This window comes from Balaenoptera borealis (genome assembly GCF_965194805.1).
Source record: "Balaenoptera borealis genome assembly, chromosome: 16".
Classification (NCBI taxonomy): domain Eukaryota; kingdom Metazoa; phylum Chordata; class Mammalia; order Artiodactyla; family Balaenopteridae; genus Balaenoptera; species Balaenoptera borealis.
This window is the reverse complement of record NC_138872.1, coordinates 47,722,958-48,299,673: the sequence shown is the minus strand read 5'-3', so window position 1 is coordinate 48,299,673 and position 576,716 is coordinate 47,722,958. Positions and strand designations below refer to the sequence as shown.

General features: G+C 46.4%; 1 protein-coding gene and 1 long non-coding RNA gene across 6 annotated transcripts; one reads left to right on the top strand and one right to left on the bottom strand.

The window, feature by feature from the left end:
• The first annotated feature begins 99,673 nt into the window (after positions 1-99,673).
• On the top strand, positions 99,674-570,147 carry SLC24A3 (solute carrier family 24 member 3). Of its 4 annotated transcripts, XM_082359542.1 has the most exons (17): positions 99,686-100,316; positions 167,768-167,896; positions 372,791-372,867; positions 440,475-440,549; positions 443,563-443,647; positions 443,993-444,096; positions 509,954-510,028; positions 520,071-520,096; positions 526,636-526,689; positions 531,024-531,157; positions 533,494-533,654; positions 534,420-534,684; positions 542,231-542,397; positions 545,230-545,344; positions 546,517-546,629; positions 566,640-566,705; positions 568,277-570,147. In XM_082359542.1, the coding sequence occupies exons 1-17, from the start codon at positions 99,869-99,871 to the stop codon at positions 568,424-568,426; spliced, it is 2,244 nt and encodes a 747-aa protein (XP_082215668.1). In that variant the 5' UTR covers positions 99,686-99,868; the 3' UTR covers positions 568,427-570,147. The 4 variants fall into 4 exon arrangements, with proteins under 4 accessions (XP_082215669.1, XP_082215670.1, XP_082215671.1 ...); XM_082359543.1 differs by lacking the exons at positions 566,640-566,705; positions 568,277-570,147 and adding an exon at positions 552,306-552,954 and having other exon boundaries at positions 99,674-100,316; XM_082359544.1 differs by lacking the exons at positions 566,640-566,705; positions 568,277-570,147 and adding an exon at positions 552,137-552,288 and having other exon boundaries at positions 99,674-100,316.
• LOC309613092 lies at positions 471,092-498,261 on the bottom strand. 2 transcript variants are annotated; one of them, XR_014235524.1, is made up of 4 exons: positions 490,569-498,261; positions 490,377-490,461; positions 488,617-488,675; positions 471,092-477,003 (listed from the first exon to the last, which is right to left on the bottom strand). It is a non-coding gene; the product is annotated as an uncharacterized lncRNA (long non-coding RNA). The 2 variants fall into 2 exon arrangements; XR_014235523.1 differs by having other exon boundaries at positions 488,617-490,461.
• Positions 570,148-576,716: the final 6,569 nt, after the last annotated feature.

Here is a 576,716-nt window from a genome sequence, read left to right as displayed (position 1 = left end):
GAACTTGTGTTTCCAGGTGTAACACGGAAGAGCCAACTTTGACTCCATGTTGGATCTGTTTCTTTGACTTTAGCCTTTGCTTTTCGTTGCTTTTGTTATTATAATCATACATCATGGCCTGCCCCAGGGAACGCTACCCACCTGTGAATGGCTGCAAGAAAGAAGAAATTAACACATCCCCTCCTGGAGGCTGGCCATTCCAGGAGATGTTTTGCAAGACTGATGACCCTTTTTACTTTACTTCCTCCCTGCCTCCCCCTCTCTAGTCTGCCTTTTTACTATACTTCCCTCTCTGATTCTATAAAAGAAACTGGCATCCAGACCCCGATAAGACGGTTACTTCGAGACACTAGTCTGCCACCTTCTCCGTCTGCCGGCTTTCCGAACAAAGTCGTATTCTTTGCCTCAACACCTCATCTCCGATTTATTGGCCTGTCGTGTGGCAAGCAGAGCAAGCTTGGACTCAGTAACACAGGAAGCCCCTTAAAAAATCAGGAAATGTCCCAGAAATTACTTGCAAAATCCTTGCGCTGGAGCACATGTGCTTTGGCTGTGGAGCTCACAGAACATCCACCTGAGTTTTCCAACCTGACCAGGGGTACCTCAAGGAAGATATTTAGAGAGGACAAAAGTGAGTTCCCTGAAAATCCATGGTCCGTAACACCGCATTCATTTTTATAGCTGTAATCCACAAGAAAGCTTGTCCTATTTGCTTTCCTTACTTGAAAAATATAATTTCAGAGACTGATGAAAAATGCTTTCAGCACTAGAATCAGTACTTCTGATTACGGCCGCCTTTGTGCTCGTCTCTCCCCAGTGGAAACATTGCCAGGAAAGATGGGAAGATCTATGGAAGCCCCACAGCCCTGATTTTTTATCTCCCCAAAAGCTGTCTGCTCTAATCAAACGCTGCATTTATTGTGAAGAATTTGAAGGCCGGGGTAAGGCTAACAGAAGAGACATGATAACTTTGAAGCATTCGCTATAAAGCTGTGGTACCTGAACAAATACGGACCCACCCACCCGTCTCTGCTTCAGAATCACATTTCTTTTCCTTCAGATTCCAAGCCAAAGGCATCTTGTAAAAGCTCTTCGTGAAGTTGGGAGATGCCCTATTGTCCTCTTAATCTCTGCTCCCAAGGAATTCTTGTTCAAGATGGAAGAGGGAACACTTCCATTGGGAGAAGGGGCCTGTACCTCCCCCAAGGGCTGAAGTCCACGGAAGTGTTGCAATCTCAAGCACACCTCCGGTGAGCAAGAAGTGTGATCTCCTCTAACTTCTCTTTTTTTAAAAATAATTAATTAATTAATTTTATTTTTGGCTGTGTTGGGTCTTCGTTGCTGCGCACGGGCTTTCTCTAGTTGCGGTGAGTGGGGACTACTCTTCGCTGCGGTGCGCGGGCTTCTCATTGCAGTGGCTTCCCTTGTTGTGGAGCATGGGCTCTAGGCACGTGGGCTTCAGTAGTTGTGGCGCACAGGCCCAGTAGTTGTGGCTCGTGGGCTCTAGAGCGCAGGCTCAGTAGTTGTGGCACACGGGCTTAGTTGCTCCATGGCATGTGGGATCTTCCCTGACCAGGGCTCGAACCCGTGTCCCCCGCATCAGCAGGTGGATTCTTAACCCCTGTGCCACCAGGGAAATCCCTTACCTGTTTTTAACTGAATTAATTTCTCTTTTGCATTTGGCTGGGCGGTGGGAACTTGTGCTTGGTTGTTTCAGGGTTTCTCCTTTTACTTCAGGATTGCGTCTCAGTTCTGGGAAGCTGCAGAGGTCCAAAGTGTCCGGAGGTTAGGTGTAAAGGGAGGCTGTGATCTTGTGATTTGTAATTATAAATATACATATATCAGTCTCGGGACCTGGTTCCTGACACAGTGCTCCTAAAACCCTTATTCATTCCTAAGGGACAAGAACACTTGGAGTATCTCTTGTTCCAGTGTTTGGTCTTTGACCCTGGTTCCTGACACAGGGCTCCTGAAACCCTTGCAATTTCCTGAATCATAGGAGTGTCTTTTGTTTTAATGAGGTGACTGGGTGGCTTCTGGATGGGGGCTGGTCACTGGGAAGAACAAGCCACAATTAGAAGCTTGGAATTTTCAGCCCACCCTCCATTCTCTGGAGAAGGGAGAAGGGCTGAAAATGGAGTTAGTGACCCATCACAGCTACATGGTGAAACCTCCATAAAATCCCCAGAGTATGGGGTTTGGAGAGCTTCCGGGTTGGTGAACAATCCACATGGTGGGGGGTGATACACCTCAACTCCATGGGGACAGAAGCTCCTGTGCTCAGGACCCTCCCAGACCTCACCCCATGTTTCTCTTCCCCTGGCTCTTCATCTGTATCTTTTATCATATCCTTTAACAAACTGGTAAACGTCAGGGTTTCCCTGAGTTCTGTGAGCTGCTCTAGCAAATTAATCGCACCTGCGGACGAGGTCATTGGACCCTCTGATTTGTCACCAAATTGGATGGAAGTTGTGGGTCACCTGGGGACCTACTGCCTGTGATTGGTCTCTGAGGTGGGCTGGGAGCAGTCTCGTGGGGCTGAGCCTTTAACCTGTGGGATCTGACGCTATCTCCAGGCAGATAGTGTTAGAATTGAGTAAAATTGTAGGACACCCAGCTGATGTCACAGAGAATTGCTCGGGGTGGGGAAAAGCCTCAGCACATCTAGTGATGAGAAGTGAAGTGCTTTGTGTATAAAATAGACCCACAGGAAAGAAAGACATTATAAGGCAGAACTGGGATTTGCCCTCCACAGGTGGAAAGTTGGGTTTTCCTTTTTAGAGACATATTCCATTCTCTGTTCTTATTCCCTCACCATGTACTTCATCCCACGTGGCCCTTAGTCATTGACTCATGCAGGTCATTGCCTCCCAGACCTCCAGCTCCATCACTGTGTCCTCCTTCAACCCAGCTGCTGGATGGATCTCTCTCTTCCTATCACTGTGTACGGGGTTTCTGAGGTTATCTTGACCCACTAGTTAGATGCTCAAGAGCTATCGTGTCTCTTCCTCTTCTTATGAGAGCACTAATCCTATCATAGGGCCCCACTCACACGACCTCATCTAAACCTAATAACCTCCCGAAGGCCCCACCTCCAAACACCATCACAGCCTCTTCTCTGTCTTAGGTCCTGGAGGCATTTAGCAAGTCCTGCAGTTCCCGGGTCCATCAGCAAGTGAGGCACAAGGTCCCTGGCTCTTCGGAGTCCCAGTTATGGTCCCCAACTCCTAACTTACCTGAGTGGAGATGGATGGGTGATGGGGTCCAAGTCCCTGTCTCAGGGCAGCCACAGGACTCTGGGCCACTAGATGCCACACAAATATATATATGAAATTGCCAATTTTATTGGTCCAAACTGGTTTAATAGTAGCAATTTCACACTGAGTTTAATTAAATAGACTAAATGCAGTGTGGGCCAAACCTACCAAATCACAACACACAACTTTCGGTCTGTCCACCAACTTTGCAAAGACTTTTGTTGAAATGTTTCTAGCAAATTGGATTCCTCCTTGATGACATTTAGTTTTTCTTGCAAACTCTTCAGAAGGTGTTGTGCTTGTCTATTTTGAACAAATTGTTTCTAAGCCAGTGACAGTCTTTGTTTGGCAGATTGTTGAAAAGGTTATAAAATGCTGTTCCAAGTTTTTAGAGTGTGGAAGGTGTAGAGTATTTACACGTAACACACGTGATGAAAGAAAAGTCACATAATGTTGGGAATATATCCCAACACCTTTGATAAAAATGCTGTCTTCATAGCACACCTCTCTTTAAAAAAGCAGTTTCTTTTCACTCTTTGTTTAAATATCATCTTTACCTTGACTGGACATGTGTGGAACTCCTTTTAAATAGAAATATTTGTCAGATAGCAGAATAGCAACAGCCACTTGTCATCTCAGGAAAGGTCAGCAAATCTGAAACACTTGTCTTTTTGTAAAAGTAAAGTATATAACTCATCTTTAAGTCTGTCACATCTTTTAAATACTTTGCTGTGAGATAACATACAAGAAGCTGCATATGACACAAACAAGTTTCAAAGTGGGTGCCTTAGTCTGCTCAGGCTGCTGTAACAAAATACCACAGACGGGGTGGCTTAAGCAACAGAAATTTTTTCTTACTGTGCTGGTGGTTGGGAAGTCCAAGATCAAGTTACGGGCAGACTCAGTGTCTGTTTAAAGCCTGCTTGCTGGTTTTCAGAAGGCCACCACCTGGCTGTGTGCTTCTGCACTTTCTGTGGTGGGTGCTCATGGGGACCACGAGCTCTCACATCTCTTGCTCTATTTATAAGGGCACGAATCCCATCAAGGGAGCTTCACCTTCATGACCTCATCTAAACCTAATCACCTCCCAAGTCCTACCTTCAAATATCATCCCACTGGGGGTTAGCACTTCAACATACGAATTTTGGGGGACCAGAAACTTTCAGTTCATTATAGTCTCCTTCTATTATGAAGTATGGTAAACATTCTACTTCATCTTAAAGGTCTTAATCTTATAAGTCTGCCCATATTACTGACATCCTATAGCTCTGGCACACTTCTGGCTGCAACAAACTTGTAGGAGTTTGCCTATGAATGAGGCAGCGAATGAGTATGTCTTACATGTAACATTATCTTGGCAGCCTTACCCCAGAATTCTTTTTTAACTTCATAAGACCTTGTATTTAATAAAAAACTCAGTTGTCAAGAGTATATCTTGCCTTGCACATCTTTACTGTAGTTACTCTCCAAAAGTACCTCTTGTAGATTTCATTACTGAAACCAATCTGTCAAACCCCAGACGCTAAAGCCTGTTAGAAACATCTGTGTTTGATCTGTTTACAACCTCCCGCACTGCCACGCTTGTTCCAATGCTTGTTTCTTCAGCGGTGTGTTCTCTGAGTGTCTGCTGACAAAGTTATGAATTTTAGTTTGTGACCATATTGTCCTCTGTGCATTATTTTAGTCATTTTTTATTATTGTGGGAGGACAAGTATTATTCCAAAGTTAAGTGACTTTTTGTCCATCACTAACGAATAAAAAGATTCTTGAAATTTTGTAAAGTCTCTGGACAGAGGCTTTAAATATCAATGAAAAAATCAATATTTGTCTTCTTATTTCTGATGCTTTAAAAAATGTCTTTCTAAACAGGGTGGCTTCATTCAGCCATTCTCAATTTAAGTAAGCCCCACAGATAACGATTTGAGTTATTTTTCTGAGTTTCTCCAAGGAAGATGCAGCACTAGCTAGTAGTTGATGTTTTAGGGCATTAGGACTTAATTTTCTGCAACTCCAGATGAGAAAGACTGAAAAAAGTCTTCAGACAAAATATAATTTAGGGTTACATCTATTATTAGTAATAGGTATAAATGTTTATTTTATTTTATTTATTTTTTTAACAGCTAGTTTTTTTATTTATTTTTATTTTATTTATTTATTTATTTATGGCTGTGTTGGGTCTTCGTTTCTGTGCGAGGGCCTTCTCTAGCTGCGGCAAGCGGGGGCCACTCTTCATCGTGGTGCGCGGGCCTCTCACTATCGCGGCCTCTCTTGTTGCGGAGCACAGGCTCCAGACGCGCAGGCTCAGTAATTGTGGCTCACGGGCCTAGTTGCTCCACGGCATGTGGGATCTTCCCAGACCGGGACTCGAACCCGTGTCCCCTGCATTGACAGGCAGATTCTCAACCACTGAGCCACCAGGGAAGCCCCTAAATGTTTATTTTAAATAGGCTCATTTGAGATAAGTAAAAATGACCACTAATCCCTTTGCATTATAAAATTCCCATCCTTCCTTCAGAATCTCCGGGGACATGCCTGGCGTATGGATCAGGTGAAGAACCTATGTCATTCCATGGAGTAACCATTAGAAGGCTGAAATCTTTTCTATGTCTTTGAAAAAAATATATAAATATAGGTTTAAGTACTAAATTAGTTAAATATTTTCTTTCTATACCCCAGAGAAGTGTCTGCCCTATTTTCTGGGGTGTGGGTACCTCATCTTGGAAATTACTGGTTCTTTGCCTTTTTTGAGTCACCATGCAAGTTTTCATTGAGAATTGAGAAATTGTGGAGGGGGGATGATTATGAAGTGTTGATTTATATAATAGCAAAAAGCCAGGTGGACATGGATTCCCAGGAAAGTGTGGGAGACGGCTCTCTTTGTTATGCAGGCTCATTGCAACAGCAACTGACTCATGCAGAAGACGATGCCCCTGTAAAGGAGCTGCCTTGATCCTGGTTTACAGAACGAAAGTCAAGCGGCGGAACCAAACCCAACCTGCAACCTGGAACTAAGCCCTGTTGAACCCAGCAGAGCCACAGCTGCCCTGCAGGTCCGTAAGGAGTATCACAGCAAAATGACGGCAGATAAACTTCTGAACACGAGGTCTGGGCGCGCTCAGCATTGATATCAGCCTCGAGGACCCCTGTGTTCTTCTACCCTAAGTTCTGCAAAGATTTGTCAACACAGAAGCACCTGGATGCATGCCACCATTCTCCAAGCACTTCTGCTCAGGATTACTTGGCCGTGACTTGGTTCCAAAGTGTTTTGGTTTTGTATCACTGTAACTCATACATGTGGCTGTTGAATACTTGAAATGTGGCTGGTGATGTGTTGCTAGTAAAAGATATGAACTAGATTTAGAAGACCTAGTGCCAAAAAATGTAAAATAGCTCATTAATAATCTTTACATTTACTACATGTCAAAATTATAATCTGTTAGAGATATAGGATTAAATAAAATACATTATTAAAATTTTTAAAATGTATTGGTGTTTGGCAACTATGTCAGACTTTGAGCCACTCCCCAGATACACCTGATTATTTCTCATCATTCATGCCTTTGGGATGCAAAATGCATCAGTCTGGGTTTCGTCAGGGAAACAGACTCACTAGCTATGTTATAAGGAAAAGGGATTGGGGTTTACACAAATGCAGGGGCAGCTGAAGGAGTGACGGTCTGAAGGCTGCAGCGGAAGGTTGGGGGAAACTGTCAATTATAACTCAGAGCTAGAAAGACTGGATTCTCAGATGTCTGAGAAGGGCCGCATGGAGCTGCCAGAGCGTAAGCTTGAGATGAGGTCTGCTACACAGCCGTGCTCCGCAAACCTGCTGAGTTTGACAAGGTGACTTCCCAAGATCCATGGCCTCTGCTTTACTCTGCCTTCTTCCTATGCAAGTTCTTCTCAGTGGTCATGAGTCTTTATCATTCAAACCCGGACCCTCTCAGGGAAGATGGTGTGGCCCCCAGTCTTAGGTGGGACTTCTGGTGGTGCCAGCTGACAACAGACGATTTGGCCAGAGGACTGACATTTGTTGTGTGTTTACTTTGTCAGCTTCCAACCCAGGGCTTTGGGTACCTGACTCTACTTCTTCTAATAACACGGAGGAGTAGGAGTCCCCCACATCCTCAGATGCTTAGAGACCAAGCCAGGGTGGGCATTGGGACTTCCCTGGTGGTCCAGCAGTTAAGACTCCAGGCTTCCAGGGTTCGATCCCTGGTTGGGGAATTAAGATCCTGCATGCCTCTCAGCACGGCCAAAATAAAAAAAAAAAGATAGGAAGACAGGATGGGTGCTCCGAAGCCCACGCTCTTGCCATCACATCTCACAACCGCCCATGTAGATCTCTCCTTACTACCTGGTGTTGTCAGGGGTCATACGCCTGTCTCTTCTACTGGACTCCAGTTTTCTTGGAGAGGGGCATCTCTCTTATTCACCTACGATTCTTCCATTAATTGGAAACTTTGTATACTTTAGTATAGCATCTGTATATAGAAGGAATTTAATAAGTATTTTTTAAAAATTCAATTGTTTAGATCTATAAACAAGAAGCCAAAAATGTAGATGAGAAGGTGGATAATCAAACTCACCAATAAATACCATTCTTCTTTCCTGTCATTTAGGGTCTGTGTATTTTGAAACAGGAATTCTTGCCATACTCACCAAAGCCATTCTCTTGACACCAGACTGGACTCTGCTCCAACCAGATGGAAGACCAACTTTTATTTAATTAATTGATTTATTTTAAGATTCTCACTGTCTCTCCTGAATTTGCCCAGGAATACAAAGAAAAGGAATGGACGGGACCAAACATTCTGTTGCAGTCCACCCTCCAACAGCACATAACTTCCCGGTGATTTGATGGACTACTTGCATTTAAGAAAAGCATCTGTTCACTTGGTCTCTGGAATTTGCTTTCATTCTCAACCCCACCCAGTCTGTCTCTCCCAGCTTCTAAAAATACAATCTTATTTTTGCTCTCCTTTCAACTTGAAACAGACATCAGATATACACATCTCATACCATTTACACCCAGAAGGCTGTCAGCAGAGGCGCTTGAGGAGAGAGCGTGTTTAATCTTGAGAAGGAAATAGAATGTGTACACAACCAGCAAACTGAAAGGTTTCACCTTGGCTCTGGCGTCCACAGCCCCCATGCGTGGTAGCAGCTACCGAGGCTTAGCTGTGAATCTCCATCATTGTCAGAGTCTTGTCAACGAGAAGAATTGCTAAGGCTTTCCTGCTCCGTAGACTCTGAGCCCAGCCAAGCCACCAAGCCATCACTTGCCGGGGTTGCTGGTTCAATCCAGTTGGCTGACTACACTGGGGTAACCCTAAACCACACATCAGAAGGAGTCATCGGTACCCTGAGGGCAGAAGTGCCTGGACCCAGGGGTGGTGTCACTTGGTGGAGTCGAATGTCCCTGGGAGGGTCAGACAATTCAATAATTATCAGATAATTCAATATTTACCCCCCCCATCACCATCCCAGAAGCCGGCTCCTGTAGCAAGAAGCTGTGCTTTTTCCTCACAGCTTTTGAGAAAGGGCAAAGCTTGTGTTATATTCCCTGACATACTTAAGTGATCCGAAGAGGGAAGACAGGCCACTTTTACATTTTTTACAGGGTCACTGCGGCTAGTTCCTCTTCCTCCTCCCCCTCCCCCTCCTTCCCTTCCCCTCCTCTCCCCCCTCCTCCCCCTCCGTCTCCTCTTCTCTTTCTCTTCCTTCTACTTCAATGATTTTGGAGTTACGAACTAAAATGACCATAGACTCAGGCACCGCTGGTGAAAGTTACATCTTTATTAGATGTAGTTTTTATATATATAGTGCGACCCAGCAATTCCACTCCTAGGAACAAACCCACCAGGAATGCATACATTTGCGCATCAGAAGACTTGTACTAGAACATTCCCAGCAGTGTTTTTCATACAAGCCCCAAACTGGAAATAACACACGTGTTCATCAACAGTAGAATTAGGGACCAATTTGTGCCGTATGTAGCCAGTGCAGTCCCACAGCAATGAGAATGAACACAATGAAACCAGATGTCACAACATGAATGGATCTACAAACACAATGTTGAGCTGAAGAAGGCAGGCATGAAAGAATGCATAGTCCTGGGCCCGACTCCAAGTACATAAAGTCTGAAACCAAGAAACGCTCACTGATGGTGTTAGAAGGCAGGATGGGCCATGGTCTGAGACTGGAAGGGGCCTAAGGAGGCTTCGGGGCAGGGTGGTTGCTGGGATGTTCCAGTTCTTGATCTGATTACACTTGCGTGTTCACTTTGTATAAGTGCTTTGAGCAATACAACAGTCATTTGTGTGCTTTCCTGTCTATCTACATATCTTACTGCAATAATATGAAAAAATATGAAAAATAAAAACACGAAGACCATGAAGACAGAGCTTACTTACATGGGATTTTTTTTCCCACAAATTGGCCATCCGCAGAGACAGGAGTTGCTGATGAGCCCCCCACTGCCCACGTACTTCGCAGGGTCCTCTAGCCTTCGGTCCCGCCTCTTCTCCCAGCCCTCAAGCCCAGACTCACCTTCCCCCTTCCCTCTAATCTCACACTACAGGCCCACAGCTACCTCTCTTTCACTTTCCCACCTGCTGGGGTCCCTAACACTTGGGCTCCGCTGCTGTAACTGCGGACCTGCAGTCCGGGCCTTGACAGGGCTGGCCTTGTGCATTGGTAGCGCCTGGTACATGTTGAGGGCCTCGAAGCAAAACCTCAGCTCTTTAGGTTTCTACATATCCCTGTGGTGTCTGAAATCCCCACGTTACCCAGCTCTTTCAGACGGTGGCATTGTACGCTCCTACTCAAGTGTTAAAGTGGACGAGGTGCACTAACGCAATTTTGTAATCCATCTATCAGTCAGGCTCTCCGTAAGGCTCCTGTGAGCCAGGGAACCTTCAGCCAATGCTTCTTCTGGAGTGGTCATCAGACAGTTGACCTTGAAGCTTTGGAGAATGGGCTGGACATTTGGGTGTCCTTTTGTGTTTAATAATTGTATTCCGTCTTTCTTGACATAAATTGTGGGTACCAGAGATCTATCTAGTGCAGTGGTTTTTCCAACTTCTTTTTTTTACCTGCCAGCTTCCTTCTTCAAATGCCGGGTAAATTAGAAGCACAAACACTTGAGACAGATGCGGGCAGAGTTGTTGGGCGGCGGGAACAGGGTCTCCCAGAGCCCTCCCAGCTCTTCCCTGTGGCCCCCAGGGCCAGTGTTCAGGTCCGTTTGGGGGCTCTGGGGAGCTGAGATCAGAACACCAAGGATCTTGTCCAAGCTTTTCATTTACGGTCTTGGAGAGTGAAATGACCAGCTCAAGGTCACTCTGGCCAAAATGGTAGAGCCACGTCGAGAACCTCCCTTGCCAAACAGGGATCTTACCTCTGTCACAGGAGGAAGGTTGGTTTTCCATCTTGCCTCGACATTTGCAAGTCATTTCTCCTTCTCTGTGTGCACTTTGAGTTCTTGAAGTCCAGCTTCTCCCCAGACACTTGTAATCCCTCTTTTAGGCGTGGAGGTTTGCACTAGAACAAGGTGCTGGAAAATTAGTCCACGTGCTTGAGATTAGTCCAGGAACTTGAGTCTTGGCGTCAAAGTTCAGGGAGCCTGGAGAAAAGGCTTCTGCACAGATAAAAGACAGAAGGACCAGCTGGGAGAATAATTCAGGCCTAGACACAGACCTTAAACCTTTCTTAAAAATTAACTCAAAATGGATCATAGACCTACATGTAGAATGCAAAACTATAAAAATTCTCTAAGAAAATGTAAGAGAAAATCTAAGTGACATTGGGTTTGGTGTTGAGTTTTCTGATAAAACATCAAAAGCATGATCCATGAAAAAAAACCAAAATAAGTTAGACTTTATTGAAATCAAAAGCTTCTGCTCTGCAAAAGATATTGTTAAAAACATGAAAAGACAAGTCACAGACTGGAAGAAAATATTTGCACAACAAATATCTGATAATTCGTATCCAAAATATAAAAAGAACTCTTAAAACTCAACAATAAGAAAATAAACAATCTGGTTTTAAAATGAGCAAAAAAAAATCTGAACAGACACCTCACCAAAGAAGATATATAGATGGTAAGTAAGTATATGAAAAGATGTTTCACCTCATACATAATTAGAGAATTGCAAATTAAAACAGCAAAGGTATCCCATTATACACCTATTAGAAGGGCTAAAATTCAAAAAACTGGCAACACAAACTGCTGGTGAAGATGTGCCGCAGCAGGAACCCCCATTCGTTGCTTGTAGGAACGCGAAATGGTACAGCCTCCTTGGAAGAGGGTTTAGCAGTTTGTTACAAAGCTAAACCTAGTCTTAACATATGATCTGACAATTGTGCTGCTAGGTATTTACCCAATGGAGTTGAAAACTGTCCACACACACATATACACTACCAAATGTAAAATAGATAGCTAGTGGAAGCAGCCGCATAGCACAGGGAGATCAGCTCAGTGCTTTGTGACCACCTAGAGGGGTGGGATAGGGAGGGTGGGAGGGAGACGCAAGAGGGAGGAGATATGGGGATATATGTATATGTATAGCTGATTCACTTTGTTATAGAGCAGAAACTAACACACCATTGTAAAGCAATTATACTCCAATAAAGATGTTAAAAAAAGAAAAAAACTGTCCACACAAAAACCTGCACACGAAGTTGTATAGCAGTTTTATTCACAATTGCCAAAAATTGGAAGCAACACAGATGTCCTTCAATAGGTGTATTGATAAACTGTGGTACATTCATACAGTGGGTTGTTATTCAAGACACAAAAAGACATGGAGGGAACTGAAATGCAAATTGTTAAGTGAGAGAAGCCAGTCTGAAAAGGCCACATACTGTATGATTCCAATTATATGATATTCTAAAAAAGGCAAAACTATGGGGACAGTTAAAATATCGGTGGTGGCCAGGGCCTCAGGGAGAGGCAGCACTGCGTATTGGGGGCTGGTTTAAAGCATATCGTACAGAACAGCACCCCAATCTCATACACCGTTGTCTCCTAGCTGTGCTGCACCTGAGCCCTCAGCACAGCTTTTCCAGTGCCTGTCACGCCAGCTGCTTCTGGGTGATGGGCACATGGAAAGACAAGTGAATTCCATGTGGGTGTGAGCCATTTGCCACAATTCCTCTGTAGTAAATCATGTCTTCTGAGCAGAAGCAGTGTTGTCTGTGAAACCATGGCAATGGGTCAGGCGTTTCCAAAGTTCAAGCACAGTGGGTCTGGCAGAAGTGCTGTTGGCAGGATGGCAGCCCTCCTGTGAGGACAAAGCACCGCTCCCACCAGGATGGGAAAGCCCAGTGTAGTCAACTTTCCACCAGCTGGCTGACTGCTGCAGTGTTTAGCATTGGCTGAAGCCACACGGAAGCCAGTGGGTTCTAGGGAGGCCATCCGTGCTGTCCACAGCCGCCACCTTTGGGGGAGATCCTGTTGGAGAAAGAGAGTCACACGCTGGACCATGGAATCCCCAAATCAAGGTCTCCTGCTCCGAGACTTTCTCACTGGTCTCTGATGTTTTCACTCTTCCAGGCTCTTGCGGCCGCCTCCCCTCCCGCTGTCACGTGGAGCCCTCCTCATGATCTTCTCCATCGTCGGGGCCAAGCGAGGTACCCTGTGCCCTTTCCAGCAGCGTTCGCAGTGTTCGCATTTTAACATCACTGTTTAAAGCGCTACTGAATGGAGGTGGCCCATTCCTCCGTGACCACAAAGCGGGGACCCTGGGAGCAGTTATTTGATTTGACTTCTTGGCTCTTGAGAATCACACCTGGGCAGCTGGCTTGCTGGCCAGGTGGACGTGGAAACCCCCGGGGGGATTCACAGAGAAATTTGGGGAAAGCTTGATTTGCAGCAGTTCTTGGCAAATTTTGTAGAATGAGCCAAAGAGCAACATGGCTCTGGAGTCAGAAAATCCTGGGTTCGAAGGCAGAATCTGGCAAGTCCTGGAGGGTATGACTTTGGGCAAGTTACAAACCCTCAGGGAGATTCAACTTCCTCTTCTGAAAATTAGGAAAAAGAGTGACCCCCCACTCCCCCGGGGGGTGTTGTTAGGAAGTTGGATATGATAGTGCAGGTCAATCACAGTGAGGGTCCAATGAATGTCACCTGTGCTCCTTTGTCCCTGCACTGCCCAGGGGCACGTCGGACCCCGCCAGTCAACTGTGCGTCATCCCTGCACCTTGCCAAACTGCAGAATCGACAGTTATGGTTTTGTTAAGGGGTCTCAGCACAGTGGGGGTGAGGCTGGGGGCTGCAGGATGAGTGGTGGGAGAGGGGAAATAGCTCTTGTCCCCAGAGGCTGGGCTCAGCCATCTTTGCCGTAGAAGGGGAAAAGTGGGTTAGTTTCAGTGATTTGCTGGTGAAGGCTCTGCCTATCGCCCAGGTTCTCAGCCCTGGAAAGACCGCCAGACTGGCATGGTTTGGGAAAATTGTGGACGTCCTGTGTTTGTCCTCATGTCTCCAGCTAGTTTGTAAGTGCCTCGAAGGCAGGAACTGTTAGTTACATTTCTCTGATTACCCTGTATGGGGCATCATATGCATGATCGTTTAATTTAATTCAGCAAATATTTGTTGAGCCCATACTCTGCCCCAGGCACGGTGCCAGGCACTGGGGATTCAGCAATGAACATTTGCTGCAAGGAGGCTTGAGTGAGTCCCTGCAAACTAAGGGAAACCCCTGGGGGTACACCCAGTGGGGCGTAGGCGCTGATGTCTCTCAGCCACTAGGGGGCGGGAGAAGAGGCCCTTTTGCAAAGCCTGTACTACCCCCGAGGCATTGCCTGGAGTCTCAGAGACCAGGCTCAGCAAACCACCTAAGACCCAAGAAGGCGGCAGGGGTGGGAACAGCACTCCTTGCGATTGTTTCTGAGCAATGAGCTTGGGGGTGGGTTTTGTTTTTTCCTTCTTCCCAAGGCATTCTGCAAATTGGAAAGCCACTCAGTCATGCTAATTGTGACAGTGTGAGACCTCCGTCAAATTACTGCAGAGCCTGTGCTCTGGGGAACACTGCTTTTTAAACTGAAAAAACGTCTTCTTATACAATAATGAACATCTTTTACCAGCATAAACATGCACCAGAGGGCTCCCAAGAAAATGGCTTTTTCCCGTGGGTAGTTTTCTTCTTCTCCCCCATTCCCACCGCCCCCCCCCCCACTTTGGTCTAGAATAATTATGATACAACTGGATTATCCCTAGCTGATGGAGGTGGTGGGGAAATCTGCTCAGTGTATGAGCCTGAGTTTCAGACTGTACCAGTTTCTCAGTCCTTGGGTAATTGTGCTGGAAGAGTTCATCACTCTCTGGGTTTTGAGAAATAGTCACATTCCTTTATTTCATTCTCAATTTTCTCAACTTTTTACGTTTATTAACTTCTAGGCATGGTTGCGTAATGAATAGGAAACTCTTGAATCTCTGTTTTCCCTCTTTTGTTGCTTTAAGTTATTCTCATCAGTGGTGGACTGAACCCACGTCTGCCACTGGGGACCAGCTGGCAGGATACAGGGGACTAACTAGTGTTTGGGATGGGGAAGTAGAGCTCTGAGGCCTGTCTGTACGAGCTCCAGAGAGAAAGAGTTAATCCAGTAGCTTTTATTCATGGCAGGCCACACAGTTAGTGTGACTGTTTGAACTTTCGCTGGAATTGTCTGCTCTGAGTGACCTGCTGCATTATTTTGGAATTATATCCTCCATGTTTGAGGGAAATAGCAAAGGGAATACATTTAATTGAAAACCAGCAATCATGAACTGTTCGGTCAACAAGACTTTATTGAGCATTTCCTAAAGTGCCGGTCAATGTCTGGATCCTGGGAAAATGCAGCCTGGCTAAGAGGATGTGGCCATGCGGTTGGGCCACATGGCTGTGAATCTTTGTTGTACTTCTTTCAGCTGGTGACCTTAGGGAGTTTGTGTCATCTCCTCGCCCCTCCCCTCCTCCTCGGTGACCACTGAGACTTAAGCTTTGTTTGTTATCACTGCAGAACCGTAGCTGAAACTAACACGTGGTGACCATCTCCTGTCCCCTGCCCTCCGCCTGTCTGCTGAGCCCTCCTCCTCCAGGTCTCCCTGCTGCCCGGACCCCTGCCCCCCTAGTACCTCCAGGCCACCTCTGAGCGCAGGAGGGACCCTTGATCCCCCCTGGCCTCCATCCTCACCTCTGTGCCTAGCCCGGGTCTCTCGCTGACCACAGGAGTCCCCGCAACCCCGGCAGAGACACCCGGATCACAGATGTCAAACTCAGAGGACAGAGGTCAGAGTTAGGTGATGTCACGGAGAACACAGATGGACACACCCACTTTATACCTCACAGCCTCTGAACTGGAAACCAGGCTGTCCCAGAAAAGACAGCCTTTCACTCTGTCCTATCATGTCAGGAAGCATGATGACCGCCCACGGCAGAGCAAGCCCAAGGTGAGGGGCATTCGTTTTACAGCAACTGTCTCTCCGGACATTTTCAGACAGAAGAGGTCGCCTCAGGGTGTGTTCTGATAGACCGCTGGTCCCCAAGGTGCTCTGTGAAGGATGCTCTGTGGGCCGGGTTAGCTGGGACCACACCGCGCAAGGCGTTCCCGTCGTGAGATTCGGCGTGAACATCAATGCATCCAGGCTTTGAGATGTCCTGCCATAAAACAGCCCTCTAACTTGGTTTAACCAGACTTATTCAACCCTCGGCACATCTTCTTTTGTTCACTAACACCAGTAGGAACGAATTTAGGGAAATGACCAAATAGAGCGTTTATCCTTATTCGCACAGTCTCTGACTTTCATAGCATCAATTGGAGCTAGACTGTAACAGGAGGTCTACATTGGTTGTTGGGAACAGTAGAGAAAGTATAATTCTTTAAGGTGGGCACCTTAAGTGATTTTCGTAGTTTCACACTGTTGTCTTCTAATGATGATTAATAGGAAATAATGTAGCTAAATTTAGTAAATACTAATAAAGTGAAACTATTTTCCTTTTAATATAAGAGTATCAAGGACTTTTCACTGGATGGCACAGGATGATTTTGACATTGCACATAGTTATACCCCAATTTTCGCAAAACTGTGTTCTGAAAAAATGTATAAATCAACCTATTGAAAATAACATCTCGTTTTCTCATTGGCTTACATTATCAGTAATGCTTTCATCTCAGTTGATACCAGTCTGGTATTTATTTTTTCCATCTTTTATCCTCCTAATGTTTCACTCAGTTAGCTAATAATCAATAAGCTCCTAAATGCACAAAGAAACCTAGCAGTGAATCTTTAAATAAGTGTTCACTCTCTATAGATACCTTTTGTAGATTTGAATACAGAGCCTTCTACATTGTAAACATTTCCTGAATATTTTCTGAGTATGTAAATTTTTTCTTTGGATTTTCTTAGTGCAGCGTACACCCAAACATGGGGACTATTTGAGCAAAACCTAAGTTTGTGTCGGCTGTCGGAAATGTATTTATTGGTTGCAAGTCATTTCCTAATTTTAGAAGAAGTGGGAACACCTGTGGACAGTGTGGATCTAAAGGTTTACTAGGATTCTTCTAAAGAAGTTCTCCTGGAAAGCAGGTTCCAGTAGAAAGTGGTGTTACGTGGTCAGGTTGGGGCAAGAAAATGAAACATACCAAGATCCTGAAGAGAGCAAAACAGGAAAGAAGAGTGTGTTTCCCTCAAGAGACAGGCCGTGCGGTGATGTCCGCTTTGATTGTTCTGTCCTTTGCACTAGCTCTGCGTAACAATGCACCTCGTGTCCCCTTTTGCGCTCGCCCAGTTCAGAAGCATCTGGGTGGGTCCCGCTGTCCATCAGCAGCTCTGCCTTCAGTGTCACATGGCCCCTTGTAGACCTGCCCGCCCCTGAGGTGGCCTTCCTGTCAGCTGTGGAGAAACCCGCCCCTTCGTTTGGGCAGTGCTCGTCTTCACAGGCTGTGGGGACAGAAGCGATGTCACCACTGCCTGGCCACGGCCACTGGCCTGGGCAGTGCAGAGGCCATCTCCTGCCCTGCTCTGCCCCCCTCTCCCAGCCGGGCCGCCTCCTCCATCCTCCATCGCCTGAGGGAAAAGGAAGGCCTGGCTGACTCTGGGCAGTGGGACCCCCTCCTGCTCAGCTGTCCTCCTTAGCCCAGCATCCTTCTGGGAGATTGGAAAGAGGTCCAGGCCAGCCAGGTGCCATGTTCCATGGCAGTGGCTCATGTGGGGCACAATATCCAGATCCAGGAGAGGCACCAGAAACGTCAGCTGTTTACCTGGCTCAGGTATTTCTCCTTGGTGATGCCTGGCAGGATTCTTTTATTTTATTCTTTACATTTTCCATTGGGATATAACATACCTAATGTGCCTAAAGTGCATTTAGGAGCGTATCAGTCTGTAAAACTCTGCATGTGGTATTCTGTGCTAGTCAGCTCAGGCTGCCATAGCAAAATACCGGAGACTGAGTGGCTTAAACAACACACATACTTTCTGACAGTTCTGGGGACTGGAGGTCCAAGATCATGATGCCAGCAAGGTCCATGGCTGGTGAGAGCTCCCTCCTTGGGTTCAGACAGCCACCTTCTTGCTGTGTCCCCACACGGCAGAGACAAAGAATGAGCCTTAGGGGTCTCTTCTTACAGGAGTACTAATCCTATTATGTCAGAGCCCCACTCTTCTGACTTCACATAACCTTAATTGCCTCTATAAAGACCCCCTCTCCCATCCAGTCACGTGGGGGTCAGGGCTTCGGCGTGTGAATTTCGGGGGGTGCAATTCACTCCATAGCGCGTGGTGTACACACCTGCATAACCAGAACCCAGAACAAGATTCACGGCCCTCCTGGATCCCTAGTATCCCTGGTTCCCCCTCCCAGTCAATCATCCCCACAGGTAAACATTCTGACCTCCATCTCCATCAATTAGTTTTTCCCGTTTTGAATGTCCTGTAAATGGAGTCACACCACACATATACTTTTGTGTCTGGCATCTTTTCCTCAACACTATGTCTGTGAGATTCGTCCATGTGGCTGTGTGTATTCATAGTGGGTCCGTTTTTATTGCTGTGTAGCATTTCATTATATGAAGATGCCCCAGTGTATCCATTCTCCTATTGATAAAGCTGCTGTGGATACCCTTGTATATGTCTTTGGTTGGGTACATACTAACAGTGGAATCACTGGGCCATATATATATATTTTTTGATTGGCACAGTAAGTGATTTACTATTCACAATAGCCCCATGAAGTTGGCATGGTTACCCCCATTTTACAGACAAGGAAACTGGGGTTGAGTGAGACAGAGCCAAAGTCTTAATCCAGAACGGTTTGATTTCAGAGCCCAGACTCTCAGCTCTTACTATCCTCTTAGAGGATTTCCTCCAATATGGTGTTTCAGTGCTGTGCCGTAACATAGTGCTATAGACAGGCTGGCGTAAACAACAGAAATTTATTTTCTCACACTTCTGGAGGTTGGATGGCCAAGAGCAAGGTGTGGGTAGGTTTGGTTTCTCCTGAGGCCTCTCTCCTGGCTGGCAGATGGCAGCCTTTTAGCTGTGTCCTCACATGGCTTTTTCTCTGAGGACACGCATCCCTGGGGACTCTACTGTGTTCTAATCTCCTCTTCTTATAAGGACACAGTCAGGCTGGATGAGGGCCCACTCTAAGGGTCTCATTTTAACTTAATCACCTCTTTAAAGGCCTTATCTCAAATACAGTCACAGTCTTAGGTTAGAGCTTCAGTATATGAATTCTGGGGGGGACAAAATTCAGTCCATAGCAGGTGGCTTCTCTTTTCTTTTTTTTTCTTTATAAATTCATTTATTTACGTTTTTGGCTGCATTGGGTCTTCGTTGCTGCACGCGGGTTTTTTCTAGTTGCAGCGAGTGGGGGCTACTCTTCGTTGCAGCGGGCAGGCTTCTCATTGCAGTGGTCTCTCTCGTTACAGCATGGGCTCTAGGCGCACAGGCTCAGTATTTGTGGCTCGCGGGCTCTAGAGCACAGGCTCAGTAGTTGTGGCACACGGGCTTAGTTGCTCCGCAGCATGTGGGATCTTCCAGGACCAGGGCTCAAACCCATGTCCCCTGCATTGGCAGGCGGATTCTTAACCACTGCGCCACCAAGGAAGTCCCCTTGTTCTCTCTTTTTTAAATATAGTTGATTTACAATATTACATTAGTTTCAGGTGTACAACAGTGATTCAATATTTTTACAGATTATACTCCATTTAAAGTTATTATAAAATATTGGCTATATTCCCTGTGCTGTACAATATATCCTTGTAGCTTATTTATTTTATACATAGTAGTTTGTACCTCTTAATCCCTTACCCCTATTTTGCCCCTCCCCACTTCCCTCTCCCCGCTGGTAACCACTAGTTTGTTATCTATATCTGTGAGTCTGTTTCTGTTTTACTATATACATTCATTTGTTTTATTTTTTAGATTCCCCATATTAGTGACAACATACAGTATTTGTCTTTTTCTGCCTGACTTATTTCACTAAGCATAATACCCTCCAGATCCATCCATGTTGCTGCAAATGGCAAAGTTTCACTCTTTTTATGGCTGAGTAATATTGTCCATTTTGTGTATAACCATATCTTTTTTATCCATTCATGTGTTGATGGACACAGGTTGCTATTGTAAACAATGCTTCTATGAACATTGGGGTGCATGTATCTTTTTGAATTAGTGTTTTCGTTTTCTTCAGGTATATACCCAGGAGTGGAATTGCTGGGTCATATGGTAGTTCTAATTTTAGTTTTTTGAGGAACTTCCATACTGTTTTCCACAGTGGCTGCAACAAATTACTTTCTCATCAACAGTGTAGTAGGGTTCCCTTTTCTCCACACCCTCACCAACATTTGTTATTTGTGTCTTTTTGATGATAAACATTCTGACGGGTGTGAGGTGATATCTCATTGTGGTTCTGATTTGCATTTCCCTGATGATTAGTGATGTTGAGCATCTTTTCATGTGCCTGTTTGCCATCTGTATTTCTTCTCTGGAAAAATGTCTATTCAGGTCTTCTGCCCATTTTTTAATTAGGTTATTTTATTGAGTTGTGTGAGCTGTTTATGTATTTTGGATATTAACCTCTTATCAGTCATATTTCCAAATTATTTTCTCCCATTCAGTAGGTTGTCTTTTCATTTTAGCAATGGCTTCCTTTGCTGTGCAAAAGCCTTTAAGTTTAATTAGGGCACATTTGTTTATTTTTGCTTTTGTTTCCTTTGCCTGAGGTGACAGATCTGAAAAAATATTACTTAACTTATGTCAAAGAGTGTTCTGCCTATGTTTTCTTCTAGGAGTTTGATGGTTTCCAGTCTTACACTTAGGTCATTAATCCATTTTAAGTTTACTTTTGTATATAGTATGAGAAAATATTCTAATTTAATTCTTTTACATGTAGCTGTCCAGTTTTCCCAACACTACTTATTGAAGAGATTATCTTTTCTCCATTGTATATTCCTTTCTCCTTTGCTGTAGATTAATTGATCATAAGTGTGTGAGTTTATTTCTGGGCTCTCTTTTCTGTTCCATTGATCTATGTGTCTGTTTTTGTGCCAGTACCACGCTTTTTTTTTCGTTTCCTATTGAAGTATAGTTGATGTAAAATATATAAGTACCATGCTGTTTTGATTACTGTAGCTTTGTAGTATCGTCTGAAGTCAGGAAGTGTGATACCTCCAGCTTTGTTCTTTTTTCTCAAGATTTCTTTGGCTATTCAGGGTCTTTTGTTGTTCCATGTAAATTGTAGGATTATTTGTTCTCATTCTGTGAAAATTATCATGGGTATTTTGATAGGGATTGCATTAAATCTATAGATTGCTTTGAGTAGTATAGACATTTTAATGATATTAATTCTTCCAATCCATGAACACAGGATATCTTTCCATTTCTTTGTATCATCTTCAATTTCCTTCATCAGTGTTTTATAGTTTTCAGAATATAGTTTTTCACCTCCTTGCTAATTTATTCCTAGGCATTTTATTCTTTTTGATATGATTTTAAACAGGATTGTTTTCTTGTTTTCTCTTTCTGATAGTTCATTGTTAGTGTATAGAAAAGCAACAGATTTCTGTATATTAGTATCCTACAACTTTAGTGACTATATTTATTAGTTCTAATAGTTTTTTTATGTAAACTTGTGCCATAGATTTAAGAATTTATTTTCATTCAGTTAACTTAAGCATGTGTGAGTTGGCACAACAAGTAAGTTTTAGCTGTAAATAAAACCTGAATGTCCCAGGTTTCAATAAATTGCAGGTACAAATGAAAGTTTATTAACATCAAGTCTGATCACTATAGACTACCTGGTTTGAACCTATGCTCTGCCACTGAAGTAGGGGTACTTGAGCCCTCGGTGCCTCAGTTTCCTCCTCTGTAATATGTTGATACTGATCATCATAGCTACTTCCCAGCAGTGGTGTGCTATTTGACATCCAGAGAAGATTGTTTCAACACCCTCTCTTCTATATGACAAAATAATTTTTAGTATTAACCATGTAGTAATCATAATAACAATTTATTCCTTAATTTGTTCTTTAGTTTTTAAAACAATTAACATTAAAAAAGAAGGATTAAAATTCAACTGTAAAGATATTCAAATTTGATGAAATATTTCACATCTGAACTAAAATTGTCATTTATCAAACAAAACTTTGCACTCAGTTTCCCTGTTTTAAATTTTAGTCACAAATAAAAGCTCCATGTGGTGACATAGAATTGAAGTGACTTAAGTTCTGTGTCTTGGTTTTCACAATCGCTGTGCTTTTCTCATTTCTCTGGAAGCTTTGCGCCACACACAGGCATATGCAGGACCACAGGCATTGGAGACACAAAGAGAAGACCAAGCCCCAAGCGAGAAGGGTTCCCAGTGGTTGTGAACTTACGCTTGAAGTGAACGTATGTTACTGAGTCTGTGTGTCAGAGGCCAAATCTAATATTGGGAATTCTCCTCTTTACCCTCCATGTGGAATACAATGTTTATTAAAGGGAAGTAATGAAAATGCGGTCATTGAAGCTTGCACCCTATTATTAAAACTTAGTGGTAACTACAGCAATTATTTCTAACCTAGACCAGCGTTTGGGGAGGAATATTTTATCACTAAAGCTGTTCAGAATGACTGGCTCAGGGAAATAAGAAAAAAAAGAGATGGACTCTGGTTGGTATTATTTCTGCCCTGACTTTCTCTCCCGACAATGCATCTGCTTATTTTCTGCACCCGGGACAGAGCCCTCCCCATGCCCTGCTCCTGGGACTCTGCTTCCTCCTGGGAGTCCTTTCTGCTTCCACTTTCTTCATCCAAATAGTATGTACTGAGCACAGCGACATGTGAATCACCCACCCCTGACACTGAGGCCGGAGAAGGAACAAATCAGGGCCCTGGGCCCTGTCTTGGGGAGGGAGCAAGGATAGATAATAAAAAGGAAACAAAGACTTATATCCTATGTCAGGAGTGAGAAATGCTGTGAACACTAATAACACAATTTAAGGAGGACAGAGAGATGGGGGATCCAATAGTTGATGGATGATCAGAAAGGCCTCTCTGAAGAAGGGACACGTGAGCCACACGTACGTCCAGGTAAACAGAGGCCCAGGCCGGGGCCCAGGCAGTACGAAGCCACTGGGAGGACGGGGGGGAGGGGAGCATCTCAAGACACATCTCAATCACTTCTCAAGACCTCTGCTTACCGACGGGTCTGAACTACCTTTATGTCTCACCTGGAATCTTCAGTGGCTTCATGACCCATCTCCCAGCTTCCACCCCTGCCCCTCCCCCTCCCTGCCCACTGTCTAGTCTCACCCAGCAGCCAAAGCGGTCTGTTTTAAATATGGCTGATCACATCCACTCCCTGCTCAGAACCCTCGGACTGCTCCCATCTCACCCAGAGAACACCTAGAGTCCTCGCCACAGCCTCAAGGCCCTGCACCATCTGGCTCCTTTACTCCCCACCTCCGTCTTCTACTCCCCTCCCCTCACCAGCTCCACCCTGGCAGCCCTGGCCTCCCGTTTGTTCCGGGAGCATGGCAGGCACAGCGGGCCACAGGACCTTTGCTCCTGCTGTTCCTCCTTTCTGGAGCCGTCGTCCCCAGTATTCACATGGCTCACACCCTCTTGCAATGCCGCCTTCTCAGTAGGGACTTTCCTCACTACCCAGTGTCAAATTACTACCCGTATACATTCCTCCCACCTCCTCAGCTTTATTTTTCTCTATCACATACTCACCTGACAAACCCCAGCACAGAGCAAAAGGCTTAACAGCATGGACCCCAGAGACAGACCAGGGGGTCGCACGGCTTGATTTCATCATGTGGTAGCTCAGCGACCTTGGGAAAATTGCTTAACCTTCTGTGCCCCGATTTCCTCATCTGTAAAATGAAGATACTAGTACTGCCCCCCTGATAGTGAGTTATTATTATTATTATTAATTTGTATTGTCTATCTCTACTCATTAAATGTAAAATACCATGAGGGTGGGGGATTTTGTCTATTTTGTTCACAGCTGTATTCTTAGTGCCTAAAATAATGCCTGGCACATAGTAGGTGCCTAGTTAATATGTGTGGAATAAATGAATGAATGATGAAAATATAAAGGAAGCAGTTCATTATCTGTTACTTTGCAAAGAAAAGCCTATTTTTATGATTTTTTTATATTTTAAAAAACTCCAAGTAATAGAGAAGTTTTTTTCAATGGAAATTCAAAACAATTCAGACGAATACACAATAAAAATAGTGAAAATTCTTTTCACATCCTCCTCCTCCTTCCTCCAGAGGTACACTCAGTTAAGTTTGCTTAGTATCCTTTTCAAGACTTTTTATTTAGTTACATATATGCGTCTCAAATAAATATATAGTTTTGCTTTATTTTAGATTTCAATAAATAGCAAAAGGCAGGAATTTGTAGTCTTTATGTAGTCAAATATATCAATCATTTTCTTCATGGCATTAGAGATTGTGTCTGGCATAAGATCTTTATGACCCTTATATTCTTGTTTTTTAATAGCTATTTTTGCCTTGGGGGCTTTTAGAATTTTCCTCTTCATCCTTATAGGCCAGAAATTTACCAGTATAGGTCTAGATGTGATTTTAAAGTTATCATGCTTATAAAGTTACCATGCTTAGCATTTTTTTCAGTCTCAAGATGCATGCTTTTTTTCAGTGCAGATAAATACTCTATTAACGTTTCTTTGATTATTTATTCCTTTCCATCTTCTCTGATCCTTCCTTCTGGAATTCCTATCAGAATTCCTCTTACATTTTTCCTACAGGTCTCTCGATCCAAGTTCTTATATTTTCAATCTCTTTGTCATTCACCCATCTGTTTTGGCTACAGAGAATTTGATAAAGAGGAAAGATAGTAAATAAAAACACTTACTGGTCTGCTGCACGGCTTATCTGCTCACATAGAATATCTTTTGCAGGGTGCATGTTATTCAAGAGAGCAGTCATCTCTTTATCTGATAAAGACTTCGTGTCAGCTGGGGCCTCCTGGACCTTGAAACGTTTAAAATTGCCTTGGACCTCAAAGCCATGGTTCGTTGATGTCCCAAGACCACCCCAAGATGCCTGTGGGTTCCCTGTATGCTCAAATTCTGGTGGCCTCATTGGACTGGGGTCACCGCTTTGTTGCATCAAGTATTTTCCTCCATGTGCTTGTCCAGGGGAGAAACTCAATCCCTGCTTCAGTTTAAAAGTTACCTTCACACACAGCACTGGAGGATGTTATGAAAGAGCCGGGAAGATGTTGCCTAATGGGTCACACCACAAACAATCTAATCGTGTCTTCATTCCTTTTCTTCAAAGTCCTTCCCAAACTCTCAGCTGCCTGGGGCTCCTCCGTGACTTGCCCGTCCTACAGCTTCACTGGATCCTCTCCCCATCCTCCCTTCTCTCCACAGTCTTCCCCCCTGTTAAGCAGGTCACTCAGCTGCCTGCAGCTTCTGCTCCTACAAGAGCATCACAAAGCATTTCTACATCCAGGGCAGACAAAGAGCTTCGCCTGACAGCATCCATTCTCTTTAAAAGGCAGTTTGGGTCATAAGTAACAATATTTTGTTTTGTTTTCCATGGCTAGAGATGCTGCCTGGTGATTTTAATTGAATGATTTTAGCATTTCAAAGATGGAAAGGACCTTAACATTTTCTAGCAACACTAATGTAACAAATTACCCTTCTACGACTTGAGTCTGTTGTTTTAGAACCTCCCACTAAGTCCGTGTTTGATCTATCATAGAGCACCACCATGCAAAGCTGACACACCTGGACAGTTTCATTGTTTGTATTCCACCTAAAATCTGGTTTCTTGTGGCTTCTAGTTTTTTCCCCAGAGAGGTAAAGTCAACAGTGATGAGGAGTAACTCTGGGAAGTGATGAAGAAACTCTGAGGTTCTCTAGTTGACTAGGAAGAGGGTGTATCTCTTACGAACTACATTTGGCTGCAAGTAATAGTGACTTTAAAAAGTAGAGGCCTATTTGTCTCATGTGAGAGGAAGCCTAGAGGTTGGGCAGCCCAGATAAGTTCAGCATATTGAGACATCATCTGTGACCCAGGGCCCTTCTTCTTTTATGCTTTTCCTTCCTTAGTGTATGGTGCTGGTCCTTATAATGACAAGATGGCTGCCGCAGCTCCGGCCACCACTTGCTTATATCTTATTAGCCAGTAGTGTTTGCATGACCACACGAAGCAGTGAGAGTTGCTAGGAGATTAAGTTTTTAGCTTTCTCAGATTCTAATGTAGAGGCAAGCAAAGGAGAGGGGGATAAATGGAATCCAGGTGAGCTAAGGCACAGGGTCTCCCACACATGGTAATGGCTTCCAGGAACAAGGGGACACAGGAGAAAGCACATGCTTTGGCAGGGAAGGCAGATTTGTTTGGGGGCAGATTGAATTTGAACTGCTGGTAGGGTTATCCCAAAAGACTGGTGGTTAGGTCTGCTCCAGCCTGGCCCATTTTACTGTTCCTTAACATAAAAGTGGCATAGCTAGAAACTCTTGGGTCAGGCCTACCTATTTGTAGAAGGTACACAGGACACGGCCAGGAAGTCAAGAAAGAAATGAAGGCACAGGTCTTGCCAGCCAGAATTTTCATCTCCTTGACCTTCATGATTGTCAAACAATACACACTTGACACATGACTGAAAATGGACCAACACGACTCATTTCTAGAGGTTTGGGGGACTACTGGCAAAAGGAAATGCATTTTTCACTTGGATTGTTGATATTTGGGATATAAGTGGAGCTACTGGTGGCCACTTGGCTACTATATGGCAAGATGGTGTTAGGAGGATGGCCCTGCATCTACCTCGTGGCCAATGGACCCGACAAATGGCATGTGGGGTGAGAAGGCAGATTCTTCTGGGCGCAGGTGGTGGCTGTGAGACTGGGTTGCCCATCCATGGACTAGGACACTTGGTTTTCCTGAAGCAGCAGGTGCCAAAACAACAAGAACCAATAAGGTTTCATTAGAAATTTTGTAATTTCTTACAGCTGTTTCACCATTTTTACAGAAGGCAGATTCCATGCAAGATCTGAGGGGAAAAAAAAAAGCATGTAACAATAGATATTGCAGCATTGTTTTTAATAGCAAAACCCAGCAAAATGTAAATAGCCAACAACAGTGAAACAGACAGATGAATTATGGCATGTCCATGCATGAGCATGTTATGTAGCCTTTAAAAATTATGTGTTGGGCTTGCCTGATGGCGCAGTGGTTAAGAATCCGCCTGCCAATGCAGGGGACATGGGTTTGAGCCCTGGTCCAGGAAGATCCCACATGCTGCGGAGCAGCTAAGCCTGTGCACCACAACTACTGAGCCTGCGCTCTAGAGCCCGCGAGCCACAACTACTGAAGCCTGCATGCCTAGTGCCCGTGCTCCGCAACAAGAGAAGCCACCGCAATGAGAAGCCCGTGCACCGCAACTAAGAGTAGCCCCTGCCCGCCGCAACTAGAGAAAGCCTGCGCACAGCAACGAAGACCCAATGCACCCAAAAATAAATAAAATTTAAAAAATAAAAATTATGTGTCAATTTTTAGTGACAATGGAAAGTGCTCATGATATAATGTTGATACAAAATTACATAAACAGTATAATTCTATTGCTATTTTTTTCTAAAAAGACAATTTGTAGATGTGAGAGATTAGCATGAAATACATGAACGTATAATGTTTTGCTCTGGATGGTGAGATTATGAATAATTTTAATTTTCTTCTTTATCCTCCCTATATTTTCCAGTGAGTTCCTACTATCATGATTATGGGAAAAAAACATTATTATTTGTTTAAAAATAGGGAAAAAGAAGCACCATCTCTGGTCATCATTTCAAATCCATCCTTACCATTAAACTGTCTTTCCCTTTTCCCAGCACAGGGGGAGTTCCACTGTGAATTCGATTTGAGCCTATATCCAAGTTCATCTTCATTGCTGGACCATAGACTCCTTGAAGGTGGGGCCCCTGCCTTGGTCTTTTCTGACCCTGTGCTGTCCTGTCTTGTACACCCTTAAAATCTGACACATATTTGTTGAGGTGAATTGCTGTGTGGAGCCCAGGCTGATATAATTAAGTGCCGTAGCAGGAAGAAAAATAAAGAGACAGAAAGATCCAAGAAGTCATCCTAGAGAAGGTTAACCCCGGCAGGACAGGAGGGTGTTCTGCTTTACCTCTGCACCTCGCTTTGTTCATCTGTGAAATGGGCATAATGGTGGCACCCTCTTCATGGCGTGGACGTGAAGATTTCACGAGTTAGCAGAGGTAAGGTCCTCGTGGAGGTGCTGGGCACACAGGAAGTGTGCAGAGCATTTGTTCTTACTGTCAGAAGTGCTTGGTCAGCGGCTGCCCGTCAGCCCTGCGTGGGGACTGCCTCTCCTGTTCCGTGATGGTGAACCTGAGGCTGTGTTCGGGCGCCGTCCCCCTCCCCATGTTCTGCCTTTCACTGGCTCACTCACAAACTACTTTACCCTCCGGGATCATAAACCCCCTGAAATCGGAGATTTATTAAACTTTATATTCCCTTTGATACGTTGCACCTGGCAGGTACTAAATAAAGCCTATTTAATTAACTTTAAAATAATGTATTTACTTCTCCTCCCAGGTGCCTTAATTTTTCTTTTTCAATCACAGCATCCCTTAAACCTTAGTGTAAACATTCTCTGCTCCCTGCAAGCCAGTGCCTAGAGAAAGGCACACTCGGCTTCATGGCGAAGGGCAGGACTTGGGCAACTGAACGGGAGGTCATTTGTCCAGGCACACAGCTGGGCAACAGGAAAGACACACTTGAACCCAGGTCCCCAGCTGGGATCCCCTCACTGCTTCCTGCCAGGAGCTAACCTTCAATGTAGAGAGGAAGGGACACACTTCTTGTTTCCTGTTTTCAGCCACCTGTGCGTGCACAGATCCCGGACACCCCATACATGCTCTCTCGAGTGAATATTTATTTATCATAAAATCCATTCATGGCCCCGGGCTGCTCAGTCACCCTTGCCCTAGTTCTCTGGCAGGTTTGCAGGGAATGGAAGCCCATTTCTGAATTATTCACAGTTCTGGGTTCTGTTAGAGGTGACCTTCAGAGCATCAGTTGGGGAGAAGCCCTCGCTGCCTTCCAGAGCCAGAACCAGGAGCTTTTTTGGTACCCAAACTCCACCCTACTTAATATAGATCTCAGTACACATCACCACCACAAGGTATTCATGAAGTACAGGGTCAGCCCCGAACTGGAATTCTGTCTGTCCCACTCGGTGGCCTTTTTACATGAGGCAACCTCATTCATTTGCTCCGTTGGAATGTTTTCCTCCAGCGGGTGGCGGGGCGGGGGGTGGGGGTGGGCGGGGAGAAGTCAGCCTGCTGTGACTTGCTTTCTCCCCTCCAGGAGCAAGGTGAGAATTCACATGTAGATGATCCCTAGCATTTTTCGAGCATAAAGGTGAATGGGCAATAACCATTGGCTCTGTTGATTTAGAAGCCTCTGGAGAATGCTTCCTGTTTAATCTGCTAATAAAAGTTCCACGTTTGATTGTTCGATTGTGGGTTGCTCGTCATTTCATGACGGTATTGGAGCATATGCCTTGCTGGGGCATGACTAACAGGCTGAATTGCCTGCCACTGGATGTCACAAATAACGCTGCTATTCAGAAGACGGGCTCAGAAGTGATTTTTTTAAAATTAAAAACCTTATTTATGTTTCCTCCAGAATATTACAAACCCCTCCAGGAGGAGATACAATGCTCTCTGTTTAGCTGGTGAGGCGGAGGAAACAAAAACCACATTATGTGTAACATCCCTGGAGCCAAATTACAATATTTACCCCCGCATCGTAACTTGACGTGCGTAATTATCTGTGCTTAGAAAAGAAAATGGAAGAAAAGGTTCAATGAACACCCACCTGGCTGTGGTGAATAATGCTCCAACAGAAGCAAAAGTTGAGGAGGAGGATTTAGGGGGCAGGAAGGAAGCGTGGTCTTGAACACCCTCAGGCGAGGAATGAGGAGAGTTGCGTGGAGCTGAAGAATCTCTCTTTCCGTCCCACCAGGGATGGGACATCCTCGAGCAGTCGCGTCATTGTTTCGCCCCTGTGAACCACCATCAGTATCCTGAGTGTTGCTCTACCAAAGATCGGGATGTGACAGCTCCAAGGCAGCAACACAAGCTCTGGGAGCACCTAGAGTCCCCCAGCAAAGGAAGAAGGAAGACCCCATTGTGGCCTTTATGAGCGGCTCCAGTTCAGTGGGACCCACCGCACACATGACGTGGTGGTCTGCTCACATCCCTTGGCATCCGGCCCCGATGCCTCTCTCGTGGTAGACCGACTGCCCTACCCTCACGTCAAGGGCACACAGAGACCCAGAAGTCGTTGACCAATGACTGATGGGTGTGGAAGTCTAGACACGCTAGCTCTCCTGTCTTGCCCTCTCCGCCTCCACCCCCATGATTCGGGCAACTCTGAAGCCTCCCCTGAACCCCCCCCCCCATGGGGTGAGTCAGAGCCCTTTCATGGGACTCGGCTGATGCTGCACACGGGTCCCACCTTTCCATTTCCCTACTGGGTTTTCCCGGAACGTTTCCTAGGAAACGGTTCACGTGAACCCCTGGGCCACGGATGATGGGCTTGGGGAGCATTCCCATGCGCCTCCGAACAGGAGCCTCGGCTGATTGGAGCAGGGGTGAGGGTCTGACCCAGAGCAGCCTGTCAGTAGAATGGCTGACCCAGGGAGCCTGCCTAACAGGGCTGGTCCTGGATGCCAGCTGGTCGCCCCCCGCGTTGTTACCTGCGCTTGCTCAGTTCACACTGGAGACAACACAACTGGCTGTTAACCCCAGGAAGAGCGGAAGCGGCAACGGAGAGAAGTTGTCTCACCAAAATGGTGAAACCTTAGACTAGGGTCTACGGGTCAGTGGGGCCACGGGACCACCTCCCAGCGTTTGAGCTCATTTTACCCTGAATGGCCTCGTTCCTGCATGTCCTCCAGTCTGTAGAGGCCTGGCTGTAGGGAGTCGGAAATTACTGTGTGCTTTTTTTCTTCCTTGTATGTAATCCTCCTCTCCAGCCCCTCCCGCTGACTAACACGACCATGTCCCTTGCAAACTGAAAAAGCTTAACAAGTACAAAGAAGAATAGGGAAAAATAACCCCACTCATTCTAGGAATCAGAAATAGTACTACAGTCCCTATTAGACTTTTTTAAAACTTATATACCTAAGTGTATATAGTTTACAAAGTTAGGGTTGTATATTACATATCATGAGCATTTTCTCATGACCTAAAATAGTCTTTATGTACATCCCTGACATACTACATAATATTTCATCACAGGGTGAACCATAATTTATTAAACCAATCCTCTGATGGACACTTACGTAGCTTCCAAATGTTTACTAATATAAGTATTGCGGTGATGTCCATCCTTATACATAAATCTTAATGTCCAACTCTGAATGGTAAAATTACCTGCTCAGGAGGCACGCACGTCCTGCAAGACTCCATATGGCTGAGTCCATGGTTCCCACATTGGGCTGCTTGCTGGGGTCCCCTGGGGACCTTCGGAAAGTGCCAAGACCGGTCCTCCTTCAGAGATGGTGATTTGAGTGGTCTGGGGGGTGGTCAGGGCTTGGCATTTTATGATTTTTAAGGAGATTCTCAGCTGGTACTATTATAGGTGGGACTCACTGTGCTGCATAGTTTTGAAGGCTGTTTAGCTTTGGTGAGGAGAGACTTTGCTCATAGGAGACCTGCCGTGTCGGGGGAAGGAGGCACCAAGTCTTGGAGCATCTCCTTTGTTTCAGACCCAGCGCTCTTGCCCGAGGCTCGTGGCTGACTCTTTGGCACCAGAGGCCAGGGGGCATCAGATGTTGCCTTCCTCTGCCCCTCACAGCATCCCCTTGCCTGATCTCATCCCTCTGTTATGCCAGCCTCCCTGCAAGTCAGGGGCTACCAGTGGTCCTGCCGTGCCAATGGCCGTGCCGCAGAAGTTGACCTTGCCTCACAGAGACTGTATGAGAGACAGCAAGAGGCTGCTTGAGCGCTTGCCTCTTGGCACTGGCTGTGGCCCCCTTGGCTGATACCCAGTCCCCCCAGCTGCCCAGGAGGAAAGAGAATGACATTATGGCCCAGATGTTCTGTTACACTCTCCCCATGTCCCAAGCTTTCCCTTGTGTCCGACTCTGATGCTGAGGTAGCTAAGGGGGAGTTTCTGAACACCTGCAGTCAATCTGCCTCTTCACTCTCAGGTCTGGTGCCTCAGGTGGATGCCTGGAGCAGTTGGGGACAGGCTGGCCATCTGTCTCTGTCTCTCTCTCTCTCTCCACAGCTAGCTTGGGCTTCCTCACAGCATGGTGGTCTCAGGGTACTTAGAATTTACCATCTTGGCTGGCTTCCCCCCAGAGCATGTGTTCTAAGAAACCTGGGTAGCAGCTGTGAGGCTTTTTATGACCAAGCTGTGGAATTCACAGAGTCTCACTCCCACCACATTCTATTGGTCAGAAAGTGAGTCGCAAGGCCATCCCAGATTTAAGGGTGGGGATACACAAGCGTATGAATGCCACAGAATGGGGGTCACTGGGGAGACATCTTTGGAGAGGGCTCACCACAGCAACTCCGTGGGGTTGGGTGGGGCTGTTAGAGGTGTCAGGAGAAGTGATAGCATTCATGTCTTTCTCGTTTCTTCTCTCTTTTCCTACTCATCTAGCCTTCATTTCTCCAGCAAATTCTATCACATACACATTCACTCAGAGAGTGGTTGTAGGAAAGCAGAAAGCAAGAGTGACCTTACCCAAAAATCAAGTGAGGGACCTCCTCTGGGCTGAAATCCAGTGCTTTTCTGTACCGTTTTCCCCCAAACTTGATCCACTAGCTCCCTGATGTCTTATGTCAGGAGTTAAGGCTGAAGTTTCTGAGACCTGACATAACTAAGAGCACAGAATTACTGCACCTTCTACCAGGCTCCTCTATGAGCCCACAAGGCTACTGAGAAAAACTACAGCTGTCCCTTGGGACCCAAGGGAGATTGTCTCTAGGACCGTTGTGGACACCAAAATCCACAGGTGCTCAAGTCCCTTATATAAAATGGCATGGTATTTGCATATAACCAATGCACACCCTCCTGTACACTTTAAATCATCTCTAGATTACTTGTAATACCTAATACAGTGGAAATACTATGTAAATAGTTGCTGGAATCTGACAAATTCAAGTTTTGCTTTTTGGAAATTTCTGTATTTTTTTTTCCAAATATTTTTCATCTGCAGTATGTTGAATCACAGATGCAGAGCCCATGGATAGGGAGGGTGGACTGTATATCCAAGGGAAGTAGACATGGTGGAATCCAGTGACCACTTTATTAATGATAGTTTGAGGCAAAACTACGATTTCTGAATTACCCCAGTGGGCAGATGGAAGGTGCATTGTTCACTAGGAGCACATTTTTTTCAGGAGCACAGAAATCACTTAGAGCTCCACCACCCCTCCCAACTCTATCCATTCCCAATAAGAGGCACTTCAGTCTCTTCAATGAAACCAGAAGAAAGACCTGGATATATTTCAAACCTCTATGAGTAAAATTCTGTGTGTGATGTTTCCTGTCGCAGAGGTCACTGTTGACCTTGGGTGTGGGGACTGGTCGGGACCACGCCACTGTACAGCTCTAGGGGACACCTTGGATCTTGAGGAGCTCAAACCTCAGGTCACCATCTGCAAACTTGGCCTCTAAATCTGAGGCTTGGTGAACTTGCCAGGCAACTCTAATTCAAATTTGAATCACAAATCCAGGTTTTAAAAATCACAGTGCCGGGACCTCCCTGGTGGTCCAGTGGTAAAGAATCCGCCTTATAGTGCAGGGGACACAGTTTGATCCCTGGTCAGGGAACTAAGATCTCACATGCCGTGGGGCAGCTAAGCCCGCATGCCATAACTACTGAGCATGCGCGCCTCAACTAGAGAGCCTGAGTGCCGCAAGCTACAGAGCCCACGCACCCTGGAACCCGCAGGCCACAACTAGAGAGAAGACTGTGCACCACAACAAAAGATCTGGCATGCCGCAACTAAGACCCAACGCAGCCAAAAATAAATAAGTAAAATAAATAAATAAATAAATAATAAAAGAAATCTTTAAAACAAATATCACAGTGCTAAGCACATAGCATGGGTGACAGACAGCAGGCGCTCAAGAAATACTTGTTGAATGAACGAATGATCAAAGAGATACAAAGCAATTTGCCCAGGGTCACACAGTGAATTAGCCAAGCCGTCCCCTTCCTCCTCTCTCTGTCCCCTGGAGGTATTTATTTTGAGGATATCATTCTCGTGGTACTGACCTCTCTCTTCCCTGCATAGTAAGTGTCTGTGCAGGCGCCTTGTCTTTCTGGTTGGACAAAAGCTCCTCCAGGGCAGGCATTTGCCGTATCCCCCTCTGCCCCACTTGGGGAGCCCAACTGAGGGACCTGCACATGGTAAGAAATCCACAGTGTGTGTTCCCTCCCACGCTGTAGGCTCTGGGTCCTTGAGTTGGTGTATAGGGCTTTGGGTGGCTTCCCCTATTGTGTGGCTGTAAGTTTTTGGGTCACTTTTTGCTCTTGGTGTTTTCTAATTTGTGGCTTCAAAATTGCCAAAGGCAAGAAATCAAACACCAAAACTGAGTGAGTGCGCACTCAGACGCACACACACACACAGAGTCAATTCTTGTTATCTGTTGTTGTGTTCTACAAAGTTGCCGTGAACACTGAAGTAGTCAATGCTAAGCCATTGCCCCTGGAGGTAGTATAGGGCTGGGTTCCCACAGAACAATCCAGAACCCGGGGCAGGCAGTCTGGGTCCTGACAAGGTGGTCCAAACTTGGTCTATCACTAAAACTTTGTGAGCCAGCTGATAAGTTGGTTTGACTCAATGTTTAGTCGCTTCCATGTGAACAAGTCCTGATTAATTTATCCTCTTAATAAAAAGTGCTTCTTACTGTACTCTAAAAATGAAATACAAGCAATATTGCTTTTCTGTAATGACAGGAAACGCTCTGCCTGATGAGGCATCTTACAAAGATCGCTTTTATGCAAACAGGCGTACAGAAACACATACTGAGCTCCAGCTGTGTATCAGGCAGAGGAGTAGGCTTTGGAGATGACAAAATGAATACGTCAGCTTCAACCTTCAAAGATTTCATGATTTCAACTTCTTTCAACTTCTAAGACATTGTTTCTGATAATTTACAAGGGAAAAATAATTTTCTTCTCGCTGCTTGTTTTACTTAGGTATTATTATAATAGCTCTAAATATCTCCCTTATTTGTTCCATTGTTTTATACTCAGAGCAACTGCTTTGGTTCAGGCTTCTTAAACTCTTCTGTCAGACCACAAATTCTTAACCTTTAATCTCAGTTTTTTCTAATCCACTGTTCACATGGGATTTGGAATTTATTTTATGGGAAATGAAGAAATATAAGTCAAATATTTTGTTTTATTTTTGCCTTCTTTTAGAAAGTCTTATGTTAGTTTTTCATTCTGTTATATAATGAATGCCATTAAGAAGTTTACTGAAAATGAAAGTATGAAAGTATGAATGAAATATCTTTAGTATATATTTACCTGTATTTCATGTTGAAAACAACTATAGAGAGGTTACCAAAGGGGAAAGAGGGGGATAAATTAGGAGTTTGGGATTAACATATATACACTACTATATATAAAATAGATAACCAACAAGGACCTACTGTATAGCACAGGAAACTATACTCAATATTTTGTGATAACCTAGAAGGGAAAAGAATCTGAAAAAAATAGATACATATGTATGTATAACTGAATCACTTTGCTGTACACCTGAAACTAACCCAACCTTGAAGACCAACTATACCTCAATAAAAAAATAAAACAAACAAAGAAACAACCACAGAGTCTTGGAGACATATAACAGCGATGTGCACATGAGCTGGGGTGGCTCTGGGGATCCCAGCTGGGCTCACTTTCAAGTCTGGTGTTGACTGGGGTTTGGCTGATCTAGACTGGACTTGGCTGGGCAGCTCTGCTTCTTACCAGTGGGCTGGGATGGCTCAGCATCAAGCTACAATGGCTGGGGTCTCTGTTCTACATCTTTTTCACACTCCTTAGACCAGTGGGCTAGCCAGGCATGTTCTTCTCATGGTGATAGCTGAAGCCTCCTAAGGCACAGGCTCACTTCTGCCTTGTTCTGGTGGTCATAGCAAGTCACACGGACAAGCCCAAAGTCAAGGTGGCAGGGAAATAATCTTCCTCTTTAGTGGGAGAGATTGCCAAGGCATACAGCAAAGGACATGAACAGAGGGGGGTAGAATTGGAGCCAATAATGCAATCTGCTACACCCATTCACTGGTCTTAGATCTGCCTTCTAGAAATCCACTGGAACTTATGAGAGAGAATTGTTTAAAGGTGGCTTCTTCTTCTGCTTTGGGGTTGTTCCTCAGATGAACTTGGAGATCTTGTATGGCCCTCTCCTTTCTGGGTCTCACTTTCTTCAAATGGGGAGCCTGGCAGGAGCTATCTGGGTGTGAAAGGGCCGAGAAAACTGTCACTGGTACCTTCATGATGTGCTCTCATCATGACCTCTCTTGAGGCAGTGCTCTCCAAGTTGCACTCTGCAAATCACTAATTCCAGAGAAGCCAACATTAATGGCAATGCGTTAGGTAGGAGGTTATCTTGAATTTGTGTACTTGCTTCCAAAACCACCCTGAGAAATGTTTGCATCAGGCTAATTTTGCCCATTCCTTTGGTAGGACTGTGTTCTGGTAATAGGATTGGACAGGCTACATTATTTCCTTTTCTGCTTTGCTAGACAGAGATTGATTTTCTCAAAGTGAAGTATGAGGCAGCCCTTCCATTAAACAAATGAAACTGCTTAGGTTAGGTAGGCTACAAGAAGGAGCAGTGGTGTGTCGATCAACGTTTAACAGCCGGCTCTCTGGAAGAAAATGCCCCGACTTGTAGTGTTTGCAATTTCCGGGGTATAAACATTTCCACCATGACTGATTTCAAGCTGCCAACGTGGTGATGTCTTTGAACACAGCCTTGGGAGGAGCTACGCCTGAATGGGTCTGCTCTGCCACCCGCTGTGCTGTTGAGGTGGAAAAATGGGTTCATTTCCTGGGTGTTCTTAGGGAAAGAGGAGGTGACTTTGTGTTCCCTCTAGATGGTCTTCGAAGTGAAAGTCAGGACTAAATGGATCAGGGTGAATCTAGAATGCTGACAAAAAGGGCTTTCTCTGGGATGGGGCTGTATAAAAGTGATAATAACATTGGCTACTTCTTTCCTGGTGCCTACATGTCGGGCACTTGTTTCAAGACTTAACGTGCATTGACACAATAACTCCTAACCACAACTCTGTGAGACAGGTTCTACTGGAGAATCTGAGACATGAAGAGTGAAATGGTGTGCCTCAGGCCACACTCATTAAGTTGAGACTGAGATTAGAGCCCAAAGTGCCTGTCTGAGTCATGAAGTTTTCTCGGAAGCTGGGGAGGTGAGCGCTGGGACCAATAACTCTGCTTGCATGGCTCTCCCCAGCCAGCTGCCCTGGTCCACCTTCTTCATTAGGCAAATGAACACTTCCCCTGCAAGATACAGGAATAAGAACTGCCTTCTCCAAGGATGCCTGTGTGCCTGCCTGCCTGGACTATGACTCATGTCTGTGACCCAATCATAGGCTACATCCAGTGATGGGCAAACAGCTCACATGGGCTCACATGGGCCGTTTGGTGGCTCTTCAGGAATTTTGCAAGCCACTATTAAAAATTAAATTGTGTGAACTTACAATTAAATATACTATGTTTCTACTCATTACTTCCCAATTATTTTGCTATTATCAATACTCTTGGGGTTATTTACATCTGTTGACCCATACGGTGGAAATACCCATTTCGTGTGGCTACTGTCACCTTTTCTCAACACCACATTCGGTGACGTGACACTGGTATCTTGAAGTCATTCATGGTGGGAATATTTACACCATGGAAATAAGCAAAACAGGGTTTGCTGTTTTGTTGATTGGCTAGACTTAAGAAAGTGATGGAGAAAATATTAATAAGGCTGATTGCACTTAAAAGTGTGCCATGTCTGTAATTGCTACACTGTGAATAACACAAAACTTCAAAAGCCATTTTTTCCAATATTTGAAAACTATTATTCATTCCAGCAAAGAAGTTGCTCACATCACTGATGAGCAAGTGGCATTCCAACATGTAGTTCTGTCTTATTATTAATGTGAACAAAAATATCCACCAGCATTCGTAATAGAACCATACTCACTTGTCAATTGCAACCACAAGTTGGCCACAGGTACGAGAATTAGACAAAAATCAATGAAAGAAACTTTCATTTTTTGCCAAGATGGAGGAACAGGGAGCACATTTACCCTTCCGCCTGAAACATTTTTTTAAAATGGCCAGAATATATGAAAAGTGGTGTCAAGACATCGGTCACCAAGAAATGAAGGATAGTGAGAGATAGGAAACCAGGTGAGATCCATGGTTACCCCAGCTTACAGTCTGGAGAGAATATCACAGCAGCTAAACAGAGGAGGGGTCCATTGGAGGGGTAGGGGGCAGACAGAACCTGGTGGGCTCCCTGAGTTGGGGAGATGGAGCCGGAAGTCTGGAGATGCCATGATGGCCAAGAGAAGAGACAGCGGCTCAGCGGGAACACTTCAGGGATCTTCAGAGCGTGTCCTTCCAGCATTCAGAGGACTAGTGATCAGCACGATAGCTGTGCATTACCTGGTTTTACCTGGCTCAGGTTAAAGCCTGCAGGGTTATGCATAAATAATTGTTCCAGACTCTCTCTACAATGGAATAATGGGCAAAAATAGACACGTATAGTTTGAGATTGGATGCCTTCTTACACACTGCAAAAAAAATGGTGGATTAGATTTGTGTATCAGTAGACATCCTTTAGAGTAATTCAGCTGGACAGTGAAAAAGCCAGACTTGATTTATTTACAGCACACCTGGGATGCAGCATCATTAAAGGAGAGAGGTAGAAGGGCATGCAGTACTTCACAATGTGTCATCAGCTAACAGAAATCTTTCACCTAAACATGCAAGATGCAGATGTGGGTGTCACAAACAGACGTGGATGTCAGCCTGGGTCAGGGAGCTGGAGCCGAGGTTGTTATGCCTCTGGATTCAGAGTCGTGGACAAGCTGTCAGCATCATTATGTCTCCATGGTACTTACTTAAAAGCATTTGTTGAGACTTTCAGTGTTGAAGTTAGTGCTCTAACCATCATGCTAGACGGCAGGGTGGTATGACAGGTGCGGACATGTCCACTCAGGTTGGGAGCTCAGAGCCCCAGTCCTGAAGCCTCTGAGCGTGGGAGAGGGAAAGCTGGCTTTTGTTGTTTCCCTGGAGTGTCACCCTGAGTTCCTGGCTGCTAGAAATTATGGTTATATCATGCCTTTAAATTCCAGTCATCAAGTTTGTGTGTAAAGCCACAGAGACACACAGAGACTGTAAATCCTACTGCTACTGAAACCATCTTTTTTCTGGGCTGTTGGTCAACCTGCCTTTCCAGACATATCTCCCTTAATAGGGGCTGGGGGCTACTTCAGATGAAAATGCAGGCTCAGAGGTAAAGGTATTTCCCAAGATCTCCCCAAATCTCTCAGTGATGCCTTACTCCAAAACTTGCATTTTAAACTTTCATGTTACATGACGGTTCTTAAGGAACAATAGTATAAACCATTATTATTTGTATAGTGTTTTACTGTTTTAACATTTACATCATTTGATCTAATCATGTGCACACTCAAAACCATCCCGTCGCATGGGTATTTTTAACCGGATTGTAGAGGTGAGGAAGCTGAGCTTCAGGCAGTTTGAGTGTTTTGTCCATTTGGGGGCTTGCAGGATGTGGCAGAGCGGGAATCAAAACTCTGGTGTTTCTGCACCAAATCCTAGTCTCTTCCCACTCTGCCACAAGAAGACGAGAGTGTTCTTATATGAAAGAGCAGACTGAGTTTGGTGTGGTTTATTCAGAATATTAGAATACAAAGTTGTTCTTGGAAGCAAATGGGAAGAGGTTATTTCAAACTTTTTGCAACATGTGCAGTGCTGTTGCCACGTCAATGAGTCATTTAAAAAGGACCCTGATCTTACACCTTACACAAAAATCAACTCAAAATGGATTTAAAGACTTACGTGTAAGACCTAAAACTGTAATACTCCTAGAAGAAACCATAGGGGAAAAACTTCATGACACTGGTCTTGGCAATGATTTCATGAATACGACACCAAAAGTACTGACAACAAAAACAAAAATAAACAAGTGGGACTACGTCAAACTAAAAAGCTTCTGTACAGCAAAGGAAATAATCAAGGGTGAAAAGGCAGCCTACAAAATGGGAGAAAATATTTGCAAACTCTATATCTCATAATGGGTTATATCCAAAATATATTTAAAAACTTATACAACTCAATAACAAAAAAACCTAATAACCTGATTAAAATCTGGGTGAGGACTTTAATAGACGTTTCTCCGAAGAGGACATACAAATGGCCAATAAGTATAGGCAAAGATGCTCAACACCACAAATCCTCAGAGAAATGAAAATGAAAACCACCAATGAGAGATCATCTCACACCTGTCAGGATGGCTACTATCAAAAAACCAGAAGACAACAAATGCTGGTGAAGACGTGGAGAAACTGTAACTCTTGAACACCATTGGTAAGGGTGCAAAATGGTGCAAGTACTATGGAAACAGTACGGATGTTCCTCAGACAATCAAAAATAGAACTCCGTATGATTCAGTAATCGCAGTTCAGAGTACTTACCCATAAGAATTGAAATGAGGATCTTAAAGAGATTCAGGCATTCCTTATTTTATTGAGCTTTGGAGATACTGCACTTTTTTACAAATTGATGGTTTGTGGCAACCTTGCTTCAAGCAAGTCTATCTGCATAATTTTCCCAATAGCATTATTTTTTAATTAAGGTATGTACATTGTGTCTTTGCACATAATGCTATTGCACTTGATAGACTACAGTGTAGTGTAAGCATAATTTTTATATGCACTATGAAACCAAAAAATTCATGTGACTGCCTGTATTGTGATATCCCCTTTACTGTGATATCCCCTGTACTGTGATATCGCTTTACTGTGATATCTCCTTTATTGCGGTGGTCTGAAACTGAACCTGCAGTATCTCTGAGGTCTGCCCATACTAGCACTGTCATGTTCATTGCAGCACTTTTCACAGTAGGAGAGATGTGGAAACAACCTAAATGTCCGTAGAAAGATAAATGGATAAAGAAAATGTGTCCTATAAATACAATGGAATATTATTCAACCTTAAAAAAGAAGGAAATCCTTCCATATGCAACAGGTCATTGTACTCAGTGAAAAAAGCCAGTCACAGAAGGACAAATATATGATTCTATGTATATGAGATAGAGAAAATAGTAAAATTCATAAAACTGAAGACAGGAGTGGTGGTTCGCAGGAGCTGGGGGAGGGGGAAGTGGAGAGTTATTGATATTAATCAGCAGGTCTGAAGTTTCAGGTAAGGAAGATGAATAAACTCTAGAGACCTGCTCTACAACCTTGTACTACAGTCAACAATAATGTACTGTGCACAAAACATAAGAGGACAGATCTCATGCTAAGTGTTCTTACTACAATAAAATTTTTTAATTAAAAAAGAAACATAAATTAGGAGTTTGGCATTAAAATATACACACTGCAATATATGAAATAGATAACTATCAATACCAAGGACCTACTGTATAACACAGAGAACTATACTCAATATCTTATAATAACCTATAATGGAAGATAATGTAAAAAAAGAATATCTATATTTATATATATGTATATAACTGAATCACTTTGCTGTACACCTGCAACTAACACAACATTGTAAATCAACTACATTTCAACAAAAAATTTTTAAAAATCATGTAAGTGGAAAAAAAAAAGAAACACAAAACCACTTGACTTTTTAGAACAATATCAGAATGAAAAAAACAAACCAAACAAAAACAAAAAGAGAGGGAAAAAAAAGGACACACATACTCAGGTCTGGAAGGTTTTCTTTGGCCTCCTGGGTTACATTTCCGGCACACCCCTATGGGCTGGCTGACTTGAAGCAATTTACTTAACCTCTCTGAGCCTCAGTTTTCCCATCTGCAAATTGGGAATAACCTTGCCTCCCGGGGTTATTGTGAGGTTTAAGTGAGCTGATCCCTGAGATAAAGCATTCAGGCTGAGCAGGCTCAGGGGGCCAGGGAGCACCTGCAGGCAGAGTCACCTGCTGTCTGGTGCATGGCAGAGGCAGAGGGGTGTGGCCGGGCATCAGCAGTGAGCAGTATCCTCTACAGCCTCATGTACCCCTCCTGGCTGATGTGGATGGTGGGGACCTGTGCTCAGGGGTGTGGAGTCCTGGGAAAAGACTAGACTTCTGCAAAGCTGGCAGGTGTGGGCGTGGGGGCATCCGGGGGGGTGGTGGTCAGCGTCAACGTGTTCCTCCTGGAGGGCTGAGCCTGCAGGACCACACCCCAGTGGCGTTGTTATGCTGTGGTTGGAACTCGCTCCTTTCTCAGTCAATGTAATGCGACGAACTTTCCCACAAAACACCGTTAAACATCTAGACTCCATTTTACCCTCTGCTTTCTCAATGTCACACAAGGCCCTTCATTATTTTAAGGAGTGAAATAACTCAGTTAAAATGTATTTGGAGAATTTTGCACCTCTGAGATGTTGAAAAATCTGAATAGGGAATCCCAACTATTTTGACTCAAAAGTAATAAAGCTTTAGGTTTAAAGAATACAGTTGAAACACTTCCCACTTTAATTGGTCCATGCCCCTATGCGAACACATCACAGACACTTAGGACCTGTCAGGGAGGCTGAGGCGTCACCACGTCATTAGGGTACCTGGGAATTAGGGTACCTGGGAATTAGGGTACCTGGGTTCTGGTTGCAGTGATGATTCACACACTGGTGTCCTTGGGAAAGAGAAGTTAACCCTCTGAATTTAGTTAAAAGTGGGTTTAGGATCATCTGTTCAATCTCCATTTCTTTCTTCACTTTTAAATTTTAAAATTAAGTACATGCAAAATAAGTTTTGTAATAAGAAGAGTCACAAATGTGTGGATCCTATACTCACCACCCAGCTTAAGTGTTGAAATATTAACAATTTCTTTGAAGCTCTTATACGGCCCTCCCATACCCTCCCGGCCTCCGGCCCCTCCTAGGGGTCATCACCATCTTGGATTTTCTGTTTATCCCAACCTTGCTTTTATTTATAGTTTTATTACACATGTGAGTATCCGTAATCAACATGTTTAATCCTGCATGCTTTTTCACTTTAAAATTTGATGCGTACCTACCTATTCTTCTGGGACTTGCTTTTTCCCTTAACATTATGTTTTTGAGATTCTTGCATTTTGTTTATGAGTTCATTCGTTTGCATTATTCTGTGGTTGTCTATTAAAAGACTAGACCGTATACCATCTAATTTCATGGTTTCTATTTGTCCAGTTTTTCTTTTTTCTCTATGCCTCCATTTTTCTGGATTGTTGTCTTTTCCTTTTTTTTTTTTTTATTTTAAGCTCCTTCAATTGGTTTGGAAGTTTTGCACTCCATGTTTAATCTCGCTGACTTCCTCTTTTTCCATCAGCCAAAGCAGTCTCTGCTTTTAAGGGCCCCTGTGATTGGATTGGGCCCATCTGCATGATTCCCTATCTCAAGGTCACCTGTTCTGTCTAATATGACCTAACCATGGGAGTGATACCTGTCATCCTCATAGGTTCCATGGATCAGGGCCGAACATCTTTGTGGCATCACGTTAGAAATTGTTCCACAGCTGTGACTGTGTCTGACTAACAGGGTTGGCAGAAATGCCTCGACGTGACTCGTGGAGCTGGGTCGTGAGAGGTGACCCAGGCTTCCTCTTTGTGCACTGGCACACCAGGAAGTCAACTTCCCAGAGGCCACCATGCTGTGAGGAAGCCACACCACACACAGGGGTCACAGGGGGCCCTCCAGCAGGCAGCCCCCAGTCCTGAGGCATCCCAGGTGCGGCCCCAGAACCGTGAGGGGCCACCCCAGCTGTGGAGTCCCTCCCAGTCTTCAAGTCCCCCCAGGCGAGGTCCAGATGTAGCAGAGCAGAAACGAGCCAGCCCCCTGGGCTCTGTTCAAATTCCTGACTCGCGAATTCAAGAGCCTAACGAAATGATTGTCTTAGTCTCTCCTTTGGGTGTAATCTCTTATGCAGCGATGGTAACTGGGACAAATCTGAAGGTAGAAAAAAAAATCAGATTTTCTCACTGACTTTTATTGAAGGGCTGGGGTGGGAGGGGGGTGGCACTGCTGAGCATATACCCCTTCCCCGAGGGCTTCTCATATGTGATGAAAAACACAAATTTAAGTATTATTTAAATATTTGTTGAGAATCCCCTGGTGGTCCAGTGGTTACGACTCTGCACTTCCACTGCAGGGGGGCATGGGTTCGATCCCTGGCTGGGGAACTAAGATCCTGCAAGCCGAGAGGTGTGGCCAAATAAATAAATAATAAATAAGTAAATATTTGTTATTTACATTTACCCTGTGCAGGGACACAGGGGCTGGATGGGGTTGGGGGAACATCCCTCCTCCCGTGGAGCTTAAGAGGCTAGTGAGGAAGAACCAAAAACGAAAATCCAAGCAGGTAAATATTCAAGATGCTTTCAGAATGTGACTGCGTCCAGTGGGATTGCTATATTAGGAAACACGTTTTGCATTTGCTGATGTGTGATTTCCTTTGCAAAAACACTGGGGAAACACAGAAAACGGCACCCAGCTGAACTGAGCTGCGAAGGGATACAGGCAAGGCACACGCGTGGGCCTCCAACACAGGCTGGCTCCCTGGGCTCAGGGCGTTGGTGACCAGCCATGCCCGTGCATGGCTCCTGATCAGCTTCTGTCCGATTCCAGAAAACCTCCCTCCACCCCATTCACAGTAATCACAAACTACCACCCTGCCGACGTCCACTTTCACAAGCAAACTTCAGGCCTTTTTCTGGGTTAAGGGACACAGTTATGGTCATATTTATGTATTTCTCAACCACTCACATGTGTAAACCTGGGCCACCATTCGTATTAGGTTCCAATCTTTTTTAATGCGTCACTGACATTTTTGAATGCTGTGCCCCAGGCCCATGGCCCTGTAAACCCTGTGGTTTGGATGGCATGATTCTGCACAGCTCGGCGATTTTCAGGAAGACGTAGGCCATGTTGTAGGAAGACTGGCTGTACAAGAAGGATGCTGGAGATCCTGGGAGTCTTGGAGCGACAAGGTCACTGTCCCAGAGGCAGGAGTGGGCTTCGTGTGCCTGAGGAGCAGGGTGACTGCCTGACAGGGCAGAGGGCGACAAGAAAAGATAAGGAGGGGACAACCGGCGTGGGGGGGTGCTGGGTCATTTGGGGCCTTCTAGCCCATAGTGAGGAGTTTGTATGGGGCACAGTGGAGGGATCAAATATACCATCAGCCTCATCACTGGTGGAGCTGGACCAAGGGGCACAGGGGAGGGGGAGGGGAGGAGAGGGGTCAGCTGTGTGCTGCCCCCTGTGGGCAGCTGAGTGCAAGATCTCTCAAGGGAGCACCAGTGGGGGGGGGGGGGAATGGGTTTCCCCCAACAACTTCAATTCACTTTTTTTTTTGCTTTGCACCAGCACACAGCCCAGTGCTCAGGGGTGACCAGGAGAAGTGGGGCATTCGCCCTGGGTGGCATCGTCACCATTGTCTGGTCCCACCTCCACTCCAAGAGGGGAATGATTTACTTACGTTCATGATGGCAAACCTGGGGCTGGAAACCAAGCCTAAGTCTTGCCTGAGTCACTGATGACTGATTGATTGATTGGCAGTGGATGAAGGCACATATTTTCACTTTCCCGGGGGAGCAGTGCCTTACATTCCTAAGTTGTTAATAATACCCACATTGAAGGGATTTGAAGAAATTGTGTTTCTTGCCACCAATAACTGCCCATAAGCGTTATGAAAGTCCTTGGCTACCTTAGAAATTTTCCATTATGACATTATTCCCATTCAGAAATGTTGGCGTCCTTGACTTTCTAATGTTCTCAAGGACAAAGCTGTGCTACTCTCTTTGATCTCCCTGTGATTGGGGTGCCTTAATTCTGGGAAGTCTTTTTCCGACACCAGGATGGGATTTTAGCAGGGTTGATATGTAATTAGTGGAGGAATTCCAGGTGAGCTGTGAGTGGCAGAAGAGAAGTACAGTGGCTCTATCCTATGGGTGGGGAAACGGAGGCAGTGGGGGAGGGTAACCTACAGCACAGTAGGTCTCAGGTGTCCAGGATGCATGACTCTACTCCTCTCTCCCACCACCTCACTTCCTAAGCTACTCCTCACCCAGACAGAGGGACCAGCGCCCTCCAGGTTTTAGCCATCAGGTGATGCTGGTGGGCTCTTCCCTGGGCATTTAGTTTCTTCACACTGTTTAGGGATTCTGCCGTGAACCGGAGGTCTCTCTTGGTCTTCACTGAAGCTCTTCCTCCCCAACTGCCCATACCCCTCCTTCTTCCAAAAGAACCTGGTGTGGGAACTCGCAAGGACCTTCCCTCAGACCTGCCGAGCTTGTCCCATCATCCCTGCCCGTCTTCTGGCTCATTGCCACCATCCAAACCCCTCACCTTTCCTAAGGCGTGGGTACATCTTGCTTCCGCCATTAATATCCCCGGTGATTCCAACACTTGCTGACTCCCCCATCTACATAGGTCTGTAGTCTTTACATCCAAGTCAGAAATCTTTCATTGATGAAGAATAGATTCACACTCAGATGAGCTCAAGTTAAGAAATAACAAAATAAAGGTAGTCTATGGGAAATTTATTCAAGAACACAGCAAGGAATAGGCATGGCTGAATGATTAGGCTTCAGGATGGGTGTGAATGGGTCAATTCCGAGAAGGGAGCTGGTCTTTCCTGCATCTCCAGCTCCACCCCACTGCTCCCTCCTTATTTGTTTCTCTTGTTATTTTTACCCAATCTTTACTTCCCCATGGTTCCCCTGTCCTCAACTCGTGTTGCTCACTGGCACACACAACTGACCAGAAACCTTCCTCTCAATCTCTTGGTTCCAATTCTTGGGACAAGAGGACTTTGTTTGACCCAGTTTACCCTTTTGAACCAGGGCACACAAGCCGTAAGTCTGGCCAGCCAATGGATCACCCCACTTTGGGTCAGGTGTCCATCCTCACTCAATCAATGGTGACCCAAAAGATTAGGGTGACATGGCATGACGCCCATTGATCTGGGGGTGCATGAATGGAGGCCTCATTAAAGGGGTGTGTGCAGGGTAAGGGGTAAATTGGCATCTTCAGTTCCACAGAGTTTAGTACTTAATGGTCCTTGTAATGCTTCATATGTCTTACTCTTGCCTCCTTTATGAGATGGGCCCCAGCTGGCTCATCTGTCAAACAGTCCCTGTTCTGCTTGACCCGAATTTTCCACAGTGTTGTGGAGAGGATCAACAGAACTGATGTCTGTTTTAAACATGAAATGTCAGACTGAGTGTCCAATGAAGGGCAATTGATTAAATGAATTAAGGCAGTCCTGTACAATGGAAAACTATTCTACTATTAAAATGAAGTAGCTGCAGAATATTTATGTGAAAGATGCTTAAGACATTGTTAAATGGAAGAAAATGAATTCTAAACAGTGTAAACATGATGATTTTGTTTGTGAGCATGTGTATACACACACACACACACACACACACACACACACACATTCATCCTTGTATGTAGAAAGATGCTCACCAAAATATCAACAGTGATCCAACCTGGGTGATAAGATTATTGATGACCTAAATTTTATCCTATTTGCTTAGCTATATTTTAATTTTTTCTGCGATAAGCATTTATCACTTTTGTAATAAGAAAAAGAAATGAAAGGAACTACAGTGTAATGCAAGGATGTAATTTCCTTAAGGATAAGCTATTTTTTTTTTTTTTTTTTAGATCTCACTGCAATCAATAATTTGGGGCTCCCTTAAATCTTATCTGGAAAAGTTATATATATATACATGTCTATGCCTGAATGTGTATGCATGTAAGAATGTGATTACCTTTCAAACTACACTGAATGGCTTTCTTAGGTTGAGCTTCCAAGGAGTCAGTAGTTTACTTGAGAGGTGATCCCGGGAAGTACTGATAGGAGAGCAGGGAAGTGAGACAGAGAATGGAAAAAAACCACAGCCTGTGTGTTATTGAGCACCTGGGGGGCCATCCCACTGGAGAACTCCGAGACGGTGAGAAACTTGCCTCAGAGTTGACTTCCCCAAGGCGCGGGGGAGCTGGGGCATTTGTCCACTACTCCTATCTGCTAATGGTTTAAGACTGCTTCCAGAGAGTGTTTCCTCTGGCATTTCCAGCCTCCAGTGCCCAGGCAGACAGGGCTCCAGGGACCAGAAAAGGCTCTTGGTCTGGCAAAGCCTCTTACAGTTGTAAGGTGTTGAGTTGACATACACGAGAATGGTAAGTCTCGAGGGAATGTGAGCTGGGTACTAACAGCATCCTCTGTAATGGTGTTCTGCTTTTCTTACCAGCACTACCCCGCCAGGTTTTTCTTGAATTTCTGGCCTGGTGGGCCTGGCACTGTGGCAGGAGGAAGCAAGAAGGTCGAGATGTAGAAGGCCTACAAGGCAAATGCTATGACTGTGCTTGTTGCTACCTTGTCACCCACCAAACGCCTGAGTGTTCATTTTGAAAGCCAACCCTCCCTGGTGATGCCGGGAGTATTTGAAACAAAAGTTGTGAAATCCAGGTTTCAACACGAACCCACTTTGGCCAGTGAAATTGAAGAATGCACCAGGAAAACAAGATGCACTTAGAGATGTTTATTTATGAGTTTGGCAGGGTCTTTTTTATTTTTTATGATGTGTTTGGACTCTTCTGCATATAAGGCAGATTCCATCAACCCGAGTCTATAAAATCCCTCGCCATTCATTTTATGATGTGTTTGAAATACCGAAGGCTGAATTATTAGTTGATGATTTGTCCTTTTTTTTTGACACCCCAGCTGGGGATTATCCTTCCAAAAATAGGGTTGCTAACTTCTTGGAGACCCGTGACCATGTTTGCTGGCTACATCTGTGCACCAGAACAAATAAATATTTATTTATTGGGCCAAGTGGGTAGCAACAGAGTTCTGGAACTTAGAAGCTCTAGGAAGAACATAGACTTGTAGAACTAGGCTAGAATCACACATTTTTCATTTTATGGTCAAGGAAACTGAGGCCCAAAGTAACCCCAGCAGGTGTGAGGGGGCATTGGAGTGAAACTCCACTGTCTCTTCCTGGGAAGTAGCCCATGCATGAGGGTTTGATTGGTTGGCTGGTAAACGATGCTGATTCTGTAATTCCGTGATTCATGTAAATTGTCCATCAGGCCCCGGTGTGGACTTTGATGGAGTCTCCCTCTCCTTGGCCACTGAGTGCCCTGGCAGTGATGTCACCCTCTGCAGCTTTCCTGAGTCTTTTCCTTTCTTAGATTCTCCTTCTTTCTCTCCTTCAGGAAAAACAGGCTGATTACTTAAGGGCATTGCTAATCACCTAGAACAAGTCATCCTGTGTTCCTTCTATAATATTTTGGAGTGTTAGGGATGATTTAAAGAGAAGAGATGGCTGGGAGCCTGTACACTTGCATTCAGACTGGTCTACTTCCCATCCCTGTAGAGGCAATTTTGAGGATAAATTAATTAATGTGTGCAAGGAAACCACTCTATTGTGAGGTTGAGTTCATCAGAGGTTAAATGTTCAGAGGGAGAAAAGGAAGTGGGCCTCCTCCAGGATTCAAGCAGAACATCAGCTAAGGTCGAGGTACCATGTGTCAGAGCTACATGCCCACTGGTGTAGGAAGGCAGGGGCTTAGCACCAGGCAAGGATAAGGTGGGCGGATTCTGGAGCCCAAGCTTTGGCAGTGCATGTACAAATGGGGCTGAGAACTTTAGGTTACTAAGCTAAGAAAATAACCTTTTCAGCCTCCAGGCATTCATGGGTAAAACTGGGATAATTTTCTTTTATTTCTTGGATAGATTAATTAGGATAAAATAGACTAAGCACATAGAACAGTGCAAAGAATGTAGTAGCATTCAATAGATGTTATCTATTATCTATCTATCTATCTATCTATCTATCTATCTATCTATCTATCATCAGCATCATTAACACCATCAACAATAATGACAAAGTCATGACCAACAGACACATCTTCCTCTTTCATCTCCTCCCAGAGGCTTTGTGTTTTCATGCTCATGCCTAGCTCTGTGCTCTTGCTTCCAAGGGAATTTTGAGCGGAGCTGTAGCTCACTTCCCTTGGCTGCTCCCTTCACCTGCTCTGCACCTGTACAGACAAGGGGCTCAATCCCTCTGTCCTCACCACCCAACCACCCATGCAAGGTCTCTGCAGGCACTTACCGCAGGCCCTCGGGGGCTTAGGGGGCCCATGGGGCAGCAGCACTGTGGCAGACCTGCTTTGTTCCTAACTAATAGCCATTACTCCTTCTTTGTTAATTACAGAACCCCAGTTTTGTTTGTGGTGGTGACATGCTCAACTGAAAATAGTCACTTCCTCAGACTCCCTTGTAGCTAGGAGTGTAACACACTCTGTCTAACAGGGTGAGCCTTTGCTTTCCTAATAAAGACACCATATCCTGATTCCTTTGTTCTTTTATCTTCTTTCTGCCTGGGAGGTGATTGGGATGGCTGGAGGTACAGCAGCCTCTTTGTGACCAAAATGGGGAAAAAAGCACATGCTAAGGAAGACAGAAAGAATTTTTGCTCTTGAGGACATTACAGAGCAGCTAGACCATCCCTGAATGTCAAATTTGGACTTACTGTCATGTAAAAAAAAAAAAACCCAAAAAAACTTCCATTTGTTTAGACCCGAGTCAAACGCTACCTTAACATGAAGACAAACGCCAGCTTAAATTGAAGACTGCATTTCCTGTTTTATTACACAGGTCTCCAGCTTTTTCTCCCAGTGTTGGGGTCCAGCTTCCAGCTATGGTCCCACCTTCTATTCCCAGCCCCATCCTGATCAGCAACTCCAAAATTTCCTCACACTTTGTTATCCAGAGAAATCAGTGCTTTTTACATCTTTATTTCCCAGTTCCTTCACTTCCTTAAAGATTCATAAGACTTTCAAGGAAAGGAGCCCTATTGACATGAATTAGGATGCCTATTTACCTTGGGAGAGAGAATTGATTAAAGCTAGTATTATTCTATATTATATACATTTATAAGCATTTTGTAGAGTAAGATCATTCACTGCATGCTCATTTTAAATTTTTAAATAAACTTGCTTCATGATTGGATAGTCAGTGTGCATAGCGGGAAAGAGGATTCAGATTCAGAGAAAAGGACTAAGGAAGCTTTTTAATTCTGGCTCTGATAAACAGCCCAGGGAATTAAAGGGGTTTTCTTAAAAGGAAAAGAAAAGCCACTCTTTCCTTCAACAGAGCCGGACAATAGCTGTGTTGGAAAACAGAGACACATATTAAGGGTCTGGCCTTCTCTAGATAGTGCTGGGCTTGGCTTCACTTTGCATATAGTTAGGGAGTATAGTTATTCATATATGGAATTCTTTTAGAGCAAAGATTTGCAGTTTCCCAAACTCATGGTAGATTATATGTCTGCTTCTCTTGGTTTCACACATCACACACACACACAAAATCATCTGATTTCTGGGCACAGGTGCGGATCCTAGAGGCCTCACCCCCCGACCCCCATTAGAGGGGTTCACGGGTGGGGTCCCAGCTCTCTCCAAGGGACCGGCTTCAGCCACATCTTCGGATGAGTCCTCATCATGGGGCTGGCAGAGCAGGCTCTGTGCAACCCCCAAGCCGGCGGCCTCATAGCGCCTGTTCATTACTATTTGGAAAGGTAACAGCGGGCTTTTCTTGAGCATCTCCTCTGGGCCAGGCACTGCCATCTCAGTAACTCTGCCCTAAGCCCCCTGCAGAGAGCACTGCTAGCTCTGGGCGGACTGGATCCCAGAGGGGCCAGCTGACCTGTCCAGGTCACGCACCAAGAGACCCAAACCCGCCTGTACCAGACTCCAGAGCCTCTTAATCGCCATGGTGTGATGATCTGTTTCTCCTGTAGTTTATTTTTGGGCAACCTTCTCACTTGAGAATAATTTTATTTTTTAATATTTAAATTAATTAATTAATTTATTTATTTAAAAATTTTATTGGAGTATAGTTGATTTACAATGTTGTGTTAGCCTAGCTTCATTCTAAAAAAAAAGGTTTCACCATTAAGGAAAAACTGGGTTTTTTTTTGTCAGTACCACGTGGCTTGTGGGATCTTAGTTCCCTGACCAGGGATCGAACCCAGGCCCTCGGCAGTGAAAGCGCAGAGTCTTATCCACTGGACCACCAGGGAAGTCCCTGAGAATTATTTGAAACGTGCAGGAAAGTGTGGGAGACAAGTTCCCATGTACCTCTCCGTTGTGAGCAACTGACATTGTCTTTGTTTCTGTTTTATTTTCTTTCTTTCCCTCTTGAATTCTAAGATTCACCTTTGGACTATGAAAAATTGTTTCTTTCCCTGCTTTTTTTTTTCTTTTTCTTTAACCTTGGCCTGCCTGATGCCTTCTTTTGAAGGGGAAGCTGACCTAGAACTGTGGAGAACTGACCTCTCAGAGAGGTGAACGCTCCAGCCTGGGAGAGAGAAGGGCAATGAGATGCCCAGGAAACCAGACAACCAACCTCCCTTGGGCTGTGCTAGCAGCAGCCGAGCCCACGGAGGCCTGGCCATTGGGAGGACCCGTGGGGAGTTTTCCAGTGAGAAAGCCAACAAGAGCTGCTTTTCTTGAACAATCCTGTTTGCTTTAGACTATTTGTACCAGCTTTTCAGCAGAAGACAAAGACGTGTTCATGAGAGCTCCAGCACACCCCTCTGTTCTTGTATTGCTTATTTAAGATAGCAAAGCTCCTTAAGGGCAGGGGGACCCCTGGTCTCCTGCATGTTGACAGCCCGGCAGGCAGCCCAACGCTTTGTTCAACGAACCCAGGAAGAAGGTAGAAAACCAGACTTGCGACATCATCCCGGGAGCAGCTGGAGTGAGAGAGGCCAGTGCCTTATTGCATTGTGTATGTCATTTTCTCCACCCCCAACCCGGTGCCTCGTGTCAGTTAGTCCCCAGTGAGAGCCCTGCTGTTTCCCAGGCTGTGATCTCACGCACTCACAGATGGGATGGTGGGCCCCAGCAGGAGGAGTGGGTCGGGGCCAGGTGCACATTGAATGCATCCCATTGCCAGACATGCAATCTGTATCCTCACGCCTTAGCCTGGTACCCAGGCTTTTCCCATCACATGGACCGTGCCCACACCCTTGTGTGTGTGTCCCAACTCAGTTGGGGTGGGGACAGGGGTCTGCTGCCCTATACCAGGGGCTGGAAGCAGAGATCCCCATGGAAGCGGGTGAGGGTAGGGCATGCAAAATAGGAGATTCTTTAAAATGTGTGAATTTAAGGCATGAAAACACCTTCACACACACACACACACACACACAAAACCTAGGCTTATCTGTAAGGCTTTATGGGACTGGACCTACTTAGGGTTTTCATTTAGGAACAGTAAGAAGACTCGAGAGATTGTCCAACACATTCTCCTGTCCCTGATCACGTTGAAACTCTTTCATCTCTGCCAGAGGCAGTAAGAAGGCTTATTTTCTTAAAGTTCAGCCAACAAGGGAATTCTCCCCTCCCACCCGACTTGGCGGTCGTTAGTAGTAGTTCACTAACAGTCGGCCAGAGCAAGAATGACTAAAAGCTTACATCGGGCGAACGCCAGAGCTCAGCCCCCGTGGGTGCACAGGGAAACCCTCGTGATTTGCAATATGTAAAAGCCTTCAACTGGCTCCTTCCGCCTCCTTCCGAAAATAGAACTTGTCCACTTAAAATGTGATGCTACCCACCCCAGGGGGTCCTCCTTCCGCCTGATCCCACTGTGCTGTGTGTGCACAAAGAGCCAGCCAGGTGTCACCTGGAGATGAGCTTACGAGACGGTCACCGGGGAAGACTCAACCAGGCTGCTGGATGAATGAGAGAGTGTGCGTGTGTGCATGCACACATGTGCACATGCATGTGGCGCTTGTCTCCAAAGGGTGTTTGTGTTTCAGTGGAGGCTTGTGCAGAGGCAACGAGAATCCCAGCCCGGGACTGTCTACACTCGGCATTGGTGTCTGGTTGTTGTTGCTTTGTCTTTCAGGTTTGGGGACCTCTTGTTTGGTTTCTGTCCCCCTTTCCCCTCCTCTCTCCACCTTCTCCCTCTCTGTTACTCCCTAAAGGTTTCAGGCGGGCTTCTGACAACCTGACTCTGAAAAGCAACTGCGCTCATAGGGAGTGTTCTAATTTCATTCTTTTACATGTAGCTGTCCAGTTTTCCCAGCACCACTTATTGAAGAGACTGTCTTTTCTCCATTGTATATCCTTGCCTCCTTTGTCATAGATTAGTTGACCATAGGTGCGTGGATTTATCTCTGGGCTTTCTATCCTGTTCCATTGATCTATATTTCTGTTTTTGTGCCAGTACCATATTGTCTTGATTACTGTAGCTTTGTAGTATAGTCTGAAGTCAGGGCGTCTGATTCCCCCAGCTCCGTTTTTCTTTCTCAAGATTGCTTTTGCTATTCGGGGTCTTTTGTGTTTCCATACAAATTTTAAGATTTTTTGTTCTAGTTCTGTAAAAAATGCCATTGGTAATTTGATAGGGATTGCATTGAATTTGTAGATTGCTTTGGGTAGTATAGTCATTTTCACAATATTGTGAATCCAAGAATATGGTATATGTCTCCATCTGTTTGTGTCATCTTTGATTTCTTTCATCAGTGTCTTAAAGTTTTCTGAGTACAGGTCTTTTACCTCCTTAGGTAGATTTATTCCTAGGCATTTAATTCTTTTTGTTGCAATGGTGAATGGGATTGTTTCCTTAATTTCTCTTTCTGATTTTTCATCATTAGTGTATAGGAATGCAAGAGATTTCTGTGCATTAATTTTGTATCCTGAAGCTTTATCAAATTCATTGATTATCTCTAGTAGTTTTCTGGTGGCATCTTTAGGATTCTCTATGTATAGTATCATGTCATCTGCAAACAGTGACAATTTTACTTCTTCTTTTCCAATTTGTATTCCTTTTATTTCTTTTTCTTCTCTGATTGCCATGGCTGGGACTTCCAAAACTATGTTGAATAATAATGGTGAGAGTGGACATACTTATCTTGTTCCAGATCTTAGAGGAAATGCTTTCAGTTTTCACCGTTGAGAGTGATGTTTGCTGTAGGTTTGTCATATATGGCCTTTATTATGTTGAGGTAGGTTCCCTCTGTGTGCACTTTCTGGAGAGTTATTATCATAAATGGGTGTTGAATTTTGTCACAAGCTTTTTCTGCATCTATTGAGATGATCATATGGTTTTTATTCTTCTATTTGTTAATATGGTGTATCACATTGATTGATATGCGTATACTGAAGAATCCTTGCATCCCCGGGATAAATCCCACTTGATCATGGTGTATGATCCTTTTAATGTGCTGTTGGATTCTGTTTGCTAGTATTTTGTTGAGGAGTTTTGCAGCTATGTTCATCAGTGACATTGGTCTGTAATTTTCTTTTTTTGTAGTATCTTTGTCTGGTTTTGGTATCAGGGTGATGGTGGCCTCATAGAATGAGTTTGGGAGTGTTCCTTCCTTTGCAATTTTTGGGAAGAGTTTGAGAAGGATGGGTGTTAGCTCTTCTCTAAATGTTTGATAAAATTCACCTGTGAAGCCATCTGGTCCTGGACTTTTGTTTGTTGGAAGATTTTTAATCACAGTTTCAATTTCATTACTTGTGATTGGTCTGTTCATATTTTCTATTTCTTCCTGGTTCAGTCTTGGAAGGTTATACCTTTCTAAGAATTTGTCCATTTCTTCCAGGTTGTCCATTTTATTGGCATACAGTTGCTTGTAGTAATCTCTTAGGATGCTTTGTATTTCTGTGGTGTCTGTTGTAACTTCTCCTTTTTCATTTCTAATTTTATTGATTTGAGCCCTCTCCCTCTTTTTCTTGATGAGTCTGGCTCGTGGTTTATCAATTTTGTTTATCTTCTCAAAGAACCAGCTTTAGGTCTATTGATCTTTACTACTGTTTTCTTTGTTTCTATTTCATTTATTTCTGCTCTGATCTTTATGATTTCTTTCCTTCTGCTAACTTTGGGTTTTGTTTGTTCTTCTTTCTCTAGTTCCTTTAGGTGTAAGGTTAGATTGTTTATTTGAGATTTTTCTTGTTTCTTGAGGTAGGCTTGTATTGCTATAAACTTCCCTCTTAGAACTGCTTTTGCTGAATCCCATAGGTTTTGGTTCGTCGTGTTTTTGTTATCATTTGTCTCTAAGTATTTTTTGATTTCCTCTTTGATATTTTCAGTGATCTCTTGGTTATTTAGTAACATATCGTTTAGCCTCCATGTGTTTGTGTTTTTTACATTGTTTTCCCTGTAATCAATTTGTAATCTCATAGCGTTGTGGTCAGAAAAGATGCTTGATATGATTTCAATTTTCTTAAATTTACCAAGGCTTGATTTGTGACCCAAGATGTGATCTATCCTGGAGAATGTTCTATGTTCACTTGGGAAGAAAGTGTAATCTGCTGTTTTGGGATGGAATGTCTTATAAATATCAATTAAATCTACCTGGTCTATTGTGTCATTTAAAGCTTGTGTTTCCTTATTAATTTTCTGTCTGGATGATCTGTCCATTGGTGTAAGTGAGGTGTTAAAATCCCTCACTATTACTGTGTTACTGTCGATTTCCTTTTTTATAGCTGTTAGCAGTTGCCTTATGTATTGAGATGCTCCTATGTTGGGTGCATATATATTTATGATTGTTATATCTTCTTCTTGGATTGATCCCTTGATTATTATGTAGTGTCCTTCTTTGTCTCTTGTTGTCTTTATTTTAAAGTCTATTTTATCTGACATGAGTATTGCTACTCCTGCTTTCTTTTGATTTCCATTTGCATGGAATATCTTTTTCCACCCCCTCACTTTCAGTCTGTATGTGTCTCTAGGTCAGAAGTGGGTCTCTTGTAGACAGCATATATATGGGTCTTGTTTTTGTATCCATTCAGTGAGCCTGTGTCTTTTGGTTGGAGCATTTAATCCATTCACCTTTAAGGTAATTATCGATATGTATGTTCCTATTACCATTTTCTTAATTGTTATGAGTTTGTTTTTGTAGGTCCTTTTCTTCTCTTGTGTTTCCCACTTAGAGAAGTTCCTTTAGCATTTGTTGTAGAGCTGGTTTGGTGGTGCTGAATTCTCTTAGCTTTCGCTTGTCTGTAAAGCTTTTGATTTCTCTGTCGAATCTGAATGAGATCCTTGCCAGGTAGAGTAATCTTGGTTGTAGGTTCTTCCCTTTCATCATTTTAAGTATATTGTGCCACTCCCTTCCGGATTGTAGAGTTTCTGCTGAGAAATCAGCTGTTAACCTTATGGGAGTTCCCTTGTATGTTGTCATTTTTCCCTTGTTGCTTTAAAAAAAATTTTCTTTGCCTTTAATTTTTGTTAATTTGATTACTATGTATCTCGGCCTGTTTCTTCTTGGGTTTATCCTTTCTGAGACTCCCTGTACTTCCTCGTCTTGGGTGGCTATTTCCTTTCCCATGTTAGGGAAGTTTTCAACTATAATCTCTTCAAATATTTTCTTTCTCTCTCTCTCTTCTCCTTCTGGGACCCCTATAATGCGAATGTTGGTGTGTTTAATGTTGTTCCAGAGGTCACTTAGGCTGTCTTCATTTCTTTTCCTTCTTTTTTCTTTCTTCTGTTCCACAGCAGTGAATTCCACCATTCTGTCTTCCAGGTCACTTATCCATTTTTCTGCCACAGTTATTCTGCTGTTAATTCCTTCTAGTGTATTTTTCATTTCAGTTATTGTATTGTTCACCTCTATTTGTTTGTTCTTTAATTCTTCTAGGTGTTTGTTCTTTAATTCTTCTAGGTCTTTTTAAAACATTTCTTGCATCTTCTTGATCTTTGCCTCCATTCTTTTTCCAAGGTCCTGGATCATCTTCACTATCATTATTCTGAATTCTTTTTCGGAAGGTTGCCTATTTCCACTTCATTTAGCTGTTTTTCTGGGGTTTTGTCTTTTTCCTTCATCTGGTACATTGTCCTCTGCCTTTTCATTTTGTATATCTTTCTGTGAATGTGGTTTTCCTTCCACAGGCTGCAGAATTGTAGTTCTTCTTGCTTCTGCTGCCTGCCCTCATGTGGATGAGGCTATCTAAGAGGCTTGTGCAAGCTTCCTGATGGGAGGGACTGGTGGTGGGTAGAGCTGGCTGTTGCTCTGGTGGGCAGGGCTCTGTAAAACTTTAATCTGCTTGTCTGCTGATGTGTGGGGCTGGGTTCCCTCCCTGTTGGCTGTTTGGCCTGAGGCGACCCAGTACTGGAGCCTACCCAGCTCTTTGGTGGGGCTAATGGCAGACTCTGGGAGGGTTCACGCCAAGGAGTACTTCCCAGAACTTCTGCTGCCAGTGTCCTTGTCCCCATGGTGAGCCACAGCCACCCCCTGCCTCTACAGGAGACCCTCCAACACTAGCAGGTAGGTCTGGTTCTGTCTCCTATGGGGGTCACTGCTCCTTCCCCTGGATCCCGATGCACACACTACTTTGTATGTGCCCTCCAAGAGTGGAGTCTCTGTTTCCCCCAGTCCTGTTGAAGTTCTGCAATCAAATCCTGCTAGCCTTCAAACTCTGATTCTCTAGGAATTCCTCCTCCCGTTGCCGGACCTCCAGGTTGGGAAGCCTGACATGGGGCTCAGAACCTTCACTCCTGTGGGTGGACTTCTGTGGTATAAGTGTTCTCCAGTTTGTGAGTCACCCACCCAGCAGTTATGGGATTTGATTTTATTGTGATTGCGCCCCTCCTACCATCTAATTTCGGCTTCTCCTGGGTGTCTTTTTTGGTGAGTTCCAGTGTCTTCCTGTTGATGATTGTTCAGCAGTTAGTTGTCATTATGTACTCTTTTGTCTGTCTTCTTTCCTTCAACATTATGTTTATAAGATCCATCCATCTCATTGTGTGTAGCAATAATTCTATCATTCTAGTTGCTGTGTGGTATTCCATAGTATGAATAGACTACAGTTTGTTTATCTATTCTTCTGTTAATGGAAATTTGAGTTGTTTCCAGTATTGGGCTATTGGGCTAAAGCTACTATGAACATTCACACACAGGTCTTTCTATAGACCAATTATTTTCTTCCAGGTAGTTTTTCCTCTGCCCTGCTTCCCCTCATTGAAGCGTCTACTCCATTATGTGCTTGGGGGTGTATTTCAATAATTCTAAAGCAGAGAAAGGGAGTTTTCTTGCCTTAATTTTAAAAGTGTGTGCCCTTACAAAGTAGCATGGTGAAACATCTGAGGTCTGGAGGAGACAGGACTTCGTCTGCACAGACCCTGGAAGATTTGCTTGGATAGGAGTGGTCAGGAGAGATGCAGGGAGAAGGAGACACGCAGGGGTCAGTGGACCCCAGAGGAGGCAGACAGGATTCGATGGTGCCATGGGGCCAGAAATGAGAAAAATGTGAGCAAAGGGCTATGGAACTGGTCCAGAGTCTTGGTTACAAACAGAAAGTTCAGTTAAATTAAGGAGTAGAGGAATTTATTGACTGATCAAATCAAGAGAAAAGCATGGAACCATGATCAGAAAATGGGAAGAAGCTAAAGGAATTTAGGAGGCTGGACTGTTAGCCAAGGTCATGTCAAAGGAGTGGCCTGGTTGGGATGAGATGTGGATCCCGAATGCATGAGCTGACACGCTAGAGCTTGAGTGCATGTGCTGACTCCATCACTGCTGCCACCCTGGAGACTGGAAGGCACAAGCTGACGCCTTTGTCATCTGTGTGGCCCCTGGATGCAGATGCTGAGGCCACGGCCATCTCCAGGCCCGAATACTGAGGCTGGACCACCACTGCCAGGTTGCGTCTTACAGCCACCCAGGGACCTGGGTGCTGGGCCTGGCCCCCACCACTGCCATCCTGGAGGCTAGAGCTTTCTCATCTGGAATTGCCACTGGCACTGCAATAACACTGAACACCCCCACCCTGGCTGCCGGAATGGCATCTAAATAATTCCTGCCTCCTTGAGTCACTGGCTCCAGACTCAAGGACTGGTTTTTCTGAGGTCATGCCCACACACCCCTCACTGGGGAGGGGGAGAGTATCTGGTCTTTTATCATCTCTCTAGTGGGAGACAAGTGCTGTCACAATGGGGATTTCCAGACAGAACAAGGGGCGCAGATACTGGTCAGAGCAAAGCACCCCAACATTCAGCACAGTCTCCCCAAGGGCCTCCTTCAAGCACCGGGAGCCACTTGTTGTGACCACACACAACCTACTCCATCCAACAGGCACCGTCTGTGACCTGCAGCAGGGCTTTTGTCAGCTGTCCTTGGACGTCCAGTGAGGACTTTTCCTCAACAGCAGCCAGCTGGTCACCGAGTCCTGGCTAATTGGGACCAATGGCTGCTTGTGCTGGAGCCTTAGCTTGGTGCCCACCCACTGAGGCCACCCCCATGGACCCCTTTCCACCTGGGAATCAAGAGAAGGCAGTGGGGCCTGGAGTGCTAATGGGGCGCTGGTTATGGGAGGAAAGAGCCCTATCACATGAACTGCGGAGGTTTCCCCGAACAGACCAGCTAACTGTTTATTGTAGGAACTACAGAACATACAGTGGCCCGCAGTCCATGGGTAGTTCTGCTCCTTCTGCACTCTGCTCCGTATACCTCAGCCGTCATGTTATTACTCTTCACTTCAAGATAGTGCAGTCTGTATCTGCATCACTTGAGGGCAGGCAATATACACGGGACCACTCTGACCTCCCCTGCAAAACTAGAGAGGGATGTTCCCCAAATGATCCTCGGGTGTGATCATTCACTAGAAGGACTCACAGAACTCACAGAAAGCTGTTATACTCATGCTTATGGTCTATTTCAGGCAAAGGGTTAAATCCAGCCAAGGGAAGAAGAAGGTCCAGGGTCCAGGAAAGTTCTGAACATGGAGCTGCCGGTTGCCCCCTCCCTGTGGAGTCATGGACAGCCTCCCTTTCCTGGTACTGACACGGGACAGCGTGCACGGAGTGCTACCACCCTGGGAAGCTTGCCTGGGCCTTGGAGTCCAGGGTCTTTACTGGGATCCACTGTCTGCTGCCCACGTGGCTGAGCTCACTCTCAGGCCCCTCGCCTCAGGAGGCTGAATTGCTACCACATGACCCAAAGTCCCTCACAATCACATTATTAGACTTTCTGGTGTGGCCAGTCCCACCCTAAATGAAGACCCTCCTTTCAGGCATGACATTCCAAGTGTTGAGAGGTTACCTCCTAGAAGCAGAGGACAAAAGCCAGATCTCTCTTAGGACAGGGTTAAATTCTTTACTACACAGTATCTCTAAATAAATGCAACTTAAAAAAAATAACCACTATACGATCATCACACCTCAAAAATGTACAATAATTTCTTAATGTCATCCCGTAGCTAGTCATTGATCAAATTTCCACTTATTTTACGTATCATAATTTTTTAACAGTTTTTTGTTTGTTTGTTTGAATTAGGATCCAAGTAAGAGCTACATGCTGGTTGACAAGTGTTTAAAGTCTCTTATTTTATAGGTACCCCCTCCATACTTTTTCCTAGCAATTTATTTGTTGAAGAAACTGATCGTTTATTCTGTAGAACCAACCACAGTCTGGATTTCACTAACTGTCTCCCTGTGGTGTGTGTTAACATGTTCCTCTGTCCCCTGTATTTCTTGTAAATTGGCTTCTGGGTCCAGAGGCTCAACAGATTCCTGTACTTCATACATGGTGGTGTGCTCTCCCTTGGGGGCCCCTGTTATCTGGCACCTCTGTTTTTGTGATGCTGGTAGCCATCCATGGTCATTGCTTACATCCAAGCAAGCACACTCACCAAGATGGGCACTCTTTCACACCCAGAGAAAACAAGATCTAGTCTCATACAAAGAAAGGACCACCTCCCTCCTTACCAATATCCCCAGAGTCACTGGGCTAAGGATCGTTTGGGCCCCTGGCTTACATTGTACACAAGTCCGATGGACAGCCACAGTGGTCCTCTCTTATCCACGTGGGATCTGCAGTCCCAGCCTCGGTGAGCTTCTTTCCACCTAGCAGAAAGAGAAGCGTTCTGCCTATAGCATCATACTGCTGTTTTACACCTGCAAGATCTAAGACCGAGAGAGGTTTAATGACATGTCCAAGGTCACACAGCTGATAAATAGCAAAGCCAGAATTTAAACTCAGGTCCGTCTCTTCCCAAAGTCCACACTCTTCCCCTGTCCCCTTGCATCTTAGGTAATAAGCTATGGGCACCTGTAATTAAGAAGGAAAAAGGGATGCAAGTCCAGTCTTTGACTTAGTTGTTTTTTTTTTTATTATAATTAAAATAAAAGGTAGGCTCAACGCACAAGTGGCCTTTGTGAAATAAAATACAGACGAATGAACCTGGAGCTGCAGGGAGATGCTTCTCAAGGTGAATGAGCAACGTGAGGGCACCCATGCAGAGCAGTGACTCATGAATGCCTACAGGCACAGGAAGTGGTTAGGAGAAAAAGGCAGGGAAATTATTCAGCTCTACTCTTGTGAAAAATATCTTCCTAAAATGTGTAGCCTGGGAAAATGGAACATGGATCAAACAGAGAAAGCTGGAAGTTCAGAATCACTGCGGGGTGGCAATCCTTTTCTGTGCCACCAAGTACAAAACAGAACAAAACAAAAAGGTGCAGGTGATCATCGACTGATTTAATTGCATTCACAGAATGCTAATTTTTCAAAACTTTGGAAGCTCTGGGCTTTAGAAACACCTGGAAATTGTACTTAAACTTTGAAATATACTTTTCTGCAGGCTCTTGGTTACTGGTCCCCCAATGTGGGGATTAGCCATCATGCTGGGAACACTGACTCCCTGCCTACCACCAGACTTTGTGCCAATGTGCTGAGGGTGGGCAAAACAGGAGGTCCCTGAGGAGGTGTGAGCAGGTGAAGACAGCCCAGCAGGTGGATGACAGACCACCTGGATCAGCTGCACACTCACAGCTCCCTGCACGGGTGAGGGGTCGCTGAATATGTTGGAGGTAAGTGTGAGTTTGTGGGGCATGCTAAGAAATGTTATATTTATCAGAACAGAAACATTGAGGGAAATAAGTCATTCTTTCCATAGTAAAATAATCAGGATCTTTGGTTCAAGCTTCAGTGTCATTGATACGCTTGTGGGAGAGTAATGTTCTGAAAGTAAGAAAAACCAGTAAGATTTTTATTTCTATTCCTTGTATATTACACTGCAACAATTTTGCAAAAATAGCCAAGTGAGGGGGAGGTGGAGACCCCCCTTGGGAAGGAGGCTTTGACATCCCAGCTGATGGGAAGTAGAAATGAGAGCCCCCAGGGAACTGTGGGAAGGAGAAGGGATGGTGATGGGGAAGATGGTGAGATGCATGTCCTGACTCCTCCCCCTTTAGATTGGGGGAGACTTAGAAGCAGAGAACATTGGCCATGTTTCCCACGTGGAGTGAGAGCTCCTCTGATCAGTCCAAGAGGGAGAAGAGAATTCGAGTTAGCGCTTCCCTGAGCCCTTGATACCCCGGCACCACGTAAGGATCCAGGTAGACCCCTGGGCTCCAAGGGTGGGGAATAGTGGTAAAGCCTTGGGAAACTGACAGAGGGGTTGCTGTGTTGGGGCAAAGTGACTCGTAGCCAAGAGCTGCAGGGAAAGTCACCCAGGCTGGGGACTGAATGTGAGTCCCAAACAGATTTTAGCACCAGAGAGGGCTGGGTTGGGACGCTAAGTCAAGAGGGGAGATCCCAGGCTCTGACGGGGCCCAGAGCTGGACCACGCACCCACCAGCCACAATTCCAGCCTCCACTGCAAACAGTGGACGAGGGGCCTCTCCAAGGAGGCAGAGGACCTGGACCTGTGCATGTGGACCTGAGCTCCCTCCCCCCGTCAGCAAGAAGCCCCCTCCTCAAACACCACATAACACCTGAGAAGGAACAGAGATTTAGAAGGCTAGCCATTAATTCAAAACATGCCGAGTTAAGGGGATTCTTCAGTATTTTGGTTCAAGTTAGAATTGACCAGCTTAGACCTGGTAGGATGAGTGTTGGGATCCTGTGGACGAGCTGCCTTCTTTGAATGTGAATTTGTAGTCTTGTTACATGGGAAAGCAGGGGTGAGATACAAATGTCCTGACCTCGGCTCTCTAGGTTGAATTCTTGGATAGGTTGAGGGCAAAACTGAAAGCTGAGGGCATTTGACTCATGTGCCTTTAGAAACATGGAAGGAGGCTGCTTCACAGGGCCCTCTGGACCCACACAGCGAAAATTCAGAGGCTTTGATTAGACAGCGAGCTTGAGTTTAGCCTCCAGGCTCTCCTTGTCTTCCCTGCAGCAAGGAAGTGATGCGTTAAGTTCTACACTGCATGGAGGGATGTGGAAAGGAGTCGATGGTGCTGCAGCCAGCTTACCATGGGGGACATGGTGACTGGAGTGAAATAACTGATTGGCCCCCTTAGCTGAGGACCAGTCTCACGAGGGGCATCTGTCACTCCATCCACATCCCATTGGCCAGAACTAGTCATATGACCAGACCCAGATGCAAGGGAGGCTGGGACATGCAGTCTTCTGTGTGCCCTGGAGGTAAAAGAAATGTTTAGTGAACACAGCACTGTTTTGGCTGCAGGACAGACCACAGGTGCACACGCCGTGCCAGCAAGAGCTGAGACGGCCAAGGTTAGGTATGGAAGCTTGCTGAACCCTGACAGATTCACAACTGGAGACCTCAGAAGGGATACTACCAGGGACACTGTCACCCCCCACCCCAGCATGGGGACTCCATGAACAACTGCACAAGGACTCCCCCCACCGCAGTGTTCCCAAGAGAAGATACGCACTTCCTTATTCCCAGGTGCCATCTCAGGGAATAGAAGGAGGAGAGGCAGAATTTGAAAGACCCGAGCATTTACCTGAAAGAGACTATTATAAACTGAAGGAGACGGCTAAAGGCCAAAGAGAGAATTATTGTTCATTGTCAAGGTTGGTTCCCGGTTACCCTGAGGGGTGCGGGCAGGGAGGCTCCCTAGGGAGATTCATTCTCTTATTGTTAATAAGGAAGCCACACTTTCTTTCCCCACCTGAGTATGGAGCGTGTTCATGTGTGGCCTTGCACAATGTTTTATTTAGCTGAGCTCAAAATCCACACCAAGAAATGAGTTTCGCGTGTCCTCTTTTTTTTTTTTTTAAGATTTTTTTGATGTGGACCATTTTTAAAGTCTTTATTGAATTTGTTACAATATTGCTTCTGTTTTATGTTTTGGCTCTTTGGCCGCGAGGCATGGGGGATCTTAGCTCCGCGACCAGGGATCGAACCCGCACCGCCCTCATTGAAAGGCGAAGTCCCAACCACTGGACCGCCAGGGAAGTCCCCTTGCCTGTCCTCTTGACTGGCCTAAGGTATGTGCCCACTGGGTTGCTCTCCTTTAAGACTCTTCCTGGAACTCTGATGTGGGACTTCTGGGGACAGGATCCCTCTTGACCTGAGCTTTACCAAGAATCACAGCTTGAGGTCTGTCTGGAAGCAGGAGGGTGGGCAAGATGTCTTCTAGTTTAATCAGTCTATGGTGGGTAGCACAGGGTGCCTTTTAAAAAAATGTGACCGTCAATATTAGTTTAGCTACTGCAAGCTGAAAAGTCAGCTTGCCAGTAACAAAGAGGTAGTGAGTGTTTATGGCCAGAGTGAGGCATTAGGGACTTGTGGTGACTGTGGCAAAAAGACCCCATGTCCTGTCCAACAATATTCAGATTCATTAAAAAAAAAAGCGCAAACCACTAAGGGGTAACTAATGGATGTTCCCCCCGCCTTACTCTCATCAGCTGCCAGCCCTAAGGGGCCCGTTCACCTTCCCCTGATGGGGACGCCCTCTCACCTGCTCAGCACATGGGCACCAGCAACCACATGGCCCAGAGGGGGATGACGTTTGTCTTCTCATCCCAGCATAAGTCCTGTCTTCCCAGGTGATGTGCTCCATCCAGTATAGACCTCTTTCCAGTGGTTTAGAGTGTGAACAACCTGCAGAGAAACACTTGCAGGAGTGTGAGTTTGCTGCGTGCCTCTCATGACATCATTGTTACAGAACACGGCAGGCCAGCATCCAGACACACTGTTATCCAGGCTTTGGGATACCAGGGGATGGATGGACCCCCCGAAACATGTTGGGTTCTCCTAGCCCAGTTCAGTTAGTCGTCAGTGTTCATCTAGTATGAAGTAAAAACAGTTTTCCCTGCTCACATTAATTCCTCCTGGCCTGTTCATAGAAAACAACACCTACCTTCAGAAGCACAGCAATGATATGGGCAGTTGACATCCGTACTGGGAACATGTTCGTTTCTCCCAATTAAGTAACAAATCCTACAGGCACAGCTCTGCTAGAACACAACAACTTCACGTTCCCCCAAAGAATACTTAACCTCTCACTCCCAACATCAGCATTAGGTTAACAGTGAACCCCCCCCCACCCCCCAGAACACTGCGTGGGCACTTGATTTATTCAAGCCCAAGTTAAAGGGCCACAGTGTTGAGTTCCTCCTGAGAGTTCCTCCTGAGTATCACATTCTAATACTTCTAGGTCAGAGAGTGATAGAGACTTGTAAATCAGTTTTTTTTAGGATTATGGGGAGAATAAAAGTGTTTTTTTCAAGGCTGGCTACAGTTTGAGCCACTTAGCTTAGGATAAAGGCAGAATTTCTTGTAAGGGAGAGTCATTCTGTAATTTAGTTAAATAATTATAATGGGTGTATATATGAGGTTAAATAGGGCCCCCCCAATTCATGTCTACCTGGAACCTCAGAATGTGACCTTAATTGGAAATAGGGTTTTGCAGATGTAACTAGCTAAGATGAGGTCCTACTGGATTAGGGTGCATCCTAATCCAATGACTGGAGTCTTTATAAGAAAAGAAAACAGAGATACACAGGGAAAATGCCATGTGACAATGGGGCAGGGATGTGTCTACAAACTAAAGAATGCCAAGAATTGCTGGCAACCCAGAAGCTGGAACGGGCAAGGAGGGGTCCTCCCCTAGAGCTGGGAGGGAGTATAGCCCTGTCCACACCTGAGTTCAGACTTCTACCCTCCAGAGCTGTGAGAGAACATATTTTTGTTGTTTTAAGCCATCCAGTCCATGATAATTATTTTCAGCAACCCTAGGAAACTAATACTGTGTATTTGATTTTGAAAGGTGATGTCCCTTTGAGAATAGTTGAAAGTTTAAAAGAAGTTTGAAAGGTTTTTTTTTTTTAAGTTTAAAGTTAAAAAATAATTAGAGCTCTGTATAATAAAGAATAGAAATTTTGAAGCTTTCGTTGGCAGGTGCTTCGAGGAGGAAGGTGGGACAGAATTCAGGCATAGAATGTGGCAGGAAAGGTGATCACAGGAAGATCAATACCAGGAGAAAATCTTAGGGTTCACTTTGTCCTGGAACACCCCACGACATTAGGACACTGTTACAAGAGTTTTGAAAATTATGGTATCTTTTACCAATGATCAGAAACAAGTATACTCTATATAAAGACACCAGCAAACCGGAGCTGGTAACTCTCAGTATTTGGGGAACATGCACTATAATCATGTCTGTGGGGAAAACGTCTGGCCAGACCACTTCCTGTTTGGCTGAGTATGTTCTCTGTGGGAGAGAAGCAGCTATACAGGTGCCCTGGAAATACAAGGCATGACTTTCTCATCTCTTTTTCCGTGCACTTCTCAGATATTCTTCCAGAATCTGTGCCCCAACTCCAAACAAACCCCCTTGGACCCTGTGGTAGGCAGAGCAATGGCTCCCCAAAGACATCCTAGTGCCTGGAAACTGTGGATATTGCCTTCAAAGGCAGAAGGAATTTTGTAGATGTGATTAGGGTTGAGGACCTTGACATGGGGGGGTAGTTTCCTGGATCACCCAGGTGGGTCCTATCTAGTCACATGAGCCCTTCAAAGCAGGGCACCTTTCCAGCTGTGGTCAGAGAGACCACATTGCCGGCTTTGAGGCTGGGGGAGAGGAGCCATGAGCCAGGGAATGGAAGCGCCTCCAGAATCCAGAAAAAGAAAAAAAAAGCATTCTCCTTATATTAGTCTGCTCAGGCTGCCCTAACAAAATAGCTTAGTGGCTTAAACAACAGAAATTTATTTCTCACAGTTGTGGAAGCTGGAAGTCAAGACCAAGTCCTCTTCCCTGCTTGTAGGGGGTGCCTTTTTTTGGTACGTGCACACAGTGTGAGAGATCTCTCTCTCTTCCTCTTCTTATAAGGCCACTAATCCTATTGGATTAGGACCCCACCCGTATGACCTCATTTAACCTTAATTACCTCCTAGAAGCTCTAGCTCCAAGTATAGTCACATCGGAGGTTAGGGCTTCAACATATAAATTTGAGGTGAACATAATTCAGCTCTCCCCTTACCCTCCCCTTAGAGTCTCCAGAAAGGAATGCAGTGCTACTGATGCCTAGATTTTAGTCCAGTGAGATCCATGCTAGGTTTCTGACCCACAGAACTGTAAGATAGTAAAACTGTGTTGTTTAGCCACTAAGTTTGTGGTCATTTGTTATAGCAACAGAAAACCAGTACAGACCCCCTATCCCTCTCTTTGGCATCCTTCATGGACTAGGTTTGTGATGCAGACTAAATGGTTATGTGCCCAGCAGTATGCTACACACAGCATCTCTTGTCCTTCAGCACCTATGGGGCCCTATGAGTGTACCTACAGACAAGTACTGTTGGCCCCTAGAGGGTAGGGATTGTGTTGGTCATGCCTCTGCTGGCCTAGTCCAGTGCCTAAAACATAGTAGATGTTCAACAGGGATTTGTCAAATTAAGAAAAAAAAAAAATAAGGAAGGACATTGATGTTTAGAAAGGTTACATAACTTTCTCAGGATCGTGGGATCTGATCTGTCCATCCAAATGAAAGTCATACATTTCCCATCACAAGGTGTAAACCCCCAAATTATAGTCCTTGAATACAAAAGCCAGAGAACATATATTTATTCAATTCTCTCTGTCACAGGTTCTTTTTATGAATTTTTTTCATTTGGGTCTTAGGAGGCAGACATTAATTGTATTCATTGGATGGGTGAGAAAATCAAAACTCAGAGAGGTTAAGAAACGTTCTCCAAGTTTTAAGAGTCGTAGTTGTGGCAGAAACGATTTCAAAACCCATCTGTTAGGTTTTTGCCAAGTCAGTGTTTTTCCCACTGCCTTGCACTGTGCATGTAGTATTTATTTTCATTTGCACATGTTCGTGAGTTGCCCTATGAAAGCAGAATCTTTGAATGTTCTCTTTGAGTGTTCTAACTGTTCACTGTGACCGTGATCTTTCGAAAGCAGGAAGCATGTCTACTCCTTTCCTTTTATTCCGAGTGGCAGCTCATTTCAAGTGGCACATCACATACACACCCGGCAGCAGACTTCCTGAGTTTAACACAGATCTCAGAGGTATGCTTATACTAATTAGAGCTGCTTCAAAACTTTAGAACAGCTGGAAGTATTTTGTTCTAAAGAGCCACTCAGTCAAGACATTTTTTGGATGCTTGTCGTACAAGACACACCATATGGAGGATAGAACCAAATCCACCTGGAGGCAGTACGCCCTGGTTGTTGATGCCTGGGTTCTAAAGTCGGACACGTCTGGCTTTGGATCCCTGGACCACATCACTCGCTAGTTGTGGGACTTTGGCAAGTTATCCCACCCCTCTGAACCTCGGTTCCCCATCTCTAACACTAGTTCTTATTTCCCAGGTTTTGTTTGGTTTCACTTTATTTTGATTTGTTTTTGTTTTTTGGGGGGGGGTAAGGATTAAGAGAAATAAATGAGATGCTATTAGCATGGATCCTGGGACATAGAAAACACATTAAATGTTAGCTATTAGTAGTAGTAGTACAAAATGTAATATATGTAAAGTACTTATTAATATGATGTCTGGCATATACTGAGCACTGAAAACTATTATATGGTATTATTAATAAGATGTGGTCACTGCCATTATGAAACATCAATCCAGATAAGATACAAGACTGACACGCAGAGATTTTAAAAGCCTCAGAGTGAGACTTCCATTTTCTGGTCTAGCATGTAAGGAGCTTGGCAGTCATCACTCCTGTCTTCACAGCAAGGAAAGAGCTGAACTAGCTGAAAATCAACAACTCTTCTTAGATCCAGGTCACAGGGCAAACCACTCTCCCCAAACTGAAGGGACTGCCAGACACAGAGAATCACAACTTACTGGGCAGAATCCCAGGAGCAGAAAACTCCACAGGAACCAGTACTGAAGTAGGAAAACTGGAACTGTAATTGACAAATTTCTGTGGGGCTCAGTGTGGGCAGGTCTGAGAGTTAAAAACTCTGGGTCTTTGGCAGGGGTCCTCAGACTTGAGTGAGTTTTGCTTCCAGGAGCCCTACCAGATTCTCACTATGAAGATCAGAGAAAAATACCCTCATGCTTTTGGTGTGGGCGAAGAACAAAATACACATTCTTCTCAAGCTCACATGGAACATTCACCAAAGTAGACCACATTCTGGGACATAAACACACCTCAACAAATCTAAAAGAATAAAAATCATACAAAGTATGCTTTCAGACCATAATGAAATTAAACTGGAATTCAGTAACAGACATAGCTGGAACAGAATACTTGGAAAACCCAAAGAACTTGGAGGTTAAACACCATACTTCTAAATAACTCATTAGTCAAAGAAGAAATCTCAAGAGAAATTTTAAAATATTTTGAAATAAATGAAAAAGAGATTGTAACTTATCAAAACTTATGGGGTGTAGTGAAAGCAGTGCTTACAGGGAAATTTAAAGCATTGAATGCTTGTATTAGAAAAGAAGAATCCAAAATCTCTAATTTAATCTTTTACCTTAGGAAACTAGAAAAGAAGACCAAATTAAATCCAAAATAAACAAAAGAAAAGAAATAATAAAAATTAGAAGAGAAATCAATGAAGTTGAAAATAGGAATTCAACAGAGGAAGTCAACAAAACCCAACATTGGTTCTTTGCAAAGATCTATGAAATTGATAAACCTTTAGCTGGGTTTACTAAGAAAAAAAAAATTAAAATTACTAATATCAGAAATGAAAGAGGAGCTATCACTAACCCTATGGAAATTAAAAAGATAATAAAGGAATATTATGAATAACTCTATACTGGCACATTTGATAACCTAGATGAAATAGACCAATTTCTTGAGTTTATTTCATGAGTCTAAAAATAAATCAACCACATCTATCATATCTACCAATCTACCACAACTCACACAAAGAACAAGAGATAATCTGAAAAGGCCTGCTAAAGAAATTGAATCAATGGTTAATAATATTCCAAAACAGAAAATACCAGGCCCATACGGCTTTGCTGGTGAAATCTACCAAATAATTAAGGAAAAAATTGCACCAATTTCCTACAGTTTCTTAAAGTAAATAGAAGCAGAGTGCATACTTTCTAACTGACTCTATGAGGCTAGCATTACCCTAATACCAAAATCACACAGGACGTTACAAGAATGAAAAACTGTAGACCAATATCTCTTGTGAACATAGATGCAAAAATCCTCAATAAAATATTAGCAAATTGAATCCAATACATAAAAAAGAATTGTACACCATGACCAGTGAGATTTATTCCAAATATGCAAGGCTGGTTCAGCATCTGAAAACTGATTAAATTAATTCACCACATTGACAAGCTAAAGAAAAAAATCTGATCGTATTAAATGTAGAAAAAGCATTTGACATGGGTATATCCAGTACCCATGATAAAAATGCCTAGATAACTAGGAATAGAGGAAAATTTCCTCAATTTGAAAAAGAATATCTATTTAAAAAAACAGCTAGGGAATTTCCTGGTGGTCCAGTGGTTAGGACTCCAAGCTTTCACTACTGAGCGCCCAGGTTCTATCCGTGGTTGGGGAACTAAGATCCCACAAGCCCCACAGTGTGCCCCCCACCAAAAAAAAACAAAAAACAAAAACCAACCAACCAATCAACCAACAAACAAAAACAGCTAAAATCATACTTAATAGTGAAAAACTGGATATTTTCCTGCTAAGATCAGGAGCAAGTCAAGAATATCTACTCTTACCACTCCTATTCAAGATTGGACTGGAATCCAATTCAAGAAGACTAGAAAAGAAAATAAAAGTTATACAGATTGGGAAAGAAGAAATAAAACCATCTTTTTTTGCAGACAACAAGATTGTCTATGTAGAAAATTCCAATAATTCACTCCTGGACCTATAAGTAATTACAGCAAGGTAGGAGGATACAAGGTTAATATACAAAATTTAATTGCCTTTCTATATACCAGCAATAAACAATAGGAATTTGAAATTAAAAGCACAGTACCACTTATATTAGCACCAAAAGAGGAAATATATAGTTGTAAATCTAACAAAATATGCATAAGATCTATGTGAGGAAACTCTGATGAAAGAAATTAAAGAACTAAAAAAAATGGAGATATATTCCATGACAGATAAACATATGAAAAGATGTGTAACATCACCTATCACCAGGGAATTGCAAATTAAAACAACAGTGAGATAGCACTGCACACCTATTAGAACAGCTAATTCATTCTGGTTCCTCCTGATCATTATTTTACTACATATCCTTTTGATTTGATGCTACAAATCTATATTGGTGTTAATTATAAGAAATAGAGTCTACATGGTTAATAAGTACCTTGCATATTTTTATAGGATCAATCGTAACCCCCCCACCCCAATTCATATGTTGAAGTCCTAAGTCTCAGTACCTTAGGATGTGACCTTATTTGGAAGTAAGGTAGTTGCAGATGTAATTAGTTAAAGTAATATGAGGTCATTAGGTGTGCCCTAATCCAATATGACTAGTGTCCTTATAAGAAAGGGAAATCTGGACACAGAGACACACACAGAATGCCACTTAAAGATGGAGGCTGAGATTGGGGTTATCCATCCACAAGGCCAGGAACACCAAAGATTGCCAGCAAACTACCAGAAGCCAGGCAAGAGGCACAGGACAGAGTCTTCCTCACAGTCATAAGAAGGAAGCAACCCTGCCAATACCTCGATTTCGAACTTCTAGCCTCCAGAACTGTGACACAATGCATCTCCGTTGTTTAAGCCACCCAGCATGTGGTGCTTAGGTACTGCAGCCCCAGCAAACTAATCCTGTGAGTCCATCAACACTGGCTCTTCCACAGGGATGGCTAATGACGGTCCCCAGGATAGACTAGCACATGAATGCAGCTGGCCCTCAGTAGCCGCAGATGTGGAACCTGCAGAAACAGAGCGCTGACAGTACGATGTCATTTTATGGAAGGGACTTGAGCATCTGTGGATTTTGGTATCCATGGGGCTGGGTGGGTCCTTTGGGTTACTTTTCAGGGAGTGGGCCTTTATGCAATATGACTGGAGTCCTTTTAAGAAGAGGAAATTAGGACAAGGACATGCACAGAGGGAAGACCACATAAAGACACAGGAAGGAGAAGATGGCCATCTGTAGGCCAAGGTAAAAAGATTAACTTCTGTTGTTTAAGTCACCCAGTCTGCGGTACTTTGTTCCGGTAGCCCTAGCAAACAAATGCAGTGCAAATCAATCAGCAGCTCCGAGGCCTGGGTTTTGACTGGTCCTTGTCACTCGAGGCATTGGAATTCCTGTGAAAACAGTGGCTGGTTTACTTGTGAGAGCAATAGATTGAGTATTTAACCTTAATCTTCACCTATATTTACACCCTCATCATGGCTTCATCCTGAGCAGTGTGTGCTTTCCTGCCCCTTGATTTTGGCCTTGGCCATGGGACTTGCTTTGACCGGCAGCATGTGGGCAGAATGGACACGGTGCCAGTTTCACACATAGACCATAAGAAGCTTTCTATGTTTCCATTTCTCCTCTTGCACCCCTGCCATTTCTATGACAATAACATGACTCAGCCTCAGGGCCTACGAGAGTGAGGGAGGTGGAGCAGAGCCTTCCTGGCTTAAAGGAGAGCCATCTGGTCAACCCAGCCTACATCAGCACACCCCCACCAACCTGCAGACGCAGGAGTGAGCCCAGATGACATTAGCAGATCTTCTTTCAGACAACTGCCAGCCACGTGAGTAACACTCGTTGTTAAATGGCACCAAGACGGTGTGGTTATTACACAGCATTTCATGGCAATAGCTAACGTATACAATGAACACGTGACCTGGGATTGTTCAATCAAGATAGAAACCGAAGATATTTTTTTCAGCATTGGGAAGAGTTGTTCTTTCTCAGAGGGAGCACATAGCGTGGAAATTTTTGACAGCCACCTCGTACCCAGCTTGCAGATGATACTGAGGAGCTAGAACAGAAAAATGAAAGGAATCTGTGTTCTTATCAGTGTTGTTGAGCCACGAGATCAAATCAAACATAGGTCTTGAACTACCTCTAAAATACCCAGTTACACGAGCAAAGAAATTCCCTTGTTGTTTAAGCTCAGGTGGTTTAGATTTTCCATTACTTCAAAAATATAGACTCAGAACTTCTGGTTTCAGCTCCAACATGTAAAGAGCTTGGAAGTGATCACTCCTGTTCTTACAACAGAAACATTCTGAGTAAACTGGAAATAAACAGATTTTCTCAGACCCATCTAGGATTTGAAATCAGAGGGTAAACTACCGCCCCCAAATTTGGAGAGATGGTGAGTGAACACAGAGACTCTGCTTACCTGGAGCAGAAGGTGCTGGAGACATAAATGGGTAGAAACACTTACAGGATGGTTTTGATGAATTGCTGGAGGTGAGCATGGACTAGCTTGAGAGTGAGAAACTTCTGGAGTCTGAAGTCTTGGTGGGGGGCCCATGCTTTTGAGGACCTACTTTCAGAAACCCTACCAGGTTCTTATCATGAAGCCAAGAAAGATCCCCTCATGGCTATGACAGGAGGAAGGGAAAGCATTTTGAAATATGCCCAGAGAGTTCTCCAAAGCAAATGCTTACTCTTGAGGGGGAAAGATTTTACCAGAACCTAAGGGAAGGGGAAAAAATGCTAAGGAACCCTTGTGAAGGTCACAGCCCAGGGACATAGGCCTCTGAAAAGACTGAGATTTAATCAAATGATTACAGAATGCTTCCTCTCCCCAGCACCTTAGCACCACATCAGTAGGGCTCCAGTATAGCATTGGATTACAGCTGAAAGAGCTGCAAGGCACAGACTCTATTCAAGGAGCCCAAAGGCAACAGGAGAGATAAAAACCAAGATGCCAGACAAATTTGAAGCCTCTGACATCTACAGTTACAGCAAACATTAAACACAGCCCAACTCTTAGACAGATTAACACAGAACCTTACACTAAAGGCTTTTACCTCAGTTCTTATTACCCAATACATCATGTTCAACATTTAATAAAATATTACAAGGTATGCTAAAAGGCAAGAAAAAACACAGCCTGTAGAGAAAAAGGAAGCATTAGAACCAGATGCTTTTTAATTCCCTGGAATTAAAAATAACTATGATTAATATGTTACAGGCTGTAATGGAAAAACTAGACAACACTCAAGAACAGATGGATAATGTAAGCAGAGAGATGGAAACTATAACAAATAATCAAAAGGAAATCCTACAAATCAAAAGCACTGTAATAGAAATGAAGAAAGCATTTAATGGGCTCATCGGTATACTCAACACAGCCAAGGAAAGAATCAGAGAGGTTAAAAATGTGCCAGTAGAAAGTTCCCAAACTAAAATGAGAAAGAAGAACAATAACAACAACAAAAAAAAGGCAGAATAAAATATTCCAGAACTGTGGGGAAGTTCCAAAAGTTATAACATATGCACACTTGGAGTACCAAAAGGAGAAGAAAGACAAAGAATAAGATGAAGATGAAATATTTGAAGTAATAATGACAGACAATTTTCCAAAATTAATGAGAGACACAAAACCACAGACCTAGGAAGCTCAGAGAACACCAAGATAAATACCAAAAAAATCTACACTTAGATACACCATATTTTTTTTTTTTTTTTTTTAGATAGACCATATTTAAATTACAGAAAACCACTGATAAAGTCTTGAAAGAAGACAGGGTAGGGGTGGAGGGGTCTTATCTATAGAGAAACAAGGATAGGAATTACAGAGGACTTCTCATCAGAAACCATGCAAGCAAGCAGACAGTGGCGTGAAATATTTAAAGTGTTGAAAGAAAAAAAAAATAGAATTCTATATCAAGCAAAATTATCCTTCAAAAGTGAAGGAGAAATAAAGATTTTCTCAGTAAAGCAAAAACTGAGGGAATTCATTGCCAGTGAACCTGTCCAGACAGAAATGTTTAGAAAGTTCTTCATGAAGAAGAAAATTATATAAGTCAGAAACTTGGATCTACATTAAAAAAGGAAAAGCATCCGAGAAGGAATTTTTAAGAAGGTAAAGTAAAAACTTTCATTTTTCTTCCTCTTTTTTTCCACCTTCATCCATCCTGCAGACCCCCAACCCCCAGCCTCTGGCGATCACCAACCTGTTTTCTGTGTCTGTAAGTTGGATTTGTTTTAGAGTCCACATATAAGTGAAATAAAACAGTATTTGTCTTTCTTTATCTGACTTATTTCACTTCACATAATGTCCTCAAGGCCCATCTATGTTTTCTCAAATGGCATGCTTTCTTTCTCTTTTTATGGCTGCCTTTTCCTTCTTTTTTATCCACTCGTCACTTAGTTTATTTCCATGTCTTGACTATTGTAAATAATACTGCATGAACATGGGAGTCCAAATATCTTTTCAAGAGACTGATTTTGTTTCCTTCAGATAAATACCCAGGAGTGCCAATACTAGATTATATGGTAGTTCTATTTTTATTTTTTTGAGGAACAGTCAGACTGTTTTCCATAGTGGCTGCATCAATTTACATTCACACCAACAGTGCACAAGGGTACCCTTTCCTCCACACCCTTGCCAACACTTGTTGTTTCTTGTGGTTCCCCACCCCTCCACCTGCAACCCGTGGCTTGTAGGATCTTAGTTCCCGGACCAGGGATTGAACCTGGGCCCCAGCAGTGGAAGTTCCAAGTCCTAACCACTGGACCGCCAGGGAATTCCCACGTTTCTTGTGTTTTTGATGATAGCCATTCCATTGTGATTTTGATTTGCATTTCCCTGATGATTAGCAATGTTGAGCACCTTTTCAAATACTTGTTGGCCTTTTGTATGACTTCTTTGGGAAAATGTTTATTCAGTTCCTCAGCCCATTTTTAAATCAGATTATTAGGAGTTTTTTTCCTATTGAGTTGTATGAGTTCTTTATATATTTTGGATATTAATGCCTTATCAGATATATGATTTGCAAACATTTTCTCCCACTCTGTAAGTTGCTTTTTCATTTGGTTGATGTTTCTTTTGCCATGCAGAGGCTTTTTAGTTTTATGTAGTACCTATTTGTCTTATTCTTAATTGATCTTAAAGTATAACTGTTTAAATAATAGTAACAATGTATTGGGTGATTATAGTATATGGATACATGAAATGAAGGACAGCAATGTTATAAGGATGAGAGGGAGGAATTGGGAATATTCTGTTATAAAGTAGCAGCACGACATGTGAAGTGATGGTAGTATTATATGAAAGTGAACTTAGATTAATTGCAAATGTTTATTGCAAACTCTAGGGCAACCACTAAAATTTATCAAATAACATAATCTGTATGCTAAGAGAGGAGAGAAAATGGAATAGTATAAAATGCTTAATTAAAACCAGAGAAGGCAGGAAAGAGGGGAAGAAAGAAAAGAAACAAAAACAAATGTGATGAATAGAAAACAGTTATAAGCATGGTAGATATTAATCTAACTATATCAGTAATCAGTAAATGTGAATGTTCTAAATACCAAACTAAAAGACAAAGATTGTCAGAGTGGATGAATAAACAAGATTCAAATATACCTTGTCCACCAGAAATTCTCTCTAAATACAGAGGCTTATAAAAGTCGAAAATAAAGGGATAGAGAAAGATATATCACGTTAACATGAATCAAAAGAAAACTGGAGTTAACTACATTAATTTCAGATAAAACTGACTTCAGTTCAAGAAAAAAATGTCAGCTATAAATAAGGGCATTACAAAACAATAAAGGGGTAAATTTCCCAAGAAAGCATAACAATCCTGAGTGTGTATGCATCTAACATCAAAATATGTGAGGCAAAAATTAATAGAATTTCAAGGAGAAATAGAAAAATCCACTATTACAGTTGGTGACTTCAACACCGCTCTTTCTGTAATTGATAGACAAAGCAAGTAGAAAATCAGTAAGGATGTAGTTGATCTGAACACCACCATCAGTCACCTTGACATTTATAGAATACTCTTTCCAATAACAGCAGAATACACAACCTTCTCAAGCCCACGTGACCCTTACACTAAGATTGACCATGTCCTATGTCATAAATCACACCTTAACACGTTTAAAAGAATATAAATCATACAAAGTATGTTCAGACCACAATGGTATTAAACTGGAAGTCAATAACAGAAAGAGAGCCCCCAAATCCTCTAACAGTTGGAAATTTAAAAAAAAAAAACAGCACTTCTGAATAACACACAGATCAAAGAAGAAATCTCAAGAGAAATTTACAACTATTTTGAACTAAATGAAAAAGAAAATACAACTTGTCAAAAATACACATTCCTCACTGTCACAGCCATCATGCTAGACTCCCAGAGAGTAGCCTGTGCTCTTCCAAGAATAAGGGTACTTCTTCACTAAAGCTGTCATCTAACCCCCATATAAGGATCTGACTCAGTCACAGAAATGATACGTTCCCTTCTGAGGTGGCTAGGGCACACAGACGGTCTTTGGTAGATCTGAGGGTCAGGCACATGTGGTTGAAAACTTCAGAGAATAAGCTTTTGGAGAGCTTGTTCCATACAGAATGTTCAAATGCTGTCCTTTTTTTTTTTTTTTTTTTTTAATAGACACCCTAACAAAGCTATAAAACTTTTCAGATCGTAAATTTAAAATATTCTAAAAGTGACTTTGCATCCCCCAAAGATCTGAGCCTCTAGTCTGCTAATGCTTACTTAGGCATTTTGAGTTCATTTGGGTTTCCCAGGAAATGCGGGCACAAAGTGTAAGGATGCATCAACGTAAGCTTTGACCTCAATACTAGGCTCTGATTTGCTTTTTGGCTTTTCCAGGTCTTAATCTTTGGAAGTCTAAATAGCCTAATTCATCTCTTTCACCACTCTGTTTTGTAACCCTATCTTGTGTTTGATTGATGATCATGTGATTGTATTGAGACCACATATCTAATCAGAAATGACGCCACTTTTCCAATGCTGATTGGAATAAGACACGTCTTTTAGATTTATCTTTCATATTTGAATATTTATTTCCAGATATAGACAAGCATTTCAGATGTAGCTGTAGCTTAGAGCGAAAAGTCTCCAAATTTTGAAATTCTGTTGAAGTATAAATACTTTACTTATAAGAAGGAATAAATAAGAGAAATAAAATACTGCCTGCCTTATCAGTAAACTAAAGATGTCATCATTAGCCATTGCAGTCACCCTCCCACCACACCCCAGGGTGAGCCCTGAAGGAACTCAGGAAGGAAACAAAGACTACCTGCCATCTAGCAGCCATCAGACTGCAGCCACTCTCCAAGGGTGCAGCTTGAGGAAACTCAGGATGTAAAAACATAGATAGCTGAGATGCATATTAAAGGAAAGATTTCGGTGAACCCAGACTCTTGCATCTTCCCATATACAGAAAAGCGCTAAATTCCTTAACTTGAGATGTCTTGTTTTCTTTAATTAACAATCATCTTTTGATGTTCAGACTACCTGCCCTTTGTTGCAAATTTTTTTAGTCCACAAATGTATATTTATTGTTATAAGAGTAAAGTGTTGTCGTGATTAATGATCACTGAGAGTCATTAAACTTATGTATAAAAGTAATTAGTATTTTCAGACATTTTAACAAGAAAAGAGATTGGTAATTATTTGAATTTTTAAAAGAGAGGGTTTTAGCTAAATAACTGTAATATGGCCAACCTTTTTATCCTGTCTGAGCAAATGTTTATAAAAATTTGAATAATAATTGTATTAGTATGTTTGAGCTGCCATAACAGGATACTAAAGACTGGGTGACTTAAACAACAGGAATTTATTTTCTCATAGTTCTGGAGGCTGAAAGTCCAAGATCAAGGCGCCAGAGGGTTGGTTTCTGGTGAAAGCTCTCTTCCTGGCTTGTAGGTGGCCGCTTCCTTGCTGTGTCCTCACATGGCCTTTCCTCTATACATGTGCTCCTGGTGTCTCTTCCTCTTTTTTTTTTTTTTTTTTTGGCTGCACCATGTGGCATGTGGGATCTTAGTTCCCCGACCCCGTGCCCCCTGCAGTGGAAACTCAGAGTTTTAACCACTGGACCACCAGGAAAGTACCTCTTCCTCTTCTTATAAGGACCCTATTGGATTAGGGTCCCACTCTTATGACCTCATTTAACCTCAATTATTCCTTACAGATCCTATCTCCATATACAGCCATATTGGGGTTTAGAGCTTCAACATGTGTATTTGGAGGGACACAGTTCAGCCAATAATAATAATATAATGTAAGGGAAATAATAATAATAAAATGTTTGTCGTACCAGCATCCATAACATTAAATGAAATTAACTTTATGAACTGTATTCATTTTAAATTACTTAATGCCATACAAGCTACAAGAAAAAGTCTTATATGGGACTTCTTTATTTCTTATGATGACAGATTAAAAGCAGAACTTCAACTTTGCCACCTCAAGAGTCACAGGGAAGAAAAAGATTCAAAAACTGTGATAAAACATCTTCAATCCAAATGTAATAAAAAAGAAAAGAAGAAATACTTTGAAGATCGTGAGACACATTGTTGTTACTTATAAAAATTTAAATCAACAGAATTCCAAGTGCCTTAAGAAGAAAATTCTTTAAATTTTTGAGTTAATAGGAACTTAAGTTGTAAACAAAATATGTTAAGATAATTGTTTTAGATTGCAATCATTCTCAGTAGCTGTAGATGAAGCCACGGATCCTATGTGCAAAGTTCCTTCAAGAATATTATAGAAACGTTTTACTGAATTAAAAAATGCTATACTCAAAAAGATCAATAATTATTTAATGTGCCACTTCTATATCTTGCATCAGGCATTTGAAGTTGGGTGGGATCAGTCCTCTGAGTTTGTTCTTCTCTTTTAATATTGTATTGGTTATTCTGGGTCTTTTGCTTCTCCATATAAATTTTTTTTTTTTTTAAGAGATTGGAGTTTATTTTATTTATTTATTTATTTTTGGCTGTGTTGGGTCTTCGTTTCTGTGCAAGGGCTTTCTCTGGTTGCAGCAAGTGGGGGCCACTCTTCATCGTGGTGCGCGGGCCTCTCACTATCACAGCCTCTCTTGTTGCAGAGCACAGGTTCCAGACACGCAGGCTCAGTAGTTGTGGCCCACGGGCCCAGTTGCTCCGCAGCATGTGGGATCCTCCCAGACCAGGGCTCGAACCCATGTCCCCTGCATTGGCAGGCAGATTCTCAACCACTGCGCCACCAGGGAAGCCCCTCTCCATATAAATTTTGAAATCAGTTTTTCAATATCCAAAAAATAACATGCTGAGATTTTTGATTGGAATTGTATTGAATCTATAGATGAAGTTGGGAAGAACTGACATTTTGACAATATTGAGCTTCCTATCCAAGAATATTGGAATATCTCTTTATTTATTTAGTTCTTTGTTTTCACCAGAGTTGTGTGGTTTTCTCACATAGTTCTTACACATTTCTGTTAGATTCATGCGTAAGTATTTAATTTTTTGAGTGCAATAAATGCCATTGTATTTTGAATTTCATATTCCACTTGTTCATTGCCGGTATATAGGAAAGTGATTGACTTTTGTATATTAACCTTGTATCCTGAAACCTTACTATAATCATTTTTTCCAGGAGATTTTTGTTGTCTATCCCTTCAGATTTTCTACAGAGACCATCATAACATCCGCCGAAAAGGACAGTTTTATTTCTTCTTTCCCAATATGTTTACCTTTTATTTCCTTTTCTCTTTTTTATTGCATCTGCTAGGATTTCTACTATGCTGAAAAGTGGTGAGAGTGGTGAAATTGGACATCCTTGCCCTTTTCGTGATCATTGTGGGAAAGCTTATAGTTTCTCACCATGAAGTATGATGTCAGCTTCGGGGTTTTTTGTAGATATTCTTTATCAAGTTGAGGAAGTTCCATCTATTACTAGATGGCTGATTTTTTTTATCATGATTCGGTGTTAGATTTTGTTCAGTGTTTTTCTGCACCTATTGATATGATCATGTGATTTTTCTTCTTTAGCTTGTTGATGTGAAAGATTATATTTATTTATTTTTGAATGTTGAACCAGCCTTGGATACCTGGAATAAATCCCACTTGGTGATGGTGTATAATTCTTTTCATACATTCTTGGATTTGATTTGCTAATATTTTTTGAGGAGTTTTGTATCTGTTTTCATGAGCTATATCAGCTTGTAGTTTTCCTTTCTTGTAAAGTTGTTGTCTGGTTTTGGTATCATGGTAATGCTGGCCTTGTGGAATGAGTTAGAAAGTCGTCCCTCTGTTTCTATCTTCTAGAAGAGATTGTAGAGAATTGGTATAATTTCTTCCTTAAATGTTTTATAGAATTCACCAGTGAATCCATCCAGGTCTGGTATTTTCTGTTTTGGAAGGTTATTATTATTATTTAAACATTTAAAAAATAAATTTGTTTTATTTATTTATTTTATTTTTGGCTGTGTTGGGTCTTCGTTGCTGCGTGCAGGCCTTCTCTAGTTGCGGCAAGTGGGGGCTACTCTTCATTGCACTGCGCGGGCTTCTCACTGCGGTGGCTTCTCTTGTTGTGGAGCACGGGCTCTAGGCATGCAGGCTCAGTAGCTGCAGCACGCAGGCTCAGTAGTTGTGGCTTGTGGGCTCTAGAGCGCAGGCTCGGTAGTTGTGGCTCATGGGCTTAGTTGCTCCACGGCATGTGGGATCTTCCTGGACCAGGGATCAAACCCATATCCCCTTCATTGGCAGGCGGATTCTTGACAACTGCGCCACCAGGGAAATCCCAGGTTATTAATTATTGATTCAATTTCTTTAATAGATATAATCATATTCAGATGGTCTATTTCTTCTTGTGTGAACTTTGGCACATTTCAAGGAATTGGTCCATTTCATCTAGGTTACCAGATTTGTGGGAATAGAGCTGTTCATGATGTTCCTTTATTATCCTTTAATATCCTGGGATCAGTAGTGATGACCCCTCTTTCATTTCTGATATTAATCATTTTTCTTCTTCCATTTTTTCCTAATCAACCTGGCTAGAGGCTTATTGATTTTATTGATCTTTTTGAAGAACTCATTAGATTTTGTTGATTTTCTCTATTGATTTCATGCTTTCTATTTCATTGATTTCTGCTGTCATTTTTTTTTCTTTCTTTCCTTCTGCTTACTTTGGATTAAGTTCATTTTCTTTTCCTAATTTCCTAACGTGGAAGGCTTTTAGATTATTGATTTTAGATTTTTCTTATTTTTAAAATATAAGCATTCAATGCTATAAATTTCCCTGTAAACACTGCTTTCACTATATCCCACAGATTTTAATAAGTTGCATTTTAATATTCATTTTGTTCAAAGCATTAAAAAAATTTTTTTTCTTGAGATTTCTTCCTGACTCATGTATTATTTGGAAATGTGTTGTTTAATCTCCAGATATTTGGGGTCTTTCCAGCTATCTTTCTGTTACTGATTTCTATTTTAATCCATCTGTGGTCTGAGAGCTTACTTTGTGTGATTTCTGTTCTTTTAAATTCATTAAGGTGTTTTTTATGGCCCACAATGTGATCTATCTTGGTGAACGTCCATGTGAGCTTGAGAAGAATGTGTATTCTGCTCTTGTTGGATGAAGTAATCAATAGATGTCAATTATACCCAGTTGACTGATGGTGCTGTTGAGCTCAACTACCTCCTTACTGATTTTCTGTCTGCTGATCTGTCCATTTCTGCGAGAAGGGTGTTGATGTCTACAACCATCATAATGGATTCATCTCTTTCTTCTTACAACTCCAACAGTTTTTGACTTGTCTATTTTGACACTCTGTTGTCAGGCAAAAACACATTAAGGCTTGTTATATGTTCTTGGAGAACTGACCCCTTAATCATTATGTAATATCCCTCCTTATCCCTGATAACTTTCCTTGATCTGAAGTGTGACCTGTCTGAAATTAATACAGCTACTCCGCTTTCTCCTTATTAGTGTAATCGTGGTATATCTTTCTCCATCTCTTTATTGTTAATCTATGCGTATCTTCATATTTTAAGTGTGTTTCTTAGAGACAACATATAGTTGAGTCTTGTTCTTTGATCCACACTGACAACCTCTTTTATTTGTTATGTTTAAACCATTGGCTTTTAAAGTGATTATTGATACAGTTGGGTTAAGATCTACCATATTCGTTATAGTTTTCTATTCGTTGCTCTGTTTTTTGTTCCTATTTTTGTTCTCCTCTCTGTTTCTGATTGTGGGTTTTAGTTAGCATTTTATATGACAATTTTTTTTCCTTTCTTGGCATATCAGTTATACTTCTTTTGGTGGTTGCTCTAGAGTTTGTAATATACATGTACAACTAATCCAAATTCACTTTCAAATAATGCTACCCTCCTTCACAGTTAGTGAAAATATCTTATGGTAACAAGATAGTCCTAATCTTCCTGTTCATCCCTGTATCATTGCTCATTACGACAGTAATTCACATATATATTAATATATCTCACAATCAAGTACATTGTCGCTGTTATTATTTTAATGAACTGTTGTCTGTTAGCTCAATGAAGAATAAGAAAAATAAAAGTTTTTATTTTACCTTCACTTATCCCTTCTCTGGTGCTCTTCCTTTCTTTACGTAAACCCAAGTTTCTGAACTATATCATTTTCCTTCTCCCTGAATAACTTCTTTTAACATTTCTTGCAGGGCTCATCTACTGGGAACAAATCCCCTCAATTTCTATTTGTCTGAAAAAGTCTTTCTCCTACACTGCTGAAGGATAATTCTCTAGTGTTCAAAATGCCAGGTTGGAGTATTTCTCTTTCAACAATTTAAATATATCACACTACTCTTGTCTTGCTTGCATGGTTTCTGAAAAGAAATCAAATGTAATTCTTATCTGTGCTCTTCTATAGGTAAGGTGTCTTTTTGTCTGACTTCTTTCAAATTTTTTCTTTCTTTTGATTTTCTAACGTTTAAATATGATATGTCCTAGATGGTTTTTTGGCATTTATCCTGCATGGTATTCTCTGAGCCTCCTGGATCTGTGATTTGGTGTCCAACATTAATTTGGAGGAAATTATCAGTCACCATTGTTTCAAATATTTCTTTTCCTTTCTCTCTCTCTTCTCTTTCTGGTATTCCCATTATGTGTATGTTACACCTTTTGTAGTAATCCCACAATTCTTGGATATTTGGTTCTGTGACTTTTTCCAGTCTTTTTTCTATTTGCTTTTCCATTTTGGAAGCTTCTACTGACACATCCTCAAATTCAGAGATTCTTTCCTCAGCTGTGTCCGGTGTACTAGTGAGCTCATCAAAAGCATTCTTCATTTCTTTTATCATGTTTTCAATCCCTTGCATTTCTTTTAGATCCTTCCTTAGAATTTCCATCTCTCTGCTCCATTGCCCATCGGTTCTTACATGGTTTCTACTTTATACATTAGAGCTCTTTCTGTATTAATCATGATTATTTTATCTTGGTCTGAAAATTCCAACATCTCTTGTCATACCTCAGTTTGATTTTGATGCTCATTCTGTCTCTTCAAACTGCATTTTTTGTGTTTTATTATGTCTTGTAATTTTTTCTTGATAGGCAAGATATCCTGGGTAAATAGAACTGCCATAAATAGGTCTTTAGTAAAGTGGTGGTGAGGTGTAAGGGGAGGGGAAGCATTCTACAGTCCTGTGATTAGGCTTTGGCCTTTCAGTATCCTGTGTCTCTGACCTGTGACCTTTGTAAGTGCGCCTCAGTTCCCTCCCCCCACTCTCTTAGGTGGGACAGATGGCTAGAGTGGGGTGGAGTTGGGTATTCCCTGAGTTGTCTAGGCTCTGATAAATCCCCAATAGTTTAGGCTCTGATAAAATCGTTTCTCTTGAGGACAAGCCTGATTAAGAACAGAATGTTCTGTCATATTTCAAAGTGTTCCTTTTCCCCTCCCCATGCTAGAAGCATGAGGAGATTTTCCTTCAATATCACTGTGAAGATCTGGTCAAGCCTCAGGAGGTAAAAATCACAAAAGTGTAAGATCCCTGCTGTGACTACCCCACCCCCTGGACTTTTTAACTCTCAGACTTGTCCACCCTGAGCCTCCAGTGGTTCATCAATTACAGTTTGTATTTTCTACCTTGGTACTGGGTCCCTTCGAGGTTTGTGCTCAGGGGTTTCTGCTCTGGTAAGTTGTGATTTTCTGTATTTGCCTGTCTGTTTCTTTAATTTTGAGGGCAACAGTTTGCCCTGTGACCTCACTTCTCTTAATGGTTCTTAAAAGAGTTGTTGATTTTCCAGTTACGTTATGTTAAAAGACATAAGTCAAATTGTTAGGAAAGAGTGACACCTTCCAATCTTCTTATATGCTGAACTGGAAACTGGAAACCCATATCCATGTAGATTTCAGGATCAACTTGTTTTTTCTTTTTTTTTTAAAATAGATTTATTATTTTTTTTCCATCTTTGTCCGTGTTGGGTCTTCGTTGCTGCACGTGGGCTTTCTCTACTTACGGCGAGAGGGGGCTACTCTTCATTGCAGTGTGCGGCCTTCTCATTATGGTGGGTGGCTTCTCATTGTGGTGGCTCCTCTTGTTGCGGAGCACGGGCTCTAGGTGCGCGAGCTTCAGTAGTTGTGGCTCGCGGGCTCTAGAGCACAGGCTCAGTAGTTGTGGTGCATGGGCTTAGTTGCTCCACGGCATGTGGGATCTTCCCAGACCAGGGATTGAACACGTGTCCCCTGCATTGGCAGGTGGATTCTTAACCACTGCACCACCAGGGAAGTCCAGAATCAACTTAATTTCTGCAAAATGGCAGCTGAAATTTTAACAAGTATGGCATTAAATCTGTAGATCAATTTAAAGAATACTGCTATTTTAACAATACTAAGTTTTCCAATCCATGAACACAGGCTGTCTTTCCATTTCTTTAGGTCTCTCTAGTTTCTTTCAGTGATGATTTGTGGGTTTCCAAGGACTTGTTTTGCTAAATTTATTCCTAGTGTTTTATTCTTTTTGCAACTATTAGAAATGGAATTGTTTTAAAATTTTATTCTCAAATTGTTTATTATGATGATGGAAATTCAACTGATTTTTGTATGTTGATTTTGTATCCTGCATCCTTGCTAAACCCATTCATTAGCTTTAATACATTTTGTGCAGATTCCTGCCAATAGAAATACTTTGCCCTTTTCAATCTGGTGCCTTTCATTACTTTTTCTTGCCTGAATGCCCTGGCTAGGACCTCCAGTACCATGCTGAATAGAAGTTTTGAGAGCAGACATCCTTTTCTTTTCTCCCAGTCTTAAAGGGAAAGCTTCTATATTTTACTATTATGATGTTTCATAGGGTTCTTCATAGATGCCCTTTGTTGTTTTGAGGAAGTTCTATTTGTAGTCTGTTGAGTATTTTTATCATGAAGGGATGTTGGATTTTGTCAAATGGATTTTTGAATGTCAAACCAATCTTGTATTCCTGGGATAATTTACACTTGCTCATGGTGTATAATCCTTTTTGTATGTCAATAGATTCAGGTAGTTAGTATTTTGTTGAGGATTTTTTCATCTATATTCATAGGTTTTTTTTTTTTCCCTGTGATGTCATTGTCTGGTTTTGGTATCAGAAAAATACTGGTCTCACAGAATGAGTTGTAAAATTTTCCCTCCTCTTCTATTTCTGTAAGAGTTTGTAAAGCATTCATTAAAATTCTTCCTTAAACATTGGTAAAACTCATCTGTGAAGCCATCTGGTCTGAGATTTTCTTTGTGAGAGTTTCTTGATTACTAATTTTATCTCTTGTTATAGGTCTATTCAGATATTTTATTGATTCTTGAGTCAGTTTTGGTAGTCTGTGCCTTTCTAAGAATTTGTGTATTTCATATGGATTATCTGATTTCTTGGTATACAATTATTCACAGTATTTCCTTATGATTTGTATTTCTGTGGTGCTTGTAGCAGTATCACCTCTTTCGCTCTTTATATTAGTAATTTGAGTCCTCCCTTTTTGTGTTTTCTGGTCAGTTTAGCTAAAGGTTCGTCAATTTTGTTGATCTTCTCAAAGAACCATCTTCTAGTTTTATTGATTTTTCTCTATTTTCATAAATTTACTTATTCCCACTCCGATCTTTATTATTTCCTTCCTTCTTCTGGCTTTGAGTTTAGTTTGCTCTTCTTGTTTTTTGTAGTTTCTTAAGGTAAGATATTAGATTATTTATCTGATTTATTTGTTTTTTAAAACTATAGGCATTTACAGCTGTAAATTTCCTTCTAAGACTGCTTTAGTAGCATCTCATAAGTTTAGGTATGCTTTTGTGTGTGTGTGTGTGTGTGTGTTTTCTATTTTGTGTGTGTGTGTGTGTGTGTGTGTGATTTCTTCTTTAACCAGTTGGTTATTTAGCAGTGCCTTGTTTACTTTTCATCTATTTGTGAATTGCCCAATTTTCTTTCTGTTATTGATTTCTAATTTCATTCTATTCTGGTTAGAGAACATACTTCTCATGATTTTAATTCTTTTTAATTTGTTTAAACTTGGTTTTTATCCTAACATATGGTCTATTCTGGAGACTGTTCCACGCATAATTGTGAAAAATATATTTCCTGCTGTTGTTGGGTGGAGTGTTCTATAGATGTCTGTTAGGTGTAGTTAGCTTATAGTGTTGTTCAAATCTTTTATTTCCTTGTTTATCTCCACTATAGTTCTATCCATTATTGAAAGTGGGCTACAAAAGTCTTCAACTATTATTTTTGATTTGTCTATTTCTCTATTCTCTTATGCCATATTTTGCTTCACGTATTTTGGGTACTGTTGTTAAGTGTGTATACATTTACAATCATTATATCTTCTTGAAGGATTGACACTTTTTATTATTATAATATGTCCTTTGTCTCTAGTAATAATTTTTTTGCCTTAAAGTCTATTTTATTTGATATTAATACAGCCACTGAGCTCTCTTTTTGTTACTTTTGCATGGTAATCTTTTTCCCACCCTTTCAGTCTCAACCTATTTGTGCCTCTGAATCTAAGGTGTGTCCTTTATAGAGAACATATAATTGAAGGATACTTTTTATTTCATCCATTCTGCCCATTTCTGCCTTTGAACTGGAGAGTTTAATCCATTTCCATTTAAGGTAATTAGGCAGGATTTATATCTGCCATTTTGCAATTTTTTCTCCCATTTTTTATACTTTTTGTTTTCTCTATGTCTGATGTTTTTGTTTCTCTATTTTTCCATTATTGGCGCATTTTGTGTTAAATAGATATTTTCTAGGGTATTATTTTCATTTTCTTGTCATTTATTCTTTTAGAAAAAGTTATTTTCTCAGTGATTGTTTTGGGGACTATAATTAACATCTTAACAATATCTCAGATTCATACCATCTTAAGTTCAGTTGTATATAAAAATTTTGCTCTTATATAACTCTATTCCTTCCCCCAGTGCTGTTATTGTCATCCAAATTACATCTTTATACATTGTGTTACCTTCAACACAGATAATTATAGCTTTATACAGCTGTCTCTTAAAACATTTAGTATAAAAAGGTTACAAACATACACTTATAGTGTCTTATATATATACCTATGTAGTTATCTTTATCATGCTTGTTATTTTTTCACGTGGATTTGAGTTACTCTCTTGTGTCCTTTTATTTTAGCCTAAAGGAATCCCATCAGTATTTCCTGTAGAGCAATTCTGCTAATGAAGAGTTTCCTGTTTTGTAAAAATCTGGCAATGCCTTAATTTCTTCTTTATATTTGAAGGATAGTTTTGCTGGATATAGAATTCTTGGTGGACAATGCTTTTCTTTTAGCACTTTGAGTTTGTCATCCCACTGCCTGCTGACTTCCATGATTTATGATGAGAAATCAGTTGTTAATCTTATTGAGCTGCCCTTGCATGTAATGAGTCACTGCTCTCTTACTGCTTTCAGTATTCTCTTTGTCTTTCAACACTAGGAAGTTTACAGCTCTGACTTATCCTTCTCTTCCTACTTGCTCAGAGCCTCAAGTCAGCCAGAAGTGAGAACTCAGGGCCTTCTTGGGTCATTCCACAGCATGGGTACAGCCCTGGGCATGCACACTGTCCTACACATGTGTGTGGCTTTCCATAGTCCCAGGAATACTGGGAGTTTTCAAAGCCCTCTATGAACATCTCATTCTGTATTTTTTGTTTCTAAGCTTTTGGTTAACCTAATGTTTGTCCCTTCTGTTATTCACTGCCATAGGCAGCTATGATGTTAAACAATTGTCACTGATTGTTTTCAACAAATTTCCACAGGTAGGACGCTGTTTGTCTTTAATGAACTCTAAGTAAGGTCAAATAAAGAGAGGTCTTCTAGAGAACCACCAGGCAAACAATGTTGTCAAATAATGACAACTGCCCCTTCCACTGGCTGCTAGGCTGCTTGTTCTCACTGTGACTGTGGGCTATTTGTTTTAAGGCTACAGTGGAGCTGAGACATGGGGGTGGGAACAGGGCAAGTTAGAATGCTATGAAACTTGCTCTTCTTATTTAGCTTCAGTCATTTTTTTCTCGACTAAATGCCCTTCCCCCAAGATTGCTGGTTAATTTACAGAGCCCTTAAAAAGTTGATTTTAATTACTTTCCCAGTGTTGGCATTGCTGTTATGGAGGGAAAGATTTTTGGACATATTCCCTTTACAATTCTTCTGCTCATGGAACTTTAAAGAGCCAGTGAAACACTGCCCAGGTGAGATTTTGCAGCACAGTAGAACATCTCAGTAATCGTATTACATGTGATGATTACTATAATGAGGAACTCACAAAGATCAAAAGCCTTTATGCTTGTGACCACCATGGGAGGGGTTAGCAGTTCCTCCTACCAGAAAGTTGAATTTCCTGATAACTGTATACCACTATGAGTGATGATATAATAGCTCTCTATCTTAGAGAGAAGAAAGAAACTGAAATTTTTATGATTGAGAAATAACGCACCTGCGGTTTTGACATTCTACTAATCCTACATATCATTGGAAAACCCAGAAATATCTCCTGGTTCCTTTCAGCCCTGTTTCTGGCAAAATATTCACTCATAGTTTTGGAACCAGAGATTGTTGCTTAGGAAGGAATAAGCGCGATTGACATGTGGAGCAAGGAGCCCTTGTTGTAACTTCAGTGCCTCTGAGGTTTCTCTTAAATACAAAGAGAGAAGAATGCATGTTTTAAGAACAAAACCAAACACCTTTGAAGCATGAGGTTTTTAAATTGGTCACCAATAGCATAATACCCAGTAAGTCTGACCAAAGACTTCTCCAGGAAAACTATTTCAAGTGATCAAAGAAAAAAAGGTGTCTATCAAAAGAATTTGTTAATACTAAACAAAAATGGATGACTTAAAAATAAAAAATGCCATCTATTTCATTGTAAATAATTACCTCAGCTTGACTTATACACTTAACTAACACTGGGTTTGGGATCATGTAGGCAGTTAGTTATTAGATTTTCCAACTCTGAACAGCATTCTTGTCCTTTAAAGGCACAATTCTAAGTCTTATAATCCTTGATTCCTTAACTGGTAGATTCATATCTATGGAGAGGTTGTGAAATCTTATCTAGGAGATCTTGAAGTTGAGTGTTGCACTTGCAGCTCCCTGGGATTCCAAGATAGGATAGAACTACAACATGTAGAGGGGCCCTTTAGTTTTTCTGTCCCTGCCCCTCATTTATTATTTGAACATAGCTCCCCTCCCTTCTCAAATTCCCAGCCTGCTCACACACACTTAAGTCTCCTCCAGTATTTATTATGTACCTCAGGGAAATGGTAAGTAACTTTTTATAAAATGGTTGAATACCACAATAATCATTGTTGGGGACAAGATCCACCAATGGATGCTAAAATTAATGCGTGAAATTTTGAGGAGAAACAAGTTCACATAGTTTCAAAGTCTTACCTCGCTTGATATGATGCAGTGAGAATTCAGCATCATTTCATTGCCAAAAACGTTCGACCTCATGCAAATCATGAGAAGACATTAGACAAACCTAAATTGGGGAACATTCTACAAAATAAACCATCAGTACTCCTCAAAAGTGTCAAGATCATGAAAGATAAGGAAAAACTGAAGAACTGTCAGAGATTGGAGGAGACTAAGGAGAAAAAAAATAACTGAATGCAATTTGGGAGACTGGATAGTTCTATCTGGAACAGAAAAAGGATATTAGAAGAAAAAGTGATAACCTTTGAATAAGGTCTGTATTTTAGTTAGTAGTGTTGTACCTGTGTTAATTTTATAGATTTGATTATCGTACTATAGATACCCAATGTAATAACCTTAGGGGAAGTTCAGAGGGGTCTACAAAAACACCGTACTATTTTTGCAACTTTCTGTAAGTTTAAAATTTGTTCAAAATAAAAAGTTTAAAAAAAATTGCACACAATTTTTAGCATGTCAAAGGACTATTTTTTTCATTCCTTTGATCATTTTTTGTCATTCTACTCAAAAACTTGATATTTTTGGATATAATATTCTAATGAGAATATAGCTAATGCAGACTATAGGTGGAAACATTTTGAAAGAAAATAAAAAGTATTATACCAACATAAAGTTGTATTCTCAAATTCTCATGCTGCTTTTTCAAAGTTTAATTTACACCCTGTTTTGTGTTTAAAATGCATTGTACACTGGTGGTGTTGTGAACTCACACAGTTTACGACAGGTGTGGGATTTAACTTAGAAATTCTTCTTTTGAATACTTTCCAGATTGGAGGGACTCGCTATTCACAGCTGAACGTTTAATGGTGTAGCTGGAATTTTTATTCCTTAGGGACTTCAGAATCTATTGCTTGTAGACTAATCTAAATGCTCAAACATTAGGAATTTGGTTTTGTTGGTTTTCTATATTTAAGAAGTGTTTAAAAGCAAATGAGACACGGAAAGTTGAACAAAATAAAATGGTACATGCAATCTTGAGAGTTATAATTTGTAGTTAGCCATAACTAGGGGAAGTTATGAAGTCCCAGTCAACTCATCTAAGAGGAAGTACCAACCGAGTCCATGCTTCTCCATCTTAACACGTACAGAAATCTTTTGTGGATTTTGTTAAAATGCAGATTCTGACGCAGCAGGCGCGCGGTGGGCTCTGGGATTCTGCATTTCCAACCAATTCCCAGGAGATGATCCTGGTCCATGGACGACATTGTGAGTGGCAAGAACCTAAATGGCTGGAAAGGACACGCTATGTATGAGTCCTGTCTACTGCAGGTGTAGATTTTCAAAGTGGATTTAGTTTTAAACAAGAGAAATGTTTAAGTACCTTCAGGCAGTGCAACCGATAGCAAAATTTTGAGGAACTCTCTCCAATGAAACAAAGTCTGGAGGAAGGGAGTGCTGCGTGTGACGCCCCAGTCACCCCAATGTCAGGCGTTGCCTGAGCAGAAACTCGGAAGGAAAGAGACTGGATTCAGTCTGAGATGAAGCTGAACCAGCCCACGCCCTCCCTGCCCGTAGGGTGGAAGCAAACACATCCCCAGGAGCATGTCTACCACCGCCACCAGGGGGCGCGCCGCCACAGCTTTTCCAGGCCGGCGGTGTGGACCGTCAACCTCACCTTGGGCGGCGCGGGAATGAACCGAGATAAGGAAACGGATACAGCACCTGACGGTGGTGGTGGGGCCATCCCACTGTTTCAGAACCTGACTCCGGATTTCTCCGGTGACAGGGACTTGGTGATGGGTGATGTGTAAACAACTCTTTGGATGTTACACTGGCGTTTGAGCTGGGCATGAATTGAATCCAATTCCAATCTGCGGTTAGATTCCAGGTGTAGGGGAGGCGGGGTTTGCGGTGGGGACCCTCACGCGGATAACACAGGGCTGTTAAAGTGAGAAGAGCGACTGACTTCGGCATCTCTTTCTTTTGAACGTTGTGTGTCTTCAGAAGGCCTCCTGGCTGCAAACATCCTGCCGAGGAAGGGCTGCCATCATCTTTCTAGTTATCAACGAGGGAAGAAACGGCCTGCACATAGATCTGTGGCCCAATTCGATGCACAAGTCCGGCTTCCTGCAAAGGCCGACCCTCCAGGGTGGGCTGCCCTCCTCGGCCATCTTCCGGCCCCTCAGAAACCAGCAGGGGCTTAAGGCAGCCAGAGAAGTGCTGGGTGCATGGCTCACGCAGGCAGGCGGGGCCAGCATCAGACCGTGTCAGTTCCCTTAATTTAAGTCAACTTGTCTTAACTACTTACACATGAACAGATTCTTTTAATTGTTCCTTATTTTTTAAATTAGAAAAATAGGACCTGCTGATGCCAGAAAAATAATTCTAAAAATAAAAAACAGTATAAAAGTGAAAGTCCCTCCTCATTCACTAACCTCCACCCCAAATCCTGAAAGCCCACCTCCAGAAGTAACCATTGCTGACCACATGTATATATAAATATATTTATATGAAAGTATATATACATAGAGACATACACTCAAGTGATTTTGCTTAACTTTGTAAAAATGACATTATACAATTCATAATGCAGCTTGCTTTTGCCACGTAAGATGCATATTGTAGTCTATCAGGATGAGTTTTGAAACTTAAAAATGGTCAAACATTTTACAGATCTGTCTTCTTGATTGAAAACAGGATTCCTAAGCCTAATATTTATATGTTAACAAAAATACGCCCCCAGGGCGCTTCTTAGCTCCCCCTGCCACACTCAGCATCCTGTCTGCCCTAGTCTACAGTGACAAAATAAAATGAGTGGGGTTTACATGTTTTCTTTCCGAATGATTCTGATAGAATGAGCAAATTGCTCAAATTGTGAATGCTTAATTTTTGTCCTCTGAGGATTTAAAATTTTAACCTCTTTATTATTTTCCCTGGCTCTGGATTATTTTTTTTTTATAGGACTTTTTTTTTTTTAATAGCACTTGTGTGAAACAGGAGACAGATGTAGCCATTGCTATAGGATATACTTGTGTACTCTCTATTTCTTCCAAATAACCAAAATAAGTCAATTAAAAATATTGACAAAAAGGGGGTAGGTAATATATTTTTCCTTTTTAGATTTTCTCTCCAGGATCCACCAAAAAAAGATGCCAAGCTGTCCCTTTCTTTAGAACAACAGAGCTCAAACTTTAACACAGAAGAATCCCTGGAAGCTTCTGAATGATGGAGATTTCCAGGCCTCCTGAATCCCATTTCCTCAGGATGGGCTGGGAATGGATGTTATTAACAAGATCCCTTGTACTTTTTATGTCCACCGACATTGGACTGAAAGGATCCTCCATTGCTCTGCCCCAGCTGGGGGGGGTGGGGGAAGGAATCTTTCCTGACAGTACCTTAACTCTACTTTCCTCTCATTTAGAAGAAACAGGGGATGGAAAGAATGTACATGAACTGGGTTGTGCTTTTTCCATTAAAAGCTGCCTCCAAATTTTATGCTCATCTTAGGAATTCTTCTAGGCTTGTCTTGAAAATCCTAACCCCCTAAGTGTGCCAGGTGACCGGCTGTCCTGCTGTTACCCCTGGGTGGTGTAACCGGTTTGAGAAGCAGCCCATGACTGTTTCAGTTTCAGCTGAGGTTCCTTCTAAAACGAGCCAATCTGGGAGGTCACTTGTCTCTGATCCAGAGGCAATGGTTTGGTTATTCTTGGCTTACACTAAACTTGGAAAGGAGCTGAAGCATCAGGTAAAAAACAACCTACACCTACGCAGCACGAGAAAGAAACAATCACAGCTCTACACACCCGTGTGGAAAGATCCCACAGAAACAAGTTTGAGCAAAAGCAGCCTCCGTTCACCTGAAGTTCAAGGACAGGCACCCATGACCCAGGGTGAGAGAGAGGTGGGAAGAGGGGTTACCTTCAGAGGGTTATCGCCTAGTGGGGGGTTGGCACGAGGGGGACTTTAGGGGGGCAGAGAACGTTCTAAGTCATGATCTGGAATCTAAGTACATTGTCCATGCATAGATAAAGTCATTGAGCTAAATGTTAAAGCTGTGTGCAGGTTATTATACATAAATATACTTCAATAAATTAAAAAAAAGATGATGGGCAGCTCTATGACAGTGGTCCACTAGCAAAAAATATCTACAGTCACATCCATGTAGTGAGTCAAAATCACTGAACAAATGCCAACCATTGGGCAAAAAGAAAATAAAAATTGGAAACAATTATAAAGTAACTGAATCACTTTACACCTGAAACTAACACAACATTGTAAATCAACTATACTCCAATAAAAATTGAAAAAAATAAAAAAATAAAACAAGCAGTTTCTTTTAAGTCCATGTCTAACTGAACTATTAAAATCCCGTGAGCCCCACCCTGCTGAGAGGGTGCTCTCACACGCCTCCTGACCTGGAGTGTGGACACGTGCACCCACATCTAGGAGTGAACGTTTTGTGCTCTTTGAAATGCCGACAGCTCAGGAAGCATCTAAAGGACCAGTTTTACCAGCTTTTTGATGAGGGCATCAAACAAGGATGGGGAAGGGATAAGTGGTCAGGCGCCCCTCGGTGAAGCTGGGGTTTTGTCGGCATCTGAGTGACTGATGTGCAGGTGACACGTCTGGAGGTGAAGAGCAGCCAGACGGTTCTGCCAGGGCCGCAGCAGTTGACCAGACCTGGCCTGAGATGGGAGGCCTGGGAGTTTGTGTCTAGGCAGACGTGAAGGGGGTGCCACATCCAAGGGCTGTCCCAGGGTCACCCATGCAAGAGTCTCTCCCTCTTCTCCCATCCACCGACACTCGGCCTTATTGTGTTTGGAGGTGTTCTATGAACATTTAGCGTTTGTCCTTTCTTTGCTTGGGTTTTGTCTCCCTGTGTGAGAGGTGGCCACAGCCAGGAGGCTGACTTGTCGCCTCACCAAGCAAGTGGCTCCCCTGATTTTCTCCTCTCCTCCGTCCCTTCCTCCCTCTCCATTGGTGGCTTGTCTAACAACTGGCATTGTCTGGCGTTATAGAGGCACAACCCTGCCTTGTTGTGGAAACTGCTCTGTCAGGTCTGGGCGCTTTTGGCTGGGAATGAGGCTGGAGGGCACAGAAGACCCTGGTGGTCTTGGCCTCACTCACTGGGCTGACATCAGCACGTGCATGTGGTCCTTGGTGATGGAGGCAGAGCGATGAGAAAGACGAACCACTTCTGTGCCCTCATAACCAGTCCAAAGTCTCTGCATGGAACTAAAATTGGAATGATTTTAGGAGGTAAAAACAGGGGTCATGGATGGTGACCCCAGCATCCAGCCCAGGGTGCCAGGCTGAGGAGGTGCCGTGTCTGGCTCTTGGAAGGGTGCAGGCCCTGGCACATCTTGGGGTGTTGCTTCTCTTTCCAAGCAAGCGAATTCTCAGACTAATGTATCAGGGCCTGGAATTTTCTCCCCGAGGCTCTTTGCACAAAATGTGAGATCAAATGCAAACAGATTAAGAAATAAAAGGCAAAAGCTGCCTCGGGATTGATGAGGCTCCTGATGGTGAAAGATAAATAGCACATGAGTTATTTCAGCTCCCGCTCCTTCCAAAATTCAGTTTCCTGGGGGAGCTTCCAGAGACTGGGAGAGGGCAGGTAGGACAAAAATAACTGTTTTCCTGGGAAGAGGAGCTCACGGGGGGGGGCTCTGTCTCCCTCCTCCAGTGCTGCCAGAGGACTTGAGAGCCTGCTCCCCCCAACCCTACCCCGCCCCCCAAGCGTGCCTGCTGGAGGGAGGGGGCGCCTCCCTCCTGCGGGGGGAGCCATCCCTGTGCCGGGTGAGGGACCCACCGGCCGAAGGTGCTGTCAGGCTGGGGACCGGAAGTACCTATTTTTCTTCTCTGGGTGGTTGGCTTCTCAGGGGTCTTTGTCTCTGCTACACCCCACTTTGCTCTGAAACCTGTCAAAATGAATATGAACTAAAAATCATTTCTAGGCACCCCGGGAGTGATCTCTCATCTCTCTGTCTCCCTCCCATCCCCCAACCTTCCTCCCTTTCTTCCCGTAGGTGCAGGTGCCGAGAGCTTTTCCAGGGAATTGCCAACTCCTGGTTTCTCCCCTCCTCCCTCCTGCTCCCTCCCCCGACACCTCTCCCACCCCCAGATTACACAATTCCTTGTGCCTGTGGCTCATTCCCTAACCCAATTAGTTCCAGATTCCCTCTCTCACTTTTAGTTTTCCTATTTACACGAGAAAAAGCGATTTGGGTGTCTTTCCCGGTTAGTTGAATAAAGGACAGTATTCCAAGCTCCTAAACTTTCCTGTCTATGTCTCTGAATGTTGATGAAGAACCACCCTCCCCCGCCTTCAGCCTGGACAAACTTCCACGGTTTAAATCCTCCTCGGTACCTGGCAACCAACCGGAGTGGGAGTGAAGGGTCAACCACAAGGGCATCGTAGGAGAGGTGCATCCCGGAAGACACCAGGCTGAGAAAGGAGTAAAGGAATGATACGCTCAGGAAGCAAGATCTTCCAGGCTTGTTGGGTGAAATGACCCCTCTGTGGTAAGGAAGCCACCCAGGAAGGACTGTTTTGTCCTTTGCCATCACCTGCTGTCCCCAGATGCTGTTGGGTGTCATCTGGGAGGCGTGGGCTAGGAGGTCACCCACAGGTGGGAACACACTTGGACTCTGTGGGTCCTCCCAGACCTAGGAGTGGAGAAACCTCTACAGACCTTCCCTCCTTCCTCCTCACCTCCCTGGCCATCTGCAGCTAGATTCCCTGATACGACCGGACTCCACGGAGAAAGTCACCTGGATTTCAGTGATCCTCTTTTGAACAAGCCCTTCTGTTTTCAGCCCTACCTCCTCCTTGGGGCTAGATCCACCATCCCGGCCAGCAGCCCAAGCCAGGTACCAGGGAGGAAGCGGGAAACCCCAGGAGGGAGGGTGGGTGTGCCTGAGACCACTAGGTGTCCTCTCTGCACGGGCACCTTCTGCAGGGCTGCAGGTGAGGGCTGGAGCAGAACTGGGGGCAGAGGAGTAGGGGGATTAGGGCTCTGACCTCAGGGGTGGGGGCAGGCAGGGGCCTCCTCCCGAGGTTGGCTGGGGACCCTCGGGACGCCTTGACCCGGGACAGGGCCAGCTGCCCCCCTTCCCTCAGCCACAGCCCTGGGCTTGGTCCAAGACGATCGCGAGTGAAGTGTGAGCCCGGGCCAGAGGGGGGAGCCAGGACATCCTCAGTGAGCCAAGAGCCTCCGGGGAGTCCTGTTCCAGATCCCGAGCCGGGCGCGCAGGGGGATCCCCGCAAGGGGGCGGAGGGAAATCCAGGAGGCCCGCGGGAGGAAGCGAGCCTGGCGGCCGGGCGCGCGCACCCAAGCGCACTCGCGGCGCCCCTCTCCGAGCACAGGGTGGGGAGGGGGCGGGAGAGACCCTCGGCTCCTCCGAAAGTTTCGGGCGAACCCTTTTTCCCAGAGAGCTGCCTCTCGGCTGCGCGTGTGTCCCGAGAGGGGGCCTCCCGCGCCGGCACGAGCGCAGGACCGCGCGCGGGGCTCCCTCCCCGGCTCAGTCTCCTCCCCACGCGCCCCCTCTTCGCCGGGCTGGCCAGCGCCGCCGCGTCCCCGCCGCTGCCCCCCGCCCGCGCCCGCGCCCGAGCCCGAGCCGCCGCGTCGCCGCAGGCTGCCGCCTTGCCCCGAGCTCCCGGCGCGCTCGGCCCCGCTCGGCCCCGGCCCCGCGCGCGGACCATGGAGTAGGCGGACGGCCCCGCGACGCGCTCCCGCAGCCCGCGAGGCCGGAGCAGCCCCGGTGGCCTCGCCCGCCGGCCGCGTTGGCCCGCGGCGGGTCCTCCTCCCGGCGGTCCTCCCCGCTCCTCCTCCTCGGCTGCCGCCGCCCCCGCCTCTCGGCCGCCCCCGCCGCCCCCGCCGCGCCGCCGCCCGAGGCCGAGCGCGGACGCCGAGCGTGGGAGCCATGGAGCGCGAGGAGGACGGGGACCCCGAGCGCCGGGAGGCTGCGGCGCGGGCCGGCGGCGACGAGGAGGAGGAGGAGGAAGAGGAGGGACTGAGCGACAGCGACGACGAGGACGAAGACCGGGAGACCCGCGGCGGCTGTGAGGAGGAAGAAGAGGAGGCGGCGGCCGCCGGGCGGGAGCGCAGCGAGGACGCGCCGCCGCCGCCGAGCGCGGAGCTGCCTCCAGCCGCCGTGCCCGCCGCGGCCGCCCGCGACCGGAGCGGCCGCCGCCCGCCGGGGCCCCAGCCGGGGCCGCTGCCCTGCCGCCCGAAGAGGATGCCGTCGCCCGACGAGGAGGAGCGCGAGCGTCGCCGGAGCCGCCGGAGGGACCTTCTGCTGAGCCAGATAGGCTTCCTGGCCCTGGTGGCGCTGCTGCTCTGGTCGCTGTCGAGCATGCAGGACCACGACGGTGAGTGCTCGCCGCCCGCCCCGAGTGGGCGCTGCGGCTCCGGCGGTGCCGGGCTCCCCGGCCGGGCCGGCGGGCGGGGGTGCCGGGCCGAGGACGCCCCCTGCCCCTCGGAGGGGGCCCCGGAGACGAGGACCACGCGGTGAGGCCGCGGCAGGCACTCTGGGCGCGTGGCTGCCCTGGGAACCCTCACCTGTGCCTCTCGGCTCTGCCCTTCCTGCCACGAGCTGGAGGGACTGGTGGCGGCGGCGGGGACGGTTCGCCTAAACGAGTGCCCCGTGGCCAGTAATAAAGTTGTCCTGGTGAGCTTCGGGCTCCTGTGCGCGTGACCACCTGTGCACTCCTTGGCTTGTGGAGGGAGGGCTGGTTGACTGGTGAGCATACAGTTCTCGAAAACCTCTCAGGCGGGATGGACTGGGTAGGAAGCTCCATCCCCGCCTTTCCGGAACAGGTGCCGGGAACTCCTGACAGGAAAAAAGTGCTGGCCCCCGGCTAGGGTTTGGGACTGGTTCTCTTCCATTGACCACTCGCTGGGAAGACGGATCCCTTTTGTGGACTTGCAGCTGGGGAAGAAGCCATTAGGCTGGACTGTCCTTCATTCTGTTCACTACTCTCAGGGTGCCCTGCGGTGGGAGCCCCCTTTACCCACAACTTTTGTCTTATTTTTGTCCTTGGCCTTTCTTGAGCTGAAATAGACCTGGTGGAGGAATGTGCTCAGAACAGTTGTCCACGGTAAAGAGTTTGGACCCTGGGTGTGCAGCTGTCAAAGAAACGGAGGAAAGTCTTGGAAGAATAACTGTTGTAAAACGGTTTTATGTCCCGGCCATTCAAGTGGCACGGTTCCTGGGAAAACAGCCATGGAAATGGTCGTGAGGAAAAGCAGTTCCAGATACAGGCTTTGGTGTTAAGATAGTCGGAGCTCCAATACAAGGTGTTATGAAGTGCAGAATGAAGGCATTTGGATAGTGATGGTCAAATATTTTTAAGGGTGCTATCAATTAAAAAAGGGACCTCCCCCAATTGACTGTCTCGTGCCTGGCGGGGAAAGCAGATGGTAGGTCTTGGTCCAGGTCGTAGCAGACTTCAGCATATATGGTAAAAGGAGAGAGCCCGTCCTGGTCTTCAGTGGAGCCCTTGAGACTCCCGGGTTCTCTCCACTTCTCCTGGATCCCAGATTCTCTGGCCATGAGGACTGACATCAGGAAGGGGACCGTGCCGGGTGAGGGAGGCTCGACCTCTCCAAGGGCAGAGTCTGACCTGCCAAAAGCAGTTCCTGGCCGAGTCTCACAAAGAGGGTTTTCATTAACCCCCTTTTCATCTTCTCAGTTTTGATGAGTGCAAAGCCAGTCCGTACTTCATGCCACCTTTGGAAAGGGGAGTTCCAAGTCACTTACATGCCGGCCATTTTCCGGCAGGTTGGGGTTCTCCGAGCCATCGAGTTCCACCACTTTCAAGGCTACAAAAGATGTTTTTCTGGATAGAGGATGTGACCCAGATGGTTAAGTCCGTCAGTGGCAGGGGGCTGCCTGGGCCCTGGGAAAGCTGAGATGTTCGGAGGGAGGGGGTGTCAGACACTCTGCAAGCTTGAAACTTGGTGACTAGATGTCATTTGGAGATGGACAGAAATGTTCCTGTGAGGGACTCATGCACAGCCCTTTCCTCCATACCTTGCCTTGATCTATCTTCTCCTTCCTTCCATCCACATTCTTCTTTTTTTTTTTTTTTAATTTAATTTAATTTTTTTTGGCTGCACCATGTGCTCAGCATGCGGGATCTTAATTCCCCGACCAGGGATTGAACCCGTGCCCCCTGCAGTAGAAGCACGGAGTCCTAACCACTGGACTGCCAGGAAGTCCCCATCCACATTCTCCTTCTGCCTCTCCACCCCTCTCCACCCCCTCCCATAAATGTGGCGCTTGAGAAGACCCCCAGCCCAGTAACTGAAGATAACAGTGAACGTCAGTGGGGGGAGCGTGTGCCATCGAGCCGGCGGATGGCATGCTAGTTGTAATTCTGTCTCAGATCACCTTTTCCTCCACTAGGTATTGATAATTTCATTACACGATGCACAGCAAGATTTCGCAAGGCCCAGGTTTTTCGAGATAATTTTTTAAGATACTAATTAATGTGTGTGAATCTGCAAGTGGTTATTTTGCTTGAGGGGTTGCCATTCAGCATACTTAACCATCTGAATAATGACTTTTACCCCGGAAACTTGGGGATGCTGTACTTGAGGGTCCTTCAGTATGGTTAAAATATTTGGAATTTAGCCTTGTTTTAAAGACACCGTGACTTGGAGAGGCCAAGTGATTCGCTTAAGGTCACACAGCAGTTGGGGAGCAGAGGAAGAAACCAACCCGAGGTGACCTGGCTCTTTGATCCCACCTGTGTCCCCTGGTATTCATGCCACCATCTGGGTGCAGCTTTGTAATATTTATATAACCACATGGGGGGTACCTTCATAATGATCAAAGGTGATATTTTTATGTATTCACCTTGAAAACCATGAATGATTAAGTGTAACTTCTCAGAAGCCTCTTTGCTAACACATATTGATTTTTCTTTTTTTTTAAATAAAAAGGACAGTTCTTCTACCAAACCAGAATAGAGATGTGTGGAAGTTATGTTATATAATCTTGTATAACATTTCTAATTGTATGGAATCGGAGATCCCTTTCAGGACATCTAACCAAACTCAGTATAGATTCTTTCCTGCTCAGATGGGACAGGAGCATTGTTAAGCTTAAGTCAGAAAGAATTAGCGCTGGAATCAAGAAAATGTTAATTATCATAACAACAAAAGCAATAATGATATTAACCGGAATTTGGCAGGCTCTTAAGTGCCAGGCCCTGGGCTAAGTCCCCTTTCTATGCGTTGCCTCCTTGAAACTGCAGACACTTGAGCCTCCAGTGGTGGAGAAGGAAAGAAGAGCCCTTGGTGCCCTATTTAGTTGTTGTTGATGAAGATCTTGGTTTTGATCTGTTTTCAGAGCCAGTTGAAATAAGGTGTCAGATTTGCTAACGCGATTTTCTTTTATATTTTTGCAGTGTGAATGGATCACTTTGTATGTTTTGAGTGGTTTAAAAGTGTTTAATTTTTCTTTGCAGTAAGAAACCTGGTCCTCTTTTTCCATAAGTGGTGAGGACAAAGCCCAGAGGTCCTAACTTGGGAGTAATAAGAGACATCCCCTCCCAAAGGTCCCTAGGGTGGTGAATAGTGAAGAAGGACAGTCATACACAGGTATATACGTATAAACTTTGAGATACTCTTTGGCCCAGTTGCTGTTGCTACATAACAGATCACCCCCAAATAGTGGTGTAAAACGACTCTTTCATGTTTTTACTCAAGGATACTTTGTGTCAGGGACTTGGTCAGGGTCTAGTGGGCATGCCTCTGTTCCGTGATGTCTGGGGCCTCAGCTGGAGACACTGAAGGCCTGGGGGACTTGACAGCTGGGTCTGCAGTCGTTTGGAGGCAACATCACTCCCGTGTCTGGGGTTGATGAGGGTTGTTGGCTGAACCCTCAGCTGGGCTGTCAACCAGAACACCTACGCGTGGCCTCTCCATATGGCCTCTCCACGTGCCTTGGTTTGAACTTCCCCAGAGCGTGGCAGCTGGGGTCCAGGAGAACAAGGTGGACGTGCCTGGCATTTTTATGTGTCAGCCTAAGGTGTTGCGTAGTACCACTGCCACTATTTTCTGTTGGTTAGGGCAGTGACAGATGTCAACCTGAGTTCAAGGAGAGGGGGGCATTGATGCCACCACTTACTCCATGGAGGATTGTCAGGTGACATGGTAAGGTGAGCACATGTGATGGGAGATACTGTTGTGGCCATCTTTGGAAAACCAGGATCTAAAGGGAGGATAACTTAGGAGTGATTGTAGACATTCCCCAAGATGGTAAGAGGCAAATAATACATACATATGTACACACACACATATATACGTGTGTGTATGTATATGTGTGTATGTGGTGTGCATGTATGTGTATGTATATGTGTACGTATGCTTATATGTGCCTATGTATATGCACGTGTGTATGTATATGCACGTGTATATGTATATATGTGTATTTATGCGTGTGTATGTATATGTGTGTATGCATATATGCATGTATGTATATATGTGTGTATGTACACGTGTGTATGTATGTGTGTGTATGTATATATGTGTATGTATATGTGTGTGTGTGTATGTATATGTGTGTATACAATTTCTATTGAAATACCGTCCAATCATGCTGCTCGCCTTACCTGGTTGGGTCCAGAGATGATATTTGAAGAGCGGCTGCAGTGGGGATTTGAACTGCACATTTCAGTTGCAGAGCTGAGGGCTCACGTTTAGCTTTGTGGCTTCCCGCCCCTCAGAGCACCCTGACCATGACCTTTCGGTCCCTCCTGTGGCTTCCTGGGAGGCCTGGCTGGACTCTCCAGCTGTTTCTTCCCTCCCTGCCCTCCCCTGTCCGTGCATCACCACTCAGGCCTTTCTTCTGCTCCTCAGAAAGGGGACACTTCTGGCCCTAGACCTCTAGCGCCTGCTGGTCCCTCTGTTACCACCCTAGCTAGTTCAGCCTGCATCCTTCACTTCCAGGCCCAAGAGCTTCCTGACTAGACCAGGTCCCCCACTGGTCTGTTTGCTCTCTGAACACACTCTGTTTTACCTTTATAGCATTTTGTTGGCAATTATGTGTTTCTTTGGTTATGATTTGAGTACCATCTCCTCTTCACCAGAGTCTAAGCTCCAGGAGGTCAGAGATCCTGTGACCTTTCCTCACCTTTGTCACCCCATCACCCCACCCAGAGTTGATGCTCAAAAGGCATTTGTTAAGTACGGAAGCTGTTTTGATGTCTGAGCGACAGTGCCTGTGATAAAACCTAGCGACTGTGTGTCAGAAGCCCACTTACAGGCACACTGTATTTTCATGATTTCTAATTCTGCCTCCAATCCAGCAAATTCAGTGTTGTTACCCATTTTTCATGGACTGACCCTGAGCTGAGAAAGGTGAGAACCTCCATCAGAGACACTTCATTAAGAGGCAGGGTTTGAATTCAAGCCTGCCTGCATCAGAGCTGCGTGCCTCTGCATCCCTAGCCCCAGCCTAGGAGGACTCGAATAGAAAATGGGAATCACACTGCCTTTTTCAGTCGACTCGGGAGTAAAGGAGTAACAGAAGGTTGCTTTCATAGAAGCAGTATTTTAGAAAAACATTCCTTTTCAACCTTTTCTATTTTCTGCCTAAACATATATAGATGTGTCTCCTTCCTCCTGGCTTTTCTTAGCTGCTCATCAACCCAGATTTTTCTCAAAGATTTCCTCCCCTTGTGAGTCTTAAATCCTTGTGGGAAGATTTTTTTTTACCCTGGAGGGTTGGCAAAGCCAAAAGAATTGCAAAACCAGCCATTTGCTAAGGATTCCAAGGCCTGGTGGAAGTTGGCTGATAGGATAGGATTTTGGCAACGCTCTTTTTCCTTAAGGAGATTTCTCTTCCTTGAGCAAAATAATTTCAGAGGGAGAAATAACAGTATGCAGACTTTTATAATGAGGGCACTAAGGTCCGGGGAGTTCAGAACATGTCCCTGAAGTCGCAGAGCAAATGAGTAGTCCTGCCAAGAAGGGAATTCGAGTTTTTCTCGCCTTTTCCTGCCTTCAGTTTCTGTAGAGCTTATTTGGCAGTGGTTTTTGTTTCTCGTTTGCAGTGGTCTCAAACATGGTGTCATCGCGTGGGATTTGAGAATTTCAAGTATTGAGGATTCAGTGGAAGAAGGTTTTCTATGGGTGAAGCGGTGATGGGTACCTTTGGGCAGTTTAAATCATGGAGTCATGATTTCCCAGACTTGGATGCCATCTTCCAGACTTCTTCCTCCTGTTGGGTCTCAGTCTACCTGCTGTTCTCTCTTCATCCTCATCCCTGGGCTGGTGACGCTCTTCATTGTTGTGAGTCCTGGGGGCTTCACCCTCCCTCACTGGTCTTCCCAACCCTGCCCCCACCTTTGTAAACGGTCCCTTATGAAACTCCCTTAACAGCAGCAGTTTCTTCCCAGACCCGACCGGTGTAAGATACAGGGACCTTCTCTCCTTCATTCAGTAAACATGCGGCTGGGGTGACAGCTGTGTCTGAGACGGTTACCCAGAGTATCCTCGTGATGCTCAGACTTTAGTGGGAAGAGAGGCATTGAACAACTAATTTTCAAGAATTATGAGAAATACAAATGAGAAATACGACATGGCATGGAGGAGATGTTGGTGATCAGGAGAAGCTGGAACCTGGAAAATAAAGGAATTAGGTTGGTGAAGAATGGAAGACAAAAACAAACTTATAGAAAAATAGGTAAAAGAAATGGGAAGGGAATTCGCAAAACCAACCAACCAAACAAATTGCAAATGTCCAATAGACACAAGTAAAAATCCTCAGCCTTGATAGAAACCAGGGATATCTAAATTTTAAAATTATGGGTTATCCTTTTTCAATATCGGACCTGCAAAAGTGAAAATGAAGTGTTGGCAAAGGTGCAACGGAGACCACTTCTCTCATTTACTGCCGGTGAAGATGTAAATACATTGGTACCCAGCGTGGTGGGAGGCTGCAGCAGGTTGATCAGGAATGTTAGGCACAGACACTCCATGAAGCCTCAGCCTTTTAACGAGATCCATGTGTAGAAAGGGGAGAGGTGGGATGAGAATGCCAGTGCAGGGGTATTTGGCACTTGGATAGAAAGGCAGCTTGCCTGGACCCGTCTGTGACCGTGGAGCAGGTTGGTCCTGACCCTGTGAATCTAGAGCGTAGAGATTAGCTGAGTGTTCCAGGGAATAGGGGAAGGGCCCTTGTCATTTCTGGAGCTGTCCAGACCCGTTCAAGTTCCTTATTCAAATGGTGAGATCCAGCCATTATTCTTGCTTGTCAGTCACTCTTCACTGTTGGGAGAGGGGGAACAAATAAAGTCAGCTCATCAGTGACCTAGTTCAGGGGAATTTCACATTGCAACTTTGTATTTTTCTTTTCATTTTTCTCTTTGTGCTTTCTGCATTGTTTGGCCTGAGCAGAAGTCATTTTCACTTTGGTGACCTGAAACTGAACTTGTGAAGGACAGGAAGTAACCAACGGGTTTCTTGAGCAGAATTTTGACCTAAGAACAAAGGGCGTGGGCGACCAGGAGAAAGAGGGTGTCACAGTGGACATCAAGAAGTCACAGCGCCATTTTTTTATATATTCTTTTTCAGATTCTTTTCCATTATAGTTTATTCCAAGATATTGAATATAGTTCCATGTGCATTACAGTAGGACCTTGTTGTTTATTTTATAAATAGTAGTCTGTATTTGTTAATCCCATACTCCTAATTTATCCCTCCCCCAGCCCGTTGCCCCTTTGATAACCATAAGTTTGTTTTCTGTGTTTGTGAGCCTGTTTCTGTTTTGTAAATAAGTTCATTTGTATCATTTTTTTAGATTCCACACATAAGTGATATTAAATGATATTTGTCTTTCTCTGTTTGGCTTACTTCACTTAGTATGATAATCTCTAGGTCCATCCATGGTGCTGCAAATGGCATTATTTCATTCTTTCTTATGGCTGAGTAATATTCCACAGTAGATATATACCACCTTCTTTATTCATCTGTTGACGGACATCTAGGTTGCTTCCATGTCTTGGCTATTGTGAGTAGTGGTGCAGTGAACATTGGGGTGCATGTATCTTTTCGAATTAGTGTTTTCTCCAGATATATGCCCAGGAGTGGGATTGCTGGATCATAGGGTTACTCTGTTTTTAGTTTTTTTTATTAGTGCCATTTTTAAGAAAGAACATGAAATACGCATTTTTGGACATTTTGACTTCGATTACTGGTAGGACATCTAGGTGGAATATAGCTGATGATTGAAAGTCAAGATTATAAGTAGTTGCTACAGATAAAGGTCTGTGAGGTTATGCATGAGGGTGAAAATTGTACCTTTGGTTAGTTCTGTGGGTCTCAATCTTCTGTGCCTGTTGTAATCACCGGGGAACTGTAAACCTCACGCCTGGGTCCTACCCCACCCCCCACCCCCCAGGGATTGTGATGTTATGCTCCAGGGTGTAGCCTGGGCATTGGCATTTTCCTGGAACTCACATATGTGTCTTTCTTGGTTTATTCCTTCATTTTTGGTATGCAGTTTTGGGATCACACACTCATGGTGCCTCCTAAGACAGGGGGTGTGGAAATAACAAAACAAAGGTTTGAGACATTGTGGGCTTGAAAATATATTAATTCTACCCCCACACTTAGAAGATCTTTAGGCTGCATCAAGGGTTTGGGTTGGAGCACATTTTCTTTAGAATTTTGAAGGCATGGCTCTTCCAGCCTCTGGTGTTGCTTCTGAGAAGTCTGACGCTGTCCCAGTTTTTAATTGTTTTGTATGAAACCTGTTTTTTCCTCTCTAAAAGCATGTGTGCTCTTTGCTTTGTTCCTGATGTTCAGTCATATCACAATTAGATGACTGTTGAGGTTCTGTTTTCATGCATTTTCCTGGGTACACTTGCCTGGTTCTTTTAATCTGGAAACTTATGTCCTGCAGGTCTGGGAACTTGTATTTTGTTATTTCCTCCATCCTAAATTCTCTCTTTACTCTTTCTGGATTACTTATTATTTGGGTGTTTGACTTCCTGCATTGATCTTCTGATTTTCTTATCTCTTCTCTCCTGTTTTTTTCTCATCCTTTTACTCAAATTTCTTTAGGCTTTCTTAGCCATATCTTCTAATTCTTATGCTGAGCTTTTGATTTCTGCTGTCATATTTTTAACTTCCAAGAGCTCCTTTTTCCTCTGAAAATTATTTTTAATACCATCCTGTTCTGCCTCATCAATACAGTATAATTTCTTATATCCCAAAGTATATTAATAGTAGTCTTCGAGGTTTTCTTTTCTTTGTATGGACTCTCTTTCTCCAAGTTGCTGTTGTCTGTTTGTTGTTATTTTTCATATTATGTGCTTTCTTCTTATGTCAAGGGATCTTTAGCCTCTACTCATATTTAAGTGAGGCCATTAACAAGAGGATTGGGAACTATGCAAATAGGAGGGTCTGCTGATGGTGCCTCTGTAAGGTGATCTGACCGGGCCATGTCACTGGGCAATGCTCCTTTCTCTAGTTTTAGATCTTTATCATGGGGTGGTGAGATTTCCCAGAGGAGGGTCACCCAGTGCCCTGTCCTGTGGGCAAAGACCTGGTTACTTCCGGGAATCCAGTGGAGATGAAGTGGGGGTTGTGTGTATGTAGGGGGCTGTTCAGCAGAAACACTCTTATACTCAAGGGCAATTGTATGAAAGAGCTGACAATTTATTTTGATACATTGCAGGACCATCCCAAGCTGCTTGAAGTCTCCCTCCCTCCCTCCCCTTCCTCCCTTCCTGCCCTCCTCCTTTTCTTTCTTTTAACTCCTATGCACATGAAACTGGTAAGAATTGTTGCCTCCTGGCATGGCTAATGGTCAGGGTAGGGGGAAGGCATAGTTTTTTACCATATCCTTTTTTATTAATTGAATTTTTTGTATTGGGATAATTGTAGACTCACTGCAGTTGTAAGAGAGAATACAGAGAGACCCCTTGTATGTTTCCTCCGATGGTAACATTCTTGCAAAACTTGAGTATAATGTCATAACCAGAGTAGCAACAGTGATGCAACCCACGAACCTTATTCAGATTTCCCGTTTCTTTTTCCAGCGCATGTGTGCGTGCACGCGCGCACGTGTGTGTGTGTGTGTGTGTATTACATTCTATCCAGTTTTATCACCTGTGTAGGTTCCTGTAACCAACCCAGTCAAAATATTGGACTGATTCAACATCACAAGGATAACTTGTGTTGCCCTTTTATAACCACACACACTCCATGTACCTTTTTGTACAAAAGGAACAGTCATGTTAAGTAACTCCTATCACCTACTCCAAAAATAAAGCTAATTAGAAAATTATAACTTTAAGTATTAAGGGAGAGCTTGAAGATGGCAGAGGAGTAAGATGTGAAGATCACCTTTCTCCCCACAAATACATCAGAAATACATCTACATGTGGAATAGTTCCTACAGAACACCTACTGAACGCTGGCAGAAGACCTCAGACTTCCCCAAAGGCAAGAAACTCCCCACGTACCTGGCCGTGTGGCTGACAGAGTCTTGGAGCTCCAGCCTGGTGTCAGGCCTGAGCCGCTGAGGTGGGAGAGCCGAATTCAGGACATTGGTTCACCAGAGACCTCCTGGCCCCACGTAATATCAAAGGCTGAAAGCTCTCTCAGAGATCTCCATCTCAACACTAAGACCCAGCTCCACTCAACGACCAGCAAGCTACAGTGCTGGACATCCTATGCCAAACAACTAGCAAGACAGGAACACAACCCCACCCATTAGCAGAGAGGCTGCCTAAAATAATAATAAGTTCACAGACACCCCAAAACACACCACTGGACGTGGTCCTGCCCACCAGAAAGACAAGATCCAGCCTCATCCACCAGAACACAGGCACCAGTCTCCTCCACCAGGAAGCCTACACAACCCACTGAACCAACCTCACCCACTGGGGTCAGACACCAAAAACAACGGGAACTATGAACCTGCAGCCTGCAGAAAGGAAACCCCAAACACAGTAAGTTAAGCAAAATGAGAAGCCAGAAAAATACACAGCAAAATAAAGGAGCAAGGTAAAAACCCACCAGACCAAACAAATGAAGAGGAAATAGGCAGTCTACCTGAAAAAGAATTCAGAGTAATGATAGTAAAGATGATCCAAAATCTTGGAAATAGAATGGAGAAAATACAAGAAAAGTTTAACAAGGACCTAGAAGAACTAAAGAGCAAACAATGATGAACAACACAATAAATGAAATTTAAAATTCTCTAGAAGGAATCAATAGCAGAATAACTGAGGCAGAAGAACGGATAAGTGACCTGGAAGATAAAATAGCGGAAATAACTACCGCAGAGCAGAATAAAGAAAATAGAATGAAAAGAATTGAGGACAGTCTCAGAGACCTCTGGGACAACATTAAATGCACCAACATTCGAATTCTAGGGGTCCCAGAAGAAGAAGAGAAAAAGAAAGGGACTGAGAAAATATTTGAAGAGATTATAGTTGAAAACTTCCCTAATATGGGAAAGGAAACAGTCAATCAAGTCCAGGAGGCACAGAGTCCCATACAGGATAAATATAAGGAGAAACACACCAAGACACGTATTAATCAAACTATCAAAAATTAAATACAAAGAAAAAATATTAAAAGCAGCAAGGGAAAAGCAACAAATAACATACAAGGGAATCCCCATAAGGTTAACAGCTGACCTTTCAGCAGAAACTCTGCCAGCCAGAAGGGTGTGGCAGGACATATTTAAAGTGATGAAAGGGAAAAACCTACAACCAAGATTACTCTACCCAGCAAGGATCTCACTCAGATTCGACGGAGGAATTAAAACCTTTATAGACAAGCAAAAGCTAAGAGAATTCAGCACCACCAAACCAGCTTTACAACAAATGCTAAAGGAACTACTCTAGGCAGGAAACACAAGACAAGGAAGAGACCTACAATAATAAACCCAAAACAATAAAGAAAATGGTAATAGGAACATACATATCGATAATTACCTTAAATGTAAATGGATTAAATGCTCCAACCAAAAGACATAGACTGGCTGAATGGATACAAAAACAAGACCCATATATATGCTGTCTACAAGAGACCCACTTCAGACCTAGGGACACATACAGACTGAAAGTGAGGGGAAGGAAAAACATATTCCATGCAAATAGAAATCAAAAGAAAGCTGGAGTAGTAATTCTCATATCAGACAAATTAGACTTTAAAATAAAGACTATAACAAGAGACAAAGAAGGACACTACATAATGATCAAGGGATCAATCCAAGAAGAAGATATAACAATTGTAAATATTTATGCACCCAACATAGGAGCACCTCAATACATAAGGCAAATGCTAAGAGCCATAAAGGGGGAAATCGACAGTAACACAATCATAGTAGGGGACTTTAGCACCCCACTTTCACCAATGGACAGATCATCCAAAATGAAAATAAATAAGGAAACAGAAGCTTTAAATCATACATTAAACAAGATGGACTTAATTGATATTTATAGGACATTCCATCCGGAAACAGCAGATTACACTTTCTTCTCAAGTGCACATAGAACATTATCCAGGATAGGTCACATCTTGGGTCACAAATCAAGCCTTGGTAAATTTAAGAAAATTGAAATCGTATCAAGTATCTTTTCCGACCACAATGCTATGAGACTGGATATCAATTACAGGAAAAAATCTGTAAAAAATACAAACACATGGAGGCTAAATAATACACTACTAAATAACCAAGAGATCACTGAAGAAATCAAAGAGGAAATCAGAAAATACCTAGAAACAAATTACAATGAAAACACGACAACCCAAAATCTATGGGTTGCAGCAAAAGCAGTTCTAAGAGGGAAGTTTATAGCAATACAATCCTACCTCAAGAAACAAGAAACATCTCAAATAAACAACCTAACTTACACCTAAAGCAATTAGAGAAAGAAGAACAAAAAACCACCAAAGTTAGCAGAAGGAAAGAAATCATAAATATCAGATCAGAAATAAATGAAAAAGAAATGACAGAAACAATAGCTAAGATCAATAAAACTAAAAGCTGGTTCTTTGTGAAGATAAACAAAATTGATAAACCATTAGCCAGACTCATCAAGAAAAAAAGGGAGAAAAATCAATAGAATTAGAAATGAAAAAGTAACAACTGACAGTGCAGAAATACAAAGGATCAGAGAGATTACTACAATCAACTCTATGCCAATGAAATGGACAACCTGGAAGAAATGGACAAATTCTTAGAAAAGCACAAACTCCTGAGGCTCAACCAGGAAGAAATAGAAAATATAAACAGACCAATCACAAGCACTGAAATTGAAACTGGGATTAAAAATCTTCCAACAAACAAAAGTCCAGGACCAGATGGATTCACAGGCGAATTCTGTCAAACATTTAGAGAAGAGCTAACACCTATCCTTCTCAAACTCTTCCAAAATATAGCAGAGGGGGGAACACTCCCAAACTCATTCTACGAGGCCACCATCACCCTGAGACCAAAACCAGACAAAGATGTCACAAAAAAAGAAAAATACAGACCAATATCACTGATGAACACAGATGCAAAAATCCTCAACAAAATACTAGCAGACAGAATCCAACAGCACATTAAAAGGATCATACACCATGATCATGTGGGCTTTATCCCAGGAATGCAAGGATTCTTCAATATATGCAAATCAATCAATGTGATAAACCATCTTAACAAAATGAAGGATAAAAACTATATGATCATCTCAGTAGATGCAGAAAAAGCTTTTGGCAAAATTCAACACCCATTTATGATAAAAACTCTCCAGAAAGTAGGTATAGAGGGAACTTACCTCAACATAATAAAGGCCATATATGACAAACCCACAGCCAACATCGTTCTCAGTGGTGAAAAACTGAAACCATTTCCACTAATATCAGGAAGAAGACAAGGTTGCCCACTCTCACCACTATTATTCAACATAGTTTTGGAAGTTTTAGCCACAGCAATCAGAGAAGAAAAAGCAATAAAAGGAATTCAAATCGGAAAAGAAGAAGTAAAACTGTCACTGTTTGCAGATGACATGATCCTATACATAGAGAATCCCAAATATGCTACCAGAAAACTACTAGAGCAAATCAATGAATTTGGTAAAGTAGCAAGATATAAAATTAATGTACAGAAATCTCTTGCATTCCTATACACTAATGATGAAAATTCTGAAAGAGAAATTAAGGAAACACTCCCATTTATCATTGCAACAAAAAGAATAAAATACCTAGGAATAAACCTACCTATGGAGACAAAAGACCTGTATGCAGAAAACTGTAAGACACTGATGAAATAAAATAAAGATGATACAAACAGACGGAGAGATATACTATGTTCTTGGATTGGAAGAATGAACATTGTGGAAATGACTATACTACTCAAAGCAATCTACAGATTCAATGCAATCCCTATGAAACCACTAATGGCATTTTTCACAGAACTAGAACAAAAAATTTCCCAGTTTGTATGGAAACACAAAAGACCCCGAATAGCCAAAGCAATCTTGAGAAAGAAAAACGGAGCTGGAGGAATCAGACTCCCTGACTTCAGACTATACTACAAAGCTACAGTAATCAAGACAATATGGTACTGGCACAAAAACAGAAATATCGATCAATGGAACAGGATAGAAAGCCCAGAGATAAACCCACACGCATATGGTCACCTTATGTTTGATAGTGGAGGCAAGAATATACAATGGAGAAAAGAAAGCCTCTTCAATAAGTGGTGCTGGGATAACTGGACAGCTACATGTAAAAGAATGAAATTAGAACACTCCCTAACACCATATACAAAAATAAGCTCAAAATGGATTAAAGACCTAAATGTAAGGCCAGACACTATAAAACTCTTAGAGGAAAACATAGGCAGAACAGTCTATGGCATACATCACAGCAAGATCCTTTTTGACCCACCTCCTAGAGAAATGGAAATAAAAACAAAAATAAAAAATGGGGCCTAATGAAACTTAAAAGCTTTTGCACAGCAAAGGAAACCATAAACATGCCAAAAAGACAGCCCTCAGAATGGGAGAAAATATTTGCAAATGAAGCAACTGACAAAGGATTAATCTCCAAAATATACAGGCAGCTCATACAGCTCAATATCAAAAAACCAAACAACCGAATCCAAAACTGGGCAGAAGATCTAAATAGACATTTCTCCAAAGAAGATATACAGATTGCCAACAAACACATGAAAGGATGCTCAACATCACTAATCATTAGAGAAATGCAAATCAAAACTACAGTGAGGTATCATCTCACACCAGTCAGAATGGCCATCATTAAAAAATTTACAAACAAGAAGTGCTGGAGAGGGTGTGGAGAAAAGGGAACCCTCTTGCACTGTTGGTGGGAATGTAAATTGATACAGCCACTATGGAGAACAGTATGGAGGTTCCTTAAAAAACTAAAAATAGAACTACCATACGACCCAGCAATCCCACTACTGGGCATATACCCTTGAGAAAACCATAATTCAAAAAGAGTCGTGTACCACGATGTTCACTGCATCTCTATTTACAATAGCCAGGACGTGGAAGCAACCTAAGTGTCCATCAACAGATGAATGGGTTAAGAAGATGTGGCACATATATGCAATGGAATATTACTCAGCCATAAAAAGAAATGAAATTGAGTTATTTGTAGTGAGTTGGATGGACCTAGAGTCTGTCATACAGAGTGAAGTAAGTCAGAAAGAGAAAAACAAATACCGTATGCTAACACATGTATATGGAATCTAAAAAAAAAAATGGTTCTGAAGAACCTAGGGGCAGGACAGGAATAAAGACGCAGACGTAGAGAATGGGCTTGAGGACACAGGAAGGGGGAGGGGTAAGCTGGGACGAAGTGAGAGAGTGTCATGGACATATATACACTACCAAATGTAAAAATAGGTAGCTAGTGGGAAGCAGCCGCACAGCACAGGGAGATCAGCTCTGTGTTTTGTGACCACCTAGAGGGGTGGCATAGGGAGGGTGGGAGGGAGATGCAAGAGGGAGGAGATATGGGGCTATATATTTATGTATAGCTGATTCACTTTGTTATATAGCAGAACCTAACACACCATTGTAAAGCAATTATACTCCAATAAAGATGTTAAAAAAAGAAAGAATTAAGGGAAATTCCACTACCAGTAATGTTATTCTACTCCAAAGACTGCTTGTAAGTTTTGGGAGGGGAGACAAGTGTAAGGAAGGTCAGTTTGCATTAGTGAAGTTAGGACGGACGTTGGGGGGTGGTTCTCAGTCCCTGCAGTTGGAGGCTAGCTAACAGTTTCATTGATGAATAATTTTTTTCTGTCATTTGCACAACATTTCCGAATGAATGCTCTGTGAAAATAGTTCACTCAAGTACTTTGTTCCTCCAAGTAGTTTAGATGCTCTTTGAAACACTGCTTTCACCATTATTTGTTGGCTGTTATAGAATATTGGAGATGGAGATCTTGGGGACCTTGTATTTTAACATCTGATTTTATGTTTGAGGAAACTCATGTGAAAGAGAATTTAAATTGGTGCCAGAACCCTGGTTTTCTGACTCGTTGCTTAGTAAATACTTAAGAAAAAAATAGCAGAAAGGTCAGCTCAGAAGTATATTTAATGCAGATAGCCTGGGTGAAATTATTTCAAATTCAGAAATGTTTTTGAAGTGCTGGCATTTTGCTAGGAATTATGTGGCATGCAGTGTGGTCACTAAATGGGGAAAATTAGGGAATTTTTGAGTGAGCTACTTCCTGTAGCAAATAAGAGACTTGTTTATTCAGAAATATTGGTTCTCGGGACACTCTTAGCTTGCTTTAGGAGGAAGTTAACATTTTGGCTTACCTTCTACCTGGGTAGTCACCTCATATAGCCGTGAGAATGATTGGTCGTTTTGGAAATTAGTGTCCATTGATTTTTCTTGTTAGGGGGTCTTTGAGTTTACAAGATTTCAACTATTTTCATCCCTGATGTTATAATTCTAGTCTGTGATCTGAACATGAGTTCCAAAGAAAACAAAGTTTCCTAGGACCTTAACAACCCTGGCTTTGAAAATCTGATAGTAATGACCTGCTGTGTGGGATTTTATGGTTTGGTCATTTGAAATCACAAATGTTTGTTGGGGTATGTGCAGAAAGAAAACTCATTGAACCTACTTTTGATAAATCTGGGCATGAGGACAGGTCAGTTTCAGTGTTTTCCAACATTGTGGTATACTTCCTCCCTTACATATTTTAAAATTGATGTAATACTGTATATAGTGTCTTGAATCCTGCTTTTAAAATTAAAAGCAACTAACATATAGTGGAACTGACTGACAGTCAGGATGCAGAACAGAAATATCACCCCTCAAAACTCCCTCAAACTATCCCTTTGTAATCACACCCTCCCCCATCCCTAAACCCCTAGTTTTCTGTTCACTATAGTTTTTAGAATGTCATACAAATGGAATTCTACAGTATGTAATGTTTTGACACTGGAGTCCTAGTTTGTTGAGAATTTTTATCAGAGGTGGATATCGAAGTTCATCACATGCTTTTTCTGCATTAAATGGTTGGATCCATGGTTTTTCTTCTTTAGACAGTTAATATGGTGATAAGGGTGTGTTTTTCATGGTATATCTTCCTGGATTTGAATTGATCATATTTTCTTGAGGACTTTTGCATCTATGATCACCCAGGATATTAGTCCTAGTTTTCTTTTCTTGTACTATCTTTATCTGGTTTTGCTGGGCCCATACAATGGAATAGGAGGTATTTCCTTCTCTTTTATTTTCTGGAAGAGGTTGTGTAGTGTTGATGGAGTTTGCGTTTTAACTTATCATAAACATTTGTCTATGGCATCAAACTTTAAACTTAATTTTTAATGTCTGCATAATATTATTAAAAATCACAATATTTCTTAGTATTATGTGACATTTATTATACATTATATATTTATTACATATAAATATATGTATGTATATATAATACTTATTACATATTAAGTGACATTTATTGAACACTGTTCAATGTTTGGGGCACTGTTCTAAGTGCTTTACCTGTACCAGTGGAGTAGGTACAATTATTATCTCCATTTTACATGCAAAGAAAAGTAAGGCACAAAGAGTTTAAGTCAGTTGCTCAAGCTCACAAAGTTTCTATGTGGCCAAGTAGGATTTGAACTCAGGCTGTTTGATTCCCCATCTCATGGTTTTAACTATGACATTGTACCCTCTGATTATATCAGAATTTGTTTTTTAGGCCTCGCTTTGAGATATTTAAGTATTTTCCATGTCCTCACTGTGATGCATATTCTTATCCTGAAGTCTTTGATCATCTCTGACGGATTCTTTAGGTGGGATTCCTAGAAGTGCTGTTTCAGTGTCAAAGTGCGTGCCCGTTGTAAAGGCTAACACACACCGCTGTATAACTTTCCAGGAATTTGAACGAATTAGAAATTCCAGCAGCACTATTTGAGAGTGCTCAATTTAGTGTTCTCTGCCAGAATTATTATGGTTATTTTATGTATTTTAAATTCAGTTTGATTGCAGAGAGACAGTATCTCATTGCTTTAGTTTGCCTTCCTTCTTTACTAGTAAAACTGAATATTTTTAAAGATCATTATTGGTCATTTATATGTTTTTCCTTGTGAGAAAAATTTGTTCCTGTCAGTTCTCCATTTTTTTTCCTAGTGGGATAACTGTGTTTTTCTTAGTGATTTGTTTGAGTTCTTTATATATTCTGTATATAAATCTTTTATCCTATCTCATAAGTTTTGCCTGGATTTTTGGTATACAGAAGAAATTATTTTTATCTAGTCAAAATACTCTCTCTTTTCCCTTGTGTTTTTTTCATTGTTTTGTTCTCAGATCCAGGATCTCAATTATATATATATGTATTTTAAAAATAAATTTATTTATTTAATTTATTTTTATTTTTGGCTGTGTTGGGTCTTCGTTGCTGTGCGCGGGCTTTCTCTAGTTGCAGCGAGAGGGGGCTACTCTTCGTTGTGGTGCGTGGGCTTCTCACTGCGATGGCTTCTCTTGTTGCGGAGCATGGGCTCTAGGCATGCAGGCTTCAGTAGTTGTGGCACGTGGGCTTCAGTAGTTGTGGCACGCGGGCTCAGTAGTTGTGGCTCACAGGTTGTAGAGCGCAGGCTCAGTAGTTGTGGTGCATGGGCTTAGTTGCTCCGTGACATGTGGGATCTTCCTGGACCAGGGCTCGAACCCGTGTCCCCTGCATTGGCAGGCGGATTCTTAACCACTGCACCACCAGGGAATTCCCTCAATTATATATTTATATCACATAATCCTTTATGTCTTCCCCCCTATTTTTATGGTTTAATTAAAAAAAAAATTAACCCTTTATTTGAAATTTATCTTAGCAGGAGATGGAGATTTAAACATATTAACAGGTTTAACAGTCAAATTGTTTATTGAATAATACTTCCTTTACCCACACATCTGTGGTGCCCCCTTTATTCCATGCTTATTCTCTTATGTACCAGAAGCAGTTTTTGTGATGTCTGTTTGGTTCTATTTTCCCATTAATTGTTGTAGTTTATTCACATGTTAATTATCTGATAGGGCAAGACTCCTTGCCTCTTGTTTGGGGGAAAAAAATCATTTGCCATTATCACTCGTTTATCCTTCTGGGTGAACTTTAGACTGTCCGTTAAATTTTGTCCAAATTTCTCTAAGTTTTGACAAATGTATAAAAAAAATTGTGGAAATATGGCATTTTATGGCATTGATTCATCTCATTCATAGTGTGCTTCTTTATTCAATCAAGGCTTTAAAAAAAAACCTGTCAAGATTCATGATTATTTCCCTGTCTCTTTCTTACATTTATTTCTGAAAGTTATTCTGGTATTAATTACTTATCGTTGCTATTGTTTTATTTTTATATGTTTTTTGGCAATATTTTTTCTTTATAATTTCTTCTTAATTTTATTCTTTATATTTTATTCTTAAATGTTAAGCTATGTAAGTAATAATAAAAATAATTATTTGCTATTATAGGGAATTTTTAAGATTCATGCTGTAGTTGAATAGTTTTTTAGTGTTGGCTGTTGGTTAATCTAGTTATTTTTCATTATGCTATGGAAGTTTCCTTTTATTTCTAGTTTTCTAAGGATTTTCAATAAAAAATCAGCCATGAATGTTGCAGGTAGTCAAATGCCTTGTTAACATTTATTGAAGTGTTTAACGTACCATGATGTAAGTAAATATCCATATTAAGCTGCTCCTGAAATAAATCCTAGATAGCCATAATATATTTTTTCTTTTAAAATGATGTTAGATTTGATTTGTTCATATTTTCTATAGAATTTTTGCTCTTATATTCATGACATAGTGACATATAGCTTCTTTGTCAGGATTTGGTGTTACCATTACACTTGCTTTACAGAACAAATTGATGATTTCCATGTTTTTCTACATTCTAGAATATTTTATGAAGCAGGGAATGATCTGTAACTTTAAAATTTGAAAGAACACTTTGTGGTACCGCCTGGCCTTTAGTTTCTTGAAGATAATTTTGGACAAACTTTTCAGTTTCTTCCATTGCTACTTTTCTGTGTAGGTAATTTGTTTTCCCAGAGAAATGTCAGTTTCATAAAGATTTTTTAAATGAACAGAATTATGCATTGCATTTAAAATTTTAACTTGCTCTGTTGGTGATTATGTAACATTTTCTCATTGCTAACTTATATGTTTCTCTTTCTTTTTTCCTTGATCAAATCTGACTGTACTTGGTTTATATTATTTTTGGAAGATCCATCTCTTGTGTATCTTTATGAGTGTTGCTTTTCTCCTATTTTATGAGTCATCAATTACAGCTTTAATAGTTCTTTAAAATCTTCTGTTCATTCCTTTGGTTTGTTTTCTTATATCTCGACTTGTTTTATTTATATGTTTTTATTTTTTGCTGCTAATGATGTATTTGCCTCTGAGAGCAGCTTTAGACTCACCTTAAAAGTTTTAAAATGTTATGCAGTCATTCCTGTACTTTTCAAATAGCCTTGTAATTTTATTTTTTCCATAATTAATTATTTAGGGGAGTGCTTTTTAATTTCTAAGTTGTCAGGGTGCTTTTATGTATCTATTTTTATTTATTTATTTTAAAAATTATTTATTTATTTATTTACTTATGGCTGTGTTGGGTCTTCGTTTCTGTGTGAGGGCTTTCTCTAGTTGTGGCAAGCAGGGGCCACTCTTCATCGTGGTGCGCAGGCCTCTCACTATCGCAGCCTCTCTTGTCGCGGAGCACAGGCTCCAGACACGCAGGCTCAGTAGTTGTGGCTCACGGGCCCAGTTGCTCCGCGGCATGTGGGATCTTCCCAGACCAGGGCCCGAACCCACTTCCCCTGCATTAGCAGGCAGACTCTCAACCACTGTGCCACCAGGGAAGCCCGCTAGATGGATCTTTATTTCATATAATTTTGATCGGTTGATAGTTCTTCCCAGGGGCAGTAAAACCTACAACCCCAGTTTGTATCCTTCCCATGATTCTTCCTGTCTCTCTTCTTTTCTCTTGTTCTCCAGGAGGCAGTATACCCTCATCCCTCCCCTCTTCCCTGGTTGAGTTGCATTTCCAGGAATTGGGGGTCTGTGAGTAGATATAGAAACATGTATTCTTGGGGTGGGGGTGCCCTTGAAAGCAGTTTCTTTCAGCAGCTTGTTTCTGAGAGATAGACTCACACCTGGCGGTCCCTGTGTGCTTTTCCAGGTCCACCTGTCACGTCCCATTCTTGTGTTTCAGGGGCTCATCCACACTCAGCGTGTTTTATGTATCACTGTATTTTTTTCCAGTGGGAACTCAGGAAAGGGTGAATCACATGACATTGACTAATTACCATAATATCCCAGAATGCCTTTCAGATTTTAGCTTAAAATTTCTAGTTTAATAACAAAGAAGAAGTTTAATTCATGGATAGAGGGATGCAGCAACAGGTAGGCTGATATATTAACCAACTGGTCATTGTGTTTTCCAGGTTCACAGCTCTTTCACATATTTTACCTCACTTAGTTATTTCCACAGAACCCTGGATTAGGTACTAGTACCCTCGTTTGAGTCAAAGTAACACACCCAAAGTCTAACACATAGGCAGAGGTAGTTTCCACTGTGCTAAACATCTCTGAAGAAAGAGGTTATTGAAGATTTCCTGTTGGGGAGTTCAACCAGAAGCTGTCCCAGTGTGGTGGTCAGAATAATTCCCCCTCCCTCTCAGAGATGTCCATGACCCAATCCCCAGAGCCTGTGAATGTGTTCTGTCCTGTGGCAAGGGGGAATTAAGGTTGCAGGTGGGGTTAGGGTTGCTAATCAGCTGACTTTGAGCTGGGAGATGATCCTGGGTTATCCAGGTGGGCCCACTGTCATCACAGGGGTCCTAATCCATGAAAAGAGGAGGCAGGAGGAGTCAGGGAACATGCTAGGGTGGTGATACCATTACCGACTTGGAGGTGGAAGGGTGCCTGGAGCCAAGGAATATGGGCAGCCTAGGATCTGGAAAAGGCAAGGAAAGGGCTTCTCCCCTGGAGCCTCCAGAAGGAGCACGGCTCTGCCGACACTTTGAATTTAGCCCAGTGAGACTCCTGTTGGACTTCTTACCTCCAGAAATGCAAGATTTGGGTCTGTTTCAAGCCACTAAGTTTGTGGGAATTTATTACTGCAGCGACAGGAAACTAATATACTCAGCATATCAAGTAATGGCCATGATCTGACTTTCTGAAAAGCGAACAGGAAGTCCCAGAGTGGTCGACTCTGTATGCACCTCACATAGGCATTTACCTGAGCAGGTGCTGTGTCCTCATTTGCTGTTCCGTGTAGGTGTTTTCTCATTATGTTGCTGCCACCTCTCCCCCTACAATGGGAACATCAGCTTTCTGGGAGCAGGAAGAGCCTGGTATGGAGGAGAAGCTCAATAAATATTTGTTGGATTATTTCTTTTTGCCCAAATGATATTGTACCAACTAAATGAGACCTGATTTGCATCCCGGATGGAATATGGCCAACTATATAAGTAACAAATAAGAAGAAAAAAATTGAGTTAAAATTATCCAGGATCAAATATTAATTTCCAGTGCTCTTTCTAGTATTCAGTCATATGCATAAATATTTTTATATATTCCTCACACTCTGAATGATCCTGCCATAAAATAAGATAGGTGGTCATCATAAAATAAATACAATGCTGTACTTTACATTTTTGACTTATAAATATGATGTTTCATGTTGCATTTTTGGGACTTAACATACTTTAAATAAAGAGAACTGTCAATTTTTTGTAATTACCGTTTCACAGACTGGTTGACATTCCATTGAGTGTGTAGGATAGTCCACTGAATATATTGAGTATATACATATATAATTAATTTATTGTTGGTTATTGAAAATATTATAGTTTATTGAAAATATTTGATAACTATTAATTAAACACCGTTGTGCATGAGTCTGCGTCACGTCACTGTGACTCTCTAGTTATTACTGTGGTTGTAGTCATCCGGTAGGCCTGGGCTAACTGGTAGACCTGCGGACAATGCCTGTGGAGTTACAGGCCTTCCACATGTTTCTGTATAGAGCTCTGTCCACAAGGGTCCCTGTCTTAGGATGCTTTGAATGGCTCTTAAATTTTTGTTTAATTTATTCATAAGGCATTCTCTGCCTGGCATCAAGCATCCCCACCTGTCTCAACCTCAGATTGACCTTCTACCGAAAATTTTTCCTCATCAGAAATCCCCAGAACCTCTACAGGAACTGGAGGCAAAAGCAGAGTGTTAATGGGACAGTGATGACAAAGAAGAAATACCCACTTGGAAAGCACATCGAGAGGGTTATGAGTATCAGACGAAGGCATCGCCTTAAAATATGTCACATGATGACCTTCACTTTTTTAAACAGACGTTTTGTTTTCCTTATCTTCTCTTCTTGACAGTTGCTTCGGTTTTCCTACATGCTGACTGCTCCTCTGATAGCAAAATAAGAAGGAAAAACAAAATTTTAACTGTTGACTCAATTTCGCAAGAGCAGTGACCAGTCCGGGAGTGGGGGAGGGGATCTCCCCAGGCTCCCTCTGGTTGTACAAGCCAGCAGTGTGCACTGAATTACAAACAACAGCTCTAAGCCTGTGAGGAGAAGGATGTCCCCTCCGAGGCAGATCTGGACAGTTGTTTCGCCTAAGATGGCAAGAACATCATTTTTCAATCTTGAGCCAAGAAAGCCGTAAATGGACACATCTTGTCCTGCCTGGGAAGGGATGCTCCTAAAGGCTTCTGGGGTCCCACAGTGTCTCTTGATGGCTCTTTCACTTTGGTGTTTGGTTTATAAATGTTTTTGAGTCCATCGGGAGGTAAGGTGGGAAGGAAAGGAGGAAAGGGAGGTGAGAGGTGTGCTTGCCTGGGAGCACTCTTCTGATGAACCTTCTGAGTGTCAGCACAGAATGAAGGTTTATTTTAGGAGACAGCAGGAATGAAATCTTTTATGTTAATATTGTGCAGGACTGATCCATCCTGTTCCAGCGTGAAAGACAGTAAAAGTTCACGATCCTCCTGCATCTTTATAGTTTCTTCTGTGAAAACATCCATGGATAGGAAACTTGGCTCTTACTATTCATAACAGGAGTGCTGGACAGCGAGTCTGGAGACACGGGTTCTGGTCCCACTCCTGTAACTAACCAGCAGGTTCACCTTTGTTCTCAGTTTCCTCATCTGTAAAATGTGAGCATTTATGCTGAGTTGTGAATTTGTCCATGTAAATTGTCTTTACATTGGTAACACTAAAACTCTAAAATTCTATCGTTAATTTTAAATCACTAGCCTCCTGGAAAATGTTGGAAATATGCTTCCTTTGAAGGCTAATTTACAGCTGGACCTACCTAGTTTTGCTGCTGAGCTGGCCCTGAATCATTATTCTTTTTTATTTCATGAGAATTACTCTTACAAATGTTGGTTTCACAGAGCCATTGAGATTGCATGGCTCTATGGATTTCTTCTGCATGTCATAAATTTTTGCTCCTAGAAGCCGGTAAGGTTCAGAGTCAGATCCTTGGATCAGTAACATCAGTATTGCCTGCACCCCCTGTGAGCTTGCTGGACGTGCAGAATCAGGGGCTCAATGCCAACCTGCTGAATCGGAATCTTTGGGGACGGGAGCCAGGACACTGGGTTCTAACAAAGTCTCCTACTGCATGTGACGGAAGTTTGAGAAGCGCTGCTACAAGTCACGGAGCAGACAGGCGCTGGGATCTTCCCTCCGCACGTGAACAGACCCCAAGCGTACGGTTTGCTCCTTAGTGACTGTGCTTCAAACAGGCCTTGAGATGCCAGGATAGAGACCTTTCTCATTCTTGAAGCTCCTGCTGCTCCACTGAGGGCCTGAATGTGTTGAGAGGGAAATGCAGACCTCCTTGGGGTGGAAGGGAAGATGGGCTTCCTTTCCTTATGGGATGGCCTCCAGTCCATCCTTGCCACACCAGGGAAACATTTATTTTCACTAAGATGCCTACCTTCATCTTCAAGTGTGAATGTTACTAAAAGAAAACTCATGGACTTACCTCCTAAACCAGGGTCCCTTCACATTTGGGTACCCAGGTGTGATACCTGAGCATCCTGGGTTCCTGTGTTTTCACTACACCAGTATCCGGGAGGCTGGAGTTCTACATCTTCTTCCTTCAGTTTCTCCCTCATCTTTAAGCTTGTCTCCCCTCAGGTCCAGGTTCTTGTCATCTCGTACCTGCACCTTCTGACCCCTTGTCTCTCTGGCCTTCAGCCCTCAGTCCCCTCGCTGCTGACCCTTCCAGCACGGGGTACTGAACTGAGCTTCCAGAAGTGGCACTGGGATGGTGGCAGGTGCATCCCCACTGAACACCTGTTCATATTTCCTGATTCTTCACTCCTTCTGGAGTGTCTTAGCTTGGGCTGCTACAACACAAATGCTCTAGATGGGTGGCTAAAACAACAGACATTTATTTCTCATGGTTCTGGAGGCTGGTAAGTCCAAGATCAAGGTGGTGGCAGATTCCCTGTCTGGTGTGGGCCCTGTTCCTGGTACATGGACAGCTGTCTTCTTGCTGTGTCCCCATATGGTGGAAGGGGTGAGGGAGTTCTGTGAGGTCCCTTTTATAAGGGCACTAATCCCACTCATGAGGGCTCAACCCTCATGCCCTAATCACTTGCCAAAGGCCCACCTCCTATTACTGTCACGTTGGGGATTAGGATTTCAACATGTGAATTTGGGGAGGGGGACACAAATATCCAGTCCATAACATAAAGTAAGGTGGATCCCTGAAGTCTGCAGTTGAAGCTTCCGGAATGTGACTTCAGCTTCCCTTGGAGATGGAGCGCCAATTCCATAGCCTGTAGGGTCGAGGCGGCCTATGGCTTGTGAGTGAATTTGACAGGATGGAACCCTGGGTGACAAACCAAAGGAAGCGACAGCTTTGCTCCTCCTTCCCGCATGGGTTGAGTGCTTATACTATGGCAGACTCTCCAGTATTTTATCCGATCCCGCTTTCAAGTTCTAACTCAACTCCTGTGTCCTCGATGCTTTATCTAATGATGAACTTTTCTTTTTTTGAACTTGTTCATAATTAATTTGATGTAATTAAACCAACTTTTATTGGGGCACTACTCTCTGTTGGTACCATAGGGAGCTAAGTAAGACACATCCCCCCCAGTCCATTAGGGAAGTAGGATGTGTAAACAACAGATCCTAATGCCACATGTGAAGTGCCCTTAAGGAGAGTCATAGGAGTTTCAGGAAGGGGCACCAGCTCTGGCTGGCAGTATTGGGATGCAACACAGACTAGAGGTGGCTTATGCATTCACCTTTTTAAATGAATTGTTATTACCGAAGAAATTCATGGGTTACTTCCTGCTTGTGAAAATTTAAGACATCACGAGTAATGCTGGTGTTGTCTTGAGCCCCCTGGGTCTGTCCCCAATATCTGCAGCCGTGTCCAGAAGCCACACCGTAATTGGTTGGGCATGTCTCCATTTCTGTACCTTTTTCTTTCTCTGTAGTAAATGGGTGGTATTTCGTTGTAGTTCAGTGGTCTCAGTCTGTGTATTTCATTCTGTGTCTGGCTTATTCTCATTCAACAATGTTAGAGATTGGTCTGCCTCCTTTTCCATGTCAGAATAGCATGGCAGGGTATCCTGTGCAAGCTGGGACGCCTTCCTCACCCCTCCCTGCTCTGCTCTCATCTCAGGGAGCTGCACTCCCTAGCTCCCTGGCCCTCTGACTTCCAGGCAGGTTCGGCAGGGGAAAGTGCAGGAGCGGGCGAAAAAAAAGAGCATCTCCTTCCCCTCCCCCGCTCAGGCAGCCTCCCTGGCTGTGACTTTCTTCCTGCTGGAAGCTCCTCCCTTCCTGGCTTGGCTCCTGAGCTCTGATAACACCTGCTTCTCCCTCTGCCCCTCCCACCCTAGGGATGCTATCAGCTCCCTGCTGTTGCTAATCTCTGGGTGCCCCACCAGCCCCTTCAGCCTCTAAGCTACTCTGTCACCTGTACAGCCAGTTCTCTGTATTAAATTCCCTCCCCTTGAAATATCTGGTGTGGCTTGTTTTCCTGTCTGTTCTGACTCTTCATCCGTATATCGCGGAGATGATTTTGCTTTTTAGCTCTTCCCGTCATGTTGGACATTTGAGTTGTTTTCATTGTTTTTTCCCCATCACAGTGCTGGAGGTGAACTAGGTGACACCAAGCAGTGGGGTCGCCAGCTCAGTTATTCACCTTTTCACAGGGAAATCTATTCAGGTGGGTCCTGGATCTCAAATGCCTCCACGTCCCTGCAGTACATAGTGAGTTACTCTGCAGAGAGAAGCGTTGATGAAGTAGCTGTTGAACGAATGAACGAATGAATGAATTTCCATTTGCAGATGGAACAAGCATTGCCTAATTGACCTCAGGTGAAACACCCCCAGGCCTTTGGCTCTGTTCCATGGCCTGGTCACCTTGAACGGAGTCCAAGGGCCCCTTGCCCTAGAGAAGCTGATCCAGGAACCAGGGTCTTTTGCTTTGTTCAGGATCCAACACTGTCTAGGGGCAATGGTGTGGCTGGTGTGAAAGGAGAGCTACAGAGAAAACGCCTCCATTTCTCTACGACAGGGCTTAGGAAACCAGGTGTCTGCCGTGATTTGGGAGAATGTTGTGACTTTGAGGGTGGGTGTAGTGAGCGATGTGGGTTAAGACCAAAAAATAACTCAGGGGGGCGGCAAGCAGCTCATGCCGCTAGAAGCTTTGGGTCTCCATCCCTCCCTAGAGAGGCAGTAGGCTGGCCCATATTTCATGGTAAGCTTCTCTACTCCACCCCCATGATATTTTTATTGATAGATGAGAAACAAACTTACAATGAGCGTCTAGGGCATATTGAAAGGCCGACCGATGTAACAGAAGACCCATCTCCAGGAAAGCAGGTGAGGAGAAGGAGGGAGGGAGAGTCCCTTGGGGATGGTAGATGTTGTAGCTCAGTGTCTGCAGGTTAGTAAATCTTACTTTTTAAACATAGTTGAGCCGGTGGAGTTTCCCCTGTTCGTCCTTAGGCTGTTATTCCCCAGGGAGCTGCCCAGACAGTTCCAAATCCTGCGATTAACTTTAAAAAGAAACACTATGTGATACTTGGCCTGAAACGATGATAGTAAGAAATTAGGGCAACACAACAAACACTGGATGAGCTCAGCCCTCATACCCACCCAGGGTAGTGATCACACGGGGTCCCCTTTTGGGGAGGGTTCTTTAAACTTTGAGTTTAGAGCCCTCCAGGTTTCCAGAGCTGCAGACATTCATCCCTTTTTCTTGTAAAGCAAAGTTCTTTCTGTGGTGGAAGGGGAGGGTGTGGGGTTAGGAATCGTGGTGCCCAGTGTTGCCGGCCAGGCAGCGGTGAGTTCTGGCTTGGTGGCGGATGGGGTATCGGTTTGGTCAGCCAGTGGTACCGTCTGCTCCTCTCCCAGCTCGGCCACTTGCCTTCGCCCGCCTGGCCATCTGTAAGTCATCCTGCAAAGGGATTTCATGAGAATTACCTTAGGACGAGGCCTGGCGTGGGAGCCTGTGTTCTCCGGGTCCAGCATCTGCTCAGGTCACAGTCACAGTCTGCTCAGCTTTTCCAGTCTCTCTGAGGCATCCGGAAATTGGCGGGGCCAGGCTGGAATTTGGGGTGCACCTTTGACCCCTCACACATTCTCCTCGTGTGGTACCTCCACCTCTGGTTCTGTGTCATCTCAATACACACGCAGGGTAATTTGCATGAGAAATTGATAGCGGAGCCTCAGTGAGTGGCCGAACTCGGTTGGGTTGAGGTCTGTCCCCATGAGAGGAAGACTGGGCAGGGTGGAGGGATGTGAGTCACCCAGTTCTCACGTGGGGCTCTGATTTCGACTCCTTCTCACCAGTTTCCCACCCCCACCCCTGCTTTCCCTCCCAGCCTCACTGTGCCTGAATTAAGCCCAGACCTGAGTCTTGCTTTCCTTGATTTCACTTCCAGGGTCTAAGCCCCTTCCACATTTTCTTCGCTGCCTTCTATGTTCAACAAGGCATGGTTTCAGTGCAGAGAGAGTGTGATTCATTTTGTTACTATTAAAAACTTTAAAAAGTATATATATATTAAACTTCAAAATACATACACACAGAGAAAAGTGTATCTACGTAAGTGTATAGCTTGATGAATTTTCACAAACTAAACAGCAGCTGGCAGATAAACAGAGCAGGACCTGCACCCCTGAGGCCCTCCTTGTGGACCTTTCTGGTTACCCCAAGAGTCACGGCTGAGCCAACTTCTAACAGCATAGTTTTGCATGTTTCTGTGTTATTTCACTGTAGCCTGTGTATATATTCTTTTGCTGAACATTATGCTTGTGAGATCCATCTACATCACTGTGACTGGTTGTAGATTATCCATTATCATGGCCACTTAGTATTCGATGGTGAGAATTGATGGGCATTTGAGTCATTTCCAGCGTTTGTCTCTTGTAAGTCGTGCCGTTCAGAACATTCTCATACGTGCCTTTCTGTGGTCACCGTGTGCGTTTCGCTGAGGTCTGTGCCCCCCCAGCATGGAATCATGGGGTCTTGGGACGTGCCTGTGTTTGGCTTTTGTAGATCCTAATAAGCAGTTTTCCACAGTGGATGTGCCTTTGTCACGTGTACCTTGGATTTTAAAGCGAAGTGGACAATTGAGCTTGAACTCTGTGGTCCTGTCTGTTGGATTGAAAGGCTTTGTGGGCAAAGCAGAGCCAGGAGGGGTTGGAACTTTGGGATGGAGGAGTCGCTGGCACCATGGTGTCCCCACTGTAGTTTGGTGTGGAGGCAGGGGGTGGCCTTCTCTAGGCTGAAACAATAACCGCGCAGTTATTATTACTGTTACCCATCCTTCTCTGCTTCTCCCTCCCTCCTCCTCCTCCTTCCTCTCCCTCCTCCTCCTCTTCTCCATAGACTTTGCTTTCTCTCTTCTCAGAACTTCTCCAGAAAGGAGTTGTGTTCCTGTCCCTCACACACACACACACACACACACACACACACACACACACACACACACACACACACACACACACAAGCACTCCACACACACTTGTGTGGGAGGACAGCCCCTGAGGTCGGGATGCAGCCTGGCAGTCGCAGTGGGGAGCAGTGTTAATTACGCGGGAGCCGGTGTGATTGAAATCACTGGAGCTCTTCAGGGAAAAGCTTATTTAAGGAGAGAAATGGTAGAGTCCTCCCAAGGTCATGGCGTCTGGGACGGGAACTGCCTGGGCACCCTCAGGGGAGTTGACGGGGGCGCCTCCTCCCCTGTCCCCTCCACCCCATGTCCCTGCTCAGGGTCCCAGGGTGCCCCCCCAGGACACCTGTTTGGGGGCGTTTCTCTGGAACTGGAGGCTGCGCCTCAGGCGGGTGACTGTCCCCACGCATGGGCTGCTTCCCCGGGGACGTCTGCAGAGGCCAGCTCAGACCCTAGGGGTCTCGGTCACGGTGCCGTGTGTCCTGGGGGCCCGCAGGCCACGTGGCCCTGGCCCAGGGCTGGACACGGGGCTGTTTTGGGGGGTGGCCCGGCTGGGTAAGCAGGCCCGCAGCCCTCTGCCCTTGACCTCTGCAGAACCCAGGACTGGGAGCTGCCCCTTGGACGCTGAGAGGCACCTCGGTCCCTGGGGTGGGGGGTCCTCGTCCACCTCCTCCGTCTCCTTTCTGCCCCTCCCAAGACCTGAGAGACAGTTTAATGAGGCGTGAAGATGGTGGTTTTAAGTGCCCGTTTTATGTTCTTCCACCCATCCGATGTCTGAGAAGATTCTGTTGACTCATAAGTCCATGCTAATAAAGCATGAATCTGTTCATTTTCCCTGGAAAATAGTCAAAGACCCACACGGCTGCTTTTCGGGGCTTTGGGTCGCCCTATGATGACTGGTGCTGCCACTTGAGTTTTTTTTTTTTTTTTAAAGGAATTCCTTTATTTTTATTTTATTTATTTATTTATTTATTTATTTATTTATTTATTTATTTATTTATTTATTTATTTTTGGCTGTGTTGGGCCTTCGTTTCTGTGTTAGGGCTTTCTCTAGTTGCGGCGAGCAGGGGCCACTCCTCATCGCGGTGCGCGGGCCTCTCACTATCGTGGCCTCTCTTGTTGCGGAGCACAGGCTCCAGACGCGCAGGCTCAGTAGTTGTGGCTCACGGGCCTAGTTGCTCCGCGGCATGTGGGATCTTCCCAGACCAGGGCTCGAACCCGTGTCCCCTGCATTGGCAGGCAGATTCTCAACCACTGCGCCACCAGGGAAGCCCCACTTGAGTTTTATATAACTGCAGCTGAACGCAGAGGCTGGTGGCATTTCCATCGGTCACTGCGGCCCTAACTGGAGTGGATCTGAGGTTTCTGAAACTTGGAAGCAGTGTGCAGATCCTCAGTACTGTGTCGACCAACCCCTCGGTGAGCAGACGTTTCCAGGGCTCTCCTGGTTCTTGGATGCTGGGAGCTCCAGGGACGAAGGTGGCCTGAACACATGTGTGAAGACCTGCATCCAGGCTCCAGGAGACCAGGGAAGCCTGCCCGGGTGCCGCCTGCAGTAACTCATCGTCCTCGGCAAGAAGTGGAGGAGTTACAGGGTGTCCGCCCGCTCTGGTCGGCAGGGCCTGATTCCCGGGCAAATGAGTTATGAGGGAGGGAAGCAGGTAAAGTGGAGTGAGGGGGGAGGCAGGCTGAGCTGGGGTCAGCTGATCCCACAGGGAGCTCCAGAGCAGCTACATCCAGAGTCGATCCTGTCTGGGGGCACAGGGGCTGCCTTTACCCCCCCCCATCAGCCACTCACTGGCCCCTGGTGGCCCCTGGCATGGGGCGCGGGCTTACCTGCCAGGTGAGGCGGCTGCTCTGGAGAAGGGGCAGGTGAGAGCCATTCACAGCCAATGCTCACCGCAGCTGGGGTGGTGTCCTCGAGGTGCAGAGGGGCTGGGCAGGTAACAGCAGTGAGCCTGCACCCCCCCATGACCTGGCCGGCGATGGGCCACCACCTCTCCCAGCCCCGTCCCTGGGAACCGGGCCTTCTGGACCCGCCAGCTTGGGTCATGCCACTTGAACATGTCTCTGTGAGCCTGCTAGGACCTCGCAGTAGGTTTCCAGAAAGCAAACCACGTGGATCCAAGAAGCCCATGCACGGGGGCAAAGCTGGGCTTCAGACATAGGGTTGTGAGGAGCGGACAAGGTACGCGGGCCTGTCACAGCTGACAGCCCTGCATTCTGCTTAGTCCGTGGGCTCTGAGGGACCGGGATCTGTGCAGACACCCAGCGGGCCTTGGAGACTCCATCAGGTACCACCAGGACCACAGCTCTGCTGCCGGCCCCCACCGCCCCTGTGTCGCCCCCTCTCAGGCTGGGGACCCTCTCTCAGGAGCGCTTGGCTCCCCTTCAGGCCGTTCCTCCGTTGTTGCGATCTTGAGGGTGGGGCTGGTGGTGAGGAAAATCTCTCCCAGGTCTCACTCAGGTCCGGGCAGGTCCGAATTCCGAAAGCTGAGAAAGTGTTCGCAGGTGGGTTTGCTGAGCCTGCCTGGGGTTCCCAGGGCCGCACTGATGAGCGGGTAACAGCTGCATCCCTTCTCGGTGAAGATGCTCCTTCCAGACTCACCTGGTGGCTCTGAATTCAGGGCTTTGGCGCACTTAGCGCTCATTGAGCGCCATCGGGATGAATAGTGAATCAGCATCCTGGACAGGGGGGGTCATCTTACTGCAGAATGGCTGCCCTTTGTCTCTCTGGCAAAAGGGTGCTGAGAAATGAATGTTAAGGGCTGTAGAAATGCTGAATAATAAGTGAACTTGATCCCCCCAGGCAGCAAGGTCTGAAAGGCTCCCTTGGATTGACCCAGTTATACCGTCAAGGTCCCGAGACTGGTGCTTTGGGAAAAGTGATTGGCTCCAGCGCCTCCCTGTGTGCCGTGATGCTATCAGATCTCCACTGCAGACTTTCATCTCACCTGGGAGTTTTAGGTTTTGAGAATTAAAACTCAAAGGATTTCCTGGAAAAGGAGGAGGAAGGGAGGTGACCTGTGGGATTGGGAGTGGGTGTCCTGGAGTCCCAGATCTGAGAGGAAGGTTAGTTTACATCTCAGAGGGAGGGGGGATAGCTTAGTCTAGGAGCAAGTCTGCATGGGCCCTGATGGAGTAAATAAAAACCCCAGTTTTTATAGGTGTTCAGCTTCATTCATCCATGTACTTACCTGTTGAGTCAACAGACAGGTGTGGGATGAGGTCAGTTTTGCTAGCGTTGTGTTCAGGGTGTCCCAGTAGATGGGGGTTTGGACAACAGAGGCCTGGGCTGTGGGGAGGAGCCATTCTTTCCCCAGACTTTGTTGCCAGCTGCTGGGATTGCAGCTGACGTTTTCTGCACAGTCCAGTGTTCAGAAAGGACGGGTCGGTTTTTAATTTTCTTTCTAAACTCATGGGGTAAGTTCCATCACTCCTTGTTAAATAATAATTTTCAGAGATGGTGGACCTCTCATACAGGTATGAAATGAACACATGTTAAAGATTTTATTCCACTCCTTACGGATGAGGAATCTGGTAAGATGTTACAGACATTTCAAAGGAGAGAATCCACAAAGCAGACGCAGGGATAGATCAGGAAGATTGGAATGAATGTGCATAACTGGACTCTTCCTCAGTCGGGGAGAGAAGTCAGGTGAACCTACTGAACAAATTTGCATGTGTAGACAGTAATTATTTCGCATCAATTTACAGAGCTGTAAAATAGCTCAAGGGCAAAGAAAAGGTAGGATCAAACATCCAGGAAAGGTGTGTACGAGACAATGCTTAGTTTTCTGTTGAAGTGCAAATTTCCCCCATATTCTTCTTAGTAAAGTCCAATTTTTAAGCATTAAACTTATTCAAAAAGTGCCTTTATTGTTCCTTTTTAATGAATAAGTAGCAATAATAAAAATTTTTTGTGTTTCATTTGGGGATGCTTAATGTCTGTTTTTATGATACCAAAGCAAGGTTATTACTCTCCAAATAACTTGAAGAGCTATTTTGGAAGAGAATTACTGAACTTACCCTGTGGTTTCCTAGGACCTAAATTAATGAGTAGAAAGTATGATTTATAATTTTACATATATGATCTATAAGGTATTGGGTATATTAATAGCATTGGAATGGTGAATCTGTGAACCAGAAATGAATTGGCTCAAATAACATAGAAGGTTCCGAATCATAGCTGTTGGGGGGGGTCGGAGGTGGGAAGTGGGAAACATCTATATCATTCCAGAACACAGTTCTCCCCAAAGTAATTGCGAATTTCTTCATCCATTCATTTTTAGTCTCTGAAAACTGTAAACGTAATTTAATTGAAGCCAACATTTTTCACAGTTCAAAAGGACCCGGGATCCTACATGCTTCTATCTTGTCTGCCTTTTTGGAGTTTATCCTGAAAAGCTGTGTATTGTTACGAAAAATGGGAGTACTGGGGCATTTCAGGCAGGATTTAGCTTGCACGGCCTCTTTTGGCTTATTGTGAAAGCATTTCTTCTTGACCCTCTACTGCAGCCCTTGACATCGCTGATCCTGCTCTCCTGTCAGAAACCCAGCCCTTCTTTTCTTGACCCTTCATGGTCCCTGTTTTTCATCTTGGGGGCTATTCTCTGTGTCTTTCATTGGCCCCCCTTCCACCCTCTTTCCATTTGCTCCTAGGATGCCACCCCAGGTGCTGTGCTCATCTCTCCCAGCCACCTCCCCCTGACGCTGCATCCTCCTCCAGAGAACACCTCCCCACCCCAGTTCACATGATCACAGTCTTCAATCTGCTCAGGAACCCCACGCCAACATTTCCAGCTGCCGCTGGACATTTGCACCTGAATATCCTTACACTTCATACTCAGTACGTCTAAAATGCAGATAATCCAATTGGTTCTAATGAAATGTTGCTCTTCTTTGAAAGTATTCTTCCACCCACTTACCAAACACTGTCAATTCTTTCTTCCCAGTGTCTCTCCTACCTGACTTTTCCTTTCATTGCATTGTTGAGCCATAATCCAGGCCCTCCCTTCCCCAGTGAGTCATTGCCATGACTTCTGCATTGATCGTCATTCAGTCAGTCTTCCTTTTAGTGCCGTGAGTGGACACCATGAGCCAGACCCTGACCCAGCTGTGAGGGCTCCAGTGCTCAGGGTCCACTGAGGAGACAGACACCAGAGAGATACACTGTTAAGTGTGTCATCATAAGCCGAGATAAGAGCTAGGAGGTGTCGACGAAAAATGAATCCGTCTATCTAAGAAAGAAATGGAAAAATTGTTTTGAGCCAAATTTGAGGATTATAGCCTGGGAACAGCATCTTAGAAAGCTCTGAGAACTGTTCTGCCTGTTAGAAGTCAAGGCACAGTTATGTAAGTTTTTTTGAGACAGAGGGCTGTACATCAATGACGTATTATTGACAGGTTACATAATCCAGGTCTAAGCATCATCGTGGTGGGTCATGTGACCCTGTACAAGATCAAGGAGGAACGTAATCTTTTAAGGAGGGAGCTGTCTTGTGCATGCTGGGAGAATGTTGCTGTTTGTGGCTGAGCAGGTATGTCTGCTGATTGTGGAAGTCCAGTCGATGCATAAGGCAGATCCACAATGCACAGTGGGGGAGAGAAGAGGCCAAAGGGCAGAGAAGAATTTTTTATGTTTAGGTTTTTCTTGTCTTACCATAAAATATGAACTTTATTTCACAAAGGAAATTGCTGCAAGAGCATGTAGTGGGAAACACTGCATTAGCCTGGAGGGCCAGATAAGGCTTCTCTGAGGAAGTGATCACCGAGAGCATCTAAGAAACGAGTTGGCACTGAGTTCATGAAGGCAAGGAGCCCAGTGTTTCCCACGTCCTTGAGGTGGTTGGAGACTGAGCATGAAAGACCCACGTGCTGTGGTGAAGCGAGTGGGGCAGAGCGATGTGGGGGAGGGCAGGGCGGGCTGGTGCTACGATGCAGTAAGAATTCAGGTGTCTACAGGGATGGACCTTGAGGGCATTATGCTAAGTGAAATGAGACAGAGAAAGACGAATACTCTATGATCTCACTTACATGTGGAATCTATAAAAGCCAAACTCATAGAAATAGAGAATAGAATGGTGGTCACCAGGGGCCAGGGGGAGGAGGATATGGGGGGATGTTGATCAGAGGGTACAAACTTCCAGTTGTACGATGGATAAGTTCCAGAGATCTAATGTACAGCATGGTGACTATAGTTAACAATACCATATTACGTGCTTGAAAGTTGCTGTGAGAGTTCTCACCATACACATACCATACACACACACCTATGTTAGGTAATGAAGGTGTTAACTAGCCTTATTGTGATAATCATTTTGCAGCATATATGTGTATCAAACCATCCTCTTGTGCACCTTAAATGTACAGTGTTATATGTCGATTACATCTCAGTAGAGCCGGAAAACAAAAAACGAATTCAGGTGTCTCTTGTCAGAGCAAAAGGGAGTCTTTGAAGGGTTTAAAGCAGGAGGGAAATGACATGCCCAGAGAAGCCCTTCATTGTGACTGCTGTGTGGTGTCCAGAAGACACAATAACCTGAAAATCCTCCTGATCCAAAACAATAGGAAATGCTGGATAATATTATAGCCGAGCTGAACTTACTAGGAAGTAAGAGATGTCATTGGAACTGTCCATAGAGAGACGGCGGAATACTCAGGGAGCATCCTGGCCCTGACAGCTTCATCTTCTCTGCTGGCATTGACCTATCTCAGTAAACAAGGGAGAAGGCAAGGCTGGGGGTGTAAGTGGATTGGGGAAGTTTTCTGAGACCCTGACATGAAAGAGGAACCCTGTGATCAGTACAAGGGGGACCATGATATGTCTCCCCATGAAAGAAAATGCTAGGAAGTTTGTCTCTTCTGACCTGGGCTTTGGATGGGGCTGGGACAAGTCTTCTCCAAGAACATCTTACCACGGAAATGCCCCAAACTGGTTTGGGACTCTTTACATGACCTGGAACCCCATGCCAAGAAATTAGCAAAATAATGAGTCTCACACTGGTAATCACCCTGGGATTTCTAGAAGAAGCATCACAGTTTTCTCTGAAATTCGAAGTAGAATTAAACCCTAAAGAATGTCATATGACAGAATGTGTGTGTGTGTGTGTGTGTGTGTGTGTGTGTGTGTGTGTGTGTGTAAAGAATTTGAAAATGTTTTAGATTGTATAAAGCAATATTGACCCTGTAAGTAGATCAATTTGGGCAGGTAATCAGAAAAACATTTTAAGTCTTTGTACTTTTGCCAGAAAGAGTGACTATATTGATTGGTTACAATGTTATTAGTTTTTTAAGTTAAATGTGCATGTTAAAAGTTATGGGGATTACTAAAATGATAAGAGTAGGATATATAATTTCCAAACCAATAGATGTAGGCACACACTACCCAAAAGACACCATTGGGTTGGATAAGATTGGGTATTATTATTCATTAAAATAGATTTTAAGGCAAAAATTATTCTTTGGGATAAAGAGTCAGTGTTTAGTGGTGATATGGTTAACTGAGAAGATGTAATAATTCTAAACTTCTAAGCACTTAATAATAGTCTCAAAGTAACAAAGCAAAAACTGATGGTTTTCAAGAAGAAACTGAAGAATCTGATGAATTTAGAATCACATTGAGAGATATTAATACAATTTTCTAAGTACAGTAAGTCCCCTGCATACAAACGAGTTCCATTCCGAGAGCGCGTTCTTAAGTCGTTTGTTCCTAAGTCCAGCAAAGTTAGCCTAGATACCCAACTAACACGATGGGCTATATAGTACTGTACTGTGATATGTTTATAATACTTTTCACACAAATAATACATTAAAAAACCACAGAAAATAAAACATTTTTAATCTTACAGTACAGTACCTTGAAAAGTACAAGAGTATGGAGCTTCTTAGCAGGACCAACTACATCACCACTGCTTTTACGCTTGCGTCTGGACATCCTGGGCTTGAAATAAAGATACTGTACTACTGTACTCGCTACAGTACTGCACAGTAAAGTACACAAAAGCACAACCACTTGTAGAGGATGCATGCGTGTGACAGTGTACGCCAGACACGTGAACTAACTTATGTGATGGGACATGTGAACGCACGTTCGCATCTTTGAAAGTTCGCGACTTGAAGGTTCGTATGTAGGGGACTTAATGTGACTCACTGATCAAATAATAAAAAAGTCATTAAGGATAGGGAGAATTTGAACAAAGATTTTATCTGATGGACATACATAGAGCACTATTCTCAAAATATATAATACACATTATTTTCAACATATATAAAATAGAACATATATAAGAATTTACCTTGTATCAGGCCATAATAAAGGTCTCAAAAAGTGTCACAGAATTGACATCATGTAGATTAAATTCTTTGATCAGAGAGACATGTATAACCATGTTACATATAGTATGTTACACTATATTGTATTACATTGTATTTTATTATATCAGAAAAAAAGGAGAGTAAAAATAAATGAGTTAATTTTCATTTTAGGAGGTTAGAGGAAAGAACAATAAATAAACCCAAAGCAATTAGAAGGAAGGAAATAATAAAAATAAGAGTAGAATTAATGAAATAGAAAACCGAGCTATAATCAATAGAATTACCAAAGCCAAAATTTGGTTCTTCATAAAGAACAATAAAATACACAGACTTATTGACAAGCCTGGCCAGCACAAATTAATAATATTAAGCATGAAAAGGGGTGCATAGATACAGCTATAGCAGAGATTAAAAAGGGTGACTCTAAAGATATTAGGAAACTCAGATGAAATTAGTATTTTTCAAGAAAGATGTAGCTTAACAACTTGACTGAAGAAGAAACTGAAAACCTCAAGAGCTGTGTAATATTAAAAATGTAATCAGTAGTTTAAAATATATTTATTCATCTGTTTAAATGCATTAATGTGATTTTCCTCACGAACAGATAAAAGAAGCGAAACGCGATCATCTCCACAGATGCAGGAAAATATTAAAAACTTCAAACCTATTACCTCTTTCTATCTTGATTTCTGTTTCTAGCTCTGCACACCAGGATTAACAGGCAGGTAAAGAGTATCAAAACCTTAAAATAAGTATGTAATCATTAAGAAACATTAAAAGCTCTTCCTTTAAAATTAGGAATAAGCAAGAGTTTTCTTTATCTCTTGTGATCAACTTTTTATCTGAGGTTATAGCCAATGTGATAAGTCAGGAAAACAGTCAAAGGTGAAGGCATTCCAACGCAACAAATAAACTTAGTTACAAAACTTATGGTTACCAAAGGGGAAAGGGTTGGGGAGGTTGGGGAGATAAATTGGGAATTTGGTATTAACAGATACACACTAGTATATATAAAATAGAAAACCAACAAGGAACTACTATATAGCACAGGGAACTATATTCAATATCTTGTAATAACCTATAAGGGAAAAGAATCTGAAAAAGACTATATATGTGTATGTGTTTATATACACACACATACATATATATATATGTATCTATGTACGTATAACTGAATCACTATGCTGTACACCTGAAACATTGTAAATCAACTCAACTTCAATAAAAAAAGAAGATTGAGATCAACTTGGAAATCACTTCAAAAAAAGAAAGAAACTTAGTTACAAATATTGTGATTTTCTAATTTAAAAAATACAGATTATTAGAATTAATGAGAAAGTTTCTTCCAGATTGTTGGATAGAAGCTCAATATACAAAAATCAGTTTCATGTCTATTCATCATCCACATATAAATAGAGCAACATGTACCACTTAGAAAGCAAAGCCAATGCCCACACTCAGGTACTGTCTGCCTCTGTGAGGTTTCCCTGACCAGGCCACCTTCCTGCTTAGGTGCAGAAACTGTTCCTTGTACATCTCGATGCCCATCCTCACCAGAGTTCCTTCCTCAGTTACTTGGCTTCATAGTTTTCTGACTAAAAGAAAATTAAAAAGAAAAAAATTTAAATCCGATTTCTGCAATGTCTTCAGCTCTTTCTAGAGATCTGTGACTTTCCCAGTATACTCTTTAGGAGGCAAGGGTATAATTGCCAAGGCAGTAATTTTGTGGATGAAAATATGAGGCCCATAGCCACAGAAATGTTCGTTCCTGGAGACAGAAGATGATTCTCTGTCCTGTCCAGCACGGTAGCCAAGGGCCACAGGCAGCCAGTGAAGCACTTGAATGTGGATTGAGGGATCTGTAAGTGGAAAATGGCCACCAGATTTTTAAGACTTGGTTCAAAAGAATGAGAATATCTCCTTAATAATTTTGTATTGATTAATGTGTTGTAATGATAATACTTTTGATATACTGGGTTAGTTAAAATGAATTAGTAAAACTCCGTTTTCTTTTTTACTTTCGTAATGTGAATACTAGAAAATTTGTTACATGTGTGGCTTGCATTTGTTTTTTGTTGTTGTTGTTCTAGGTTTCTGATTCCTGCTTGTGTGGTTTGGGGTTAGTGCTTCATTTTCTCTCAGGCATTTTTTCTCTTTTATAAATAGGGGTGATGAGTGTCTCATGTACCATAGATAGTTGAGAATATTCAGTGGGAGAAACCCATTCCCCAAATGAGTACTTGATAAATGGTAGAGGTTTATACCTGCACCAAATGGTTTTGTTTCTTGTTTGTTCGTTTTTGTTCCACAGCACAGCATAGTCCCAGAATGAGGGGGCAAAAAAGGTCCTGGAGAAAATTGACCACATTGCTGGCATCTTGCTTATTTATCAGAGGCAGAGATCAGGACCAACCTCTAGGCAAAGTTTTGCTATTTGTCTTCTTTATGAGCTACTTTTAGAGATAATTCTGTGTGCCTGACATCCTTTTAATCCTGCCAGGGTTGTACAGAATGGTAAAAATGACCATGCAAGCTGGAACTATCCAAAGCAATCTTAAAACTCAGTGAGAAAAATGATGGCGGTTTTGTGAACTTGGAAGTTTTTGTCCCATCATGAAAAACTGTCTCACTGTTGGTTATAGATGTATAGTGAAATGAATAGTAAAACTAGTATTTAGTACACTGAACTAAAAATATTAGAAATATCAAGAATTAAAGTGTTTCATTTCTTTGTAAAGAAACTTAGAAGAGTAGTTGAAATAGCGCTGACAGTATGGGCTGAGCATCTTTTCTATGACTTGGTGAGCTCTTCCACCACTTTTCTGAGTTTGGATCGGCCCCCAGTATTTTATCTTCTGCCTGTTCTGTGTCATGAAGCATCTCCAAGAGTTCCTTTAACGTGAAGCTCTTCACTGGCCTCACTGCCTCCAGGACACCTTCATCCTTTTTGTCCCAGCCACTCTCTTCATTTGTGCTGCTGAGTTTGTCTTCCCTACGTTCCTCTGGCTGCACCTCTCAAGTTTCTCCAGCCTCATGAATGTCAGCATCCCCTCGCTCAGCGTGTCTCCTTGGGGTCCTTCTTTTGATTACGCATCTTGTAAAACATCACATGGGTTTATCACTGTGAGACAGGGGGCAACACCACCGCACAATTTGCGGTCTGTTGGTGGCCCGAGTCACTGATGCAGTGACTGATCGTGGTGGGCTCTGAAAACAGTGATGTGCTGGCCGCTAATCATGGCATGCCTGTCATTTACATACTGACTGTGGACCCAAGAGCTAGCAGTGAGTTTGCGCTTTTAGCAGTTCCTCATGGCTAATACATCGTGGTAACGGAAACTTGAACTGTGTCGTTGGGTCACAGGTGTTATTCAGCTAAACTGTGGCGCCTGAAATTAGTGCCTCTGAGAACCATGCAGAATGAGGACTACCTGTTCCTGGAATGCTCAGAAGGTTATTCCTGGGGGGAGAGACACACCGTGCCCTTGATCTTTGCCTCTTGTCTCGTCTCATCTGGAAGGCCATCTTTCCTACTTATAGTTCTCAGACCTTCTCTTGTGGACATGCCATGTGTGCCAGGGGGATGTGTAGGGGTTGGTGATCATTAAGTCTTTTGACAACTGTGTGCTCCGTGTCCGTCTGTGCTGGGTGCTGTTAGGTGCTGGCGTGTTTTCTGGCAACTGAAAGTACCTTAAATTGTTCTCATTTTTGGTTTTTGGCAACTATCCAGCATATTTTCCAAACCACCACTTACACCATTTGCACTAGGTTTTAAAGTGACTTCTCACTGGCACAGGTTCCCACCGTCTTGATGCCGGGATGCACACGCTGTGGGAGCATCGCGTTCCTGAGATGGGGGTATGGTCTCGGCATGCCAGATGGGACGGTCCCCTTTCTAAATCCAACAGTCAACTACTGGACACAGTCTCAACTTGCATAGTTGATGGTTAATTATTCAAAGTATGTGTCATCCAAGCCAATCACATTTCTCAGCATCTTCTTTCTTGTGTTTTTAATTGAGCTGGGAATTATGGCTACCACACTCTAAAGGGTGTGTTATGGTTTATTCAGAATCAAATGTCTTTGTCTGGAGGGTTAAATTCCATGGAAAAACTACTTCAGCCAGAGGAAAGGTGTGGCCAGAGGGAGAGGTTTATGATCTTAGAGCTTTAAAAAAAATGTTTTAATCCTTTTGAGAGTCTTTGCCATTAAATACATTAAGTAGTTTTGACAAATAATGTATTTGCTTAAGAAATCGAAAACACGTTTTATTAAACATAAAATAATTTGGTTCCCTGCACCACTGGCTCCCAGTGGTGCAGGGAACGAAATGCTTATTGAGTTAGAAGTGTGCCAGGAGCTTTTATGTATCATCACGTGCAATCCCCGTAAGAGTTTTGTAAAATAGGAACCACAATCTGCATTTATACAGTTGGAGAATCTGAGACCTAGACAGGTGGATTAAGATGCCCAAGATCTTCAGTGTTAGAGCTGAATTTTCAGTTTTGAGTTTGTCTGATTCCAGACAAAAGTATTTATACTTTTCCGTATAGAAAGGATTGTAAATGCCTAGCATACTGGCCACCATTCTCTCATCCTGGTCACATTACAGACATCACTAATTGAGAACCGATTTATTTTCCCTGCCTTATGCCATGCTGCTGCCCATGAAGATGCTGAATGGTTCTTAGAATGGAAAATCCATTTCAGCCCCTAACTGAAGGGTCATGTGAGCAGAGAGATTTTAGGGATGTCCAGACTAGGGAGGCACTAGCATAGCTGCTGGTGGGCAGCTTTCAGGCCAATTTGGTCTCTCACTACTGTTGAGACAAAGGTGTCCCTCCCTCCTTCTAGTATTTTCCCTTTGCCCACTATTTCTATATTTGGGAAGCTAAGGGAGAGCTAAAGTGCTCCCGGTGGAATAAGCCACAGACAGGAAGAAAAATAATTATGAATTTAAATCCTGTCTGTTGAGCCTGTGTCTTGGTTTGGGTTTGCCTAAAAGCAGACCCTCAGACAAGGACTTGGGCACAGGAGGCGAGCCAGGACTTCCTCCAAGAGAGGGAAAGAGGAAAGTGAGACAGAGTGGGAGGACACACTGGTAAGAGGTGCTGTCTTAAGCAGAATGCTGCCGTGGACAACTGGTCAACCCTGGACTTCTGGTAGGCTGTGTGAAATATGCCTCAGGGGCAGGAATCAGGGGTGTTTAGCCACCATATCCAGTCTCCTACTGGGGGAGGGTTGCTCACATTCCTCCCCTCCCCCAGAATTAAATCTTCTAACACTTGTCCCTCAGCATCTGTGTGGGAGTCATTCCAGGACACCCCTGATACCAAAATCCACGGACGCTCAAGTTCCTTATATAAAACGGTGGAGCACAGTCAGCCCTCTGTATCCACGGATGCAGAACCCGCAGATTCAGCCAACTTTGGAATCCACAGTTGGTGAATCCGCGGATGTGGGGAGCTGTGGGTAGGGAGGGCTGACTGTACTTCTCAGCTGCTTCTGTGTTGATTAACCTCCCCTGGTGCTGGAGAGGGCCCTCAGGCAGAGAAGCGGCAGCTGCAGGCAGTGGGTGGGGAAGCCAGGGGCCACTGCATCAGGGATACTCACCCGGGGGCCTGGAGGGGTGGGCTTTCCCAGTCTGCCCTAGCTGGCTTCTGTTGGATGATTTTCCCAGAGAGTGGGCAGAAAGTTAAGCTGATCCCATTTCCCTCACTTTAGAAAGTCACCCAGATTCTTTATATTTTGAACCCCTAATGCCACGGGATGTACAGACCCCAAATGGTCTTTCTGTGTGGCCAGGCGATATTCTTAATGGTTGCAGCCCAGCAGAGTGGATTTGAAATTTATGGTGGTGGTTGATTCCATCAAAGACAACACAGAGCGCTCCTAATAAATTCCGTGTTATCTTTTACAACCATCTCGGGCAAGCATTGTTCCTCTCAACACCATGTCAGCCAGAGTGAATGTTACCCCAGACAACCATGAATTGAAGGCTAAAGAATTTTGGGGCCAACATAACTAGCTTTGAAATGGAGCCAAAGGGTCTTTCACCAGTGGAAGGGGCAGATCTGAGGCAGGGTGAACTCAGATGACCTTTGCCTTGAAGAGACCCTTAGCTTCGGGAAGTCCCTGAAATTGTGGGTAACACAATCTTTGCCACCAAAGCTTGGAGGAAGAAGAAAAAGCAGTGGTGGTGACAGGGTAACGATGTATTTGTGGTAATAGGCGCTAATTAACCCAGATGGCTGATTTTAATCATTGCTGTCATCTGTTGAAATCAGCTAGCTGACAGAGTGGTACAGATTGATCTTTTCCAACAGGCAGGTACTCAAAAACTCTGTTTTTCCTTTCTACCTCTCCTCTTAGCTTAAAAAAAGCCTAAAATTAGAATAGGGACACATTTTTTCCCAGAATCCCCTTAGTTTCCCTTGAGTTGTCTTGGTACATTCTTCTGTATGTGGCTTTGCTCACTGCATTGGGTGAACTAGACAGAGAGCAAGTCCAAATTTCTTAGTCGACAGTTTTTTTCATGGCTGCCATGATAAGCTTCTCCGGATCTTCTAGTAGAGCTTCAAGTATGGGGGCAGGGTCAACATACACTCAGCATTGCTGTGTTGATAGCTCTGTGTTACATGCTAAAGAGATGCATGAAGAGGTGGTACTTGATTTCACAACCTCATGGGAGCTGTGTGTGCATTTAGATTTATAGAATTATACAATGGGTCCTTTGCCTCTCGGAGTGAAGCAAGGTCATGTGGAAACATCTGGGGCAATGCCTGGATGCTTGGTCTCCCCACGGGATTAGGCAATGGTGCTGGTCCAATAGGCACCCCGGAAGTGGACAGAATGGTATCATTTATGGACGGCATCCCAGCATTTGCCCCTGCGGTCCACGGGCTCATCCGCCCTTTCCTATAGGAGTGGGTGGAGGAGGGGGACAGACCTGAAGCTTCCCCTCCCCTGGGTGTCCATCCAGGTGTCCCAGGGTCCAGGTCATGTCCTGGGAAGTTCAATCGACGACCCCACATGTTGAGCGTAAGTGATCTGCCTCCGTTGGTTTGAGGAGTTGGTCGTTTTTAAGGCATTCTCACTGCAGGAGAGGCATGAAATTGTTTCAGACTTCAGGGTCTGATGAAGGCGTGCACGGCACGTACTGGCGAATCCCGTGTCAAGCGTCTGCCTGGCACAGCCCCAGCGCTACCCCCGGGGCCTGAGCTCTCTGAGCAGCGGGGTCGGAATCCTCTGCACTTCTCAGACCCTTGAGCCGCACCACCTGGCATTCACTTCCTCCACTGTCTCATGGTTGTTAATTTTGAGTCATCGGCATCTTTGCTGATAGGAACCGTGTCTGTTCATGCTCCGTGGCCTTCCAAGGCCTTGGTAGAGGTTCCACCAGCAAGAAGCTGCGTGACGTGCTGCGTCTCTGCCCCGGTCCTCCTCAGATTGCCCATCAGACTCTTCTCCTCGTGCACATCACCTTGTCAAGTGCGTACCGTGGGCCCAACCCAGTTTGGCGGGAAAAGGAGCCGAGAGAAGTGTATGAAATGTTCTTTTCCTCAGAGAGCTTCTGGAATGGATGGAGAAATGAGGTATTCACATGTGAGAGAAACACAAGCTCTGACTTTCCAGAATTAAATAGGAGCAAGAGCAGCCCGGAAGTGGGAGGGCCAAGAAGGAAAGGCCTCGAGTGCAGAGAGGGCAGGTGTCATCACAAAGCAGGAGGGATGCAGGCTGCCCCCCGGCTCCAGGTGTGCTGTGGGCTTGGCTTAAGGGGAAAGATAAGCCGGGGCTGCTGGTAAGCCGAGCTTCGCCGTCATCCTCCTGGCAGGTCCAGTGCACGTGTTCTGCGTCTGTGCCCAAGGGCCTGGTGAGGGACAGTATGGAGCGGTAGGGACTGGGGTGAGGGCAAGAGGGCTTTCCTCTTCCAGAGGGGCGGAGGTGCCCCACTAAGTGCCTATGTGGCAGGGACTCAGGCCTGCCTTGCCAGGTCTTCTGGTTTTTCCAAAGAAGCTGGAAATCTGGCTTTTTTTTTTTTTTTTTTAATTATTTATTAATTAATTTATTTATTTTTGGCTGTGTTGGGTCTTCGTTTCTGTGCGAGGGCTTTCTCTAGTTGCGGCAAGCGGGGGCCACTCTTCATTGCGGTGCGCGGGCCTCTCACTGTCGCGGCCTCTTTTGTTGCGGAGCACAGGCTCCAGACGCGCAGGCTCAGTAGCTGTGGCTCACGGGCCTAGTTGCTCCGCGGCATGTGGGATCTTCCCAGACCAGGGCTCGAAACCGTGTCCCCTGCACCGGCAGGCAGACTCCCAACCACTGCGCCACGAGGGAAGCCCCAATCTGGCTTTTTGTATGAAATCGGGGAACTCTTGCAACGCTGTATGAACCAAACTAAACATATCAGCTAATCTTCAGCAGGATTGTGACCTTTGGCCTTTGCCATCCCAGTGTGTCCTCCTACAGGGTGACATCCCCGGGGCAGCCTGATATCCATCTCTTTTTTTAACATCTTTATTGGAGTATAATTGCTTTACAATGGTGTGTTAGTTTCTGCTGTACAACAAAGTGAATCAGCTATATGCATACATATATCCCCATATCCCCTTCCTCTTGCGTCTCCCTCCCACCCTCCCTATCCCACCCCTCTAGGAGGTCACAAAGCACCGAGCTGATCTCCCTGTGCTATGCAGCTGCTTCTCCCTAGCTATCGATTTTACATTTGGTAGTGTATATATGTCCATGCCACTCTCTCACTTCGTCCCGGCTTACCCTTCCCTCTCCCCGTGTCCTCAAGCCCATTCTCTACGTCTGCGTCTTTAACTGGACACCAACCAGCCTGACTGCCTTTGTATGGTCACCCCAGATGCCCCGGGGGTTCCCAGAGGGAGGTTAGGTCATGGGGACCCCACTCCATCCTCAGTGAGTAAAGGCTGGGGAGAGATGGTTCACCTGTGGGGAAACTGCCTTTCCCGCCCACACTGGGCTGCTTGCTGTCTTGGGCTAGGATTTCAGGCAGTTGGGTGGGGGGTGGGGAGCATGGTTTTGGGGACAAAAGCAGTGAATCCAAGGGTTGTGGAGTCTGTCATTCCTCAGCAACAAACTCAGCAGCTCTCCTTCCAATTTAATAAATCCAGACCCTTGTGGCTCATACAACAAGCATGATGACAAGTAATAATAACTCATAAGGAACATTTTTTTTTTGTCTTCCTGACTCATGCCTTTAGTATGGGAAATCTAGGCAGGAGTGGTCACAAGCAAATGTTCCCTGGAGCTGGAAGGCGTGATTCCAGAGACCGTGCTGCGTGGGCGGGGAGGTCCTCAGGGGTCCAACAAAGAGGAGGAGAAGTTGTGGGGAGAGACCTGGGCTCCCTGGATGTGCCAGGTTTCTCCAAGGAAGTGTGGTGTCAGGAGGCTGGATTCTGGAGCCCACTACCTGCGTTCAGATGCCTGCCATGCTGCTTACTAGCTCTGTGACCTTGAGCAACTTACTTAACCTCTCTGTGCCATACTCTTTTCATCTGCAAATGCAGATAATAATAATTAAAAAAATCTCTCTCTTTTCTTTTTTTAAGTTTTTTGAGGAACCTCCATATTGTTTTCCATAGTGTCTGCATCAATTTACATTACCACCAACAGTGTACGATGGTTCCCTGTTCTCCACACCCTCACCAACAATTTTTATTTGTGGTCTTTTTGATGATGGCCATCCTGACAGGTGTGAGGTGATATCTCATTGTGGTTTTGATTCGCATTTCTCTGATTATTAGCGATGTTACGCATCTTTTCATGTGCCTGTTGGCCATCTGTGTGTCTTCTGTGGAAACAAATTATTCAGGTCTTCTGCCCATTTTTAAAATCAGATTTTTTTTTGATACTGAGTTATATGGGCTGTTTATATATTTTGGATATTAACCCTTTATCAGTCATATCATTTGCAAATATTTTCTCTCATTCAGTAGGTTGTCTTTTTGATTTGTGGGTGGTTTCCTTTGCTGTGCAAAAGCTTTAAAGTTTAATTAGGTCCCATTTGTTTATTTTTGCTTTTGTTCCTTTTGCCTTAGAAGACAGATTCAAAAAATATTGCTACAGTTTATGTCAAAGAGTGTTCTGCCTATGTTTTCTTTTAGGAGTTTTATAGTTTCTGGTCTTACATTTAGGTCTTTAATCCATTTTGAGTTTGTTTTTGTGTATGGTGTTAGAGAATGTTCTAATTTCATTCTTTTACATGTAGCTGTCCAGTTTTCCCAGCACCACTGAATGAAGAGACTATCTTTTCTCCATTGTATATTCTTGCTTCCTTTACTGTAGCTTAATTGACCATAGGTGCATGGGTTTATTTCTGGGTTCTCTGTTCTGTTCCATTGATCTATGTGTCTCTTTTTGTGCCAGGACCATATTGTTTTGATGACTGTAGCTTTGTGGTATAGTCTGAAGTCAAGGAGTGTGATACCAACAATTCCACTCCTGGGTATTTATCCAAAGAAAATGAAAACACTAATTCAAAAAGATACACACACCCCAATGTTCATAGCAGCACTATTTACAGTAGCCAGAATATGGAAACGACCTAAGTGTCCATCAACAGATGAATGGACAAAATGATGTGGTGTATATATACAATGGAATATTATTCAGCCATAGAAAAGAATGAAATTCTGCCATTTGTAGCAACGTGGATGGACTTGGAGGGTATTATGCTCAGTGAAATGAGTCATACAGAGAAAGACAAATACTATATGTTATCACTTATATGTGGAATCTAAAAAATAACACAAATGCATGACTATAACAAAACAGAAATAGATTCACAGATATAGAGAACAAACTAGTGGTTACCAGTGAGGAGAGGGAAGTGGGGAGGGGCAATATAGGGGTAGGGGATTAAGAGGTACAGGCTACTGTGTCTAAAATAAATAAGCTACAAGGTTATATTGTACAGCACAGGGAACACAGCCAATATCTTGTAGTAACTTTAAATGGAGTATAATCTATAAAAATATTGAATCACTGTGTTGTACACCTGACACTAATGTAATATTGTAAATCAACTATACTTAAAAAAAAAATTACCTCCCACAAAGAGTTGTGAGAATGAAAGCTGCTGTATATAAAGTGCTTAGAAGACTATCTCATGCATAATAACTGCCATAGAAGTATTTGCTATTAATTATTATTACTGTGCATCTACAGAAGAAAGAATGCATCTGCTCTTTCCCATCAGTAGTGAATGCCTTTGATTCACTGGGTGGGGATCCACGGGCAACATTATTTCTCAGGGGTGGAAGTTCACCCACTCTCCTTAACCCAACAGACTCTCCTCCTGGTGTGTATGTACCTCCTCTCATGAGCACCCCATAAAGTAGGGGATGTATGTATCATCCCTTTGTCATAGGGTCTCAGGGAAGGTGAGTGGTTTATTCATGGTGACCCATCACTTTAACCTTTGTTGCCTTTCAGCAGCTACTTCTGCTGGGAGTCAGCTGGTCCAGATGGTGGAGAGGTGCTTTCTTTAGGGTGACTGTGGGTGGTACCCCCACCCTTGCCCCACTGGGCCTGGGCCCTGGTTGAAACAGAATGATGGCCAACCAGGTTGGGAGTGTTGTTGAGGAGGGAGAGTGGACCTCCGTGGATGTCTGTCTAGCCTGTTCCTTTTCATCTTTACCCTCTCTACGTGGCCCAGTGCGTAGGTGAGGAGAAAAAGCATGGTGCCGTCGGATGGGCCCAGCACTGGGGTTCGCACTGAGGTGTAGCCACTGACCAGCATGTGGCCTTGGACAAGTAATTGTCCTTCCAGGGTTTTATTTAATTTTCTAAAGAAAGATGACAGGATCTGCAATAATATTGGAGCCGTGAGCCACATGTGGCCACTGAGCAGTTCAGCTGTGTGCCACGTGTACAAGACACAATGGCTTTTGAAGGTTTGGTACAAAAAGAGAGTGTAAAACGATTCATTGATAATTTTTATCCACACAATGGGACGTTATTCAGGCATTAAAAGGAATGAAGCACTGATACTGCTTCAACATGGATGAACCTTGAAAACATTAAATCAAAAAAGCCAGTCCCTGGACTTCCCTGGTGGCGCACTGGTTAGGAATCTGCCTGCCAATGCAGGGGTCACGGGTTCGAGCCCTGGTCTGCGAGGATCCCACATGCCACTGAGCAACTAAGCCTGTGCGCCTCAACTACTGAGGCTGCACTCTAGAGCCCGTGAGCCACAGCTACCGAGCCCACGTGCCTAGAGCCCGTGCTCCACAACAAGAGAAGCTACTGCAACGAGAAGCCCGCGCACTGCAACGAAGAGTAGCCTCCACTCGCCGCAGCTAGAGAAAGCCCACGCGCAGCAGCGAAGACCAACGCAGCCAAAGATAAATTAAAAAAAAAAAAAAGCCAGTCCCCAAAGACCGCATAGTGTGTTATCCCAATGATATGAAATGTCCAGAAGAGGCAAATCCATAGAGACAGAATGTAGATTAGTGGTTGCCTAGTGGGCAAGGGGGCAATGGAGAGTGACTGCTAATGTGTGTTTTTGGGGTGATGAAAATACTCAAAAATTAGATTATGTTGATGGTTGCACAACTCTGTAAACATATGGAAAACCATTTCACTGTACACTTTAAGTGGGTGAATTTTATGGTATGTAAGTTATATCTCAATAAAGGTGATGAAATAGTTTTTATACTTATTGCATGGCGAAATGATAATATTTTGGATATATCAAGTTAAGTGAAACATATCAAAATTAATTTCACCTGTTGCGCTTTACTTTTTTAATGTGTCCGTGAGAAAATGTTAAATTGCATACGTGGCCTGCAGTGTATTTCTGTTGGAGTGCACTGCACTCACATTCTCAAAGGACCTTCCTGGTTCCAAAATTATATTCTTCCACGAAACCCTCCCAGGTTTGGACTTCTGATGACTCATCTAGTACCATGGCTAAAACCCAACTTGAAAAAAAAGTTCATTTGGGTCTTTTTTTTAAAACCATTTGCAAAAATAGGTTTTCAGAGAGAAATCCTGGAAGGAGACGCAGAGTCACATAAGGTGAGCCAGAGAGCCGGGCTGTCACTTTCTCCTGCCCCCATCAGCTTTCCAGAGCCATCTGTGACTGTGGACAGGGCTGTTTAAAAAAATTTACAGTCTGAGCCTCAACAATGGTTTCCTCAATCGATCCTCCTCTTGGAAAATTGACTCTGGGACCGCCACTGCCCAGAGGAACAGGCAGTAAATCTCGGGTTGGCGAAAGGGCTTAACAGTTGCCTGGCTGAGCCCGTGTGCCTGGCTTCCTCACGTCCTTGTGGCCCAGCCGGAGACCACTAGAGTGTTCTCTATCCCCTAAAAGGCTCATTGTCAAAGCCCGAAACTTGACCTCCAATCTCACCTCCAAGGAGGGCTGAAGATGATCTTGGGAAGTGTCTTTTTCCTCTAGGAATGATTTACTGAAGGCCCATTCTCCCTCCTGCCTTTTGCTGGGTGCTGGGAATTTCAGAAGTCAGAGTTACAGTGCTTCGTGGAAAGACCTGGCTCCTGCGAGAACTGGGAAGTATCAGTGCAAAAAAAGCCCCTGTACCCGGCCTGTATTTCCCCTGTGAGCTGGGCCTTGCCCCTTTGCTCATTCAATGACCTCTTTAAGACTGGAAGGGTCTCTGAGCCCTGCGGCCACAGGCCCTGTCAGCTCTGCATTCTGCAGCCTCTGCACCAGGGTAGGTCCCTGTTGGGAGTGCTGAAACTCCTTTACCTCTTTTTGTACCTGTTTTCGTTTAAACAAGGGATGCCAGTGTTCACAGTTTTGAGCTCCTGGAGACTGGCACCCCTGTGCCACCTGCTCCCACCAGCCGTCACCCCGTGTCCTTTGATGGGCTGCTTCCTGCACCGTGATCTCTTCTCGCTCCTTTCAAAGTTTGGGCAGGGGCGTGGGGAAGTGAAGTCCTTCTGTAAAAACCACTCTCAACATTTCTTTAGGGAACAAGGCAAGACGAAACTTCTTTAGTTCCTGGGCTTCTTTTGAATTAATTGAATTCACAGAGAAAGAGTAATTGAAACAGTCATGATGAGGAAGATAGGAGGGTGAACGGTTTCCTGTAGCTTTTCCACTAGGTCTCAGCTTTCCAGAGACCTCCAGAAAAGAATAAGCAGGCCTGGAGCTTGCACAGGGGGATAAAGCACAGGAGCAGAAAATTCTGCAAAGGCTAGGGTGGTCTGTGGGATGCTGAGTGACTAACGTTGAGGTCCTATCTCATCCTGGCAGTAATTCACCAAAGGAACATGCCGTTCCTCTAGATTTCCATTTTAACATCCGCACAGGGATAGGGCCTGTTTCACAATTGAATTAGAGTCAGGTACGTTCTCCTGCCAGGGTGATATCCAGAGGAGGGCTTGGAAATAGAGCTGTTCAAAGACAGTTGGCCTCTGAGCCGAGTCATTTCATGGCTCACCCAAGAGAGGACACTTTGCTGCTACAGCTTTGCTACTGAGGGGAAGCCCTCCAGACCCCTCTGATGAGAAGATAAGTCCGGCTGAGGTTCTGGAAGAGGAAGTGAAACAAGTGTGGGGCTTGGGAGATGACGAGGAGCTGGGATGTCTTGCCTCATGTGGCAGGGGCGGAGGCTCTGGCATCCACGTGTGCTGGTTCCGGAAGGGACGCTGCCTTGAGACTCTCTTCTCAACGATGGGTGTTTGTGATGCACTCGGCCACGGTGTGGGTACCACGCCACCCGGGGCCTTTTAGGCGTAGTGGATACGGTCTTGGAAGCAGAGCATGGCTGAGCCGCAGGACCCCAGCCAAGGTGTTGGACCACACAGTGGCCCCCGGCCGGCCCCCTCTGGAGGGGTTCCCTGTACACATGGATCTTGGCCACGTTGCAATAATCTTTCTTTTTATCACTCTCAGATACTATATAGGGGATGCCATGAATATTCACGTACCTCTGGGACCTTCTGCAACATTACTTTCCCCTCAGCGTTTTATATGAAAATATCCATCCATACAGAAACATGGAAGGAACTGTGCAGTGAACACTCGCATACCCACCACCTAGATTTCCCCATTAACGTTCTGCTATACAGTGTTTGCTACTTTTTTTTTGCCACAGTAGAATCATGATTCTCCTATCATATTTTACTTTTATAAAACCAGCCCTGTCCCTCCCATGTCTCAGATGGAAACATCAAGGGGAAGATTATACAAAACAGCATCTTAGTGAAGCTGAGGCAGGAATCCAGGCATCCTGAGCTTAGGGAGGTAAAGGGAAAGGTAGGATTCCCAGCGTGGGAGCTACCAGGCGAGGTGCCAGGCCAGGCTTTGCTGCTAAAAAACCAGAGGGCATCTAAGATCTGTGTCCTGCCTGGAATGTCCCCAGGCCGACCTTGGACTGGGTGCTGCCTGCGATCTACTTCAGGACTGGGACCTTGGGCAAGTCGCTGGCCTAGGGTCCAAGAGATTGGTTTCTCACAGGGGAAGTGGGAATAAGAACACCCACCTCCCAAGACTGTTGTAAGATGAGTGAGGCATTGAGAAGCAAGACAAGGGCCCCAGTGGCACCTGGCAGGAGGTGGGCCCACGCAGGAAGTCAGACATCCTGAGTCCGGGTTCATGCGCACCTCTGTATGGCACCCCGCGTGCCTTGCTCATGGGGGGTCCATTCGTTATGCTGCGGAAATTACAGCTGTGTTGTGTTTAGAGATGGTGATAGTAGCAAGAGCAGTAGTGATTGTAAGGTTAAGGAAACCTGAAGCAAAGACAAAAACAACCAGAGATTTTAAATGTCCCAGTTTACAGCTCGGGCATTCTCTGTAGACATTTGTGGAAAAAGCTGTTACATCTGACTCCGCAGAAGAGAATTTTCTGGTTTATTGCTTCCCATAAAAGATGGAAGCGTGGAAGCTACGAGAGCGCTGCCCTCTGCAGCCCTTTGGAGACTCTGTGGGCCCCAAGGCCCCGGGCTTCCTGACTGTGGAGGCCACGGGGCCAGGAGCTCTGCCCTCCTGAGTTAGGTGACCTCCCCGGCCCGGACCGACACCTCTTACTCAGTGACTTCCTGCTGAGCATCTGGCAGTGGTGACAGCTCACGCCTGTCATCAGAAAGGATCAGATGAACTCAAGTCACAGATGCAGTGTTTCTAATTGAAAACCCCAGCAGGGTGGCCCTGCAAGAATCGGCTTCCCAAGCACCTGGGAGGCTCCATCCCCTCCCGGGGCTCATCTCAGGCTTCAGGCTCCTTGTAAATCAAGTGACACCGTTCAAGGTGCCTTTTGTGGCTTCGCGGAACTCTTCTGAGGAGGAGAATCCTCTCGGAGAGATGGGGATTTATTTTGGGATCCTCATCCTTTTCCATCCTTCTCTATTGCAGTTTTGAGCTGAGGGCTACTCGGGCGGGCTGTCAGCCTGCCGTGACGGTGGGTGGGGGGGGACAAGGGGATGTGTGAGAACATGCCAGGTGCTGTCACTCACGCCGCAGGGTGATGCTGATGTGACCTGACGAGTAGTGGATCCCTGAAGGGGGGGACAGTGAAGAACTTTCACTGCCTTTATTATTTTTAAAAATGTTGGTTTTTTACGATTATTAAAGGTTACTCTCCATTTATGGTTATTATAAAATATTGGCTCTCTTCCCCATGTTGTACAATACATCATTGAGCCTGTCTTATACCCAGTGGTTTGTACTTTTGGAGGTACAAACTATTGGGTGTAAGATAGGCTCACCACCTTTACTAAAAAGCTTTGGTCCAGGTAGGCTGGTATTTGGGACAGGTCACATGTGTGTAAGGCCAGCTTCTAGGAAGAGCTTCATGCAGTATAAGTTTAGAAAGCTGCAGAGCCAGAATTTGAACCGAAGTCTGATGTTTCTCAGGACAATACTTAGATCTTAACACAAGGTTTCATCTGATACATCAGTCATGACACTTCTTGCTGTCAAAAGCAGAAGACAATTCAAAATGCCTAAGGCATTGGGGGATTTATTAGAGGCTGTTTCTGCAGATAGGTTGGTGTCATCAGTGGACCAGCGATGTCACCAGGGGTCCAGTTTCCTTCCCTCCCCTTTCTCCCTTCGTGTGAGTACACGATTCTGGAAGAGATGGATATGGCCCTTGGTTCCCAGAATCCCTTGTTGCATCACCCCTTCTCAGCCGGTGTGTGTGTGTGTGTGTGTGTGTGTGTGTGTGTGTGTGTGTGTCTTTTTATTGACCGCCTCTCCCTTGTTCCCTGCTTCCTTCACTTTTAGAAACAATGGAAGAGGCCTTTCACTTTCCCGTTTTCTCTGTGGCTCCCGGACAGAGGACTTACTGGCCTTGGCTGGTGGTGGCTGAGATGGATGGGATCTCTCAGGCTTTGGGAGAGAGCGTGGGCCGGAGGGGGAGACAGGCGTGCGCAGTGCAAACCGCACAGAGTGGGATGAGGAGCCCTCGGTTGGAGGCACGTAGCGGGTGGGCCCCAAATACTGAATTTTGATGATCATTTTCTGCCCTTCCTAGGGCTCTAGAAAATAAACAAAGCCTGATTCCTTAGGCAAATCCTGAATCAATAGAAATTCACTGGGAGGGATTCACGGGATGAGAGCAGGGGAGGTGCTGCCTTCGGGCTGAAATGACAGAAGCAAACCTGCCCTTGCTTAGGTGGCAGGTGGTGGCCTGGAAGGTGGTCTGCGTCAGCCCATCCCCGTCTGGCCATTCGTGGGATCGTTCCCCGTCTTCCCCTTCCTGTTGGTGGATCTCTGACTCGTGATGGAAACCCGGGGCAGGGGGGCGCGGATGCTCCTTTCTCTCTGCTCAGCCTTGTTGCTCTCCTGTGGTGGGCGTCAGTTTCCAACTTGGAAAGCTGCAAGCAGCGTGCTGAAGAGTAGGAAAATGTGAGAACCAAGTGACTCTCCACCTAAAAAAGAAACCCACACTGCCCGTCCCCTCTTTAGTCCTGTGCTCTCACTGGGAAGCGTCCAGAGGATATTTTAGTTCTGGCGTCAAGTTCCGTGGTGAGAGAAGAGGGAGAAAAGGAAAACATCATTAGAAAATTTACGCGTGGCCCCGGACCAACCACATCTTCCCACTTGCTTCAAGAGAGACTGTTTCCAAGATGAGGCCAAGGTTACCTTCGGTAGCTGGCATCACTGGGTGTCCCTCGAGACACCCCTTCCACCCTCCTTCGGGTTCAAGCCGCAGCTGCAGCAGGCAGGGCAGTGTGGGTTCAGACTCTGCTGCAGTGACGGTGCCACCTCAAGCATGGGCCACGTCCATGGTCTCTCTGGCTCGGGGTGTTCCCGGTAGGTGGGAGCTGACGTGGCCCACCCAAAAGTGCAGCCTGGAATTTGGGGGAGTTCATGCTCCTGGGGCTACCCTCAGTCAGGGGGTGATGAGAGCCACAGCCCTTATCCTGCTGGAGGACAATTTTGGGAGGAATCTTGGGTGCATCTCCGAGCTTCCAGTGGGATGGTGTCCTAGTTGCCATGGCAGCAGCCATCATATACATCCTCCATTTATAACTTCCCTTATAGCTCCTGTTTCCCTTTCCCCATCTTGCTTTCCACGTGCCCTCACTCCTTCATCCTGGGATCCCCTTCAGAATAAACTACTTGCGCTCAAGTCTTTGTTTTGGACTTGGCTTTCAGGAAACGCAAACCAGGACGCCTCCCAACGTGGCAAATGCTGCATTGCAATCTAAATCATTACTACAATTTCACAGTGACATTTGAGGGTTTCCCTTGTTTGCCTGGGCCGGCCTCTGGGTATTTGGGGGGGGGGGGGTTGCACAGACTCTGTATCTCCACCATCAGGGGCCAGCCTTCACTCCTGGCAGCCTGTACTTGAACCCCTTGCAGAGAAAAGAAAGCTCTGGGTTTGGCTCTGTTCACCTTTGCGTGCTGGCTGCATTCCTGGACTCCCAGCATCCATGCCCTCCTTCCAGTTTCAAGCTCACTGGGAGAGAGTGGGCTAGGCTCTCTCCTGGGAGCTCTGCCTTGATTGGCTTGTCTCAGTTACAGGCACACCTGGGAACCAATCATCATGACCTGCAGGATGTGGGGCTTTGATTGGCCTGGCCCTTAGTGAATGAGTGAGTGATGTGCCACTCAGACCAGGTAGACAGGGTATGGGGGAGGGGTCGTTCCCCAAGGAAATTCCAAGGTTGATTCAAATTAGGGGAGAATGGGTGTCGGCAGGGAGGGGTGCAGGCACCACACTCCAGTTTAGTTAAAAAAATTAATTTCCTGATGGAGATTTATTGAATCCCTCCTCTATGCAAGTACTGGGGGCCAATAAGAAAAAATTCGTGTCATCAGGCAGCTTACAGTCTAATGGAAGAAATAAGAAACGTATACAGGTGTTGGAAGAGCATGTGTCATCTGAAGCTGCTATCTCCAAACTATTGGAGAATGGATATTTATTTAGAAATTGTGCGTAATTAATGTTGTAATATATATTATGTATACACATATTTAAGCCTTGTATCTAACTTTGTATTTGTAAATTTTTCTGTTTAAAAGGGGGAATTCCCTGGTGGTCCAGTGGTTAGGGCTCCGTGCTCTCACTGCCGAGGGCCCAGGTTCAATTCCTGGTCGGGGAACTAAGATCCCACAAGGTGTGTGGCCAGACAAAAAATTTAAAAAAAATTAAAAAAATAATAAAAGAAAAGAGGAACCTCAACATTACATAAGCTTCAGGCCCTACAAAACTTGGATCCACCCCTGACTTTTATATATCAAGAAACATAAAGTTAAGAGGAAGAAAATAAAGATTTTATTAATAGAGCAAAACATTTCAATTTTACTAGAGTATTATAATTATTAATACTGTTATGGTCTGTGAGTACTGTTTTATTGAGGACAACATGATTGAATATATTTAAATCATTTTTGAAAATATTAGTTCCATACTTTGAGGAACAGCCAGTTGGAAGTCTGTTTATTTTCATTTAAGGTTCAGTTTAATATTGACATTTAATGGCTGTCCTAACTGAAATAGATAATTCACCAAGATACACAGATCCAAATGGAAGAAAAGCATCATAGACCATACCTACTAAATCAAGACATTAATTTTTCAATTTCACCCACCAGTTATGCAAAAACTTTTGTTCACATCTTCCCATTTTTCCTGGTTTCAGTCAATTAATCATGCTACTTTTCGGAAGGTGTTGAATTTACGTATTTTTAACAAATGGATTCAAAACTCATTGAAACTCTTTGTGTGTGGAATGTTTTTAATCAGGTGACATAATTCTGCTTCCACGTTTTAAGGTGGAAAATATGATTGTTTTAGGTGCTGATTTCTGTCAATTTTGGAGGGTAACACAATTTCTTGATATTTGTTTTCAAAATGTTCTCTCCATAAAACAAATTTCTTTAGGAAAGTAGGTGCCTTTTCACCTGGTTGTTAAAATGTCACCTTGAAGGGTGTGTGTGTGTGTTCTGAAAATACCTGCTAGGTGCATCCTTAGCTGGTGGCCACAATGACTTCTCAGAAAAGGTGGGCATATTTGTAGCAGTTGTCTTTTTGTAAGAGAGAAATGTGTAATTCATCTTTAAGTTCAACAGTTTAAAAGAATTCTTTGCCAAAAGATAGTCGGTGAACATCCGTATGGTAGAAGATGGCATGATCATGCCCCCATCTCATTTCAAAATAGTGTTGTAAAGATTTTACTGTCTCAAATAATATCTGCAAATCTGCTCCACTGAGTACACGTAAAGGGCCCTATGCCGGACACTCTGAGAGCAAGTGAGCCCGGAGGGCCCCACATCCACCCTGCGCTCTGCCTTCAGGCCCCTCGCCTACCTTGGGTGACAGTGCCCTTCTATTACATTAATTATGGGGCATGCTGGCAGGTGGGCTCAGTGGTGGTGCTACTGTCAGCCTGCATTATAAATATTAAATATGTAATAAGATTGGCACGTGATACAGACGTGGGGGTTCTCATATTTTCTTCCCACTCTTCAGTAGGTCATATAGCCCAGCCTCCTGGGGTATACAACTCTACCCGAGATTTTTTTAAAAATCCAAGCTCAAGGACTTTAGTAGTCAGATTATTCAGGCCTTTCAGTTTTCAGATGCAGCAACTGAGTTAAAGTGATTCAACTTCCCAGCAGCCCACAGCTAGGGACGGATCTGGCCCTAGAATCCCAAGTCACCAGATGCCCAAGATGGCGAAGTCCTGAGACCAGAAGCCCAGTCCCCAGGGTCCTTGGAACACACCCGTTTGCTTTCGTTAGTAGGGCAGTGAAGAAAGATGGAGCTGTTTGGAAGAGAGGAAGCTCTGAAACCTGGCTGCTGGGACCTGGTCTTCTCAAGCCTTTCGAGGCAGATGCAGGAGGAAGCGTCTCAGGGCGGCCAGCCAGCTCCGTGGATGCCGGAGCACGCCTCCTGCAGGGGCTTGTGCTCAGCAAGGGGCCTTCCCCTTCCCTGCGGACGGGACCCAGAGGTGGAGAGATCAAGCAGAGCGCTGTCCTGGGAACTTGAAGGTGCTCAGCGACCGACGTCTGTGAACAAATGGGAAAAGAAACACCCAGCCCAGCGCTGGGCTGCGGAGCTGCCCGGACCCTACTGTGCACACAAGTCATCTGTTTAAATGCAGAGTCTCACGCGGGGGGTCTGATGCCACATTTCTAACAAGCTCCCAGGGGAGGCTGATGTGGCTGGTCCAGGGACCACACTTTGAGTAGCAAGACTATATAACGCAAACAGTTTTGGCCGGGAACCCCGAGCACTTGGATTCTGTTTTAGGTTTGCCACTAAAATTCCCAGGCCTGTCATTTAAACTTAGCCTTAAATCAAGGGGCATGACCCCTGAGGGAAGATGTAGGGGTCTTTCCTGGGAATTGGGCAGTGACTCCCCAGCCCCACCTTGAGGCAAGCGCTGTGACATTGTGGCTGTTGGACACCCACCGGGTTTCAGGCAGGGGTGGGGGGGGGGAGGGGCGCAGGGAGGAGAAAAGCCCAGACAGCCTGGGTCTCCTGGAGCCTGGGACAGGTGGGGGTCGCAGGGCGGGGGGAGCAGCGGAGACAGTCAGTGATGAGTCCGTCTGTGATGCGAGCTCTGAAGGAGAAGTAGCTCCGGGGCCTTGTGCTGAGGGGACGTCCTGGAAGGTCAGGAAGGCTGAGTGGAGGAAGGGGTTCTCCCTGGGAGCGGCCGGGGTCTCTCTGGGCTCTCCCACCTTGGCCTCCAAGTCTCACAACCAGACCTGCCTTGTTTTGCCCGACAGCCATGGCAGAACCTGCATCTGGGGCCAGTTCGGACTCTCGCCTTTGGGCTGGATGCTTTGGGCTGCCCTTGTTCCCAAGGCTACTTTGTCATGGGCTCTGCCGGCCTCTGTGTCCTGGGGAGGGTGTGTGGCCTGGGCTGTGAGGGTTGGTGTCAGGAGGGAAGGGGAGACACAGCAGCAGTCAGGACTTCTTGGGCTGCCCATTCCCTCCTGTGGGAGGGTTTGCACGGGGACAGGTCATGGGACCGGCCTCCTCGGATGCAGGACACGACTGGACAGCACTTGGTCCACAGCATGACCCAGAGCCCCGGCAGCCTGCTCCCGTTCTCCATCGGGACCCCAGCAGTGCTGGGCAGGGACCCTCTGCCCACGCCCTGCAGCCTCTCTCTGCCTCTTGTGCTTAGAAACATCGTCTTTTGGCAAATAACACTTGAAGCTGTTTTCTGGGGCCTGGGAGCAGCAGCTCAGACTCCACTGTGCTCCGTGCAGAGCCCTGCTCCGCGGCTGGGCGCTGCATTTCTCTCCAGCCCCCGGGAGATGCTCTTGCTGCGGCTGACCTTGCGCTCTGTGCAGGAGCCCTGCAGAGGGCGGGCATCGGCGGAAGGGCCCATATCTGTGTGCAGGTGGCCAGGGGTTACTGTTCCCTCTTCCCATTAGAGGGACCGAGAAACCTCAACCTTCCGTAGGGTTTTCCTCTCGAGTGGAGGTACGGCGCCTCGATACTGGGATGCGGTTTAAGTGCAGCCTGAGAGCTGCGTCTTGTGATCGCCATGGCGCAGCCGGAGGGCAGGAGATGGGGGACCCGCTGGGCAGGGCACGTAGATGCAGAGAGAGGAGAGGTTTACATGGAGTCTGTGGCCTCCCCGCAGCTCTGAGTTCTCTGGATCTGCCCTTCTCTGTCTTTCTGGAGCTTTGAGGCCGTGGAGGGACCCAGTGCCCAGGCCGTTCAGCCTCCGGCTTCTTCCTCTCCTGGCGGGTTTGGAGAGCTCGCAGCCTCTCCACAGTCTGTGCTCCTTTCCAAGGACCCAGAACCACTCAGAGCCACACTTTTCCTCCAGCTGGAGAATCCGTGTGAAGATCCACAAGCAAGGGCCAGCCCTGCCCTCCTCCCCCGTTCACCCACAGAGGGTGAGAACCTCGGCGGGTGGGGGGGTCAGGATGGTGGCCGTAGGGAGAGGGCGCTGGAGGGGCAGCTGCGCCCCACTCGTTTGCTGGAGAGTCCGCAGAAGGCGGTCTCAGGGCTGCAGGCTGATGCAAGCCCGCCCTCTGACCCCGGGGTGAAGACCCGGGGCGCCCAGAGTGGGGACAGCTGTGTAAACTGCAGGGTGGGGTATTTATAGCCCTGCTGAGCGCTCCGAGCCTGAACCGGCCTGAGGGCCGCAGCCAGTCCTGCCGCCATGGGCTCTGTCACTTGTTCTGTTCACTGAGTTTTCTGGACCTTCTGTCCTCAGGGTTGCATTAGGCTCTGCAAGACTCAGTCTCCTCACCTGCTGCCCTGATCCTCTGGGTGGTTCTCTCCATCCCAGTTTTCAAGAAGAAATGCTGTGTTCCAGATCTGGGGGAGGGGAGAGTTAACACGACCCTTCAAGGGGGCCTGCTGACCCCGGGAGGCCACTTCCCCTGGACTCCTGAGCTCTGGGACGAGGTGGGACACCCACAGCTGGGCTTTGGAGTCAGATCTGGGCTTGAGTCCCAGCTCGCTGCTTTACCCCATCAGTGAAATGGGCGAAACTCCGGGGGTAGCGCGGCGTGAGAAGGTGCAGGACGGCTGCGGGCACGTGGGCAGGGGCACAGTTCTGGTGCTGCTGCAGCAAACCTGCCTGTCTGCAGACCCTCATCTGAAGGGGGTCCTCCCCTCCTCAGAGGGCGGCAGCTCCACCTCTCCGCTGGGCCTGGGACCCCATGTGGGATGAGGGTGCACATGGGAGAAAGCGTGTTAGTCTTAGGGTGAAGCTGGAACGTGGGGCACCGAAGGAAATCCATTCTTGGGGTCAGAAAGCCTTGGGCTTTCCAAGCCCTGGTCATGGGGAGGCGGAGGGGGACAGGGAGACAGAGAGAGAGAGAGAGAGAGAGAGAGAGAGAGAGGGAGGGAGAGAGCGTGCACTAGCAAGCAGGACAGGACGAGGGCACAGCTCTGTAATGGAAACTTGGCTCCCAGCCTCACAGTCTCTCCTTCCTTAGTGTGTGTGCTTGAGTCTCAAGTTGAGGACCTCTTCCCCTCTAGCAGGCACCCCGCGCTATCTCCACGGCCCACCCCTGCCGCCCTGCTCGGAGCTGGTGACATGTGACATGTGAGCCCGCTGCCTCCCTCTTCACCGCCCCCACCCACTCCCTGACTAATTAGGCCAGCTCGCCACTCCCAGGGCCTGGCAGGCAGAGCCAGGCACGCGGTGGATGGGGGCCAAGGGCTTTTGTTGACGTTGCTCAAGTGTAGCTTCGAGGAGCAGCCCCTGCCGAGCCAAGAAGTCCAGGGAAGCGGGGGGTGGGGGGGGGTTGGTGGTGATGAGCGGAGAGCAGCGGGCGCCTCCCCCAATCCCCTCTGCCTTCCCCACTGCCCACCCACTCCTCCTCCCTAAATCCAAGACTGTAACCCTCCATGTTGTGACCAAGGGGCCAGCTGAGTCCCTGAGAAATCCACGCTCAGCCGAGCGGCCTGCATCCAGTGGGGTTTCAGGACCGTTTTCTTTTGTGTGTGTGACGCTGTCACGGGGTGATGCTCCTGACTTGCCACTGTTCCTAATAGTTTCTGGGGGAAGTAGGTCCAGTGAGACTGTCTCCTCCCCTCACCTATTGTAAGGTGCAGGCTGCATTGTGGATCTGTCTTGCTATAGCTGAGAAATATGGCCAGATGGATTTCACCCTCTGCAGGGATCTACCAAGAATGTGGCTTTTGGGGTCACCAGACCTGGGTTCAGGTCCCCATTCTGCTCCTCTTTGCTTGCTGTGTGACCTTGGGCAAGTCTTTTAACCTCTTTGCGCTTCGGTTTCCTTATTTGCAAGTGGAGTTAATAGTTCAAAATAAGATGTTAAGATGAAACATGGCGAAGAGTGGCAAGTTCTTTGCACATAATAGACACTCAATAAATGGCTGTCATGTTGATTATTAACTGGCAGTGGATGTGGCCACGGGTGGGTTCTGAGTTTAGGCAGATCACTTCTATTCTGACTTATTTACTCCAAAGGTAAGTTGACCCGAGAACCAACTGCCCTTTCCTACCTTACCAGCAGTTTTGGGGTTTTTTTTGACTTTTTTTTTTTGGCTGCGTTGGGTCTTCATTGCTTTGCGCAGGCTTTCTCTAGTTGCGGCGAGCGGGGGCTACTCTTCGTTGCAGTGCTCGGGCTTCTCATTGCGGTGGCTTCTGTTGTGGAGCACCGGCTTTAGGCGCATGGGCCTCAGTAGTTGTGGCATGCAGGCTCAGTAGTTGTGGCTCATGGTCTTTAGAGCACAGGCTCAGTAGTTGTGGCGCACGGGCTTAGTTGCTCCGCAGCATGTGGGATCTTCCTGGACCAGGGCTCGAACCTGTGTCCCCTGCATTGGCAGGTGGATTCTTAACCACTGCGCCACCAGGGAAGTCCCTCACCAGCAGTTTTGTGAGGACAAAGAGAATGGGGTGTAATATCGTCACACGTGGTCCTCAGTGAGAAATGAGTAAACGCAATGCTTTGCTTTCATCATTCTCATTTTCTCAGACTCTGGTCTCCACATCTGTATATCAGTGGTCAGTGGTCATGTATGTTTTTTGGAGATAAAAGTTTGTAGGTTTTGGAATCCAGAGGCGCTGCCTTAATGGTCTCTAATTCCTGGAGCTATTGAATCATCATGTAAAAAAGTCCTCTAATTTTCTGCTACAATAGCTGGCTTTATTTTTATATCTCTTAATTGGTATCAGCTTTTCTCTCAGAATTACAGAACCATGGAAATTTGGCCTAAGCAGGAACTTTGCAAGTCACTGGAAGGGATGCTTTTGCTTCTTTGCAGATTTTTAGAATCTTCCTGGAAGGCAGCTGTGCTCACCACTATACAAACAACGCACATTGGGATCTTCCTGAATGTTAGGATTGCAGCACCACAGAGCACTTTTCTTTAACCCAGATTACAAGAAGAGCAGAACGGCCAATCTGTTGGTCTCGTGTAGGCTGGAAGATGCCATCGGCATCCTGCCCGCATCACTTTGTCCTCATGTCTTCAGTGCACATGGGCACTGTCCAACTTTCAGCACCTGCGTCTCATTATCTAAGGCCTTTTACTGGGTCCCAGAGCCCACTTTGGTTGGAAGTGCCAGGGAATTAATGTCCCCTGGGAACAGCCTACATTCAACCCATGGCAGACCAAGAACAGGTAGATAAATACCCCAGCTCCCTCACCCCTTAGGTGTCTGAGTTGCATGTCTACACTGGCCCCCAGAGATTTCCAGAGGGGTCAAGTGCTAGTTCACCCATTTTAGCAATGGACTTGAAACACACCTCCAATGGCTGGCTCCCCGGCCCTGTCCCACCACGGCTGCTTCCTGAGATCACCCCCCATGTAAACCACCTGTGCTCAAATCCTTGTCCTCAGGGGCTGCTTCTGCGGAATCCCAACCTGAGACAAACGGGGTGTCCTTCTCCACACTCTTAGATCCTTTATGATAATATGGTGTAATATTCACATTTTAGGTCTGCCTGTTGATTTTAAGGCAACTGACCTTATTCCTTCTTTATGAGTTTTTTGCAGTTTTTTTTCTCTGCTTGTCACTGTTCTTAATCCTAAGAATTAACCATTCAGGTGAACAAGACTACACAAATGCCTTGCTTTGACCTTGAAATATCTTTGGGATTGTCCTCACAATTATGGCTATATATATATCTGGCCATCATGTAGGTTTCTGTATTTCAGAGTCTTAAGTTATTGTTTATTCTAGTTGGGCCCCATGTTCTACATTTTTTGGAGAATAAACCTAGGGGCTGTCCTAGCTAATGTGTAAAAGTTGTAATTAGCTACTTGATAATTTTACATGTGGAGCAGGTTCCATTTGACTGAGGAAGACCTCAGTTTGTGAGCTGCGGATGTTACTGTGTGTCCTGTTGGCTTTAGGTGAGACGCCTACAAGCACTGTGATTTCCAGAAACTTCCATGAGTTTTACTTTACCCATCCACAAAGTGGGAATGGTTAACTCTGACACACACTTACTGAGTACCTACTCTGAGCCAGCTGTGATTAGGTGTCAGACAGACAGCAGTGGACAAAGAGACGGTGCCCAGGCTCCCTCTTTCTTTCCTGAGCATTGTCATTGAGGTTCCAATTATATAATGAAAGTGACATCATTTAGGAAACTCTTCACTGACCATTTCAGAACACTGTGCTGGTGTGGCTCGGTGGGTCGCACCCTCTGGCCTTTTGTGAAGGCCGCTGGGCCCATGAATTAGAACCTTGTCTCGTTCTTAGATCCATTTTCTGACCACAGCAACTCTGGACACTCGAGAGGTAGCCAAAGCCTCATGTCACATCTTTCTTGAGTTCCAAGCCACTAGAAAGAGCCATCTGTGCTTGCTGTTTCCACATCCCAGTGACCCTCTGAGGTCCCGCTGTGTTGTGTCATTGCATTTGTCTTACATGATTTGTCCATGGCGGTCAAGGCCATCGGCCACGCTTTCCTTTTTGAAATTCTCTTTCTGCTTACCTTCTGTGACACCACTTCCCTTGCTCTTTTCCTTCCTTTCATGATCTTTTGCTGAATGCTTTGACTCTACCTGCTCTCTGAAGGAATGTTGAGTTTCCCATGGTTTCTTCTTCCATTCCCTTCTCTTGAGGAAACTGCATCCATACACATGCCATACTCTTCCCTATTTGCTTATGATTCTCCTGATGTTCTGCGTAGCTTAGCTGTCTGCCCTGTGGTGTCTGCACCCCCATTACCCAGGCAGCACACTGCCCTGTGGATGGTCCACAGACACTTCAGATCCAACATGTCCTAAGCAGAAGCCACCATATTCTCCCCCAACGGGCCCTTCCGTCTCTGTTCTTTCTCCTGGCACTTCCATCCCCATGGTCATCTCAGCCGGAGACCTCAGCCCTAGTCACGCATTCAGTGATCGACTTTCGCCTTGTTCATGCTCTCATCTTGTGTTTACTGAAATCTTGTTATTTGGGATTCACTGGCCCAGGCTCTGGGCGTGTTGTTGTGGTGTCTTAGCCTGGATGACCCCGAGAAGCAGATCCTGAGCAGGTGTTCAGTGGCAGGTGGTGTATTTGGGAGGCTGTTCAGGGAAGTAGTGGTCACAGTAAAGGAGTAGATGCTGGTGGGTAGGTGCCAGTCACCCTGACTTAGTGCACCCAGCCGTGCCCTTTTTTCCCAAGTCCACGTTCAGTGAGGTCACGTTGGTAGCTCGAAATTGGACATGATGGGAATATTTACACCATGGAAATTGTCCAGTGGATACAAAACAAGGACTTTTTCACCTGGAGAGTTGGTTGTTCAACATTTCTCAGCATGTTATTGGGTGCAGGGAATTAAGACAGGGAAGGACAGCGGCCAATAAAGTGTGTTTTATCAGGAAAGTCACCTTTTAGACACCTGGACAGTCATCCCAGTGGAGAAAACTGGATTCCAGTGTAGAACACATATTTCAGAGTCATCCCACTGGAGCGTGAGGTGTTTATACACCACCCCCTCCCAGCCGTTGGCTGAGGGCTGCCGCTGTGGGACCCAGTAGGATCCAGGAGCCGAGAAAGCCCTTGGGAGCTAGGGGCAGGATGGTGAGCGACGGGGGTGAGAGGTCTAAGGAGTGTCTGCGGGACTGAGTGCTGGTGGCTGAAGGCGCTGGGCACCCAGCCTGGGGAAAGGTGACACCCAGCTGTTAGTGATGTGTGACTATGATCTCTTTCTCCCCAGACCTTGACTTCATGGACCTCATCGGGCAAGACAGACAGTGGACTGTTGGGAGGAAGTTAATGCAGGTGAATGACTCACTGACTTCAGAAGATGCAGGGCCGCGGAGCAGCAAGAACTGCACTGAACCAGGTAAGACGGCGGCTGCACTGGGGGCTTTGCGCTGTGGGCTGGGCTGCCGTTCTCTCTGGTGGAAGCCCAGGAAGGGCCGGATGCTGTGTTTTTCCTTTGAGTTCTAATCCAGAGAGACTCTGAGGATATTTAGGGGCAGGTGTCTAAGAAACTCAAAGGCAAGATCCCAGGGGACAATTCAAGTGTGTTTCTGCCTCTGTTTTCTTTCCCTCGGACAGTGGGGGAGAAGGTGAGTCAAAATACCGTTGTCAAATGTGGATGCTGGTGCTACCCAGAGAGACACTGAGTCAGGAGCAGGATGGCTGAGGACGTGCTGTGGCGTCTTCGCTTTGATGCCTGGAATCCTCTCTGGCTGGTTGTTAATCGGGAGCCTTGTTTCTGTCACAGTTAAAGGCACAGGTGTTGCACCAGATGCTCGCCTGTGATGTTGAGCTCCTTGGAAGAAGTGAATGTTTGTTTATCAGCTATTATGTTTGATAGCTATTGTGCCTTTCCTCAGAACATTTTATGTCTGATGTTTCTGAACTTTAAGGGAAAATTAACATCGGGGGATGAAGAGGACTTGGAATGATAAGGACTCAGCTCAGCTACATCTCAGGAAATGGCAGGTACCCTCTGGATGGCTGAGGTCCTGCTCCTTTAGACCAGGGGTCAGCAACCTTGTCCCGGGAAGGGCCAGACAGCAGTATTTTAGGCTTTGTAGACTCGTTACTGTGTCTATTGTATATTTTAAAAGATTTTTATAATCCTTTAAAAATTTAAAAAACCATTCTTAGCTCGCGAGCTGTGGGATGTACCAGGCCTGTGGCCACTTTGTCAACCCTGACATGGAGTTCTCAGATCTTGGGGGGGGTCTTCCTTCCCTACCTGGCCGGGTCTTGGGTCTCAAGTGTGTGGTGAGCTCGACCACACAGTGATCCCACATGCAAAGGCCGGCCTCGTTTTGAGTGTCACCTTAGAAGGACATACACCATCTTCATTGCAGCCCAAAGAACCTTAGTCCTCGGAGTACAGAAGGTGAAATTGTGTGTCTGTGCTTTTTTGGGAAGGTAGATAGAGGTTCCCTTTCCCACAGCTGGAAGAACTAAAAATAGATTACCCCCTCCCGGCCAAAAAACAACCTACAACCCTACATGATCTGTATCCCTTAAGCTAGAGACTTTAAGGGTTCCTGTGGCTGTTATTAATGCTTGGAAGGAATACTCTTGGAAGTGAGTGAAGCATGTGGCAGCTGCGTGAGCTAGAAATGAAAACTGGGGATGGAGGTTTCAAGTGCCCCACTGTGCAGACAGAGAGAGCCACGTGTCTTCTGAGAGCTGGGCATGCAGGGGCCTGGCCTGAAGGGCAGGTCATTGCTGTGCCGGGAACCCTGTTTGCTGATCTGGTCTTACAGCCGAAGATTTGTCAACATCTCTGCAACTAGTAGGCAGGCGGTGACTGGGATGTCAGAGACAGGAGATTCAGTACTAGGGGGCCCAGCCGTTGCCTTGAGTGTACCTTCGTATGGGAAAGAATGGAGTCAGACAGATACAGTGCCCCGCTCTCGGGATTGGGGTCCAGCACTGCTCAGGGCCAGTGGTGATGGAGGGCTTCTGTTTCCTGTAGTTGGGATTGTGTGTTGGGGAGGTGGAGCTGTCTCTCTGTGAGTGGTGCTGCTTACTGTTTCAAGACATGCCGTTCTCAGAGTGACAGGTGTAAAAGAATAAAGCACGTGAAAGCCATCGCAAGAGAGGAGTGACTCAGCTCACAAGTAGAACAGAAGATGTCCAGGTTTCTAAAGAGAGCTCGAGCCCAGCACCTGCTGGTGTTGGCAGGGAGGGCACAGGGCAGGGAGGAGAGGAGAGCCTCCAGGAGGACAATGGCGGGGGGCGAATGAGAGCTCGTCGTGCTGCCGCGTGAGGCAGGTCCAAGAAGAACAAGGACACAGGAGGAACATCCTTGCTTTCCTCACCTGTGGACCACTACCACGGGCACTGGGCTTGATTTCTGGGGTCCTTGACTCCAAACCAGATTCTACAGGGAAGATGATCATGCCTGAAACAAGGGCCCTGTTCAAATCCTAGCACATCAGGGGCCTGCCTGGAGCCTCTGTCCTGCGTGAAGCCTGCTATGACCGTTCTGTTTTCTGAATGTTTTTGGTATAAAATATCTCTAACGACGCTGTCCGATATGGACATTCAGTGGCCCCTTAAGTTCAAATTAATTTAAATGAAATACAATTAAAAATTCAGATTCTCCGTTGCCCTAGCCACACATCAAATAGCCAGTGGCTGTGTGTGGTTCCTGGACAGCACAGAACATAGAACATTTCCGCCATCGCAGAAAGGTCCATTGGACAGGCTGGTCTTCAATGTCCATTTGTCTTTGGACGTATCTCCTGTCTTTCCAGCTCAGTTGCAAACATCTTGAGGACAGAGAGTGGATATGTAAATCCGAGAGCCCGTCTCCTACCTGGATCTTGGGGTCACACTCACCTGGGTTTGAATCTTGGCTGAGAAGCTGAGGGCAAGATAGTCAGACTCTCTGAGCCTCTGTGTGCTTCTCTGTGAGATGGAGGTGATCATTCCGACCTTCCGCGGCTGCTGTGAGGGTTGGGAGTGACGTCATCAGGCGTGTGTACCCAGCTTGGTGCCGCAGATGGAGGGTCCACAGTGGGACCTCACTCCCGAATTTCCCACTGTCTGCTGGGGGCACCCGTCCCTCCATCACACGAGCATCAAGGAACTAAATACATCCTCCAGCCCCTCGTCTCGGGGATGGGCAGATGTGGCCTGTCTGGGTCAGTCCTCAGGCGGCCCAGGCCCGAGCAGTGGCCTGCTGGGTGGAGAGGCTCAAGCACCATCTTGTGACAGAAGATCTCCCCGTGTTGTTGAGCTCAGTGCCTCTGAGGAGCCCTCTGTTTCTATAAGAACGTCATCAGGTCATCGGGACTTCCCCGGTGGTCCAGTGGTTAAGACTCCGCCTTCCGGTGCAGGGGGTGCGGGTTCGATCCCTGGTGGGGGAGCTAAGATCCCACATGCCGCGCGATGAGGCCAAAAAAAAAGAAAAAAAAAAAAAAGAGCGTCATCAAAACATTGTCACCCAGTTGCCTCGGTGCTCTTTCCAGAAAGCTGTCGGAAGTCTGCTTCTTACCCTTGGCTGAACAGATCTTTTATGAAGAAAGTTGAGAGCACTCAGAAGATCCTGATTTTGAGTTGAAACGCAACGGTATTCATCTTCTCTACCCCCAACCCGCTGGAGGATGAGGGGACCAAGCTGGCGTGAGCCAAGGCCCGGCCACAAGACGTTGCCCCGCTGCCCTGAAGGGTCCGGAGCGCCCTGTCCGTGGTGGGTGTCACCTGTACTGGGACGGCGTGGGGTTCTGCTCCCAGAGTCTCCTGTGTGGGGCCGGGAGGCGAACCATCTGGACCAGCCTCCTTCCTGTTTGTGACGGTGTCGCCGAGCGGGGCGCGCCCACAGGGGTGGTGTCAGGGCTCTGTCTGTGCCGAGGGCTGGGCGTTTACACGGGGGACCTGAGCATTTGGGGGCCAGGCTGGCCGTGGGAGCAACCGTGTCAGGGTCACAGATGGGAGTTAATTTGGCTCTTGTTGTAAAGTGTGCCTAGTGCTGCTCTGACGTCACAGGGCTTCTTGGGCTGTGTTCTCGGAACCCCTGGCTGGAGATGCCGTGGGTGTGAGTGAGGTTGATTCGGAGGCTGGTGATGGGGTGACCTGTGTTCTGGTCCTGAGAACGGTTGGCGGATGGGGCTGGCTTGCTTCGCAGACGTTCATTTCCTCACCTGGGAAACAGACCTGGGACTACTTTATCCCATTTGTCCCTTCCGTTGCACAACTGCAGTCGTTTCAAGCGATTTCAAGAATAGGAATTCACAAAATCTTCCACCCCCAAGACGCCCAGCTCCACTTCCCTTAGTAAATTACTTCTTTGCGTTCCCAGAATCCCATGTCCTACTGTCACCCTCCTTTTATCCTTCTCCCCCATCCATTTTCCTCTCCCTCCCCCTCCCCCTTCCCCTCCATCTCCTTCTCCCTACTCTTCTCCCTCTCCCTCCCCATCTCCATCTCCATCTCCATCTCCATCTCCATCTCTATCTCCCTCTCCCTCTCTCTGATAACCAGGAGCCCTGTGGGGCAGGGGCATTATTCAGTGGCAGTTCTGTCTTTGGTGGGTGTGGCAACCTTGAGATGGCTCACTCTTCATATGACAGCTGCCACTTTAATGACATGTTGGCTGAGAAATATTCCATGGTATATATGTGCCACATCTTCTTTATCCATTCATCTGTCGATGGACACTTAGGTTGCTTCCATGTCCTGGCTACTGTAAATAGAGCTGCAGTGAACATTGTGGTACATGACTCTTTTTGAATTATGGTTTTCTCAGGGTATATGCCCAGTAGTGGGATTGCTGGGTCATAGGGTAGTTCTATTTTTAGTTTTTGAAGGAACCTCCACACTGTTCTCCATAGTGGCTGTATCAGTTTACATTCCCTCCAACAGTGCAAGAGGGTTCCATTACTCAGCCATAAAAAGAAACGAAACTGAATTACTTGTAGTGAGGTGGATGGACCTAGAGTCTGTCATACAGAGTGAAGTAAGTCAGAAAGAGAAAAACAAATACCGTATGCTAACACATATATATGGAATCTAAAAAAATAAATAAATGGTTCTGAAGAACCTAGGGGCAGTACAGGAATAAAGACACAGACGTAGAGGATGGACTTGAGGATATGGGGAGGGGGAAGGGTAAGCTGGGACAAAGTGAGAGAGTGTCATGGACATATATACACTACCAAATGTAAAATAGATAGCTAGTGGGAAGCAGCCGCATAGCACAGGGAGATCAGCTCAGTGCTTTGTGACCACCTAGAGGGGTGGCATAGGGACGGTGGGAGGGAAATGCAAGAGGGAAGGAGATATGGGGACATATGTATATGTATAACTGATTCACTTTCTTTATAAAGCAGAAGCTAACACACCATTGTAAAGCAATTATACTCCAATAAAGATGTTTTAAAAAAAAAAAAAAAGACATGTTGTGTTTTTTTGGATTTTTTTTTTTTTTTAATGGCATTCTTCCCTTGCTCCTCCAAGACATGGTTTTGGTGAAAATTTGTAAGTTTTTCCTCTAGATCCGTATGAAAGAGACTGAGTTCCAGGCTCTAATTTTTCTGCCATCGTTCCAGCCCTCTGTGAATTTTTAAGGTTGTTTTCTTAGCCTGACACTGCGATTTCATCTCAAGCCTGGAAACATTGTCTTTTGGCAAATAACACTTGAAACTGTTTACTCAGATGACCTATTATGAGAAATTCAACTTTGAATAAATTCGATCCATGGAAAATTAAGTTAGCTAAATGTAATATTGAGGGTGGTACACAACTGTAGCAGAGATGGATTCTTGGGAATATTTATTGGTACACTTTGCAGAATTTTCTTTCTACGCTTTGCAGTCTGTTTCCAGAGAAAAAATCTATCATCTTTTGGTTTTTAGTTCTTTGATATTTTAAGGAAATGAGCTTTTCCTCAGAGTGCCTTTTTCAAAGAAACTTGGGAAGAAGGAAGCTATTTAAAATGATAGCCTTTGGCGTGGGCTTCGCTCTGAGATCACTGTATTTTCTTTCTTTCTTTTTAAAAAAATTTTATTGGAGTATAGTTGATTTACAACATTGTGTTAGTTTCAGGTGTACAGCAAAGTGATTCACTTATACATATACATATATTCATTCTTTTTCAGATTCTTTTCTCATATAGGTTATCACAGAATATTGAGTATAGTTCCCTGTGCTATAGAGTAGATCCTTTTTGGTTATCTATTTTATATTTAGTAGTGTGTGTATGTTAACCCCAAACTCCTGATTTATCCCTCCCCCCATGTTTCCCCTTCGGTAACCATAAGTTTGTTTTCGAGATCTGTAAGTCTGTTTCTGTTTTCATTTTCTTCTGATAAAGTGCTCGGCTCCCTCCCTCTGCCTGGCTTGTAGGGTTTGAGGTCTCTGGGGATGGGGAAGCCACCCTGAGCCTTTGCTGCAGGACAGAGAGGCTGGTGGGCACTCGCCCCACGGGGCTGTGCAGGAATGTTTACTGGCAGGTGGTTGTTTACTGGAGTGGCCAGAAACCACACAATCTAAGAGTCACATGTGAGCTGTCCTAGAGGAGGAAAGTCAGAGGTGGGGATGAGAGAAGCAACACGGGGTGAGTCCAAGGGTGGGTGTGGGCCATGAACAGAACCTGGAGGCCAGGCTCGGAGTGGCAAGCACGTGCAGGCTGGTCCAGGTACAGGCTGTGACCAAAGGGAGGGTTGGGATCCTGCTGTTCTTGAGTTTAAACCATAATATCAGGGTCAGCTGGTTTAATACCACGGGGCTCGGCATGACCAATCTACAGAGCACTAAAGGTCCAAACCTCTCCCCTTTTGCATGAAAAAAATGAGACCCAGAGGGCATAAATGACCCCCATCTGTCCCCCATGGATAATCAATGCATGTCAAAATAATTATCTAGAATATCTGACCTTTGCATGATCTAGAGGAACACGGTCCTATAGAAATATAATGCAAGCTACAGATGTAATTTTAAAATTCCTAGTAGCTACATTAAATACTTGAAAAGAAACAGGTGAAGTTAATTTTAATACTATATTTGATTTAACCAGATACTTCCAGAATATTAGGAATGACAATTTTCAGTCACCTCCGTGTTTTATCCCTGGGTTCGAATCCAGGAGACAACTAAGATTTTTTTTTTTTTAAGTTTTAAAATGTTTACTTTATTGTACTAGCTCACATAACTTTCACTAACTTCTCTCTGCAGTTGTAAGTTTCATAATGATTCAAATAATTGCTGTTGACATTCTTAAGTGGAACACCTTAGAAACTCATGGAGATCTGCTTTTTAATGTGTCAGATTCTTTACTGGATTAGGGTTATTGTAGCTGCTGTAACAAATAAGTCCTTTAGACCTTGGGGTAGTATAAAAGAAGTTTCTTTCTTTCTCATGTGAAGTTCTGGTCTGTGGGTGGCCCTGTTGCTAGAGGTGGTCCATGGACTCTGGAACCTTCCGTTTTGAGGCTCCCTGTCCTCATACTTGGTTTCCAAGATCACTGTGCTTCTCTGCTTTAAGGGGAAAGAACCAGGAGGGCTGTGCATAGCTGAGTTTTATGGACCAGACCCTCCCTCCCGCTCACATTCCATTGGTCAGGACTCAGTCCATGACCACTTCTAACTGTAAGGGAGCCTGGGACATGGATTTTAGCCCAGTGCCCTGGAAGAAGAGAAAGCAGTTTTTCCCCCCAGACTTGTTTCTTATTGAAAAAACAAACGTCTCAGTTTTCCTTTATGCCTATCTTATTTCAAAAGCAGTATACCCCCTGTATAGAGAAATCGTAACCCAAACTTACATCTTCTGAGGCTGGCCTAGCTCTTGGTTTAAGCTTCATGATTCTCACCTGGTCAGGTGACGCAATTCGATTCTCTTTTCACCTTGAGAGGATCACAAGTCAGGTAGAAATTGTACCAGTTGTGTCTGTTTGCAAACTGCATCTTTTCTTTGTAAATGCAAGGAGCCTAGGAAAAGCAGTGAGTGTTTGAGAATGTGTGAAGTCATTGGCGGTAATGTGGAAGGAGCTTGGGTTCCAGAGTAAATCCTAAATATCAGTTTTGTCACTCTCGACCTATGTGATGCCAGGTGAGTTTCCTAAATTCTTTGAACCTCATTTCCGCCATCTGTAAAATGCAGATTAAGATGCCCGCGCATGATGTGACGTAAGCTTCGTAAAACAGCAAAACCTCAATCATAGTAGGTGCTTAATAAATCGTGGCTACGTTATCTTTGTTACCAGAAGGATCCTTGGGGGTCTTGTTTAAGAGAAGAATAAATGTTCATCCTCTAAAAATGCTTGAAAACCCCTGGTCTGGACTAACCGCTTGTTCCAGAGTGTCTGGGTGTCCAGACCACCTGTCCAGTCTTCCTTGCACCTTGGAATTGCTTCCCTTTGGGTCAGAGGGTGACGCATTCATGCGGGGTCGGCCGCAGGTGAGCGCGTGGTGACAGCACACCTGTGTGTGGAGGCCACAGGCAATGGAATGGGGGGGGCTGGGGACACCCACCATGGGGTCAGCTCAAGCATCAGCCAGCTCCTGGCCCCACTGCTCTCCTTGGCTGCACCCTTGTGGTCTGTGACAGCAATGGCCACTTCTTCCTTGTGGCCAAGGAGCAAATGCGGCCCTGGGTGCGTCTCCAGCCCTCTGGGGTTCATTCTTGCCTGGTCCCCACTCCTGAACTGCTTCTGCAGCAGCACCATGCCTGGGGTGACTGGGGGCTCTTTCCTTGAATTATGCATTTGGAACTTATCTTGTTCCACAGGTAATCTCGTTTCACTGATGATGCCAGGACCGAGGTCTAGAGGCGTGAAGGGGCGTCTCTAGGGTCCCCCCTCTGGCTGGCAGCAGAGCGCGGACCAGCACTTGCATTTCCTGCCTTTTCTGGCCTCTGGCCCCAAGGCTGGGCTGTGTCCCCTCACCTTTTTGTGAGCGGAGTCAGCCTGAAGTCACATCTGCGTATGGGGTTCCCCAGGAGGTCACCACTCTGTCCTCATCCGAGTGCTCTCAACTGCCTGAGGGCAGCGGTTCTCAAAGTGGGGCAGACCAGTGCCAGCAGCAGCCCTGGGAGCTTGTCAGAAATGCCCCTTCCTGGGCGCCACCTGAGCCCTGCAGGTCAGAACCTCTGGGGAGGGGGCCCAGCCATCTGGGTTTCCTAGGCTCCTGTGGCGTGGCGTGTGCACTGCGTTGTGAGGCGCCCCGGGGAGACTTCGAGTCCAGGCCCCACGCCAGGCCAAGGAAACCCGAGTCTCTGGGACTGGGAGCCAGGCACCAGTGGTTGGAAAGCTGCCAGTGATGCCAGGGTGCAGCCGAGGCCGAGAGCACGGCCTGAGACCCCCTGCACGCCCTGAACAGCTCTGGTCAGCCGGCCCTGGGAGTCTGGCCGAGGGGAGGGTAGCTGGGCCTCATCTCCTCCTGCCCCTCAACAAACAAACTAACAAACAAACAAACAGAGGGAGGGCGTCTGCCACATTTAAGGCACCCGGCCTGTCTTGCTGGGGGCTCCTCATCCATTCAGCATTTCTCGTGAGTCACATGGATAGTCACTCATTTGGAGACTCCATCTCAGGGGTCCCTGGGTTTTCTAAGATTTCTTCCCCTGAGAAACACCAGGGTGGAGTTTTACTTGGCAGTGTTTTAAAATGTGTGTTCTAAGAGGGAAGTTTGTAGCAATACAATCCTACCTCAAGAAACAAGAAAAATCTCAAATAAACAATCTAACCTTAACACCTAAAGGAACTTGAGAAAGAAGAACACACACAACCCAAAGTTAGTAGAAGGAAAGTAATCATAAAGATCAGAGCAGAAATAAATGAAATAGAAACAAAGAAAACAATAGCAAAGATCAATAAAACAAAAAGCTGGTTCTTTGAGAAGAAAAACAAAATTGATAAACCTTTAGCCAGGCTCATCAAGAAAAAGAGGGAGAGGACTCAAATCAATAAAATTAGAAATGAAAAAGGAGAAGTTACAACGGACACTGCAGAAATACAAAGCATCCTAAGAGACCACTACAAGCAACTCTATGCCAATAAAATGGACAACCTGGAAGAAATGGACAAATTCTTGGAAAGATATAACCTTCCAAGACTGAACCAGGAAGAAACAGAAAATATGAACAGACCAATCACAAGTAATGAAATTGAAACTGTGATTAAAAATCTTCCAACAAACAGAAGTCCAGGACCAGATGGCTTCACAGGTGAATTCTATCAAACATATAGAGAAGAGCTAACACCCATCCTTCTCAAACTCTTCCAAAAAATTGCAGAGGAAGGAACACTCCCAAACTCATTCCACGAGGCCACCATCACCCTGATACCAAAACCAGACAAAGATACTACAAAAAAAGAAAATTACAGACCTATATCACTGATGAATATAGATGCAAAAATCCTCAACAAAATACTAGCAAACAGAATCCAACAACACATTAAAAGGATCATACATCCAGGGATGCAAGGATTCTTCAGTATGCGCAAATTAATCAGTGTGATACACCATATTAACAAATTGAAGAATAAAAACCATATGATCATTTCAATAGATGCAGAAAAAGCTTTTGACAAAATTCAACACCCATTTATGATAAAAACTCTCCAGAAAGTGCACACAGAGGGAACCTACCTCAACATAATAAAGGCCATATACGACAAACCCACAGCAAACATCATTCTCAACGGTGAAAACTGAAAGCATTTCCTCTAAGATCCGGAGCAAGACAAGGATGTCCACTCTCACCATTATTATTCAACATAATTTTGGAAGTCCCAGCCACGGCAATCAGAGAAGAAAAAGAAATAAAAGGAATACAAATTGGAAAAGAAGAAGTAAAACTGTCACTGTTTGCAGATGACATGATACTATACATAGAGAATCCTAAAGATGCCACCAGAAAACTACTAGAGCTAATCAGTGAATTTGGTAAAGTTGCAGGATACAAAATTAATGCACAGAAATCTCTTGCATTCCTATACACTAATGATGAAAGATCAGAAACAGAAATTAAGGAAACAATCCCACTCACCATTGCAATAAAAAGAATAAAATACCTAGGAATAAACCTACCTAAGGAGGTAAAAGATCTGTACCCAGAAAACTTTAAGACACTGTTGAAAGAAATCAAAGATGATACAAACAGATGGAGAGATATACCATGTTCTTGGATTGGAAGAATCAATATTGTGAAAATGACTATACTACCCAAAGCAATCTACAGATTCAATGCAATCCCTTTCAAATTACCAATGACATTTTTTACAGAACTAGAAGAAAAAATCTTAAAATTTGTATGGAGACACAAAAGAATAGCCAAAGCAATCTTGAGGGAAAAAAATGGAGCTGGAGGAATCACACCCTGACTTCAGACTGTACTATAAAGCTACAGTAATCAAGATGATGTGGTACTGGCACAAAAACAGAAATATAGATCAATGGAACAAGATAGAAAGCCCAGAGATAAACCCACGCACCTATGGTCAACTAATCTATGACAAAGGAGGCAAGGATATACAATGGAGAAAAGACAGTCTCTTCAATAAGTGGTGCTGGGAAAACTGAACAGCTACATGTAAAAGAATGAAATTAGAGAACTCCCTAACACCACACATAAAGATAAACTCCAAATGGATTAAAGACCTCAATGTAAGACCAGACACTATAAAACTCTTAGAGGAAAACACAGGAAGAACGCTCTTTGACATAAATCACTCTTTGACCCACCTCCTAGAGTAATGGAAATAAAAACAAAAATAAATAAATGGGACCTAATGAAACTTAAAAGCGTTGGAAAGCAAAGGAACTATAAACAAGATGAAAGACAACCCTCAGAATGGGAGAAAATATTTGCAAATGAATCAACGGACAAAGGATTTATCTCCAAAATATAAACAGCTCATGCAGCTCAATATTAAAAAAGCAAACAACCCAATCCAAAAATGGGCAGAAGACCTAAATAAGCATTTCTCCAAAGAAGACATACAGATGGCCAAGAGGCACACGAGAAGTTGCTCAACATCACTAACTACTAGAGAAATGCAAATCAAAACTACAACGAGGTATCACCTCACACCAGTTAGAATGGGCATCATCAGAAAATCTACAAACAACAAATGCTGGAGAGAGTGTGGAGAAAAGGGAACCCTCTTGCCCTGTTGGTGGGAATGTAAATTGATACAACCACTATGGAAAACGGTATGGAGGTTCCTTAAAAAACTAAAAATAGAACTACCATACGACCCAGCAATCCCACCACTGGGCATATACCCAGAGAAAACCATAATTCAAAAAGACACATGCACCCCAGTGTTTATTGCAGCACTATTTACTATAGCCATGTCATGGAAGCAACCTAAATGCCCATCAACAGACGAATGGATAAAGAAGATGTGGTACATATATACAATGAAATATTACTCTGCCATAAAAAGGAATGAAATTGGGTCCTTTGTAGAGATGTGGATGGACCTAGAGACTGTCATACAGAGTGAAGTAAGTCAGAAAGAGAAAAACAAATATCGTATATTAACGCATATATGTGGAATCTAGAAAAATGGTACAGATGAACCGGTTTGCAAGGCAGAAATAGAGACACAGATGTAGAGAACAAATGTATGGACACCAAGGCGGGAAAGTGGGGGGGCGGTGGTGGTGGGATGAATTGGGAGATTGGGACTGACATATATACACTAATACGTATAAAATAGATAACTAATAAGAACCTGCTGTATAAAAAAAATAAATAAAATAAAATACCAAAGAAATAAAATAAAATGTGTGTCTATGAGGGTCAGGAGGGAATGTCTCTGCCTGGACCTTAAGTGGCTCTGACCTTGCCTTCCTCACCTGGAGCCTCCCCATCTCCCTCCCTCCTTAGTGGGGGCTGACCCAGGGGTAGGGCTGACCCACAGGCAACCATGGGCCTGAGGGCAGGGCCTCCGGGCACAGACTGCCTCTCCCTGCGGCCCTCCCATCCTGATCTGGACACCCTCAGGCCTGGGATGGCCTCTGGGAGCTTTGGGGTAGGAGGTCGCCCGGGGAGGGCCCAGCCTCTCTCCCCAGAGGCTCCCAGCAGCCTCCCAGGCCTCAGACTTTTTAAACAGGCTCCCAGGAACAAACGGCAGTGTGGCCAATGGATGGGGGAGGGTGTGTCTGGTTTAACCCTCTGAGTGTGGTTCCCACTGACCGCACACTTGGGCATCAGGCAGTAGCCTGTTTCTTCCTCCACCTGGGGGCCACCCACCAGTTTGCATCCCCCGGGACTGGCCTGGGATGACAAGGTTCCCTTCCCACCTTGGAGAGGAAGGTTAAATGAGTCCACGTCTGGGTTATCATACTGGCGCTTCTGAGGTTCCTGATATAGTGTGAAACCATTAGTGTGGCTGAAATTTCTATCATAGAACAATAAAATCCCTGAATTAAAGATTAGCAGCCTTTTTTAGAAGCTTACTCAGAACGAAGTGGATGTGAGCCCAGCCCAGGGGCTTATCCATCCCGGCCAAGACCTTGCACCCCAGTCCTGAGCCTGCAGCGGGATCTCAGGGCTCATGCCACTGGGGTCGGGGACGCTGGGCTGAGGAAGGGAGAAGAACAGGCTGCAGACCAGCGGGTCAGGCCACGCTGGCAGGAGCATGGGAAGGGGGTCTAAAGTCACTAAATAGGCACTCAGAGTACCCACCCTGCCTCAGCATCACTGCGAGAACCAGAAGATAAGGGATATCCACGTTCTGTAATCATAAAGTACCTCTGGGTGGAGCTAGGGATGTGGTCCAGGGACCTACAGACCCGGAGAGGAGTCCTGCTTTGACATCCATGGGCTGTGGGGCCCTGGACCAGTCACTTAACTTCTCCAAACCTGGGTTTCCTCCCCTGCGAAGTGGGGATAATTCATGGCACAAACAGAAAGGGCTGCCATGGAGAGTCAATGGAATAAAGTGTGTGAAGAACTTAGCACAAAGCAAATACCCAGCTGTGAACGGATGCCCATTTCTGGAGCACCCGCCATGTGCTCAGGGGTCCCACACACACAGACTCAGTTAGTCATGCATAAGAGGATGTGGTTATTACTCAAGCTCTGATTAGGGCTTGGAGACTTCTCCTCTAGGAGGAGAGTAAAGTCAATCTGGCCTGTCCTAATATTGTAATACCTAGGTGGAAAGTAAAAATATTCTTAATTTTTAAAGCATACATGTTGGGCACATGAACAGCCTGTTAGCATCAGCCTCTGCCTCCTAGGGGACCTTTCTTGGGGAATGGGAATTCCACTTATGCTGTAATCTTGTTGACTGCCCTGGGAAAATCCATAGAAAAGTCACCAATGATGGGAATTTGGGTCTTAAGACTGAGTATGCAAGGTTGGGTGGGCAGAGTGGGTATCAGCGGATGGAGGAAGAAGAAGTAAAGGGTGGTGAGAAGGTGGGGAAGCAGCTGGGCTTGTTCTGTGCTCAGTTCTCTCCCCTTTCACCATGGTGGGTTTGCCCTTTGAAGGACAAGCCTTAAGTCAACTCATCCAAAACAAGGTGATCTGTGTCCCATGGGCAACTGTCCTTCCATAGTCCAGAAACATAAAGTTTCCCTACTGCCTGCACCATTTAACCACAAATACTAGACCAGTTCATTAAGTTAAATTATAATTTAATACTGAATTTAAAGGAAGGAAAGATGTAACACAGCTGTACCCATCCTTCTGCCAGGTGTTTTTTATCATTGACACTAGTTTCACGCAGAACCTTGGCCTCTTTGCAGGAATCATTGTGTGTTTGTGGCTCACAGAAGGATGTTTCCTTTTATGGGGACCAGGACAAATAATGTGGTGCCTGGTGGATCTGCTTAGCGGTTCCCAGGTGTACACAGTCTCTCAGTAGTAGCTGTTATGAATCTAGAATTATTGTCTTTTCAACGCCACAATGTCATCTGTTGTTAAAATTTTGCATCCTGTCTCTCCCCCCATCCAGTCTCAAGAATCTTGCCTTTAGGTAGTTTTCTCCCTCACTCCAGCATTTTATTATGAAAATTTGCAAACATACAGAGAAATTGAAAGAATTGTACAGCGAACACCCACAGACTCAGCACCTAAGTTCTATAATTTGCATTTCACTCTACTGGCTTTATCATGTTTATTCATCTCTCCACCCCTGTATCCATCCATGAAGCCATCCTATTTTCTTTTAGTGAATTTCGAAGTAATTTGCAGAAATAGATACACGCCGTCTCACATAGGTTTAGCATGTGTGTCATTAACTAGAGTTTATGATTTATTTACCCCTCTTTTTGGGTAACATTTATACACAGTGAAGTTTACAAGTCTTAAGTGTACCACCAATGAGTGATGACATATGCAAACTCCCGTGCCCAGCTTCCACCAAGATATAAGATATACCATCATTCCAGGAAGTTTCCTCATGTCCCTTTTCAGGAAATCCCCAGCCCAGCCCACCCCAACACAACCACTCTTCTGATTTCTATTACCATAGATTAGTTTGTGCCTGTTCTACAACTTCCTATACACGAATCATACACTATGTGCTCTTTGATGTAAGCCTTCTTAAGCAGCACGCTGTTTTTGAGATTCATCCGTGTTTCTGTGTATAGCCACGTCCTTGACTATACACGCACACACACGTACACACCATGCAGATAGACATGTATGCGTATAGATTACACATACACATGTGACACACTTTCCACACAAATGTTAATATGTTGGGTACATTTCTCTCCAGGAAGTGCCTTGTAGGATTTTGGTCACTTTTCTTAGCTACTTATTTTAGGTCCACTTTCAAAGAGACTTTTGTGATGTCTGGCAAATTAGTAAGGGCTTCAGTTGGCCAGGGGAGGTTAGTTATCGACAGGGCCAGTTGTCCCTAATGTCCCCTCTCACTTCCCTCTGGAGCAGAACCATGAACTGGATTCTGCAACCTTGTGGTTGTAAGAAGGGAAGTGGAGGCGGGGGAGGGGAGGGGCCATCTCCCTCATCCTTAAGGCCTTATAACCTCTCCACATGCAACACTGCACATTCAGTTATTCAGTGATAACAGGAGGTGGGCGAAGAAGGGCCGTGAAGGTCCACAAAACGGTCTGATTCATTGAGTCAACAGCCATGCGTGTTCTGCTGTGGAAGCTGCTTCCCCGGGGGCCGGCGTGGCATCCTTCCCCGCTGGAGCTGGGCGTGCTCCTCATCACAAACAGCATCAGAGAGAGAAAGGGTTCCCTCTCTTAAGCGCCTGCACAGGGAACTAGATGCCTGGTTAGGGAAGAGGACCAGCCCCGCACTCAAGTGGGAACTGTGTGGGTGTTAGGGTCTTTGGAAAGGCCGAGAGCCTTGTTTTCCCAGACAAGCTCTGTCCCAGCAGAACCCTTTGTTGGCCCAGATCTTCATTTATCTCTTGGTGTTCCTTGTTTACTTGTCATTTCCTGACACACAAGTTGACTTGGAGTAGGTCCTCTGAGATGCACACATGACTATTCAGTGATGGCATACTCTGGGCAATCATTCATTTCTTGCTGTAACCATCAAGTACCTTGACTCAGTTCTGGTTCTCTTAGAAGCAGATGCTGAGGCAAGGGTTTTGGGTGCATGTAGTTTATTTGGGAGACGAGCCCAGGAAACACCTGGGAGCAGGGAGTGGGGAAGTGAGACAGGGGAGGGAGGGCAGGGTGGCCAGTGCCTGGCATGTCATCAGCCAGTTACCACTGTGGCCAACGGGGTTAATGACCTGGGATAGAGTGTAGAAGACACCTCGATGTTCTCCCTCCCAGGGGTGAGGGAGCTGGGGTATTGATACACCGGCTCCTTTCAGTCACTGGTTGAGGGCTGTTCCCAGGTGCAGTGATGCCCTGGTACACCCAACCTGCCCCTTGCACAGGTGGAGCAGCGCCCAGGAGCAGAGACAGCCCCAGGGGAAGGAGGGCAGGTGCTGGCAGTTAGAAGTTGGGCCAGTGAGCACCCAAGAGCTAAGGAGATGGAAGGTGAGCAGGGCAGCAACAGCGATTGCTAAACACCTACTTCCCTGTTTCCAAGGGCATGGTTTCATGTTGTTGAACAGGTTGGAAAGCTCGTCCTAACCCAGCAAGGGCAAGTAGCGGCACTTTGCACTTCCTCTGTGTGTGCATGGGTTTGTCTTGCTAGGAGAAGCCCTTGGATTCATCCCATTCATTTTTACTGTATCATAATGTGTACAAGTGCTGACTGCTTGCCAGGCCCTACTGCCACAAGCAGCAGCTTAGGTGGACCCAACAGGGAGCCTTTCAGGCCCGGCCGAGAGCAGAGGGCTTTCGAGAAAACCAGGAGACATCCTTCCCTTCATCATTCATCTGACTGCCTCCGTGCCTGCGCGGGCCTTCGGGGGACCTCAGGGAAGCTCAGGACATGTCAAAATTGAGAAAAGGGGAAACCAAGAAATCCTACTTAAGCTCCTTCTGCAAGAAAACAGAGCCTTTGCCCACCAGGCAGATCTTTTCCTTTTGCAATCAACTAAAATAAAAGAATTCTTTCTAGAAATGTTGCTGGGGCCTGAGTGCTGGAACTTATGTAAACTTAGGGTCAAGACTGAATGTGAACCCTGAATGGAAATTGGGAAATGTGGTGTCACTGTGCACATGTGGCCCGTCCTTCGATCTCTGGCATATGTGTTATTTTAGGGGCATTCACTGGCTTTTCTGGCTTCAGAGTCAGAAGCCAATGTATCCATATCCCCAGGTAACCGTTTAATCCCTCACTGGGCTCTACCTTGTGTGAAATGGAATGCATACTTTGCACAAAATCATCTTTCAACGTGACTTGATATGTTTAAAGTGGGGAACCCTGTAGCCCTGGTATTTGGGTCCTACGTGCTTTCATATTCCTAGAGCCCCCCAAAGGTGGGACTTCCAAAGGCTTCCCAAAAAATATATCCAACTGAGTGATGTTCTTCAGCCCAAAGCCTGGCACAATGAGAGGTAATTCCCACCTGGAATTTGAGGTGTCTAGGTTCCTTGAAGGCTGAGAAATGTTGCTTGTAGCCCCCGAGGAGGACACCCCCGTATGGTGTTTCGAAACGTGCCCACAGGTGCTCTGATGTGTCTTTTGACATGAAATGGGCCTTGTTCTCCTCCTCTTGAATACGACTGGCCTCTGTGATTCACTTCTAACAGATGGACTGTGGCAGAAGCTCTGTGATCTCCAAAGCTGGGTCATCAAAGGCAATAGAGTTTCCACCCAGCTCTTTGTCTTGGGATGGTGGCTCTTGGAACCTGGCCGCCATGCTGGGAGGAGCGCAGGCATCACCGAGGCCACGGGCAGGTGCTCCAGATGACGGCCCCGTCGAGGGCCTTGCCGATATTGGACAGCCAGCATCGACACCAGGACGTGAATGGAGACACCCTCTAGATGACCCCAGCCTCCATCAGATGCAGACACACGAGACCCCCCCGAGGGAGAACTTCCTAACTGAGCCCAGTCACCCCAGAACCAGGAAACATAATAATAAATGGTTGTTGCTATTTTGAACTGCCAATTTGGGCTGGTTTATTATGTAGTCATAGTGACTGGTACCCATGTCACTCTTGGTCATTATGCTAAAGAACTCCTGCTAAAGAACTTCTCCGCTGTTGATCACCTACTTCTTTTGTCTGGGGCAGTGACTCACTTCTTGCTCCCCAGGATCGTGTCTTGGTGTCTGGGGGGAAAGAGACAAGGACGGGCGTGTTTCTCGGATTCCCTGAGTCACCAGCTGGCCACCAGCTTGGCGACCTCGAGGCGGCATGAGGTTTCCAGCTGTTCCGACCTCAGCAGGTTGGGGGTCAAGGGCCTGGTTTGAGTCTGGCTGCGGTGGGGCGCAGCAGCTGCTGTCTCTGTCCATCACTCGAGATCACAGCAGCGGCGGCTGCCTTGGGGAAGCACCCTTCCGTGTCGTCCCGGAGCTCTGGGCTCCTGGGCTGGCTCTGCACACCTAACTGGCTTTTGTGTGCTGACCTCCATGATCTGGCCTCTGCCTGCTGGAGGGTGTGTGCAGCAGTGTGGCTCCACGGCCCCATCCAGTGCTTCAGGCCCGTGGAGCGCGGGTCCCCATGCACCCAGCCAGGGGGCTTCTCTCTCATGGCCCCCCCCGTGCATCTCTCCTGGTTCAGCCCAGGAATGGCTCCCCCATTTCTTCACTGTCTTGGGGAGAAATGTGAAAATGCATGGGAGAGAACGTTGACAGTCTTGCAAAGGTGTTGCCACAATTGCCACAAACAGAAGGTACTACTGAGGGATTCATAAGCAGATCCTGGGTCGGGCAGGAGCGGCACACCTACGCGGCTGCTTTATCTGCTCTGAAAACCGTAAGTTAGAGTCACAAACTCTCAACGCTCAGAGACTCTGAAAAACCATGTGGCCCAGCAGCCCATATAAGGCCTGAGTTCCCTTTGCAGCATCACTGGAAAGTGGTCCTCTGTCGTATCCTCGGATGTCCCCAGTGACGGGGAGCTCACTCCCCTCCTCCTGTGAGACGCCTTTTATTCCCTGGGCAACGGTGATTATTACAGTTGTCTTCCTTGTGCTGAACCAGAGCCATCTTCCTTTTAGTCATTCTGAGTTCTAAAAAATAAATCGTATTCCTGTTCCACATGGCATACCTGTAAGGTCAGCTTCAGGTCTTCCTTGTTTGGGTTTCCCTCCCTTCAGTTTTTCAGCTGCCCCCATCCTGCCCCCAGCCCCTGTGTGACAGGAGACCGCCCCCCCCTTCACTATCCTGGTTACCTTCCGGGCCAAACATTAATCTTCTCTTCAACTCTTAAAAGTTATGTTTGAACAACACGTGAAGAAGTTGAACCTGATTCAGTCACACTCAGGTGTTGGATATAATTATTTCAGATGCAAACCCAGCATTCCTGAGCTAGGGTTTAAAGCCATAGGTTCTTTCCAGGGACAAGGGAAAGGGACCGGGCATTTGTCAGGCGCCTCCTTGGAGTCAGGGCTGGGCTAAGTGTTCTACCTGCAGTGTCTCTGTAATGTTCCTACCATGCCCGTGAGTCAGGTATCCCTTGGGCAGCAGGGGGAGGGTGGCAGAGCTGGAGTGAAACCCACCACGCCCAGGTGCCCCTTCCAAGCACCTCGGTTCTTCCCTGTGCTGAACTCCAGGTGGGAATGTCGTGTTGATACATCATTTCCGCACGTGCTGGTCCTCGTCTGAGAGAGGTAAACACTGTGTGGGCAGCCAGCCGGGCTGTCTTGTTCACTGTTATATCCGCAGCGTCTAGAGTATTCCCTGAATGTTAATTCTTAGTTGAACAAATGATTGAATGAATGAACGGATCCTTGGAACTTCTTCTTCTTTTTTTTTTTTTAAATTCACGTTCTTTTATTTATTTATTTATGACTGTGTTGAGTCTTCGTTTCTGTGTGAGGGCTTTCTCTAGTTGCGGCAAGTGGGGACCACTCTTCATCGCGGTGCACGGGCCTCTCACCATCGCGGCCTCTCTTGTTGCGGAGCACAGGCTCCAAACGCGCAGGCTCAGTAATTGTGGCTCACGGGCCCAGTTGCTCCGTGGCATGTGGGATCCTCCCAGACCAGGGCTCGAACCCGTGTCCCCTGCATTGGCAGGCAGATTCTCAACCACTGCGCCACCAGGGAAGCCCCTTGGAACTTCTTTGTGATGGTTGTTGTTGTTTTTTTTTTTTTTTACATTTTATTTTAAAAGAACAAAAAATTTAAAACTATAAGGGAAAATATAACAAATTCCAACGTATCTGCTCTGGGAATGAATAAATGTTAACATTATTTGCTTTTAGTCTTTTTCCATTTATAAGAAATACAACATTGCAGACCAGGTGGACATTCTCTTTATTCACTTCCTCCAGACTTCCACCTTCAGAAACAACCATCAACCTTCTTTTGGTTGACCCATGTTTAATTTTTTGCCTCATGTATTAGTACATATGAGCAATAAATAATATTGTTTGGTGTGCTTTCAAATTTACATAAATGTTATTTTACTAGACTAATAGTCTGCAATGTTTTTTCCATAAATATTTTTTTGGGACCTATGTGTACGCACTAGTTCATTCATTTGAACTGCTGTCTTGTTTTCCATCATATGACTCTGTTGCCATTTATTTGTCCATTCCCTGGTATTACAGATGTGCGTTGTTTTCAGGTCCCTGCTGGCGGTAATTCATATTCTCCTCACCCTTAGTTTCAGAAAAGGGACCTTAGAGCCAGCAGTTAAGTGACCCGTCTAAGGCGTCACGGTTTTAACAGGCACTAGAGGCAGAGAATGAACGAGACCTGTCTTCCTTCTCAGGCAGTGGTCTCTCTCACGGTTCCACAGCTGTGTCCCTTCAGGAAAGGAGATGATAAAGTTGAAGGAAGTGAAAGAAAAGCTCCAGAGAGGAAATGACCATTTTTAGAGAATAGTGTAAATGTTTGATGCCAAATGAGGTCGCCCCACGTATTACAAGGCAGAGAACTGACCTTTGTGTGGTAGGAGGGTTGCCCCGGACTCGGGATCTTGTCTGTACCCTCCAGGGTGGCTTCCTGGGCAAACAAGACAGGATGAGTGTTACCACCACCTTGAAGCCGGCCCGCATTTCACAAAAACAGCAAGAGGCCCCGGTGACTTTTAATCTCCCAGCTCAGAGGGTTCCTGAGGGACCCCTTCTGTCTTGGGGGGCCCCATCCTTTTTTCCATTTCAACTGACTATAGTGTCACCATAGAGCAGGTTTTGAAACCAGTTAACTTAAAAAGAGACTACTCATGTCTCTCTTCATTGCCCGTTAAAAATGAGGGCTTTGAAAACACTCCTCAAGCTTTACAGATTTACCAAAAGACGGTCACGTTTCTGAGACAGTAATGACCTTCTTTTCCCTCCTCGAGGTTGGCATCACGGCCTTGAAGCCACCTGGCTCGGTTACTGGCTTTGGAGAGGTCCCGGGGCCATTTTCGTAACTTCCTGGAATTTCAGTCTCCTTGTCTTTCAGCGCAGATGCTGTTGATAACCACCTCCCTGCCAGACCAAATGGACCAGGAATGTGAGCCTCAGGGTTCCTCACTCGCTGGGTCCCTGCCAAGATCTTCTATCTTAATTTTTATTCATGATTTGATACGCTTTTTTATAAAGAGGGTCCCCCAAATTGTGTAAGCTTCGGCCTCAGAAGCCCTGGACCCGCCTCCTTGCATACAGGTTGCTGTCAAGACGCCTGTTGCATAATTAGTGCACAGTAATTGTGAGCCGTTGTTGGGATAATTATTTAATGAATAGTGTGGGCCGTTGAGTGTAACCCCATTCCTGGAACTGGGTCGGGGCTCAGTGAGTGGCAGCTTTGGTTCGTCTGTTCTCAAGTTTTGCAGAGTTCAGCTTTCCTAGGGTCTGCATCTTTGAGGACTCTGTGAGAAGGACCAGAGTTACTTTCTCAGGACTCTGCCACAGATTCTCTGCGATAGAATAGATGAAAATCCTTTCATTCCTCAAGAGTTTCCCGCCTGTTTTCTCTCTTCTTTTCTCCATCCTCTGACTCACCTGCGGGGTCCAGTTGACCCCGCGCCCCACGGGGAGGCAAGCAGACAGCTAGGCAGGAACACCAAGAGGCTGAGTGTCATCTTCTTCTGTGCTTTTTTCTCTTCTTAAAAGAACATGAGTATGGCAATGCCTCATCTAAAAGCTAATGGCAAAACATTTTACAGGAAACAAAAAATTTATGAGAGAATGCCAATTACCCAACAGAAGAGTGTTTTTGGAGAGGATGGGATTGTCAAGGAGGGTGCAGTAGTGATGAAAAGTTTATTCTTGGGCATCCTCGGCGCCTTGGCTTCTTAACTAATCTACACCCTGCAAACTTGGACCAGGATCTCTGGGCCCCGACTGAATTTTTTTTTTTTTTTTTTTTAAGGAAAGAAAGGGAAGTCTTTTTTTAAAAAAAAATTAATTAATTAATTTATTTTATGGCTGTGTTAGGTCTTCGTTTCTGTGCGAGGGCTTTCTCTAGTTGTGGCAAGCGGGGGCCACTCTTCATCGCGGTGCACGGGCTTCTCACTATCGCGGCCTCTCTTGTTGCGGAGCACAGCCTCCAGACGCGTAGGCTCAGTAGTTGTGGCTCACGGGCTTAGTTGCTACGCGGCATGTGGGATCTTCCCGGACCAGGGCTCGAACCCGTGTCCCCTGCATTGGCAGGCAGATTCTCAACCACTGCGCCACCAGGGAAGCCCCCGACTGAATTTGAAGACCTGATGAGTTATTTTTCTCTTTCCTTCTTGAATGCAATGTGACAGTTGTGTTTCTAAATTTAACTCTTCCTGTTTTGGTTGCTTGCAATATTTGTTCACGGAAGACCTGTGTGGGATGAGAGCAGCTCTCCATGCAGGATCAACGCCGCCAGCGGCTGTCACATCCCTGGGGAAGGAAGCCTGGGGAGGGATAATCCCAAGGGCCTGGGGATTAGTACCTCTTGGATGTCACCTTTCTTTCTTTACAATGATATATATATTCTCCCCCGCCCGGGGTTAGTTCCTCAGGCTCCCCAGTGCACCCCTTTTTCTTAGGGTGTCCTGGACACTGCCTCTTTCATGAGGAAATGTGAAGGATGGTTGTTCTTTCTGTGTAATTCGGCAATGATGAGAAAAGATAGAACCTCAGTGAACAAGGTGTCTTGTTTGCAGAGGAATATTCACCCCAGGAAACCTCCTGAGGGCAGGTCTTGGTCTGACAATTCCTGCTCTTTTCCCAGAGCCCGCACCAGGCCTTGGACAGAGTGGGCTCGTCTTGGATGTGTGGGAGATGAATAAATGGACAGCATGCCTGTCTTTGGAGGCCATGAGAGCCCAGCGTCAGCTGTGGTCCCCAGATGGGATGGGTCAGAGGAGAGGGCAGCTCCGTGGATGAGGAATTGGCTTCAGCTGTCCGTCTTCCTGCTCGAAGACTCATAGAGCTAATTTAAATAAAACAAATAGTAACACTTGCCTGAGAAGTAGGTGCAGCCTGGTACATACTGAAAACGTGTTCCATTTTCCAGCAATCTGGCCTGACTTGGAAAACAAACCTAGGGGGAGGGGCTTCCACGAGCCGCCAGGCTGAGGAAATGGGCCGCCTGTTCTCGGAGACTTTCATGTCGAAGCTTCTGAGAACTTCAGGAAGAAACCTGTCTGAGTTGAAGCCCACATTTTCCAAAACAATTGGGTAACAGAACCCCTTTCTGGTAATTCTTGTTAGCTTCCTTGGAGTCCAGGATTCCATAAAAAACACTCGGGGAAATACCCATCCAGGTGAATGTGAATTATGTTGCCAACTGTGCTTTTCTATCCAAGACATACAGTTCCAACTGTTTTCAAAATCAGGTTGTGTTCCTCTGGGATGTCTCATTCTGGGCAACTGATTAAAATTGTAGAGGTGCATGTCTTTGGTGCCCGGGAACCCTCTGAACTAATCATATATCTGTGGTGACCAAGCAGATGCTGGTTTACTTACCCTAACTCAGCACAGGAATATTTGCATTTTTCTTGTGCCTGATTTTAATGGAAACCAAGAAATTTTGACAGTGAAATGTCGTCATCTTTGTTTGTCATTATAGCTGTGTGACACAGAGTTCCCTCCAGAGGGGTATGAAGAGGGACCTTGGGAAGCGGACGGGGGTTTCCCAGGTGGATGAGGGCCTGGTTAGTTCTCTTCCCTTCAGACGGGCGGGCCATGGTTTAAATTGCGGATGGATCGTGTTAAGCAGATTTTACTTCCACGCTATGAGGTTTTCTGATGGACGAATAAACACTCTGAAAGGGGAAGGTCTTTTCGAGGCGTGTTGGCCAACCCGATGTTACCAACTCCTTGACTTTTTGTTTCTTCAGCTCCACGGCTGTAAGTATTGCCACAATCGCCCTTGCAAAAAGAAAGCTCCTATTTAGACCGGGCATGGTTTCATTTTGAAATTGCAGAAGACTAAAGACACTTTTATTTCCATATGCATTTTGAGAGTCCAGAAATCAAACTTGGAGTTCAGCTTTGCATTCTCCAGACCACTAGCTGGGAGGGGTGGCGTCTGGTTTCTTCCAAAAGCAGATGTTGGAGCCCCCATTGGCTGAGGGCTTGTTGGGATAGATTTTTTTACTTGATGCACCCTGCAGACCTTTGTTGAGCTCTTTTTTCATTAAAATGTCTGAAATCAGCTGTGTCATTTGGAACGTGGGGTGGAAAAATATGAAACTGGGCTGCAGTAGGGGCTTGATTTCATTGTCAAAGAGCCTGTATCATGACCTAACTACCTCGTTTATCTGGTATCATCAAGACATCTTTTCGAGCCTTGCACATCTAGAACTCAGCAGGTGTTTGTCGAATACGGTTGAATGAACTAAATGAAACATCCCATCAAATGTCAGACCATTTAAAAACATGATAAGCATTTGATTGGTCTCTTTCTAAAGTAGATTCCATACATTCTTGCCTTCTGAGACCCAAGGCACTGAATGTAGATTGGACTTTCTCGTGATAAACTGGGGCCCTCATTTTGTTGAGAAAAGAACATAAGCATTGGTGACTAGACTTGAAATCCAGACACCCCAATTTTCTAGCTGCAAAACTCAATCAGATTTCCTAATCTCAATGACTGTTGACTTCTTCATCTGTCAGGGGAGTGTCGGTGCCTGACCCCATGGTGTTGCTAGTAGATTAAATTAACTAATGTAAATGACGGGCCTCACCAGGTGGCTGGCACACTTTCTAGTCTTTTGCTTCTCAGAGTGAAGCCCAGGGACCAATGCAACAGCTTCGTCTTTTGGGAGCTGGTTAGAAATGTGGAATCTCACACCCACCCAGACCCGCTGACTCAGGGTCCGATATTAACATTTCCCCAGGTGATTCTGTGCACATCAAAGTTGGAGAAGCACAGGCCTAGAGCTGCCCTTTCCTCTCCTATTTGGGAGAGAAATCACTGAGCCAGCTTCAGGGAGTCAAGGGGCTTTCTGGAAGGGGGCAGGGTCCTGAGCCTCCTGAGAAGTGGCCTACGAAAGGAGAGTGGAAACTGGGTTCTGGATTCTTCTCCGTGTAGGTGGGCTAATTTGAGATGGCCCCTTCTTGTTCATTTCTCAGCTGTCCACAAGCAGATGTAGGGTCATCGTTTGGGGGGTGTAGGGACAGGGACGCCCCTCCCCCCAGGAGAGCTGGGCTTCTCGCCTGTGCCCCGCGCACCCTGTGCTCCGGGAAGATCCCGGGTCATCCGCCAGGTCAGGGGGGTGGGGCAGAGCATCACCCTCTCTCCGCTACAGCATCCGACCTGCCCAAGTCCTGACCCTGCACGGCGGGAGAGCCCGGCAGGTCCTGAGGGCCTGAAGCAGAGCCAGGTTCAATGCCAGAGGCAGCCCCGGGGGATGGGTCTGGCCTGCTTGGTCCTGGGGGAGCTGGTTCCACCTCCCGGCCACCTTACCCAGGAGCCTTGGCATCTAATCGCCGATTTTCTGTTTCCTGAGCAGATGGGCCCTCGCTTTCACGCTGCCCCTTCTAACATCGTTCTACCTTGTTCTAAACTCACGCTACTCAGTGTGGTCTGAGGAGGGAGGCGTCGGCATGGTTGGGGGCTTGTTGGCCACCAGAAGCTCAGGTCCACCTGGACCCACTGAATCTGAACGTGAATCTCACTCGTTCCTGACGATTCACGTGCACAGGAGAGTTTAAGCACCGGGCTAGTGTGTGCTCAGCAGTTATTCATTCTCTCTCCCTTTGTTAAACATTGTGTTTCAACAGGAATAAAGACGCAGACGTAGAGAATGGACTTGAGGACACGGGGAGGGGGAAGGGTAAGCTGGGACGAAGTGAGAGAGTGGCATGGACATATATACACTACCAAATGTAAAATAGATAGCTAGTGGGAAGCAGCCGCATAGCACAGGGAGATCAGCTCGGTGCTTTGTGACCACCTAGAGGGGTGGGATAGGGAGGGTGGGAGGGAGACGCAAGAGGGAGGAGATACGGGGATATATGTATATGTATAGCTGATTCATTTTGTTATAAAGCAGAAACTAACACACCACTGTAAAGCAATTATGCTCCAATAAAGATGTTAAAAATATATATATTAAAAAACAAGTAACCCAAAACATTGTGTTTCAAATAAAAATGAACGAGGAGGCTCTGCTTAAGAGCTTGAGGAACGAAGTGCAAGATTTCGGGGGAGGGATTTCGTGGGTGCCGTCTCCTCTGTGTCTGGTCCAGGCCAGGCTGCTCCAGGACCGACCCGTGGTTACCTGGGAAGGAACCATGCTGCTCTGGCCACTTGTTCCTCATGCATGGCTGCCGCCCTCGGAACCCTGGCTGGAGACAGCCATCGCCTGTGTCACAATCTTGGGGCCGCAGGAGTGTAAACAGAGCGTGATGCCGCCGTCCGCTCTTACACAACCGCCCTGCAGTCCTGCTCTCCAGATGTTGTAGATGGACCCACTCTCTGCCACTTACACTTACCTATTTCTTTAGCCGTGTTCAGCTTCTCTGGGGAGAGGTCAAAGGCAAGCTCCAAGGACAGCCGGGGGCTTTAAATCTTCTGGGAAAATGCCTTTTTTGAGTTCATTCTAAGCTGTGTTTATTTGCTTTCCTGGAGTCTCTCTGAATTTTTTTTTTTTCTCTCTCTGTAATCTTTCTTCCCTTCCTCCCTCCCTCCCTGCCTTCCTTCCTCAAGACCACAGTTTGGGGCCATTGGAGCCTCGGTTTTGGTTGCTCACATGCTCCTGTGAACTTGAGTTCAGATCTCAGAGGACTTTGGACGTGAACCTGACCCATGTTCGAGGGCTCAGGGCCGGAGGAGAACCGGCTTCACAGTGGGCAGCTTTGGACTACCGGGTCCACCAGTGGTTTCTCCCCATGCAAGGAATCACTCCAGGGCCACACACAGGTAGTCAGGACGAGGTGCTGACTTACAGACAGACCCACCCCCTCCTGACTTTGGGGCTGGCGGGCCATCTCCTGAGGGTGGGGGGCTTGGTCTGAAGGATGGGGCACATCTGGCTGCTTCCCTGCAGGGTGACGATCACTCTGCTGAAGGTGTGTGTGTGCACCTAGCAGGCCCAGAAGAGGGTGAGCACGATGGCAGGGGCAGGGGAAGAAAGGCTTCCAGGAGGAGGCGTCTTTGAGTTGACAGGCATCTCCAGAGGAGAACAACGGTTACATTCTGTCACCCCTGGGAAGACGATGGCGCGTGCAAGGAAGTGGGCGGTGGGATGAGCGCAGCCTGTTTCACATTAGCCACAGCACGCAGTTCCCTTCTCGCTGCCCTGGTCAGCACAGAGCTCATTCTGCAGCATCGGCTTTCAAACGGATGACGCCGAAGAAAGGCAGTTATAGTCGCCTGGGGTAACCTTGGCCCATCTGAGAACGTGGCTGCCCGGGCTCCGTTTGTGGCATGAGGACTTTTTTCTCTGATTCTCTCTCTTTCCTCTGTCTTGAGTAATGAGTAATTTTGCACCCATTTCCTGCTCGTGTTCTAATTCACATTCCAAACACTGGAATAGCAAATGGACGTGAGCCTATAATCTAAGAACAGTAAATTCAAGGTAGCCTACTGTCAGGATGGAAAATTACCCTGCCAACCAGGGCACTCGATTACTTTATGAAGGTGATGAGGTTATTTTTAAGTGGCAATGGATGTCCTTCAATTAAGTCACAGTATTGGAAGAGTGCTCTGGAGGCTAAGACCCAGGGCTCCGTTTTCCCTTTAGCAAAGGGCTCCTTTCCTACTCCGGATGTGCCTGCGGGACGCCGGCCAGCTGCCCGGCATGTGGGCAGGTGGAGGGGAAGGCATTCCAGGAATCCATCCAAAGGTCCAGTAATATGGAAGCTTAGAACAGCTTAAGTATATATAGCTTTTATATCTTTGGCTTTTTTAAATTGTAAGAGTCATTTACGAACACACACTTAGCCTAGAAAATCCACACAGTATTGAACCCTGTAGAGTAAAAGTTAAATTCCTCTTCAGGTACGTGTCACCTCCTCCACCTGAGCTCTAAGGAGACAGTCGTTGCAAACGGGGCGGCCGGGAGGGCAGGATCCAGTCAGGACCTCTTTTTGTTAATTCACAAGTGCAGAGAGAGAGATTATTAAAACATAGGCGGGACACGTTTTACACTTTATTTTGCTGTTTGCTGAACTGCTACCCCTGATGGGTTTGTTTTCTTTTGTCTCCTGCTCGCCTTTTTGTCTAGACCGCGTGTGACACATGTGATGGGGAAGGGCCTGGGGTGCTGGTGAGCTTTATTTCAGCCCTTGCGTGAACTAGGAGATGCCACGTGCTTATACCATCGCTCAGCATCTCAGAGCCCCGCGGGCCACCCTCCGAGGTGGAAGGCAGTCAGAGCCTCCCCAGGAAGATCTGGGGGGAGGCTGGTTTCCCCCATCCCGGGCACTGCACCTGCCTGGCACTGAATAGGCCCCAGGAGCCGGGGTGAGTCTGGAACCCAGCCCCGTTCTGGACCAGGGCCCATCTCAACTCTGAGGTGAGGCCTGGACTTGCCTCTTGGAGGCCTTTCTTTTCTTAGTTGACAAGTCCGATTTTGAGATTGAACTGAGAATCTGGGGCGTGAAGTCTCCTGTGGCTGCGGTGTTCTGGCTGCTGGGTCCCAGTGGACACGTGGCAGCTTCTAGAGTCGGTCCTGAGGTTACCAGACGTGGGGCGAGTTGCTTTTGTGCTCGAACCTTTTCTTCTGCCCTTTTCCAGCCGGCGACAGGGAGGTGCCTCGCTGACAACTTTAATCCCTCTGGGGCTTTAGAAACTTGCTGGGCCACCTCCCTGCCCCTCACTGGGAGATTCTGTGTTGCAGAGGGTGGGTGGAGGGTGGGCGATGCTGCACAGGTGGGCTGAGCGATACGAGTTCAGGTATCGGGGCACAGGGAGGAAACCTCTTTCTGTGAACATTTCCTGATGGTGTGCATGGACCAATCACCTGTGCAGGTACCCAGCTCCCCTTTCTAAAACCAGGCGCTGGTAAAGGACGACAGAAGCTCTTGACCTGAAAACTCTTCGTCCCGAGTTTTTTTCTCTGGTTTTGTTGCAGGGTCAAGGGTCACAGGGCTGCAGACAGGCAGGTGTCCTTCCAGGGCCAGTATTTTCCGAGGAAGGCTGGAGTAAGGGAGCAGCTGTTGCCTGATCCTGTTCTAAACATCTTCACTGGTGTTCTGGACACTTGAGTTTCCTCGCTTGAGTGAGGGTTTTCCCTGTCTGCTGGTTGAAGGGTGTTGCTGTGGAAGGTTCTTGGCTGAGCAGGCAGCCTCGTCCTCCCACCGCCAGGCACGCTGCCCATCCCACGGTCTCCCAGGAGGAGTGCCAGCGAAGGCTTGTCCTGACACAGTTTGGTGTTTGCCAGGCTGTGGCCTGTCAGTGCGTCTGGACACGGGCAGGAGGCTGCGTCAGATGTGTGATTTACACGTGGTGTCTGCCCTGTGCAGAAGTGCAGAATCACGCGTCATCTGAAAACACTAACTACGTGTTTTGGCCTTTGGTCAAAGGCCACGCAGGAAAAAATGCTGAAGGAGAAATTTGCTTTGATGTTATGGGTTATGGGGCCAAGCAGGCTGGCAGTCAAGTCACCTGCTTTTGAGGCACCTACATTGTGTCCCAGCTGGCGGAGATCATCTGTTTTGTTTTTGCCTTTTTGCAAAGAAAAGGGCCTTTGTGTCGCTGTACTCAGACCCGCTCACCTCACACCTGTATCTGTTTCCTGCACTTTTACACATGATAGGTCGGTTCCCTCTGTGCCCAGTAGACCTGTTTTTCCCTCTTTTCCACCAGACTAGGAACGTTTTAAATGAGAAATGGAAAGTAGGCCCTGGGCAGCAGCCTGGCAGTGGCCCCAGGGCTGGTTTTCCAGAGCGTGTTGCTCTTAGGACCAGTTTTCAGGGCGGAGGGTGTGGTAAGCCTCAGAGACTCCCACTCAGGTACAAAGTAGGAGGCATGCGTGGGAGGGTTTTTCCATGTAGCACCAAATAGGAATAAGTGGAATGCTCTGGAGAGAGGTGGGGTCACGGTTCCACCCCAAGTAGGTTCAACGGCTGGGGGCAGCTCCTTGACCTTGCAGGGCTGAGGCCTCCCCTCTCTCTTGCTGTCGTCATGGTGATCTCACGGGAGGGGCTCTGTGCTCATAGTTTTACCATGATCACGCATGCTGGTGATTTTTTTTGTCTGTGTGGATCCGGTGGCTCTGCTGGTAGGAGGGTTGCTACTCTGCTGGGTAGCACCGCAGCCAGAATCCCCAGTCCTCTTGTTCACATGTGCACACAGCTACTTGGAAGTGTGGGTGTAAGGGGTCCTACCCCTGCACGCTACCTAGGTAGCTGGGGAGAGAGGTGAGATGGCAGCTCAGAAGCAGCCAGAGGAGGTAAGCAGGTCCCCAGGGTTTATGTGAATCAAGAAAGGGAGCCTGCCCACAGCCGCCTTGGGGGCGGGGGCGTGGGGCGCAGAGGATGTCAGAGCCTGGCCTCCCGCGAGCGAGGACGTGGTCCGTTTGCAGGACAGGGCTTCCCTGTGTAATCTGAGCTACGGTTCATATATCAGTCAAATAAAAAAAAAATCCAATCTTGAAAATGTCCAGTAGTTCAGAAACTCTGGGATTAAGTCACCCCGACGGGAGCCGTAAATCAGCGGGAAGCTGAGTCACGCCGACTGCTGGGAGGCGGGTATGACCCCACCTGAGGTCAGAGGAGGTTGCAGAGGAGAAGGTGAGGAGGACTGAAGCCTTTTAGGGCACCCAGCTCTCTTAGCGACATTCTGAAATGCGGACTTCCCTGGATCTTCTGGGGAGCGAGTGAGGCTGGGCGGACGCCTCCTTCATGGGATCAGAGTCACCTTGTTTGTCTCAGCGATGCTTGCATTTCTCCTCTGCTCCCATGGTGACTCCTCCCTGACCTGCTGTGTTTATAGAAAAGAAGCGAAAGGGAAAAGGGCTCTTCGGGGCCAATGAGCCCGGCAAGTCCACCACCCTCACTGCTGTGATCTGAGTGGTAGGAGAGACCTGGGTCCCCAGTCTCACCTGCCACCTGCCCGGAGCACCTGTCCATAGAAGGCAGACAAGGAAGAGCCACCGGGGCTGCCTCTCCTCCCTGAGTCGCTGTGATGGGCTCACACCCCTTTCGGGGTCCTTCTTGCCCTTCCCTTCTCATCAGGGAAATAGGATTGCTTTTCTGGGTGTGTGGTCCCGGCCGGTGTTTCCAGGACACCTTTCTTCCTTTACGTTCCCGTGACCTCAGGCAGCCTGGCAGGGTGGTCAGAGCTGCGCTGGGTCTCAGGGAGCAGAGGCTGCCCGGCCCCGCTCCTGGTTCCTTCCCCCACCCCCCCCTACCCCCCCCCCACCCCCCCGCCTCCACTCCATCTACTCCAAGCGCTGGGCCCCGCCCCTCCCGCTCACTCCTGCCCGCTTTCCCTGGAGTCAGAGCCCACTTCGCTCCCCTGGTGACAGGCCAGAAGGTCAGGGGCCTTAGTGGGACAGGACGGCAGTGAGGACCAGGGGTGAGGGGGGGCCATGCCACGGCCACCCAACAGAGTTACAAGCCACCTCGAGGGGAGAGAGATACCCCATCTCCAAGGTGGTTTTTTTTCTCCTTTTGGGGCAGCCCCTGTGCTTACATATTGACCTTCCCTTTGTTTCCAGCCTTGTCTGGACCTCAGGGTGCAGCTGTAAAGGGTCCTGGTCTGGGGACATGAGTGTCCTCACCGCTGTTCCAGGGGCCCCCCTAGTTTGCTGTCGAGGAGTTCACCCCAGGGCTCTTCTTGGCCTCTTCCTGCCCTAGACTTCCCAGGTGGTTTCAGCTTCCTTTCGGGGAGTGGGACTAGACCACAGTGAAGCTAAAGGAACCCTGGGTTCCACTGTCGTGCAAGCGGGAGGTGGGAGATACTGGGAGGGACCGAAGAGGCTTAGTTCCTCATTCTGTGTGTGTGTGTGTGCGCGTGTGTGTGGTATTGTTAACATTTCTCTCAAGTCAGCACTTTCCAGCAGAACCGCCTTGGAGAACAATCAGGGCTTCAGGCTCAGCGCCTCCTGGGACCCGCTCCTGAAATGCAGGTGTGGCCCTAAGGCAGGTTCGGCCTCAGCAGGTGCGCTCTCCCCAGCCCCCCCCCCCGGCCCCCCCCCGCAAACCTGCCCCGTCGCAGGCGCTCCTCTGTATCTGAGAATGCGCTGCACTCACTGTTGGAAGTGCTGGGATGCTTTGCGGAAACGAACAAAGTAGACCCCTCAGCCTGGAAGCACTGGCATCTGCAAGGCGAGAGTGGGGTTTCAAATACTCAGCAGTGACGAAGCGCGGCCCTGACAGATCAGAACCGGCTGCCCTGTCGGATGGAGCGAGAACCCTGTTCTTGTCATTTGGATAATGGGATCGCGGTGCTGGGGGTGCTGGCGGGGTTTGGGGGAGCCGTTATGCACCACGTGGTACAGAGTGTTTTGATATTTTCACAACAGGTACATCGATCCATGCCGTGTGCACAGCCACCTGTGCCCGTTTGACAGTGGGGCACGGGTCCCTGACACCTAAGGAATTGGTGCATGGGGCTTGCCAAGGGCAGCAGCAGCCGGTGGGTGGGGGGTTGCATCGGTGGGGACTCCCGGAGCTTCAGCCCCCAAACTCCAGGGGGTGCTGGTTCTCCTGGGCCCGCACGGCTCCAGGGCGGCAGCAGGGACGGACTGGAAAAGCAGGGTCCACCCAGCTTGCTCACCTGTAATTACGTTCGCTTGAATCTGTCGGCGTGTCAAGGCTGCACCTGGAACCCAACGTGTCTAAAGGAAAGCTGGCCCGGGAAGTGCTGACGCGCTGTCCTGTGCTGCAGCCGGTTCGTGGCTTTGTTGAGTCTTGTCGGGCGCAGAGAAGTCGGGCTGTCGTTTGGAGAGGTGGTGCACGCGTGTGTTTTGTGTTCCAGTCAAAATATGGTGATTTACTAACATCATAGAGGCCGAGTTACGAAATTAACATGAGGGGGTGCCCACGTGGCGCTTCAGAGATTATTTCCACCTCATTTGGGAGATGGTTGCAGAATCGCTATTGTGGAGCTCCTGGGTTTGGACATCTGCTTGTCTTTCTGGGAGGCATATTGCCCCTCATTTGGTTCATGCTGTGGTCCTTCCACCTCGAGTGTGCTGCTCTTACGGACGCTGAGCATTTCTGGCTCTGTGTCCACATCCTGTGTCGAGGGTGTCACATGTGCTTGATCTCTATGTCTATACGTAAGTGTGTGTATTTCCTCTGTGTGTTTTCCAGCACCATGAAGCAGTTCTCTAATTCCAAGTGGACACTGGGTGTCCTGCAGATTTGATCCAAATCCTGACACTATCCACCTGGAGAGCGTCAGATCCCACAGGTTAAGGGCTCAGTCCACAAGACTGCCCCGCTTCAGACACAGGTCACAAGTCTGGGGTGTCACCTGTGCTTCTGACCCACTGGCTATAAATTGGAGGTTCCTACCACCCCCTTCTTGGAGAAACATTTACTTACGTTTACCAGTCTATTTTAAAGGATATTGTATGCATCAATTATATCTCAACAAAAAAGTGGGAAAAGGCTATTATAAAAGGATACAGATACAGCCAGATGAAGAGGTACACGGGTGAGGTCCTGCACAGAAGCTCCGTCCCCATGGGACTGGGGTGGTACCACCTTGCCGTACATGAATGTTTTCACCAACCTGGAAGCTCATCAACTCTTGTTGTTGGAGTTTTGATAGAGCTTAATCTGCAGACCCCTCCTTCCCCTTCCCAGAGGTTGGTGGGTAGGGTTAAAAGTTCCAACCCTCTAATCACTTGGTCTTTCTTGTGAGCAGCTCCATCCTGAGGTTCTCCAGGGGCCCCTCCTGACTCACCTCATTAGCCCCAAAGGGGCTCCTTAAGAGTAAGAAAACCACCCCCAATCACTCAGGAAATTCCAAGAGTTCAGGAACTTTTTGCCAGGGCAGGGACCAAGACCAAATATGTTACATTGAACATGTATTATTATTATTATCTACACATATATATGTGTGTGTCTATATATATATATATGTGTGTGTATATACATGTAAAACTTATTTATTTGGCAAAATCATTTGAAAGTAAATTGCAGACAAACAACACGACTCTTTGTCTCTAAATACTGGGGGCTGATCTTCTAAGAATGTACATCCCCATCCACGAACACAACGCCACTCAAGAAATGGAAGAGCCACCTCAGAACCTTTTAAAACAATACAAATGAAGTTTTGATCAAATTAAGACCTGAGTCTCAGAAGCATGCAACATTATTAGTAATTTATTGAGCAGACATTTACCAAGTCATTGGTATGCGCAGGTCCCTACACTAGGCTTCGAACTAATGAAGCAGAGGGCAGAGGAAAGACTGAATTGATAGATACTGAAAATATGTGAGGGGGAAAAAAATTTTGAGGCTCATGCTAAATGACTTCAGTCTTGGAAAATTGAAAGCCACGTCTATTTCCAGGCTGTCAGATCATCCAGGAATCAATACATATCATCTTAAGCAGTAAGATTATCTTATTCCTTGGGTCTCTAAGACATTTGTTACATTTAAATGTGTTTAAAATAACTAAAATAACTAAAAGTGTGTCAGAGGAAGGCTGAGAAAAGATACTGTAGAGTTTCGTATAGCTCCCTTCCAATATGTTAAATAAACACAGCTCCATTTTCTGGTCAAAGAAATCATGTCAATAATATCTAATATGTACCCATATTGATATTTCTCACAGTTGTCCCCAAAAGCCTTTTATTGTTTTATTTTTTAAATCAGGGATCTAGTCAAGCTTCACATATTGTGTGTGGTTGAGTCTCTTTAATCTACCTTATTTTGGAACAGTTTCTTGCCTTTTTCTTTTTCTTTCCTGCTGTTGACATTTTGACGAGTCCAGGCCTGTTACCTCATAGGGTGCCCCACGCTCTGGATTTGCCTGATGGGCCCTGATATGACACAGGGTGGACGTTTTTGACAAGAATTCTGCATAAGTGCCCTTCCCAGTGCATCTCATTGGAGGCATGATGCCAAGGTGTCCCGTAATTAATTCTGATCGGTTGGTGATGGTGCGTGCCCTGGACTGACATGTGGCATTTGTGTCACTGCCCTGCTTCCCAGTAGCCTTTATCCCTGTGGCTTTAGCATCCGCGGATCGTCCTCACCTGGATCAGTTATTATATCAGGGTCTGCAAAACGGTAATTTTCCTATTCACTCACTTCTTCTACACGAGCTGGCCTTCTGCCCAAAAAATGAGCCCTTCCCCCTTTAGCATCACCATGGAGTCTTTTTTATCCCCTTTTTTAAAACATTCATTATCATAATTATTTTTAAAATATTTTTATTGGAGTATAGTTGATTTACAATGTTGTGTTAGTTTCTGCTGAATAGCAAAGTGAATGAGTTATACATATACCTATATCTATTCTTTTTAAGATTCTTTTCCCATATAGGTCATTACAGAGTATTGAGTATTGACCTGTGCTATACAGTAGGTCCTTATTAGTTACCTGTTTTATATAGAGTAGTGTGTATATGTCAATCCCAATCTACCAATTTATCCCTCCCCCTCTTTCCCCCCTGGTAACCATAAGATTGTTTTCTACATCTGTGACTCTTTTTCTGTTTGGTAAATAAGTTCATTTGTACCATTTTTTTTTTTAGATTCCACATATCACATAGGCAGAACACTCTCTGACATAAACCACAGCAAGATCTTTTTTGACCCATCTCCTAGAGTAATGAAAATAAAAACAAAAATAAACAAATGGGACCTAATTAAACAGAAAAGCTTTTGCACAGGAAAGGAAACCATAAACAAAATGAAAAGACAACCCACAGAATGGGAGAAAATATTTGCAAACAAAACGTTTGACAAGGGATTAATCTCCAAAATATACAAACAGCTCATGCAGCTCAATAACAACAAAACAAAACAACCCAATCAAAAAATGAGTGGAAGACCTAAATAGACATTTCTCCAAAGAAGACATACAGATGGCCAAAAAGCACATGAGAAGATGCTCAACATCACTGATTATTAGAGAAATGCAAATCAAAACTACAATGAAGTATCACCTCACACCGGTGAGAATGGCCATCATCAAAAAATCTACAAACAATAAATGCTGGAGAGGGTGTGGAGAAAAGGGAACCCCTCCTACACTGCTGGGAATGTAAATTTGTGCAGCCACTATGGAGAACAGTATGGAGGTTCCTTAAAAAACTAAACATAGAGCTACCATATGATCCATCTTTTTTTTTTTTTTTTTTTTTTTGATGAGCAAACTGCCCCAGTTTTGGCCACAGAGCCCATTCAAGCTGACACGTCTGCTGATAACTTTCCAGAGTCCCCTCACCCTCCTCTTTCCTGCAGAGGTTTTTAGACTTTCAAACACCTGGGATTTTTCTCCACCTGCACCTACCTGTTCTATGAAATCCACCTAGACTATAACAATTTTTCTTGTGATAACTGAACATTGGTCTTAAAAATCTGACACCATCCCCAGGCCAGACCTGAGCTAGCAGCCATGAGCTCGTGGAAGTCACAAAGGCAAGCAAAGCCCTTCTCTGAGCTTGTCGGGATGAATCCTCCTTGTCAGCTAGATCTGATGAAATGACAGTGAGACACAAAACACGGGGGCACAAAGACACCACTTGGATGAGTGGCATGTTCCTTGGAGGAGAAGGATCATCTTTATTCTCCCAGTTTATGAAGCATTGAGAAGAGTGTTGTAAGAAGAATGACCTGGAGCGAAGTTTGACTGTAAATTGCTAACTGGTGGGTAGAGGGTGAGCAGGTCAACGACACAGAAGCCTTTGGATGGCCCAGCCTGGAGATGTTTTAGGATCTGGAGGTTTCACCCAGGTTGGGGGTTTTTGCCAGGGTTGTTCATTTCTTTTATATCGAAGACTTTCTGTGGTCAGGGCACCTCAAGAAGCAACGGGATCAGGTCCTGTAAAGCCAACAGGACTAGACGTGCATATTCACGTGACAACATGCCACGATGCCAGCAGCATCTTTAGGCCTCTGTCGGTGCTCTCACTCTGCATCCCACACCCCGCGGCTTCACCAGGAGGGTAACATGAAGGTTGAGGCCCAAGGGGGGACTTTTGCAACCACTTACACGTGTTATGGAACCTTCCGTCAGAGGGGTCCTGGAAACCACACTTACCCCGGGAGAAGCTAAAACCAGGACCTCATTTGCCAAGAGGGCCGAAGAGTTGGCTTTAGCTGGAAAATTATTCCTTTCTCCTGCTCTGTTCTAAGAATTATTTTTTACAGCTCGGCCAACCATTTAATTGATGTTATTATCATCAACACCATCATTAGCATTTAAACAAGTCTACTAAATGAGGACCATTTGCTTTCTAGTATGTCGGAGGCAAGACTACCTTGCTCCCAAGATCTCTCAGCGCCAGATGAGACCAGGCACGGCGCGTTCCCCACCTGATGCCTGGTGCAGGATCGGAGCTCAGAAAACACCAGTTATGTTTATTGAACATATTTGGTTGCTGTGACAGTCTGGCTTTGGAACACTTCAGAATAATAAAAAATGCTCTTCCCAGGTCACTCAGTGGTTCCTCTTTTTTCAGTCATTTGAAATCTGGCTGTCTGCCCTGGTGGCTGATAACTTACAAATTGATGTCAAAGGGCTAATTTGACTGCCCCTCCTCCTCGTTAGAGGAGGGAAATCAGCCGGAATGCTGCTTTTCTTGGTGTTAAAACTCCACTCAGATCCATTTGAAACCATTTTTAGTTTTAATGTTTTCCTTGAGGACTGATAAGATCCACAGTGAGACTGGGCAGCAAACATATCATCAAATCCAAGTTATAAACCTTTTGACGTTTACCATGTGGCACTTTAAAAATATTTTTTAATTAATTAATTTTTTTATAAATTTATTTTATTTATTTATTTTTGACTGCACTGTGTCTTCGTTACTGTGCATGGGCTTCTTCCAGTTGCAGCGAGCGGGGACTACTCTTCCTTGCGGTGCACGGGCTTCTCATTGCATGGCTTCTCTCGTTGCGGAGCATGGGCTTCAGGTGCGCTGGCTTCAGTAGTTGTGGCTCACGGGCTTCAGTATTTGTGGCATGTGGGCTCAGTAGTTGTGGTGCCTGGGCTCTAGAGCGCAGGCTGAGTGATTGTGGCGCACGGGCTTAGTTGCTCTGGGGCATGTGGGATCTTCCCGGACCAGGGCTCGAACCCATGTCCCCTGCATTGGCAGGCAGACTCTTAACCACTGCGCCACCAGGGAAGCTGCGATGGGGCACTTTTTTAAAAAAAATTATTTTATTCAAGTATAGTTGATTTACAATGTTGTGTTAGTTTCTGCTGTACAGCAGAGTGATTCAGTTATACACATATATACATTCTTTTTCATACTCTTCCATTATGGTTTATTACAGGATATTGAATACAGTTCCCTGTGCTCTACAGTGGGACCTTGTTGTTTATCCATCCTATATATAATAGTTTGCATCTGCTAACCCCAAACTCCCAATCCATCCCTCTCCCGTTCCCTGCCCCCTTGGCAGCCACAAGTCTGTTCTCTATGTCTGTGAGTCTGTTTCTGTTTTGTAGATAAGTTCATTTGTGTCAATATTTTAGATTCCACATATAAGTGATATCATATGGTATTTGTCTTTCTCTTTCTGACTTACTTCACTTAGAGTATTAGAGTATGATAATCTCTAGGTCCATCCATGTTGCTACAAAACCATGGGGCACGTTCATTGCTCCGGTTGGTGGATGGGAAATTCTGCTTTTGAGAAAAGTTCTTTCTCTGATTCACACCAAGAGGTGTTACAGTCCCACAAACCGAGTTCACGGTCGCAGAGCTCTGTGGTCCCGGCTGCCCTGGTCATCTTCCTTTCCAGACTCCACACCGTGCTGATCTGACATCTCCACTCATCCATTTAATCAGAGAAAACCAAGTTGTGGATTCATTAAAGAGATGCCCTTAGGCTATGTCTACAGAAGGCCAGTTATGCAGCTGGACATGGGGGAAAGTCAATGATCTTATTCTCCCAAGGATTTGAACACAGTCAGATATTTACATTAATATTGTGGCACATGCTGTCCCGGGGAACATCTCAGACTTTGGTTCGGTGAGCTCGTCCTCCCTGTATATTCACGTTTCAGTCTTCGCCCTGGCAGTTGACAGCCCAGGAGCACACTTTTTGGTTTTGACAGCCCGTGGAGGTGAATGGAAGGTGGGACTTTTTTTTTGAGGTGACACTGTCTCATTCTTAGCCCTGGGCGTCATCCTCTTGCATTCCTAAAATAACTTAGGTGGCCTTGAGGTCAAAGCGGGGTCCACCCCATCAAGAGAGGCGCCCAGACAGCAGCCTCAGCCCGTTTTCAGAGTCCACGGCCAGTCTCTAAGCCCTGCTCCCCACCGACCGCCTCCGTGGCCGAGGATGCGTGGCTGCCAGGACTGCGGTGGGGGGATGTGTCTTTCCCTCTGAATGTGGTGCCCCGCCACCCCCCCCTTGGAACATGAGCTCTTCCTTCAGCCAGGGTCTGGGAAGCAACAGATGGGATGCTCCAAAGAGGCGACGGGGATAGTTTCAGGACAGATCCACTTACCAAGAAATGCGCAGGACGAGAGGACCAAGAGATGGTGCAGCCCCTAGAGTTGCCATAGTGAGGGGCCATCACTGCCTGGGCCTGAGGAGCAGAGGAGGGCAGGGCCCCCCAGCACCGGGAGCTGTGGAGGGGCTTCCTGACAGGAGCTCTGGGCTGGGAGGGCAGCAGGGAGTAAGTGCCCTGGATGCTCTCCTCCCACTCTTTAAGATCCTGCCTGTGGCCAAATCCGCCTAGGAGCCAGAGGCCCTGGGAGCGGGGTCTGACCTCCTGGGGCTCAGAGCAGGGACGGGGGCCTAGGGACAGTGGGTCGGGAGGGGCAGAGGGAGAATCTCCAGCACATTCAGTTTTCCTTTTTTTTTTTTTTTTTTAAAAAATAGAAACACAGAACAAAGCTTGTTTCCTTTGTTTTATAGAAATGGATTCTGTGGAAAGCCAGGAAAAATAAATCAGGCCAATAATTAGGTTTCTGTTTAGAGATTCACTAGAACTGGACTTTGCACCAGGAGAGAGCGGTGGCCTGACCGTTTCATGAAAGTTTACTGTTCCCTCCATTTGTTTTGATTAACATTTCTTTATTTCTTTAATTTTATTTTTAAAATATCCTATTAATATTTCAGTATAGTATTAGATCATTTTGTTCTGTTCTGATTCATACGATGGGAAGAGAACTTCTGAAGCCCTGCCCGCTCGTGATGGCTGGAGTCCGGGATCCTGGGAGATACCTTGAGCGGATACCGTGAGCTTCTCCAGCTTCTGAGAGGGTCCTGGTTGCCTCCCTGCGTCCTCCCGCTCTGTGGCTGGGCTGGAGAAGGCTGCAGAGGCAGGCGGCTACAATGGCTTTGTCCCCAAAGTCAGGGCACACGGGTCACCAAGAGAAAGACCTGCTGTCATTTCCCTGTGCAAGAGTCGCCCCAGGTAGAGATGCCAGGGGTGGAATGCACAGGATGGCGTGGATGTCACAAGATTTGTTCCCTGCACAGAACGTGTTGCTCTGTCTCCATGACTGTTTATTCCATTTATATGTGGGTGTTTTAAAAACTGAAGTATAGTTGATTTACAATGTTGTGTTAGTTTCAGGAGTACAGCAAAGTGATTCAGTTATACATATACATAAATATGTACTCTTTTTCAGATTCTTTTCCTGGTTATTATAAGATATTGACTGTAGTTCCCTGTGCTATACAGTAGGTCCTTGTTGTTATGTGGGCTTCGTCATTATCCTGTCATGAGGGTGGTACTGATTTGCACCTGTCTGCATCCAGCCTCGGGACCCTCTGCGCATTCTTGGCTCACCATACTGTAATGGTCTGCTTGTGTATCCTTATTCTGTCCGCTTTTCTACAAGGTTGTGTAGAGACACGTTCATTCATTCCATCTGTATCTATTGGGCGTCCACCATGTATCGCCGTTATGTGTTCTGGGACCTACGGACAAGGAAGAAAAAGCCGAAGTTCCTACTTTCCTGGAGTGTCCATCCGGGGTGGGGGAGGAGCTGTGAGGACAAACAAAAAACAGATACAAGTAAATGTAAAGGATGCTAGAAAATGGTAGGTGCTGTGAAAAACACCGAACCAGGTAAGAGGTTTCTGTGCATCTTTGAGAAGGTGACTTTCGATCGGTCTCTGAAGAAGGGGCAGGAGGGAGCCTTGGAGACATGATGTGTCTGAGGATGAGCATTCCAGGCAGAGGGGAGAGCCCAGCGTGCTTGATGCGTCCCGGAGACGGGCGGGGACGGGGCAGAGTCAGTGTGGCAGGAGCGGGATGAGGTGGGAGGGAGGCGGGAGGTCAGAGGGCCTGGCAGAACTTCATCACTTAGTGCCTTGGAGGCCAGTGAGGTCTTTGGCTTTTCCTGTGGATGGAAAGCCGCCTCTTACTCCAAGAAGTGACGGGACCAGGCTTATGTTTTGAAAGGATCCACCAGAATGTGGGTTGATCATATAGTGTAGGGGCAAGGGTGGAGAGGGGCAGACCTGGGAGATGATTAAAATGGTTTTGACTCTGAGCAGGGTGGTGACCAGGGAGGGTGTCAGGAGACATTGGGCTTTGGCTCCAGCTTGAAAGCAACAGGATGTCCTGAAGGGAGAGATGTGTGTGTGGGAGAAACAGAGAATCTGGGGATTCTTGACCTAAGCTGCTGCAGGAGTCGGGGAGCAGGCTCTGTGGGGAGATGCTAATTTTGAGGCGTGCACTAGGTGTTCAGGTGACAGTAATGAGTAGGAGGCTGAAGTGTGCACCTGGACAGGGCCAGGCTGGAGGTAAGAACTAGGAACCCTGCAGCGTATCCAAGGCATGGGATGGAGGAGGTTTCCCCCGCGGAGCGACCGTGGACAGAGGGGGCCCCTCGGGGAGCCTGAAAAGGAGACTGGGAGCCAGCAACAGGGCAGGAGGCCCAGAGGATGTGGTCAGTCCTGGCAGCCCAGCACCTGGGAGGTGGGCGTGAGCAGGGGAGTTGAACATGGCTGATCCATCGGGTGACACCAAGGCCATCGGTGACATGCACGAGAGCAGTCTCGCTACTGGTGGGTCCGAGTTCCTGACTGAATGTGTTCAGAAGTGGACGGGAGGGGGGAGAATTGGAGGCAGATCACATAGGTCACTCTTTTGAGAAGTTTTACTACAAAAGGGTGAAGAGAAATAGTCTAGTATCTCATAGGAAAAACGGGAATGAGAAGAATTTTTACTTGTTAGAAAAAACCCAATATCCTTGTCTGCTGGTAGAATAGTCTCTGCTCACCTGGATGTAAATGTGTTGACTTTACAGAATCTTTTTCTTTTTCACTTAATACATTTATTACTCTCTACGTCCTTCCACAAGTGTGCCTTCCCTCTCCTCAGCAGATCCAAACCGTCATCATTCCTCCAGGAAATGCACAGTAAGACATCCTTGAGTTCCAGTTTTAGTTCATCTGTTCATTGGGTGCATATAAACCATCTGACAGTGCTCAGCAGATAAGCCTGTTCTGTTACTTTGATCATTGTAATATTTGATGGTTGTATTCTATTATATAGCCACGAAGCTATTTTTTAAAAATATTTATTTATTTATTTATTTTTGGCTGCGTTGGGTCTTCGTTGCTGCGCGCAGGCTTTCTCTAGTTGCGGCGAGCAGGGGCTACTCTTTGTTGCGGTGCGCGGGCTTCTCATTGCGGTGGCTTCTCTTGTTGCAGAGCTCGGGCTCTAAGTGCGCAGGCTTCAGTAGTTGTGGCACATGGGCTTAGTTGCTCCGCGGCATGTGGGATCTTCCTGGACCAGGGCTCGAACCCGTGTCCCCTGCATTGGCAGGCGTATTCTTAACTACTGCACCACCAGGGAAGTCCCTCATGAAGCTCTTTTGTATGTACTGTTACTAAATTTGTTATTTAGTATACAAGGCAATGGGAGCTATAGAGTCATTGTTTGAGGAACAGATACGATCCCTTTTTCTGGACTTTCTACTCCAGAAATGGTTCTTCTCCTTCACAGCTGCTTTACCCAGGTCTGTTAGTTTGTGGTTGAAACCATGTTCATGAGTCCTGAGTCTGTTGTTTGGCCCATCCTGTCCACTCCATACACAGTGCGTGCTGTCCTTTTACCTGTGCCATTTCAAGGTCAAGATTTTGACCTTGGCAGCTTGCAGGGACTTCTGTGATCTAACACATGCGAAATCTTGCTTGCTCTAGCTTGGAGGCCTGTTACGTGGCTGGACATCCCTTGAGCTGGTTGAGATCTGTGCTTTAATAATCTGGAGTCTCTCAACATGATTTTAATTGAAAAGGGCTCCTTAACACACATCAGAAACCATTTTATCGTGCGTTTGTTGTAGCATGATTCTTGGGCTAACCAGATCACACGCTCGTATTTTGAAACATAATTATGCCTTCATGCGGAACTGTCTTAGCTATTTGCAGGGACAAAGTGCTGGTGTCTCTCAGCCAAAGATTCCCGTGGGCAGGGCTGGCTGAGGAGGGTCTGTTGGGCCCTGGGTTTGGACATGCTAAGCCTTTGCAGGGCTGGTTTCTCTTCACCCCAGAGGAGTGAAGGAACTTCGCAGAGCTGTGGCTTGGCCAGTTAGATGGCCCCCTATGGTCCAGAGCCTCAGAGTGGGGTGCTGTAGACTGCAGTGCTGTGTCCCCAACATTTATATGTTGAAACCCTAATTAGGTTTAGATGAGGTCATGAGGTTGAAGCCCCCATGATGGGATTAGTGCCCTTATAATAAGAGGAAGAGATCAGAGCCCTCCCTCACACTGAGAGGGTGACTGTCTACAAACCAGGAAGAGGTTCAGAGGTTGCAGATTCTGAAGCGCATGGCACCTTGACCTTGGACCTCCAGCCTCCAGAACTGTGAGAAATAAATATCTGTTGTTTAAGTCACCCAGGCTATGGTATTTTGTTACAGCAGTTTGTTATACCAAACCGACTATGACATGGGGGAATGCTCATTTTCCCCAAAGTCATACTTTAGGGAAAAAGGGCAACCAGGATCTTATGAATGTACTTAAAAGTTAGCTCTCTTTAAAAACAAACAACCCAACCGAAAAATGGGCAGAAGAACTAAATAGACATTTCTCCAAAGAAGACATACAGATGGCCAACAGGCACATGAAAATATGCTCAACATTGCTAATTATTAGAGAAATGCGAACCAAAACTCACACAGGTAACGTCTCACACTGGTCAGAATGGCCATCATTAAAAAATCTACGAACAGTAAATACTGGAGAGGGTGTGGAGGAAAGGGAACTCTCCTACAGTGTTGGTGAGAATGTAAATTGGTAAAGCCACTATGGAGAACAGTATGGAGGTTCCTCAAAAAACTAAAAATAAAGTTGCCATATGATCCAGCAATCCCACTCCTGGGCATATATCCAGATAAAACTATAATTCAATGAGATACATGCACCTCTGTGTTCATAGCAGCATTAATCACAGCATTAATTAGTCAAAACATGGAAACAACCTAAATGTCCATCGACAGATGAATGGATAAAGAAGATGTGGTACATATATACAATGGAATATCACTCAGCCATAAAAAAGCATGAAATAATGCCATTTGCAGCAACATGGATGGACCTAGAGATTATCATAAGTGAAATAAGTCAGACAGAGAAAGACAAATACCATATGATATCACTTATATGTGGAATCTAAAATACAGCACGAATTAATTTATCTATGAAACAGAAACAGACTCACAGACATAGAGAACAGACTTGTGGTTGCCAAGGGGTGGGGGTGGAGGGATGGAGTGGGAGTTTGGGGTTAGTAGATGCAAACTGTTACATATAGAATGGATAAACAGCAAGGTCCTACCGTATAGCACAGGGAGCTATATTCAATATCCTGTGATAAACCTGAATGGAAAAGAATATGAAATAGAATGTGTATATGTATGTATAACTGAATCACTTTGCTGTACACCAGAAATGAACAGAACATTATAAATCAACTATACTTAAATTAAAAAAAAAAATTTAGCTCCCTTTACATAGGACTCAGCTTGAAGGGGCTCCAGTGGGACAAATCTGGGACAGTTTGAACACCAAAATATATAAGGACAGGAATGAAGTATAAACAATAAGAATCCATGATTCCATACTTACAATAACTAGATAAGCAAACAGAGAAACAAATGGGGAGGTAGATGCTAAACACTGACTGGTAAATGTAGAGAAGGTGCTGGGCTGGGAAAATCATAATTTTGCAATCATCACAGTAAGGATTGGATCAGGTAACATCCTCAAATCTGGGGTGTAAAAGCTGGGGTAAAGTTTTGATGAGGAAGAGGCTATTTACATGGTCATAAAATGTACCCCCCCTCCGCCAGATTGCTTATAAATAGCAAGAGAAAATATAGTAACTCTGCAGTGAATAAATCCAATAGAATGTTGACTGGATTACTAGAATTGACTGGATCAAAGTCAATGTCACCAGTGAGACCAGGTGGTCCAGAGGTGATGCTCCAGAAGGAAGGGTGACTTTTGCCTCCATCATATTCTGCCCAAGAGTATACAACCTGAATCTAAGTATGAGGAAGCGCCAGAAAACCCTGAACAAGAAACATCCCCTTTAAATGAGGAATTGTGTCCTTCACAAATGCCAGTGTCATGGAAGACAGAAAGGCTGTCCCCCATGAGGGGAGACAGGGCAGATGGGGCAGCTACGTACAGATCTTGACCAGATCCTGTACTGGAGGAAAAATTGACAAAGTTTGAATATGGACAGTAGATTGGATAAAAGAATCATATCAGTGGTAAACTTAACCGAAATTAAGTGTGCCTTGGTCATGTAAAAGAATGTCCTTATTGTTGGGAAAGAAGCATTGACGTATTTAAGGGTACAGGCCATGCTGTGTGCAACTTACTCTGGAACAGTTCAGAAATACTGATGGATGGATGGATGGATGGATGGATGGACGGATGGAAATAGATGGATATAGATAGAAATTATATAGAAAGATAAAGTGATAAAGCAAATAGGGAGCATATTAATAGGTGAATCTGGATAAAGGGTTTATGGGAGTTCAAGGTACTATTCTTGCAATTTTTCTGTAAGTTTGAAATTGCTTCTGGAAAAAAAAAAAGTTTAAAAAAGTGCCCCTTAGTTGATGGGTTGATTGATTCACCCATTCACACAGGATTTATGGTGCATCAGTCAGGTCCCATTTCCCGTGCAGTGAGCCACACACGCAGACAAGCCCCTGGTTCTCATGAAGCTTCTGTTCTAGGGGGAGTTGACAGAGTAAAGGAATATACAAAGAACACCAGAAAGTGTCAGGTGGTAATTGGTGCTACGGGGAAGGGAAACAGGGTCATGAGGTGGCGATGGGGTTGATGGGAGGGGTCTCTTTTAGGTCGGGTCCTCAAGGGGAATGTAAACCTGGTATGGGAAGGAGTTGATGCTGTATCCACCCAGGGAAGAACTTTCCAGGTGGAGGGACCGGGCACTGCAAAGACCCACCGTAGGACAGAGATGCTTGTGGGACAGAGAAGGACATTGGGACTGGGGATTAGGGACAGGGACGAGTCAAAGCCTTGGGGGGCCGACCGTCTGAGGCCTCACCAGCCACAGTAAGGAGTTGGGACTTTATTCTAAATAGGAACGGAAGCTGATGGAAGGTCGGAAGAATGGAGGTGATGTTAATGAATTCATGTTTGCAAACATCGCTCTGGTTACCTCCTGGAGTATGAATTGTAGGGAAACATTGAGCAGGAGAGGAAGCCCGGGGGCCACGTCTGCAGCCCCCACCAGGACCAGGAGAGGCAGGCCAGGCGTCCCTCCCCTTGTCCGTCCTCCCCACCCCGACTGGTGTGACTGTCTCTTGGAATACAGGGTGACTGTGTACGCACACAGTGTCTTTTATACCAAAATACGTCTTTAGTGCAGTCACTCAGTGCCTCTCATCAACTCTAAAAATTGACCAGACTTCTTTTTCCAGCATGACTTTGGCAATGCCAAGAATGACAAGAATGCATCTCTCTCCAATTTTTTTTTTCTCTTGAGCTACTTTCAGGCTGGAGTGTTGGGGAAGAATAAATAGAAACCCAGAACATGACTAAAGAGGCCCCGTTCCACAGGGAGAAAACCACCCGAGATTCCAGAAAGTACTTGAGGGATCATGGGAGCCCCTAAAATAGGAGGGGTGACAAGGTGACATAAGTCCCGTGGGCACTCGGAGGCCTCTTGGAATATTTTAAAAGAAATAAAGGCTTTTAACCTGCTTCTGCTTTGTGCCATCAGCAACACTTTTCTAGAATCTGGAATCCCGAAGTCTGGGAGCTGGGACAGTTTAGGGAGGACACTCTAAATAGCCCTTGTTTTTGCTCCCGGAGTCAGATATAGCGGGTTTTTTCTTTAGCAGCTGCAGGTGCCCGGCGACTGAGTTCTTTTGGCTGCTGGATGGCTGTTCTGTTGAGACGCGATCCTGTCAGCAGGTGGAAATGGGAGGCCTGGAGAAGGGGTCCTCCAGGGCAAGGGTGATTCTTCAGCGCGTGCAGCTCTTGACCTTTAAATGTCAGGCCGTGTGTGTGTGGTGAGCGTGTGTGTGTGCGTGTGCATGTCTGGGGGGCAGGCAGATACACACCGGGACGGTGGATGTCTCTGGGAAGACATTTTCCTGGGATGTCAACTGTCCTAGTCAGATACTTTGATGGTCATGAAGAGTGGTACCCTTTTATCTTCCCTCTGCATTGGTTTTCTTGTTCTACAGCACTCACTCGCCCACTACAACCAGGGTGCCCAAATCAGGGTGTGTGAAGCAGGTTCTGGTGGGGGCTTAAAGGGCCCCAAACGGATGCTGTATGTGTGTCTGGGGGGAGGTGGGAGACTTGGCCTACTGTAGAGCAGTGTGGGAAGAGGAGAGAATCATACATTTCACCAAAGCGGTTTGTGGCATCAGTAAGAATCAGAGAACTCGGAAGGAATGGAATTTTTTAAAAAAGAATAAATTTGTGTGTGTGTGAATTTGCATTTTGTTGAGCAAGCAAAATGTAACTGAGTCCGGTCTTGCTAATTTTTATTTTTGGCAGTATGACTAGGTGAATCGATAACTGAATGTGGTAATTTCAGAAGGATGGGGGGGAAGAAGGCAACGTTAGCATGACTACTGCTTACTCTTTTGTAACCCTTCAGTGGTAGTAAGTGATCCTCCAGTGAACATGACTTTGAGTTTTGAATGTAGTCACAAGGCTGTAGAGAAGGAATAATGTGAGATCTCACTGCCTGTTACCATCTATGGTGAAAGAAGACAACAAAAGAGATGGTTGCACAACCCTGTGAATGTACTGGTGGCCGAAGGGGATCGGTTCCAGGACCTGCCTTGGGTACCAAAATCTGCAGATGCTCAAGTCCCTCATATAAAACAGTGTAGTGTTTGCATGTAACCTATGCTCATCCTCCCTATACTTTATTTTTTTATTTTTAAATTTTTATTTATTTTAATTTTTTTGGCTGCACCGCACAGCTTGTGAGATCTTAGTTCCCCGACCAGGGATTGAACCCGGGTCCTCGGCGGTGAGAGTGCCGAGTTCTAACCACTGGACCGCCAGGGAATTCCCCATCCTCCCTATACTTTAAATCATCTCTAGATTACTTATAATACCTAATGCAATGTAAATGCTATGTAAATAGTTGCCAGAACGAGGCAAATTCAAGTTTTGCTTTTTGGAACTTTCTGGAGTTTTAAAAAAATATTTTTGATCTATGGTTGGTTGAATCTTCAGGTGCAGAACTATATTAAAAAGGTTGACTTGCACATTTTATTTTATTTATTTATTTATGGCTGTGTTGGGTCTTCGTTTCTGTGCGAGGGCTTTCTCTAGTTGTGGCAAGCGGGGGCCACTCTTCATCGCGGTGCGCGGGCCTCTCACTATCGTGGCCTCTCTTGTTGTGGAGCACAAGCTCCAGACGCGCAGGCTCAGTAATTGTGGCTCACGGGCCTAGTTGCTCCGCGGCATGTGGGATCTTCCCAGACCAGGGCTCGAACCCGTGTCCCCTGCATTGGCAGGCAGATTCTCAACCACTGCGCCACCAGGGACGCCCCGACTTGCACATTTTAAATGGGTGGATTTTGTGATATGTGAACTGTGTTTGAATAAAGCTGTTAGGAAAAAAAGGCAGCAAAAGAGAAATAGGTTTGACTTGAAGAAATCAAATTTTTAAAAGTCACTCTGGGGACAACACACACACACGGGTGCTCGTAGTCTTCCATGTGATAGTCTGCTTCTTGTAAAGATTTGATATTGGCTGAAAGGTCCTTAAGCTGGACTCTGGGAATAGCTTTCAGAATCAGGGACTTAACTGTCATCGGTTTTCTCAATGGGGTCAAATGTCTTTTGAGGGTGGTTTGATTTTTGGAAACAGCTAAAATGATTCAAAGGTAGGTTTGGCAATTAAGCAAATAATCAAGCTGAGAAATTTCAACACAGTAAAATTAAAAAATTTAAAAATGCTATAGGGTAGAAGCAGGTGTTTTCTTTTGGGAGATCGCATATACTGACTCCATAAATGAGCATCTTTTTCTCCAGTGAAATTAGCTGGTTTCCGAACACCGAGATCGGATGTCAAGATAAATAGGACCGTCTTATGATTTGTGAACGACGCAGGCAGTTGTCTTAGTTGGGTTCCTCTGGAAGCCCACCCAGTCGAGCCAGTGCAGGGGGTGTTCCCAGCAAGGGAGCAACAGCAGGTGGGCAGCTGGGGCTCACTGTCACCGGGCGTGTCTGGAAGCCCCTGGGGAACGTCCCCAAGTCACCCGAGCCGGGGAGCGAGGGAGGAATCCACTGATTTCCATGTGTCGTTTGTTGAGCGCTGCCAGAGTGCCCTGCACGTGAGCCGAGGTGCTTTCCCAGCCGGAAACAGAGCCTTCAGGCAGAGTGAGAAGTGCTAGTAGCAGTTACTACTTTACTTTAGTCTGAATCAACGCTGTCCAATAGAACTTTCTTTGACGAGCGACATGGTCTATAACCTGCATTGTATGGTAAGATAGCCACTAAACACTTTGCAATAAGACTAATGGGACTAAAGAACTGAACTTTTAATTTTATTTAATTTTAATTAAAAACACATTTAAATTGCTGCATGTGGCTAGCGGTTACCATCGTGGACAGTGCAGGTCTAAATAGAATTGTAGGAAACAAATCCATCATGGCCTCAAAGTCTCAAAATCAGGCATTAAGATGACTAGAATATAATGAGTGGTACCTAAAGATGTATTTTCAGTGCGTCTTAAATCTTCGGTCTTTTGCACTTTAGCTGGATAGGTTTTCAGCATCTGTTAGCTGACACAGGTGGTACTTTGTGTGCTCAGCTGAAGAGAATTGCTAATTAATGCAACTCAGGTCTTTCAATGACTGCTGTAGGAAGGTTCTGTATCTCTGCATCCCAGCTCCGAACACAGAGAAGGGTCACATGTGAGAGCCTCCACTGATGCCTGTAGGACTGCCTGGTGCTTGACTCCGCCCAGGTCAAGGCTGTCCAGGTAAATATTGTTGCGAGGGGGTTACTGGAATTATTCATTTGGTTTGATGCCTATAATTGAAAACAGTAGCGGTTAGGCAATTTTGTTCAGTCCTTTTTAGCTTCATTATATTGAGCAGCTCTTGACTTTGGGGATGGTGTGATTGAATATGTTAATCAGATCCCTGGGTTAAGGGCATTCAGAAGACTATTCACACCTGTCTGAAAAGCAGACTGAATGGTCAACAATTAATTTTTATTGGAAACAGGCAGCAACAATATAGACCACAAATGACAAAGGTGAGGGAAACCTAACTTCATGCCATCTTTCTCCCCTCCCTTGCCCAAGGCAGAGATTGCTAATCAGTGCTCTTTCTTGTGGATCCAAGACAGAACCTCTGGGTCTTTCTTAACACAACACTCCTGGCCGACACTGCAAGTCAATCAAGTTTAGTATCTTCAGTAAGAATCAATGAGTCTCATACCTGAAGGAAAAGAGTGGGTGATTCAGAGGTCACTTATATGTAAGAGACTTTTAATACACTTTTACTCGTTTTTTTTCTTGACTCGGGGGATGGAGGGCAGTAAATAGCCTATTTCCCCTGCCCTGTCCCTACCCCCTAGGCTAGAGCTCAGCAAACTACCCCTGTTTCTCTAAGTAAAATTTTACTGGGCATAGCCACGCCCAATTGTGTATGTGCTGTCCATGGCTGCTCTTTGGTACAAGGACACATTCAAGACCACATGGCCTGCAAAGCTTAAAATATTTACTGCCCATCCCTTTATAGAAAAGTTTTCTGGACCCTGACTTAGATTCTTCTTTTGACGTTTTTACGGGGAGAAAAAATCTCTGCTTCCTGTCGGCACGGGGAGCAATTCGAGGAGCCTGTGCTTATTCCCTCCTGGACTGGGTGAAGCTGGTGAAACTTCCAATCTGCAGAATATATATGAACTTGATACATGGCCCCAGTGCAAACTTTTTAACCCCAACACATTGCTGTTAATGAATTACAGAGACAGAACTTCTGAGGCACACTCTGGAAGCTTGTGAGCTTGGGAGAAGTTGGCCTTGGGGTCACATGTTGGATCTGCCACTCAGTGTGTGGCCTTGGGCCAGTTGGCCCCTCTGAGTCTCTGTTTTTCATGAATAGGAGAATGTTACATCACAATCCTTATGAGTGGCTGTCGAGAGAACTTTGCAGGGAGGATTAAATAAGAAAATGGACTACAAGTGCTATCCAAGGGCCTCACACATAGTAAAAGTCCATAAATGGGAGTTCTTCTCAAAGCAGCATATTTTAGTAAATAAGATGATGGCCTAGGAGAAATGGCTTGCTCAGAGCAAGCTCATATCTGCCATGTGAGTGTCTTAGGGAAATAGTCTCCCTTCATACTTTGGGAACTCTACTGTATCTGTTAGCTATAGCTGTGTAACAATCCACCCCAAAGCTCAAGTGTTTAAAATAATAAGCATTTACTGTGGCTTCTGAGTCCACGGATCAGCTAGGTGGTGACACTGATCTGGGTCAGGGTCGACTGATGTCAGCTGAGTTGGTTCCTGGGCCTGTGGTCAGCTGGTGGTCAGCTAGGGGCTGGATGGATAAGGTGGTCTCATGTGTCTTGAAACATCATTCCCACCACATTCTCTTGGCCAAATCAAGTCCCAAGGACAGCCCAAAGTCAAAGAATAGCTTTCCCCAAAGATGGAATGAGCTGAAGAATCCGATTGGAAGGGGCGTGGACAGGGATGAATGAGGAACTGGGAACATTTTTTGTAATGGATCACATTGGCTCCTTCACCAAGATGATAAAAAGTCAAGAAAGTGCAGACATCATGCCTCTCATCCAAATGAATCGTTTTGTCAAGCATCCAGATATTTCAGCTACTACTGTTTAGCTTTATCTTAATGAGTATACAATCTCTACCTTTAATAGAAAGAAGCTATGAAGTGAAACTTTTTTTTTAATATTTTATTTATTAATTTATTTTTATATTTATTTATGGCTGTGTTGGGTCTTTGTTTCTGTGCGAGGGCTTTCTCCAGTTGCGGCAAGCAGGGGCCACTCTTCATCGCAGTGCGCGGGCCTCTCACTATCGTGGGCTCTCTTGTTGTGGAGCACAGGCTCCAGATGCGCCGGCTCAGTAGTTGTGGCTCACGGGCCTAGTTGCTCCGCGGCATGTGGTATCTTCCCAGACCAGGGCTCGAACCCGTGTCCCTTGCATTAGCAGGCAGATTCTCAACCACTGCGCCACCAGGGAAGCCCTGAAGTGAAACTTTTGATGAGGAAGTTCTGCATGGCAAACCCCAGTTCTCCCTTGCCCTGTCCTCCCTCAGACTTGGGCCAGCAGAGCCTTTGATGGGACCTTAATTTGGGGTCTGCCTCCTGCGGTCTGTCATGTCATAGGGCCGGCAAACCTCAGGGCCCATTGGCTGGTTGCATAGGGGGTTTCCCTGACATTTTTACAAGCACCCCAGCCCTTGGATTCGTCTGCAGAGGAGCCCTCAAGCCCCCACGTCTAAGCCTTGTGCAGCTCCCTGAGGCTGTGTCTGCTCACTGCCGCCGAGGCCACTTGAGAAGTGAAAATCGTGGCTGGATGGGGCAGCGTCTTGGCCTCTGGGATCAGGCAGTCCTGGATGACGTGCTGGTTTGATCTTATTGACTCTTCAGTTTCAGCCAGTTGTTCGGAGTTGGACTAACTCTTGAAAGCATGAGGGGCTCAAGAGCTTGGACTCTGGAGTCAACAGAACAAGGAAACCTGGCTCCACCACCTGCAGGTGTGACCTTGGGGAAGATGTTGACCTTGAGAGGCTGGGGGTCGAGACCTTGGGCTCTGGAGCCAGTAGAACAAGGTAACCCGGCTCCACCACCTGCAGGTGTGACCTTGGGGAAGATGCTGACCTCGAGGGCTTCGGGTTTTACATTAGTAAGCTGGGAGCAAGAACAGGGTTTATGATCTGGGGCTGCAGAGATGCCACGAGTTAGCGCTTGGGATGCATCTGACTTCAGTGTGTGGGGTAAACACTCACTTGATGACAGCTCTTATTATCGAGATTATTTTTATGGGTCTGACTCCAGTGTAGTGAGCCCCTAGGCGATTTTTAAGTCTGTGTTATATGCCCAGTTTTGCCTCTTTGAAGGGGTCTCCACCTCCTTTCTTAAGCCGGGTCTGGGAGGCCCCGTTTGAGTGGAAACATCCGTGGATTGCCATGAAAATGTCATTTTTGATTCGCACAGGGACTTTTGGGAAGGGGGTGGCTTCTCTTCAGCAAAGGGACGGCTGCCAAGCTTGCTGAATCGTGGAAAGGCATCCTTGGACCTGACGCTCCCAACAAACCAGACCCTGTTTGTCATTAATTTGAATGCTTCCAGAGCGTCGTATCAAATCCGCCCTGGTGTATTCCCGTGGGGCGCTCATCGGGCAGTGGCTACGGTTTGGAAGACCCTCAGCAGTCCTCATTCTTATCGTGTGGGCCACGTTGCGGGGAGGGCAGTTATTTTTTGTCTCCAGGTAGCTGTTTCATTAATTTTTCTCCCTGCTCAGCATCTGTGTGGGTGTTTGCATTGTAGAAGGGAGCTCGTAACTCAATATACTTGGTGAAAATCCACGGGGATATTTATTCCTACGCTGTCTCTGAAACCGTGTAACAATTCATAGGAGAACACAATGTCAGTTCACTTATTTAGCTGTTCAGAAATTCTGATATTTCCTGTTTTCTAAGGAAAAGTAAAAGGAGCAGGCTAGGAACACGGAAGCTAAGGGAAAGGGTGGCCATGTTAGAAGAAAGAGAAATGGCTTAATAAACATTGGCATTCGCATTGCACTTGGCTTCCACGTGGTGTTTCAGAGAGACCCCGCCCTGACCTACCTGCTGGGTAGAGCTGTGTTCTTAACCCAGGGCTGTGAGGTTTGCCAAGCCCTGCGGGCTGAGGACCAGGAACCGTCGTGGGTGGGGACAGGGCTGGGCTGGAGACAGACTTTGTCGGATCCTGACCTCGAGCTGAGTCGCTCGGACGAAGCTCTGAGTTAGTAACACCTTAAGTGTTCCATCCATCATGTGTAACCCATGGTAGGTTGGATAGAGGGAGACAGAGGGATTCCAGACAGAAATAAAGTGAGTTGTGAATAATCCCCAAATGACGTATTTGTGATGGTGCATGAAGCAACGGATGTTGGATGAAGCGACCTTCTAACCAGGACCCTTACCCCTGCACATACTCTGCAGCATCTCTTGTCACTGGGACATGGGGTACGGGCAGGACCCAGGGGGTGGTCTCAGATCTTTAGGGTTAGGATGGTGTCTGTTATGGATTGAATTGTGTCCCTCAAAAAGCTATGTTGATGTCCTAACCCCCAGCGCCTCAGAATGTGACCTTATTAGGAGATGGGGTCTTTGCAGAGGTCATCAGGTTAAGATGAGGTCATGGGGGTGCACCCTAATCCAGTATAGCATGTGCCCTTGAAGAAGGGACCATTTGGAGACGATTTGCTTTGCCACACAGCAGAAACTAACACAACATTGTAAATCAATTAGACTCCAATACAAATTAAAGAAAAAATTCTGTACAACCAACAAGGACCTACAGTGTAGCACCGGGAACTATGGGCAATATTTTGTCATAACCTGTAAGGGAAAAGAATCTGAAAAAGAATATATGTATATATGTATATGTAACCGAATCACTGCTATACACCTGAAACTAACAAAATATTGGAAATCAACTATACTTCAATAAAAATAAACAGGTAAATTAAAAAAATAAATAAAAATTAAAAAATTTAAAAAAAGAAGGAGGCATTTGGACACAGACCCAAGGAGACGCCATGTGAAGGTGAAGGCAGGGATGGGGTGATGCTTCTACAAGCCAAGGATGCCGAAGATGGGCAGCAAACGACCAGAAGCCGGCAGAGAGATCTGGGACAGCGTCTCCCCGCAGCCTCAGATGGAGTCAATCCCCCTGATGCCTTGATCTTTGACTCCTAGCCTCTAGAACTGTGACACCTGTGTTTCTGTTGTCTTAGTCGCACGATTTGTGGTACGTTGTTGATGCAGCCCTAGCAAACATATACAGCTCGCATCGAGATAAAGGGCATGGATGTCGCACCCGTCACCCCACTGTGCCGTGCAGAGGAAAGAGCAGGGGCTTGGGGACCAGGGATTTCCAGGTTCCCCCAAATGAGGCTGGGAACCATTTGGCAACTCAGATTCATATATTTCTAATCAACACCCAGAAATAACATGACGAGGTGTGGACTTCTGCCTCTTGTCATCTGGATTTTCTGTGTATAACAATAATGATAATATTAAAAGTACAGTTGTACGGCGTGCTTCGTTGAGGGAGTGACGTACCTGCACGGGAGAATTTACATTCAGGCCATGCTTTGTCTCCGCCACCAGTGGACGAAAGTCTTGTTGGGCCCATTTGTGAGGAAACTGAGGCTCCAGAGAGGAAGTGACTTGTGCGAGGTGAGTGAGAACCAGAGTTCAAGTCCAGGACTCTTGCTTTGCAGGATCTGTGGTCTCCCCACTGTTCTGGGGGACAGGTGCCCAGCTGGGGCCACCTGGAGAATTCTGAAGGTACTGATGCCTAGGTTGTCCCCAGAGGGGCTGATTTAATTGGTCTGGGAAGTGACCTGGGCATGGAGAGTTTTCCAGTCTCCCAGGTTGAGACCCAGCACAATAGGAAGACCAACAAAGTATTTTAGGTTGAAATTTTTAAGTTAGCTTATGGAGAAGTTCTGACAGAGATTGGTGAGAATCACCTGGGGAATTTTTCCTTGAGTACAGATTTTTGCTCCTGCCCCGCCCCCCTGCCAGGCATACTGGATCAGAATTTCTAGGAGTGGAGTCCAGGTGTCTGTTTGACAAAAGGTCTGAAGGTCATTTGAGGGTTATACAGGTTTGGGTTCTGGGGTGTGTTCTAGAGGGATTCAAGACCATGAAGAACTTTATGACTTCCTGTAAAGCCTGGGCTGTAACACCCTACCTACTGACCTAGGGAGTATGGCCGCCTGTTCACTTCAAAGATTCTAAAGGTAAATATTATAGTGTCACACAGAAAGGACCCGGGACTTAAAGATGGAGTAAATACTTTTGCATTGTAACTGGGTATAACTCCCAGCCACCCAGGAAGCCTGTTTTGGAATTTTACAGAGTTTTGAGAAAGTCCACCAAATGGAAGAAGTTTCCCATTCCATAAACCCATAGAATGCAGCCTTTTGGACATCACTGGGCTGATTTCTTTGTTCTACACATGAAGAAACTGAAGCCCATAGAGAGCGTGGCCACCCATCTAATCCCTACAAAAGGTGGGTCTAGGATTGGAGGCTCCAGATACCAACTTTGATGTTCTCGTTGTCTCTGTTTCTGACCCTGCACCCATCCGGCTGCAGCTCACTGACACAGCTCACTGACCACTGTGAGATCTGTGCTCTGGATGGGGTCCTTCCTGCAAGAGTCACTATGATGTGGTGACCAGCAAGGCTCTTCTTGGCTAGGACCTCGGCTAGAACCCAGGGAGTCTGCCCAATGAGAGCAAGGGCACGCTCCACGCTGCATGGCTCAGAGCAAAGGGGGGTCAGGGCTTCTGCTCAGGATGTTCTGTGGAATGAATGACACGGCCTTCTCTGGAAGATTGTCCACACCACCCTAATTCCGCACCCTGTAGACCTGTGCATGTCATCTTGCACACATCAGGGACCCTCTGTTCTGGGGGCTGTTCATCATGCTGTGTGGACAAGAGACCTCGGAGAAGGAGTGTGATGTAGTGGAAATGAGCACAACATCTGGACTTGGACTCCTGAGGTCTAAGTCTCAGCTCCACCCTTAATTGCATTAGATAAATTCATCTAATTTATGGGCTCTCTGGACTCTCATTTTCTCATCTCTAATAATATCTACCTTTGGGGTGTTTGTGAAGAGTACACAAGATAGTAAGTGTCGAAAAGCACTTTAAGGCTTTATAAGATATTAGTTATTACTGTTGTTTTTATTATTGGATTGTTGGTCTGCATCAGGTCGATATGGAAACTCAAGATGGGGCACCAACTTTACTTTGTACCTTCAAGAAGAGTTAAATACCAATTTCTATTTGTGGGTTTGGTTTTCTTTTGCTGGCTTTCAGATAATTTAGAAATATAATGCCCTATACAGTAAGTTAAGCTGATTAGCTCTCTGTTCTCCTGAAGCTTAAAATCTAAGGCAGAAAATATTGGCAGTGACAAAGGTGATTGGGCCGTTGGCCAGAGCTCGTTCATTAATTAATCTGCCTTTATATCTTACTCAAGCACTGTGGGAAGCTGGGACGGAGCCGTGGCACCTATACCCTGCTCTAGGTGTACCCATCAAGATAAATTTCTGCTGAGTTGGCAGTGTTAATCTTTGGACATATCAGATAAGATCATATTCAGCTGTAGAACAAACATACATTGGAATATCGGTCAATTATTAAAAATTAGGTTGTTGAATGTTGAGTGACATGGGAACATATTTACGATAAATGGTTTAGGTGCAAAAAAGCAAGTTACAATATGGAACTATAGGTACCAAATATTAAGAATGGGTTTCTGGTGGTAGAAAGAAGGTATTTCTGTTTTCATCTTTGTATCTGTTGACATTTTTCAGGGAAATACTAATTCTGCCTGATGGTGGTGGCTTCTCTTGAATTGGGTCTTTTTTTTTCTTTGGTTTTGTTTGGTTATTTTTGTTGTTGTTATTGAATTGCATCTTGATGGATGCGAAGGAGTTGAAAAGGCAGGAGGGCCATCCTGAGGAATGGGAGTAGCATTTGTGGAGGCATAGAGGAATGAAAGCCTATGGCCTGTTCTGGAAATGGCTGGGCCACATGCAGATGGTCAACCAGTTAGGGTTTGCAACAAGGTCTCGCTGGAACAGAGAAGGACTCAGGTGCATTGGGAAGCAGTGTTAGATAAGTCCAGTGAAGCCGGATGATGGAGGGCCTTCCAGGCCTGGATTTATTGCCTGTAAAGGGACAGGGGATTAGTATGTGTTGTATGCTTGTTACAAATGTTGGAGCATAAGAGGCCTTGCCCCTGCCATGTTTCCTAAATCACTGGGTCATGGACCTCACCTGGAGCCAGTACTGATCTTGAAGTATTTTGGGCCTCAGTCCACAGTCATGGAAATAAGCCCTGGTTTCTGAGCCTGGAAGGAATCATGGTGGACTTTTCTTTTGAGCATTGGTTTCTGGGTTGGGGAAATCAGCTGAGTATCTGTGGGCACTGCCTCCTCCGGTGAATAAACAGGACATTGGTCGATGGTAGGGAGAGCAGTAAACATGTTCAGGCCACAATAAAGGGTATTGCTACATTATTGAAAAAGTTTTTGTGTGCCGTTTTATTGTTTTAAATTTAATTTTTTGCTCCCTCATTATTTTTGAAATTTAGTAATAAGGTTGAGTTATATATCTGGCTGAGTTTCTAGCAGAACTGCCATTCCATCTCTGAACAGTATGTGCAAGCATTCTGAATCCTAATTTCTACACCTGTGGATAGAGTGAAACCAGTGTTACCAGTTATAGCTTTGCGTATGCACAAGGTTTGGGCTTTGGTTGGGTTTTCCAAGAATCAGACGCTAATAGTAGGATTTGAATTTAACTAGTTTATTTGGGAGGTGATCCCAAGAAACACTGGTAGGGGAGTGGGAAGTGAAACAGACAAGGCAAGGAAGCCAACAAGCAATGTAATAATGTGTAGGTCACTTTTTTGGGCAACAGGGTTCAACCCCCCTGGGGACCACTGGGAGCCTGCAGAGGTACATGCAAGGTTGTCCCCCTCAAGGGGTGAGGACACTGGGGAACATTTATCAGCTAACCCATGTCCACCATTGGTTGAGGGTTACTTCTGGGGAATTAACTCCCCAGCACTCCTGGCCTTCTGCATGCAATGGGCTGAGCCTGCTCTGTGGCCAGAGAAAGCCCTCAGACAAGGATAAGTGGGTGCCAAGGGAATACGGGTGGAGTATCTACTACTCCATGTCACATGGAAGGCTTAACAATAAAAGTAATGGCCAGAAACTAGGTGCTTTTCCCCTAAGATCGGGTACAAGGTAAGGATGTCTGCTCTCACCACTCTTATTCAATATCATACTGGAATTCTTAGCCAATGCAACAAGACAAGAAAAAGAAATAAAATGCATACACATTGAGAAAGAAGAAATAAAACTGCCTTTGTTCACAGAAGTCATGATTGCCTTTGAGAAAATCCCAAAGAATCAACAGGAAACCTCATAGAACTAATAAGTGATTATGGTTACGTTTCAGGATACAGGGATTCAAAAACCAATTGCTTTTCTATATACAAATAACAAATAATTGGAATTTGAAATTAAAAGCACACTATTTACATTAACAGCAAAAATAATGAAATAGTTAGGTATAAATCTAACAAAACATGTACAAGATCTATATGAGGAAATCTAGAAGACTGTGATGAAAGAAATCAAAGAACTAACGAAATGGAGAGATATTCCATGTTTATGGATAGGATGATGCAATAGTGTTAAGATGTCAGTTCTTCCAAACTTGAGCTTTACTAGATTCAAAGCAACTCCAATCAAAATCCCAGCAAGTTATTTTGTGGATATCAACAAAGTGATTCTAAAGTTTATTCAGAGAGGCAGAAGACCCAGAATAGCCAACTCAATATTGAAGGAGAACAACAGAGTCAGACTGACACTGACTTCAGCCCTTACTATACAGCTACAGTAATCAAGGCAGTGTGATATTCACCTGAAACTAATTTAATGTTGTACATAAATTATACCTCAATAAAGAAGATTTAAGTAAATTTCTGTTGTTTATGAAAAAATACACTGTGACATTGGTGAAAGAGTAGGCAAATAGATTAATGGAACAGAATAGAGAGCCCCCAAATTGGAAGCAACCAAGATGTCCTTCAATATGTGTATTGGTAAGCAAACTGTGGTCCATTCACATGATGGAATATTATTCATCAATAAGAAGAAATGAGCTGTCAAGCCACAAAAGAACATGGAGGAATTTAAAAGCCTATTGCTAAGTGAAAGAAGCCAATCTGAAAGGGTTACATACTGTATGACTCCAAGTATATGATATTCTGAAAAAGGCAAAATTATAGAGAGAGTAAAAGATCAGTGATTGCCTGGGGTTCCAGGGGATGGAGGAAGGGAGGAATAAATAGGTGGACCATTTAACCACATATATAAGATATTTAGAGTGGTGAAACTCTTTTGTATGATACTATAATGGTGGATACATGACATCATTTGTTAAAACCCATAGAACTATACAATACAAAGAGTGACCCCTGGTGTAGATTCTGGGCTTTAGATAATAATAATATATCAATATTGGTTCATCAGTTGTTATAAACGCATCATACTAATGCAGGATATTCATAATAGGGGAAACTGGGCTGAGGAGGGAATGGGGGGGCACATAGGAACTCTCAATTGTACATTCCACTCATCTTTTCTATAAACCTAAAATTTCTTTTAAAACAAAGTCTATTAATAAATGAAAAAATAAAGCAAACATTTTATAGTCTGGAGTTTTAAAAGTATTAATATTTGTGAGTGATTAACTTATAAAATAAGTTAGAAGAGTCCTGATCTTGCCCATAAAAAGTGATTCCAGGGTGAAGATGAAAGGGTGATGTTATCAAAATAAAAAATATGGTGGGCACGTATATGGTGCAGGAGAAGACCCTGCACTCAGGAGTGACTTATGCTGAGCCCCATCCCAGCCTGTGCCTTAGAAGCAGACTTTATATGAGTTAGAAATTGGCTTCATATGGTAGTGCTATTTTTAGTTTTTTAAGGAACCTCCATACTGTTTTCCATAGTGGTTGTATCAATTTACATTCCCACCAACAGTGTAGGCGTGTTCCCTTTTCACCACACCCTTTCCAGCATTTATTGTTTCTAGCTTTTTTGATAATGGCCGTTCTGACCGGTGTGAGGTGATACCTCATTGTAGTTTTTGCATTTCTCTAATAATTAGTGATGTTGAGCATCTTTTCATGTGTCTCTTGGCCATCTGTATGTCTTCCTTGGTGAAATGTCTATTTAGGTCTTCTGCCCATTTTTTAACTGGATTGTTTATTTTTTGATATTGAGCTCCATGAACTGTTTGTATATTTTGGAGGTTAATCCTTTGTCTGTTGTTTCATTTGCAAATATTTTCTCCTGTTCTGAGGGTTGTCTTTTTGTCTTGTTTATGGTTTCCTTTGCTGTGAAAAAGCTTTTAAGTTTAATTAAGTCCCATTTGTTTATTTTTGTTTTTATTTCTGTTACTCTAGGAGGTGGGTCAAAAAAGATCTTACTGTGGTTTATGTCAAAGAGTGTTTTTCCTATATTTTCCTCAGAATGTTTTATAGTGTCTGGTCTTACATTTAAGTCTTTAATCCATTTGGAGTTTAGTTTTGTGTCTGGTGTTAGGTAGTGTTCTAATTTCATTCTTTTACATGTAGCTGTCCAGTTTTCCCAGCACCACTTATTGAAGAGGCTGTCTTTTCTCCATTGTATGTTCTTGCCTCCTTTGTCATAAATTAGGTGCCCATATGTGCGTGGGTTTATCTCTGGGCATTCTATCCTGTACCATTGATCTATATTTCTGTTTTTGTACCAGTACCATACTGTCTTGATTACTGTAGCTTTGTAGTATAGTCTGAAGTTCCAGGTGCCTGATTCCTCCAGCTCCGTTTTTCTTTCTCAAGAGGGAGGGGATATGGGGACATGTGTATGCATATGGCTGATTCGCTTTGTTGTGCAACAGAAACTAACATGGTATTATGAAGCAATTATACTCCAATAAAGATCTATTAAGAAAAAAGTCAGCTTCAGACTTCTCATATGCCAAGTGAGGGTGGGGCTGTGAAGGGGAAGGGAGATGCTGTCTGTAAAGAGGTTAGACGACAGACATTGGAACTCAGCTCCCTCACCCCTCGCCTTGCCTCTAGACCTCTCAGGGTGCTGTACACATGCTTCTCTTTGATCCAGTCAAGGGCTGTCCATCTTTGGCAGCTGGGCTGCCAACTGATGACAGACAGTAACTCTGACAGGTCACGACAAAGTGGAAATGGACCTGGCTCCTCAAGGACATCTGTTCAGGCTCTGCTAGAAGCCAAGGTCTCCCCATGTGGGGTTTCAGTTTCACACTAGCACTCCAGACTTTCTTTATGGGTGGCAAAGGCGTTTCACACTTCAGATAGACCTCTTGAGGAAGATTTGCTTTCTACAAGGAGAATTGGGAGTTCCCAGTTGATTGGAAAGTTCTGTTCACTCTCATTTTAGCACTTGAGGTAGAGTCTCCCATATGTGCAAACGCAGCCATATGTGGACAAGCAATCAGTCTGGGGTAGGAGCTGAGCTGTCACTGCGTTGGATGGTGCAGATATGGATGATTTCCATCATCTCAGAAAGTTCTGTCGGACAGTACAGATAAGGAATATTCCATCTCACTCACTAACTGCCTTTTTATCTCCTGCTTGCATCTGCTCCTTGCTGTGTGTGTGGTCACCACCCCAGTTCTGGCCCTCAGTGCCCATTAACATGCTGATTGATTGATTGATTGATAGAGCTGTCCCTTAACAAGGCTGGCAAAATGCTATACCTCTGGCTTCTCAGATGGCACAGCTGTGCCTCTGCTGGGCACTTGAGCTCTTACCAGGACCCCAGATCATTTGTACCACCCTGTCTCCTCCCATTCCCCAGCACGTGCCTGAGTGCATGGCACATGCACGCCAGGCTTCCTGCTGTCCTGTGAGCTCATCATTCCCCTCCAGGCCCCTGTGCAAGGTCGCATGTCACCCTCCACTCTTGGAGTGGTCTCCCTTCTCTCCACCTGTCCTGTGAAAGTCTCCTCCGTTCTGTGGCACACTTCTTAAATATCACCTCCTCAAAGAAGGCCTTCATGGCCACCCAACAAGATAGTTTCTTTCTCCGGGAAATTCTCTGACAATTTATTTTCCCTCCCTTGAGATACTGAGCACATTCTTGCTTCAGGAAATTTATCTGTTTCATTACCCATCCTCACTTCCTCCTGGAATATACATCCCTTTGAGGACAAGTGCTCTGTCTCCTTCATCTGTGCAGATTAGCCCTATGCTTTGCCGAGCAATACATATTTTGTGAATTAAAAGACCCTCTGACCAAGAAACAATCTCCAGAGTTACTACTCCAAGAAGCTCTTTCCTAAACCACCTTAGGAACAAGCCAGCACACTTCCCCGGACCCCACGTAGGGAGACCCTGCAGGACTCCTGTCTCACCCTATCTCTCTGCCCCTAGACCAACATTTAGCCACACTGGTCATGTGTCCCCTTCTGCACACTAAGAGGATTGGCTTGTGTACCAGACACTGTTGATGCCCAGATTATGTCTCTCAGGCCTTATTCCTTACATGTGTACTGCCCATGCTTCTCATTGCCTGAACCTGCATCTCTTTGCCTGAGGGTTTTTGGATGTTCTCCAAAGCCCGAGAAGACCACTCTACCTGCCCCACAAAGCAGACCAGAAGCTCCAGGGAATGATCATCCTTGGGAACAGTGCTCAACCAAGAACTGATGAGAGGTAGTGTATAGATACCCCAGCTCCATCTTCTGTTGTGTGGACGGCTCTGAGCTAGTGCTGTATGTGGTTTCCAGGAGGATTGAGCTTCCATCCCCACAGCCCAGCTGGCTTGATAACTTGACCCTTTGTTGGCTGCCTTGCTCCCCCATCCTGCTTCCCCACTATCAGGGTTCCCTTTCCCTCCCAGTAAACTAGCTGCCTTGAATCTTTGTCTCAGATTCTGCTTCTGGGGAACCCAATATCAGATGAAATGACTGCGAAGTCACCTTCATTTCTGACATTCTGGCTTCTTTGGTGTTGTCATCCTTCAACGGGCTCTGGTTGGTATTTTGTCTACACTGTTTGCTCCCTGTGAGGCATACATTCCTAAGCTCTTAGCTGGAATGATTGCTTCATTCATGCCATAGGGCTAATCCTTGGGAGTGACATGTTCAACTGGGGACCCAGCCGGATGAGGAACATGCCTTGAGGCAGTGAGCACAATTGGAGGTCTCCAGGAATTCCGGAGAAAAGGGTGCCGTGACGTTCTTGGTGGCCCTAGCTCTACCTTAAGCCAGGGATTATTGAGAGTTACCAGCTTTGCTGTTTCTAGGGAATGAATTTATAGCTGGGGAATTTATATATGAAAAATGTGAAATACTCTTTTAATGTTAAATATCTTTTTTTCTGTAGTTCACAAAAAGAACATTTAATTAAAATAGAACTTGGTGGAAGAGATCAAAGTTACTTTGCAGAATTTCTTTGACAGACTTATTTTTATCTGAATTTACTCTTTCCTGAATTCATGCCCTTCTGTCCTCTCTTTTAATTCTTTTCCTTCCTTTCTCTCTGCCTCTCCTTTTACCACTATTATTTGTGCTACTGTATTTAGATGATGTTAAAATGTTTTCTTTTTTAAAATACATATACAAGTAACTTGATCTAACTGTTGAGCACTTGAACTCATTAGAACTTTCTAAACAAGACAAGGCCCTATCTGTGGCACACGTGCTGCTCTCTGACCTCCACGGCTATTGCCAGACATCAATAATCAATCACCATACCCTTCTCAACCCAGAGCGTAAAGAAGCCATTGCCGATTGATTGGCATTTGCATAGGAGATGAAATTTTCATGCTTTACTATAAATGATTAGAATAGGGAGACCAATTCAGACAGATACTTGATATGCCTGTTCCTTTCATGTATCCTTTGTTAGGAAATTGTTAGAAAAAAGGAGGGTTCCAGGACAGCTTCTCCCTGAGTTCTGTGGGTTGTGAGTCAGTCTTGGGTGCCGCACTGCACTAACCTGTTCATCACCTTGAGAGAAATCCAAGAAAGAGGAGAACCATGAGCTGAGTTTTCCACTCTCCTCTGTCCCAGCCCCAGTGGCAGCTTACTGAAGATGTTTAACAATAAGTACAGATGGGATTCTTGCCCTTTCCCTCCTCCCATGGGTTTTCTACATACTAATGCCGCCGGCTTTCCCCGTAAACTAGCTCCCAGGTGCCTTGATCACTGCCATCACCTCCCTCGGATGCTTTCACGCTGGGCTCTCTGCGATGGTCCCCAAGGGCTCAGGCCGGGGCTGGCCTCTATAGCGTGTTTCGAGACATTTTCCCTTCATCCGTGCCTCATCGGTCTCCCCCAGAAACCGGGCCTTGGCGTCAGGGGCACCTCCCACTGCTGCTCTGCCAACCCCGCTGCAGGTGCGGGCTGACGCCTGTAGATTTGGGGGGATCGTGGCCTGCTTTTCAGAAGTCACAGCTCACGCCTGCTCTTCCCTGTCTATCTCATCCCTGCATCGCGGGTTAAGCAGCATCTGGGCTGACCCACGGGGCTCAGCTGCTTGTTCTCTATCTGAGTCCAGACGTGACTCAACGGGATCCTGGGCCTCTGACTTTCTGGCCACCCCCATCGCTTCTGGCTTCTTCTCCCAACTTGTCCTTGTGTCTCAGCCTGGGAATCGGCTTGGAGAACTTCTCCAGTGTTTGCTGCATCCCCGAGTTAACTCATTAAGCTTCTCACCAGCCCTTGTCTGGGCATCAGCGCTGGTCACTCGCAGCCTCCCCCAGATTCCTCTCATGGGGTATTTGTCAGGGTCTTTTATGCCGCTGACACTGACCAGAGGTTTGTCTTTGTGCAGCCATCTTCTGTACCTCTCCCGAGGCTCCAGGAAGTGCCTCTTGTTCAATTGCTCTGTGGCCTTGATTTCCCCCAGGTGATTGGTTTGGGTGATCGGTTGAACACTGTAATACCCAGAGATTCTGTGGGTTTTAACAGGCACAGAGTGTATGGAAGACTTCTTCAGACCCTTCACACTCCGCTGGCCGGAGAGTGTGGCTTCAGAAAGTTGCACCCTTGGCATCAGTGCATCAGGAGGAAATGGTGCCCCGCAAGTTCCTGGATGTCTCGGGTTCCTGGAGGGCAGGAAGATGGGGATTGATGAGCGCACGTTTTATCGAGGGAGAGCTCTCAACAGGACAAGGCAGGGGAAGAGGCCAAGAGGGATGCTTTCTCAGGCCAGGCTCAGCCTTGACCTGATGCGGGCGCAGGGGGCGAATCCTGTAGCTCAAATCACACCCAGGATGGTCCCTGCTTGAGTTAGGGGTCTGAGGGTACTTGTATCAGTCAGTCCTTGGGCATCCCCGGGGCTGGGGAACCCAGCCTTCCAGGGGGCAGTTCTGAGGACAGAGTCCCAGCTTTAGCCCTGGGAGCTGGGGGCTGTGGTACTAGCTGCCACGGCCACGGCAGCTCAGGAGGAAGGAAGCTAGCAGTTACTGCAAGGCTGCTGTGAGCGGGTGTGTGGGGAAATTCCACATCCATCCTCTCATTTAATTCTTAAAACGCCCCACAAACACAGCATTGTTTTCCCCTCGGTGGGATTCAGGAGCTATCTAAGGTCTGAGAAATCAGGAGTGGAGGAGTCAGGATTTGAACCCAGATCCCTCTTTCTTGGTTTCTTTCCCCAAAGCCCCCAGTTGTCTACGCTGGACCTCACTGCTGAATTAATGCTGCACCAGGGACCCCAGTTTCAACATGTGGATTCTCAGCCCTTGATGAGGAAAATCATTACATAGGAATCTCCCAGACTCTTTTCCCAAAAGTCATCTTTTAAAAGTCTTTTAGGCTCTCCTTCAGACCTATTTGCTTTTATTTATATGGTCACCCATGTAGAAGTCAAAACAAACTACTTTGTCTGCTTCCCAAACAAGCCCAGGGTATATTCAAATCACCAGTTTGGGAGGTGGGTTAGCTGCAGGTGGGGAGAGACGGTTTAATTACAACAATCAAAAAAAAAATTAAGTCTTGGGCCATTCAGTGTAGAAAAACCTACAGTTTAACACTCTATTAGGCCCTGAGAATGTCATTATATTACATCCCAGAATTAACTGGAATTCATTTGCTCAGTTTTTCAACAGACTTAATTTATTGACTACCTACCAGGTGTCAGGTACTGTGCTAGAGAGACACAAGGATTACTGAGACATGGTCCTTGTCCATAAAGAAGTTACATTGTAAAAACTGCTTAAAGAGGAAGCAAGTGTCTCCCCTGAGCAGGGTCCTTTATTACATTAACCTGACTAATAAACATATATAAGCTGATAAGCTCATGAAAGGATGCACAGCATCATTAGTCATCAGGGAAATGAAAATTAAATCTACAATGAGATACCACTGCACACTCACTAGAATGGCTCAAATTTAAAAGCTGATAATGCCAAGTGTTGACAAGGATGTGGAGTAACTGGAACTCTAAACTATGGTTGATGGAAATGTAAAATGGTGCAGCCACACTGGAAAACAGTTTGGAGTTTCTTATAAGTTAAACATACACTTACCATATGACCCAGCCATTGTACTCTTAGGTAGTTTCCCCAAAGAAATGAAAACATATGGTCATGAAAATATACGCACATGAATGTTCATAGCAGTTTTATTCATAATAGCCCCAAACTGGAAAAACCCAGATATACATCAACTGGTAAATGGATGGATAAACAAATAGGGGTACATACATGTAATAGACTACTACTCAGCTCTTAAAGGAATGAACCACCAAAACATACAACAACGTGAATGGATCTCAAAAACATCATGCTAAATGAAAGAAGCCAGACACCAAGGGGTACATAACCATGTGATTCCATTTGTATAAAATTCTAGAAAATGCAAACTCAGAGGCAGGAAGGAGATCAGTGATTACATAGGTGCCAAGTGGGCCCATGATGGATGCACCAAAAGGGACACAAGGGAACTTTGGGGCTGATGGAATCGTCCACTTTAAATGGCTGCAGTTTATTGCACGTAAATTATACTTCAGTAAAGTTGATTTTTCAAAAGCACCTAGCAACATGCTTAGCTCATAGCAAATGCTCAATAAATGGTAGATTTAAGGGAAAATATATATATGTGGCCCACCACCTGCCAGGTTCTCGCCAGCCTCACTCCCAAGATATGTCACTTCTCCTTCTGTGGGCAGCAGTGGGATACAGAAACCCCCCACCATCTTCCCTGTGGGGCAGAAACACTGACCCAACTCCCCTTTTCGGCGGCTCTGAGTGGCGGACAAGGCTGCTTCCTCCCAGAAGCAAGAGTGTTCTCTTCCATTTTGGCATCCTGTGACTTGGAGTCAGACTTCCCAAGGCCTGGCCACACCCCCAGCCAGGCTGAGTAGTGAAACCAGCCAGCCCCCCGAGCCTCTGCCCCACCCGGGCATCCTTCCGGCCTGAAGGGAGGAAGCTGCAGATGGTTCTAATCACCAGATTACAGACTCAGCCTTCACTTGGGTTGCAGTTCATTTTGGAGGCTCCCTCAGAGACTTGATCCACTAGTTGCATTTCAGTCTGAGCTCAGAACAATTCACAAGCTAGGCCCTGGGTAAAAATCCAATAAAAGGAGACTGAGAGGAGACGGAATAAGGGTGATGGCACATTTGAAAATAGCTCATCTGGGCTCTGCTTTCTTTACCTGCTGAGATAAACAAGTGCTACTTTCCTTTCGTCCTTATAATGGGATCTGATTTTTATATCTGACCTCTCTGTCCTGAAGCTGTGGGGACCCCCAGGGACCGTCTGTAGCCACTGACCCAACTCCTCGGGGACCCCCAGCCCCTCTCCTCCTCCAGGGGTGCTTAACCCCATTGGCAGTCTGGTGAAGGATCTTGTTTTGAATACACAGGATAAAATACATAGGGCAACAGAAAGTGTCAATATTTTACCTATGTTGAAATACAGTTATGGGCATAGTGCATAAACAACCTGGTGATGGAGTAATAATCTATGTGCTTCTTTATTCCCACGTTCAATAGCAAGATCTGGTGGAGGATCTGATAACTACTGTCATTTTGAATTGCTGATGAGCATAAATGCTATCTTGAGATATCTGCACACTGTCATGGACTGTAAAATACCTGACAGCTATTGGTGATAAAGGCAAAGAAATTGCTAATATACCATGTGGTTTGCTGCCCACATTCATAAGTAGAAGGAAATGCTGCATTTCAGGTAGAAGTTAGTTAAAAAGATGTATTTCCTCATTCCTGTTCAGGGTCCCCTACATTTCCTCCATAGACCCCTTGGTTAAGAACCCCTGGGATTAGGACCAAACTCTCCTACCTGCCAGGCCTTCCCACTGGTCTGCCACCACTCCTGCCAGCCATACATCACCTCCTAAGTTAAAAAAAACATTTTGACAAAATATTTCAGATATAAAGATGTATAGGGAATAATATAATGAATATCCACGTAGCCATCACTCACCTAAGAAGTAAACTATTGCAAATACGTTTTGAAATCCCCTTTGGATTTCTCACTGCTCACATTTGCATTTTGTTCCCTGCCTCCCAGGGGCCACATTGTGTCTAGAACTGGGTGTTTGTGAACCTCCATATGTACCTCCAGGCTTTTACCACAAGCGTACATGTCCAGAAACAGCATCAAGTATCAGCTGCGTGTGTTTGAACTTGGTATATAAATCATTTCACACCCTGTGTGGCCTTCTGCAACATGCATTTCTCCCTCGATGTTATGTGCATGAGATTTGTCCATGTCAGTGTCTGAGGCTCTAAGTCACCGACTTTCAAAGCTGCATGGTACCCATGGGGACGACTACATCATGGTTTAGTTAGCTGTTCTCCTGTGGATGGACATTTGGATTGTGTCCACCTTTTTGACATGACAGGGCCACACCGAACACTCTTGTGGGTGTCTCCTGGTAAGATCAATTTCTCGAGCAGTGGAATGGCTGGATGGTGGGGTATGTGCCTCCTTAGTTTTTATAGATTCCACCAAACTGCTCTCTGGCATGGTTGTATTGATAGATTTACACTGTCACCAGCAGGAGATGTGGGTTCCCATTGTTCTCCACTGTCATAAATGCTTGGTATTGTCAGACTTTTTAATATCTGCCAGTCTGATGAAGTGTCTAAGTGTGGCTTTAATTTGCACTGCCCTGGTTACTGGCTGGAGTGACATGAATGGTGTCCCCCAAAGACATGAGGTTCCAACTCCTGGAACCTGTGACTATTACCTTATAGGGTAAAGTTTTTACAGATGTGATTAAATTAAAGATCTCAAGATGAGGATATTACCTTGGATTATCCACGTGGACCCTAAATGCAATCACAAGTGTCCTTATCAGAGAGAGGCAGAGGGAGATTAGACATCCACAGGGTAGAAGGTGATGCAAAGTTGGAGAGAGTTTGGAGTAATGTGGCCATAAGCCAAGGAGCACCAGCAGCCTCCAGAAGCTGGAAAAGCAAGAAACAGATTCTCTAGAGAGCCTCCAGAGGGAGTGAGGCCCAGCTGACTCCTTGACTTTGGACTTCTGATCCCCAGAACTGTGAGAGGACAAATTTCTGCTGCTTTAAGGCACCTGATTTGTGGTAATTTGTTACGGCAGCTGATCAAGTTCAGCTTCTGCTTACAAGTTTATTCCACATTTGCGTGGTCTCTTCTGTGAATTGCTTACTCATAAATTTTGCCTGTTTGTTTCTTATGAACTGTAAGAGAACTTTACATAGTCTGGATATAAATTCTTTGTTAGTGTTATATTTTGTCCACGGCTTGTCTTTTCTCTGTTTGATGGTGGTTTTGATACACAGAAGTTTTAAACCTTAATGTAGTCAAATGCATCATTTTTTTTCCTTTGTGGTTTGTGTTGTCTTTCTAAAAATGTTTTTCGTTTCAAATGTTTTTCTTCCAGTTTTATTGAGCTATAATTGACATGCAGCACAATGTAAGTTTAAAGTATACAACATAATGATTTGACTTATATACATCATGAAATGATTATCACAATAAGTGTAGTGAATATTCATCATCTCATATAGATACAAAATTAAACAAATAGAAAAAAATGTTTTTCCTTATGATGAGAGCTCTTAGGATTTCCTCTCTTAACAGCTTTCATATATAACATACAGCAGTGTTCATTATATTTATCATGTTGTACATTACATTCCTAGTACTTACTTATCTTATAAATGACTCTGTTTCTGTTTGGTTATATTTGTTCATTTGTTTTGTTTTTTAGATTACACATATAAGTGAAATCATACAGTATTTGTCTTTCTCTGATTTATTTCACTTAGCATAATACACTCTAGGTCCAACCATGTTGTTGCAAATGGCAAGATTTCATTCTTTTTTTTTTTTTTTTTTTTTATATTTATGACTGTGTTGGGTCTTCGTTTCTGTGCAAGAGCTTTTTCCAGTCGTGGCAAGCGGGGGCCACTCTTCATCGCGGTGCGCGGGCCTCTCACTATCGCGGCCTCCCCTGTTGCGGAGTACAGGCTCTAGGCGCGCAGGCTTCAGTAGCTGTGGCTCACTGGCTTAGTTGCTCCGCGGCATGTGGGATCTTCCCGGACCAGGGATCGAACCCGTGTCCCCTGCATTGGCAGGCAGATTCTCAACCACTGCGCCACCAGGGAAGCCCAAGATTTCATTCTTTTTTATGGCTGAGTAGTATTCGTGTGTGTGTGTGTGTGTGTGTGTGTGTGTGTGTATGTATCACATCCTCTTTATGCACTTATCTATTTGTGGGCACTTAGGTTGCTTCCATATCTTGGCTGTTGTAGATAATGCTGCAGTGAGTATAGGGGTATATATATCTTTTCAAATTAGTATTTTCCTTTTCTTTGGATAAATACCCAGGAGTGAAATTGCTGAATCACATGGTAGTTCTATTTTTCAATGTTTTGAGGAATCTCCATACTATTTTCTGTAGTGTCTGCATCAATTTACATTCCCACCAACAGTGCACAAGGGTTCCCTTTTCTCCACATCCCTACCAGTACTTGTTATTTGCTGTCTTTTTGATAATAGCCATTCTGGCAGGTGTGAGGTGATAGCTCACTGTGGTTTTGATTTGCATTTCTCTGATTATTAGTGATGTTGAGCATCTTTTCATGTGCCTGTTGGCCATCTGTATGTCTTCTTTGGAAAAATGTCTATTTAGGTCCTCTGCCCACTTTTTAATCCAGTTGTTTGTTTGTTTTTTTATGTTGAGCTGTATGAGTTCTTTGCATATTTTGGATAATAACCCCTTATTGGATGTATCATTTGCAAATAGCTTCTCCCATTCAGTATGTGACCTTTTCATTTTGTTGATAGTTTCCTTTACTGTGCAAAAGCTTTTTAGTTTGATGTAGTCTCATTTGTTTATTTTTGCTTTTGTTTCCCTTGCCTGAGGAGACATATCCAGAAAAATATTGCTAAGAGAAATGTCAAAGAATGTATTGCCTATGTTTTCTTCTAGAATTTTTATAGTTTCAGGCATTATATTTAAGTCTTTAATCCATTTCGAGTTTTTCTTATATCTGGTGTGAGAAAGTAGTCCACTTTGATTCTCTTGCATGTAACTGTCCAGTTAGCCCAACACCATTTATTGAAGAGGCTGTCTTTTCCCTACTGTATGTTATTGCCCCCTTTATCTTAGATTAATTGCCCATATAAAGGTGGGTTTATTTCTGGGCTCTGTATTCTCTTCCATTGACTTATGGTCTGTTTTGTTGCCAGTACCATACTGTTTTGATGACTGTAGCTTTGTAGTATAGTTTGAAATCAGGGACCGTGTTACCTCCAGCTTTGTTCTTCTCTCTCAAGACTGTTTTGGTTATTCAGGGTCTTTTGTGTTTCCATACAAATTTTAGAATTATTTGCTTTTAGTCCTGTGAAAAATGCCATTGGTATTTTGATAGGTATTGTGTTGAATCTGTAAATGGCCTTGGGTAATATGGTCATTTTAACAATATTTATTCTTCCACTCCATGACCATAGTATGTATTTCTATTTGTTTGTGTCATCTTCAGTTTCCTTAAAAAACTTTTTTCTTATCGTTTTCTGATACAGGTCTTTTACCTCTTTAGTTAGATTTATTCCTAAGTATTTTATTGTTTTTGAATTGATTGTAAGTGGGATTATTTTCTTAATTTCTCTTTCTAATAGTTCATGGTTAGTATATAGACATCCAACAGATTTCTGCATATTAATTTTGTATCCTGAAACTTCACTGAATTCATTGATGAGTTCTAGTAGTTTTTTTGGTGGCGTGTTTAGGATTTTCTATGGATAGTATCATGTCATCTGCAAACAGTGACAGTTTTACTTCTTCCTTTCCAATTTGGATTCTTTTTATTTCTTTTTCTTGTCTGACATGTTGCATCTTGTTTAGGAAGTCCTTTACTACCCTGAGATCAGATATACAAATATCCTGCTATTATCTTCTCAATGGCTCCTGCTATTTAAGAACCTGGCCGGCCCCTGCCTTTTGGGTGAGAGACCCCAGCAGGGGAAGCAAAGCCGCCCGACATTCCATCAGCCCATGGAGCACTGGCCTGGAAACTGGTGTAGCTTGCCTTTTTCACACCTTGATTTTGCCAAATGCCCATGCAAATTAGTTTGATGTTTAGCTTTCAAAGCTATATCTACTTTTGTACTTTTTAACTGTCACTTGTCATTTGCCACTTTTCAGTTACCACCACTGGTAGTAAGTGGTGGCAGATTTGCCCCTTCTTCTCAGCTGTGAGTCGCCAGTATTGTTCTCCCCCTCGCTCCAACTGTATCATCATTTTTGTTTATTATTTGTCATTTCTAAAATTCCAGTAATGACAGTTTTATTTATTTTTTTCCTGTTGATAATCCAGACCAAGTACCATGACCTCAGATGCCTTCAGAGTGAGGCATGTGGTGTAAGAGGAAGGAGGTGGGTGTGTGAGCTCAGGGGTGGCTGCCTGGGGGTGAGTCCCATCTGAAATCTGATATTGACCATACACATTCCACCTACCCACCTCACCTGGGCACATTCCACCCACCCACCACACCTGGGCACATGCCACCTGCCCATCACACCTGAGCTCTGGCTCCGTGCTTGATGACCTGTTATAGATCGCCACCATGTACACTGTGACCTCATTTTGGAAAAAAAAGAGAAGTAGAACCTCTAGCAAATAAGGTGACTCCTCTTGATTCCCTTTGTAGCCTTAACCAAGTCATTAACTACTCTGCATCCTTTGTGAGCTTTAAATGGGATTAGAGACTAGCTTACTTCTGAGGCCCCTTTCAGCTCATAAAAGTGTCTGATGACCCTTAAGAAATCCAAAGGTGTTCACTTTCACAGACTTCTATCTTACCTTTTTTAAAAGTGTGGTAAAATATGTATAACATAAAATTTACCACTTTAACCATTTAATGTATACAATTTAGTGGCATTTATTCCATTGACAGTGTTATGCAACCATCACCTCTTTCCAGTTCTGAAACATTTTCATCAACCTAAAGGATGACCTGTACCCATTAGCAATCACTCCCTACCCTTCTCTGCCTCCAGTCTCTGGAAAACACCAATCTGTCTCTATGGATGTGCCGATTCTGGATATTTTATATAAATGGGATCATTTATATAAATATGTGGCCTTTTATGTCTGTCTTATTTCACTTAGCATAATGTTTACAAGATATAATCTATCTATAATCATGTATCAATATATGTATATATAATCATGTATCAATATAGGTATACATATTATCATGTATCAATATATTATCACATATAAATATCAGTATTGGCATGTACCAATACTTCATCTGTTTTTATGGCTGAACTGGGCAATATTCCGCTGTGAGGCTCTACCACATTTTGTGTATCTGCTCATCTGTTGATAGACATTTGGGTGTTTCCACCTTAAGCCTACTGTCAGTGGTGCTGCACTGAACATAAGTGTACAAGTTTTTGTTTGAACGTCCCTATGGTCCACTTATTGAAGAGCCGCCAAACTATTTTCCACAGAAGTTTCACCATTTGTATCTTTTTTTGATCCTTTCTCCCCCAATAAGAGATTCTTATTCAATCAAGTTGCCCATGTTCTAAGATTCCTCTGTCTCTGTAAGCATCCTTCATGCCTGCTCACCCAGAGACTCTAGGAGACATTTGCTGTGAACAGTCTACATGGAGCTCCAGCACCTCCTCTCCCCATGGAGGGACCTATCGTGAGAGCCCCCCTCCCCACCCCCTACCCCAAAGAAAGCTGTCAACTCCTGTTGCCACTGCCTCACATGGGCATCTGGAGGGCGGGGGAGAGAACCTGCCCTTCCCTGTGATGTGGTGGGAGGTGAGCTTGTCCTCCACCCGGGAGGGATGTCATGGATGTGAGGCACCTCCATGGATTTCCGTCATTGGTGCCCCTCCTCGTCCTCAAGGAGCAGGTCCCATGCACAGGCTTCAGCAAACGTGCAGTGAGGAGATGGTGACCTGGTCACCTGCGGATGAGGATGTGTCCCCTCCGATGAGGTCCTGATTCTGCTCTCTGACTGTCTGCTTGGAGACCGGACTGGTGCTTTGGAGATGGCTTAGTTAGTGTTCCCACCAAAATCAAGGATTTGGGTACAAATAGATTGTTTAGGAGGTGATCTCAAGAAACACCAGTCGGGGATGTTACCATTGAGGAAGCTGGGCTTAGTTCCAGTGAGGACCCTCTGGGAGACGGTGTCGAGCCACTGACAGGTGAGGAAACTGGGGTGTTTATCCCTCAAATCTTGTCCACATAGGTTGAGGGTCACCCCAGCATTTCTTGTCTGCCCGTGTAGAGGATGTGCACCCACCTGGGCCCAGATAACATCCTCCGCCAGGGAGACGCGGGACGCCATGGGCATGGATGGAAACTGTCTGCGGAGACCTCCCGGGTGGTGCTGGCACTGCTGCAGGGAAGGGATGTTGAAGATGGTTCTGAGAGGGAGTCCATACCTGCGTGTTGGGACTGGCTCAGGTCATCATGTTTGAAGTCAGATGAATGAGAAAGTCTTTACATCTCAACCTGTGGCTGTTTCAACATCTCAACATGGGACTGTCTCGCCAGGTCCTGTAAATGTCTGTACACATCAACATGTGAGAATCTCAACATCTGGATCTGGGAATGTGCCAGTGTGTCAACCTGAGAATGTCTCAACATTGAATATCTTGACATGTCAGTGTGCGAATGTCTCAACATTTCAACATGTGAACGTCTCAACGTCTTGACGTGTGGATGGCAACCTGTGAACGTTTCGACAGTCTTAATGCACCCATGTCTCAACATCTTAACATGCAAATGTCACAACAGATCAATGTGTGATGTTGACATGTGAACCTGTGTATGTCTCAACATCTCAACATGCAAATGTCTTGCCATCTCAACGTATGATTGTCAACATAACAATACATGAATGTCATAGCACCTTGGCTCCAAAGAGTTGAGTGAGCCATTGTCTTCCTTCAAAACCCAGTCCCTCAGAACCCTGGTGAATACTTGCACACGGAAATCTTAACCCTATGGAAGTTCTCTTCTTGTACAAACCAGCACTAGATTTTACAGGTGGAAAGATACTGGGTCAAGCTTTGTAACAGTCCGGTAGCTCTCCATTTATACAGAAATCAGGCTGCTGGCAAAATCAGGTACTCCCAAATCCTTATTGGGGGAAATGCCTTTCAGCCTTGTGGAAGAGACAACCCAAAGGCCCACGCACTTTCCTGAAAGTGGCTGTGAATTACTCTCACGATCCCACCCAGATAAGTGCAGATAAAATGAGGTCACAGATTAGAAGCAGAACCTCTGACACTTGTAAAGCTGACCTCAGGGGGAGGAGAAGGATGTCCTGTAGAAAGTAGACTCCCTCGGGAGGGAGAGTGGAATTGACTAGGATGGGGGCCAGGGAACCTTCTGGGGCAGTCATAGTGGTCGTCATCTTGATAGAGCTTTGGGCTACAAAGGTGTATTCATTTGTCAGAACTCAGCGAATGTTCACTTAAGATTTGTGCATTTCATTGTATGTGAATTGCAACTTGATAGAGAAGTACCATAAACAAATATTGATTTCATATGCATGCTGAAGAATTCAGGGAGAAGTGTGCTAATCTCTGCAATATAATTTTAAATGCATTTTTTAAAAGACAGATTGGTAGATGGATAGAGGAATGGATAGGTGGGTACCTGTGTGATAAAACAAGCCTTTTACAATGTTATGTTACAGGCTAGGTGGTGGGTAACGTTTTTTTCAAGTTTTTGGAATATTTGAAAATTTTCATAGTAAAATATTCTGGCAGAAAGTAGGCTTGTTAAATGAACAAGTCCAGCCATTTGGGGCTGCTTTACTCACATCATAGACTTTGAGAACATTGCTCGATTGTATCTCATTTTTATGCCTCATACTCATTAATGTCCTGAATTATTTTTAGAAATCTTAAAATTCGAATCCCTATGTATTTAAGATAGCAAAAGAGAATGTAATTACTATTGGAAATTTTCCATTAAAAATCTCTGCAAGGTCGATTCTTCATTAGGGGTAACCTTTAGATACCTGGAACGTCCCACTTAAGTGAAATTGCTCATTCCCTGACAGTACAGGACGCGTGAGATGCCATTTTAATTAGCATTTCTGGTTCATGGATGATCACATCATCTTACCTTTGACTTGGCTTCAGCGTTTTCAGGGCATTTTTACACGTACAGTTCAGGGTTTTAGGGAAAGGGCTTTGGGGCTAGAGTCACCCGAGTTTGGATTCTATCTAAGTTGTCCACTTGCTGTGTGTGTGGCCATGGAGGCGTTTCTTGATCTGTTTGATTGTGATGCTTTTATGTGACAAGCACACGATGAGACCTAACATACAGGTTTCTCCTAAGACATAAGTCACATAATGCAGGCAAAGCCCATTAAGGAGCCTGACACGTAGTAGGCTCTTCATCGGGTGGAGCTGTCTGCCTCAGTTCCGTTCCCGAAGTCCCCGTGACATTTCTGTGAAGCAGAACGAACACTGTCTTACTCGTTTCCCAGAGACGACGGCTAGCATTTGGAGACATTCAATTACCTGCAGACCCCCAGCCATATGGGATCCCAGAGTAGAGGGAGGACTCGAACCTGTGTCTCTTAGTGCACTGCTGTTTCTACTTCAGCCAGTCTTCCCCCAAATCTAGTGAGATGATAAAGGAAGCAGAAGGAGGGTGTGAGGATGAACTGAACTGGAATCTCTTGTGGTCTCAGGACAAAAAGGATGTTGCTCATACTGCTGAAGGTTGAAAAGAATTTTATTGAAAGTTATTAACATCCATGGGGGAACGGTAAAAAGGCAGGCTGAAATCACACAGCAGACTTGCGCAGACCTTGCCAAAATCTTTAAGCATTTGAGCTTCACACGTGTCACCCAGGTAGCTTGGTCTGGGACGACTACCGATCATTTGAAGTCACACTGTTCGCACCAGCCACTGTCTTCCCATCATCGGGAGTGTCCTGGGTGTGAGGACAGCTCCCACATTGTCACATCCGGCTGCTCTTCACTCCATCCCCCGGGACCTTCACTGTCCTCCACACCCTGCACTTCCCACCTGGGACCAGGCAGTGGTGAGGAAGCCAGGGGCACAGCTGAGGGCACTGGTGTTTGGAGACGTTCAGTGACCTGCAGACCCCGACCCTGTGGATGTAGACCCTTCCAAAGTAGACGGAGGATTTGAACTCTCACCTCTGAGTCCACTGCTGTTTCTGCTTTAGCCAGTGGCAGTGGGTCAATGGCGCCATGATGGCCTTCCAAAGGGCCCTGGGTCCTTTCCAGACGTCCTCTTCTTTTCTTCCTTTCCCTTGGCCAAAGCTGTTGAGTTTCCGCACACAGCGACTGAAGAACAATTGTGTTACATACCAGACCATTCCCCTGGGACATCGCATCTGCCTTAGACCTGGTCATCTTAGACAGCTTTATGCCAGACATTTCAGTTTGTTTTTTTTTTAGAATGTAAATTTTTTTTATTGAAGTATAGTTGATTTATGATGTTGTGTTAATTTCTGCTGTACAGCAAAGTGACTTTGTTATACATATATATATATATATATATTCCTTTTCATGTTCTTTTCCATTATGGTTTATCACAGGATATTGAATACAGTTCCCTGTGCTCTACAGTAGGACCTTGTTGTTTATCCATCCTATACATAATAGTTTGCATCTGCTAACCCCAAACTCCCAGTCCATCCCAGATGTCTCAGTTTCAATGGAGGTTTGCCTGTCTTCTTAAGTTCATCACCCAGAATTGGCTACTGGCTTTGTTTGCCGCATAAAGGAAGATAAAAGAGTCTACTTGAGAACGACGTCAACTGTTTGAGTGCCCCACCAGTGCTGAAAGGAGAGCCTGGAGCCCAGCGTGTGTGTCTGGTGGGGATGCCCATTCAGGGTGTTCTGTGGCATCACAGAGACCATGGAAGGAACAAAGTGAAACCAACCCCGGGAGAGGAGCGATGGCCAAAGAACACACACCCTCAAGGGGCTTATTGTTCTTAGAGCGTGCTGGGGAGTTATGACAGACTGTTTGGAGCCTTAACAATCGCTTATTTTGTATTGGATGTTTTAAAAAAGCAAAGGGTTTTTTGTCCTTGTATGGTACACGTATGCCAGGAAAAATAGTTCCTGGAGAATGAAAACACCTCGAGGGTCAGTTTTCAACTTGAGAGGGGCCGTTGGGCCCTGTGGCCAAGATGCCATTTTCTCCTGAGTGATGCATATCCGGGGTGGGGGGGAACACACATGCGGCCAGGAGGATGGGCTGATGTGGGAAGGTCTCCCCTCTTCAGAGTGGGTACTGCGGGTGCGGTAATAACCTCACCCCTAGCCCGGAGGGACGTGGGCTGCAGAGTAGCCGGTGTCCAAAACCTAATGGGGAACAGGACTTAGGCAGAGCCACGCTGGGCTGACGTTGCCCAGGCGGGCCTGATGTCCGCGTGTCAGGAGCAGTTAACGTGTAAAGCACACGTTGCCTCAGCGACCCACCCAGACTCCAGACCCCAGGTGTTCTCTGGGCAGTGCTGTCGTCTGTGGGGCTGAGAACGGGCCACGTTGAGGGCTGTTGGGGGGATGGCACGGGGAACAGCAACTGCAATGGCAGGAGAACGGAGGAGCAGCCCAGCTTGCCGTCTGCCCGGGGCTCCCCAGAGACCACGGAGGGGCCCTCGGGCAGCCGCTCGTGGTCTCCTGAGAATGACACGCCCACACGGCGTGCGGCAGGGCTGCCGCTGACACATGCTCTCCTGGGAGGCCTTGCACTTGACAGCAAACGAGAAAGATGCTCCCCCACTGGCCTCTTCAGCCTGACTCTCCTTGCAGCAGACTTGTGGGAACCACAGGAATCACTCAAGCAGCGAGTGTTTCTCAAAATGCAGTTCTAGGACCAACAGTTCCCTGGGAGTGTGGGAGAAATGCGTGTTCTCAGGCCCCGCCCCACCCCTCCTGAGTCAGGAGCTCTGGGGCGGGCTGGGCCCAGGAATCTGAGTTTTCCCACGCTCTCTGGGTGAGCCGGGTTGCACTCCTAGTTCGGGATCCAGGGATGGAGAGGAACAGAATGGCTCCTGCAGAGAATGGGGATTCCACTTCGGGTGTCTTCAAGTCTCTTTCACATTGTAGGTTCTCTCCGTGGGCTTTAGTGGGGTTTCTGTACGGGAGGGCCTTTAGGAAGAGTTGGGGCAGGATCTGGCTGGAATTGGGGGCACTGGGGGATTTCTTTTGAGCTGATATACAGAAAAGCAGAAGGTTACTTCCTAAATGATAGGTTATAGGTCAATACAAGCAGTAATGTCTTTCTAATGATGTTTCTGTTCACACTTTACATAAGAATGAGAAGAGCTCAGTGGTTCGTTTCCAAGGCTAGTCTTAGTAACCCTGGTCTGTGTGGGGTGGTGCTAGGGCCCCCGCCCCCAGCCCCTCCTTGAGGCTCCGTCACCGACACGTCCAATAGCAAAGGTTGCACGTACCTTGTGAAGATGAAGATCCTTTTTTTTTCTTTATGATTTTTCCCTGACACATGGGTCCAGGTATTATTTATTATCTGGTTTTGCTCCCTGCCTCCAGGCAAGGACTACATTTAAGCCAATTCAAACTTTGCAAGTCTTAAAAATCACTCTCTCTTTGCTCACCCCTTCCAGGTTTGGCAGGGGCTTCTTTCAAACAGGAAATCCATCTCTTTCTACCTGCCCATCTCTTTCTACCTGCTCCTGCGTAACTCACCCCATGATCTGTTCTTACTTTTTCAAACTACAAATTGACAGAGTCATTGTGTGTGTGTGTGTGTGTGTGTGTGTGTATAGCGGGGCGGGGCTGGGGGGCAAGGGTGGGGAAGGGTGTCCACTTTTCCCCTTCCATTGCCAAGGGTCCTGATGTTCAGTGTGGAAGGTTAACTTCTTTAAAGGCAAAGCAGTCATGGCGGCCCCTTGTGAATAGTTGTGCCTTCTGTTCATGTTCATCTAATTGTTCCTAAAAGTTATCCCAACCTTCCAGAAGTGAAAGTTACTGTGACTATTTTAAAGAACAACTTTTAAATACTGCAGGCCCATAGCATACATTTGAGCAATAATTATCTCCAACGTGAATTACTTTCACACAGAAAGAAGACCTCTGGAGATTTTTCTTTTCCTGTAGTTCCTTCATTTTAATGGGCTGTTGAGTGTGATTGTGGATCGTGGATTCAGATTCTCTTCCCCTACTGCCTCCCCACCCATCCCTAATGACTAGACTTTTTCTGTCCTCCAAAAACCATGGTATTCATCAACTCTCCAGTCCTGGAGGGGACCCCAAATTACGTATGCCCCTCTCTTCCTGAAACCCTGAGTAATAATGACGGAATCATTGGTCACAGAGAGACCTTTGGTAACATCAGACTTACTTTATCTAAAGTTAAGGAAAACAACAGGAACCAGCGATCGGGTTCCATATTGAGGCAAATGTTTCAACTTGGTGAGAAATGAAGTGGGAAGAATTTGGAAGGTGAAAGGTCAGTAGAAGAAAGATAAAGGTCAAATGCCTCCCCTTCTTACCTGCCCACCCCCAGGTGTACACCCTGCACCCACCACCGTCCATGGGTGTGAATGGAGAGCATGCTCTGTGAGGTCCCAGCGTGGCTCTGACCCAGCTCCCTCTCCTTTGACATGGGGCGTGGGCATCGGCCAGCCCCCATCCGGGAGAACTCCCTGTGGAACAGAATGTTCTCTGCACTGTTCATCGCACAGAAGGCACTTGCCGTACGCGTCCCATGAGCACTTGACCCGTGGCTAGTGCAACTGACGAGCTAAATTTTGACTTTTATTTAATTCTATTTAATTTACATTGAAGTGGCCCCAGGTGGCTAGTGGCTGCCACTCTGAGCGGCGCAGAGCCTGAGGGAAGGAAGCAGAGTGGCTGGAGCGGGGCCAGCTCTTCCTCAGCCCCTGGATAACTCCTCGGGACGGTGGTACCAAAGCAGCCGCCCCACAGAGGAGGCTCTCCTCCATGTATGAAACCTGGAAGCTGAGAAAGGAAAATACCACGCTTTTGCAAAGAAATTGAGATAATTGAGGCTTGAAATTTTCACTGAGGTGAAACAGAGCTTTCCTTCATTATTAACAAATAGGCTTGGAATGAAAGCAGAGGACTCAACAGAAAGGCCTGCCTTTTTTTTTCTTTTTTTCTTTTTTTAACTCTTCTTCATCCACTAGGGACAAATTGGAGAAAACTCTGGGAGTGTCCGGGGGCTTTTTCTTTTTTCTTTTTTTGGACTAAGAAAAGGGTGGGGGCAAACAGTCATCTGATTAGACACCCAGGTTCTTGGAGTGTCTGTGGTCTTCCTACCTTCCGTTTTCCCATCTGCTGAGCTGCACCTTACCTGGGAAGGGAGGGAATGAGCACCAGTTGGTTTTGCCCTTGTCGGCCATGTTCGGGAGAGGGTCTGGTGGGGAGAGGTGTGAAACATCCCCAAATCTGGAAGATCCTAGGTAGCCCTGTGCCCATACCACTTGGCATTGGTGAGTTCAGCATGTTTGTCTAAGAAAACTGCTCTGTTTTGGAATGTTCTTTATAATGATTAACCAGCATCCATCACTGGACATCTGCTGAGTAACAGGCTCTGTGTTTCATGCTATGAGATTCAGAAGAAACATTAGTTATTACCACGGCACATGGCACCATAGAGTAGGAAAGGTAAAATATGCACTCTTGGAATAAATGGCGGAAGAGGTAGCTATCCAAGTGTTAATTTTTCAGTAAAGAATAGGAATGTGAGTGTGTGTGTGTGTGTGTGTGTGTGTACACACACACATTTAGCTAACACGTTGGTGGCAGTCAGTGGGATAAAAATGTTATTGGAGGGCAGTTGGATTCCTTTTAAACTGAGAACCATCTTGGCTGGTATCTCTACTGAGAACAGTCTTCTAAGTGGTGATCATGCATGCTGATAGGCAAGGTCCAGCCAGAGAGAAAACGGGGTAGACAGAGTTAAAAGTAGCCAGCTGGGGTCCAGAGGCTGTGCTGGGAACCCGGCACCCTGCTTGCCTGTCCCTCCCTCTGACGTTGGCTCGCGTCACCAGCCTTCCTGGCACACCCCTGTGGCCAGTGTCTGCACTGGTAGCCTCTCCAGCTTGGCTCTGGCTGCGGGGCTGGTGTGTGCCCTGCGTACACACCGCGGGCCACTGCGTTCAGCCGAAGCCGGGCCTCGGCCCTCCTCCTGGGTGCTAAATGGGTCCCACCCCACCCCCTCCACAGTCCCAGGCCCCCCACTATACCTCTCTCCCCGGACAAGCAGCCATGACAACCGTTGGCCCCAGGACCCAACAGTGTAGCCAAAGGATGCTTTATTGAAAGAAGAGCACTTAGTAAAAGTTAAATCTCTTCCGAAACAAAAATGGGGCCTGTGGTCTCTCAGTGTCCAGAAATTTCTCAGTCCTGACATGGCAAAAGGACACAGCAGCCAGCTTTGGAAGGAGCTCTCCCTGGCCAAAGCTGGGACAATTTGAAATCAAAATAAATAATGACAGTAACAGGTTACAATCCATAGAATAAGATAGGAATCTGTGAGTTCACAGTTGAATCAGTGAATGGATGAATGAATGAATGAGATGGAAATAACTCTTCCTTTGTGTAGGAGAGATGGTGGAATTAGAAAAATCACCATATGGCAAGCATCATGATTGTTTCAAGCAAGAACCATAAATAGTACTACAACTAGTGACTAAATGCTTGATAAACAGGATATTTACATAGTCTTAAAGTATATTCCCACGGGATACTTACTAATTACAGAGGAGAAAATGGAAACTTGATAGTGAGGAAGCTGGCTGACCCTATCCTAACCGAGTGTAGAGACAGGTTGGCATTGTGCCTCCTGTTGGGATGCCCTGGAAAGGGTACACATCACTTCCGGGGTTGTCTTGTCACAAGAAATCATCAGGCAAACCCAAACTGAGGGGTAGTCTACAAAATCTGGCCTGCAAGGGCATGAAAGCCCAGCAAGACAGAGCAGCCGTCGCAGTTTGGAAGAGGCTAAGGAGACAGTCCAGGTAAGTGCTGTGTGTGATTCTTGATTGAATCCCGTGCAGAAATTTTTCCTTTTCCTATAAGACATGAGTGAGATAATGAGCAAGTTGAATCAGGTCTGTAGCTTCGATCATAGCATTGGTATCATTGTTTATGTCCATATTTTGACAGTTTTGCAGTGCTTGTGTAAGAGAATGTCTGTGTTCTTGGGAAGTACACTGAGAGGTGTAGATGTAAAGGGCATGAGACCTGCATTTGACTGGAAGGGGCACAGGGGACCTGCTGGGGGTGATGGGATGCTCTGTCCCTTTGTTGGGTTGTGGGTCATCAGGGAGTCTGCATTTGTCGAAACGTACTAACTCCACACTGATCTTCTGTGCATTTTCCCGTGTGCAAGTTATGCTTCGCTGAAAAATTAAATCAGAAAAAATTGAACACTTTTTGAAAAAGACAATTCCAAAATTTTTTAGTGTGTAAAGCCATTGAGGTGGGTGAAAATCCTTCCGAAATGGCTACGTTAAAATTCTAGAGTTGTCCCTGATCCAAGCATGTTGATTTTTAAAAATAATTCACTACTTCATGGTCGTATATGATTTCGCCTCCTAGCATTTAGCACAGTGAATATTAGCCAATTCTGATGATTGCCATCTTGACATTTCATCCTATTTGAGACCTGGCAGACAGGAAAGACATCTGTGATACTAGGGGAGGGACAGAAAGCCATCCCAGGTCAGAACTTTCCAGGTGCTCACAACCTTGATGGAAACACTTTCCACCCTAGGAAACGCTCCTCCATCTACCAGGCCGACTGCGGGGCTTGTGGTTTGGAGCCTGACAGTCTGCTTATTGGACTTTCCTTTTAAGGGACCCCAGCCAGCTCCCCGCTTTGATTGCAAAGGTTGGAGAATGTATTTGTTGCTTTTCAAATCACCCTCCTGTGCCAGGAAGCTTCAGGATGGTGTCATCTCTCCACCTCCGAGTCAGATGGAATAAAAATTGCATGCCAACCTCGCCCAACGAGAGGACGGGGAGGGCGGACGTGAAGTCAGGACTCTGGATCAGGAGCAGAGGAAGCAGAGTCAGGGTCTCACCTGGACAGCACCTCACCTCCCTGTGCTCTGGCTGCTCAGAAAAGGAACCCGACTCCCACGTCCAGCCAGCACGCGGCTATCGGGAGCCTGGCAGGTCACTGTGGTGGTTCCTGTCCTTTATTACACGCTTGGGTTCCCGGCAGCATTTTGACCCTCATTGCAGATGGTGACACTTGTTTCAGAGGCTCAGAGAGACCTAATCACTAGAGTCTGGGCTTTCTTCCCTCTTTTCTGAGGTTCTTCCCGGTACGTCACGCAGCTTGTCTTAGCTTGGGTTCCCAGGAGCAGCCCTGAGCAAGGACTTAAGTGTGGTCCTCAATTTGGGAGGTGAGCCAGGGGAGGCAGGGAGGCCCTGGAGGGGGAGGGAGCAGAGGTATATATACACCCACTCCCTTAGTCGTTGGTTCAGGGCTGTGGGGAGGGGAGTGTCCATCATTCCATCCATCACACAATTGGGCAAAGAGCTGTTGATGTTGATAGTGAAGTCGAGGGGGCAGGGACTGAGGAGGTGGGGGGTGCACCCCAGGCTGTCTGTCAAGGGCCAGACCACATGGAATAGAGGCTCTGAGGGCTTTGAGGGGGAAAGAGCATCATGGCCTGGAGTCTGAGCCAGATCTTGGCATCGGATCCCTCTGCCCGGCAGCTGGTGACTGAGCCGTGGCTCAGAAAGGCAGTGGGAGGGGAGAGGGACGGAATTCTCTGATTAATTCCTTAAAAGGGGCCTAGGCTTCCCAGGTGCCTGCGGTGGGTAATAACCACCCCCCACCCCCCAATGTGGGGCAGGCTCCCTGACAACACTCCCTCCCCTGGGGGGAAAGCCTCAGGCTGCCCCTGCTTTTGAGGGTCCTGGATTTCCTTACCCTTGAGGGTGGGACCCAGGACCCAGTTCTAAGCCCATGTCTGGAAGCCTAGGCGCGTGACACTGAGTGAAGTCTGTGACTCTGCATCTAAAATCCCTCCTGTGCTGCGGTTGTATTTGCTCGGCACCTTCTACTTCCGTGAAGAGGCAGAGACTGAGGGCAGGCAGGAGAGAGAACAGAAGAGGCCCCGGAGGAGGTGGGCGCATGACCTCCTGGCATTCTTAGTCATTGCCACATTGCACCCAGCCAAGGCGGCCCTCTGAGGGTGAGGGATGCTTTTGGAGGAAGAAGAGCAGATTGAAAACAAAAAACAAAAAAAGGCTCATGTGGGACTAAAGGTCGTGACCTTGGCCTCATTGCAGTCCTCACCCAATTATGTCATTCGTATGTTTATTAAGAAAACGGTGAAACAAAACAAGGAACAAAACAACAGGCAGACATACCCAACCTCCCACCTCGGAGAAGCTTCCTGTCTGTTTCCCAGCAGTGGAATCTCCTGGAGAAAATGGGCATTCCCTCCTCTGAGTCCCACTGGCCCCCTGCGACACTTAGACCAGGAAGGACGGGTCCCCAGGGAGAATCAGCGAATGTGAGGCTTTCACTCCATGCGCTCACCACCACCGAGCAGGAGACTTGGGAACAACCAGCAAATTTCCACCTTTCTCCTTGGCAGCCAGAATCACAGATTTAATCAGGTGGCATCAGAAGGCAAATATTTGGACCTGTCTATGGAAAGTTCTTGTGCTGCACCATTTCCTGTGGTGGCCCGGGGCTGGTTGGGACCACAAGGGAAATGAATTACATAGAGAGGGCACATGCCTGACTTAGTTCCCAAGAAAGATAGAGAGAGAGAGAGAGAGAGAGGGAATGAGAATGAGAGAGAAAAATCCTTTAGCTTTGTGACTTTTTGTCCCTTTTCATTAAAGGGAGATCCTGGCACTCGGCTCTGGTCGGAGGCCTACAGATTGGCTCCCTGCCCTTGTCCCACTTTGTCTTTTCAAATGGATGCTGTTCGGTCTGGTTTTTGTTTGCTGCTGGTGTTTAGTTCCTGAGAGAGGATCCGACTTATACAAGCTAATTTTTCCCTCTGCGAAGGCCAAAGGGAAGCCAGCCAGAAGCAGAGGCCTCTTGCGGGGGCCCCTCTGGGTCTTGCTGGCATCAGCCCCACCGTCACCTTCCCTGCAAAGTCAGGGCCTGAGCCGGGCGGTTGGATGGGGAGCCGGGGTTCTGGATGGAGCAGTGCACCATATTGGTTTATGGCCTCAGAAGTTCTGGAAACCAGAAAGGACTGGGACTCAGAGAGAGAGACAGAGAGGATGGACTTTGGCTTCTCAGAGAAGGGGGCCGGCCCTGGAGGGGACTCATGACTCTCTGACCCTCATCTCCAGCTCACCACATGCCTTTGGAAAATCTGGACCTTGTTTCCTCATTGGAAGAAGAAGAGCATGGTGCATTGTGACCTCTAAACCCCAAAAGGAGAACCAGGGGGAAGAGAGACAAAGCCAAGGGCCCCGGGCAGAGGGCCTGGGCTGGATGTGCTGCCAGCCTAGGGCAAGTCACTTAACTGCACAGAACCCTGTTGGTCCCCCTTGCATCTTCCCTGAGTGGCGGACGCATCTTGGGGGACCCTCGGAAAACCACCACTGAGGCCACGAGGATGTCTCAACCCCCTTGCCTCCAGGGTTCTCTGCCTGTCCCTCGTTGGGTACATGCAGCCAGTAAACTCAGACAGCCTTCTGAGCGATCTGATTTATTGGAAGGTTTGAGGGAGGAGAATCACTTCTGAGGCTAAAACAAACAGGAGTAGATTATGCTCTTCATCTAAAATGTGCTTGAATTTTAAAGATGATACTTTGAGAATAATGCCTGTAAATGGATTCCATGCCTGCCTTAAACCACTTGTGACAGGAGCCTGGCCACTGGTGTACCTGTTCTTCATCCCTCTGGTTGGGGCACCTGGGTGAACATTAGCTGGTGTATAAATACCCCAGCTCCCTCACCCCTGGGGTGAGAATAACACTGAGGTGTGTGGTCTATGCATTTTCCGGAGAATTCCCTGGGAACTGGGGTTAGGCCCCACTTACCCACAGTGATAACTGGCTTCCCGGCACATGCTTTACTGGCCACCTTCCCTTCCTGGAGTCACGTCCCCAACTCCTGCTGGCCCTCCTCCACAAGTTAGTCACTTGCATTGGCATCCTTGTCTCAGAGTCTGCCTCTGTGAGAACCTGAACTAAGACCCAGATTCTTGGGCACCAAATCCTGGCTTCTCCCATCTGGGCAGCAATGTTTCCCCCACTACCTTCTGGGTGCAAAGTCTCACCGAGCTCCTTAGAGAGAAGCCAAGCTGTCTTCCAAGGCTAAAGCCAAACAGTCTTAATAATACTGTGGTGCAGAGCATGTAGCTAAGGTCGGGGGATTTTCTTTCTTTCTTTTATTCTGAACAGAAAAGAAAGTGACTCTACTTCCTGGCACACGCCCCATCCACCTCCCAGATCAGCACTGCTTCTTATCCACAAAGGGAAGGTGGGGAGGGCAGAGACCTAGGAGGAAACCCCACTGTCAGAGCTTCTGACCTCGGAAGACTGGGCCCAGAGAGGTGACAGAGTTCACCAGGTTACTGCAGTTACTCTGCATGTGGCGTCACATTCTGTCAGGAGAGGAAGGGCTGTATCAAACTCAGCTGCAGATGTCGCAAAGCATGGAAAGTGTGCTGAGGCCACCTCTGTGCTGTGGCTTGGAAATGAAGCCATCTGTCAAGCCAGGAGGCCAGGCTGCAAGCCTTACTCCCCTGGGCTGGGCCTTGGCTAGGAGAGGGGGCACTACTGAGACGGGGGGTGGTGGCGGGTTCTGCACCACCTTGAAACACTCCTGAGAATCAGAGGAGTTGAGAAAAACACGTCAAAGTCTCCTGAGAAATGTTTTCCACGTTTGGCAAAGATGAACTAGGGGGCTTCCCTGGTGGCGCAGTGGTTAAGAATCTGCCTGCCAATGCAGGGGACACGGGTTCGAGCCCTGGCCTGGGAAGATCCCACATGCCGCGGAGCAACTAGGCCCGTGAGCCACAATTACTGAGCCTGCGCGTCTGGAGCCTGTGCTCCGCAACAAGAGAGGCCACGATAGTGAGAGGCCCGCGCACCGCGATGAAGAGTGGCCCCCACTTGCCACAACTAGAGAAAGCCCTTGCACAGAAACAAAGACCCAACACAGCCATAAATAAATAAATAAAATAAATAAATAAATAAATATTTTTAAAAAAAAAGATGAACTAGGATTTGCCATGCAAGTGGGGAGGACCTTTTTAAGTAAAGCAAGGTCCCCAAAATTCTTAGGCCTGTTTAGAAGCTTCTCTTGTGTGTCTTGAAAGAAGTTGAAACAAAGAGAAGGTGTTGAGGACAACCTGGCTTTCTTAGTTAAAACTGATTATTAAAGTTGGATCATTCTAACCCAATACAAGAAGCGTGTATGTGTGCACATGTGTGAAGGCAAACATTGGAAGAAAATATATGAGGGTGAGGGAAAGTGGGCAGATAAGGAGATCTCATGGAATACATTGTGGAACCCAATTTATATTTCCTGTAATGTTGTTTGTAATCTTATTTGTTGTTCATGAACTACCAGCGTAGGAACAATGTTTTGGGTGCAAAGCACAGTTTCCAACAAGAAACCAAAAAGGGAAAGGAAAAATGGAGGCCTCTCTGCATTCGAGATTGCTGCTTGCTGGTTTTCTGGTGAATGATAGTCACAGAAAAATGAGGAAGGAGAATAAATTGGAACCATCATACACAACAAGGGGCCAGCATCCTCCCCGGCTTGCTCGTGACCCTGTTCTATCTGTGGGTCCTTAGCATGGATAATTGTGCGCAGGCTGTCATTCTGGCCTTGCTGGGAGCCTGTTCCCAATTCATTATTTCACTCTCCTCCCGGAACAAGCCAAGGGAAAGACTGTGCCCAGAACCAGAGTGTTCCAGGTTTTCTGAAAGGTCACGGCTGCTTTTTTTCCCGGTCGCACCCAGTTCAGCAGAAATGCTTGGACGCCCACCCCGTCTCTGTCACTGGGGCTTCTAGCTGACTCCTTTTCTTTGAGATAAAACTTCCCTCCTGGTCCAGTAGCATTCACGGCTGACTTGGCCACGAGACAGAGGACCCTGTGTTCCTCATTATTTCTGGATGAGAAGTCCCGCAGGCGAGTGGAGATTCAGGGCCAGGCTGGCTAGGTGGGGCAGCCCTCAGTGTGCAGTGGATTGTAGAAGCAGAGAGATAATTAAATTAAGAGCGCCAGGTGCAGGCATTGAAAGATAACCATGGGTGTTAATTATGCAGCCCGGCTTCATAGGCCAGTGTCTAGCGGAGGAAATGCCATGGGCCTGTCTGTCACGTGGCAGCTTGAAAGGCTTGGGGGAGAAACATTCATGGTTTCTAGAGAATTTGCCAGCGCTGCCTACTTGGGATTCTGGTGAAGCAGGGATTATGTATGAATGGGAATGTGTGTGTTTTTTTCTATTTCACACTGAGCCAAGGTGGTCCTTTGGTGTGGGACGTGGGAAGGGGGGCTTTGATCCACATAGAAATTTGAGTGTAGCAGGGAGAATGGTGGAGTAGGTTGTTTCTGATTTAGGCACTTCTGGAAGTATTTATTCTCTCTGATTTGAAATGAGTTTGATCCTAGGGATCTGGGGCAGTGTGTCCCCATCATAGACGAAGCGATACATCTCACGGTGGCCTGCAACACACCTGTCAAGGGGCGTGGACACTGAAGCAGCAGCAGAAGCACGGCCACATCAGACACCGAATTTTTTTTTTTTTTAAACAAACACAACTTTACATGTTCTTTTTATTTATTTATTTTTGGCTGTGTGGGTCTTCATTTCTGTGGGAGAGCTTTCTCCAGTTGCGGCGAGTGGGGGCCACTCTTCATCGCGGTGCGCGGCCCTCTCACTGTCGCGGCCTCTCCCGTTGCGGAGCACAGGCTTCAGACGCGCAGGCTCAGTAGTTGTGGCTCACAGGCTTAGTTGCTCCGCGGCATGTGGGATCCTCCCAGACCAGGGCTCGAACCCGTGTCCCCTGCATTGGCAGGCAGATTCTTTACCACTGCGCCACCAAGGAAGCCCCAGACACCGAATATTGAGCAAAAGAAGCCAGACCTTACGGTCCATTCTGCCTGATTCCATTATGGTGCAGTTCTAGATCGGTTAAACTGAGCTCTGGTGATGGACGTCAGGTCTGTGGCTGCACCAGGGAACTTTACAGGGTGACTGTATTGCTCTGTTTCTTTCTTGGACTGAGGGTTAGTTACGTGGATGTAAACATGTGTCAGAATACATTGGATTTGCACTTAAAATCTGTGCATTTCATTGCATGTAAGCTATTCATCACTGACAGAAATGTGAAAAGACCTTCCAGTGATGTGCCCTGACGTGGGTTTTGAACCCTGATCGGTCTCGCTCAGATTTCATGTTTGTGCTCCATCCTCACCACACAGCCTTTCCCTGTTCACTGAGTTGTTCAGAAAAGCCTTTCATTAGATGGAAGCAGAGTCTAATGCCTGATGCCAAACTGCAGCCTTCGGGCCAAATCCATTCACCTCCCATTTGTGTAAATACAGTTGTATGGGAACACGCCCATTCGTGCATGCTGCAGAGATCCCTGGTCCACAAGCCTGAAATATTGACTGTCTGTCCCTTTCCAGAAAAGGTTTGCAGCAGCTTGGTCTAAAAGGATGGTTTCTTTTTGGAACTTCTCACTTCAGCCCTGTGTGGGCAGAGGTTCGGGACCGAGAACACTGGGGAAGAGTCAGGTAGAGATGTCACAGTTTAGATCAGTGGCTTCTCACCCCCTGGAGTTTGCTGGGCATGCTTGGGGCCGGGGACCGGTAGTGGAGTACAGCTTGGCCTATATAAAGTTTAAAAAAAAAGTTGTCTGTGTTGCTTTTGTTGAGGAGGGAGAGATAAATAAGGCCTGGAAGCTGTCCATGGCCAGAGCAAGACTCCCGTTTTAAACCCTCAGCCTTTGCCTGTAAATTATCCCTACAGGGAAAATAGAACTCAGCCAATTGCTTTTGAGAAAAGTACCTGTGGTCTGGGTGAGACCTGATCAATGTGGTTGGCAAGGTTTATTGAGTAAATGAAGCAACACGTTGCACAGATGACCTGATGTCAAGGTTTAGGTTTGAATTCGGGGCTCCATGAACCATTTTGTCGAACATGCTCTTTATTGTTGATTGTTTACAAAGGTTTAAAACTTCCTTTTCTGCTTTACCTTCTCCCCAAGATGAGTGCTCGTGACCAGGCGGGAACTCTCTGGTGGGCTTGGTCACGTGGCACACGGGCCCCCAAGCTGAGTCTTTCTTCATTTTGCAGTTATTCTGTATTCCCTTCATCTGCCTGTTTCCTTATTCTGTAGTTACCAGAAATAAAGTGTTAGGTCTTGGGGAAGAGGCATCAGTAGTTTTTTTCATGAAAAGAACTAAATGTGATCAGTATCACCTAAGCTTGAGATTCAGATCTCTGTTCTCCTTAAGAAAGGAAGAAATAAAGAAAAAAAAATATGTGTGTGTATATATATATATATATATATATATATATATATATATGTATGTATGTATGTATGTATGCCGGGAGCTAATTATAGACCCCAAGAGTCCACCTAATTGGGGACTTAAAAAATCAAGGCAGTGCTTTAGTGGTACATTAGCCTGTTCCTTAATGGCTCCGGGTTACAATGGCTACGAGCAGGTGAGGCATAATTGTTGGAACTGGAAAATTACTGTCTAACCGAGAGACTTTCAGAAACAAGCAGATAGATGAGTCATGCATGGTGGAGATGTGCTCCACAGAGTGGAGTGGTACTGATTTGATCATGTGTCCTGTGCCTCTTAAGTGGGACCCATTCTTTCCATCAATCGCGTATACATAGTGCCTCCTATGTGTCGGGCGCTGTGCGGTGCCATTTTTTACTTCTTTAGAAATGAGGGGTCCCAGGGCATGTGCTCATGCTCACACACCTCTCACTTACCTTTATTAACTGGAGCATAATCAAGGATTATCAGGTGCTCAACAGAACTCAGCCAGCACTGCTTCTACTGCATGGTAGTGTCTAAAATAATTTTTAAGTCTCTACTAAAGCCTCCCTTCTCCCTCGGGGCCACTGCACCTGACAACAACAATAGCATCAACGGCCACTACACACACACACACACACACGCACACACACATCATAATCTGATGGTTTTTTCCTTATGGCTTCAGGTATGGATTTGGGATTGGGGGAGAATACGATATTTCAGATTTTTATAAAGTATTTCTTTTGTTAGTATTTGTTAGTGTTATTATAGAATTGCTAACAGTAACCCTGTGATCCAAATGCTGGCTGGGTAGTATTGAATATGCATTCATTCACCCATCCATTCATTAACTCATCTTGGTGGGACAGGTTGCCCTTTGCCAGGTGCCATCCTTGGGGCCAGGGAGTAGTTAATGAGCAAAACCAAACCCGGTTCTTGCCCACAGGGAGCTCACAGCATTGTCATAGGAGAGATAGGTGGTCATCAAATAATATTCAAATGTCTCTTTACCTGTTTAGTATTGTATAGTATTGTGACACAGTACCGTGAGATCACATAATGGTTTGGGGTCAGGAGGGGTTCATAGAAAAGAAAGTGACCCTGGGGCTGGAACCTACAGGAAGAAAACTGACCAGGTGAAGGTTGAGGGAGGTTGTGCAAAGGCCCTGTGGTCAGGAGTGCAGCACATTGGAGGAACTGAAAGAGGGCTGCAGGGTGGGGAGGAAGGGGACGGGTTCCAGGTGAAGCTGGAGGCTTGGTGGTGATGCGACAGTGCAGGTCTCTGTGGGTCGTGTTCGGGAAGCAAACTGGATTCTGAGAACAGCGGGAGCCGCAGCAGTGCTTTCACAGGGTGAATTCACGTCTGGAGAAGGTGCATCTGGAGCCACATTTGGAAGGATTGCTCTAGCCACCATCTGGTGTGGACTAGAAAGGAAGGCTTAGCCCGCAGTGACAGTGATGACTTTCTGCCCGTCTGTTTTTCTTCTCTCGCTTTTCCTCTGGATGGTGGGCTTTGGGCTGACTTAGTCTCTGGTGGTCTCTGAGGAGAAGGACAGGTCATGGGTATTTATTAAAGGAAGGGTGGATAGAATATTCTGGAATAGTATTCCTTGGGATCTGGAATGAGTAGGAATATCATATACAGCATTAATGGGTGAAGCAGAGTAATTATGGTGCTGACAGGTAAACTGATGTCTGAAATGATTCCATTCACCAAACCTTGGCTGTGAAGGTTAAGTTCCTATTTTAAACTGGTTTTTCCTTTGACATCCAGAATAAAGTGTAAGAGGTTTTACTTGGCAGCAAATCTTAAATGACAGAGCGCTGGGGAAGGATTTCCAACTCTTTGTAATTATGAGCCAGGCTAAGATCAAAATAGGTTAAGACACCCAGGTGATGAAGAGATGAAGGCGGAGGGGGGGGATTGGGGGAGGGGAGGATAGAAGTACTTAACTCATCAGTGTCCTGCATAGATGTTGGCTGTTATTAACATTAGTACCACTATTACCAACAGGAATGTGCTACATCGCTCTCTCACCTATTGTATTTACTTATTCATTCATTCAATTCATCCTTTCAGCAAATGTTTATTGAGCACCTACCATACCAGGTGTTAGAGAAGTAACACGGAGCAAAACTACCTTCTAGGTGCCATAAAGCTTATGTTCTGGTTGGGGGAGGTGAATAAGTAAATAAACACCAAATAAATAAATGCATTATCTGGCCAATGGGAATAAGAGCTGATTAGAAAAATAAAGCAAGGAAAGGGAATGGAGAGTGATGGATAAGATGGTCCAGGAAGGCCTCTCTGAGGAGACACTGTTGAGCAAAGATGGGAGTAGAGGGCATGGACTATGCAGATAACCAGGAAGCTGGAGCAGCAGGTGCAAAGGCCCTGTGGCAGGAGGTGCTTTCAGGACTTGAGAAGGAGGGAGGAAGCTAGCACGGCTTGGGGAGTGCTCTGTCCTGTGAGTGCCGAGCTTCTGTTATTGTATAAGCACAAATCCTTAATAACAGGCGTGGGCCCCTCTTCTGGGTGGAGGAGGTGGGCAGCTCTGCTAGGAGTGATTGGCATCCACTTTCAGTTTTCTTTCTTTGTTCCTTGGGGCTCTGATTCCACCTCCCTCCCACTGTTTTTCACGCGGCTTAGGTCAGCAGCCATTCCTATACGAGGTGAAGGTTCCTGGAAGAAATGTCTTGAGAGTTCTAGCAAGTCAAAGCATTATTGTGTCTCCTTTTTGACAATTTTCAAGATTGATGAAAGTCCCCATTTGTCTAGCGACATGGTGACAGGAGGGGCAGGCGTCCTGTTGAACACGGAACACGGAAAGAAGCAATGGGATTTGACGTGCTGAAGTAGAAATGCAAGGAAAGACATCTTTGGAGGAAATGGAACCACCCCAGTGACATTTGAGTTGTCTGCTCTGCCTTCAGTAGATGATGTTCCTTCCACGAGCTGGGTCTCTCCTGGGGGCCGGGAAGCATTCTTCAGTGTGTCAGCATCTCTGTAAACATGTCAACGATTTGTGTGATTCACTCCACGTGCATAAAGGCTGTGATTTTGGCTGATCGATTGGGATGCCAGGGCCCGCAAATGTGGGAGAAAATGCCACTTCTTATCTGTGGGCGGAAATGTGAAAACCAGAAGCTCTCCCCAGGATGGTTGTTACACAGTGAACGATCGGAGTCCATGAAAAGTTCCAGAAACTCGATTACTGTTGATGATGATAATATGATTAATTAAAGCCACATAGAGATTAGTCTAATTTACTGCAGTGGGAGGAAGAAAAAAAATTGGTTTAAATGGAAAAGAAAGTGAGTTTTTTTGTTTTGTTTTGTTTTGTTTTGTTTTTGTTTTTTACCCCTGAGAGTCATAGTGATTAAAATTAAGCAGCTTCCTCATCTTTTTAGCGGAGAACCTGGAGAGGCTGTTACCTGTGCCCTCGGGGCCTGGGGGCTGGTGGACACGTGACGTGGACTCACGTGTCTTTCCTGATGGGGGCTGCCCAGGACCTTGGTGTGACCAGAGTCTCTCTGTGCAGTGCCTTTCCCTCTGACCTTTCCAGGCAACGTAGAAATCTCTGGAACATACTAAGACAAGATAACTAAAGTGCACAAATGCGGAGGGGAAAAGAGGGTTTAATTACAGCCCCCTTCCATCGCCTGTTCTGCCTTTTCCCACCCAGAAATCAAGTGGTGAACAAACACAGCATATCGGGCGGAAGAGGACCAAGCCAGAGCCTCTTTGGCTGCAGCCGGTCCAGGCGATGGAGCTGCCGTTTGCTCGGGGCTCCGATGCAGTCAGTCGAGCAGCTGCCCCACGTCTCTATGGCAAAGCCTGCAAAATTGTGAGCATTCAGCTCTTACAATTACCACTGACTCGGCTGCCAAAACATATTTTCCATCCATTTCTGACAGAGGCTTCTGTTTAAATAGAGAGGGGAAGAGAGATGATGTCTTTTCAAAGTGATTCCAGCCCGATTCTCTGAGTGCAAGTGGTAAAGTCACCAAGTCCAGTTGGAATGAATTGATTTATCTTCTTTGGCAGCCCTGATCAGCACCCTCCCAAGAGGCTGGGCTATAAATGGGAGGTAATCATAATGATATACATATTTCTCTGGATGCTGCTTGGCTAATCCAGTTCATTTTCCATAGATATTATCACTTCAGGCAGCTGCTATTCCATCGCTGGTCTTGAGTTCTTTGTTTAACCCTGTCCTTCAGGAAGAGAAATCTGGTGGTATTTTGGAGGCAGTTGAATTCAGAAAAGATACAGGAGGAGCCCACTCTCCTGTAACATTTTTCTATGGAAGTTGAGCGTTTTTGTTTTTTTTTTTACTTCCACCTGGACAAAAATAGAATGATCGTTTATCCTGTGAAATGACATAAGCATGTACATAGCATACACATAATAATCAATTCACATGCGGGCCTAACATGCCCATAATAATCAGTTCCCATGCATGTACCGACGTTCTGTGTTTATATGTTGGATCTACGGGGCTTCCAGTTGCATTTTATCTGTTTTGTTTGATCCGCTGGGTTAGGGGCTTCATTCGGGTGAAACTTGGTGTATTTGCATGACCTCCTCATTACCCCTGCTGACTCCTGCATAGAAACCTTGAGAACCACTTCCCTCTTGACCTGTTTTACCCACCAACTGCTTCCACCCCGAAGCTGACAGCTTTCTGCAGGTGTTGCTTATTAATTTCTTATGACCTCAGCACTTTCAACTGTTCAGTGCTTTGTCTACTCTTTCCTTCGCGATTGGTCAGACCTCAAGGTTTCACTTGGTTTGGGATGGTGTCCTCATCCGTCTCTGTACTTTGCCCCCTCCCCACAGCATGCTTAATACACAGTCATTGAGTCAAACCTTTGTCCTTCCCCCAAATGGCCCGGTGGTTCTGTTGACCTTATCGGGGGGCTGTCCTGATCCAAGATTGCAGCCCTCCCCATCGCAGGTACCTTCTGCTTTGTATTGCCTCATGAGATGTGTTGCAACCTCTGATATCAGGTATTTATTTGTTAATTTTCCCCCGTCCCCAGTATAAGCTTGATGAGAGGAGGGATTTGATTTGTTTATCGCTGAATTTCCAGCTTAGGACAGTGACTAACATAGCAGATACCCAATACATTTTTATTCAATGAAAATATAATAGCTTAACTACTCACAGACATAGATAACACACTTATGGTTTCCAAAGGGGACAGCGGGGTGGGGGGATAAATTAGGAATTTGGGATTAACAGATATACACTACTATATATAAAATAGATAAACAACAAGGATCTACTGTATAGCATAGAGAACTATACTCAATATCTTGTAATAACCTACAATGGAAAAGAATCTGAAAAAGAGTGTGTATATATACATATATATATATATTCAGTTATATATAACTGAATCACTCTGCTGTACACTTGAAACTAACACAACATTGTAAAGTAACTATACTCCAATAAAAAAAAAGTGAAGGACAGTACCAGACACTACTAGAATAAAAAAATATGTATATAATAGCTTAACTAATAGAAAAGAAAACATAAAACTTACCCGTACTCACAGCTAACATCATACTCAGTGGTGAAAGATTGAAAGCTTTTCCTCTAAGATCAGGAAAAAGACAAGGATGCCGTCTTTCACTACTTCTATTGAACATGACACTGGAAGTCCTAGCCAGAGCAGTTAAGCAAGAAAAAGAAATAAAAGCCATCCAAAGTGGAAAGGAGGAAGTAAAAATTTCTCTTTGCAAGTGATGTAATCTTTATCTAGAAAACCCTAGAGATTTTACCCAAAAAAACGAATTCAGCAAAATTGCAGGATGTCAATACTACTCAAAGTAATCTACAGACTTAATGCAACCTCTTTCAAAGTCCCCACAGTGTTTTTTGCAGAAGTAGGAAAATACATCCTAAAATTCATAGGGAATCTCAAGGGACCCTGAATAGCCAAAATATCTTGAAAAATAAGAACAAAGTTGGAGATCTCACACTTCCTGATTTCAGAACTTATTACAAAGCTACATTAATTGAAACAGTGTGGTACTGGCATAAAGACAGGCATATAGAGCACTGGAATAGAATAGAGAGCCCAGAAATCAACCTTTGTACATATAGTTAAATGATTTTGACAAGGGTGCCAAGATCATACAATGGGGAAAGGAAAATCTTTTCAAAAATGGTGATGGGAAAAGTGAATATCCACATGCAAAGGAATGAAGTTGGGCCTGTACCTTATACCATATACAAAAATGAACTCAGAATGGATCAAAAACCTAAATATAAGACCTAAAACTATAAAACCCTTAGAAGAAAACAGGGAGGGCAAAAGCTTCACAGCATTGGATTTGGCAATGGTTTCTTGGATATGACACCAAAAGCAGAGGCAACAAGAGTAAAAGTAGATACACTGGACCTGTGCAGCTAAGGACACAATCAATTAAGTGAAAAGGCAACCTACAGAATGGAATAAAATATTTGCGAATCATGTATCTGATAGAGGGTTACTATCCAGAATATATGAAGAACCCCTGCAAGTCAACAACAACAAAAACCCCAAACAACCCAATTAAAAAATGAGCAAAGGACTTGAATAGACCTTCCTCCAGAGATGATATACAAATGGCCAACAAGCATATGAAAAGATGCTCAATATCACAAATCATTAGGGAAATACAAGTCAAAACCACAATGAGATACCACCTCATACCCATTAGGATGACCACAGTTAAAAAAAAGCAGAACATAACAAGCGTTGGTGAGGATGTGGAAAAATTAGAGCCCTTGTGCACTGTTGGTGGGAATGTAAATTGGTGCAGCCAGTATGGAAAGCAGTATGGAGGTTCCTCACAGATTAAAAATAGAACTACCATATGATCCAGCAATCCCACTTCTGGGCACATATTCGAAAGAATTGAAAGTAGCCTCTCAGAGAGATATTTGTGCACTCATGTTCATAGCAACGTCATTCACAGTAGCCAAAAGGTAGAAGCAAACGAAATGGCCAACCGTGAATGAATGGATAAACAAAATGTGTGTATGCATACAGTGGAATATTTTTCAGCCTTAAAAAGGAAGGAAGTTCTGGCACCTGCTACAGCATGGATGAACTTTGAGGACATAATGCTAAGAGAAGTAAGCCAGTCATAAGGAGACAAAGACTGTATGAAGGTATTCTAGAATAGTCACACTCATAGAAACGAAGTAGAATGGTGGTTGCCAGGGGCTGGGGAAGGGGGTGTTTAGTAGAGACAGGGTTTCAGTTTTGCAAGTTAAAAAACTCCTGGAGATCTGTTGTGTAACAATGGGAATAAACTTCATGCTTCTGAACTGTACACTTAAAAATGGTTAAGATGATACATTTTATGTTATGTGCATTTTACCGCAATTAAAAAAAAAATCACCCATAATTCCACCACCAGAGCTGACCACTCAACATTTTGGTGAGTAACTACATTAGGTTTATAGATTTTTCTTTCCTATGCAAGTGTGTTTGAAAATATGTATGTACATACACGCGTGCACACACACACACACCATTCACTGTGTTGGCCCGACAATGTTGTAGGCACTTGGAAAGGGACAGATGGAAGGAGAGCAGACAGAGAAGTAATTGAATCATTACAGGGAAACCCGGCTGTGCTCTAGTAACTAAATGCTGAGAATGTTCTGCGGAGGCAGAGCAGGAAGGGTTTGCAAAGGAGGAGGCATCTGAGTTGGGTTTTAAAGTATGAGTAGGAGTTTTACAGGCAGAGAAGGAGGATCAGAGCATTCCAGAAAGAGGGAAAGGCTGCGAGGAGTTTGGGAAACAGTGAAAAGGTCTGTGGATGTGCTGAAGTATTGGGATAAGATGGGCAGCAGTGGGGCTGGGCCCGGTTTGGGGGCTCCCATCTTCTAGCTGTCAGCCAGGGAGGTATCCCCCGTCCCTGCCCTAGAGGTGGTTTTTTGGTTTTGGTTTTTTTTTTAATAATGAGAATGACGTTTTGGCTGCAACATGACATTAAAAGGATCCCCAGGAACCAGTTGTCACTGCATAAGCTGCACAATAGCCTGTGATGGTGACCATTTACTGCTCTGAAAGAGGAAATTACCCATCACCTGGTGCTCCCAGAGGATTAAACTTTAATGTGTGTGGTATTCGCCGAAAGGATAGTCTCCCCTTTTTTGGTTGCTTTTCAAATCTACATACTTTAAAGTAGACCAAGCAGTGAGTCTATAGGATATATTAACCTTTATTGTCTAGAATGGTGCTACCTAATAGAGACACAACGCAAGACACAGGTGTAATTTTAAATTTCTAATAGTTACATTAAATAAAGTAAAAGAAACAGGTGAAATCAACTTTAATATTTAACCCATTTTATTACTTGTTGAAATAGTATTATTTCAACATGTAATCAATGTAAAGTCACTAATGAGGGATTTACAATCTCTTTTTTATTCAAAATCTCCTACACTTAACAGCACTTACCAGCCACAGTGCCGGCACTCAGGAGCCACATGCCATTGGACAGAGTAGGTCTAGAACACGCAATGGTTTAAGAGAAAGAAGTAAGTGCCATGCATTCTCTAACCCTTTGATTGGAATAAAACATGATCAGTAGCAGCATGCATTCTAGAGACTTTGCTCACAGCGCAGATCAAATTACTTCCCTGGCATTTAGGAAGGTTTAAGCTGATGGAGTATAATTTTCACTGACACTTCCGTTTGCCAGGATCATATGGTGTCTAAAAAATATGCAGTCATGTCAAATCATGGTAATTAGTGCCAGAAAAAACTTGCCAGGGGTAGGCATGCAGACTCCATCACTTCCCCTTGGCAACCCTGCATACGGATGTTCTTTTGCATTTTCATCCCAGTCAACAGAACTGAATTCTGCTTCAGGATACATCCACGCGGCCTGTGTTAGTAAGGGTGGGATTGAATTTAGCAGGGAACTTGGCCTGAAGGGTAAATGAGAAAGTGATCATTAATGTCACTGTTGGAGGTAACAAACACGAGACACTTTGATATGTACTGTATGTCATGTGTGCATTTCAACCCAACTCAGTAGAATCAGTGCTTTCAGTCGCAATGTAAGCACATTCTCCCCGCTCTTCAAAACTTCCCTTGTTCCCTTTCTTGCATATTTTTAACATACAGATTTGGAACTCTTAAATCATACATTATCTTTTTCTCATTAACAAAGTTTCTTCTGTATGTTCCGTATGTTTTTCTCCCCTCAAAATACAAATGATTTGTTTTTCATCATAACCAGTTAGGTTCTTGCCAAAGGTATGAAATAATCATTTGAGATGCAAATCTTGACACTCAGTCTTCAATCAAGATAACAAACTAGTTGGAAACCACAGCATTTGGAAAGAAAATGAGACCTAAGCCCAGGAGTTTAGCAGTGTTTTCAAACTTTGAACAAAAACAAAATCCTAAAAACAGCTTATTAGACAACAAACATTTATTGTCTTCCAAAGAAGGACTGGCTTTGTCTTTATCTCTTATTTCATTTTACCTTGAAAATATGTGCCTTTTTCAAAATGTTGGTGGTTATAAAGAGAAAGATTGTGCTTTTTAAAAAAGGGATAGTTAAATAGATAAGGGAAACAAGGTGAAGACTGTCAAGTTTGAGGCTGGAGAAAACAGTGAGGCTGTTGCATCTATTATGTAAGTTGGAAGCTTCCGGTAAAGAGCATAATTTGGAACTATCTTTGTGATGCTGAAAGGGCTGTTAGTTCTTGATGCAATCTTATGAGAGCTTGAAGAAGGAGTATTGCAGCAAAAGCTTTGCTGTCTGAGGACCTCGGTCCACAGGAGGTGAGATTCCAGTAGGAAGTGAGACGCTAGTAGGAAATGAGAAATGTGGCTCATTTTCCCTCACCTACAGAGGAAATCAACACCATTTTCTTAAAATATTGCTTTGGAAGAATGTAACCTACCTTACAGGCATTTTATACTTCTTTATTCTTTCTCTTAAATCTTTCCTTTCTGCTTATTTCAAGAATTGGAGCCTTTTCTCTTCTCCCATTGGTAATCATTTCCTTGGGGCTTATGATTTAACTTCTAAGACTCCTAACTGACATGGCTTCATTACTTAATTTAACTTTAAAGTGCCATAATTTTTTTCTTCTTCTTCAAAGAACCTCTTGGGATTTTGTTGAATCTGTAGGTCAAGTTGTAGAGAATTGACATCTTAACAATAATGAGTCCTGCAATACATGAACGTGGTATATCTCTCCATTTATTTAGTAGTTTAATTTCTTTCAGCAATATTTTGTAATTTTCAGTGTACAGATATTTGCATTGATCTTGTATTCTGTAGCCTGCTAAATTAAATATTAATTTTAGTAGCTGTTTATGTATTACAGCTGTTTGTGTTAGTTCTTCTATATAGCGGATTGTGGTGTCTGCAAGTAAATACAGATTTACTTCTATCTTTACAATCTGACTGCCTTTTATTTCTTTTTCTTGCCTTATTGAACTGGCTAGAGCTTCTGTAACATTGAACAGAAGTGGGGAGAGTGGACATCCTTGTCTTGTTCTGTATTAGGGGGAAAGCATTCCAGTCTTTCACCATTTACTAAATGTGAGCTCTAGGATTTTTCTAGATACTGCTTATCAATTGAAGAATTTCCCCTGTATTCCTAGTTTGCTGACAGTTTTTTTTTTTTTTTAAATTTTTTTTTTTTTATAGCTACTTTATTTATTTATTTATTTATTTTTATTTTTGGCTGTGTTGGGTCTTCGGTTCATGCGAGGGCTTTCTCTAGTTACGGCAAGTGGGGGCCACTCTTCATCGCGGTGCGGGGACCGCTCTTCATTGCGGTGCGCGGGCCTTTTCACTATCGCGGCCCCTCCCGTTGCGGGGCACAGGCTCCAGACGCGCAGGCTCAGTAGTTGTGGCTCACGGGCCCAGCTGCTCCGTGGCATGTGGGATCCCCCCAGACCAGGGCTCGAACCCGTGTCCCCTGCATTAGCAGGCAGATTCTCAACCACTGCGCCACCAGGGAAGCCCCGACAGTTTTTTTTTAAATCAAGAAGGATATTGGATTTTGTCAAGTGCTTTTTATGCATCTATTGAGATGGTCATAAGATTTCTTGTTTTAATTTGTTAATATGGTGAATTGCATCAATTGATTTTTGAATGTCAAACCAATCTTGATTCCTAAGATACATCTCACTTGGTCATGGTATTTTATCCTTTTTAAATATTGTTTGGTTCAATGTGCTAAAATTTTATTTATAATTTTGCATTTATGTTTATGAGGGATATTAATCTATAGTTATCTTTTCTTATAATGTCTGTGTCTGGTTTTGGTAGGTAGCAGATTAATACTGGCCTCATAAATTAAGTTGTGTGGGAGCTGGAGGAGTTTATGTAGAATTGGTATTATTTCTTTCCTAAGTGTTTGGTAGAACTTACCAGTGAAACCATCTGGGTTGAGTTTTATTTATATTAAGGTTTTTAACTGTAAATTCAATTCATTTATTAGAGAGCTATTCAAATTATCTTTTTCTTCTTGAATGAGCTTTAGTACCTTGTTTGTCAAAGAATTTTCCATTTCATCTAAGTTGTCAAATATATTGGCATAAAGTAGTTCAGAATATTTACTTAGTATCCTATTAATATGTATATAGAATCTGTACTGATGACACTTATCTCATTCCTGATTTGAAAATTTTATTGATAATCTCTAGAACCAACTTTGGGTTTCACCGATTTTCTCTATTGCTCTTTTGTGTGTTTCTTTTATATTTCGTTAATTACCACTCTGATATTTATTATTGTCTAACTTCTACTTACTTTGAATTTAATTGTTCTTTTTTAACCACTTTATTGAGGAATGATTGACATACAGAAATATCAAATGTACACAACTTGGTGAGTTTGGAGATAGTTAACATCTGTGAAACCATCACTACAGTCTATGTCATCAGCACATCCATCACCTCCAAAAGTTTCCTCCTGCCCTCTTTATTTATTTGTTATTATTTTTTGTGTGATAAGAATACTTAACATAAGATCTATCCTCTTAGAAAATTTTTTAGTGTACAGTACAGTATTGTTAACTATAAACTCTATGCTGTACAGTAGATGTCTAAGACATACTCGTCTTACGTAGCTGAAACTTTGTACCCTTTGACTCATACCTCCCTGTTTCCTTCTCCCCCCAGCCGCAGGCAACCACTCTTCTACTCTCTGCTTTTGTGAGTTTGATATAAGTGGTATTACATAGTACTTGTCCTGTAGTTGGCTTATTCCACTTAGCATTTTCTCCTCCACGTTCATTCAGTTTCCACAAATGGTGGGACTTCCTTATTTTTTAAGGCTGAATAATATTCCATTGTAGGCACATACCACATTCTGTTTATGCATTCATCTTTCAGTGGATGTTTAGGTTGCTTCCTTGTCCTAACTATTGTGAATAATGTTGCTGTAGACATGGAAGTGCAGCTATCTCTTCAAGATACTGATTTGAATTCCTTCGAATATATACTTAGAAGTGGAATTGCTGGATCATATGGTCATTCTTTTGGGGGACCACAACAAACTAAAAAGCTGCTGCAAAGCAAAGGAAACAATCAACAAAATGGAAAGGCAGTCTATGGAATGGGAGACAATAGTTGCTAACCATATATCTGAGAAAAGATTAATATCCAAATTTTATCCCAATATAAAGGGAACTCCTACAAATCAACAGCAAAGAACAAAACAAAAAAACAAACTACACAAATAACATGATTATGAAAATAGGTGAGGGAACTGAATACACATTTCTCCAAAGAAGACATGCAGATGTCCAACAGGCACATGAAAAGCATCACTAATCATCAGGGAAATACAAATCAAAACCACAGTGAGATATCAGCTCACACTTGTTAGGGTGGCTATGATAAAAACAAACAAACAAACAAACAAAGTGTTGGCGAGGATGTCAAGAAAAGGGTACCTTTGTGCACTGTTGGTGGGAATGCTTCATGATGTAACCACTGTGGAAAATAGTATGTAGGTTGTTCTTTGCCTAATTTTTTAAAGGGGGACGCCAAGGTGGTTGATTTGAAACTTTTCTTTTTCAGTATAGATATATAGTGCTATGATCTCCTCTTTGTGACATTCCACAAAGTTTGATATGTTTTTATTTTCATGAAGTTCAAAATGCCTCCTGTTTCTCTGTATTCTTCTTTAACATGTGGCTTATTTAGAAATGCATTATTTTGCTTCCAAATATTTGGGACATTTTTCAGATATCTTTCTGTGATTGATTTCTAATTTAATTCCATTGTGGATGGGCAACAAACTTTGTATAACTTGATTCCTTTTACATTAATTGAGACTAGTTTTATGGCCCAGAATATGGTTTATTTTGATAAACGTTCCGTGTGCTCTTGCAAAGAACATGCTTTCTGCTGTTGTTGTGTGGCATGTTCTGTAAATGTCAATTAGGCCAAGTTGGTGGGTAAGATTAAGTCTCCTATCTCCTGACTTACTTTCTGCCTGCTTATTATATTAATTATTGAGAGAGGGGTGTTGAAATATCTTTGTTCTCTGTTTTATTTTAGATTGTTTCTATTACTGTATCTTTAAGGTCACTATTCTTTACTTCTGAAATGTCCAGTCTGCCATTAATCCTGCCCAGTACCTTTCCACCTCAGACATTGTAGTTTTCATCTAGAGAAGCTCAGTTTGACTCTTGTTAATATCTTCCATGTCTCTGCATAACTTTCTGAACTATGGAATGCGCTTTTAATGTCCTTGCCTTCCAGTTCTGACATCTGTGTCAGTTTGGGGTTGGTTTTGACTGATCGCTTGATCTCTTCAATACGGGTCCTATCTTCCTGCTCTTTTGCATGACTGGTAATCTTTTCACTGGTTATTCAGACATTGTGTATTTTACCTTGCTTGGTGCTGGGTATTTTCGTATTCCTATAAATATTCTTGAGTTTTGTTCTGGGATCCAGTGGTGTTACTTGGAAACTTGAATCTTTGTCTCAGTATTGGCTTCTGGAGGAACCCAGATGAAGGCCAGCAGCTGCATGAGATCATTTATAAGCATCAGGAAGGGCAGACTCAACTAAGACAGAAATTCCCCCCTTTTTTAAAAATTTATTTATTTTATTTTTATTTAATTTTGGCTGCATTGGGTCTTCGTAGCTGTGTGCGGGCTTTCTCTAGTTGCTGCAAGCAGGGGCTACTCTTTGTTGTGGTGCATGGGCTTCTCATTGCGGTGGCTTCTCTTGTTGCAGAGCACAGGCTCTAGAGCGCCGGCTCAGTAGTTGTGGCTCGCGGGCTCTAGAGCGCAGGCTCAGTAGTTGTGGCGCACGGGCCTAGTTGCTCCGCAGCATGTGGGATTTTCCCGGACCAGGGCTCAAACCCGTGTCCCCTGCATTGGCAGGCGGATTCTTAACTACCGCGCCACCAGGGAAGCCCCTAGAAATCCATTTTTAATGTGATGTTATGAAAGAGGAAAGAAAGAATTACTTACTGCTCTAAATCTCTAATCTGAAGATTAGACAGAAGCCTTGAAGGAGATGATCACGAAATAATCAAATCCATGATGAACTCAGTAGGAATAAAGCCCAAAATGAAGAGTCCATTTCAGGAAAGCAGATTTGCTTAGGTTTTCTCTCCAGCTACTTTTTCCCGAGCATTATATGAAAAGTGAGAGATAAATGCAGATATTGGAGCTGTTATTCAACAACCTAAACTTTTCTTTAGAAACAAATGAGCCAGAGTACCAGAAGGACAGAAATGATGAGAGACCAGACTCCAGAGTTAGGACTCATAGGGAATGAGGCCAGATCCTCCAGGAGTGGCCCAGCGACACCAGGGGCAGCACTGAGAGGGCCAACATCCAAAGGAAGTTGTTAGCAAAGGGTGTGAAAATAAGGGGAAAAAAAAAACAAACAAAAGAAAAAACCTAGAACATTTAAAATCTATGGGGTAGAAGGAAAGGATCAGAGAAACTAGTTTCTTTGACAGATGAAAGCTTTTAAAATCTCACTGTGTCCTTTCAGAGAAGACCAGCAGTGAACTAGTTCCAGTTCCAGTGTTAAGAAGGAAGGTAAAGCCCAGATAGGGGACCATGTGGTCCAGGATGACCCAGAAATATGGCGTGTGTCAGGCTAAGCAGAAGCTAGAACAGTACTGGCCAAAAAATGTTCCACATCTTCTTTATCTATTCATCTGTCAATGGACATTTAGGGTGCTTCCATGTCCTGGCTATTGTAAACAGTGCTGCAGTGAACATTGGGGTGCATGTGTCTTCTCGAATTATGGTTTTCTCTGGATATATGCCCAGGAGCGGGATTGCAGGATCATATGGTAATTCTATTTTTAGTTTTTTAAGGAACCTCCATACTGTTCTCTATAGTGGCTGTACCAATGGGATTGACATGTACACACTACTATATATAAAATAGATAACTAATAAGGACCTACTGCGTAGCACAGGGAACTCAACTCAATACTCTGTAATGACCTATATGGGAAAAGAATGTAAAAAGGAATGGATGTGTGTGTGTATGCGCGTGTGTGTGTGTGTATATATAAAACTGATTCACTTTGCTGTACAGCAGAAGCTAACACAACATTCTAAATCAACTATACCCCAATAAAGATTAATAGAAAAACAAACCCCCCCAAAAAGGTTCTGCAATGGTGTTAAACGGTCTGTATCTGCACTCTCCAGGACAGTAGCCATTGGCCACATATGGCTATTGAGCCCTTGAAAGGTGACCAGTGTGACTGAGGAACTGAATTTCTCATTTCATTTCATCACTGTGCTCTTAAGAACATGTGGCTAGTGGCTTCCGTATTAGACAGCCCAGGTGTGGAAGGTGCACCCCAGGGTAATTTGAGCTTTGAGACATCACACAAGACAGAGGATGAACCAGAGGACTGGGGAAGGCCTGGTGTGGTTTCTCTACTTTTACATGAGAAGTATGACCTTGGCCCTGGCTTGTCCAGCGTTTTTCAAGTACTTGCGATGGTACCCCCACGGTAATGAACTTACTCAGCATCTTATGCAACATCTTAATGCCTGTTAAATTTGTCATTCATTGCTTCAAGAAGCAGTTATTGGGTAAGACATGAATTCAGCTCTGTATGAGGACAAAGTTGTGAACAAAATAGACCCAGTATCTGTCCTCATGGAAATGATAATTTAGCAAGAGGAACAGACATCAGACCAAGGATGGCACCGATTTAGTACATTTTATCTGTGAGAAGTACTCTTAGTAAACAGGACAGATGCTGTGAGAACAAAGAATAGGGTCTCAGACTCATCTGAGAACAGCAGGGGGCTTTGTTGAGGAAGTGACCTTTAAGTAGGAATTAGTCCAGCAAAGATGACGCCGTGGGGGGGCTAGGGAAGGGCATTCCAGGTGGAGGGAACAGCATGCAGATGGGTCCTGGGGAGTGAAGAACTTTGGGGTGTTCTAGGAACCATGAGATGCCAGTGTAGCCAGATTTAAGGAATTATAAATATCGTCAGGTGGTAGTGTCTTACCGACAAAAAGGTCAAGTGGTTTTTACTGCCTTCTGTCATTAGCAGTGGAATTCTTTAGTCAAACGAAAAATTGTGGGAAGTCTCCTAATCAAACAGATGAAGATGAAGGCAGGGTTCCTGTGCATCTCCTATACAGAAGCATCTCTGCAGAGCTTTGGGGCTCGACCTAACAGACTTGGAAACACTGCAGAGTCAGCTCCTATCTTTTCACAGGTGAGGAGACCGAGGCTCAAGGCAAGTGTGTAACTTGATTAAGGCCCGGCAGCTTGAGGAGGGCAGAGGAAACCAGCACTGTGGTCATCTGCCTCCCGCGCCAGCTCTCCCCTGTTCCGCCCCCCCCCCCCACCGCCGCCACTGTGTGTTCTTTTTGCTTTACTGCAAAGGAAAACATTCTGAGCCTGTCACCGGGGATTCCTTGGATCCCCTTTCAGAATTCAGTTCTATTCAGCAACTAGTTTTGAGGACCTGTTAGATGTGCCTGTATCAGTTAGCAAAACAGGCCACGGTCCTTTGTGGAGCTAAATTTCCTGAGCTTGTGTTCAGACAGTGAAATCCTGGGCTAAGCCCACGGCCATTCTAGAGGTAGAAATCCTTAGGTTCTTGTGACACAGCACTGTGGGCAGAGAAAGATGCCCTTATCCACTTGCCCTGGTGAGGGTAAAAGTGGAGAAGTCAGTGGTCACCGAGTGGTACCGAGTCCAGGGACTGAGTAAGTAGACTTTGGATGGGCGTTACCAGGAAACAGGAGCCTATGGGGTCCCAGGCTTTCCCTGTCCTTCCACTGGCCCCTCCCCATGCATTTGTTCATTTGCGTCAGCCCGGGGTGAAGACGCGGGCATGAGTTTTAATCCAGTTCCAGGCAGACTTTGATGCGTTGCCGCATGGTATGATGGGGCCCAGGGGTTGGGTTAGACAACCCATGGACAGTCAAGGGTGACCTGTTCCAGGTATGAGGCAGTCATCATGCAGTGTCTGCCACTCCTCACGGGAGTGATGACCGATGACCAGTTGAAGACGGGAAGGGCTGTCCCCCTTCGTGGAGCTGTGGTTCTTTCCCCTGGTATCCAAGCCAGGTACCCTCCCACTCCTGGTTTCTTCAAAGCCTATCAGGGTTGACATAGTCTTATTTATTTATTTTTTTTAACATCTTTATTGGAGTATAATTGCTTTACAATGGTGTGTTAGTTTCTGCTGTGTAACAAAGTGAATCAGCTATACATATACATATATCCCCATATCTCCTCCCTCTTGCATCTCCCTCCCACCCTCCCTATCCCACCCCTCTAGGTGGTCACAAAGCACTGAGCTGATCTCCCTGTGCTGTGCGGCTGCTTCCCACTAGCTATCTATTTTACATTTGGTAGTGTATATATGTCCATGCCACTCTCTCACTTTGTCCCAGCTGACATTGTCTTATTTTTAAAAGCCCACTTATTTTCATCCACTTTCTCTCTCAGGGTCCTTAAGACAGAGATAACAGAGGGTACAACACACCCCAAAGTGGTACCCCCACCCCAGTGATTACTAGCCAGTGTCCCAGGCCATCCTCTGCCTGTGGGGTGCACTCTTGCTGTACGTGACTCCCTCTGGGAGTCAGGAATCGCCTCTGCCCCCAGCGTGTCTGGAGTCTTAATTCCAAGGTCTGGTGTTTTTCTCCATCACCTTGGTCACTGTGTCGCCCAGAGGCCCACTCCTGGCATCTGCTCCAGCATGGGGGCAGGAGTAGGGAGCTAGTGTGGATATAACTTAAACCAGGCTCCCAGTTCGGTGCTTCTTCCATCAGGCTCTTCAGGAAACCAGGACCCACCAGTACTACCAAAACATCAATCTCTAATCCATCTTTCCATTTCTTCTGTAAAGTTTACAGCTAGGAAAATCAGTTCATGTTTGAGAACACAAAATTTTGGTGAGCCTTCTATCAACCTTCTGTCCTGGCTACCTCAAATTCCTTTTCAATTTGAGGTAGGACGGACACATGTAACCAAAATGCCATTGGTACCCTGGCCACATCGATGGAAAACATAATTGAAACATAAAAGGCAGAGTGGCACCTTGGGTTTGATCATAATGGTGGAAGCAGAATTTCAGCGGCATATCACTTCACAATTGTTGTTTTCTCTACATTTTCATCAAAAAATCATCCTGACGTCAGTAACCTAATTTCTAGTAGTACATTTGGTATCAGCACTGTTTCCAACTGGTTTAAAACAAAATCCCAAACCTTGAAGTATTTGAAGAATTTAAATTTTATTTCTACCAAGGAAAATTAGGAGTGTACACACCAGACAGTACATAAAATGTAGGTGTTTTTTCTTTATGTAGAGAGAACTTCGGGTGAAATAATGAAATCGTTTTAACACATGGATTTGCAAATATATTCATGTTTGTTCAGCGAATGATTTCCTGTGCTGAAGGTGTGTATTAATAAATACTCCGACAGCAAATGCAATTTCAAAAAAGAACCTCTGAAAACCTGATTTTGAATTGCCTCATGGAACTTGCTGAAATCTTGTACCTGCCTTTCCTTCTTTGTTTGATTGCTTTGGAAAACTTAACAGTTCAGACTGAGAGGCTTACTGGCCTTCCACGATATTGGGGTGACATCACCCAAAGCACTCAGTATTTTAGCAGAATGTCAGTGTTCTTAAATATATATGATTCGCGTGTGTGTGTGTGTGTGTATGAGAGAGAGAGTATTTGAATGTTGGTACCAAATCAAACCCCATCCGGAAGATTCCATTCTCTTTGAAATTCCACCTGAGTATTCTTGTATTTGCTTACATGTGAGAACAATGGTGAAATGATAGAGGACTGGCAAAGCTGATTTAGAAACTGAAGGACTTGGAGTTCAATTTTAGAGCTTTTCTGCCTCTTCCTTTCATGTCCATATAGAGACTAAGAGAATTGACTTTTTTTATTAATTTTTATTGGAGTATAGTTGATTTACAATGTGTTAGTTTCAGGTGTACAGCAAAGTGAATCAGTTGTACATATACATGTATCCATTCTTTTTCAGATTCTTTTCCCATATAAGTCATTACAGAGTACTGAGTAGAGTTCCCTGTGCTATACAGTAGGTCCTTATTAGTTATCTGTTTTATATATAGTAGTGTGTATATGTCGCTCCACTTGTAGATCTTCATCCGGAGACCCAGTTGAATTCCATTCAAAAATGTTTACTGAGAAGCCATTCTCTGCCTGTCCACTCTGCAAAAGCAGGATGTGATGTGATTCCTACCTTAAAGGAATCTTCCGTCTCGCAGGGGAGAAAGACATGTGACAGATTTACTAGAACGGAGTGACGGCTGCAGTGAGCAGGGGAGGGTCGAGGTCCAGGAGTGTGGCAGAAAGAGCGAAAGGCAGCACGAAAGGGACATGATTAAATTTGAGGGCCTAGGGCTACAGCAGGGTCCATGGCATTCCCCATGTTCTCCGCGGCCAGTGCAGTCCCCCTGGCTGGAGTGAGGCAGTGCCATGGCCTCCCAGTGCGTGGGTGAGGTTATTTAGTTGCTTTATCTATTGTATATGAGAGGAACCTCCCACCCCACTTCTAAGGTAGGAAGTTGCAAAGATACAAGCACAAGCCTTGGGGAAGGCGGGGGATGGATCTAGTAAGAGATGGCAGCTGGCGGATGTGAAATAGTCCCAGATCCCCTCCACGGCTGTCACAGACAGACACCACTAATCAATCATGGCATTCTTTTCTGCTGATCTCTGGCAAGATGGTGGACCAGGCAGTTTCTACCAACCAGTGAGGTTGGTACCGGGAAGATACCTGTTGACTCTTACAGAGGGTCTGTTTCTGAAAACTGAGTAGAAAAGTGGGCGTTTTTTTGGTTTGTTGATCCAGGGATAGTGGAGACTCCCAGGGACCAGAGCTGGTTCCTGTCAGTGAGTCCCTGGGCAGAGCAGCTTGGCCATCCTGGGAGAGCCTTGGGCAATGGTGCCGAGAAGCTGCTAAAGAAGGTCCAAGGCCAAGAAGTAGTGACGGGTCCCTGTGGTCATCCCGTGAAATGATGGAGGTGGGAGATTTGGGGAGAGTGGGACGTGCCCTTCAGACGGCAAGCATCTGTCATTCTTTAGTTTCTCCGTGTCCCACTTTCCGTCTTCCTCCTGGGAGTGAAGAAGGGGCGGGCTGTGCTCTGATGGTACTCACTCCAGCTGCTTCAGGCATCCAGAGAGGCCACTTGGCAAAGGGGGGCTGCCTTTCATGTCAGAAACAAACAAGGGAAAACACAGCAAAGTTGTCCTGGCTTCAGAAGAGAACTGCAGGAAAGATGCAGCAGAAAAAGGTCTTCAAGGAGAATAAATGAATCGCAAAAGTGTCTATTTTAGGAGTCTAGTTACTGGTAATTATCTCAGGCATGGGAAGAAAAAAAAAAGGAGAAATCTAACCTACAACAGCACCAGTAATAATGAGAGTAATCATTTAGATATGTCACTTCCCCCTGTGGTTCCCTTTCTCCACCATGTTGAACCATATATATATATGTACATATACTGAACCTTCTATAGTTTAGCAAGGAAATGCTGTGTTTCTATTGTGGTGTCTACACCCTAACTAACTCGGCAGAGGGTATCAGTGAGACAGAGTAAGTCCTGGTGCCTCTTTCCACTTTCGTGGGGTTAGGGTACAGCAAGGCTAAGGACTGCTGACGCTTCCAAGGGAACCTTGCAGGTTTTATAGGATTAAACCTGTGAAACCAGGTGCCAGGCCCGGCCCAGGCCTTCCATGTGTGCAGAATGAGGAGATCGGGGCAGGCCTGCAGGGGCAACCGGGCCAGGCTCAGTGGGCTGAAGGGAGCAAAAACGTGGGCGTACATGTTGACATTGAGGGATCTGGGGGCAGGGTGGACCCATCAGGTCCAGACTGGGCTGTGCAGCTCTTGGACAGGACAGGTGCCCTAAGGAAGAGAACGTCCTGTACCTGTTCTGACCAGTAAACTGGAGAAAGTTCAGGGCATGTTTGTGGCTGAGCCACTGAGTCAGGAGGATGCAGCCCAATTAAATCCAAATGTGTGCTTGGAGAAGAGGTTGAGGGAGAGAAATTCCTTACACAACTACAGCCCCAGAGGGAAAACAACCCAAGTGTCAAGTTAGGAAATGATGCAATAAATTAGATCCGTAGTATAAAATATTAGGCCACTAAATCATGGCTATGAAGAATTTTAATAACATAGGAAAATGTTAATGATACTATATTAAGTTTTTTTAAAAAGAGCTAAAACTTTTTTTTAATAGTAGTACAATTATGTAAAAATATATATACATGCACAAAATATATACAGAGTAGAGTGGTCTCGAATGTTGATGGGGGATGTCTCTGGAAAGTAAGATTATGGTTATCTTTCATTTTTATACTTTTCTGCATCTTCCAATTTTTGCATGTACATGCATTACATCTCCAATCTGAAAAATAAAATATATGGACCCTTTTTTGAACGCTGGAAGTAAGATGAAATTCATTGCACAGATACTCAATTATAGAACAAGACAGAGTGGTGAGAAGAGGGACGTTCCTTAGAAGAATATTGAAAGGGGCCAGAGAACAAAGCAAGTGCCTTACAAGGAGCCGGGAGACTTTGTCAGAAAGCTTCTTAAGGCCTAGAAAAAATACTTACAAAGAAGCAAAGCGATGTGGTCCCCAGAGGGGGAAAAATTAAACCACCCATTTGCCAAAAGGCATTAGACAATGTCCTTGAGGAAACTGATCTGCTGTGCAGTTGTGACCCCAAAAGATAAAAAAAGGATGGAAGGAAAAAAGGAAGGCATTGCTTTGCTGTGCGTCTCAGAACAGAAACTGCTGTGCTCTGTCCTGAGATGCTGCGTGAGACCCAGGCCATTTCACTGCAAGGATGGTCCGCGGAGGAGAAAACGCAGGCAGGGGAGTGGGAAGGAGGCAGTTGGGGGGCGGGTACTTTAATATTTAGCGCCCCCCCCCCCCGCCAGGTGCACGCGCTCTCCATCTTTAACAGGTGAGTGGTCTGATTTCAAGCCTGAGTCAGTCCCCCTCCCGCGTGGCACGCCCCGTGGATCAGGGATGCAGAGGTTGTGTTGTAGGAAGAGTGATGGTCATTTGAAGACAGACTTAAAAGAGGAACAACGTTGGATCTGGAAAGACTAGAAGAATGTATCAGATCGTGAAATGATGAAAAGGTGGGACAGCGGGAATATGCCACTTCCTCCCCTACGAGGCAGAAGATTATACGTCAGCGTTGCCATCAGGTCTGTGGCTTCCACAAAGGCAGAACCACTTCCCGCCTTGCTCTCCATTGGAGCCCCAGCACCAAGGATCTTGTCTGTCACATAATAGGTGCTCAGGAAACACTGAAAATCAAGGGATAAAAGCATCCAGTGAACCATGAGTTGAAGGTACCTTAAGAGGTGACGCTATGAACAAATTCACTTATTCTTTCTACAAATATGTATTGAGCGTTTTCCTGTGCAAGACACCATCTTCAAAACCGATACGAGTTCATAACAAATTTGACTTCGGAATGTGAAAGGGAGCGGAGGTGGGTGGTGTTTCTGGAAACACCTCTGCCCTTTTGAGGTGGAGTCTGGGAGAAGCCACGTGGTTCCTTCCTGGTTCCTTGGTCCCTCACGGTGGCCACGCATTGACTGACTTGCTTCTGAATCCCTTCCAGTCGGGTCGACTCTCGGGGGGGCGTGTCCTGGACCAAGCAAAGGTGGCTTCTCTGCTGGCTGGTGTGGGGAAGCCTGTTTGGCCCCGGGGTCATCACGATGTGAGTGACGTGATCCCCAAGCACATTCTTGCCTCGGGGTACTCCCAATTCCCTCTTCTCCCAGACGTCGTGAACCACCCCTGTGTCCCCAACCAGGGCCCACCCCCTGTGCGCCTGGAAATGGTCCTTCTTCAAATTCCTCTTCAGCAGAGAGTGTGGTGTTTTTAGGGGAACAGACACCACGTGGTAGCACGAGTCTTCAGCATCCTCTGGTGCCATGTTCGTTGGCAAGAAAATGAAGTCGGTGTTAGGGAAACATCAAGATATCATTGGACCTAGCGGTCTTGGCCATCACCAAGCAGCTTGATGATGGCTTCGGCCCTATTTTCGGGTCTGGATCTTTCAAGGGCGTCAGTGGCGAGACGTGAGTTGGATTTCTCAGGGAGGGGAAAGCTCTGGCCATTGGAACGTCCTCATTTCAGGGCAGGAGTGAGTCAGGCGAGCTGGAAGTAGAAGGGACTTAAGGAAAATAAATAGGGAGCAATGGAGGAGTCACTGGGGAACATCGCATTTGCTTCACCCTCAAAGCTTTGGCCATCTTTCCATCAGCTTGGATAATTGTGGGTTATGGCTTTGAGAAGTGAAAACCCAAATGTTCTGCTTTAGTGGCCTCCGATACGGTCTCTCTCTGGCAGCTGCGCACCGTGGCTTTGGGCCTGGGGGCGTTGACTTTCCCTTGACACTTCCAAAATACTCACATTTTGTTTCTAATGTATTTGGTGAACTTCCTTTGTGTTCATCTCAGGCTCTCACAGGGTGTAAGAAATGCACAGTGTGAGCTACAGCAGGGTTGCCTTATGGCCCCTCACTCCCCATCCCTGTTCTTATTGGGTTTTTAGCTGTGGGTGTGCATAGGGTCATAACCTCTCCTTCTTCTGCAACAATGGGGGACACTTTTGAAGGTATTAAATGACGGTGTTGTTGAGTATAGCACTAGGCAGACTACATACCTCAGAAAGTAGGAATTTAAAGTATTTGGCCTGTGAATTTATCTCATGCTATTTTTGTTCAGACTCACCCAAGGCATCTTTGTTTCATGCCTAATGAAATTATTCAGGCAGAGGGAGTACCCAGACAAAGAAAAATGCGCTGGTTGGGATGGCAAGACAGAGCCGGAAGCTCACAGAGAAGACCTTCCTATAGGACAGAGATGGGAAAATAATGGAGAAGATTGTGACCATTGCATTTCCCTCGTGGGTGAAATGCCAAGTTGGAAAATAAAAGGGGGTGGGGGGGGGGGAGAAAGAGGCAGAGAGAACCACCATTTTAAAATTTCTCTTCGTAACGCTATTAACAAAATTAACCAGCAGATATCAAGCTGGGAAATGTTTGAAACAAATAGGACAGAACAAGAAGATTAATATTCCTGATATATAAGGAATTCATACAAATTAATAAGAAAAACATCAAGACCCAAAACAGATACCCGAGTAAAGGACAAACAAATATCCAAAGAGGAAATGCAAATGGAAAATCAACATACAACAAAATGTCCAGGCTCACTGGTTTTCAACAAAATGCAAATTGAAATAGCCAGGGCACATCATCTCCCCCACCAAATTAACAAAGATGCTAAGATGATGGTCCAGAAAAAGGTGCAGTCAGATAGAATGTTTTGTGCCATTCAGGCAAAGAACAGGCTTTCTGGAAAACAGCTGGCCCGTACACACTGGCCCGTACACATCAAGAGCCTTAAAATATGTGGATGCCATTTGACCCTAAAAGTCAGCTTCTAGAAATGTATCTTGAAGAGGTCCTCGGAAATGTGAGCCCTCGTTGGTGTGCAAAGACATTTGTAACAGACATTTGGTTTATTAAAACACTAATTACAAAAGAGCTGAAATGCACCAAATTATGAGAACGGCTCAATAAGTATGGCTTTTCTGTTCCATGAAATATAGAGCCTTAAAAACAATGTGTGTGAAAAGTTTTTCATGGCGTGGAAAAACTCAGGATAGAACATGAATAGAAAAAAATAGGAAACTATCACCACGTATGATTTCACCTATATTTTTTAAATGTTCCACGTAGAACAGAAACCTCAGGCCGCATCCTTTCCTGCCGTGATGTGCTTCTTCAGAACCGTCGAGACTCTGAGCCTGGGTCATGCAGCCAGTTCCTGGACGCTGTGAATGACACCCCCAGGACCCCCCAGGGAGACTGCTGTCGGCCCTTTTCTTTCTTCTCAGAGGAATTCCAGCTCTGTTCACATAGTGTGGGCAAAATCTTATGACAGACCCCAGGGCCCAGTCCCGTGGATCTCTACATCAAAGTGGAGGTGGAAACAAATATTTCAGCCATATCATCCATTTTCCCTTATAAAAAAAAAACGTAAATAGGTATTTGAAATTCCACTTAAAAAAAACAAAAACAAAAACACTTAGGATCGAAACAACCTTTCAAAACTAACTCCGGGGGCCCCATCCGGGGTCTTCTGCTGTCTTCTGGCATGAGGTGTTGTAACCCTGCACACGTTTCAGAGAATGTGCTCTGATTTGTCATCAGATTCTGTTTCCAGGAGGGGAAACCTAGGATATATCATTTCAGCCTCCAGTTAATGTATTAAATTAAAAGAAATGGCATCTTTCCTTCTGGATGTGAAAGGTGGTATACCAGGGTTTGTGGGGTCAGACAGACCTGGCTTGTTTTGTTTTTTTTTTTTTAATAAAAAGTTGTATATATTTAGGGTCTACAGCATGACGTTTTGACACATATACACAGTGAAATGGTTACTGCAGTCGAGTGAATTAACACATTCATTCTTCACCCAGAGTGACCTTTTGCGGGGGGTCAGAGCACCTGAGATCTACTCTCCTAACAGATTTCTGGGGTGCACTACGGCGTTCTTAACCACAGTCACCGCGCTGGACTTGACATCTCCAGAGCTTATTCATCCTGTCTGACTGAACTCTGGACCCTTGGAATTACAGCTCTCTCTCTCATGGCTCTGTGAGCTTGGAGGTGATGCTTAATTCTTCTGAGCCTCAGTTTTCCCATTCGTAAAGACAGACAAAAACAATAGCTAACGTTCTGTGTATTAGCCCTGGGCTGAATGTCTCACATGTATTCACTCACCTCACCTCTCACCACCACCCCGAGGTGGGCTGTGCGTGAAGACTGGTGGCAAATGAGGAAACAGGCACAGATAAGCAGAATAGTCTGCTGTGATTCACACAGCTTGTTAAGTGGCAGAGCCTGGATTCTTGTTTAGGAAATGAGGCCCCAGAGCCTGTGTTCTTTTTTTTTTTTTTAAAGATTTTTTGATGTGGACCATTTTTAAAGTCTTTATTGAGTTTGTTACAATATTGCTTCTGTTTTATGTTTTGGGTTTTGGGCCCCAAGGCATGCGGGATCTTAGCTCCCATACCAGGGATCGAACCCTCACCCCCTGCATTGGAAGGCGACGTCTTAACCACTGGACTGCCAGGGAAGTCCCAGAGAGCCTGTGTTCTTAACAGCCGTGCCCTGGCTGGTAGCATCTACCTCAAAGGATCCCCTGAGGATTAGGTGGAAGGTCATGTGACCCATTCCCCACTCACCCCCAATTCCAGACAATGATATCAGGTGAAGTCACACCTTGGGAGGGAAATTAACACTCCCTCCCTTTGACTGAAAAGACTTTTGCTGATAAAAGCCCCCCCTCCCCGTTTCACAGGTGAGGAAACGGAGGTCAGGAGAGTGGACTTGGCCATGGACACCTGCAAGTTGGCATCCTGTCCCAATGATTCCTAATCATGGCTCTTTGCTTGGTGCCATGATGCCTCCTTGATTAGAGTAAATTGATAGTGCAAGAGAGACTTAAGGAAAAGATGGGATTTGAACAGTTCACTGATGAGAGCCTAGACTTAAATAGGAGGAGAGGAGAATAGGAATTTTAGGTTTGGAAATAAGAACATTCACTCATTCCCCTGCTTGGTGATTCTATTAATATTGAGCATTTACTGGTTCCTGGGCTCTGCGCTAAGTTTTTGAGAAACAGACACAAGGAGTCTTGGAAGGAGCTTCCAGACTAATGGGAGGGACATACAGATACCACACAATGCAACGAGTGATGTAACAAAGCTTTGCATAGGTGCCAACAACCCAGAATCCACAGGAGTAATCTTGGAGGACTTCTTGGAGTAGGTGACATTGAAGCTTAATTTTTTAGGATGAATAGGAATTAGACAAGTGAGGGGAGATGGGAAAGACAGCACAGTCTGGAGGGCAGCATGCACAAAGGCCTAAGGCCAGAGAGAATGTTAGGTGTCCAGGGAACTACGAGGAAATTCATGTGTATTAGACTGGAGAGGTAGATGGGGAAAAAAACGTGAAGGACCTTAAATATTAACAAATCAGATTTTATCCTGAAGACAGTAAGGAATGTCCAAAAGGAAGTAAGATGGTCAGATTTGCATTCTATAAAGAATTCCTCTGGCAGAAGTATAGAAAGTAGATCAGAGATGACATTTGACTAAATATGGCGCATTATATATTCCTTCACAAAACCCATGGACGTGATAATAACATAAATTAAAAAGGCGTCAATGGAAACTAATATAATGTTATATGTCAAACATACCTCAATAAAAAAAGAAAGGCATCAATCCACAAGTTCTAAGAGAGCGGAAGCAGATAAGACGGGTCAACATGGTTCTACCACCTGTCAAGTGGAGGGACGAGCAATACCTGACTTAGCAGACAAAGCTGGACCCCCACCCCTGCAGGATGGGAACCAGGGGGAGCCAACCAGAAAGAAGCTGGTTCACTTTGAAGAACCTTTGAAAGGCTCAGGCGTCAAGGTGCCGGGTACCTATGAAGGCGCAGACTTGAGGAAGGGGCTCAAACAGAAGACTCGGCTGGTTCTTTGTCAGAACAATGATGTAAGCTTGTAAATATCCTCACCTCCCACACCACACAGTCAGGAAACCAGCCCCACCCCAGCCCCAGCAGAGAACCGAGGGCACCTTCTCTGAGATGACCCTGAGACGTTCTGACTCAGGTATCAGCTGAGCTGAGGGTGCTGGATGTGGCCCCGTATTGCAGCAATGGGGGGTAAGTGAAAATCTGCATACTGAATGGCCAGATCCCTGCTTGCACTCAGCAATGGGAGCCAGACCTATACGCTCCAGACAGGAAGTTGGAATGGGGGAGCCTTTGGGGAAACTCATCAGCTAAAAGACCTACAGTATAATGTGGACATTGGAGGTCCCCTGAGAATTTGCTAGATCCCTGTCTGGTCAGTCTGCACTGAAGCCCAGAAGGAGACAGCCTCTTCCTCCCCAGAAACACGGCTTTCCATCAGCACTTCAGTGCCTTACTCAGATATGAATGAACAACAGGGGGTCATCAGACATTCAAAGGGGAAAGTCAGCAACCAAAGTGAGAAAGTAGGACAGAAAGGAATTTGATGGACAGAGAGAGTGTGGAACACATACGAAATAACCAGAAAATGGTGAGTGATAGCCTTGAATGTAAGAGAATTTATTGCACCCATGGAACAAGAACAGGCTATAAAAAGGGACATTCAGAGAACATAAAAGAAATCCTGGAAATAAAACATCTAATAGCAAAAGCAAAAAGTTCAACAAAAGAGTAGTAACATACAGTTGAGGAAATCTCCCAGAAAGTAGAATAAAACAAAAGTGGAATGGAATAAAGTAGAGGGAGAATTTTTTTAAAATCAGGGAATGGGTCTATGAAATCTAAAACCCAGATCAACATGAGTTATAGAAACAAACAAAAAACAGAGAATATGGGGCTTCCCTGGTGGCGCAGTGGTTGAGAATCTGCCTGCCAATGCAGGGGACACGGGTTCGAGCCCTGGTCTGGGAAGATCCCACATGCCGTGGAGCACCTAGGCCCGTGAGCCACAACTACTGAGCCTGCGCGTCTGGAGCCTGTGCTCCGCAACAAGAGAGGCTGCCACAGTGAGAGGCCCACGCACCACGATGAAGAGTGGCCCCCACTCGCTGCAACTAGAGAAAGCCCTCGCACAGAAACGAAGACCCAACACAGCCAAAAATAATAAATAAATAAATTTAAACAAAACAAACAAACAAAAAAAAACAGAGAATATGGAAAAGGAGAAGAAATTATCAAATAAAAAATACAAGAAACTCACAGGTTTCCAACTCACAGGTGGGAGTTGCCCACTTTGAAAGGACCCATTGAGTGCCCATTGCAGTGGATTTAAAAAGACCCTCATCTCTAAATACCATTCCCCTTTAAAAGAACCAGAGATCCTTGAGGAAGTGGTTGATTGTAGATCTGGGGTAGGAAATACACAAGATGGAACTTGGGTCAAACCAGACAGCAAAGCAGTCATCGAAATCTGGGTCACGTCGGTAGGACTCAGGAGCCACTTTGGAGAGGTTTCCACTGGCCAAGGGTGTGATGACTTGAGCCTCACTTAGAATAAGGACTGCACACATCAAACCACAAGTCCATCATGACACTTAAAAGGAGAACTCATTGGGTCACTTTTCGAAGTTGCTAGGGAATAACTAGTTATTTCAAAATAACTCCTTATTTTGAAAGCTGGTAAATAACAAGAAAGAATCAAGCATTTATTTTGTCTTCCTTGTAAAACTGTACCTCGGGTAACCAAACAATTGATGAGAGACGGGTTCTCTATCAAACTATTTCAGCTAATAAACAAGAAAAGGAAGGGAAAGAATGAGAACTTCACCGTTGCATTTCCTAGTGAAATTCAGGATCCAGGTAAGGTCAGTGGTTGTCACTGACAACACGAAAAGAGTGACACAAAGAGTGACGTGTGCCTCCCAATAGAAGCACACACCACCGCCTGTTAGCACCAACCAGACAGTAAAAGGCCAGTCTCTCCTTTTCCCGGCTCCCTAAGACAGAAGAGAAAACTTTAGGCTGAGGCTGAGTTTATTACCCAGTTTGCACAGGGACTGGGGATCTGGCATAAAGGCTTTTGCAGGTGATTGATTTAATCATTTAAATGAATACTCTGGTGCCTCCAAGCAAAAGTCCCTGAACCTCTGCCTAGAAGGGATATTGGAGGTTTAGCCCAGCTGTCCATCCATCAGGTGGGATGGCGCTGCAGCCCCTCAGGACCCCGTGGGGAGGGGTGTGAAGGAGCCTTGCTGGGGGTGGCACAGTCAAAGCTGCTCACCTTTCCTACCTGTCTACGCTCCCCACCCCCCAGGAAGCAGTGAGCCAAGCTCCTTATGCAGTGCCTCTGTCCACTTCTTCGGCTTTTAGAGAAGCCTGGGCTCAGAGAAGTGACCTCAAGTCCTCCTGTTGTCTTAGCTTGGGTTCCTCCAACGGCTGAGTGTAAACCAGGGCTTGGGTGTAGGAGCTGAGCCCAGGACGCAGGGTGACGGAGGGAGGAAGGGAAACAGGAGAATCAGTGCAGGATGCATCAGGGGTCCAGTCACTGTGGGCAGTGGGGGCTTAGCCCCACTGGGGACCTCTGGGATGACCCTCCAAGGGAGGAGGGTTATCCACCCATCACTTCCTCCATCGGCTGAGAGTCTTTGGGATGCTTGCTCTCTGACCCTCTGGTTGGTCCCACTGAGCCCACTCTCTGGCCAGAGACCTCTTGCAGATGGGGGGACATGGGACACTGCCTATCTGGAGGGAACTGTCTGCAGGTGACCTCCACGGTGAGTCAAGGTCAGCGGAGCCAGACTTCCTGGCTCCCGTGCTGTGCTTGTAAGCACTACACTGAATTGGTCTTGGGGTCTTTTATAAGGTGCAGACCTGGAGCTCGGGGAGAGAGGACGGGCTGACACGGCTGAACTTGCTTAAGTCCAGTAGGTGATGACTTGCAGGTGTCACATGTCAGGGGAGCAGGCGCTTAGGTAGCTAGGGCTGTGCGTGGGTGCCTCTGGCATGATGCACCCCAGAAAGAATCAGGGATACTCTTCTGCTCCATGTGCTGGCTCCTGGACCTGGCTTCTGACCTGGGTAGTCCTCCCGAGTTTGGCATCTTTGGCAGCCACCTCTTAGATGAGGAAATTCTGCCCCTTGCCTGGCAGCTTTGGTGAACTGCTTCTGGCAGTTCTCAGCCTTGGCAACACATTACGGTCACCTGGGGCCTTTCAAAAGACGGATGCCGCTGTCCCATCCCCAGAGTGACAGAAGGAAGTGATTGATCTGTGGTGAGTGCTGGCGTGGGGAGCTTTTAATGCCCCCCCACCCCAGGTGTTTCTAATGAACAGCCACAGCTTTTGAGAAAGTTCTAAAAGCTTAAGCAGGAAGTCCCTTTTGCAAGCAAGTATTATTTTAGCAATCAGGAAGGAATTTCTCACTTCTTTATGAAACCCCACCCATTAAGTGGGGTGGCGGGGGGGGGGGCGGAGAAGGAGACTCGGCAGAGGCGTGTGTGAGCAAGTCCCTTTTTCCTGCAGGCCACTGGTAGAATCCGAGAGTTCCTACATGAGATTGATTAGTGATTGATAAGTGATTTGGAGAGGTTCACCGTTCAGAAGCCCCTGTCTCTGTCACCTCCTGGCCGTAAAAGCCTGTTTACTTTCTGCTGCGCCTCTTCAACTCCCAAGCTTGGTTTACACATCTCTAAAATGAGGACGTGCAGGCTGCCCGAGAAAACGCACATAAACTGTGTGCCGAGCACGTGCAGGGCAGACGCGGGCAGCCCCCGCCCCACGTGCAGCTGGACGGACCGAGGGTGGTGCTGTGTTCTGGGCCACAGTGAAGCGGCGTGAGTGGCGCAGGGGATGTTCGTTCCTCTGTGCGGGGCCGGGCAGCCGGATGCCATGCCAAGGAGACATTTGAGGAACCAAACTCGGGAGGGAAGATCGCCCTTCCTCCAGCTTTTCCTGCTCCACCCACTCAGCCCCAACTGCAGAAGCTGGAAGCCAACAGCAGTTCGAGTGAGACGTGATAAAAGACCTCCAGTCAGCCTGAAGGAGGTGGCTGGCTGTGGTCGGTAGGACAGAGGCATTTACACACTTTTAGGGTGCTTTCCCTCCCCAAGAGCAGGGCAGCAGGAGCCCCCAGAGGTGGGAGGGATTTCCTGGGCGTCAGCAGCAGGAGGGTTTGCAGAATTGCTACCTCTGCTCCCAGGGTTCGCTTTCTGACTTGTTGTGGGCACTGAACGGTCTTGGCCTTCCACCACCCCGTGTGCTGTTATTCACAGCCCAGGATCATCCAGAGCTTGAGCAGAGTCGGGCAGTCAGGGAAGCAGGCATCCTGCTATGTACAGAGGACAGTGTATTCAGAGACATCCCTGTTGGCTCCCATGGTCGGTCAGTTCTGTAGACGTTGGGGGTGCCAGGTCCTGATGGTGCCATCAGGATTTGAAGCCACTTCTCTCTGGGGAGACTACTGTTTAGTGCAGGACACATGTCCAAGGGTTCATTTCTATGCACCGTGATGCAGGATGTGTTAGAGGTAACACCGGAGCCTGGAGCGGGGTGGGGGGATGTGCAGAAAAGGCGTTTGTCCAACAAGGAGTCTTGTCTGAGATGAGTTTAAAGGAGCAGAAGTTATAGTATGAAAAGGCAGGAAGAAATCCTTAATGGTGGAGGGGACCACATCAACCCTGGCAGAGTGGGGAGGAAATGTGTGATGTGACAGAGGAAGTGCACACAGACGGCCGTGGATGGGGCGACAGGTGCAAGGGTTTGGGAGGTGGTGGAGTGACAAGAGATAAAGCGGGGAGAGCGGGCGGAGACCAGACACCGAAGACCTGTTACTGGGTCAGAGTCTAGACTTCATTCTGTGAGCGATGGAGGCGAGGAAAGACTTTCTTGCTCTCCAACTTTTTATTGTGAAACTTCCAAACCTGCAGAAGCGTTGAAAGACTAGTACAATAAATAACTGGACACCCTACACAGGGATTCCCAAATTGTTAACATCTGCCCATTGGCCTTCTCTCCTTCGCTCTGTATTATTTTTCTCAGATTCTTTGAAAGCAGATTACAGACGTCCTGACTAAATACTTGAGCGTGGGTCTCTAGGGGGAACGCACGTTCGTTTTCCTACACGACCTCGATGCCATTACACACCCAAGGACTGAACTTTGATGGTACGTTGGATGTGTTATCTGACATCTGGTCCATAGTTAACTTTCCTCCATTTCCCCCAAAATGAACCTGACAGCTCTTCTGTTCTTTAAGTAGAGTCTGATCAGGGAGCCATGGTGCATCTGGGGATGTGGCTCTCAGGTCTCCTTCAACGTGGAACGGCCCCCAACTTCTTCTTGTGTTTGGTTTTTCCTGGTTAACGTTTGTTGAGAGGAGAGTGCAGGCCACTTGTGTATAGACTGTACCCCAGTCTGGACCTGTGTGATCGTTCACTCATAATTAGACAAGGGTTAGACATTTTTGGCCAAAGCACCACGTGGAGAGGCATGGCCTTCCCGTTGCCTCACCGCAGGAGGCTCGTGGTGCCAGCGTGCCCCCACATTGCCCGGCTGAGTCCTTCCCTTGGTGTCACCAGGCCCCTCCATTGTGCAGACACGTCGTACCCTTCACATCTAAGGGTGGGTCTGCAGCTCTGTCCTTCCTTCTCCATTTGCAGATTGGCATCCTCTCAGGAAAACCACACACACCCCACTTTTTAAAAATCATCACTTTAGACAAGGGATTCATTTTATATTCAATGTGTCAGTGCCACTGTTAATTCATTAACACTCTTATGCTTGTGGATGCCCAGATTGTCGCAAACTGGGCCCCTGGGAGACCCTTCAAGCCAGCTCCTGGGTCCTCTTGGGTCCCCGTTTGATGGAGCACTTCCGGGATTTCTGCCTAAGTTGGTACTTTCGTGGCCCAGACTTGGAATTAACCTCTTCTCTGAGGAGCCCTGGTTCCTTTTCGTGAGGAATCATCATTAGAAACCATGGTTTGGGCACCGACTGTGCTCCGTGACTACAGAAATGTCATTGCTTCCAGGTCTTCGGGTAGAGAGTGTGAGGAAATGTGTATGTTCTAAAACTTACAAGTTTATGCCAGTAATACCAATTCATCACAAGGTTCCTCCCCCCACTTCCGTTTCCCCACTTTGGTTCCCAAATATATTAACACATTCATTTATTTGCTGCATCCTACAGTATCCACAAAGTCGTTCACAGATTACTGTACCAATAACACCACCACCACCAGATTTACTCAGTGAGAGGTAAGATTTCTTTGCAGTTATTTTCCTCTTTAGAATATATTCCACCAAGGGTGTACAGTCCGAGTACCTGAATTTATTATTTGTGTGTGCAATTTATAAACGTGTACAAATAGATTCATCTGTATATAATTAGAGTTCACTTTTTCATCTTCAGTTTTACTTTTTGGAAATGTAAGAAACTTACATTTCAAAAGTCAGTACTTAGGAGATTGTTTATGTAGCCAGTCTCCGAGGGATGGGCATTTGGTTGGTTCCAATATTTCGCTCTTGCAAATAATGCCACGGAGAATTACTTCAATTCATGAACATGCGTCGTCCAGGTAAACTCCTAAAAATGGGGTTGCGTACTGATGGACAGAGGCACGTGTGATTTTGTGAGATGTTGCCACGTTCCCTTCCGGTCAGGCTGCACCATTTGAGTTTTCAGGAGGTTCTGTTGGACAATGGGTTTGAGAGGAAATGAGGTCAGACATAGGAGGTCCCCATGGCCGTCCAGGCAAGTGATGGTTCAGGGTCTGAACTGTGACAGTGGGACTGGGGTGGGGATGGGGGCCGACTGAGGGCTTTAGCTCTTGATTGGTTGCGGGTGGCAAGGGAATAAAAAGAACAGGAGGACAAGGGAATGAAGACCCCCAGGTGTTTGGGCTGAGGTCCACACTGAGACAGGAAACAGGAGGAGAAAGAAGATGTGTGCGTCTGTGTGGACCTGTATGTGTGTCTGTACGTGTATGCGTGTGTGTGTGCATCTGTGCATGTGTGTGTGTGTGAGCCTGTCTGTGTGTGTGCATGCACACATGTGCACGTGAGTCTGGGGTAGAGACGTGCAGAGCCTGGAGCATGCGTGGTACAGCCGGCAGCCGTAAGCCCCTGGCACGAAGAGGGCCCTGAAAACCACAATTATGGTTGAGACCAGTCCATGCACCACCTAGTGTCCCCAACCTCTGGACGCACAGGGAAAATGGTACATTTATTTTACTTTCCTCAGATGCACACATGGGCCCACTGCTTGAAATTTACAGGTCCTTCACCCAAAAGGGCGTCTGGAGGTTGAGGAAAAATATAGTGAGCACATTATGTAAAAATGTAACTAACTGCTGTTAAAAAATAAAGGGACTTGATGTTTCCCAGACCACACGTGGTTTCATAGCCCCCTTGAGGTCAGGAGGATGCCCACTGGTCCCATTATGAGGCATGATGACTCTGGTTATGAAACAAGCTGCTGGCAGAGGGCCTCGTGGGCAGTTCCTGTGGTGCTCCTGTCCGGCAGAGACCTGTCCTTGTCCTCGTCCCCTGACTGGCCTGTCCTGGGCTGACCCAAGGGTGGTAAAGTGTTCGCCGGAGGCTGGGAGCACTCAGAGGCGGTGGGGGTCATTTCAGGGATGTGCTCCTCGGGGACCTACACAGCCTCCCTGGAAAGGAGCCCTTACCTTCCACCAGGAAGTGTGTCTTCACGTCCAGGGTAGTTTATATTTGGCTAAAGGTGGGGCCCCCTGTGTTCACGCACAACTTCACGGTGGACGAATCCCACTTTTAGAAGCTTGTCAACAATTCTGCTTTCCGCACACACGTCAGCCAGCGTATTTGCAGGGACACATCAGGGATCCGCACCACCGTCCTCCTCATATTTGAATTACTCAAATAATTGAGAAATTCCTTCAAGCACCAATTCAACAACGATAACTTGGTTTATCGTTTACTTTGGTTTTCATTGATTCGAGTGCAATCTTTCCTCTCACCTCCTCACCCTGCCTAGCGCACGTGACGTAGTCATTTCTTAATAACTCAGTAGAATTAAGAGAGAATTCGCCTGGCCTGCTTGTAATGATTGCAGGTTCTGTCTGCTCTCTTCAGGGTTGGCTGCCAGCTGCTACCTCTGCTGCTGACAGCTCTTTTCACACCCGTATAAGCTAGTCACCCTCCTCTCCGTTTGCTGACTTGAACATGCAGTGGACTTGGACACAGTGACCCGTTCTCTGTAGTGTTAATACTCTGCGTTGAAGAGGAGTCCTGAGGCCCTGAGAGACTTCTCCTAAATGAGTGCCTGACCAGGCTTCCTGGCACCACTCCAAGGGCTGAGGACTTCTCCCTGAGAGCGAGGAGGGGCAGGAAGTTCTACGTCTGGATGGTGGAGTCCTACCTCTGCACTGGCCTACAGCTGTTCCTTTTCCTCGAAGTGATAAAACCTCCAATACAACTGACCCAAAAGAAGCTTCCAGTTTAATCAAGGCTGTGAATTCTCTCCTTTGAGGGGATGGGGGCAGTACGGGCGGTCCTCAATCTGTCTCTGGGAGGCAGAAGAGAAGAGAATGGCTTCTGAGTTCGCACCTACGAATGGAGCTGTTACCTGCCTCGCCCAGATGGTGAGCGTGGAAGGGTTTTACCTGAGCCGCACGGCTACTAACACAAAATACCCTTATCTGCACTTTGGGGCTATTTTAAACGTATGATAGATGAGGTATGGTTTTCCAATTGTGATTTTTCTCAGCTACAGCAAGTGTGGGACGTTTTCTTTCCATCTTCAAGTTCCCCCTCCCCTCTCCAGGGCTTCTTTTACCCACTTCTACCCACAAAGAATTTTAGAAGGAAATATAATGCTGTTTGAAAAAATCTGAAATAGGGTCCCCCCTGGAGGGCTGTAATTACCAACAGCCAGAGTCTCACTTCTCTGAATGTCACCCGATGTAGGAAGAGATGTGAACCATGTGGACAAAAGCAAACAAGTCTGCCGTCCCCCGCTAATCTCACCTTTACCTCTATAATCACCGAGAAAAGGAATCCAGGGGCTGGGGTGTGAGCCTGACCCATAGGGAGCTGCCGACATTTGACCACTTTTAACACACACAAAAAATGCCAGTTTCCAGTGGTTTCACCTAGTGATTTCCAGGAGAAGAGAATCATCCTTGTTGTTCAGGGTTATTCAAGCAGTATCGCAAGATAATGCTGCACCTCTCATTTTTATGGTGACAGAATCTAGGAAATAAACGTAGGGAGTGCGGTGTAAATGAATGCGAAGGTAATAAGTACACACAGCATCTCCACTACTCCGTTTCCCCCCGTATCCAGGAGATACCGTCCTTTCTTGAGTCTGGTTCAGTCCGGGATGGAGACACACGTCCACGTGGAAGTTGGGAATTGAACTTGGATTTATTTTGTCATTTTAATATGCTGTCCCCTTCACTTGACAGTGAGTTTCGATGAGCACCGTCTTCGATGTACCGCTGATCTGCTAAATAAATACTGCCCTGGGCTGGCGGAACCTATAGACAGTGCCTCGCGGAGGCTCATAAACGTGCCCTCCCAGGAGCACTGCCCAGCAGTCACCCCGTCTTTATTTCCCACTGACCCATAAAAGGCATCGCCTGTGTGGCTGGTGACCACCTTGTCATCTGATTTGAAGTTAGGTCCCCCTAAAGCAGGGAGAATCTCCTCACAGCCCATCTCTCATGTTTAATCCAGAGCTGCAGTGGGAAAGCCTGTCTGCACAGCTTAGAGAAAGAAACCTGGTCCTGTGATTAAACAGATGCGGGATGAAGGCATTGCCGCGCCGCTGGCTGTGGGAAGGCATTCCCTGGGGGCCCTGGGGGCCGAGGCCCAGGGAGAGGGGCTGTGCTTGGTCTCTTCCTCCCCACCCCACCCACCCTGCCGTGTCCTTTGCTCTAAGCTTCAGTTAGGCTCTTGCTGGGGTAAAGCCTGTCCTTGGTCGGGGTCCTGGGGCTCTCAGCTCTGGGGCATGGGTTTTCTCCAGACGTGGCAAAGACATCGTGGGCTTTCCGGGCTCATCGAAGAAGAGAGGACAGAGGCTGAAAGCAGAGGGGACAGAATGTCTAAAGACAGTCCTTCCTCGGCTCCCCGCTCAGGAGGTCCTGTCTCCAACCAGACAAGGGGGCCCGATGCCCAAAGAAAGAAACCAGAGGAAGGAGGGGAATGGGGAGAGAAGGAGGAAAAGGAGAGGGGGCAGGAAGGAGGGAGAGTGAGGGGAGAGGGACGTGGAGGCTGGAGGGGAAGGAGAGGTGAAGGCCGCTCTCCCAGGTGACTTGTGTGGAAATTAAAAACAGACCCTGGCCTGTAGGGTTTCCGCAGCCTTCATGGAGAGTGTTAATGGGGAAAATAGGGCAGAAAAACGCAGCTGATCCATGGTAGGCAGCCCTGCTCCCTGGAGAGCCCCCTACCCCAGCCTGTGACCGTACACACATATGCCTGCACACGTGCACAGGCGTGGATGCCCACTCACACGGGGACACGCGTGCACAGGCACACACATGCACACACGCATGCACAGGCGCACACATGCACACACGCAGGCGGGATCACGCCCTGCCCCATCCCTCCTGTTTTGAGTCTTGGCCTCTGCCCTTGACTCTGACCCTGGTCCAGAGGTGGGGTCTCCACAAGGTCCTGTCCCTTACCCGCTGCCTGCCCTCAGGACCCCGCCGGTCAGCTACGTCTGCCAGGATACAGGGCACACCACAGGCTTTAAGGTCAGGGCAGAGCAGCCTTTATACACCCGTGAAGGTTTTAACTGGCTGGTCAGCCGACAAAAAGGGAGTGTTGACACTTGTCTGGTGAGGCCTTGGGTTTTGCCCTTGGCTCAGCTCCCATGGGGCATCCCAAGGTCATCGTGGGAACCTCCGAGGAGGGACAGAACGTGCAGGGACTTTGTTAGGGCAAAACCTGTAAGGAGGGGATCTGGGGAGGCAGGGGGGGCAGCATGGAGGAGGTGGGGGAGGAAGGCTTGCGGGAACCTGCTCCAGGAGGGCTGCGGCCTAGGAAAGGTTCCTCGGGGCCATCAGGGAATTACCGAGCCAAAGCCAGCCCTCAGGGGCACCCCACGTCTCCCAGGGACAGGCCTGCCTTAGTGACCCCGCTGACGTGGCCGTGCATCCCGCCTCCCGCCCCGTAGTCAGCAGGCGAGGTAGGTCGGGAGCTACCGGCCAGGTGCGCGGCCCCAAAGCAAACAGAAGTCGACTGAAACTGAGCCCCAAGGAAGAAGCAGTTACCTGCTCTCTTTCATACTGACTTGAAACAGAAAATCAACAATTCAAGAAAGATGTTCACGTAAAAAAATAATTTTAGTCAAATAATCATTTGCTAACAAGGTGTTTTCTCCATCTGAATTCGGGGCGGGGGGCGGTCTCTGCACGGCCAGCTGGGCAACATGCAGGCCCCCTGTTCCCAGAGCTGAGAAACGCCAGGATGGCAAGCTGAGTCAGGGGGCAGTTGGCCTGGAGGTACGGAGGACCTGCTGGGTGGTGAGGGGGGCTTTAAACATTGCACAGCGTTGTAGAATCATTTTGTTTTAGGGTCTTTAAAAATCAGGTTCGAATCCTGTCGGTTTCAGATCAGTTGAATGACCCTGTCTGAGGGGAGAGGCTTTGTCATCCTAACTTCCCTGACGACCTAAATGCCCCTGTCCCCCGGCATTGGGCTGGGGTCAGCAAAAGGCATTGATGGGATGATGGGAGGTCAAGGTCTTCCCATTGAAGCCAAGGAAACATCCATAGAAACACAGCACTTAGCAAACGCCAACCCCCAAAGCAGGTAGTGTGAGAAGAGTCGTGGTCACCTGACATCATTCTCACGAAATCAAACAGGTGCATATGTAATCTTAAGGATCATCCTGATAAACAATGGAAAATTTCAGAGTTAAAAAAAGCGCCCTGTCAATCACAGAAGGCAAGATGGTGCCTGACTATTTTTAGTCTGTGGTTGCTCTTTTCCCAAGACCATCTTTAAGTTTGCCCATCTAGCTTTCTCTGCTGCCCACAATAATTCAGGTAGAGGCAGATGACCCCATGGAGAATTCCAGGCTGAAATCTGATTCCACCACTGCATGCATATCTCAGGCCCCAAGACATTCATAAGTGAAGGAAAAATGTCAGCAGCAAAAGTGAAAGGAAGTCTTCGGTCAGGAACGGGGTTTCTCGTCTGACTGGGTAAATGTTACTGCAAAGACCCGTTCAGCTCTGCTGACCCCCCTAATAGGGGGAATGATTTGCCAGTTCTTAGTAGCCAGATGCATTATTGAGCCTATGTTCACCAAAGCATCGTAAAACACTGATTTCGTGCTGTAAATTGCAAGAAGTATAAATCCCTGTGAATGTTTCAAGCTTTCAGTGAATTTTCTTTAAACGGTGGTGGTTGTAATTCTCTGTATCTTAACTAACCTTAAGACTATAGTTCCATTCTTCAGGTAGCTCCAGTTAAGATGTAGATATTTTATCCAGTGCAAGAATCTCAGGATTCTAATTGGAAGTCCTCCCACTCAGGATTTAATGGCATATGGGCTTTCTCCATGGTGTATCATCTGGAGGTATTTTAAGTTATGTGTGGGGCAGTATGGCCCCCAAATTTTATTAGTAGATTAATGACACATGACCAAATCCTTATACAGAAAACATTTATATTTATTTTTAGACTTTGGGAGTTGGAAGTGGGGCAAATCCCAGAGAGCTCTTACACAAACTAATGAGGTTACAAAATCCAGATCCTCAGAAATCATGCTTTTGCAGTGATTTTAATGAATTTTCCAGAGGGAATGCACCAAGAGTTTTCCTTTGAATCAGGCAGTGACAAAGTTAGGTCACTTTAGGTAACTTTTCTCCAATATGCAGAGTATTAAACTTGCATCTGCATATCTTTCTTTTTTCAATCACAACTATTGGTTTTCTTCTTTGAAAAGCACAATAAAGATGAAGCACTCACATTTTTCTGCCATCTTGTGGGAGGTGGATGTGGAGTTTGGTGAGAGTGACTTAGTAGAGACTTCTGTCTTGCTTTAAACTAAAAGGTATATTTATAGAAAATTTGAGGTATGATAAAACCAACAGGTCAGGAGATGACTGCTATTGAAAACACAGTTTGGTCCTCACAGCTCCCCAGAGAAGGGGGCGTGCCAGGCTCGCAGGGCCACATGGGGAAGCACCAGGGTGGGTCAGGAGTCAGAGGGTGAGGGGGGGTCTGTGGAAAAAGCCTCTACTGTGGTCTCCACGGGAAGGAACAGAAGAGGCAGAGTGGGCAGCCTCAGGCTTGGCCTGTTTGGTTAGTCTCAGCAGGCTCTGGGGTATAGTGACTGTCCTGGCTGTCTGGTACCTGGCCCTGGGTTCCAGATTAGGGCAGGTGGATAGTGGTCTGCAGGGTAAGAGCTCCACAAAGGAGGTGGTTGGCCTGTGGGCTCTGGATCGATTGGCTCGCATTTGAATAGTGTGCTCATTTTTACTATTTATTACCCACACATTTGCTCTAGGAGTTGGCTGACCCTGCGAGAGACCCTACCTCCTGGGCCAGCAAGGCCCTAGATGGCAGCCCATTAGCATTCAGAAAGTAAGAGACAGGATTCATGCATATCTCCAAGCTGAAATTCCAGTGGTTTATCAAACAAGAAGGAGTGAGGATTTAGAGCTACATTTGTGTTCACAGAAACCCCCATTTAAGGGAAATTTTCATGGGCATTAAAACAAAGAAATCACAGAACTTTATTCTCCCATGGAAGCCGGCAAACCTGGTGTTCATCAGCCTCTGCTGGTCACTCAGTCGAGAGGCCTGGGTGGCTCCGCCGGCTTTGAGAGAAGGGGGTACGGGGTTGAGCTCCAGTGCGCAGGCTGGGGTGGGGGGGGCGAAACAAATGAGTAAACATTTTCCAGGTGGCCTCAGCCCAAGAAGGTTCACACTGCAGGAATAACATTTCAATTGCTGGATGAGATGGAGAGTATTGTAGAGCTGCAGCCTGTACTGTTGGCTTTGGGGATGAATGACCTTTTTTGGGAGAACTTGCCATTTACTTAGGAAGAGGGAAGGTGGCTGTCCATGGTTCCTACCACGTGGCTCCCTGCCCACCCTTCTCCCTCTCCCTGTGCACACCTTGCGCGAGCTGCACAGCTGCCTCTCGGTGGTTATTTGTTCTCGGCTAATTACAGAATGAAGGGATTTTACAGTCTTTACAGCTAAGAACCCACCTTTTCCCTCTTTTCTTAGAAAAAATGGAGCTCATGCCTAATTAGAGAGTCCTGTAGGCAGGGAATCGAAAACACTGATGCCCACGTGGAGGGAAGGAACCCCTTCCCTTTGGGCTTACAGCATGCAGTGATTTCATTTTTTGTTTTAGAAGCTACATAACAACCCAGAGTTCCCTTGGCCACAGACAAGAGTCCCCTTTCCCTTGCGTTGCCACTCACTCTGGGGTACTCAGCGCATCTTTCAACAGGTACTTTTTGATCAAGTGATCCAATTACTCTGGCATTGGATTCTGCCAAAATGACTACAAAATGACCTCCCCTCTGTATTTGGGGACAGTCTGTAATGGAGAGAGAAGAGAATTCCACACCATGCAAGTCCAGGTGCAGATCCTGGCTGAGCCACATACCAGCTGGACACATTTGGGCCACTTCCTCACCTTCCCAGAACCAGAATTTCCTCCTCTGTAACCTGGGCCCGCCAACACCACCTGCCTGCACCAGGAGGGTCGGATGGTACTGTTTGTGAAAGCCCTCGAGGGGGCAGACTTGTTTTTCTTTCTTTCTTTTCTTTTACCATTCACTTTATTTATTTTATTTTTTAATTAGTTTTTATTGGAGTATAGTTGATTTACAATGTTGTGTTAGTTTCAGGTGTACAGCAAAGTGAATCAGTTATACATATACAAATATCCCCTCTTTTTTAGATTCTTTTCCCATATAGGTCATTACAGAGTATCGAGTATAGTTCCCTGTGCTATACAGTAGGTCCTTATTAGTTATATCTATTTTATATATAGTAGTGTGTATATGTCAATCCCAATCTCCCAATTTATCCCTCCCCCCACTTTCCCCCTTGGTAACCATAAGTTTGTTTTCTCCATCTGTGACTCTATTTCTGTTTTGTAAGTAAGTTCATTTTGTTTTTCATGTCTTTTTAATATTTCTACATCAAACAACACAAAAGTATTTTGATTAAGAAAGGCACTTACTGTCACCATTTATTTTCTATGCTCTAACAGTGAGTACAGTTTCAAGGAGAAATATTTTAGAAGGAGCTCCACCTGCCCACTAAAAATGTTAGGAATCCAGAAGGATCTATTTGCCTAGAGGTTGTGTTCACAGCTGGGTGCTGGGCCTTTCGGGGGGTGTTTCAGGGCAGTTGTTATGTGAGGAAAGGGCTCATGGTCAGCTTTAGAGAGCTGTTTCCCCAGGCACAGGGTTACCCAGTAGGATCCCCCTCCTGCCAGGCGCCAACGTGCGGACTCAGAATCCGAAGGTGATTGTAGTTTTCTCGTGTGTCCAATGAGAGTCGGTGACACCTTTCTTCATCGTAGGGTCCCCTCCAGCTGGGACAGTCAGTGGTTATAGGAGAAGCAGAACAAAGAGAGGTTTATCCTCGTACATCGTGGTGGTCACCCATACTGGTTCCAAGAACGAGGGCAGTGGTCACCCAGACGCTCGTTGCCCTGTGTCTCCGGTCTGCGGCTTGACCACCTGAAGCTCCTTGTCCAAAGTGACCTGCTGCCATCTCCTTGCTACCAGTGCTGACCCGGGCTCGGTGAGGAGACTGGCTTGAGGTCTTCCTCCCAATACTAATAAAGTGATAACAAGAGCTGACATTTATGGAGTATTTACCGTGTGCCAGATATTGTCCTGAGAACATGACACAGTCAGCCGAGTCCTATCCTCTGTGTGAGGTGAGGACCAGTATTGTGGGGGCGTGTACGGACACACCACATTTGTATTCGCCCGGGGGAGGAAGCTGAGGCCCGAGCGGTCCGGTGCCTTTGCACGTGGTGACTCCTCTTTCGTGATGCTCACGCTTTCACACTGAGTGGAGCTGCCTCTTCTTCATCCTTCAGATCCCAGCGGAAAAACACCTCTTCAGAGAAGCCGTTCCCAAGCTCCTGATCTAAGTCAGGTCCCGCTTTATTTTTCTCCTTTAGAGACCCCTTTTTCCTTCAGAGCACTCACCATAAATCTTAGTCATTCATTGAAGTGTCTGTTTATTTGTTCCTTGCCTCTGGGCTCTGGCTGTTGGCTCCCCTGTATATTGTCAGTGCCTCTGCAATGCTTGTCAATCAGTAGGCGCTCAATAAATACTGGAGGAATAATGTCCCTGTATGAGTGATGGTTTTATGGGGAGATCAAAAGCAGATGGGCTGTGCCAGTGCGGGGAGGAGAGGGCAGAGGGAAGACAGGGAAGAGGAAGGACCCCGGAGTCAGAGGAAAGAGCGAAAAGTGATCAGGGCAACAGGGTGCCCCCGAGACTCCCGGGAGGTGGTGGGAAGGGCCCCGGGCCCCCCTTTCGTGTGGGGTGAGAGTTTACGTCGGCAAGGTGAACATCCAAGGCGGTGATGGGCGGTGGGAATCTGGGTTGTCATGACTCGACCTACTCTGTGTGCTCTGTAGCAGATGCATGTGTCCAAGGGGAGGCGGGTTTCAAACACAGGCGCTGGGGGAGCCCTCGTGCTCTGTGTGCTGTGGGTTCTGTTCCCCATCTCCATCCTCCTGCCCCTGCCCGCCGCCCTCCCCGCACCCCCGCTGCTGTTGGGGCCCAGCTGCAGACCATGCCTGCCTCTCACGCCACCACGGTTCCAGGAAATTCCCCACTGCCGCTTCCCCCCACGACGGTGAAGCCACCTTATGGAGGTCAGCGCTGTATTTTCAGAACAATATTCTGTGCGCAAGCCTCACTCCCCGGCGAACCTGAACCCGTGGAGAGCACAGTGGTATCCCTGACCAGCTCTGGCGTCCGTGCCCCGAGCCCTCTCTTCGCTTCCAGGTTGAACCCAGTGGCCCTGTGTTTTCAAAACGTGAACTGATCATTGAGAAAAGGAAGTTGATTGAGCTTGGCGGGTCCCCAGCGTCTGGGCACCGTGCTCTCAGCTGTGAAAGGACAGCGCTGGCCTTTGAGCGTACGAAAAGCGTCTGACAGAATGAAGTGGCTTTTCATCACTTTCAGGAGGATAAATTAAACCTTTAAAAGGAGGCCTTTATTTCAGGGAGGACTGGTTTATACAGTGACTGTTTCTGAGTGATATAGCAAGATGATCTTGGAGACCCTTAAAGTTGGTTCCCCCGACCCATTGCCTGTTTGGGGGGCAGTAGGCAGTGTAGACAGCAAGCCCTTCCTTGGCCTCTGTGCCCCATGGAGTGATTTTCAGACCTCACCCGTGGCTGACCAGAGTCCTTTGATCACGCCCAGAGCACAGCCAGGGCGAAGACACCCTCTGGTCCTGGCTTTCTGGAATTCGAAGTAGCTTCCTTGAAAATAAGGCTTCTTGCCCCCTCGTTGGCCCTCTCTCCCCTGTACAGACGGTCCCTCTGCTGCTGTTTCCATCTCCTCCCTGGTGTCCACGGTCGCCGGCAGACCTGAGGCCCCCGAGCGTACGGAGGCTCCTGTCTGGACCGTGACCCCGTCGTTGCATTGATGTCACAGGGCAGCCATCCCTGCCTTGAGGGCCAAGCCTCCCTCATCCCCAGCAATGTTCTTGTAAGTTTAAGGCCTTGTAAGGACATGGCAGCACATTTTTATCTTTGTATTTTTCCTTGTTTTTTTTTTTTTTTTTTAATTAATTTTATTTATTTATTTATTTATTTTTTGGCTATGTTGGGCCTTCGTTTCTGTGCGAGGGCTTTCTCTAGTTGTGGCGAGCGGGGGCCACTCTTCATCGCGGTGCGCGGGCCTCTCACTGTCGCGGCCTCTCTTGTTGCGGAGCACAGGCTCCAGACGCGCAGGCTCAGTAGTTGTGGCTCACGGGCCTAGTTGCTCCGCGGCACGTGGGATCTTCCCAGACCAGGGCTCGAACCCGTGTCCCCTGCATTAGCAGGCAGATTCTCAACCACTGCGCCACCAGGGAAGCCCCTCCTTGGTTTTATATCATCTTTTTCTCCCGTAGAAAACAAACGCACAAGCAAAATCATATACTGGGAGAATAGGGTGGCCTCTCCATGTCGATTCGACTGGATTTCTCTAACTCAGAGATGTACTTGGGGAACATTTGTGAATGACTTATATCTCATGTCATTTATGTAATTTTGTACAAATTTTGTGGGCACGTGTAAGTGACTCCTCAGGACCTCACAAAAGTAGAGTTATTAGTAATAGCCTGAATTCACCAAAAGCAAACCAAACTGATTTCCTTCCAAATCTCTTGCATTTTCCTTTTCTTTTGTTCATAAATTGTGTCTACGTAGAGTCAGAACATCTGGTGGATTTGATCTTTGTGGTGGGCAGTTCAGAGGTCTCTGAATGAATACGAACTTCCTGAACGGAATGCCTCATAGATCAGAGTGTTTGACTGGGCAAAGGACTCAGTCTTTCCATCCTCGTGGGCATCAGAAAGGGAGAGAAAGGTTGAACCATCATTGGTTCCACATTTAGCCAGCTTTGGGTGGGTGGTGGAGGGGTGAGGGTGATGTTAGCGGCTGGATTTCCGATTGGATACTGGCATTTTACTCCTACACAAGAGGAAGTACATGTTCCTTTAGCTTTATTATATTTCACTGTTTCAAATATGGGGAAAAGAATCAGACCTAACCTTGACAGTTTTCTTTGCTGAAATACAGTGTTCTGAGAATCCTTGGGCATTGAAATGAGACATGACTCTAGCATTCATATTTTCTTCCCATGTGGGTAAATTTAACTTATTTCAGAGCTCAGAGATACCAAATGTGAATTGAAGAGCAAAACCGTACTCCATGCTGTACTTTTATCATCCTAGAGCCATCTGACCATCCACCGTACCCGCCAAACACCTATTCGTCAGTTTGGTGCCGTGTGGCCTTCAGAGGTGAAGGCTTTTGTCTGTAGTCTAGGGAGGAGCTGGTAAGGAAGGGGGCAGGGACAGAGAAAAGGGGATACCCACGTGTCCACAGAGCTGTTACGTCTGATTGTGGCAAGTTCCTTCAAAGTCATGTGCTGCAGAGCCGTGAGGAAAATAATGACCCAGCCCCTGTGGTCCCCCCAACGAAGGGCAAGCTGTGTTCGGCACCACTCACTCGGCTCCCAAACCGTGAAGTCGGAGAGAGATGCTGACCACACCGCCATCCCCATACTGCTTTAACCAGGAGAGGTTGATTTACTTGGAAACATCCAGAAAGAGTTCCCGGAGGAGAGGCTGGCTGACTTACTCTTTACAGAATGAGTACAATTCAGTAAGGGGGCAAGTCCAGGTTCAAGAAACCGGGTCAGAAGGGAGGAAGGAGGCAATGGTGATGGTGACCAGGGCTTTGGCGGGTGTCGGAGGAGGCTGCGTGGAAGGTGAGGCCAGGCGGGGGGCTGCCGGGGCAGGCAGGACTTAGACAGGACTTTCCTCAGACGTGGCCCACGGGCCGCGTGACTTGCATGCGTCAGAAGCCAAGCTCTCGGAGTTCGGCTGGATTCCGAGACTGTCATCTTAGGAATTTCATACTGCACCCCTGCAGTGTTCCAGACGGGACTGGGGAATGAGGCCTGGTCAGGCCACTTTTGAAATCGCCTCTGGAAACTTTAGCCTTTCTGCGGCCCCAGCGGGCCGGGGACTGGCTGACCTCCTCCTGGGCTGTCCCTTTCTAATCCCACTTCTGATGCTGACAAAATCTGTGACTTTGGTGAAGTTATCTATCTTCCTGGGCCCCTGGTATCCCCACCTGGGTGCCGGAAGTAATGACAGCCGGCATCTCAGTGCCAAGTGCAGGACCCGTGCGGCCTGCTCTGGACACACCGCTCTTGTCTCCAGGAGAGGGACCCTGCGCATCCAGAGTGAAGGAGCAAAGGTCGAGGGGCAGAGGGTCGAGGGAGTGTTGACTCACTGTTCACAGCCCCTCCCCTGCCAACCGGATCATTCTGCTTAGAGCCCCAGGAAAGAGAAATGCATTTACAAACTAAAAATAATATGTATGGATATGTACATATGTATGTTTGGTGTTTGTTTAAGATATCTTACATTTTAGAGCAGCTTTAGGTTTACAGGAAATGAGTGGAAAGTGCCCATATACCCCATCACCTCCACCTCCCAGTTTCCCCCATTATTAACATCTTGCATTGGTATGGGGCATTTGTTACTGCTGATGACCGAATAATGATACATTATAATTAACTAAACTCCATAGTTTACATTAGGGGTCACTCTTTGTGTTGTACATACAGTTCTATGGGTTTCACCAAATGTGCAGCGCCATGTATCCACCACTACGGAGACTACAGAAAATCCTCTGTTTTCTCCCTGTGCATTCCTCCCTCCTCCACAGCACCTGGAAACCACTGATCTTTTTACTGTCTCTATAGTTTTACCTCTTCCAGAATGTCATACAGTTGGAATCATACAGTCTTTTTAGACTGGCTTCTTTCACTTAGTAATATGCATTTAAGGTTCCTCTGTGTCTTTTCATAGCTTGAAAGCTTATTTCTTTTTATCACTAAATAATATTTCACTGTCCGGATATTTGTTTATCCACTCACCTACTGAAAGGCATCTTAGTTGCCTCCAAGTTTTGGCAATTAGGAATAAAGCTGTTGTAAACATTCACGTACAGGTATTTGTGTGGAGGTAAGTTTTCAACTCATTTAGGTAAATAGCAAGGAGTGCAACTGCTGGATCATATGGTAAAAATATGCTCAGTTTTGTAAGAAACTGCCAAACTGTCTTCCAAACTGGCTGTACCATTTTGCATTTCCACCAGCAGTGAATGAGAGTTCCTGATGCTCCACATCCTCACCAGCATTTGGTGTTGTCAGTGTTTTGGATTTTGGCCATTCTAATAGGTGTGGAGTGATATCTCACTGTTGTTTTAATTTTCAATTCCCTAATGACATATGATGTTGTGCATCTTTTCATATGCTTATATGTCATTTGTATATCTTCTTTCGGGAGTTCTGCCCATTTTTAAATTGGGTTGTTCATTTTCTTATTGTTATGTTTTAAGAGTTCTTTATATATTTTGCATTAACGGTCCTTTATCAGTGGGCAGAAGTTCTTAATTTTAATGAAATCTAGCTTATCGATTAATTATTTCTTTCATGGATCATGCCTTTGGTGTTATATCTAAAAAGTTATCACCAAACCCAAGGTCACCTAGGCTTTCTCATATGTGATGTTATCTTCTAGAAGTTTTATAGTTTTGCATTTTACATTTAGGTCTTTTATCCATTTGGAGTTAATTTTTGTGAAAGTTGTAATGTCAGTGCCTATTTTTACTTTTTGTGTGTGGATGTCTAGTCCCAGCAGCATTTGTGGAAAAGACTCTCTTCATGAATTGCCTTTGTTTATCTTGTCAAATATCAGTCAGCTATATTTGTGTGCATCTATTTATGCATTCTCTATTCTGTTCCATTAACCCATGTGTCTATTCTTCCACCAAAATCACACTTTCTTAATAACTGTAGCTTTATAGTAAGTGTTAAAGTCAGGTGGTATATCAATCCTCTCTCTTTGTTCTTCTTCTCCAATATTATGTTGGCTATTCTGAATCTTTTGCTTCTCCATATGAACTTTGGAATCAGTTTGTTGATATGCACAAAATTATCTTCTGGGACTTTGATTGGGGTTGTACTGAATCTATAGATCAAGTTGGAATGAACTGATATCTTAACAATATTGAGTCTGTCTGCCTATCCATGAACATGGAATATCTTTCTACTTATTTAGCTCTTTGATTACTTTAATCAGAGTTTTCTAGTTTTCCTCGTGTAGACCTTGCACATATTTTATTAGATTTATACTTACGTATTTCTTCTTTTTGATGCTAATATAAATGTATTGTTTTTCATTTGAAATTCCAATTGTTCATTGCTGGTATGTGGGAGAACAATTGACTTTTGTATATTAATCTTGTATCCTGCAACCTTGCTGTACAGGCATCCCTCAGAGATATTGTGGGTTCAGTTCCAGACCACCACAGTAAAGTGAATTTTGCAAAAAAAGCAAGTCACATGAACTTTTTGGTTTCTCAGTATATAAAAAAGTTATGTTTATACTATACTGTAGTCTTTTAAGTGTACAATAGCATCATGTCTAAAAAAACAATGTATATACCTTAATTAAGAAATAATGCCATTGGAAAAATGGTGTTGATAGACTTGCTTGATGCAGGGTTGCCACAGATCTTCAATTTGTAAAAAATGCAAGATCTGCAAAGCACAGTGAAGCAAAGTACAATTAAATGAGGTATGCCTGTAATCACTTACTAGTCCCTGGAGTTTTTTGTTGATTCTTTGGGATTTTCTACATTGACAATCATCTAATCTGTGGAGGGGAAAGGACAGTTTTATTTCTTCCTTCCCAATTTGTATGCCTTTTATTTATTTTTCTTGTCTTACTGCGTTGGCTCGGACTTCCAGCAGGATGTTGAACAGGAATGGTGAGAGGGGATACCTTGCCTTGTTCCTGATCTTAGGGGAAAAGTATCTAGCTTCTCATCATTACTTTTACTAAGTCCTTCATATGACATGGTGTTGTGGGTGCTCTATTCATATTCCCTTGGCACTCACTCCTCCTTGTCTGAGGGCTTTCTCTGGCTACAGATCCCAGGGTCAAGGACTCAAGGGCAAGTTGTTGGTTTGGCAGTGCAGTTCAGGGAATGGGAAAGTGAGACAAGGAAGGGAAGAGCACCGAGATAGGTGCATCACCAGGGAAGTTATGACCCACAGTTGTAACGACAGTTATAACTTCCAGACGATGCAGCCTCTCTTGGTGCTCTTCCCTTCCTTGTCTCACTTTCCCACTTCCTGGACTTCACTGCCAAACAAGTGACTTGCCCTTGAATCCTGTGGGTGACTGCAGCTTGGTCCCTGTGGGGACATGGGAGGTGGGGTGTAGAGCACACACAAGAAATGAGGAAGTGGATGTTTATCCACAACTCCCGTCAGCTATTGGCTGAGAGGGGCCCTGGGGGACATTGAGCCCCTGGAGTTTCTGGCCGAGGACAAAGTTGGCTTTGACAGTCAGAAGGAGCCCTCGGGCAGAGAGGTACAGGTGTCAGCAGGTGGAAGTCAGGCAGGTGTACGCTGCATTGGTCAAGGTGAGGGAATGTGAGCAGCCCACCAACAGCATCTGCTAAAACCTCTTATAAAAATGCCTTTTCTGAGGCTTAACTTATTTAGTAAGTATGTAAAAAGGAAAAAAGAAAGAGCACCTGCTGTGTGCCAGGTCCTGGGATCTCGTTCTGTCCATGTAAGAACCCTGTGAGGAGCTGTTGTGACCTTTATCCCCACTTTCCAGATGTGGAAAGTGAGGCTGGTGGGGCTTCAGCACTAGAACTGACTCACCAGTCCAGGACCTCAAGCTGCCTCTCAGAGAGTGTGGCTCAGTGACCCTGGAGAACATTCCAGAAGGAACAGCCTGTGGGGGCAAAGAAAGCTTATTCTGAGCCAACTTTTGGAGGCAGCTACAGAGAGTGCTGGGAGCCTTTTAATTAAACATTGGAAAGCACAGGAGATTGAAAGTAAGCTGCTTCAATGGGAAAGCTAATATTTACAGATAAAAAAAGTATAAAAGTCTGGAGATCCAGGTCTTTCATTAGGTGCAGTATAATTACCAAGTTTCTGTTTCCTAGCAATAAGGACAAAGATGTTAATTCTGGGTCCACAGTTTACCCTGGATTTGGTCACTGGCTGAAGACTGTTGCCAAGGGACGTGTCTTCCGGTGTTTGACTGGAGGCTTGTGTCCCAGGGAATTGCTGTGGAAAGGACGGAGTTCCTTTTATCCTCTGCCTTCAGGTGACTTGGGCGAGCCCTTTGAGCGGTGAACGTCAGAAAGGGAGAGTGCCCTTCATGTGACCTTGACTCATTCTATCAGCATGTCTGCCTCCAGTGGGGATCTTTGGGCAACAAACAAAGAGACTTCAGCTTTGCCACCAACAGGCTGTTGGGCTTTGGACAAATCCATAGAACTCTCTGGATTTAGTGATTTTCTGTCAGGTCCTGTTGAGCTCTCTTAAGTGCACATGGCAGACAGGCAAACACATGGACAACGGAGCCTGTGTCCAGAGGTCCACACTGCACCCACAGGGCTCAGGGTCTGCTGCCAGCATCTGCCACCAGCTTATGCCACCTTGGTCGTTAAGTGGCATCCCCCAGGCCAAGCCTGGCGGTTTACTTCAGGGCCCCATTGTTCAACATCTCCCCTGTGACTTGGATGAAGGCCCTGAAAGCATCCACACCCACCTTATGGATCCCATAATGCCGGAAAGATGAGCAGAAAGCACATTGTTGAATTACTTAAGGTGGCTCTAGCTGCTGACATAGATAAGACCCCAAATTCCAGCGGCTTAACACCATAGAAGGTTACTTCTCACTCTTGCAAGGTCTGATGCAGTACTCAGCAGGCACCTTCCATGCAGTGACTCAGGACCCAGGAGCCCTTGCGTCCAGCTCCTCCCGACCTAGCTCGTTCTGAGTCCTAGGGGAGGCCCACAGTAGCAGCCACTCCCTCCTTCCAAAATGCAGGATCCAGGGTCACCGCCAGTCCTGCCCAGACCAGGAGGGCCAGACCTGGTCTCCAAACGCCCAGCCCCAGCTCAGCTGCAGGCACGACACCAGATGCAGTACTCTGAGCTTATCTTAGCATCACTCATCACCACATGGGTCCTGATGGCTGCCATAAATGGGTGCTTGTTATGCACAAGTCACTGATGCTTACTTTGCATAATCTTTTAATCACGGGAATAAGTGTAAAATTGTCTTTATAATCCACATTTTCCAAAGTGAAAACAAAATCTTGGGTTTCAGAGAAGGTACGTGGCTGTTGCTCGACGCAAGCCTACTCCGGCCTTACAGCAGTGTCATGGGGATGGCGCACGACTTCTCTGAACCCTGAAATCACGGCACCAGACAGGTGGTTATTCGTCCTTTCTCCCCAGAAGAAGCCTTGAATGGTGCCCCACGTCCATGTTGTATCCCCGTGTTTGTGCCAGTGGTTAATTGGATGAGGCCCCCACGGTCACGGTCAGGGATGTGAGGTTGGACTTCACACCACCTTCAGGTCAAATCTGGGCCCCACCATTTGGTAGCACATCATCCTGAAGCCTTAGTACAGTGTAGGTGACACTTGAGCCAATCTCACAGGATGTTGTCCATCATTCAGTGAGATAAACCTGCAAAGCAAATTAGCACGGTCCTGGCACCTAGTAAATGCTCCGTGAAGTATTAGTATTACAGGGAGAGCAGAGGCCTGCAGGGCATTTCTCCTCTTCCTTTTCAATGGGGGTCGGGGGGAACCTCACATCCTGGGCAAGGAGAGAGAAGCTGGAGGCAGCCCCTGTGTGCACAGCCCTGGGGTGGGTACCTTCAGGGACCCTGCCTGTGTGGTTCAGGACCCCCTGAAGCAGCAGAGTCGAGACAAGGGCTGGAGTAGTTCACTGGGGGAGCGATGGCAGGAAATAGGATTGGGGGCCGGGAGTGGGAGGTGGGCAGGAGGGAGCAGAGGAGGCTCCGTGGCATTAGAGCTGCATACGCCGCTCCTGGAAGCTGTCTTGCAGGGATGACGGCAGGGAGAGTCCTCCACCAGCCCTGCCCTCTGTGTGGCATCGCTGGCCATGGCCTGCGTCCCACGGTTGTCATCTTGGTACCTGCCTGTCCCCTTCAGCATGTGGTATGATCTTGAGGGTAGTGGCCACTTTTCTCGGGACACCACTGGCTTATAGAAGACTTCTGTGCGCACTTGGGAAAGGTGTCCCTTGCCTGGTCACAGCCTTGGGAGCACTGGCTTAGTGAACAGGGGGCACCTTGGTTCACATTTTTTAAAGGTGCCCTTTGGTGGAGTACTTCTGGGGTCCTTCTAGTGTTCTATTTCTGGACCTGGATGCTGATGACCTGGGTGAAAATTTGTGAAAATCAATCAAACCTGGAACATTCAATTTATGCACTATTCTTATATATATGTAATACTTCAATGACATTTACCAAAAAATATTAAAGGAATTAGAAAATATATTTTAAAAAATACCACTTCCTCCAGCTTAGCTTGGCCAAGGCACCCAGTGGCCTCTTCAGCCAGGGGCCCTTGTGCACTGCACATCCTACACAACTGTGCATGACCACCCTGACCTTACTCAAGGTCGTGTCTCTGGGGGGGCTTCCTGTAACTGTGCCTGGCCCCTGGCAGGTCATCTTGTCAATGGGCGTCCCCTTGGTCTATTCAGCCATCGTGTTGGGTCTCTGCAGCCCTATGAGCGGAGCCTGCTCTTTGTCCCCTGCTTTGCTGATGACAGCTCAGCTGTGTGGCAGGCTCAGTGGAGAGGTCTCTTGTGCAAACTTGAGCGTTTTGTCACTCGAGCTAATCCCCTGCCTTTGTAAGAGCAGATGAAAGGCTGGCCAGCAGCCCCTTTGGGAAAGACGTTGTGAGTGATGGCTGCAAGTGCACGTGGGACCGGGAGGTTCTCAAGGTCATCAGGAGCTTACATGTTCAGCTGTCGCTAAATAACTTTCCACTGCTTTCTTAATGACTCCATCCCTTTCTGGTGCTGCTTCCCTCTTCCCTGCCTCTGGAGGGGACCACAAGCCACTGGATCCTCAGATCTCAGGCTCTCAGAGGAAAATCAGACTTTGCCTCTGTTTCTTTTTTCTTCCTAGCATTGCTAGAATGGGCTTTCAGCCCCAATAAAGGGAGACAAGGAAAAATTTACCAAGAGCCTACTTCCCCAGCCTTTTCTGCTTTTCCTGACACGCCTCTGTCTGTCCCCACGTTATAAGACAGGATTGTCTCGGTGGCTATTTTCAGGAGCCCACGCCACATCTCTTCCCAACACAAGGACATAATTCAGAGGAGCCCAGCTCCACTCCAGGGAAGCATTGTGGGTGAGAGATAAGGCACTTGGGGTTTATCCCACATGCGCAGTAGTTCTATTTCAGCCACAGACCAACGTTTGAGATGCCAAGGGGAAGAGATGGAGTACTTTTTAAAGAACAGGGTTAGAATTCTCCAAGGGTGGGGTTACAATTTATCAAAGACCTACTATCGGGCCATCAGGCTCCCAGCAGAATTTCTGTTCTAATTGTCAGAACTCATCAGTGGCAAAGCTTAGTGGCTTTGGGGCCTGAGGGGTGTGCGGGTGGGGGAGGGGAGGCGGTGGGGAGAAGGATTATTAGGGAGGAAGGGAGGGTGTGGAGAGTGATGGCACCGTCTGGGATGCTCACTGGGGATGACTGAGGTGCTTGGCTGGGAAACGCCCAGCGGACAGCAGCCAACCCTCCTGCTGGGAGTGTTAGGCTCCGCCCTTCCGCAGGGCATCCTTGAGGGGCTGTGGGGCATCTGTTTGATCCCAACCCTGATCCCAACCTTTGGAGAGGAGAGTGTATTGATGGACGCAGGAGCACACTGTCAACCACCGGCGTCCTTAAGGAGCCTGAACAAGTTCTGGAGGGCCTTGGCTTCTAGTCTCAAACGAAAAACTGCCAAGATTCCAAGGAGATGTGAGGAGTGGTTGGGGGTGGTTAACGCTGGAGTGGAGGGGCCTGGGGACGGAGGTGGTGGGTGTTGAGGTTCTTTTCTTAACTGAAATATAGCTGATTTACAATGTTGGGTTAATTACTGCTGTACAGCAAAGTGATTCAGTTATACACATATATACATCTGTTTTAATATTCTTTTCCATTATGGTTTATCCCAGGATATTAAATATAATTCCCTGTGCTATACAGTATGAGCTTCTTGTTTATCCATTCTATATAAAATCGTTTACATCTACTAATCCCAAATTCCAATCCTTCCCTCCCCCACCCCCCTCCCCCTTGGCAACCACAAGTCTGTTCTCTATGTCTGTGAGTCTGTTTCTGTTTTGCTGATAAGTTAATTTGTACTGTATTTTAGATTCCACATATAAGTGATATCATATGGTATTTGTCTTTGTCTGACTTACTTCACTTAGTGTGATAATCTCTAGGTCCATCCATGTTGCTGCAAATGGCATTATTTCATTCTTTTTTATGGCTGAGTAGTATTCCATTGTATGTATGTACCACGTCTTCTTCATCCACTCATCTGTCGATGGACATTTACAGGTTGTTTCCATGTCTTAGCTAATCTGAATAGTGCTGCAATGAACATTGGAGTGCATGTGTCTTTCTGAATTATAGATTTGAATGGATATATGCCCAGGAGTGGAATTTCTGGATCCTATGGTAATTCTATTTTTAGTTTTCTGAGTAACCTCCATACTGTTTTCCATAATGGCTGTACCAACTTACATTCCCACCAACAGTATAAAAGGGTTCCCTTTTCTCCACACCCTCTCCAGCATATGTTATTTGTAGATTTTTTTTAATATCTTTATTGGGGTATAATTGCTTTACAATGGTGTGTTAGTTTCTGCTTTATACAAAGTGAAATCAGCTAACATATACATATATCCCCATATCTCCTCCCTCTTGCGTCTCCCTCCCATCCTCCCCATCCCACCCCTCTAGGTGGTCACAAAGCACTGAGCTGATCTCCCTGTGCTATGCGGCTGCTTCCCACTAGCTATCGATTTTACATTTGGTAGTTTATATGTGTCCATGCCACTCTCTCACTTGGTCCCAGCTTACCCTTCCCCCTCCCCGTGTCCTCAAGTCCATTCTCTACATCTGTGTCTTTATTTCTGTCCTGCCCTTAGGTTCTTCAGGACCATTTTTTTTTCTAGATTCCATATATATGTGTTAGCATACTGTATTTGTTTTTCTCTTTCTGACTTACTTCACTCTCTATGACAGACTCTAGGTCCATCCACCTCACTACAAATAACTCAATTTCATTTCTTTTTATGGCTGAGTAATATTCCACTGTATATATGTGCCACATCTTCTTTATCCATTCATCTGTCGATGGACACTTAGGTTGCTTCCATGTCCTGGCTATTGTAAATAGAGCTGCAATGAACATTGTGGTGCATGACTCTTTTAGAATTATGGTTTTTGCAGGGTATATGCCCAGTAGTGGGATTGCTGGGTCTTATGGTAGTTCTATTTTTAGTTTTTTAAGGAACCTCCATACTGTTCTCCATAGTGGCTGTATCAATTTACATTCCCACCAACAGTGCAAGAGTGTTCCCTTATTTGTAGATTTTTTAGTGATGGCCATTCTGACAGGTGTGAGGTGATACTTCATTGTAGTTTTGATTTGCCTTTCTCTAATAATTAGTGATGTTGAGCATCTTTTCATGTGCCTGTTGGCCATCTGTATTTCTTCGTTGGAGAAATATCTCTTTAGGTCTTCTGCTCATTTTTCAATTGGGTTGTTTGTTTTTTTGCTGTCGAGCTCTATAAGCTGTTCGTATATTTTGGAAACTAAGCCCTTGTCAGTTGCATCGTTGGCAAAATTTTCTCCCATTCTGTAGGTTGTCTTTTCGTTTTGTTTACTGTTTCCTTTGCTGTGCAAAAGCTTGTAAGTTTGATTAGGTCCCATTTGTTTGTTTTTGTTTTTATTTCTCTTACCTTGGGAGAGTATCCAGGTTCTGACTGAAGCATCTTCATGATGTCTGCCTCACATGCTCCCCGTCTCCTTGTGCTGTCTTTGCCATGTGCTTGGCCCCCCCGCGCCGTGCCCAGTGCCTCCTTTCCTTTATGCAGGACCCTGGCCCGCACTCACTCCCACCTGAGCCTGCTTCCTCTCCCTCGATGACTTGCAGGCCCTGCCCACTGATAGAACAATGAGGGCATCCAAAAACAAATGCCCAGGAGAGGGCTTTTGGGGATAGAGAGTATTCTCAGGCTGCCCTTAAAAAAAGACTAAAAATATACCCAAAGACTTCATTTATCGTGATCATTTGGGCAAAAGGTCGCGAACACCACGGACAGAGCCATTTTCCATGTTACAAACTGCTGTCTCCAAATTTTATGTGAATTACTCCTTGCAGAAATCTGGCTAGCTTGGTGAAATGACCATTTCATAGTTCAGGAGGTGGAGATGCTTGGGGTTAAGAAGTGTGCTCAAAGCTAGGGATTTAGAGACAGGTCTGATGTCATTGAATATTTACAGACCCAAGGTTGGGGGAGAGGCTGGCAGCTGGTCCTGCTCACTTCCCAACCATCTAAGGAGTCAACCGTTATCAGGCCAGCGAGGGGAGGACATATAGATGTTGTGTGGTCCCCAACCTGTGACCCCCTGACCCATGATGGATTTTAGGTTCGTGGAGGGCATCTTTTGCCCTGGTCCTTCATTTCCTGGTTTGTGATAGGATTTCCAGGGCAGTGATTAAGGACTATGAGGTAGACAGAAGGGGTCTTGGATAGAGTACAGCTGGTGTGTTAGCAGCTGGTTGACAGATTGCTTCAAAACTGTGATTAATGGCCTTGGGCAGGGGAGGAGTCCTCTCTCATGGCCCTCTTGACTCCAGCAAGTTCATCATTTTTACAAATGATAGTGAATGAGAAAAGTCAAGCCATAAAGAATTTCGCTGAAGACATAAAAGGCATAATTATCACATTTGCAAGAGACCCAAGGGTTGTAGTCGTAACCACAAAGCGTAAGGGAGAACCAAGGTTTGAGACTGTCTCCCCAGCCTGCAGATGGAGAAGATGAAATTTAATCAGGATAAGTGCAAAGTCCCACACCAACTATGTTCCCAAAACCAACTACACAAGTGCAGGGTGGGGAACTCTGGCTGAAAAGCAGTCTCTGTAGAGGGCTTGTACCTTCCGGTTTTCATCGTGTTCCTGTGATCAGATGGGGCTGAGGCTGTGCATTATTAGGAATGGCGCTCTCAGAACTCCTGTTCTTCTTCCTTCCCTCCCCGCCTCCTGCTCTGTCTCTTCTTCTCAGCGAGGCGGACTCTCAATGCCCCCTTGAAGACTTCCCCCTCACATCTCATGCCCATCCAAGTGCAGTGGAACCACCGTTATTTGTTCCTGAATCCCTGCTCGTGAGGAGAACTCATCATGCAAGCAGAATCGGGATCTGGAGAGGAGGAGGGAGGGGAGAGCTGGGTGTTGGGGAAGCAGCCAGAAATGTCAGCTACTCTTTGATTCTGGTTCTCTTTTATCTTCCATAGAGCCTGGTCCAGAGTTGGGTCATCGGTGGGTTGGTTAACTATCAGATTTTTCCCCGGCCGTGGCCATGTGCTCAGCCAGAACATAGAGCAAGCCGAAAATGCCTGTAAGTTAATACCCCGGCAGCAATCTTCAACCGTGATGTATAGGAGTTAGGAGGTAAACACCGGCTCCCCTGTCCCTTTGTGGAACTGTTCCAAGGTGATTCAGCCTTGTCTCTCAGAGCCTCCTCGGTGGGATTGAGCTCCAGCTGCCCATTGAGGTCACAAGCTCATGACCACACCTTGGACTGGCTTCCTTCCCTCCCAGGTCTCATGCCCCCACTCCCTTACTGCTTCCTGGGACCACTCCCCAGATAAACTGCTTATCTTGGGGTCAGCTTCTGGAGGAATCCAAATGAAGATAGAGGCTGAATAATTCAAACTCCTTGGTTGGGAGACTGAAATGACGAGTGTCACCATAATATATAATCAGTTCCTTAAGTGACATTTATTAGGCCCCTATTATACATACTCCATATTAGACATTCTTACACAAACGAGTGAGCTGTCAGTTTCTAGTGTCCTGGGGAAGGTCAAGTAGGTGTATCCCACCTCACAAGTTCTCTCTGCGTTAGGCAGTGCAGCGTCCCCCATGAATCCTGTGCTCTGGTCTTCTTCCCCATCTGTATCCACAGAACTTTTTCTTAACCTTGAAAGACCCTTTAGAAAATGAGATTTGATAGAATGCTGCTGTTTGGGGCCCCATGATTGGGTAGCCTTGGGAGGAGGGCTATGGCCAGAGAAAGGCCTGTGTTCATTTCTTCTTGGAGCAAACATCCATCCCCTTTTTCAAATCCTGCCATCTTGTCTTGAGATGGCCAGCATTTCAGTGACAGACTCTCTCCCAAACTGCCACTCTGTAGCGCGCAGTGGCTTAGAAATCCTGTCACCCCACAAATCCCAAACCCCAGTCATTGGGCCAGGCAGGCTGGCAGGACCAAGAGAGGTGCTGTGGGCGGCACCTTCAGCCTTGGGATGGCCTTTGACCTGGGCATAAAGCGCTCCCCAGTGTTCACTCTGGCAGGCCCGCTGTGTTTGCAGTGACAAAAGATGATAATGCGAATTTGGGCAGAGCCCCCGTTAATGTCTTGGAAGCTTAAATATTAGATCCTGAGCTTTCTCTGGGGATTAATATAAGGGGAGGCGTGTGCCAGATATGGCTTCTCCGTGAGCTCTCTGATGCTATAAAAAGAAACACTGCAAAGGGCATCCAGAAAAACGTCTGAACTCAAGAAAAAAATGAATAATGTAGTACTTACCGACATGTGGTTTGGGATGTAAAGGGAAACCGTAGTGGCAGGATCCCAGATCTTCCTGGAGCCTCACGTTTTACGAGCAGAGTCTCCAGTCGTGGTGGTGGAATGTCCAGAAGAGGACAGGCCTCTGGGGCTTAATTTGCTGGGTGACCTGGGGCAGATCAGTTTACCACCTTGGGCTTGAACTTTCAGATGAAGGAATTGAACTGGGTCATTTTCAAGCAGCATATTTTTTTTTTCATGATACAAATTCAGACTAAACTAAAAATTATTTATGGCCTACCTTTTTTTAAACTCAAATGAAAATGCTTGATTCGATTCTATTTGAGAAAATGTGTATTTAATTAGATGATTTCCTCGACTGAATCGAAGAACTCCAGGGAAAAAGTCAGCGCTGCTTTTTACCCTCTGAAATGTTCATGGCTGGGCGCTTTGAGAAGTGGTGTAAAGGGGGAAGCTTTCCAGTGTTCTGCCCTGACCTGGCTCTCTGGGCTGTCTGGGGAGGCCAGGCAGATGCATGCGTCCTGACAGCTGCACATCACTCATCACAGGACCAAGGCTTCAACGCAGGCTCCCTCTGAGGACAGACACTCTCTGGGCCTGTGACTCGGGCCCGCCGTGTGTCCCATCTGGAGGAAGGCGAGGGAGTCAGCTGGGTGAGCATGCAGAATGGTCCCCAGAGAGGCCCACGTGGCTTCTCCAGGAATTAATTACCTCCAGCCCATGGTAATTGAAAGTGGCAGCTCCAACTATAAGGCTTGGAGGTGGCAGAGTCTTGGGATTAGGTGCCCCAAGGCGAGTCACAGAGCATCTGGGGGGCGGCGATGGATCTGTTCCCCAGATTTGTCCTTCAGAAAGTCCAGATTGTACACACTCTGCAGTTACATAAGTATCTTTTTCTACGTGACTTCTGCACACCTGGGTTGGCAGGACTGGGTGGGAGCTGCAATAGGTCGTAGGTCTGGACGAGTTCTGGATTCATGCGTCCTACATCTTGTACAGAGGGTGGCTTCCAACCCATCTCACGCATGTGCACACACACGTACACACATCACGTGTACGCACATACACATGCATACAAACACGTATATACGCATATGCATGTCTCTCTGTGTGTCTGTCTGTATCTCAGCGATAGTGGAAACAATTGCTGAGTTTTTAGCTGTATGAATTTTGTCAAGTCACTTGATGGACTTAAGAATTGTTATCTGTAGGTGCTTGAGAACTTAGGACTAGTTAACACACTTGCCTTGGCTCATTAGAGTGGTTAAAATATTAGTGTTATCATTGGACTCACTCAGAACTCACTTCTCCCCTCCAGCATGGGCCTGGGGGTCCTTGGACTGTCCTGAGATTTTGGAGGACTGGTCCCAGCACTGGCCTGTGGGAGGCTGTGAGCATGGTGGGTGATGGATCAGTCTTCCTTGACTTAAATTGGGTGATTGACGTGGCTTATTGAGTTGGGTTGCTTTTAATGGAAAGTATATACATTCAGATGTATTTTAAGAGATACTGAGGGTAACCCTGAGCATCCCAACCAGTCTTGTCATAGTCGCCAGCATCTTCTTCCCAGTCACCAGCATCCCCTAAAATCACCGCATCCAAGGCTCATCGGATAAAACGGTTGAGTCACCGTGGATTTCTTGCAAGACCTCCTCGTATTAGTAACCTACTCATTGCCATTCTTCACATCTTTCAGTTGTGCCAGGAGTGGGAACTTGGGCATGTGCCTGACACATTATTCTTTAAGTTCTGGGTACCTTTGAGACACCATGTAAATATGGATTGATTTTTATTGCACAGACTGTATTGACATTATGCAAAATTAAACAAACTCTTAGTACTGGGTAGAACCTTATAGGGCAGTGGTTCTTCCATCCAAATGCAACGTGTGAGCTTTGTTACATATTTAATAAACGGTCAGTAACTATTTTAATCTAATCAGTGTGCTGTCTCTCTGGGAGACGGCAAATACCAGGCAAGCCGCAATCTCTGCCGTTCCTCAGCCCTGCCAGCTCTCAAACTTTACTTTTGCCCATGTGAATCCCCCGGCATCGTGTTAATATGCAGGTGATGACTCGGTAGGTCTGGAGTGGGACTGAGGTTCTGCATTTCTAACACGTTCCTAGGTGGTGCAGATGCTCTGGTCTGTGCGTCACTCTGCAGAGCAAGGCTCCCGGGAACAGGGGTGTGGAAGGAGCGGGGCCAGGGCTGGGGTCAGTGAGTGACTGCTCTTCATTAGAGTCCCTCCTACCTGTCACATCCCACGCCCTTGAAGCCAGGGGTCGGCACGTGACAAGTCTTCCGCCAACGAAACGTGGCAGAAGCGACGTGTGCTGTCCCCTGCGGGAGCTGTAAGAGCTGAAGGGGATTCCTCACGTCCTCCTCCCCCCGAGGGGGTGACCGTGGGGGCGGAGTTGAGATGGAGCCTCCCTGAGTGATTCCCAGGGAGCTCAGCCTCCTGCCACCCCACGCCAGGCATGTGTGAATGAGAACCACCCGAGGTGTGTATTACCGCAACGTGGCCTCGCCCACCCCAGTGATGCTGCCTGCTTAGGTGCAGGGTTACCTGTCCTCACGTAGGCCCATCACGCTCCGTTATGCAGGTTCAAGTTGCTGATTGCTCCTCCCAAGGTTTTCGCAGAGGAACCCGCCTCCTGACTGCTTTGAGCTTGGGTTTCCTCCCGCGGTGTCCGGACTCCTCCTGGGCACTCTACACATTCCCTAAGGTGTGTTTGGAAAAGTTTTTCAGGCTAAGTCTGTTCTCAACATCCATCTTCCTGAAAAGGTCCCCTCGTGTTGGTTTTCAAGCAACTGCCTCTTGCCATTGTCTTGAAATAAAGAAAATATCAGTGAATGGAGTTGGGATTCTGGTTAAAGAATTCCGTTGTTAATCAGAGGGAACCACTGACAAATCCCCTACACCCTCATTGATGAGTTCCAAGTAAGTGGTGAGACCTGTGGGACCATCCTCCTCAGTGGACCACCCTCGAGCTCTCCAAGGGTGGCCACTAAGGGTCTTTGTTCAATTAGCCCACGTGTTATGGACGCCTTTCCTTGTCAACATAAAGAGAAGTATTCCATGGCAGTTAATAACTGCATGCCGTTGCCCTACCTGGATGCGCCATGTGTATTCCCCTGGGCTTCTCTGGTGAGGCACTTAGTTGACTCCCAGTTTCTCTGCATCGTAAACAGCACTGCATCCTTGTGCATCCACCTTTCCTGACACCAGATTCCTGGAGTGTATTTGCTGGGTCCAGTCATGACGGTGTTTCCTGAGTGAACTCACGTGCACGGGGCTGGCTCCCCTCTTTGCCGGGGCGAGGGTGTCCCGCACAATCCCTCCACCAATTAACACTTCAGCCGCGATGAAATAATGTCGCAGGTGTCTGTTCACATATTTGTGTGGAGAAACACCCCCAGAACCCCTCCACTGAAGCATTTATCCCTCATCATCCTCTTTTTCTATCAACAAATATCAAGATACAGGAGAGCTTTTTACCATCTTTTCCGTGACCTGTTCTGAGACAGCTCCCCGGGCACATGTAGAGCATGAATTAGAGGCGGTGACAGGAGAGGGATAGACAAGGGGTCGTGGACCATCACAGATGGCGGGCACCGCGGTGGGCTCAGCCAAGACAACGAGGGCAGGAGTGCCCTGCTGAGAAGCTGGACCGAGCAGACAGGCGGCCTCTCCTCTGCTACGTGTGCGGACTGAGAAATTCGGGAGAAGGTCCGTCTGGCAGGGGTGGCCTGGAGATGGAATTAGGGCTGAGAAGGGCACGGGGAAGGGAGGTAAGGGGCTCCTCCTGGCTGGGTGGGGGGTTCTGTGGGGAGGGGTCGCAGCCCAGGCCGCACTTGTCACCCACCAGGCTCTCCCAGGATTGCTGGGGGCAGCCCAGGTGGAGGTGGGCCGTCCTATCTGCGCAGAGCTGCTCTGTGGCATGCCTATGACCTACCCACCCTCCTCAGTGACTGCTGGCTCCTGAGGCCCTGAGTTCACATACATGTGCATGCATGTGTACATACACATGCATACACACGGACACACATGCATGCACATACACGCACTGCCAGTCGGGGTGTATGGGGGTGTGGCCCATCCGAACGTGTGCTCACAAAGAGAGGGGCAAAGAGAGGGATGAAGTCAGCTGGGAAAGGACAGACCCTGCAGATTCCTGTCTGGTCTCAAACCAGATGAAGACCTCTCCTCGCTCTTTTGCTCCCCGTCATTTTTCGTCCTGGGCCTGGTTTCTGGGGGCTGTTTGTTAGTGCTTAAAGTTGTTAAAATGAACAACAATAATAGCATATTCTATGTTCAGAGTACATTTCTCAGGAATTTGTCTCCCTTTTGGACAAGGCTTCATGTACATTGAAGCTTAGAGAAAAAAAGGAGAGAGTGTGCCCATTATACGGGTTAAGAAACTAAGGCCCCTAAACGCACCATGAGTTCTTCTTTTCCCAGGAGATCGTGGATGCTACTTAGACATTTGATCTTCTTTCACGTCTTCATTCCCTACTCAGTGTTTCTGCAGGGACTTTGGCCGGGATGCTGTAGATCCAGAGCAGTGCTGCCCCAAGAGAACCTTCTGCAGTGACGGACACACCGTGCACCAGTCCTGCCCAATACAGCGGCACCCACCACACCGGCTGCTGAGTGCTTGAAACATGGCTAGTGCAACGGAGGACCTGAAGTTTTAATTTTACTGAAATTTAACTAGTTTAAATTTAGCTAGCCGCATGTGGCCTGTGGCTGCCGTATTGGACAGGCCTGGAGCATGTACAGGAAAGCGCACTTAGGAAGGCAGAGTTCATGGAGTAGATGGTAGGTGTTCCTGGGCGACCTTCCATCTGGGATTCCTTCCTGGGAGCAGGTCAGGAGGGCGGGGCGGTGGAGAGCTGTGAGCGCCCAGGGCTCATTAACAGCGTGGAAGCATCGGCAGTGTCCAGTCCTCCAAGGGAAACTTCCCACTTGGAACAGGTTCTCCCATAAGGGACTTGGCCATATTTCTTTTTCCAGAAATATAAGATGTTTACTCACATTGTTTGCTAGAATGCATATTTGTTTGCTGTGACCTGGCAAATGAGCAATGACATTTAGTTAAGACACGTCCCGCCAAAGCCAGAGTGGATGGTGTGCCTGTGATATTACTGATTCTATCCATATGGTCAATTCATGCTCGATTCTGGGGTCTTCCAGGAAAACAGGAAATCTTATCTCTGCAGAACAACTTGCAGTCTCCCCCAGCAGAAAATGAAATTGGTGTGGCACAGCGTGTTTCCGTTTTGTTGTCTTAAAACAGCCAAGCAAAGTCACTGCCCTGTCGTGCTCAGTGGTTTATCTCTGAGATGTCGTAGAATCTAACTGTGTTTCTTCTGGACAGGTCCTTCTACCACTGGAAGCATATTAGAATCACCAGAGAACTTTAAAAATAACCCACTGAGGCCCAGACTCCACCCTGGGCCAATTAAACCAGACTCTCTAGATGCAGCCTAGGAACTCACATCTTTTGAAGCTACGGGGGAGTGTATATTGTGCCCCCGGGTGGTGCACCTGGCTTTCTGTGGTCTTTTCTGTGTTCCCCTAGCTGTCTAATATTGTATTTCATTTCCTTGTAAACTGCCCCAGGTCCATTAAGAAGTAGACTGGTAAACCTTAAATAAAATTCTCCATCCTACCGGTTAGAGAAAGCATACCGTATTTTCACCATATATAGAAGTTTAGCTTTTCTTGAATATAGGATCCCAAATGATAAATCTGAGCAGAATTGCTGTAAATGTCAAGTGATTGCATTATTTCAGACCGATTGTCTGCTACTACTCCCTACAATAGTTCTTTTGACCAGAAAATCTCATTGCCTCAGGAAAGATGCTTCAGACTTTCCCTATGCGGGGATTAAGTTAAATGCACCTAAGAAAAGAGGGCAGTGAGCAGCTACGATGCCTGTGGCGACATGGGGAAGGGAGTCCAGCTAGAACCACCTCTTTTATCGGCCGATATGCTGTGGAAGTGGCCCGTGGGGGTGGTGTGTTTGCATCAGAGGGCAAAGCATAACCTCTGCTCCAGGGGGAAGCCTCTTGTGCTTCTGCAATATCGCCCTGGTCCTCCTTCCCTCAAAAGGTAATAAAGTATGTGCCTTTGCTGATTAGGAACAAATGTCAAGTGTCCACCATGATGGAAATCTCCGATTTCCATGGCTCTGATCCATTGCAGCGAGAGCTCATGAATCTTTAATGGCTGGCCTATATTTAGGGGCTTTCAGTGTCTGAGGGCGATAAAACGTCCCGCAGAGATAGACTTCTCCAAGTGCCCTGTCTTCTGCCAGGACTGGGACCTATTTAAAGCACATCTTGTCTTTCTAATGCACAGAGATTCTGCTGACCACAAGAAGCTGTTCTGGACTTGAGATTAGATGATAAGACCTAACCCCCCCCAAGTGTTTATTAATTTTTCCAAAAAATATGATAGTGACTGTACATTACGTGTCTGGCCTCGTGCTGGGCACAGTGGTGAATAAGACAGGGCCCCTGACCCCTGAGCTTATATTCTAGTTGGAGGAGGTAGACAACAGACAAGAAAACAAATAATTGAGGTAATTACAGGCTGGGATAATTGCCGTGAAAGCAATAAGCAGGGTGGTGTGACACGTTTTAAGCACAGAAGTGACATGACCTGATTTGCATTTTGAAAGACTACTCTGGTCGCCAGGGGCGGGGGCGAGGGAGAGATGGATTGCAAGGGGGTCAAAAGTGAAAGCCAAGACACCAATAAAGATGCCATTTCAGTGGTCCAGGAAAGAGATGGTAATGGCGGTAGGGGTGGAGAGAAAGGCCAGACTTGTAACCTATGTGAGAGGACAGTAAAGAGGACTTGCCAGTGATTTGGATGGGAAAGCAGAAGGAAAAGAAGCAAGAAAAACTCCTGAACATGTGGATCAACAACTGGGTGGATTTTTGTAACTTTTCCCAAGACAGGGAAGGTGGAGGTGTGGGTAGAAGGGACAGGTCTGGGGGGAAATATCAAATGTACTGTCATCTAAATGATCTAAGTATGGATGTCATCTAAGTGTAGATGTGCCTAGGCTTCTGGCATATCTAGAGGTGCATTTTGGAAATGTAGCTTATAGGTGGCATTTAGAGCTATGAACTGACCTGGACAGACGTTGGAGATTGATCCCTCTGGTCCTTCACCATGTGGATCCAGTAGAAGAAACACCAGTGAAAGAAGCCAAGATGGAGTGGCCAGTGGGGAAGAAGGAAAAAAGAGCACGGCATCCTCAAAACCAAGAGAGGTCAGGAGGTCACCAGGGAAACAAGGTCAGAGAAGCATTCATTGAGATGCCTGGCACCGTTCAATCTATAGCAACCTGGCAAGAGCCATTTCTGAGGGAGGTTGGAGGGTGGGGAGTGGATTAAATGATCAAAGAGTAGCCGAGTCCAAAAGTAAGATGAGGAAGTTGAGTTTACCCTTCTGCAAGTTTTTCTTTGAAAATGGAGCACAGAAATGGGGCAGCGGCTTGTAGGATGTTGAACTGGGGAAGGCTTTGTTTTTAAGATGAGACACTTTTGGATGGAGATTCTGGAACCTGTTTGTTTGCTGATTGAAATGATGGAGGAGAAAGGGAGATTCAGTGTTTCAGGAGCAGAGGGGAGACTAGGAAGGTAAAGCTGTCGACAGTCTGGGAGGGGATGAGACCCAGAACACGCGTTCCCCAACCTCCTTCTAAAGCAGCGGGGACGCTCCACTTTAACAGCAGGAGAGAGAGGATATGGGTGCCTCTGGGATCCGGTGGAGGAAGATGAGAGCCTGATTGCTTCTAATTTTTCTGAACATACGGCAGAGTGATGAGCTGATGGAGAGGATGCATTTGAGGAGAGAGAAGAAAGTATGAAACCATCACCCCCAAAAGAGTAGGGAGCAAATTACATAGAAAACGTAGTCAGATTGTCTGCTCCCTGGGTGCCCCTTTGGGTTTTGGTGACCCCATTTGAAGGGAGCCCTTCTAGCCCAGGTGTGTCGTTTTTCTCTGGCCGTGTCAGTCGCTCAGGGGTGGCCCATAGGAGGTAGAGGGTTGGCTTTAACCACAGTCTGAAGTTTTGTCACTTGAGTACCACACAGGACGAGAGGGGCCAGGAGGCTGGGAGATTTGAAAAAGAGTGATTAGAAGGACAGACAGTGGGACCTGGTGGGCCACAAGGGCAGTGAAGAAAGGAAGATGATGGATAATGAAAAAGGGGTTTTGGCCCTGGGGGAGTGGTTCTAGAGTAGGTGGCCTGGACTGCTGGGAGGTGGTGGTCAGAAAGGATGCTTGTAACAAGGATGTTGGATGTTAGTGATGTCATTCACGATTACAAGAGTCGAGTCTTAGGAGGGACAGAGAACCTGGACATTGGAAGTGATAGGATCAGGGAAGTGAGAGGTCACGGCCCTGACCGCTGTCCCAGGGATGCTGACGTCACCATGATGATGCCAGGAGCAGAGATGGAGAAGCAGGGACCGAGCTGGGAGCCGAGGAGAAGGGAAGAGCAGCAGAGGGGAGCTTTGCTGGAAATTAAGACTCTCTGGGACGCTTGAGTTTCCTCACTGTCTGGGCTGGGAGCTGGGGTTGTACTTAGTGCTGTAGAAGCTTTTTGGAGAATGCATCCCCAACCTTGAGGACTCCCGGCTGCTCCTGACCGACCTGCTGTGTGGACGAAAGTACAGCTCAGGGCCGAGCAGGGGGCACACCCCGTGGCTGCCTTCCCTCCTGAGTGGTCAAGTCCACATAATAGATGCGTTCACCTGGGGACGTCAGGGAACCTGAGGACCAGCTGGCTCTGCCAGGCCATCCCTGTGTGACTTTGTACATGTGATGCCACCTCAGTTTACTCATGTGTAACCTGAGAGGGTAAATGTACTTCTTGATCTAGATTTGTTCTTGCTCTGGCCTTCTATGTCTCTTCATGTCCACACCTGGCCTGAGGTCTCTCTCCATTAAGTCTTGAGAAAACCCAGCAAGCCTCAGTTTGTTGAGTTTGATAAAGAATGCCATTAGTTTATGAGTATTGATGAACCAAAGGGCTGTTGTCACAAGCCCATGCATGCATGTCACCTTGCCAACTTCAACTCTTTGAGCCTAAAAAGATTCCCATGCAAATGGGACACCCATCTCAGTGCCAAGGGGTTATCTGTCCACATAGACCTCCTTTCTGCAACCTTACAGGTGCTCTCAGCCCACCAGGGACCTTCGGGTTGCCTGTGTGTGCACGGAGGGGCCCCACCCCGACCCTGCCCCTTCAGCACCTTGGAGAGTCCAGCACGGCCTGCCTTGTCTGGTAGTTGGGGATTCAAACTGGGGCTCTAAGCCTTGCCCGCAGAGGTTCACCCAAACATCCTTCCTTTCCTTTCTGCTGTAGGACTAGTGATATATCTGGCTTCCCAAAGCGGAGTGGCTTGGCATGTGGTTCCGAGTTTGAGACAGGAGGCCTGGCGGGTCCCTGAGCAGGGCTCTTATCTCAGCGACTCTAGAGTGGGATTTTAGGGCTGGCCTTCCTTCTCTGAGAAGGGAGTAGATTGAAACAGGAGACCAGGCTGCACCATCCAAGTGCGAAGAGAGGGCTCTTCTCTCTCCAAAGCAGCTTTTGCTCAGACGCTAAAATACAGATGATATCATGGGCTGGGAGATGACTGCATGAAGTTTGCACACAAAACTCTTCCCCCTCCTTTGTATATACATGCACGTGTACGCGCACACACGAACACACGCAGACATGGCCACTCTTGGCTGATACTGACACTGACAGCGCCAAATCCCAGAAATTAGACACAAGGGAAGACTGACCCACTCGCGTGTGTCCCCTGTGCCTACAGGTAGATCGCAAATGCAAGCGTCAGTTCATTCGTTTGTTTATCCCTCATCCACGTTAGTGGTGGGAAACCCACATCATCCCCCCACACTTTGGAAGGCGCAGTCTGGTAGAGGTGAACACACACACACACACACACACAGGCTGTATTGCCAGTGTAGTAAGTGACATAAGATACCTATCAGCCAAACACCATGGAAGTTCAAAGTAGGGTACATTTCTCCTAGAAGGGGGACTCAGGAAGGCATCAGTGGGAGGTGGCATGGGGATACCTGCGAAGGAGCAAGCCCCCAGCAGAGCAGGTGTCAGGGGCTCGGAGGGCACGTTAGGGATTCTGCGCCTGTTGTGATGTTTTGGGGTCAAGATGTCTTTGAAGAAGCAGAGGGAGAAGCAGAGTTGGGGGGGGCCTCCGTGCCGACACTGCGCGTGGCAATCTGGCGGACAGCACTGGGTGTGGCCGTGACTGTTGACCCCCGCTGATGGCAGATCCCCAATTTTGCCCGATCTTCACTCTAAACTCTAAAAGAACGAATGAACTATTTCAGTCACTCCATGAATGTGGTCCCAAAACATTCACAGAAATTGCTTCAGACTTCATCCTTAATTAATATGCCATTAAAATCAAGTTTGGCACCAGTTTCTTCCCTAGGGTTCATTGCTAATGCATTTCTGGTTTTGGTCTGGAAGCCAGAAAGCCAGGCGCTACCTCCATGAACATTCCAGGTTGACTGAACGTATCTAACTACGTATCTACTATCTAACTGAGATGGGGATGCCTGGTAAACTGGCTCTGGGAAGAAAAAAAGCCCCCATTTGTGATTGGTAGCCTTTGCCGATTCCTTGGCGTAGATACTCCCACAATGGTCAATGTCATGGTCATAACAATTTAACAAATGGCTTGTAGAATTTCTGAATGTTTAACATGTGGCTTCAGAGCTGGTCCAGGATGGACCAAGCCCATCACTGGGTGGAAGAAAGGGTGGGGATGCAGAAGTAAAAGCAGGAAAGTTCGAAAAGTATCCTTGCCTTGTGGCCTGCTATCTCTGATAGCACTTCCCATCACCAACTGCTATGTTTCAAATTAAAAAAAAAAATTTAACTGAATGGATGCAACCAGCTTATGTACCTATACCCCAAATTTCAAACTGTTCCTTTAAAATAGAGCAACATTTGAAAATTTGAAATATATAGATAGGGACTTCCCTGGCGGTCCAGTGGTTAAGACAACGCGCTTCCAGTGCAGGGGGAAGTTTGGTCCCTGGTTGGGGAACTAAGATCCTGCATGCCTCTCAGTGCGGCCAAAAAAGAAAAAAAAAAAACTATATATATATATATATATATATATATATATATATATATATATTAGTATATAAAATACACTATAAAATACCTATATAATAGTCTGCAAATCTCTGCATAACAGAGAGATTGTTGCTTTACAAAGGAATTTGCCATGTAGTTCTTTAAATACCAAGTAATCTCGCGGTTTACATACAACTCAATTTTGCAAATATTTAGCTTACTGTTTCTTAAAATATTTATCCTATATAAAGCAATGGTTCTTCATTTGGGGTCCATGAATCCCTGGAGGGATGCACTGGGGTGAGAGTTCAGGGAGTTTGTGGATGCTTTGCGTTCATGCACGTATGCTTTTTCTGTGGAGATGGTGGCGCTTTCAGCAAATTCTTCAATACGTTTATTACTTAAAAGGTAATGGACTCTGTCACCTGCCACGGGGCCCCATGTCATGAACATCATAAATGCATGGGTGGTCATGTCTGTGGATCCAACAAGGCATTTCAGAGTTGAAGGCGCAGTTAACGTTGGTGCAGACTTAGTCTGTGTCACGGTCACCTTCACCTGCTGGAGAAATTGTCTTGCTCTGAAGTGAGAGGCGGGACATGGACTTTTCAAGGAAGGGTCAGTCTGATGGTGACAGTGACAATAATGATGCCACCTCAGCTTTACAAATGTGGGAAAGAAACCAAGCCAGGAGCCAAAGCTCATGACCTCCCTTCTCCGTGGATGAGGCCACTCTGCCTGTTTTTGAGTCTCTAGGGTTAAAACACATGTGCTTTTCACCAGGGCTGTGAGAGGCAATCTTCCAGGACAATAGTAATCACCAGGGGGTCTTACAAAAAGTTGATCTCAGGCTCCTGGCTCATTAGGGGAACCAAGGCCTTCCATCTGGCCTTCCCAAGGACTGGGGGATTTTCTGCTAGAGGAAGGGGATTGTGGCTGGCTGCCACCCCGCAACTCCGCACTTCCCAAGATGGCAGAGCCAGTTAAGCTGGGGCAATGCACCCCTCTCAGTCATGAGCGTTTCTGCCTGGGAGACCCCAGACTCCCAGACCCTGGCGGGGTCTCCCTGTCAGCTTCACGCTCACACATCTGTATAGGCCCCAGGTGTCAGCAGTGGTGGGAGACGCCTCTAAGGACCTCAGGAAGGCTGAGGAGGGAACATGGAGCCTTCAGGCCATGGTCTGGAACACTCAGCCTGTGTAGACACTCTGTAGGTGTTGGGAGCCATGGGTTAAAACGGCTTGACCGCCACGTGGCGCCCCTACAGCATCTGGTCCCAGACTTAGCAACGGGCCTCTCCCCACCTCTCTGACCCCCAGAAGCCTAGCTTTGCCACATATATTTTCTGAACCACAGATACTGCTCCTGAGATGTGGTGGGTCAGGGTTTTCCTTACCCGGGGGCTCTAGTTACACATTCAGCAGCACGGAAAGCCTCACAACCACCAGACTCTTCAGGATATTATTTAATATTTTTATGTGCAGGTGGTCATCATTTAGTGAGCAGGATTAAATTCAGTTTGTAAATCACTGCTCGTCACCAGGAAACTCACTGAGAGAATGCAACACTTCGCTCTGTGATGACCACGTTGGCTGCACCTGGTGGGGGTGGAATTCTCTCAGGCTCCCCCATAGTGGGGTCAGTACGAGTTCTCGTCTCAAACTCGGTAAACACCCCGTGTGGTCAGACAGCCCATCTCCACTTGCCCAGCTCCAGGTGTGTCCCTGAACCACCTGCAGGTGATACTTTTGCACATCTCTGGGCAGGCATCTCATTGTCTGCAGAAGCAGTGCTTTGTTTAAAAAATCATGAGCAAATGGTACATCGTCACAGGGTTGGTATATAAATGAACACTATTCTGAGGCATATGAGTATTTCAGTCTCAATATAGTTGCTGTATAGGGAATGTTTTTTCTCCATGAAATTTGTTTGAGAATCCATGGGATAATTTCTTTCTTTTCTTTTCTTAGCCTTCAGGATTTTAAAACACGTGTTCCTTAGAACTCTGTAGAGCAAGCTAGACAAATACTACTTATTTACATTATAAAAGTAAGAGAACTGAGGCTGGGAGTTTATGGAATTGGCTAAGGTCAGAGGTCTAGATTCCTAGGGCACAGTCCACCGCCTGTCTGCCAGGGAGAAATAATAATAATAATTAAGCAGTGGTGGCACTGGTCGTCACACCAATGACAGCTGACCTCCCGTGGGCATTTCCTGGAACTGTGCTCAGTCCTTCAGTTGGCTTTTCTTCTTTCATCCCACACCAACCCGTGACATCCGTAGGCACTAGCATTATTCCCATCTCCAGGGTCACCTGGCAAGTCACTCACCTGCGTCCAGGTAGCTGGGGCGCTGGGGTGCCGGGGTGCCGGGATCTGAACCAGCTCTCCCTGACCTCACTAACCCCTTCTAGTAGAATCTGTGCAGCCCACACAAGACCCTCCCTCCAGGAGCCATCCTCGCTTCCACCCGAGGGCCTGGGAGCTCCTTTGCACATGCAGATGCGCTGAAGAGCTCCGGGCAGGGCCCCCGGGTGGTACAGGAGGGATGGGCACTTGGGCTGGCGCAGGCCTTGGCACCAAGAACCTCTCCCTGTTCTTTCCAGGCAGATCAGTCCTTAATTTGGCAGTTGGGTCTGCAGAGACTTCTAATTAAAAGATGGATTTTTTAAATGAACTTTTATTAATTCAGCAATCTGCCTGGTTGCTGAATTGTCATTTTTGCTAATAGAGAAAAAGGTTGGGTTTATTTTGCAGAACAGTGAAAGTCACTCAACTTAATTAAACTGTCTGAGGAGATTTTCTCCTTGTCTCACTGAGCTCGGGCCTGTCGGCCACAGTCGAAACTCGAGTCCAGCTTTTCTCCCGAAGTTGGGGTGATTTTGGTGTCAGCTGCTTCTGAAGTTCCCAGCGTGTTCTCCACGGCACCGACCTGAAGCAAAGCACATAGGGTGATGCGTTTGCTACACGGGGTTTCCGAGAAGGCCCCCAAGTCCTCAGGGGACTCTCCCACTGCCCCTGGGCAGGGTAGCCTGGCAGCGGTGGAGGAGGTGTTTTATTTCCAACGGCTTAGAACTTTATCATAACCCAGAGTTTAGACTCTAACTGAGAGCACCCTGGAGGAAAATTAAGAATCCAGAACTGCTAAAGGAAACACTGATTAGATTTGGCAGGACAGAAGTTTCTCTTATGAGCAGGTAGGAGTTGATCTCAGTGATGCAAAGATTGATTAATAGTGGAATATCTATCAGTGTCCTATTTTGTAGAGATGGGTCCCCATGGGGGGGGGGAGAAAACATTATATGAAAAAAATGTGACGTTAAAGGGAAGGGTATCCCCCCATGTCGAAAAGACTCTTCCTGATCCAACAATCATCAGTGGAGGTGACCAGAAAACACACATGGCCCAAAAAAATCACAGCCGTGATAAAGAATGGCCACCATGATCATGTTTATTTAACATGCTCGCTTCAAAGGTGCTGGTGAGTAGCTTTTGTCAGTAGAAGAATGAATGTTATTTGAGGATAATGTAATTATATACCTAGAAAATCATAAGAATCTATTGGTTATCTTTTTTTTTTTTTTTGGCCATGCCGCGAGGCATGTGGGACCTTAATTCCCTGACCAGGGATCAAACCCACGCCCCCTGCAATGGAAGCATGGAGTCTTAACCACTGGACCACCAGGGAAGTCCCTACTGGTAATCTCTTAAAATTAGTAAGAAAGCTTTAAATGGTCAGATACAAGATAAATATGCAGACATCAATAGCTTCCCCAAATATTGATAGTGACCAGTTAGAAGATACACCAAATCTTTTATTCAGATAATATCAACATAAAAAGTAGTAATATAATAACTAAGATTGACTTTAACAGTGCATAACCTCTATAAAGAAAATGTCAACATGTATCTAAATATATATTAAGATATTTTAGTATATAGATTTCTTGGGGAGAAGATGGAAACTTATTTTTAAATCATCTTTCCAATTCAATTTAAAAATCTGTAAGATTTATTTTCGGTTTTACCCGAAGCCCTGAAAATATTTTGAAGAAGAGCAATGAAGGAACATTTTTTTCCCTACTCTATATGGAAATGTGTTTAACATTTTATTAAAGCCGCAGCACTGAACCAGACAGGTAAATGGTACCCAGGAGATAGCCCGAAACTGACATTAGGACGTGAGCCTAATCTCTAACAAAGGAAACAGCCTTGACCAAGGCAGAGGGGAAGGCTTTTTAACAGTGTGTGGGAAGGTCGGCAAATTACTTGGGAAGACTCCAGTTAGCTTTATGCCTGAGCACACGTGTAAGGTCCTCCTACCTCTCCTGCTCCTCTGTCAGACCCCACACTCTACTCGCAGACGGCGGAGTGCGAGCTGGCAGCCCTCGCAGCCTCTTTCTCGCGGGCCTTGCCACTGGTTGCGTGAATGGCTCTTGGAGGTCCATTTTGATGAGCAATTACTATAACCCCAAGATGTTGGTGGTTAAGTCATGGTAAGTCTGAGCTCGCCTCGGGTGCAAATCCTGGACCTGATAGAAGACAGAGCTGAAGGCAATCCTGGTGTTCAAACTACTTAGCAAATGACTTTAGTCATAAAATAGAGGCCTGGACGTAAAATGAGGAACTCTTAGAATGTAACATGGGAGAAGATCTACATGGCCTTGGGTTTAGCAATAACTTTTTAGATGCAACTCCAAAGACATAAGCCATGGGGGGAAAAAATGGTAAGTTGGGCTTTATGGGAAAAGGGTCTAAGACAAGAATGGATATATGTATATGTATAACTGATTCACTGTGCTGTACACCTGAAACTAACACAACATCGTAAATCAACTATAATTTTTTAAAAAATGGAAAACTTTGGCTTGGCGAAAGCCACTGTTAAGAGAATAAAAAGATAAGACACAGACTGGGAGAAAATCTTTGCAAAACACAGATATGATAAAGGCCTAGTATCCAGAATATGTAAAATTGTACAACGTGTTGTTGGAGAGAACTAGGTGAGTGCTTGGCGGTGGTTGCTTCAAAGAAGGAGGGAATTGTGGTTGTGAACTTGTGGCTTTTGTCGGGGAGGGTTTGGGATGTCGTCATCCATAATTACGGGAGCCTCGAGGGGTCTCTCCCAAAACACAAAGAATTCCATAAGCGGTCCCTGGAGGAGAGATGCCAGCAGTGCGTGCTTGTTAATCCTCCTTTTCTCTATTTGTATCACCGTCCTGACTCTTCTGGGCACCATACGGGATTTCTAGGAGCTGTGAGTTAGGCGCAAATAACACTGCAAGGTAAGGACTCATCTCCCTTGTAGTGGATGAGCGCACAGGGCATCTGCTGAGGTGTGGACTGCAGCATGTAGAACATCACAGTAAGGACTGTGGTCCCCACTCGGTTGGCGGTTGAGCGGGGACAGGGTCACCACGTGAGCAGAAGTGAGCAGGAGAGATTGGAAAAGGAAGGATTAGAGCTGGAGAAACATGCTTGTCACCAACGCCCAATCAAATGGACCACGAAGGGCCTGCCCCTGATGGTCATGCGGTGGAGAAGAGCTGATGGGTGGAGGCCTCCTGATTTGGAAGCCCCTGGACATGAGCTGGGTCCAGCATAGGGAGGCCAAATGATTCCAGATCTTCTGTTCGGAGCCTGTGTAGGGGCTGCTGCTATTTATAGAAATAATGAAAGCAGGAGAAAGAGGCAGGTGTTTGCAGCTGGAGAGACCTGCAGGGAATAAATAGATTGCCAATTTTAACTGAAGGCAAGCTAGGTCCACCAAAAGGAGGGATTTTAATTGCAGATTAATTTGATACCTGGAGGTATCTTTGAGTTACAGAGTTTCTCTTCTACGGTATACGTGTGTGTTGAACTCTTCAGAGAAAGAACAGTGCTTAACCCAGAGTTAAGAATCACAAGTACCCTAGTTCTTGGATGAGGGAGAGTTCTCAGCCAAGGAGTCACCAGCTCTCCCTGGCCTCACCTTTCAGGGGGGACCCGGTGTCAGTGACACCACAGTAAAGGCAAGTGGCTTGATTAGTGTCTCTGATGATTTCTCCCATTTGCCAGCCTGGCACGTGAATACAGTAGAAACTCTGTATATACGCTATATCAAACCATTTAGACTTGAGGCCAAAAGGAATTAAATGACTAATATTAGGCTTGGAAGGTATTGGAAGTGAATGAAGTAATGTGGTTGTCATTTTCACAAAGGAAATAGCCTCTAGAGGGAGATAGAAAACCCTACAGAGAAATAGAAGGCCCAGGTCCCTGGACATTCACTCCTTCCCTCGGACGGCCTTCAGAAATCCCATCCATGGTGTCAGCAAGAAGGCCTCAGTCATGCTCATTTATTGCCATTTGTCATCTTGATTATTTGTAGGTATTTCGTTTAGTGGTCTGAATCCAGAAATTATCTGTCCGGAGTCAGGAGCCAGAGGGTGACCTTGTATGGCAGCTCTGGTCTGTCCCAGCCTTCCTGCAAATGATAAATGACACAGCCCTCCCCCGACCCCCCAGGGAGAAATGAAGTGCAGGCTCAGGGCCTTATTGACTTTCCGTAACAACAGATGCATCTTTAGGATTCTATTTTGATTTCAGAATTGACCTTCTGACCTGATTCAGGTCTGTAAATCAACTGCTGCTGCTCTTCTTGGCATGATCCTTTGTGCCATGGTTTTTTCTTTTTCTTTTTTTTAATTTTCTTTTTTTTAAGTTTATTTATTTATTTATTTATTTATTTATTTATTATATTTATTTTTGGCTGTGTTGGGTCTTCGTTTCTGTGCGAGGGCTTTCTCCAGTTGCGGCGAGCGGGGGCCACTCTTCATCGCGGTGCGCGGGCCTCTCACTATCGCGGCCTCTCTTGTTGCGGAGCACAGGCTCCAGACGCGCAGGCTCAGTAGTTGTGGCTCACGGGCCCAGTTGCTCCGCGGCATGTGGGATCTTCCCAGACCAGGGCTCGAACCCGTGTCCCCTGCATTGGCAGGCAGATTCTCAACCACTGTGCCACCAGGGAAGCCCCATGGTTTTTTCTTGTATTTGACATGGAGAATATCCATGGGGTTCAGGTACACCCCCTTCTCCACTGGGGGGCTTTCCTGATTTGTTTTTAAAAGGGGAGTGTTAGGGCCACAACCCTTAATCTATTTGGTTTGACAAGTCAAGCTCAGAAAGCTATTGTGCACCCCAAATGTAACTGCGCTCCCGGGGACCAGCAGTGTTTTTCAGCACCCCCCCCCCAGGGGGAGGGGGACCATTTCCACCAGCAGGAGTCTGGGCCCGCAGCTACTGTGGCCGTGTGTCACTGCAGAGCTTTTATGCTCAATGTAAGATAAAGGTCAGGCCCGTCGGGCCACTCATATTACATGACAAGGAACCATAAACAGTAAGCACTTTGAGGGCAAGAACTGTCTCAAGTTCATCTCTGTCCCAAAACACAGCCCAGGGCCTGGCACAGTCAGCTCCCGTGGCTGAATAGGGACTGGCGGCCTTGGTTACCAGTGTCAAGTCTCCTTAGAAGGTAGGCATTGCCCAGGCGCTGTCTGAAGAACTTTTTGTTTCCTCCTCTGGAAAATCACACTGTTGTCTCCACGTGCAGGTTCCTGGGATGCTGCAGAATTCTCCTAGGCCTCTGACAAGCCCAAGCCAGTTTCGCTCACCAGCTACCCCTGAGTGGAAAGATCAGGGTCCAGCAGTCACCACCCCAGTCCTCTGGGTCTTCTGGAGCTGACATAGGCACCTGTGGCTTCCTTTCCGCCAACCCCTGATTGGTTTCAGCCCCCTTGTCAGGAACGGCTGACCACGGGCAGGTCCACAGGTTAATTACTTGTTGCCAAAGTCTTTCACTTTATCCGTGTCGCACGTGGCTCTTCTTGGCTTTGTAATTGCTCCTCGTCTGCGTTTGTGGGGGAAGCCACCACCTCCCGACTGGCTTTCCTGGCATCTCTCTTATGCTCCCCGTTCTCACAGACATGGAGGGAGGACGGCCCTGCCCTTCTCTCCCGCTGTCTTAGCCTGGGCTCCCCAAGGACAAAGATGCAAGTAAGAGGTTTACCTGGGAGGTGATGCCAAGAGGCATGGGCGGGCCAGTGGGGAAGGGAGGTGGGCGAAGGAAATCAGTACAAGGTGCGTTAAGCAGGTAGCTTTTGTGGGCAGGTGGGGCTCAGCCCCACTGGGGAGCTCTGGGACACGTGGCGGAGGAGGAGGCTGGAGTTTGTTACCTCCCGCTCCCATCCCTCAGTGGCCGGGGCTGCTCCAGGGGGCATCCACCCCCGGCTCTTCTGGTCTGCTCCACGGTCCCACCTGCAGGATGAGGGAAAGCCCTTGGGTGGAGGGTTTCTGCCCCTCGCATGAGGACCACGAGTGTGCAGGGGACACCGCTGGGACACTAAGAGCATCTCAGGTTTTGAAGGAAAATTCAGCCTGGGGCTTTGGCTCCATACGTGCTGGCTAAGCGGACTGGGGCAGATGCCCAAACTCTATGAGATGGAGTTCTTCCCTCGGTAAAACAGGGATGGTGGTGGTACATACCTGATACAGTGGTTGCAAAAACTGGGAAATGCATATAAAGCACTTCTCATGGGGCCTGGCTGAGAAGGTACAAAGACATCTTAGCCACTGATGGTGGTGTTATCATACTTGTCTTTTGCCGCTTGTTTTAGACTGAAATTTGTTGAACAGTGTGATCTGCAAAATTTGGAATTACTAGGAGATGCGAGGGTTTGGGTGTCCGGCCTTAAGATGAGTGAACTAAGAAGTCGTTTCACGTCTCTGGGCCCGTTTTCTCATTTGGAAAGTTTGGACTAGAGTGGAGACGGGGGGCTCTAATCCTTAATGATTATCATGGGAAGCCGTACTTTACTCCCCACTGTTCATTTTGCCTCTCAAACCCATTTTTGCACACCTTAGCGACCTTGGACTTAGGAACCACACTTACACCATTGGACACACAGCTGCCTGAGTTTGGGGTTTTCAGAAAAATGGTACCAAATTTGAGGTACACTTGCAGTAACTAATTAGGGACTTGCCCCACTGGTGGTCCAGCTGATAGGAGGTGGGGTCCTCCACTCTAGACTTGGTTCTGTGCCTTTGTCAAAAAGCTAGCCCATTTAGCTCCTGAGACCCCACTCACAGAAGAATCCAGAATGTTCTGTAGGCCCCGTATCCTTATCCTCACACTCAGCTGGGGGAAGACTCTGTGTGATGATTTTGGAGAACAGAAAAAAGTCCCAAGGGGACAGTTGACTTTGCTGAGTTCCCTGGGGTAAAGGGCTCAGTCTGAGAGCTGAGTTTACTGCTCAGGAACATTTGGGTCCTGGGAGACCTGTCTTTCCTGGCACCAGGGCCTTGGTGTCCTCCTGGAAGGCTTCGAAACAGCAAAACTGAGTTATGTAAGAAAAATCCAGTAGGATTCAAAAAATGCATATTGACTCCATTTAATAACAAGGCTCTGAGAGTCCTCCACGTTCTTGGCGAGAACGTTATAAATGCTTGTCCTTCCCGCTGCCGACAAGCTGCCTGGACTTGTCAGATGCCTTATGACTGCACTTGCGCAGGAGGAACAGCCACTTATGGAGCATGTTCAGGGCATTGAGCACGTTCAGGGGGAGCTTGGGAGGCAAATATGAATGAGAGACAATCCCTGCCTATGAGGGGTTGGAGTCCAGAGGAAAAAATGGGTATTTGAGGCGCCGCTCTCAAGAGAAGGTGCTGCATTGCTATGTCTTGGCTGTCAGTGTGCGCAAAGTGGGTTGAAAGAAAAAGTAAAATAATGATGACGAACATGTATTGAGCAATTACTGTGTGTCCGACAGTAGATTTAGGACTTTACATGCCTCCATGCTTAGCTAGGAGGCGGTGGCCACGATTTCAGGTGAGGACTTTGAGGCCCAGAAATGCCCAGCCAGAGGCAGAGTGAGAATCTGGGAGGCCTGGCTTCAGACCTTATTAGAAATCCACTCACCAGGCTGAGAAGAGTCTGATGGGATGGAGGGAGCGGGGGCCTCGGAGATCTGGGTCTAGGGCCATCAAGCGTCTGGAGAATTCAGGCAGACTCGGATGTTTCAGCTGGGTGCCTGGGGAAGGAGCGGTCCTACCCGTCCATAAAGAGAATGCGGGATGAGAGCCCAGCATGGCTCAGAGACAGGAGGACAGAGTGAGCCTGGTTGGGGATGGGTGGAGTTAGGTGTTGGTGGGATGGCAGGGATGGCGGCGTGCAGAGGGCTCCCTGGGGAGTCAGAAAAGTAAGGCCAGTTCACTGGGTGACCTTCCCACATGACCTCTTCTCTGCAGTGGCTTCGAGGGCCTCCTCTATTTGACCTCTGCCCCGGGGTTCTCCTTTGAGCTCTAGACCCCGCTGACACCTCCTCCTGGAGAGCCATGGGGTCCTCACACTCCACGTGTCCAAACTGACCCCTTGACCACCCCCGGACCGGGCGCCCCTCCTACCTTCTGGTTCTCTGTGCCCCACTCAACCAGCCGCGCACTGCTGAAGCCAGAGACCCGGACGTCCTCCTAGACCCGCCTCTCCCTCACACCTCACGCCAGCTCCCTGCCCAGCGCTGCTGGCCATCCCTCCTTGCAAGCTCTCGAATCTTCTGGCCACACCTCCTCGCGGGATGCCTGCCCTTCTTCCTCTCTCCTGGGCTGTGCTGTGGTCCACGTGGCTTCCGCCCTCCCACGCTTGCCCCATGTGACAGCCAGCGTGATCCTCCCACAGATGGAAGCTGATCAAGCGCCCCCTTTTAAAACATGCACCAAAGGCGGCACTTCCCACCTGGCCCACCTGGGTGTGTGGTCTAGCAGCGCCCCCTCCGCCTCACATGCCCTCACGCTCCCCTACTTCTCTCCTTCAGTCGCGTAAACACCAGGTCGGTCTCCCTGCCTCCCAGCTGCACTAGGCTCTTTATCTTCCTGGACAGGTTTCCGTCTGCTTACCTGCCTCACCCCTGCTCTTCTTCCTCCCTACGTAGTAAGGGGGGGTCACAGCCCCCCTCGTACGAGCTCCTAGTGCCCCAGGGAGCGTTCTCCTTGTGCTCATCCTAGTTGAAACCTTACCCTCATTAGTGAAATTAAATGATCGATCACTAGGCAAGAATCTCTCCGGATTTAGCAAACAGCAGACAGGTAACAGGTGCTCAACTGATGTTACCTGAGTGAACGAATGAATGAATGAATGAAGCAAGCCCGGGATAGTCTCCCTTCTTTCCCATTTGGAGAGTATTCTTGCCTCTGTGAGGACAGAACCCATCCCTTGCTGAAATGTTCCAGACAATGAGAAGCCTTTGCTGAGATATTTCCTCCAGCCGCTGACTTGGAGGGACCTCAGAGATTTCAGGAAGGAGTCCTGGGCAGAGTTTGAGGACACCCCGAGCATGGGCTCATTCGGTACCAGCCTCTGCCGCCGTGTGCACTGAATTGAATCGCAGGGCTCCTGATCCAGCGCGAAGACCAGCCCAGCAGGGGGGAAGTGTGCCGGCTTATGGGAATGGGCCATGGGGTGGGCCCGGCCTTTCCCTCTCTGAGGCGTGGCCTTCTGGCTGAGCTCACATGTCAGCACACCTCCTGTGTCCACTGCCGCCATCGAGGCCCTGCAGCAATAAATTACCTACTTATGATTAGCTTGTTTGCTTGTGATCAATGAGTGCTGAGCCAGGCAGATCAGAGCCAGTGAGCAGATCAGATCTGACTCATTGATCCAGCTTCCCCACTGACCAAGGCCTGCAGAAACACCTGCCCTCAGTCACCGATAATCCTCCTCCTACCCGGGCGGTGGAGGTTGACGTTTCACAAGCAATAGCTCCTTGGCAGACTTCTGGCTGAGCTTGGCTTCCCAAAGCAGTGGGAAGGGGAACCAAAAAAGAAAAAGAGTTCTTTGCCGTTGAAACAAATGGAAAAGAAGTTCTAGAGGCAGCCAGCCTGGGATGCTGGACACAGGATTTGGCTATCACATTTCAGTGGCTTGTGGGGTTGTGGAGTAGTTGTGTGTGTGTTTGAACCAAACCTAAATTTAGGGTTTGGGATATTTGGATCTGAAGGATAGATGGCATTTGTATCAGCTGTACCAGCTGTTTCTCTTGCCTCTGAGGTTAAACGATGTTCCAAATGCCCAAAGGCCCCGCCTCCTTGGCGCAGGCACTGGAGTCACTGCAGCTGTGAGCAGGAGAGGAGCCGGCAGGTCTACGCAGCCAAGGAGGCTGGGGTCTACGCAGCCTAGTGCCCCGAGGCCTGAGCAGATGCGGCCGCTGTGTCACTGTGTCGGGGGCTTCGGGAAGGGCCGCTCTGCTCATGGCCAATCTTTTTGCAACTGCAGGGCCAGCTGCTAGGAGTTCACCCTACAAATATACCCGTCCAAGTACACAAAGAAGTGTGTGTAAGAATACAGCAGCCCGACTTGTACAGCTAACAACTGGGAGCAGTGTAGGTGCCATCACCAGGGCCCTGGGCAGATGGGTCATGCCTGCGCCCCAGGCAGTGATGAGGCAGCTGACTTGATATGCCCACATGCAGAGCTTTCCAAGATACGTTAAAGGAAAATAACAGCACACAGGCCATGCTGCCATTTGTGTAAAATTAGCTACCATTTATGGAAAAGGAAAGGAGGCCCTACGTGTTTGTAGATGTCTAAGAATATCCCTGCCAGGGCCCCAGTTGGGCACCTGATTGTCGCTGGGCCTGGCGTTGGGTGATTGGAGGACATCATTCCTTCTAGCAAGATTACTTTTCACGAGCTTATATTACCTATTCCAAACAAGTGCATGCACGCCTAATGTAGGCATCCAAACAAACGTACACTTTTTCAGAGTTGGCTGTGATAAGGAAGGCCCAAGGCCAAGCAGCTTCTCTGAAGCCTCTTTGGTCCACGGCTCTGCAAACCAAACCACTGAGACTCACCCACTTGTAGAGACCCCCGCCCGCTCCAAAGGTCTTCCTCACATGGCCAGAAACACTCAGCCGGGGATGGTAACAATTTGAGACGCCTGTGGTCGCTGAGGGTTAGGATTTTTATGATTTTTAAAGAATATCCTTATCTTGGGCTTCCCTGGTGGCACAGTGGCTAAGAATCTGCCTGCCAATGCAGGGGACACGGGTTCAAGCCCTGGTCCGGAAAGATCCTAAAAAAATATAAAATAAATAATGTCCTTATCTGTCATTTATAACTTCATCTGTGTTTATCGAATCAGCTTGCTTTCCTCTTAAGACTTTTTTGAGGGTTTTCCTACTGCAGGAAGATGAGTTTCAATTGTGAGAGAAAAAGAAAAAAAAAGAGGAGAAGCAATTTTGGGGCACAGGTGCTTGGGGGCACAGAGCAGGGCTCATGCTGAGGGAATCTGGGGGCTTCAGAGGAAGCTGCACCCCAGCTCCCACCCAGAGGGGAGAGAGGAGGCCCAGAAAGGGGGAAACAGTTCAGGCTGTGGAGGGGGCCCCATGGCCACAGATCTGCTTTTTCCCCCAAAACCCCGCCTCCCTAAACCCACTTCGAGAGAGAGAACCCCCCTTCCAGGACGGACAGCGCCCCCTCCCTCATTCTGTTCGTTTGGGGCCAACAGTGCTATTTCTTTTCAATTCTCCTGTGCTTTGTCAATCCAGTGGCTTAATCATGGGGACGTAAATATCTAAGAAAAGAGAGACTTGGGTGTGGCTTATGTGTGGTTGAATTGGAAGAGAAAACCTGGGTTCCAGTGTCCCCCTTCCAGACCCCCTAGGCCTTGTAGCATCAATAAAGAATGTGATTCTGGGGACTTCCCTCGTGGCACAGTAGTTGAGAATCGCCTGCCAATGCAGAGGACATGGGTTCGAGCCCTGGTCCGGGAAGATCCCACATGCCGTGGAGCAACAAAGCTCGTGCGCCACAACTACTGAGCCTGTTCTCTAGAGCCCGCGAGCCATAACTACTGAAGCCCATGCGCCTAGAGCCCATGCTCTGCAACAAGAGAAGCCACCGCAATGAGAAGCCGGTGCACCCCAACGAAGAGTAGCCCCCGCTCATCACAACTAGAGAAAACCCGCATGCAGCAGTGAAGACCCAATGCGGCCAAAAATAAATAAATTAAAAAAAAAAAAAAAAGAATGTGATTCTGCACTGGGAGCTGGGAATTGAAGAGACTCCTGCCTCTTTGGGTGGTGGTTAGAGTTATAGACGCTGGGATCAGTCAAACAGGGGATTGAGTTCTGGCTCCAAATCCTTGAACGCAGTTGTTTAAATGCCTAAACCTCAGTTTTATTCATCTATAAAATGGGGACAATAATAAGAATACCTTCAAAGAAGAATTTGGAAGATCCATTCAGTAAATGCAGAGCATTTACTATTTTTAAAGCTTTTCTTTGGCATCAGAACCAAGGGCTCCGATGCTAAATAGATTCCCTCTTGGACTGAATTACATGCCCTGTGATGTGCTAAGCGGTTCTCAGAGTCTGGAGGCCTCCGGGCCACTGGGCATCCTCCTGCCTTTCTCCCAGGAGTACAGGAGGGCTCTCTATTTTCTCACCACCTTCACTCTCCCTCTCTTCTTTTCATAGTCCATTGTGTTCATTTCCATCATTCCTTTTTTTTTAACTGCACTCTGACTAAATCCGATTGGGTTTTTTTGCAGCAGAATCAATGCTTCTGAGTAATGATAACAGCACCTTATAATTTCCAATGCAAAAATATCTTTTGCGTGATTTGGTAGATGAGGAGACTGAAGCTCAGAGGAGATACACAACTCGTGTGGTGGACACAGAGCTCTCTAGAGAACTGTGCTTGTGCACAGCTTAGCATCAATATTACAAGACTTCAAGAAATTCCATCTTGAGTCAATCACACCCCCTAAACCTAGTCAGTCCCTGGGTAGAGAAGATGAAGGCAAAGGTCTGTACACCACACCAGCTGCCCAGCGACTTTACCCGGCAAGCCGTTAGCTACTGACCTTTAGAAATGCTCTCTGACCACCAAGATGTCGGTGCCTCTCGGAGGTCAGGAAGCTCTGTTCCAAGCCTTCTTAGAATGATGTCTCTTGTGGTTAGCTGCTGCTTCAGTTTTATCATCAAATTCCCCACTGAGTTTTGTTTAGCTTGCTTTTTTCCAATAAGGCTATATAGGTGGGATGTTTCCTTCTTTAAATTCGGGCTAAATTGGGAAAGGTATCGCTAATCCTCTCTGCATGTTTATGTCACTACATCCCAAACAAACCCTTCCGTCATCGTACCCCCTTCTCCAGAGACTGATGGGGAGGGGACAGCGTCACCAAGGAGACTTTCTTACACTAAGGAAGAGGAGGTAATGTGACTGTGCGTGTTGACTCTGGCTTTCCTCCCATGGTCACAGCTGCAATCACAGGACCTTGGGCAGTGCTCCGTTCCCTCATCCGGGCCAGGCGGAGGCCGGAGGGCAGGGGCTTTGGAGCAGAGCTGGACCCCTAACCTCAGCTCTGCTCCCTGCCCACCTTTGAGGGTTGATCACACCTCCTTCTTCCTGCCTTGAGCGCTTCATGGATTGGGCTGAGAAGTTAGGGAGTGACCCTTTACTTGGAAGATAAATCAAAAACAGGGCGACGCTTTGTTAAAGAACTTAACAGGTTGGGTTCTGTTCTCCTTCAGATCGAGAGAAAGATCTAAGAAAGTACCTCCTGTAAATGAGTGAGAAGGGCAGCCCAGCCCCACCCACCTCATCCTCCCAGAGGAGAAAACACCTGGGACTCTTGGCGCTCCATTCCAGGTGCCACCAGGTGATGCTTGTTTTCCTAGACTTGTCATTTCCGAAGTCTCTGTGGGCGAGCTCATTGGGAAATTGGCCAAACTACATTTCAGCCTAGTTACCAATGGGCAGAGTAGTTTAACTAAACTGCAGTCACCGAGATCGGTCACAGAGCAGAAACCTGGATACTTCCTAGCTGTTTTCCCTTTTTCTGCACTCAGAAAAATGGAATATTTCAGCTGCTCTTAGAATTTCTGGGGCAGATGCATGGCCTTACACAACCCATACATCCAAAACTCCTGCTTCCGAAATCTGAAAAGGAATGGATATATGTATACATGTGGCTGATTCACTTTGCTGTACAGCAGAAACTAACACAACATTGTAGAGCAGCTATACTTCAATAAAAATTAATTTTAAAAAACCTCCTGCTTCATATAACTTCTTGAGACAAAAGGGCATTGTGCCATGTTGTGATGGAGAATTACTAGACTCTCAGCCCCATTCACAGGGACTAATCAGTAAAGACACGGGCCCCCTTCTCCATATGATTGACCCACTGGCTCCATGAGGTTTTTATTTTTTTTTCCTCAGTGTATATGGGCTTTCACATTTCAGAATCCTGACTTAAGATCATAGCTTTTAATGGCAAGTATTTCATTTTATTTTATATTATTTCATTTTAATTATGATGGCAGGATAAGGCAGCCCATGACTCCAGAAAATTAATCAAACACCAGAGTAATATTTTCAACAAGGGTCATATCCTTTGTTCTCAATTCATAATTTACATTTACTAAATGCCTGAAGTTCAGTAGATACTATTATAAACATTTACATATTTTGCTCTTTTATGGATTTTTTCCCAATTAATTTTTTCAGATGAGCTCAAGGGCCTTTGGAAGAAAAGTTAAAAGTAGGGTGTTCCAGGATTCTGTCAGCCAAAAATCACTATTCAGAGACATCAGCATGCTTATCAGTGACATTTTTAACTGCTGTTGAGTTTAATAGTGGCCCTGAGGGTCTGTGGGTCCTGAACTGTTTTTTGGTTTTTTTCTTTTACTTTAATTAATTTATTTATTTTTGGCTGTGTTGGGTCTTCGTTTCTGGGCGAGGGCTTTATCTAGTTGCGGCAAGCGGGGGTCACTCTTCATCGCGGTGCGCGGGCCTCTCACTATCGCGGCCTCTCTTGTTGCGCAGCACAGGCTCCAGACGCGCAGGCTCAGTAGTTGTGGCTCACGGGCCTAGCCGCTCTGCGGCATGTGGGATCTTCCCAGACCAGGGCTCGAACCCGTGTCCCCTGCATTGGCAGGCAGATTCTCAACCACTGCGCCACCAGGGAAGCCCCCGAACTGTCTTTTGAACTTGGAAGAAAAATCAAATTATGTTCAAACATGTTGGTGCTGGGTGTATTTTATGGCGTGTGGTCTTTTTAATCAACAGGCGGTGTGTCGGCATCCTGACGGTGGCTCCGTCTGCAATGCTCCATTCCCTTGACCCTACTGAATAACAGAGTCAGGTGTTGCCCCATTCTCTTTCTGAATCCAGCGCTAAATCTTGGAGGCTTTGGGTAGAAGGAAGTAGAAACTATCTTTGGGAATAGAGAGAGTTCGTATCATTTGTGTGCGTGTGACCTTGAATTGCTTACCTATCTCTAAATCTGTAAACTTCCAAAGATGCCTCCCAAAGAGATGCCAGAAACCATGCTTCCTGCTCACTGTTGGCCGTGTGAACTGTCCTCTTGAGCACAAGGGGCGCGTTTCTCCCATCTGTCCCTGTGGACAGTAATGAGGTGACCATCAGTCTTGAGCCCAGGGTAACACCTTTTTAACGCGCAGCCCGTGGCCCTTCGGGAATTGAGAGAGTGGCACCTAGTCGAGTCCCCACGGAAGAAACTCTTCTCAGACTCACAAGAAAGCTGGCAGTGGAAGCTGTCTCCTGACCCTCACTGCAACCTCCTCAAGCCACTAAGCCCAGGCGAGAGGCAGGTCAGAGTCCAGGGGTCCCCCTGGCTTTCTTTGTTGCTAAACCACCTAGTTTTCCGGGGAAAGAGATGTCTGGGTGCCCCCATGTTATCCTTTACAGAATTAACTACCTTAAAAAAGCTCCAGAGACAGCTATTTGAACCACTGAAAAAGCCTGACTGGGACATTTGCCAAAAGACAATAGTGACTCAGTGATTGATGCAATTAGAGCTGTTATTAAGATTGGCAGGTTAGGTACCCGTGAGCAAAGGGCTTGGGGCAGGTCCCCACCGTTGTCCACTGTGCACCATATCTGGAAGTGTCAACTGAGATGAGAGGAAACTCTGAAACCTTCTGACCTTGACAGAGTCATATGAGTCTTCCTTAACTTCTGGTCCAAATGCTTGCTTCCTGGTGATCAGAACAACATCATGGTTAAAACGTGGGCTCTGGAGTCAAAGGAAACTACGTTTTAGGTCTGACTTTTAACTCTGAGGCCTTGGGCAAGTTGTTTGCCTTCCTGAGTCCAATCTTTTCATCTGTGCAATGGTGACAATTCCATTCATCTGCCAGGCTGCATGCATGGCCTGGCACCGGGGTCCAGCCCACCATACCCGATCGATACGTGGGAGGGCTTATGGTCATTCATCTTTCTCATCTGGGAGCCTGGCAATCCGAGAGGTCAGTGCTGCCGTAGGACCCCACTCACTGTGGACCTTTGACCCTTTAATCCCCAGGCCAAGGTGCCTGTACTTAGTTGCCTGTATTCTGTAGTTATATGTTTGCCACGTCCACATACTTCATGGATAATTATTTCCTTTACACTTTTCTTAAATTAAACTCACTTTCAAAGAAATCTATTTCTTTTTAAAGGTGATTTTTAAATCCCTCTCTTCCGTAAATGAACGTGGATATTTTATAATAACATGAAAATAACTATTAACATGAAAAAAAGTTTGTCCTTGAATGGCCCAGCATCACCTCACACGTCCCTGGAAACACACCGGCGTTCCCGCCGTGCACACTCTCTGCTCTTTAAGTGTCATCCAACCCCAGCGATGGACTTCAACAGCCCTGTAGCTTGGGGGGCATTTACGAGTAATGTATTCCTGATCTTTCCAATAATGTTTATATATATATATTTTTTTTTATAAATTTATTTATTTATTTCTGGCTATGTTCGGTCTTAGTTTCTGTGCAAGGGCTTTCTCTAGCTGCGGCGAGCGGGGGCCACTCTTCATCGTGATGCGTGGGCCTCTCGCTGTCGCGGCCTCTCTTGTTGCGGAGCACAGGCTCCAGACGCGCAGGCTCAGTAGTTGTGGCTCACGGGCTCAGTTGCTCCGCGGCATGTGGGATCTTCCCAGACCAGGGCTCGAATCCGTGTCCCCTGCGTTGGCAGGCAGACTCTCAACCACTGCGCCACCAGGGAAGCCCCAATGTTTATATTTTTGATGGCCAATGTCTGACTCTAGGCAGAGAATTCTTTCTAGACCCTGTGGTTGCTGGTGGAGCTGGCAGGTAGGTCTCTGAATTAAATGGTGGGCTCCGACCTCATCGCCATGGTGACAGGAATCCGTACCAGCTGACCAGGTGACCTAGTGTGTGGGGCTGAGTTACAGGTGTGAGCCATTTCTTTGTCTTTGGTCTCAGTGACTCTCATTCCCATCCCCTTGGGCGGGTCACACCAGCAGTACCATCCCAAATTACATCTCTGGCATCTCGGTTGGGAGGACCTGAAAACCAGGGAACGCCACCTACTGCGCATACCTTGGAAGAGGCACATGATGCAGTGAGGTGTATATATGTTAAAAAAAAAAAAAAAGTGAGAAAGCTAAGCAAACAGGGTAAGCATTGCCTATTTACTTACAGATACAGTGCCTGGTGCAGAGTATTTACTCCAGAATTTGTATCGAATAAATAAACCAGGTACTAAAACCATACTGTATAATAGCCATGCATCTACTGCAACCACCATTTACTGACTATTTTCTGCACTTTAGGACCAGGTTCAGGATAAAAGAGCAGAATAGTTGAAACGCAAAGCACTCGTGGAATGTGAGGGGGTGGGTGGAGGGGTGGGGAATGTGGGAGTTTCTTAGGGAAAGAGGACCAAGCAGAAAACGGGAACACTGAAGGGGTCAGCAGTCGGTGTCAGGGGTCCAGCGTCAGGATCGCACCTGTACCGCCCACCGCCTGCTCATCCACTGCCTTGACAGATGGTCCAGCCCGCCCCACCCCCCTCCCACGCAGAAATGCGGCTGATTCTCCTGGGGCGAGCTGCGGGCAGACCACGGTGCTTCCTGCCTCTTTGGGTCCTCGGAAGAGACCTGATTTGTTGGGAAAATGCTCTCTTGGGCGTGCTTGCTGTACACTGTATCTCTTGGCTGTGGCTCCGTTGGCCTCGCTTGCCACATTCCAAGTTAAAATAGCTCACGCTCCTTCCGGGTGGGACCTAGCGGAGTCCCCAGGGCCTGGGGTGTAGATCTGTGTGGAGGGATGGAGGGAGGGTCTGCGGTTGCCACTCTTCCTTTGGATGGGCATCTGTCCACGCCTTTCAGCCTCAGCCGCCAGGCCTTCGTGGGACCGGCAGAGATGCCACCTGTGTTATCTGAACATTTAGAGCCTGGGGTTATCCATCTGCAGTCCCTCCTGCCCAAATCAGTCATGTGATTGGAACTTTCTAGACATTTTTAATCCTTGCCGTGGAGGAGAGCAGTGTCTCCCTCCAACAGCGAAGTACTCATGCAGTGACGAGGCTCAGACTCCAAGAGGACAAGAGGTTCAAAATTAACCAAGGAAAGTGATGCGAGCACTAACCTTTGGGGCATCTCAGCAGGGATGCCGGGTTCGTCCACATTCATTCCCTTCCAAGTGATGGAATCATCTGGGAAATAAATTTCTTGTTAAAATATAAAATCTCCCCAGAATCCCTCTTCAAACTTCAAAGGGAGATTTGGGGGAAGGAAATTCTACCCAATTTTAATTATTCCAGGGATGTTTGTGGTAGGGGGGTGGCAGGAAGCAGAATTGTTTCTTGGTGCCAAATCCAAATCTGCTTCTGTGCTATCAGTCGGTTTCCAGGGCACACAGCTTGGACTGCAGCTTTGCTCAAGCCTGGGCCTTCGCTCGGAAGAGAAGGAGTTAGAACCACTGGTCCAGCTCTGGGCTGCAGTGATTGGGAGGGAGAGAAAGAGGCGAAGCTTGCTCTGGTCATCCCTGAGGGCACGGGCATTCACGTCTCCCCTGGGTGTGCATTTTATGTTTCAGTGAGAGACCTCATTCCCTTGGAGACTTGAGAGCAAAAGCCAATTCAAGAGGCTGTCCTGGGTTGGGTCCCTGAAATAGTGATTTATTGATGGACAGTTCTTAGGCAAAGGGGAGTGAGACAGGCTCAGGAGGAAGAGTCAGCCAAGGTGTATTCTCAGCTGCATGCTGGCCTCAGCCTGATCCTGCTGGGACCAGAGGGCATGGATGGCACCATGGAGATATCCCACCTTGAGGCAGGGGTTGGCTGCACACTGCTCTTGAAGCAAGGACTTAACCTTCCAGGCGTTTAGGGTGAGGTGTCTCGCATCAGCAGAGGGCAGTTCTCAGGAGAAGGATGCACTCAACCTTCATGGCAGCGGGTGGTGGGTGCCCCAGCCCAGTGGAGGGGATCTAGGTAGCCACCGAAAGCGTCCCCCACAGGGATACTCCCTGCTGTCCTGCTTGACTTCACCTGGACTGGTTATAGTAAAACTACAAGTTCTTGTCACTAGGAAGCACCACTCATCTGTCTGTGAGAGGTTCACTTTCCTTTCCAGACCATCATACCTTAGCAGGTTTCAGATGTGTTTTATAGAGGGATGGGGAGGAAGGTGGATACGTAAGCTAATGTAGCTGGTCAAACATTATAGCTTTTCCCTCGGACCCAGCACCGCCAGCCACGGACGTAAGCAGTCAGCTATTCATCCAGGCTTGTTAAAAATCAGGGCATAAAAAGAGCTGATTTCATTCACTTTATAACAATGCAGTTTCCCCCAGGAAAGGCAAGATTGGCCAAGATGTGTGTGGTCCATACCTTTGGTGTGAAAGATGTTTTCAAGACTTTTCTCCCTTGTATATGTCTGGCCCTCCCCCTGACTGTTACCATGGTTCTCGCGTAATACTCACTTACTTATACTCGCAGTGTAAGAATACTTAGGCTGTTTCCAGCACTTGCCTTTCTGTTATTTGGAAATGGTCACCAAAATTTACAACTTTTTCCGTTCCCAAACCCAAGTTGCCATTTCCTTTCACACCATGAGGTTCTGATCTCCAGGTCCTCCACACAGCCCAGATTTGGGGCTGGGTGTTCTGTTGTCACCTGAGTCTGTTCCTGCTTCTAACAGACCAAGACAGAACCAGAAATCCTATTCTGTTTGGCTATTTGGATCTGAGCTTCCGGGTAAGAAGACTTTTTTTTTAAATGATATGACAGGAGAACGCAGAAGTGTCTGGAAAGTGTTCAAGACCAGGGAAAACACTGTGAGAAGACGATCCCACTGCGTCCTCATGGCTCAGACAAGTCAGATGTGCCCCTGGCTCCGTCAGTGGCACCAGCTGTGGAAACTTTGGCCATGGGTAGCTATTTCCGAGGCTTCTCCACTCGCCGCCTCACCCCATCTCGCTCTGCTTCTCCCCGCCCATGTCTCAGAGCAGGTCCAGTCCAGCGTTGTCCCGTCCTAAACCCCAGCCAGGGCATCTTCAGGCGGCAAGGACCCACAAGCAGGCTGGAGTCTCAATGAAGAAACGCCTGTCATTGAACACGAACAGGCCACTTCGGAGCTGATGGGCAGACAGGCGAGGTGTGTGGCTCATTTGGGATCCCGTCATTTGTAGGGAAGGGACGACGGACTGCCATGTGCACACCCAGGGACGTGGGAACAAGTTGCCCCCCCCTCCCCTGCAGCTTGCACTCATGTGGCCTGGATCCCATTCCTGCGGTGACTGAGTGCAGGATTCCTTCGGGATGATCAAGGGGATGTTTGTGGGAGAAGCAGCGTTCGTGTGGTTCCTGGGTTAGCCTGGCTTCCCAGAAACGGAGCCTGGCATGAGCGCTCATGTGAGAGTGATTTGGAAAGGGCTCCCTGGAAAACTGGTGGGAGAGCGAATAGTGGGACCAGGGAGGGTGGGGACGCCGTGCCAAGCAGAGACTTTGGCTCAGAGGAGCCCTGGATGCTGGCTCTTGGGGGTGGAAACACCCTGGCGGGCCGGCGTGAGGAAATGGCGACGGGTCCGTGGGGAGGCGGGTGCAGCACAGGCAGGGCTGGCTCGGGTCCCTCCCAGCGACTTTCCGTGGAGTTCACGGGAGCGGTCACTGCGCCAGGACAGTGCTTCCTCCATGTCAAACCTCGCTCTGTTGTAAGCTGGCATCTTCCGGGAGCCCTGATACCAACTCTTTACATCTTACACTGTGGGTCCCAACACACCAAAGCAGATATGGGGGTACCAGCATCCCATGGCCAGAAATGTGCAAAGCATAAGATGGCGCCCTGGGATGGAGCTCCTGCAAAAGGTGCCAACATGCCTTCCATCAGGATGTAGCTCAGGTCCCAGGAGAATCTAGGTCGACTCCTAGCTCATTCTCAGCCGATGACAAATGTCAAGATGCAGGTAGACTTTCCCAGCACTTACATGAGGCAAGAACGCTGGGCCAGTCCCTTTTGGGGTGGAAGGGGCCAGAAAATTGTTCTGTCTGAATAGGAAGCCCTGGATGCAGAAAACTATTCACTGCAAGGCGCGCGGTGGAGCAGAATCCCAGACTCGACACAGTCCAGGGTTCTGTTTCTCTAGCCCGAGGCTTAGTAAACAGCTAATCAGGAAAGCTGACCAATTTTCGTCTTGGGTCCCATTCTGGGTTCTAATGTACCATGAAATTCAGTGCAATTCCACAGGCTTTTTCAGATTCTGGGTGAAGTCTTTTCTTTTGGAAAAAACAAAGCTAGGGTTTGCATAAGCATGTGCTTGATCTCTGTGAGCCTGGGGAAATGTGAGCTGAGCCCTGACTCGTGGATTCTGAAGAGGCTACTGTGGTGGAGAAGAAAGGGCGCCTGCCCTAGAGGGCCTGCCCCAGGGGCACGCTTGCTTTATGAACCTGGCCTCGGTTTCCCTCTCTGTAAAGCACAGAGCTGTGCGGGTAACCATGAGAATTAGGAAAGGTCACATTAGGGAAGCAATGACCTCGTCATGCATGAATAGCTCCTACTGTTTCCACTGGAGAACTTGGCTTTCATTCAGGGAGAAACACATGGAAGAGTCCCCACCTCATTAAAACCCAGACGACTGTGCTCCTTCCACCTCCACACCTTGGTCTCTGAGTCCTCCCCACCTGGAGGGCCATCCTCAACGGCCTCCCCTTCTTCAAGGCTCCACTCAGGACTAATTCACCCCGTGCAGCCCTTACGTACTGCTCTGGTTCACGCGGGCGCTTTAGTTCCTGACCCCAAATACCGCCTACTCTCTAATCCATGTTCATGTAGATACAGATCAATTATTAATGTAGTTATAGATAAAGTTATCATTTCAGACAGAGGGAAATAGTGGCAGAGTTCATCTTCCCAAATGGCTGCAACAGTAACTCCAGGACCACTTGTCCTTCCAGAATCCTGTCCGTCCCCCAACCCCCCACCAAAAATCTAGACAAAGAGCCTACTGCCCCATCCCCATCAGGGCAGTCAGGCCTTTGTAAGCATCTTACCTACAGAAGGTGGTAGAAATGCTCTGTGTGACTTCCCAGGATCCGTCATAAAGGGCTGTACAACTTCCTCCTGGGTCTCTGTCTTGAAACACGTGCCTTGTAGCTCTGAGCCCGTGTAAGAAGCCCTCAGGCTGAAGAGACCCTGAGGAAAAGAGAGGGGTGCCCAGGAGCCCTAACAGTTCCAGCCCCTGGTGTCTGAGTCTCCCCAGCACAGGTGCCAGAAGGGCAGTGAGGGAGGGAGCTTCATGTTTCCAGTCCCAGCCACTAGGTCATTGCAGTTGTGTGAGTGGGGAGGTGAGGACCACTTACCTGGGGCCAATCAACCCCCAGAGTCCTGAGCCATAATGATAAAAGGTTCTGGTTGTCTTAGACGGCTACCTTTTGGATAGTTATTATTCAGCAATTGATCTGTATCATATACACATACACATATGTGTGTGCACATATATACCTACATATATGTTTGGGGATATAGCCTGCTTTCTATTGTCCTCCATTTTGTGTGTTTGCACACTTAAATCTGGCCTCCTCAACCGGGCTGCAAACTCCAGGAGGGCAAGGCTGTGTGGTCTGCGCCCTGGTTATCCTCTGCCGGAGTTAGACCAGCACGGTGGGTGTAATAACTACGCCATGCATTGTTGAGTTAAACGGATGGAGAAACGTCTGTGTGTACATCTGTGTCCCTGAAAAGCCTGCTAGCATTACAGGATGCATCTGTGATCATAAAGAAATCAGAGTCTTTTTGGTCTTGGAATCATTCTCAAAGGAACCTTGTACCCTTGGAGAGAACCATTTGCTTGAAATCACTGAGAATAAGCCACTTGATTTGCTCTGCTTCTGGGTCATAGATAACACAGCTCTCGCCAGCCCTCCCACCTGTAGGCACCTGGCCACCAGCCTCTTAGATTAGCCGGTGATTATGACGGACCTTGTTTCCTTGGTCCAGGACTGCCAAGGAGTTTGCCATTTCCATCTTCAGATGAAAAAGCAGCCCCTTTGCCCATCTCCTCATCTTTATGTTACCTAGGACATCAGAGATCTTTACGCAGTTAAGTTTGACAGTCTGGTCATATTTATTTGAGCGATGCAAGAAAACATAAACATCGGAGTCGATCCTAGAATAATAATATTATTTGTTCCCTCCCACCCCCCAAAAATACATATCTCAAACATCAAAAGGGTCTTTCCTTTAAAAAATTATTTTAGTAGATTTTCTCCATCGATCTATATGAAATGCTCCCAAATTCGGTGTTTACATGAGAAAACGTCAAAGAAGTAATGATATGAACTTCTTTTTCATCCTTTGAAAGTCTGCTAAGTCATCCCACCCTACCCACCCATCCAGTGTGCCAGGTGAGCTGCAGGCCCACATCCTTAAGTACGTGTTAAAACAGTCCTGGGATGGTGGGGGTGGAGAGAGGATGCTCATTGCCTTTGATTAGCCTTTGCCTCAAATGGGCCCAAGATTTTTCCTGGTTTATGACAGTAAATGCGTACGTTTGCCTCTGGCCTCTGTGACATCATGATGAAGTTTATTACATCACCAAGTTTATTACGTCACAAAATTTATGCCACCGCCTCTGCATCTTCCTATCCCAAAATAATCATGTGGATTTCTTTAAGGAGTTCTTTGACTGTTTTCAACTCCAGCCAACCCTGTAATGAAATATAAGCACATAGAAAGACACAAGCTAGCCAGAAATGACAAAAAATCCTAGACTCTGAAGGGGGCAAGCAGTCATTGACTTGTCACGGAGAATGTGAGGGAGTTCTGACACCAGAACAAAGTGAAACCTTTCCTTCTGCCTTGTTTTTAACACACGTTCTGCTATTTATGAGTTTGGTCTCAACCAACTCAGGAACTGAGCAGAATTTTCCTTTTCTTCCTTTAAAAAAAAATTAAACATTACTACTTTTATGTGCTTTATGTAATGGCCTGATTTAGTCAAAAGTTTGTTTGCTGCCTACCTTTCTTTTCTGTTTCTGAAGCTTCATAAGTTAGTCTGGACTTGGAAAGCCTTTATTAAACACCTGCCTTCTATTGCTGTGAATTCCAGTTTGCCAGCTTCATGTACGACATCAAAATCTGACACTTTGGGGAACACGTATTCCTCCAGACTCCAAAAGGAAAGTGGGATGTGATTTCCCTGCTTTGGCTGTAACTGGTTTCTGATATCACTTTGCCTCCTAACACACTTTCTTGCTTCTGAGCCTTTGGGCATCACCTTCAGAGACATCAGAACTGCCACAGATGCGCCTTGACCTTGAAATATTTATAGCTGAGGGCTTTGGAAGCCTGCAGGATCTCTTCCTGAATCTTTCACCTTACTGAGTGCACTATGTCCAATCCTTGGTTTAACCATATGAGTTGGTATGAAATTAGGTCACCTCCCAGCCCTTTCATCATAACTTGCCAGCCCATCCAGTGACCTTCACTTTCCCCAGCATGCTATTTACCAGTGGGTCACACAGTTATTTCGGGCTGCATTAGTTCCATGGAGGACTTAATGCGGCTAGTAGCAAGTTTAGGGAACATGTCACGTGCATTTAGTTTACTGGAAATTTTCTGCAGCAGGTTATGATCTAGGATATATTCTGGACTTGACTTCCCATCATTGGATGCATTGGATTAATGCTCCTGTAGGAACAGTTATCAACTCTGAACAGAATAAAGAAAAACAATTGTTTAAAAGCTCTGGAAAGTGAATAGATAAAGCAAGCCAGAGACTGGAGGGTTTATGATGTTTCAGAGAAGGGAACCACACTGTGCGAGGGCCACACCCATTGGCTTTTCCCAGTGCAAGTTCCCAGGATGTGCACTGCGTGAGGATAGAGCTCTAGCAGAGCTACACCCGTGATCTTATTGGGCTGAGACATCAGAGATTAGAGTGAGGAGCTCCCGAGCAGCTGGAATTTGGGGGACATCCCAGAAGGGAAGAATTCAAAGATGGAGAGCCCAAAACATGCATATAAATTCCCCTCAAATTCTTGACTGACCCCAAAATTGTGCATGCCTTCGGGGCAACTCCAGGCAGTTCCTGGGGAACAGCAGCTGAAAGGCTGGAACTGCCGAGTAGAGATTTCAGTAGCTACCAGCGCTGGGGAGACAGAGTTTGCAGTTCAAGTCGCCAAAGTTAAAGAGGGTTGCTTAAACAGCTCAGACTTTCCATTGAAAACCTAAGGACCGTATATCAGGACTAAGAGTATAATAAAAATAGCCTTTATTAGAAAAAAGCCTAAGACCAGCACCAGAGATGACCCACCACTAATTTAACTTTCTGCTCCAACAAAACTCAACACTCTTCAGAGGAAAACAGCAGAATCCAGAGTCTCCTCAGTGCATCATCTGTACAGTCGAATATACAGTCAAAAATTACTAGACACACCTCAAGTAGATTCTAGATCCTCTTGCTTTGATCTACCTGATCCAAACTGTGGCTAGTTTTGCTCTGCTAAATACAAGACAGGACAAGGCTTTCTTAAGATATCTTTTTTGTCATCAGTTCATATATACCCTTGGTCTATACCCTGAGAGCCTAGTTGGAGAACAAAGTCCATTGTGGAATCAAAAGGCATTGAGTCTCTTTCACTCGAAGCTGTAATGTGCCATTACTTGAGCCCAGTGATGGGCTAAGAAAATGGAGAGAAATGGCTATAAGAATTACTTTTTGTTTAGGATTAATTATAGTCCTCTTAATTTTCATTCATATTCAGTGACAGATATTTTCCAAAAGATGGATCCATGATAGTTGGAATCTAGACTTTGGATGCACAAACTTAATGATCCAACAAAAAAAGCCTTGAGTTCTAGTCTACCCTTCAAAGAGTTTCTGGTGTAACTAGAAGATCCTTGAGTGTTTTGACCCCAAACCATAGGTAAATTGTCAAAAGTATCTAATGTATGGTAACATAAAGGGAAAATGGTTTCCTCCAGGTAACATCTTCATTTTTCCCTCAAGGAGAGTCCAGGGGTTGCCAAATACTAAATTAAGAGTAAATACAGCTTGTATTTTGCCAACTGAATTAGCCAATAGTTTGTCTATTTATTTACATCTCTTCCTACAACTAGCTGTGAGTTTTCTTAGATATTTATTTCATTATTATAGACTAGATTTCAAGATAATATTTTATAAGTGGGTAGCCACCTAATACATTTGCTTGAATATATTTGGCATATTTGAGCGATCATATTGAAACTTTTTTTTTTCAGTATGAGTTCTGAATATGTTGTTTTTAATTGAGATATAGTTGATTATTGAAGCACTTTTAATCTCCCTCCAGCTTTTCAATGGATTATACTGGAAATCAGGTGCAGATCAAAGGAAATGACTGTTATCACTATTACCAGGAGTAACAAGGGCCAGTTATTCTTTCTTTTTAGGATTTTGTCAGCAAAGCTTCAGTGCAGGGAAATAAGAAGCACACATGCCCCCGTTTCCTTTCCCATAACCATGGCAGACATTGTTAGCAGATCACGATGCTCTACCACAATGAACCCCATCCAAGATGCAGCCTAACAGTCAGTCATTACCAATCAACTGATGAACATATGAGATGAGATCTACTTTCTATCCCTGAAATTGATGATCATGGAATAACATCATGGAGAAAAAGAAAGCAGGTTTTAAAAGGGGAAGCAGAGGAGAACTTTTAACAGTGCTTCTCACCAAATCCTTCTGCTAACTACCTTTCCATCTATAGACCAATAGAACACTAAAGGTTGCTTCTAGCTCTGAAATGTGATGAGTTAACATTTTAAAAAATCACTGATTTTGAAACTCCCAGTCATTTGGCATGCACACTTCATCTTCAGTAGAATAAATGCTTAAAGAGTGAACGTTTTCAACATAGATTCCTGTAGGGAATTTTTACATTCAAAAATAACTATTTTAATGACATTTCTCCTAAGAAAGTTTTTCACATAGCCTCATCCTCTCCAAGGGTGCTGAGAAGGAATGGACGTTCTTTCCAACCCTCGTGTGTTGGAGCCATGTAGTGGGTTTCTGCATACATCAGAAACCCACTTGTTGGTCTGTATTTCTCTGGATCGAGAAGCAGACATGGCAACACGAGAGATGCAACACCTGGGTCAGACCCCAGTTCATCCATCCAAATGTTCTGTCTCTGCCATTGGCACCAAGGGGCATTTTGAGGAACAGAGCAGCCCAAGGAGAGCATAAAGTTCTGAACACCACACTGCTATTTACCATAAATATTTCATTTCCTTTAATAAGAATTCATTACTGACACAGCTGTGATGATCCCACAGGAGCAACAACTGTGAGTGGTAGGCTCTTGCCTCTGCAAAGAGGCCTCCTTCCCTCTGTGGCCATGCCTGTGGCCTGAGAACACAGCATTATTCATGGGATCACTGTATTTTCTACAGTAGCTGCTGGCTCAGGCACTTGAGCAGCATGGATGCCTTGGTGTTTTATTATTGATAAAGAAATATGTTTCTAGTTCATCAAATTACATTTCAGGGCCCTGCCAGGCCAAAATTCTATGTAACTAATGACTGGGGTTCTTCAGTTGCAAAGAATGTCTGTTCCCTTCCAGGAGAAAAGCTTGTGGGATGATTGTTTAAAATCTTTTGCCAATATGGACATGAGAAAAAGAGCTCTGGAGTGGAAATCAAGGAGCTTGTCATGGGTGTTGGATCAACTTCTGCACCATGAAAAAGGGGCAAAGACTGTCTCCCAACCTGCGTTCAGGAGGGAGGGGGTTCTGTGCTGCTGTTGATAATGCAGGATGCATCACTTCTCTATAAATGCATGGAAATGAGGCCATTATTGGAGGGAAAATTCACCTGAATATAGATGAATTCTCTGCTGGAAAGACTTAACCTTTGTTGAAATGGAAGGGTGCACGAGTGCAAAAGTCCTAGCTCCCTCTGTCTAAATATGGATTTGCCAGAAGTAGGCCCTCAGGCAAACTCAAGTACAGGTTTATTTTGGAGATGGTTTAGATAGCGGAGTCCGGAAAGGAGACAGGGAAGGGAAGGCAGCCAATCAAAGGAGTGTTACAAAGCCAGTTGTCACTCTGGGCAGCTGGAGCTTAATCCCACTGAGAACTGTAGCAAACAGCACAGAATATGCCTCAGTTCTCTCAGCCAAGCAGTGAGGGAGCTGGGGTACTTATACACCCACCTCCCATCAGACTTTGGTGGAGGGCTTCTCCTGGGGCAAAGAGACATAGAGATTCTCCAGCTCATCCAGCCTGCAGGATCTGGGCAGAGCTCCCATCCTCAGCTTTGGAGAAAGCCCTCAGGCAAAGAGATGCAAGTGCTGGCGGTTACCCAGACTGAAAATGGTAGGACCCCAGGAAGGTGGGCAGGGCGTTGATGCCTTGGGAAACACCCCCTGTCCCTATTTCTCCTTCTCCATTATTTAATAGAGTAAAAGGACCTACCATTTAATCATTACTTACCTGATTCTAGGTACTACATATTTCATAAGTATCATCACAATTAATCCTCATAATAACTGTATAAACTGCTATTGTTTTCATTCTCTCATTTGCACATTAAGAAATTAAGACTGGAAAAGTTTCAGGAATTCTTTCCAAGGCGACAGAGCCTATGAGTGGTGAAGGAGGGCTTCAAATCCAGGTGTTCAGGCTCTTATAAAACCCTGGCTTCCTGTGGTCAGCAAATGTCACCACATAAGCATTTGGCTGAGATGACCTTTGTCAGCGAATTTGGCTCTGCTACCTTTTTGAGTAATAGTTTGAGGGGCCCTGGATTGAGGCTTCTGGTTACCATGACCCGTGTTACATCCTCCTTCACAGAGACGTTATCCACCGTCTTGCTTCCACACACACATCAACCCATTTGAGTCCAGGACTTCGTTTCTGGCTTTTGAAAGGGAGGACTTGCACCCTTAAAAGTCAAGGGAAAAAAATGGTCCATTTGCCTTTTCTAATACAGAGGAACCAACATGCTAGAAAGTCAGACCTCAACTATGACGTCTCTTCCATGAACATGGTGTGAACATGGGCTGGTTACTTGCCTTCTTTGGGCCTTGGTTTGCTCATCTATAAGTTGAGGATAATGATTCCTATCCCATAGAAGCAATGAAAAAGTGGTAAATACATATTTACAGTGCTCCATAAAGATTAGTTCTGTGCTTCAATTCAGGACGCTTACATTATTGGTGTGATTTCAGAGTTGAGGCTTCCCTTGCTTCCACCTTAACCTTTTGTTCACTCATCTGTTAAATCCTCAGTGATCAGGACTGTGCATCCTTTATCTTTCTGGGACTGGGCTTAAGTACAGTACCCAGAGTAGGCATGGTAAGGGCTAAATAAGTACTTTTTTTTTTTTGCACAATTTTGATTGGTTAATAAATTTTCCATTGTTATTGACAGTTCTTAGAATGAGACGCAAATTCCATTGATGACCTCACAGCAGTCTGCACCCTCCTGTTGCCGTCAGGCTCCCCCTTGTACCCCTGTGTTCTGCTCAGCCTCACTGAGCCTGAAATGCCTGAAACTGTTCTTCTTTTTTTTTGTTTTTTAATTTTTATTGGAATATAGTTGATTTACAATGTTGTGTTAGTTTCAGGTGTACAGCAAAGTGAATCAGTTATACATATACATGTATCCACTCTTTTTTTTGTTTTTAGATTCTTTTCCCATATAGGCCATTACAGAGTATTGAGTAATTCCCTGTGCTATACAGTAGGTTCTCATTAGTTATCTATTTTATATATGGTAGTGTGTAAATGTCAATCCCAATCTCCCAATTTATCCCTCCCCCTCTTTTCCCCTGGGAACCATAAGTTTGTTTTCTACACCTGTGACTCTATTTCTGTTTTGTAAATAAGTTCATTTGTACCCCTTTTTTTAGATTCCACATATAAGCAATATCATGATATTTGTCTTTCTGTGTCTGACGTACTTTACTCAGTATGACAGTCTCTAAGTCTATCCATGTTGCTGCAAATGGCATTATTTTGTTATTTTTTTATTGCTGAGTAATATTCCATTGTATATATGTACCACATCTTCTTTATCTGTTCCTCGGTTGATGGACATTTAGGTTGCTTCCATGTCCTGGTTATTGTAAATAGTGCTGCAATGAACATTGGTGTGCACGCGTCTTTTCGAATTATGGTTTTCTCTGGGTATATGCTCAGGAGTGGGATTGCTGCGTCATATGGTAGTTCTGTTTTTAATTTTTTAAGGAACCTCCATACTGTTCTCCATAGTGGCTGTACCAATTTACATTCCCACCAACAGTGTAGGAGGGTTCCCTTTTCTCCACACCCCTCCAGCATTTGCTGTTTGTAAATTTTTTGATGATGGCCATTCTGACTGGTGTGAGGTGAGCCTGAAACTTTTCAAGGTGTGGATACATCCACTTTCACAGATTCTTTTGCAGGTAATTTTGTTCAGGGGCCTTCAATCATGACAAATGTGTTCATTTGATCAACAAACACTCATTAAGCAACTGTTCTATTACAGGTGCTTAGGTAGGCACAGGAGATACAAAGAAGAATAAATTTCCTCCAACCTTACCCACCCTTCCCCAGTCTAGTGGAGAAGACAGGAGAAACCAAAGGTTGCCTCGAGGCCTCACGTGCAAAATGCTCTAGGGATGCTGAGGACATGTTTGCTATTGCATTGCTTGGATATGCTGAGTAACAAACAGCCCCAAATCTCAGTGGCTAAGAAGCATACAAATGCTGTTTATTACTCATGCTACCAAATGTGCACATCAGGGGGATGGGATTCTGATATCAGTTACTCAGGGACCAGGCTGATGGAAGATTCATCCTGACAGATGTTTCCATGAAGGCTTAGCCAAGAACGCGCAAGGTAGTGAGTCAGACACTGGCTGTGAAAGTCTGCCTAGAAAGGGCAGACAGCCTGTCGTTTTGTTCACATTTCATTAACCAAAGCATACGGCATGGCCCCATCTAACCATGCAGCGGGCCTACACGTGTGCTCCTTCCAGGTCTTGGAACAGGAAGAAATGGGATATTTGTCCACAGGCTGAAAGGCCACCCAAGTTGGAATCCGGTTGTTGGGTGTTTTATTGAATTGTCCCTCCCAGTGTCCTTTCTCAGCTAATAATTCTGTCCTGGGTGTACACAAAAGCTGTGTCCTGGGAGAAGGGCTCTCTGAGTCCATTCACTTGGTATTTGTCATTCTCTTTCGTGGACCCGGACCTGGTGGGTGCTACCCAGAGAGAGGTCCTGCCCTCCGGGAGCTCACAGGGTGGTTGAGCCCAAGGTATGACTGCAGTTTGTTGGAAAGTCACGTGTTGGGTACCCACACAGTATGACAGGGCCACCTAAAGAGGGTCGAGAAGGCTCTGTGGGAGGCTAAGTGTTACCACACCTGGCAGACTGGGTTCCCCAGTGTTCGTGCCAGGGGACCAGGGAGGTGCAGGCGTCATGGGGGCGAGGGGTGGGGGAGCACCAGGACAGATCAAAGCGTCTAAAAGAGAAGCATGAGGTCACCCATTGCTGCCAGGGAGGAGTTGGGCAGTGTCAAGACCCCAGTTCTTGGTGCGATCCCCAAGGGGCCAATCAAGATGCTCTAGGTATTTTGTGATTAAAAAGATAAACAAACCCTGGATGAGAGAAGGGCGTTGTGTTGGTTGCAGCCGCACAGATTCCTTTCACTCCGGTGTTTTAAGGGAGCCTGGCCTTTTCAGGTGTGTTGATCTTCACTTTGGGCCGCTCCATTGGATCAATACGTAATTAGTACGTCTAAAGATGCCCTGAAATCCCCTGCTGCATTAAAAAAAAAAAACCCAAAAAACTCTCCATCCCCTTCAAACCTCCATTTAGACTCATCAAACTCAGGCCTCAGGAAAGCGGCCAGGAGAGAGAAGCAGGCCGCTGATTGCCGTTGCCTTGGTAAGGGGAATCCGCTCCCTCCAGGCTCTGTGGTTTCCATGGGAACGGCACTGCTTGCCTCTGCCGGCCCCGGGGGCTGGCAAGATGTACTGGAAAGAAAACTGGGGGAGAGAGAGAGAGGAGCAGAAAGAGACTTTGAGGATTTTGAAGGTGTTTGGGGGAACCCTCAGCTGGATGTGTTGCTGTTCCTAGCGTGACACGGGAACCTCTCGGGCTCCCAACAGCCCGAACAGGGAAGCACTTACCGGAGGCTCATGCACTCACGCAGCTCCTTCGGGCTGAACGCCGCCCTGGAGAAACAGACGAAGAGGCCAGGCAGGCAGGAGTTGGTGACTGGTGGATTTTAACACCAACACTGGGAGGAATGTGTCCTCGGCCCCCTGCCGGGCAGCATGCCACCATCATTATAATTAGGAAGAGATGCAATAGGTACCCGGGAAGCATGGCGGGAGGTGTTTCACACACGCTGTCTGTGCTCTCCCCAGCAACACTGCACGGATGGCATCCACACGTCATCTCACAGATGAAGGAGGTGGGCTCAGAGAGGAGAAAAGATAACCTGTGAGTGGTATAGGTGGGATCTGAACCCAGCCCTGATTCCCCATGGTGGGTTCTTACATGAAATCTAACCAACAGTCCCCGGATAACGTTAAGTTCCCAACGATGGTGGGCATCCTAGCTCAGGCCTTAAGAAATGCCCTTGGTTCTTTTGAATTTGGACGCAAGAAGCACCACCAAGTGGAGGGTGGCTGGGACGGCATCAGTACCGCCATCAGCTCTGCGGGAGGCACTGCAGGCCCCGCCTGGTTTTACAGATGAGGAAACTGAGGCCAAGAAGTGCTGGGCAGAGTCTTCCAGTCTAGCGGGCCACCCTGTCTCCGTTCACTCTTCTTGGGCAACTGCAGCTCTTCTGAAAGCGCCGTTTCTGGGGCGTGTCTGAGTGTGTGCCAGCCTCAGGTGGGGCTTGCTCGGCCTCAGAGAAGCAAGCTCAGCCACTGCCGGCAGTTATTTTCTTGAACCGTAGGGCCAGCCGGGGAAGGCTGACTCACTCCATCCCCGGTCAGTGTCCCAGTCCCCTCTCTTCATCCTGCGGACACTTATTAGGCACCTGCTGTATGCACTGACCGTACTGTGCGCATGGACCGGAGGGAGCGGAGACGAGGAACCGCAGCCATTTTTCAGATGGGCCAAAAGGTGGATTGAGGCCCGCAGAGGGGAAGTGACACGTCGACAAAGGCCACACTGTGGGAGGCCTGGGTGTGAACCTCACAGCTCCAGATACCCAACTGAGGACACTTTCCTGGGCCCAGGCTGACCCCTTCTTAGGGAGATTAAACACCATCATACCAAACTGCTTTAGAACCTGGACAAAGCAACGCTGCGTGAAATAGCAGTGTGTGTACTGGTAGACGCTGTGTGGGGTGCATAGGAGGGGCTGATGAGATAAGTCATGAGCACTGGGGGCCTCCCCCCAACAAAGCTGCTGCCCCACTGGGTCTCTGGTGACAGGGCTGCTCCTGAGTCACATCCTCTGTGCCCAGGGTCGTCTGCTACTGCCCTTTGCAGATGAGCCAGATAAGATTCTAACGTGGTGGATTCGATGCTTAACATAAGAACACGTTACAATGCAGCTCAGTGCGGTGCACTCTGAACACTCAGGCACTGCCATGCTGGACTCGGAAGGCACAGCACAACGGTAGTTTACCCAGACATTTAGGCCCGGGCCCAGGGTCTTCCTTCTGCCACCTCCGCCCCACGCCCCGCCGCTCCGTGCTGACGCCAGTTATGCACGAGCAAGTTAGGGGCTCTTGCTCCTATTCATAAAGACACCCTGTCCCTCTTCCCTTCCATTCCCTCACAAGGGCGCTTGGAGGATCATGGGTGTCCCCTGCAGACCCCATGCAGGCCATGCAGGCATCACCACGCCACGCGCGAGGATGGTTTCTTGATGCGCCTGTGACTCTGTCTAGGGCCTTCTCTGCTCCCAGGAACACACCTGACTTGGCCAGTGCAGAGCTGAGCAGAAGTGTTAAGGGTCTGCCCTAAAGTGTTGAAGACAGCCTTAAACATGACGGATGGGTGTCCATGTATAGCCCCGGGGCATGTTCTGTAGTGTCTCCCAGAGGGGCCCTGGCAAGTCTGAGCCTATGTATCAGCTCCTTCCCTTTCTTATCTTACCTCTCCACTCCTCTCCTGGGATCACCTGCTGGCCTTCAAACTGTTGTCTGGGGGCCTGCTCTGGAGGGACCCGCCTATGAAGGAAGCTCATCTCTTGGAGGGCAAGAGGAGACAGCCCCAGCTCAGTTGTTAAATCTCTTTTCGTGACTTTTTTCCAAAAGATGATGTATCTCTAAGAGGGAGCATAAAATATCTGCAGTATTCTCTGCAAGGTGTGCATCATTGTAATAATTTCTTCGGCAGCCCGATGCATGTTTTCAGAGGGGCTGCCATGAAGGGGCGGTCGGAGTGGGAACCGTGTCAGGTGAGGCTTCCCTGGCATACTTCTCCTGGCCGGTCTTCCCACACGCCTGGGAGCCACCAAAGAAGAATTCTGTTGCTGTTCGGAAGCAAACCAATTCGAAAGCATTTAACTAACTCTCCACTGCCTTGCATTCCCCCCAGCTGACCCCCGACACACCCACGCTTTGTCTCAGCCACTGCCCAGCCACCTTCAGCTCAGTGAGGAGGTCCGGCAGGGCCAGCTGCTCTGCTCACAGCCCCCAGCCCCCCTGCTGCTACACTGGGATCATCTCACGGAGAATTTCACCGATTTTCTCGTGGCCAGTCATGGGTTCCGACAGGAGGAGACACCCTTGACAGAGGACTAGGAGTTTCCGGCTGGTGATGAATCAGGCACCAGGCCAGGAAGAGCAGATCAAGATGGGGACACTGCCAAGCCTCCCACTCCCCAGAGGGAGAGAGAGGAGGGTCCCTGAGCCGTAAGGAGGGAGGAGCCTGAAGGAGAGTGCTGTGGTCCCCACGCCCACTCCCCCCTCCCGTCCCCACCCCACCCCCAACACGTGCTTGGCCAGGACTCTGGACAGCATTCAGCCCCATTCAGCACTGGGCTCCGTGGGTCCTTCCCCATCCAAGGGAACAGCCCTCAGCCTGGTCCTGTCCGAGAGCCCCAGCCAGGTCCCAGGGTTGGCTGGGCATCCAGACCTCCGCCGAGACCCTCCCCTACCAAAACTCAAAGCCCAGAGGACCCACCTGGTCATGGTCATTCCACTCACTGCCGAGTGCCAAGGGGATTTAAAACCAAAATGCCTGGATTCAAAACATAAATGTATCACATACTGACATAGTACCCTTGATCGAACCATTCCTGCAGGTCCTGGTAGAGAGGCAGGGATGACGGAGCTGGCACGGTGTGGGCGCCTTGCAGACACAAGGCTGCCTGCACCGTGGCCTTCACTCCCTTCACCTGCTGCCCTCAGCCAGGGTAGGGTAGGAGGGATGAAAGTAGCTGGCTTCCGTGTATCAGCACCAGAGGTACCTCGATGCCCCCTCACTTTTCCCACCTCCTCCTCGCTGATGGTAAGCGGTCCCCACGCGTGAATGTTTTGCGTGGCGCCCATCACAGGGCAGGCCCTGGTTTCAGTTTCCCCGGGATGATGGCTGTCCTGATCGATACAGTAACCAGGCCCACCAACCAGTCTGCACTTCTGGGGGTAGGTGGGCAATGGGATGGTCACATTTACCCGGGAGCTGCCCGGCGCTGAAAAGCCCCATGGCAGCTGCACAGAGAAACGCAAAGGAACAAACAGCCCACCGGCTTCCCTCTGGGGTGTGGAGGCAGAAGTTAGATCAGACCAGGTCCCCTGCTTGGAGGGGCCCCCAGAAGGAAGAGGTCACCGGGTGGAGTAAGATGGCAAATAGATGCCGGGAGCCGGGATCACAGCAGTGAGGGCGGCCCCGGCCCGTCTGCTGGGTGCGTGGTCCTCGCTGTGGACCCTCTAGGATGGTGTCCAGTCCGGCTGCCCCTCGGGTTCCTCGTCTACAGCGCGGCAGCGGCAGCTTTCCGTCCCGGGTCAGAGGCACAGTGGGTGCGAAGTGCAGGGCCCATGCCTGCCAGGAGCAGAGCTCACTGCGTGCGCCGTTGTCAACTCTGCACAAGTCTGTGTGGCCGTCCTGCCCTCAGAGCCTCCGTCTCTGCCCAGCCCGGCCTGTCAGCAGCCAGCCCATCCCACGGGCGCTGAGGGTTCATACAGACGAAGGGCACATCAGGAAGGAGCAGCGCGGCTGTGGGCGGGGCTTGTCATCTTCAGAACCACGGAGTGGGGCGCAGGTTCGGCCAGGTCCAGGCGCACGGTGGGCCGGACGGAGACAGGAAATCTGGGCTCTGGGTGCCCGAGGGTGAGAGACAGGCCTGCCCTGCAGGGTTCCCTCTCCTTCGCTTTGCCCCACAGCGGCCATCAGCGTCCTGGGTTTGGAAAGTGGGCAGAAAGGAAGATTTCTCGTGGTTTCTGCCCTGTACTGGACTCCCTGGGGAGGGGAGGGCAATGTGTTATAGAAGTGAGAGCCGGGAGGGAGTCATAAGAGGCCCAGGCCCCAGGCCAGGGCAGGAGTGGGACAAGGAAAGGAGGGACAGAGGGACGGTTTAGAGCAGGGACTTAATCCTGTGTGTGCCACGGACCCCTGGGAAATCCCTGAAGCCTGCAGACCTCTGCTTGGGAAAACATTTCAGTGTTTGCAAGATGTGTGAGGTGACAGAGGGAGACTGATCTGCTGAAATGAAGTTGTCACTGTGTTAGACCTGCGTGATCGTGGTTCCCGTGTTTTCTCATGAACCCTTGGTCACAGGTGGCGGTCTGCAAGCCACCCTCACGCTAAAATGATGAGTGAGCCATGCGGATGGCAGGACAGAGGATCATGAATGTGTCTCCTGGGGGCAGAGCCTGGGTGCTTCTAGCACAGCTGCAGTTTGTTGCCTCCGTTCTTATCTGGAGGGAACACCAAATTCCAGTTAGAGATTTGTGAACGTGAAGATGTAATCTTTCCTCATCCAGGTTTGTGGACCCCATACCAGAACAAGGATGGCAGCGCTGTCCCAGACCTCCCGCCCTGAAAGTGTTGTCACCTGTACTGAGTTGGTTTTCTCTCTCCCTTCTGTAGCCCTGCACGAGTTCCCCAATGACATCTTCACCAACGAGGACAGAAGACAGGGGGCGGTGGTCCTCCACGTGCTCTGTGTAAGTACCCCTCTGGTGGCCCTGCCTTCAGGGCCGGAGGGAAGGCCTGGAGGGGGTCGGGGGGGCAGAAAGGTGCCCTCAGAGGAGTCTCCCGTCTTGTTCACATAGCTGGTGGGGGGCCTGTGAGCCCCAAGGAGGGCGATCTCCAAATGTACTTTTTAAAAAATGTTTTTATTGAAGTATAGTTGATTTACAATGTTTCAGGTGTGCAGCAAGGTGATTCACGTAATATACGTAATATACGTATATATATATATATGTGTGTATATATATACATGTACCTATTCTTTTTCAGATTCTTTTCCATTATAAGTTATTACAAGATATTGAGTATAATTCTCTGTGCTTTACAGTTAGTCCTTGTTTATCTATTTTATATATGGAAGTGTGTATCCAGATGTACTGTTTCTAAGAGGCCACAGGTGTGTACGCTGGAAGATACCTGGCTTTTTCTTTCCTTGATACCCATGCCCAGGGCATGGGTTCTGAGGTCAGACAGAGTATGGGCTCTCTCTGCTGAAACGCCACCTTCTTGGGGAGGCCTTCCTTTCCCAACCAGCCTTTGTAAACTGCCTGTCTTTCCCCTTTCCCGGCTTTGTTTTCTCCACAGCACCGAGCACTCTGTGACATAATATTATAGAGTTATTTGCTTATTGCCCGTCACCCTCACTCACACATCAGCCCCATGAGAACAGGGATGTAGTTTTGTGCGAGACTTCCTTCCCAGGCCTGTTCCTGGCACGTGGTGCGGTCAAAGCATTTGTTAAATTCGTGGATTAAATGTAATGGCACGTAGTAGGTGGTCCATAAAAGTGTGTTCTGGCTCTTAATATCCACCACTGCCCTAGCACTTCGTCCACAGGCCCAGTGGCTTGAAGGCCTTTGATTTTCCTTGTCCCCATTCGGAGAGTTTGGGGCGGGTGCAGGGGTGAGGCTGTCTCGCAGGAGTGGCTGCAGAACCAGAAAGACCCAGGGCAGATGCTCCACTAGGTTCGTCACTGTGCTGTCCCATCTCGGTGGCCTTCACTCTCCCCCGGAATGCTCTTAATTCCATTCTGGTTACTTATTGCTGGGAAACGGTCTCCAAATTTAGTGGCACACCCAATAACCACTTTCTGTTTCTCATGGGTTCCAGGGGTCAGTAGTTCAGAAAGGGCACAGAGGGGATGCTGCACCCCAGGATCCGGGGCCCGGGGTGGGACGATTCGGATGGCTGGTGGTGACGCCGATGGCTGGGGCCGGAGCCATTGCTGCTGGAGGAGCCCTCGGAGAAGGCTCGTCCACTCCCTTGTCTGCTGTCCGTGTCTGCAGTGCCCAGAGGACTAGCCCGGCTGCGACTGCTGACCAGAGCACCTCGCTGTGGCCCCTCCATCGTGGCTCCACATGGCAGCTGAGGGTTTGCAGAGGGAGGGTCACAGTGACAAGGAAGAAGCCCATGGCCTGAATGGCCCGGCCTCGGAAGTCACACACGTCATTTCTAGCGGCCTCTATTACCGTCACACATACACCATGACTCAGGGGAGGGGACAGAGACCTTACTTTTCCATCCACGCCTGACCTGAGTAGGTCAGTGGGCACACCTTGGGCTCTGGAGTCAGACCAGACATGAGCTGGGGCCCAGTTCTGTGCTCCTTGCTTTGTGCGTGGCTTCTGGTAAGATATTTACCCTCTGGACCCATAAGCTGCCCTCAGCGTGACTCCCTTCCTGGTGAACGTCTTTCCCCACTCACCCCAACCGGCCAATACTCTGCCTGAAAAAAAGGCATGAAGGATCTTCTGTCAGCAAAGACATTCTCTAAAAATACCAAACGATAAAGCAGACTCTGCAGCCTCCTGCCCTTCAGGACAGTTACAGGCACAGAGCAGTTACTGTGGATGCCAGCTGCCACCCCTGGCACCAGGGCGCCTTCCCGGTCACCAGGCTGAGAAGGCCCAGGCACTGCGTCGGGTCCAGAACGCCCCAGCAGCCTTAGCGCCCTGATGCCTCGGCATCTGAGAGATGGGGCTTCCACTCGCGGCCCGGGCCCGAACGGCGCGAGCTTCCGTCTCCCAAGGCAGTGTTGTTGTCTGCCGATGGCGGGGCTCCACCTCCCACCGGGGTCCTGTGAATCCAGCTGAAGGCAGAGGAGGGTGCGTGTGCCTTGTCCTTTGTGAGCCGAGGGTCCCCATAAGGCCTCTGCCATCTGTGGCAGTGCCTCCCAGGCAGGCCTGAAGGCCAAGTAGACAAACAAGGGTAATTTCCCACTTTGCTTAAAGGTGCTTTTTTTCCCCACGTGCCTAAAAGAGTAGCACGTGGGGAAAAAAGACATAAGCCTGCAGCTACACACTTTTTCATCACTGATTCTGAACCCTGTGAGTTTGCTTTTCGCGGGAGGCTTTTCACGTAGCTGCTGGCCTCAGCCGGGTGCTGGCCTGTGGTCACAGGTGGTTCCGGCCCTGGAACCCTGCATCATAGAAACCACAGGTTTCCTCGGCCCTGGGCCCTGCATCATAGAAACCATAGGTCAGGGAGTCCAGGGGCCAAGGTCAGTGTCCACCCCTTCAAGACCACGCTCCAGGCACCCGGAATTTCAGAATTCTCCACCCAGGCAGCCTGTACCTGTGGCCAAGGCCTGCGCAGGCCTCCTCCCCGGACCCACCTCTCAGAGGGAGGAGACCCCGGTGGAGAAGCCTGACCTGCTGCCTCGGGGGGGGTCCACGTGCAGGCAGGTGCAGGACGGGGCTGGGCTCAGGCCAGGAGAGGCCCCTCTTCTCCACCTGTCAGGGTGGGCCTGCTGGTGGCCTCCCCAGGGTCAAGGAGCAAGTCTATGTTATCCTACCTTTGAAAGTATAAGCCCCCTGGGGGGACCTGAGCATCACGAGAAACCCTTGTGCAGCGTCTGACGAGTCGCAAAACAAAAGCTGCTCAGTCCCTGATTGTTCAGCACTGAGACAAACCATTCTTTTTACCCCTCCACCCACTATGGCACCCAACACATTTAAGGCGCTCAGAAATTGTCAGATGAACGTTGTTGGATGTAAGAAAGGCTGCCAGGGTTAACCTGAGCCGTTTCGGTGGCCAGTGGACAGATAAATGCATGAGTCAGAGCTGCAGGAGCTACATACAGATTCCTGCACTCAGCCTTCTGGAAAGCGTCTCCAAGCCCCTGCAACATGGTGGCATCGGGCTGGACCCTTCTGAAAGCCCGAACACAGCTCACCCTGCAGGAGCCCGCTATCTTGTAGGCAGGCCCACCTCTGGACCACTCCCACGGTGTGTGAGCGTGGCCGTGGCCCCCCCAGTGCCGTGGGAACTCAGTGAAGTCTCCATCCAGTGCTGGGGGGCAGCTGAGTGGGCTTGAAAAGTGGGCAGGCATTTTCTAAAGGAGAAGGGGGAAAGGATTCCAGGCAGGAACCAGAAACCCGTGATCGAAGATGTAGACCCTCGAGTCCAGGGGGTCTGGAGTGAGCGGAAACTAAGGTGGGAGGGTGGGAGGTACCAAGAGGTGACTCGGCTGCTGGCTTGGAAGTGCGGGGAAGCAGCCCCCAGTCGCCATCCCTCCTCGCCTGGGGAATTGTGACCCAGAGAAGTCTGCTCCCCAGCCAGGCGACAAAGGTCCAGGAAGTCCAGCGAGGAAGGCTCAGGGCCACTTGGGTAGGGGTCCCAGAATCCAGGTACCTGAGGAACACCTCTCAGGGCATCATAAATGGGATGTGGGGATTCATCATCTGGCCTCCTCCAGTGAGGGAGGGAAGCCCTCTGCGGGAGGGTCCCAGAGCTGTGTCCTGTCACCCCAGGCCACCCCAGGGAGAGGGCCCCGGGAACCGACTGGCAGTGATTTGGGGTCTCCACCAGAGCTCCTGAGCCTTTCAGAGTATATCCCAAAACCTGCTTAAACTTCACACTTTGTACCTAAACTCACATACCCCTTTCCACACAGACCCCGTGAGTTTGCTTTTCACAGGAGGCTTTTCACGTAGCTGCTGACCTCAGCCGGGTGCTGGCCTGTGGTCACAGGTGGTTCCGAGGACTCCCCGAAACAATCCTTCAATCTTACTTGTCAAAAAAGCTCACCTCTCTTTTTCTTTTCTTTCACGCAAATACTTCCCTCTTTTGTGTGAGCTTTGTGGAAATCACGTAGCCATTTCTGGTTAAAGTTTCCCCACACTGTGACTTTAACTTTCCCTTGGCTCTTTCTGGTTTTGTGGCTGTCAGAAATGCTCAGACCTGAGATTGCACTAGAAAAAGAGTCCTTCCGACTTTCTTTCCATATGGGTTCCTTCCTAGAGTGGAAATCCGTTGTCTGTGTAACTTTATCAACAATGATTATCCCCAAGGAAACACACTTGTCTGAGAACTTGCTTTACAGTCAGCCTGTTCTAATGTTGAGTTGCTGAAAGCAGTGTTCCTGGTCTGTGAGGAAATGTGCACCCTAGAAACTCATGGGCCCTCCCCCAAATGGATGAACAAGCCTGGAAATAACTTTCTAGAATCATGCTTTGTTGGTGATTTATAAATACCTTGTGAAATTTTGCTGCTTATCCAGCATGTAGACAGCTGAATCTTTGCAATTGTGAGCCGGGCTCCACGTTTTCTCTTCCAGTGAAGAAGCTTTAAGTAATCAATATTTGAGATTCTTTCTCAAGACTGGTCTGTCTTTAATAAATCAGCCTCCACAGCAGAAGTAAATGCCCCCTGTGTACCTTGTCAGCTTCCTAAGGGATTCTGCCTAAGTTTTGAGCCTTCTTTTTGCATTTTTTTTTAAAAATATTTATTTATTTATCTTATTTTTGGCTGTGTTGGGTCTTCGTTTCTGTGTGAGGGCTTTCTCTAGTTGTGGCAAGCGGGGGCCACTCTTCATCGCGTTGCGCGGGCCTCTCACTGCTGCGGCCTCTCTTGTTGCGGAGCACAGGCTCCAGACGTGCAGGCTCAGTAACTGTGGCTCACGGGCCCAGTTGCTCCACGGCATGTGGGATCCTCCCAGACCAGGGCTCGAACCCGCGTCCCCTGCACCGGCAGGCAGACTCCCAACCACTGCGCCACCAGGGAAGCCCTCTTTTTGCATTTTTAGTGTGATTCCTCTCTTTCGGCGGGCAGAGATTTCTACGTGCTCGGGTGTGAGGTGGTAAAGTATCGCACTCCTGGAAATGAACATGGAGGCCTTACAAATGCAAATTCTGCTAAGTGAGTCTGGAAGATAGGCTGCTAGCTGGTCCAGTGACTCAGACCCACCCATGGACCAGCCCAGGAAAGAAACATCAACGAGAATGTTTCTGACATCCATCCTTATATTCTAAAACCTAGACACTCTGTGCCCACGGGAGAGACTTCTTCCTCCGAGGAGCTTTTAGGGTCACATCAGGCTTACCAGGGTGGCCAAAGGGATGCTCAGGCCACCAGGAGGTCCCTGACCATCTGCCTTCAGCCAGCTCTGTCCAGGGGGGGGACTCCCTTGTCCATATCTCCATCCTCACTGCATCCCAGTGTCCAGTGCCCATTTTAGTGGCTCCCACGTGAGGCGAGGAGGTGGGCTCCCAACAGCGTGGGTGTTTGAGAAGCACAGGTAGGAGCCGTGTGCTGGGCCATCATGCGAGTGTGCTGGGCCATCAGCCGTGTGCTGGGCCATCACGCGAGTGTGCTGGGCCATCAGCCGTGTGCTGGGCCATCATGTGAGTGTGCTGGGCCATCATGTGAATGTGCTGGGCCATCAGCCGTGTGCTGGGCCATCTCCGCCCAGGGAGGTGCTCCAGGAGCAGCAACGGGGAACGTTCATGTCAGTCCCTGCAGCATCCCCATAGGATGGTGTCCAGGGCTGGATCCGCAAGGTTGGTGGTCTCCCCAAGCCCCCAGCGCCTGTCCACATTTCTCTCCTCCTTCTCTGCCCCGGAAGTTTTTAATCTGGTCTAGGAATTGGGGAAACTCACTCTGTGAGCCTGCATCCAGATTTTCCCTTACTCCCAGATCAGCTTTTTGATCTCAGGAACTTGCTCATTTCTGTCTCGTGATTCCATGAAGACCTCCTGTCTCCCCAGAGCTGCAGAGGAAACCAGTTGGCACTGGAGGAAGGCCCCTGGGACAGAGGTGGTGAAATGTGATTGGGATTTGAGGGTAAGGCTGTTCAGATACCGTCCTCCCTCTGCAATTGTGGTTCCTCTAGGTCCGGTCTGTACTTCCTTGATGTCGCGGCATTGCCCGCCTAGCCCAAGCAGAGTGCCTGCGTGCCCTGGCTCTCTCTGTCCCGCCCCCTCCAGGCCGTCTCTGCCCCCGAGCTGGCCCCGGCTCCCCCTGGTGTCCTCTGCCCTTGCTCTGCTTGCTCACTCCCCGCCCCACCCGCACTCTTCACTGTCCCTTAATTCACAACCCCCAGAAGCCTCGTGTTTTTCCTGCCAGACCATGGGTCACCAGCCGACCTGACGCTTGGTCAGGTCTTCATCAGTCAGGGTGTCTGAAGCACAGGAGTGTGGGCGGATCCTGAAGGGGGACTCTTGGCTTTGCAGCCTTCACCCTAACGGCAACCTAACCCCCCACCCAGAGCGAGGTGAAGGCTACTTTGGATGTGCTCCTTGGGAACCTGGGGGAGAGCCCTATCTCAGATGGGAGGGACTCCCTTCCTCTCCCTGACTCCTCCGAGCTCCAATCCCCTTTCAGTCCTGGGGGAGGGGCCTCTCTGGAAGGGGCCTCACTTGGTGGATGTCATTTCCTTGTGGGCTGGGCTGCTTCCAGTTATCTGTTTAATTATAATATCTAGAAAATGATTTCCCTGGATCCACTCCCTTCCCTGGGGCCTAGATTGCTTTTGTTAAGAGCCAAAGAATAAACTAATTGATGCCCTAGCAGGTTCTCAGGGGATGGAGGGGCTGGGGTACCAGCAGGAGGTGGAAGGGGCCCTTCCTGCCCCCCCCCCCACTTGGAGAGGCAGCTTTGCATGTCAAAGCTCCACCTCAGCCCCAGGGGTTATTTTTAGCTCTCCAAGGCCATCCTTTTGCTTTTTTGGCCCTGAGACTCAACTTTACTTGTATAGACCAGCGCTACCTAGTGGAACTTTTTGTGCTGATGGAGGTGTTCTCTCTCTGCTCCTTCCAATAAGGCGGCTGCTGGCCACCTGTGGCTACTGAGCATTTGAAGTGTGCGGTTAGTCTGACTGAGAGGTTAGTCTGATTTTAAATTTTACTATAATTAATATAAATTTAAATAGCCACAAGTGGAAGGGGTTCCCCTAGAAAACCTAGAGATGAATTCTAATTCAGCATCATCCCTCCCTTTGCTTGTGTTGTCAACTCAAAATCACAAAGCTGAGGTGGCCGGGAATAAAAGGTCACCAGGAAAGAGGCACTGCTCCTTTACCCCAGCCTCTGATGGATTTAGCAGCTCCAACAAACGGGATGGAGAGAAGGCACTGCCAGGCCACCAGGATGGGATGTTTGATGAGAGAATAGGACACCGAGATAAGGAGTGAGAAAGTTTGTATATCACCAACATGCTGGGGGCTTTGGAACAAGTTACAGAACTTCTCCTGGCCTCAATTTCCACATCTGTAAAGTGGGAGCACATAGTAGATACTCAGGAAATGTTAGGTTCTTTAGTCTTCACCTTCTCCCCACCCCACATCCCTCTAAGGGCAGCTCACCTGTGCTTAATCCATCACAAAGGACCAGAGACAGACCCACTGGGAGACAGCCCCGTCCTTGAGAGCACCAGGACAGGGCGTGTCCCAGAGACCTCTGTGCAACTGGCATTTCCGCCAAGCCCAGCGCTCTGGGAGAGGGGCTGCCGCAGGGGTTTTAACATTTAAGGGGACCCACAGGATCTGGTCAGCAAGGCCCTGGCAAAAACTCGCTGGCGAGGCAGACGTGTTTATTTAAGGGATTTCACCCTGGAAGAGAAAAATGATTAGAGGAGCTTGTGGAATTTCCTGTTTACTCTTGTAAAAGTGCTGAGCATGTCCTTAATTTGTCAGTGTCAACTCAAAGCTAAAACTGGTGTCCAGAGAGGATTAGTACAAAGAGGGTAAATTATGTTCCCATAGCTCTTAAGTTACTCACTCATCTCCTTGCATGAGACCTAGTTCAGACGACCCAGGGCTGACCATTAGGCCCCATGGGCTACACACAGGTTGGCTGGTGGTTGATTCTCCAGGACCCCGAGCTGGATATAAAGCCTGGCGGTTTAGAGCATGCACTTTGAGTGAAACCCACCTGAGTGTCAGTCCTGGCTTTTCTACCGATAAGCCGCGTAGCCATGACAAGCTGCTTTACCTTGCCAAGCCTCAGTTTCCCCATCGGTCACTGGAGGTAAATGCAGCACCCACCTCATCTGGCTGCTTACAGGAATGCATGAAGATAGGCGTGCAAAGCTCTTGGCAGAGCATCTGGCACTGCCTGGGTAATGCCCCACCTGTACCCACTTAGTATTTACAGCTTGTGCGTGCCTGCCTGACCCCCATCATCCAGCCCCCATGACTCTGGGCTTTTTCTGGTCCCCAGAGCCCATTCTACCAGAATGCAGGGCAGCACAGATGTGCCAGGAAATCACCAGCCCCCAGAAGTAGCCCTCAGACAGAGAGGGGTTGGTGAATAAATACCTCGGTTCCCTTGTGCCTCGGTTGTGCTCACGGAAACGCCACCCTGACTCCCGCGGTTGTCCAAGCAGGGATAAACTCTAGGTGCCCATCCAGCATCTTGCTGGATAACACGCCTTGATGAGCTGCCCGTTCTTCCCCAACTCATTTTCTTGCTCTTCTCTGGGGGGCGCTTCCTGAGATTCCCCCCTCCCAGTTAAAAGACTTGCACTGGAATCCTGGAATCCAGTTCTGCTTCTGAGGCAAAGGCTGAATAGATATCACCTACCATTATTATTATGCACATCCGTTCCCTCTCTAATATTGAGCTGCATGAGGCTACAGGAGATGCAGAATTCTGAGACTCCAACCCGTTCTGGACAGGCACACACTAAGGTGCGACATGGGTTGATCTACTGTCTCTTTGGTTCACGTCCTGAACCCAGCGCAAGAGAGAAAGAAGCTTGGGGGGGAATGAGCTTTGGAGCAGACAGTGTCACATTGGATCTTATGAGGAGCCCCAAATGGTGATGGGAGAGAGCATGCACATTGCTTAGACACCAAATGTTTACCCATGGGGACTGGACACCCGCAGCCTGCTGTATGCTCCTCTTCATCTTATATATCTAACTTATCACTTGGTCCACCCTTCCACACTCTAATTATTTTATTTTCCTTTATTTTCTTACATACAAAACAAACTTAATTTTTGTGTTCCTCTGAGATGACATTGCCAACAGTCCCAATTTGTGAATAATAGTTCTATACTGACTACAATTTTGTAGTATTTTTTCCTCTGTAAAGTGTAAGTTCAAAAGCTAAACACACAATGAGATACTGATACTTAGCCTAAAGAACTAGTCTTTCGCAAACATTGATTGAACAAATCAATCTGGATAAAATAGCCCATTACATGCTCTAATTTATCAGAAAACACTCCATGTATTTTTTTTTGAATTTTATTTATTTTTTTATACAGCAGGTTCTTATTAGTCATCCATTTTATACATATTAGTGTATATATATCAATCCCAATCTCCCAGTTCATCACACGACCACCCCCTGCCGCCACTTTCCCCCCTTGGTGTCCATACGTTTGTCCTGTACATCTGTGTCTCTATTTCTGCCCTGCGAACTGGTTCATCTGTACCATTTTTCTAAGTTCCACATATATGCTTTAATATACGATATTTGTTTTTCTCTTTCTGACTTAGTTCACTCTGTATGACAGTCTCTAGGTCCATCCACATCTCTACAAAGGACCCAATTTCTTTCCTTTTTATGGCTGAGTAATATTCCATTGTATATATGTACCACAATTTCTTTATCCATTCGTCTGTCGATGGACATTTAGGTTGCTTCCATGACCTGGCTATTGTAAATAGTGCTACAATGAACATTGGGGTGCATGTGTCTTTTTGAATTATGGTTTTCTCTGGGTATATGCCCAGTAGTGGGATTGCTGGGTCATATGGTAATTCTATTTTCAGTTTTTTAAGGAACCTCCATACTGTTCTCCGTAGTGGCTGTATCAATTTACATTCCCACCAACAGGGCAAGAGGTTTCCCTTTTCTCCACACCCTCTCCAGCATTTGTTGTTTGTAGATTTTCTGATGATGCCCATTCTAACTGGTGTGACGTGATACCTCGTTGTAGTTTTGATTTGCATTTCTCTAATAATTAGTGATGTTGAGCATCTTTTCATGTGCTTCTTGGCCATCTGTATGTCTTCTTTGGAGAAATGTCTATTTAGGTCTTCTGCCCATTTTTGGATTGGGTTGTTTGTTTTTTTAATATTGAGCTGCATGAGCTATTTATATATTTTGGAGGTTAATCCTTTGTCTGTTGATTCATTTGCAAATATTTTCTCCCATTCTGAAGGTTGTCTTTTCGTCTGGTTTGTAGTTTCCTTTGCTGTGCAAAAGCTTTGAAGTTTCATTAGGTCCCATTTGTTTATTTTTGTTTTTATTTCCATTACTCTAGGAGGTGGATCAAAAAAGATCTTGCTGTGATTTATGTCAAAGAGTGTTCTTCCTATGTTTTCCTCTAAGAATTTTAGGTCTTATATTTAGGTCTCTAATCCATTTTGAGTTTATTTTTATGTAAATAAAATGGTGTTAGGGAGTGTTCTAATTTCATTTAATTTTTTTTTTTTTCACACACACACACTGTATTTTATTTTTACAAGAGATAAATAGACTGACACCAAGCATTGTACATGGATGACCACAACAAAAACAACAATGATTGCAATTACCAAACATGAAACACACTCATACTATGTCATAATATTGACATTCAGTCCAGCAATCCTCCACTGTAACAGCTCCTTTACTTTGCAGTGAAAATTGATTTGTATATTCTTTGCCTCTGAGTCCTTGTGGGATTTTTTTTTTTTTAATTCAGACAGAAAGTCACAAAAATTATACTCATCCTCATCAGTTCACTCAGTCCCATGTAATTAATTTTTTTTTTCATCTTGATCTTTTGTTAGCACTTTTATGAGTTCATCAGTTTTTCATTAGAGTTCTGAAAATGCTTATTCATTAAGTTCAGCAGTACAGTCAGTTACCAGAAACCTGTACTTGTCAGAGTCTTTTCCATGAATTTCTTGAAGATGAAACCCTTTTATAGGAACATATTTGCAAAATCATCAGAGTACACCCAGAACTGTCTGTAAATGACAAAAGACTTAAAAATGACCACGTTTAAAGATTTGATGAAAGTTCATAATAATGCAGTTGACAAGAAAATTAGTTATTTCTGAGATATACATTTTAAAGTAATAACTAGGATTATTACTTATAATATTATACCAGAACATATAAGATTTTTAGAAACTTCATGTAATGTCTGAAACATTTATATTAACATATTTCCATACAAATAACCCAGTGAAAGTTTAGTATTAGTTGTTTTGTTTGTTTGTTTATACTGCAGGTTCTTATTAGGCATCAGTTTTATACACATCAGTGTATACATGTCAATCCCAATCGCCCAATTCAGCACACCACCATCCCCACCCCACCGCAGTTTTCCCCCCTTGGTGTCCATATGTCCATTCTCTACATCTGTGTCTCAACTTCTGCCCTGCAAACTGGCTCATCTGTACCATTTTTCTAGGTTCCGCATACATGCATTAATATACGATATTTGTTTTTCTCTTTCTGACTTACTTCACTCTGTATGACAGTCTCTAGATCCATCCACGTCTCAACAAATGACTCAGTTTCGTTCCTTTTTATCGCTGAGTAATATTCCATTGTATATATGTACCACAACTTCTTTATCCATTCGTCTGTTGATGGGCATTTAGGTTGCTTCCATGACCTGGCTATTGTAAATAGTGCTGCAATGAACATTAGGGTGCATGTGTCTTTTTGAATTACGGTTTTCTCTGGGTATATGCCCAGTAGTGGGATTGCTGGGTCATATGGTAATTCTATTTTTAGTTTTTTAAGGAACCTCCATACTGTTCTCCATAGTGGCTGTATCAATTTACATTCCTACCAACAGTGCAAGAGGTTTCCCTTTTCTCCACACCCTCTCCAGCGTTTGTTGTTTGTAGATTTTCTGATGATGCCCATTCTAACTGGTGTGACGTGATACCTCGTTGTAGTTTTGATTTGCATTTCTCTAATAATTAGTGATGTTGAGCATCTTTTCATGTGCTTCTTGGCCATCTGTATGTCTTCTTTGGAGAAATGTCTATTTAGGTCTTCTGCCCATTTTTGGATTGGGGTGTTTGTTTCTTTGATATTGAGCTGAATGAGCTGTTTATATATTTTGGAGATTAATCCTTTGTCTGTTGATTGATTTGCAAATATTTTCTCCCATTCTGAGGGTTGTCTTTTCGTCTTGTTTATGGTTTCCTTTGCTGTGCAAAAGCTTTGAAGTTTCATTAGGTCCCACTTGTTTATTTTTGTTTTTATTTCCATTACTCTAGGAGGTGGATCAAAAAAGATCTTGCTGTGATTTATGTCAAAGAGTGTTCTTCCTATGTTTTCCTCTAAGAGTTTTATAGTGTCCAGTCTTATATTTAGGTCTCTGATCCATTTTGAGTTTATTTTTGTGTATGGTGTTAGGGAGTATTCTAATTTCATTCTTTTACACGTAGCTGTCCAGTTTTCCCAGCACCACTTATTGAAGAGACTGTCTTTTCTCCATTGTATATCTTTGCCTCCTTTGTCATAGAATAGTTGACCATAGGTGCGTGGGTTAATCTCTGGGCTTTCTATCTTGTTCCATTGATCTATGTTTCTGTTTTTGTGCCAGTACCATATTGTCTTGATTACTGTAGCTTTGTAGTATAGTCTGAAGTCAGGGAGTCTGATTCCTCCAGCTCCATTTTTTTGCCTCAAGACTGCTTTGGCTATTCGGGGTCTTTTGTGTCTCCATACAAATTTTAAGATGATTTGTTCTAGCTCCGTAAAAAATGCCATTGGTAATTTGATAGGGATTGCATTGAATCTGTAGATTGCTTTGGGTAGTATACTCATTTTCACAATGTTGATTCTTCCAATCCAAGAACATGGTATATCTCTCCATCTGTTGGTATCATCTTTAATTTCTTTCATCAGTGTCTTATAGTTTTCTGCATACAGGTCTTTTGTCTCCCTAGGTAGGTTTATTCCTAGGTATTTTATTCTTTTTGTTGCAGTGGTAAATGGGAGTGTTTCCATAATTTCTCTTTCAGATTTTTCATCATTAGTGTATAGGAATGCAAGAGATTTCTGTGCATTAATTTTGTATCCTGCAACTTTACCATATTCATTAATTAGCTCTAACAGTTTTCTGGTGGCAGTTTTAGGATTCTCTATGTATAGTATCATGTCATCCGCAAACAGTGACAGTTTTACTTCTTCTTTTCCAATTTGTATTCCTTTTATTTCTTTTTCTTCTCTGATTGCCGTCGCTAGGACTTCCAGAACTATGTTGAATAATAGTGGTGAGAGTGGACATCCTTGTCTTGTTCCTGATCTTAGAGGAAATGCTTTCAATTTTTCACCATTGAGAATGATGTTTGCTGTGGGTTTATCATATATGGCCTTTATTATGTTGAGGTAGGTTCCCTCTATGCCCACTTTCTGGAGAGTTTTTATCATAAATGGGTGTTGAATTTTGTCAAAAGCTTTTTCTGCATCTATTGAGATGATCATATGGTTTTTATTCTTCAATTTGTTAATATGGTGTATCACATTGATTGATTTGCGTATATTGAAGAATCCTTGCATCCCTGGGATAAATCCCACTTGATCGTGGTGTATGATCCTTTTAATGTGTTGTTGGATTCTGTTTGCTAGTATTTTGTTGAGGATTTTTGCATCTATATTCATCAGTGATATTGGTCTGTAATTTTCTTTTTTTGTAGTGTCTTTGTCTGGTTTTGGTATCAGGGTGATGGTGGCCTCATAGAATGAGTTTGGGAGTGTTCCTTCCTCTGCAATTTTTGGGAAGAGTTTGAGAAGGATGGGTGTTAGCTCTTCTCTAAATGTTTGATAGAATTCACCTGTGAAGCCATCTGGTCCTGGACTTTTGTTTGTTGGAAGATTTTTAATCACAGTTTCAATTTCATTACTTGTGATTGGTCTGTTCATATTTTCTGTTTCTTCCTGATTCAGTCTTGGAAGGTTATACCTTTCTAAGAATTTGTCCATTTCTTCCAGGTTGTCCATTTTATTGGCATAAAGTTGCTTGTAGTAGTCTCTTAGGATGCTTTGTATTTCTGCAGTGTCTGTTGTAACTTCTCCTTTTTCATTTCTGATTTTATTGATTTGAGTCCTCTCCCTCTTTTTCTTGATGAGTCTGGCTAATGGCTTATCAATTTTGTTTATCTTCTCAAAGAACCAGCTTTTAGTTTTATTGATCTTTGCTATTGTTTTCTTTGTTTCTATTTCATTTATTTCTGCTCTGATCTTTATGATTTCTTTCCTTCTGCTAACTTTGGGTTTTGTTTGTTCTTCTTTCTCTAGTTTCTTTAGGTGTAAGGTTAGATTGTTTACTTGAGATTTTTCTTGTTTCTTTAGGTAGGCTTGTATAGCTATAAACTTCCCTCTTAGAACCGCTTTTGCTGCATCCCATAGGTTTTGGGTCGTCGTGTTTTCATTGTCATTTGTCTCTAGGTATTTTTTGATTTCCTCTTTGATTTCTTCAGTGATCTCTTGGTTATTTAGTAACGTATTGTTTAGCCTCCATGTGTTTGTCCTTTTTACGTTTTTTTCCCTGTAATTCATTTCTAATCTCATAGCGTTGTGGTCAGAAAAGATGCTTGATATGATTTCAATTTTCTTAAATTTACTGAGGCTTGATTTGTGACCCAAGATGTGATCTATCCTGGAGAATGTTCCGTGCGCACTTGAGAAGAACGTGTAATCTGCTGTTTTTGGATGGAATGTCCTATATATATCAATTAAATCTATCTGGTCTATTGTGTCATTTAAAGCTTCTGTTTCCTTATTTATTTTCATTTTGGATGATCTGTCCATTGGTGTAAGTGAGGTGTTAAAGTCCCCCACTATTATTGTGTTACTGTCGATTTCCTCTTTTATAGCTGTTAGCAGTTGCCTTATGTATTGAGGTGCTCCTATGTTGGGTGCATATATATTTATAATTGTTATATCTTCTTCTTGGATTGATCCCTGGATCATTATGTAGTGTCCTTTCTTGTCTCTTGTAACATTCTTTATTTTAAAGTCTATTTTATCTGATATGAGTATTGCTACTCCAGCTTTCTTTTGATTTCCATTTGCATGGAATATCTTTTTCCATCCCCTCACTTTCAGTCTATATGTGTCCCTAGGTCTGAAGTGGGTCTCCTGTAGACAGCATATATATGGGTCTTGTTTTTGTAGCCATTCAGCAAGCCTGTGACTTTTAGTTGGAGCATTTAATCCATTCACGTTTAAGGTAATTATCAATATGTATGTTCCTATGACCATTTTCTTAATTGTTATGGGTTTGTTTTTATAGGTCCTATTCTTCTCTTGTGTTTCCCACTTAGAGACGTTCCTTTAGTATTTGTTGTAGAGCTGGTTTGGTGGTGCTGAATTCTCTTAGCTTTTGCTTGTCTGTAAAGCTTTTGATTTCTCCGTCGAATCTGAATGAGATCCTTGCTGGGTAGAGTAATCTTGGTCGTAGTTTCTTCCCTTTCATCACTTTAAATATATCATGCCACTCCCTTCTGGCTTGTAGAGTTTCTGCTGAGAAATCAGCTGTCAACCTTATGGGAGTTCCCTTGTATGTTATTTGGCGTTTTTCCGTTGTTGCTTTCAATACTTTTTCTTTGTCTTTAATTTTTGTCAGTTTGATTACTGTGTGTCTCGGTGTGTTTCTCCTTGGGTTTATCCTGCCTGGGACTGTCTGTGCTTCCAGGACTTCGGTGGCTATTTCCTTTCCCATGTTAGGGAAGTTTTCAACTATAATCTCTTCAAATATTTTCTCAGGTCCTTTCTCTCTCTCTTCTCCTTCTGGGACCCCTATAGTGGAAATGTTGGTGCATTTAATGTTGTCCCAGAGGTCTCTTAGACTGTGTTCATTTCTTTTCATTCTTTTTTCTTTATTCTGTTCTGCAGCAGTGCATTCCACCATTGTGTCTTCCAGGTCACTTATTCGTTCTTCTGCCTCAGTTATTCTGCTATTGATTCCTTATAGTTTATTTTTCATTTCAGTTACTGTATTGTTCATGTCTGTTTGTTCTTTAATTCTTCTAGGTGTTTGTTCTTTAATTCTTCCATGTCTTTGTTAAACATTTCTTGCATCTTCTTGATCTTTGCCTCCATTCTTTTTCCAAGATCCTGGATCATCTTCACTGTCATTATTCTGAATTCTTTTTCTTGAAGGTTTCCTATCTCCACTTCATTTAGTTGTTTTTCTGGGGTTTTATCTTGTTCCTTCATCTGGTACATAGCCCTCTGCCTTTTCATCTTGTCTATCTTTCTGTGATTGTGGTTTTTTTTCCACAGGCTGCAGGATTGTATTTCTTCTTGCTTCAGAAAACACTCCCTGTGTTTTAAATATTGGTTCTCGGTGATTTGGCTCTATGTCAAGTTTCATGACGATTTCCCTCTATCATCCTGCCCCTGGTGTAACAGGAGATTCCAGGTAGGGGGTTCAAGTTTAATCAAAAACCTGACCTTAAAGTCCAGAAGCCTCCACACCCCAGGGACCCAGATCTGCAGCCGGTTCTGAGGACCGTTCCCTCCTTGCAGATCTGCACCAGAAGAGCTCCCATGGCCCAGACATGTGTCTCAGGCGGGGGCCCCCCAGCAGCCAACCCTGAGACAAGGTCCAGGGAGGCACTTCACTGGGGGATGACCCCACCCTGGGACATGAAGCAGAGAAGGAAAGCGGCCAGTGGAGGGTATGTGCTGCAGCCAGTTACCCTGCGGCAGGTGCTGGAGCTTATCCCTCAGGGACTGGCAGCTAGTGGAGAGCACGGGCCTCTGATGATGACCCAAACCGAGGAGAGAGGGAGCTGCAGTATTTATCCCCCGCCTCCTGTCGGGCATGGGCTGAGGGCTGCACTTCAGGGGGAGACGACTGCTCTGAAGCCCTCAGCCAGTAGATGGATGTTGTCGGGATGGAGTTCCAGGAGCGTGGGTGCCAACGATGAGGGAGGACACTCCCTGTCTGCCAAGACCAGTGCCAGCCACGCCACCCCAGATGGGAGCCAACTGGCACCTGTGCCCACACCTTGAGCTCACCCTCAAGATCTTCTCCCCAGCCCCACCTGGCTGGGAACTCCTGAGGCTGGAGACTGTCCTGCAGCTTTGCACAGTCTGTCTGAACCAACGGAGGTGGGCGGGTGGAGTGGAAAAATGATGTTATCACTCATCCAGTGAACGGGGAGGAATCTGCATGCAGCTCCCCAGTCCCAGCAACCCCCGTGTCCCCTCAGGTGTGCTGTGTCATCCCTCCTCCCCCATCCCAACCACTTTTCTTTCTGTTCAGCCCACACATTTCCTTTCCTGCCAGCATAGCAAGGCTCTTGTCTTGTCTTGTCTGGGCTTTTGTTTCCTTTGGTGCGTCTCCTCCAGCGCTGCATCTGACTTTGGACTTGACAAATTCTATTAGTCCTACCATTTCTCAGGATTAGTGAGAAGGGCGAGAGTGTAAACCACATGCTGCCCGTGTGGTCTTTAACGCTCTGGGCCTCAGTGTCCCCATCTGCGTATGGGGATAAGGCTAGCCGCGCCCTCATAGGAGTTCCGCTGTGGGTTAAGATAAGGCGTGTGATGTGCTTGGTCCAGGGCCAAGCACGGAATATTAACCATCATTTTCATTGCTCCTCCCTGGATCCATCTATGGTCATTTCTTGCCTGGATAGTGACCATCACAGTGATCTTCCAGCTTCCTTCTGGCCCCTTCCAGTTAGAATTAAGCACCACAAGCATCAGATTAACATCTGGAGTGCGATGTCCAGGTCCTGCTTTGCTCAGGACTCTCCCCCCAGCAACGTCCCCACGGCCAGAGGGCCAGCTTGGCTGGGGCAGGGTTGGGTTACAGTCCGAGGGCCTGAGTTCAATGCCAGCTTCATGGCTCTTTAGGTACGTTGCCTCAGGCAAGTTACTTTGCTCCCCTTAGTTTTCAGTAACACGAGGATAATGACAGTGTCTGCATCAGAGGGCTCTCTGTGTGTGGGGGTGAAAGAAATCCACCCTCCCAAGCACTTACATCACAGCCTGGTGCTAGAAAGGGCTGGGTAATTGTTGGTCATTGTTCTTATTCTTATTTCAAAGTGTCCCCACCATCCATGTGCCAGCCATTTGTCTTTCTTTCCCTTCTTCTCTGCACTCATATATCATAGTCTCACAAAATCAGATTCTTCCTCACCCCCCAAGGAATGCCAGGGCCTTCCTGCCCCCAGTTCCTGGCCAGGCCGCTATCACCTTTGCTCTCCTTGGAGTCCTCCTCTGAGCTCCAGCTGGATGCCGTCTCCTCCTTGAAGCTTTCTCTTACTTCCCATAAGGAAAAGTGGGACTTTTCACTGGCTCAGATCTGCCCCTGCTCTGAATCCCCACTTTTTTGTTTGTCTCCCAAGGACTGTCATGCAGGCCGCCCTCTGTTACAGTGTGTCTTACCTCTCCCCCTCCCCAGATTAGTGTGAGCGAGCGGGGGCCACGCTGCCTTGACGGCACCTTGCACGTAGGGACAGCTTATCCAAGGTGTGGGGTGTGCACGAGTGAATGAGTGACGTGTGCTTAATATCTTGGCTGCTGAGTGTAGGGTCTGCCCACTAGGCTGGTGGGTAAGAGTAAAGCAATGAAACTAATATGATGCTTCTTAAGGCTGGGTGATCCATCAATCCTGAGTATAATGAGATGGCCTTTTGGGAATGGACGTTATTGAGAGATGTGTCCTGAGTTAAATGCTCAAGATACCCCAGAGTACAAGGCAGGAGAGAGTATATTAAAGCAAAAACACCGATGCCACCTACTCCAGTTACATGCCTTGCCTCTCTCCACGATGTCAGTGGCGCCAGGTAGCTTGGGCTTTGCAGAGATCCAGGGACAGCAGAGACCCTCCCCTGCAGAGCTGTGCCTGTTTCCCAACTTCACAATGACTCAGCGTCCTTTCTGAACATTTGTACCAAGATGTAGCATCCAAACAAACATGTCATTGATGACAATCACAGTGTTCTCTTACGCTATTAAGTTAAATTCTTTCCCTGAAGTGTTGGCCTCTATTTACTGAGCTATTTAAATAACTGTCCTCTATTTACAGCAGCCAAAGCCAGTGCCTGCGTATGAAAACCACCCAAATGTGTTATCAGTTAAAGAATGGGCAGAGGTGGGGTTTGGGATGTCGTGGAAGGAGCCAGGCCTGTGTGTCTCAGACAGCAGGACTCCACTCGCCTCCCTTTCCCTGAGATCCAGAGAGTGTCTCACCCTCTTCAGACGCTCCTGAAGATTTTCCGGAACTGTTCCCATTGCTAGTGCTCTCTTGTCCTTACACTTTAAGGAACCTCAAGGGCCCCCAGAGATAACTTGCCCTTTCAATAGGCACCCCCTCTTTCATTGGGGAATTTGGGACCCATTCCCAAGGAGCTGGCTTAGAGGATATTTGGAATAAACTGTAAGTCGTCGACCTTCCCACTCACTGTCAGCCAGGGACCAAGATGGTGCCCACCTACCCAACTCCTAAACCAGCGTGTGTGTCCTCGGCTCCTGGGACACCTATGATGCTTTCTCTGAGAGTCTTGTTTCCTAAGGCGCGCTTCACCTTTCTCCCAAGGATACTAGGAGCTGTTTAAAGATAGATTTCTTGATGAAATGCTCTTTCACCTGGAAATCACAAAGCAAGAATGCAAGTTAGGTCCAACTGTGGCCTCATCCTTGGGCCTGTGGCCGGGATGCTCTTTGTGGATCCTTGTGATGTACCCTCAGAATACTGAGGACTTCCTGCTCCTTGCCCGGAAGTGGACTCCAAAGGTAATCATGGAATCTGTCTTGTCAGCTATTTCATTAGCACTCCGTACAAGGGTAGAAGCCTAAGGGTCTATTTTTTTCCCCTATTGAACTTGTGAAAACTGTCTTTTCCTCAGCACTGTGGACTACAGGGCTGAAGGCAGACATGTGTGTTGGGCAGTTAGCAGAATGCTTTTCAGCATCTGAAGCTGTGAAGGGCCCAGCAGTCTTGGCTTGTGCTGGGTCCTCTCATCCTCTCCTGGACACAGGCCCAGCTTCATTTGACTTCATTGCTTTCCTGTTTTACAGAGTTGGCTTGAGGCAAAACCCATTACTCTCCTCTGCAGAGGGCGGGTCCAGGAGGGTAATTTTATCCCCAGGCTCGTGCACATACAGCACATCTGAATGCACACGTGACACACACAGATGCTTATCTATGGATACCATAACCCTCTTTTAAAAGACAATAGGAAAGAAATTTTAACATCTTAGGCATGATTACTTAAAATGGGATTCTGGATAAATAAAGGTGTGTGTGTGTGTGTGTGTGTGTGTGTGTGTCTGTTTTTAATCTCTCCCTTGGCAACTCAGAACTCCACTGAAGAGGGAGCGTAGGTTGACATGGAGTCGGAATACAGTTTGAAATGGAGCTGTGAGTTTTTAAAAGACAGCAACCTTTCATTCTCCCCTGCAAACCCACTTGCCCCTTGGCTTGGCCATCTCAGAAATCGTTGCCGACGTCCATTGAGTGGCTCAGGTTGGAATCTTAGGAATCAGCTTTGGTTTCTTTCCTTCCCACCCTGCCCATCAGCAAGTCCCGGCCATTCCATCTCTAACCTGTGGCTCTATCCCAGTCTCCTGTCTATCTTTGCTGGCACGGCCATCATCCAGGCCACCATCATCCCTCCCCTGGACCAGCATGCCCCGCTCATGTCCACGTTCCACGTTATGGTCCAGGCAGTCCTTTAAAGACATACGTGGGGGTCGGACTGCATGTTCTGGGTCTGCCCACCTCTCCAAATTCATGTCCCCCCAACCTGCCCACCACACTTCCGCCCCACACACCTTCCTCGTGTTCCTTAAACATTTCAAGCTCGTTCCACCTTGGGTACCTGGGTGCACCCCTTCCTTCGATTCCACATTGACCACCTCTCCTGCCATCTTGTGCGTTTTTTACACACGCCTCGTTTCTCACGTGCGAACACTCCCTAACCACCCGCCGCCTGAAAGTTTTGCTCCACTCTTTGCTGGCAAAGGAACCAGATTTTTCTATACCAAAAATGGCAAAAAGTGGATCCTCTTGTCTCCCTTCCTATAGTAAATAGACAAGTCAGTTCAGAGAGGAAGCTGTCCAAACTAGAAAGAACTCAGTATGACTAACAAGATGATTTACTGTGTCATCCCTTATAAAATTAGCTGGCCTTCGTTTAAAAAAAAAAAAAAAAAAACTGTTAGGAAGGAGAAAGCTCTTCTGTGAGTGTGTCTGTCTCTACGTGATTTAGTGATGGTGTTGGCATGGAGACGCAGCATGGGAAGGGAAGGAGATGTCCTGCATTGTAAGATGCGGCAGAAGCTGGAGTGTTTCCCATTGTGATATTTCTCATAACAAGGTGCAAAGAAGTAGCAGTTGCTGGGCATCAACAGGAGAGCGATGCTGCTTTGAATGCCTTCAAACCAGTTGAGTACCGAGGGGTCTCTGTCTGTTTGTCTTTGGGGTAAATGGGCGATGGCACCGTTCACCAAAGGAGAGAGAGTGTGGTTGGGTGAGGATGTCAGTATCTTAAGCTTGCTGATTTCCATGACGGCTCAGTGGTAGTGGGTCATTCTGCCCCAGAGCTACCGCTGTCCATCTCTATGACCTTGAGTAGGTCACTTGCCCTTCTCAGATCTTGGCCTCTTCACCTTGAAATGAGAAAAATGTTCTCAAGGCTCAGTCCAACCCCAAGATCCACAATTGGTGCAGAAAAAGGTGAAAGGGCTCCCGAGTGACTTCAAGCGTCCATCCCTGGTCAGCCGCAACACTGTCTGATTCCCTGGGACTCAGCCCCTTCCCAGGAGCCTGGGCTGCCTGGAAACACACAGACGCGTTGATATTATTGCCCAAGTGAAACTCACCAGGCGGTGGCTGGGAGCTGGAGCACTGCGGGACAGCCAGGCACTCTTGGAGGCTCTGTACACAGGCTCACCTCCATGGCCCCGGCGTTATATCAAGTCCCGTGACCGGTGTGGGCAGAACAAAGGCCCGCAGCTGCTTCATATAAGGAGCAGGACTTCTGTAGAGAAACGAGAGCCACTGCCCCCAAAATAACATTCATGGCTAGAGGCAAGATGCTAGACAACTCCAGAATCAGTTTGCCGGTGGTCGGTCTACTGCAGTCCGTTACCTGTGCACGAGCCCAAGGCATCAGGGTGGGAGCTGGACAGAAAGGTCCCCCGATAATGCTCAGCTGAAGCTCAGCCACCAGGGTACCAGGCCACTAATGCCCCCGCGCCATTTTTCAGCCATCAGTGGACCTGGCAGTGATCCAGGTGCGTCAGAGAATTTCCCAGAAGCTCAGAAAAACAATCAACCAAGTAGTTAACGAACTTCTTCTCTCCCATTAAGATGCTGACAAGGGAGAGCTGGAGAGAGCACCGTGGTACTTGTGAATATACAATGCACAAACACGGCGTCCAGCTGGTCCGCTCCAGGCTGTGAAGGGAAAGGGGAGGGGGAATGGCATTGGCTGGTGTCCTACCCCATGGAGAGGAGCATGCGGAGTCTTCCTCACACCTCCTCCCTTAATCCTCCCATTTTATAAATGAGTCAACTGAGGTTTGGCAGAGTAAACGGTCCAAGGGAGCAAATTGCTGACATCGTGTTTACACCAGTGTTGCGTAAATATCTCGGGTGGAATCAAAGAAATAGTTATGGAGACGTTTGTAAGTGAGCGATGCGGGACGGGGACGTGGTCCTCACCTCCCAGGGGTCGGACATCTCGTAAGACGTGAACTGAGAAACATCACACAGTAACGGAAGGTGAGATGCTCTGAGAGCACTGTGTGTGCATCAGCTTCTCCTGCCGTGAGCTGTTCTCGTTTCCGTTTTGCAGATGGATCGAGGCTCTGAGAGGGTCAGTGACATAATACCTAGGATGCAGGGATTATTTGCCCATTTCACAGGTGAGGAAACTGAGGCACTGAGAAGTTAGGCAACTTGCCCAGGGCATAGAGCTCAGGAGTGACAGCTGGGGTTGGACCCAGGTGCACGGCTCCGGAGTGGGGGCGGTGGGGAGAGAGGCCCCCTTCCATGGCAGTGACCTAAATGATGATTTTGGAAGGGCCTCCAGGCATGGTCAGTGAGCACGTTGTTTGCTCAGTTTTCAAAGCCTTTATTCTGGTCACAGCTCTAGGAACCTCCCAGTTCCTATAAGCTGCCAGCCGACCCGGGGGTTCTGGGGTAGCCCCGGGGACTGTGGCCGTGCTGCCAGGGCAGTGTTGCCAGCCTCAAGTCCAGCGCCAGGGCAGGCTGGGCATTCTTGGATGGGCTTCACATCCCTCTGTGTCCAGACCCCTGAGTGCCTGCAGTCTGCCCACGTTACTCCCCCATCCACACCCCAAGGAAAGGGGTCATCAGGCCAGACCCTGGTTACGGCTCCAGCCGGGGCCCTGCCCTGCCCTTTGCTCTTACCCGAGCAGCCAGGCCGTGTGAAAGAGCAGGAGCCCAGGGCACGGGGTTTGCAGGGCTCAGCCGACTCTATCTGTGACCCTCGTTTGTCTGAGATTCCGGAAGCCTTTGAAGAGCACTCAGGATAATTACAGAATTCCCACATGTATTGATGAGAAACAGCTACATAAATAGCACAGCTTGGTATTTACAAAGTGCCAGTTTTCTGTAAATAGAGGATTTTGGCAACCTCTGCCAGGCAGCTCGTCCACCTCCTGGAGGCAGCACTTGTCTTGTTTCAGCTCTTTCCAGAGGCTGCTTCACATCACCTCCTGGTGACCAGTCCCGTGATCTCAGCAGGTACATGGAAGCCTCCACGTGGGTGGGAGCCAAGAGCTGAGGCCCGCCCCCCATCTATTCTGTAGTGTGGGGATGCCTGGTTGCCATCCGAGGGGTGTTGCGACCACCCTGCCACCATCTCTGCATAGACGCCTGACCCCCTTACAAGCACTCGGGCTTCTCAGTGGATCTGTGGTCTACAGGCTGGAAATCAAGACTCCTTTATGGATCTGGAACAGCATTTTCCAAACTGTTTTCTCAGGACACTGCAGAAAGGAAGATTGCCATAGGTGTTGTATGGACAATAGGATTCTTTAATCAAGTGTTCAAGAAATGCTAAGTTATTGTCTGATTATTTCTAAATGCAGGGTTTCTCACAAACTTTTAATGTGCTAATTTGGACCATGAATCTCCATATGGAAAGTATAATAACAGGGTTTACAGAACTGACCACAGAACTCTCCTTTTCACAGAGTATTTTACAGGAGTTTGCTAACATCCTACTTTGAGTAACAATGACTAACCACCCTCAGGGCTCATTAGTGATCTCAGCACTAAAGGAATGACGTTGTATCAGTCAGCTTCAGCTGTGTAACAAAGGACCCTCCATTTTAGTAGCTTAAACCAAGAACACCTTATTTAGCTATGGTTCTGTGGGTCAACAGTTTGGGCAGGGCTCAACCAGGTGGTTCTTCTGGTCTGGGCTGGACTTCCTCGTGTGTCTGTCATCAGTTGTCAGCAGCCAGGCAGCTTGGCTTTGGGCAGATGATGGGCTGTCAGCTGGGGCCACCTGTTGTGTCATCCTCCATCGAGCTAGCCTGGGTTTAGTCACATGGCAGCTGGACAGGGTCCCAAGAGATCAGTCAGAAGCCGCCCTAGGCTCCCTACTGGCGTGGTGTCACCTCTCTTGCATCCTGTTGGTAAAGGCAATTCACAAAGCAGCTCCCATGGATCCAAAGCCAAGGAGAAATGAGCACGAGAAAATGAAGGCTTCCAAATTTCTAGGCCAGAGGGTCCTTGGGGGAGGTGATTTGGTTGGGAGAACAGGGCTGGGGTTCCTGTTGAAGCTGTGTGTGCGGAACAAAGAAACAGAGTTTTGGAACTAGATGGCATGTTTGTTTGGGGTGTCGGGAGCGGGAGGGCCTGCTGATGGAGATTACACAAGACTAAAACCACCCTAGAATCCACTTTTCCGTGCCCCCACTGGAGGTGAGTCTACACTTCTCCCTCCCAATAAAATGGGATTCTCAGGCATCAAAGCCCAGCAATCAGAGACGACCAGGAATGCTCCTTCAGTCACTCCAGCACAAGGTTCAGCTCTTTTCATTGTTGCAGCAAGAGGATTGGGGGGGACAGGCCCAGAGGAGCTTCCAGAGCATCTCTGGAAGGGGGAGGTTAACCTGGGCCGCACGACTCTGAGGAGAGATAGTGGAAGGAGGCGGAGGATGCCTGGGTTGGATGCGTCAGAAAATGTGTACTGCTGGCGATTGGATTTCTCCGTGGTGTCTGTCCAGGAAGCAGGAGAATGTGAGCAGGGATGCTGGTGTCACAGGATGGAGGCACCAGCAGTTGCCCCACAGGCAGGATGGGGGTCATTTGGGGCTTGGGATTTGGCTTTGTCTGCATCCTGTTAGACACGTTGTTCAGGATCTGTAGGCCGGTGTGGAAATGATAGAAGTCTGTTGGGAACACTGGGCTTTGGTGACCTGTGGGCAGATCTTTACATCGTCATAGGCCAGGATGGAAATTGGTCTCTTAGAGACTTGACCATGTGCCAGCCTCAGCCAGCTGCCATCCGCGGCCCTGGGCTTCTTCAGTCATGTTGGAGGCATGGTAGCATCAAGAGTGAATCCCCAAATGGGGAAAATAGTTGAGCCGGCAGGTGACAGCCTTGGCCCTCTGCTGGTCCATCCCATTGCCTACAGGAAACACTACACAGATGGAAACTGCCCAGAGGACCCCTTGGTTTGTCAGGCTTGAAAGGAGCACATGCATTGGAAGGGTGACTCTTGGAATATCCCAGGACAAACCACTTGACTGCCAACAGGAATACCAGCATGCGGCTACCTGGCCCTGCTCACCTCATAGGCCTCCAGGGGAGTTTGTAGAAAATCATTCAGGGAGCACTTCGAGAGGCCACCACTAGCATGCGTAGTGCCTCTGGATGCATGACAAAATGGTGCCCCTTCCTGGGCAGAGCAGCCCAAACAGGGTGTAGAACGAAGCCACTGGGTAGAGGCTGGGAGCTCCCTCCCCTCAGCTGAAAGGCTTGTGCAGTGCACACACTGCACGGCCGTTCCCAGCGGTCTCTGCAGTCTTTGGAAGAAAGTTTTCTCTTCGTGATCTGTAGCAGCGTGAAAGCATGGTCATTGCTCTGCATAGTTCAATATTTTACTTGAGATCACTGTTTGCTCAAGCACATAGCACTTAATAAAGAAGATTCTTTACCTTGGATCAATCAACCAACAAATACACAGTTGATCTCATTATTCACAGATTCTGCATTTGCAGATTGGCTTACTTGCTAAAATTTATCTGTAGCCCCCAAATCAATATTTGTGCGCACACATTCTCAGCTTAGGTAGAGTGAGGCAACACTCGGCCTCCTGCCTGGGCTCTGATACTGTCAACGAGCATCCTACTCACAGCCCACTTGGTGCTACACTTTCCTCATCTCTGTGCTTTTGGGGGGTGATTTTGCTGTTCCCAGTTGCCTCCGAGCACAGTGCTGAAGAGCGGTCTAGGCTTCCTGCGTGTGAAGGCTGGGATGTGCCTGACGGAGAAAATACACGTTAGAGGAGCTCCATTCTGGCATGAGTGACAGTGCTGTCGGCCATGAGTTCAGTGCTAATGACTCAACAGTGTATGTTAAATAAGGTGTTTTTAAAGAGAAACACGGATAAAACAAGGTTCTGGGTTGATCCTTTGATGAAAACGTTGTGACTTGAGGCCCACAGGGACCTGGCCCTGGATTTGCTCTTGGAGGAAGGGGTTGGTCCTTGCTCTTCGGTGTTTGTGGCAACTTGATGGACCGTGGCTACTGTGCACAGGAGGCTGGGTGGTGTCAGCATGGTCCCCTTGTACCCGCAGCAGGGCAGCGTGGTGGACCGCCCATCTCACCGCAGCGGGATCCCTGATTTCAGGACGCGCCTCATGTCAGCGGCGCGGTGGGGGCAGGACCGCACGGTAGTAGGCGGGTGGGCAGCAGGAGGCCTGTGTTGGGATTCCACCTCCCCCGAGGGCCGGGGCGAGACCGTGTACCTGTTACGTGGCCTTCCTGAGCTGAGTCTTCCCTCCTTGAAGACAAGAAGATAATATAACCTACAGCGAGAGGTTGCTGTGCGGATTAGATGGAAGATGTATATATTTATTATTTATTTATTATTTTTATTTTTGGCTGTGTTGGGTCTTCGTTTCTGTGTGAGGGCTTTCTCCAGTTGCGGCAAGCGGGGGCCACTCTTCATCGCGGTGCGCAGGCCTTTCACTGTCGCAGCCTCTTGTTGCGGAGCAGAGGCTCCAGACGCTCAGGCTCAGTAGTTGTGGCTCACGGGCCCAGTTGCTCCGCGGCATGTGGGATCCTCCCAGACCAGGGCTCGAACCCGTGTCCCCTGCATTGGCAGGCAGACCCTCAACCACTGCGCCACCAGGGAAGCCCTGGAAGATGTATATAAAACACTGCCCGGTGCTGGACTTCACCAGGTCCTCAATGAGTGTTGGCTTTTAAGAGAGAGATGACCCTGGCTTTTCTCAGGAAGAGCCAGAGAGCAGGGGCGGATCAGAAGAGGACCAGCTGAGACCATCCTTTTCTTTCCAGCACTTTGGATTTCCTGAAAGGCAGAGAGGCCTGTGTTCCTGTGCTAATGCCAGGACCCCTTCAAGAGCCAAATATTAATGCATTTGGGACTATTTGTTTTCATGTCCCTCTACGTCAATGCAATGTTGAGAGTTAACAGTCTTTTCATTTGCATTGCTGTTGAGTCCAAGCTCGTATGCACGACAGGCCAATAAGTTTGAGATAAGAGTTTTTGGGGCAAGGAATAGCGACTTTATTCGGAAAGCCAGCAAACCGAGAAGGTGGCTCCCCAGGAAACTTCTTGCCTGCCGTTAGAATTCAGGCTTCTTTTATGCTAAAAGGGAAGGGAGTAAAGTCAAACATTTCCTGGTTCCTGTAAGCCTCCGGAGGGGATTGTGAATTTCTTCCTCCCACCCCCACCCCGCAACAGTCATTCACAGGTGGGCCTGGTCAGGATGTTTCCTGTGAGCTAAACAAAGGTATTTTAGCGTAATGCTCATAACCTGGGAGGCAGGGTTCCCAGAGATGGACCATTACGTGTAATTTAAGCTTATAGGCAACATCCTTTTAGTGATTAACTTGTAATAGAATGCAAAAGGTTCTTCCCTATTACATTGTAAGTTTTGAAACTGGGTCTCTCTTTCGTTAGTACAGCCTCAACCCCTGCAGAAGCCCCATAATGATGAGGGATTCTTATAAAAATCAGACCTTCTATACAAGGAGGACATTTCTCCTTTGTTCCTCATCCTGAATCGTATTTCCAGGCACCTGAGAGACAGGGCCCCTCGGGAAATGTGACACGTGCTCTACACAGTTGTTTGCTCTCCTTTGGCTAAGTTTGGGGCATCTGTATTTTACAGATTATACGAAATTTTCTGGGGTTCTAATTTCTCATGACTCTGGGTCTCTTCACTCTCCTTTCTAGTTCCTTTTATATCCTTTCTCTTCTGGACTGGCATTTTCAAGGAAGATTTTTTTCCCCTTGTTTTTTTGCCTACTTTAGTAGCAAGAATTCCATTAGCCACAGACAAAGACCGAATTCCCCAACTGTGTCTGTCCCAGAGACTTCTAGAACTGTCACTTCTCCTCTTACTCTTCTCCATGCTCTTGTCCTCCTCCAGGCTAAGGGCTTTATGCTAAGCAGAGAATCGAGTTCTAGCCTCATTCCCCATCCCTTCCAGGCTTATCCCTTTATTTCCTTTTTACACTTCATTACCCAGTGGCACATTCTCAAGGCTAATGGTATTTTCAAAATACACACACACACGCACACACACACACACAGCAAAGGATGCTTATTCAGAATCTATTAAAAATCTGTTACAAATTAATAAGAAAAAAGACAGACAACCCCATAGAAGAAAAAGAGCAAAAGAAGTGAACAAACACTTCATTGAAGAGGAAATTCAGATGGCCAGTAAATGTATGAAGAGTTGCTCAACTCCATTAGTCATCAGGGAAATGCAAATTTAAAACGTAGTGCAGTACCAACTCCACATCCACGGGCACGGCTGAACTGAACGACTGGCCATCGCAAGCATTGACAAGGATGTGGAGCAACTGGAACTCCCATCTGCTGCTGGTGGAATTATGCATTAATGCAATCACTTAGTAAAACTATTAATATTTGGCAGTAAGGACTGAAGCTGAACAGCAATGTGGGGTTGCTCTGTGACCCAGCAATCCCATTCCTGTGCATCAACAGAAATGCATATTGTGTGTGCACCAAATGTACTAGAACGCCCATGGAAGCACCGTTTGTAATAGCCGAACACTGGAAACTATGCAAATGCCCATCAGTATTGGAAGGGATAAATAAATGGTGCTAATGTCACACAATGGAAGACTACACAGCCATGGTAATGATCTACAACTACTTGCAACAGTGTGGCTGAATCTCACACCACGGTACTGAGCCTGACACAAAAGAATGTGGACTGTATGATTCCACTTATATTAAGGTACAAAAACAGATTTAAGTCAGGATAATGATTAGTCTTAGGCATTAGCGACTATGAGGGGCTTGTGGGGTACTGGCCATGTTCTGTTGTTTCTTCATCTGGTTACTGATGCCACAGGTGGATTCAAGTGTCACAATTTATCAGACTGTTCGATTATAATATTTCCATTATAATAACAAAGGAAACATAAATCAGAATCCTTGAGTCACTGGTGAAATGCAGCCTAAGCACAGAGACCCCTCCTGCCTTCTGCAGCCCTGGGCGGCAGCCTGGAGTGCACACCCACACTGGATCTCAGCTGGCTGAGGGTGCTGTTCACACCAATGGCCCAAGAGCTCGCTGGGTCTGCTACTCACACTTTTCCTCCAGGAGTTCAAGTTGCCAGGGGCACAGCTGTTAGCCTCACAGTGTGGGTAGGCAGTTAGCGCAGACCCTGGGGGTGGGGACCAATCTTCTTTCGATACCGGTGGTTGATGGACATCAGTACTCATAGCACAGGCACAGTAAAAAAAGCGTATACATATTTGCTATAATCTGCTCCAGTTTACAAATGAAGAAACTAAGGCTCAGAGAGGACAGGTAGTCCATCCAAGGTCACTCAGGAAACATGTTCAGAATCAGAACTGGGGTCTCCCACACTCCAGAATCTGCCTTCTAAATGGTGGTCCCTTCTGCCAGGAGGAGGAGTGTGGGAGACTCAGTTGGTCCTGCTCTGGCACAACCTGCACAACCCAGAATGCTCATTTAAAATGCAAACTAGTTCTCTAATCTGCCTTGAAAATGCAAAAGCTGTTCCTTTACAGAAATGTGAAACCAGAAGGTTCTCAGAGGCCGGTAACACCAACTCCTCCACATTGTACATTCCAAACAGTATGGAAGGGATGAAGCCAGTGCCAAAATGAGGACTAAACATCCCATGTGTTACGTGTGGGTGGTTAATAGTGCATGAAGACTGGCGAAACGGATTTCCTGACATTCTGTGCTGCAGGAATGGGGAAGAGTTTGCATTTGATTTGCTTTATTTCCAAAATTATTTTCAGAAATGGTAAAGGAAGCTGAAAGGAAAAAGCAAAACATCTCCGACCTCCCTTTCCTTTATAGTGTAGTCCTAACTCATCTGTTACCATCACCAAAGATCAATGACAAGTGTTAATAAAAAGAAAATCTCTTTAAATAACAATGCCACTTTAAATGTATTTGAAATGTATAAACATTGAAGTAATTTAAAAATTACAAATAAGTTAGTACTCTCCCATGCCCCTCCCCTGCTTCTTGTGGGATAACCCTGAAAACCATGCTTGGTAAGAACGTGAAATGGTGAAGACCTGAAAGCTGGCTGGTATAAGAAACCCCATACATTTAGCTCACGCATTCTGATTTAAAAGCAGTTTTTTACTCTCTTCTCCCTTTTGAGTGAACATATTTTGCTTAAACCTTCCTTTTAGACCAAACTCATGATGACTTGTGTGAAAGAGTTAATAATAGTAATAACGCTGACAATGGCAGTGCACTGGGAGACGTCTCTAGATGTTCAGGCTGCCCTAATCCTTCTCCATCCCAACACATGTTTTATGCTCTGGGGGATAGGTCTCCTGCTCCACCCAACCATCTCCTTTCTTTCTTTCCCGCTTCCTTCCCTGCTTCCTTCCCAAGTCAAGGTAAAGCTTTCATTCACAAGTATCACTGTTTACTTTGTGCTGTCCCTGGTTATGACACATCCTGAAGCAAGACAGTTTGGAGGTGTAATCCAAGGATGTGGAGACCTCCCCCTCCCCCTTCCTCATTTGCCTGGAATCCCAGCATCCTCGCATCTCAGAACCAGTCTTAGGATGCGTGGTCTCATTCCTCATCAAAGTCATTTCTTGGGAACTTGGTCATTATTTCCAGAATGTCCCCGTTAAAATATAAAATGCTCACCTGAAATATAAGAAACGTTAGCATCATTAAAATGAAAGGGATGGGGGGGGGAATGTGCTTACCAGTTGGGACTTTAGCAAGCAGGCCTGTGGGATGGGAGCTGTGTCCAGCTGGTCTATCCAAGTTCCTCTTCTCCCACATCCTCCTGGTTTGCAAGTCATCAGCTGTAAGAGATGAGTCAACATGTATTGTGACACTCTTACTAAGTGCAGGCAACCAGGCCTGCCAGGGGGTGGGGGCGGGGGCAGGAGAGTAGGGAGAGGATGAGGATAAAGCCTCCACTCCTGCCTCCAAGCGTTTACAGTCTGGCAGGGATCCAAACCAATGGCAACTCCAAATGAGACTCCGAGGAATCCCACCTGGCAAAACATTATCAAATCAACCAATCGGTTTGGGGGACCTGTAGCTGGGCTGGAAGGTGGAGTCAGAAGGGGAGAGATGGGGGCAGCGTTGAGAGGCAACGCCCAGAGCAGGCACACCTGAGCTGGCTATTGAATGCTGAGGCCCAGGTGAAATTGCGCTCCTATCTATACAGAAACCCTGGAGCATGTGAAGTTGGCAGATGGTGCATGTGTCACTACCCCTGGAGGGGGCCCTGACAAGGAGAGGGAAAACTGGATGCTGGTGGATTTTTGCAGAGAAAGGGAGTTTTTTTTGAAGTGCTGGGTCATAGAAAATGTTGAGACAGCTAGTGATGCCGGGCTGTCATTGGGAGCCTCTGAAGGACCTGGCCCACAAAGTATTCATTCAGCAAGTCTTTACTGAGGTCCTATTATGTGCCAAGCAGGTACTGGAGCTGGGGATGCAAAGGCGAGTAACAGAGAGGTGACCCGGAGGCTCCTGCAGGAGCCCTGGGGAGGGAGCCCTGGGTGGGATGGGAAGTCTTCAGAGGCCACAGAGGAAGCACTGAATCGTGTGTTCTGGGAAGAACCAGGCACCACGCTTTGTAGGTAGCTGACAACCAGTAAGTGTTGGTTAATTTGAAAAATAAACTAGGTTTCCAGGGACAGCTGGTTACCTAAGGGTAGTATCTGTGCAAAGAGGACGGCAAAGCTCTGAGCTTTAGAATCCAGTGTTGCCTCAGGTGCAATTCCTGGTGTAAACAGCAAGGTTTGCCTTTACATAGATTCCAGAATGTACTCACTGAAGTGAGCCATGCCCTCTGCAAAACAGTGTCCTGGAGACCACACATTCATTCCAGTGACCTGCCCTTATCCCAAACGTTTTCAGAGCCCTTCCTTATCGGGGAAGAGTTTGGGGTGTATGAGCCCCTCTAGAAAGTCAGGGTCCTTGCATTACCTTCATTCTTTGTTTCCATCGCAAATATGATTATGATGGCGAATATGATGGCCAGGAGCCTGGCCATCCACTGGGTTCACATATTTTACCTCCAGAGAGTTTGGACCACTTTCCAAAATCAAAACTACCTACTAAGGACCTCGTCTACCACATCTGAAGTTGTCAGAAAGGACCAGCCACAGGCTGGGAAAGCGATTCCAAATGACAGTGGTGACATCTCAGGCTCCTCCCCCAAGGGGCGCTGAGAGCTGCCCGGTGTGCACCTGGCCCCGTAGAAACCCAGCCAGGTGAGACCACGCCCTGTCTTCCTGCGGACCCGGGAAACTAGAACAGCCTGGAAGGTGGACGGTTCTCATTCCTTCTCTTCGTTCTGAGATTCTAGCCATCCAGGCAGGGCGCACAAATAGCGTCACCAGAGACCTCGAAAGAAAAAAAAAAAAAAGCATAAAAAGAGCACCTGAAATTCTAGCGCTTGTGCATAGATGTGCAACCGAAAGTCTGCCCGAGCGGTGTCATTCTTGCCCCCAGAATGAAATTCTCCAAGGAGGACGTGATGGGGGGTGGTTGGTAATCACCACGCCTCCTCCGCCTGTCTGGGGGCATCTCCTAGCAAAGGACAATAGCAAAATGAAGAACCAGGTGAGCATCTGACAACCACAGCGCCAAACTCTGATAGTTTGGTGGAAATATATGCACAAGGCCGAGGTGGCACAGTCGCCACTATGGACCTGATACGCATGTGGGACAGAAAGAAAGGGAACAGGCACGCACGCAGGTCATTTTGAGTGAAGCAACCTGAGCACTAGTAACCTGAACTCTGACCTCAGATCAGCTTCCCTGCAGGACACCAAGGGGAACAGGCAGGCGGATAGGAGCGGCAAGGAGGGATGCCGCTTCCTCCTGGCACCGGGTCTGAGGATAAAGGAGGAATAAGGCTGTGTATGTTCATCATGAACACAAGACCTAGCGGGAGCGAGCTCACATGGTGTTCAAGAACCACACAACTCCCTTGTTAGGCTCAGAGCGGTGACGGAGGTGTGGGGAATACGTATGGGGAACAGGAGAAGGGGCTCGTTCACTCGAGATGCTTACAAGTGCAGGTGGGAAGACCACACACTGCTGCACACAGTTAGTCAACCCTCGGGAGCAGGTCTGAGCTGGTGAGTAGCTCAGACAGGAAGGGGGACAAATGCAACCCTGGAGGGAAGGACTCCCAGCTTCCATACAGGTACAGCTTCCAGGTACGCCTGAGCTCCACATCAGAGCTGCTACCCTGGGGTCAGCTGGCCTCGCTCCCACCCTTGTTCAGAGCAGCTCCCTCTATGCAGACTGTGTTTAATTAAGACCAGATAAAAGGGCTTCTGTTTTCTGACTCTTGCTCCCATGTGGAGTTGAAAGGAAGCAAACATCTAGGTCAGCCGTACTCCCTGGCCCTTCCTGGGAAAGGAGGGATGTTATTACCGAGTCCCTCAGAGACAGGATTGGAGATGCAGAGTCTGGGCCCTGCTGCTTTGCCACCTCCCTCCCCCATCCCCCCGTGTATCCCAAGGCCACCTGCGCCCACTGAGGGACAACCTACAGCATGTCCACGGAGCAGGGATGAAGTGCAGTTTGGAGGCATGTACTTTTTCAGGTTCCTGGAAGAGACAGAGAACTGTTTAAGTTCCATTTTCCCTTTTACTGATACAAACTGATTGATTTGTAGAATGCTTCCATTTCCTTGGAAGTAAACACCATTCCTTAAAATCCTCCAAGCAGGTAGCTGGCCTGAGCCTTTCTGCCCTGGGCCTTCCCCAGGATGTAGCTGGTGAGGAGCATTTTGTGGCTGGTGCGGAATCAGCCACACCCTCCCCACACCCCTGAGCCTGTGGAGGAACCTGGGGCCAAGATGATCAGAGCTAAGACGACTTTTCTGTGAAGGCCAAAAATCAGGCCACAGTCTCTTGATGCCACATGATAACCAAATCCTTTCATTCCTCCCCCTATTTTGGTTTTTTTAGAAATAGATTGTAAACCAAATCTCATCAATATATAAAACAGAGCTGCTTTCCAGAAGTTGCTGGAAGAACCAAAGCCCTGCTCCCCTACCCCATCACTCTTTATCCTCCAGCCCATTCCCGCCCCTGCCCCCCACAAGGCAGGAAACACCAAGAACTGGGAAGCATGGTCTCCCTTCATTTTCAGGAATGGCAGATGAATCACTTTGAAGGTCTCTTCCAGTCGGAGAGTCTCTTCTCTGTGGCATAGTCACAAGCACTCACTCTCAAGCTGTCTGCGCAGAGGAGTAAATCCAGGCCTTGCCTTCCAAACCTGGCCCCCTTATGGACTCTCCTTGCTCTGACATTGGAGCTGCCCTTCATGTAGTTGCAGAGCCTGGAAACCTGGTACCATCTGCCTTGCTGAATCCACTACCTGGCCTTCTCGGTCCTGGCTACTCAAAGTGCGGTCCATGGACCACCAGTATGGGTGTCACCTGGGTGGTGGATAGGATGCAGAATCTCTGCCCCCCCACCCCACCCAGATCTACTGAATCGGAATCTACATTTTAGCAAGATCTTCTGGAAACTCGTATGCACATTACAGGGTGAGAAGCAAGTGACCCAGCTCTATTTACTTTCCATTTCTATTGCCCATTAACCCATGGGCTCTTGCCTCTGGATGGGACAGCTCTCTGGGGCCATTCACACTCCAGAGTCCTCCTCCGGATCAGGCTGAGGCTAGCATCCCCCCAGGTCCTTCCTTAACCACCCACCCTTTGCACCCCCACCGTGTGCTCCCACAACTGTGACCTCCTTCCATTCCTTCAGTTGTCTATCCTCCCTCTTTGTAAGGTTAATTACTGTGCATCCCTAAGATCTCAGCTAAGACATCACCTCCTCTCTGTAGCCTCCTCTGACCCAGATCGTATCACATCTCCTGTCTGTGTGAGCTAAGAGCACTCTGGACCTTTCCTCTGATAGCTGTTATCAGAATGTGTAATTATACATCTATTTATGGGATGGTTTGATTAACATCTGTCTCCCTGCTGGTCTCAATTCTCCATGAAGGTAGGGACTGTGTCAGTTTCACTCGTCACTCTATCCCAGAGCCTGACTTCAGGCCTGACACATCATGGATGCCCCCCAGGCATTAAGCTGAGCCAAAGAAGCCTGGTACAAAGGACTAGATGCTGTGTGATCTGTTATGTGAAGTTTGTAGAAAAGTCAAACTAAAGATATAGAAAGCAGAGCATTGGTTGCCCACATATGGGGGTAGAAGTAAGGAGTGGCTACAAATGGACTTGGAGGAACTTTGGTGGGGGGGTGGAAGTGTTCTAAAACTGGACTGTGGTGATGGTTGCACAGTTGTATAAAATTTGACAAAAATCATCAAACTGTACAGTGACATGGGTGAATTTTATGGTATGTAAATTACACCTCAGTAAAGCTGTTCGAAAATGAGTGAAATGAAATGAACCAGAATCCCACAGGTGACTACATCGACATGGCTGCTGTCATGTTCCCTCCCCGCCCCCCTTCCAGTGCAGAGATGTGCTTGTTCGGCACGGCTGGGTGAATGACCAGGCCCAAATCAACTCCCTCTCACACCCTCCCTTCACCCTGAGCCGAGCTCAGATGCAGGTGCTGAAACTGCAGTTCCTTTGATGGTGCCCCAGAGCCAGGGCAAGAGGAGATTCATGACTTCTAATAAACCTCAGCCCTCGTGGTAGCTCCATCCTCTCTCTAATTGGACAAATCTGCTTTGGGCACAGCCCAGAAATCAGGACATCATTGTAGCAATCGCTGCAGAGTTTAGCAAAATAACCAAGTATTGGGAGCTGCGGTACAGTCAAGGATTCCCCCTTCCCTCCCAGATCATCAAAAATGCCCAGCCACTTTTAGTCATACTAGAATTCTTCTGACTGCATTCTTTTTTTTTTTTTTTTTCCATTTTTGAAGTATGGTTGTGTTTTTTTTTTTTTTTAACATCTTTATTGGAGTATAATTGCTTTACAATGGTGTGTTAGTTTCTGCTTTATAACAAAGTGAATCAGTTATACATATACATATGTTCCCATCTCTCTTCCCTCGTGCGTCTCCCTCCCTCCCACCCTCCCTATCCCACCCCTCTAGGTGGTCACAAACCACCGAGCTGATCTCCCTGTGCTACGCGGCTGCTTCCCACTAGCTATCTATTTTACGTTTGGTAGTGTATATATGTCCATGCCACTCTCTCACGTGGTCACAGCTTACCCTTCCCCCTCCCCATATCCTCAAGTCCATTCTCTAGTAGGTCTGTGTCTTTATTCCCATCTTACCCCTAGGTTCTTCATGACCTTTTTTTTTTCTTTCTTAGATTCCATATATATGTGTTAGCATACGGTATTTGTTTTTCTCTTTCTGACTTACTTCACTCTGTATGACAGACTCTAGGTCCATCCACCTCACTACAAATATCTCAATTTTGTTTCTTTTTATGGCTGAGTAATATTCCATTGTATATATGTGCCACATCTTCTTTATCCATTCATCCGATGATGGACACTTAGGTTGCTTCCATGTCCTGGCTATTGTAAATAGAGCTGCAATGAACATTTTGGTACATGCCTCTTTTTGAATTATGGTTTTCTCAGGGTATATGCCCAGTAGTGGGATTGCTGGGTCGTATGGTAGTTCTATTTTTAGTTTTTTAAGGAACCTCCATACTGTTCTGCATAGTGGCTGTATCAATTTACATTCCCACCAACAGTGCAAGATGGTTCCCTTTTCTCCACGCCCTCTCCAGCATTTATTGTTTCTAAATTTTTTGATGATGGCCATTCTGACCGGTGTGAGATGATATCTCATTGTAGTTTTGATTTGCATTTCTCTAATGATTAATGATGTTGAGCATTCTTTCATGTGTTTGTTGGCAATCTGTATATCTTCTTTGGAGAAATGTCTATTTAGGTCTTCTGCCCATTTTTAGATTGGGTTGTTTGTTTTTTTGTTATTGAGCTGCATGAGCTGCTTGTAAATCTTGGAGATTACTGCATTCTTTTCTCCTCTGATTTTGCATGGCTTTCTCAGTCATCCTGCAGGTTAGTTCAAGCCCCGTACGTGGAAGAATGTGGCTCTAGCATGAAAGGTGTTGGCTTACAAGCCAGGCTGACATTCGGCCCTTCTCAGCAGCGCTGATCGGGCCATATCTATTCTGACATGCTGGTGTTTGTTCTTCCCTGGTGCTGCATAGTTAGAATGGCCCCTCTGCTTTCAAGGAACACGCTTGTCACAAATTAGAAGGCTTGGCCTGCAATGTAAGATATTTGTTTTCACATACACTGACACTATAAATAACGGCCTTGGAAAATCTGTGTCATTAATTAGAAGCTTTCTTTATCACTAATTTTCTAAAAATTTGACGATGAGATGTTACATTGAGTCCACCTCTAAAGTAAATAGGCCAATGTGCCAGTTCGGGGAGGTTAATTACAGTGACAAATAGATCCTGTGTTAGTTTCCCATTGCTGTGTAATAAGTGGCCACAAACTTAGAAGCTTAAAACAGCACCTATTTACTTTCTCACCGTTTGTTGGTCAGATGTCCAGACACACTGTGACTGGGTTCTCTCCTCAGTGTCTCACAAGGCTAAAATCAAGCATCAGCCATCAACGGGGAATATCCTTAAGGCAGGTACCTGTCACTCTTTGAATCTCTTTCACCAGGAAGAGCTCACCTGTGTAGGTTAGCCCCACCAAGAATTATCTCCCTGTCTGAAAGTCACCTGCTTAGAGATCTTAATTATACTGGCAAATTCTGTCTTTAGCAGCAACTATATTAGTGTTTGAATAACTGCGAGAAAGTGTATGTGTATCACCAGGGCCGTCAGAATTCTGCCTACCACAGACCCCTAAATGCACCGTGGCACAAACTGAACAAAAGACACCTCCTCCTCACACAACATTTCGAGGAGTGGGGTTAACCCATTTCCAGGTCAGCCAAGGGCATGGACCCTTGGGGCCTCTGCCATCTTCTACGTGTGGCTTCCAAGATCTTCCTGACCATGACAGCAGCCAGCGGAAGGGGTCGGACGTGGAGGAGCATGATATGAAAGGTCTTTATGGACCAGGCCTGAGAGTGGCGGCCCATCACTTCTGCCTGCTTAAATTTGATTGGCTGGAACTCAGTCACATGATGGCACCTCACTGCAAGGGATGCTCAGATGTGCTGTCTTTAGCTGGGTACCACTTCCCAGTGGCATCTATACAGCCTGGTTAGGAGAGAGCCCGTTTTTGGTGGATAGCTAGACATTTGGGGAAACAGTACGGAATGAATCCATCCACATGAAGGATATTGTCCTCCAAGGTTTAAAGTTGACATGAAAGAACCAATATCTCACTTTTGACCAAAAGACAGACACCATTTTTAAAGACATCAACATACATATTACTCCTAACTTAATTTCATTGTATTTACTAGATTTCATCTCAAAAGCCTTTTTTTTGTTTTTTTTTTTCACACACACACACTGTATTTTATTTTTACAAGAGATAAATAGACTGACACCAAGCATTGTACATGGATGACCACAACAAAAGCAACAATGATTGCAATTACCAAACATGAAACACACTCATACTATGTCATAATATTGACATTCAGTCCAGTAATCCTCCACTGTAACAGCTCCTTTACTTTGCAGTGAAAATTGATTTGTATATTCTTTGCCTCTGAGTCCTTGTGGGATTTTTTTTTTTTTTTAATTCAGACAGAAAGTCACAAAAATTATACTCATCCTCATCAGTTCACTCAGTCCCATGTAATTAATTTTTTTTTCATCTTGATCTTTTGTTAGCACTTTTATGAGTTCATCAGTTTTTCATTAGAGTTCTGAAAATGCTTATTCATTCAGTTCAGCAGTACAGTCAGTTACCAGAAACCTGTACTTGTCAGAGTCTTTTCCATGAAGTTCTTGAAGATGAAACCCTTTTATAGGAACATATTTGCAAAATCATCAGAGTACACCCAGAACTGTCTGTAAATGACAAAAGACTTAAAAATGACCACGGTTAAAGATCTGATGAAAGTTCATAATAATGCAGTTGACAAGAAAATTAGTTATTTCTGAGATATACATTTTAAAGTAATAACTAGGATTATTACTTATAACATTATACCAGAACATATAAGATTTTTAGAAATTTCATGTAATGTCTGAAACATTTATATTAACATATTTCCATACATATTTCCATACAAATACAAATATAAGATTTTTAGAAATTTCATGTAATGTCTGAAACATTTATATTAACATATTTCCATACATATTTCCTCAAAAGCCTTTGATAGTTTGAAAAATCATATCCACTCCCAAATGATGAAGAGTTGAATGACTGGACTTTTTCTGAAGGATATGATACTCAAAATCTGAATTCCAAATACGTTTTGAAAGATAGAAAACTTGAGAAAAACGGTATCACCTCCCAAGGTGACTACTTTTAATTACGACATTAATTAGAAAATAAAAGTTCTCGATATTTTCTTTAAAAAATCTTGTGTTTGACTCATACCTAATCATTGTCAGTCCTTCATATTAGGAAAAATTTTGTTTGGGTGAAATAAATATAAAGGTTCTGAATTGCCAAGACAGCATTTACTAAATTTGGTCTACTCAAATTTCTGAAAGTTACTCTCCCCATGCTATTCTAGATACAACTCAAGAATTACAGCAATTTCCTTTTTTTTCCCACTCCGCTTTTTTACTTTACATACTTCCTTTTGGTTCTTCAAAAGGCAACAGATAAAATAAATTTTAGAGGAAAAACATTTTTTCTAAGAATGTGCCATTTGAGAACCCCCAAACAATGCCCGTGGTATCACTGACCTAATTTCTGTTGTGTCCTGTAAGATTCAACACTTCTCACAAAGGAGTGAGGAAAAGGGAGACCCAGTGAGAAGATGGGGCTGGCAGTCGTTTTCAAAGACTTACCTTAGTTCACGCAATGAGGCAAATGAACAACTGGAAATTAAAGAAGAATTCTACCTTCTTGACTTATGTGTAGCCACAGAATCACAATTAGAGAAGCTTGAGGTTTGGTGTGTTGTGTGTGTGTGTGCCCATGTGCACATGTCCGTGTGGACAAGAAAAGTGGAAATTCATTTCTACCTTTTATTTTGAACTTGAAGCCTAGCGGCATGATGTCAAAATGAAATTAGGTCTTTGCACAAGGAGATGTCACTCCGAGCCTTCTCTCTGTGTCTGCTAGACCCGTACATTATACCTGTGTAGAATGGTAATCGCTAAGTCTGGCTGAGAGAGGAAGTGCCTTGAAAGTCATGAGCAGTTAAGGAACTGGACTGAAAAACTTAAAAAGAGGCAGTAATTCAGAGCAAATGAGGGTAAAGGTGAGCGTGGTAGGTACATTTGAACCAAGTTGTCAGTGAGGTCTGAGAGCAAATGAGAGTGGGGAGGGGACAGGAGAAGTGGAGCCACGGCTCCGATGGGCTGTGCACCACTGGAGTTGTGTTCAGTTACAGTGGATAGAAAACTCAATGAAGAGGGGCTTAAACTCATAGGTGCCTATTTATCTCCAGGGAGGGATTTCCCAGGAGTCAGTTCAAGGGCTAGCACCGTGCCTTTGCAGTGTCATTGATGTGCCATCTTTCAGGCTGGCAAAGCTTCTCTTTGGTCCTCATGGTTTCAAGATGGAGGCTCTATTTAGGGAAAGGACTGTTGGAGTCGTGATGTTAGAGGAATACACTGGGAAGGCGGAGGAAGTGATCAGGGTGGAAGGGATGGATTTGAGGTATTAATAATGACAAAGTCTACCATGGTGTGATTCCACAGGTGAGTATCTGAGGTAGGGTGGAAGATAAGACCCTTGGACGGGAAGAATTCAAGGAACGGAGAGTCAGGATGTTGAGAAGATCATCCACATCTATCGTATAATGAAATCTCCAAAAATTAAGACAGAAATGGTATTTTTTTTTAATTAACGATCACTCCCCCTTCCCCATCACACATCCATATGACCTTCCACTGCCCTCAGGATGGGCGTAGGAGAACAAATTCCTTGGTGCAGTTGCTATAACGCACCATGAGTCTCTTGTTTTTCTTCGTACTTTGCGTCCTCCTGGTCTCCTCCAGAGACCTCTAGAGACACACCACCCTGTGTTGGTGGGACAGGCGACCTTTAGCTTGGGAACACTCTGTTCCTATGGCTCCTGGGGACTAAAGGACCCCAACGGAAGGCCATTCTCCTGCTGATCACCCACCCTGTGGGGCACACTCTCAACTTTCCTCCTAATGAATCCTAGGATCGCTTTCAAGAGACTACTTTATTACCTTCTTTCCTCCTTCCCTTCACTCCCTAGAGGACCAAACAGCCTGACCTCAGCTGCCTGATCCGCTCTTGGGGCTCAAAATATATCAAAATCTCAAAAGCCAAAACATAAAAAATAAAACAAAAACTAGAAAGATGATTTTGCTGACTGTGTAAGAAGCTACTCACTTCCTTGCTGCTGGCTCTTTTATTGGCTTGGAAACAATTTTCAATTTAGTTACCTCTCACCTAAAAGATTTCCATTGCCTTAGAGATTTATCTTGAGAAAAACTTCTTTCTTTCTTTGAATGTCTCATTGTTAGTACATTCTGGAAATAATCCTCTCCCCATAGGATACAAAATTGGGGCTCAGGCTTCAGCCAGGAATAGAAAAATTCCGCTAAGCCTCTCCCTTTAGCAGAGGAAAAAGCAGATAGGAGCAGCTCTCCTCCCACATCCCCAGATCTCCGCAGACAACTTTGGTGTCTGCAAAGTAAAACTCAGCCCTGTCATGTTGCTGTCTCCACAGCTGCCTCCCAGCTGAGGGAAAGACCACCCAATACATCCTGCTGATGTGGACATTATTCCAACACCAAATTGTTGAGGTCTTTAGAGCATAGCTGCTCCTCCCGTGGCCATCTCCTTAGAAGTTTAGGAAAATAGAACAGGTCTCCCTACTTTCCCCCAGTTATGGCGTTTCTTTCCATTATTTTGTGCCCCAGTAGGATTCATTCCTTCACTGTTGACCAGCTGGATCTCTGGGCTCCAGCAAAGGGGCCTGATATAATTTCATTACGAAACAGCATCTGATTTCAGCTGATTCCATTCACTTCTGACCTGGAGGTTAAGCATTTCAAAAGATCTGGTTTTCTTCCTTCTGCCCCCTCTTGAAATTCCCTGTTTGGATTTGCTCGGCCACCTCCACCCTCCTGGGCTCATAACTCTCACTGTTGGGGAGGTTCCCTCCCGACTACCTTGGGTGTCAGTTTCTATGAACAAGAAGGGACAAGATTGGGTGACAGCCTACACCTGTGTCATCTTGCATCATCAGAGGAAAGAAGGGGGACATACTTACCAGAGTCCATAAATGCATACTCAGTAGGACTTTGTCATGTCCATGTGGTGGGCAAGAGCCAAAGGGTACAGTTCTCAGAGCTTGCAGAGACCCCAGACCGGCTTGCCTCTCCCTCTCTCCCTTCTTTTTCTTTTAATGTCTAGAGAGTTGTTCTGCCACATCATATGCAACTTACAGCAGACGGGCAGCCTGTCCACCTGTGTGTGCGTAATTGTGCGTACCTGTGTGTGTACACCTGTGTGTGATGGATGGCAGTGGTAGTGGGTATTGACAGAATGCCTTAAAAGCTGTGGGGAGAGGGTATGCAGATTACAAATACTATAAGGTGACTGCATCGCCGGAAACTGGGGTGACTTTCACAGTGAGAGGGATACCCTCAGCTCAGAAGCTGTGAGCGCTCACTTATCAAAGGCTAGAACGGCCTCTCTGAAACACAGCTGTGTAAACTTCAACAGGCTGGAGTCCAGATGGGAATAATCCTTACCTCTTCCTCAGCCCCTCAGGATGTGTCTCTGACATTGTGGGCACCCGGTAAATATTTAATAACAGAATGCCTGACGAGGTGTGTAAAAGGACCACGGATGAAACCATGTACGTGCAGTGATGCCATACATGGGCTGACTGTGGGATGGCCACCCCAAGCCTCTTAAATGATCTTATGCAAGTGAAGACGACACCCAGGACCAGGGGGGTGCGGCAGAGAGAGGGTGTGTGTTGCATGGGCAGGTCTGCCTTGGGATGTTTCCAAGAACGTACACCATGGAAATATAAAATGTTGGGGTATAAAAGAGAGGGCGCATTCAGAGAGCCAGGCACGCCGGTGCCCCTTTGGGTGATGTCGTAGGGAACTTATGCAGGGGGGCGGACCACCTGAGAACAGCCGGCAGTGTGGGAAAGCAAGGAAGATGATTCAGAAAAGGCAGACAGTGAATCCGAGGCGTTGATCACAAAGGCAGAGGAATGGGTCCAACGGCAACAATGCGATTTGAGAAGAAATAACCCAAAGCTGGAAAACGGGGCATTCTTTGTGCATACCCAGCATGGCTGCCACCAGCCACAGGTGTCTCTGGAGCCCTTGAAGGGTGGCGCGTCCCAACTGAGGTGTGTGGTAAGTGTGGAACACACCAGATCACAAACCCCTAGTGTGGAAAAGGAGAATGTAAGATAGCACATTAATATGTTGATATCAATTGCATGTGATATAATTATGTGATTATCATGTGGATATATTCAGGTTTTAAAAACATTAAATTAATTGCACTTGCTTATTTTTACTTGTTTTTTTTTATTGGAGTATAGATGACTTACAATGTTGTGTTAGTTTCTGCTGTACAGCAAAGTGAATCAGTTATACATATATTCACTCTTTTTTAGATTCTTTTCCCATAAAGGTCATTACAGAGTATTGAGTAAAGTTTCCTGTGCTACACAGTAGTCCTTGTTAGTTATCTATTTTATATATAGTAGTGTGTTTATGTCAATCCCAGCCTCCTCATTTATCCCACCCCTCCTTTCCCCCTTGGTAACCATAAGTTTGCTTTCTACATCTGTGACTCTGCTTCTGTTTTGTAAATAAGTTCATTTGTACCATTTTTTTTAGATTCCACATATAAGCAATATCATATTTTACTTTTTTTGAACTAAAAATACTACTTCAAAAGTAGAAATTTGTAAATTGTATGTGTAGCTCACGTTATACTTCTCTTTGCTAGCCCTACTCTAGATGCACTTGCAGCAAAGTTTAGGGCAAGGGGAAGAGGAAGGGTGGGGAGAGAGTGTCATGGGAGTAGCAGTCGTGCTGGGCTTGGGGTGAGTGAGCTTCCTGCTGTGGGCCGTTGGGCAAGCTACCTCCTCTCGGTGAGCCTCAGTTTCTGCACCTGTAACACGGTGCTTGCTGATGATGTCAGTTTCATGGCGTTGCTGTTACACCTGAGTAGGAAACCGTGCAGAGCCTCTCACAGGACACCGTGCGTAAAGCACGGGGTCCTCAAATAGCAGTTCCTATCCTCCGAGAGTAACGCATCAGAGCATCCAGAGGCAGCGAGGCGGAGCTGAGATAAAGGTTAGCAAACTCTGAACGTGTCTCGACTTTCTCCATGTCCTGGTTTTGCAGCGGACTGGGCAAGTGAAGAGAGGAAAGTCCGTTGGAGAAACCAAACGGAGGCGAGGAAGGACTTCCGCCAGCCCACGATGACAAAGCCAGTCTACCTGGTTTGGAAGGAGCAAGGGATGGCAACACAGAAAGGGTCCTGAGAGTGAGCAGGAGAGCTCAGAAGGGCCCTGTCCAGTATTGCTAAAGGCTGCTCTCTCATGTACTTGGGTTAAGCAGTTACTTTTGCTTCTGTTAGGTAAAGCAGTGTGGTTTTCTAGTTCTGTGCAATTTTGGAAAACTTCTTTGAGTTAGACACAGCCTTGGCAGACTCCGGCATTAATAAACACCCCAAACAGCTGTTAGCATCCCCGAAAAAGACAGCAAAACCTGTGCTTATTGTTCAGCTCAAAGACTCACAAGGAGGAGAGGAACCCATGTACTTGCTGCTAATAAATAAGAGACATCACCTCTCAGAGAATGTCCCGCGATCCTGGTGGGGCTCAGCGGCAGCAAAGGTGAATTCTTTCGGAGGCCCCTGGTGGTGATTGGACACTTCCTAACTAAAGGAAACTGAAGCCAAAGAACACTGATGGATGAGAAATCCATCATCCAATTCCGACCTGTCAGATTCACAGTTCAAGAATGGTCAATATGTCTTCTTTCATTAGTCTCAACGAGGGGAAAGGAAAATAGATGCCTGGCTAGCTTAGGACAGCAGATAATCACCAAATTACTCCAGGCGGTGTCCCGAAAACCACCGGTCTGGAAAGAGTTCACGAGACCTGCTTCTCTTTGTAAATTGTATGTGTAGCTCACGTTATATTTCTCTTTGCTAGCCCTACTGTAGATGCACTTGCAGCAAAGTTTAGGGAGAGGGGACGAGGAAGGGTGGGGAGAGAGTGTCATGGGAGTAGCGGTCGTGCTGGGCTTGGGGTGAGCTTCCTGCTGTGGGCCATTGGGCAAGCTACCTCCTCTCGGTGAGCCTCGGTTTCTCATGCAGTGGCGCCCATGACTTGGTCCATCCCCCCAGGAGCATCCAGGCCCTGTTCAGTGGAACTCAGTTTCTTATTTATAAAATGAAGATCATCAGCACATCAAAGGACCTCCTCAAACCAGTTCTCTTATCTTATGGGGAAAAGAAGGCCCCAAACGTCATTCTGGAAATGACTGGAGGGCATTGTGAATTGCCCTGAGCTTTCAGGGACCCCTCTCCTCTGGGTGGCAAATACACCACACCGATGGTTTCATCCAGCCAAGCCGAGGAGATGCCGACCACCTGAAAGATGCACAAAAAGACATACCACGAGCATTGAAAATGGCCCACTACTCACATTCTTCCCTGTGCGCCTTAGGCATAAAGGAAATTCCAAAATACAACTCCTTTCTCACTGGCAGTATGTTCTCGTGGGGAAATTGGTCTTGGTGTTAATAATCAGTTTGTCTTATTAAATTGTCCTCTTCCCTGCCCCATCACCCAAATGGGCAGAGAATTCCAAGTCAGCTGAATAATTTCACCATTGAGTGAAGCCACTTAATAAGTGTGGGCTTTCTTCTGGCAAACCCTAAATAATCTTGTCACATTGAGAAGGAGGCAGTGTTTTTAGCCAGAGTATAAAAATGTTGCTTTAGTAGGCAATGTGTTGAAAGGAAGGAAGAAAGGGAGGCAGGGAGGAAAGAAGGGAGGGAGGAAAGACAGTTTCGGCTTGGCAGCTCAGACAACTCAGATGTAACTCACTTCCCCCACAGGTCCGTGACACCTGGTTGGGACACTTTTCCCCAAGACTCCCAAGTGGTTAGGTTCATGCCATTCCTCCTCTGTGTTGCATTTTCTCTCTTAAGGCACAGACAGGCCTGTGCTACATCCTTACTGACCTCAAAACCCAGAATTATAGAAAAGGAGTCTAATTAGAAAACACTACATGTGAATATTCCCCACACTTCTCCAAACCCAGTTTTTAAAAGTCTTCCCTTCACTCCCAGTGGCCTGAGATGTAGGGCCTTCTCCACCGTCTGATTGGTTTTTCGGCCTCTGCCACGTGCTGCCAACGAGATGCTCAGGCCTCTGGGCTTGTCCAGAGCCCCGGCCCTTTGGGGTCTGCAGGCAGCACGTTCTTCTTTGGCACAGCGTCCTCGTGGGGCTCGGGTCCCTGGGTGATTCCTAACTATGCAGCTCACACACTCGTGAGGGCAAACTGTGGTTCTTTTCTCCCTACGTCTTCTTTGCTCCCCTGGGATGGTGACAACGTGACTTTTCTATGGCTTTTATCAGCCAGATAAAGAGGACTCTTCCACCTCCAAACACTCGTGAGATCCTCTTTCCCAGTCACCAATATACTGAGTCCTGCCCCCTTCGCCAGCCACATCTGTCCCATGGTGTGCTGGCAATGGCTCCACCTGGCTCACAAGAGCCAACCATGCACGTCTCTTTTTTTTTTTTTTTTTTTTTTTGGCCACGTGGGATCTTAGTTCCCTGACCAGGGATCGAACCTGTGCCCCCTGCAGTAGAAGCACAGAGTCCTAACCACTGGACCGCCAGGGAATTCCCCCATGCACATCTTTTCCCGACTTCACCATCACGGAGGTGGCCTAACATTGGCCATGGGGGTGGTATTTATACCATGGAAATCGGCAAATGCTGCGTATCAGGACTTCCCCTGCACCCAGAGTGTCGCTTACTAAACATCTACCAGATCATCACTGTGTCCATGTACTGGCATCACCACCTCAAACTCAACAGCCATCCCCAAAACCACCTGCCCACTTCCATTTTTCTTAAAGATGGGTTTCTTCTGCAAAAAAGTTAGACCTAAATTGAATGTTTCAAAACATAATCCTATTGTTGAAAAAGTTTAACAGTTCTTAGCAGTAACATCCCCGCTTTTTGAACGAAGACATAAGCAGAATAAATGTGTCTGTATATGTATGTATGCATGTACATATGTATTTAGATGTGTATATAAAACAGGGAAAAACAGGTCGTGCTTGACTGAAGCATAACATAAGGTAGCAGATGGGTCGGGGGAGACATGAGGAGGGAGTTTCCCCTGCTTACCATGGCCTCATTTCAGTTTCCTCGAAGAAACAACAGACTCTCTGGGTCACATTTTGAGAAATGTGGAACTGCTTATTTTTTTGATCACCTTTATTGAGGTATAATTTGCATACTAAAAATCACCATTTTTAAAACTTTTTATTTAAAAATAACTTTAGACTTACAGAAAAAGCTGCAAACATAGCACAGAGAATTCCGACATACGTTTCACCTAGCTTTCCCTAATGGTAACATCTCCTATAACCAGAACACAGTTATCAAAACCAGGAAACTAACACTGGTATGGTACTATTAACTAACTACAGAACTTATTCAAATTTTACCAGCTTTTCGTTTTCTAGTGCAACCCAAGACCCCACATTGCATTTAGTTGTATGTCTCTTTAGTTGCTTTCAATCCATGACACATCCTTAGTCTTTCTTCATGACCTAATTTTGAAGAGTCCTAATTTTGAAGAGTCCAGGCCAGTTTGAGTTTGTGTCCTGTTTTCTCATGATTTGGTTGAGGTTATACCTGTTCAGATGAAATACCCCTGTGACCTGGTGCTCTTTTCAGCATGTCCCGCGGTGGGGGAGTGGGGGTGACGTTGGTATGTTTTATTACTGGTGATGTAACCTTCATCACTTAATGCTTTTGAGATCCATGCATGTAGTCGTGTGTATGGGTTGTATACAGAGGGAGTTTATCCCATGTTATTGCCAGGTAGAATCCCATTGTACAGATGTACCACCATTTTTATCCAACCACATCTGGGTTGTTTCCAGATTAGGGTTCTTATGAAGAAAGCTGCTATGAACATCCATGTACAAGAGTTAGTGTCTACAGATGGTCTCATTTCTCTTGGGTAAATACCTGGGTGTGGTATGTAAGTGTATGTTCATCTTTTTACCTTTTACCGACATGCGTGTACATTTTTGTATTCGCACCAGCGATGTATGAGAGTTCCTGTAGCTCCACCTTCCCACCAACACTCGATACTGTTGGTCTTTTTAATTTCAACCATTCTAGTGAGTGTGTAGAGGTATCTCACTGTGGTATTTACTTGCATTTCCCTAATGACTATTAATGTTGAGCATCTTTTTTAACTTTATGAAATTAAAGAGTTGTTATTATTTTTTTATAAATTTATTTTATTTATTTTTTGGCTGCATTGGGTCTTTGTTGCTGTGCACGGGCTTTCTCTAGTTGCGGCGAGCAGGGGCTACTCTTCATTGCAGTGCACAGGCTTCTTATTGCGGTGGCCTCTCTTGTCATGGAGCACGAGCTTTAGGCGCATGGGCTTCAGTAGTTGTGGCATGGGGGATCAGTAGTTGTAGCTCGCGGACTCTAGAGCACAGGCTCAGTAGTCGTGGCACACAGGCTTTGTTGCTCTGTGGCATGTGGGATCTTCCTGGACCAGGGCTCGAACTCATGTACCCTGCATTGGCAGGCAAATTCTTAACCACTGCGCCACCAGGGAAGTCCTGTTGAGCATCTTTTAATGAGCTTATTTCTCATTCATTTATGTTCTTTAAGTGTCTGCTCGAATATTTTACATGTTTTTAATTGTGTTGTTTGTCTCCTTATTTTTGAGTTCTAAGTGTTCTTTATATATGTTGAATACAAGTACTTTATAAATATATATTTTGCAACTTTTTTTCCCAGTCTGTGGCCTTCCTTTTCATTTTCTTAACAGTGTCTTTGAAGAGCAAAGTTTTGTTGTTTTTTTTAAATTTTATTTTGATGTAGTCCATTTTATCGATATTTTTCTTTCCTGATTTTCCTTAAAAGTTTAGTGTTCTATCTAATAAATTTTTGTGTAACCCAGGGTCCCAAAGTTTTCTTCTATATTTTCATCTTGAATGAGTTTCAAGTGGCAATATAGCTTCTGGCGTTTTTTTTTTTTCTTTCAGTTTCTCTGCCTACTTCCTTAACTCTTAATTTAGAAGCCAATCCTCTTCCAATAGTTGAGTGCATGAAGAATCATGAATTTGGCCAGTGAAGGAGTGCTTGTAATAATCGTGGCATATTTGATTCTTTTGTTCCATAAATGCTCATGGGTTGGTTCAGTGGGGCACCTGCTACTCACACTCTTAGTCTGGATGCTCCCAAAACAAACCCGGAGGCAAGGACTAGGCTGAAGACTGTGGTGTACTGGTAGACATTTAACAATTGGCTCTCCTGGGGGAAAAAAGCTGTGACTTGTAGCATTTGCTCATTTCCATGGTGTAAATACCTACACCATGACCAATTTTAAGCTACCAATACATCAATGAACTTACAACACTGCTGAAAGTTTAATAACTGGCCCTTGTGAGCTGACACGAGCCTGCTCCAGCACACCGCCGGCTGCAGGAAGTTTATTTGAGGTGAAGCCCTGGAAGCAGAAGCGAGGGAGTGGAGGGGGGAGACAAGACAGGGAAAACAGGTGGCCTCAGGCAGAAACGCACGGAGCCGCTGGCCCCAGGTGAGGTAGGAAGCCATCCTGGGTAGGAAGCTGCCAGGGTGTCTTAAGTTTTCCAAGGGGCATCAACAGCATCTGCTCCATGTACCACACGCTTCTTTACACACTGGATTATCACTAGTAAGCAACCCCCTGGGTCCCTCTAGGTCCACGGTCAAAGGCGCCTTGTTTGGTGCAAACTGGCTGATAAAGTACAACGGAGAAGAGCTGCTTTCCGCGTCCGTTAGGTAATGCTTTCTCTATCAGCTCCTATCAGTGGATTCAAAGTCCCCACCTGACCAGACCCAGGGACACTGGCATTCCCTACAGGAGCCATGACGTTTATTTTTTCTTCCTTTCAATTAGTAGATTTTGTTTTCTTCAAAGAAAGGGCAAGGGAAAATTACTTCTTTGTCAGTTCTTAAAAAGACAGGGAATGGAAGTATGAAGAATAGAATCCAATCAAATAATTCCCTCATCCAGGGCACTTAATAACTGGAATTATATATGGGGTGGGTGTGGGGATGTTTTACCAACCAGAACACAAGTCATATTCAAATATTTTCTTATGTCCAAAATGCTTCACTTGTGGTAAGATCTTGAGCTTGGGAAAGCCGTCTGCATTCCTGAGGCTGTCCCACTGACCTTGCCTTGTTGGCTGTCTGACCTAACGTTTCTGTGGTTTTCTCTGTAGATCAGAGACAATCTTATCATGACAAATAATAAGATATTTTCTTAAATGCAGAAGTCCCGTCTTTCTTGGGGCAAGAGGAAGTTGTTTGTGGCTCTGTCTTCTCTGCCGGGGAAGCTTCCCACAGACGGGGAACAGATGGGCCTAGATTTCGACACCATCTGCTTTTCAGTTGTAATTAACATCGGATCCAGGGGTGGGTTGGATTTTACCATTGCGTTGGCCATCCCCGTTGACCGCTGGGGAATCCTAAATCACGTGTTTGTTGGAATATGAAACTTGGGTTGGGTTTCCGTGGATAGGCAGCAGCTCTTATGAGAGGAGGAAGGAAAAGGAAACCCTTCCTGAGTGCCTGCTTGCATTTAAGTGGCCCCCAGATACAGTTGAAGAGAGGAAGATGCCTGCTCATCTTGCCTTGTGTCTGTGTAAAGAACAAAGTGTGAATGATTTTCTGAGTCCCTTTCAGTTCAGTTGGTTCCACTTTTCTTACAAGTTAATTGAAATAATCATGACCCTGGCAACAGTAATATTATCCAGCATTTACTGAAGGCTTGCAACATTCCAGCTACGATGCTATGAATTTTGCATGCATTATCTAGTTTCAAAACAACCAGATGAGGGTAGGTACTGTTATCTTTCCCATTAAAGACAAGGAAAACTGAAACCTTAATGAAATTGAGATACTCACCTTGGGTCACACAGCTGAGATATGGACCAGGCTATCTGATTCCTGCTTCATAACCACGGTTCATCACAGCCTCCACCAACTTCTTTACACCGAGGGAGAGTAGGAGCAACCGGCCGGCAGCTTTCTTCCATTCCTGCTTTGTAGGTTCCAGGAGAGAATGCAAAAACTCAAAGCTGCCACTGTTCTCCAGTCCCTTTATAACCTCAGGGGAATTTCTCTCTCTTGTACTTCAGCGTGCTTTACCCCCATGCCTTGGGTTTTTAGTTGCAACTCTGCATCTTGCTTTTGCTGAGCCCTGGGGGAGGTGAGTGAAAACATGATTAAATTTTACCTCTCTGCCTTGAAGCCCCAGCTCCTAATGTTGGTGTCAGCATCTACAAACTGCAGCAAAAGTCGGTCCCCTTCACATTATCAGTGGTATTGTTCCTCCAGCAATGGGGAGGATTTTTAGTAGAACATCTGAGAGCATCTCTGTTTTGAGCCCTGATGCTTTCTAAGGGCACACCACATGAATAGAACACAAGAAGCACACCCAAGACCAGCAGTCACTCATGCTGTGGTCCAGGTACAAAGGATTCCTTGGAATACCCTGAACATCAGCCCAGGGGAAGGACCCTCTGTGCCCAGCTAAGCTAATTGTCTGGCAAGAGAGGTTTTGAACCTCCTAGATAAAAGTCCATAGTAATCACCTGGGAGTGATTTTAGTGGATTGTCATTGAAGTGTGAAACTGAAGTACTGTAATATGAAGCTTTGGTCCGGCTTCGTTAACTGCACTAGATCTTAAGCAATAAAATGAAGGTCAGAGTTTAAGCCCCACTTAGACACACGGCCCCAGACTGGACCGCTACCCACAGCCATCCAGCCAGTTGGCGCTTTATACCAATCACAAGCGGGACGACCCAGGGTCACCCTCCACCACTAATGGGAAATCTCCTTCCACTCCCGGAGCACATGATCCTGGGTCAGTTCTGATAAGAGGACACAGTAAAGACATGCAGTTAAGGAAGTGGTTCCAACCTGGCACATCACCATGGCTTTCAACTGGGTGCCCAAAGCTAGATTGTGGGGTGGCCATCTGAGCACCTTCTCAAGTCACTGACCTACCAAGAGCACTAAAACAAGAAAGATGGTGCTGCTTAACTCAGGTTCCCGCATAACGCAATTGAAGACAAATAAGTTGATTCCCTCCACCTGAAGCAGACAACCACCTATAATAGAAATAAAACAGATCTTCCTGCTTTTTGCTACTGCCAGCCTATTTCTATCACATGTACTTTAAGCACTCACATCATCCCACCAACTGAAATTTTATTTTTTTTTTAATTTTAGTGAAGCATAGTTGATTTACAATGTTGTGTTAATTTGCTGTACGGCAAAGTGATTCAGTTATACATATATATTGATATATTCTTTTTTTAATATTCTTTTCTATTATGGTTTATCCCAGGATATTGAATATAGTTCCCTGTGCTATGCAGTAGGACCTTGTTGTTTATCCATCCTGTATATAATACTTTGTATCTGCTAATCCCAAACTCCCAATCCATCCCTGCCCCACCACAGTTCTTCCTTGGCAACCACAAGTCTTTTCTCTACATCTGTGAGTCTGTTTCATAGATAAGTTCATTTGTATCATATTTTAGATTCCACATATAAATGGTATCATACGGTATTTGTCTTCCTCTGTCTGACTTACCTTCTCTTAGTATGATCATCTCTAGGTCCAACCATGTTTGCTGCAAATGGCATTATTTCGTTCTCTTTTATGGCTGAGTAGTATTCCATTGTATATATGTACCATATCTTCTTTATCCATTCATCTGTCAATGGACATTTAGGTTGTTTCCATGTCTTGGCTATTATAAATAGTGTCACCAGCTGAAATTTTAAAGTTGAACAATGCATAATGTGTTTTACTACCTAAATATTAGATATCAAAACTTTGAATTTACCAACAAGAAGTTGCCTACTTAATAGTAATCCTTTTGCAAAAGAAACTTGAAAGAGGATAGCAATTACAGAAAAAATGGGGGGAAGATTTTGCAGAATATTTTTCAGAATATTGACTATGCCTGAACCAGTGGAAATGCATTAGTAAGAGGCTTGATTTCTAGACACATTTTTTTTATTAATGGAAGATGAGTTTCTCCTCCCCTCTCCACTAAATAAATGTTGAGTAAATATTTAAAGAGCATGGGTTTGAAGAGGCGCCAGATGATGAGCCCGCCTGAAGCACCCGTGTCTCGGGCCAACTCTGTTTTTGGAAGTCCTGGTTCCCTGCCCAGGATTCGCCTGCCATCCACTGTTTGATGTTATCTGGCAGCTGTGGTGCCCACAAGTTCCCAAGACTGTGTTTGGACAGAGAATAACAAAAAAATGACAGAAAGGCAAGAATGCAAATATCTTGATAACTTTAACCAGCCTGGTATCTTTCAAAGGGTCCGCATTGCACAATAAGCTTAGCTCTGACTCTGGCATGGAAATTCCTGCTGTATTGTGGTTTGCCTCGGAAAGGCTCGGCTCGGGTTACTAATAAAAGCTTTAAGGCAAGAAACAGGTTTCTCACCAACCTTGAAGTGAAGTGTTCCAGCATCTTGCAGTTAGTTGAGTAAATGTTGGAATTTCAAAGTCCTCCAGAAAAGTTAAATTCTCTATTTTTTACAATATATCCTCAAGGTAGAGGCCATTATCATTTTCTCAACGAGCCTGAAGAAGAAGAGGCCAGTGCTGGCAAACAAACCTACTGTTAGCCCATGTCACATGGGGTTTTCAGAACTCCCAGAGTATGTCACAAGGGTTTAGTGGCGACGGAAGAGGGGGGGAGTTGCATGGAGAAGTAGGAGAGGCAGAAAGGGAAGAAATAACTCAAGGAAGCATGAGAGGTCTTGAGAAATCTTCAATCCAGTGAGCATCCTGAGCATTCAGACCACATCTCTTCTCTTGCTGCTGAAAGCAATTTGGGTTCAAACCATGACTAGCTTGGGTTGGAGTCATACAAATGGGGTTGAAGTCCAATTTCTGTTTTGTATTGGTGCTGTGACCTTGGGCATATATTCTCTCTGCCTCAATTTCCTGTCTGAAAGGTGGGGATAACAACAGTACCTACCTCATGGGCTAGTTGAGAGGATTAAGTTTTAAAGCAGTTCTGTGCTTAGTCATATGGTCAGTATGCTCAGCGGTCATGTGCTCAATGGTCAATATTCAAAAACTGTTAGCCCTCATCATCATCAGCATCATTATCTTTCTCATCATCACCACCATCATTATCATGGCCCTCATCATCATTACATCACCATCACCATCATCATCATCATCATCCTCCCCATCACCATCACCGTCATCATCACCATCCCCACCACCACCACCATCACCACCATCATCATCGCCATCCTCCCCATCACCATCGTCATCATCATCACCATCACCATCCTCACCATCACCGTCATCATCACCATCCTCACCACCACCACCACACCACCATCATCATCATCACTGTCATCATCATCATCACCATCCACCCCGTCACCATCACCATCATCAACATCATCGCCATCCTCACCACCAGCACCACCACCACCACCACCACCACCATCATCACCCTCCTCCCCATCACCATCACCATCACCATCATCATCATCATCATCATCCACCCCATCACCACCACCACCATCATCACCATCACCATATCATCATCCTCACCATCACCATCATCATCATCACCATCCTCACCACCACCATCATCATCACCATCCTCCCCATCACCCTCACTGTCACCATCATCATCATCCACCCCATCACCACCACCATCATCATCACCATCACCATCTTCTTCATTGTCCCCATCGTCATCCCATCACCATCGCTGTCATCACCATCAACGTCATCACCATAACAACCACCATCACACCATCAAAAGCACTTTCATCATCACCATCATCATAAGGTTTTTCCAGTAGAGTCAACAGTGATTCCTGATCATCACAGATAGTCTGCGCCTGTGCATCCAAATATCTCAGCCTAGAGTACAGGAACCTCTCCAAACTGACCTTTGCCTATTTCTGCAGCCTCATCTGTCTCTGCTTCCTCACTCACAATCTGCACTCCAGCCATAGTAAATAATCTGTAGTTTTCAGCACAAACCATGATAATTTATGACACCATGTTTTATTCATCCTGTTCCCTTGCCTGGTCAATTCTGTCCTGGTTTCTTTGCTTGTCTAACTCATGTTCATCTTCTCAGACATGATAGAAGCACCATCTCCTCCAGATAGTCTTACCACACCCTTTCGCTCACTCTCTGAAACCTAGGTTCTGTATCCTTCCTTTAAGCTCACAGAGAATCCAGTGAAGAGCTCTGTGTTTAGCTTTAATACCAAATACTGTGCTTAGGGACTTCCCTGGTGGCTCAGTGGTTAAGAATTTGCTTGCCAATGCAGGGGACACAGGTTCAATGCCTGGTCCCGGAAGATCCCACATGCCGCAGAGCAACTAAGCCCGTGCGCCACAGCTACTGATCTTGTGCTCTAGAGCCCGAGAGCCACATCTACTGAGCCTACGTGCCACAACTACTGAAGCCCACGCGCCTAGAGCCCATGCTCCACAACAAGAGAAGCCATCGCAATGAAAAGCCCACACACTGCAACGAAGGGTACCCCCCCGCTCACTGCAACTAGAGAAAGCCCGTGCGCAGCAACAAAGACCAAACGCAGCCCAAAAAAAAAAATTAAAAAAATAAAATAAAATAAATTTATTAAAAAAATGCTGTGCTTACATATTTAGCAGGCATGTTGGTGTTCCATTTTCCTGATCAAAGAATTGGGCAGTTGGACCCGACCTGACGTCACAGTGCTGACAGTTGACAGGTTTCGTGTGGTTGGCTGAGTGCTTTACAATTGTTGAATTCAACCATTCATTCAGGAAGTATTTATTGAGCACATACTATGTGCTAGCCCTGTTCTGGGCACTAGGGATACATCAGAGGGCAAGACAGACAAAGACCCCTGTCCTTGTGGAGCTCACATTCCAAGGAAGGAGACATACAATAAAATAAGCATCATAATAAGAATTGTCTGGTGTGCTGGAAGATAATCTGGGTAATGGAATAAAAGAGGAGGTGGAGCAGAGTCAGAAGCAGGAGTGGGGGAGGGGGGGTGCAGGAGAGGCACACTGAAGGGTCAGTGGGCTCCACAAGGGTGAGGTTTGAACAAAGGCTGAAGGAAACGAGGGACGGAGCCATGTGGACGGCTGCGGAGAGAGTGGGGCAGGCAGAGAGAACAGCCAGTGCGAGGGCCCGGAGGCAGAGCCAGCCGAGGTCATTCAGGGAACAGCCAGGAGACCTGTGTGCCTGGAGCAGAATCCGCAAAGGGAGAGTAGGGACAGCAGAGCGTCTGTACTCATTACTCAACATCAAGAGATGTTACCTGAGTCCAGATGTACAGCTTCTCTCTTGGAAGATCAGAAGCTCTGGCCATACTAAGCACATATTCTCATGCAACGTTGGTCAGGGCAGAGCACAGCCTGCCCACCTGAGATGGGCGTCCACTGTCCAGTGAGCCACAGACCCTGCCCCATCCACGTGTCTCATCTCCACACCCTGCGGGCCCCTGTGGGCAGCTGAGGCCTTGGTGCTGGGCAGCAGCCTCTGGCAAGGATGCCCAAACCTGCCACCAACTCCCTGCCCTCAGCCCTGCCTTGACTGTCCTCCTTTCCCTCTGCCCTGATCTGTGCCTGTTCCGTGTAAGCCCAGTGAAGACTTCTGCTAGGCAATACTCTGAAAAGGAAGGAAGCCCACATAGATGAAAGGGAGTTTTCATTCCTGATTCTGCAAAGGAGACTCTTCCTTTGGAAAGAATGAATGGACTTCTTGAAATGTGTGCACATGCTTGTGGGGAGGGTTGCCGGGGGACCCGGGGAGCATTACTCTTGCTCGGTCATACTTGTCTCCTGTCCTGACAGCAGGGCTTCAGGGGGATTTTATTTACTTTTTCAAAAATGAACTTATTAACCAAACCGAAAACTGTGTCTTGATCACACCACCTCACACCCAGTAGGATGGCTACTATGAAAAAAAAAAACCCAAAAAACAGAAACTAACAAGTGTTGGTGAAGACGTGGAGAAATTGGAACCCTGTACACAGTTGGTGGGGATGTAAAATGGTGCAGCCACTATGGAACATAGTATGGCAGTTCCTCAAAAAATAGAACATAGAATCACCACATGATCCAGCAATTCCACTCCTGGGTATCTACCCTCAAAGCATTGCAAGCAGGGACTCAAACAGATATGTTCAACATATGTTCAACAGATATGTTCAGATATGTTCAACATATGTTCAACAGATATGTTCAGATATGTTCAACATATGTTCATCAGATATGTTCAACATATGTTGAACATATGTTCAACATGTACACCATGTTCTTAGCATCATTATTCACAACAGCCACGAAGGCGGAAGCCACCCAAATGTCCAGTGACAGATGAATAGATAAACAGAACGTGTGTATCCGTACAAGGGGCTATTACTCAGCCTTGAAAAGGTAGGACATTCTGACGCCTGCTACAACATGTATGAATCTTGAAGACATTATGCTGAGTGAAATAAGCCAGTCACAAAGGGACAAATACTGTAAGATTCCCCTTATATGAGGTCCCTAGAGTATTCACATTCATGGAAACACTAGGGATACTTTCTAGGAAAGTAGAAAGGTGGTGGCCGGGGCTGGGTTGAGGGGGAATGGGGAGTTAGTGTTTAATGGAGACAGTTTCAGTTTGGGAGGATGAAAAAGATCTGGAGAGGGTGGTGGTGATGGTGGGACAGCAGAGTGCACGCAATTAATGCCATTGAACTATACACTTAAAAATGGTTAAAATGGTAAAGATTGTGTTGTGCATGCTTACCACAATAAAAAAATTAAAATGAAATTTTTAAAAGTCAAAAAACAACATTGAGAGATATATGTATCTTTTTATAATATATATCTATACATATCTATATCTTTGTATCTGTATCTATATCTATCTATCTATATGTATATAGACAGAGAGAGAGAGAAGCATGTACTCGAGAGGTAGGTAGCTGGGTTCACATCTTGCCTCTGCCACCTAGTAGCTATGTGACCTGAGCCAAGTTAATGAACTTGGTCCCCTCTGCGAGCAGGCGGGATTAACCCAGTGCCCTGTCCTGCAGCCATTGTTGTGAGGGTCATTGGAGCATGTGTGTGCCTGGCCCCCAGGGAGTCCCTGTAAGGCCCACGTGGACATCAGCCCAGCTACAGAAACCTGTCCCCAGACCCTGCCTTTAGTGGCTATTGAGGGGAAATGGCAGTTATCACCCCCACTCCCTTGAGAAACTGACAACCAAGCGAAATAAATGAGGTCCTCAGGGACTCTGGAGCCACTCTCAGAGTGGACCCTGTGCGAGAGGCATCTGGGGTGGGAGGAAGAGAGAAGAGAGAGAAAAAAGGAAAAGGACATTTCTCCAGAGTAGGCAGATCTCATTCCCAAGGCTCCAAAACAGTGACCCCAGTTGTGCTGACCTCCGAGAACACCGTCAGCCATGGGCTTCATCTGGGCATCGTGAGAGGCTTCAAGTAACATAGTTACAGGGTTTATGCCAATGAGCAGGTATATTAACATATACTCACTTCCTTTAGCGTTTGAGTCCCTGCGAGAGAATCCTCTTCAGGTGGAAACGGTTCCAAAGACCTTCGGATGCCAACTACAGAAGGACTAGGGGTGGGACTAAGGGGGAGCGTTCCCGTGTTCTGTTGGTCTCAGCTTTGAGAGCGATGCCCTGGCTGGGTACACACTCACCTGGGCCGGACTGCTGGTGCCGGCTCCCGTGGATGTTTCCCCAGCAGGAGCCAGTGTTGAGGCTGGGCTTGCCCTCCTGGTTCTATCACAATTGCAGGACACACCTCAGCAACAATCCGCAGGGAAATCTGAAAAGACAAGGTTTATTACTCACAGATCCTGGGGGGTACACGGCATGTCCGGGGCCACACAGTGAGGTCACGGGGAGGGGTTGGGGGGAAGAGAGAGAGAACAGTCTTGAGGTTCTGCCTTTATTGAGGTCAAGGATGGGGTGTCTAGGGTTGCTCTGGGTCGCTCTTTATTGGCAAATTTAAAACATAAGAGCAGGAATTATGGTGCAGGTAGGGAAAATCAAGGTCACTCAAGTGGTCGCTTATCTGGGTCACCCAGGATTTCTGAAAAGGGAACTTCCAGGGTGGGGTCACCTGTCTCCTCACCTAGTTGTGTAGCTGGCCATGTGTTTACTGAGGTGGATGCCTTTGGAATGGATGCCGAATGGGGGCATCCATTAGGGGATCAAAGCCTAATGTCGGGCACTTATATTACAACCAGAAAAGCTCATGGCCAGGCACTTACACTACTGTCCCCACTAGACTTTGGGAAGACAGTTGTGTCTGAGAGTGGTCCAGCTTGATTTCATACTGCGTTTCGTTCCTTCCACAGTCTTCCTTAATCCACTTCCCTCTTGTTTTACTTTGGGCTGTCCTAGAAGCAGACCCTGAGACAAGCATTAGAATTCAGTGGTCAGGGTCTTCCCTGGTGGTCCAGTGGCTAAGACTCCGTGCTCCCAATGCAGGGCACCCAGGTTCAATCTCTGGTCAGGGAACTAGATCCCACATGCTGCAACTAAGAGTTTGCATGCTGCAGCTAACACCTGGTGCAGCCAAATAAATATTAAAAAAAAAAAAAAGAAAGAATTCAGCGGTCACTTGGAGTGCAGGAAGTAAGACAGAGAAGGGACAATTGCTAATAAAAGGTGAGCGATGGAGCTTACAACACTATGGGTACCTGAAGCTTAATTCACCTGTGGGAACCCAGGCAGACAGCGTGGAGGAACCCCACCCAGGGGGCGAGGGAGCTGGGACTGATGCACCAACTCCCATCGGTCAAGTCTTCAAGGAAATTGAGGCAGATTCTGACCATTGAAAGGCAGTAGAGTTCTCTAAATTAGTAACACCTGAATAATATGGCAGGCCCAGGGGGCACCCCTAGCCATCTGCTACCTTCCTCTTCCCTGCGGCCCTCACCCCCAGATCCTCCTGGTCAGAACCCAAGTCTGGCTTGAGGCTGTATTTCTCTCTCTAGTCACCAGGGCAGTGAGCACTTTCGGAACGATGGCCGTGGTGGTAGCAGAGACAAAGAAGGGGCATGTGAGTCAGTCCTGCCGTAACATCATGGGGCCACTGGACACCAAGCTTGTCAGGGGGGAGAATGATTTTTAAAGAAATAACTTTTTTACCAAGTTTAATCATATATGATCACTTGAAGCTATGCAAAAGACAGAGAAGGAAAAAAGGTAGATTTTTTTGGTTATTATTCTAACCGTATTCCCTGGGAGATTTAGAACAATTTCCACCAAGGTCAGAGTTCTATAGATCTTCCCTGGAAATTGCTTTTCCAGCACCACCTTCACTGAAATTAAAGACAGAGCAACACGAGTACAGATGATGTAGTACAAGGAAATTGTCTGTGAAAAATCTCTGACTGTAGATGCCACATAAAACGGCGAGGTTAATGTCATGCTGTTGGGATACATTTACCCTCACAGTATGGAAGTCCTTATGTGTATCGACATTTCAGCTAGAGCCTGTTCACCTCCATTAAGCCACAGGCCATGACGATTTCCTGTTACCTTAGGTATTTTTCGGTTTAACCATTGTCACCAAAGTTCTCTAGTTTTATTAGTCCCAAGCAACCTTTAAAATTGCCTGATGAGATAGAATTTATCTTTCAAAATCCCAGTTCAGTAACCACTTTCTCTGTGAAGCCGTCTCTGACCTCCTTCTCCTGTGCCAAGCAGAATGAATCTTCTCTGCCCTGTATTGGTTAGGGAGGCACATGGCTGCAAGTACAGAAACCGCAACTAATGGTGACTGAGGCAAATAGGGGATTCATTTTCTCACAGAGTAAGAAGTACGGAGGGAAGTGGTTTCTGGCGTTAGATCAGCTGGTGAATGGCGTTCTCAGGGCTCTCTTCCCCTTAACATGTTGGTATGTATTGTCATGCTTATTGTCTCATGGTCACATAATGGCTGCTGGCATTCCAGACATCACATCCGAGTTCAAGGCAGGAAGAAAGGGTGACTTTAGTTGAATCTGTCCCTTATTCTCATTGCCCAAAATTGTGTCACATGACCATGGCTAGTACCAGGGAGGCTAGAATAGCTGAGCATATTGTCATTCAAAGCAACAAGAAAGTTTGATTTCTTGGAGGTTACTTCTCGTTATTATCGTTTTCACTCTGGCTCTTTTTATCACCCTGGCTGTAGCTGTTACCTGTTGCCACAATAATGCTGTGTAACAAATGGCCTCAAAACCTCAGTGACATACAACAATAAACATTTATTTAGCTCATGGGTGTCTGGGGTTCAGCAGAACTGGGTTGAGCTTGGCCGGGCTCAGCGGGGCTCGCCCGTGTCTGAGGCCGAGCTGCTCGCCAGCTGACCTCTAACAGCCTCAGCTGGGAGAGTGCAGATGACTGGCAGCAGCTGCTGTGCCAGTCATGCTCTTCGGCCACTTCCCTTGACAGCTTCCGAAGGTGACACCAGCTACTCTGTGAGCAACCCCCGCCTTGGAACCCATTCACTCCAGGTGAGTGGGGCCCTCATTCTGTGCAAGCTTGGAACGGGGTAGAGAGGAACATGTGAAGGACACAGATGCTGCCCTTCAAGAGAAGGGAGGCAGATACATAAACCTGAAACATGGCCCGTGGTCGTGGCAGCACATGGTCGATGTCAAAGTACAGATGCCCTGTTAGGTTCCTGGGGAAGAGAAGCCCCTGTGGTCTGAGACTTGAGCTGAAGCTCACACAGGTGCCCCTCTCCTCTCCAGACACCGTCACTCATCTTTAGAACATGGCCCGCGTTGGCCTGCCCTGGTTGCTGTAGCCGGGCTGCAGTTTCCACGTGGACCAATTTCCATGTGGGGAGTCCCAGGGAATTGGGCCAGCTCAACCATTTTTGAGACGTCCAATCTGTCTTGTGTTTTGTAGCACACCTTGTAAAAATAATAACATTAAAGAACATCATCTAACAACTCCCCATCTGGAAGTTTATCCTACAAATGCAAAAGGATATATGTTTAAAGATTTTTATTGCAACACTGGTTGTGGTCCATTCATTTATAAAGGAAAATAAGGATTCACTCAAAATACAGAGGTAGCGAGGGTTTACCCGTGTTCATGCTGATCACATTTATACTTGTATGTAAATGGTATATTTATGGACGTAGAGAAGGGACTTGAGGACACGGGGAGGGGGAAGGGTAAGCTGGGACGAAGTGAGAGAGTGGCATGGATGTATATACACAACCAAATGTAAAATAGATAGCTAGTGGGAAGCAGCCGCATAGCACAGGGAGATCAGCTCAGTGCTTTGTGACCACCTAGAGGGGTGGGATAGGGAGGGTGGGAGGGAGACGCAAGAGGGAGGAGATATGGGGATATATGTATACGTATAGCTGATTCACTTTGTTATACAACAGAAACTAACACACCGTTGTAAAGCAATTCTACTCCAATAAAGATGTTAAAAATAAATAAATAAATAAATAAATAAATAAATAAATAAATAAATAAGGACATCGGTGACTCCGAAACGGCAGCCCCCAAAAGTGGATGGCTAGGATTCTGAAACCGTCCCTCCCTCTGTGTGGTTGGAGAAGACAGCTCGTTAGTAGGAGAGCTGAAAATAGAAAGTGGGGATGGGGTAGTAGATCAGAAACGACCTCTGCACGGGGCGGCAGCCGGGCCCCATGGGAAGGCCTGGAGAGGGTGCTTGGCTGAGTTACAATGCTCTCTGAGGTGCCTGGGAGACGGGTCCGTAGCGCCCTGCCTCCCATGGTAATTAGAAGGACTGAGTGAGAGAGTCCTTGTGAAGGACCGGAGCAGGCCTAAGTTTCTGGCCCCATGAAGAGTGGCAAATATTATTAATAGTGATGGTATTATTATCCTTGTCAATGATGCTATTATTGTATCCTTTGGAAATATAGGAATGGTCAAATTAATCCCCAAATGCCTCATTCTCTAAAATACGTGGACCAAGTGGTATTGATAGGACCATCAATATCACACTTCCAGTAGGCCCTCTGCCTCTTCAGGTTTGACTTTGTACATTTGTTTTGTTCCTTGATGCTGTTTTGCTTTTGTGTTTTTATTAGCAGTAGACCTTTTTTAGAGCAGTTTTAGGTTCACAGCATAACTGAACAGAGGATGCAGAATTCCCATATCCCTCTGCCCCCGTCACACACACAGCACCCCCATCAATATCTTGTTCTGTTTTGTTTGTTTTTCCAGTGGGAACCCGATTTCCAGTGGGTAACATGGTTAGAAGAGAGTTTCTTGTAAGCAAAGTGGCGCGCCGCCCTCAGATGCCAGGAGGTGCTCTGCAGCTGGAAAGGAGCCCCGTGGCCTGGCAGGCCCCTGGGTGTCAGAGGAGCTTTGTCACAGGGTATCTGAGGGTTGGCGTCCCCACCTCACGCTGCCTTGTGCATGGCACTAACTTGGCTCTCAACAGCCATCACCCTTGAAAGCACAGAGAGCCTGGCAGATCTATTCATTTCTGGTCCTAATCCAAGGGTTGAAATCGCCATGCGTAAGATGGAGCTTCTTGCCTCGAAACAGGATCAATACATAATATTGGAACATGGTCTTGGAGAGAGAGTTTATGGACTTGTAAGCGGCATTGGGGGTTTTAGCCTGTTGAGTATGTCAGCTATGGACAGCTTATTTAGTTCTTGGTTAATCCACAGATGTGTAACTCTGTATTCCAATTACTGCATTTGGCTGTCCCTTCAAAGATAATGATAAAGCCTGCATAATATGGGATGAGCCAAATCATACGGCAAAAGAGAGTTTGAGTCCATTGCAACCTGGGAATGTATATTCTGACTCACCCACAAAGGTATAAAATACAGCACTAATTTTTTTTTAATTGACATTTCCACTCTCCCCCCCGAGAAAACACCCCACAGGCAAAAAACTCTGTACAGCTTATGAATAGACCCATCAGTAGAAAGTTATTTTTAAGGCTTCTCGGCATGGCTGGCTTCCCAGGCTCACCAGAGATTAGAAAAGTGTAAGAAAGAGTCCTGACCTCTCAAATCTCCCACCACCTACAAAAATCACATAAGAAACACAAATTCAAGGTGGACAAATCAGAAAATATGGATAGGAATTATAAAGTGCAGATAGAGTTATACCAACCAAGGGAAAAACTATTTTGATTTATGGTCTTACAAACTCTTATATGCAAATATCAATATATAAGTGTGTGTATATGTATGCACTCATATACATAGATAATTTAACAAAAAAAAGATTGTACACAATGTTTTATAGCATTTTTTATTTAACAAGGGATCGTAAATGCCTTTCCTTGTCACTAAATATGAATTTACATAATCCCCGTTAACAGTATTTCCTTGAATGATGAATCATTACTTATATAACCCATCCCCTATTGTATATTTTGTTAGGCTTTGGTAATTTATTATAATCAGCATTTTGGAATGAATATCCCTGTTGCATATGTTCCTGTGCCCTTGTCTGATACTTCCACAGAATCAAGTGTTAAGATGCACTTTAGAATCTTACAATCTGGTTGAAAAGACCAAACACATAGATGTGAAAAAGAGAACCAGTTCATAAAGGGGGAGGAGTGTCTAAATGAGTGCAACAGCCAGGAGTCAAAGGCCAGAGAGATCGTCTCATGCTTGAGTTGCTCCAGAAGGCTTCTAGAAGGACAGCTGCAAGTGACCGAAACACAAATCAGCTTAAGTATCAAAGGCACATTATCAGCTCATGAAATTGGAGAGTCCACGTTGGTTTCAGGCTGAGCTGGGCCCAGAGTTCACGTGGTGTCACTGGGCACGTGTGTGTGTGTGTGTACACACATGTGTATCCACCTGTCCCACCTCTTGGTTCGGCTCCTTGCTGGGTGAGCTCACTCTCAGGCAGGCTCTCTAAGACAGCTGCAGACTCAGGTGGTGCTTTTATCTCCAAGGAGAGAGGCCCCCTTTCCCAGCTTCTCCTTTGACCCCTGCCCGGCCCCTTGCAGACCTCTTGCCCACCCACCACTGCCTGATGGAGAATGGCGTGTTCCGGTGCCCAGCCTGGGCCCTGTGCCCGTGCCCTGTGGTGAGGCGCGTGGGGTATGTGATAGAGGCCCTTCCTGCAGAGCAATTAGCCAAAGGAAAAGATGCTGGGAGGTCAAAATACGAGAGAGAAATGACTCCTGAGGATGCTGGAAGTTGAAGGATGAGCAGCCACGCCCGTTAGATGTTTGGGGCTGCAAGTAACAGGGAAACTCCAAATCAAATGGGCCTGTTTGCCGGTATGTTGTGCTGTGAAGTCCAGAGGCAGGGGGTGGCTCAGGGACCATGTGATCAATGGCTCAGTGACGTCATTACATTGACTCAGGGTCAACTTCATCTCAAGTCAGAGTTCTCTCAATTTGTTGGCCAATGGCAGTCAGGACTCCCAGCTTCCTGGTCCACAGCTGGAGGGTGAGGACCCACTCTCTGTGGCAAGGACTGTAAAGCCTTTCCTGCCATCTGATTGGGCCAGCCAAGGTCACGTGCCCACCCCTGAACCAATAGCCATCCCTGAGGAATACTGCACCCTGATTGGCCCATCAGGGTGATCTACTCCTGGAGGAAAGGGTGGAGCCACCTTCCACATGGGAACAAAACTGGGGTCCTATTAGGAAGGAGTGGAGGATGGATGCTGAGTGGTCAACCAACAACGCACTGCGAATAAGATCTCATGAATTAGAGAGGTGATTTGTGGCCCAAAGGTAGAATTCCAAGGAATGCCTTGGTTATGGTTGACCAAGGATATGGAAGCAAGATTGCAGGGACTGTCCTGCAGGGAACAAGAGCGTGAACAAACTCAGTAGGAAGTATTCATCTATTTGTTCCTTCATTGCACATAAATTTATTGAGCACCTACTATGCACCAGGCCCTGCGCTGCGTGCTGGGGATCAATGAGATAAAGTTCATACCCTCATGGACTTTTAGAGGGGGAAAGAGACAACAAACAAATTAATCGAACATAAAATAGGTCAAGAAAAACAAAGCAGAATAAGGGGGGTGAAGAGAAAGGGAAGGGAGGGGAGTCCAAGGCCCCTTGCTTTGATTGACATTAACCCAGGGACCTGAAGGACATGGAGGACGGAGCCAAGTTGATCTGTGGGGAACGTGTTCTGGGCAGAGGGAACAGCACGTGTAAAGGCCCTGGGGCAGGCATCCGTGGCGTGTTTGGGGACCTAGGAGGTGGACAAGATGGGAGGGTGGCAGGTGGCAGGCATTGCAACGACTTTGTACATGGTGTAATGACTCTGACTTTAACCCCTTCTCTCCTCTCTTCCAGGCCATGTACATGTTCTATGCGCTGGCGATTGTGTGTGATGACTTCTTCGTCCCCTCCTTGGAAAAGATCTGTGAGGTATGTGTCTGAGCCCCGATACTGCTCCAGCCTCCCCCACTGAGGCCCTGGGGAGCCCTCCACGCAGCTGGGGTGGGAAGGCCAGGCACCAGCGTGCTTCAGAGCTGTGGGCAGCATTAGTGCAAAAAAACATCTCCAGTCTGCTTAGAATTTCAGTGTGCAGATCTGTAGTTGGGCTTTAACCCTCACGGCCAGTGGTCCCTGCCCCATTGGGCATAACTCAAGGTACCACCTGTGCTCTGCTCCTGCTTTCTTTCTCTTTAAGCCTGGCTCTTCCTTTCTCCCCTCACTTCCTCCATCTTCCTCGCTGCCCTTTCCTTCTGCCGCTGCCGTAACCCTCCCTCGTGATTCGATCCGTGGGGTCCGCACAGAGTGAGAAGTCTTCAGCCATACCTCCACTGCCCTTCCTGTCCGCGTATGTGCAGAGATGCTCCAGGCAGAGGCCTGAAAGGCAAGACGATGAAAGAACTGGCCACAGAGACCAGGAAATCAGCCCGGTGAACGCCAGGCTGAACACCAAGTTACACCCCTTTCATCTGAAAACACTTAGCATACCTAGAACTCTTTCATTCTCTTGCTTCTTTCATCCCTTTTTCTGGTTTGAAATGTAGTTTGCTTTATCTGGACGCTTTCTGTTTTATTTTATTTTTAATTCAGAATCCCATTTGCAGAAGGGGTCTCTTCCCCAGATGCACTTCTGGTGCATCCAGAACGCCTGCTTCTTCACATAGCCTTCAGCCTGGGCTGACCCTCCCTTTCTTCCCTCCCTTCCCCCCAGTGTCTGATTCGCTGGGTCTTGGGGGGGACAGCGGGGAACAGAAGTAGCATTTCTAATAAGTTCCCAGGTGATGTGGAGACTGCTGGTCTGGAAGACACACTTCGAGAACTGCTAACTGAAGCAGTTTCTTCCACATTCTGAAGTCTGTTAGTTTTGTGTACTTAAAGAAATAAAAGAGAATCATGCCGCAGCAACCGTGGAGAGGCCTGGGGAGTGGAGGTGGGAAGTGGGAAAGGAAAATCAGTGAGCTGGTCTCTGAGATGGACGCCGGCCAGCGTGGAAGCCTTTTGTCCAAAGTGATTTAACGTGAGAACAGGGTCGCCTGATGGAGAAGAGGAGAAAGTACGGAAGCACCTGTAATCGGGGTCATCTGTGATGTCTGAAATCCACCTTTTGGCAGTTTATTCCTCATGGGAAGCGAACTACTGTCTGTCCCACACGTTTTTTTAATAGCAACGTTAAGACCTCGTGCTGGAAATGTACATACAATTGTCAGAACGTGTTCTCCTCCATTGAGGAGACGCATAGCACCTGTGAGCACAGCCCCTGGGGAGGAATCAAGGTGAAACACAGCGTGGGCCTTGCCATCGCGGGGCCGTGGGACGCGGGGCAGCTCCAGAGTGAGACACAGGGGCAGGTGAAGCGCTGGAGCTGGAGATGCAGAGGGAAGAGGGGGTGAGAGAGTGACTCGGCCTTGGGATCGGGGAAGGGTTTGTGCAGGGGCAGGATGGGAGCAGCGGTCTCAGTGGCAACGTCTTACAAGGACGGATATTTAAGCCGAGAAGAGTCTGAGCAGGAGAACCAAGCTGGGAGAACCCGGGGCGGGACTCAGCATGCGTGCGTGTGGGGAGCCCTGAGGACGCCAGGCTGGGGCATCCGGAGGGAGCTGGGAAAACTTCTGAGGACAGTTCCGATAGATGGAAAGGGTCCTGAGGCAGGAAGACCCCGCCACCAGCTGGTGACTCTAAGCACCCAGTGCCAGGTGGCCAGGGCCAAAGTGAATGAGGGGTGAAAGGGGAGGGGAGGTGAAGGAGGAAGAAGCAAAGTGAGTGAACGACGGAGCCAGAGGAACAGGAGATCAGCCCGGCTGTGGAGTCCACAGCTAATGCCCGAGCTGGAGCGGACACAGCAGGGAGAGGACAAACCAGCCACGGAGCGTGAGCGCTGTTAGGGTACCTGCCCGGTGAGACGGGTTGCCCGGCACCGCTCACAGCCACGCCTGTCACCTTGAGGTATCAGCACCTCCATCTTAGGGTCTCCTCAGAACCACATGCAACGTTTAGCTTTTCAGTCAAGATCGAGGGAACCCAGGTTTCCAGGTCAAAATGCTCAGTAGGGCTCTGACGGCAGCCTCTTGATGGTCATTCGAGCTGGTGGCCTTCGCCGAGGCCGTGCTGCCCCTCCGTGGCTGAGCAAGGAAGTGCAGCTGCGGTGCCGCTGGGAAGAGGGACCAGGGACTCTTAGCTGGGATGCCCGCAGGGAGCTGGCTGTTTCCTGACAGCCAGCAGCTTCCTTTCTGCATCAGGACTGGATGCAGAAGAGCTCCCCGCACTACCCAGCCTCAGTGTCACATGTCTTCTTGCAAATCACCTTTCGGATCAACAAAGGGGGTAACCTGGACAGTTCATTGTGTAGCTTATCTTGGCGGGGCTCATCATCTCTTTCTACTCATTCTCACCACCCCGTACCCCGGGATTCAGGACTGCATTGAGAATGGGGGCGGGTTTCAGGAGGGTGACCCTCCCCACTCCCAAAAGCCTCCATAGCCTCCTAGACTCAAGGCTCTAAAACTGGTTACCGGGAGCCTGATGTAGCCCGAGATCATCAGCATAGTAATGAAAAAAATCAGAATGTTTTACGTAAAAATGTGTATTTGGGGGTCTCTTTAAATAGGGATACTTGGCAACACAGAGGGCACTGAGCTTTTAAAAAGGAGGTGAAGTCCCACTTGCCTCACATGGCCCGTGCCCATCCCCCCATTATCTGTGCAGCCCCGGGGGCATTTGGCTTGGGATCCCTGGATCTTGTCAGAGCCTTTAATTGGAGGGAACATGTAGCCCCCTCCCTGATATTGCCCCAGAGAGGAGGTGTGGCCCAGCGGTGGGGGGTGGGCCGGAGAGGCCGAGCTGGGGAAGAAGGGGAGGCTGAGGATGGACTGAGCTTGGGACCTGGGGAGTCCCAGTCACCTCCGTTCCAGGAGAATCCCGACTCACCTGTGCTTTTGCTCCTCTGCAGCGCCTGCACCTCAGTGAGGATGTGGCTGGGGCCACGTTCATGGCAGCAGGCAGTTCAGCTCCAGAGCTGTTCACATCGGTCATAGGTAGGTGCCCACCTGGGGAACGTCTCAGCCCTGCCCTCCCTGAAGGACAGGGCCTCTGGAAACGAGAACCCTGAGACCCCAAGGGGCAGAACACCAGCCTCCCACCCTCTGGGGTTGCTGTTGTTATTTTATTAAAGTGATGCTTTTGCTTGGCATCAATGGGTCCCAGACCCAGTACCAATGGTCCTGCGGGACAGAGGGCCCAACAGACATTAGCAAGCTCTCTCCAACCCCCTGCTGTCTCCTGTAGATCCTGAGAACAGTCTAATGTTTACAAAAGCTCCCCTGTACCCACCTTGGGTGCAGCCCACTCCAGCAGCCAGCTGATGTTGGTCTGTGTTTCAGGCGTCTTCATCACCAGGGGTGACGTGGGAGTGGGGACCATCGTGGGCTCCGCGGTGTTCAACATCCTGTGCATCATCGGCGTCTGCGGGCTCTTCGCCGGGCAGGTAAGACTGGCGGCAGAACGTGGCATGGGGAGGGGGAGGGGCGGCGTGGAGGTGAGGCCGGGACCTGTCTCCCTGGAGCGCACCCACGTGGGGGCCAGAGGCCTCAGACGGGGTGACGTGGGGTCTCACGCCCCAGGAGGCTGGCCCAGCCGGGACTGGAAACCCAGGCACCATGATTTGGTCTCCGTGACGATGGATCGTGGAGTGCGCGGATCCACGTGAATCAGTAACCAGCCCGCGAATCTGAACGTGTCACGCTCATTTTGATATGTTACTGAACTGAACTAGAATGATGTAAAAACAGTCTTAGGAATGGAAATAGAGTAAATGAGAGAGAGAGAGAGAGGAAATGACAGATTTTTTTTTCTGCTAAAAACAATTTGCCCTTGTCACAGTTTGGGGCGAGTTCTCTCTTTTTCGACAACGATCAAGCATTTGACTTCTGTGTCCACTTTAGCTTACTTTGGGGGTCATGAGGGGCTTTGCATGCCTGCCTTTTATCTACAGAGACTATTCCACTGCCAGGAGGTGTCGTGGGGCCCATGTCCATCTGGTGTCTGTCTTGGAAAGTCTTGGGAAGACACCCGAAGTCACCAAAGTAATGAGGCTGCTGGGCGTCTGCAGCGTTGCAGTGGGTGGCTGGGGGTTTCCAGTCACCCTGGCCAGCTCTGATGCCCTAGTTTCTTCGTAGGGAGATTATTCAGAAACACAGTCCTGAGCTCTCTGCCCAAACAGCCAGGACTCTGTATCTTCTAGGAAATGCGACTTCTAGTGACTAGCCCATGAGGGTCCCCAACGTGCAGTATTGAGGAACCAGGTGACCCCACCAGCCTCCTGGCTGTGGAGGGAGGATGCAGGGTCCTGCTAGAAGCGGCTGGTTGGTTTGCAGGGCTAAGGAGGCTCCTGCAAACCTTCTCCCACATCCTTTTCCAGACCCCTCGTCGTGTGGTCAGCTGGCCAGGGGCGCCCAGCTCGACCCAACTCTCAGGCAGACTCCAGAGTCTGTAATGCCGGCTGCGCCCTGGCACCACTGCCCTCCGCATCGCCTGCTTTTCACTCCTGTCTGTCTTCTTTATGCCGACTGATTTGTCTGGGTTGCCTGGTGGGTTCGATGCTTCTGGGCAACAGGCAGAGGGACACCTTGAACTCGTCAGGGGTCGGCTCCAGAGCCCACAGGTGGATGCTTACTTCTGAGAGGAAGCCACCGGGCAGCCGGGTCCATACGCGGTGATTGAGTTCCACCCAACTTGCAAGACTGAACATTTTCTTTCTTCATCCTTTCAGTCAGTTATCTCTTGTCTTAGATTTTGTGGACCCACGATGTGGCATTTTTTTAGATCTCCTATAAATGTGGTTAGTATCGCAAAAAATGAGTGTCCGTCTTTGCCGCTGGGGCCGTCTGTACTTTCTGGTTCTCACCTGTGCCGGCCGCCCTCTCATTGCCTCCCAGAGATGAAGTCACATTCTGCAGAGCCTGTGGCTGTCAGCACTGTCTTAATTAGCATCGTCACCATTAGCGGTATGAGTATTAGTGCTGTCGCTAGTTCATTAGTCATCTGTACCTGAAGCCTGATGCAAAGTCAGGCCCAAAGGGGGAGAAATAACGTAAAGAAATGAAACAACTGGCTGGAAAGTGCTGAGTAAATACCACGCAGCTAATTACATAGGAGGTGGGTGGAATGCATTTGTGTTTCATAAGTTATTAGCAATGAGGGTGATCACAGGCTTGGTTAGAACAGAAAAGACACATTGCTTCTTGAACTTTAGCAAGTGCTGGTATCAGTCAGTTCACCCCCCACCCCGGGAAGGTCTTTGCCAAGCTCATCTCACATGATTGTGGAGAGAAACACCAACTACCACAATGGTGTTAGGCGCAGCCCATGGGATGATTCTGGGGGCCGACCCTCCCTTCTGACTCTCCTTGTCCTGTGTCCACTCAGAGAGCTCCAAGGCCACCCAGCTCTCTTTTTCAGACCTTTGTAGAATCCCAGAAGTCTTCGCAGAGGGAGAAAAATGATGTTTTGGAAAGAACATGAGCCTGGGGATCAGACTGGCCTGGGTTTGAATCCTGACTCTGCCATTTGCTGACTGTGGAGCCTTGGAGAAGTTACTTTACCTCTCTAAGCCTCAGTTTTCTTGTCTATAGGATGGGTACAAGGGCATCTACCTCCTAGCATCGCTGTAAGGGTGAAACATAACATGTTCAGCATCAAGCAACACCTGGCCCACATGGTAAATGCTCAATAAAAGTTAGACACCACGATCAGCTCTCAGAAGAATAAGGTTCCCTGGGGTCCCTGCCACTAGATTCCACCCTAGGTCACTTCAGTAATTTGACCTACCCGTTGACAGAACTTTTTAATGAAATAGTGGAACAGCCACAGGATGCCTGGTGAGGAGGGACAAGAAAGTCAGGGAGAAGGCCTTCTGAATGAGAATCAAGAGGAGGAGGAGTTGGTAGAAGAATGATCTCAGAGGACTGGTCCTTGCCTCTGTGTTTTCTGATCAGTGGGAGGAAAACAAAAATCTGTGAGACACAGGCACTGCCTTACCTATTGAGAAGCCTTCCCCGGCAGTGGCGTTGGTACAGAGGAATGTTACAGCGAATGATGGATATGGGGAATTGAGCTGATTAATAAATCTAGTCGTGGGTCTCACTTAGCAGTGTTGTTTACATTGCTCCACACTTTCATTTGCTGGGAGAATTACCAGTGAGTGCCCGTGGGCCTCTCTCTAATGTATCCCAGCGTGAAGGGCTGCTTGTGACCAAGTCTGCTACCCATCTGAAATTAAAGTAATAAAGCCATAAGGTTTGAGTTCCTGTCTCAATTAGGGTTTTGATGAATTCGATGTAATTAAATGTCTGCTGTATTTGCAGTTTGCAAACATAGCCAGTGCTTTGGTGTTCGCCTAAGGTACTTTGGGGAGTTTTATGGGGCAAGAAGGAAATTGCTTCTTAGAAAGTGGCTTCTAGAGAAATTCTTGGCATCCCGCCAAGACGTTTACAGGGCTGTGGTCCTGCAAAGTTTCTTTATTTAAGAGCAAAAAATAATAACAAAGGGAGAACCCCAAGCTCTGGAGGCAACCTGCTAATGTATCTCAGGGATTGTATTGAAAGAACTTCATGCCAGTTTTGCAAAACAACATACTTATGAATTTAAATCTACCATTCAGAGTATATTAAGCTTTAAAAGCATAACCACAGACAGACAGTAAACAGTTTAACTGAATCCCAGATACCGGACTTTCATATTCCGGTTATTACAGGCTGTCGTGAGCCCCCTTGTCAGCTCTCCTGGATCCTAGAAACGGGCCTGATGTTCTTTGGTGAGGTCCACCTAATTTTGGCTGGGTTTGCCTTTCTTCAACTAACACCGTGTCCATGCCGGCCCCTTTACACAAACCCAGGCAGCACCCAGAGATGGTGCCTCTGAATGGAAACCTGCCTTGGATTGGGTTTCCCCAGAAGAGAATCTAAGCCACAAGTTCAAGTTCAAGTAGTTTAGCTAAAAGGTGATCCCAGGACAGGCCAGCCAGGAAGTTGGGGAGTGAGATAAGGAAGAAAAAGCAGCTGAGGAAAGTGTGTCCCCAGCAAGTCCCCAGTGTGGGCAACTGGTTTGACTGCTTCTGGGGGGACTGGGAGACAGTGTAGAATGGGACCTCCAAGTTATCTCACCCAAGGGGGAGGGAGCAGGGGTGTTTATCCACCAGCCTCCCCCATCGTTGCCTAAGGACTGCCTTTGAGGGATGTGAATTCCCCAACGTTCCAATTTTCTGGGCATAGGCAGGATGGACTTTGGGGTCCAGAGAAAACCCCTAAGCAAAGAGACATGTGAGGCTGGCTGTTGGAAGGACCTGAAATGGTAAAGGTGGGGAGATATGAGTGAGGTCCATAAAGCATGGCTACAAACTCAAAACTCAGCCTTCAAACATAAGCCGTCCGGTGGGTCTCATCTCCAGCTCCCTGGGAGCAGACAAGCCTCAGTGCCAGGCTGCCTCCCAAGAGCTCAGGGCCAGGATAGCTTGCACATAGGGAAAGCCCTTCCTGTTCAAAATAACAGCTGCCATTCTAGGTACTTTGGCTTCCACTTGGGATGCAGTAGACCTGAGCTCCCATGGGAGCACAGAGAGAAATCTGGATAATGTAAAAATCATCCTTCTATATGGATATCAAGGAACAGTGGAGACAAGAAAGGCTTGATGAACTGATTTCCAGAGAGAGGAGCCCATCGTACGTGAGCTGTGAGCCCTGGTGGGTCTGGATGCAGGGGAACGGCAGGACCCAGAACTTCACGGGGTGGAGACAGGTCAGCTGAGCGTCAGCAAGGGTGGAGAGAGGTGGGATGCACCGGAGTCTGAAAGACGATCCAGGACAATAATGCTTTGATCCACCCACCCCAGATCTGTTGAGAAAAAAAAAACGGAAGTGAAGGCAGGGCCGACGAACAGAAAGAAATCGTTCCATCTGCCCCATCTCCCACCTTCTCCTGAGACCTGAAATGGAGGCACCCAAAGGGAATTGGGAATTTGCAATGCCAGACCAAACCCTGATAAGAACTGTGAGACTGGCCCTTCCTTAGGAAGCTGGATGCGGTTGGGCTGAGCCGAGGTGAGCTGACATGTGAACCCAGGCTGACATCTGAATAATCACCTCCTCCCTTTAGTCAACAGAGGAGAGAAGAGCTGGAAATTTCCAGAGGGAAAAGAACCAGTATTATTCTTCAGTTCTCACTCTTCCATATATAATTTCCAGGATGCAACAATAAATTACAGGACCTGTGAAGAGGCAGGAACAAACTTATAACCAAGGGAAAACAGCGGCAGAAGTAAACCACAGATGATCCAGATACAAGAATTGGCAGAAAAGAATTTAAACTGTCTACCATCTGTCTTAAGTAGGGAAAGGTGGGAAGAATAAGTGAGGATGGGTAATTTCCGCAGAGAAATGGAAAAAATAAGAAAAACCAGATAGATGCTATATATGTTAAAAAATAATAAGTTACTATTTATTGAGTTTCACCAAACTGCAAGCACCACACTAGAGGCTTTATAAATGTTTGTAGAAATACACCCCCTGACTTTTAAGATAGTATTGTCCTCATTTACAGACAGGGAATTGAGTATCTGGGGACAGAGGGCTACCATGAAGTAGTTCAGCCTGGATTTGAGCCCATATCTGCTGACTATAAAATCCATTCTCTTTCCACGTGGGAAACTTATGACTTAAAAACCTCCAGATGTTATTATTGGGTTCTTATAATTATCCCTTAGCTCGTGTGTGTTCCTTAGAAATGTTGAGTGTAGGAGCTCGGAACAAAGCGAAGAATAGACATGTCAGCACGATGGTGGTGACCCAAGCTGGGTGATGGAAGCTCTCAGCCCAACAAGTGCTCAGGTAGAAGCTCCTCTTGTAATCAGATGGCATCGTCCTCTGCTGGGCTTACACTTGCACCAAACAGATGAGGGATTCAGGCTAAGAAACACAGTGAGAGGTCCACAGACCACCCCAGTTACCTGTACAGCTTGGTTCCTGGCTTATTGTTCCCCAGACAAAACCCAACAACAAACACATCACCTATCAAGTTCCAGTTCTGAGAAGCATCCAGTTTCCCCAAGAGACCAGGGACTGAGGACAGGCGAGGCTGAAGACCTCACCCCACTAGTTGCCAAACCTAAAAATAGGAGCTGGAGGCCTGCCACCGCCACTAGAGTGGGGGGAAAAAGGCACAAGGAAGAGAATGAGTGATCTGCGGAGAAAGGAAGGGGGCAGGTGCAGGTGGAGGCCTCACCTGGGAGGCAGGATGCTATAATATTTGATCCGGTGAGGATCCGGAGAGGAGAATTTGTGGTGCAGGAGTAGACCAAGGCCAAGGTCAGGTCCAGCTGGTGCAGTCACTGGATTCTCCCACATTCCAGGAAATGAGAGTTTCTCCCAGTGTCATCTGCAGGCCACCTGCCTCAGGAGGACCTTGTTGAAAGCAGATCCCCTGCCCTAGTCCAGACCAACTGAATCAGAAGAGCAGCTGTACCTGCTTGAACCCCATCTGCAGGCTTAGCTCTGCTCAATTCTCAGACCAAGCTTGACCTTGGACAAGAGGCAGCCCTCCTTGGGCAGCTGGCCCAGGCAGCATAAATGGTCCCCTCTTGATGCCCCCATCCTGTGACTGGCTGTCTGACTGAGGCCGTCTCCCTTACTGTTCCCTGGTGTCTTTTCCCTGGCCGTTCCCCCACAAGGCCAGGTCCTGACAGAGCCCCACACCTGACCTTTCCCTGATATATGCTGCTGTTCCTGGCCCAGGGTTCCTTTAGGGTCACTCACAGCTCTGTGCTGCTCCATCTCGATGGCCTCTGCATCCTCATCCCAGATCTCTGTGCTCGCTTTGACTTTGGCTCACAGTACTTGTTCCTGGTTTGTTCTACTTCCCTGGAATGATCTCTGGAGATAAGATCCCACATCTAGATTAGGTAAGAGGTTTTTGGTTTCAGGTAACAAAAAAATCCCCAACTCTAACTTGGCCTCTTAAATGATGGAAATTTATTAGTGTCTGAAAAATACAGAAGAAAATGGACATCAGGCATGGTTTGATCAAGACCCCAGCACCATTTTCTGTGATTCTCTTGTCACTAACCTCCTCTGTTCCCTTCCTCATACATGTTTTCCTTCATGGCACAAAAAGAGGGGGGGCTGTAGCAGTTTCAGGGCTCATATTTCACACTGACCAGGAAGGAGGAGAATATCTCCCCACCCTTCATCCCTCACCTGGCATCATCAAACAAAAATCTGATTGGGCCGAGTCAGGCCACCTGACCATCTCTGAACCAGTCACTGTGGCACGGGAACTAGAGTTACCCAGTTGGCTTAGATCACTCAAGAACCACCCACCCATTTCCTCCTTCTCCCCAGAGGTAAGGATATGATTGGTTCCACCTCAGATATATAGCTTTTGGTCCCTGGTTATCATAGAAAGCAAATAAATGACTACAGAACAAAGCCTGTGTAGTATCATGTGCTGCCTCACTGGCTGTGTTCCCTGGGCTGGTGTAACATAAATGATCAAATGCATACAGATCTGTCACAGGTCTTTGTGTGGACATATGCTTTAATTTCTTTGGGGTAAATAACGCAGGAGTGGGATTGCTGGGTCATATGGTGAGTATGTTTATAAGAAACCACCAACAGTTTTTCAAAGTGTCTGAAGCCCTTTTGTATTCCCACCAACAATATGTGTATTCCAGCCGCTCTGCATCATGACCAGCACTTGGTATTATCAAGTTGTTTTGTTTTAATTTTAGCCATTCTAGTGAGCATGCGTGGCACCTCGTTGCGGTTTTAACTTGCATTTCCCTGATGAGTCATGATGTTGAACATCTTTTCATGCGCTTACTTGCCATGCATATATCTTGTTTGGCAGGAGTCTGTTCAAATCTTTGCCCATTTTTAAGGGGGGTTTTCACCCTCTCATTCTGTGGTCCAGCAGTGTCTGTACCATGACACTCAACTACCCTTCTGAGACATTCTGTCCAATTCATTTGCACCTCCAAATCAGCAAAGACTAGGGCTGTTACAAATGCTTTAAAGTGATCGTGGCAATGTTTTGTTAGTTTTGTTGGATGCATTTGGGTTTGCAAGAGAGGTCCTCTGAAATGGCGCTCTTCAATCGCGTGGGAGAAAATGGAGAGGTCACTTCCCTTTCGTCCCGCAAAGGGTGTAGCAGTAACGAGACCTGAGATGCATCCTTCCAGAACGTGAGGAGGACAGCAGGAGTCTCTGTGGCTGGGGATGAACCTTCCTTCCGTGTAATTAAGTCTCACGTTGCTCCTTAAAATGGGTGAAGGGGATAGAGTTTCAGGTCACCGTCTAGGTCCTTGGAAATGCTGCCCTCGGTGCTGGTGAGGGCTTTCAATGTACAAGGAGCCCAGAACCTCACAGCCGGCCCAGCTGAGCGCCACCCCAAGAGGAAGGTCCGTCTTTAGGGCACAAATGTCATTTTCTTGTCATGATCATGCCCAGACAGACGCCACACCCTCCATGCTGCCTCTGGTTACAGCCAGACCCCCGCCCCACGAGCAGCTGAACCGGGGGCTGAAGGGTGAGTGGAAAGGGGACAGAAGCCTGTCTGGCTGGCGGATGCTTGTTTAATTGTTTCTCTTTAACAAGCATCCCTAGTCGTCAGTCTGGCACTATTCTCACAGCTTTATACGTATCAACACCTTTGGTCCTCACAAGAACCCTCTGAGAAGGACAGTGTTTTTACAAAAGAGGAAACTGAGGCTCTGAAAGGCCAAGTAAACTGCCAGTCATAGAACCGTTAAGTTGGGAGGCTTTTAGGGCTGTAGGGGTCCTAAAAGCACAGCAATGGGAAGATCCCCCTCCAGACCAGCTCCGCCAGTAGATCTGGACCAGAGGCCTCATACATTAAGCTCCCTCCATACCGCAGCCATCCTCCCCATTCACAGCTCAGCACCTTCCCATCCCAGTAAAACCCGCCTCGCCAAGGAAGCAGAAGGGCGTGACCCGGTGAAAAGGGAAAGGTGGGCCATCAAATGCCTCCTTCACCCCAAGGTAGCATGTGTGGCATCTGCTGAACTTCCGTTCTGGTGGGTCTGGCATCTTGGGCCCCGCAATCCACTCCTGAGCTCCCTGAAACTGCTAGGTGACCCCAGGCACCCCCAGCCTGGGCACAGAGACCAACCGCCCCAGCACACATGCCCTTAATTCACAGGCAGAGCCTGCAGAACTAGGGAAGGTGAAGAATTCCAATCAGGGCGTTCTAACTCCATCCCAGGTGGAAAGTCACCGGGAAGCTTCCAAAATAGAAGGGACCAGAATGTTAGCAAGTGGTGACTGTGCGTGTGCAGAGGATGAGGAAGGCTGCTGCGTCTCTTCCCGTAGCCCGGTGTCCCCCAGAGTCCCCATCTCCCCTCCTGTCACCCCGCCCTCACAGGGCACTGCAGGGGCCATGACAGAACAGACCACATTTCACGCTTTGGGTACTACCGGCCCCCGAGGCCTGTGGCTATCCAGTACCTAGAATCACAAGCCTGTTTTTGCATAATAATATTAACTCAAGGTGGTTTGTTTCTTATATCGTCATCTGTGAATTTAAACCCATGGTAGTAATCCATGGATTGTGTTCTGGGGGAAATGTTTATTATATTTCTTCTTTGGGCAGTAAGTCCATTCATTGATTCAACAAATGTTTTCTGAGAGCCTGCTGTGTACCAGGCACTGTTCTAGGCCCTGGTGAGACACCAGTGAAGAAAGGACAGAGTTAGAGCAGGCTGTGGGGTGTTGAATATCCAACAGGAATGATGGATGGGTGGATGGATGGATGGGTGGATGGGTGGATGGGTGGATGGGTGGGTGGGTGGGTGGGTGGATGGATGGATGGGTGGATGGGTGGATGGAAGGATGGGTGGATGGATGGAGAGAGGGATAGAGTCTGAGATAGTAGGATAGTGAATAGGGAGAGGGTATATGTGTCCAGGGGTGGTCAGTGCTGTGAAGAAAAATTAAGCAAAGTAAGGATTACAGAGAGTGGGTGGGAAAAGAGATATTGATTTATAAAGGATTTCCAGGGAGGGTCCCTCTGCGAGCATTGATAGTGTAATGGAGTGAGAAAATACTACTAAATTCCACTCCATAAAGAAAATGGCACCAAATAAAATTAAATTATTTTTGAAAGACTCTGGTTCCAGCCCCTGTTTCAAACATTTGAGCTCCTCTTTGAGCAGAGGGAACATGCCGGCCAAGCGTATAGACCGCCATTGCCCCTGGGATGCTGTAAAAGGCTGGTGGGCTAACCTCACAGGCTAGAGTGAGGAAAGAGCAATGCCAAGGGCAGCAGGAAGAGGTGTGTGCACTGACCACCCCCAGCCTGGCGATGATGGGATGCATGAGGAGGCTGCAGAAGTGAGGGAGATGATCGCGGTGCCAGGCTGTGAACTCCCTGAGAGCTCAGCCTCCCTCCACTGGTTCCCACTCTGTCCGCAGTGCCGAGAGTATTGCCCGCCTATGGGGAGCACACGGTCAATCTTTGGTGCTTTTACTAAGTGATGCGATACCCTCGATACCAGAGAAGGGGAGGGCTGTTGTATGGATCAGAGAGAGAGTTCACGGTGCCCCACAGCTGGACACAAACACGCCCAGGAGCTATTTGACCAGTGCCTGGGGCATTAGAAGATGTGTGGATACATGTCACAACTTGCCATCAGGTGCCCCAAAGACCAGGTGGACTGAAACAGAACTTGAGACACAGTCTTGAAACAAATTGATTGGTGTTCTGAGGATCTCCACTCACTGCCTATTATGTGCAGAAACAGGGCATACAGAGTTGAGCAGGATGGGAAAGGTCCCGGCCCTCCTAGAGCTCCTAGACCAGTGGGGGGACACAGACAAAGAGTGTGGAAACCAATAAATGATCACATAATAGGATGAAGAAGAGACCTTGAAGGAAATGCATTGGGCAATGGGATGGGGGAACTGCAGGGGAAGGGGAGGGGCAGCTTTAGGGAGGTGGTCAGGGAAAGTGTCGCAAAGGAACCCCAAATCACGAAGGCAGCACCGTATGGAGACCTGGGAAAGAGAGTTCCAGGTGGAAGGACTAGTTGGGTGTTCAGACAGGAACAAGCACGGTGTGTTTGAGGGTCAGAGAAAAGGCCAGCTTGGAGCCTAGTGAAGAAGGGGGGAGAGGTGTGGCTGGGAGAGAGCTCTGGCAGGGACAGATCATGGTGGGGATTTGGGTGCTGTCGGAAGCTGTCAGAGGGCTCTAAGCTGTAGAGTAACATTATCTGATTTATCCTCTGGGAAAGTTCGTTCCAACAACTACGTGGAGAAGGGAACCCGATGGTGACAAGATGGTAGCGGGGAAACCAGTGGTGAGGCGTGAGTTGAAATCTGGGCAGTAAATATAAGAAGTGGTTGCTGGATTTAGAATATTTTTGGAGGTGACACCAAGAGGATTTGCTGATGGATTGGAAATGGAGGTGATCGAATGAAATAAATCAGGGAAGATTCTGGGATTTTTGTCCTGAGCGATATACATGGCCCTGACTCTACAAATGAGAACAAACTGGTCATGAGAAATTTGGAGAGTTTGTTTACAGAGAATAGACAGCCCTTTATCTAACATATTCTGAAGTCTCCCATGGTGTGTCTGATCCAGAAACATGGTAGGGTCACTGAAACACACTGTGAGATTATTTTTAATTGAAAGTTTGGTTGGCCATAGGTTACTCACTGGCCACTTGGCTGGGTGGCTTCTGTCACCAAGAGCCTGGCTCAGCCTTACTGAGCAGCCCTCCAGCTCTCTCCTGTTGGTGTCACTTGTGGGGAAGGACCTCATTAGCTCCTTCCAGGATCCCAGACACAGGGATACCTGAGTTCTGGACAGCACTGCCCGTCTCGTGCCAGCCAGCCTTTGTGAATTTACAGTTGGCACCTAGGAGCTCATAGTCGTGATTTTGCATATGGTGAAGCCGGATCAGAACAGTTGAAATCCACGGCATCTAACCTGGTGTGTCTTGATCCATCATAATCTCCATTGTCCCCTTCCCCCGCCCCTCCCCCTGCCCAACCTCGGTCCAGATAAAGCAGGGATATTTCATCAGATCGTACGAGGCTGCAGTACCATGGGGTTGTCCAGGCTCTCTGAGTTCCTCACGAGCCATATCACTACCCGCGAATTCATCAGGCAACAGGGACTCGGAGAAGCAGGAGAGGTGATGAAGGAAAATTTTGTTCTTTTGGTTTTGGGGGCTTTTTTTTTAATATACAAAATACTTTTCTGGTCCTTTCTTTTTTATTCTGGCCAATCTCAATTTATTTATGTGAAGTAAGAATTTATTCCCTCCTCAACCTGAATCTCCAAGAGAAAGAAACAGTAGTCATTAACCTTTCCAGATAGTGTACGGACCATCTGGGGCAACAGGTGAGCTCATGTACCAAACGTCTGGCTTTTACAGGCAAAGGGAGATGGAGCAGCGGTGGGCCTGGGGCTCTCGCTCCCCTGACTCTACCACAGGGGATGCTCTTTCCATGGCAACGACGGGAACTCTTCCTTTCTTGTAGTGGGCATACGTGAGTGCCACTCCCCGGGAGACGGGAAAGAAAACAGCCTCATGGGCTTTATTTATTTGTGATTATTTTTCCAAGATCAAGCTATGGCTACAGTTGTTAGAATTAGGGTACTCAATATGGTAGCCAGCAGCTGGGAGATTCAAGGGCTAGGTCAGCTGTCAGATAACATTAGACCCTCAGCTTTAATCATTTTAAGATCTTGGTCATCCTACTGTAAACCGTATATCTTACCCCTCTTGCTCTACCTTTGGTCACTGCAACATGCAGCTTCTAAAAACAGGTGTCCCAGCATCCCCATGGCATCTCTGCTTCCTCCCCCCCCCCCTTTTTTTTAACAGTATACAACTTTCTTCTGCCTCCTATCTATTTTTCTATTTACTTTTATTTTAAAGTAAAGACAGTTTTCAGATTAATAGCTAATCTTTATTGGGATCTCAGCTGAGTTGATACAAGATTATATGTATTAACTTGTTTTAATCCTTATATCTACCATGGTGTAGATATTGGTTTTCTTCCTTTTATAGATGAGAAAACAGAGCCCAGAGAGGGAGGTGGAGAAACTTGCCCCAGACCACACATCCAGGAATAGCAGAGTTGGAACTCAGAACCAGGCAGGCTTGTTCTAGAATTTGTGTCCTTAATCTCTATGGGACTCTGTAAACCAGCAGAGCAAAACAATGCAGAGCACCGCCCCCCAGCCCCCGTGGAAGGTCGTAGAACTTGTCTCATGATTGGAGGAAGAGGCTGTCCTAGATGGTCAGACAGCTCTTCTGTCTGGTCTAGTTGTACAGGGCATGTCCAGGGCATCCTTGAAACTTTTTGTTTTAGAACCTGTTATAGAAAGTGCTGAGATGGATGACCTGGGGGAGGGTGGGTATTTCCAGGTGAGAAACAAGAGGATGTCTCCCTTTGGAAACTGAGACTCTTTTCTGAACGACGTTTATACGTGCCCTGATTATGGAGGGTCGTGGATGTGGTGGAGGACTAGATGGATTTTAAGGCTCTTTCTATCATCAGCTTCTAAAACCAACCCAGCCCCGTGAGCTTCCCTAGCATGAAGCGGCGGAGGGCGAGCCCTTCATTGTCCCACGTTGGCTGGCATTGCCCTGAGTGATGTGTCCAGCCCACTCTGCCCTTGTTCTCCATTCTCTCTTTTGTAAGGGAATCAACTCTGTTTCAGGGACGAGGAGGAAAGATTGAGGGGACAGCTAGATGGGTTTTCAATCATGTTAGGGAGGCAAAGGTCAGGCGTGTCCCCGGTGAAGTGTTTGCTTTCCTTTCTGGCATCTCTCGCACTGCCTCTAAGGCTCCCGTGAGCCTTCCTGAGAGAAAACCTCAGTGCCTTCCCCACAAAGCTGTGAACAGAGCGGAGACAGGACCTCTGTCGCTCTTACCCCAGCGGTGGGTCACCTTCCGCCCTCTCTGCCTCTCCTTGCCCCCGGCTCCAGCCCCCAGCCCCCGCCAGCTCCACCTCGACAGACGCCAAGTGTGATTTGGAAGGAAAAGAGGCCTTACGAACCATCAGGTCTCTGGCCCCGGTTTGGCCAGGGCTGGGGCTAAGTTCACCTCGTCCCAGTCCTGGGCTGAAATTCTGTGGGGTTTGGGTCTGTGTGTTCCTGGCCACTCCGCAGCATCTGCCCACGGACTGGCCAGGCTGCTCAGCGGGGGATGATGGTGTGTGCAGACTTTTTACTTCCTCAGCTTCAGGGTCCCTGATGTCTCTCTGCTTCCAAAGAAAAGAACAGTGTGGAAGCGGGGTCCATAGTGGATATTTCTGAGGTCGTTTGCAGGCTTTTGGTGCTCGTGTATCAAGCAAGCTCCATCAGAGATGGAATCAATAGACTCCATAAATAGTTCAAAATGACTTCGTATCTGGGACCAAATCCTTTGGGGGTCTGAACACCTGTTTGCCCAGTAGGCTGGCTGTTGTCAAACCACTTAGCCGTTGTTTGAGAGCAGGAATTCCTTGAGCCATCAGAAGAAAGAAGTTTCCTGGAGCTTGCAGAGTTTGGGTCCACGTTTTCCCTTCCGTTCTTTTTTTAGTTTTTTATTCATTAAATTGCTTGTTTGTTTTGGAACCAAGGGTTCTGGCACGGCCTTGGAGCCATGCGTGCATACGATCCGAAAAAACTGCTGTGACTTCCTGGGGTGCCGGCTCCAGCTTCCTCGGTGCCCCGTCCACAGAGCCTGGTGCAGAGAGAAAAGTCCAGCCTTCGCCTCTGTCATTTCTGGGTCTGCACTGAGCCCCACTGCTCCAGATCTGTGTAAGGATTTCCAAGGAAGGCTTGGGACTCCAGTGGCTGTTATTCTTTGAAAGGCAGCAGAGGTCTTTACAAGCCCCGACAGCACCAACGTGGTCTAGTGATTTACTCCATCAGTGTGTATTTCCTGAGTGGTAGTTCCAGCGTTTGGGGAGGTGATGGTGGCAGCACAGGCCCCTGAGTTCTCCTGGTGACTATGGTCTAGCGGAGGGAAGACCGATGGTAAACAAGGACCCAATACATCAGCAAGGTAATTTCAGACAGAAGTAGTCTAACAATAGTAAAACAGGGTAACGTTAGTGACCAGCAGGGGGCGAGGGGGCTGCAGTGGGGCCATGCTGGGGCTGAGACCTGACTGGTATGAGGGGGGAGCCTCGTGACGATCGATCTAGAACGTTCCAGGCAGGTGAGGGGAGCAGAGAGAAAGCCAGTGCTGCTGGAGAGCAGGGGCCCGGGGGAAGGAAGACCTGGGGGCCAGGCGGGCCTGGCCTGGGCTCCTGAGACCTGGTGAAGGGTTTGCTTGCTATCAGGACCACGTTCTAGGGAAATAATTAGGGGCACTTTCCCTGGGGAGGCGTCACAGACGGCGGAAAGGAATCGGAAATTCGGGTGTTACCCGAGATCTCTCCAGGTGTTAGATGCCATGTGCGGACCTTGCTAACGTCTCCCAGGTGTGAGTCTCCACCACAGCCGTGGGTGCCGGGGGCAGTGGAGGAGGGTTGGCTCAAAATCCCCGGTTGCTGGCTCTGAGGAATTGCTGCCCCCCGACGTTCCTCTCCCCGCCATCCCTCGCGAGCTCCGTGACCTCCATTCAGTGCCCCTCCCACCCTCTCAGCCTCTGTTCCATTCCTGAAAGATGATGAATACATTAACCTTGGCCGTCTTCTCCTCACTCTCTTATTCCCAGTCTTATCCGTTTTTCCTTCAAATTCTCAGCATTACCATCTTCCTGGTGAGCATCTTGATCAGCTGGTCCCCGGCTCTAGTGTTTGCCTCCCCCCACTCAGGGCCCCGTTCTCCTCCACTCCCTCGCCCGCATCAGAACACTTGGTCTGAACAAGGTTTATGGTATTTCCGGGTCCAAGAGTTAAATCGGGAAGTCCGGTTTGGGTGTGGAAATATTGGAATTTGGTTGGGCCATCAGGAGGTGTATTACAAACAGCAGGTTGGAATATTTGTCCATGGAGGGGGCCACTTTGTTGGTCCACCTTCCACGGTTAAATAGCCGTCTCTTCTGAGTTGTAATTTGTCAAATTTCTGTTAAAGCTGTGCTTCCTCTACTTCCCAGACTCTGTCCATGGTGCCTAAGCTGAGTGTCCCCCAGACTAGAGTTGCCCCAAATCCTAGCGCAAGGGGGCAGGCTTTATTGAGAGCAAGGCGCTGCTCATGCATTTCCTTATTTATTCCTTGTAATAACCTCAGGGTAAATTTAGTCCAGTTTGGAAAATGAAGACATTTGACAAAAGTGGTAGGCAGTCCCCAAGATGGTGTTCCATTGACCCCAGGCTCCTGGTGTTCAGGCCTTTCGGTTCCCTTCCCACACTGATCAGGGATCATCCATGTAGCCAGTAGTATATTGTGGAAAAGGCAGTGTGTGTCATCTGAGCTTGGCCATAAAACTATAGCACTAGAGCTTCTGCATCCCTTTCTCTCTTGGGCCACTTGCCATGTTGTGAGGACACTCAGGCAGGCCTGTGGAGAGGTCTACCTGGAGAGAAATTGAGCCTCCTGCCAACAGCACAAACTTACCTGCCGTGAGACTGAGCCACCGTAGAAGCAGCTCTTCCAGCTCCTGTACGTCATCGGATGACTGTGGCCCCAACCTAGTGAGACCGTGAGCCAGAACAATCCCACTTCCAAATTCCAAACCCTCAGAAACTCTGTGAGATAATGTTTATTGTGTTAAGTTGCTAAATTGGGGGGTAATTTGTTACACAGCAGTGGGTAACTAATACAGTAAAAGTTACCCCCATTTGACAAATGACAAAGCAGACATCAGGGATTTCCAGCCAATGACAGAGCAAGCAATCATGACCACATCCGTTTCACGGACAAATCCATGCTCTTACCTCCCTGCATAGCTGCCTGTGGCATCAGACTTTTGACAGGCAAGCAGTATCAGGAAAAAGCAACAGACCACATTGACTTCATCTCAGTCCTGAAGTGGTCCTAGATTTTGGGAACCCTGAGATAGCATGGAATGAGCAAGGGGATGATGTCACAATTTGTATGAAGTGTTTGATTGATCAGATTTAATTAAAGCTCCGTACTCACCCGGTTCAGCCACAGCTGGCTGATGTTTAAAGACTTTTTCACCATGTTTATTTCTATTTCTTTCTCTTATAATTTTTTTTAAATCACTTTAGTCCACAGCTTAAATAGTCTGTTTCCAATTAGGACTTCTACTAAGCTTTCTCCACAAAAGAGGTCTTTGCTTTGCTTTCTTTTCTTTTCTCTTCCCCTTCCTTCCTTCCTTCTTTCCTCCCTCCCTCCCTTCCTTCCTTCCTTCCTTTCTCTCTTTCTCCCTCCCTCCCTCCCTTCCTTCCTTCCTTCCTTCCTTTCTCTCTTTCTCCCTTCCTCCCTCCCTTCCTTCCTTCCTTCCGTTCTTTCTTTCTATAAAATGTAGCCTTGCTGCTAGAATTTCATAGTAATGTATGAGTTTCGGAAGCTGTCGTCATCTGATTCTTAGGATTTGCAGCAATTTATATTCACTGCCATTAAGAGATGAAGGTTCAACCCCACAGCCTGCCGTTCGCATTATTGTCAGATTTGCTCATCCAGAGCCATCATACTTGCCATCTTCTTTGGGGGAAACATTCTTTACAACATGGGCTTTCTGATACCTACCTGCAGAGTCTCTGTTTAGTGACCTGATTTTTCCACATCTTCCTGGCAAGTTACAACCACCAAATTGTTAAAGCTTCAGTTTTCCCCACAAATCAGTCTGTTGAACTTGCCAAACCAAAATAAAACAGTACAACTTAAGAGCTTTGAAAGGAAAACAGAAATTCTACCTATTGGGCTGCTTTTGTTCCAGCTCCTCCATCCGATGACGGCTGGAAGCAGCAGCTAGAGAGTCCATAGAACTCAGAGGAAGAGACCGCCCCTCCCTGGTCCTCCGGGTTCTGACCAGCTGTGCCCACTTTCTGAAGCCAGTTCTGACACCCAGCTCGTACCCCCTAGGCTGGGAGTAGTCATTTCCAAAGCCTGGAATCACCTTTGGGTGAGGCCTTGTGACGCCCCTCACCCAGACTTGCTATTTGGCCCTGGTCAGCAGCTCAGCAGAGGAAAGTCGTCTGAACTAGGCAGCCTCACACTTCGATGTCCTGAGATAAAGCAGGCCTGTGGCATCGTGCCCGGAGCCCCATGCTAACAGACTCCTTAACTGAACGTGGTCCTGGGGTGCAAGGGAGAGTGACTGCCCGCTTGGGTTCCCCTTGAATGCGCTGCTCACCGGTGTGTGTGTGTGTGGACTTGTCTTGTTTTAGGTACTGCTTGCTGAGGCCTTAGAGCTCCCAACGTGGGGTAGGGCGACTTATATCATTTAACTGAACTTCTTACAGCAGGGATGATTCTGGCAGAGATTGGTTCAGTGTCCATAGAATTAATGGCAATTGGTATTGATTTTATTTTTTATTCCATAGCTCAGAGTATTTAAAAAGTATTTGGTGCTGAAATGCAGAAACACCCATTTAACTGTAGGGGATTTCAAGCTCCAATAAAGCTCCAAGACCTCTCACTAAATTTGAATGTGAACGACCGCTTGGCAAATGGTATTCATCAGACTCTGATGAGTGAATTTTTAGAGCCCAAGGAAGGGTGCTAACTGCCCTCCTCTCTGTCCATAAACATAAATAGAAGGCGTGTGTGCACCCCTCACGGGTGGGAGGGAGATCAAAGGGGCACCGAGCATGTAGGACTGAGGGTGTAGAGAGAAGAAAGCCGGGGAGGGTCATGAACCACAGAAGAACGACCCGGGGGACGGGTGGACCGATGGTCAGTGGGGCAGGCGGTGGTTGTGTGGCTTGCCCACTCACATGGCTAGTTACTGCCCCAATATGCATGGAACCGCGCGGCCGTGCTTCGAGCCCAGCCCCCTTCGGCCATTCCGTTGTGTGTGGCCAAGCTGGGCTTTATACATGGTCCACCTGTTGGTCCTGCCCCTCTGCTGCCCCTCCGGGCCCTTCCTGAATTAACAAAGAGATGCATATGCACGAAGGAGAGGGGGACCTGCTGCCTGGGTCCAGACAGTTATCTTCAAGGAAGCCACCAGAAAGATGAGTCAACTTGGAGATATTCTTGCAGAACCTATGACCTGTGACATGCCTGTTCTCCTGCCCCCACTCCCTTCAAGCTCCTCAAACGTCTCCTCCTGGACACAAATCCAGTGAGCTCTTCCCACCGGGCACCCTCTTCACCTGCTCTGCTCTGCAAAATGCTTTCTTCCCCCTGAATCCTCCCTTCTCTCACCCCAGTGGGCACATCCCTCCCCCACAGAGCTGCCCTTAGTCCCATCCCCCTCATATGGGACAGACTCATGTGGTCTCGGGACCTCAGCTTCCTCTGCTGGGCACCGCACTCTCCGTCCCTGGCCTTGACTTTTCTCGCATCCTCAGGACTTAGTTTGCAAATGGGCTGCCAGACCTTTCCAACCTGGGTCCTCTGGGACAGCCTCCAAATCAAGGTCTAAACCTTGAACTAGACTCTACCCATTGACTATTAGTATTAGTCTGGGTTCTCCAGAGAACAGATGTATATATATATATAAACAGATAAATCATATACACTATATATGCAAAAATATATATGTATATGACTTACCATAAGGAATCAGCTCACACTATTACGGAGGCTGAGAAGTCCAAGAGCTGCAGGGTGAGTCAGCAAGCTGGAGGCCCCAGGAGAGCTGATGGTGTAGGACACTCAGGTCCAAAGGCCTGAGAACCCCGAGAGCTATTGATGTAAGTTCCAATCCGAGTCCAAGTCTGAAGGCAGGAGACCAACGTCCTAGCCCGAAGACAGGCAGAGAGAAAGAGTTCTTTCTTCCTCAGCCTTTTATTCTCTTCAGGCCCAGGCACTCACCCACACTGGGGAGTCTCATCCGGAAACACCCTCACGTTCATGCCCCGAAACAATGTTTAACCAACTATCTGGGTACTCGTGACCCAGTCAAGCTACATATAAAGTCAACCATCACACCCTCCCCCCCAAGTTCTTCAGGTGCATTGAGTGCATCCCTTGGTCTCTGTTGCTCACAATTTAAGCCTCAACCTCATGGCAGACTCTCCATGTCCAGCCCATTGTCAAATCTGATCGATTCTTCCATCACAGCATTTCTTGTATCTATCCTTTCCTTTCCAAGTCCACTGACACCATCCGACGCAGACCTTCACTCTTGGGCACCTGAACTACCAGAGGCCCCTCACCCCGTCTTTCTGCTCTTTTTCCTGTCTTCCTCAAATCCATCTTCACGTTGATTAAACTTCGTGAACCTCCCCTTGACCTCGTCTCTTGCCTGCAAGGCCCACCTTGCATGGTCATTTCCCGTTTCTGGCTGGCTTTAACCCATCCACACTTAGAACAGAACTGAACCACTGCTTATTGTGCCTCAGAGTCTTACCTCATTCAAGTGCTTCCTCGTGTGCTGTTCCTCCTGGCTGGAATGCCCTTCCTCATCTCTGTTCATGCCACACCATCCCCCAGTTTTGAAACTGCATGTCATTTTTATTCTACAAGTATATATTCGATGTCACCTCCTGCAAGAAGCCTTCCCTGATTTCACCAGGTGGACATAATCTTCTCTTCTTCAAACTCCCATAGCAGTCTTTTCAGTTTTATTTTGTTATTCATGTCTGTCAATGATCATCTCTAACAGACTCCTAAACCTGTCTGTCCAAACTGATTCTTCTGGTATATGCTTCTTTGGTGATGGTGATACAGGGGTGAGGGTATCGAGAAAATACATCAACATGTGAATATTAATTAGCACTATGAGATGTAAATATGTGTCAAGACAACAAACAATGTGAAGTTATAGGTTGGTAAATGATTACCAAATGAATGGTGCAGTTTTCAAGATCCCAGCACATTTTTCTACAGCAGGAGTTAAAGACGGTCCTTCGGTGTCTGTGTCCCATCAGCACACGCCGTTCTATGAAGAAGCATAACTCAGTAACTTTTTTTTCAAATTAGCAACACTTGCTGCATGTTTCAGGTGTGCTTCTGTTGTCTCTGTAAAATCACCATGTCACAATAAGGCTTCAAGAAAGAAGAATGATGATGTGCTTCTTTTAAGTGCCAGAAAGAGGGTATCATGTATGATGGAGCCAGGGGTCCTCGTTGATCTGCATCCAGTATTCATTATCCAAGCCCCTGCTGTTAGCAGTTTGCACAGGGAGGCAAAGTTCCCAGAGCACCAATATTCACTAATGAGCAGAGCGCTTGAAAAAACTGGCCTCCCCCCCATACAACTTTCCCTACTTAACAATAGCATCTTTTCCCACCCATTACCTCAGCCCCTGTGTCCAGTTTATGGGTATTTGTTGGACGTTCTAACGTCCCATAAAAATGCAGCTTTCATGAAGCTCATGTGTTGGAGAATTGTTCACACCCCAGTCACAAAGACGTTAATACATGAGGATCTCACAGTTGAGGAAGAAAATGAGACAAGGACGATGACACAGGCCCCATGATCCTTCCAAAAAGAATCGTTCAAATGTTAAAGGATTAGGACAGAGACTTGGAAAACTTGATGAAACTCTTGAATATTTTCCCCCAGACTCTCTCTGTGGCTAAGGGAAAATAAAGCATGGGAGGGTGGCGTTGTAATCCCATGTCCTTCTGCCATTTTATGGGGAAATTACACCAAGGGACAGCAATGCTTGATTCCAATCCCATTCATTATAGCAAGCAGGGCGTGATGGCTCTTAGAACGTACATTTTTAGGGAAACATTAGGTCCATAGGTTTTATTTCTCAAGATAAAAAAAAAGAACTTTTTTTACTTATGCAACTTCCTCTCATTTCAAGTAGTTTACGTGTAGGCGTCTTTTTCCTCTGCTAGCTTTCCGCATGTTTATTATCTTTAAATAATGAGAGAGGTTTCTTGCTCTGAAAAAGAACTTTGAGATCCAGAAGTGTTCAGTGTGGGTGTCTCTGTGTTCTCGGGAGTTGGTGGAAGTGATAAAAGTAATGAACTTCGCAGTGTTTGCCATCAATTGAGGGAGCATTTGTTCGTCTTGGTCATAACCACGAATCCTCGCTTTGTACTCACCACATCAATATGCCAGTGTTGGACTGCATACCGGGAACCCGGGTAGAAAACTGCTTATTTGCTCTCCTTGTGAGCTCGCTATCGTCCATCGCTCCCATTCCAATGAAATAAAGCTCTTCCCGAAAGTTGGTGCTTTTTTCTTATTCTTTCTTTGCTTTTTCTTCTCTCCTCCTCCTCTTCTCACCCTTGTCCTCCTCCACTTCCTTCTTCTCCCTTTGTTTTTCTTCTTTTTGGTTTTTGTTTTGTTTTTTTACCAAATATTATTTCACTTACACAGGGGTACATTGGGACCTTTCAGCTACACTTTCGTTCTTCAAGATGTAGAACATTAATGCAGATAGACCTTACCTCTAGCCCACTTCACTCAGTTGACAGATGAGGAAACTTGGGCTGGAGTCAGGAGGGTAGAGCTGGATGGGGCCCCGCCCACTTGTTCACACATGCACCTTCCCACCCCACTCATCCACAGCTCAAAGCCACGTACATCCCCCAGGCAGCTGCCTATCCTCCTCCTGGTAAGGATGGCCAAGAAGAGGAATCACACAGACCTAAGGGACACCGGATATTGAAGACTTCCCCCCAAATCCACTTTTATATTCCCCAGAAGTAGATCCTCAGACAAAGATTCTAGAGCAAGTAATTTGTTTGGGACCAGATCCCAGGACACTCTGGTAGGACGGTGGGAAAGAGAGACCACGGAGAGAAAGAAGGTACCCAGGGACTTCCCAAGTGGCACAGTGGTTAAGGATCCGCCTGCCAATGCAGGGGACACTGGTTCGAGCCCTGGTCCAAGAAGATCCCACATGCCGCGGAGCAATGAAGCACGTGCGCCACAACTACTGAGCCTGCGCCCTAAAGCCTGTGAGCCACAACTACTGAAGCCCGTGCACCTAGAGCCCATGCTCCACAACAAGAGAAGCCACCACAATGAGAAGCCCGCGCACTGCAACGAAGAGTAGCCCCTGCTCGCCGCAACTAGAGAAAGCCTGCACGCAGCAACGAAGACCCAACACAGCCAAAAATAAATAAATTAACTAATTGATTTTTTTTAATAACATTAAAAAAAAAAGAAGGCACCCAAGGGTGTGCTATCAAGCAGGTGACTGCTCTGGACACTGGAGACTCAGTCCCACAGGGGACCCCTGGGAGGGCATGGGGGTATGTGCACATCAATTCCCATTAATCCTGGTGGAGGGCTGCCCCCCGGGGGCGGGGGACTCCCCAGCACTTCAGCCTGCTCTAGGTGAGGGCAGAGCAGGCTCTGGCAGCTGGCGAACCTTCAGGCAAAGTCACAGGTGCTGGAAGTTGGGAGACCAGCCTGTGTGCGTGGAAGTGATTGGCGCAGGAAACCAGCTGTGATCTCCATGCACCGCATTCCAGAAACTCACCGCAGAGGGGCAGAGTCCACTCCTACTGTCATGGAAAGATACTGATTTTACAGGTGCTCAGTTCCTTTTTCAAGGATGGGAAGAAGGGGAACCAGAATGCATGATAGACCTAATCTAAGTGACTCCCGCCCGGAAGGAATCCTTTGGGGAAAATCTCATCAACACACAAAATGCTGCTAATTCAATAAGTTTGTGGACTAAGTTTAGGATAAAAGATGCATCTCATCCAGCCTGTCTCCACTGCAAGATTCTACACTTCTCTGCCTGTTTGTCAGTCTTGAAAGTGAAGGTTAAGTCCATCACTGATGTGGTTCCTGGGACAGAGAGAGGAGAGGCAGTGGCTGTAACTGTTCGAGAGATTCTTTGCAAACAGTCATCCGTCTGATACCTTAACTAGGATTCCTGATTCCTCAATCAGGACTCTCTGAGCAGAAGAGCCTCCATAAGTGATTGATGCCCTTTTCATTCATAAAGCCACTGGAGGAATGGATAGACTTGGGGAAATACATCTGACTGCTGCTGAGCCTTTGGTCAAGGCCAGACCCTCTTCGAAGTCTTCTTGATCTTTAGGAATTGGGGTCGTTTTCTTCCTCTTCAACAGCCCTGCACAAATCAGAACTTCTTCCAAAATGAAAACATAAGAGTCTAGAATCTCCGGGTTCAAAGGGGACATTAGGGAGTTTTCAGGCCACATTTTCTCCCAGTAGAGTAGCCCTCGAGTGGGCTCCTGATTGCACCCGAATCAGGCCTGTGCCCCTCGCGTCCCCGTACCTGCTCTCACCAGAGTCACAGTGACATCCAAGTACCTGAATCTAAGCTGGCTCTCGGCCCTCTTCTTACCTGATGTAACCGCGGTACTTAGCACAGTGCTTCGCTCCTGGAAGCACTTTCTTCCCCTGGCTTCTGGGCTGCACACGTCCTGGCTCTCCCCCATCTCCCCGCTGCCCCTTCTCGGCCTCCTTGCTTGGTTTGTCCTCACCCTTACCCCCCCAACCCTCACTGGACTGAAAACCAGAGTGTCTGCCCTCTGACCATTTCTCTTTTCTCTCCACAGTCATGTCCAGGCTGTGGCTTTAAATACCACCCCATGCTGATGACTCCAGACCCCTGTCCTTAGTCAGCTATGGGACATCTCAGACATGTCCAAGCCTGGGCTCTGGACTCTTTCTGCAAATCTGCTCCCCTGACAGGCTCGTCAGTAAAGGGTGTCTACATCTTTTTAGGGGCTAAGTCATCCTTAGTTGACTCCATACCCCATATCCTATGTCCAGGTGATCAAGAAACCCTATTGGATCTACCTTTAAAATACAGCCAGTATCCAACCACTTCTCACCACCTCCACAGCGGCCGCCCTGGCCGAGTCACCATCGTCCCTCCTCGGGATGGCTCTGGCGGGCCCCACAGTGGTCCCCCTGCAGCCAGAATGACGTTTGCAGGTCTAAGGTGGAGCTGTCACTGCTCTGCTTCAGCCCCACCTTCGGGCCCATCACACTCAGAGGAAAAGCTGGACACTGGCCTCCGGGGCCTCTGCCCTCGTCTCCTACATCCCTCCCTTCACTCCGTTCTGTCCAGCCTCACTGGGCTCCTCGCTGATTCACAGACACACCCCAGGTCCTGCCTTTGCACCTGCTCTTCCTTCTTTCAGGACCACTCCTGGCCCAGACAGCCATGCTCACGCTCCCACATCCCTCATTTGTTATTCAAATGTCACCTCTCATGAGATCTTTCTGTCATCCCGCTGAAAAGGTCACACACATCCCCACCCAGAGCTCTCAATCCCCTTTCTCTTGTTTTTCTCCACAGTAGGTATCATCACAGGACAGGCTATATCATCTACTCTATATTCATATGTTAGAGACCTTCCTCCCATGGGATGTAAGTGTGAAGGGGCCGGTGAGTTCATCAGTGTTGCTTCCTGCTGTGTCCCCAGCGCCTTAACAGTGTTTGGTATCCATTTGGCAACTGACTGATGGAAGGACAAATCTCACAATCAAGTGTCCATCCATCCTCCGTGGCTTGTCATTCAGTGATACCAAGCTCACCGTTTTGCAAGGTGCTTCTGTGAATTTTTGGAAGACTTCTTCTTTATGCTGCTGGGCTCAAATCTCCCTCCTTCCTTGGTGCCATTTCTGCCTTCACTACCAAAGTGAAATACATCTCTTCCCTGCTTAATCAATAATGAAACCCCGATCTCAGATCAACCTCAGATCCCTCCACCCGGGATGGGAACTGCACCCCAGCTCTCTCAATTCTCCCTATGACTCTTCCGGAACTTGGCCTCAAGACACCTGTTCCTCCTTGGGATGTTCATGCATGGTCAACGTCTCCATCCCAGCGCGCGGTCCATACCTGGAGGATATTGTGCACTAGGTGTGTCATGACCGATGCTGGGCACGGGGAGATGTTGACCTCTTACCCATCCCATGAAATGCCCTTTCATGCACCTGGAGGCTGCATCGGTCTGTGTAGCAGTTGGGTCTCATTCTTGGCTCATGGGAATTTTGGAGCAGCTCCAATCTGGTGCATGGGTAATTTTCCCATGCACCACCCTGTTCTATATTTAGGTGCAAGAATTTTTTGCATTCATCCCTCTCACACTGCCCTTGTTTGTCTTAGTACAGGCTGTTGACATCTTTTTAAATCTTGATTCTCTCACACGGTGCTCTCTGTCTCCCAGTGGTACGTGTCCACGGATCTGATAAGCAGTTTCAATAGTGTGATGAGGGTGGAGGCAGTTTACATCTGGTGTGTTTCCAGTGAAGACTGGTCTTTCTCCAAATGGTAGATGTGAGTGCTGATGAGAATAGGGCCAGAGCAGGTGGCCACCCCTCCCCCACGAGTGTCGATCATCTTTGGATAAGTGGCAACCTTGAGAACGTGCGTCTCAGATTTCCGACTGCAGTAGGAGTACAGGCGTACCCCATTTTATTTCTCTTTGCTTTAATGCACTTTCTTGCATCCTTTGCAAGTTGAAGGTTTGTGGCAACCCTGCAGCAAGCAGGTCTGTCACGGCCATATCAGACATGCTCACTTCATGTCTCTGTGTCACATTTTGCTAATTCTTGAGATATTTCAAACTCTCCACTAGCAAAAAGATTACAACTCTCTGAAGGCTTAGATTATGCTTAGCATTTTTAGCAATAAAGTGTTTTTAATTAAGAAGTTTTAGACATAACGCCATTGCACACTTAATAGACTACAGTATAGTGTAAATATAACTTTTACGTTTGCGATATCTCCAAGGTGGACCTGTAATTGACTGACCGCCCTGGCAATAGTGTTCTGAGATCCATCACAACATCTGGGCCAGGACAGTGCTTGCCCCAGGCTGCTTCCAGGTACGCTAAGTAGTCCTGGAAGACCTGGGATTCCTCTAACCAGTGACTTTGATTTGAGGTCTCCCTGACAGCCAAACTCTTAGAACTTAGACTTACACTTAGAACATAGACTGCCACCTAAGACACTTTTACATCCCGAGCTGTCTACAATATTCCCCTGAGTCTGGTAACCCCCATCTAGCTCTGCAGTCAAGCAGAAAATCGCCCTTTGTAGTCTTTGCTGATTCTGCAGAACTGTAGGGGTTGGTCAGAGTGGCATCTTGAAAAGCTTGCGATTACGAGTGTGATTAAGAGTTTGGAATTTGGAGTCATACTGTTGGGACTGAATCCCATCTCTGCCACTTGCTACCTGTATGACATTGAACACATTACTGAAATTTTGTGTGCCTCGGTTTCCTTGTCTGTCAAGTGGGTTAATAGTTTTTGCCTTGTGGGATCATTGTGACAGTTACATGAATGAATACATGTAAAGCACTTAGAACGGCACCAGGTGTATCATAAATATTCAGTAAAGGTGACCTCTGACTATGCTCTTGCCCAGGCAATATCTTTCTCCTAAATGCACTTCCTGCAGGGCCCGGCCCAAGCCCTTCCTCTCCAGGCTGTTGTCCCTTCGTGCCGCCGGCCCATCAACTCCCCTTCACCCAGACATTGGTCTTCATCTCAGAACCTTGCTCTGGATCCCATTCTGCTTTTCTTCCCCACTTTGCACATGTTCTTCTGGGTCGCCCAGCTCGCCTGTGGGCACGGGGCACACACATGCACTCCTATATTTCTGTCTTCCACGCAGCGCCTGATGCACGGCAGGCTCATATTAACCAAGGACCAGCTCACACTGTCGGATCAGGAAAGCGCGGTCTGTGGCTCTGAGGCCCCTTGGGATGCCTTGTGGATTCTGATTAAACTTCCTCCAACTCTGCAGCTGTCTGTGACCTGGCTTCTGTTGACCCCCGTGGATCCTTGACTTGGATCTCTCTGCTAAGAACACCGAGACCGATAATGAAGGCTGAGGCTGAATCCCTAGGAGTGTTCAAGGAAGATCAAATGATCCCCTAGGTTAGCATCCAACAACCCAAACTGAAATTTGCTGGGGGCATGTGCGTGTGCACGAGTGTGTGTGTGTGTGTGTGTGTGTGTGTGTGTGTGTGTGTGTTTTGATTAGTGAATCCTCTCATTTGCTCATCATCCAAGCCATAATCCCTTTTTTAAGCCATAATCTTTTAAGCTTTAATCTCACAGATTATGTGGTCTTTAGCTTCATCTTTGAACAGACCTCTGTGGGATAGAGGATCTTTCCCACCAGGGGGTTTAATTCCTTTTCCAGTTGGTTTTATTATTGTTTGGTGTAGTTTGGTTTATGTTTGGGTTTTGTCTCATTGTTTTAAAAAAATCTATCAGGGAGAGATGAAATCAAGGAGAGTCTAGACATTTTAAATGAATTAATGGCATGCTATCACCAGTCGTATTTTCTCAAGCAGACACCCACCAAGACGGAGTTCTGGGAACAAGATGTTTTTAGGGATCAGTAGCTATGAAGGGAAGGGGGAGGGAGATGAAGTCTGCCTGCAGTGCAGGTTCTCCGAAGCCTCGGCCGACCTGGCAAAGAGCTCTGGAACAAACACGGCCCACTTTGTACACCGCGTGTCTCTCAGTCAGTGGACGAGTGCCACCCAGGAAGGCCGTGACCTAGGGCAAGGCTGCTGTCTGCAGCTGAGGCAGATCCAGCCCAGGGGAGCTGCCAGCTGGAGGCCACCGGATGACCTCACCCTGGAGCTGGGCAGCAGGTCCTTCCGACCCTCTGGACAGAGTCACGCAGGACCTCTGAGAATCCACACGCACCTGGTCAGGGGACAGCATGGTAGGGAAGGTGGGGTGAGTTCTCGGCAACATTTTAGCAAGTGCCGTGACCCCCCAGTTCTCAGGCCCACTGTCCATTCTGCAACGGCTGGCCTAGATCTGCCCACTGTGCCACCCAAACAGCAGGCACTTGAGCTAGGAATGGAGTTGCTCTGTTCGAATCACCCTAAGAAAACGGGTTCCAGGAAGTGTGTGATTATTCAGAGGGTACTGGAAGGCCTAGGAGCTGTGGAGGAGTTTTGATCAATCTGTGCTGAGCCCCATCCATAAGGAGGCCAGCACCCCTCCAGCATGGCAGTCCCCCTGAAGACTGCTTCAGCCAAGTTGCCCAAACCTGGTTCTGTCCCAGGTGCTGCTTATGTAGCTTAGAACTCCCTCCCGGGCCTCTTCAAGGAATGAGAGGAAGGAGAAAGCAAACCACCTCTGCAGGTGCCTCAAGCTCCCCATTGGGTGGGAGATCTATGGATCTGTCACCTGCTGTTTCATTCATCCGACATTTACTGAGTGCCTGCTCGTGGTGGACCGCGCAGGGGAAGCCGATGTCCTCGTGGGCCTAGCAGCGGGGGAAACGTCTGGGCCGCCCATCACCACTCTGGATTGCATGCGGGTCAGGTGGACGTGGCCCCAGCCCACAGAGCTTAGAGTCTTAATGGGACAAAGCTCCAAATGAAGCTGATGTCAGGGGCTCCTCTAGAGCAGATCCTTTGTGCCACTTCATCCGGACTCCATCCTCTGATGCGGTGTGGGCATCTAGACCGTGCCAGTGCATCTGGGCCTGCACACCCATGGGCACTTCTGAGTTTCCAGAGATGCTGGGACAGAAGCCCCCGGGACTGTGGCAACCAAACGTCCAGGTCCTTCTTCCCGCTGCGCTCACCACCAGCCAGCAAGGAACATAAGCGGCCCCCGGTCTCAAAGCTGCGGGACTCTTGAGATGTCCAGTGGGGCCCGCTTCGTGCCTGAGGTCTTTTCTTCTCTCCATGGACGCCATCCACAACGTTTGTTTCTGGCAGATCCGGGAGGACAAATGGGGGTGGAAACCTACTGTTCTAACCAAGCCTTACTGTGGGGGGCGGTTCGGGGTCCCCTCCGAGGTCAGAGCCAGGGGTTGTCCAGGGCGGGGGGTAGGGTGCGGGGGTCTGCCAGCCAAGGTCTAAATCACAAACCACCCGCATGCCCACATACTCTCAGCACCACCGCCGGGCCGGGACACTTTCTGCCTGTGTCACAGCAACAGCTGTATAAAGAGAGATTTAATCAAAAGAGCGGTGGTGCCCCAGGGGACTGTTCGGTCCCCGGTTCAGCTGAGGCTTCAGGTTACATAACTGCCAGGGTAATGAAGGCTGGGAAGCTCCGAGGGGCCATGGGATTTTTCTTTTTGATCTCGAACTTCCAAGCCAGATCCCAGGGAGCTTTAAGTCTCCCGTCGTCCTATTTTAAATAATCTCCTTTCAGGTGTTCTTTTTTCCTGCCTCACTTGGATTGGCTTCTTCTTCTAGCATTTGCACTGAGCATTCTCCTTGAAATGTGCAAGGGAGGAGGGCCAACCTGTCTTAAAATGCATTAGTTGCTGCAGGGGGCTGGCGGAGGCAACTGGGAAGAGGGTCACTGATGGAGACCCCCAAGGAATGCTCTCCCCGTTTCCAGCCCCGCGAGTGGGCTGGGTAAGAATGCCCACCAGAGGCAGGCTGCCTGGGTCCAGATTCCAGTGTCACCACTGCATTCGTTTGCTGGGGCCACCATAACAAAGCACTGCAGGCTGGGGGCCTTAAACAGCTGAAATTGATTTTCTCACAGTTCTGCAGGCTGAAAGTCCAAGATCAAGGTGTCTCAGAGCTGGTTTCTTCAAGGCCTCTTTGGCTTGGAGATGGCCGTCTGTCTTCTGCATCTTCACATGGTCTTCCCTCTGTGCGTGTCTGTGTCCTAATTTCTTCTTAGACGGACACCAGTCATATTGGATTAGCGCCCATTCACATGACCTCATTTTACTTTCATCACCTCTTTAAAGGCCCTAACTCCAAATTCAGTCACGTTCTGAGGTCCTGGGGGTTAGAGCTAAAACACGTGAATTTGGGGGACACAATTCAGCTCATAACAACCATGTACGAACTAGGTGATCTTAAGCAAGTAATTTTTATGCTTCTGTGCCTCTGTTTCTTCATCTGAAAAATGGGCACAGTGATCACGCCAGCCTCATGGGGTTTTTGTGAGGATTAACTGAGTTAATAACTCATGAATTATGTATGAATTAGAACAGTGTCAGGAATTGTTATTTCGGGGGGAAGCAGAGCGAATTCTAAAGGCACAGCCTTTTCACTCTAGAGATCCATTGGGAAGAGACATGACCAGCTCCATCCTCAGATAATGGAAAGGGTCTGTGGTCAGTTATTTTTACTGTTTGAGAGTACCGAGTGGTTCCAGTTCCTCCAAACCAAAGTGTAAAGCCATGGCAGATGGACCCCCGGGACAGCACTCCTGCCCACCTGCAGTGGCTCAACATGTGGCAGCAAATCCCTTTACTTTTCTCCCATCAAAAAATAGAGTCTGCAAATAGCATTATTTCATTCTTTTTCATGACTGGGTAATATTCCACTGTATATATGTACCACATCTTCTTTAATGCCATTTGCAGCAGCATGGATGGACCTAGAGATTGTCATACTGAGTGAAGTAAGTCAGATAAAGACAAATATCGTATGATATCGCTTATATGCAGAATCTAAAAAAAAAAAATGATACAAATGAAATTATTTACAAAACAGAAATAGACTCACAGACTTAGAGAACTGAACTTATGTTTACCAGGGGGAAGTGTGGGGGGAAAGGATAGTTAGGGAGTTTGGGATTGACATGTACACACTGCTATATTTAAAATAGATAACCAACAAGGACCTACTGTATAGCACAGGGAACTCTGCTCAATATTCTGTAACAACCTAAAAGGGAAAAGAACTTGGAAAAGAATAGATACATGTATATGTATAACTGAATCGCTTTGCTGTACACCTGAAACTATCACAACGTTGTTAATCAGCTCTATTCCAATGTAAAATTAAAAGCTAAAAAAAAAAAATAGTCTGGTTACCTTCTCCTTGACTGTGGGCTTGCTGGTGCTTCCCTTCCAGCAAACACAGCGAGGCAGAGGTGACGTTGCATGGCTTCCCAGATGGGTCCAGAAAGGCAGTAGGGCTTTCACCCGGCTCTCTCTCGGTTTCTCGGGACATGGACCTTTGGAGTCCTGAGCCACCGTGAAAGAAACCAGCTACCCTGAAGCTGCCATGCTGGAGAGATGATCCAAGGTTAGAGAGAGCTGCCCAAGGAGCCCCAGATTTCCTGCCCCAGCTGTTTGAATGTGTCCAGCCCAGAAGCCAGACATGAGAATAAGCAATCCTATTTCATATGACTCCAGCCCCCGCCCCGATCCTCAAGCCACCGCAACCGATGCCCACTAGAGCAGAGACAAGTGGTCACCGTGGACCCACGGGGTCTGTGAACATGGGTGTGGTTGGCTTATGGCACCACATTATGGAGTAACCTGTTACACAACTGACTAAGCTGGAGCCCCAACTTAGCTGAAATCCAGCCACTTCTGGCAGGCTTTGTGGGGTGCTTCTCCCGGCTGCAGCCCCTCCCTTGGAGCACTGGGGTGTAGATCTATGATAAAGAGCTCTACAACCTGTTAATGTTTGTGTTGTGTTGAGTTTATTGAGAACTGGCAGAAGGAACTTTTGTTTACCAGCCATGACTGTTGGTCTTAAAAAACCAGTTCTCATTATAGCTTGTCTTGGGAGTAATAAATTATGGGTGCAAATTAAATGATAGCAAGGGAAAATCTTAACTGATTGGAAGGTTGATCAAGAAGGAAAACACAGAGGGTGGGGAATATCTATGGTTTTAGGACACTTTACTCTGAAGGAAAAAAATCACTTAGGACCCACCAAAAGGTCACAAAGGCCCGCCCCCTCTCCCCCCAAAAGGCCCTCCTTTGCATTTTCAGAGGAACTAGACCACTTTTTCCCCCTGGTTGACTCACTCCGTAATCCCCAACCTTAACTCAGTAACTGGGAGTTTCACCAAAATCTGCCTCACCTGAGGGTCTCCCAGCCCATCCAAGCTATAATCCTGCAAAGCCTCCCCACGTCACCTCAACTCCTTAGCAGATCATTTTATCATCAGGGCAGCTTCCAGCATGTTAGAAATAAGAATAAATGGTGATTCCTTTCCCTTTGGGATAAAAGAAGGGATGAATTGAGGATGCTTAAGAGTCTGTGTGCTGGCAGTCCTCTTTGGGGGAGAAGCTTGATGAGATAATGATCGCACTTCAGCATCTCAAGTTCAAAGCTCTTTCAAACCAGTACGTTCTGCAGCGCTCTATAATGGGAAACCTTATAGATGGTGAGAGATTAGGCATTCTTGAGGGAAAGAGATGGGAAGAATAAGAACTGATATCACCAGAACATTAGCTGTTTGATGTTACAGCTTGACCACGGGCTGAAGTTCACCGGGCTGGGGGTGGGGGGGAAGGCAGCTGCAGGTCCACCCCAGCTGTCATCGGATGTCACTGGGATGCCCAGCACATTGATGGGGGAAAGCAGATGAGACACCCCCCCCCCCGCTGGCACATTACTGGGTCTTCTGTCTTGTTTTGGCAGAGCAGCTGGATGGGTAGTTCATTCACTCCTTACCTGAGAAATGAGGCTTGAGCTTCTGTCCTGGGTGAGAGATGAGAAAGGAGAGTGAGGAGGGAAGGTGAAGGAAGCTGCAGCTCTGGCCTCATTCTGAGCCCGCTTTGCAAAGACAGACAGAGAGAGGTAGAGAAGGCTGGGCTTCCAGCTCTCATCGCACCTGCCAGAGTAAATGCTGCCAAAGCCCAAAGACATTTTTCAAGGGCCCTACCTTAGTTTCCTGCAGAATAAAATATCACTGGCCTTGAAAAGGTCTCTTACTTGAAAAATAAAACTTTCTGTGCTGCCAGTCTCTTTCTGGTTTGGGTTTGATTTGAAGTGTGTCTTTCAGATTTTCTGTTCTCTTTCTTCAGTGGCCATTTGAGAGTTCGTTTTCCAGAGTCTTCACCCTCAGGAATTCCCTGAAGTTCCAGTGGTTAGGACTTGGTGCTTTCACTGCCGGGACCGGGCTTTGATCCCTGATTGAGGAACTAATATCACTCAGTGCAGCCAAATTAAAAAAAAAAAAAAAAGTCTTCACCCTCACAGTCTGGAGGTAACAAAAGAAGACAAATAACATATTTTCGAACAACCCCCCAAAATTCCACCAAACTTCCTGTCCTTAAGAGTGCCTCTTGATTGACATCTGTCCAGTTGTGGCTTTCTCTGTTCTGACAGCAGTCCTGCAAGGATGCTTAACTGGATTTCCAAAGGTTGACATTATCAACCCAATAGATTCAAAATAGGTGCATTTCCCCTATATCTCTTAGCTTCTTAAATAGTTAGCCCCACTCACCCCCTCAACAGTACCCCTTAGCTCTTAAACCTCACTTCCTCAGGCTGTGTTTATGGACAGAGGGCTTTGTATTGTTTTGTTTAACTAAGGCTACTTCATATTGTTCACCCCATAAGGAACTGGATCTTGACATTCTTTTTCAGAAAGTTGTTGTCCTGGACCAGTTGCCCAGTGTTGGTCCTGGTCCCTCCAGGAGTAATACCTAATTCCCAAACGTGGAGTGAAGTGTTCCTTTTTGTAGGACTTCTATCCCTTAGGTATGTCCCAAGTGTCTATTTACTTCTAAACCAGTGTTTCTCAAATTTTAATGTGCACGTGGATGCCTGGGGGTGTAGTTAACATGCAGCTTCTGACTCAGGAGGTCTGGGGTGGGGCCTGAGGTTCAGCATTTCTAGTCGGCTCTTGGTTGGTGCTGCTGCTGGTACTGTTTCCCAAACCACACTCAAGAACAAGGCTGTAACTTCATTCTTTTACATGTAGCTATCCAGTTTTCCCAGCACCACTTATTGAAGAGGCTGTCTTTTCTCCATTGTGTATGCTTGCCTCCTTTATCAAAGATAAGGTGACCATATGTGTGTGGGTTTATCTCTGGGCTTTCTATCCTGTTCCATTGATCTGTATTTCTGTTTTTGTGCCAGTACCATACTGTCTTGATTACTGTAGCTTTGTAATATAGTCTGAAGTCAGGGAGCCTGATTCCTCCAGCTCCGTTTTTCTTTCTCAAGATTGCTTTGGGTATTTGGGGTCTTTTGTGTTTCCATACAAATTGTGAAATTTTTTGTTCTAGTTCTGTGAAAAATGCCATTGGTAGTTTGATAGGATTGTATTGAATCTGTAGATTGCTTTGGGTAGTATAGTCATTTTCACAATGTTGATTCTTCCAATCCAAGAACAGGGTATATCTCTCCATCTCTTTGCATCGTCTTTAATTTCTTGCATCAGTGTCTTATAGTTTCCTAACAGCATACACAAAAATAAACTCAAAATGTATGAAAGACCTAAATGTAAGGCCAGCCACTATAAAACTCTTAGAGGAAAACATAGGCAGAACACTTTATGACATGAATCACAGCAAGATCCTTTTGAACCCACCTCCTAAAGAAATGGAAATAAAAACAAAAATAAACAGATGGGACCTAATGAAACTTAAAAGCTTTTTCACAGCAAAGGAAACCATAAATAAGACAAAAAGACAACCCTTAGAATGGGAGAAAATATTGCAAATGAAGCAACTGACAGAGGATTAATCTCCAAAATATACAAGCAGCTCATGCAGCTCAATATCAAAAAAACAAACAACCCAATCCAAAGATGGGCAGAAAACCTAAATAGACATTTCTCCAAAGAAGATATACAGATTGCCAAAAAACACGTGAAAGGATGCTCAACATCACTAATCATTAGAGAAATGCAAATCAAAACTACAGTGAGGTATCACCTCACACCGGTCAGAATGGCCATTATCAAAAAAATCTACAAACAATAAATGCTGGAGTGGGTGTGGAGAAAAGGGAACCCTCTTGCCCTGTTGGTGGGAATGTAAATTGATACAGCCACTATGGAGAACAGTATGGAGGTTCCTTAAAAAACTAAAAATAGAACTACCATATGACCCAGCAATCCCACTACTGGGCATATACCCTGAGAAAACCATAATTCAAAAAGAGTTATGTACCAAAATGTTCATTGCAGCACTATTTACAATAGCCAGGTAATGGAAGCAACCTAAGTGTCCATCGACAGATGAATGGATAAAGAAGGTGTGGCACATACATACAATTGAATGTTACTCAGCCATAAAAAGAAACGAAATTGAGCTATTTGTAATGAGGTGGATGGACCTAGAGTCTGTCATAGAGAGTGAAGTAAGTCAGAAAGAGAAAAACAAATACCACAGACTAACACATATATATGGAATCTAAAAAAAAAAAAAAAAAAAAGGTTCTGATGAACCTCGGGGCAGGACAGGAAGAAAGACACAGACGTAGAGAATGGACTTGAGGACATGGGGAGGGTAAAGGGTAAGCTGGGACTAAGTGAGAGAGTGGCATGGACGTATATACACTACCAAATGTAAAACAGATAGCTAGTGGAAAGCAGCCGCATAGCACAGGGAGATCAGCTCGGTGCTTTGTGACCACCCAGAGGGGTGGGATAGGGAAGGTGGGAGGGAGACACCAAAGGGAGGGGATATGGGGATAGATGTATACGTATAGCTGATTCACTTTGTTATACGGCAGAAACTAACACAATTGTAAAGCAATTATACTCCAATAAAGATGTTAAAAAAAAGAAGAGCAAGGTTGTAGGGCATTTCCCATCTTCTGCTCTGTCTGTCTTGCCCAGCACCACCCGCTCCACCCCCTTTCCTTCAGAAACCCTCCTCTCTGCTAGTCTTCTCCTGCCGGATCATTACCATGAGGCACTGAAGCCCAGAAATGCCACATCTCCTTGTTGCAAATGCAGACTTCTCACTTTCATCAGGCATCAAGCATCCGTGCAGCCCCTTTCTTGCGTCAACATCAGGGAAGATGCACTAAGGTGCTGGGTCCCAGGCACCTCTCCTTAGGGAGCTCCTGCGGAGTTCCTGCTGTGCACTTGCAAGGTCAAGGGCACAGAGAGAGAACCAGATGAGAAAGCAGGAAGGGTTCGGGACTGCACTGGGCCAGTGCCACCAGCCTTCAGGAACTTGAGAAGAGCAGTTGGACTGGATGCGGGCTGGGGCGCTGGGGCTGGATGCTGAGAAGATGCCTCAAGCGGCAGGTGAGATGGAAAGTGAACACAGACCCACTGGAGGGATGAGATGGGCCGAGAGGAGGCTGGCCTGCTGACGGCTGAACGTCGACCAGGCTTCAGAGGATGCCAAACGGGGAACCTGAGACAGTGTGTCTGGGTAACGTCCAGGGTCTGTGAGTGAGCTGGTACCAGTGCCTGGAGAGAGCTCTCTGCTTGTCCTGAAACACAGCCACAATGCACACCCTTGAGGAAGCGTTTCCGATCTGAAAGAGCTGAGAAATGAAAACCCGTTTGAGGGAGCGGGGTCCAGAACATTCTCACTCTCATTCTTGACGTCTGTGTAGACACCACACTTTTGGCGCAACTGGGGAATAGAGTCTCTGAAAGCCGACATCACATTCCAAACATGCTGTGCTATTTTCCAACCCAGGAGCATAAAGATGAGCTCACTGTAAGTTTTCTGGGGGGCTTGGGGGTTAGGTTTGCTTTCTTTTTTAAACAAGAGAATCTACCAGAGGCACTGAGTTGAGTTCCGAGTCTTCGTCCACCAAGAGAAAGGGGTTCCCATCAGCAGCATGGGCTGTGCGCTCTGTGCTCTGGGGAACTTGCCCCGGAGGCTTGAAAACCACAGGCCCATTTCGCTCTCGTCCATTTGATTTTGATGGCAGCAACTCTCATGCCCTAAAACCTTTCTCAAAAAGCGTGGTTCTTGGCACTAGAAATTTAACTTTTAACTTTCTGTGCTGACTGCCAGGCTCGGTGTGCTCAGCTCTGAAGCAGGAGCTGCAGGAGAGGCAGCAAGCCCATGGCCCCCTTTGCCGAGGCTGAGCCTATCAGTAGGCTCCCTTTTTCTCATTAATTAATTAATTAATTAATTAATTAATTAATTTTTGGCTGCGTTGGGTCTTTGTTGCTGCACGCGGGCTTTCTCTAGTTGCGGCGCGGGGGCTACTCTTCTTTGCGATGTGCAGGCTTCTCATTGCGGTGGCTTCTCTTGTTGTGGAGCACAGGCTCTAGGCGCACGGGCTTCAGTAGTTGTGGCACGTGGGCTCAGTAGCTGTGGCTCACGGGCTCTAGAGTGCAGGCTCAGTAGTTGCGGCGCACGGGCTTAGTTGCTGTGCGGCATGTGGGATCTTCCTGGACCAGGGCTCGACCCCATGTACCCTGCATTGGCAGGTGGATTCTTAACCACTGCACCACCAGGGAAGTCCTAGGTTCCCATTTTTAACGAGTAATATTCATTAAAGGTTCACGATGTCCTGGGGTTGGTCAGCACACTGCCCTCTAGAATTGTGCTGTCCAGGATAACAGCCACTAGCCACATTTAAAATTTAACTTAATTTAAATTTAAAATTCAGTTCCTCAGCCATACCAGTTCCATTTCCGGTGCTCACGAACCGCTCGTGGATAGCAGTGACCATATTGGACAGTGAAGATTCTAGACTGTTTCCGTCATCACAGAATGTTCTGTGGGACAGCTGCTCTAGGACTTCTGCACACACATTGCCTCGATACCCCGTGCTGGATGGAAAATGGGCCTATCCAAACGTGAGCCGAATATCTGGGGAAGAAGAGCGAGTATGTGCCTAAGAAGAGAGGCCACACCTGGATCAACCCAGGTGGGCTGAGCTACCTACCAGGTGCAGACCCTGCTGGCCAGTCACATTCCTGTGTTTTGGGAGAAAGACAGCGCTGAAAGGTTTACTTAATTCTCCACAAAAGCACCCCCCCTTTTTAATTTTTATTTATTTTATTGAAGTATTGTTGATTTACAGTGTTATGTTAATTTCTACTGTACAGCAAAGTGATTCAGTTATACATATAGATACATTCTTTTTAAAATATTCTTTTCCATTATGGTTTATCACAGGATACTGAATATAGTTCCCTGTGCTATAAAGTAGGACCTTGTTGTTTATCCATTCTATAGATTACAGTTTGCATCTGCTAACCCCAAACTCCCCAAAACCCCTTTTTCTGAACTAACTTAACAGCTCTTTCTCTTGTCAGGAGGCAGGACATAGACCTCCCTAAAAAGAGCCAATGCCTCAGGAAGTCTTTTCGGGCTTCACCTGCTATTATTTTTCTTCAAGAACTTACTTGCTTTGACTAGGTGCCTCCAGCTCTTGTTTTGAGGCCTCTTTACCTGGCATCTGCCTTTCCACCCGTCCCTACTCTCTGATGCATTGATAGGACTCTGCTCGGTTGATCTTGCCTTAACCTCTGAAGAGCTTTTTCTAAACTTGCTCAGTGACTGCTATGCAGTCCGTGGGTCCAGAATCCTGGAACCCAGGCCTAGAATGGTGCCTCACTTATCTGGGAAGGAGGTTGACACAGACATATTGGCTGTGTCAAAGTAAAGCTGTGTGTTTGAGTCAGCTATTGCTGTGTAACAAGCAGCCCCTAAATCTCAGTTGTATGCAACAGTAAGCATTTATTCTCACATATCTGTTCATTCTGGGGCCACGATTGAGACAGCAGCAGCTACTCAAAGGAAGGTCTTCTCATGGTGATGGCAGAAGTATAATAGGGCAAGAAAAATATGCCAGACCTCTGAATTCTAGGCTCAGAACTGGTGAACCGTCACTTCTGATCTCATTCCAATGTCCAAAGGACTTGGAAAGTACATTCCACCTTTTATAGGAAGAATTGCAAAGTTATGTGAAATGGGGTGTTGCTCCAGAGTGAAGAATCGGGGTCAATAATTCAGTCTGAGAGACTATGCTAGACCATTTATCCAGATCTTAGAAAGAGAAAGTGAGCTCATACTCACTCTATCCTGATTCAGTGTATGAGTTCTGGATAATGTCCATTCTCTATTGCTGTGTAACAAACTATACAAAAAGTTACAACCATTGTATATAGTTCATAATTCTGTGGGTCAGCCATTAGAGTTCAGGTCAGTGAGATGCTCCTTCTGGTCTGGGCTGCTCTCAGCTGCGTTTGTTTAATGTCTCAGGCTGGGAAGGCTGCACCTCACATTCTCCAGCAGGCTAGCCCCGGCTTGCTGGTGGAAGCGTTCCCACTGAGAGCCAAGCTCAAGGCCTCTAAGGACCTAGGCTTGGAACTGGCACCCCAGCACGTCTGCTGCATCCAGTGGCACAACAAATCAGACCAGATTCTGGGGATGGAGGAGGGAATAGAGTCCACCTCTTGATGGGAAGAGCTTCAAATAATCTAGGGTCATATTTGCAGTTTACTAGATAGATCCAGGATATATATTCCACAATTGGAAATAAAAATATAAGGCTTGGTCCCCATCCAAAGTTTACCATATAAAGTCAACCTGAGGAGCGAAAAGTACAAGTGCAGGTAGAATTCAGAGAAAGATGTGTCTCTTTCCTCAATTTCTCCCTATGCAGTAGGGGCGTCACTGCATGCCCTGTCTTACTTGGTGAGTCAACATTTAAAAGCATTTGACATTATATAATATACTATGATGGCAGCCAGTCATTATTAATCCAACATCACTCCAGGAACAATTCACTGGGTCTCATCCAAGACGATTTCCCTGAAAGTCCAGCCTCAGCCAGTACCACCTGTCAGGTCTTTTCTAAGGGTTGGAGTTGCAGCTGCTCATAACAGCTGTCAACAACAGCTGCAACAGTAACACTAAACTACAAGTTACTACACTTTCATTTTTTCTAGGAGGCCAAGTGACTACAAACATATATTGTGTCCTTTATCCCAACAGGAGTATATTTATTCAGGAACAGTTGGCATGCAAGTAGTAACTCCTTAAATTATATATCTTTACCATGGAATCCCAGTTTTCCTTTTCATCCCACCAAGAGTTTTAATGCAACACTCTCTTACTTCAGATATTTTTAATCTCTTCATCTGGTTCATATTTCTTTTGGATTGACCTTCCTCCATATTTGCTGGATTCTATTTTTCTTCCTATTTATCTGTGGGACTAGTTTGTTCACTTTCCATACTTTAGCCCACCATAGCTTTGTAGGGTGTTGATGAATTTGTTTTAGTAACAGTTATTATTTTTGATACTACTTGGATTTATAAAATAGTTCAACTTAGTAATAGTCACTTAGTCCAATAAAAATCCATCGGAATTCAGAATGAAAGGTAAATTAATGTTTCTTGAGTGCCAACTATATCCAAACTCCACAGTAAGCCTTGACACTATCCTGTTCATCCTCATGTCAGTCCTAAAAGAGGAGGGTTGTTATTTTCACGTTTCAGCTGAGAGAACTAAGGCTCAGAACAGTGAGCCTTTCCTAAATTCTCGGAAAAGAGTAAAGAAGAGCAAGAATATTATTTATGTCACTTTTCCTGATGACAAAGTTGTGACATAAGTGAGACATAGAGTAAGTCAGAAGTTCCAATTTTTTCTCAAAACCATCCACTTTTGTACTTTGTTCATCATAGGTGATGAAAGATGGGTGTTTAATTGAACAGAACCAAATCCATCTTTAGGGTACCAGTGTAATTTATGTCAAGAGGAAGTGATTAGTTTTTGGTCTTACCCTCCTGGGTTCTGATTATGTCTTCCCAGGGAAATGTAAGAGACATGAAGCTGAAGTAATTAGTGCATCCTTGTGAACTGTCAATGCCAGCACTTTATATACTCTACATAAAACCTGAAAACTTTACATAAAATTACTCTGGGAGTCTTGCTCCACCCACAAGTATTCTAATCACCAGGCATCAGGAGGAAGAATAAACAATATTGATGTAGAGGGAAAAAATTAGCTTCCAAGGCCTGTCTTCCAATTCTGACAAGGCTTTGCTTATTTCACTTACTAACAACATGCCTATTTGATCCTTCTCCCTCCCACCCGCCTTTCAAAATGAATACGGGCTGTCACGAAGAGCCAGTTGAATACAGAGAAAAGATCATATAGAAGGTCTTAGGGGAGATCGTAGAGAAGAACTTGGATCCCAAACTCCTAACTGGGGACTCTTCCTACAAGGTTATACAACCAGGAAATGCCTGACCCACTGGAGACCTTCAGGTCGACCAGGAGTGAAGCCCATTAGAGCCATTCAAACTCCCTTGTTACCTGCAAGGCAAGGGTAAGCTGGGACAGTGTCAGTGTTGGAGTCTGAGTGCAACAGGCATTTAGGGAAGGCCCAAGGACATGAAGGCACTCACATGGGGTCCCTTCTACTGAAGGATGAAGATACCTGTTCCTGTTCTTTCTAAGAAGCAGTACAGTTGCACACAATCCACTCTTCCCAGTCACCATCTCCTCATTTTTCCATGTAAAAATATTGTTATTCTGTTACGTCTGGATTTTCTGCTTTGTGAGACTACCTCTCCCACTGTCACCATAGCATCTCTACCTTGCAAGATTTGGGCTTTTTGGAAGAGGAGAGATTCCTTTACAGGCAGACCTCAGAGATTTTCAGGGTTCAGTTCCAGACCACTGCAATAAGGGGAATATCACAATAAAGTAAGTCAGGAAATTTTTGGTTTCCCAGTGCATATATAAAAGTTATGTTTACTATACTGTAGTCGATAGGTGTGCAATAGCATTATGTCTAAAAAACGGTGTACATACGTTAATTTGAAAATGATGCTGTTGGGGAAATGGCACCAATAGCCTTGCTCAACGCAGGGTTGCCACAAACCTTCAATTTGTAAAAATCACAATATCTGCAAAGCACAATAGAAAAGTTCAATAAAACGAGGTACGCCTGTACTTAGTTTCAGCACTCATAGGCTTAACATGATTTTTGACCTTTCTGCTTTTAGAAACCTCAAGGTCACTTATACCTTTTACGGACATAAAGGAATCCTGACTCTTGTGTTTACGAGGCAGATGGGCTGAGGATGGATGAAAAGGCACAGAATGAAAACTATTCAATATTCTTGGGGGAGGAGGATTATGATAAAATAGATAAAGGAACCACACACTGTAAGATACAAGGAAGAGAAGACTGAGTCATTCCTGACCAATATTATTTTAATCGTTCCACTACGTTAGTCAGCAGTGGAAGGAACCCCACAGTGCCTTCCCTTGAGAAGAATGTTCAGTTGAGTGATTTGCGAGATATTTATCTGCCACAGTCATTGAACAAGTGTAAACACTGGGTAATGATAAGAGAGACAGGATTTCGTAAGCAGACATGGATTAGAACAGGTAGCAGCAAATTTGAAGTAACTTTAAAGGAAATTTTAATTAGCTGCCAAGTTGAACAGATACCTTAAGGAAATACCTGCAAAAGTGGAAACGCTCGTATCATTGATGAGTAGAGAAAGCATCAGAGTGACAGTAGCAAGACAGTGGAATAGGAAGCCCAAGGCACTCCTTCCCCCATGGAGACACCAACTTAACAACAGTAATATGGACCAGGCACCCCTTCCCCTGTGGAGACACCAACTTAACAACAATAATATGGACCGGAAACCCCTTCCCCCATGGAGACACCAACTTAACAACAATAATATGGACCGGAAACCCCTTCCCCCATGGAGACACCAACTTAACAACAATAATATGGACCGGAAACCCCTGCCCCCATGGAGACACCAACTTAACAACAATAATATGGACCGGAAACCCCTTCCCCCATGGAGACACCAACTTAACAACAATAATATGGACCGGAAACCCCTTCCCCCATGGAGACACCAACTTAACAACAATAATGTGGACCAGGCACCCCTTCCTCTATGGAGACACCAACTTAACAACTATATATGGTGTATGAACCATATATTGCCTTTGTGAGAACTTCAAAAGCCAGTTGAAAGGTCACAGCACCCCAGGTGAGTGCAATGCCAAAAAGAGGTGCATTGGGGCAGGTAGGACAGTCCATTGCACTTACCTGCCATACTCCATCCCCCTCCAGTGCGGTGCATCATGATCAGGAGAAAACTCCCAACTCACCGCCCCTCCCTCTGGAGGGAAGAGAAAGGTGGAACCTGTGTCCAGTGTTCTGGCTTTTTAGGGTGCTGCCCGAGGGACCAATTTCTGTCTTACCTGACTCAGATCACCGACAGGGAAAGCAGTAGCGACCTTGGATGCCTGGGGGGCCACTGAGAAGGAAGGTGAACCCCCTGACTTACCACAGCACCAGAGAGATTGCAGCATCACACACAGACACCAAGCGGAGTTCCTGAGTAGAAACAGGCACATTTCTTCAGCTGGGAACGTACACATGCAAGCCTAGAGAAGATGCAACCCCAGAAAAGTTTTGAGAAACCTATAGAATCTCTCGCTGGGCTGCTTGGTGACGATTTTTCCCTGTGTCGAAACAATCTGTAAAGACTGGGAGAAGTGGCTATTTTTTTCAGATGCCCAACTCTCAACAGAAGATCAAAAGGCACACAAAGAAACAGGGAAACATGGTCAAATCAAAGGACTGAAAAATAAACTCCAGAGCCTGACCCTAAAGAAATGGAGACCTATGAATTGTCTGACAAAAAATTCAAGGTAACTATCACAAAGATACTCAATGAGCTAAAAGAGAAAACAGATAACTAAATGAAATCAGGTAAATAATAGATGAACAAAAGGAGAATATCAACAAAGAGAGAGAAACTATTAAAAAAGAACCAAACAGAAATTCTGTAGCCGAAGAATAATGTAACTGAATGGAAGAGTTCATTCAATTCACAGGAATGTTTAGAATAAGCCAAAATACAGCAACTCTCCTCTTTTTTAAAATTACATTTTAAATTTTATAGCATCCTAAGGCCTCTTGCCTCTCCTTCTGTCCCATTTTGACAATCAGGAAGAGCAGAGGAAATAAATGTGGTAGAAACATCATTCTGTGTACTTTCGCATCCGTGGGATTTGTGGAGAGGGAGGGTAGGTTGAAATTATGGGCTTAAAGAAGGATTTTGCAATTATCTTTCATTCCGTTATAATTACTAAGCCTCTCTGTGGGCAACGCAGGGACTGTTTGACCACACTTTAGTCTCAGAATTCAGTGTTACAGCATTCTTGAGGACCAAGAATGGGTCCCGAGTTTCTGTAAATTTGGACTCTACGTACTGCCCAGTCCACACAGCCCAACCCTCAGCCGTGCTAAGGCTTCTCTGTGCGTCAGCAGGAAATCATGCAGGAGTTAAAAGCATGAGCACGGGTGAGCCTGGAGAACATTATGCTGAGTGACATAAGCCAGACACAAAAGGACAGATGTCGTATGATCCCACTTACATGAAGTACCCGGAGGAGTCAAATTCACAGGGAACAAGTAGAAGGGCGGTTGCCAAGAGCTGGGGGAGGGAATGAGGAGTGAATATTTAATGGGTACCGAGTGTTGGTTTGAGAAGATGAAAAAGTTCTGAAGGTGGATGGTGGTGATGGTCTCACAACATTGTTTTTTTTTACTCTTTCAGTGACTTTAAATTGATAGTCTATTCATTTACAAAATTCACTTGTCCCGTTCATTTGCTTAATAGCTAGGATTCAACGTGTTAAAGATTTGATTTACCCAAGTGGAAAAAAAGACTAAGTAAGCATTTTTAAGCGCCGTTTCCGAAGAATATGCCCCATGTTTCAAAATTATTGTTTGTGCCTTTAAATGACAATACTAACATCCTACTAATGACCACATTATTCACTAATGCCACTGAACTATACACTGAAAAGTGGTGAAGATGATAATTCTTATGTCACGTATATTTAACTGCAAAAAAAAGAGTTAAAAAAAATACAAGCAACATGGGCTTCAGACTCTGTCAAATGTGGACCTAAGTCTGCCACTTTCAGCCACGGACCTCGGGCGGGTCCCTCTGCTGTTCTAACCTTTGTTTGCCTCTCTGTAAAATGGGAGTGACCACAGGCAACCACACAGGATTGTTGGGAGAGATGGAGGGTGAGACAGGTTCATTAAAGACACCCACTCCCCAGGCACTGCCTCGGGTACAGGGCTTTGGGACCCCAGCTGGCCTAAGGAAAGCAGGACATTTTTATGTCAGGAAAAGAATTTGAAGCACACTCTGATTTGAACCCTTGCTGGGCGTGGAATCGGTCGAGGTCAGGGCCGCCTGGCACCTGGCACATCGAGGTTCATGCTAGGACGAGTGTATTAGTTTCCTACCACCACTATCACAAAGTACCACAAACTTAGGGACTTCAAACAACACAGATTGATCTTCTGACAGGTCTGGAAGTCAGAAGTCTAAAGTTAGAGCGTCAGTAGGTCTGTGTTTCTTCTGGAAGCTACAGGGGAGAATCCAATGCCTTGTCTTTTTCAGCTTCTAGAGGCACCTGCATTCCTTGGCTCTGCCCCTTCCTTGTATCACTCCAGCCTCTTGCTCTGTCATCATGTCTCTCACTACTCTCTCTGACCCTCCTCATTCCCTTTTCTTGGGGCCCTCGTAATTACTTTGGACCCAACCAGGTAATCCAGGAAAATCTCCCTGTCTCAAGATCCATGATTTGACACCTGCAAAGTCCCTTTTAGCATGGAAGCTAATACATCCTCAGGTTCTGGGAAGCTGACATGGACGTCTCTGTGGGCCATTGTTCGGCCGCCACCCCAGGCAGTCTGTTTTTTCAGGAGACCATCAAACAGCCCCTTACGTTGCCCCTGAGCCCAGCGCAAAGGGTGAAGAGCAGGACGGCTCTGGGCACGCTGTCCTAGACAGTCTTTTTTTTTTTTTTTTTTTTTTTTATTTATTTATTTATTTTTTAAACATCTTTATTGAAGTATAATTGCTTCACAATGGTGTGTTAGTTTCTGCTTTATAACAAAGTGAATCAGCTACAGATATAGACAGTCTTTTAAAAACGCTCAGCCTGGTCCTGGAACTTCTTGCGTTGTTTGGATTTGACAGCCGGGCCGGGTAGACTCTACCTGCCACGTGGGAGTTTGTCTTCCCTGGGCGTTGTAAGCTCCTGCAAGATAGGGGCCCGCCTTCCATTTTATTTTTATTACTTGAGGCAAAAAGAGTCTTTTATATAATGCTTACAAGCCTGGGCTTTGGAGTCTGTCCGCTGGCTCCACGACTGGTTGCACAAGCTTAGCAGGTGACCGTGATCCTCGGTTTTCCACATCTGTAAAATGCAGACAACATCATGTAGCATTGCATGTGTCAGCCGGGGCTGCCTTAGCAAAGTACCACAGACCGGGGGGCTTAGACAACAGAAATGTATTTTCTTACACGTCTGGAAGCTAAAAGTCTGAGATGCAGGTGTTGGCAGGGTTGATTTATTCTGAGGTCTTTCCTGCTGTGTCTTCACGTGGTCCCCCCTCTGGATTTCCTTTTTCTTTTCTTCTTCTTTTTTTGGCCACGCTGCGAGGCATGCAGGATCTTAGTTTCCCAACCAGGGATGGAACCCATGACCCCTGCGGATTCTTAACCCCTGGACCGCCGGGGAATTCCCCAGATTCCCTCTTCTTATAAGACACCAATCACATGGCATTAGAGCCCGCCCTAGGAACCTCATTTTAACTGAATTACCTCTTTAAAGGCCCTATCCCCAAATACAGTCCCATGCTGAGGTCCTGGGAATTAGGGCTACAAAATGTGAATTTGTCGGGCGAGACACGACTCAGCCCATGACAACCACCCGCCTTCAAGAGCTGCGTGGGAACGAAATGCACTAAAGCCTGTAGAGAAGAGTCATTAGGATGGTGCCTGGCGCTTGTAAATATTCAGTGAACGGCTACTGCTGCTGCTATTCTTTCTCAAGGAAGTTAGCCAGCACTCCCTCCCACCCCTTTCTATATCTGCTATAAAATAGTTCACATGTTTATAAGAGGAAAAAAAGCCTCCCGTGCCTTCCGTTTCCTTTGGAGTTCCCTACTCAGCGTTTATTTTTATGCTCATGGCCGGGCCTAAGTACTGAGTTGCTGCCAGTCAAAAGGGATGTGTGTTGTTTGCTCCACGGTAATGGAATTTATATGCTGTAAAAGGAAGCTGCTTATCTCTTTGAAATGTTCATTATCAAGGCATGCCTGAGTCACCTTCTTCAGTGCAGCAATGCTGGCTTTGATTTTCACAGACCACTTTTGGTTGGCTCATGCCCTTTCACTGCCGGGATCTAGAGTTTTGTCCTTCATAGAAGAATTGAGAAAATGAGTCTCGCATTGACAGATCCCTGTCGCCCAGCTGGCACCAGGAACTCTGCTGGGGAGACTCTTGGCCCTCTAAGGAGGAAATGAAGGGCTTTGCACTAGGTGGATACAGATACTCACCTGTATCAAAAGACTTGTGCCAGAATAGTCAGAGCAGCTTTAATCATCACACGTCAAAACATCCCAAATATCCATCGACAAGTCAGTCGATAAACAAATGGAATAATGATCAACGATAAAAAGGAACAAATTACTGATACACACAACATAGACGAAGCTCAGAAATATGCTGAGTGAAAAGAAGCAGATGCAAAAATGCACACAGTGTGTGATTTCACTTATACAAAGTTCTAGAACTGTGAAAACTAAACTATGGTGATCGAAACCAGATCAACGATCGACTAGGTGGTGATTGGCTGGAAGGGGGATAGGAGATGCTTCTGTGGGTGACAGAAATGTTCTGTGTCCTGACCGGGGCAGCGGGGGGGGGGGGGTGGTTACATGGACATACATATTTGTTTATAACTCGTTCAGCTGTACATTTTAAATGGATGCATTTTATTGCTTGTAAATGAAACTTCAATTTTGTTCTTTAAAAAGCAATCAACAAATAAAACAACATCCAACCAAATAGAAGAAAAGTAATCTCATCAATTTCACAGCCCATGAAATTAGAAAAAGAGACATTTGACTACATTTTTTGTATTTGCGCATATGTTTATCTCACAGGCACAGGCTATTTCTAATTCACTGATGGCTGTGGAATGTGCCCATTTTTGAGCAGAGGATCTGTCTCTTTATCTGGTTGGTTCTCAGGAGGGATGCTTACCTCCCCTGTCTACATGCTTGTGGAAGTAAAGGTGTGATGCACAGAGGGAGTGAATCCATCATTTCCCCGACACCAAGAATAGTCTAGAAACTTTCATGAGTTTCTACAGGACAGAAATCAGATGCGATTGTTTTGATCCAGAGCAGGGAAAACTTCCATCCAGAGCACCTGTAGGAAGGGATGAAGGTGGAGATGGGTGCACTTGAGGGATGTCCTGGGTCCTGGAGGAGATCTCAGAGCTTCCAGCACAGAATCAGAGGGTGTGGCGTGTGAGTCGGGTGGTGGGGAAGGAGTTATCAGGGTCATTCATCAAAGGACCCTGTTTGCGCCTCGGACATCTATTGCTCTGTAACCAGCCACCCAAATTAGTAGTGTGAAATAACAACCATTTAATTCTCAGTAAGTCTGTGCTCCGGGAACTTGGAGAGATCCCAGGAGGGATGGCTTGTCTCCGTTCCACAGTGTCTAGGGGAACACTGGAAATACTAGGGATATGCAGTGTCACTGGAAATGCTGTACTGGCTGGAGGTGACCTGAATGGCTGGGATCATCTGGAAGATTCCTGGACGGGGGTGACTTGAGGCTGGGCTCAGCTCGAACCGTCACCTGGAGCACCTGCCTGTGGCCCACCCCCCCCAACGTGGCTGGGGCCTCCTCACACCATGGCAGCTCCAGGGCCTCAGATGACTCTCCCGGCAGCTCAGGGCTCTGAAAATAAAGCAGACACTCTAGGGCCTCTTGTGACCTATCCACTTCCGTTGTACTCTGTTGGTCAGAAAGCCACAAGCCCACCTGGATTCACAAGGAGGGATCGTAGAGCTCCAACTCCTGATGAGAGGCGTGTCCAAGAACTTGTGACCATGTTTGAAAACCACCCTAACTCTAAAACAAGTGAATCAGTTGGCCCTTTCCCATCTCCATCAACTGACTACTGGCTTTCCCAAGGCAGAACCAGAAAAATGGTCTTTAAAGCAGGGGAAGATCTGTCTAGGGAGACTTGTGACTTCTGCTACAGGAGTTTGTGACTGAGAATGCCGTCTGAGCTAACACTGCACCTGTACCATGTCCAGAATTACAGACGACTCATCAAGTAAGTAGTCAGGTACACACACTCAGGTATTACATCCCCTCTTTGGGGCCCTACAACACTGACCACACACCCTAAAGGGAAGCTTGCCTACCTGCACACCCTATGTACCTTCACAGAGCTAGCAATCAGCTCTCCCATTTAGAGGACCTGGGGGAAGTAGACCCATTCACCTGCAAAGAAGACTCAGGCTAGTTGTTATATGACTCAGCTGTTAGTTCATATGTATGATCAAGCCTCCAAAGACCATCAGGCATTTGAGTATCTTTCCCAAAGGAAGGATCAAACTGGATAAACAGAACAGCTGTCCACCAAGAAACTAAAGATAATTCAGGTGACAGAAATGAACTTTAAAAAATGTAATTCGTATCCTTATGAGTTTCACAAGGATATTGAAGCCATAAAACCAGAACAGGCTGGTATTTAAAAGGTGTGGGGTTAGGCAATCAATAAAAAGGTAAAAAGAAATTGTTTTTAAAAACTTTTTTTAAGATTTTGCACTTTTTTTTCTTTTACATTATGGTTTATCACAAGACATTGAATGTAATTCCCTGTGCTATACAGAAGGACCTTGTTGTTTATCTATTTTACATATAGTAGTTTGTATCTACTAATCCCAAACTCCTAATTTATCCCTCCCCCCTTGTTTTTAAAAATTTCAATGTGATTTCCAAATGTTAAGAATATGAAAAGGACTAAAATAATAAAATTGACATACTGCTGACCAGAACAGACTTGAGAGGAATCATTCAGAGTAGGAAGAAAAAGTGACGGGAAATATGATAGAAAAATTAAGAAACATGGAAGATCAATCTGGGGGCTCCAGTATGAAATTTAACTGGAGTTCCAGAAGAAGAGAGAGCAGAAATTGGAGGAGAGGACGTCAACAAATATACAATAGTAGGAAATTTCCTCTCAACAGAAGGAAAACATACATCCACATATTGAACGAGCTGACACAGTGGCAGACACAAAGAGTGAAAGTAAACTTGTACTTAGCAACATCTGCATGAAATGTTGAAACATCCGGCCAAAGATCCTAAAATTTTCAGAAAGGAAATAGGTCATGTACAAAGGAATGGAATTGGACTAACTTCAGACTCCAATTGGCAACACTGAATGCCAGAAGACAACAGAACTATACTTTGAATGTTAGGAAAGATAATGAGTTTGGACTGAAAATTCTATAGTTAGCTAAACAAACAATCAAATGGGAGATAAAATAAAAATATTTTCTAGCAAAAGCTTCAGAATTTTACCTCTCACTTAACCTTTTTTAGGAAGCTGCTTAAGAATGTGCTCCAGCAAAATAAGGGTAAAATCTAAAAAAGAAGTTGGCAAAATTAACACAGCAGTCCAATGAAAAGAAATCCTAATCCAGCTGAGCAAGCAAGTCTAAAAAGGAAATGCTCCAAATTTTCAAAGAAAGAGGGTTCTAAGGTCTCCAAGAAGATGAATGGAATTAATTGCAAGTCATATAAAAAAATGTAAGTGTCTTCACATGCTGGTAATATGGGGAAGAAGGCACATGTTGAGTCTCCCAGCAAGGAAAGAAATACAGTTTCCAACTCCAAGACAAAAAATCTATGCAAGAAATGTACTGTGAATATATAGTGCAAACTTAAAATATGGAATAGTTGTTTTTTAAGGATGATGTTTAAGGTAATAGATTCTCCTTTATCTTGACTAAAGAACATTATCTTTGGAATGGCAAGTGGGTCGTGGCATTGACCCACAAGAAAAGATTACGTTCTGAGCACACTATTTGAGTGGGAATATTCACTTACTAGTAGTAATAATGTGACTGCTATTTATTGTTTTTCTACATTTAGACTCAACCTTTAGATAAAACATAGACAACTAAAAGATGGTGATAGACTAGAATGTAAATGTTTTTAATGTTGACAACGTCAAAATCGAGTTATACCTGAGAGAAGTTTAGAACGCAGAAGGTGGGATGAGGAGGTGGCTGAAGGGGGGGATGTGAACGCTCTTGCTCTACCTAATATGGAATGAAGAAGTACTTCCAAAAGCTAATGGAATGTGAAATAGAGGAAAAATCCTTCAGAGATATATTAGCGCAAATAATAATAATATGCCTTTCAAATATTAAGAGAATAAGGGGGTGTAAGGAAAGATATAAATAAGTTAATCTTTACTTTTCGTAGTGGGATTCAATAGATGATATCTAAAATGGATAAATCTAGAAAGAGCTATTATGATCCTTTTATTTGTCATTAGGAAATAAGAACAAAACAACTAAAAATGAAAATAATTAATAGTGTACACTGCTGGCAAGAAGGAGGGGTGAAGAAGCTGTTTTTCCTTGTAGACCCTTAAGTACTTATCTAATTTTTTTGTGCAATTTAATTTTCTTAATATGGAGATAAAGTCATTAAGATAACCCGGAGAAGAACTAACTCAAGTGTACAGGAGAGGAGGAGGAGGAACAAGGGAGAAGAGAAACACCAAGAGTAGCTGTCTCTTATTATATAGGCTTTAATCAGAGTTCTAAACCTGTTACATAGATCAATGCATTTGATCCTCATAATAACCGTGGAGGGGGTTGCTGTTATTAGCCCCATTTTGAAGATGGTAAAGCTGAGGCACAGACGTAATAGCTTGCCCACAGTCGTATGCCTGGAAGTGTAGGAGCTGGGATTTGAGCTCAGAGACTCTGGCCAGGGGTCCTGGTCTTCACCATCTGCCCTACTGCTTTTCTCGTGTTTCATAGTGAGAGGTCAATAGAAACCAATATATAGAGGTAGAAGCAAATTAGTTGGTATTAGTTTTGTGACACCTAAAATAACCCAAAGCAGAAATGTTTAGAATGGTTACCTCTGGGGAGTGAGACGGGGGTGAAGGGCAAGGGCAGGCAGAAGATTTTTATTTTCACGCACAGTCAGTTGTACTGCTTGATTTTTTTAAACCATAATCATCACTTTTATATTTGAAAGTTTATCTTACACAAGACCTACAAATTTTAGTGGATTATTAATTGCAAATCAGATAGAAATAGGAAGAAGTTTATGAAAACAGTGTATGACCCTTCTGTCTCCCAAGATTGGAAGTAATTTGTATAAATGTGCATGACTTAGGCAACCAAATGCACCCTTAGGAAATTTGATTTAAACATTTTGGGACTTCCCTGGCGGACCAGTGGTTAAGACTTTGCCTTCCACTGCAGGGGGTGTGGGTTTGATCCCTGCTGAGGGAGCTAAGATCCCACATGCCTCGGGACCAAAAAACCAAAATGAAACGTGAAACAGAAGCAATATAGTAACAAATTCAATAAAGACTTTAAAAACGGTCCACATCAAAAAAAATTTTTTTAAGTAAACATTTTATTAAGTATTTGTTTCATTTGAAGGGAACTATATTAAAACTTTCTTGCTAATACTTCGATCCAACTTTAAGGCTCCAGACAATGATTAGACTTTATCAGTCTTGTGACTTAGTAAAAGTGAAGCTATGTGACCTTTGAGACCAGCTCATAAGAGGCTATGCAGCTTCTGCCTGTTCTCTTGGGACACTTACATTTGGAGCCCAGAGCCCTCATTTAAGTGGTCTAACTGCCCCGAGGCTGCCACACTGTGAGGAAGCCCCAGCCACAGGGAGAGACCACTGGCAGGTTAGGCCAGTAGCCCTAGCTGGGAACCCAGTTGACAGCCAACATCAGCCACGAGCCCCGCCAGTGACAAAACTTCCGATGATTCCAGCCCGCCGCCTTTGAGTCTTTCCAGCTGAAAGTGACACCCAGCAATTCCACACTTCTTGTTTTATCCTGATGTGACTCTCAAAGTAAATTTTTATTCTAAATCTAAAAGAGATATTAAAACAGATCTACTTTATAAGCAGACTGATGGATGGCAACACTGCTAGGGTGTGGGCTCTGAAATATTCATAAGGAATAGGTAAAATCTATTGTTATCTCTCAAAATCGCATACACATAGGTGGGGTTTCCTTCTGCGTTGTGTGGGACAGGGGATGCCTGGTAGTTTCTCATTTCTGATTATCTGGACATCCTGCAGCCTGACAGGTGGTAGCAGGATGGGGCAGTGGTCTCAGCCCCTGCTGGATGTTAGGAATCACCTGGGAAGCTTTGAAAAATCCCAGTGGCCCAGCCAGAGCCTGGCGCAGCTAACTCAGCATCTCGGGGGGGTGGGACCCGGGCATGAGTGTTTCCTAAAGCTTCCAGGTGATTCCACTGTGCAGCCACAGTTGAGAGTCTGATTCAGAAGGCCTGGGGTGGGTCCAGGACTCTATTATCAAACAGACCCAGGTCATTCTTATGATCAGCTAAGTTGAATAATCCCTGGCAAAGGGGTAACTGTGTGGACTCCACAGGTATTCAGACCTGGTTCAAGGTGTGGCTCAGTCACTTTCAAACTCTGACCCTTGGGCAGGTTATGTAACCTTGCTTAGCCTTGGTTGACTCATCTGTAAAATGTCAAGAGTAAAAGATTGGAAGGAAAAAGGCAGGTAACGTGCTTGGTGCAGCATTTGGCACATAAGAACCAACTTTTAAGTGTTGGCTGTTAAGGAAGGGGCTCCATCGTGGGCCATGACCTCCTGGGAAACAGCCCAATACCGGGTCCCTGAAGGCCCCAAATCGTCCAGAGAGGCTTTTTCTTTCCTGGGAACGAGACAGGGCGCTCCAGGTAAAGCCACTCTTTGTTCCTAATGCCTCCATGGACGACCTTCCTCTCACCCCGGAATCTTAGGGTCTTCTCAGACATTTTTGCGTGGATCCTTGCACACTGCTGAGGGGCTGGTGTGGGTAACAAGGGTCATTCCAGGTGGAGAGTGAAGTGAGGATGTGAGCACAGGCCGTGTGCTGGGAAGAGTCGGGGCACGGAGAGGAGGCACAGATGGAGGGGTGAGGTCCCACGCCCACCCCAGCCCACCCCACGTCTCCGCTTCCTCCAAACAGGACAAGCACCGTATCCTTACTGGTTTACTTTCCACACCGCGTTTGATTACAGTTCTGATCCTGGGAACAGCTAAGGCACTCACTGCTCTCCATTTACATGGTCATTTGCAAAGTGAAATTAACATAAATACTTAGATAACCCCTCTCCCCGTGATATTGGGTAAAAACTAGTCCGCTCTTTGGGAAAGGGGCTTTTGTCAGCTGGCAGGTTTTACTGGCTGCCTGAGCCTCTGCTTCACTGCTTAAGGCAGATCAAGTCTAGATGTGTTTTGATGTTACCGTATTTTAATCCTCAAGATCTTTAATGCAGGGGTAAGTTATCTTCCAAGCGTCCATTAAAGAAACCTCCTTGTGTTCAGTTTGCCGTGGCTGCGGAATTGATTCATGGGCCTCCTGTTCTCCCTACCCTGAGTCACAGAAAGTACCTAAAATAAATTGCCTGACGGATCGACTGGGGCCGGATGAGCCACACAGACGCAGCAACCAGTATTTCTTGGTGTGAAAATTTCACTGCACACCCCCGAGATCAGAGTGTGACCCTGCGTCCACACCTGAGAGGGGACAAGTGCTTCCTTTCCAACCTGGCGCTCCCACGTTTCGTTTGGACACAGAATAGGTCAGATGAGCTCCCGATATGACGCAAGCTCCAACCCTTGTCAAACAGTAGGTAGAAAGCTTCGTTTTAAAGTACACGATCCACATTTCCTCTCCTCTGTAACTTGATGAAGCCAGAGAAATGTGGATCCTTCCAGGTATGAAACGGACCCTTCCAGATCCATATCCAAGCCTGTGGACTGGAAAGTAGCTGTCTCTCCTGTCTTTCCATCCCCTTTGCCTCCAGCATTTTAATTTCCAGAGAGAGTAGAAGGAAATGGAGCATCTTCCCCTTATGCTTACATTACCAGTTTTCTGACAGCATGGAAAACATCATGTGGTAATGTAAACACCAAATGCTAATGTAATAATGTACTTTTAGCCAGGTTCTTCCTTCCAGAAGCTTCAACTCAAATACACGGTCTTAGCTGTCTGATTTCTGAACTCACATGATATGTACTAACTTCCTTTTCTATCAGCACTTCAAAGGCAGATAAGCCCCACCCCATTTTGGAGACCCTAGTCCCACAAGACTGTGTTACAGATCGGGACAGTGAAATGATCCCTCAAGCTTGACATTGTCCTTTTAGGCTTCATAATTGATAAAATGAGGAAATATTTGCCTCCTATGTGTATCTGGCTACTAACCCAAATGGTATAAATTTAAAAAATTCAGCACCACTGATTTGGACTTGTTTATATCGTCTTTCAATCGGTTGAGTACGAGAGCTTGGGAGGGAGCAGGAATGTTCTGGCCTGGTTTGTACCAAGGGGTGGTTTCCCCCAGCATCTTAAGCGGGGTTGGTGCTAGAAATTGATGAAGTAGGAAACCCCATACAAGCGGTGTTTCTAGTTTGCACCTGCAACTCAGACACACCCAGTGGCTCTCTGGCGCAAAGACCCTAAGTGGCGACCCATGCCCACTGCACCCTGTCCAGACCCCCCACCCCAGGGTGAGGGCCGCGGGCCCCAGTCTCTTGCTGTTTATACTTCAAGGTCACAGGTGTGACTCAGACTCCAAAATTCCCCATCCCCTAAGCCAGCGCTTCTCACACCGTAACGCACATGTGGGTCCCCCGGCGGTCTTGTTAAGAGGCAGATTCGGGTGCAGCGGGTCTAGAGTGGGGCCTGAGAGCTGCAGTCCTAACAGGCTGTCTCGACCACGCATGGGTAACTAGCGGAGACGGCGCTAAGCCGTGGACGGAGCATCTTCTCAGTCCTCAGCGGAACGACTTCCACTCGGCACTCACTGGGCTGAGATAAGAGATTGCACGTTGTAGGAGCCACGTTAATTCTTCCAGGAAAACTGTAAATGTAGCCAAGTTCCTCTCTGTGATAACGGATGAAACAGAAAGCACACATAATGGAAATCCACAGACAGCCCCAAACGGTGTTTTTGCTGTTAGCTTCAACCCCCTCCCCCTAAGTTCTCATCGGCGCAGCCAGGATGGACAGAGGGCCACCTTACCTCCCGTCCCCCTTCTAGTGGAGGGACAACTAATTAAATGTCGAAAAGCCAGGGACTGAGAAAGAGCAGAACCTCGGGGCTTCTGTCGCCAAAAACTAGATTAAGGGGCCTGTGAACTTGGATGAGAAAAAATACATCTTTCTTTTTGCTAACCACTTCTATTTAACATTTCACTTCGTTATTCGTGAGGAACAGACCATGGTAACATGAGCTGGGATTGTGTCTCCAATAGACACATAAGCTGTTTTCATGCTATGTTACAGTTACTGCAGGTACTCCAGACCCTTCCCACTGATCACTACACTTAAACAACTGATTTCTTACAATAAGGAAGTTTACTGGCTCTTGTTAATAGAGAGGCATGTATTACGATATCTTCAGTTCTCAATGTTTTGAGAACTGGATTTCAGTGAATCGGTTTCTTTATAGTTCTTTGCTATTTATTTTTTGCCCTTTAATACACAGTTCTGAAAAGGGGTCCAGTGAGTGCAAAGGAACACGTAGCACAGAATGTTTAGAACCCTGAGCACAGCGTTGGTTGTAAAGAAATGGCCGCTGGTGTGTTCAGCATTGTCAAGGCTAATTAAAATAATTCTTCTAGATTAGGGATCACAAATGCCTGTCCTGGCAGGGCCCAGGTATACAGAATAAATGAGTGAAGGGGTCAGGTCTGAGGACATTAGTAGCAGAAAGGAAGGAGTACATGGCGGCTGACTCCTGCCTTTGCAGCTGAGGGACATAGAGGGAAGGGGAGGGGACAGTGAGGGCTGAAGGATGCACATCCACCTAAAAAGGGCTCCGCTGACAGCTCCACGGTGGCACGAGAATAACCCCCCGTTGCCAGGTCTTCAGGCTTTTTTCAAGAGAAGGCAAAAGTCTTGGTGTGGTAGAAATCTCCCCCGAAATTGTAATGTACATGTGGGCAATTATTGCAATTAACAAGAAACAAAGGCCGGGGGAGGGGGGGGACTCTGAGCAAGCCAAACTGCCAGAATAAAACAGCAGTCAATAGCCAGCATAAGTAGACAATGTAGAAAAGGTTCAGCTTTCCCTTCATCTTAAGAATATTTATTCCAAAATCACTAAACTTCCAATTTTGTGCTTATCCAAAGAAAGTCAAAATAGTTATCTTAACCAATGGCCAAAATCTAATACATAGGGTTACCAGATTTCACATAATACAGGGCATCCAGTTAAATTTCAATTTTCAGATAAGCAACAAATATATTTTCAGTATATTCTTCCAGGTGATATTTGAGATCATACTTTTAAGTTAGTTATCGTTTACTTGAAATTCAAATTCAACTGGGTGTCCTGTATTTTTTCTGGCAACTTTACTAATAAGCCAACTCCAAGTGTGATGGAGTAGTTACTGTTAAAATAAATACGTAAAATTCACGTTAACAACTAACCTTGTAATTGCATTTTTGTTTTGTTTGAATAAGATTTTTATTGAAGTACCACGTAGATTCAGAAAAGTGCACAGAAGTACACAGAAGTACATCATAAGTAAAGCTCAATGACTTTTCACAACTGAGCACACCCCAGTCACCAGGACCTGGTCAAGAAAGAGAACAGTCCTGGCCTCCAGGAGCCCCTCGTGCCCTTTCAGACTCTACCCACGGCCACAGGGGAACACTATTCCAGACTTAAAACAGCATAGTTAATATGCTCTGCTTTAGAACCTTATGTAAATGGGATTGGGTTTCTTTTTTTCACTGAAGTGTAGTTGATTTACAATGTTGTGTTAGTTTCAGGTGTACAGCAAAGTGATTCAGTTGTACATATGTATATATTTATTCTTTTTCAGATTCTTTTCCTTTGTAGGTTATTACAAAATATTGAGTATAGTTCCCTGTGCTATACAGTAGGTTGGTTGGTTATCTATTTTATATATAGTAGTGTGTGTATGTTAATCCCAAACTCCTAATTTATCCCTCCCCCCCTTTCCCCTTTGGTAACCATAAGTTTGTTTTCTATGTCTGTGGGTCTGTTTCTGTTTTATAAGTAAGTTCATTTGTATCATCTTTTTAGATTCCACATATGAGCAATATCATATGATGTTTGTCTTTCTCTGTCTAACTTACTTCACTTTGTATGATAATCTCTAGGTCCATCCATGTTGCTGCAAATGGCATTATTTCATTCTTTTTTTATGGCTGAGTAATACCACTCCTGGGCGTATATCTGGAGAAAACTATAATTTGAAAAGATACATGCACCCCAGTGTTCACTGCAGCACTATTTACAATAGCCAAGACATGGAAGCAACCTAAGTGTCCACTGGCAGATGAATGGATAAAGATGTGGTATATATACGAGTTGTATTTTTAGGCTTACAAAACTCTGTGTGTGTGTGTGTGTGTGTGTGTATGTATGTGTGTGTGTGTGTAGGAATGCTTACTCTGATTATTGGATTATTATGTAAATCCACGTTTAGGGTTAAAGCAGACACTGCTGGTGCCCCACCCATGACCCTCGCCCTTACCCTTTCAGTTCCCACTGGCCTGACTTCCCCCTGCCAGAACCTGCGTTTCTCTGTCTGAGGGCCCTCCTTGGCCAGGGAATCAACACTCCAGGTGCAGCCCTGAAGCAATGACTGGTGGGAGTAGGTGGGTAAATACCCCAACTCCCTCTCCCCTTGGATGAGACAGGAGAGAGGCATGTTCTCCAGGGTCCCCCAGAGCGCCCCACCAAGATCGTGCCCCAGTCTCCTGCTGCCGTGACTTGCTTATTACCTTCTTTTCATTACCTGCCTCACTTCCCCCAACAGCGTTTCCTAGAATCACCTCCCAAATAAACCGTATGCACTCGAATCCTTGCCTCAGGCTCTGCTTCTGGGTAAATCCAAGCTAGCACGTCCACTCACATGAAATTACCCTAAATGCCCTACTTTTATTCAGCAAACTTGTACCTAGTGCTGGTCCCTAGGGTTGGCACAGCAATACCTGGCAGTGAGTGCAGACCCCACACCTGGTCCTAGGTGACTAGGCAAAGGGCTCCAGGAGCACAGCCGGTGCAATCCTCCCCTAAGATGGAACCGACCCACGTTAATTCTGATGTGTGCGAGAACAGTCCGAGCTACCAAGTTTTGAAGGCCTAGCAGGCAACACTTACATCCAATGTGAAAACTCCTGCACCTAATGTTTTGAATGATTGAGAAGGCACTTTTGCATCCCAGGCACTTCAGGTCATTAGAGCATCTGTGGTTATTGTTCAGCTTGATCAATGAAGAGCATTCGGGAGACTACTATATGCCTGCACGGTCCTGATGTGGCCTTGTTTTTATTTAAATGTATCTCCAGTAGCAGCTTGTTTACTTGTCATTTGTATTCTTTAAGTAAAACTAGAGCTCAGAATAGGTTTTCTTAGAAAAAATAAAATTTAAAATATGAATTCATTTTCTGTTCCTGTTTGCAAAGATTAATAAGAGGACAGTCACTGTATTTTGCAAAAGCTTATTATTGTCTTTTTACACAACCTATTTTTTTAAATTTTATTTTATATTTTTTTATACAGCAGTTTCTTATTAGTTATCAGTTTTATACATATTAGTGTATATATGTCAATCCCAATTATCACGACCTATTACTGTCCATTCTCAGCAGTAAATTTCCAGAAAGCAGGAGCCATTTGTATTTCGGTGACTTTTCCCAGGATCGAAGTGTTTTGAAAGTGTACTTGAATAAGGAACAGACGGTGGCGCCAAGACCTCTCCCTCACCTGCTCTGACCCCTAGCACCACTGGTCACCCTCATACCATGTGGGGGACACCCCAGAGCCCCCATCCCTGTTCCACATCGCATGGCTGTCTTTCCTGAGATAAGAATTGGCTGTAGGAACTGTGTCAGCTCAAAAGCTTGGAACAAAACTCATGTTATGATTTTCAAATCCCTTTTCCATGAAATTTGTGTGAAATAACATTTCTCTGAAATGATAGCAGTTTTATGTTTTATGTCATGTAACTATTATGGTGTTCTGACTGCTTCAATGGCTTTTAAAAAAGGCAAAGTGCTCACAAGTTGAGGGTATTTGTTCCTTTTAAAATGTGTCCACAATGTCAAATTCCATTCTTCATCAAGGAAAATCATAAATATTAAATCATATTATATATGCTATCTATCCATATGTATGTGTGTATATTACCATATATATCAATAGCTGTATATAGATTTGCAATACAAATCCATATACAGAAAATATATAGTTTTATCATGAATAATTAATTTTAACCTCCTGGAAGGCGTCAGAATTCCAGATTATCACTCAACATTTGAATAAAGGAGAAGGTATTTTCCTCTGTTTTGGAAGTGTGGATTGTTGTTTTTTTTTTTCTTTTTGCCTCATGCCACTCTGAAGCTAAATGAAATTATAAGAAGGAAACTGAAGCTGCATATTCAATAGAAAAAGAGTGAAATGCACTCCAGAAATAGAAAAGAAATATCAAGATGAAATTCCAGCTGGGAGGGATTCCTAGAGCTATAGGGGAAAACAGAGCCTCTGGCTTTAATTTATGGAGGAGTCTGCCGGCGGATGGCCTCTTATAATCTGTGCCATCTGTATTATTGATTAATGAGGTCAAGGGCAGCATTACTCACCGTTGGTTCTCTCCCAGGACCACTGTTCACTTTGCAAAGTGCTCAGGAAGCACTGTCTTCTCATCACCATCTCCCCGGCTCTGGGTTGGGTGACGCCTGCCAACAGATGCCAAAGAGCCTCCCTCCCATGTTGATGCAGGGGTGCTGACAGATCCCTCCCTGCCAACGAGTGAGTCAGATGGCTGCTGGCCTCTTGCTCGAGATAAAAGCCCCTTCACCAAGAAGCAAAGAGAGTGGCTTAGACCCAAGCATCAGTGTATCCACATCTGTGGAAAAGTAAAATATTCCATCAGCAAACAATGAACTGTATTGGTGGTTTTTTAAAAAAAAAAAAAAGACTAGCTAAATGGAGTAGTTTCCCAGTTTTCTAACTGACTCTCTTCCTCCTGGAATATGTCCATACCCAATCTGTATCCCTGTCTATAGTCACTGTGGTCACTCCTTCTGCCTTGATTACTTGCCCTGAGTCTCTTTAGAGCAGTATATTTTTATATTGAGCTGTGGTCGCTGCTTTTTGGTCTCTCACCTCCAACTCTTCCCTCCTTTGGCTGCCATCTTTAATGCACCTGCCTAATGGCTTAATGTCATGGAGAAAAAACTATCTGCATGGGAGGTGTCACAAATGGGTATCTGCTTTTACCCCGCCTCTGTTTATGCACTGTAGCATAGAGTGTCGGGTCAGGGCCGTGAGACCCAGGCTTCTGGGTTCAGATCCAAGCCCCCACCCCACTGGTAGTTGTACGACCACGGTCAAGGCTTCACCTTGGTCAGGTCCAGATTGCTGGCCAATGAGGGTGACACTGCCCACCTTTTTGGGTTGCTGCAGGATTGAATGAAATAACCCTTCCAGTCCTCTTGTTTGCAGGAAGTGTCAGGTAAATCTTCACTACTGTGGTGAGTAGTGGTCACAGAAAAGGAAGGTAGAGGTGGACATGAGGTCATGGTCACAGCTTTCACTATAGATACTGCAGAATCAACGATGCTTTAATTCCTTCTAGAGTGTGGAGAAAAATTATTCCCTAATTTGCCTCCTTATTTGTCCTCCACTTCATTGCTTCTGTAGAAAAAATTGGTTTTGCATAAATAGACTCACAGACATAGAAAACAAACTTATGGTTACCAAAGGGGAAAGTGAGGGGAGGGATGAGTTAGGAATTTGGGATTAACAGATACACACTACTATATATAAAATAAACAACAAGGACCTGCTTATAACACAGGGAACTATATTCAATTCCTTGCAATAACCTGTAATGAAAAAGAATCTGAAAAAGAATATATACGTGTGTGTGTGTGTGTGTGTGTGTATATATATATTTATATATATATGTATGTGTGTGTGTGTGTATATATATATATATATATATATATATATATATAAAACTGAATCACTTTGCTGTACACCTGAAACACTGTAAAGCAACTATACTTCAATTTAAAATTTTTTTAATAAATAAATAAATTTTTAAAAAATTGGTTTTGGTAAATGTAGGCTCTGAATCTGGAGCTGAAATTTGGAGATAGTCTATACATTGAAAACTATTCTATTTATAAAGAGATAAAATAGATCACTATCCATGCAGATTTGACATCTAGGTTCAGCGTGAGGTGCATTTCTTGCAGGAGTAAATCTAAGTGGATAACTTGTATTATACTTTCTTATTTTAGTTTTTATTTTCATTAAAGTTATACGCACAGAGCTTAAAGAGGCAACCACTTCCAGAAGGCTTATTATGAAAGACAGCCACCTTCCCGTCCCACCCTTCAGAAGCAGCTACTTTCCACTAGTTTGGTTGTTCCTGACACTTGCTCAGTGTCTCCAAATAACGTGCTTCTATGGCAGTTACTTGACTTTTCAGTTTCCAGAATGCTCCATGGCTTCACAGTAGTGTGGAAGAGGAAGGTTAAGGTCTCTTTCAGCCCTGCCCACCCCGACTGCCCAGCCCTCTGTCCTCCCCAAACAATTACACCATAAATTTGCTTAGACAGTAGTTTATGCTGTGCTTATTATGACTATGTGACCACTGTTTATAGCTGAGCCAGTAATGGGTAATGATTCATCTTCCTTTCCTGCACAACTCTGTGTTTTCCCCATGGTTTAGAACTGTCTTTGTTGTTGTTCGTTTGCTGAGGCATCTATGCTCTGTTCCCAGAGATCTCCAGTCTCCTTTCCGTGGGTTCAAAATCATAAGATTTTCCATCAGTTTTGTCCTTCTGGCATCATTTCGTCTCAGTCTTCTGACCTGCTGCAAAAGTTTCATCTTGGAATCTCCTTTTACCATCATTTTGGAATCTTCCTTCACCACCATTCTGGAAATCTTCTTCACTTATTACGATAGATTTTTATTGTTTGGTTGAATGGTTTATTGTAACATAATTCTCTGTAACAATTGTTTTACTCCCTGATTTTAGTGAAGCACATCCTCCAGTAGCTTTCTGGGAAAAGATACGTAGGAATTACGTTTTTTCCGAGATAATTAAACTTTTATTTTTAGTCTTCTGTCACTCTTAACAATTTGGTTGAGCGTAGAATTCCAGGTTGAAATCATTTTCCTTTCTAATTTTGAAGGCGTTCCTCCGTTGTCGTCTAGCTTCCAGTGCTTTGGTTGAGAAATAAAATGTCATTCTGGTTTTGATCCTTTGTATATATTCCTGTTTTTCTCTCTTTGGTAGTTTCTAGGACCATTTTTTGGTCCTGGTATTTTGAAAATTCACAGTGACGTGCATTGGTGTGCATTGTTTTGTCCTTTGTGCTGGAAAATGCACATCCTTAACTTCTGGGAATTTTTAATTATTTATTTGATTATTTCCTCTCCTCCTCTTTCTGGAACTTCTCTTCTTTAAATGCCAGGTCTCCTGTTTCTGATAAGGTGAGGGCTGTGCAGTCACTGGTCTGCTTGAAGAGAGGGAGGAGGTTTGGGATTGAATTCTTAAACAGTCTCACGGTCATCCCGTTTTCAGGCCACCTTTACCGTCACTTCTAGAGCTTGGCCCACTGCCAGCTGAATGACCAATTGTTCTTCTGCTTTCAGCCTCCAACATTTCGTGGCTCTGATCAGCTCTTCTAGTCTCCTTTCCTCCCAGGTTTATGTCTTGTTAAAAAAAAAAAAACAGTCCTTTTGCTGTTACCCTGTTATAGTGCAACAAGAAGGAGCAAAGGTACTGTGGTATGTGTTCAATCTGCCATCTTTAATTAAAAGCCCAAGTGATTTTTTAAGAAAATTCAGAATTGATATTTGCCACATGTTTTAAGTCCATTAGCCTAACTCTAATAAATTTTAAAATATTCACCACGTTTTATGACCTGATGGAAAATGAACAGTCTAGTCCAATTTGTTCTGTTCCGTAGACGGTAAGTGATGGTCACAGGTTCTAACAGTATACGGTCCAAGGAGAGATGATAAAAGGGTAAAGTTTGTTCTAAAGTGATTCTCGTGGCACAAGTTCTTTTCTTGACAACCCTGTCATCTGTAACTTAGATCTGCAAATACCCATCCAAATAAGGCAAAATTAGCAACAGAAAATACCTCAGTGTCCCTACAGCAGTGGAAGAATGCGTTAATGAAAAGAAGCTGGCCTCATTATTCATTTATGGTTCTATTTAAGTCATATCTTTCATGTTATTTGAATCCAGAAAGGCATCTCTGGTTTGACTTTGCCTGATCTTTTCTTCATAGCCGCACACAGCAGTAGGGGAGGGAAGAGGCGCCAAAGGCGGCCTTGTCCCTGGAATCCCTTTTCCTGTTGTCTTTGGTGCACCGTGTGCCTGTCATCGTCCCAGCTGAGAGGTGGCATTTGCTGTGTCCTTTTCCACTTATGAGGCCAAGGGCAAAGGCAGCTAGAAGAGTCCTGTGGCCCTGGAGTGGCTGACACTTTTCTAGGGAGGTGGGAGGGCCTGTGAGTGACAGCCCAGGAAGCAACTCCGACAGGGCACTGGGACTCTCCCAGGCTCCTTTGGGAGAGTCTGCAAAAATGGACCTACTCTGCAGAGCAGAGGAAAAATACCAGCTTTCGCTCCAAAAGAGACTTTGAAGGACTTGCAGAGGAGAAATGACTCTTCCTCCAGAGCAGGGATCTTAACCTGGGCCCCTCCCCCTATCTCCTCCCCCACCCCTCCCCACAGCCCCTCCTCCCACAATGCCCAGAGGGGCCCCACCCCTCCTTCTGCACCAGGGGCCTCCTTCTCCTGCAGGAAGTCTGCACACAGGAGGCCAAGCCTGCTTATCCTCCAGCAAGGTGTCCACTGGTCTCAGCAGAGTCACCACATCTTTAAAGGGACAGCTCCCCACTGCTAAGATAATGTTTTCTCCAGATCAATACGCAAATCAATCTTTTAAAAATTCTGATTAAGCCAGGGGTCCAGTGCCCACAAGGCCAGGCATGTAATAGAGATGAGAGAAGAGGGTGCGGGGAGTGGGGGGTAGACTGCAAATCAGCTGTCCGCGCCTCTTCTGAAGGGTGGCAGCTGCCCAGCCCTGGGTAGAGCGTTGACAAGGACACAGGGTCAGGTAGCTCCTCCGGTCCGCGTGGCGTTAGGGATGCTGAGACTGGCGGGCTCCTGGGAGACATGGGACTTTGGCTCGGCTGTGCAGAACCTTCCTCAGATTGTCCATCTACCCAGCTTTCCCTCTCCTCTGGGGGTCAGACCCCAGTCATGGCTGGGCGGCCCTCCCGGTTCCCCGGCCTACTCCTGGTCTTCTCTCCTGGGCGTCTCCCCCTAATGAAGTCCTTGCAGGTTCAACCCCATCTTGGCATCCGATTTTCAGGAGACCCAGACTATTATGCCTAAAGACTTCAGTAAATTCCTATCAACTGGCAGACGGCCTGGGTCTCCAGGACAGAGACAGAAATGCTAGGTTGTGTGTCTGGGTCATCACTGGCCACAGCGCCGGGAGCCAGGCTGTCTCCCTCGCACAGACGACGTCCTGTTGCTCACCTCCTTTCCCCTTTTCCTCCAGGTTGTGGCTCTGTCCTCCTGGTGCCTGCTGAGGGACTCCATTTACTACACGCTGTCCGTGGTCGCGCTCATCGTGGTAAGTGTGTGATGGGCACCTCGCCTGGATCCCTGGCCTCTTATCTCCCAATCCTCCTTCTCAGCTCGGGGTGACGCGTGGCTCCTCCAAGTGGAGCAGGTGCGTGGAGGCGGCTCCTTTGATCACTCAGAACCCCAGCCTGATGGTCCGGTGCTCAGAACGGGAGCTGGCCCTGGTCCCCGAGCTCCATGAGAATCCCCTGCTGTTTTCCTACAATTCCCCCGACGCTTTGCACTCACTTTCCTCATGGGTTCCTCTGTAACTCCCTTCAGCATCCCTGGGTGTGGACCTTCCTTCTCCCCCTTACTCTGTGCACTCTCCCAGGACACGCCCTGCCCGTCCCACAGTACCCGTTGCCATTACCGCCTTCATGCGGACACGCCCACACTGTGTCCCTAGCAGTGGGTAAGCAACTCTCTACTAGACACCTTCATGCCCCAGACCCAACGTATCTCTACACTTAGGATGCTTTCCCCAAGACTGGACCCTCCTCCTTTATTTCAGCCCCCGTTCCTACCCTAGCTACCCAGCCTGGGAATGATATTAAACTGACCTTCCCGCCAACATTGTCCTGTGGATTTTCACTTTGTAAAAGTCTCCCCAGTGTGTCCCCCGTAGCCCGTTTTCCTTGAGGCTTTTTGCATCTCTGGCCTGAACTGATGAAGCTCATTGCAGATTAATGTAACGAATAGCATCACAGCTGCCCTCCCCCTCCGCCTCTACTCCCCCCTCCCTGCTCAGTCCTCAGAGCTGTCCAAACGGTGTCTCGACCAAGAACACCTGCAAATGCCAGTCCTGTGTTTATATGATCAGTGGCTCCATGTCCTGTGGGGACAAACCCAAATCCCTTAGCTTGGCAAGCCGAGCCGTCCAGGAGAAGGGCAGCAAATCAGAACAACACATGGGAATCGGGAGACCTGGCTCCTAATTCGGGTCCCCTTCTCACTAGCTCTAATGACCTTGGAGAAATCGGTGTCTCCAGGTCTTAGTTTTCTTAAGCACAGAACGGAAATAGATCCTCTGAAGGATTTACTTACCTGTTTACAAAGCACTTACCTGTATATTATTTAATTATAAATAATTAATTTAATTATAAATTAGATTTAAGGGCTTCCCTGGTGGCGCAGTGGTTGAGAATCTGCCTGCCAATGCAGGGGACACGGGTTCGTGCCCCGGTCCGGGAAGATCCCACATACCACGGAGCAGCTGGGCCCGTGAGCCACAACTACTGAGCCTGCGCGTCTGGAGCCTGTGCTCCGCAATGGGAGAGGCCGCGACAGTGAGAGGCCCGCGCACCGCGATGAAGAGTGGCCCCCGCTCGCCGCAACTGGAGAAAGCCCTCGCACAGAAACGAAGACCCAACACAGTCAAAAGTAAATAAATAAATAAATAAATAAATAAATAAATAAATTAGATTTAATTATAAAGCTCTATACAAATAAGTCAAAAGTGATGTTTAATACAAGACTTTCCCCAAGGAATCAGGTGGGTTAGTTAAGTCAACAGCAGCTCCAAGTGAAGAGCTTGGGTTTACAACCACAGTGCCCTCATTCAGGGGCGACTGACGATCAGGAGGGTTGAGACCAGCCCCAAGGGGCAGAAGTGCTCTGACGCCCACGTTGGACTGAAAACACAGTGTGTCTGTTGAATTCCCGGTCAGCAGACTTAAGGACACCCATGAGCTCTGTGTTCTTGTACCTGTGGAAGAGGTACGATCACCCCCAGATCTAGAAGCCTCTGTTCACCCAGCCCAGGCTGCTCAGACACGCTCTGCAGGATCTTTGTCCTGTGACGCCCGATCCCATACAGCTCACATGCACTCGGCTCTTCTGCTGTCAGGGTATTTTAGGATGGTTTCTGAAAATTACATTTTTCAAGAGACGTGTTAGTGGATGGTGTCAATGAACGCAGTTCTCTATTTTACTGAATTCCAGAAGGAGATGTCCGCCCTCCTAGAGACAAGGCGATGAGCCAGAACAGCACAGTCCAAGACCCCCTGGGAGGGACTTCCCTGGTGGCGCAGTGGTTAAGAATCCGCCTGCCAGTGCAGGGGACACGGGTTTGAGCCCTGGTCCAGGAAGATCCCACATGCCGTGGAGCAACTGAGCCCAAGAGCCACAACTACTGAAGTCCATGCACCTAGAGCCTGTGCTCTGCAACAAGAGAAGCCACTGCAATGAGAAGCCCACACACCGCAACTAGAGAGAAAGCCCGCACGCAGCAACGAAGACCTGACACAGGCAAAAATAAATAAATAAATAAATAAATTTATACCAAAGGAAAAAAAAAACAAGACCCCCTGGGAGCGCGGACTCAGCAACGTCCACGCCTATTGGCAGATTTGCCGGCATTGGCTTCACTCTGTTCTCACATAGACACCTCCTGGACCGTGTGTGAAATAACCTGTCTTCTGTCACATGTATCTGGACGTGTTCAAGATAGAACAAATGTAATTGTCGCTAATGACGTGAGAAGAAACAAAATGGTTTTGCATCCTCAGGCTGTGGGCAACACTCACCCGAGCGGGGTCTTTGGGCAAAGCAATCACCTGCTGAGGATGAATCAGAGCTGACTCAGCTGCTCACAGGATGCCAGCAGCTCTGTGTTCCCTCCGATGGCAACAGAGTCAAAAGCAAGTGATTCTTTGCTGTGACCTAGAGATTGGACTGTGTATTTACCGACCTGACGTCAAGGCTAGATTTTTATGATCTTGAGAAAAATTACCTTTCTCCACTGTTAGGAAGTAATGGAAAAGAGAACGTCTGGGTCCTCAGGGTTTGGTCTTGGTCCTTTTTACTTTAAGTGGTGTTCCTCCAAATTCAGCAGCGCAGGAAACGCTCCGCATGCCTCCTGGAAACATGCAAACCAGAGGTTTTAATTCGGTAGGTCCTGGGGTTGGACCCAGGAAGCTTCACTTCAACCAGGATCTTCCCCCATGATTCTGATGCCAGTGGCACCCACTGCGCTTGGAGAAACTCAACCTCAAATACGGCTGGACACCATTTCCTCAGATGTTCATCTGCTGCAGGCAAGGATCGTCTTGAAAGGGGAAGCACCGTGGCAGCTTGGTTGTCTGGATTTCTGAGGGCCGTTCGTTCTTGGGGCCATTTTCACATGAGACTTAAAACCAGCCTGAGGAGCAAAACAGCCTAATACCCGAAGAGCAGAACTTAGCAAAGGAGGTTCCTCCGTGTCCACAGATCTCTTCCGTGCGCCAGCCCCAGGCTGCTGCTTCACACGCCATATCTTTTTGTCAAGGTTTCCCAGTCTCCTCTTTCTGTGTTTTCCCTAATGTCATGGTAACAGCATCACTTTTCTTTGGGTTTTCCTTGTATAACACAAAGCTTCTCCATCGGACTCTGCAATGGGCACTGAAAAGTCCTGTATTTAGAACCCTCCTCCTACCCACAAATAATTACCAATAATTATCTGAATAATTTATTTTAACTATTAGGGTTTTTTTTAACCCTCTCCCCCTTTTTATGGCTGTGAAATGTTCAGAAGGCAGTCCCCTGAGGTGCCACAATGAAGAGCTCATTCACCTGGAAGGCACGTCCCGACTAAATGGGACCAGAGGCCACTTCTAAATATATCTGCCCACAGGGAGGAGCCCCAAGGACAGTTCCTCAGGGCTGGGGATCCAAAGAGCGGGAAAGACCACGTCTCCAGGGAGGCTTAGGGCCGCTGGTCCAGGGAGTTCTGATGGGGTCGTTACTACCTGGATTCTGAAACAGCTGACATGGAAGCTGATGCAGAGGGCCAGGCCAAAAAGCAGAAACACAGCACGGGTGTTCTGAAACCAACAGAGCTTCAAACGGTTAACTTAGAGACGAGGGACTCAGTTCACGTTGATATCTGGGATTTACCTGACCTTTGCTCTCTGCTATTTTCTAGTTTGTTTGTTGTTGCTGTTTTTTAAAGAGAGAGCGAAAAAATAAATAGATAAATAAAGAGAGAGCGGAAGAAATTAAGAACATGCTCTCGTCTAAAGCAGTTCTCATTGCAAAAGCGTACAGCGCCTGTCTCTCAGCGCCCTTCCCCCGCCCCGTCAGGCATCCCCCTTTAGCCCAGGTGACATTCTCTACAGTGAAGCATCAGGCCCTGGAGAAGCTTGACGTGGCCCAGGAAGCTCGCCCCATGACTTGGGTCTCTCTCTGCAAGAGAAGTGTCGCTGTTCAGGTTCTGAGAGCATCCTGGGTCCTTCGGAGCATGTCCTGCGTGCATCTACACGATCGATGGTCTGCAGACCCTCATGGACGTCTTGCTGCTCTCTCTCTCACACCAAGGACCCACCCCCATCTGACTATGGCAGCTCCGGCCTCCCCATCTTCTTTCTCCAAATTCCAGCAGACCCGACAGACAGTCTCTTTTATTGAAATGTTACTGTAATTTACATAATCATGTAATTTACATAAATGCAAATGATTCATTACATCGTCAATCTAACAGCTGCCCTAAAAGGAATACTTTATTTTTACCCTTCATCTCTGCTTCAGGATGGGGGATTATGAGCACCAAGAGAAGGGAAACTTCCAGGGGGTGTGGAGAGGCCTCTGAGACAGGTTCCAGATAACAGGCTCACAAATGCAGCTTGGGGGAGGAGGCGCTGCCCACCTGGAGAAGGGCCAGGTGGGCCATTGGCAGTTGGGGGGCCCCTCGGGGCAACCTGAGCACCGGCACAGCAGCAAGGCTCATCCGAGGTGACACTGCCCTCTCACTCAGTGCGGCCCCCCGACTCTGATAAAGAGAGACAACTCAGCTGACCCATCTGCCAGAGATAACCTAGGCAGCACTGTCCAATATGATAGCCACCAAGCACATGAGCCTTTGAGCTCTTTGTTTTTAATTTTTATTTTATATTGGAGTAGAGTTGATTTACGATGTTGTGTTAGTTTCAGGTGTACGGCAAAATGATTGAGTTATACATATACATGTATCTATTCTTTTTCAAATTCTTTTCCCATTTAGCCATTGTACTCTTGAAATGCAACCATTGCAACCAAGGAACGGAACTGAACCTTATTTCATTAATTTCAATGTATGAGGCCACATGTGGCTAGTGCCTATCATCTTGGATAGCACGGTTGTAGAGAGCAAATCCTTCCATAGAAGGTATACCTACGTTCTCACGGGCACTTTTAACAGGCATAGACTCCATACTTCCTACAGGACTGAGTACAGTGTTGGGTCTGTCGATGGAGATTTCCTAGTTCAGTACTCACCACTGTGCAAGCAGCTGTGACAGGAGTCCCATTTTACAGATGGCAACACCAAGGCTCCAGAAATCCAGGGATTTGCTCAAGGTGAGTGAGCTGCAACCCCTCAGGCCAACCAGAGCAGGAGGATAAGATGTACAGCTGCATCAGCCCAGCAAAGAATTAGGTTTTCCCTCCAACAAAACCTGCCTCGTACAGTCTGGCTTTACCCCATCTACCAAGAAGTCCACCTTCACAGGGGCGCCCGAAGGAAGTGCTTACTTTACATTTGGAGACTGAACGTCTGCCTCCCTCTCCTGGAAGTCTTTCATTAAGACTCATCTTAAATCTCCTTATCTCACCCTTTCTGTAAGAGGAAAGTGCCTGACATGTACACTGCTGACTGTCCTCTGCTGCCCGCTGGCCTCCACGACCCGTCCCCCTCGGGCCCTTCCTCCCTCTCCAGTTTGGAGACCCTGAGGCCCTTCTGCTCACGATTACATCTCAGGGCCCCAGCAAAGCGGGAATGACTCTGGCAGCCAGAAGATTCTCACAGAGAAGGATGTGAGAGAACATTCAAGTTCCTCAAACAAACCAGGGGGTCCCCTGTTCCCTAATCCCTGCCACAGTGAGGAGGCAGGGCTGCTGTAAGTGGTGCTGGGGTCAGGGAGGGAGCCGGGTCACCCGAGCATTTGCTCCTGGAGCCGGGAATTGGGTTGGCTGGACGGGATTCCAGGAGACTTGCTCTTTCCCTAGGACAACAATTTGGACGTTTTAGTTCCTCGCCTGTGTTTTTGCGCTGCTGAGCGAACGTAGCCTTTTGCTTTAACAACCATCATCTCCTGTATCCTAAATTGGTCCTCTCATCGCTGTTTCTTCTGCTGTGGCCTGCCCTGCAGGTTGATATGGGATGTCGGGCTCTGCTCAAGCCCTGCCTTTAGTTCCTACCCTCCTGCATCCCCAGCACCATCAGGTCGGCCAGCTGGAGATGCTCACGTCAGAATTACTATTTACCCTTCCATTGGAAACCATATCTGTGCCTCACAGCTGTTTTCCAATGTATTCCATCTGATTCCTCTCCTCTGAGGGAATCGCCATGGGCTCGGCTAAGCCACCCGCACCCCTGTCCCTGAAGCCGGAGGAAGGCAGGACTCCGAGTAGGCACATCTCCTGAGGGCATCTACGCCGTGGGGGGGGAGCAGTTTCCCTCCGCAGCAACGCGGGGAAGATGTTCAAGGTTTCAGTCTCTTGAAAGAGAATGATGGTGTTGATTTTCTCCTTTTACCTTCACTGCTTAAAATTCTGATGGTGCCAGAGATTACTGTACAAGCTACAAGATCTCAGCTCCAGCACAGCAGCCGGCCAGCGCCATGGTTACCGCTTACAACCAGCCAGCCCAGGGCCGCTGTGCGCTGCGGGGCCAGCCGGGCCTCTCCTCTCCTGCCCACTCGCCTGCGACTACCGGCTTGTCTGTTCCTTGCTGTTCCGCCTTGAGTTCCCTGGGTTGCTCGGTCATCCAGGGATTCACCTGCCTGACGGAAGCCTGTCTCTCTCGGAAGAATTCTAGAGCAGACACCAGCACTGAAAAGCTGGTTTCCATGGTACCCAAACGTTTCTCGGAGGCTGGAGGAAAAGAGGGTTTTTTCAGATTCACTCCTGTGAGTTCCCATTTAGCTCGTCTGCGGAACACGTGGAAAGCTTAGCGTGAAGCCAGGGGTTGCTCTGGATGAACCAGATATGGGTCAGAGAGCAGGTCCCTGACCAGCCATGCAGCAAATCTGGGGCCCAGAGATCAGCTCACCCAGGCGGGCCCTGGTGGGGGGGGGGGGGGAATAGCGGCCTCGCCCCAAACACAACCAGCAGAGCACGGAGAGCTGCTTTCCCAAGGCTCCTCTGCAAAATCCTACCTGGGAAAAGGGTGGGGCAGCTCCGACCGCTGCGCTCAGGTCTGGGGACTGCGTGTGGGTGTAAATGAGGGACCCACCCGGCCCCATCTCAGAGCACCGGGCAGGAGCTGCCTCCAGAACGTCACCCCACCCCCTGATGGTAGTGGGCTGGCCGCAGGCCGCTGCGGGAGTCTGTCTGTCCAGGGGCCCTTGCCCACCTCCCAGGAGATTTCATGGAGCCGCCGAGGGGACTTGGTCCAACTTGATCTCAACATCTCTGCCGGGGCCGGGCCGCTGGGATGCGGGGGCCGGGACGTGAGCGCCACCTAGTGGGGACCGGCTGGAACTGGGGGCGCAGTTTCTTGTTTCAGGTGGGGCAAGGCGTGTGATTTCAGGTTCTCTTCTACCCTAGTCACCCCGCCAGCAGGTGTGGGGAAGTTGTTTTGTCTTCTTTTACTCACCGAGTGAGCATGAAAATACAGAGGGATGTGCAACACTTGTCTTAGGAGAATTCAATGAAATAAAATCTGTAAGGAATAAGAAATCCGCTCTAACCATCAGCAACACCAAGCGAGAGTCACCATCTTTGTCGTCGTACGTTCTCAGACAGGCCGGTTCCATGCTCTGTCGGCGTGGTCCGGAGATGTGCTCTCCCAGGGGAACAGTCTGTGAACAGTGCAGATTTCCTTCTGGGTGGGTGACACTCAGCCGGCAGGCCCCCCTCCAGGCACCACCAGACTCTGCAGTCAGGTCTCTTTCCTCACCACACACAAGCCTCTTTCCATTCAGGTTTTCTCAAAGGCCTGATTTATAGTCCCTTTTATCAATGTTACTGTTCTTTTTTGGAGGCTCTCGTGTTTCCATCCAATCCTCTTGAAGCAGCGGGGTCAAACCCAGACCGTGTTCACTCGTGGGCCACAGGGTAGCTGAGGCCTCAGGGCTCCAGGTGGTCAGAGACCAGCATCGCTGCCTCTGTCGTTTGGAAGTTTCTGGTTCCCTCCCCCCACCACGTTTGCATCCAGGCGTGCCTCACTATTTCTCTGATATTGTGTTCCCTGTAAATTCTGCTCTCACTTTGGAATCCTTTGTACAATTAAGGCCATTCTGATTTTTTTTCACCTGTCAGTTAGGTGGCACAAAATACGGCTTCCTTAGAGCTGCTTTCATAGTACGGAGTGTTGGCTGCCCTCCCCAGAGAGGAACGTTAAATTGGTGATCTAATCAACTCTTTACTAGTATCTTGTGCTCTCTTAAGTGGCTCTGAATTGATTGTTCCAGCCTGCTGCCCAAGACTGATATTGAATTAACTTCAATTAATAGAAAACATTTTCCAACTTAAATCACTGCTTCTGTTCCATGATTTCTTGGATTTTTTGAAAGCTAGCAATTATATAACAGCGGCTCCGAATGCCTTCCTGGGAATGAATTCCATACCATCCAGCCTGGATCGTGGGGTGGTTTCCTTTACTTCTTTATTTCTCTTCCCATTCTGGTTTGACATTTTCATCCAAATGCCAACCTGTTGGATCCGATAATGACAGATGACAAAACGGCAAAAACTGATGAAGCCAATATCTTTTTCAGTGTCTTGTTGGGAAGAGTGAGTTACAAAGAAAAGGGTGGCCCCTTTCTCCTCATCCTTCTCTATGCTCCTTTGGGGTGATTGGAGAGAGGTCCTCTTGTGTGCCTTTTGAGTTGCACCTGCTGGTCTTTGAGGTTTTCTCTGTGTCTCTCACAACTGGTGGTAGTTGTCATCGCCGGGGACTGAAGCGATGTCCCGTTGTTAGCCGAGTTTACCACCTGGGTGCAGTAATCACCCTCTACACCCAGATGCTTCTGCCTGAGAGTCTCCAAAGGGCCCCTGAACGAAAGTTGCTCAGAGATGATCGCGCTCAAATCAGTCATGTCCTGTGAGTGTGGGAAGAAACAGCTTCCTACTTGAATGAAATAGAATGGCATTCATTTGGTTTCAACACCATACCATCTGGGCAAATAAGGGTGTCATGGAAAGAACACGAAGTTAAGAGCCAGGGCTGGGTTCTAGGACCAACTCTGCAGCTAATTGGGCAACCTCAGGGAAATTACTCATGTTCTCTGCAGCTCCATTTCCCGTATAAATCAAAGGGCCAGGATTATACCACTTTTTCCCCCAAAATGAGAAGTGATCTTAGATGCTATGTGGAATAGGACTTAAATAAACCCCGTCCTGTCGTGTGTTTTCTTCGGCTCCTAACTGATCAGGGAGGGTCTCTGTTTGGCCCTTTGCACTGCTTCTGACCCTCGCTAATCTCCCTTCACACAAGTGCAGGCCTGTGGCCCAGGACATGGGCAACCGACAGTGTCCAGCCAGGATTTTCAGTGTTGTCACTGCGTTTATTTTTCCTCTCTCTACACATGGTGCCCAAGTGGTGCCGATTCTCCACTTCCGGTTGTGATGCAGAATTTTCTTTGAAAATAAATTCTTTTAAGGAAACGAAAGAATAGGTTGACTGAAAGAAAAATAATCGAGTCCATAGAAGCTCATGTGCTTTCATAAAAGCTCGAAGGTGCTGTACGATGCGCAGAGGCGTACAGATAGCTTCCAGGGGACCCGTAAGTGACTAATGTTTGCAAGCACCCACCAAGCTCCGCATCCCCTTCCAGATCTGAAATTCTACAAATAACAAGGTTGGGCATGCTTCCCTCTCACTCCATCCTCTGACAGAACTTGCAGGAAGGCTGGGATGGCCTGATGCCCACCCCAGTCTGCCAACAAGACCTCCCTCCACTAACACTGACCAGAGACTAAACCAGCACAGAGGGGAGTTTGCCACAGATGCTTCACACCCCAAACCGGCCCCAGCCACTATTCCCACCAGCCAGCCACAAGGGTGGATAACGTGCATTTATAAAGCATGTGTGTGCGTGTGTATGTGTGTGTGTGTCTGTCTAATCTTCTCTCCTTTTTATTTTTTTTCACAGTTCATTTATGATGAACAAGTTTCGTGGTAAGTACCTCTTTTCCCCTTCCAATTTCTCCTTGCTATGTGGCAGAGACAGTAGAGTAAAGACCAAAGTCAGGGTCTAGGAAAGAAAGGGAAATGTCGGGGCAGCTTGGAACAACTGGCGTTTCTCAGGAACCCTCTGTCCATCTCAACAAAGAAATTAAATCAGCTCTCATGGAGCAGAGACCATTTCCCTTGGGCTGGCCTGGTGGGCTTCCTTTGGGGACCCTGTTGTCTTGCTATCTTTATCATCCAAATTAGACAGTGTAAGGCAACTGTGCCTTTCCGCAATCAGTCATGGGCAAGGCCATGGTTAAGATTTGATGAACCTTTTCCAGTTGTCCAGACCGCGTCGGCATATTCCGAATGCCATGTATTCAGTATATCCCAGGAACCAGAGGTGAAGGCATGTCAGTGACCTTTAACCCATTAAAATTCTGCCTAACATTCAAGAAGATCTTAGAGCTCTGAAAAATCAGTGATTTTTTTTGATAGATTAAAAAAATTGCCCAAATTAAGTATATGGGAACATTTGCATTTGGGTCAATGTCCAAATCGCCTTTTTTGAGATGGGTTCTGAGCATGTCAGCTGTGTTCGAAATGGAAATAGAAATTGGGTGTGTCATGCATTCTTGTTACATTTTTCAAATATTTGATCTGCGGAAGTAGAGTGATGTGAAAATACACCTACTTCTTCTGAAAGAACATCTCAGAAACGGTAGTTGTGATGCTGTAGGTAGACGACTTTTGTGGTATTATTTAGAGCTAAGAATGAGCTAGAAAAAGAAGCACAAACAACAAGGTCCTATTGTAGAGCACAGGGAACTATATTCGATATCCTTTAGTAAACCATAATGGAAAAGAATATGAAAATAATAATAATAATAAATTATACCTTTAATTGAAAAAAGAATTACAGAGCCCAGCAGCCTTTGTTTTCAGCAGAATGAGTGCTAGCCCTTTGCTGGAGCGACATTTCTGTGTCCTAGGATGTCTCTGTGATGTTCAGAATTTGGGGTGGTGGGGAGCATATCACATGGACCATAAACGTTACACACTATCCAGGGTATTAAGATACTTTTGTCAGCTCTCTCTCCTCTGTCCAAGAGGGCAAGGGGGAGACAGCTGGGAGAACTTGCTCTAAGACGCATAGTCCCTATGCTGACCCATAAAAATAAGAAGGAAGTCTTCTTTGAATAACAGTGATCAACAGGCTGAAAGGGATCAAGATGTCTGGGAGCACCGCGGGTCAGAGGTCAGAGGCCAGAGGTCAGGAAGAACCTCCTCGTGGGATCCAACTGGACCTGGTCGCCACGTGGAGTGGTGACATTTTCCCCTCATGTCCTTGGGGATTAAGGGCAGCACAAAAAAACTTGCAGAAGCGTTCCCATTCAAACTCATGGCATGGTTAGCACAACCAGCGCTCTGCCTCAGCAAACAGTAGGTACCTAAATGTTGCTCAGTGTTGCTGCTCTTTGCTAACAATGCTGCCATAAGGAAAAGCAAGTTATGATCACAGTTGATCTCAGAAATTTTTCTGCTGCTTTTGTGCAGAAAACCTGAAAAGAGGAGACCCGCAGGTGGTTTACCATCTGTCAGTCTTAGAAGGAGCCCTCTCTCCACATCTCCTTGGCTTTGCTCGTGAAAACCACGGCAGGAGGAAATGAAAGCAGGTTCATGACAAGCCTGTGTCAGTCCTTACCCTCAAGGTGTCCTTTAGGATATTTCAGATGGGAAGGAGCAAGAACACGAGAGTCTGTTTCCTCTCCTTTCCAAAGGCTGACCTTCCTATGATGTCAGAGGAGAGAACCTGGGTTCCTAGGCTACTCCCCGAGCCTGTGCTGAAGGCCGGATTCTGAGGTCATCAGCCCCTCAGCCTGGGCACCCAGGCTCCCACAGGAGGGAGGAGGTGGGAGGGCCACGGATACACGAGTCGCAAATTCCCAAGCGGGTTTTGGTCCAGCCTGGGGTGGGTTGGAATCATAACTCATGCACAGGCGAAACTGCAGGAAGAACTAGGGGAAGCTTTCACGGCACCGAATATCATTCTCAGATGGCCGACCTGTTATGTAATCATGGTTATTACGTGGATGGGGTGACGGAGACCGTTTTTCACGAGTGAGGCTGAGAAATTAGTCTGCACCACTGACCCATCACTGCTTTGGGATTTCCAGGGATTTTAGCTCCTCATTTGCCTGCAAAATATACTGAACTTTAAGATATCTTTTACTGTCCACATCTCTTACTCTCTTACCCAGCCACCCATGAGTATTTATTTTGCTGAAAGAATGAGTCTAGGAGCTGATTCCTCTGATTTCTGTCCTAAGAGACAGACTCTTCAATCTGTGCAATTAAAGCACAGTAGTATTTCAATAATTCCTTAAACAGTGAATTCCTTTCCTTGTTGTAGGACATTCCAGCATGTTCTAGCAATGTCAAGGCAGGTAACCAATTCACCCCAAATCCTTGAAAGGAAACTAATGTCAGTTGTGCTTATTTTGAAACTAAAGTACTCTTTAGGAGGAAAGGAGCCTTGTCAAATACAGGTACACAAGGGGAAGGTATACCCACCATGCATGGTTTAGATTCCTTTACCGTTCCTCAAACAGCATTCCACAGGAAGTCACATTCAGCCAAGAAGTGGCCATCAGAAGGCTTTTAGTAGCAGGTAGTAGAAAAACCAGCCACAGTGGATTACAGAAATAGTGGTTTATTTTTCTTACATATCAAGTACCCCAGATATAGGTAGTACAATGGCTCTGCATTTCTCTTGACCTTTCCCTAATGACCCCAAGATGGCTGCTGTGGTTCCAGCCATCCAGTTTGGATTGAAGGCAAGAAGGAAGAAGAAGGGGCTATGTCGTTTCATTGAACACCTTTCCACCTTATATCTCTTTGGTCACAACTGGGTCTGCTTTGACCAATAAGTGTCCAGGGGGGAATAGAATTACAGCTTTAGACCAATCATTTATCCCACCCTCCTGATATCAAGGGTCCCCATTTACTACTTCAACATAGTGGGGTTCCAGTAGCAGGAAGAGGCAGGGGAATATCCGTCGGGTGCTTTTCCATCAGATACCTGCCCCAAAAGACATCTGACATAGATAGCATCAGAGATCCACCTAGTAGGGTATGTGTTCACCCTGCCCAGCAAGACCCACACTGTTGCCAGAAGGAATTCAGAATGTGTCTTCAGTGAGTCTGAAGGCCTGACAAGAAAACAAAAGGATGCAGGGTGCTGTTTTTGTTTCTTCTTTGAGCGAGTTGTGACTCTGGGGGAGAAAGGAGAGCCTGGGACGCGACCTGGACAGTGTCCATCTGCATGGTGTTGGAGACCGGCTTTCGTGGTTCTGGACCCTGGTTAGGAAGTGGAGATGTGCCCTCTGGGCGAGGGGTTGCGGGGGGCGGGGGGGGGGGGTGACAGGGCGTAGCCCTCCAACACGGAAAAGAACAATCTCTGGCAGGAGAATCCAGGGCCAGTTGTAGGTGGTTCAGAGTGGAAGTTTGTGGGAAGGGGAGAGCACACCCAGATCACACCAGCCCAGGTCCTTGGCGGACAGCAGCGGGCTGTGGCCGGGAGGGGCAGATGGGAAGAGCGTGTGACATCAGGGTCTGCAGTTGGAGTCACTTCAAGTCCCAAACTGTTCATTCCTGAGCACCTCCTGGCTGCCAGCCTCCGTTCCAGAACTGGACACAGAATGCAAAACCCAGTTCGGCCGTGGCCTTGGGGATGTCTGAGACTAGGGGGGAGCAGACACGTCATCACGGTGTCATTTGGAGATACTCACGGCCCCGGGGGCAGGAGGTTGAGGGGCAACACCAAAGACCAGGAAGCCAAGACTTGATGCTCAAACACGGAATCAGGCCAAAAAGCAGAGGGGCCTCAGAGAGCCTCACTTGATAAGGAGGAGGCGCTGGGTGGGCCCTGAGTCTGGGTGCCAACAAGGCAAACCTGAAAGGCCAGCAGGAGAGGGAACCCCGCCGCCACAGGCATCCCTGAAATGTGACGGCAGAGACACTTACTCAGATATTGCAATGGAAAGGCTTGCTTTGAGTAAAAAATCTAAAAGATCCAAAGGAGTGAGAGAGTTTAAATATACCTGTTCACCAAGTGCTGGACGTAATTCAGTCTCATGGGGATGTCTCTTTGACGCTGCTTGTTTTCCAATGACCCCTCACCAAGTCTGTAAAAATGCATCTAAGCAATCACATGACTTCCCTCCAGTTCTTGGGTATCTCTTCCTTCAGAATAAAGCTGAAATAAAAATTCGCTTTTCCCAGTTATGTTTATGCCACGTGTACATTGGTTTCAATGAGGTAAGAACCAGGCTCAGGCCTCTTGGAGGTGTCTTGCAACTGAAGATTGACATTTCGAGAAGTCTCACCTGTGCAGATGAGCTGAGCCCTGCTCTGTGCTGGGGAGGGAGGGGTGCCTGCTTGGGGGGCACTCCATCAGGGAGGCCGATCTAAGTAGAAACCAGATCGCTGAGGCGGGAATCAGATGTGAGGAGTGGTGCCGGGTGACTGCTAGAAACAGGCATTTAGATGTGAATAAGTAAATAAAGAAGATAATCCCAGACTGGTCAGAGGTTTAAAGAACACAAACAGAAAGCGAAGGAGGAGTAGGCAGGGAAGACTCCGTGGAAGAGGTGACATTTAAGCTGATATTTGCAGGATGAAAGGGACTAGCGAAGGAGTGAAGGGAAAAGCATTCCTGGCAGTGGGGATGTTAAGTGCAAAGGCTCTGGGGAGAAGGAAGGAGCTTGCCGTGTGCAGATGAAAGGAGGCCAGGGTGGGGCACAAGAGGATTGGGGGAAGAAGGAAAAAGAACCGGATTTTGCAGGGAGGGGCACCTTTGATTTTTTTCTCAAGTCTCTTGGGAAGCAATTGAAGAGTCTTAAGCAGAAGAATGACAGGATCCAGAAGCACTGAGGAAGGCAGTTCAGAGGCTGAAATTAAGGTGGGGGAGGGAGGTAGCAGTGGAGCGGGCAGAAACCCACAGTTCCGGAGATATTTTGGACACAGAGTCCCGATGGGCATGGGGGAAGGTAGAGAAGGGCTCCACTTTTATTTCCAGATGTGGGGCTTGACTGCACAGTTCACTGACAAGACAAAGCCCTGGAGAACACGAAGCTGGGGCGTAGGAATTAGGAATTCTGTTCCGACCTGCATCTAGACGCCACGTGGAGAGGCTGTATTGACAAGTGGATCCTGAACCTGGAGCTGGGAGAAGTGTGGGGTGGACGTGTCTGTTGGTTTTCCAGAAATAGGACAAGAGGACATCACCTAGAGAGAACGTTAGAGGTCACACTGAAGAAGTGGAGGGGACACAAAGGGAGGGAGAAGAAGTTAGGGGACAGAAGGAAAACCAGGAGTGTGGTCCTCAGAAGTCAGGAGAAGAGAGTGTCTTGTGAAGAGGGTGGGCAATCAACTTCAGATGCTGCAGAAACACTGAACAGGATGACAGAGAACCACCTCTGTGGTTGTGCATATCTGCAGAATCATTCTCAGCCAGTGCATGGTAGCTCGTTGTCCTGTGGACATACCATAACTCACGTACCCAGTCCTTCATCTGATAACCGCCTTGCTTCTTTCCAACACTCCATTTTTATAAAACAGCACTGCAACGAAAACCCTGTGTGTGCCTCCTTTTTACGTTTGATCACATATTTCCCCAGGATCAGTTTCCAGACATGGAACTTGAAAAAGCGAAGGAAAGCCATAACCTAGAATTTCTTCATAGACCATCCTCCAGGAACCTTTTCTTGAAGCCAAAATTACTCCCTCAATTAACTAATTAAATTCTACAGCTAAAGAGGAACCTAGAAATCAAGTTCCCTTGCTTTTTTACTGAAAGTTACTAAAATAAAGAAAACAGAGGAAGTATTCAAAGTATCAGAAGTTCAAGGTACATTCCAGAAGGTTTCATTATTTTTCTTTCTTCCTTTCTCTTGACCATTTTCCGACTCATTCATGCTAATCCTTCCTGCTAGCACCTCCCTGCCCAAGGTGTCTGTCTCTCTCCCTCTCTGTCCCTCCCTCCTCCTCTCCCCTCCCCGCCAACTCTTCTTCCTTTCCCTCTCCTTCTCCCTCTCTCTACACATGCCTTGCTCTGATGTACCTAACAATCCCTTGGTTGCCCTTATCAGTTCCTCTAGTTTGCCCTTTGTAACTGTATCTGAATAGTTTTAGTGAATGATTAAGCTGTGGTCAGATTTATACACATACCCCTATATTCAGCAACATTATAGAAGGCTTGCTGGGTTCAAAATATTCTTTGGGGTGAGCGAATAACAGAGAAGAGGGAGCATTTTCTTTTGAAGTAGGGGAGGAAGAGAAAGATCCTGAAAACCTGGATACAGCCTAGGAAATGTCTGCAGACCAGGAAATATGTGGAACTTGTTTGCACGTCTGCCTCATGCTTGCCGTGCTTGGCCGGTTGAGCTGCCGTTCACATCACACATGTGTCTGAGGGGACCTGGAGTATGGCACATCTGTCTAGGGCGGCTTCTGTTAACTGACCATTCTTGGTTTGTCCACAGGTGGGAGTCTTTAGTCCTCGTGCTGATGTATCTCATCTACATTGTCATAATGAAGTAAGTAAAATACTTCCTTAGTTTCTCTCCCAAAACTCTTTCCTACACTCAGCGTTATGTGATAATGTGGGCAGAGGAACAGGGAACAGGGCGGGTACCTGTCATCAGAGGCTCACTTGGCTCCCTGGGCAGCCTGCTAGGAATCATTTGTAATCTCGACTTATAGCAGAAGCATAGACCCTTCCATCCCAAATGTATGATAGAATCAAAGCTTCGTGGTTTCATTTGAGAAATCTCTCAAACCCTTGCCCCGCTTCAGGACCTGGCAGCCTACCTTTTGGCTGTTTTTTCGCTCACTTTCAGAACAAGAAAGGAGGTAAAGCTCAATGTGTTATGTTTCCATATAGGTGGAGGGAAGATGGGACCAGAGCTAGATAAGAGATAACTAAAACCAGGGATCAAATATCTACAGACTTCCATTAGTCGTATTGTATTAGTCAGCTATTGCCGCTTAACAAATGGCCACAAAACTTAATGGCTTAAAACCATAAATGTGTATTATCTTGTACAGTTTCTGAGAGTTAAGCATCCAGGAGCAGTTGAACTGCAGGGTGCTAGCTCAGGGACTCTCATGGGATTATAAGTAAGAGGTTGTCCAGGGTGTCTGTCATCCGTTTGGGGCTCCAAGACGGCCCACTCACGCTGCTGGTGAGTAGGTGCTGGTCGTTGGCTGGAGGCCCCAGTTCCTCACCACGTGGGCTTCTCTTCAGGGCCACTCTACTGTCCCCACACCTGGGAGTTTGCTTCCAACAGAGCAGGTGATTCAAGAGAGAGCAGGAAGGACCCAGCAACACCTCTTATGATCTGGTCTCACAAGTCACACACCATCACTACTGCCGTGTTCTGTTTATTAGAAACGAGTCACTCAGTCCAGTCCTCACTCAACGGGTCTACTTTGCCTTTTGAAGAGAGGAGTGTCACAGAATGTGTGGATGTAATTTAAAACCACCACATCATGCATTCTTGTCCCCCTTGGAGTCTAGACGGCTTACCACCTGTATCAGGAGTTATGTTGCTGATGTTTCCCATACTCTAGTGTAAAATGTAAGCACCGTGGTTGGAAGCTGCCAGTTCATCTTTTTGCTGAGTGCCATGGAGATGAGGAGCTTGTCAGTGGTGCAGAGATATTCTGTGCTGCAGATTCCTGCCCCACAGGAGCTGCTCCTTTTGCTCTAAGTTAGTCCATACTCTCCCCAGCCTATGTGACTGCAGGAGTGACCACCTTCTCTAGGACGCAGGGCAGTAGACCGCTCTCAGAAACTGCCCATTTGGACCCATCGGGTAGCAGTCTGCAATTGACATGTCAAGTTTTCCTTGCTGTTGAGGCCTGACAGAGATTAATTCTGGTGGCCGAGAGCCCATTGGGAGAAATCAGTGTGGCCATGGACAAACGTCACAGGAACGGTGAAGGTAGGAGCTGGCTTGACCGACAGCCAGGGTGGGCTGTAAGCCATCTGCTGCCATTCAGCTCAATATAGCACCCAGTTTCCACCTCAGGAGCTGTCCCACAGTCAGTGTGGACCCTGTCACTGGGTCGTGTGACTGGAAGAGGACATTTCTACTGAGAGAATAGAACCTTACCCAAACTTATCCTGGTGTGGAGTTACCATGAGGTAGCAAACAAAGAAACCAGATACTTTCACTGCAAATCACCTTCCATTTAAGCATCCCAATACATCAGCTCCCATGAAAACCAGAGTTGGCCCAAAAGTTTTCCACAGTTTCTAGATTCCAAGGAAAAGCCTTTAAAGATGGAAGGAGCCAACTTGCTCCTCTTTCTCTCAAAGAGCAAAACTACTGGGGAATTGGTGCCACAGTCAGGAAGCCTCAACAATAGATGTCTTCTTTCAGCATTTTTTATTTCACCTTTTTTTTTTTTTTTTTTTTTACATTTTGATGCTTTGAGACCCCAAAGAGTCAAGAGCTCTCATATTCCCTTTTGAAAAGGTGGATCCTTCAATTATTCCAGAGAATTGGCTGAGTGTCTGATATAAGACCAATGTGGATCTAGGGTTTTAAATCTGAATTTAGATGAAAGCATGTGTCATACTGAATTCACCAGGGGCTACACGGAATAAGGAGGTCTTTAAAAAGTGGTTTTCATCTAAAAAGAAGGAAGATTGAGGAATTTTGCTAGCGTGCATTCTGTGACCACAGTACCCCTCTACTGAGCCATCGTAATGCCCGTGAGTTGCCGGCGGGGCATGTGGACATAAAGATAACACAGTGAACAGTCTCCCTACCCCAAACCATGCCCAGTGTGAAAGCTAATGAGGTGTGTTTCTGCTGATGCCTCAGCTTTACCAACCTCCCAGCTGTTCAGACCAGCAGGATACAAATAGACCGGGGAAAGGCAGCTACTGTGCTCGTGGAATTTTCTGCATAAATTCTAGTCCTAAGTTCTAAATTGAAATCTCTGCTCTTTAGCCATCCCGCTCCATAATCAGAGGCTTTAATCACTGGGTTTTATAAAATCTGATTTATAAAATTGCATACTTCATAATAAAATAGCTTCAGGGTGCAAGCACAAAATTTAAAACATTCAATTAAAAATATAAAACAGAGCAGCAGCCGTTAAAAACAGCATGTATTAGAATCATCAGCTGCCTCCTGGGTAGATGGCTTTAAAATGACGTTAAACATTCTGTCTGAAGGTCAAAAAGCAATTCCAGTTTGGCCCAACAGGTAGAAAACTTAAGGGAGCCTGAGGCATACCCGGCATCAGCGAGGGTTGATTTCTGTACTGCTGGGTCACTTCTCTGGGGTTTGGTCCCCAGATGAGGCAGTGTGGTCTGGTGGTTAAGATCAAGTGCTTCCTGTGCAGCCCCGGCCATGGGACCTGGGCCAGGTGATTCAGTCATTTTGAATCTCAGTTTCTGCTTCTAAAAACAGAATGAACAATGCTTCCTACCTGAAAGGGTGTTTGTAGGATGGAACATGATGGAAGAGTTAAGTAATTAACCAATATCTGCTTCCAAGAAAGCGCTTATAATAATACGATACCTAGTATTATTATCCTATTATCCAAATCCAAATAAATGTATAACACACAGTTGCTAACTTTTAAAGCAAACACCCAGGCGAGTCAGTATTTCTGTGGGGAAAGTGGATTCTGAGTCAAGATGCCAGAAACACCACGTCTCCCCTAGAGCCCCATCAGGAGGGGAGAGAAAGAAAGTGGGGAGGCCTTTCCATTAAGAAGAATGTTGACCGTGCAAAGCAGTCAGCAGAATAGCATGACACACCCCGCGTGCTTGCCAGGAGCCCTACAACTATCAACTAGCTTCCTCCACTCACACCCCCAGCCGTTTCCCTCTCCCCACGTGACCTGAAGCCCCAGACGTCATGTCAGTTCACCTACCCAAACGTCAGTGCATGTCTCTTAAAGGACTCATTTTTCACCTAACCACCATGATCACAACTAAAAGAACGCTAATGCTTTGATATGAGTAAGTATCCAGTCAGTGTTCAGATTGTCAATGGTCTCAGAAATATCATTTTTATAGTTTTATTTTCATCTCATAAATGTCATAAATATTTTAAAAACCAGTGAGTTTCCTAGGATTCCTCTATGGGAGTCTTCTAATACCAGCGATAAAGGGACCAGGACATTTACCTGCCAAAACATCCCAGGAACTTGACTAAGCTTCCTCCCTTCCAACACACATGGAAGAAGCACTGCACAATGTTTTGATTCTTTTTCACTCAATCGTTCTGGAGAATCATAGCCCAGAATTTTTTCATAAAGCCAAGGGCGCAGCAGACCTGGAATTATGGCACAACAGTGACAGACATTTCCAGGCTCCCAGCCTATGACCTCAGGAAACCAAAGGCAGACAGAGACCTCGACAGCCAGCCCGCCTGTACACGTGGACCGTGATACACAGCCCGGGGTAGCAGCAGAGACGGACGTGATGCTTTGACCTTCCTCCACCAAGCATGCCCCTGACAGCAAAGGCCCTGGGGACCTGGCCCAGAGGAGGGAGACCTTGCCCATCCCTCTGAGTCTCACAACAGCCCTTCCACGCACAGACCCCGAGTAAGGGAACTCAATCCCAGAGGTCCCCCCGCTGACCTGGAAGACTCTGCAGAGAAAGCAGCGTGTGCCTATGTATCGATGTGATGTTGGCTTTATTTTCACTTACCGTATATTCTCAAGTTGGGAAATGGGCAGGTTGTATATTCTGGGGGAAACGGGATGACAACCTAATCTAATAACTTAAGGCACAGGGTCCCCCACAGGCGTCCAGGCTCGGGGGGCTGCGGGGAGCTGGGAGCCGGGGAGGCAGGTACGGCCGTGCTGATGGGCTCTTTCCGCACATGACCGTGTCCAGATACAACGCCTGCATTCACCAGTGCTTCGAGAGGAGGACCAAGGGTGCGGGAAACATGGTCAACGGCTTGGCCAACAACGCTGAAATCGACGACAGCAGCAACTGCGACGCCACCGTGGTGCTACTCAAGAGAGGTAACCCCGGGGGGCTGCGTCCCCCCGCCAGGCCCCAGAGGGTGTGCCTGCCCCCGGGGAGGCCTCCCTCCCTCCCTCGCTGCATCGGGCGGGGAGCAGGTTCATCCTGGTGATGGGCAACCTCTGAAAACCAGTGGAAGTTCTTGGACCAAACATGCTGGGGGTGATATAGGGCAAGTGGGGCGATGGTAAAGGAGAGGAGGCCGTGGGTGTCAGGGTGCTGACTCTGTCACATTCCGACTGAGTGACCATGAAGCAAGTTACTTAACCCCTCTGAGCCTCAGTTTTCTCTTCTGCAAAATGAGGGTAACTTTTGTAACAAGTTAAGGAGATAAAGTCTGCAGAATACTCCATTAATTAGAGTTGTTATTAGCGTATTATTATATCCAAATTCACTTTCAGGCTACATTACCTCAGTTTCCGAGCTGCAAAATGACAGAGAAAATTACCCTTTTTTTCCCCAAAGTAATGCTTACACTCAATAGATGCTTATTAAGCAGCTGATCTACAAAGAGATAATACAGTGCTCTCTAATAATTTTCTTTCTTCGAGGAACATGGAAAATTATCATTTATGTTTGCCTAGAATGCGTTTCATTTTTCATTTAATTTCTTTTTAACTTTCCCCTTGAAATGTGTGGGTTTATTTCTTCTCAGTCCCATTTTGGTTGCTTTTCAGGCAAAACAAAAGAAATAAGAAAATCTATAGATTATTCTCAAATACATATCTAAGTGTGAAATCTGTGGGTAATTATTAGAAATTGAAAATCAATTATTTGATATACTTTTCTCACTAATTATATGCATGATGAACAAAAGACTTATGAGTATTCAGTGCCATGCCACATAAGGATTTCATTTAGTTTCTTCTCTTCAGGGTAGTTCATAACCATGAAAGGAATACTCTTAGGGAACCAAAGAGAGCTACCTATTATTAGTCAGTGTTTCCAGAGATCATTTCATGGTTTAGTGGCCTGGAGAACAGGAGTGAGGCCTTGGCCAGTTACCCGTGAGCTGTGTGCTCATATTGCAGCATCCACTGAGAGGGGCTTGGGCCATGGCGGAAGTTATTTTCAGGCCTGCCAGCAGATCCTGACGCAAGATTTGCCCTAAGCCCCCTCTGGACTCGAGCCCAGCTCCCCACCCCTAGCCCCCGGTCAGCCCTGCTCACAGGCTGGGCTGCAGCAACGTGGGCATCCCCCCACCACGTCCTCCACCTGGACTAATGTCAATTCTGCAGCTTTTAACAGCTCAGAATGAGCACTGGTGACATTTGAAGGGCATAAAGTGCTACTAAAGACTATTGGGGTCTTTCCTATGCCCCAGATATGAGCGGCAGGAAAAGAATCCTTTGAGGACAAAGGGGGATTCTCTTATGTTATCACTCATTCTCACCATATAAGTGAAGGACTCTTAAATTGTTTCAGGTCATTTCAAAGAGGTATCGATGAGCCCCGTAGAAAGCAGATTTTAACTCTTCTTCAAATTTTGATCATGACAACCTTTCCAGGATGGATGAATAGTTGGATGGATGGTTGGATGGGTGGTTGGAAGGAAGGAGGAGGGAAGGGAGGAAGGAAGTGGGGGAGGGAGGGAGGGAGGCAGGGAGGGAAGGAGTAAGGATAGATGGGTAGGTGGGAGGATAGATGAATGGATGGATGGGTGGATGGATGGATGGACGGATGGATGGATGGTTGATTGGATGGTGGATGGATGATTGGATGGATGGATGGATAGATGAATGGTCAGATGGGTGGACGAATGGATGGATGGATGATTGGATGGATGGATGGATGGATGGATGGATGGATGGATGGATGGATGATTGGATGGATGGATGGATAGATGAATGGTCAGATGGATGGATGGATGGATGGATGATTGGATGGATGGATGGATGGATGATTGGATGGATGGATGGATAGATGAATGGTCGGATGGATAGATGAATGGTCAGATGGGTGGACGAATGGATGGATGGATGATTGGATGGATGGATGGATGGATGGATGGATGGATGATTGGATGGATGGATGGATGAATGGATGATTGGATGGATGGATGGATAGATGAATGGTCAGATGGGTGGATGAATGGATGGGTGGATGATTGAATGGATGGGTGGATGATTGGATGGATGGATGGATGGATGGATGGATGATTGGATGGATGGATGGGTGATTGGATGGATGAAAAGGAAGAAGAAGGAAAGGAGGGAGGGAAGGAAGATAGAAGAGAGAGAGCAGGAAAGAAAGGAATGGAAGGAAGGTGAATGAATACCTCTTTCCTGTTCCTAGCCTCAATGTTATTTTTATTTTATGTTTTTAATTTTCCCAGCCAATTTCCACCGCAAAGCGTCAGTGATCATGGTAGATGAGCTGCTGTCGGCCTACCCACACCAGCTTTCTTTCTCTGAGGCTGGTCTTCGAATCATGATCACCAGCCACTTTCCCCCGAAGACTCGACTCTCCATGGCCAGTCGCATGTTGATCAATGAGGTATCTGGGAAAGCACAGTCCATCTGCCGTGGACAGGGTGGGAAACTGGGAAGGGGAGAAAGTTTCCTGGTCTGAATGTAGAAGCACCTACCTCAGTGTTTCACACAATAATATCCCGCAGCCATTTCCCAACATCTTTGCTCTCTGGACCAGCTGTGCATCTTGGTCCTTGCTCTTCCCTCCACATGTCCAGAGACATGGTCCAGCTCCCAGTTATACAGAAAAACTCATCTATCCCTTCTACCTACCTTCTTCTTTTTATCTTCTATCTGAATAAAGCTCTCCAATGTGAATGCACAGAAGTAGTTGCTAAATCAAGGTTACCCTAGTTTAAAGTAATGCAGAGTCTCTGACCTGAATTTTCCTGGGTGTTCCTTTCTCCGGAATGGCAGCCTTATTGATACAGTAATCCAAACACATGTGTATGGCTTTCTCACATATGGACCGAGGAATTCCTACAATCTGGAGGAGAACGTTAATACCCCAGCACACAGGGAATCAAGAACCCTGATAGGAAAGCAGTGCCCATCTGAGACATGGGGATTCTCCTCTGAAGGGATTTGCAAGTTCCAGTGGGTCATAAAGATTAATCCTTCCTCCCAGAGTTGGTTATTACTTTGAGGAGTCCCTTAGAACTTCTCTGCAGAGTCTTCTGGAAGCACCTCCTTGCCAGCTGACTGGGAAATATCCCAAAATAGCTGGTGTTCTGGGTGTGAGGATTTGCAGCCCCTCTGGCCATATTAGAATGTACCTTTCTTTTTCCAGAGACAAAGACTGATAAACAGCAGGGCTTATGCCAATGGGGAATCCGAGGTGGCCATCAAAATCCCAATTAAGCACACGGTGGAGAACGGGATGGGGCCCAGCAGCGCCCTGGACAGAGGGGTGAACGGGACTCGGGGGGACGACGTTGTTGCTGAGGCCGGCAACGAGACGGAGAATGAGAACGAAGACAACGAGAACGACGAGAACGAGGAGGAGGAGGACGAGGAGGACGAGGAAGGGCCGTACACGCCGTTCGACCCCCCCTGTAAGCGGTCCCGCGTCTGGGCTGGGCTGGGCTGGGGTCTGGAGCTATTTTGAGGCCACTGAGTTGATGCCCTTGACTTGGGTGACCTTTCTGATATTAAATTCAAGGAAATATCTCTGTATGACGTAGAAATATTTACATTAATTTTTACAGTGGATAAGACTCTACTGTAGGGGGTCCAAAGATGACCAAGATGGTGACACTCGGTCATGGGTTGAAATGTGGGCATTTCAAGGAGGCTCTCTCTCAGCTGTTCCTCGAGGCCCCCTGGAGCTAAGGAGGAAAGCCCGTGACCCTGTTGGCCAGGCACGTGGTGCTGGGGGGAGAAGGGCTTCACCCACCCCGTTGTGGTTGGTGGGAGGCTGTCCTGGCAAAGCCAGCCCTGGGGGGCCAGCAGCCCTCCCAGGCGGCCTTTGCTCTTCCCTCATCCCCGTTCAGGCCCCACCTGTCCCAGGACCTGCTATTTCCAGGGTGGGCACCCCAGGGGATGCACACCTGGGTAGAAAGTGCCTAAATCACACCACGGGGCTGGCCCATGGAATCTCCCGGCTCCTTGACGGGTGGAGGCACAGGCGGAGGCTGGTAAAGCTTTCAGGACCCCGGCCACCAGGGCAGTGTCCTTCTCCCCCAACTGCTGCCTCCAACAAAGACCTGGCTGTTCCCGCAGCCTTGTCCCCCAGCCCTACCCATTAGGGGAACGGGCGGACCAAACCCAAAGAATTCTGCTAGACCTTCCAGAAGTTTCTGGTTGTTTCAAGAAAGAGTGCGATGGTCCAATTCGCACTCATTGCCAAGTGTGTGAAGCTTAATTAGCCTGTGTGTCTTCTCTGAGGTACTGGGATGGATGGGGGCTGTAGGTTTTCAGGTGGGAGTGCTGGTTCCACGTGAAAGACCATTTAATGGTGAGACGTGGGCACAGGGTAGCAGAGTCGCGTGTTACTTTTGGATGCAGGGTCCTTCTGTGCCCCTCTTTGTGTCCAGGGACAGCAGGCAAAGCTCAGGGGGGCGCCGGGACCCCCTCAGGGCTCCTGAGATCTCAACCTGGTCAAGGGCTGACCAAAACTAACTAGAAAATACCCACCCAGATTCCTAGACCCCAAACTCCAGAATCGCCCACCCAGAGTTAAATCATTACTTGTTAATAGATTATCTTGCTAGAAAACACTATCCTGTCTCTTTATCCTTTTTTCCACCTTTGGCAACATTTCTTGGCAACATTCCTATCGCCCAGGACAAATACATGTTAAGGATGAAATAACCAGACCCCCTGCTCCTCCTTCGTAAGGCCTTGTGTTCATTTTCTATTGCTTTGTAACAAATGAGAACAAGCCTCGCGGCTTAAACCGGTTGGTTTGCTCGGGTTCTGGGAGTCAGAAGTCCGGCGTGGCCTGGCTGGGTGTTCCGAGGCTCACAGGGCCGTGATGGAGGCGGGTGGGCAGGGCTGTGGTCCCTCCTAGAGGCCCCGGCACACTCGGGTTCCTGGCAGGAGTGGGTTCCTGGTGGTTGCAGGGCTGAGTCTGTCTCCTCCTCGTGGCTGTCACCGGGGCTGCTCCCTGCCCCAAGGCCACCACCCTCTGCTCCCGTGGCCCCTCGTCTAGCAAACCAACACCGTGTGTTGTGTCTGGTCCTCCCCACACTCCCCTCTAGCCTCCCCTTCTGCTTCCGAGGGCTCCCGTGATGGATCATGACCTGCCCGTCTGGAGGTCAGCTCTGCCCTAGAGCCTAGCACAGTTAGGGCTGGTGGTTCATCCTTCCCGCAGGCTGTGAAAATTGGGGCACAGACCTTGGGGGCCACACCTGGAATTCCGCCTCCCCCAGCCCTTGTTTTTAGAGTTCACCATCAGCAGCCCGCAACCAAGCTCCAGGAGTGCTGACTTGGCTAAAGTCTTACCCTGACGAAGGAAGCCGTGAGGCCAGTTGACGAGTTTGTAAGTGGCTGGCGCTGTGTTGGCCCCGGAGCCCAGGAGCCCACATGCACCCCTCCAGGAAAACATCAGAGCCACGTGTGTGAGAGCAGACAGCCCTCATCACTCAGTGGGACAGAAGGGCCCCCTTTGGGTCACGTGTTCCCTATTTCTCACCTGGACGAGGTACATCCCAGACCTAACTGTGAGGTTTCGGGGTATCTTGAACCCCTGCTCCCCACCCTTGCCCCTGGGATTAGGATGCAGATGTGGAGGCCCCAGGGCCTTCTCACGTGTTGGGAGACATGGCTGCAGGTGTGGGCTCAGGCACCCACGTCAGGCACCCTCTGTCCTTTGGAAGCACAGGCCTTCAAGGAGACGGGATGCTCTGCGTGGTCCTGCCACCCCAGAGGTCTCGGCTTCACCCCAGGGCCCCGAGGGGCTGAGACCGGAAGTGGGGTCCTGAGTCCCCCTACTCCAGCCCTTCTCACCTGGGCATCCTTGACAAAGGGTGGGGACTGATTCGTGAGGTCTGGGTGGGGCCCGAGATTCTGCGTGTCTAACAGGCCCTCAGGTGATACTGGTGGTCCATGGGCCACCGTGGGTGGCGGGGGCTAGAGGCCCGGGGTCCCACCAGCCATCTTCACGGTTCCTCTGTGTCGCCGGGGAGCCTAGGTCAGGGCCTGGTTCTGCCTCTGAAGTGGAGGATGGGCTTGTCCGAGTGTGGCCCCCTGTCCTCCACCAGCTGCTGAGAAACCCCGTTCCCGGGCCCGGAGGCTCCATTCGAGGCTGGGGGCTGAGTGTCCGGCCAGGCCTTCCCCTGGGCAGGGCCGCTTCGTCGCAGTGGTGAGTGGGTGGAGGCCCCCAGGCCAGCAGAGGGCCCTTGAGGGTCCTCTCAGGCCAAGTTCCTTCGGCCTGAAAAAGGCCCCTCCACTGGGTGAGGATGTGTTTCCCTCCCACGGGAATCCTGCAGGGGCCTGGGTTCCCTGTGTTTCTGCCACCAGGGCTTGACTAGAGTGTGTATAATTAACAAGTAAGTAACTGTGTGGGAGTATGTAAACAGACGAATATATAGGACATGTGTGTATGTGTGTGTATGTGCATAAATGTACTCTGTGCACATGTGTGATTGATTTAATGTGTGCATGTAACATGGTTTCTATATACTGTGTACATTTAATATAGTGTATATTAATACACGAATATTTACACATATTTAACATAGTGTATATTATATAATATATACACCTATATTAACACATGTTTTTGTGCATATAACATACATATAGGTTGCATACATGTATTTATTATATATACCTATGCATAGTATATGTATCTATATGTCTACACACATATAAATTGTACTTATATTCTTACCTCTTATGAGAAGAAAGCCTTCTTACTACTGACTGACAGAAAGAGAAACAGTTACATGTGTATGGAGGTAAATGCACTTCCCTGGAGCACAAACTGAAACAAAATACACCAAAATATTAGTATGCTTATCCTAGGTGAAATTATTTTTTGTTTTCTCTATATATTTTCCATTTTAACACAATGTGCATTTTTATTGCCCATATAATTAGAACAAATGTATATACTTAGTTCTAGGTCTGCAGTACTGAGCGATGACTTTTCCTCCATCTAACCATATTAAGCTTCCTAAAAAGCTTGATGAGGCCTGTAACTCAGTATGGTCTCAACTGGTCTCAAAGCAGTGACCATTTCATAATACATAAAAATACTGAATCACTATGTTGTGCACCTGCAACTAATGTCATACTGTATGTTAATTATAACTCAATAAAAATAAAAATTAATAAAAGTTTTAAAATACATTTTTAAAGGACTGTAACTTGGGAACAAGGTCTCTGCTTTTTAGGAAGCGTGATGCTCAAAGGGGTGCCGTGTGCTGAGTCCTAAGCTCACGCCCTTGCTTCGTCCCCTGACTCTCTGGCTGATTTTGAAAACATCACATAATCGCTGTGACATCAGGTTCAGGTGGAGGGAGTGTTGTTTTTTTAATTCACTGCTGTGTCCTCAGCACCTAGAGCAGTGCCAGCACAGAGTGGTGTAGTGGGCGTTCAATAAATATTTGTTAAATGAATGAATAGACCTACCCACCACGAGCCGGGGGAGGCTGTATTTAGACCACATGACAGTGGAACAAAAGATGGAAAAATGACCAGAAATACTGGCTGAAAGAAGAAGGGATACAATTTTGACCCCTTTGTTCAGAAGTGGAAATTTAGACTGGCTAAAATATGGACGATCCTTATCTGAACGCTCCTGCTGCTTAAAATCACTTAAAAAGCACATTTCTGCATCACTTGGTTTGTTTGAGGAGTTACATTTGTTATATTACATTTAAAGGTTCGTTGCAGATGGTATTCTGAATTTCTGCTTTGTTGTTGTCAGAGTGGAGCTGTAAGGTAAAGAAAGCATATCATTTTTAATGATAGTGAAAACCGTTTTCTAGATATAATGCCCTTCCAGTGTCCAGTCAGAATTTTTAAAGCAGCTGAGAGAAAAAAACTCCGAACTCACTAGTGTGAACTTAACACTGCTTGCAACTTTCCCTCACCAATATCATTTGCTAAGCTCTCGCCGTCATAGTTCTGACCTCATTTTCTTCTCTTTTTTATTTCCTGAAGAATGACAGAGCCAGATTGAAGTCATTTCTCTCCCCATTCTTGTGTTTCTTTGTTACTTTGATTGGGTGTGTATTTTAAATGAACCAAGTCTCTTTCTCTCTCTCTCTCTCTCTCTCTGTCTCTGTCTGTCTGTCTGTCTCTCCCTCCCCCTGGGAGGGCATCAGGAGGACCGGGAGGTCAGTGAGGGGATGCCGAGGGCCCCAGGTGGATCCATCCCTTATCACCACAGTGCAGGATTTAGGAATGTGTGGAATTCCAGGAGGCATTTGGGATCCAAGGATCTGGCCGTGTTCTGGATGGTGCAGCGTTTGAAAGCCCCTCACAGAAAACTCCCAGACAGCCTCGTTGCTTTTGTAATCCAGCCAGACACAGCCAGTGTTCTCATTGTTCACTCGCCACCTCCAAACCTTAAATCTAACCAGATGCATAGCAGCTAATGGAGAGAGACTCCTCCTTTCTTACAAATGTGTTCTCTTTGCTTTATTGTGCACCTGTAAGTGGGATGCCCTTAGATTCTCAAAAACAAATAGTTTCCTTTGGTCCGTGTGATTAGATTGTTCATAGTTATGTCATTACTGTTGATACTAATACGTATGGAGCATGTGATGTGTGCCCTGCACTGTTCGTGGCATCAAAACAGAGCGGTGAGCAAGCTAGAGAAAATACTCGTTCTTGAAGAGTTTATATTCTAGTTCGGGGGCAACTGAAAATAGTGAGGAAACAAATAAACCTGTTAGTTTCAAATAGAAAACATTTGCTATGAAGCAAATAAATGCAGGTGATGGGAAAGCAAGGAGTGGCGTGGGAGGGGATCTCAGACTGGGTGATCTGAGGGGTCTGGTGACATTTGTGCTGGGAGGTCACCTGCTCAACAGGACAGACACAGCCACAAGCTCTATCCAGAGGGAACCACAAATGCAAAGTCCCTGAGGCAGAAGGAGGCTTGGAGCCAGGGGAGTGTGTAAGTAGGGAGAGTGGCAGACAGGAGCCAAACCAGTCAATGATTTGCCTTGTGGGAAGATGTGGTTTTACTCTGAGGGCACTGGAAGCCAGTGGAAGGTTCTAGAACAGTTTGCTTTCTGAGACTCTGGCTGTCAGTGGCACGCAGATGGAGGTGGGGCAGGTGAGGGAGCTGGGAGTCCCCTTAGGAAGCCAGGTCTTCAGCCAGGTCATAGATGGAGGACCTGGTCCAGGGAGAGGCCATGGGGATAGGGAGATGCAGACAGATCGAGTTCCCTGGGCAGGTGGCCAGGGTTGAGGTGGGGAACGAAAGAATGGGGAGTCAGGAAAGATTCTGAGGGTTTTGAGTCCAGTAACGTGCAAACTTATGTTGCCCCAACCCCTATCCTAATAGTTCATTTAATTCTGCCGGCAACCCTCAAGCTCAGTGTTTCTGCGTCCACATTTTACAGATGAGGAAACTGAGGCTTAGGGAATTTAAGTAACTGAGGCACTCGACTCTGGTAGAACGGGGACTGGACCCAGCGCTGTCTGATGAGAAAGCCCCCATCTCCCCCTAGAGACCACCCTGCCGTCTAGGGAGACCAGGGGCCAAAAGTGGCGTTGTGTAACTTTACTCTGCAGTTTTCCTCTTAAATAGTTTTAGGAAACTGTTTGGAGACTGGTAAGAGATGTATGAATAAGTGCTGGATGCTAGCATAAAATTATAAAATAAATTGTAAAATTATAAAATAAATTTTATTCATACTATTCAAAATGTAATTTTAAAAATACCTCCTTAACTCTGGAGGGAATATAAAATGGAATAATCATTTTAGAAAACAGTTTAGCATTTTCTTACAAAGTTAAATAAACACCCACCCTATGACTCAGCAATTCTACTCCTGGCTCGTTGCCCAAGAGAAATGGAAACACGCCCACAAAAATACTCCTACAACTCCCGGCCTCTTTCCTTGTAATACCTGAAAACTGGCAACAACCCAAATCCCATCCACAGAAGAATGGATAAACAAATCGTGGTGTATTCACAGGATGGGACACTACAGAACAATTAGGAATGAATTACTGACACATGAATGAAACTCAGAAAACATTATGTTGAATAAAAGAAGGTAGACACACAAAAGAAATACTATATGATTTCATTTATTTGAAGCTGGAGAACAGGAAAAACTAATCTATGGTGGTAGGGGGGTGGGATGTTGACCAGAAGGATGCACACAGAGAACTTTCTGGAAGATGGAGATCTTGATATTTCTTTTTAGAGGGGAGTTAGCACTTAAGCAGGATGGTAATAATGGCCAAAGGAGAACTACTGTGTTTTTCAAATCTGAGGCTACAAGAACTCGTGGTAATGTCACCAAAATAAGCATTTATGGGTGTCTGATACTCAGCACTCAGGCAGCACTCAGAGATGGTAGGATCAGGTCATCACTGACAGATCCATCATCTTGTCCATGGCAGTAAGTAGTTAGAGCCAGGAAGCAATTATGGATTGGCAAATCCATAGCAGCTTGGGATGCAGACACTCAAGCGGTGTTTTGACAACCTTGAGAGCTTTCAGATGGTCTTTCAAGATTTCGGCAAGTTGACAGAGGATGTTGATCAATTCCACTAGGTGGCGCTGTGCCTGCTGACGCCTTAGAATCTGGGAAGATGTAGCTGCCTATCCACCGGGAGAAGGACCCAGAGGCAGCTGGCGGTCTCTACCTCCCCTCCCCCACCTCCACCCCTACCCCTCACTCTCCCCCCACCCCGTTTGTATCCTGAGAATCCTCATCCTTTCCAACCTGGCTCCAGTTGCCTGACTAGCAGGTGGCAGTGGATAACTTTTTATTCCGTTTGGTTTTGTTGCTGGTGGAAAGCCATCTGAGTCTACCGGGAAAAGAGCAACATGGTCAGGCTTATTTCACAGGCCTTCCGTTAGGATGTAAATGTCCGGGGACAGCCGTGCAGAGGGCGGAGCAGAGAAATGTAGCTCGCTGACTTTTTTTTTTTTTTTTCTTTTTGCCTTTGTTGTTTTCCCAGCTGGCAAACTGGAAACAGTGAAATGGGCGTTCACCTGGCCCCTGAGCTTTGTCTTGTACTTCACTGTCCCCAACTGCAACAAGCCCCGCTGGGAGAAGTGGTTTATGGTGACCTTCGCTTCCTCCACACTGTGGATCGCAGCCTTCTCCTACATGATGGTGTGGATGGTGAGTCCAGGACCCCGTGCAGTGCCAGATCTCTTCAGAGAGAAATACTCTTAACCAGAGGGGAGTAGGGGCAGGGATTTCAGCCCAGTAACTGTATCAGTCAGCTGTCGCTGCAACACACTGTGTAACAACCAGCCCTAAATTCCGTGGTTTAGAATCACAAGACTTTATGCTCCTGCTCACATGTCGACAGGGAGACCATAGAGTAACTGATCTTAGTGGGCACTGGCTAAGCAGTCTGCTTCCAGCTCCAGCATGGTTACCTTTGATTCAGGCAGCAGGTGGGGTTCATGTCTACTCCGTGTGTGTGCTCATTTTCTTTGGACCAGTGGCTACCTGGGGAATGTCTTCTCATGGTGGATCATTGGAATGCAGGAGGGCAAGGGCAAACACAGGTGCCTCCCAGGCCCTTGGCTTGAGACTTCCACCCACACTCCATCAGCCAAGCCCGACATCCATGGAGTGGGGGAAATATACTCCACCCGCTCTAGTGGGAAGACCAGCAGGGTCACAGGCAGCCAGCGTGGAGGAAGGGTGGGAGGCATGGGGGGGCTGACAATCCCATCCATCATAGTCACTCCTCATCTCAGCTCAGTTTCTTCAACCAGAAAATGAAGTCATTGGACCAGGTGAATGCTCAAGGGTCCCTTCTGAAGCTGAAACAGTGATTCAAGGATTGGCATGGATTGAGGGACCATTGCTCAAAAGAGCCTCTGCCCCAAAGCTCTTCCAGGGAACCCAACCACCCAGAGTGCACTTCCCATCTATGACTCTGGTTTCTAACTGAGGAGTGAACCTGATTCATTAGAATTGGAGTTGGGCAGAAATTAAAAGCCATGACAAAATTATGTGCATATAATCATGCTTGAGCATCAGGTAGAGATGCAGTATAAATTCTGGAGAATTAAACTCAAGAGCTAAAAAAAGGTTCTGAAAAGATTATTTTGGAGGTAATAACAAATGTGTAAACCTGACACAATTAACTCGTAATTATCCTGTGCCTTCAACATCACAGACAAACAGATAATTTTTTTTCAACCCAAGTCTTATAGCCAGGGGTTTCTCCTTCATCCTGTGTTCATTGACGTTTTTATTTGACACATTCATTGGGTGCCAGGTTTGGGGAATAGCATTGGTGTCCCTGAACTCCAGGTGGCCCAGTGGTTTTCTCTGAAGTCCACTAACACGCAAAGTAGCCGACGGATCCTAGGTTCACCCTCCTTCTGTTTGCCTCCTTCCGCTTTGGGGGAGGTTCTGAGAAGCCCTGAGAAGTGGCCAGGAGTAAGCGGGAAACCAGGAGAAGCCCCTGAGACCTGGTCCAGCCACCCGGAGAATCACTTCCCCCAAACGTCAGCCTCAGCCATAACCATGGTAACCACAGTAACAGCGGGGGCGGGGGCAGCGGCCCCTTCCCAGGCCAAGCCCCATGGAGCCAAACCAATTCCTGCAGAGACCCCGCTGAGGGTGAGAAAGGAAAAACAAGGGTTAGCCAGGATGCTTGCAGCTCCATTTCACAAAAGGCTCCAGAACAGCCAGAAGAAACACTGTGTTTCTGCTCTCACTTTCCTCCCTGGAGAGGGGAAAGCAGAGAACCTGAGGCCACTCCAAATTCAGTTCAGCACTGTTTGAAAGGGACCAAGCCAGGCATCCCTACGGATTTAACTAACATCCCCCAAACCTTTGGACGGGGAGGGAGTGATGCCAGGCTCCAGCGCAGGGGTCCCAGAGGAGCTGGGAGGAGTGGGCTACTTACCACAGCCCATTGACATTTCTTGTAATTTTACAGAAAGTGAGGGAGGGCACGTGGCATCCCACAGTGACCTCGTCGGTTCAGCTCCTGCACGTTATCCTCTCCTGAAGCCAGTGGACCCGGGATGGGTCTCTTTCCACCTTCTCACTTTTGCCACTTGCCCCTCCTCACGCCTTCTCACCCACTGCTTTCCTCCCAGTTTGCCCATCTGGAAACTGGGGGCCAGAATGGGCTCATTTAATGGGATGGAAGCACTGCCTCCCCGTCAGCTGTTCTTCCTCCAGCTAAACCCCTCCTGTGTAAATAGAGGTGCTGCCAGTGCCCACGGGCGCAGCCTGAATGCCTGGGTGGGAATGTCCCCCCACCCCCGGGCCATTCCCCAGTGCGTGGGCCTTGGGCGATGCCTCCGTGTCCTCGTGTGAAGAATGGAGATAAGCACCTACTCCCTGGGGTTGTGGTGATAATTAAATAAGTTAGAGCCCACGAACATCACTCAGCACTAACAAAAGTGCCTGAGTACTAGATAAACATAAGCCACTGTGGAGCAGAGGATGACGTGGGCAGAGATGATGTCCCCAGGCTTCCAGCAAGAGAGGAAAGGAATCAGCCGCTTAGGGCTTTTCCTACAAGGCTGGATGGTGTAAGTCAGCCCCTTCCCAGATCCTGTAAAGTCTCATTGTGCAGCCAGCGTGGGACGTGGACGCTTGCGTTCCCAGCACAGCATGGCAGCCATCCGTTCTGGATTTCCCAGGAACATCCTGAGTTCAGATACTGTCCCTATATTGCCTTTTCCCAGAAACCCTGTTTCTCCACTCTCAGGCCGCCTGCCTCACCCAAAGGAACAAGTAAGAGAGGCCAGTCTTTGGTTGGAGAGCATGGGCTCCGTAACTGCACCCCGGTCCCCTGCCAGCAGCCCCGTCTGCGCCCTGAGATGTTCCTCGCCCTCTGTCTTGATACAGAGAGCAGACGTGACCCCCAGAGAGACCGCCCAGATTGCAGACTTCTCAGCTTTTTGCTGGGAGGGTCTGCGGGCAGGTGGGGCTGGTGCCAGCCCTCAGCTCTCCTCTTCCCGCCTCTCCCAGGTCACGATCATCGGGTACACACTGGGGATTCCTGACGTCATCATGGGGATCACCTTCCTGGCAGCCGGAACCAGCGTGCCCGACTGCATGGCCAGCCTCATTGTGGCCAGACAAGGTGGGACCCCGAATGGGGCGGGGCTGGGAAAGGAAGGCAGGACTTCCTACTTGGGGGGCGGGGGGAGGTCACAGGGCAATTACCGGGGCACCAAATCCCAGCAGGGAAGGAGCACTGGGTCACTTCAGTGCCATGCTGGTCAAAAGGCTTCCTGGCATCAGAATAACAAGGAAACAAGCCAGCAGATCCGCCCTCGAGGAAGGCAGAGACGCTTCCTAGGTCGCACCCACATCCTCTCTGGAGGTTGTATTACTTCTATTATTAAAAATAGTAATAAAGACAATGGTGGCTAACCTTTGCTGAGTGCCACAACTGAGCAGAGCAATTTAAGCACATGATCTTACTTAACAACTCTATGAGTTAGAGACAATCATATATGCATTTTATGGATGAGGAAACTGAGGCTTCAAGAGGACAGACCCCATAGCCTAAGGTCTACCCACTGCAGAACCCCTCAAAGTGCCAGCTGCCAGAGGTCACTCTTCAGTGTATGACAGACCCTTCCTCCCTCAAAACCAAGATCACAGTTTACCTGCCCCGCCCTAGGTGGATGCCGCCCAGGTGGCCGTGCACCTCCCAGCCCCCACTCTAATTTATGTGCCTGATTTGTGCGGGAGGAGATTGGTTTTCAGCAAACACAACCTGTGGCTCCCAGCCTTAGCACAGTGCCCTCCACTGGTCCTTGTGAAATTCTACTGGTTACATTATTTTCCTTAATGTTGCTCAGTTATTTAGAAGAAGAATTGGATACAGCGTAGAGCAGATGGGTGATGACACTGAACCATGGGTTCAGTGAACCGTGGGTCGGTGAACTCAGGAGCCCTTTATAGACTGCTGAGTTTCTTCCTTTCTATAGGATGCTTCAGAATTTTTGGAACCATAGTTGGTTTTCAAATTACATTTAACTGATGATCATATCTGAAGTAAAGCTCAGCAGTTCAATAGAATGTATATTTCATTCTGTTCTATTGAAAAAATGCACACAAAAAAAGAAAATGCGTATTCAATAGACTATTTTACAATCCGTATCATCCTACAGTGATGGATGGCCTGGGAGAGACCCGGGCACATGGGTCTCTGGCTGTCAGACCAGGGGCTCGAGAGAGTCCTTGGGGGCCGGGGCACCCCCCAGGGACCACCTCCCTCACTCAGGTAATCTCTTGTCCTCGCAGGCATGGGGGACATGGCCGTGTCCAACTCCATCGGGAGCAATGTTTTTGACATCCTCATTGGCCTCGGGCTCCCCTGGGCCCTGCAGACCCTGGCTGTGGATTACGGATCCTATGTAAGTGGTTTTTCCGCTTTTCATGGCCTCGGCCACTGTGACTGTGTCTCAGGGCAAAGGAGGTGTGGAAACACTCACATGGAGGGGAAAACAAATTCTCCTGGCCAGGTCCTCACGAGGTCAGGCTTATGTGGGAACTTCCAGGACTTGAGAGCAGAGCCGGTAGGCGGTTTCTGGGGAGGGCCAGATAGTAGATATTTTAGGCTTTGCCACCCGGACGGTCTCTGTCACAGTTGTCATCAGCTCTGTTGTGGTGGCCTGAGGCAGCCACGGATGATGGCAAGTGGATGAGCGTGGCTGTTTCAGTCCAACTTTATGTATAGAAACTGAAATGTGAATTTCATATAATTTTCACACGTCATGATACATTATGATTCTTTCGAATCTTTTCAACCAATGAAAAACGTAAAAACCCTTCTTAACTCATGGGCTGTGCAAAAACAGCTGGGGGGGCCAGGTTTGGCCCATGGGATTTGTTTGGCATGCAAAATATTTTTATTCATGAAGGAAGGGCACAAAATACCCAATGCTGTCTCTGCCAGGGACCTGGCAACAGTCAGACCCCACAGTGATGGCCCCCGCGCTCCTTCTCAAGGCTAAGCCGACTGTGACTCCAGGTGGATTTGCAGGTGGGGGACACGGGCGGTCCAGGTAGATTTCAGGGCTCTTTCCCAGCTTCCCAAAGTGTCCCTCCTCTGCTCATGGGCACTTCTCTCCCAGACACTGTCCAAAGGTGGAGGGAGAAACTGCAATTAGAGATTTCTCTCTGTATCTGGAAGAAAACAGTATTATTTATGCCTCTGAAGTTTTCACACCCAACCCAGTGTCGGGTGCTTCGCTAAATGTGTTACTGAGCATTGCTTCAGTCTATCTGTGTAATGTGTTGTCAGTAAGTGTATTTTCTGAAGAAAATATGGTGGCTCATTTTATCAGATGATGGTTGTCTCCGAGTTGCTTCACTCATGGTTATTTCAGGTAGGGAAGGTGTGTCCAGTGATGAAATTGAAATCCATGCAGAAAGGCCACACGTTTTTTGTTCATTTGAAGCTACCTGTTGGCAGAGAGGTTTCACCAGAGGGTAAAGATAAGCACAAGAAGTTGGAAGGAAGTAGAACGTGTCCTAAGGAGCCGAGATCTCTTCTCTGCTGTCTATGAAATTGCGGGATGACGTGGTGAGAGAGGACGCATTACATTACCTGGGGGGTCTGGGAAGGCTCCTTACAAGAGGTGATTGTGAGTTGAAGTCTGAATAACTAGAGAGAGACAGCCATGGGAGAATTGGGGCAGGGCAGAGCAAAAAGCATTGCAGGCAGAAGGAACAACCCGTGCAAAGGCCCTGAGGCAACAGTGCACTTGGCCTGTTGGAGAGAAGGAAGGGGTTCAGGGTAAGTGGAGCAGAGTGAGCCTGGGGGCTCGTGGCCTGAGATGCACTTGTGGGACAGGCAGGCCCAGATCACGTGGGTGCTCGTTTGACAGTTAATAAAAAATGACAACATTCAAACTGACGCAGTATATGGATTTACAAAATGATGTTTTTGATGACTTTTATGAGAGATTCTGCAGCATGAGTTTTTTTTTTTAACTGTGTGGGTTTTTTAAAAATTATTTATTTATTTACTTATTTTTGGCTGTGTTGGGTCTTTGTTTCTGTGCGAGGGCTTTCTCCAGTTGCGGCGAGCGGGGGCCCCTCCTCATCGCAGTGCGTGGGCCTCTCATCATCGCAGCCTCTCTTGTTGTGGAGCACAGGCTCCAGATGCACAGGCTCAGTAACTGTGGCTCACGGGCCTAGCCGCTTCGCGGCATGTGGGATCCTCCCAGACCAGGGCTCAAACCCGTGTCCCCTGCATTGGCAGGCAGACTCTCAACCACTGCGCCACCAGGGAAGCCCCTTAACTGTGTTTTAATTGATCTTTCTTTAATTACCAGAGAGACTGAGTATTCTTTTTTAAATGTATTGGCCTTTCGGGTTCTTCTTTAGGATAATTATCTCTTTATGCCCTTTACCCAATTTTCCATTAGCGGTTAATGGTTTTTTTGTGGGTGAGTTGATTTTTTTTTCATCTTTTTCCCTTAATAATTTTTTAAAAATTTATTTTATTGAAGTATAGTTGATTTACAATGTTCTATTAGTTTCTAGTGTACAGCAAAGTGATTTGGTTGTACATATATATACGTTCTTTTTCATGTTCTTTTCCATCATGGTTTATCACAGCATATTGAATATAGTTACCCGTGCTATACATTAGGACCTTGTTGTTTATCGTCCTATATATAATAGTTTGTATCTGCTAATCCCAAACTCCCACTCCATCCCAACCCCATTCTCCCTCCCCCTTGGCAACCACAAGTCTGTCCTCTATGTCTGTGAGTCTGTTTCTGTTTCATAGATATGTTCATTTGTGTCATATTTTAGATTCCACGTATAAATGATATCATATGGTATTTGTCTTTCTCTGTCTGACTTACTTCGCTTAGTATGATGGTCTCTAGGTCCATCCATGTTGCTGCAAATGGCATCATTTCATTCTTTTTAATGGCTGAGTAATATTTCATTGTATGTATGTACCACATCTTCTTATCCATTCATCTGTCGATGGACAGATGTCCATTGGGTTACTTTCATGTCTTGTCTATTGTAAATAGTGCTGCATGAACATAGGGGTGCATGTATCTTTTTGAATTAGAGTTTTGTCTGGGTATATGCCCAGGAGTGAGTTTTAATCCTGGGCCCTAAGCCCAGGAAGAAGGACCACTTAGCCTAGGCTGACTGTAAGGTAAACAGATGCCCACCAGAGGCCAGCCCTTCAATGATCCCCCATCAGTGCTCCCGAAACACCATGCCCCCCTGACCACCTGCTGTCTCGGATATTGCACAGAGCTGAGCTAGCACCCTGCAGACTCACAGCCCCTGAAGATGCCCTGCGCTTCCCCTGCTGGAGTCTTTCCTCCTGCAGACCCTGACTCAGATGCACACATTCCCCGTCACTCTTCCCATTTGAAATGATGTTCCTCCCTCCAGGTCTGTCGCAAAGCCCACTTCATTCAGGACTCCTGCCTGGACCCCACCACCCCCCACCGCCGCCAAATGGGATCTCTCTCCACAGCCTTTATTTCTACCTCAGTCACGGCTCATCCTAAATCTGTGAACTTGCTTCATCTTATCACATGTTAAGTGGCATGTAAGAGAGACACTGAAGAAATGTCATCCAGGTTGGCCCCTGAAGGAGCATCATCCATTGGGTGGTCACAGGATTCCAGATAATCTTCCCAAGATTCCTAAGAGTGCCATTGTTGTCAGTCAGAATCTGATGAATGGACTCACATCAACCAAATTCACAAGAGTTTGATGTATATGCTAGAATGCCAGCAGACGGTACTAACACACCCAAGTGCCAGATAGAAAGCATACTTATTCCCTATGACTTGCACTCTGTTTTCCTGGAGAAAGATCTTATGGGGGAGGTATCTGGGGAGCCCCATGACCACCTTCAAGTTCACTGACTCACCAGGAGTACTCATGGGACTCAACAGCAGGTCATAGTCGCAGCTAAGGTTTATTAGAGCAAAGGGTTTAGAGTAAAAGCCACAGGCAAATAAGATGCATCAGGAGACGTCCAGAGAGGTCAGGTGCAGGCTTCCAAGTCCTGCCTCACTACAGGGCCCCGTGCAGGAGATGGAGTCTGAGGCTCTCTGGAGGTCTGGTCAGGTAGACACACTCTTGCAACATGCACAGCCGTGATCAAAGAACTCAGAATCCCAGCACAGACACCAGGTACACATCATAAAGCTTGCCGAACACCCTGCCAAGCTGGTCCAGTATGCCCCATCGCTTCCAGTGTACACACCAACATCGTCAGTCAGTGACATAAAGAACGTTCCAAGGGCCACATTCTCATCGGCCTGAGAGTTCTAGGCTCCGCTGGAGGCAAGCAGGATTGAATAACCAGACCTGCTGCACTGATACCTTCCCCACGGAAGGTCAAGTTAGAATTTTATTTCTCAGAATAAGCATTGCTACTACTCTATTACAAATAACCACAAAATCTCTCTGGGGTAGCCCAACAAAGGTTTATTTCTTGCTCAAAATCCGCTGCAGATGTTTCTATCCTGGTAGCTCCCGTGGACGCTTCAAGCAGAAGCTCAGGGATTGAGGCTTATTCCATCAGGTGGTTCTACCATCTTGGAGTCCTTCTCCAGCGGCTACTCAGAAAGCCAAGAGGGCAAGGGCACGGAGGATGGCGCAGATCGGTTCTGGATGAGGCCTGGAAGTGGTCCATGTCCTGGCTGCCCCGACTCACTGTCCAGATAAGTCATAGGTTCCCATCGAGCTATAAGGGAGCTCCAGGTCATTAGTTGAGCTGTGTACCCAGGAAGGAGTGGAGACACGGATGAGTCCTGCGGTCCGGGGTGTCCGGTTGAGAGTGGAGTCCAAACAGGAGGGATTTGCTGGATAACCTTCTACTGGGGCTGCTGAGCTGCTGCCATCCGAGCGTCCACCCATATCGTAGGGCCTGTCTCTCTGCCGCCCCGAGCTGCCCCCTCCACTCCAGCCATGCCGAGCGCACTGACTAACCCTGCTTCTGAGCTCCTTTCCCTGGGTCCCGTGTGGACCACCTCCCTTCTGGTTAACACATCTTTTCTGTACTTAATCTGAGAACAGTATTTTCCACTGTGTTTACACTCTCATTAAAGCCTCGCTGCTTCCTTTCAATACACGTCACCTTGATTCTGTTTTGCCATTCCTAAAATAACCTCTCGGGTTTTTCCTACAGTCCACGAATTTGAACTTTACTTTTTTCTTCGTTTTCTCTGATTATAAAAATAGCTCATGGTCTTCATAGAAAATTAGAGGAACTTTAATTAGAGAAATTCTAATCAGAGAAAACTCTAGAGCAGTACCTGCCCAACAGGACTTTCTGCAGTGATGAAAATGTTCTAGCCGTACTGTGGGATATAGTAGCCACTAGCCCTGGGAGACATTTAAGCACTTGAAGTGTGGCTGGAACAAGTGAAGGTCTGAATTTTTTAATTTTTATTTTATTTTAATGAATTTAAATTTGTATAGCTACATGACTTGTGGCTGCCCCATGAGACGCTGCAGCTTTAGAGGATGAAATAAAAACCATATAGTGCAACCCAGAGATATCAACTGTTAACATTTCTGCATAGTCTTCTCTTCCTAGGCTGGTTGACATAGCTGATGTCACGCTACACAATTTTGCACATTGCTTTTTAAAATACTTCTTCTTACACAGAGCAAACATATTTTCCTTAAAAATCTCATTAAAGACATCATTATTAGGCAGTTTGATATCCTCGTTATGCCAAAATTTACTTAATCAGCCTGCTGCGGTTGGACACGGATGCTGCTTCAAGGTTTTCACTGTTATAACTAATGATGCCACAGACATCTCAGCACATCAATCTTATAGAGTTTAAAGAGCTACAGAAATTAACCACAAAACTGTATTTACATTTGAGACTATCTCTTTTGATTATTTTCCCAGAGTTGGAATTGCTATAGAGAAGACGAACGTTTTGGAGCTCTTTACACATGCCTCGTTATTTTTCAAAACGACAATATTCATTTCATTTTATTTTATCCTAATCTCATTCCTGCAATTTAGGGGCAGCTTCATGGCACCCGCATATTCTTTTCTTTTTTTTTTAACACAGCCTTCCCCTTCACGTTGTCACCACGGGAAGCTCGGTGAGGATGAGTATCCTCAGAGCACACAGGATGGGGCTCGTACATACTTAAGCCACGAAAAAGGTGTTGAATGTCATGGAAGCCTTGAGTGAATCGTCCGCTGCACTTGCACTAGCCTCACCAACAGCTGCCTTTCATGACTTAGAGAGAAGCTTCAGGTCCAAGCTGAGACCTGGGGACAGGGGAAGGTGCCCCTCCAAACCAATATTTTTTTTAAAAAATTGGTTCAGGGACTTCCCTGGTGGTGCAGTGGTTAAGAATCCGCCTGCCAATGCAGGGAACACAGGTTGGAACCCTGGTCCGGGAAGATCCCACATGCCACGGAGCAACTAAGCCCGTGCGCCACAACTACAGAGCCTGTGCTCTGGAGCCTGCGAGACACAACTACTGAGCCCTTGCGCCACAACTACTGAAGCCCGTGTGCCTAGAGCCCGTGCTCTGGAACAAGAGAAGCCACCGCAATGAGAAGCCCGCGCACCGCAACGAAGGGTAGCCCCCAATCTCCACAGCTAGAGAAAGCCTGCGCACAGCAATGAAGACCCAATGCAGCCAAAAATAAATAAATAAATAAAATAAAAATTTTAAAAATAAATAAATAAATGCCATTTAAAAAAAGGAAGTTGGTTCAACATTTATTTTTGAGGCGAGACGATGCTGCCTGAGCAAAGGATAGAGAAAGGTTCTGTCGTTCAGCCTTCCCCGTTATCACCCAGCTCAGCTCAGGCCTCAAGCCTGTGTATCCCGCTCCAAGCAAGAGCCCTGCTGTGAGCACACCCTGACTTCCCTAGGACGTACTACAGGTGACCCTGTGTCGTTACATGGTCATGCTCGGTCTTGGATGTCTCCTTCCTCTCTCCAAGGCCTCTGCCTCTTCTAAATGCAGTGTACTGTCTGTCATTTCATTTCCTGATCCATCTTTATCGGCACCCCAGACTCCGCCTGGCTTCTGTGTCCCTGAACCCAGCTCGGAGTGCTGGGTATGGATCCATTGAGTTCAGCAACAATCCACCTGGTTGATTCCTGTTTGTTTCACCTTCCCACTTTCCTCTTGTCAAAGCTGTGAAGAAGTAAACTTCAGCCCTACATGAATTTCAACTACTTTTTGTTTTCTCTAGTGGCTAAAAAGCATGCAGCAAAACGATGAGAAGAAACTGTGCTCTAAATAACCTGGAAAATCGGTCCATGAATAATAGACTTTTACCACCTTGAGTCTCTCCAGGGAGGGATGAACAGGCAGGAGCAGGGGACGCAAATCCTTCCAAGGTCCCTAAGATCCACTATGTTTATTTTTTCTTTACTGGGATTACAGGGTACAGTCACGGAAGGTGAAATCAAAAACATTGAAAAACAAAACTCAGAGCTCATCCTGGAGGTAAACCAACCCCTCTTACCAGCTGTGAAATCTTCCTGATTGAACATGAACTCCCAACTCCACGAGGCACTTTGTCTGCTGTAAATCATGCCCTCTTTTCGTCTCCTGACATTCTCCCAACACTCTTTAGAGAACAGAAAATTAAACATAATTCTCATATCAGTAACACCCACAGCCATGAAAACACACCCTTTTCAGGTTCCAAACTCTAGTGATAGGGTGATATCATGAACACAAAAATTCAGGCCCTATTAGATGTCTGGCCCAAATTCATGTTTTCCATCTGTGGATGACATAACTGGGTCATCAGTCAGTCTGGTCATTCTTCTGGAATTGTACAAGGAGCACATCAAATTCTGTGGTTGAAGATTGCCTTTATTTTTGAAGTTGAGTGGGAAATGCAGGAGAAGAAGCAGGCCGCTTCTGGTTTATGAGCGGCCGTGGCACACAGGAGAGTGCTCTTGGGGGAAAACGTTTGGTTGAAAAGACCAGAGAAAGAAGCATTTATCCAAATGCTTCTGTTTCTGTAACCAGTGCCAGAGAGATCTTCATTTTATTCCAGGGATACCAGCGTCCAATGTAGGCCTCTCTTTTGAAAGTAGAAATTCAATAATCTATAAACCGTTCATGAGCCCCAGGGAAACCAAGGGAGATTTCATTTTGCATATGGTGTGAGGTAGGGATCCAACTTCACTCTTTTGCATGTGGATATATAGTTGTTTCAGCATCATTTGTTGAAACGGAGATTACATTTTGAACTTTTAAAATTCTCTGGGGGAAAAAAACTAGTTAATTTATTTTTTAGTACTATTCAAAACTTAGTAACTGTTAGGAAGCCCACGATTATACTGCAGTTAAAGCAGTGTATTCTAGAATCCATGTTTAATAAATAGTGATAATCTTCACTGCCAGGAAAAGTTTTCATCCTGAAGCAGAACTAAAATGTAAATGGGCAAGAAGCAGGTAGAGGCAGCCAGGTGAGCTGAATCAGGGGAGGGGCAGAGTAATCAAACCACCCTCAGATCCAAATGGCATTCTTTAAAATGCTACTTTTTACTTATTTTTCTGAGATAGTTTCATCTCTTTGATTGAGAGGGCATTCAAGGAGGGAGGAAATCTCTATGAGCAGACCCCCCGAGTCCTGCCCACATGTCTGACTCCTCTCATCCCCCCAGGCACTGCCCCCAAGTACAGCCCATGCTGAGCATCACATAAGCTCTTCCCCGCGTCCCTGTTGGCCCCCTCTCTTCCCTACTTTGTCTGACAGTTACTTACCCAGATCGGTTCCCTGTGGCTGGAGCCTGAGTGTAACACCTTGTCCACTTCGCGTTTGCCATCCACACGGCAGGACTTTTTACTTGTTTAAATAGAGAATACATTTTATTTCCTCAATTGCAGAGGCGAGCAATCCTCGTACATCAGTAGCTCCTGAGAGTGTTGCAATATTTCAGTCCAGTTAAATAATGTATATTCATGGTGGTCATTCTCAGTCATCCAGACAAAATTAAGGATGAAATATTTTCATCAAAAGCATTCAGGGTGCTGGCGTGTAGAAAGGTAGGCTTTAATTTTCTGGGAAACTTTACTTGTGAAGGCTACCTCTTTGTCTAATAATGGTAGACCAAAACAGTGGCCCAATTTGGCCCAACCAAGCTATGTCTTTTGGTTTTCCTGGAAGTTAGGGATCGAAGAAAATTGTCGCCTGGAACCAGACCACCTCACAGAGCGGGGAAGGGCCACCTGCAAGGACTCCCCTTGTCTCTCTCTCCAGTTCATCCTTCGGGTATCAGCTTGGATGTCCACTGTGATCTCCCAAACCTGAGTCAGATGTCGCTGGTGTGTTTTTCATCAGCAGGTACCATCAAGGCTGACTTTGCCCCTTTGTCTGAGCCTCCTGCAGAGGAGTGATCTCCCCGAGGGCAGAAACTGTGCCCGTCTTACTCATTTATTGTTTCCTCTCTGCCTGGCACAGTGCCTGGTACTTAGAATGTGCTCAAGAAATAGCTGTTGGATGGATGGATGGATGGATCCTAACTTTCCCATCCGCACCACCTCACTTGGGGAGGAAGACACTTGAGCAGAGCAGAAGGGAGGGACAGGCTGACCTGAGAACAGTGCAGGGGACAAACAGAGCAGCACTGAGAATAGCTTAACATTCATCGAGTCCCTACTATGCGCCAGCAACTCCAGGGAGGCCATGCACACATGGGCTCATCTAATTCTGACAACACCTAAGTAAGACAAGCATCATTTCCGCAACCGGTGCGTATCGTGCATGTACCATGTGCCGGGAACTTGGTGAGGAGCTGGGAATACCGAGTGAACAAGGCAGGCCAGCCCCTCCCCCTTAGACCGTGTGCCGGGTCGAGGGAGACAGACTCATGAGGGACAAACACGGGGGCACTGACTTCAGAGGAGAAGCCCGTGAAGATGGTGAGGTGGGCGTGTGACAGTGCGGGGCGCCCGTCACTCTGGACCCGCTGCCCAGGGCGGTGGGCTCTGTGCTGAGCAGTGAGTGGCCAAAAAGAGTGGGGGGATTTGAGGGGCAGGGGGCGCCTTGTAGAAAGAGGGTACCCCGGGCAGCTGTGTCTGAAAACAGAAGGAAGGCCAGGGCGCGGGGCAAGGTGGGCCGGGGTCAGGGATTCACTGTAAGTGCGGTGCTGTTCTAGGCCCGCTTCTGCAGGTCAGGCACCCAGGGCCTCAGAGCTTAAATCCCACAGCCAGAAAGAGGCAGAGAGAGGACGGTGAGGTTTCTTCTCTTCGCACTGGGCCAGGGACAACCGTGGCCAGAGCAAATCGTGGCACAGAGGCCGCCGTTCCCGGCTGGTGCCCAGGAGCGTGAGGGGTCGTCGCTGGGGCCCCTGAGTTTGAGTCTTTGCTGGGAGAGAGGACAGGGTCTGCTTATTAAGGCTTCGGTGAGCGCTTCAACTTCATGTAAAGAGAGAAGGAGCCGGGAGGGAAGAGAACTCCTGACGCCCAGATTTCACAGGTGTTGGTGCAGCTCAAATCGCCACTGCCTAAGGCTGCAGTAAGTGGTGAGTCTACAGCAGTTTCTCTCTGAGTGTTGGAGGAACTGCTCTGGATCCTTCCATGAAGATGATCCATTTGTCCAGGCCCCGGGTCCCTCCGCCGCTTTCATCAGGCCCTTGGGGGCCAGCCCCCGTGCCCAGGCACGCTGTAGGGGCACCAATGTGTAACTTCATGCCGAGATGCAGAAGTTGCTTGGAAAGATAGTTCCAGGTTCATGGAAAAGCGCATTTAGAGGCTTATTGGCCATGAGCAATTTGGTCTCCCCGCAGGTCCGCCTCCAGCTTTTCCCGGGAGAGGGTGTCATTTCCGAAAGGACACTTAGGGGCCTCCATCTATTAGCATTTCAGTAACCACATGACATCTTTCTGTAGCTCTGACATCGGCACCCAGCAGCCTGTGTGGGTTTAATGGCCTCCTCGCCCTAGCAAGCGACCTGCTACAATTCTGAAGCAATTTTCCCATCTTGCCTAGATGGATTTCCAGGTCACAGTTTTTGGATAATTACCACGGAGACAGCTGTTTTGTGCAAGGATTAGTTTCAGGCATCTGACAGCGAGGAACCAAGGCAGTTTTACAGATTTTGGCATTTCTTAGTACTTGTGTCTTGCTCAGAAGCCAGCTAGCTGCCTAAGTGCCCCCAATAAAAACTATTTCTAAAAGTCAGTTTGGAAAATGAGTACTTCTTGTCCCATTTTGGTGACAAATGTCTGTTCCGCCTGCTCCAACCGAACGAAGAAAGTCACCAGGCAGGCTCCGCGTAGCCAGGGCAAATCTGATTTCTGAGCTGGGGCTTAGAAATGTAAATTAAATCTAAGAAGCAGTGAACGGAGGCAGCAGAGGGTGTCTGTCTTTTTCTGCTTCCAAGCAAGAGCCCACCTGATCCCAGAATCCACAGAGGTAAAAAGAAGTGATCAGAAATGTTCTCCTCCTTCTTCTGGTCAGACATGAACTGACTGCTTTCTGTGTGCTAAGCTGGTCGCCATCGCTGGGGACACCTCAGTGAGCTGGACAGACACCGTCCCGTGCTCCTGGAGCCCCAGCCTCTGGGAGGAGATGACCACACAGGCAATTCCGAACCCAAGTGTGATACATGCTCTCCTGAGAGCTGGTCATGCGGGAGTCGTGGCAGCATGTGGTTGTGTGTGGCAGAGATCAGGGCACCTGGAATGCATGTGAGGAAGTGACACTTATTCTGAGAATCTGAGATTATCAGATAAAGGTAGAGAGGTAAAGGTGAGAGGCTTTTTCTAAACAGAAGGAACAGCTAGTAAAAGACCAAGATACTAGAAAATTCTGTGCACGGAAGGACCCGAGGACAGCTCCTCTGCCTGGGGGCAGAGGGTGGGGGTGGGAGGCGGGGAGGTAGAGGGATGAGTGGCAGGAATGAACTAGAGCCCAGAGAGGCCACGTGGGCAAGAACGCTGAGAGCCGTGGTCATGCAGACAAGGAAGGGGGTGGTGTGATTGTCCTACTAGGAAGAAGATTCCAGCTACTGCTTGGGGAAAGGGTTGGAGCCAGACAAGACAGAGGCCCAAGACCAGTTATGAAGCATTTGTAGGAAAGAGAAAATATGTGACCTGGGGAAGACAAGCCTGGGTAGGGGTGGAGGGGAGCATATCTAAGAGGCAGTGCCCAGGGTTCCATTTAGGACAGATTAGGTTTGATGTGTCTGAGGGTCATCCTGGTGGAGATGTCAGGTAGGCAGTGGGATAAAGGCGTCTGAAGTTCAGAGGCAAGGTCTCCGTTTGGCAGTCGAGAGCATTAATGTGGGTTTTCAAGCATAAAGCTCATACAGGAAATAAGTGTAAATAGAGAAGAGAGCCCGGAACCATATCCTGATGTCAGGTAGGAAAAAACCTTCCAGTGAAGGAGGCTGAGGAGTGGTCAGCCAGAAAGGGGGAGGACTGGGAGAAAGTGGGGCCCGAGAATGTTTCCAGAAGGAGGGAGTGGCCACATGGAGGAAGGCTTTTCCCAAGGTCCTTCTTCCAAGGCCGGCTGTCTGCCAGCCATCACCTCCTCCAGGAAGCTGCCCCAGCCACGTCCACTGCCTCTGCAGTCACGTGGGCGGTCACCTCCCCTCCGCCTCTGAGAGCAGAACTGTGTCCGACTCAGCCAGCGCACCCATAACCCACCAGTCGGTTCTCGATGCTTCTGCATCTTCCTTCTCGCCATTTTAGCGAGCGTTCCTGAATCAGGCTCCTGGTACCTGGATGCTGCTCCAGTTGCCGGACCAGTGTTTCCTTTTACTGAACACGCTGCCCCAGCCCCCAGGGGAAGAAGAGACCTACAGAGCTCTTCCCCACCCCACCCTTGGTTGGCACCTTGCACTTGACCTTGGCAGGAGTATTGACACCATGGACACCAGCAAAATGCAGAAAGCGCTGCCAGGGCCCGTCTAAATACAAGCTGTTCCCACAGACCTGGAGGGGTAACTGGGGATTGTTGGGCGACATGGCAATGAACGGTTCTTCTTGAGGCTGTTCTAACAAGACCCTGGGGGCTACCATGACACCACCCAATCCCCTGAAGGTGAATCTTGCCCTTTAGATTTCAGGTGCTGGTTCAGGAAAATGAGATGATACCTGGGGGAAGACAGGGTCTTTACCGGCCCCCCAGGAAAGGGCTGACCTGAAGCAGATTCAGTCCCACTGTCTATCAAAGTTTAGGTCCCCCAGAGACCACTGCATCCTGAGACAAGGATGGGGTGAGGCATTTATTCGGGAGGGAGGGAGGAGGAAAGCCCGGTAGGGAGCGGAGAGGTGTGACGGGAGGGCAGGCAGCAGCAGCAGCCGGAGGGACACTGGTGGGGCGGGTGGGCAGTCCTGGGAGGAGCCCTCAGGCACAGATGCCGGTACTGGCTCTGGGGAGTCAGCTGGCTCCACCAAAGTGGCAAGAGGATGGGGGCAGCACAGGACCTGGATGGGGCCCCAGGCCTCTGCTGCACGGGCATCTGTGGTTCTTGCTGTGCCTTCAGGACTCTTCCAGAAAGGATGGGCGGCAAAGGCCCAGATGCCACCTTGGAGAGTTCTTAGCAGGTGAAGAGAACTCTGGCTTTTTCCCTGTGCCCTGCGAGGTGCAGGGAAGAGTCTAGAATTTACAGGCTGAAGCCCGACTCTGAGTGCAGGCTTGACCCCTTACCAGCTTCGTGGCCGTGTGTGATATTGTGATTTATGATAAGAAATATACATTTTACTCTTCGTTTCTAGCACAGGGCTCCTAAAACCCTCAGAATTTCCTGAGGAGAGCTACAAAAGTGTCTTTTTTTCTGTTAATGAGGTGACTTTAGGTCAGCACCTAAGGATGGGGACTGCTTGGCAGGAGAACCAACCCTGTGATTTGAGGGTTGGAACTTTTAGTCACAACCCCCTGAACTCTGGGGCGAAGAGAGGGGCTGGAGGTGCAATCAGTCACCAGTAGCCGTTGATTTAATCAGTTGTGCCTCTATAATGAGGCCTCCGTAAATGCCCAAAAAGGACGGGGTTCAGGGAGCTTCTGGGTTGGTGAACACATGAAGATTCAGGGAGAGTCCCCCCACCCCGAGAGGGCATGGAAGCCCCCAGCCCTTTCCCCACACCTTGCCCTGTGCCTCTCTTCCATCTGAGTTATATCCTTTTATAATAAACCGGTGATCTGGTAAGGTAAAGGTTTTCTCCCAGTTCTGTGAGCCCTCTAGCAAACTAGTAGAACCCAAGAAGAAGGTTCTGTGAGCCCTCTAGCAAACTAGTAGAACCCAAGAAGAAGGTTCCTTCTTGGAACCTCCATGGGAACCTCTAATCTATAACCCAGTCATCAAAAGGACAGGTGACAACCTGGACTTACAGCTGGCATCTCAAGTAGGGGGAGGCGGGTACAGCCTTGCAGGGCTGAGCCCTAACCTGTGGGAGCTGCTGCAACTTCCAGGTAGGTAGTGGCAGGTTAAAGTGCAGGCCATTCAGCTGGTGTCGCAGAATTGCTTGGATGTGTCGGGGAAACCCACACCCGCACGCTGGTGAGCAGAATCTTACCTTGGTTAAGAGCTTCACTGGCCTGAGCCTCAGCTGTCTCACCTTTACAGGGAGAACAAGCCACCTCGAGGAGTAGCCACTAGAATTCAGTGCAATCCTGTGTTTGTGTGCGTGCTCTGGAACGGAAGGGACTTGGGCACCAGCTGCCTTTAATGTGCTGCTTTTCTGTCGGCTTGTTCACTTTCTGACGTCATTTAATTGTTCAAGGAGAGAGATCCCCGCCCTGTGATGTTATACAACGTAAAGTCACGGCTGGACACATCCATTTGGAACCAAAACCCAAGCAAGTGTTCAAACTACCCAAGTCAGAAAATGCAAAGGACACACCACATGTGTTCCAAGTTATAAACCAAATTAGAGAAAATCCAGGGGCTTCTTGTTTTTCTGAAAAGAATTTGCTGGTTGGGTGGAGCTGACCTCAAAACATACAGAGATTTTAAACTGTAATGTGGGGAGAGTTGGAGTCTTTGAGGCTGGGGGTTTAGGTCCTCAAACAAACGGTGTAGGATTCAGGGAGCTGTTTTATGAGCCACGTGCACACGGGAAACTAGGGGTGTCATGGTCTCTGGGTGCGTCCCTACTAAAAACCACACATCCACGGAGCCTAAATTCCTGTTGACTTGGGAACAAGCCAGCCTCCTGTTTCCTCTCCAACAACTGCCAAGAGGGAATTGGGGAATGAAAATTCGTAGTTTTGAAGGCAAGAAATAAAAACAACGTTAAATGTCAGAGCTGAGCAATCCGAGTGTGTTGCCTGCTCTCAGAAGGGCATTGCCATGGGGACTCCCTGCCTTTGCACTTCCTGGGCCTCTCATCTCTGAGGCAGGAGCAGGGAGACGACAGTTTAGGTCCACTCTGTGCAGCTGGAGCTCCAAGTCTTTTCCAGAGGTTAGCATCTTAGCTAACCCTAAGATTGTCTGGCTTAGCAAGCCCCCAAGAAACTAGTTGTTCGGAAGGGTTAAGATTTGCTGCCCGCAGGGAAACTTACTGGGGTAACGAAAATGTTTTATATTCTCGTTGAGGTGTGGGTTACCTGGGTACATGCATTTGTCAAAACTCATCCAGCAGCCCACTTGAGATCTGTGCATTTTATCATATGCAAGTTTGCCTCCACTGGGGGGAAAAGGGTAATTTTGGTGCCCTCTGACTTTCTTGCTTAAAAAGATCAGGCTTAAAGCCAACCTTCACTGTGGTCAATCTCCCCACCCAGCTCTCCAGTCATGCCTCTTGCCATCCAGCCTCACTGCCTTACACATAACACACACACACACACACACACACACACACACACTCTCCCTCTCTCTCTCTCTCTCTCTCGCGGCATCACCAGCAGATGCTCACTTAAACATACAGTGTGTGGAGTTAGGGGGGCAGTTAGGTGCTGTGTGGAATGACAAAAAGCTCAAGACCCAGGTATCTGCCCTTAGAGCACTGGCACTAGCTGGGGAGGTAAGAAGCCAGCCCCCCCGGGGAAAGTTAGGATGAGATCAGCGTCAGCTGGGGGATAAAGCCAGCAGGGGCCCAGTGAACTTGGAAGAGGCAAAGGACCTAGGGAGGGATGGGCAGAGTAGAAGTGGGAAGGAGGTGAGGGCCCCATCTGACTCAACTGCATGTTCCCAAAGAGGATGGGCGTGGGGGGAGGCGGTGAATTGCTCCAGTTTGGTAAGGGCCACCAGTGCCTGATGGCAGAGAGGGGCTGCCAGCATGTGAGCTGGTGCCTTTGAGGTCCCGGAGGAGTCCCGAGCTGTCTTCATTCTCTTCATTCTCCTGTCTCCACTGTCGGCCTCTTTTCATTTTGCTTGTGTTATAAAATCAATACACACTAATAGCCCCAAACTAGAAGCAGCCCACCAAGAGGAGAATAATTAAACAATCCATCATATATGTACGCTGTTATAAAAGAACTGAGCATATTTGAAAGTTGCTGAGAGAGTAGATCTTAAAAGTCCTCATCACAGGAAAGAAAAATGTTTGTAATTATGTATGGGGACTGACTGTGGGGATCATTTCCCAGTATATACAAATATCAAGTCATGATCTTGTAAACCTGAAACTAATGTAATGTTAGATGTCCATGATACCTCAATAAAAAAATGAAATGAGCTATCAATGCAATGAAAAACATCAAGGAATACATTTAAAAAAATCATATGCTGAGTAAAAGGATCCTGACAGAAAAGAGTGCACACTGTGAGATGCCATTTATACGACAGGCTAAACCAACGTATGATGAAGAAGCTTAGAGCAGTGACTACCCCTGGGTGAGACTGGCTGGGAGGGCAAAGGAGAGCTTTCTGGGGTGATGGAAGTGCTCTACGTCACGGCTGGAGTTTGGGGGACATGGGTGTATGCATTTCTCAAAACACATTGAATGGTGCAATGCTGATTTGTGAATTTCACCATATGGAAATAGCATCTAAAAGTGAAAGAGCTGTGAACTACTAGTGAACCCTGTGTAGTGAGATGCAGGCTGAAGTGATGGGGGTGACATGTCCTAGGTTACTTTGAAGTTCATTAAAAAAATAAGATGCTCTGATTCTTTCAACTTTTCTGAGTGCTTAAAAGCATTCATAATAAAGTGTTGGGTGAAAAAAAAAAGCTATACACACTTAAAAAAAGTGGGGAAGGGAGACGGGGAATTTGGGGCAGGGATTGCATTGCTTCTGGAACATCATCCAGGGTCTCTCTGGCCAGTCCCCCCTGCCCCACAGAAGCACTGCCCTTTTTGTAAACCACACGCAAAACGCCACATCAAGGGCATTCCTGATCATTCACCGATTATATATCAAGCACGTGGTCTGTGCCCAACCCCGTGCCAGGGGGAGGATGAAATGCCATGGTCCCTGCTCTCATGGGGTTTGTCACCTACTGAGGCATTGACCAGGGAGCTGCCAGGTGACGACTGTATCAAAGTAGCAGCTGGAGGACCAGGGAAGTGGGCCCAGACAGATCACGAGTGGATGGAGAATAATGGCCCAGATTTATTGAGGACTTTATACACCAGCTCCTATTCAAGCTTAACATGGATTAATTCAGTTAGTACTCATAACCACTCCCTAAGGTGGGAACTGTGTCGTCCCCATTTTATACATCAGAAAACTGAGGTTTGGGGAAGTTAAGTCACTTGTCCATGATTATATAGCTAGTGGGTGACTGAGCGGGAAGCTGGGTCTGGAGCCCATGCCCTAAACCAGGGGTCGGCACACTTTTTCCAGAAAGGGCCAGAGAGGAAATACATTAAGCGCTGTGGGCCATACCGTCTCTGTCAGAACTACTCGGCTCTGCCACTGTAGCATGAAAGCAGCCACAGACAATGTGTCAATGAATAAGCTGAGTTACAATAAAGTTTTATTTATAAATGCAGGCCATGGGCCAGTTGTGGCCCATGGGGTCACATGGGCCACAACTGGCCCATCGCCTGCATTTGCCAACCCCTGACTCCAACCACCGATAGTCTCCAGTGGCTGGAGGTGTTCATGTTGGAGCAGAGGCAAGTGAAGGAACCCTAATTCCTGACGGTCACGTCCATGGGGAAGTGGAGGTTCAGTAAGGTAGCAAGGAACCGATGGAGGCGTCGAGATCCCAGGTCTCTAATTAACAATGAAAAAACAAAAATACACCCCTGGGTGCGTGTGGCAGTCCATTAGCCAAGGAAGCTGCAGAGAAAAAGGTGAACAAGTGAAAAATACTCAGAAACCCCACAAAAGTTGGTTGTCTTTAGAGACGACTTACAATTTCAGCAGCACTGTCCTTTGAGACTTTATGTGAATGTAGACAAGGTGAAGTTCCAAAGCTTTGGTTGAACATGATTACTTTTGAAAAGCCTTGACCAAAGAGAACTGTCCTGCTTTGCCTTGCTCTCACTGGCTCTTGGTTTCTTAAGGGCAGGAAGTCACTTTACTCAATCCTTGTTGCTGACAGGGATTGGAGCCTGGAGCTCACAGGGCGAGCTGGGCTGAGAACGCAATGGCCCCCTTCTTGGAAGAATCCACTCAGTGTTGAGAATTAAGAGCTCAGAAGAGACTCTCTTTCAGTACAAGTCATTTGTGATGTACTCCTGGGTGTTGGCCTCTTTATACTAACACAGCTGATGAGAGGGGGAAACTCTATCCACAGCCTGGCTGAGGGTCTGCAGGGAGTTAAGCTACCAGCTGGACTGAGATGGGGCTGATCTCCCATTTGTCTGCGATGGATTCACCGGGTCAACCCATTGCTTTAGTGTCACGGAGATGATTTGTGTCCCTTAGTCTTCGGGAGGCATATGGTATGGGCATAATTTCCCAGCTGGGGTTCAGCAGATGGTTGGCTCACAGGGATTTTGTGGGCAGGGGAGAGTCCGGCCCATTCCCTCCAACAGAACATCGCTTAGTGAGATGTGTTAGGCTTCTGGGTCCCCACAGAAAGGGTTGGCTATTTAGGGCATGCACTGTCCTGTCACCAAAAGATGAACTAACACACCTACCTACAGAGACACCCACAGGTTACCATACCCACACCTGGGGGTGAACTGGGGCAAGGGTGGCAAGAGGCACCTTGAACCTTGTCCAAACCACTCCTACTAATAATTACCACTTAGTTCTCTAATGAAATCAATCAACCTGCCTCATTTTCCTTTCTGTGAGCACAGGTGAGCCTTTGACTCCCAGCAGGACAGCGTACATTGCTGGGGGTCGGCAGTAGTCCCCCAACCTGCTTGCACATAAGAGTTTCCACGAGAACCGGGGAAAAATGAATGTCAAAGTCCTATCCTCAGGACGCTTGGAGGTCAGAAGTGGATTGACCCTTAGGACTTTCTCTTAAACTTTCTCGTGCATCCGAACTGTCTGGAGGGTCTATTAAAATACAGGTTGATAAGCTCTGTTCCCAGAGTTTGCTGATTTGGGAGGTCTGGGTGGGGCCTGAGATTCTGCGTTTCTAACAAGCCTCCAGGTGACACTGTTGCTTCTGGTCAGGGGGGCGCCCTGTGAGCACGGCTGCCCCGAGGCGCCCCTCCTATTTCCAGGCGGCCGGCCTCAGGACCCAGGACAAAGCAGAAGGGGCATCTTCTCGACACCATGGAAGAAACTTTACCATCTTTGTCGGCCCGGTTGGCCCCTTAATACTCTCTATCTGCTCTGTCCAGTACTGCAGCCACTACTCATGTGTGGTTCTTCTAATGTAAATTTGAATGAATTAAAGGTAAGATTAAAATCTTTGTTCCTCTATTGCTTGAGCCACCTTTCAAGTGCTCAAGAGCCCCATGTCCCTAACGGCTACCGTACTGGACAGCACAGATGTAGGACATTTCCACCATTGCGGGAAGTTGTACTGGACAACGCTGTTCCCTAAGAATTCCGGAAATTGGTTTTTTTTTTCTTCAAAGTTTGCCAGTTAACCCCACTGTATTACTGTGAAAAACAAACAAAACAAAATCTCAGAAATGGAATGTTAACTCTTTCCTCTTCTTTGCTTGCTCAAGATAGCAACCCTCACTCACCACTTCCCATCAAGTTTGGGTGAAGGTCACAGACGTTTGAATGCAGCAGAGATAAAAAGTTTCGTAATATTTTTCAAAATATTGCTCCCGTGACCCATGTTATTAAATTTACCCTAAAAGTTGTGTGTTGAGCAAGCTGAAGCTCCCTGGAGGTCAGGTCCCCAGGAAATAAGAATTAGGCCACACAGGATGGAGAATTCAAGTGGCCGAGGGGCAGTCAGTGGACACCTGCTGGAGGCTGAGAGGGTTCAGGCTGAGGATGGACCAGACAAGGGTGCACCCTGGGTGTCCAGGAAATCGCCCGTCCCTACTGCGGAGCTGCCATTTGCTCTCCATCGCTGGACTCGCTGGTACTCACTGCCCCGCACTCCGCAGACATGCTTTCAGGAGCCTGACCCCATGTCATCCTTTCTTACAGATTCGGCTAAACAGCAGGGGACTGATCTACTCCGTGGGCTTGCTTCTGGCCTCCGTCTTTGTCACGGTGGGTCTGCAGCTCTCTCCACTCTCCAGTTCCCATGTTCTCCCCCCACCCCCGTGGGTTCTGTGGCTACAGTTTGTTTGGACACCAGACGGGCGTGGCCTTCTGGTGGATGGAGACAATCAGCCACCAGATGCCCCATCTCATGGCTGTTTCTTCCAGAAGTGGATCCTGGCAACCCACAAGAAAGCCTTCTCCCTCTCTGAAAGGAGCCAGCCTCCTCTCAGAAGCTGGGTCCATCTCATGTCAAACACAAATTTTTATCAAAAGCCAAAGGGAGATCCCACTTTTTCTGCAAGATTAGTCGACGGAAGGTTATATCCCAATTAACTGACTATTCCAGGTTACTAAACATCTTCATAAATCCATGGATTTGACCAATACTCAGAGACCGAGAACAGACTTGATTGACGGTGCACTTTTATGCCACTGCACTACCTTGGCCATCACATCCATTTGTACGATTTAATATTCCAACTCAACTGACACATTTGGTGGGAACAAGTTCACACCACCACACGGACTGATCCACTTGACTGTTAACATACACATATGTTACTGAATTTAACATACACATATGTTAACATACACATGTGTTACTGAATTTTCACAGTAAGAGACGCAGTGTGTTTTCTCCTGAATTTTTCAAGGAAATACTCATTGAATCACACCTGGTAGGTGAACATACATACACTAGAGAACGGGAATTCAGAAGGGCAGGAGAAGTAATTTACAGGATCAGGATGCAAGTCCAATGTCAAGGTTTTACCAAAGTAAATACTGCCTTACACAAAAGTGAAAACCCATATAAATCCATTCTTCTGCCGTTTAGGAGATTCTTCAGGTGGGTATGACTTAGGGTTATACTTGTAATGGCCACTTGTAATGGCCTCGCACTGTGCTTAATGCGCATATTCCCGCATCTGGAGCTCACCAACCCCCCACCCCACCCCGTGAGGTAGCCACTGATACCAGCCCCATTACCCAGGCCTGTGGGGAAGTTGTGTGTGACACCGGAGTGCTCGCTTCTAGCTTCGGGGCATCCCTGTGCTCCTCTGAAGCGCTACAATGCTGGGAGACGGGGTTCACCACTGACCAGCTGTCCAAGCTGGGCTGTTGAAGGGCTGAGAAGAAGTAGGTTTGGGGAGGAAGAGTTCAGACATCTTAAGTCTGCAGCGCCTATCTGACATCCAAGGGGACAGTTCTGGACAGCCTTTGGAAAGACGAGTCCCAGTTCAGGAGCAATCCCACGCTGGACACGCCAGAACATAGGAGGGGTTTAGAGCCGAGGAGTTGGAGGAGACCCGCAACGGAGTGAGCATAGACAGGAAAGTGAGGCCTAAGTGTGAGTCCCGGCGCCCTCGGACAGTGAGAGGTCAGGATGAGGGGACAGGGTCGCAAAAGGAACAAAGAGGGAGCCATCGGGGAGGCAGGAGGGAAACCTGGCGCGCGGCTTCAGGGAGCCGGGGGCGGGGGGGGGGGGGGGGGGGGCCGGGGCGGTGGGCGGGGAGTCCAAGGAGAAGGCCTGGGCGGGCCCCGCCCCGCGCCCTCTGACCCCGCTCTGTGCCTTGCAGGTGTTTGGCGTCCATCTGAACAAGTGGCAGCTGGACAGGAAGCTCGGGTGCGGGTGCCTTTTCCTATACGGCGTGTTCCTGTGCTTCTCCATCATGACTGAGTTCAACGTGTTCACCTTCGTGAACCTGCCCATGTGCGGGGACCACTGACCCGCGGCCGCCGCCAGCCGCGGCCCCTCCTTCTGTGCAATACGAGCCCGGCGCCCGAGTCCGGCCCCGCGGCGTGGTCTCTGCGCTGCCCACCGGCCTCCGCTCCCGCCCCCGGGTCCCCCCGCCCCGCCCCCGGCCCCCTCCCCGCTCCCCGCCCCCCCCCCCGGCTCCGCCTTCCCGCCTCCTCCGCGTGAAGACTTACGACACCCGCGTGAATTTTCAAGCTACATTTTTGAACAGTGACTGAGATTCTAGAAAAACTGGCTGCTAACTGGCCCAAGCCAGGTAAAACTTAGTACATCCCTCGTCCTTTTTTAAGTTATTGGATGGAAGACTAGCCTAATTTATGACCCTAGACTGTGGAAGGAGAGAGAGGAGAGGGTCTATTGATGGTAGGGAGTGTTTGGGATTTCCTTATATTTGGCGCTGATTCCTAGGTTACTGGGTCTGGGGGGCTGTTTGGCTTTGGGGGATCCCCCTTTTTCTTCCTTTGCTTCCAGAGATTGAGAGTTTTTCTTGCATCTTCTTTCACTGGGCTCTGGGTCCGCCGATGACCCAACGGGTGTCCCAGCTGCGTCCTCTGGGGTCGAGTCCCAGGTGCTTTGGAGCTTGTATGGATTTAGTGCTGATCCGAGGAGCGGCTGGCGAGGCCCTGGGACAAAGGCGTGACACGTCACACCCGGGGGTCTCCGCCAAGCCCTGCAGGCCTTCCCTGGGGCGCAGGGTTTTACGGGGAAGAAGATAGCTGCCCACCTGTCCGTTTTGACCATCACTCTCTCCCCAGGTTCCTTCTAGCCTCTCAAGCAATAGTGGTTGCCCGCCTGCCAGAGGCCTTTGACTCAGGGCCCCGGTTAACCTCTCCATCCGAGAGCGCTAGGCAGCGAGCTGCAGGAGCTTCCCCGCCTGTGAGTCCCCGAGATGTGCTCTCTTTGCTTGGTGTTTGGGGTGACAGGGAGTGACCCAGAGGCCAACACCGCTTTACGCGCAGAAGGTACAGACACTGGTTTCTTGGGAAATGGAGAGACGCGCACTTTGCACAGACGTGGCCCCTCGGTACTGAGTACACTGGACCCTGACCGTTGGCTCGAGGACCAGCGTTCTAACTTCGGGACGCCGCAGCCCAGCTGTCCCAGCTCCACCGCTCCCTTCGGGGAGGTGGGAGGGCGGGGAGGGGGGGGCGGGCGGGAGGTACAGGAAGGAGAAAAGAGAACTGACACCTTGGAAACCGCAGAATGTGTTCAGTGCGGACTCGCTCAAGGGCATAAGTTATTGTGGACGTTGTTGCCCATCACTGCTCAGCAGCCCTGCTAGGTTTTGTCTGATGCTGGATTATTACGCAGATAATTCCACCGAGTTGAGACCCACCCATGCTTGTTATACTTGTATTTATTGAAACTGTGGATTCTTGCCCGTGCCGCCCCATGTATTTACTTTAAGCACTGATCACTTATTCATTCGGTATGGTTTTCCCCGTCCCTTGTACACATTCTGGTATGAATTGTAAAAATAACCTGCTACAGATGGGTTGAATGTTTGTCGATGGTGCAGACTGAGGCCGGCGTTCGCCGAGGGGCACCTGCCGGCCGGAGGAGCGGGAGAGGAAATCACCACTTCGGGCTCTCAGAGCCAAGACACACATGGATTCTGTTACACATTTTGCACTGGTTTACAGCGATTGTTTTCTCGGACGGTTAGTGTAAAATAAACTTCTCTGTTCTGTATCTTTCCTTGAGCTGCGCTCTTTGCTTTCTCCCCTGGAGTGAGGAGAATGCAGGGAAGGTAAAAAGATGGTGTCACCACGTGTTTACTATTTCTGGGTTGACGCACGTGGAAAGCTGGTCCGTGTCTGGCAGATTGCAGGTACGACGAGGTGACAAATCATGGGTCCCCTCTGAATCTTGAAGGGACTCTGGGCCTGTTGTCCTGTAGAATACATGCGACGTTATATTAGGAATTCTTTCAACTGGATGTGAGAGGAAGAGCATTCCAGATCTGACAGTGATGTCCAGCAGGGCTCACTCAAGTCACCATCCTGTCTGATTTTACGAGTTTTCAACTGTGAAAGTTAAGACTTCCCCAAAGTGGATACCTTAAGAAAGACAGTAACGCATAATCGTAATAAGCCATATTCTAGATGACTCTCAAGAAATCATTACAGGGGACTTCCCTGGTGGTCCAGTGGTTAGGACTCCATGCTTCTACTGCAGGGGGCACGTGTTGGATCTCTGGTTGGGGAACTAAGATCCCGCATGCTGTGAGGTGCAGCCAAAAAACAAACAAACAAAGAAATCATTACCGGGATCTAAAAGTAGACCAAGATTAGTAAACAAGCCAAGTTTCCACCTGAAACTCAATATAACTGATTTATAGGAATCAGAAGAAACAGCTGGTAATTCACAGCACCACCTTTTATTTAATTATTTTAAAAAATCTCTTCCCAGGTGGTGGAAAAATACTAGACACTTAGCTTTGTTTTGAGTGTTTACATCTAAAGATGTTTTACTCCTATATTTATGCTTTTTATAAATGCACTCTAGACATGGATCAGGTATTATCATTATGCAGATTGGTGCTTACAAAGCATAAGATGCTTTTACATTAAATATTCTGTCATACTGGTCTTAATTAGTTTTAGTCTTAGTCTTTAGCAAAGACATTTGATCCAAAGCCTGAGGTTTTATTGTACTTTTTTTTTTAACTTGTTTGCTGTGAAATCTTGAGAAACCATAGTTCCGTGCTAAGTTTCTCAGAGAGAAAATTCTGGGGCGAGGTTGTTTCCATGTTTCATGCATCACGATTGTTGACGTAGGAACTGGGGAGGTTTCCTTTCTGAAACGAGCCTCCGGCGTCTTTCTGCCCACATCTCAGCCATGCACTTTGGGTCTTGAGCTGTTGATGGAGAGCGTGCTTCTAACTGGGCCAGCTGTCCAGCAATGCAGAACTGCTGATGTTGCTATTTTCACTGTGCTGGGATTTACTGGGGAGACGTTGGGATGGTTTTGAGGGAAGAACATTTTTTCAGTGTCTCAAACCTGATGGTATCACCAGAGGAACACTTTGAGCGGTTTTCTGGGATTTGCTCGTTTTGGTAAACTCCCAGGCTGTGATCTCATGCACGAGGGGACATCTCTGTGGCCCTGAATGGGGCGGGGGGTGTGCACCCCGAAGCTTGCACTTCCTCCTAAATAGCCTGGTTGACCGGACAGGGAGTACTGCCAGAATGCCCTCTTTCTGGAAAGTGTGTTCCCAACGTGGCCCGGGCCTGCCAAAGGTCACTGTCCCCACACATGCCCTTAGGTGGCCTGGGATACACTGAGAGGCCATGATGGGGGAAGTTTCCAGATGGCTTTGCCCCTTCCCAAAGGAAAGTTGTGGCCCCATCTTTCTAGAGAGAGTGCACTTTTATACGTACATGGTTTGTACAATATTTACCTCCAGAAAGACCTGGAGGGCTGCTTATTATGTTTTCCTAAATCTGTTGCTTCTGACATTTGTAGCTTAGTCCTAAATTTACAAGCTAGGGTTTGAGACTCTATATAGCTCAAACAGTAAATTTGAACTCATTTTAAGCACCCAGGCTTCAAAGAAAAGCCTAAATATTTTTTTTAAAAGGGAGGTTAGGGGTGATGATATTGCAAAGTCCAGACAGGTTTCAGTTGTGGTATATAAAATAGGAATAACAGTCAACCTGCAATAAATATAATTAAGTGTAGCCTTAGAACTTTACCTAATTGTTCATGAAGATAGTCAGATTTGAGGGAAAAATAGAAGTAGGAAATTAGAGATGGTGATGTTTGCTCTTTCCAAGATTTATTTTAATCTTTTCAAAATAGGATGATTATCCCATTAATAGATAATTATCCAATTATTCTGACCAATTTTGATCAACTATTTTGAAGTATTTAGATGGGACATCTCCATGTTGGATTTTGTGTAATCTCGTACTAATTAATAAGTCTCATTTATTTTGATATTTTCTGCAGTGGCTGCTCAATACACACACACACACACACACACACACACACACACACACACACACACACACACCATCTCTCTGACACCAAAACTTTGTATGAAAACAATTCAGTGAATCTTTGAAAGTTTTCCAGTTATCCAGCTGTCTATTGCAATCCAACTGCAGGAATGGGGTGGATTCAGCCAACTTTCCTCTGATAAATAAAAAGCCATGTGTCCATTGCATCATCATCTAGAGATTCAGGGCACTACAGAGATGCTGGAAAAGTCAGGGACTGAGGCCATGGACGAGCAGAGAAGATAGCAATGTACACAAGATAAATTATGCCTCAGGATTGATTTCACATTGAATTTTGTGGTTCATTTCAAAACACAGGGCAGGGTAATAAAGCTCCACCAAAATCTTTCAGATGGCTTACTGCTGCACTCAGGACATTTATTTCCTTAATAAAATATACCCAGGAGTCCCATTAACTTTTTTACTGAACCTCAGTTAACACTCTTGCCAAGTTGTAGAGATTTTAAATATAGTGAATAATCATACTCATTCTGGTTTTGGTCTTTCTTTTTGCAACAGGTGGGAGGAGGGGGAAGATGTAAGATGACAGTTTCAGCATATATGCTATTCAAGGCATAAACTGAAGTCATTTCATAAGCGAACGAAAATATATATGAATCGCATTTCTTCTTTATGTAACGTCCATCTTATCCTGTTTATCAAAAGCTGAATTTGGCGATATATCTTCCCGTTTGTTGGGACAATTAATCCAGCAGCTGATTCCAGAGAACTGCATACAAAACTGGCAATGAAATTTGACAAGGAATTTCTGGATGCCTACAGTTGTTTTTTGGATACTTCTGAGCCATGCCTATAGGTTATTGCTAAAAAGAGATGCACATATGTGCAACATGCTTTCAGCATAAAACTAATCTTTTAAAATTTTTGCAGAAAAAAAAATGTACCCACTCAGTTTCGTATCTTTCTTTCTCATACATAAGTCAGACGTTTCCCCCCTGTCCCATGACTGGTGAAGATGATTCATTCTTCAAATGCTGGATACAGTACTAACCCTATGCTCTGGTCAGACACTTTTACCCTAACCACCAACGGGTTTGAACCCAGATGCCTGCTGCTTTATCGTTAGGAGAATTTATTTTGTCCACTGGTTACAGGTTTGTGAAATACTAGTTCTATAATATCTAAAAATTCATTGTCATATCAGGTTGAATTGTTCCCTCCAGTTGCTTAGAAGTTAAATATTATTCAACTTCATATATGAAAAAATGCATTTACCCGCATTTACTCACCTTATTGTCTAAATCAGTGTTTCCCAAATTCAAGCATGCATCAGAATTACCTGGAGACTTATTAAAATACAGATTTTGGGGCCCCGCCCCTGAGTTTTTGTTTCAATAGGTCTAAGGACAGGCCCAAGAATGTGCATTTATCACCAACTCCCAGATGCTACCACTGCTGGTTCTGGGTCCCACTTCCAGAACCACTGGTGTAAATAATGTCTTTTCCCCATTAAGCCACATTTTTCCTACACCAGCATCTACCAGTATCATTGGTTTACAGCTTATGGAAAACACACACATACAGACGTGTACTATTTCTTTCATTCTTTCAAAATTCTTTCTTCTTTCTACTTCCACGAAGATTTATGAACGGCTGAAGGTAGGAATAGAAACATGGTCAGTTCTTCAAAACCCACATTCTCTATCATCTGGCAGGGTGCATCTGCTCCCAGCCAAAGACAACCTTTAAATTAAAACTAAAGCAGATCAAAGCAAATGGTTTAAGATGAAGATGCAGGAGAGCCAAGATTATGGGGAAGTATTAGATTGAGAGAGATGTGAGCAGGCAACCACCAATTTCATTCCAGGTGAAAAAGATTTTGTTCTAAACTCCAACAAGACAAAGTATTGGTGAATATAGGAGAAATTTTCTACACAAAAACTTCTGCTTGCACATTACAACCATGTCTAAATAAGTTCCTAATCTAAAAATGTTGTTTTGATGCAAATCCACCCAACAAACATGTCATGACTCAAAAAAGAAATAAGAGGCTTGCACTAGCGTCGGCCGTCATGGCCCAAGTGCTTCAGACTGTCACACGTGTCTGCATCGTGGTCTTGCCTATAAAACAGGAGCAGAACACCCCCAGCTCGAGATCCTGCCTGGGGCTCAGAAACCTGCATCCACAGTCGGCCTGGATCAGCTCCCACCTGGAAATGATTACCTCTCCCAGGTGAGACCATCACGGGCATGGCTGTGCCTGCGGCCAGACCTTCACTTGGACTTCCTGGCTTATCCACAGGAACCTCAGGGGGCACACTGGGCTCTGGAATGACATGGTAAAAGCCACATTTTTTATATCCACTAAAAGCTTTGCTCAGAGTCAGGAAGTGGGTTTAGATATTGCTATGCCCAATCGGGGAGGGGTAGGACAAGGAGGAAAGGCAAAGTCTTCCCTTCCAGAAATAAAACATTTTATACCTGGCTATGCCGGAACAGGCGTGGTCCCTGGAAGGCAAGGAAATCTCTCCCTGCGCTAAGAAGCGGTAGCATAACCCATCAAGTAAACTGCTAGCTTCCCAGGCAGCTTTGCTACTGGAAGGCTCACGTGTGTCACGTTACAGTTAATTGAATGTGAAGTACTTCTTCTTTTTCCAAGCCCCGTTGGTAATGGAGGCAGCTCTTTCACTCCCAGGCAGAGTTTAACCTGCCGACTGGATGGTAACCAAGCATACTCCTTAGGAGGAAGAACAAGGAGTCTGAAGATATAAAAGAGATCTTCACGTGCCTTGGATGACCAGGTAACAGCGTTGTTGTTCGTATGACTCTCAAAAGGAATCTAATCCAATTCCAAATTGTAAACTCCATTTTGGTATCTGTTTCAGGAAGGAATTCTGGCCCGGTGGTATCTTAACCCTGGGTGGGCTGGCTACGCAGAAAGTTTCAGAGTTTCTACGTGTGAATGCTGCGACAAGACAGCCTTTCGGGGTGAGTGGCGAGTCTCCCTGCACGCCCCGCAGGGAGGTGACATCATGTGTCACTGTTTCCCGGTTGTGGGTCAGTGGTCTGGAAAGCAGACCGGGTCCCTCTGTTTCCTCCCCCCACTTCTCATCCGTCACTGGTCCTGATCATTCTCACTTGGCACTTTGTCACGTGTCACAGCCGGACCTGACTTCTCCCTTCCGCTTGCCTGGAGGTGGGCAGAGCTGGGTTCCTCAAGGGCTCTCATTACCAGCTGAGTAGTGATGCTGACACACACCAAGTCCCCAGACAGGGAGGGCTGGGGTACCGGGAGACCCAGGTTCTGTGATACATGAACTAAAGACAGGGAACATTTCTAACCCGACTTTCAAGCTCTTGGATAATGACATGGTGGCCATAATAGCATCCTTCTTCTTGTGAAAGGCATAATTCAGAGGAGCCAGCAAGGTCTGGACACAAGGGCAATTGGAGACACAAATCCCATAGAGATGAACTAGCTCAATTGTAACCGTTTACGTGGTTTTCATGGGCCTGCTTGGCCCAGGCAGTGTCTGTTTCCCAGCGAGAGGGGCGTTCTGGGGGCAACGGATACACTGAGAGCAGTTTCAGAGGGATACTGATGGGTGTCAGAAATGTGTTACCATAAAAATGTTTTACTTTCTCCACTACTGTAAACGAGGCAGATTTCAGTTTTACCCTCAATGTGTGCAAAACACCTCTTCTTGTGTGAGAACTTCGCAGCTCAGGGGCCTCAAGTTTCTTAGTCCCAATTAGAATTTTAAAGTAATAATAGTTGTTAAAGCTGCAATCTTGTGTCTCAGACTTCACCTGAAAGTGCAGGCACTAAAAATCTGCAAGTAGACCAAACCGAGAAGTCTTGTGCTCACTATTCAGAGACCCACCCCCCTCCCCGGAGAGTGGTTTATTTTGACAACAAGCCCAGAAGACAAATCCTAGGCCTCCCCACTGTGTGTCGGTGCTGGTCACGGGACTGAGTTCAGTCCTAAAGCAGTGGTCGTTGGTCCCACATTAGAATCACCTGGAGTGTATTTACAATTACCCATCCCCACCCCTGCCATAATTCTGAGCTGGGTGATGTGGTTACCTGTTTCGGGCTACCTGGTGTTTCTACCTGTGTCCCTGGTTCAGAATCACAGCTCGTGGAAGTATAATCAGACCATTTGGGATATTTTATTGTGCAGATCCAAAAAGGAATGCTGTGTGTCCTGTAGGTCTTTGCTGCTCAAAGTGTGGTTAGGCCTGCACCTGGCGGCTTTGGCTAGAACGAGAGATTTGGGGAATTCCTGTAGAATG

What these genes read in the sequence shown, in the direction of transcription:
- SLC24A3 (XM_082359542.1), top strand. Translation starts at nt 99,869, where the DNA reads ATGGAGCGCGAGGAGGACGGGGACCCCGAGCGCCGGGAGGCTGCGGCG. An exon ending in CGTGGTGCTACTCAAGAGAG is followed by an intron (nt 531,158 to 533,493) that starts GTAACCCCGGGG and finishes TAATTTTCCCAG; the next exon opens with CCAATTTCCACCGCAAAGCG. An exon ending in CCTCATTGTGGCCAGACAAG is followed by an intron (nt 545,345 to 546,516) that starts GTGGGACCCCGA and finishes TTGTCCTCGCAG; the next exon opens with GCATGGGGGACATGGCCGTG.